Source organism: Sinohyriopsis cumingii, chromosome 7, assembly GCF_028554795.1.
Source record: "Sinohyriopsis cumingii isolate HCF-2022 chromosome 7, ASM2855479v2, whole genome shotgun sequence".
NCBI classification, from domain to species: domain Eukaryota; kingdom Metazoa; phylum Mollusca; class Bivalvia; order Unionida; family Unionidae; genus Sinohyriopsis; species Sinohyriopsis cumingii.
Genome location: NC_142967.1, coordinates 22,209,442 through 22,786,157, shown reverse-complemented (window position 1 = coordinate 22,786,157; position 576,716 = coordinate 22,209,442). Strand labels below are relative to the sequence as shown.

The 576,716-nt window shown below is 36.0% G+C and overlaps 4 protein-coding genes and 1 long non-coding RNA gene across 12 annotated transcripts; 3 read left to right on the top strand and 2 right to left on the bottom strand.

Moving 5' to 3' along the window:
• Window positions 1-121,032: 121,032 nt before the first annotated feature.
• On the bottom strand, window positions 121,033-315,281 carry LOC149794872 (anaphase-promoting complex subunit 4-like). Of its 4 annotated transcripts, XM_089964519.1 has the most exons (28): window positions 315,249-315,270; window positions 312,942-313,039; window positions 311,137-311,300; window positions 309,636-309,735; window positions 305,720-305,921; window positions 300,365-300,391; window positions 297,178-297,222; window positions 294,837-294,942; window positions 288,808-288,915; window positions 283,355-283,438; window positions 281,970-282,065; window positions 281,490-281,551; window positions 278,076-278,118; window positions 275,428-275,504; window positions 274,351-274,503; window positions 271,442-271,497; window positions 271,025-271,071; window positions 267,658-267,723; window positions 263,866-263,937; window positions 258,593-258,680; window positions 256,300-256,397; window positions 249,706-249,761; window positions 247,383-247,427; window positions 245,983-246,084; window positions 236,602-236,691; window positions 146,592-146,771; window positions 141,723-141,831; window positions 121,033-121,400 (listed from the first exon to the last, which is right to left on the bottom strand). In XM_089964519.1, exons 3-28 carry the CDS (start codon window positions 311,254-311,256, stop codon window positions 121,176-121,178), a joined length of 2,457 nt encoding a protein of 818 aa, XP_089820645.1. In that variant the 5' UTR covers window positions 311,257-311,300; window positions 312,942-313,039; window positions 315,249-315,270; the 3' UTR covers window positions 121,033-121,175. The 4 variants fall into 4 exon arrangements, with proteins under 4 accessions (XP_089820645.1, XP_089820646.1, XP_089820648.1 ...); XM_089964520.1 differs by lacking the exon at window positions 312,942-313,039 and having other exon boundaries at window positions 315,249-315,281; XM_089964522.1 differs by lacking the exons at window positions 312,942-313,039; window positions 315,249-315,270 and adding an exon at window positions 315,146-315,167.
• Window positions 170,475-213,782, top strand: LOC149794873 (uncharacterized). The gene is made up of 3 exons (XM_089964523.1): window positions 170,475-171,081; window positions 204,419-204,941; window positions 206,431-213,782. Exons 1-3 carry the CDS (start codon window positions 170,986-170,988, stop codon window positions 206,613-206,615), a joined length of 804 nt encoding a protein of 267 aa, XP_089820649.1. The 5' UTR covers window positions 170,475-170,985; the 3' UTR covers window positions 206,616-213,782.
• A 73-nt stretch (window positions 315,282-315,354) lies between the features above and the next one.
• On the top strand, window positions 315,355-422,431 carry LOC149794870 (rho GTPase-activating protein 19-like). Of its 5 annotated transcripts, XM_089964514.1 has the most exons (14): window positions 315,355-315,411; window positions 320,607-320,789; window positions 401,573-401,803; window positions 403,199-403,288; window positions 406,579-406,788; window positions 407,280-407,500; window positions 409,321-409,407; window positions 410,805-410,933; window positions 411,377-411,538; window positions 412,227-412,301; window positions 412,701-412,796; window positions 414,815-414,898; window positions 415,813-416,100; window positions 421,106-422,431. In XM_089964514.1, the coding sequence occupies exons 2-14, from the start codon at window positions 320,747-320,749 to the stop codon at window positions 421,184-421,186; spliced, it is 1,797 nt and encodes a 598-aa protein (XP_089820640.1). In that variant the 5' UTR covers window positions 315,355-315,411; window positions 320,607-320,746; the 3' UTR covers window positions 421,187-422,431. The 5 variants fall into 5 exon arrangements, with proteins under 5 accessions (XP_089820640.1, XP_089820644.1, XP_089820643.1 ...); XM_089964517.1 differs by lacking the exons at window positions 315,355-315,411; window positions 320,607-320,789 and adding an exon at window positions 387,098-387,240 and having other exon boundaries at window positions 415,813-415,878; XM_089964513.1 differs by lacking the exons at window positions 315,355-315,411; window positions 320,607-320,789 and adding an exon at window positions 387,098-387,240.
• LOC149794871 (uncharacterized) lies at window positions 343,279-345,717 on the bottom strand. Its single transcript, XR_016422073.1, has 2 exons — window positions 345,572-345,717; window positions 343,279-343,660 (listed from the first exon to the last, which is right to left on the bottom strand). It is a non-coding gene; the product is annotated as an uncharacterized LOC149794871 (long non-coding RNA).
• Window positions 422,432-436,451: 14,020 nt separating the features above from the next.
• Window positions 436,452-553,002, top strand: LOC149794869 (uncharacterized). Its single transcript, XM_089964512.1, has 17 exons — window positions 436,452-436,558; window positions 443,822-444,034; window positions 463,865-464,091; window positions 471,506-473,486; window positions 487,470-487,614; window positions 493,753-493,808; window positions 496,999-497,077; window positions 497,405-497,456; window positions 503,184-503,346; window positions 514,262-514,342; window positions 516,330-516,520; window positions 518,143-518,186; window positions 524,928-525,016; window positions 533,086-533,178; window positions 535,702-535,805; window positions 540,191-540,311; window positions 548,086-553,002. The coding sequence occupies exons 2-17, from the start codon at window positions 443,846-443,848 to the stop codon at window positions 548,149-548,151; spliced, it is 3,681 nt and encodes a 1,226-aa protein (XP_089820638.1). The 5' UTR covers window positions 436,452-436,558; window positions 443,822-443,845; the 3' UTR covers window positions 548,152-553,002.
• Window positions 553,003-576,716: the final 23,714 nt, after the last annotated feature.

Here is a 576,716-nt window from a genome sequence, read left to right as displayed (position 1 = left end):
CCCCTTATCGCTTTAAATTTTGTCGCTATATCGTCTCGGGGTGTGTGTGCCTTATAATGCTAATTCCCACTGTTGCTATATCGTCCCCCTTCACTACTTCCTGTGTTCAATTATTTTGATATGTCGCATCAATATTATTGTTCAATAATAAATTATTACACCCAAAATAACGTAAAATAGCACAGTTGGAAACCGAATAATAGTATCCTATATAGTAAATGTTATGAATATAAATTAGTTACAACTAATATAACATATGAAGTTCAATATTTTAGGAAACCCTCCACCTTAATAAAGAATACGAATAGAGGTCTACCTGAACAAGATTTTAATTCATACCAAACTATTTACCTGTAAAATTGTCTTATACTACTTAAACGTAATCAATAAAATCATTTACAAAGATGTTCCAAGATTATGAGGAGGCAGTTTGCTGCTTTCTTAATTTAGGAATATGCCATATTTATGTTACTTATGTTTCTCCTAACCCTACCTGGAAAGAAATTATTGAATATTCTGATATAAATGATGGAGATCTAACCAGAGATGAGGAAACGTACAGACTATATGCGTTTTGTATGATTGCTTAACAAACGACTTTTCGCCCATTAAATCTTTGTTGTTTGAGATTAGATCTGGAAAACATTACACAAATTACAAATACCTGTAAATGGTTAGAATCAAGTAAATGGTCAAACATATGTTACATAGTAGCTGTTAACAAAACAGCCAACCATATAGACATTCACTAATTCTTATGATACAGACATTGATTCTCATGATATAGACATTGATTCTCATGATATAGACATTGATTCTCATGATATAGACATTCGTTCTCATGCTAAAGACATTCATTCTCATGATATGGACATTCTACTCATGCTATTCACGTTCATTCTCATGATAAAGATATTCATTCTCGTGATAAAGGCAGTCATCCTCATGATATATACATTCATTCTCATGATATACACATTCGTTCTTATGATATAGACGATCTTTATCATTTTATAGACATTCATGCTCATGATATAGACAGTCATTCTTATGATATGAACATTCGTTCTCATGATATAGACATTCATTCACATGATAAAGACATTAATTCTCATGATCAAGACATTCATTCTCGTGATATAGACATTCATCCTCATTATATCGACATTCATTCTCATGATATAAACATTCATTCTCATGACATAGACATTCGTTTTCATGATATAGACATTCATTCTTATGATATAGACATTCATTCTCATGATATAGACATTCATTCTCATGACATAGACATTCATCCTCATTATATCGACATTCATTCTCCTGATATAAACATTCATTCTCATGACAGAGACATTCGTTTTCATGATATAGACATTCATTCTCATGATATACACATTCATTTTCATGATATAGACATTCATTCACATATATAGATATTCATTCATTCATATCATTCGTGTACATAATACTCACAGTCATTCATTTATAGACACTCGTTCATTCTTATCATATAGACATTCACCCAAGAAGGTAAAGATCTGCAGTTAATTTTCAAAAGGTTATTCAGTTTCACAGGTATGCTTTTTTCTCCATAGCGTGTGCTGCCACATTTAAAACGGCATCCGTTCACCTTTAACTCCTCCTATCACCCAACCGTGTATTTCGGGTTACCTGATATCGTCACAAGCACTTATGTATAAGTAGAAAATAGAAGAGTATAGAAAGTTTGAAGTTTTTTTCCTTCAAACAAAAAGGCTTCATAGTTATTCTGATTCAAATGTCACCTTTTAACACACTTACTACGATCGCCATAGGGGAGATGGTCCTAAAGGTATCACTATCGAACATAGGTATCATACTGACGGGCAAAGTACAGTGCCAAGTGTCGTAATTTCATCTAAGAGATGTAGGAATATTTCTATGAACGCGCATACAGACAGCATGACACCATTTTATGAAGTGTGAGAATAAAGAGAATGTTGGTTTTAGTTGTGACCAGAAAATATTTGTATTAAATACCATGCTTAGAAAATTATGGGAATAAATGTATAAACTTGATGCTTGTATTTGGTTATGCATCTTTAGTGTTCAAGCATATACTAAAGATAAAGTAACCAATCTCAACGTTATGCCTCAGACTGAAAATGCCAAGTTTAATATTTAAATAGAGCGTTATAAGATATTTTGTTGAAAGCAAGGAATTTGCATAGTCTAATATAATGATTTGAAAAAAAATTGCCTCCCATAACATTGAACGAGACGGTTAATATCAGTGTATTGTTGGCAAGGAGCACAACGTACAGACGCCAGTACAAAACGGCAGCTGTCGTTTAGACATCAATAAACTTGAAAGCAGCAGCAGGGGGGGCGAATCGGACAACTTTTTCGACAAAATTTGATTGAGGTTTTAAAACGACAAATAGAGCCTTCCTTCGAAATCTCACTTTTCAAACAAAAAAAAATAAAGTCTCCGTTTGGCAAATGGAGCCTTAGTGTTTTTTGCTCGAAAACGCTATATTTCGCGACAACATCCCGTTGGTGTTTTCCCGTGGTAATCATCGGGCGTCCCGTGTCGATGTCATCGCCCCCCCTGCTGCTAAGTGGTTATTTACAATGAAAATTATTTACAACTAACCGAATATTTGGTCAAGTCCGATACGATATCGTGTCCGAGGATCATGTAAATTTATCGTTACGAATCCATGTGGGGTCGACTGAGCATGACTAAAAAAGTTTCGAAAACCATTAAAGTCCATGTCACCGCCACACCATGTCTGCCAAATATTTCGTAGCGTGTGTGTATCAACGCCGTTGAATACAGCAAGAATATTACAGTTGTCTCTAATTACTTTTGGAATCTGAGTGTATCGTTGAGTGACATATATCACGTCAGTGTTTTTATGCCTGCCTCTGGAAAATATCCTAGCTGGGTTTTTTTGATTGTCTAACATAACATCATCGTACACGACTAGATTGTTAACGTCGCCATCAATATCATCAATACCCGGTGCATCATTGATATCTGTAATAAACTCGATGACATTTTTTTTAGCGATCGCTGATGCATTCTCGTTGAAATCTTTCAACACCTCGTAGCATCGTTGATCATCTACGCTAGGAGCAACCAAATACAACTTATCCCACTTCATCCATCTCATTATTAAATTGAGTAACAATTGCGTCTTGCCGGATCCAGATGGTCCGATGATAATCATCCGGATTGAGTTTGGTAACGCTGCAACATGCTTAACTGGTTCTCTTGTTTTAGTCGCCGAAAAATCAATTATATTCATATCTCTATACATAAATTATGGATCTATATTGTGTGAAGTGTAGAGTACGTACTGGCACAAATGATATGACAACCGCTACAACAAGAAATAACAGATCGGCCCTTACTGGCAAGTGTGTACAATGCGGTACAAAGAAATTTAGATTTATTTCTATTAGACCCGGAGATGTTTTAAAAAAAAGCGAGGAGGTGACATCGCAGCCAAATTGGCAAAACTCCCCGGAACACCGTGGGCAAAGTATCCAGGAGAAAAGCACCTCCCAGGATATAGCTACTGTGGCCCCGGAACACGATTAGATATCAGACTCGATGATCAAAATCAGCCCAAACCCGGTGAGTATCCAATAAACGCTATCGATAAGGCGTGTCATGCTCATGATGTTGCTTACAAAAGTAGCGATCTGCAACAGCGTCATATCGCGGATGTAAAATTAATTCACGCATTAAATGCTATTCCTGATAAATCCGTCAAAGAAAAATTGGCCTCATGGTTGGTAAAATCGGCTATGAAAGGTAAATTAATGATTGGAAGCGGAGCTTCTGGCGCTGGTAATTGAAAACGATAGCGTTTATAATAACAACATGGAATCCATCTATTATTCTCCGAGAGGATACTGGAAGGGGAAGGTCGCAATTGGTAAGCTTGCAAGCGCTGCAAAAGTAACGAGGGCCGTTGCGACTAATTGGTTATCCAAACAGGCTATATGGCAAATCTATCTACCACCGCCTAAACAAATCAACTTCTCGCGCTTTGATGTCAGCGTACCTAATGAAGTTCATCAGGCTGATATACTATTTTTGCCGCATGACAACGGTTACAAATACGCGCTAACCGTAGTTGATGTTGCGAGTCGATACAAACAAGCGGAGCCGTTAAAAACAAAGTCGGCAACTGAAGTAGCCGCTGCGATTGAAAGAATTTATCGAAGAGGTCCTCTGCGCTGGCCAAATCTATTACAAGTTGATCCTGGTAGTGAATTTCGCGGCGCTGTTTTATCAACGCTGAAACATCATAGCGTCGCGATACGACGAGGTCATACTGCGCTACATCGTGATCAGGCAATTGTTGAACGATTCAATCGGACTCTCGCTGAACGGTTATTTGGATATCAATACGCGAAGGAATTCATCCAAGAAAAACGATCTCGTGAATGGGTCAAAAGGTTGCCAGGTGTAATTGCAGCGTTAAATAACGAGATTACCCGAGCAATCAACATGAAGCCCAGCGACGTGATTAAATACGAGTATATACCCAAAAGATCAAAAATAAATAGCGTTTCCAAGCCGATTCTTGGCGATGTCACTGTTAGATATCTATATGAACCAGGAGAGCTTGAAGGCGGTAAAAAAAGGGCTACCGATCCTATTTGGAGTGTTACCACACATAACATATCAACGATAACACGATCAACTGGTAGACCACCGATCTACAGACTGGATTCAACTGCTCCTCAGCGCGGATTTACACGCGAGCAACTACAAGTGATACCTAACGATACTCAATTACCCCCACGTGGTCTTAACTAGCGCCGTTGCGTCTATTGCACTCAAGACAGGTCAACCTCACATTGTTTTTGACATGACCGAGACTGTTATCGATCCTATCCACGGTAAATTGGCGAGTGTCTTTATCCGAATAACACCAACTCATTATACAATTGCAACTCGCGCAGTGATTATTCTGTTGTTGTCGTAGCGAGATTATTAATTCGGCATCAATATCAAAACGCCGCTGTTTTTTTTATCCTGTTGGCGGTAACCCGAGAGTTTTCTGTCAATGACGCTTGCATCGATGGTGACTTTGTCGCCGGCTTCGTCGGTGGCTTCGTCAATAACAATTCTTCGAAGCTGATTTATCCTTCGTACTCTGGACACTGCAAGATAGACTAGATTCGACCATTCGATGCGATTATCAACTATCCAAACAATTGTGTCCGTGATGGTTAGTCCCTGCGAGGAATGTATTGTTGTTGCGTATCCTAGCGTCCACGGGGATTTATTAGCACGTAGCGCGTCCTCGACGACGCTGATATCAACGAGCACAATATCATTCAGCACGAGAATTTGTTTTTTTGTTCCCGACGCTGTCGGGGCTGGAATTTCAACTTCAATGTTCTGCCGCCGTGTGTCCGCGGGTCTATAACATAACGGCACTGGACGCGTTGGAAACTTTTCCTTATGCAACGTAAACAACTTCCGCTGAAGTGTGTCTCTGACTATCTTTCTACTCGCTACAATCAAATCGTTTGGTCTCCATGTTTCCCAGAATTCATTTAACGGCGTTTCCGGAATCACCTCGCGGATTATTTCACATTGAATTCTATCCGGCTGTAATCTGATTAGTTTTTTAACCCCGCGCAGTTGTTCATCAAGTGCTCGGTAATCAGTATCGGTTTCTTCATAATAGTCTACGAACCCGCTCAACGAATCATGTGGACCCTCGCCGACAAATGGTGGTGGTTGGCCATGGTCCCCACACATGATTACCGCTGTATTCGCGCGCAGCAACCACTCAAGAAACATTTGTAAAGTATCTAACGAAACAGTACATATCTCATCCCAGATGATAATGTCGGGAATAAATTTTTCACCCATTCGATCAGGAGTCCACTCACCGCCGCTGTATCGAAAAAAGCTGTGATAAGTAACGGCGTCAACATTTCGTTGTTTTATCTCTCGCGCTAGTCTATGGGTCGGTGTAAGCACGATTATACTTGCCCGCGTTCGAAATAATTCAATTGCCCGAGTCGTCTTTCCTGACCCGCCACAGCCGCTTAAATAAACTGTTTTGTGTCTACAAATTGGATCAGAACACGATGGTGCATTAGACCATTCTGACAATTTATCACCGCGTAAGTAGTTGTTCTCAACGGTGACATCTGCGGACGGGGAATAATCGCGTCGTATTTCATTTTTAATTCTCCATGTACCCCAACTCTCGTCCGGACTAGTAAACTCGGCTACGTTTCCCTTATACGCTACGTCAACATAAAATGAATCAACGGCTACTCTAACCGCGGTATCGGGGAATCTATTTATCATCGAGAATAAATTGATAGCGGCATAACCCAGCATAGACGCCCTCAAATGTGGATACGCCGGGCTGTCTCCGTCGCTGTAGGTAACAACTGTACCCAACCTCGTTCCATTGGACAAGAAAGCTGTTTTGCAGTTCACGTATCTATTTTTTGCCACTGCGTCCTTGATTACGAAATCATATTCTGCGTCATCTATAATCAGCCGTGAGCAATATCGTTTGTAGTCGCAGTTTTTTCCACCTTGTGTGAACTTACCAATTATTCTTCTACCGAGATCTTTTGCCTCGCGGTTTCGTTGGTTGAATATCCTCCTGGACCATTCGATGATATATTCCTCGTCGGCATCAATGTTTTTTCTGGACTCGTCAATTATGCTATCTAGACGCTCCGGTTCTGGTAACCAGACTTCAGTCTGTGCCCGGTATGATATAATCGCGTCACTGACAATCAACGAAACTAGCATGCTACAATCAATCATATACCGTAGCAGCGCTATTGGCAGCCACTTCTTTTCAGCCATGTGTCTACCGATCCAAATATAGCAACAGCGATGGAGTCCTGCCGCGAATTCAAATGATACTATGCGAGCGAATCCGGTTAAATCAAAATCAGGCAGTGGTCCATTAATAGCAACACGAGTCATTTCATGACTGGGGTGTCCAAATCGTCTAAAGTACTCAGCGGCGGATCCATACCCGAGAAAACTCGCTGGATAACAGGCAACCATATCAACCGAGATCATAGCGTCGCGGTTGTATTCAGTGTTCCATAGTCCACCGTGATAGTATTCCAAACAACTGGATTGTACATCCGGCAGAAATTCCTTCCGCGTTGGTCTCCACGCATTTTTCCTTGCTGCAACATGAGCTACAACCGATGGAATCGTAAAACAATTTGTTAGCAGTTGTTCATCATGCTCCTCAAATTCTATAGCGGTTTTTTTCATCCTGTTGTGAAATGCTTCAGTGCGATATAATTCGCCGTTTGGTCTTACAAACTGATCAAAGGTATCCGCATCGTTTTCAGCGCTGCGAAGTAACCACACTGATACAGGGTCGTTTTTACACAAGTAGGCAATAGCATCAAATAGTTTCCTCTCCGCGAGAAAACCATCCCGGGAGAATTGTTCTCCCAGGAATTCTTCGGGTATATACTTTACTGTTCTATCCCGTGGAAATATTGTGATCGCGGGCGTCCATGCGTGTTCGTTATGATCAATAATTTTGATTGGGGCTCCCTTCGATTTATACTTCGATTCGTATAATACTTCACCGGTTATCGTTGTAACGGTTATTGGAAATCTCAGCGATGTTTCTAATCTCGCTATGTCGCTGATGGTTGCTCCACGCTCTTTTACGGTTAGTTCCCACTGGTTGATTTTGCTACGTCGTAAATCAGTCAATTTGTTTCCTCGACATGCATTTGTAAAATGCTCTATTATTCGTTCTGCTACACAATTTATCCCAGTTGACTGTTTCATCGGTTTCAGTTTTCCGATATCAGGTTTCTTATTTAACGGGTATATTCCATAAACAACTGCTGTTTCAGGATACGCTCGTTCATAGTATGGTCTGTCAACTCCGGTTAACAAACCCGGCTTGGAGTCGCGGCTGACAGTGACTGTTTTCTTGTTGCTGAAAACTGGTTCAAATTTATCACGTATGATCCAATCGCCTGATTCCACCCGGACAATGAATTTTACTCTGAAGAAATACTTTTTACCGTCAAGTTGTGATATTATCATTGCTGCGCGGTTATCGTTCATGGTAGCATCAACAACGCCATCAATTCGAAATGTTGACCAACTATGAGATGCACCATCACGCTTGAATTCATTAATACAATCGCGTATTTTATTCAACAGGGTTTTATCGTTTATTAATGCTTTTGGTGTGTCCTTGAGGACTCTATCGAGATTGAACTTAATATTTTTCCAGGGCTTAATTACTGCCAATCTCTCGAACTCATCCATATAATTAAAACAAGTATTTAAATGAAAGAATATAGTATAATGAATCACTGCAAATGGTTAATGATTGGGTCGACAACCCCGTGCAATAAATCATGCAGAGGTGAATTCTGCGGGTATCATTTACAAAGCGTTCGTAATGGTTCTCTTGGCCCCCTCCCGTGCTTGGTTTGTCACGTCGGTGTAAGAGGAAAATCGCAGTTGTGTATCAATTGTGGCGGAAAGCGATACAGGGAACTAAAACGCTATTACGATAAACGAATTAAAAACGCCGTCATTGACCCCACCGCCGACTTCGTCATCAAAACCCCCCAAGACTATGTTGAAAGATTCATAATTAAACCAAATAATAAATTAGACAAATAGTATTATTATACAAATGGACCAAGAATTTCAGCCGCATCCTGTGTTCGTCAGTTACGAGGCGTCTCGCGACGGCATTGTTAGAAACCGCAAACTGAAGAAGCCGGTTGGTACCGTAAATAATCACGGGTATTTAATGTTTGGTGCCGGAAAGAAGAAATATCTCTGTCACAGAATCATCTATGAATGTTTTCACGGATTAATCGAGAATGGACTTGTGATTGATCATATTAATAGTAATAAGACTGATAATTCTCTTACAAACCTGCAAGCTGTCTCGCAGAGTCAAAATACCAAAAAAGGCCAAACCGGTAAATACCCAAAGAAAGCAAAACCCGTAAAGTCATTTGATACAACAACTCACGAGGAAAAAATATTTCAGTCGATGAATGAAGCCAGTAGATACTTTGACATTTGTATCGCCTCAATACGAAAAGTAGCAGAACGAGTATATCAAACAGCAATCTCAAAAAAGACCGGGCATAGAATTCGATTTTCATATGTAGATACGAAGTCACCGGCGCCTATGGCGCTGACGAGGTCACGTCTAACGAATTATTAAACACCTCGGGATTGATACACGGGGTTCATTTTTTTTATTTAAAAACAAGATGTTCTATAAGAATAATGAATATCGAAGACATCAATAATATATTAGCCGAGATTTCAAAATTAAAAAATCAAGGAATTGAATTATCTGATGGTCTCGACAGTGAAAAAATATTATCCGATTATGAAATTATTAACGAACAATCGAAACGGGGGCGTTTTACCCTGGCCCGCGAGTATTTTTTTATAAAACGATTACAACATACGATCAATGAAAACTTGTACCACAATGACGCAAATGCATTCATTGGACTATTCACTGCCGTTGAAATAATACGAAAAAAACTTGGACGTGTTTATGAACGACGCAGGGAGATTTCTAGTAAAATCAAAAACATTAGAAGAATTATAGACGGAGCCTCCGGCGGGAAATTAGAAATTGCGGAGCAATTGCAATAATGGTAGGCGAATCACTTACTACTCGGCTAGCCAGAGAGCGGCTAGCAGCGCTTAAAAAGTTTATACCGTTACGAGACAGAGTGAGAGAGAAACTTCAAACGCGGCAGCAACTACAAACCGATTTTGCTGTTGGAAGCGAACAACTCTTTGCCCCGGTAACTAAAGCGACCAAAGATGTTACAGCGGCAACAGAACGGGCAATATACGGAGATATTCCTAAGGAGGGCGAACGGAAAGAGGCGCCTCTTCTTCCTGTACTTGAAAAGATAGCAGCAGAGACAGAACAAACACAGCAACGGATAAAACAACTTTCCAGTGATATAAAAACCCAACGAGAGTATGAACGATTAGCTGATATTGATGATTCTGAACAGGGTGATGTTGGTGAACTTCAAAAAATTTCCACTCAAAGAGGGGTTTCCTTTATGGATAAACTCACTGAAAAGGCTATAGCACAAATAAAACGACCTCAATTACTGAAATCCGACGAGTATAGGGTTTTTGGTAATTTTGCCGCTCAAAGCTATCATTCAAGAAAAAACTTTTTAAAAGACGAGTATAAAAACAGTAATATAAAACGAGATGACTGGGTTAATTGGTTGTATAAAACGAATAAAGAGATTGATCGCTTGGATACAAAAGAATTGGGATATAAAGAATTTAGAAGGGGAATTGATGATTATGATATACAACAAGAAATACTACAACAGCAAAAAGGAGAAGTCCAAGAAAAACGTCAAAAAAAAGCTGGTTCTAAAAAAACAAGCGGAAAGGGATATCTAAGTGGTAGTGGTCTAGTTGAAAACGCTAGTGTTACCTGTCCTGGTAGTGTTCTCAGTGATATATCACGGCTAGAGGTACTAATCGGAGGAAAACGAGCCGGAAATAACTCTACGGAAATAATCAATGAAGCCGCTGATATTTGCAAGCGGTTATTTGCAGGCGGTATCATGGACATTAATACATATCGAACGCTCATAGACGAACTCGTGGATGATTAAAAAAATTATCGTTTTTGTTAATTTTTGACTGTTTTTTGACTGTTTTTTGACTGTTTTTGGCCATTTTTTGACTGTTTTTGGCCATTTTTTGAGGGTAAAAACCCAAGGAAATCATTTAGAGAAAATCGATGTTTTTCTGAAAAATCGAGAAAAAAACGACTATAGGCAACAAAAAACGACCAAAAATGACTAAAAATCAAGAAAAAACCAGAAAAAAACCGGATTTTTATCGAGGGCAAAAACCCAAGGAAATTTTGATAAAATTTATTCCGGTTTTTGATTCGGTGGGGGGTAATCAATCACTGGTGATCACAATCACTGGTGATCAATCACTAATTGGAAAACTGGTGTTTTTAATAAGGATGATCATACACTACAACCACGATAAACCAGTACTCGTCTACGTGGTAAACTCGCGATTGCCTGTTTACCGCGCGTACTATGGAGATGGTCTCGGTAGCACCATTGCGGGGTTATTTACAAGAATGGCTCCAAAAGTAGCGCCGTTAGCCAAACAATTAGGAATGAAGGCTATTGATGTTATTCGTGATAAGGGAATTAGTGCTATTGGAGATGTTGCCGGAAGGGCGTTTTCTGCCGCGCGAGACAAACTAATGTCGTTGGTGAAATCCAGGAGAAAAAAACAGAAACCACCTGTAATGCCATCAACGACAGTGATGCCTGCAAATGTCAGTAAAGTAATAAATAACGCCGTGGAAGAAAAATTAGAGTCGTTGGCGACTTCGCCATCCGCCGATGCGGCAACCAACGCGCTCATGAACGCGATAGCGGGGAGTGGTTTAAATTCAAAGAATTTACGACGAAAAAATCGCAATTGAAAACATCAACATGATAAATAATAGAATGTTTGCGCGTACCGCTGATCCCGCGTTGGATATGGACGCCCCAGTGCACAGGGATGATTCTGTCCGCGATTATCAATATTATTCTTATTATGCAGCGCAACCCGACCTACGATCGCGAATTGAACTTCAGGTCCAAGATACCAGTAAATACTTTCTGCCGTGTGAAGCGTTTATCGAAATCGAGGGAGAACTCGTGACAAATGCCGCCGATAATGCACCATACGCAAATGACCCTCGTGTTCGAGTTGGCTTCGTCAACAACGGTATCATGGCGTTATTTGAGAGCGCCAGATATCTTATTGACGGGCGAGAAATTGAATCAATAGAACGCGAGGTTGATGTTGCAACGACGATAATTGGGTTAGCGAGGTATTCAGATGATTATACAAGATCGGCGGGTCCATCTATGATGTTTGCGAAGGACACCTATAATAGCGCTGATCATATTCAGTACATCAACGTGCTGGTGGAAAGAGATACCGCAACTGACCCACAGGCTGAAGCAGCCAATCCAGACCGCAGAGCAAGACCAGGCGCTAATTTCAATACTATAAAAAGTCTTAACGATGATTACAATCTAGGATTCGCAACACGAGTAGGAATGTTGCAAGGACCACGCCGGCAGTTTTCATGCGCGATTCCACTCCATCACATATTTGGATTCTGCAGAAATGTTAGAAAAGTCATCTATGGGGCTAAGCATACAATCGCGCTGACGCGAAGGGGTGATGATAACAATGCAATATGGCGTGCTGCTGGCGTCGCTGCCGGTAAAGTCATTTTAACTAAAATGGCATTGTGGATGCCGGTGCTGACTCCATCAGTTACCACGGAAGCACGATTGTTAGCATTTATGGAACAGGGAGGGAAATCGCTGTTGAGTTGGCTAGCGGTAACAACTGATGCTAAAGAGGATAACGTCGCCGATACGTTTACATGGCACCTGGCATCAAAACAAGGTGTTTCAGCCCCGCGTCATATATTCATAGCGCTACAGAATAGGGAACGATTGGGCAGTCAAGAACACAGCCATATGATATTTGATCAATTAGGAGTCAGGGATGTTTCGCTGAGAATAAACGGACAACAGGAACCATCCGAGGATATACAGCTTAATTACGGCGACAACCATATCGCACGTGTGTACCATCGATTGCTGTCATATATGGGCCGTGATCAGAACGTCGACACTGGTTTGCAAATATCACAACTTGATTTTAAAAAGCTGTATCCGATTTATTATTTTTCGCTGGAACATCTTGATTTAACGAGACAATCCGTCGTTGATATACACTTCCGAGCTCGTATAGCCCCGGGTGGTAATTATAGAGCGGTTGCTGTCATTCTCAGCGATAAATCAATGCTGCTAGAAGGTGTTGGTGGACGAATGAGAATCGTTGATGCGCCAGTGGAAAACATGTAATTGAAAACACAAACGCGTTTACAATAAAATGTCGTATAGTGTCGTCAGTGTAGAGTTGACTGATGGTCAAGTCAAGAAATTACGATCAAAGTCGGCTAAACAATGCGGGACCACAATAACGCTGAAGCCGTCACAGATGGCAGGTGGTAATCATAAGATATCGTTGACGGCGCGTCAAATAAAACATTTCAATAATGCTATGAAGAATAAAAAGGGTGTTCAAATAGATTTTTCCGCCGCAGCAATTAAAAACATGGAAAAGACCGGTGGGATATTTCCGCTGTTAGCTGCGATTCCAGCGTTGATTGCCGCGGCCGCACCAGCAGTGGCTAAGGCGGCGGCGTTGGGGGCCGTTGGTACCGCGGCGGGAATGGCATTAAAGAAGGCAACCGGGAAAGGCTACAAAAAAAAACGACCCGTGGCCGGAAAGGGTCTAAGACTACCGGGAACCCCGTATTCATGGTACTCGGGAAAGGGTCTAAGACTACCGGGAACCGTTTATTGACTCGGGAGTCAATGACTCCTGAGTCAATGACTCCAATGTCTAATTTTGATTTAATAGACGCCGCAAACGCGTTAGCGATAAAAAACTTCAGAGGTGTTTTTATGAGGGATCAATTACCGGCAGCACCAAGAAATATTGAAACCGGCATAATTAACCTCGATGGGTCCTCCGGAGCGGGAACTCATTGGGTTGCATACGCGATTGATCCGCGCGCGATCGTCTATTTTGATTCATACGGGTTAACCCCGCCGAAAGAGTTCATGCGGTATGTCCGGGCGTGTTCAGCCCGGGCGTGTTCAGCCCCGGTTTTTTATTCCACGCTGCCAACACAACAATTAAGTGACCCACCGATATGTGGCCGTGAGGTATTGAACGTACTCGCGGCGATTTCATCATCGCGGAAACCACCTCATGTGGTTGTAAACGAATACACTAGTGGGGTCGTAGAGGCCCGGCGGGTTAATTAGAAACGTCGTTTTTTTCTACAATAACGATGATTGATATTTGGGGACGACCGGTTTCGGCGCTGAAAGAATCCACGGAAACGGCCGCCGCCGACATAAAAAAACTAATTGAGGATGAAATCGCTGATATGTTGAATCTAACAAGTGTTGACCCGGGCGAAATAGTTGTATTTCAAGACCGCCAGGGTAAATTGAAATCCGGTAATGTGTCACTGAATGATGTTTTAACACGACAGCGTGATGCCGCCGAGGGCGATATCGCGTTGTATACCCCCGACGGACGACTCAGACCGGGTGGACATATATCAGCGGTAACATTAGTCCAGGACGGTTTTACAAGGTTAGATAGATCGGTGACCGAACTTAACGCGCAGGTGAAAAAATCTGCCACCGAGGTGAAAAAATCTGTCGCCGAGGTGGAAAAATCTGTCACCGATATACAACACACTGTCGACAGATTTTTTCAGGATCCCCCGACGGCAGACGAACCAAATCTTGCAACAATAATAAATGATATTTCGGATCTTATGACGCTGCCGGGCCAATTTACCTCGTTACGAAAAAATGTTAACAGGATCAATGACAACTTTGATAAATTCTTTGGTAAAAAAAATACCAAGCTGGATGAAATCACAATAACTATAAATGATATCACTGCGTATAAACAGGAAATAGAAACAATCAAAACTGATGTTGCAACGAACAAAAAGGGTGTAGACTCACATGAACGGGAAATAGAAATAATCGGCGCTAATGTTGCAACGATCATAAATAATGTAGACTCGCATGGACGGAAAATAGAAACAATCAAAACTGATGTTACAACGATCATAAATAATATGGACGCGCATACACAGGAAATAGGAACAATCAAAACTGATATTGAAGCGAACAAAAAGGGTGTGGACGCGCATACACAGGAAATAGGAACAATCAAAACTGATGTTGAAGCGAACAAAAAAAATGTAGACGCGTATTGGCGGGAAATAGGATTAATCAAAACTGATGTTGCAGCGAACAAAAAGGGTATAGACGTACATACATATGAAATAGGAACAATCAAACTTGATGTTGCAGCGAACAAAAAAGGTATGACCGAGAATACACGGGAAATAGAAACAATCAAAACTAATGTTGCAGCGAACAAGAATAATATAGACGCGCATTGGCAGGAAGTAGGAATAATCAGAACTGATGTTGAAGCGATTAAAGACGGACTACCGAGAGTAGAAGAGCAATTCGAAAAAATAAAAATCCCTCATGAGAACATCATCAACACAGTATACACAATTCGGCATGGATCATTCGATTGGACTCCTACACAGAATACAGTAAATATCACCGCAACTGTTAAGGGCATTTATCGATTGACACTGGTTTCAATGATGCAGTTTAATATATTATCGTCGAGTTCATCCGGGTTTAACAATACAATATCAACAATTATAGACAAGAACGCAACTGAACTGTTTACAATTTATGCCGTTGATAGAAATCTAGCCGGGGCAAACATTACATGGTATGTGGAATTTGCAGCGAATCTAAGTAATTAAAAACACTAGCTCTTTTAAAATAAAAATGACCACCAAGGAAATTGAATCAGAGGTATCACCGACGTCACATCAATATCGATTCGATACCGCAAAAGAATTCTCCGCGAACTTAAAAACGCTTTCCGAACAATACCGTGCAAAAATAAAAAAATACCGCAGAAAAATAACCACCATCGACGCGGTCGTGTACTCGGTGTCGGGCATAGTAGCTGGCGCCGGTGTTATTTTATCCACGGTAACCACGATAACCCCGATCGCTGTTCCAATCGCCGTCTCCGCGATGACAACAATTGCTGGAGTCGCCAACGCAATCACTAGGAAGATATCATCGTGTTTTCAGAAAAAACTCGACGAGTATACAGTAAAACATCAAATAGTATCCGACGCGTACTCGAAATTATCCGGGTTGATCTCGTTATCGATTGATAATTTGTTCGTATCCGATGTTGAATTCTCCACGATGGTCCAGTTGTATAGCTCCGCGATGTCAAAAATCGAGGATTTTCAACTGGAAGCCGGAACCACCTGGTTGTTGAAATTAGACACTAAAAACAACGAATAATAATAATGTCGCTGAACCCCGAAGGGGTTCAATTACTTCAGCGGATCGCGGAGAACACCACTCCAGTACAAACAAATATGATATCGATAACATCAACGAAACCCGAATTTAGTGTGAACTTTCCATCACCGGTTCCAGTAAAGGAAATATCGCTGGCAAAATTGCGAGTATATCACAGTTGGCCTAATATCCGAGCGGATGCATTTAACGGACAACAACCTAATAACTCGCTGGTTTTTGCACGGACAAATAAACCCGATGGGACCCCAGACTGGGAGGAGGTTACAATACCAACTGGGTCATACCAAATAGAACAAATCAATAAAGAATTTCAACGCAGGATAAAATCGATCACAGGAAAGGAATCAAATATCGCTATTACGGTTCATGAACCGACGTTATCGTCGACGATTGAAATAAGCACACCGGGGTATATGGTTGATATTTATAACAGTTCAATAAGAACCATACTAGGATGGCCTAAGAATCCACCTCATAAAACCCCCGCAGACAAGCAATCGTATCATGAGATTAATCCCAGTTATCGAGATGTTTTGTTTATTATGAAAAACGCGTCACCCCCCGACTGGTTTACATTTCAAGACAGGAATACCATGTATTGGTTTTTTCAGTACGATGAAACTCCTAAATCGCACGTCAATGCCGAACTTAATTTAAATGATATCGATAGGTTTTTTATCGAGATTAATCGTATTTACCAATCACAACTAGAACAGCTACGGGAAACAAAAGCACAAAAACACGTTGAGGTGTTAAATCAACTTATATCAGACATGGAATATATCAATGAACGAATCGTCGGGGTAATATCCGCTAGCAGAACTGATAATAAACAAAAATTCCTAACCGAGTATAATATCGCAGAAGCCGATTTACCTGATTTCAAGTTTCCAAGATACAATGCGCCAGAACTAAGAAAGTCTTTTAATAATTTTCTCAGTCCATCAACTTATATCCTCAGATACGATAACGGGGATGATGGTAGGCATATTGCTCCATACAACGTAAATATCGCATCGGTGATAGCGATCAATCTAGTGTGTGATGTTATCGAAGGGAGTTACCAGGTGGATACCAAGCAATCAAATCAGGCTCAACAGGGGTACATCCTTTATTCATTTTCACCAACAGCCCCTCCGGGATTTTTAATCGTTGAGAATCCGATTAATCCGGTCTATATGCGATGCCATAATCGGTTTTTAACGAGAATTAATTTTAAACTCACCGATCAGTCAAATAACCTAATTGATCTACAGGAGGAGGAGTTAGTGATCACTCTGTTTGTAAGATCATTGTAAATAACCACTTAGCAGCGGGGGGGGGGGCGATGACATCGACGCGGGACGCCCGATGATTACCACGGGAAAACACCAACGGGATGTTGTCGCGAAATATAGCGTTTTCGAGCAAAAAACACTAAGGCTCCATTTGCCAAACGGAGACTTTATTTTTTTTTGTTTGAAAAGTGAGATTTCGAAGGAAGGCTCTATTTGTCGTTTTAAAACCTCAATCAAATTTTGTCGAAAAAGTTGTCCGATTCGCCCCCCCCCCCCCCCCCCCGCTGCTAAAGCTATATTTGATAACAAACTGAAGAATGAACAATACAAAGTATACAAATTAGAAATTTGTTGGGGGGGGGCTCAAACCGTGCTGGAATTATGATAGCTTTCGATTGGAAAAACGAAGTACCAACAGCCAATGTATTGACATGTCACAAGTAACATGAGACGTTATCTTGATCTGTACATTTTTTTACCTTTTCATGCTCATCCTTATCTATTGTAAAAACAAATATATTATTTTCTGATAGAAACAAATTTGAATAATTTTTTCGTTGCCTGTTTGATCTTTTCTTTTCTGGAACGAGTGCGCATGTCTCAAAGAGAGTCTGGAAAGTACTCTTTGACATTTAGCTCTCAGAGAAACTTAATTTATAGTTTTCATAACGTCTAAGTTACTATTTATGGTTTGGAACTGTTGGACGTTTGCAACGGAAATTATTATCTACTTCTTCATTTGATTAACTAACTCGACATCCTACTCTGTTTTAATAAATGTAAACTTGTAGTAGTATAGTGATTGAAAATACAATCAAATTAGATTTTACCATAGGAGCTTGACTAGAATCCTAATTGGACTGATTTAGTGTCAAAGGACATGTGCCGCCTCGAGCTTAACATATAACAGTAAGTCCTCTTGGATACTATACTAATTCTGATAGCTACCAGCAGGACAAAACGCAGTCATTTTGAAAGAAAATCAGAAAAAGTTTGTATTTTTGCCCATGCGAATGAAAATTGCGATTGTAAACTTCTGCCCTAATTACAGATCGCGGGTTAAAATACACTGATATGTAAGACAAACATGTGAAATCAGTCTTATGCTCACGTTATTGTAGATATTTGAATGCAAGAGCTCGCAGTAGTGTAGAGGTTTGACTGCATGAGCTCGCATTAGTGTAGAATTTGACTGCAAGAGCTCGCATTAATGTAGAAGTTTGACTGCAAGAGCTCGCAGTAGTGTAGAGGTTTGACTGCATGAGCTCGCATTAGTGTAGAATTGGACTGCAAGAGCTCGCATTAGTGTAGAATTGGACTGCAAGAGCTCGCAATAGTGTAGAGGTTTGACTGCAAGAGCTCGCATTGGTGTAGAATTGGACTGCAAGAGCTCGCATTAGTGTAGAATTGGACTGCAAGAGCTCGCAATAGTGTAGAGGTTTGACTGCAAGAGCTCGCATTAGTGTAGAATTGGACTGCAAGAGCTCGCATTAGTGTAGAATTGGACTGCAAGAGCTCGCAGTAGTGTAGAGGTTTGACTGCAAGAGCTCGCATTAGTGTAGAATTGGACTGCAAGAGCTCGCATTAGTGTTGACACTGAAGCTATACCGATCAGTTCAATAAACATAAGATTAATAGTGATTTCAATTACCATAGGATTAACACTGATTACAATTAAGATAAGGTTATCACTGATTTCAATTAACATAGGATACATTCGAGGTCAAAAAGTGAGCCTAAAGGAAGTTTTCATTTCATCTTTTGTGACAAGATTTTAAACCTTACCACATGAACATATATTGATCGCATCGCTGTCTACAATGAAGGTAATGACGGATGACCTATCTCTTTAAAGCGATTTTCTAAAAAAGCTTTTATATTAATTCTGTCTGTGTCATTTGCATAGTACGAGGTTTAGGAAGCTGTACATGGTCGAATTTGTGTCTGTAAAGCAATTTGGTATGGTTGCACAATGGATTAGTTGGTATTTGTACAAGAATTTGGTATGGTTGCACAATGCATTAATTAGTATTTGTACAACAATATGGTATGGTTCCACAATGGATTAATTGGTATTTGCACAACAGTTTGGTATGGTTGGACAATGGATTAATTGGTATTTGTACAACAATTTGGTATTGCTGTACAATGGTTTAATTGGTATTTGTACAACAATTTGGTATGGTATCACAATGGATTAATTTGTATTTGTACAACAATTTGGTATGGTACCACAATTGATTAATTGGCATTTGTACAACAATTTGGTATGGTACCACAATGGATTAATTGGTATTTGTACAACAATTTGGTGTGGTTGCACAATGGATTAATTGGCATTTGTACAACAATTTGGTATTGCTGCACAATGGATTAATTGGTATTTGTACAACAATTTGGCATGGTACCACATTGGATTAATTGGTATTTTGTACAACAATTTGGTATGGTAGCACAATGGATTAATTGGTATTTGTACAACAATTGTATGTGGTTTCACGATGGATTAATTGGCACATGCACTGCAATTTTGTATGGTTTCACAATGGATTCATTTGGTTATGGTTACACAATTAACTGTTTTTTGCATATGTACACAATTGTAAGCCTCTTAGCCATTTAATTAATAGTGGATATCGAGTATCGACCTCATGTAATACAGGAATAGATTGCTACATTAATATATCATAAGCTGATATCATCATATCAAATGTCTAATTCTTGCTTTTATGAATGGTAATTGGAATTCACCCAGAAAACTGAAATCATATCAGCTCATATTTTATTACAAGTGTCGGACTTCATTTTATAGCGCGTGGCACAGATCCCGCGATGCAGAAGCAATGTGAAACCAAGCACACTACCACTTTCAAAAGAAAAGTGACACAAAAGTTTGCACTCTTAGGTCCATTACACGTGTTCTTGAAAACAGACCCATGCTTGAAATAATAAATTTGCTACTATGCATTAATGTAGTGATCAAATCGGAACACTCTGTCTTTATTTGTGAATTCGAGGTTCTGAAATCAAAAATGTTTTCTCTGAAATTCAAGGTGTGTATCAGCCTGCTCCACGGCCTATGCAGATTCATGATTTTTCTTAGCCTGCAATAGACTTGTGTCTATTAACGTCAGTATATAAAAATATTATCTTTAGTATATAGCGGACAATTGCGGAAAAAAAAAGATTATTTCAGGTGAAAGCAGGTTTTAAAAACTTCAAGAGTTGAGGTCATGTATAAACAAGTCAACTCCGAGACAGCATTTTACATTATAACTAATTATAATTTGGCATTTTTACGATATCCGATTCACTTATCTCATTTCAACCTCGCTTAAAGACAACGTTTCCACACTAATCGGTTCGACCTGCACAGGTTTTAGGTCGTTATTCTATGGCATTGCTCATTTAATCCTATTTTCATAAATCTCTAATGTCTATCAAAACGATTTATGCGAGAGGTCTCAAGCTCAAACAACCTTGAGGGCTGCAAGAGGGCATTTTCGATTGCACAAGGGCCACGGCACCTTTGTTATCTTTCATGACACTTTGTGAGGCCAATCATTTTGTGGGCCACAGGATACGGCTTGGCCGGCCGCATACACCCGCAGACTGCATGTTTGAGATCCTTGCTTTATATCACCAATTCATAATTTTAAAATACGGGCTATCACCAATTCATAATTTTAAAATACGGGCTATACCGTGCTAAACCATGTTTCTTGGCAGGCGAAATTATTTGGCTTACTTCGGTTTTATTCTTCATTTCACGTTTAGATTTCCCATTTTGGTGATGGCATGCTAAATCTAGAGGATTATTTTGAACAATCTCCTTGCAATAAATATTTAAATCTAAACACTAAAGGATTTTATTCGCCATCTACTCAAATACAACAAGGACAAGGTCCGAGCCAATCGCCACTTTGAATGTGCTTAATAGCGGTTTCTGAATTTTTAATACGACAATTACGTAAGAGTAAAATTATGATAGCCTAATGGTAGAATAAGCTAGACAGAGAGAATATATGATGATATATTTCTGCCTGAAATTGTAGTTTTTGACTACTAGCTCGTGCGTTTTACGTGTTTCCATTGCATACTTTTAACCATTAAACCCTAAAGAAAACTTACCCGAACAAAGGTCCCGGTTGTTTGCGCTCATTTATAAGGGAAAAAAGGACGCCGGCTGCACAATACATATCTCTTAGTTCGTCCCTGATAGTCTCATTGTCTGGAGAAAAAAAACACTGGGAGCCACTCTGGTGGAATGGGTGTCTTTAAATGCATGAAATGTACTAATATGTCGAACATATTCCTCGGCGCGTAAAGTTTGTCTTAGACGTTTTAATCTATGTTTAGGATTCCTGTTTTTGGTCGCGAAACGCGGAAAATAATGATTTCCTTCTTTCTTGAATTTCTTAACGGTATTGTTTGTAAAAGATAAAACATTTGTTCCAGACAGTTCTAAAACCGCGAATATGTAGCTACAGTGAGAATGGAGTTTCTTCCGCCATATGGGTTCTTTGCAGCCTTCAAATTGTCTAGTCGTCTGAGGTGATGGACCTTCTCAAATTCGATGAGAGTTTAAAGGTTATTTTTTCATAAACTTCGTCAGGACTGTTTCTGTTATTTTTTATAATTATTTTTTTTTTGTCTGCTTCTCTTTCAGTTTCCATACCCCCTATTTTTGGAATTTTTTAATCTACAATTGATCATTCCAGAAATTTATTCTTTTTCTCTAGTGTAGTTAATTTTATTCGTAAGTCTTAACTTCTATTGCTGGAATTCAAGTATGTTTGGTCATTACTTTTTTATTTCCCCTTGAAGATCCTTAGATATGGAACCGAGCAATGCTATTTGGGAAAGAACGTGGTCTTTTCTTGTCTTTGATTATGTTTTGCTCCAGCGTTACTGTTTATGCTACTTTTGGCCTTTCATTCGCTGAATTGAAGACGATGGCGTAGTGTATATTTCTTTACATGCAGCCATTATTAACGACCCTGAAGGCACAAAACAAAAGCGAGACTGACTCAACTTTTTTGTTGCACAATTGCCACGGAGAGCAAAATTTGGTTAATTATATCCTTAAGGTTTTGGTTCCTGAAACACTTTTAATGCGTCAATTTCCTATAATATTATACGCCATTTGTTTTTTTAAAAATTAAGTTTTAAACATTGTTTTAATTTACATGTATTTGTTACCATAGGAATCATCTATCATTGTAATAATATCTCAGTTTTGTAAAGGTCATTTTTAAAGTGGTTGAAAAATTTGAGTGAAGCTAGGCACAGCAGTCACCGTGTCTCTCCGTCTATCTGAACTGAAGAGTTTTGCTGACAGGGTGTCTTGATTGCATCTAAAGGATCGTCACCAAAATTTGGATATTAGTTTATCTCCTCTAATGTTGAAGGTTTACAAGTTAGAACTCAGGTTCAAAAGGTGTATGAAACCAATATGTTTACTACTGCTAAGTCAATTTTCAGGATTTGTTTTACCCAAAAAATCTTTCATCAATAGAAACCAAACGTGAGCCATTCCACTGTATGAAACTTCTTGTAAAATTGTAAAACTACAATTATATGTGATAAAATACCTTACTGGCGATAAAGCAGACGACATCTTTTATTGTATAGACATGAAGTTTAATTAACAGAATACATGTTAAAACATCAGAAAATGTATTGTCTCAACAGCTATGTTGGCTTCTGATCTTTTAACCAGTACATTCTTCTGTTAACCTTGTACGTACCACATCTGATCCTTGCTTCATCATCCCCAAGGATGTAACGTGTACCCTGGTGAAAATGTTTCAAAATGTAATGCTTCTCAATGAACACATAATTTTCTCCACTACATTAACTTAAACGAACCAAAAAATCTGGCATTGACCTTGTGACTCCACACAAATAGAGATTTACTACATCCTATAAGAAATATTTACTATGTCGGATGACAACTAATCCATAGCAGCAGCAGAAAGTACTAATAGAAAAACCATTGGCTACCAATCTCAAATTTTAAAATATTGTTCCATGTTTCCATAACCTTCTTATCTCCTTCACTTTAAATATCTATGGATGTTCTCACCCCACTGATGCATTTGTGGGCAAATTTGAATGATGATCCCTTGATGAAAACAGGAGATATTGCTCTATACAAAAACAAAACAAAAATGTCAAAGTTGACTTTGGACGGACGGATGGTCATTGTCTGTTCTTTCTCACATCCGCAACATTTTTGTCGTAAACGGGAAATAGATCGAATGAAATTTTCGTAAGTTTTGCTATGCTATTTATTGTCAGCAAATTAAACAGAATAACTGTGTCTTTAACTCTGTTACCTTTTAACACATTTGTATTTATTTTTAAAATCTGAATGATACAAAAAAAAGCTAGACATGTAAACAAAGAATTCCTATAAAACCATGGAACAGTAGTAAACATGCAAGTTACATCTATAACGTATATCAACAAGAAAGTACCTCGAAACACTACATAAATATAACATAAAATACAAATAAAAACAACATGAAGGCTTGCAGAACTTACAAGCTTCAATGATACACTTATAGACGTCCGGACTTATGCAAGCCTTTAAGAAACAATGTACTTCTCATAAATGACGCGCTTTATTAATGCAGAGACTGGACCTTATAAACTGTATATAACTATTCAGTACAAAACTAAGACATGAGAACAAACTAATTTTTTACGTGAATTGTATAAATATGAAACGGAATAATCAGAAGAATCGGATGCTAATATATGTGTAAAATAATACGGTTTGGGAGTCAACAATAACCCTTGTGGTGATTGTTGTAGTTTGCTTTGCTAAGACACGCCTGCTATTAAGTCCAGCTCAAAGCTTTTGAGCGAAATTCGCTTTAGTCTCTTCAGCAAAAAGTAATGTTTTATAATCCTTTACTTTTAATTAGCATCATATCTTAAGTCCATATCTTATTATTGTCGAAATAATTTTTTTAAATATAAATAAGATCGCAAATGATTCTCAGAAATGAAATAACGTATATTTGATATCGGGAGCAGAATTTTGATATTGTCACAACCTACCAGTTTATATTACCATTCCATATTAAAAATAATATTTTTCCCATTCCGTGTATAAAATAATCCTTTCACCAGAATCAATTCTCATCTGTTTATCACGACAAAAAATAGAAATTAGAAATAATTGACAGGATTCTTCACATTTTCATCTGTGGCTTATTCATACGAGTGTACTTCAATTAATTCACTGTACTGCGCACCATATGGGTGTACGTCGATTAATTCATTGTATGGCCTATTCATATGGGTGTAGTTCAATAATTTATTGTATGGGTGTACTTCAGTTAATTCATTATACGGCATATTCATATGGCTGTACCTCAAATATCTGATTTTTGTTGACGCGCAGTGAGTGGATGTGTTCGTACTAGTGTGCCATCGTGAACGATTCCGGGCGTATTTTTACCAAGTGCACCAAGCTGATTCCAGATCTTCCCCGGAAGCTCTACTATGCAATTTGTTTACGAAAATTGCAGTTGTATCTGCGGTTGGGGATGTGTATTCTGCGAGTCCATGGGTATTTGTCGTGGTAAAACTGAAAGACGATTCCGTGAGTGAGCCCATCTATGAATTCGTGGGGCTTCGCCCGAAAATATATTCGATAATGATTACCAACAAAACATTAAGACAACCAAACAAGTCCCAAGAGTGTTTGTGCAAAATATCGATAGTGCGACACGTACATGGAATGTCTAGGCCACAGACGTAAATTTGCAGATGCAGCAAATCTTATCCGGTTGCATGGGTGTATGCGAGTTTTGTCCTTGCAGGACACCAAGCGATGGATTTTCCCTGACAGTATCAATGTCTAAAATTATTGGCAGGCGAAGATCCCAAAATAGATTCTGTTGGTAATTGTGTGTCTGCGGAAACGACTTTAAATTCCTCTCGCATTAATGCCATACTTATCGACTTCGTCGTTTGTTCGTCCGCGAGAATATCCGGTCCGAGATAGTGAATGCACTATGTCAGCAGTACGACATTATCCCCATTTCAGCTTTTTTGGTCGAAGAGGTACAGTATCAGATTGTTTCGGACGCGGCTGCTACGGAAGCAAATTACTTCGCTTGTCTGAGAATGTTTCCTGCAGGATCACGTCAGCTGGTTTCAACCGAATCGTACGTGTAATTTCACTATTTTCAGGTGAAGTCGCATCACCCAAGTCAGAAAATTCGCTTCTGGATTCATCAACAATTCATGTGCATTTAAAAATATCTGCGACACTAGCTGAGCATTTGGAAGTCAACGGCTCAATCTCTTTGTATCTACTACCAATATCTACGTGGGATAACGCGTATTTGTATGTACGTCCACTTACCCGATCATTGTCGTGCGTCCCCACATCAAATCACCAGCGGAAAATATTTGTTGGCGCCGGTGTGTAAATCTGCAACAACGTTAGCTTGGCCAACCACGCTTTTGCGACCCCATGGGAATCTTTTGTGGCGCTTGCTAACTTCTCAACGGCTGGTTCACCCTTCCAATAACCACGTCCACTGTACTATATCCATGACAATTTGTTTGTTATACTGAGGCTTTGCCTTCAATGAATGATCTTTGCCAATGGGAGACAGAGCTTCCCAGTACAATTTTGGCCGTTCTTTACGCCTCCTTTAACGATCCAACTGGTCATTATTTCTCCTGTGACTGTTTACGCGAACACGTTTAAGTCAAGGATGAGATCCACGTCGGATAGTTGACGTGCACTGATATGCTTGGTACGCCACATCATATCGGTCTCATGCAGTAACGACGTGTATCACGGGTTCTTCTCCGGACGCTAGTGGTCATTGGAATCCAGTCGTATGCCTAGCCATGTGCCAGGTTTGCGATACTTATATCCAGGGATAAGCTTTTAGCAAGGATATTTGCCCAACAGTAACGCTGGCGAGTTTCGTTAACGAGGCAATTATAATGCTGCAGAGAATTTTCTTGGAACATGAGTTTTCACCTCCACCGATGGACCTGCAAGTGAGACGTCATTGCCGTCCGCTTACGAAAATTAACATCCTCGCTTCACAATGGACCCAAGTTCCAAGATGAATTTGCAGTATGTGTTTAAATGCAGCATCGTACACAATAAGAAGGCATTATATTTTGTATACAACTTTTTGTATTTAACAGATTTACTCAATACGACAAAATCTAAGCGTTCACCTCAACTGACTTCTATGCACGGGCAACCTCAGCCGCCCAAGCATACCATATCATTATTTATTATTTCGGTTCCCATGTTAATCATCGACCCAGTCTCATCGGGAAAACTCAACTGTTGCTCAATATGATCATGGGATGGTTGACTTGCGATTGGCTTAGTGTGTCAATAGCGGACGATAAACCATGTTATAATGTACTCAGAGATTTCTCAGGTCGTCCTGCGTCGTCGAGTGATGATGTACCACGAGCAGCGAACCTGTCATTCGGTTCTTTTTCACGATCAATGACTACCCAAATATAGACGACCTTGATCCGGTGCAAATAACCTTGTCGTGTACGAAGATGTAATGCTTGACCGGCAAGACAACTCGAGTGTTTTCAAGGGTCGGCACAAGAACGCAGACGTAACCTATGTCACTAAACGATACGCGCACGTGTCTGAGGTGATCCAGAACAACTGCAATCTTGAGCTTATTTCATGGTGTTGACGCGCACGGCATCGCAAACATTTATTGAACCTGGCCATTCGTGGGATGAGTTTCGAAATATGTTTGCACGGGTTACCCGGGACCCGCATAGTTCAGCACGATTGACTTGAATAGAGCTTCCAGTTTCAACAGGGGAATCTCGCACGGGTTTGAACGCGTACGTTCTCACACAAGCGTGTCTCACAAAGCAATTTAACAACAACACAATGCATATAATAGCAAAATCCACCAGCGATGATTTGTATAGGATCCTGACCGACCCCGCAAGCGCGTCCACGATTAATTGGAACTTTCCCGTGTCCACATAGATGTCCACCAACGCGACAAAGATATGTTTCGCAAGTACGCAAGGGAAGATTTCATAGCGAACTTTCAACAAATATTTGCTGGTCATACGAACGCGCGAAACCGTGTAGAAGGTAAATAAATATGAGAAAACTACAACCCAAATCACGGGAACAAAAAAGAAACCGGATCAGATGAGGCGTGCACAAGACCGATTAGCACAAATTCAGAAAAGGCAGAGGTACTTGCGAATCATGCACAAGAACAACCGCCGGAGTATCAATCAAAGTTGTCAACGCCACCTCCAAAATTTCTTAACCACGGACAGGCAGAATTTTAATCAAACACATTAAATGGAAAGAACTATTGTTAGAGCATAATCTACCCGGGGCTACTAGCATGGGTTACATTAAACAAGAATGGCTTGGGTGGGTATACCGAGAGCGGTTTGGCTATAAGAGACCCTACAGTTATAATCATATGTGGACCGATTTTGATCAGATCGTTCACCTCTATAGAACCATTGGTACAGAAACTTGCCAAAATCTAGTGGGCTCGTTTTCTGGAGAAGGATATGCCTATCTCGGACGACAACGTCGTTTCAGAATACTCTGACCCTGTAAACAGAGAAACGTTCAAAAGGCAAAGTCCCTTAAAGTTTCACCATCAGCTCCGTTATTTCGATTCAACCTCCGCAACACACGGTTAACATTGGACTGTCGTCGCTGAGAACAATTATCCGATGCCACGAAGATCTTTGCGAATAAAAACAAATTCTGTGTGCATGTCGCGCCAAACATTGTTAGGATTATCTAAATGATTCACCTTAATATAACGTTTGCTGACATTAGAGGCAGTTACCAATCGAATATTTCAAGCCCATCAAATATTGTGTCTTAGGGTTTCATATTGATCCGGTTCGGGTTCGCCACGAATTCTGTCCCTAATGATTTGATCTCATTATAGCTGAGATTATACCTGCAATTCAGGCGTATCTCTCATGCTGCTATCATCGACTCATTGATGTACCTTTTTCCCGTGTAGATCAGGACGGGCTCATGGCACTGATATCATGTGCGGCATTGCTAAACAAATTAGATTGCGAGTAGTTGACTGCATCAAAAGCACAGCCATTGAGCGGTTACAAATCTTGGATCGCTGATGTTTTAATCGATACAAGATCGACTAGAACAATTAGTGACATGGGCACAGCGGCAACTAAAGGAGGCTGCACTTCAATCCAAGGCAGTAATGCCCTCGTCAGATAGCAAAATTATCAATTAAGCTGCTCAATAACGTCTATCCGATTTGGAATAAGCCAGCACCGATTAGATGTTTGCAAATGCGATAATGGAAAGCGGATTACGGTTGTGGACGAGGTCTGGACGGCAAAACCGTTTCACAAAAGGTACTAGACGAAACCAATTAACGTACATAGTGCCATCATAGCAAAACTCAAAGAGGAATCTGACACAGCGTATGATATTGACAATCCAGTGTTGGTTCGGCGCCAATCCTACGCTAAACCCAACTGTATCAAATCAAGAGACCAAACAAAAGACAACCTTGGTAACATTAAAATTGTCGAAAGCATAGATGGCTCATCTGCAAAAGAGTGATGAAATATTTCCATTTCTCTCAGCTATTTCACCACTGTTGGCAGGTGCGGCTCCACGATTGTGAACATGGTTGTATAATTGGTACTCACCGGTTCATCCGGGGTCTCAGCGCAAAACATGGTTGGCAGCAGACCTTCCATGTTCATTAGCCATAGACATGCATGGTCTTTGACTACCCTGGAATACTCAGAGCGGAAAAGGTCTTCGGTTGTGTGTGTCCAAGCAATTGATGACTGCAGTTAAGTTTGTTGATCAACTCTGATTTAATCGCGAAGACATCACCAATCAAACATTTAATTGGCGTCTTTATGCGGGACTCCCCATACTCGAGAAAACGGCATCATCAGCTTGGATTCATCGTGATCGCATAAGTGATAACGCCTAAACTTTTTTGTATGTTTACTCGTACGGGCTTTACCTCCACATGAATCGTTGATTATTTACACAAAGGAGAAGATTCTCGAACGCTGTTTTATTCAACGCTCCCGTTACCAACTCAGATGGACGGCCGATATGTGGACATTCTACCGCTCGAATGTTGTGAGCAATGGAGTGTTCTACTGAGACCACAAAGACTTCGTCGAAAACAAAAGTTACTTTGAAACTTCCTTTAACGTATACAAAATGTTAGTTGACATTTGCGAACGCGCTAACGCAGAGACCCGCCGCCGCGCACATGTAGATCTGACCAGGTTTGCCATCATTATAGAACTGGACAAATGTAAATGTCCAAAGTGAACATTAACTACGTTGCTTTAAAGCCGCGAGGCGCAATCGCGAAAAATATTGCCGATATCACTGAAACCGAAAAATCAATGACACTTGTGTATCGATTTTAATACTTTTCGGCTTTTTCAGAAGAATATTACCAGCATAGGAGAAAATGATGTTGGGAAAGACTTTGATAAACTTGAAACTGGCATCATAAAGCTATTTGTGTCCAGACAGTTTTTGTTCATTTTAACATAATTTAGAGTCAGGTGGGATTTAACGAAAATGGTGGTAAACCGTCGCCTGAGTCATAGTTCGCCAGTAACGCATAATCACAGAGACGACATTCCATCCAGAGACCGTTCTTGCAAGGATTGATCTAAAATTCAAAAGCCAAACCAACGCGCAATAACATTCTGCAACAATTTTAACGAACTACCAACATTAACTTGACCCGTGAAAGGAAAAAGGAAGCATTTGTTCGTGTAACAGTTATTCAATAAAAACGAGCTCATTGGCTACAGAAAGCAGGGGCGCAAAAAATTCAGTTCTATGTAAACCAAACAACGTGCAAACAATCGCCAGAGACAGAAAAATTCCCCAGGAAAATATTCTCTACGATTGCATTGCAGTTGTACCAGTAAAGGAAATTCTTGATTGAAAGTGTATGTGCGTCTGAATATGGTGTACCTATCGAGCAATTGTACTTTGTGGTGATTTTATTCAGTAGAAAATCTGTGATAAACACTCAATGCGGCTTTGATCCTCGATACCAAAATTTTGTTTACTGAAGCGGAACAAGTTATGTGTATTTTCGCTGATACAGTATGTTAATTCACACCGGCAACAACCGTTGACCTTCGTGTGGTGTAAATTGCGACTACGGCAACTATCATAGACACAACAATTGGAATTGTTGTCGAAGATAAATCAGTAGCAAATGGTGTTGCTGGCAAAATACGCGTTTATTCAGAATATTTTGGCACAGTACAATGTTGTATCAATACAAAAACCTTTCTAGACGGTTTTGACCGAAATAGAAAACTTCCGATGACTTCACAAACAAATACGAAACCAATGGGCAGAAACAAAATAGGCAATTGGTTTGCATGTGTTAAAATGAAGTAATGCCCCGCATAGTTGAGGAATCTGGGCTTCCCGCGCAAGGAGCTCACGGGTGATCGCCAAAACATCTCTTGGACCTTTTTTGTGTTTGTTCCTATGGAAAATCACTCGCGCCACATTCGAGTTTGTAACATGAGTTTAGTCATGGGGGACAGAAGGAGTTAACCCAGAGCAGTAACAGAAATCGAAAAAAAACTTTCACAGTACTTCATTTCTTAAACATAGGCAATTAGTGGCTGATTGGATGAAACAATGGCCTCTTCCTTTAGCTGGTGCGGTGACTTAAATTTACAAAATATAAAAAATAAAAGTACTAACAAACATGCAAAATAGAAAGAGTATTATTTACCCCCAGATAGTTTGTCTTGGGTTTAAAAATGATCACTTACAACAATACGGTATAAAATGCAGTCATAGCAATAATGAATGCAGCTGAAATCTGAACATAAAGTTCCTCTTTTCTGTCCTTTTTCCCTCTTAACCAGATCACAGTGTCATTACAGTGTGATAGAATTAATATGCTTTAGAGATGCAATGCTAGCTATGGATAGTTATCTTGATAACATTTCCAGAATACTGTTTGGTTTATATGTAAATTGTTGTAAATTGCTGTAAGCTGCAAAGCAACTGGAATATTTGTATGGGCCTCGTATAAAACAGGAAGCGTTGATGTGACATACGTTCGTTTCTTTAAAAAAAGAAGCATGGCTTACAATGAGGATATGGGACGGCTTACAGTGAGGACATGGGACGGCTTACAATGAGGATATGGAACGGCTTACAATGAGGATATGGGACGCACATCAACCTCGTCTTATTTGTTCGGTTATAATTTCGAAACGCTTAAAAAATTTATTAGATTGGCTGAGATTTTTGCATTTCAAATATTAACCTGAAATCCCTTTCAAGCACTAACTTTAAGTTTTTTGAAAACATAAATTGTCTAGAGCATATTAATGATTTCTAACAATGAAAATTCAAGTTAAAAAGTTACTTAAACCATTGCTACAAGAGCCGAACTCATTTTTCATAGTGTAGCAGTGAAATACAAGGTTATGAAACCAAACTGTCAAATTTTAAAGACACGAAATGAAAGATTAAAATTATCAAGTACATTACATAGCTTATAGACATCTATTTATTGCATCAATAAGCAACTATACGTTAGTGATGTGACAGAAACAGAGTGCAATCACTTTCATTAATAAGCAAATAAAAGCTATTGAAATGAGACAACGTTTACTTTTCTCAAATTCAAATTATCTACCAGCGCCATAACAACTCCATGTGTATTGTCAGTCCATGGTAATGTTCCATTCTTGGATTCAAATTGTCTACCAACACGTCCCAGCGCCATACCAACTCCATATTTATTTATTTTCAGTCCATGATAGTGTTTTAACTCTTCATGTCTTTAATATCACGTGGGTGATTGGAGACAAATGGAAAGACGGGTCTTTTTAATGTGGGGAGTTTAAGCATATGGTGATACACTAGAAAATATATTGATAATTAGATCAAGTAATAACAAACAAGTAATTAGCACGTCTAAAATGTCCAGCTTTCATCGGTATGGTTATTTTTGTGACCAAATAATAACTGTATTGTCTTCAAAACATCCGGTTTCTTTTTTACTGAGCCGCACTATAAATTTTCATTTCCCCATGCTTTCAACAATATCATTCTTCTACTATTGTTGTCTCCACGCTTTTCTAAATTCAACTGTCACGTTTCACGCATACGTCTGCACTGGTTTTCCAGCTGAGGTGAAAACAGATCGAAGAGAGGCGTAATGTAAACCTAGAACAAAGCGACAAACTTCATTTTATCTTCACTCACTATGTAATTATCTGTGATATTGTTATTTAGTTCCAAATAACTGTCTAATATTATACGGCATCCTTTGGTACATGTAATAGATCCAATTTCAGAGTGAATGTTCGGAACAGAAGTTTGAAATTTCCATAAATCTTTTTGGCGGTATAGGACGCGCCATTGAGATGCAGTAATTTAAACTTCACAAAATTAGTTCTTTAAAAAAGAGGACAAAAGATAATGTTAAACCCAATATGGGTAGTTCCAGACAGGCAGAAAAGAAACATAATTTAGGCGAAATAAGCGTGATGTTTCTCACTGACAATCCTGTTAATGATTGACACACTTTTTATATGTCAGCTGACCATTTATAGTTTACAATGGTTTCTCTTGTCAATAAAAAAGATCTTTCTTCTATTCAAGGTCTGGTGTAATTTACTGTCACCGGATCCAATATATGCCATATGAGGTTTGTACACGTGACCTTGTTTACAATGCATGACCATGTGTGTGTGTGTGCGTGCGTGCGTGCGTGCGCGCGCGCGTGCGTGCGTGTGTGTGTGTGTGTGTGTGTGTGTGCAAAACCGGGCAAAGATTGGTTGTGCCTTGTACAATATTATATTAAGAGCACCGTCGTTTCTGAAGGCATTATGTTCAAAGAGGGGCCAAGAAGAACATCTTTAGTAGTCAATATTTATGTACTTGTGATGAATTGTAATTACCCCCCCCCCCCCCGAAAACACGTCACATAAAGTATCCCTGAGCCAAAAAGACAACAACAAAAAGCAGCCATAATTAGAGATAGAAAGGAAGAATAACTGTTGTTATTCTGAGTTCAGAAAGGCTGACACCCCTCAACTGCACATTATGCCAGTTCAAATAATGAGTGGCTCCAATGCCAGAGGCGATCTTTGCTTTGGTTAGTCTCCTTCAGTGGAATCGCATGTGCTTTTCTAAATATTGCAGCTTGCTATGTTAATAATAATAATAATAATAATAATAATAATAATAATAATAATAATAACAACAATAATAATAGAGTGAATACATTCTATTACAGTTTACAGAGGTAATGTAATAGCATCGTCTGTAGCCGAAAAGGTCTGAAAGCTGATTCGAGTCCAGTGTTTCAACTTATCGTGACACTTAAGGATGACTACACATAAAGACACAGAGGGCTTCATTACACATGTGAAGCAAGACACGGTTTTATTACTATTTTTGACGACTACACAAGTAAAGCAATACACGGCTTTATTACTATTTTTGATGACTACACAAGTAAAGCAAGACACGGCTTTATTACTATTTTTGATGACTACACAAGTAAAGCAAGACGCTGCTTTATTACTATTTTTGATGACTACACAAGTAAAGCAAGACACGGCTTCATTACTATTTTTGATGACTACACAAGTAAAGCAAGACACTGCTTTATTACTATGTTTGATGACTACACAAGTAAAGCAAGACACGGCTTTATTACTATTTTTGATAACTACACAAGTAAAGCAAGACACGGCTTTATTACACTCATATTGTAAAGTTTACAAAACACGATGCATATAAGAAAACGAACATGAATATAGCGTGTCATATCGTAATATAATGCTTAACGGGTATTACACAATTCTGAAAACACACTCGACAAACCTGCAAATATATTTCCAGAGTCGTACGCTACCTGTATTCATTACTTGATTATATTTATAAACGTTATTCCTGGAAATGTGAAAATCAGGTATATATTTTAGTCTTTCATCAAGAAAATAAGAACACGATAGAAAATTTCATCACTTATTTCTTGCGACTGATAGAGGTCTTTCGTTTTAGGGAACATTAACCCATCAACCATCGATGACCGCGTTATATAATCATGGTTGGATTAATCCATAAGCTAATGAAGCATAGTCTTAGGCCCTGATATAGTGTAGGCGATCCTTGAGGCCCGCCAGTCCATATTGAAGGAACAGCTGAGAGACCTTACTTCTTGTTAGTCTTAGACCCTCATATAGTGTAGGCCCTCCTTGAGGTCCGCCATTCCATACTGAAGGAACAGCTGAGAGACCTTACTTCTTGTTAGTCTTAGGCCCTCGTATAGTGTAGGCTCTCATTGAGGCCCGCCATTCCATATTGAAGGAACAGCTGAGAGATCTTACTTCTTGTTAGTCTTAGGCCCTCATATAGTGTAGGCCCTCCTTGAGGCCCGCCATTCCATATTAAAGGAACAGCTGAGAGATCTTACTTCGTGTTAGTCTTAGGCCCTTATATAGTGTAGACCCTCCTTGAGGCCCGCCAGTCCATATTGAAGGAACAGCTGAGAGATCTTACTTCTTTTTAGTCTTAGACCAACATATAATATAGTCCCTCCTTGAGGCCCGCCATTCCATATTGAAGGAACAGCTGAGAGACCTTACTTCTTGTTAGTCTTAGGCCCTCATATAGTGTAGGCCATCCTTGAGGCCTGCCATTCCATGCTGAAGGAATAACTGAGCGACATTAACTCCTATTAATCTTAGGCCCTCATATTTTGTTCCTATTTTGTAGGCCCTCTATTAAGCCTGCCATAGCTTTATGCTCCTCATAACCTTCAGCCGCCCCTGTATATAACTGAATATCCGAGTCTTGTGAGAGACACAAGGCTAGAATACATATAGTGTTTTATTACATATTTGATTTTATAGCCATTAGGGGTGTTTTCAGTATTTCGACTTTATGGTCTTAAATTAAGCGACAAAAAAGAGCGAAAACCTACAAGTTTTATAAAATTCAACAAATAATGTATTTGCCCAGAATACAAAGCGAACATTTAAAAGAGCTTATAGTAATGCGAGTTAAATCCCAAATAGTCCAAAACGATTTATCACAAGCCGAAACGTAGAACATACCTACTGAATTCCAGTGGTATCCGAAATAAGTTCCAATATCGAATATGTTGATGTGCCTGTAGTCTCAAATCTCGTAATGTCCCAATGATCTGAAGTGTGATGATGTGCCAACAGTATTTTAATATATCACAATAATATAATTTTTTAAAATATTCTTGTCTGAAATCAATAGATTTCCAGATTAAAGGACTAGTCCATGAATTATTTAGTGAGCACTTTGTATTTCCAGTGAATATCAATTTGAATTTTGAAAAACGTTATACTCAGATGAAATAAATGAAATACTGAACACAACAATAAGAAGGATTCGACCTCAGATGTTAAATGCAAGAATGAGTAATTTCTCAAGTTATATAAAAAGCTAAGACAAAAACGTAAAACCAGAATTAGGGTCAAAAGTTAATTTCTATAAAACTCGAGGTCGTCAGCAAGATAAATTTGTTACTAAAATTATAATAAAGAATGTGGTAAACGTCAGGTAGACCATGTTTTTTATGGTGGAATTCCAATATCGTACACCTTACTCAAATAAACATGTTTGCCTCTCTTGATAATTATTCTAATATTTAACCCACACTCAAAGAAATATTAATTATGTTTTTATTTGCAAAATAAAAGTTACTGATCAGGTACACAATTAATTTATTTTGGACAAGGTCAAGTCCAAAATACAGTAATACATGCCATATGATCATGGAGAAAAAAACTAACAAACAATGCAAATTAAAAGTACAAATTAAATGTACAAAACATATGGTTGTAAAAGAGAAGAAAAAAAACAATGGTCTGAATTTTCACTTGAGGTTCGTTTGATATTAAAAAAGGCATGAGCACTGGAAACATTCCTCTGTCTCTGTTAAAAAAAAAAAAAAAAAACCACGTTGGAAGACATCCTTAGCAAAGATTGATACAGTGGAACATTCTACTGGATCTGCTATAAAACCCATATTGGGAGGCATCGTTAGCAAAGATTTGTACATATGTACTTGTGCGTGTGTGTCAATGTACTTCAGTAATTGCTGGTGCTCTTTACATGCTATAGCGGAGAATCATTTTATACATCCACCCCGACCACACGCCCTCCAAATCAACCCGAAATGCATGAACAACAAAATTGCAATAGTTATCACAATGGTTGCTTGAAGTTAAACAAATGTCTGGCAAATTATTGGAAGTTAGAAAATTCTGTCGCAAATCATTCGAAGTGCGATGCTCGTATTTTATGTTTTTGGACTTACAAATACTGATACATACTGCAAATAACTGCTTTCAGTCAGATTTTAATCAGAGCCTGGGCTCGCGAACTTAATTGATTGTTCTGGTTTTATCTATGGAAAAGTTATCTTTTTGACATATCCAAGAATCATTTTGATCTGTTATTACTGTGCATTTTTTCTGGAATGAAATATATTGAATAAATAAAAGGATTTTTTAATTATCAAAAACTGATATTTGTATAGCTTTCTTTCTGTGTCCATTGTATTGCAAATATGACTTTCTTATCTCAAAAAAAAAATCTGTTTTAAGCAGGGCCCGGCATTTGCACTTTGACTTTGATCTTCCGATGGAAGTGTCTAGTCCCGTTGCTGCCCCATTACAGACCATCAAATTTAACTTTTGTACAATATTAATATCGGGGATACCCCAATTGCTTTCTCTGCCATTTTTTAAGGTGTCGTTCAAGTGTTTCCAAGACTTCAATTGTTATTATTCACAAACAAACATTGTGCAAGAACTATCAAACATGTGTTACTCGGATGCCATCTGAGAATCCCGTAATGTGGTACATTAAACTGCCATTAAATTGTAACAATTAGCCTGCAAAAATGCATGGTTGGTATCATAGTGTTTGGCAGTATATGTTATGGGCAGTTCTTCCAAACGCACCACCCCCCCCCCCCCATGGCCACATTTAAAAATGACATAAAACAAACTTCTGTACCTTGAAATTGTCATTACATATGATGAAGTGTAACTTAGAGTTCACCTTCTAAAAGTGTTTCAGTTTTTACTTTTATCCTGTTAATTTGACAGATTTACTAATTTGTCTATAGTTAAGATGCAGCTAACAGGCTATATCAGTCATATTATGTTCTCAGCGAAAAACTGGAATCAGATACAACTAAGAAACTTGTGTACTTTGCAGATACGATTAACAAAAAATGTCTTTGGCAAAAATTGAATGAAGTTTTATATATTTGAAACTGTATATGCAATATAGTGAAAACTTTGCATTTGCCCCAGTCGACGAAATCAACTTGAGGCTTCCCATTGTGTTATAAATTTTTAAATATTGTATATTCCTTTATCAAGTGTTGTTGTGTTTGAAAATAAAGTACCAGCATTGTTACTTAGAATTTAATCTCAGCAATCATTACAAAAATTAATGACCATTTATTTTCTTACTGTCAATTTAAAACTGAATGTGTTCCGTACAGACCCTCTGGGTCTGGTAAGAGCCAGGCACGTGTGGGGAAAAGATCAATAGGGATTGTCCCATCAAGCGTTGCTAGTAAGAGGCATCTTTGATATCCAAGTGATAAATCTTTTCAAACTTAATTGAAATTTGAATTCGAATGTATCTTCACATTGTACTGAAACATGGCATTGAATCGCTAACAGTTTGCCCCATCTATTTAAGTGTTATTGTGTACACTATAAAATGGCTATAGCAAATGCATAATATAATTTTGTCAAAGAGCGTATTTCACGCATCGGTACATATATCTTACTTTCTGTTGAAAAACAGCACTATCGGCAGGCAAAAATTATTTTCTCGACGGGAAACACAACGTTGAAACTAATCAAGATGCCGAAAATAGCCCCGTGGACCAGATTTGACTACCGTATGTACCATATTTACATTTCGTTGACTGGTTCCAGAACAATCTACCTAGCTGACCTCACATATGTGTACACCTAATCTACAAACTTATGCTCCTCTCAGACACTCGTATTCTCATTGTTCCAACTATTAAAACAAAGTCATATGGAGAAACGTTTTGCGCATCACGGCAGAGCTACATGGAACGACTTTCCCACATATATTAGACACGAAAACACTGTGATCTCATTCAAGAGTGCTCTTAAAACTCACCTATTTCGACTAAAAGAAGAGACTTAAAAACTTAATAATGTTTACTTCCTTATGTATTGTCAGCATGTCTGTGTTTGTTTTGCAATTTCATGGTGTTTGGGTTTGTAACCTTGTCGTTGTATATGTTTTATGTCTTATGGTACGCGTTTAGCTTCGAATAAACAGTAACAAAAGAAAGAGTGAAAACAACAAGCTTTGAAAATTTAACAAATAATTTATTACCCTAGGAAAAAACACTGTAAGAATGAAAAAATAAGAACTTACGATTTTAAGAATCAAATCCAAAAATAATCCAAGAATAATCCACGAATAAAATTTTTGAAGTTCTAGTAATGAAATGTTCTAATGAATTCAAGTTCGAGTCCCGACAAAGAATCCAGCTCCTTGTAGAAACACAAGAAATAACACTGGTGTTGGAAATCCGAATAAAAGTTTTAAGAAATGTCTTTGTTCAAGAATTCTGTATGAGCACACAAATATTTCCAGAGAAACGAATTGATCTTTTAAATTCCAGATAATCTGAAGAAAAATTAACATATAACTCAAACACTGGCTACAACAGAAGAAAAAAAAGCGACTTGACATCAAGTGTCTTAAGCCCAGACAGAGATTATTTCTCTAAAATAATGGTTATAAAGTAATTTTGAGACGCAGAATAGGTACCCGCATGAGGGTCACGTGATCATGTTTACATCACGTACTCACAACATGGCTCTGATATAAACCAATCATTTTATTCTAAGAATAAAATATATATAAATGTTGTTTAATTTACAAAACCTATTTACAAGTCTAGGTTCACGTATCCAACACAGTCTCGATCTTACCCTTATTATTCCCACAATAAAATAAATTTAAAAAAAGAACTTGTTTACGTGGCTGTTACTAATTTGAAATTACGGTCGGGAACTATGCCAACTTTAAGTGTTTACAAATGAACAGTCATGGTCAAACTATTTTCTGGAAAAAATTCCAAATCACGTAAACAAGATTATATTATAATAGCATGAAATGGAATATAAAAAAAATTAAAGCTGACTTTTTTAAAAAAATATATAAATATAAATTAAATCAGATATACGTAGGACTTTTCCATAAAGAAAAAGAAAGATTTATATGATAAAGCTTTCTTTTTAACATAGATTAATTGTACATGAGATTAAACAAAAACATAAGAAGAACTGTTATGAATTTTACATAGTGTACATGAAATAATACATTTCTACACACGAGAAAGCACATCTGCTATTAAATTATCTTTTCCCTTGATGTGGCTGATGTCAAGATTATATTCCTGTAACAACAAACTCTACCTTAGTAGTCTTTGATTTTTATTTTTCATCTTGCCGATGAATGTAAGGGGGTTTTGGTCACTAAACACAATAATCGAAGAAGGAGCTGAACTAAGGTAAACTTCAAAATGTTGTAATGCCAATATCAAAGCCAAATATTCCTTCTTGATTGTTTAGAATTTGTTATGCTTATTTAATTCTTAGAAAAAAAGCACGCTGGATGATCAATACCTTTTTCGTCTTCTTGAATCAGTGCTGCTTCGACCACAACATCACTTGCATCAACAGACAGTTTAAATGATTTGCTGAAATTTGGAGCTGTAAGAACTGGCGCGCTTTTAAGTATGGCTTTTAACTTGTCAAAAGCCTTCTGACAAATCCAAAAATAATCCAAGAATAATCCACGAATAAAATTTTTCGAAGTCCTAATAATAAAATGTTCTAATGAACTCAAGTTCGAGTCCCGACAAAGAATCCAAGATGGAAGGCGATGATGTATGCTGCATTCTGTACAGTGTTGATGTCTGCAGTTCCTTGTAGAAACACAAGAAATAACACTCTGGTGATGGAAATCCAAATAACAGTTTTAAGAGATGTCTTTGCTCAAGAATTCTGTACGACCACACAAATATTTCCAGAGAAACGAATTAATCTTTTAGAATCCAAATAATTTGAAGAAAAATTAACATACAACTCAAAAACTGGCTACAACAGAAGAAAGTGACTTGATATCAAGTGTTATAAGCCCAAACTGAGATTATTTCTCTAAAACAATGGTTCTAAAGTAATTTTGAGACGCAGATTATGTACCCGTATGAGGGTCACGTGATCATGTTTACATCAGTACTCTCAACATGGCCCTGACAAAACCAATCATTTTACTCATAGAATAGAATTTTAAAAAGTTGTTTACTTTACAAAACTATTTACAAGTCTAGAGTCACGTATCCAATACAACCTCAATCTCACCCTTATTATTCCCACAATAAAAATAAATAAGAAAAAGGACTTGCCCACGTTTCTGTTACTAATTTTGAATTAAGGTCGGGAACTAGTCAGCTGTAAGTGTTTACAAATGAACAGTCAAGGTCAAACTATTTTCTGGAAAAATGTTCCAAATCACTTAAACAAGATTATATTATAATAGCATGTAATAGAATTTACAAAATTAAAGCTACAAACAAACAATAAAATTAAAATAAATATAAATTAAATCAGATATCCGTAACATAAGTGTTATCTAATATTCTAAGCGTTTAGAGCTTCTAAAGATAAGGCGCTATACTAATTCCACATTATTATTATTATTATTATTATTATTATTATTATTACTATTATTATTATTATTATTAGTAGTAGTAGTAGTATGATTATTATTATTATTATTATTATTATTATTATTATTCGCTTATAAGACAAGTCCAACTGCAGAGACCCGGATCTCCGAGATCTGCCATCGCATAATGCAGTTTGTTAGGATTAATCAGTAGGACAAACAGCATAGACTCTCATCTGCATGCACATTATGTACGACAGTATCAGGATCTTTGTTGTTTTGACTCGACTTATAAACGGGTATAAACTATACAGTTTGTGGCAGAGACTATATGCGCTTTTTTTGGAATGTATCACATAAATCGAATCTCCAGAGACATGATATTTCTACCCTGAATTAATTATTTTTATTAGATATCATTACGAAAGACAAAAATGAAGATATGCATTAATACAACTACTAACTAATGAGAAACCTGCATTACCAATCACCCACCCTTCTCTCCTTCCCCATATAGCTTTAATAGTTATGCGGCTTCGTTTGTGACCGTTTGCTGAATTATCCAATACAATGATGATAATCAGTAGGAGCAAAGAGGGACGAAAAGGGGACTGGAAGGCTGGTGACTTTAATGTAAGAAGAGGTCATTAATACTGCTTGACATCTGAAATTCGGACAGTCCCGTAAATTGCACTGGACATAGTCCATTTAGTCATAGGAAGCCAATGTTATTCAAGCATTTCTATGTGAATTTAAAGGTACATGAAACAGTATATACACGTCTGTACTTGGTCTTGTATGTAGACGAAAAAGATGCTAAATTGTGATACACTAGAAAGGGGCGTGGAGGGGTAAACCAGACACAGTTACAAACAGACAGAAAGCGGTTATCGAAAGGTGGTTTACTCCTTATCGTAGATCATTGATGCGTGCTACGACGTTATCCAAAATAAATCTGGTGGAAACATGAAAACTATCTTGTTTGCTTGTTAGACATTGTAAATAAAAAGCATCACTCATGGTTCATTTTTATTTTGGCAAAAAATATGCAATATTATTTTATATCGATTAATCCTGTCATTCAATGATTCCCTAGTACCTATTAAAATTGGTCTTTTCTTTAAAAGTCGGAAACTTCCTTGTTGAATTTAAATTTACAAAGAAAAGAAAGAGTATCATATGACGAAATGTTGAAACATAAAGCTACTGAGCAGTGCATATCATGGCACAATTAAAACTGACCCATTTCTTGTTTTATTTATTTTCAACAAAATATTAGATTGTTACTAAATACACATTTATGACAGCAGCTACCCAACCTCAGATCCAATGAATTATTGGCAAGGAATTGTCCAGATGTTTGAAAAAATTAGATAGCGTGAGGGGTGGGGTGTTTGTTGCGGGGTGTGTGTGTGATTTTCTTCTTTCTAAAGACACATGCAAATAGAGAAAAAGATACAAAGACAGAGACAGACAGAAAAGTGGTCACATCGGGACTGCAGCTAAGATATGATGAGGTGTTAGAGAATAAGGATAAGATAGCAACAGACGGAAACAAACGCATGGATCGAACCGGTAGTATCATGCACACTGAAACATAGCTCATGGGTTGATAGAAATAGAAGGAAAATATGTCATAAATAAAATGTTATTGATACAATTAAAAATGTTGTAAAAAATACCAATTTATTGTATTTGCTGAACCTGCTATCAAACTAGAGACAAGTCTGACAAGTTCAGCTTGGAAAAGAAAGGATAAAAATATTTTTAAATAAAATATTTAAAGAGAAGTGTTCAAAGTTAGTATCAATGTTCAAAGATAGTATTCTTTCATAGAAGTCACTACTAATTTTTAAAAAAAGAAATATGAAGACATAACTACTGTTGATTATTTTAATTCAGATGTGCGTGTGATGGATTAGATCAATGAAAAATGTAATGTTACAAAATAGTACAGACCGCAGATTTAATGTTCTAATTAGCTTCATCTGTTTGTTGTGGGGGGTGGGTTTGAGGTGGGGTGTCGGGGTCTTGGTATGTTGTACGAGATGAAACTTACACATCGGAAGTCATCAAGATGGCCACCCCGTTCAGAGCCGTCTTTTGTAATGCTTCCGTGAGATCTCAGGTAAGTGTGAACCAAAGGTGGAAAAATTATTACCCTGAATGTCACACTCGATAATGCAAATATCGGTGACAAGCTGTCAGGCTGAATAGGGATTAAAGTTATTCCAATTTTAGTCCAGAAAAAGCCACAGTCAATTCAAATTTTAGTCCAGAAAGAGCCACAGCAAATTCCAATTTTAGTCCAAAAAGAGTCACAGTAAATTCCAATTTTAGTCCAGAAAGAGCCACAGTAAATTCCAATTTTAGTCCAGAAAGAAACACAGCAAAAATTCCAATTTTATTCAAGAAAGAGACAAAGCAAATTACAATTTTAGTCCAGAGAGAGCCACAGCAATTTACAATTTTAGTCGAGAAAGAGCCACAGTAAATTCCAGTTTTAGTCCAGAAAGAAACACGGCAAAAATTCCAATTTTATTCAAGAAAGAGACACAGCAAATTACAATTTTAGTCCAGAAAGAGCCACAGCAAATTACAATTTTAGTCCAGAAAGAGCCACAGCAAATTACAATTTTTGTCCAGAAAGCGCCACATCAAATTCCAATTTTCGTCCAGAAAGAACCACAGTAAATTCCAATTTCAGTCCAGAAAGAGTCACAGCAAATTCTAATTTTAGTCCAGAAAGAGGAACAGCAAATTACAATTTTCGTCCATAAAGAGCCACATCAAATTTCAATTTTATTCCAGGAAGAGCCACAACAAATTTCAATTTTAGTCCAGATAGAGCCACAGTAAATTCCAATTTTAGTCTAGAAAGAGCCACAATAAATTCAAGTACTATTCCAGAAAGATCCACGGCAATTCAAATTTTAGTCCTGAAAGAGTCACGGCAAATTTCAATTTTAGTCCAGAAAGAGTCACAGCTAAATTCCAATTTTAGTCCCAAATAAGTCACATCAAAATTCCAATTTTAGTCCAGAAAGAGCCACAGCAAATTTCAATTTTAGTCTAGAAAGAGTCACAGCAAATTCCAATTTTAGTCCCGAACGAGTCACATCATATTCCAATTTTAGTTCAGAAAGAACCAGAGCAAATTTCAATTTTAGTCCAGAAAGAGTCACAGCAAATTCCAATTTTAGTCTAGAAAGAGTCACAGCAAATTCCAATTTTAGTCCCGAACGAGTCACAGCATATTCCAATTTTAGTTCAGAAAGAGCCACAGCAAATTTCAATTTTAGTCCCGAACGAATCACATCATATTCCAACTTTAGTTCAGAAAGAGCCACAATAATCTCGTAAGCTGTAACTTTACTGAAAAAACGTAGACCGGACATAATTGTCCATAATCTAATTCCCCTTTTGACTTTAGTGACAAATCTTTAAACTCCTTGTTATTCACATTTTCTAATGATAGATGGACAACCATATGCCAGATAATCAACTCGTGTCCGCCTTAATAATATAAGTCCACAACCTGATTCTTGACAATTTACTCATGCCAACATTAAAAATGTTCTTTAGTCTACCTCTCTTTCAGCGTCCGTCGCTGAATCCACCGTATTCAAAGTCTTTGAAAATAATCGAATTTCCCCTCGTAATTATATTCTGTCAGTCTGTAAATGATGAAATTTGTATCTAAGACTTTAACAGTTGGATTTTTTATGTAGTGTCAGTTTCATTTAGCTAACATGAAATAAAGTGTATTTTCAAAATATATAATGTCAATTTGGGGTCATTTTATCCATACAATTTGCAAACATAAATGTCTGTTTATTTGATCCGACTTCAAGAAAAATACGTTTCTGCAGCTGGAACTCCTCAGACTGAATTCGTAATCTAAATATTATCCCAATGCCTTGATATTTATGTTATCAAATACCTTGATATTTATGTTATCAAATACCTTGATATACTACTGTTTTATCGAGATACCGTGATAATTACCACTCCTTAGTCTATTCTCATATTAAAAGAACAGGTTGATATCTATAGAAAAAAAAAGATAAACACGTCCTTTGTATGAAAGGAAAATCACATGGTAAAAGTTTTAAAGAGTCAAGATTTTATCCAATATATTGTCTCGAGAGGAACAAAGCAGAAGACGTCTTTTTGTGTTGGCACACTCTTCATTCAAATATATAATACTATTTTTAATTTCTTTCATTTCCACCCAGCCACCCCGTCCCCCATCCCACTCTCCTATTCGCTCTAATGAATGTATAACTGCTAAAATATCATTAAGTTTATGAATCGAATATCACAAAATAAATAGTGACAGCTGTAAGAATATTGTGGATGTCTCCTGTACAAACAATACTTTCGCACTTGGTCAATGTTTGTTCAGCTCGTTGCATTAAAGTCATTGGTATTAGATAAAAACTTGATGGAAACTTCTTGCCCGTCTTTTTCAGCTCTCATTTACGTTTTGATTCTATGTACATGTATACGGGTTGAGTCAATAATCCTAATTCATATGTTGATTTGAAGACTCTAATTAGCTGACTTCGATATAATTTTGTTGATCTACTGCCAACTACCCAAGAATTGAACTTCATGTTTTACAGGATTTATAAAGAAACAACGTTTTAAAATCATTATACAGTAACGAAGCTTTAAAATCAATCACACTTTGTATGGACGGCTGCAGTTATAAATCAATTACACACTGCATGTACAGCTGTAATTACAAATCAATTATACGCTGCATGAATGGCTTTAGCGAAAGTCATTTTTGTACTGCATAAACGGCTGAACCGATGCATTATTCCAAATCAGTTCCGTTCTAATATCAGGAACTGACAACTTCTAGTTTCTGCGTCACTTGATGCCATTTTAACAAATCTAAATGTTTGCTTGGCAACACAAATTTATTATTCTTACATCGCGCTACATCGATATGGAAATGGCTCCTGTTTAATTTTGCATTTCTTTAAAATGTAATTCATTATAAATGTTTTTGAAGTGTACTCTAGGAAGATCTGTAGCTGCTTCTATATCTAGCAAAGTAGTCATAAATTCAATACAGAGAAAACTGGTGTCCTAATGCCTAATATCGGTATATATCCATGAAATTGGTCAACCGCAAAAGTACTTCTTTGAACTCCAAGTTATTGGTTAACCGCCAATGTCTTTCTATTAACTCCATCTAATTGTTAAACCGCAAATGTATTTCTATGAACTCTTAGTGTCTGGTAAAAAACCACAAAAAATTATTTCTATTAACTCCATGTGATAGGCAAACTGCAAATGTAATTCCATGAAAAAGTGATTGCTAAACCGCGAATGTGTATTTATATTAACTTCAAGTTATTTGCAAAACAGCAAATGTATTTCAATAAACTGAAAATTATTGATTAAAGTCAAATATAATTCTATGAATTCCAAGTGATTGGCAAACCGCAAATGTATTTCAATGTAATCCAATACGTCTATGAGCTCAAATTGACATGTGAACTGCGAATGTATTTCTTTGAACTCCACTGAAAAAGTACATCCTTAAAAAAGCATTTTATATGAACCAAGTTGACTGAGTTTAAATCTTTAGATTATAATCACACTCTTTAATTTATACTTTGCAATTTGATTATGGACCGCGTAAGTGAAACCAATGTATGCAGAGGAGTGTGTGTGATTATGATTTTTAACGTAGCTTTAACAGTTTTTCAGTCATATTACTACGATATCTGCAGTGTTGCAGTTTGTAGGACTCACGGTACTAATTCCACTCCAATGGTAAACATATGGAAACACTATCATATTCAAAATTCAATAACTTAAAATTTATGGGTGCTGATAATGACACCTATAATTTTTCGTGCACATCTAACCTTGGTGCAAGCTTATGTGTGGAGAACACCATATGACCCGCGGCAATTTGTTTACATACATGTGCATGAAACACGTGTTATTGATTCTGCACCAAATGAATCAGGTGCTACTTTCAGTATTGAGTACTCCTGAGTCAAGCCTGTAAAAATGCTAAAGTTGCATCAGTAGAAATTTGTCAATATATTTTTTACATTACATATAGGATAAGCTCTCAAAAGATATTTTTCCTAAAATTTTAATTTTCATTATTAACCAATTATGGACCACCAAACCTGTAAATACTCTATTATTTCTTCACCCATTTCTAGACTGGTTCACAGTTCTTCCGTATAATTAGTACCGTGTGTCCTGTAGTGATGTCTAGCACTGGAGCAACATATGCCGCAGACATGATGTCCCACCCAGTCATGTTATCCTGACACCAGGACGACCAGTCCTAACACTAACCTCTTAATGCTGAGCACCTAGCGAGGCAACTGTTAATGCCATTTTTGTAAGTCTATGGTATGACTCGGCCGGGGTTCGAAATCACGACCTCCCGCTTACGCGGACGCTCTAATATGTATGCATTGGAAATGTTTATATTGAAATGTTACCATGTATACATCACAAGAAGACAACCCAACACACACAAGTGAACAAAAAAAGTACAAACACACACAAACATCTTTATCGATATGACAAATGAAGACTTGCATTGTTTTCCCTTTATTGTTCCATGGTTATTAGCTACTTGCTAGTACAGAGTGAAGTCAAGAAATCTCACTGGTCATCGCTGCAGCTAGTTGCGTGTTGCTCTTTGTTTCTTGATAAATGAGCTCGAGTCCAAATCCTTTTATGGAGTCCTTGCTACATACATACATACATACATACATACATACATACATACATACATATTTTATGAGGTGATTTGTCTCATAAACTCTAAGTCAAGCTGTTTCCACAACCTAACGGAGAGAGAGAGAGAGAGAGAGAGAGAGAGAAGGAGCGAAGTTCAGTCCTCTTGAAAGAGGTGTCATTTGATGATGAAGATGTGGCTACATCTGGGGAATTGAATTGAAGGTACTCGGGATCGACTTCAAAGACAGAAGCTGTTTGAGTTTCTGGCGAGCAAACTTTATTGAAATACTCAACATATAAAATTACATTCCAATATCAAACTACATAAGCTTAAATTACGGATATAAGAGATACATATAAAACTACGATATTCTTTCACTCACCAACACCATACATTGTATAATTTCTGCCTTTTAGAATATAATACAGATAATTAAATATCGAATAGATTCACGATAGCTAAAGAATCTAAAATTCAATATTTCAGACTAATACCGTAATTGAACTATATTTTACTGAATTTATTCTAAAATGTCAACATATTAAACTCTATTATTTAATGAGTGTTTTATTTCTAAATTAACTATTACTGAGTATGAAGTTGGTAGCGAACGTTTCTTTTTACTATAATCAATAATATAATTATAAGTAAATATAAGTTCTTCAAACAATTAAACTTTCCAATACATTATATTAAAGAATAGCAAAGAAATAATAAAATAATCTAATGTTTAAACATACTGATGTTAGATTAACATCTTAACACTAAAAATTCCTATAACACTAAAAAATCTTATACTATGAAAAATTGTACATAGACGATTATCTTACCTGCAAAGACAGAAGCTGTTTGAGTTTCTGGCGAGCAAACTGGCGTGAGTCCGTGGGTAGAGGCTTATATATTAGTTTCTTAGGACCAAATCAAATATGGGCATGAGCCTAGTTCTTTGCGTTGGTCAGAATCTCAAAGTGAGGCTTCGTAGTCTCTTACAGATTATCGTCTGGGTCTATGTACATTATTACGTAGGTACTTCTGGAAGAACAGCGCATTTGCCCTCTAGAAAAATCTTTGGAATCTGTCTAACTCGTCTATTTACGCAACCTAGCGAATGTACTTCTTGCTGGCTTGAGATACAGGGCAATGCATGTATAAGACGGTTCGTATTTGATCATAAGGGCGCAATCATTGTTAAAAAGATTATAATTAATTATAATTATAATACCGAAATAAATAGATTTAATTTCAACATATTTTAATAGAAAATTACTTTCAATATAATTTAATCAAAACTTACTTTTAATACAATTTAGAGAAAATTTCAATCTTGTTACTTGTACTAAAATATTCTGTCCTAACACATACATACATACATACATACATACATACAATGACAAACGCATCTTAAAATATCTAAACAATGACAAACACATCTATTTATAGTCAGATATTACAAGAGGAGCAACATAGAAGGCAAAGGATTAGAACAAAACCAAATGCCTTATAACGTAATTCTCTTTTGACGAAACAACCATTTTAAATGAATATATTTCATTATATGCCGGAAGATGTTGATTTTAAATACGAAAAGTTTATATCGTCGAACAGTCAAACCAATTAGTTATATACTTAAGCATTTAATCATGGTATATACAATACGTGCATTTAGCCATGGTATATACAGTACATGCATTTAGCCATTGTATATACAGTACATGGATTTAACCATTGTATATATAGTACATGCATTTATCCATGGTATATACAAGACATGCACTCGGCCATGGTATATTCAGTACATGCATTTAGCCATGGTATATTCAGTACATGCATATAACCATGGTATATTCAGTACATGCATATAACCATGGTATATACAGTACATTCATTTATCCATGTACTATACAGAACATGCATTCAGCCATGGTATATACAGTACATGCATTCAACCATGGTATATACAGTACATGCATTCAACCATGGTATATACAGTACATGCATTCAACCATGGTATATACAGGACTTGCATTTAGCCATGGTATATACAGTACATGCATTCAACCATGGTATATACAGTACATGCATTCAACCATGGTATATACAGTACATGCATTCAACCATGGTATATACAGTACATGCATTCAACCATGGTATATACAGGACTTGCATTTAGCCATGGTATATACAGTACATGCATTTAGCCATGGTATATACAGTAAATGCAAATAACCATGGTATATACAGTACATGCATTTATCCATGGTATATACAGAACATGCATTTAGCCATGGTATATACAGTACATGCATTTAGCCATTGTATATACAGTACATTCATTAAGCCATGGTATATACAGTACATGCATAAAACCACGGTATATACAGTACATGCATTTATCCATGTTATATACAGAACATACATTCAGCCATGGTATATACAGTACATGCATTCAACCATGGTATATACAGGACATGCATTTAGCCATGGTATATACAGTACATGCAATTAAATATGGTATATACAGTACATGCATTTAGCCATGGTATATACAGTAAATGCAAATAACCATGGTATATACAGTACATGCATTTATCCATGGTATATACAGAACATGCATTTAGCCATGGTATATACAGTACATGCATTTAGCCATTCTATATACAGTACATTCATTTAGCCATGGTATATACAGTACATGCATAAAACCATGGTATATACAGTGCATGCGTTTAGCCATGGTATATACAGTAAATGCAAATAACCATGGTATATACAGTACATGCATTTATCCATGGTATATACAGAACATGTATTTAGCCATGGTATATACAGTAAATGCATTTAGCCATGATATATACAGTACATGCAATTAACCATGGTATATACAGTACATGCATTTATCCATGGTACATACAGGACATGCATTTAGCCATTGTATATACAGTACATTCATTTAGCCATGGTATATACAGTACATGCATTTAGCCATTGTATATACAGTACATTCATTTAGCCATGGTATACACAGTACATGCATAAAACCATGGTATATACAGTGCATGCATTTAGCCATGGTATATACAGTATATGCAATTAACCATGGTATATACAGAACATGCATTTAGCAATGGTATATACCGAACATGTATTTAGCCATGGTATATACAGTAAATGCAATTAAATATGGTATATACAGTACATGCATTTAGCCATGGTATATACAGTACATGTATTTACCCATGGTATATACAGTACATGCAATTAAATATGGTATATACAGTACATGCATTTAGCCATGGTATATACAGTAAATGCAACTAACCATGGTATATACAGTACATGCGTTTATCCATGGTATATACAGAACATGCATTTAGCCATGGTATATACAGTACATGCATTTAGCCATTGTATATACAGTACATTCATTTAGCCATGGTATATACAGTACATGCATAAAACCATGGTATATACAGTGCATGCGTTTAGCCATGGTATATACAGTAAATGCAAATAACCATGGTATATACAGTACATGCATTTATCCATGGTATATACAGAACATGTATTTAGCCATGGTATATACAGTAAATGCATTTAGCCATGATATATACAGTACATGCAATTAACCATGGTATATACAGTACATGCATTTATCCATGGTATATACAGGACATGCATTTAGCCATTGTATATACAGTACATTCATTTAGCCATGGTATATACAGTACATGCATTTAGCCATTGTATATACAGTACATTCATTTAGCCATGGTATACACAGTACATGCATAAAACCATGGTATATACAGTGCATGCATTTAGCCATGGTATATACAGTACATGCAATTAACCATGGTATATACAGAACATGTATTTAGCCATGGTATATAGAGTAAATGCATTTAGCCATGATATATACAGTACACGCAATTATCCATGTAATATACAGAACATGCATTCAGCCATGGTATATACAGTACATGCATTCCACCATGGTATATACAGGACATGCGTTTAGCCATGGTATATACAGTAAATGCAAATAACCATGGTATATACAGTAAATGCATTTAGCCATGGTTTGTACAGTAAATGCATTTAGCCATTGTATATACAATACTTGCATTTAGCCATGGTATATAAAGTAAATGCAAATAACCATGGTATATACAGTAAATGCATTTAGCCATTCTATATAAAGTACATGCATTTAGCTATGGTATATACAGCAAATGCAAATAACCATGGTATATACAGTAAATGCATTTAGCCATTGTATCTACAGTACATTCATTTAGCCATGGTATATACAGTACATGCATAGAACCATGGTATATACAGTACATGCATTTAGCCATGGTATATACAGTACATGCATTTAGCCATGGTATATAGAGGACATGCATTCAGCCATGGTATATACAGGACATGCATTCAGCCATGGTATATACAGTACATGCATTCAGCCATGGTATATACAGTACATGCATTCAGCCATGCTATATACAGGACATGCATTTAGCCATGGTATATACAGTGCATGCAATTAACCATGGTATATGCAGTACATGCATTTAGCCATGGTATATACAGTAAATGCAAATAACCATGGTATATACAGTACATGCATTTATCCATGGTATATACAGAACATGCATTCAGCCATGGTATATACAGTAAATGCATTTAGCCATTGTATGTACAGTACATTCATTTAGCCATGGTATATACAGTACATGCATAGAACCATGGTATATACAGTACATGCATTTAGCCATGGTATATACAGTACATGCATTCAGCCATGGTATATACAGTACATGCATTTAGCCATGGTATATACAGGACACGCATTCGGCCATGGTATATACAGGACATGTATTTAGCCATGGTATATACAGTACATGCATTTAGCTATGGTATATACAGTACATGCATTTAGCCATGGTATATACAGTACATGCATTCAGCCATGGTATATACAGTACATGCATTCGGCCATGGTATATACAGCACGTGCATTCAGCCATGATATATACAGTACATGCATTCAGCCATGATATATACAGTACATGCATTCAGCCATGGTATGTACAGTACATGCATTCAGCCATGGTATATACAGGACATGCATTTAGCCATGGTATATACAGTGCATGCAATTAACCATGGTATATACAGTAAATGCAAATAACCATGGTATATACAGAACATGCATTTATCCATGGTATATACAGAACATGCATTTATCCATGGTATATACAGAACATGCATTTAGCCATGGTATATACAGTAAATGCATTTAGCCATGGTATATACAGTAAATGCATTCAGACATGGTATATACCGTAAATGCATTTAGCCATTGTATGTACAGTACATTCATTTAGCCATGGTATATACAGTACATGCATAGAACCATGGTATATACAGTACATGCATTTAGCCATGGTATATACAGTACATGCATTTAGCCATGGTATATACAGGACATGCATTCAGCCATGGTATATACAGTAAATGCATTTAGCCATTGTATGTACAGTACATTCATTTAGCCATGGTATATACAGTAAATGCATTTAGCCATGGTATATACAGTAAATGCATTCAGCCATGGTATATACAGTAAATGCATTTAGCCATGGTATATACAGTACATGCATTCAGCCATGGTATATACAGTAAATGCATTTAGCCATTGTATGTACAGTACATTCATTTAGCCATGGTATATACAGTACATGCATAGAACCATGGTATATACAGTACATGCATTTAGCCATGGTATATACAGTACATGTATTTAGCCATGGTATATACAGTACATGCATTCAGCCATGGTATATACAGTACATGTATTTAGCCATGGTATATACAGGACACGCATTCGGCCATGGTATATACAGGACATGCATTAAGCCATGATATATTCAGTACATGCATTCAGCCATGGTATATACAGGGCATGCATTCGGCCATGGTATATACAGCACGTGCATTCAGCCATGATATATACAGTACATGCATTCAGCCATGATATATACAGTACATGCATTCAGCCATGGTATATACAGGACATGCATTTAGCCATGGTATATACAGTGCATGCAATTAACCATGGTATATACAGTAAATGCAAATAACCATGGTATATACAGAACATGCATTTATCCATGGTATATACAGAACATGCATTTATCCATGGTATATACAGAACATGCATTTAGCCATGGTATATACAGTAAATGCATTTAGCCATGGTATATACAGTAAATGCATTTAGCCACTGTATATACAGTACATGTATTTAGCCCTGGTATATACAGGACATGCATTCAGCCATGGTTTATACAGTACATGTATTCAGCCATGGTATATACAGTACATGCATTTAGCCATGGTATATACAGGACACGCATTCGGCCATGGTATATACACGACACGCATTAAGCCATCATATATTCAGTACATGCATTCAGCCATGGTTTATACAGGACACGCATTCGGCCATGGTATATACAGCACATGCATTCATAATAATAATAATAATAATAATAATAATAATGACCTTATTTAAAGAGGGTAACACAATTAGCTAAAAACTAATCTACCTTGAGGCCCTCATACAAAGGAATTTATTTATTTAAGCTGCATCTCTGAAGCCACTGGATATATTGGGTTTGGAAGAAGGAAATAGAGTGGGCATTTCTAATCTCAGCTGGAATACTATTCCAGAGCAGAGTTCCAAAGTATTGGAAACTTTTTTTAAATAACTCTTTATTTGGTTTGGGAATTTTATACTGTTTGGTAGACATGGATCGCAGGTGGGGAGTATTATCAGGTAGCCTATACTGGAATAGTGATTGTAAATATTCAGGAGCACTATTCTGAGATATCCTGTACATTAATTTGGCTTTTCTCAAACAGATTCAGTCTTTAATAGGTAATATTTTTAACCTACCAGCTAAACTTTCCTTGCTTTCTTTCTGGATTGATATTAGCCCAAATGCTTTTTTTTGAAGATGTGCCAGCTTTGCTATGTTTTTATCGTTTGAATTACCCCATACTGTACTACAGTAGTCCAAATAGGGTTGTATGTAACTGTTATAAAATAGTTTCCTGTGCCTTTCAGGGAGAAAATGTCTTATCCTACTGAGAAGCCATAAACTTGAATTGACTTTTTTACTGGTATGTTTGATATGTTCAGTCCATGATAGGTTATTATCTACCAGAACACCAAGTAGCCTATCATGACAGACTATTTGCAGATTTGTATCCTTCCATGTCAGACATAGTTCATCACTATCAAGATTTGTCCTTCTTTGCCGTGTTGAGATAAGTAATATTTTAGTTTTACCAGTATTTACCACCATGCCATTACATGTGCACCAGTTTTCCAGTTTGTTTAGTGCATTCTGTAAAGAAATTTCGAGCTCATGCATTGTGTTTTGGATGTCTGACAATGTTGTGTCATCTGCATAGAGATCTGTAGATGATATTTAGTCTCTTAGTAAAAGTGGTAGGTCATTAATAAATAAAATGAATAGTAGTGGACCTAGAATTGAGCCTTGTGGTACTCCATATCTAATTGTTTCAGGTTCAGACAGAACATTATTTATGTAAACATGTTGTGTTCTCTCATTTAAGTATGAAGTAAACCATCTAATTGTTCTTTCATCACACTGGTAGATTTTCAGTTTCTTCAAAAGGATTTCATGATCCACCATGTCAAAAGCTTTCCTAAAATCTACAAATACAGTTCCTATTATTCTACCTTGGTCAAGTGCTTGAAGCCATTTATCAGTTAGGGAGATCAAGGCAGTCTCACAGGAATGGTTCTGTCTAAAGCCTGATTGATTAGGGTGTAACAGCAAGTGTTTGGTTAAATATGACATGAATGAATCATGGACATGTTTTTCAATCAATTTTGACAAGTTTGGTAGTATTGAAATTGGTCGGTAGTTATCAGCATCATCCTTAGGACCAGATTTGTGAATAAGAGTTACTTTTGCAGTTTTCCATATTTTGGGGACAGATGAGGTTGCAATACTTAAATTAATTATGAATGTTATGCTATCTACAATAGCAAAGGCAGAAGATTTAATGAGTCGTGGACCAATCTGATCAAGTCCTGTAGCTTTCTTGGTATCAAGTTCACTGAGACATTTTTTAACAAAGTTTTTTGACACTGGTGGGATAGAGAAACATACCTCCTTTGAGATTTTACTGCTGCAGAACTTTTTCAGTTCATTAAAGTTGTTTTCTATCACTGGCTCTTTTAACTTTGAGGTAATGTTGATGAAAAAATCATTGAAAACATTTGCAATGTCAGTTTCATCAGTGACTATGGTGTCATTTACCAGAAGTGAGTGAATTTTATTTGTCTGTTTTTTGTGCGTTCCTCCAGTGAGTTCATTGAAGACTTTCCAAATGGAGTTTGTGTTGCTCTTTTTGTTTTCAAGCAATGATTGATAATAAGTTTTTTTAGCTTTTTTGATCATACTTGTTATTTTATTTCTCCATACTTTATATTGTGCATGGTTTTCCATAGCCTTGAATTTGTCTCGTGTTTTCATAGCATCTAGGATTTCAGTAGTAAGCCAATTAGGTTGAATATCAGTCTTTACTCGATGTACTTTCAGTGGTGCATACTTAGATACTACATCCATAAATAAGTCAGTCCACACCCTCATGGCTTCATCTACGTCATCCAAATTTTGGATCATACTCCATGGAACTTTATATAGGTCATTGAGAAATTGTTCTTCATTAAAAGTTTTGAACGATCTGTAAGTGATCGTTTTATGTGTATTTTTCTTATTTTTCTTGCATTTAACCTTTCTTGTCAAAAAAGTAGGATAGTGGTCACTAAGACCAACATTTGGTACATTAACACAAGCCACATTGTCTGGTAGGTTAGTATAAATGTGATCAATAAGAGTGCTTGATTTTTCTGTTACCCATGTAGGCTCATTTACCAGCTGGTCTAGGCCTAATGATTCAATAAATTCCATCCAGTTGTTCCTTATTTGAGTATTGAGAAGGTCCTTATTTATATCTCCGAGTATATATGTTTCTTTCTCCTGTGCTAGAACATTTTCTATTTGTTTCAAAAAGTTATCATTCCAAAATGCTTTGGAGGAAGGTGGTCTATAAATGAAACCAGCTAGGAAAGATTTTGCATTATTTTGAAAAATTTCCACCCAGATACTCTCAATTTCATGTGACTCCAAGTCAAGTCGCCTTTTTACATTTACATCTTCCCTAATGTATACAACAAGACCCCCCCCCCCCCCCCCGCTGTCTCTCTGTCCCTACGAAATGGTTTATTGTACCCTTGACAGTGAAATAGATCATCATTGTGGTTAGCATTTAATTTGGTTTCAGTGAGTCCTAAAACATGTATATTATTTTCCATGGAAGACAACATTAACTTAATCTGGTCTATCTTTCCCACTATACCTTGTACATTTAAGTGACCTATGTTAAAACCTTTTGTATTTAGTTTCATATCAATTACATGTATGTCATCATGCAATGGGGTACTCACTGAGATGGTCTCCACACTGCTTTTATCATTCTGACATCCTATTTCTATATTTAAATGTTCATATATATTAGCATCTTCAAAGTCACATACAAACCCTGAAAATCCATTTACATTTGCATCTACAATAGTGTCCATTGAATAGTTAGAGTCAAGAGTCCCACTGGGTACATTTAGTTTTTTTGTAAATGAAGCGTTGGCATTCTCCTCTTTGCCAGCTTCCTAATAACATTGATGGACAAAGTCTTTGTTTGTGTCCATATTTATGGCACCTAAAACACTCGATCTGTTTGCCATGATGGCATACCTGTGTCATGTGCCCAGTTTCTCCACAGTTAAGACAACACTCTTCATTAAAGTGCTTGAAAATAGGGGCATACATGTTAATATTTCTCAGTAGCTGAGAGGTTCCTTTTCTGCTTAGATGAATTTTGTCTCTGTGGTAGAGACTAAGGTTGACATCCTGATTCTGAATGAAGAAAGATTTGTATTGTGGAATGTACTGTAGGTTGAAATCTTCACATAAGTCAATTATCAGATCATTTATTTCTTTGGCCTTGGTGTCCACATGAGGAGGTAGTCCCGATATCATTAATTTACATGTATTTGGGCTGCAATATCTAGCAGCATACAATAAACTTTCAAAATCTGTTTTGAGTTGATTTAGTGACCTTCCCTCACAGGCATCATTTCCACCTACTAAAATAATAATTTGTTTGTATTTGGTTAGGTCACTGTTCATTATTCTGTCAGTGATGTTGTTGATTTTTGCACCTCTTAAAGTCTGTACATCTGTTTTAAAAAGTCTCCTTGGTATTATACTTTTCAAAATTGAGGAGCCAATTATTAGAGTCCTATCTTTTCTGGCTTGTGATGTCGTGTGTTGGACTCTGGATTGTATTTCAGACACATATCTTGGAGGAAGGGGTGCTGAAATTGGTGTTTCAGTTGTGTGAACTACTGTTGTTGATTCTGACACATTTGTCTGAGCACTGGGAAATGCAGTTGTTGGTGAAGGTAACAGACTTGTTTGAACTGTGGGCCATGGATGTACACTTATTGCTGTTGCAGGTGTGTCACATGACTGAGAGGGGGATACTGTTGTCTGCAATGCAGGATTACTTTGGGCATCAGTTTTTATTTGCATGGTCATTTTACATTTTCTTTTGGCTGGTACTGGGACTGTCTGTGTCTGAGCATCTGATACTGTTGATATTTGGGAGTCTGTCTGAATTGCTGTTTCACATGAGGTTACTTGCTCATTAACCTTTCCCTGTGCTGATTTAATAGCATGTAACTGTAGTTTTAATTCTTCGATTTGGGTCTCCAATTTCCTAATTGTTTTTTGATGTACACACATGAAGAAATCATTAAGGCTTAGGCCATCACTGCTGTGGTCATGATTTTTGGAGCGTGTAATTGCCTGACACTCTGGAGGGGTGTTAATTTTATTGCCTGAGTCATTTAGGTCAAAGACTTTAGGAACTGTTTCATGTTTGGTACTACATCTAGTTACTGGTGTAGATGTCAGCATATAAATGCCTTTAGCATGGGTATTCTCATCCTGTCTACATTTACAGATAATATGATCTAACCATGTGAGACTGTTCAGCCCCTGTATATGTAAGACACATGTTGTTTTATACAATGTAGCTGTCACAGTGTTTTTCTCTTGTGTTCTGTAGATAATACCATTTTGTACACTTGAACTGCATGAAGTCATGCAAGGTTCTGAATCCAATATCTGTTTTACAAACTCAAACTTTTGTGGATCTATATTCACAGTGATACTGTATTTATTATGTTTGACCCTCAAGAATTCTGGAGTGTCAGCCATAATGGATAATTCCAAATCATCATCTGCACCATTGTTTTCATTTTCATTCTGAACATGACTTTCCTGCATGGGATTATCTGTGTGGCTCTGATCTTCAGGTATATCAGACATACTAAAGCCAGAGAATGATGCAGAAAAGGTTGAGCTGAGTGTGTTGAGTAAGGAACCTACAAGGCTGGTATTTAAATATGTTTCCATGATTCTGATATTTTCAGCTTGTTCATAGCAGTGATAGCAAAAGTATATCAGATCCTTATTTATGACTAGCACATATCCATAAACGTTTGAATGAAACTTGCATAATGTGTTTGAGTTGGTATCAACTGAAGTTCAGATATGGTAGGTGTAGTTCAATTTCAAGTATATCCACTTCGGTAGCCATCTTGGATAGCCAAAAATCCTTTGTTCTGAACAGGTTTCCAAATTCACTTGAATACATGAACATGTGCACATAAAATTTCACTTACACTAACTTAATATTGTCATAAATCCACAGTATAAATGATGGCTACAGGTATTAGCATATTAACACCAGTTTTTACACCAAGTTCATGGAGTTGAGTGGAGCTGTGTTAAGACCACATATACATGGCAGCCATCTTGTTTCCATCAGGCATGATATATACAGTACATGCATTCAGCCATGATATATACAGTACATGCATTCAGCCATGGTATGTACAGTACATGCATTCAGCCATGGTATATACAGGACATGAATTTAGCCATGGTATATACAGTGCATGCAATTAACCATGGTATATACAGTAAATGCAAATAACCATGGTATATACAGTACATGCATTTATCCATGGTATATACAGAACATGCATTTAGCCATGGTATATACAGTACATGCATTTAGCCATTGTATATACACTACATGCATTTAGCCATGGTATATACAGTACATGCATAAAACCATGGTATATACAGTACATGAATTTATCCATGTTATATACTGAACATGCATTCAGCCATGGTATATACAGTACATGCATTCAACCATGGTATATACAGGACATGCGTTTAGCCATGGTATATACAGTACATGCAATTAACCATGGTATATGCAGTACATGCATTTAGCCATGGTATATACAGTAAATGCAAATAACCATGGTATATACAGTACATGCATTTATCCATGGTATATACAGTACGTGCATTTAGCCATGGTATATACAGTACATGCATTTAGCCATTGTATATACAGTACATTCATTTAGCCATGGTATATACAGTACATGCATAAAACCATGGTATATACAGTACATGCAATTAGCCATGGTATATACAGTACATGCATTTAGCCATGTTATATACAGGGCACGCATTCAGCCATGATATATACAGTACATGCATTCAGCCATGGTATATACAGTACATGCATTCAGCCATGGTATATACAGGTAATGCATTTAGCCATGGTATATAGATTGCATGCAATTAACCATGGTATATACAGTAAATGCAAATAACCATGGTATATACAGTACATGCATTTATCCATGGTATATACAGAACATACATTTAGCCATGGTATATACAGTAAATGCATTTAGCCATTGTATGTACAGTACATGAATTTAGCCATGGTATATACAGTACATGCATAGAACCATGGTTTATACAGTACATGCATTTAGCCATGGTATATACAGTAAATGCAAATAACCATGGTATATACAGTACATGCATTTATCCATGGTATATACAGAACATACATTTAGCCATGGTATATACAGTAAATGCATTTAGCCATTGTATATACAGTACATGCATTTAGCCATGGTATATACAGTAAATGCAAATAACCATGGTACATACAGTAAATGCATTTAGCCATTGTATATAAAGTACATGCTTTTAACCATGGTATATACAGCAAATGCAAATAACCATGGTATATACAGTAAATGCATTTAGCCATTGTATGTACAGTACATTCATTTAGCCATGGTATATACAGTACATGCATAGAACCATGGTATATACAGTACATGCATTTAGCCATGTTATATACAGTACATGCATTTAGCCATGGTATATACAGGACATGCATTCAGCCATGGTATATACAGGACATGCATTCAGCCATGTATATACAGTACATGCATTCAGCCATGGTATATACAGTACATGCATTCAGCCATGCTATATACAGGACATGCCTTTAGCCATGGTATATACAGTGCATGCAATTAACCATGGTATGTGCAGTACATGCATTTAGCCATGGTATACACAGTAAATGCAAATAACCATGGTACATACAGTACATGCATTCAGCCATGGTATATACAGTACATGCATTCAGCCATGGTATGTACAGTACATGCATTCAGCCATGGTATATACAGTACATGCATTTAGCCATGGTATATACAGTACATGCATTTATCCATGGTATATACAGGACATGCATTTAACCATGGTATATACAGTACATGCATTTAGCCATGGTATATACAGTACATGCATATAACCATGATATATACAGTACATGCATTCAGCCATGGTATATACAGTACATGCATTCAGCCATGGTATATACAGGACATGCATTTAGCCATGGTATATACAGTACATGCATTTAGCCATGGTATATACAGTACATGCATTTAGCCATTGTATATACAGTACATGCATTTAGCCATGGTATATACAGTACATGCATTTAGCCATGGTATATACAGTACATGCATTTAGCCATTGTATGTACAGTACATGCAATTAGCCATGATATATACAGTACATGCATTTAGCCATGGTATATACAGTACATGCATTCAGCCATGGTATATACAGTACATGCATTTAGCCATGGTATATGCAGTACATGCATTTAGCCATGGTATATACAGTACATGCATTTAGCCATTGTATATACAGTACATGCATTTAGCCATGGTATATACAGTACATGCATTTAGCCATTGTATATACGGTACATGCAATTAGCCATGATATATACAGTACATGCATTTATCCATGGTATATACAGTACATGCAATTAACCATGGTATATACAATACATGCATTTAGCCATTGTATATACAGTACATGCATTTAACCATTGTATATAAAGTACATGCATTTAGCCATGGTATATACAGTACATGCATTTAGCCATGGTGTATACAGTACATGCATTCAGCCATGGTATATACAGTACATGCATTTAGCCATGGTATATACAGTACATGCATTTAGCCATTGTATATACAGTACATGCAATTAGCCATGATATATACAGTACATGCATTTATCCATGGTATATACAGTACATGCAATTAGCCATTGTATATACAGTACATGCAATTAGCCATGAAATATACAGTACATGCATTTATCCATGGTATATACAGTACATGGAATTAGCCATGGTATATACAGTACATGCAATTAACCATGGTATATACAGTACATGCAATTAGCCATGATATATACAGTACATGCAATTAACCATGGTATATACAATACATGCATTTAGCCATAGTATATACAGTACATGCATTCAACCATGGTATATACAGGACATGCGTGTGGCCATGGTATATACAGTACATGCAATTAACCATGGTATATACAATACATGCTTTTAGCCATGGTATATACAGTACATGCATTTAGCCATGGTATATACAGGACATGCATTTAGCCATGGTATACACAGTACATGCATTTAGCCATGGTATGTACAGTACATGCATTTAACCATGGTATACACAGTACATGCATTTAGCCATGGTATGTACAGTACATGCATTTAGCCATTGTATATACAGTACATGCAATTAGCCATGATATATACAGTACAAGCATATAGCCATGGTATGTACAGTACATACATTTAGCCATTGTATATACAGTACAAAGATGAACAACAGAGAATTCGAAAAAATATGAGGGTAAACAAGAGCAAGAAGATAATAGCAAGAACTGTTAATTCAAATTTGAACGGCATTGCGTATAAAGTTGAGAAACTAAGGTGTAAAAGAACGAAAGAAAGCAGGAACAACGAGAAATTAAAAGTAAGCGAGTCAATGAAGAAGTGATGACCAATCATTTGGATCAAAGGAAATTCCTGTTTACAGCTTTTCATGCATGTACAAGCTCATGCGTGTTAGTAATATGTACTTTAAGTAAAAAAAAATGACCTTTCAATAAATGTATGAACGGCATCGAAAATAGCAATGCATACGGAAGTGTTAGTTTACCATACAAGAATGTATTTCAAGTTAAATTAGCGTATACTGTTAGCGACTGAAACAGTTCAAACGAAGTTCATGGAAATATACGCAAGATAGAATGAAGTGATTGGTATTTTCAGGATGTCCACATCTACAAAGAGGATAACCAATTATATTCTTTGTTTAAAAAAATGTTGATAAAGAAAACTGTAGTTTATCCTAAACACAGTATGAATAATTCGAAATGTCTTTCTACCCGGACAAAAGTTATGGGAACATGAATCAGTCGAAATGTCCCTCTACCCTAATAGAAGTGTACGGGAACTTAAATAACCAGAAATCTCCTTCTACCTAAAATGTCTGTGAACATGAGAACACGAGTGCCGAGATTGTTCAATGCGCTATTAAAGTTGAAAATATAGTTGCATTGACGACTCACAATAGAAAACGTATTCATTATTTAAATCACAAATGAGAAACGAATTGTAATAAAGACGTTTTCTAGCGTGCAATGATTGGAAAAATTGTTTACGTTACGTTTAAATAACAACTTGTTGATTCCGAGATGTGAGATGCAGGAGGCTTGAACCATGTGTCATTTTATTTAAAAGTGTAAGTTTGTGCTTTACGTTTAGATTCAAGACTTTATACACTTGTTTGCAGTCAGCATAACGGATATTTTACGTTTTCCTTCCATTCGAAACATTTTAATCAAAGAGAGAAAGATGAAAACATTTTACAAGTTAGTTGTTAAACAAATATAATTTTTGTTATGAGGGAAAAGTGAGGATAAAAGCATTTGGGAAGACTTATTCATTATATGATTCTTCCAGATGTTAATTTCTTATAACAAAGGAAAATATATTTATTTGGTTGAACTACGACTTGAAATAGAAGCTGAAGAAAACCTCAAATGAAATCGGAAAAAAATAGTGAAGTCATGAATATTCTTGTTATTCCTCCGTGTATCCTGTTGAGGAGTAAAGGATTTCGTTGTGTGGCATGCCGTAAGGCATACAGTAAAAAAGTGTACCCTCATTTATATGATATAATTATTCCTTAACGCTGGTGCAATGTTTAACTCTTTTTTAAGACTTTATTTAAGGGACTGATATAATATTAGCATATAAAGTTAAACAGATTGTACAATTGAGCCTTGCAGAGACAACGAAATCCGTAGCATGTGATTAATGAATGCTATGAATACTTCTTATGAATTACTACTGATGGATACATTAAGTTAATTATGGTATGGAGAGGTAATGCAGTTTGTCCATTTGTTGTTGTAAAATCAAACCACATGGACCAGATCACCGTTATTTTATGTCGCTTTGATCAATTGAATAACAAAAATTAATCCTTACAAAACTTTGTACGATCATTTCCTAAACCCAGATTTCATAAAGGAACTACAGTTTCAGTGCGTAGTTTGTTCGAATTGTCATTGATAAAGAATAAACATACGTCCAAGAAAATCAAACTGTTTTAACACAATGGTCATAGATAAATCGTAAAACTGAGAAAATGTAAGTGTCTGACTTCTTACAACATTCATCCAGTTACGTGGTTTTGTGTTCCGTTTATTCCATTTGAGACACCCATGTATTCAAAATAGAATTATACAACGTGCACAACACGTGTAAGATTTTCACAAAATATGTTGGAAATCATTATTCATTAAACGTTTAACAATTATTGAAATTATAGACACTTGGAAATACAAAATGTGTAATACAAAAAAGCAAAAAATCATGCAAGTAGACTGAAAATTTACCGATTATGCCATAAAAACATTGACACTAAAGAATGTAAGACATAACGGTAAATGAAGCTGTTCCAGGCTATGACCTAGTCAAACAAGAAGGAATACATACATAGCAATGCAAACAGCAAGGTATGAGTGAATGCCATCATGAATGTATACTTACACAGAAACGCCAACAGTAAAGGATGAATGAACGCCACAGTGAAGGTATAGATAAATAGCAAAGTCAAAGGTAATGGATGAATGAATGCTATCGTCAATGTATACTTACACAGCTAGGCCAACAGTAATAGATGAATAAATGTCACAATGAAGGTATAGATAAATAGTCAACGGCAATGAATGAATGAATACCATCGAGAATATATTCATACATAGTAACGCCAGCAGTAATGGATGGATGAATGTCACAATGAAGATATATATAAATAGCGAAGTCATCGGCAAAGGATGAATGAATGCCATCGTGAATGTATATATACACAGCATTGCCAATAGTAATAGACGAATAAATGCCATCGTGAATGTATACATACAATGCAATGCCACCAGTAATGGACGAATGAGTGCCACAATGAAGGTATAGATACACAGTATAATCAAAAGCAACGGATGGATGAATACCATCGTGAATGTATACGCACAATGCAGTGCCAACAGTAATGGATTAATGAATGCCATCGTGAATGTATACATACACAGCAATGCCAATAGTAATGGACGAACGAATGCCATCATGAATGTATGCATACATAGCAACGCTAACAGCAATGGATGAATGAACGCCATCGTGAAACACGGCAACGCCAACAGTAATAGACGAATAAATGCCATTGTGAATGTATTCATACAATGCAATGCCAACAGTAATGGACGAATGAGTGCCACAATGAAGGTATAGATACACAGTAAAATCAAAGCAATGGATGGATGAATACCATCGTGAATGTATACGTACAATGCAATGCCAACAGTAACGAATGAATGAATACCATCGTGAATGTGTGCGTACAATGCAATGCCAAGAGTAATGGATTAATGAATGCCATTGTGAATATATACACACACAGCAACGCAAACAAAAATGGATGAATGAATGCCATCGTGAGTGTATACATATAATGCAATGCCAGCATCAATGGATGAATGAATGCCACCATGAAGGTATAGATAAATAGTAAAATCACCAGCAATGGATGGATGAATGCCATCGTGAATGTATGCATACACAGCAAAGTCAACAGCAGCGGATGAATGCCATCGTGAATGTATACATACACGGCAACGCAAACAGCAGTGAATGAATGCCATCGTGAATGTATACATACACAACAAAGTCAACAGCAGTGGATGAATGCCATCGTGAATGTATACATACACAGCAACGCAAACAGCAGTGGATGAATGCCATCGTGAATGTATGCATACACAGCAAAGTCAACAGCAGCGGATGAATGCCATCGTGAATGTATACATACACGGCAACGCAAACAGCAGTGAATGAATGCCATCGTGAATGTATACATACACAACAAAGTCAACAGCAGTGGATGAATGCCATCGTGAATGTATACATACACAGCAACGCAAACAGCAGTGGATGAATGCCATCGTGAATGTATGCATACACAGCAAAGTCAACAGCAGCGGATGAATGCCATCGTGAATGTATACATACACGGCAACGCAAACAGCAGTGAATGAATGCCATCGTGAATGTATACATACACAACAAAGTCAACAGCAGTGGATGAATGCCATCGTGAATGTATACATACACAGCAACACAAACAGCAGTGGATGAATGCCATCGTGAATGTATACATACACAGCAACGCAAACAGCTGTGGATGAATGCCATCGTGAATGTATACATACACAGCAACGCAAACAGCAGTGGATGAATGCCATCGTGAATGTATACATACACAGCGCAAACAGCAGTGGATGAATGCCATCGTGAATGTCTACATGCACAGCAACGCAAACAGCAGTGGATGAATGCCATCGTGAATGTCTACATACACAGCAATGCCAACAGTAATGGATGAATGAATGCCACAGTGAAGGCACAGATAAACATCAAAGTCAACGGCAATGGCTGAATGAATGCCATCGTAATGTATACATGCATAGCAATGCCAACTGCAATGGACGAATGAATGCCATCGTGAATGTATACATGCATAGCAACGCCAACAGCAATATATGAATGAATGCCACATTGAATGTTTAGATAAATTGCAAAGAAAACAGTAATAGACGAATGAATGCCATCGTGAATGAATACATGCATAGCAACACCAACAGTAATATCGAAGTGAATGCCAACATAAAAGTATATTTATTATATGCTCAGTGTTTTCTCCGTTAACTTTACATTGTCATAATTGTTCAGTATTTTACGATATTGCACACCTTCATATGGTACTCACGCGTAGGACACGTCTGCCAAATAGTGTGTTAGGAACTACTTTGTAAACATATCTTGTACACTCGTGTAGCAGACGCTTTACGTTTTGGTTGATTAAAATTGTTTATGAATGAAGCAGATGTTTCGTGGACTGCCATATACCAGCTGCTTTGCTCCATTCCGCGTTAACTTTTTTGACACAATTTTTCGGATTTTGGCGACAGACGCCAGATTTCATAAAATTGCTGGGTATCTACAAGTAACATGCAAGTTACAAGGCATAAACTGTCTCCATTAGCTGGTAATAAGAATGGCAAAAAAATATATTTAGAGTTTTCATCCTGAATTTCCTCAAAATGTACTTTCTTAGTTCTGCAAATCCGAATTACATGAGCCATGTCATGAGTTCTCAAGCTTGATTACACATTTAGAAATTGTACTGTAATTTCGACTTAATTGCAAGTGCAATTACATCCTCCTTACTGCACTCAAAATGAAATAAACATTAAGTTCAATAGCGTCTTTTTGATAATTGCAATTGAAAGACTTCATATTTTTCCCACATTACGATTTCAAATAGTCAATGACAGAACACACTTGCAGATGTAAACACGCTTCGCCCGCGCTGCTTCAATCAGATGTATTTCATGTACAATTTGCACAGATGAATCCAACCCATAATCACGAAATTTCTTATAATCGACACAAATACCAAAATCTTTTCATTCCAGATCAAACGGAAAGCTTGTTGCAATGCGCATTTATTCACAATATGACTCCAAATTTCAATTTTAAGTAGACAAAAACGCCATTTTATTTCGACACTTATGTCTAGCGCGCGACAGGTTCAAATTTATCTGGGCGGAGTTATGTGCGCATAAAAAAAATGTTGCTGTGTAATGATGGATATACGGCACTCCCAAGGTCATGCAGTATTCCATCCGAAAAACTCATTCATATTTTCTCATACACATGCAGTAACCTATAAATACATAACAAATCCAATAGCGATGGATGAGTGAATGCTGACATGAAGGTATAGATACACAGTAAATCCAAAATCAATGGATGAGTGAATACCAAACATTATGGTATAGATAGAGCAACGTCAAAAGCAATGAAAGAATGGCAAAGTGAATGCATAGATTTGACGAATGGAGATCTTGGCCCATAAAATACTCTGACCATAATGGAGTAGGCCAGTAACAAAGACAGTCTGCCGATGACGTATTCGGCCCATGTATATTTTAAAAAGAAATCTCCCCATAACATGCGTTGCCCTTTAAGGAGTCAACCCACAACAAAGTCGGCCTTGAATTTGAATTTCTATGACTTTGTAATTCTTGCTGTTATTGACTAATATATAGCTAAAAATGTACTGTTATTGACTAATATATAGCTAAAACTGTAATGATATTGATAACTGAAGTAAAATGTAAAAAATATGGCATGTTTTTTTTTTTTTTTTCTTCTCAACTGTTTTCTCTTGGAGTCACCTAAAGTGTATGCCAACTTAGTCAGTTAAGCTCATTTACTCCGATTAAATTAAAACTTATTCGATGTGCTATAATTTAACATATTATATGTTAACCAACTCAATTCAATCCTGACTGTTCAATGTTCGGCACCTTAAATGTCATTTTTAAAATAAAAACTCATCCGGACGAAAATTGTTCATCCTATGCGATTTTATGGGTACTAAATTAGATGAAGAAAAGAGTTCGAATATTAACTGCTGATAATAAATTTATATAAATAAAATGTTTATTTACGGTTAGTATTGAGAGAAGGAATAAGACGAGCAAATTAAAAATGTTATACTAAAAATAAATACAAAAGAATTACAAATGTTTTCTTTGTCTCTGTACTTATATATATATATATATATATATATATATATATATATATATATATATATATATATATATATATATATATATATATATATATATATATATATATATATATATATAAACTCAATTAACATAACAGCCTTACAAGGACGGTAACGTTTTGAACTTAAAATACTGGAAACTATTTTACTGTTGATGCAAAATTTACGGTATGGAAAGTGTGACTGTAATCAGATACATACGTGTTAACAATATTTACAATCACAAGTAGTAGAGTAGACACGTGCTACCTTCAAAAAGTAATATAGCGGCAGGTCAAGAACAGTTTCAAAATGTTCATGACACAGTATATAAGTTAATTAATCTAGGATTATGATTTTTTTCCCCCATTATTTTTATTGCAAAATAAATGACCATTGAAAGAAATGTTCAAAGATTTTTTAAAAATGAATTGACCATTACAAAAAGAACATTACATCCACATAGCTATTATATGAATCACAGGCCGAACATGTAATGGGCCAAGTACGTTATGGACCGATTTAGGCTGGCCGAGTTCGTTATGGGCCGAAAACGCTAGTGGGCCGACTCTGATATGGACCGAGTAAACCCGGGATTATAGATACATAACAACGCCAACAGCAATGGATGAGTGAACGCCAAAACGTTTAGGAGCATGAATAGAAACCATTATTGCGAAGGTAATGCAAACAGTAAATTTATTTAGCACGCGACACAAAGCAAACAACGAGTTATTCAGCACGCGACAGTAAATAGTCAAATAATGGGCATGGAAATAGTCCTACAAAAGCAAGGTATTACCTGTCAATCAAACTGTCTTCTTTGATCACTTTGGTCTTCTCTCTCATATATAGTTCGAGATGTTGAGCTTAGTTTTTTGACGTCCAAAAGTATGTATCAACGATAGTACAATTTTTAATTCTAGTGATATAATGCATTGAAAGTATTTCTAGATTTTATTGATAAGGCATAAATATGTTAGTGCATCAAGGTGTCTTGTGTAATTTTTTACATCCTTTTGTGTCTGCTTTTATTGTTTAATTTAACATTTATACAACAATGTGTAAAAAAAACTTTCCGAAAAAAGCCACATGCTATTCAATCTCCTATTACTAAACCATTTTGTACTCAAGCGCAATAGTTTCTTAAAGGTTGGGCATTAACACTATCTCATTGCCGGAATTATTTACAGCTTTTCTTGCTTTATTTTATTATCAATGTAATTTTGTACTTGTACAGCTAATGTTCATTCATTCATACGTAAAATTATGCAATTTATTATTCAAACAGTTGGTTCAGTATTAAAGAGATATTTGTTACCATAGCAACCCGACTGATATTAACATACTTTCTCATCTAAAACAAGCCCTTAGTTCCTTTCCTCAGCTAAATGTGTATTACATATAACACAATATGCATTATATATACATATATATACATATATATATTCCGACAAGTTTAATTATGCTTATGAAGCCGAATATATGTCACAAGATTCTGTTCAAAACCCTTAGTAAATATTAGCTTTAGTTTCAGACTGCTTACTATACTAACTCTCCCGGCCGTGACTGACTGACCCCTCCCCTTGCAAAAAGTTCTGCTTGCTCCCATGGCTGTATGAGAAGGTTTCAGTGATGCGTCCCTCTGGCCAAAGTACTAGTCCTCATTTACAGTGATGAGTCCCTCTGGCCAAAGTCCGCACTTAGGTACTCGTGGAGATTTGAGCCCCATGCCTTACATCATAACAATATATCACTGAAATACATTACATGATAGCGATGGATATTTGAATACCTTACATAATAAGGACGGATAATGGGAACACCTAAAATCATAATGATTGATATTGGAAACACCTAAATCATAATGATTGATATTGGAAACACCTAAAATCATAATGATGGATATTGGAAACACCTAAAATCATAATGATGGATATTGGAAACACCTAAAATCATAATGATGGATATTTGAATATCTTACATAATAAGGACGGATAATGGGAACACCTAAAATCATAATGACTGATATTAGAAACACCTAAAATCATAATGATGGATATTGGAAACACCTAAAATCATAATGATGGATATTGGAAACACCTAAAATCATAATGATGGATATTGGAAACACCTAAAATCATAATGATGGATATTTGAATATCTTACATAATAAGGACGGATAATGGGAACACCTAAAATCATAATGACTGATATTAGAAACACCTAAAATCATAATGATGGATATTGGAAACACCTAAATCATAACGATGGATATTGGAAACACCTAAAATTATAACACAGGTGACACATACTACGTTCCTATGCTAACTAGAAGTATCCCTCTGACACTTTTTTAATTCATGGTATAAAAAATATTTAGCACAAATACCTAATAGTATTGGTTGTGATAATTTAAAAAGTTTCTTGTCTAATTTCTGTACAGTATCAACATACATCTTAAAACTGTTCTTTCGAATACTTTCATCCTACAAGATGCCATAATATCTGGATTTCAAAATTATTTTATTCTGATTTTGAGCTTTGAATTTTGGAGCAGCCAATTTAAAACGTTCCACTTCCTTTAAGGACATACTATTTTCAGTGAGCTTTTCTATTTGACTGACACCAATGTTTTTTTGTACTGTTGTTAGTTTTGCTTTCAAGTGTTCTGTATTAAACGAGTTATATTGTCTGTCGTACACAGATAATAACTTTTGGTCGTAAAATATTTCCCCAATAATATCTCCCTAAAGAATTCCAGCGTATAGACAGTAGGGTCACCAAAAATTACTTGTTTGATTGTGAATATGTGTCCGTGAAATTTTGGATGGCAACATTTGGAGAAAAAAAATACATTTATTATTTGCGATCAAAACCTTATCTTTTTTTCTTCTTCAGGAGTTCCATAGGTATAAATTGTCATAACTAAATAAGTTAATCCACACTTCAGACTTTAGTTATGGTTCCTGGCATTAATTGATCGGTGATACGTATTACTGCACTGAGCAATACGTCTATCTATCTTAAAGTGTCATTTTATGAGTGAAACATTTCCACCTTTTCTCATTTTAAGAGTTTTATTAAATCTTTCCTTAACAGATGAGAGTTTTAATTTTGTTTCTTTTTTAGTGTGTGTGTGTGTGTGTGTGTGTGTGCTTTGTTGACTGAATAAGTGCAAAAGTATTTTCTACTTCTTTTCTCCAAAAATTACTTGACCTTTCCGCTACAATTTTTTCCCCTTCATCGTATAAAATCATATAGTTATATATTATACGCGTCTGGATTACAGGTATCGACTACATAACTTCATATTTGTAATTTTCCTAAGTGTAATATCATATATTTATTTAAAGCTATTCACTGTATAGTTTATCTATTCAATCATTAACTTCTGTTTTAAATAATAAAATTGAATTACCTTCTTCATGCAATAAAAATAAACTGATTGCTGAGTTTAAATTAAAGCTTCTTACAAAATATATTGTTTTCATAGAATTCATACCTATTAATAACTTCTTTGTTATCTGTTTAAAATTATGTGAAAGATTATACATTTATCCAGTTACTGTTTATACTTCCTCGTTTACATGTACAGTCATTTGTACATAATGCACTGAATAGTTTATTTAACTATACCGATCTTTTTATCTAAATTTTTAAACATTACTCTATGTTGCAAATATTATAGATTTTTAAATATAACACAAATTATGGCAGACATTTATCCATTATTCTTAGCTTTTGGGTTAAGATGAGAGTCGTGTAGCTACTGCATTAATATGAGAAGTGTAATAGTGTAGCTACTGCATTAATATGAGAGGTGGAATAGTGTAGCTACTGCATTAATATGAGAAGTGTAATAGTATAGCTACTGCATTAATATGAGAAGTGTAGCTACTGCATTAATGAGAAGTGTAACAGTGTAGCTACTGCATTAATATGAGAAGTGTAATAGTGTAGCTACTGCATTAATATGAGAAGTGTAATAGTGTAGCTACTACATTAATATGTGAAGTGTAATAGTGTAGCTACTGCATTAATATGAGAAGTGTAATAGTGTAGCTACTACATTAATATGAGAAGTGTAATAGTGTAGCTACTATATTAATATGTGAAGTGTAATAGTGTAGCTACTGCATTAATATGAGAAGTGTAATCGTGTAGCTACTGCATTAATATGAGAAGTGTAATAGTGTAGCTACTGTATTAATATGAGAAGTGTAATAGTGTAGCTACTGCATTAATATGTGAAGTGTAATAGTGTAGCTGCTACATTAATATGAGAAGTGTAATAGTGTAGCTACTGTATTAATATGAGAAGTGTAATCGTGTAGCTACTGCATTAATATTCGAAGTGTAATAGTGTAGCTACTGTATTAATATGAGAAGTGTAATAGTGTAGCTACTGCATTAATATTCGAAGTGTAATATTGTACCTAATTATTAATTAAAGGGTGATGTGCGCAGGTTTGCTGTGTAAATCGTAAGACCTCAATAATTTCAAATTTGTACAAAATAAAAAGAATGAACTAGAGCTGGTAACAAATACAAGGTATCTATGGCATGTACTCTTGTTTATGGATTTACACCGTAGAAGTATCTGAACTAATGAGTGATGGTGGGTAGGATATGTTAAATTATAGAATCAAGGTTATAATGTCTTGTATTAATTTTTTTATTTTTAATATAATGTAATCGTCTGAGCTGTGACAAATGCAAACATTTTTTCGTGTGGTTCGTAAGTTTAAAAAAAAAAGAAGAAAAAAAGATATGGTACCTGCCTGTATTCATGTGTTTGCAAACGTTTTGCGTCGCTGATGGTGGCTGGTAGGGTGATGGTTTTGAAAATTAAAAATAACATTATTTGTGACTAAGTCCAGAACGTGTCTACCCAATATTGCTATTGCAGTACGTCTTTTTAAGGTTTGAAATCGACAGATCGTGTCTACCCATTATTGCTATTGCAGTACGTCTTTTTAAGGTTTGAAATCGACAGATCGTGTCTACACATTATTACTATTGCAATACGTCTTTTTAAGGTTTGAAATCGACAGATCGTGTCTACCCATTATTACTATTGCAATACGTCTTTTTAAGGTTTGAAATCGACAGATCGTGTCTACCCAATATTGCTATTGCAATACGTCTTTTTAAGGTTTGAAATCGACAGATCGTGTCTACCGAATATTACTATTGCAATACGTCTTTTTAAGGTTTGAAATCGACAGATCGTGTCTACCCATTATTACTATTGCAATACGTCTTTTTAAGGTTTGTAATCGACAGATCGTGTCTACCCATTATTACTATTGCAGTACGTCTTTTTAAGGTTTGAAATCGACAGATCGTGTCTACCCATTATTACTATTGCAGTACGTCTTTTTAAGGTTTGAAATCGACAGATCGTGTCTACCCAATATTGCTATTGCAATACGTCTTTTTAAGGTTTGAAATCGACAGATCGTGTCTACCGAATATTACTATTGCAATACGTCTTTTTAAGGTTTGAAATCAACAGATCGTGTCTACCGAATATTACTATTGCAATACGTCTTTTTAAGGTTTGAAATCGACAGATCGTGTCTACCGAATATTACTATTGCAATACGTCCTTTTAAGGTTTGAAATCGACAGATCGTGTCTACCGAATATTACTATTGCAATACGTCTTTTTAAGGTTTGAAATCGACAGATCGTGTCTACCCATTATTGCTATTGCAATACGTCTTTTTAAGGTTTGAAATCGACAGATCGTGTCTACCCATTATTGCCATTGCAATACGTCTTTTTAAGGTTTAAAATCGACAGTTCAACATTGCTACTGTTGAATGTTCCTCTGTCACACAATTAGCTTGGAGCAAACCTTTTATACTGAGACTGTTGCATTTATGTTACACGCATCAAATATTTATATTATCTGTGTGAAACCTAAAGTATGAAGTAGCATCATTTTGTGCCATTATAAATGTCGTATAACATTTCCATTTAATTTCGCTCTGCTGAGTGTACAATCCAGAGATTATAATGTGGTTTAGAACTGGAGTATTTTTAAGTAACAATTCAATTATGAATAGTGCTTCTCCTAAATAGTACTATGGTCTGGAAAGTTAAGGGCACTTTCCTATAAAAAAAAAATATGAGTAACACAAACATTTCTGTTGATGCGGATGAAACTTTTCAAATTAATTTAAGAAATTTAAAGCAGCCTAGCCACGATATACAACTTTGGTCCATGAACTTGGGGTTGCAGTTTTTGTTATTAAATTATTGGTCTAGAAATGTTCTTGCAGCCTTATACGAGATTTAAAATTGTTACTTTTAAAACCACTAAGTTGACATTCACGTGTCAGATTATATATTACTGTTGAATCAGGGTTGTGCCAAAGATGGTTGATAAGTAATTTAGGTCAGGATAATATGTTTCTTAAGGCCAATAACATCGCTTATTATGTATCTATCAGTTTTCTGTCAAAGAATGAGTAAAAATGTTACCGTCAAATAATAAAAAAGTAGGAAAACGATATGGTCCTTTTCTGATTCCGTACTTTCGTACTCTCAGGCTAGGAGTTAAGACAAATCGTTCAATCCAGCTGTAAATAGCTGTCGATATAAAGCTGTCATTCCCATTCTAAGTCCCCATCGGAGCCTCTCACAGTTCCCCGCCAGAAACAGTTCAAACACTATCTGCCTAGCTTCAGGTATAAACTTTCCTCGTAATTTAGCTTTTTGTACCTTCCGTGATGCAAACCTTGACAACTGCACAATAGATGTAACCACATACATGGGTCTCGTGCCCCTTCATGTGTGGAAGAACTCGTGTTATTAACAGTGATAGAAGTAAAAAATGAGTGTTGTTAAACACGTTTCATTCGTAAATGTAATATTCATGAATGCATCAACTGTTTGACAAATAAAATTCGGTTTACGGGTTAAGATGGAGTTTGAACGGCTGAAATCGTAACCAATTTCTTTTTTCAGTTACGTTTTGGGATTTTCTTAATTTGTTTGAAAATCTTTAGGTATATATGTCATTATGACAAATTCGATCTTGGTTGCTTGATCACGTCTTGCTGACAACAAATGAAAATCAGGATCAGGACTCGAGGATTCGCGCCTCGTAATAATGCGGATCTTCCGGTGCAGACAACTTTATGCAATCTAGGGATCCAAGTCGCATTACTGTGATCATTATACATTCTATATTTATAGAGGAACATCTTTTCTATGGTCAAATCAATTATGTTTTACAGAGGTTTTGCCCGTCCATAAGATAGATCATGTCTTATAATTTTCATATCACTTAATCCAATGCCAGCTACAAACTGTTATGTTAAGAAATCTTCTGAAAGAATGAGAAAACTTTACGAACAAAGGAAAGGAATGAAAAAAGACATGCCAGATTCATAAACTTACAATTCGAAGAGCATGTTATTGTGCAATTCAGAATAAGCGAAATTAAATGGTGCCAAAGCTGTCATAAATGCATCAAGTTCACGTTGTTAATATGCAAGAACAAAACTCTCTACCAACAGTATTCCTCAAAAAGTCCATGGTAAACTGACGAATAGATTAATCGCGCACGCGCTTGTGTGTGTGTGTGTGTGTGTGTGTGTGTGTGTGTGACGATAAAATTTTAATATAGACACAAATATGCACGAGAATATAGGAACGATATTCTCAATGGAGGATTTTACGCCAGAAACCTGGATGTTATCACATTCGGCCAAAATGGATAGCAAAACATAAATTGCAGCAAGAAATCCGCATCAAAATCTGGTCAAATGTAAGACTATGATCAATACATGCGCGCTCGTGTGTGTTTGTGTGCATACATATACGCAGTGGGTATCATACCGAGAGAATCAAACACTTGCATAAGTCTGACTTGAAGCCCATTGTTTGTCCTTATTTCCAATGAAGGGTTTTTAAACACACGAATACTACATATATTTTTCTATATTCACCTAATGACCACATATCACGAAACTCTGATTAAACACTTGCATGTTTTTTTTTCTTGTTTCCCATTTGCATGACTTATTAGTTACGTTTTCCAAGCCAAATATTATTATTTCACGTCATGCAATACAAAATATAAAAATAGTCTTATCTCAGATTACTAAACATAAATAACTAAAAATATCCAGAAAATTCCCCATGTTAAGAAATAAGGGAGGGTCCATTTTACGAAACTAATCCATGCTATCATAAAGTCTCGTGAATACTGTTTTGTTTATTAGGACGTATACTCCCATAAATTAACTAATTACTCAGGTTAAGAAATATATATTTGCATTGTTCGTTAGTTATTATTTTAGTTATTTTTATTATATGCTAATGCAATGTAACATTGTATGCTGGAACTGACCTTGTCCAAAATTAAGTTCATTTTCTACGTGGCCTGAATTAATCATTTTGTCACTATAAACAACTTTGTGGTATAAATAAATTAAAAAAAGTGTGTTGATAGATATAGGCAGGTTAATCATACAATCACTATAGTTGTACATACAGTGAGGATTTAAGGTATGGAATGCAATCGGGGTGTAATGACTTTGGTGTAAATAATCTTCAGAATTCAGAAATTATGAATAATATGGACCTGAAACTTTCACATCGGCAGCAACAAGAAATGAATGAACTTAAACAGCTGTTACTTGAAAAATGAGCACTTGTTTCTATATGTTGCTACAAGAAAAAATACAATCTGCCATGACGTTGAAATTGTAGATTTCACACCTGTGAAACAGTATCCCTACATTATTAACCCTCTCAAACGAGAATGTTTGAAAAAAGAAATTCAGTATTTGCTGGATAATGATTTCATTGAAACGAACAAAGGTGACTGGAGTTCAACATGTAGACTTGTACCGAAACCAGATAATACTTTCCGCTTATGCACCTACAATAGGAAGGTGGATAGTGTAGGCAAACCAGGTTTCCATTGCCAAGAATCGATGACTGCACTGATAAAATTGGAAATGCAAACTATGCCACCGAATTTGACCTTCTGAAAGGATTATGACAAACTCCACTGGCAAAAAGGGCAAAGGAAATTTCGGCATTCGTTACTCCAGATGCACTGTATCAATATAAGGTGATGAAATTTGGGAAGCAAGGGTCGCCTTGTACTTTTCAACGTTTAATGAACATGACTACCTCTGGTCTAGGTAATGTTGACGTCATCATCTACAAAGACACGTGGAGAGATCACTTAGAGACAGTAGGAAAATCTTTTACATACTCACTGATGGAAATTTTACGATTTATTTATGCAAAAGTGAGTTTTGTCGTGCTTGTGTTACATTTCTTGGACATATCGTGGGACACAGCCAAGTTAAACCAATAGATGCAAAGGTCAAGATTATTTCTGAATTCCCCGTGCCTATCATTAAATAGCAACTGTTGTGATTTTAGGTATGGCTGGATACTATCGGAAATTTTGTTCCAATCATTCCATAAATACTGAACCCCTGACAAAGTTGTTGAGCAAGAAAACCAAATTGCATTGGTCTTAAAAATGTCAGGAGGCTTTTGATAAGTTAAAGGCAATACGTCATTAAGAGTGCACCAGTTATGTCAGCTCCAAATTCGTTCAATCATTTAAAATGTTTGTTGATGCAAGTGATGTTGGAGTTGGTGAAGTACTGATTCAAGAAGACACAGTTGGCGTAGATCATCCTGTGTACTATTTTTCCAAGAAATTTAATAAGTACCAGTGAAATATTTCTACAGTAGGGAAGGAATGCTTGGCTCCTTCACTGATTATTGTATTGAGTTATCACAACTCCCTTACTTTCATTGGCAAGATGAAACACAAAAGTCAGATTATTATGGTGTAGTCTGATGTTGCAGGAATAAAATTTTCTCATTAGGCACGTCAGGGGAAGAGACAATTTAATAGTCTATTAATTTTCACGTGTATAGTACCAATCTATTGTTTCATGTATACTTTACGTCATAAAATTTTACTTAATGTAAATTTGAAAACACGTATATTTGACTAATAGTAAAAAGAAAGCCGTATTTATGTGGGAAGGTGTAACAAGATTTGACCTGAATGGATGCTTGGATTAAATGACAACACAATGCTAGGAAAGATGGAAGTTTATTAGATGAATTAATATGTATATACTCTGCAAATACAGTGTCATTCTTTATAGCTCTAAATACACGACTCATGCAATTGCATTTTATAAACATTCACAAATGGAAATACAAAAATGTGATTCATATATTTTCATGAAGGTAAGATTCACGTAATCTCATGTAATGAAAGTAAGATTCAAATAATCTCATGGAATGAAAGTGACATTCACATAATCTCATGTAATGAAAGTAAGACTCATACAATCTCATGTAATGAAAGTAAGTCTCATACAATCTCATGTAATGAAAGTGAGATTCACATAATCTCACGTAATGAAAGTAAGATTCAAATAATCTCATGTAATGAAAGTAAGATTCAAATAATCTCATGTAATGAAAGTAAGATTCAAATAATCTCATGCAATGAAAATAAGACAACACTAACTACTTACTAGCTGACAACACTAACTACGTACTAGCTGACAACACTGTGTACTAGCTGACAACACTAACTACGTACTAGCTGACACCTAGAAATGTTGATCACAAAGCCTTTATTTAAGACCTATATGATAAGGAGTTCAAAGAAAGTGCCGTAACACTGATGCACTGAAAACATTTTATTAATCACCAGACGAACTGCACATACTTTTTATCAATTGATCTTATATTTTAGATCAGAAAAGAGCTTGCAAAATATTATATTTATAAGCTATAGAATGTATTCAATATCATTATATGTTGCATGCAAGGATTGGCAGCTAATCCGCTTTTTGAAAAAATCCACTTGATGAAATCATACAGAAAAGAAACATTTGAAAGGCAGAGTGCGATGCAATCGGTGCTTTTTAAAGTTTATCTTTGTCACCCATCGTAATGGTACTGCCACAACATGCTAAACCCATATAACTCTTAAACGGCTTTCACGTTACACGAAAGCCATCCCCATTAAGACTTACTAACGCTTCAAGTTCAAGCCTTTTTTTAGATACACAATGAAAAGATATAAATCACAGACGGTACAAAAATGCCAAAGATCTGAACGATCTTCGTTTGATCCATCTACGTACGAGTAATGTGATCATTTTCGCATTGCATTATACAATATCTCTTTCTTTCAGGAATTGTTTGAATAGATTAGTCTTGCTTTGTGGGAGAAAGAGGAATTACACGTCAGTGGTTTCTATCTCTTACATATTCAAGTTAGAACACGTGAAAATAAAAGTATTGCGACCATTAATGGAATGCCCCTCAAGACCAGTGATGTGTAAAATGCTCCTATTTAATGTTTGCATAATTTTACGTTTTCTTGACACACGTTTTCCGCTGAATTTCCGTATCTGATGTCTTATACCTTTTTGTCGAGATAAAATATAACAGAAAGGAGAACCTGAAGCATCTCACGTGTTATATCTAAATATAAATATATAGGGCTCATGAAAGCAATAACGAGGAAAATAAATAAAATAGATTATATTGGGAAATAAATTAAATAAATTCTATTGAGAAATAAAAAATAGATTATATTGGGAAATAAAAAAAAAAGATTATACTGGTAAATAAATAAACATAACACCCGAAAAATATCTATTGAAAGGCAGTCCGTTTTCGTGTGAAAAAAGGTGCAATTTTCGTTTTAATAAGCTAATCTAAAAAGTGTCCTTTCTTGTAGACGGCATGGTTTTCATTTTTTGGAAACACATACTGCTAGTTTTCTCGTAAACCCCAAGAAGTTCCATTAATCTGATAATCTGCTGAAATACAAATGAAATACGACTAGTAAAACTATACCAGTCAGATTATGCTGAAAAATAAAAACAAACTCTAAACCCACCTTGCCTTTGTGCCCAACAGATGATTTCCAGTAAATGGTTATTCTAAATACTGGGTTTCTCATGTTATACCACTTGAACAACTCGGTTTACTGATGCATCATGTTATAGCACTCTAGCAACTCGGTATACTGGATTTCTCATGTTAGAACACTACAGCAACTCTATATATTTGGTTTATCATGTTATATCACTACAGCAACTCTGTTTAATTTCTAATGTTATATCATTATAGCAACTCCGTATATTGGATGTATCATGTTATAGGACTACAGCAACTCTGTATATTGCATTTCTCATGTTTTGGCATTACATCTAGACTGTAGTGAATTTATCATGTTATGATCAACTCTGTATACTGCATATATCATGTTGTGGCATTACATCAACTATGTATACTGGACATATCATGTTATAGCACTAAATCAACTCTGTATACTGGATATATCATGGTGTGGCATTACATCAACTATATATGCTGAATGTTTCATTCTATAACACAACAGCAACTCTGTATACTGGATATACCATGTTATAGCACTAAATCAACTCTGTATACTGGATATATCATGGTGTGGCATTACATCAACTATATATGCTGAATGTTTCATTCTATAACACAACAGCAACTCTGTATACTGGATATATCATGGTGTGGCATTACATCAACTATATATGCTGAATGTTTCATTCTATAACACAACAGCAACTCTGTATACTGGATATATCATGTTATAGCACTAAATCAACTCTGTATACTGGATATATCATGTTATAGCACTAAATCAACTCTGTATACTGGATATATCATGGTGTGGCATTACATCAACTATATATGCTGAATGTTTCATTCTATAACACAACAGCAACTCTGTATACTGGATATACCATGTTATAGCACTAAATCAACTCTGTATACTGGATATATCATGTTATAGCTCTAAATCAACTATACATGCTGAATGTTTCATTCTATAACACAACAGCAACTCTGTATACTGGATATATCATGTTATAGCACTAAATCAACTCTGTATACTGGATATATCATGTTATAACACTAAATCAACTCTGTATATTAAATGTATCATGTTATAAAAACATCAGCAAATCTATATTTATAATTGTCTCCCACTACTGAACTTAGGGTCTTGTCTGGCGAGACCGGTGTGAGATCAAGTTCATGGTCAGTCTGTGTCGTTTATCAGACAGTCTCCCCTCTAAGCAATGGCTAAAGACAATTGTTTATTTTTTTCCTTCTTCACCTATTGTTTAGAAGCGTCGAATTTACATTATAAAGGACGCAATTCAATAAGGCTCTATTTGTTATTTTTGCAAGCTATGCACTTTAAATTGGCCCCAGTACATTTTATTATAATTTCTCAAAATGTGTGTTTCATGGAAGGGCAGAGAAAATGTATAACTCCTAGACCACGGATAGCTATTTGCAGACACACACACACACACACACACACACACACACCGTTTTCCCCATGAAATACCTGAATCTAGCACTAGTATAATGTATCATATCAATTCATTTTCGATAGCATCAACTATACTTCTTGGTTTTGGCCCATATTCTAGAAAACCGTAAAACACGAAACTCAAATACAACCTTAAGACTGAAAGCATTGACGTTCTTTTACTTTTGATAACAATAAAGTTAGAATCAAGGAACTTCCGAAATAATGTTCAACAGTTTGTCCACTAATACAGTTATAAAAATGTGAAACACGTAGGTATTATCCGTGTTCACGTATAATATTTTGAATTTTTAGGAGGTTATTTTTCTTACTAAAACATGTTTAGGTAATATGGGGGCTGGAGGCTTAACCGCCTCCAAAAAAAGTATCAGCTAAAATACATGTCTACAAGCACGACAACACCAAGCAGAATTTGTACTTTTGCTAGAGGAGGTATGATTTTAAATGGAAAAATTAAGAAAAGGTATTAATTAATCAAAGCACTACCTACAAGAAACTTACATTATTTATCTTTTGTTGTATGTGTCTGTAATTTCTGCTTGGCTTTTGTCCATGGTTGTGGGTTGTAGTTTAAACTAACTGTCATTTGTAAACAGCATGTATTGATAGCTAATTCTTGTCCATTATTGTTGTTGTTGTTGTTGTTGTTGGGCTTAACGCCATTTTTCAGCACACGATAGGCTATACATGGCGGCCAGTATTAATGATGGAGGAAGAAACCGGGGAATCCCCGGAAAGAACCACCGACCCTCGAGAAACTATTGGCAAGCTTTCTCACATACCCACATTGGCCGAATCCGAGACTCGAACCTACGCAGACAGAGGTGAGATGGCAGTGATCCGTAACGGAGAGCGCTTTAGACCACTCGGCCACTCGGGGCCTCTGTCCATGATAGCAGATTGTACTTTAAGATAATAGTATTTTTGACATGACCTTTCGACCTAAGAATGTTCTGGATACGACCTTATGACCCATACCCTGGTCATTTATTGTGTCTGAGATTTTTATATTAGATAGAGGCAAACAAAATGTATTCATTCCTTTCTTAAGATCATCCTATGGAGTACTCTATTGCATGTTCAAATATTATTTTACATTAATAATTTAAATTATTAATTAGAGTTACTATTCAATGACCATTTTGTTTATACTAAAACACTATTTCGTGATTACTGTGAATTAATTCAAAGACTTTCTAGAGTATATCACTGCGATTCATCAAGACTGTTGGTACATTAGGACATTCAAGATTGGAATTAATTTGGAACAGTGTATACTTTTTGACTTGTTATATAACTTTTAGGATAATTTTTTATTTAATTCATAAATACTGTAAGTTTATTTTCAAATTTTTACCTTGTACTCCTGGAAAGTAAATTGTTGTTGAATTTTACAAAGCTTGTTGGTTCTGCTTTCTTTACGTTTCTTAATTTACGACCATTGAGTAGTAACACTATTACCTATTCTACGATTCTAAGCACAAGCCCCACCCCCACCCCCACCGTTTTTCGTCTCTCTTTGACGATAACACTGACTTCATTCCCGATTTGGTCGCTAAATTAGTGATCATGTGGATGCAAGAGCCCAGCACAGAAAATGGATTATGCTATGGAAGGCAGGTGGCTGTGACGATAATCCATGAAATATTGTATAAGGTTCTTCTTCGTGTACGTGATATAAGCCGGAAAATACTTGATTATAAAGGACTACATTATATATATTATGAACAGAAAAGTATTACGTCCCTATTCAGTATAGATGGAGATTTTTCAGGCGGAAACTGTTATCCTTACTCACACGATGTCATAACAGAGTTTTAGTTGGTGTATCAGTACTGCTCGAGCTTCTTTTTATAACGGGATCACATGACCTAACGTCTTCTGCTTTTCTTTTTCTCGCAATGTTTGATTTCAGCATATGAGCTGTTTATCTCAGTTTCAACCAAAATTCTAACAAACTGAATCTCTGCGTGTCAACATCTGAAAAGGTATCTGATTGTTCACTTACCTGTGCAATTATTTTGGCAGGTGGGCCTGATGTCACACCTGCACATGAGTAACTGGTTTGTTTGAAAACCATGCCTTTATATCAATGTCATTTCGACGGACAGTTTCTTTTCATCCTGTACAAGTGTTTAATGAACTTGGCATAATGGAATATACGCTTTATGAAAAACCACACTAGCAAGGCAAATTTAAGAGAAAAAAATTGGTTTTTTTTTCAGCGTGCGACCATAAGTTATAAAAGCATGTATAAGGACAAGACAGGCAATGTATAAGGAATAGACGGGCAATGAATAAAGACTAGACATGCAATATATAAGGACTAGACAGGCAATGTAACATAATGAAAAGGCTAGTAGTCATCACATAAACAATTATACTTGTATCATGTATCATGTATCAGAACCACACAGGAACGGCAAAAACTATTAATTGTTGTTGTTGTTGTTGTGGGGTTTAACGCCATTTTTCAGCACACGATAGGCTATAAATGGCGGCCAGTATTAATGGTGGAGGAAGAACCCAGGAAAACCCCGGAAAGAACCACCGACCCACGATAAGCTACCGGCAAACTTTCTCACATACCCACATTGGCCGAATCTGAGACTCGAACCCACGCAGAAGGAGCACTCGGCCACTCGGGGCCCCCCAAAGCTATTAGTCAGCATGCGGACATAACAACAATTATACATGTATAATGTATCAGAAACACACGGGAACGGCAACTAGGGCAAAAACTATTAGTCAGCCTGCGAACATAACAAGAATAATACATTCTAGTATCATTTATCAGAACCACCATAGAAAGGCAACCTAAACACACACACAAAAAAAACTAAACCTGAAGGGCAAATTAAAGACTAATTATTGGTCATTCTACGAAAATAGCAATGCTACGATCACGCATGAAGACCACAGTAGCAAGGCAACTTTATTATAATATGCAAACGAAAACTATACGTTCATTTTTTTTATAGTAGTTTCATTGAAAAAATACTTTTAATGCTGCGATATGTTCGTGTGCAATATGTCCATTGAACAATATTAAGCATTCAGAGTATCAAAAACATACCATCCCAATTCGTTTTTACATTCCAAGTAATAAAAAGTCGGAAAATGGAATCCGAAGTCTTTTTAAGAGGTTTTCTATTTATGTCTGGTATTATTAATACAGGCTGGGTCTTTCTCAAGTGTTTATGAAACAGAAAGAACAAAATTCTGTATCACAATAGAACACCGGGAGAGAAAAAAAGGAGAAAAATTCTGTATCAAAATAGAATATGGGGAAAATAAGAAAGAGAATATGAAAATAAAAATCATTGTGATGTCTAGAGTGTGTGAATGTGAGAAATAAAAACGAATTGCTTTTCCGTCTACAAATCAACATTTTAGTTTCAATGAGTAAACGTATCAAATTGTGCTGACATATTACTGTGATAGGAAACACGTGACCGAAAGACAAATAAATCTAAAGAGCAACATTTGTTTTCATCTCTTTGAACAAAGAGTGAAATGCCCGGATAACATTATTAAAAAAATTCATCATATTTTTATTCTTCGTCCTATCATAATCAAAAGAAGAATCACTGGAGATTAATTGGAGGCTATTCACAAAGAGGCAAAGCTTGCATGTATAAGGAATCATAAAAGAGATACATGTAAATCAATTAAAATAGTATCTCTTCACCACAATATGTCAATAGTCATTTCTTTTTAAAGCCACCCACCCACCTCCGCGTTTTTGGAAATTTTATTAATTTGTGATCGAGACAATTCTGAAAATGTATTTGAATGGGTATATGTGTTTTAGGAATATAACTGTCTTAAGCTGATTCTAGTTAAATATCAACAGACAGAAAATAAAACCCCACAATCCTTCCCATGTCTAGTTAATGTCAATAAAATTTTATAATTTATGTTTCATATTAAAACACTTCTGCTTGCTGCAGCGCAATATTGTTGTTTTAATTACAATAATAGCATTGTTTTAATTACAATAATAGTATAGTTTTAATTACAATAATAACAGTTTTAATTACAATAATAGCATGGTTTTAATTACAATAATAACATGGTTTTAATTAAAATAATGACATGGTTTTAATTGCAATACTAATATGGTTTTAATTACAATACTATCTTTGTTTTAATTATAATAATAGCATGGTTTTAATTAAAATAATAGCTTCGTTTTAATTACAATAATAGCATGGTTTTATTACAATAATAACACGGTTTTAATTAAAATAATAACATGGTTTTAATTACAATACTAATATGGTCTTAATTACAATACTATCTTTGTTTTAATTACAATAATAGCATTGTTTTAATTACAATACTATCTTTGTTTTAATTACAATAATAGCATGGTCTTAATTACAATAATAACATGGTTTTAATTACAATAATAGCATGGTTTTAATGACAATAATAGCATGGTTTTAATTACAATAATAGCATAGTTTTAATTGCAATAACAACTTGGTTTTAATTACAATAATAGCATGGTTTTAATTGCAATAATAGCATGGTTTTAATTACAATAATAGCATGGTTTTTATTACAATAATAACATGGTTTTAATTACAATAATAACATGGTTTTAATTACAATAATAACACGGTTTTAATTACAATAATAGCATGGTTTTAATTACAATACTAATATGGTTTTAATTACAATAATAGCATGGTTTTAATTACAATAATAACATGGTTTTAATTACAATGATAGCATTGTTTTAATTACAATAATAGCATGGTTTTAATTACAATAATAGCATGGTTTTTATTACAATAATAACATGGTTTTAATTACAATAATAACGGTTTCAATTACAATAATAGCGTGGTTTTAATTACAATACTAATATGGTTTTAATTACAATACTGTCTTTGTCTTAATTACAATAATAACATGGTTTTAATTACAATAATAGCATGGTTTTAATAACAATAATGACACGGTTTTAATTACAATAATAGCAGGGTTTTAATTACAATACTAATATGGTTTTAATTATAACAATAACATGGTTTTAATTACAATAATAGCATGGTTTTAATTACAATAATAGCATGATTTTAATTACAATAATAGCTTTGTTTTAATAACAATAATAACATGGTTTTAATTACAATAATAGCATTTGTTTAATTACAATAATAGCATTGTTTTAGTTACAATAATAGCATTGTTTTAGTTACAATAATAGCATAGTCTGAATTACAATACTAATATGGTTTTAATTACAATAATAGCTTTGTTTCAATTACAATAATAGCATGATTTTAATTACAATAATAGCATGGTTTTAATTACAGTACTAATATGGTTTTAATTACAATAATAGCATGGTTTTAATTGCAATACTAATATGGTTTTAATTATAATAATAGCTTTGTTTTAATTACAATAATAGCATGGTTTTAATTACAATACTAATATGGTTTTAACTGCAATCCGATTAGCTGTGTTCAGGCTGCACTATGATTTGCCTATCCGACCAGAAAGCATCAAGCGGATTCAGATTGCTACCATTCCCTGTATCTTAAGAAGGCGTCGAGTGGATTCAATTAGTTTGCTACCATTCCCTGTATCTCAAGAAGGCGTCGAGTGGATTCAATCAGATTGCTACCATTCCCAGTATCTTAAGAAGGCATCGAGAGGATTCAATCAGATTGCTACCATTCCCTGTATCTTAAAAAGGCATCGAGTGGATTAAATTAGATCGCTACCATTCCCTGTATCTTAAGAAGGCGTCGAGTGGATTCAATCAGATTGCTACCATTCCCGGTATCTTAAGAAGGCGTCGAGAGGATTCAATCAGATTGCTACCACTCCCTGTATCTTATTAAGGCGTCGAGAGGATTCAATCAGATTGCTACCATTCCCAGTATCTAAAGAAGGCATAGAGAGGATTCAATCAGATTGCTACCATTCCCTGTATCTTAAAAAGGCATCGAATGGATTAAATTAGATCGCTACCATTCCCTGTATCTTAAGAAGGCGTCGAGTGGATTCAATCAGATTGCTACCATTCCCTGTATCTTAAGAAGGCGTCGAGAGGATTCAATCAGTTTGCTACCATTCCCTGTATCTTAAGGAGTCGAGTGGATTCAATCAGATTGATACCATTCCCTGTATCTTAAGAAGGCATCGAGAGGATTCAATTAGTTTGCTACCATTCCCTGTATCTTAAGAAAGCATCGAGTGGATTCAATTAGATCGCTTCAAAAGCACGTATCTTTAGAAGGCATCGAGTGGATTCAGTCATATTACTACCATTTTCTGTATCTTCATAAGGCATTTAGTGGATTCAGTCGCTTTGCTACCATTCCCTGTATCTTCAAAGGCATCGAGTGGATTCAGTCATATTGCTACCATTCCCTGTATCTTCAAAGGCATCGAGTGGATTCAGTCATATTGCTAAAGTTTCATATATCACCTGAAGTAGACTCGAAAATTCAAACACGATGATTTACGGTACGCCACGTAGATGTACGTATTCACTGTCCAAAAAATTACCAAAGCTAACTATAACCTTCTTTTCGTTGACACACTTCAGAGGTGGAATCCCTACCAATATCACCAGTCTCCTTGCACTGTAACCGAAAACCCAGCGCTATCACAAAAAGAGCAAAAATAAAACAAAAGCCCCCTCCCATCGAATCTCAAAAGGTGTAACGTGTCAGTACAGTAAGACGAATTGATTGGAACAATCAATAATATTAAACTCAGTTGATAATTGGCCGATGTCTGACCAATGGAACACAATTATTGTAGAGTATCCTATAACCTGATTGGTTAATCAAAAGTAGTGTCCTCATGTAGTGATTTGCTCAGGAGCTTGTCCAATATCTTTCTCCCCTAATTTCTTCTCCTCTCCTTAAAGGGATTTTAGGCATTTATTTGCATTGTCCCTTTAGTGTATTTCATGACATGATTCTTTATCTTCTTGAAATGGCTGTCTTCGTTAGGGGCCCCGAGTGGCCGAGTGGTCTAAAGCGCTCTCCGTTACGGATCACTGCCATCTCATCTCTGTCTGCGTGGGTTCGAGTCTCGGATTCAGCCAATGTGGGTATGTGAGAAAGCTTGCCAGTAGCTTCTCGTGGGTCGGTGGTTCTTTCCGGGTTCTTCCTCCACCATTAGTACTGGCCGCCATGTATAGCCTATCGTGTGCTGAAAAATGGCGTTAAACCCAACAACAACAACAACAACTGTCTTCGTTAAATATGAGACTGGAATTTTCATAATTTATCTCATTATATCATGTATGATGTTTACTTTGCCTGTTGTAGATGGAACTATCTCATAATGTTTTAATACTTTGTGATAAATCATCTTATTTCTGAAAGTCTTGGCAATAGCATTCTTATTTACAGAGTGGTGAGATAGCATATTCTTCGTCGTATTATGTTACGGCTCTATGGTCTTAAACTAAGTAGCAAGAAAGTGAAACGTTTTTGTATAAATGAAACTATAATTTATTTCCATAAAATTAAAAGTGGAAGAGTAGAAATAACTGACAATATGATGAATGAAATCATAACAGTCCTAATTGTTCTATCAAGTAATACGAGTAATCCGAAGGAGTTCCAAAGGTATTCCGAATGATGTTTATGTAGTGTACTGGTGTATTAATAGTACAGAAGAATCATTATGATATAATACAATATGTCTTAAAAAGAATTCACAGTATTTTCGTAACAGCTATAAAATACCTAAATGTCTTTAAGTGAATTTACAACATTTCTGCGGCAGCAATTAAATATCCAAATAATCAGAGCACTGTAATTCCAACGAATGATTAAATTAAATAAATGAATTCATCTCAATATAAATATAAATGAATTCATCTCGATATAAATGAATAACATCCAAGACTGGAGGTATTACTAAGAATAACTCATCCTACAACAAACCCATTCACTTACAAAGCCAGTATTTAAAATATAGTATTACTTAGAATAACTCATCCTACAACACAAACCCATTCATTTATCTTTCTCATCGACATACTGAGGCAGTCGATTCTGGCTGACCTGAGCGGTTATCGAACTTGCGACTCTAGAATTACGAATCCGATGCTCTATCATTGAGCTACTGTGGCTCTAAACCCACCATGCTCACATCAGTTCTTATCGATGTAGCTGGTGCTGCTGGTGTAAATGTTCATGTCATGATGGGGGGGGGGGGGCTGGGCGTCGAAAAGAGTTTAAAAAGAAACTCTGAGATCTATATGTATACATCTCTATTCGTCTCAAAGGACGTGACACATTCGCGCTTAAATGCCCCTGCAACTGGTAAAACGACAAAAGGTTGTTAAGTCCGCATACAGTTCGTATGTGAAGATCATCCGTAACCTCCACAATAGAAAGAAATGGGCACTGGAATCCCCTGACGGCTTGTTTCGAATTTGGATGGATCTTAATGGTTTCCAATTCCTTGGACATTCACAAATATACAATTGTGATGGGAGTATCGTTAGTTGACAGCACGTCCCGCTATATTCAAGGCTCAATAAGTTTAATGTATGATCGCTCAATATTTTTGGATTAGTGTAGAAGTTAACAAATCCATAGTGCATTCGTTTTATATAAAAATATTTGACCCACTTTGCTTTATTAGATCAAATTAACAAATTTGGTTATGTTGATATTACGGGGTTTGCTCTTCTTCCAGCACTAATCCATAAAAAGATCTCATGGTATTAATATACCGTCAAAGTTATTTGGTTTATTTTTAGTAGCAAGTTACTACTCACGGATACTCTATTTGGAATTGTTTATATATCACCGGAAAATGGTGTTGACAGTTCTTTGAGTTATCTCATATTATCTATTGTACTGCTGGACAAATGTTTCAGGTATGTTTTCATGGAGATCTGAACATACAAACTGGTACACCTAGCCGTTATGTATCCTCTAATGATTTTGTAGAAACGTTGCTCTTTACATAGAAATTTTGTTTGCTTTGTTACGTTAAAAAAAATCAGTTATATAATTTGTTATCATGTATCAGTTAATGAGTATATAATCATGCCTCAATTATTATGTTATCACGTATCAGTTAGTATGTTAGCGTGTATCAGTTGTTTAGTATGTAATAATGTATCATTTATTGAATATGTAATAATGTGTTAGTTATTACTGATATGTCAGTTAGTAAGTATGCAATCGTGTATTCTCCTTAATTATTGAGAATCTACTGCAGAGAAATTTGAATTATTGCAGTTTTATGGTGAATGATGGTTATAACCTTCATCTGGCAGCGAGATGAGTTCTTATGGTGTTATTCAAAATGATAATGTAACTATTAAAGCCATACTATATTACACAAACAGTCATGCATGTCAAGGCCACCTTTATCATTTTTGGAATTTCCAGTAAAACCGAGTAATATAGATCGTAGTAATGTAATATTAATAATTAATTGATGCATGGAGTTTCATACTTAAAGATGCTATTGAAGAGTCTGACATGTTCGTTACAGTTGACTGGAAAGATAATATTAACTGTAGGATTATAAAGCTGACATGTTCGTTACAGCTAAAGACTGTAAAGATAATATTAACTGTAGGATTATAAAGGCTGACATGTTCGTTACAGCTAAAGACTGTAAAGATAATATTAACTGTAGGATCAGAAAGTTTTATTTCAATACAGAATATCATATAAGCTTAAAGCTTACAGTAAAGGGAAAATATTTTTTGGTATATCAGAACTTTGGAAACCCATGGTAATCGAGTACAGTGCATGGAAACCCATAATAATCTTGTATATTGGATTTAAACTCATGGTAATCGTGTAAATTGCATGGAAACCAACGATAAAGTCTATAATTGGCAAACTCGGAAGTCTTCGTCCAGATGATCCAAAAGCATAATGGACTCTCCTGAAGAGATGGGACTTCAGTTGTAAATCAGTTTTGTATAAAGTGTCATGGTGACAGCTGTAGCACATATGTGATGCATTAGGTGTTACTGTACCAGTTGTAGCGAATACGTCGTGCATAAGGTGCCACTGTCACAGTTGTAGCAAATATTTCGTGAATAAGGTGTCATTAAGTTGTATTGTTTTGTATTTTGTAATTCAAAACAGTTTAATCAGCAGTGAATTTATGTGTTGCTTTATCGGGTTTTGACAGCAGAATAGAGATCAGCTCATACCTTTGATCTGCTTTCGCTGAACCAGTGTCATGTCTCTTGACGAGTATTAAGGTATGTGATTCCTTGAATTAACCTTGGTATAACCTTAGCCCAGTTTTTGAATTAGTTTTAAGCCAAATACTTCCACTATCTAGTTTTGAGTGTGATATTTTAACCTTCTCACAACAAATGCTTTTCGCCCGAATACGTTGAAAAGTACTCATTGTTTTCCTTTTCCAACTAATATTTTGTTCCTTTCTTGTAAAACCTCTTTCCCTCATCAAACTGTATCTTTTCTGGCGTTCATTGTAAAATGTCTGTGAAACCGTCGTGCAAATCGTGTCTCTCTTACTTCTTAGCCCTGGTGAAACTGAAAACAAAGAAAAAACATCTATCACTATCAAGATGAATTTGAATCCAGCGTTGTTTGTTTGACACACTTGTACGTCAACAATGTGAAATTGCCACTGGTCATCCGTATAAGTAACATGTATCGTTCTGTAGATCATCGTTTTCTAGATTACTTGCATACGTAAATGAGTGTGTTCTAGCTGCTTGCGTAACGGATTTTTAAATTATCAGATTTAGCATATTGCAATTTACCATATTTTGTTTTATCGTTGTCATGTTGAATTTAATTTCACAGTTGAATGAAGTCGGTGTAAGTGATTGCTGATTCAGGACCGTATGAAAGGTGTATTATATAATTGTCTTATATAATTGATAATTGCCAGCATTTAAAATGATATTCGTATGTCCATAGATTACGTTACGATTGACAAATGGCTTTTTGGCGTGACCAACGGGTCAAATGAACATCCATCCATCACTGGTACTTTTATTTTCACAACTTGCAACGCTTATTTCAATACTAAATAAAAACTCCACATCGATGCCAACTTTTTCCATTGGTTGATTTCACATTGATGTCAAATTTTGCCATTGGTTGATTAATAAGCAGCTACTTCATGCAATGAGTAACCATGTGCTCTTTTGAATCTAGCTTTGCCTTCCCAAATTCTATATCTGTTTTATGAATGAATCGTTGTGCATTTACCCTGTAAAGATGAAGAGTTTAATGAGCTATGACGTAAATTTAGCAGAAATCAAATGTGTTTAATTATCCACATCAGATGTTCAGTATAAGACTTCCAAATACTGAAATATTATCATATTGCTCTCTGGGCTGTTGATGTTTATCTCGAACTTGTCTCCCAGAATGCAATATAAACATAAGAATCGTCTCCGGAAACAAAGCAGTACATTTATTTTCGTATTTTAAATAGGCAAATCAATACGTATTATCGTGAATGTTGTTTCTTATTACATCTAACTTTGAACACACTTTAATCCATCCAAATTTGAAAACATTATCTCTTGATACCGAGATTGTTTCTTGTTGCTGTTGAACTCTTTGAATAACTGTATCGCCTCTTTGAAATCTTCAGTAGATCACAATGTAAATTGGCGGCATCATTTACCTTGTTATTCAAATTATTATGTTTACATTTTACAGTGACACAATTGTAGCATTATATTCATTCCATTTAAGGTAGACGTCATATGTAAAAGATCGTGCTAGTACGATAGCGTTTCGGAAATAAGATACCGGATAGGCCTGGCGCCACATTTCCAGTGGTAAGATAAATGACCTGGTATGAAGGTCTCGGAACATGGTGTCTATGGTTATAAGTAGTAGTGGAGAAACAGTCATACTCCAGCAATATTTTCCTGATTATATACATATATTCAGGCGTTTCAATACTTGGTAATAAATGAGAGCCCAACAGAGCAGTAGTTGTAATAATTCGATGATTTGCATGATTATATTTCTTTTTTAGCACAAGCCAAAGTGATGAAAGTATTTAAACTGTAACCCGGCATTATTTATTTGCTTAGGCCTCCAGTTTATGTATTAGTATTGGCATCCGCCATGTTTAATATTGAGATGCATAGAAACAATGTCAACATCTTTAGATCCTCAAGAAATACCAGAAGATTGTAATCTGCGATTTTCAGGTTTAAACTACTATTCGTTTTCATTAGCTCCCTATAACTATTAATTCAAATATAGTCTGTTTATAATACTAACGTCATGATTTTACTAAGAATTTAACATTAAAGTATAGTCTATTTATAATACTAACGTCATGATTTTACTAAGAATTTAACATTAAAGTATAGTCTATTTATAATACTAACGTCATGATTTTACTAAGAATTTAACATTAAAGTATAGTCTGTTTATAATACTATTGCCATGATTTTACTTGAATTTAACATTAAAGTATAGTCTATTTATAATAATATTGCCATGATTTTACTAAGAATTTAACATTAAAGTATAGTCTATGTATAATACTAACGCCATGTTTTTACTAAGAATTTAACATCAAAGTATAGTCTATGTATAATACTAATGCCACGTTTTTACTGAGAATTTAACATTAAAGTATAGTCTATGTATAATACTAATGCCATGTATTTACTGAGAATTTAACATTAAAGTATAGTCTATGTATAATACTAACGCCATGATTTTACTAAGAATTTAACTTTAAAGTATAGTCTGTTTATAATACTATTGCCATGATTTTACTAAGAATTTAACATTAAAGTATAGTCTGTTTATAATACTATTGCCATGATTTTAGTAAGAATTTAACATTAAAGTATAGTCTGTTTATAATACTATTGCCATGATTTTAGTAAGAATTAAACATTAAAGTATAGTCTATGTATAATACTAACGCCATGTTTTTACTAAGAATTTAACATTAAAATATAGTCTATGTATAATACTAACGCCATGTTTTTACTAAGAATTTAACATTAAAGTATAGTCTATGTATAATACTAATGCCATGTATTTACTAAGAATTTAACATTAAAGTATAGTCTATGTATAATACGAACGCCATGTATTTACTGAGAATTTAACATTAAAGTATAGTCTATGTATAATACTAACGCCATGTATTTACTGAGAATTTAACATTAAAGTATAGTCTATGTATAACACGAACACTATGGTCATAATGAGGTTTTAATACCAATGGGTGATATAACTGTATATACTAGTTTTAATAAATGCGGTAATTAAAATGTTTTGCTTAAGTCAGTTTAAACATCCCTCGTTATCACTAGCGATCCTTAATAACGATTTGATCCTTGTTAATGTTCGATTTGATAAGTCGTTAATAGGGGTACTGTTTTTCATTTCGTCTATGTTGATATAGTATAGCACGCAAATACATGTTGCTTTAAAAATACCACCAACGTTTTCTGTTTTATTTTACCAACTGGTAATTCTCTAATAACACTTTTCACCAACATGCTAATTAAGGATTATCTTTTACCTTTTATGCAGAAAAAACGAACACCCTAAGACATGCACATTTTCGAAGAATTGTAAAGCGTAAAATAGTAAATATGAACAATTAGCTTGTTTACACCAAAATTCAAGTTTCTTTTAGCGTCGAAATGAATTAGTGTAATGTCAATATTTTTTTTTAAATCCCAGAGAAGAGATACTGTGTGTCTTGACTGTGACAGAATATCACTTCGTCCAAGAAGAGATACTGTGTGTCTTGACTGTGACAGAATATCACTTCGTCCATGAAGAGATACTGTGTGTCTTGACTGTGACAGAATATCACTTCGTCCATGAAGAGATACTGTGTGTCTTGACTGTGACAGAATATCACTTCGTCCATGAAGAGATACTGTGTGTCTTGACTGTGACAGAATATCACTTCGTCCATGAACATAATCACCATCCTTGTCTTTTGCTAGTTGACAGTTCATTCCTAAGCGTATAAATATGACTATAAAAACAACTTGTTAACTCATTTGTTATGGCATTGCTCACAAAAATATTATAAATGTGCTTTATTTTTAAAGCTAGAATAAATATTATGTTGATATTGATGTTTAATGCTAAAACCTATTCTGTAAATATGACAGTGGTTTTTGCTCTTAGCAACTCATTTTTAAGAGTTTGTTTCTTTGTAAAAAAAACAGATTGTTCTAGCCTACAGAAGATACCTCCCCTTCTCGATCTATCAATAGATCGAAATCATTTTACGCATAGCTGGATCATTTGTGTTTACACTGGTAAACAGCTACTACAAACATGTACGTAAACGTTTTCACATTGTACAAAGATGGCTAAGTCTGTGACAAGGATATAAAAAAAATCTTTTTTTAATAAACAACCAAACCTGATAATCTCTCTCGCACTCGAAATTATTTTGACGTCTAACTGGATGTGTTTGCTTCTCCTTTGCTAAGAAGGAATTTCAACCTAGAACGTGTGATTTCCAATATTAGATAAAGATGGTTGCTTTTGTGACAAACATAAAACTGTTATAAAGAAAACTAACGTTTTGTTTGATCTTTCAACTGTTTTCAGCTGTTTGAATGACGCTTTACAAATCTGAATTACCTTTTGTTGCTTTCATCCACTTCCACTATTATTATCTCTACACGTCATGAAACTCGCCCAGACGTCTGGCGCATACATCAAGACGGTTGTATCGACTGAGAAGACCCATTAGAAAAAGGTGGAATTTTAAGGAAGAGCAAAGGAACAAATTCCATTTTTTTCATTCTCAATGCTGTCTCTTGTGACAATGTTACTTGATTAAAATTCTGTGTAATATTATACCATTTCCTTAGGTATCTGCAATGTATCGATTTTTAACATTCTTAACTAAAATTAGCATCATCCATCAATATTCCGAACAGTGGATTGAAATTTCCATAAATCTTTTTGCCCTAGGAAGCACTATTAAATTGTCATAGATAAAGTTTCGCAAAGTTAGTCATTTCACATAAACAAATACAAGAGAAAGTTGCCGAATCACAGAGGGTTCTGCCAAAGCGGGCGGGTAAAACCAAATGCAGTCGAAGATGATGTGAAAGTTTTTACATCCAATGATTTTAGCCATGGATAAGCATGTTACGTCACCTAACCAGTTCACTTATAATATTCTATAGGATGTGTCTTTTTTATTCCAGGCCTGATACAATTTACTGTTATCGGATTCAATATTGGCTACAAGAGGTCATTTTAAGAGACCACGCACCACACACAACATATTTTTAGTTATAAATTAGAGTACTATGTTTTAATATCATACAAAATTTCAGATATCAGCTAAAACGTTTTTTTTTTTAGATCACGTGTTCCACATACAACATTTCAGATAACAGACTACACAACAGGTTGTTTAACACATTAACCCCTGGTGACGAGTTTAAGTGGCAGGAGGTAGTAGCCTACTGCCGAGCTCTGTAGCGTCAAGGTCATGTAAGATACATTAAAGTGGGTGGTATTATAGAAAGATAGACAGATGTAGCTCTACAATGATACCAAATAATCTGGAATTTCTAGTTGCACTACAAAATACAAAAACCTCATTTTTGGACCCGATTTTATTCTACTCTAAATTCGCCCGTGGTCGGAATCCGATTTTATGTCCGGATTTTAGACTTTTTGGTCTCCGATCTAAGGCAAACCGGTATAAACTGCAAACAGACAGATGAACCTTTGCAAAAAGTAGGATAAGATGGGCATTTGGAATAAAGAGTGGTCTCGATACGAAAATAATGGGTCCGTTAAGCAAAAAAAACAAAAAACTTTTACCCTTCTGCTCATGCGCGAGCCAAATAGCCAATGAAAAACGATGTATCTAACACAACTAGGCAGTATGTTATTGGGAGATCACCTGGAAGTTGGTGTTTTCGGATGTATACAGAAATAGCTTTCAGAATGTGTTTCCTACTCGATTTTCAGACGAAAACGACAAAAACCTCCAGGGCTTTAATGTGTTAAGATCACGTGTACCAGACACAAAAAAATTCAGATATCAGCTACAACAGTTTGCTTCCAAAGATTATCTATGCCTCACAGGTATCAGCTACGTGTTGTTTTTAAGAGATCATGTGTACCACACACAATTTTGATATCAGATACAACAGATTATTTTAAGGGATCATCTGCACTACAATGTGTGTCACACATCAAACATTCCATGTATCAGATACAACAGTCGTTATAGGAGACCTTGTGTTCCGAACAGATCAAACATTTAGGTATCCTCTATTGTGTATCATGCACATCGAACATTTAGATATCCTCTATTGTGCAACACGCACATCAAACATTTATATATCTTCTATTGTGTATCATGCATATCAAACATTTAGATATCGGTTATTGTGTATCATGCACGTCAAACATTTAGATATCAGCTATTGTGTATCATGCACGTCAAACATTTAGATATCAGCTATTGTGCATCATGCATTTCAAACATTTAGATATCCTCTATTGTGTATCATGCACATCAAATATTTAAATATCAGCTATTGTGTATCACGCACATCAAACATTTTTAGATATCCTCTATTGTGTATCATGCACATCAAACATTTAGATATCCTCTATTGTGTATCATGCACACCAAACATTTAGATATCCTCAATTGTGTATCATGCATATCAAACATTTAGATATCAGCTATTGTGTATCATGCACATCAAACATTTAGATATCCTTTACTGTGTATCATGCACATCGAACATTTAGATATCCTTTATTGTGTTATCATGCACATCAAACATTTAGATATACTCCATTGTGTATCATACACACCAAACATTTAGATATCGACTATTGTGTATCATGCACAACAAACATTTAGATATCAGCTATTGGGTATCATGCACATTAAACATTTAGATATCCTCTACTGTGTATCATGCACATCAAACATTTAGATATCAGCTATTGTGTATCATGTACATTAAACATTTAGATATCCTCTACTGTGTATCATGCACATCAAACATTTAGATATCCTCCATTGTGTATCATGTACATCAAACATTTATATGTCATCTATTGTGTAGCATACACACCAAACATTTAGATATCGGCTATTGTGTATCATACACACCAAACATTTAGATATCGGCTATTGTGTATCATGCACATTAAACATTTAGATATCCTCCATTGTGTATCATGCACATCAAACATTTAGATATCAGCTATTGTGTATCATGCACATTAAACATTTAGATATCCTCTACTGTGTATCATGCACATCAAACATTTAGATATCCTCCACTGTGTATCATGCACATCAAACATTAGATATCCTCTATTGTGTATCATGCACACCAAACATTTATATATCGGCTATTGTGTATCATGCACATCAAACATTTAGATATCGGCTATTGTGTAGCACACGCATGAAACATTTCAGACAGAAGAAAGAAATGTCCGGGTGTTTATTGTCACTAGGTTTGTGAACCGTTAAATTCAATAAACACACATGTATGCAAAGTCACAACGAAATCAACATAGCCTCAATAGAGTTATATTACTGACAAAACTAAAAAAGAAGAAAATCTTTAAAATCATCTGATCATGAACAGAAGATAATTTGCAGGCACGAACAAATTAAGAATTCTAAAGAAAATGTTTGAAAGACATATAATACGCATATTATGGAACATTTGTAGAAAAATAAGTGGAATTCAAGGCGTCAAAGTAATAAAAACTGCGTAGAGACAAAGTAATTGAAATTAGAGTAATATTATTATTAAACATTTTCTTCCAAATACATGAATATTTTCATCTATTCATGGCGCCTTTCCTTTTTACGTGCGCATTTGTGCCAGAACATTAGTAAAAGGGGTACACGCAGTTTAGCTCCGGATGATGAATCTGTCAAATGAACTGAAAATGCTGTATCAAGGCAAATTTATCCGAGCTGAGCGTGCATCCTGTCCAAAAGAAGGAAGCAATCTGCAGGAGACAGACCAACAGACTGAGCAAACTTTATGGATCAGCAATGTCGAACTTCACCGGAGCAGATGGAGAAGGAAAACCAACTGATCTTTAAGCACCGGGACTATTTGCGTTTTCAAGCCACGATCATGAGTGCATTGGTATAGCGAGACACAATATAAACACATTAAATGCCAAATTCATCTAGCAGTCACTGCATCGTCTGCCGTACATGCAAACGAATAGGTGGATAGCAAGTCGATGACTTGATCAGCAGGTGTATTGCAGTCCAATATCGTCAGGAGTCATCATTGTCAGGAAGAATAGCGGATCCTTAAGGGTCTATTTAGACAATAGGAAACTGAAGAAAATAGATGCATCTCTTGATCAATTAGCAGACGCAGAATGGTCTTCAATACTAGATCCCTGTTCGGGATATTGTCATATTGAAGTTCATGAAGCAGATTTGGCAGAAAACTGCGTTCTCTACCCGAAGGTTCCTGTTTGGGTTTACTGAAATGTTATTTGGACTGTGCAATGCACCAGCAACATTCAATCAGCGTATGGATACGGTTCTGGCAGGATTGCAGTCGAACAATTGCCCCATATGTTTGTATAACATTTTCGTCATAGGGAAGATTTTGAGGATACGCTCGCAAATTTAAACGAATTCTAAAATAGATTAGCAGACTCAGGGATCAAGCTAAAGCTTCAATAACGTTGCTTATTCTCCAAGCAAGTCGAATTTCTTGATCATGTTTCATCGGATGGTTTCTTGACTCACCCATAAAAAGTTTGCGCCTTAAAAGAATGGCCAATTCCCGTCAGTCGCAGTGATCGTCAGTCTTTTCTGTGTTTGCGTACCAGCTGCAGGTAGTTTTGAACTAATCTTTACAGATATGGTAAACAAGCTGGGCGAGAAGATGAATATGTTTGTTTGGACACCTGACTGTCAGGAGTTTTTCAAGCAGCTTTGCGATACTCTCCTTCGTGCACATGTACTTTCTCACAATGATTTCGCAAAGCATTTCATAGCTGACACGATGCGAATGATTTTGCAAATGGCGCAGTGTTATTGCTAACCTATGCGGAACATGAGAAGATTATTTAATATTCCAACGGGTCTCTCACTAAGCATGAAAGGCATTAATGAGTGACAATAAAAGAGCTATCTGTTGTGTATTTTTTTAAAAAAATACTTTGATTTGAGCTGATCGCAGATCCTTCTTTAACACCAAAGATCCAGAGAGTCAAGTGGCTAGGTGGACTGAAACATTCTCCACAACGAATTTACCATTGAACATCGGCCAGGGAAACTGCATGGGAATGATGATATTTTGAGAAGGAGCCCTTGTAGGCAATGTAGATCCAAGTTTGATTTAAACACTCACAGAGACACTGGCAATGCCGTTCGCCGAGATCGACAAAAGGTGAATGAAAATAGCGAAAAAGTTTATCAGATCATACGAGAATACGAAAAGCAGGATAAAAGCGTCGACTTAGAAGTTAAGTGGAAAAGGAATAAAACACAGATTTAGACAAATATATGGCTTGATAGGCGTTGTCTAATCATTGTGTCACAATGGGACAGATATGTCATAAAAATGGAGTTCTCTGTGGGAAATAAGAAGATTTTGACACACGGGTCTCTAAGTCCTAGGTGATGGTCCCATAAACAGATAGAATGAATATTATTATTTGCTGCCAAGACGGCAAACCTAGTGTTCAGAAAACCTTAAGCAATGTTCGGCGTAGCTGTTACTGGCATGATCTACAGTGGTATGTAAGAGAATACATAGCCACTTGAGACATTTGTGCACTTCGAAAAGGACCCTAAGTGTAAAATAGCCTCGATACAAGTAATTCTTTCAGGTTTGTCCATTGAGTGCATAGCTTTAGATATAATGCGACCTCTTCCTGCAATAGATGATAGAAACAAACACATTCTCGTGATTTCTGATTACTTCTTGAAATGGACAGGGGCATTTCCGATGCTAAAGATAACTGTTGAGACAGTACCTAGAACCATAGTAGAAGAGATTATTGTTGGATTGAGCGTGTCATCGGTAATACCCGGAGACCAAGTACAACAGTTTGAAACCTGTCTGTTTTCCAAGTCTGTAAATTGATTGATATCCATAAGACAAAAATTATTCATTTTCATCCCCAATCCGATGGAACTGTCGAGAGATTGAGTGACACTCTCGAAAAATGCTCATCAGCTACCTGAGTGCACACGGTTGAAGATGAAATTAACGGCGATGAAAGGGATTCTCAGTTTGAAGTACCCTTGGCTACGCGACCTCGCCGAGAACGGCGTGTTCCGTGCTGGATAGACGATTATGTTCTTGTCTAATGGTTGGAATGTCGTGTAAATAATTGTACATACAATTTGCTTCTTTTTTTTCCATTAACGATAATAAATAAATAAAACAAGAATAATTATTAAAACCAAAAGTGTAACTACCTTCATCTAAAATCAGTCAAATCATGTAAATCAAGTCATAGTGGTATAATGTTTTGATTGATTGATGATTTGATGGTTGATTTATTCTCGTAACTAAAGTTGCTTCATTATTTTTTTTATTTTTTTAAATGAAGAACGCATTTCTTGGAAGACCGCTCCGGTGGCCTAGTGGTTAGAGCGTCCGCCTCGGATGCGGGAGGTCGTGGGTTCGATCCCCGGCCGAGTCATACCAAAGACTTACAAAAACGGTACTAACAGCTGCCTCGCTTGGCGCTCAGCATTAAGAGCTCAGTGTTAGGACTGGTCGGCCCGGTGTCAGGATAATGTGACTGGGTGGGACGTGATGCTACATGTCTGCGGCATGATGCCCCAGTGCTAGACATCACTATAAACTGCCACATTGCAGACATTGTAGCGATATGACTGAAAAATTGTTAAAGCTACGTAAAAAAAAAAAAATCACATTTCTTGGATGCGTGTGTAATGTAGTTATTTCCCCCTGTATCTTAATTCGGCCGTTCTGATTAGTATCCACAAATCTTGAATGGGATGGTCCAGTTATGAATTGACTAGTCAGGTAACGTGATAGTTGAGAATCCTTTTTTCGTACACATATGGTAGTGCAAGAGCTGAAAGAGATTTATAAGGCGTCGGTACCAATCTCTGGAAAACAAGAGTACAAACAGCACTGGTGAAGTTTCGTTACCAAAGCTGTTAGTATTAGTTTTTGCATGCTCACTTACATGTCACACATATCTCTTAAACATGTCTTGCATATCGTTTGTGTCTGTGTATTTAATGATACCTTAAACAGGTATGTAACATATGTTTTGCATATCGTCTATCTGTCCATTTAATGACACCGTAAACAGGTAGTTCATTAAACAGGTGTGTAACGTGTTTTGCATATCGGGAGTGTTTGTCCATTTAATATCACCTTAAACAGGTGTGTAACATGTACTTTGCATGTCTTGTGTATCTGCAATAAATTAACTCTCTTATTTTCAGAAAAAGGACACTGTCTTAGCTCTGATATGCTTTACATTTTCTTCACTTCTCCATGTCAGCTTTCTCTGCATTAATGCTGTAACACGAAAGTATTTTCTGCAATCTCATCCGTTTCATCCTCATCAGGTCAGTATTTAGAAATTATCTGCCTTGGTGCTTAATATGGTATTTTTATTTTGTTTCTGTGTGGATCATGATAATACACGGATTGCTGATATGTTTTGATTGGTCGGATAGACAAGTAGCTAGACACGACTGCCGACCATTGGACTAGGTTTGATGCGGTTATTAAATTCATAAATATTCGAGATGATAAGCTGTCAATGCGAATTCTGATGGAAATTCGGACAAACCTTATTTCCTGTTGGTGGCTTTTCAGGGATAGGTCTTCCTTAAATGAAATCGATCAACTTTCAATAATGTAACGCGATAAACGTACGATTAATACTAACTGCCCGCGAAACGACTTAAGAAACTTGATCCGTGAAATTATCCGCGGTCAGTCTTTATATAGTCTGATACTTTTATAGCTAAAGTCTGTGTGCTGTGAGGTGGACATTTAACGTATGTGGTCATTTATCCTTCACACCATGATAAACGATAGAATACATTTGAATGAATAGATGTAAAGAAAACACTATGTCTGAATCGTCAACAGTGTCCAAGTAACTTAAGCGATAGACCCATCGCCTTGGGGTGGCATCTGTCAATCAGCATAACACAGATTGCAATTAACCTGTAATCAATTCAATTACTAGTTCAATCAGAAATGCTGCCTACACGGGTGGCCGGGGGGGGGGGGGGAGTTTGACCATAAAACTAAAGCAAACATGGGCATTTTTTAAGAATCAGGTTTATAAATCTCGTTCAGACCAATGGGAAATATCTAAAAACGCAAAATAATGTGTTTTAAGGAATGCATATGTAGTGAAAAGGTAAAACATATCCCTTTTGTACCCTAAAGGTAAAACATATCCCTTTTGTACCCTAAAGGTAAAACATATACCCTTTTGTACCCTGAAAAGTCAAGAGCCATCGTGCTGTTCTTCCGTGTTGATCTGCACTTCAGGATGCTAGGCCCTACAATGTAGTCTGTGCGCATTTTAGCCTGAATGTTCATATCGCCAGTAATATGTGCGTATTTTAGACTTAATTTTCATATTACCGGTAATATGTGCGTAGTGTAGCCTTCTTTTCATATTGCCGTTAACCTGTGCGTATTTTAGCCTGTATTTCATATTGTCGGCAACTTGTACGTAGTTTAGCCTGCATTTTCATATTGCCGGCAATCTGTTCGCATTTTAGCCTGAATTTTCATATTGCCGGTAAGCTGTACGTATTTTAGCCTGCATTTTCATATTGTCGTTAATCTATGCGCATTTTAACCGTTTATATGTCATTTGTAAAAGCTGAACAACGAGAGGTATGAAACAATTGTATATCCAGAAGTTATGTGAAACTGATGGACTTCAGAGAATATCGTAAATTAAAACTAAAATTTAAAAAAGCAGCTTTTCATTTATGTTTTCTGTGAATTGTAAAAAAATAAATAAGCGCTAGCACTGAATGCTAATGTAAGTTTATAGTAAGCTTGCCAAATTTTAATGCAAAATATAACTCTGCTCAAGGTAAATAAGCGAAATAAAAATTATCGGATATGTAAGCAAAATAACTCTGCTCAAAATAAACAGCGAAATAAAAATTTGTAGACAAAATACAACTCCGCTCAAAGCAAACAAACTAAATAAAATGATTTATTATGAAATAACAAAAATATAACTTTGCTCAATGTAAACAAGGGAAAAAGAAATTCTCCAAAATGTAGGCAAAATATAACTGCTCAAAGTAAACAAGCAAATTAAACGTTCTTCAATTTGTCAGATTTATTACAGAAGCATACACTGAAAATGACAAAAATGTGAAATTGCTGAATCGTCAAAGTGAACAGTCTGATAATCGTATAAGATGAACAACGAGGGCAATGATAATTATAAGAACAAAGAAATGACACACGACCAAAAGAGAAACTGTTACGGACTATACAAACTTCATCGTTTATGAAACTAACACAATAATGAAGATAGGGAAAAAAGCTAGATTAAAAGGGAACATGGCTTCCTTGTAAAGCAAACTGCTGCAGAAATGAAGTCAAATCAATGTCAGAAAAGGCAATTGCTGTTTTTTCAGCTGCCCATGACGCGCGGAAGTGTACACTTTTCAGTGAAAGTGCGCTTAAGTTTGACTTTCCAATATATTTATGAAGGGCATAAAACACGAATGCTTACCTCATATGGAAGTGTCATATTACCATATGAAAGAGAATTTGAAGTTTAATTACCATGTTGTGCGAACGGATTGATTCTCATGCTTTCTTTGTTCTTAGTAATAAACGCAAGAGAAATATAAAATGTTGTGTACTTTCGACATGTCCACATTTAAATGGGCGATTTAATTAAATTCATCCTTCATAAATGCTGATTACGTGAGCTGCAGTTTGTCCTAGGAGGAACATAAAACATGTTAAATTCCTTCTTCTCCAAGAAAAGTATATGGGAACGTGAGAATCACTATTATTTATTGCGTTTCTGAAGTTGTTAATGGAGTCGCATTGACGAGTCTCGATAGATAATGTGTTCTGTGCTCGGCGGACTGAAAGAAAAAACGAGTTCAAGTAAACACTTTTCCCAAGCTTTCGTTGATAGGAAATTGAGTACATTACGTCAATAGCGGGTAATATCACAAACACCTGGTGCGATCAGAGATGTCAGGGCTTGAACCAGGGGTCGTTTTGTATAAAATTGTAGCTTTGTGTATTTGACATCAGATTAAAAACTGTTCCGTCATATTTCTCGATGTAAAGCTTCAACATATACTAACTGTGCTGCATCAGTCACGACTCTGCTTCATTTTCTATTTTTAAGTTCAGTTTTCTCAAGTAATATATCGTTGTCCCAAACCACATTACCATATTCCAGAAGAGATACTAAAAAATTTTCTGTCAAGTTGAAAAATGAGTCTCCGCATGATATTCCTTTTCTTTTATATATACTTTTCGTTTGTTCACTGAGCAAATTAAAATCCACAATGTTTATGTGAGTAAATTTTCTCAACTCTGGTTGAGCACATATGGCGGTTGATAGAGTTATTAATTTTCTTGGGGCCCCGAGTGGCCGAGTGGTCTAAAGCGCTATCCGTTACGGATCACTGCCATCTCACCTCTGTCTGCGTAGGTTCGAGTCTCGGATTCGGCCAATGTGGGTATGTGAGAAAGCTTGCCAGTAGCTTCTCGAGGGTCGGTGGTTCTTTCCGTGGTTTTCCCGGGTTCTTCCTCCACCATTAATACTGGCCGCCATGTATAGCCTATCGTGTGCTGAAAAATGGCGTTAAACCCTACAACAACAACAATTAATTTTCTTAGCATGTTGGTGTTGTTGTTATAAGGTTTGACGCCATTTGTCATCACAAGATAGGCCAGTAGAAATGGTGGAGGAAGAACCCGGGAAAACCCCTGAAAGAACCACCGACCCAAGAGAAGCTACTGGCAAGCTTTCTCATATACCCATATAGGCCGAGACTCGAACCCATGCAGACAGACGTGAGATGGCAGTGATCCGTAACGGTGACCGCTTTGAATGGTCTATTCAACCACTCGGGGCCCCGCATTAGCATGTTTTAGGGATTCAATTTTAGAAGAGTTAAATGAATCAAGCCCGGTATTTGCCCACAGCGAGGGTTTTCTCCAAGTCAGAGTTGAGGTTGTGAGTGGTTACGACTGGATTATGTAGAGAAAAACTCGTATCTTCGGGAAATAAACATATATTGGAGTGTTGGAGTATATATCACACACAATATCATTTCTAAATATCTGGGAAAAAATGTAAGTAGGTTAAAGTGGACCCTTGGGCCACATGTCACGCTCAAAAAAGATCAAAGCTTCCTTTATATCGCAATACACAAATTCCTTTCCTTATGTCACCTGCATGGCGGAACGTATTACAGATCCATTACACGATCGAGAAAAGGGGAACACAGATATGGAATGGACTGATAAACAAGCAATTTTCAGTGCCTGTTCATGTTTGCACAAATACGTTTCTCTCAAATACACATGTAATTGCTTCCCTTTGGTACGTTGTCACACATTCGATATTTAACTTCCAAAGTATCCTTTTTATGTTCCCGCCATTTTCGGCCGACGTATAATGTACCAAGCTATTGATTAGTTGGCATTACATACTGCGAGAGGAAACTCATGAAATATAATGGATGTCTCTAAAACAAAGTACCAATATATATGTTCGGTCTGTCAAAGTATAGATTGGATTATCTATCGGAACCTTGGCTGGCGAAGAGTCAATATTAAACAAACGCTTGCTTCTTTCCAAGAGGGCAGACGATGACTTTTCAAACAGATTGGATAAAAATGAACAAAGAAAATGTGAGTGTTCATTGGCCACCTTATTTATTTATTTAGACTATTGAGACTAGAAGCCGTACAACAAAAAAAAAAGGCCTTTGAAGACATTTTGCACTTAGGCATGCATTAGTTCTACAAAAGTAAAACTTATATCGGTATGATACGTGATATTAAGAAGATTGGCACCGTGTGCTCCATTTCTTAAAGTCATTAAATGCTTCAGCTTTTACAATTTCAACGGTGGTATCGAACTGTTGTGTCAAAGATGTATTTGTCTGAGTTATAGAATAATAGAGATTGTTTTGTTCTGCGAGGAACAAAATTTAGTCGGATGAGAGAGAGAGTAGCTTAGTTTGCGCGGTTTCTTGAAAGGCTCCGTTTATATACTGACCTTATGATTTTGTTGTGATACATCGAAGTTCTGATGGTTTAACTTTCACAGTTTTGTTCAGATATAAAGTCAATATATCCAGTGATATGTTTTGCATATTTGTCGATTTCGTCACATTTAAAACAATCCATCATGGTGGTAGATGCTTTTCGTCTTATAGTCGCCTTGGTCGTGTATCCATACATGCTTGGACGCGATTTCTTTTTTATTCTGTTGTGGAATTTCGCATAATTGGCCAATGGTATCTGTTATCTTTATGGATGAAAGAATGCCCAACCCAGCTTAGAATTAAACTTGTATATTTCTTTACAATTAAAACGTCTGGCAACGTTGAAAAAGTTACAGTGAAATGCGTGCGCGTTTAGTTTAAACGATATTTATTCAAGAAAATATCTTCACAGATACTTCAAAACAACTTGGGGCCCTGAGTGGCTTTCCGTTACGGATCACTGCCATTTCACCTCTGTCTACGTGGGTTCGAGTCTCGGATTCGGCCAATGTGGGTATCTCAGAAAGCTTGCCTGTAGCTTCTCGTGTGTCGGTGGCTCTTTCCGGGGTTTTCCCTGATTCTTCCTCCACCATTAATACTGGCCGCCATGTATAGCCTATATTGTGCTGAAAAAATGGGGTTAAACCCCACAACAACAACAACAACATCAAAACAACTCCTTATCCGGCTACTCTATAAAAAGCTTATTTTTTCAAAACCTGTTTCCCTTATTACAAAGAAATTCTAAGAAAATCAATAGTGGTCTATTGACTTCAAATTAATCGATCACTAACATATATTCACGTACATCATAAAATCTAGTCTGTACAATTGCTACTTAAAACTATAAAATAAGGCAAATTGGTGTGGATATGATCAATATACTTATCTGGAAATTATACTTATCTGAAAGTGTACGTGGATGTGATCCATGTACAAGCCTGAAAATCGCGTGGATGTGATCTATGTACAAGCCTGAAAATCGCGTGGATGTGATCTATGTACAAGCGTGAAAATCGCGTGGATGTGATCCGTGTACAAGCCTGAAAATCGCGTGGATGTGATCTATGTACAAGCGTGAAAATCGCGTGGATGTGATCCATGTACAAGCCTGAAAATCGCGTGGATGTGATCTATGTACAAGCCTGAAAATCGCGTGGATGTGATCTATGTACAAGCTTGAAAATAGTTGAAATACTTATATGAAGGTATGCAAAGCCAAAAATATCTGAGCAATAATTTCATCTGAGTAAATGGATTTGCTTAATAATAACGTATTCATTGTACGTTGAAATTGAACTAGGAAAAGAGCGCAATGTGTTAGAGTTGTATGACAATCTAATACAAATTGTTCAGCTGTTTCGATCTGTATGAATGTATACTACGTATTGTCTGAAATATGATTTGCGAATAAATCGGCATTTAAACTATGACATTTGGTTTTCAATCGCATATGTTGGGCTTCAGCCATTTGGAGACGTTTGGGGTGAAATAATAAAGACCGCCTGCAGAAGATTCACAAGTATTACGAGTTCACATTGAAAAGTGAGTTTGCACATAGTATATGATACCATAAAAAACTTTATACTGATTCAAGGCAGGAGTGTACATAGTATATGACATTTTATATAACTTTATAGCGACTCAAGGTTTCATTGTAAATGTGGAAGTAGATTTAGTGATGAATGGCCAAAGCACAACTCAGAAAACATTAAAACTAAATGTTATGTGTGTTGTTTGATCTTTCTCACAAAGAACTTATGTACATACCACGTGAACATGCATGCAATTCTAAACACAGATACATCCAGCACCTTTACATACATATCACATTGCAATCCACCTGGCGGTTATACGGACAAGCAAAAGTAACCTTCAAAATGGGCAGCATAAACTCAGGCAAGAGAAATATATCACCACATATTCCAAGTATGCAAAAGACCCCAAGGAAGAGATGTGAAAAATGCTGTATATCCCGTAAATTCGATTTAGCTTTGCACGTCAGCTTTCTGTGAAATGTAAACTTCCTTATACCTCATAAGAAGTTAAAATATTGTTACGCCTTTAGATTTCACACGAGTCAGCATTACACCACATTTCAGAAGTGGCTATCCGAAACGTACTCGTCCTCTTCTCATTGACTGATGTTAGACTCATCGAATTACTAAGTCTTTGTAAGAACTTTTTATATTTATAATTTTCAATGTTAACTGAAATGTACGCGTCCGTATTCGAAAAAATGCATGCTATAGCGATGACTCTCCTAACACGTTTAAAGAGGTAAAAATGAAAACTAATCTGTATTCACCTCCAACACGAGATGAATAGGACTCATCCCAACCATTAGTGTTTAGTTAAACCTTTGGACTGTTCCCGAGTGACATTTATGTTAGATTTTGTGACACGTAAGTTTCAAGTTATTTCGAGGAAAAAATCCGGCCTTAATTATGCATAATCAGTTTTAACCAAAATGTTTTATTGTCGTTACAGTGCATCCAAAACCGTTTTGATTTATTCTTCAAATTTAATTTTCAACAAAAAAGGTTTAAGGGCAAGAATTATTGCAAAAACTAATTTACCAATCGGGAATTACCTCGCTGAAACGGTTAAAGAACAATATACGTATTTATCTTTTATTTGCACTAACTAATAAACACTCGTTGACTAATGATACCACCGCTCCGGTGGCCTAGTGATTAGAGCCTCCGCCTCGGATGCGGGAGGTCGTGGGTTTGATCCCCGGCTGAGTCATACCAAAGACTTACAAAAATGGTACTAACAGCTGCCTCGCTTGGCGCTCAGCATTAAGAGGTTAGTGTTAGGACTGGTCGGCCTGGTGTCAGGATAATGTGACTGGGTGGGACATCATGTTACATGACTGCGGCATGATGTCCCAGTGCTAGACATTACTATAAACTGTCACACTGCAGACATCGTAGCGATATGACTGAAAAATTGTTAAAGCTACGTTAAAAATCCAAATCATACACACACACACACACACACACACACACACACACACACACACACACACACGATACCCGCATTAGAACTCGCGTGGCTAAAATGAAGAATTCAATCAGCAGAAATAGTTATAATAAATTTTCAGAGAGTACACCAGAAGTTGTAAATTACGTCTTCCTCGTTTATTTTTACCACAAAATTCGTGCGTTGTACGTTTGCAAAATAGTACACCCACCCCTTACCGTAAATATGAGATAGATATGAATCTGACAGTGTACGTGTACCACGTGTTTTGAAATTTTCTCGAGTCAACCTGCTTCAAGGTTGAATATGAAACTAAACATCTGGTACTACAATGCAACTTTCACTCTTAGATGATCTTGAACCTCATGTAGTGCTGGATCGATAATTTGAACTCTTTTTCATAATGACTGGTTTTATCCATTTGTACTCCTCACAATGAAGAAACCTGACGTAAAATTATTATTTTCAGCGCAACATGTTCGTTTACAAAAACGAGTATTTGTTACCAGAGTGTGTGCTAAGGATCGTTATCTAGCCGTCTATCCCGTTTATTAATTTTAAAAAACGGAATAATTTTTCCTTTATTTGATAATTCATTATTTTAATCCATTAATTCACTCATATAAAAAACGGCCATTGCGTACGCAGTATTTTTAACCTACTTTTTCACAGCTGTGATTTAATGCATCATATATTTTTGTTTGTTTTCCATATGTTGTTTAGAATTCAATAACAACTGCAGGTAAACCCGAGTCCAGTCTAACTACTACTAAGTTAAAGCCCAGTACTGTTTTGGGTCTATCTACCCTTGATGTTGAACCTAAGCCCAGTATTGTTTTGGGTCTATCTACCCCTGATGTTGAACCTAAGCCCAGTATTGTTTTGGGTCTAACTACCCTTGATGTTGAACCTAAGCCCAGTACTGTTTTGGGTCTATCTACCCCTGATGTTGAACCTAAGCCCAGTACTGTTTTGGGTCTAACTACCCCTGATGTTGAACCTAAGCCCAGTATTGTTTTGGGTCTAACTACCCCTGATGTTGAACCTAAGCCCAGTATTGCTTTGGGTCTAACTACCCCTGATGTTGAACCTAAGCCCAGTATTGTTTTGGGTCTAACTACCCCTGATGTTGAACCTAAGCCCAGTATTGTTTTGGGTCTATCTACCCCTGATGTTGAACCTAAGCCCAGTATTGTTTTGGGTCTAACTACCCCTGATGTTGAACCTAAGCCCAATACTGTTTTGGGTCTATCTACCCCTGATGTTGAACCAAAGCCCAGTATTGTTTTGGGTCTAACTACCCCTGATGTTGAACCTAAGCCCAGTATTGTTTTGGGTCTAACTACCCCTGATGTTGAACCTAAGCCCAGTACTGTTTTGGGTCTAACTACCCCTGAAGTTAAACCTAAGCCCAGTATTGTTTTGAGTCTAACTACCCCTGATGTTGAACCTAAGCCCAGTACTGTTTTGGGTCTAACTACCCCTGATGTTGAACCTAAGCTCAGTATTGTTTTGGGTCTATCTACCCCTGATGTTGAACCTAAGCCCAGTACTGTTTTGGGTCTAACTACCCCTGATGTTGAACCTAAGCCCAGTATTGTTTTGGGTCTATCTACCCCTGATGTTGAACCTAAGCCCAGTATTGTTTTGGGTCTAACTACCCCTGATGTTGAACCTAAGCCCAGTATTGTTTTGGGTCTAACTACCCCTGATGTTGAACCTAAGCCCAGTATTGTTTGGGGTCTATCTACCCCTGATGTTGAACCTAAGCCCAGAACGAGAGAATCAGAGCAAAAATGTAGAAAATATATACTACATGTCAAATCTAAAAAGTGCCAAGTGTTCTCGTCCCTGGGTCTGTCGTTTCAATTTGTCTAAAATACTCCTAGAAGTCGGCTATACATACGCGACCGATATTCTGTATGGTAGAGCCCCAATTAAAATTTTTTGAATCTGACAGAATGGATGTCATCGTCACTTTACTTCCGGCTTCTCGAGGAAGATTATGACCATTCCATGATGAGACCGCTTGCAGCGTACTAAGATTTGTTTATCTGTACAATCTCTCTCTCGCAATATATGGAGACTCAACGTAAGACGGTATTATCATTCAATCCGACGTAGACCTTCAACAAATAAAGATGCAAGCAGGGGCGGATTAAGGCTCACTGGTGCCCTAAGTACTGACAAATCTTGGTGCCCTCCCCCCCTCCTTTCCACGTACACCTGGGAAGATAACCCTAGGGTGCACCATGATCAAGAAACAGAACATTATGATCAATTTGCACTAGTTTTATCAAATTTTTTTACAAATCTTCATTCGTTTTTTTTTTCTTCACCCTTTTCTCAACTTTGTGGTGCCCCCTTTGGCCCTGATGCCCTAAGCACGCGCTTAGTCTGCTTAATGGTTAATACACCCCTGGATGCAAGAGCAGTAAAAGGCAAAACTTACGGTGAGAGATATAATGAAAGTGATTCGAATGAACCCCACCTACCCACCCCATCAAACAAGAAATACACAAAGACGCTGGTCCTCAACTGTCCCCAAAGCAAAAGTATAAAAAAACAAAAAAAAAATCAAAAAGAAGAACGAGAAGTGATGTATTAGAAAGGAGAAATAACTCACTCAAATTAAATGACGCTAACAATACATCGCCCGGGCCGAAAAAAATTGAACGTGCTTGAAATTCTTTGTCATTTCTATTTCACAAGAATATACTAAATGATCATGATCAAATGTTTTACCCGTTCGTTATTCTCTTCAGACATTCTTAAATCATATTCATGTATAAATATTTTGTTGTTTCTATTAAGATCGCGTGGGAGCTTTTCTTTCACACACACACATCTCTATTCCTTTTAGTTTTGTTTTGACTTGGCATACGAATATAAACGTTTCTTTTCCGAGAGATATGATTGGCCCTATAAAGGTCCATTTCAAAATGGTACAAAGAAAGGCTTGAGCGTCCCATCATAAGCTATACGGAACTGAATACTTAGCTTATGATGGGATGGCAGCTGTAATCTTTGTGAAAAACAATTCTGATTCACAGATACTTCTTAAGATATTCATGCTCTGAATTCTATTATATATATATATATATATATATATATATATATATATATATATATATATATATATATATATTTGCTGACAACAAAATTATCCAAGAGAGAACAATGAAAAAAATGTCCAGGATTGAAACGACCCCCCCCCCCCCAGCTCCACAACAAGCAAAACGAATTTGGATGTGTTTGATTTCAGAAAGTGTAGCACAACCTGCTGTTGCTTTCTCAATATCGTTGTGGCAAATCAGAATGGGATTGAAAATAATCATGTACATTATGATTACTGTTTCCAATTACATCCTATGTTGAATTTAGATCTTGAGTCTATTTTTGTCGTCAACCAAGTTTAACAACACTTGCCTAACGCTAACTAATGACACTGAGTGAAAAACCAAGACAGCAGCAATGATTGAAATCAACAATGTACTTTATGTTTACTGTTGAAAAGCACACGAGACCTTACACCAAAGTTAGAACCCGAGAGCTTGTTTTTCACAAAAATTTATACCATGTTGCAGTTCCATTCGTTGAATTAAGTCAGACTACATATTGCTCTATAAATACAGAATCGGATTTTCCATATGTAGAGTTTGAAAGAGGGTAACAGTTGGCACATTGCACCATTATTTGCCTGGACACAGAATAGATGCTGGTTAGTTAGAATAGCTTTGGTTTGTGACAATATGTGCTGGTCAGTCAGAGTAAGTGATGGTCAGTTTGAATTCAACTGACACCCATACCCTTTCGCATGACACTGGCTAGACATACAGAGGGCCTGTGTCACTCAGCTTCATTGTGAACATTTCTATCATGGTCCTTCACATATGAAAAGAGTTCCCGCTACCAACTAATGCAGAGACCATTTCGTGAGGATTGTTCTCCCGTCTGGACAAGGAGACAGAACATTCTTGCCCAGAATGTGGTGAACTATGTGAGTAATAGCCTGCTAAGCTGACAAACTGAGCTGCTTCCAAACGTCAAGCAAAGGGATCTGTTGTCTGTAGTGACTATGATGCAGTGATATCATATGCAGTTGATAAACCCTGGAAGTGCTGGTAAACATATTTCGAGATCACTGATGTTAAGGGAAACTTCTTTTCAAGGACACTGATATTGCAGAACTACTCCCTTGGCTCTAGGTCAGCCCCCTAGCCAGAATCTGAGGCATCAATGTAATGGAAGGAATAAGGTTCTGGAGTGAGAATTGGAACTGGTCAGAAACCTGTCCTGGTTTTTCCACCAATTTTGTCAGTGATGAAAATTGGATACTAAAGGGATCTGGGTGGACAGGGAGTCTTCACAAAGTCTCAAGTTTGCTAGAAGCAAGAACTGGAGGGGCTTCATTTTTAGCCACCCTCGGGAATCTTTGCCTCTTTCAGTGTATATCGAAGAGGCAGAGGTGAGATGACAATGACATATTCTCATCCAAAGAGTGCAAGTATTTGTTAGATTCTTTCAGGAAGAAATGAGACTCTTCGTTGACAGATGGGAAAATTCATCCCCACATAACAAAATTATGTCAAGGGACAAGATCCAGTTTCTCCTGATTCGGGGTTAGACTCAAATGAGACATAAATCCCTCAGAAAAGCTTGTCTGAGGACATTGCATATCAACCAATCACTGAAGTACTGGGTGATTGGAACTCATAAACTTATATGAGTCCTTAACGTGTGAGAAGCATTTGTCAGTACAGGTACCATGAGGCTTGATTGACATGATGTTGATACAGTGGCTTTGTCCAAAAATCTGTGAAGTGTGAGCTTTAATACACGGCTGTAATTAGTGTATATACATAGTGTTTAATTAATAATAATGTTCAAGAAATAGTTATAGTATTTTACAGGATTGTTGTTCTTTTGGATAAAAAAATGCATGGATAAAATGAAATGTGCTTTCAGAAGGATTTAAATGTTTCAACAACAGTTGTACTTGAATGAAAGATTGATTTGAATAAGGATTAAATTTAATTTTCATATAATGTTACATATTTTGTATTATTTTTTCTATCATTTTCGGTATTACTATTGTTTGAATACCTTATGCATTTTCTCTATTTTCTCTCTATCCTTACTTACCTCACATATCGATTTAAGGCAGTGAGTGTAAAATTACAGCTATTGGATACCTTATCAAACGTGTGCATTGAAACAAAAAAAAAATGATTTATCATTCTTCTTTCAAAAGGTTAAATAAAAAAATTTAAAAAATGTAAAAGCTAATATTTAATTACGATTTCAGTATTGACCTTGATTTATCAAATACTAGTAGCTGTGTTGATCTCTAGGAATGAAATACTCTAAGAAAATGGGGGTGGGTCATCATCCTACATGGCCCATTTTTCGTTGGGGATTTAAATTCATGGTTTGGGACAACAATGAAAACCACGAAAATTGGTCCCCCATGAAAACTGATGATACTACAGTACGTGTATTTTCACTTTTTTTCAAACAGCAATGCTTTTAACAGACTTCCTTATTAAGTGACAAGGCAAGTGCAAAAGACATTTGTGGCAGATAAATGAAATGTGTTTTGCATTACTGTCTGTTGAAATTCATTACGTACTTTCTCCAAAGATGCTAATTGTATACAACGTGACAAAAATTAAGATTACTTTGAGAGAGATATCCATCTTGATTCAGGAACTTTACTGGCTGTGCACTGAACGAGTACTGTGAAGCAAGGATCAATAGTATGTAAGCTTATCAATAGTAGGCATACTGTATCACCTGTAGGTATGCTATATGTATCATTAGTAGGTATACTGTCTCAATGATAGCTGTGCTGTATCAACAGTATGTATGTTGCATGTATCAATATTATGTATGCTGCATGTATCAGTAGTAGGTAAGGCATATCAATAGTATGCATGCTGTATCAATAGTCAGTAAGCTGTATCAATGGTAGGTATGCTGTAGCAACAGTAGATATGTTGTATCAAGAGTAGGTAGGCTGTATCAATAATAGGAATGCTATATCAGTAGAAGGTATGCCACATCAATAGTAGGTATGCTGTAAGTATCAACAGGAGGTGGTATGCTGCATCACAGGTATTCTGTATCATTAATAGGTATGCTGTATCAACAGTATGTTAGTATGCTTTAGTATGAATAGTAGGTATGCCATATCAATTGAGGGTATGCTGTATCAATAGTAGGCATTCTGTATCAATAGTATGTATACTGTATCAACAGTATGTATACTGTATCAACAGTAGGCATTCTGTATCAATAGTATGTATGCTGTATCAACAGTATGTTGTATCAATAGTAGGTATTCTGTATCAATAGTACATATGCTGTATCAACAGTATGTATGTTGTATCAATAGTAGGCATTCTGTATCAATAGTATGTATGCTGTGTCAACAGTATGTATGCTGTATCAATAGTATGTATGCTGTATCAACAGTATGTATGCTGCATCAATAGTAGTCATTCTGTATCAATAGTATGCATGCTGTATCAACAATAGTATGCATGCTGTATCAACAGTATGTATGCTATATCAATAGTAGGCATTCTGTATCAATAGTACGTATGCTGTATCAACATTATGTATGCTGTATCAATAGTAGGCATTCTGCATCAATAGTATGTATGCTGTATCAACAGTATGTATGCTGTTTCAATAGTAAATAGGTATGATGTATGTATAAATAGCATGACTCATTTAATACAAATAAAGAAAAAGGACCAAAATCAATGTTTCATATGGTGTCTGGACAATTTTAGATGTACATTTCCAGTTCAGAAACACATTATTCCCTAAATTTAATGAGACATCTAGTGATGAAAACATACTGACTGGCATATTTCCTACATTAAGTTTATATACAATCCAACATCATAAACATAACTTCTTTTGTATATTTTAGGAGGTAAAGTGCCATGTTTCCATATAATACACACCTTAAAGTGATGTGCATGTACATGTGTATGTATGTATGATGTATGTATGTATGTATCTGTGTGTGTATGTATGTATGTATGTGTGTGTGTATGTATGTATATATATATATATATGTATGTATGTATGTATGTGTGTGTGTGTGTGTGTCTGTGTGTATGTATGTATGTATGTGTGCATGTATGTATGTATATGTGTATGTTTTGGTGCGTTTGTATGTGTATGTATATGTGTATGTATGTATAATGCACCCCAAAATGAAGAGTGAGGACTTGGATCTGCCATTGCAAAATGAGGTAACAAATCAAATGACTTGTGATTTCAATAAACAGCGCCAATATAACCTGCCAGCCAATCTGCTCTTTCCGGTTATGTTTGTTATACATGTGGAAAGCTAAAACAGTGACTGAATATGTGTCATTAATTACTTTAATCATGAAATCCCAGTCATGTGACTGTTACATATTTATAAATTGTGTAAAATTTATATGTCTGGAAAATAACTCGAAAAAGGAAAAAGATAGATGATATATAACATGATAAAAAGTAGATGTTTCACTTAAAAATGTCCTGTTCTTGGTGTATTTAGGAATAGTTAATCTTATCATTGTTCTGGACACATTCTGTTATTGTATATTTACTGGTTTTAATGGCACTTTAATACATTATTAGCTATATCATGCTTCAAAAATGAGAGCTAAGTGCCTTTTCCAAGGAAACAATGAGGCAGTGAGCTAACTGCCCATCTCAAGGACACATTGAGGCAGCCAAAAATAACTCTTGAAACACTAAACTGAAATCTAATTTAGTACCAGGCTTTATGTTTAGAAGACCATGGTCCTGTGGGATTTTCACCATTTTCCAGTGTAATTTTACTGAGCAAGGGCCCTGTTTGACTTCGCACTATGCTCAACAACTTTTGGAATAATTCATGAATTTAAACTTTTAATAAGATACTTTACATGAAGAAGACACAGGTTAAGTTTGAGTTCATTGTTTTATGAAAAATTGAGTTATGGCCCCTGTTTGACTTAAACCTTTGCTCTTTAATTGCATCATACTGGTGGGGGCATCAAGGCATATTTATAGTCTTGATAAATAAAGTCATATGATAGCTTTTATTAAAGTGCATAAATTTCTTGAAACAGTATCACACATAACTGAGTTCATAATGTAAAGCAAAGTTTAAGTCACAAAAGGGGCCATAACTCTGTAAAGCTTCCACAGTTAAAAGTGAAAATGAAACTGAACTAAATCTTTTGTTTTACATAACAACTCAGATCAAATCTGGTTTCCATTTATGAAATCGTTTAAGATAATAACTCAGATCAAATCTGATTTTCATTAATGAAATTGTTTTACATAACTCAGATCAAATCTTGTTTTCATTTATGAAATCGTTTTACATAACTTGGATCAAATCTGGTTCCCATTTATGAAATCATTTTACATAAAAACTCAGATCAAATCTGGTTTCCATTAATGAAATCATTTTACATAAAAACTCAAATCAAATCTGGTTTCCGTTTATGAAATCATTTTACATAAAAACTCAGATCAAATCTGGTTTCCAGTTATGAAATCATTCAAAATTTTCTGATTGGAACAAATTTAGGACATAAAGGGCGCACAAATGGTAGGATATGATTATCACTACCATGGTTAATGGATGGGCAGACAGACATAACATAATATACACCCTGTTACGTGGGGGTATATGATATCAACAGATCAATAAAATGCCATTCAAAAAGAGAGAGAGGAATAAAAGAAATGAAAGCTTTATAAGTTACGCATTTAAAGAATCATTTGGAATAAACGTGTAGGTTTGGACAGGTCTTCTGTATAAGAAATTAAGAGTGTTTAAGAAAGAAATCAGCTTATAAGCAATTAAAACTTTAAATACGTTTTATTTAGATCTATGACATTGGTGGAGCAATTATATCAAAAGGAATGATGTTGACAATTTTCAATATATTTTATTTAGATCTATTAGATTAGTTGAGAAACGAAATTGATAACATGTACTATCATCAGGTAGCTGCAATGTCACTCCTGCCCTGACTGACAAAGCTTGCATTCTCCTTGTCTTCTACATTCTCTGAGTTCTGGTCTACCACCATCAAACTTGCTGACTGACTAGTGTCAACATCACTCTGGTTACTCTGCTCTGCTCCTTCTTCTTCATCCTCCTCCTCATCTTCCTCTTCTTCTGCATCCATCAGAAAAATTCTGACCCTCCTCCTTGATGAAAACAACTGCAATAAGACAAAAGCAGAATTTTTCATCCAATCATTTGATACAAAAAACGGATGATACCCCCAACCTGTTTTGTAAGAACATATCTAAAGATAGGTAATTCCTTAGTACAAAGCTACATCATCCTTCACATAGGGAGAAGAAAATGTAAAACAGGAGTCCCATGAAGGGCCTAATGCTCTACTGGCTGAAAAGAATCGACAGAAATCTGTTAAGTCTATTTCTTCTGTCCTTTTATTATTTTTAATGCTTCATATTGAAACCATATTCAATATTCTTGAGAAACTCCAGCATACCAGGTTTCAGTAACAAAACATAATTTCTCAAATGTTTGAGTTAATACAAGACACTTGTTAGTATAGTACAAAAATCTTTCTTATGGGGTCTGACCTTGAACCTGAGATTATGGACTGAAGATCAACAAACATGTATCAGACAACATGACGATATACCCCCATGCAATGTCTGGTTAAATCTGTAATTATTAAGTTTTGCAAATAATTATAAGTTACTGAACTTGCATTATTCAAGGCATTTTCCATATGTATACACAAACAAGCTTTGAAAATATTTTATTCATATTTATTTGTGTTATCATGCATTTTAACATTGGATTTATATATTACATGAAAAAAGAGTTGTTTTTGTAAACCAAAAAAAAACTGTAACACCATATGCCTTTCAGTGAAAATCCCAACTCTATATGAAGAATTATTAAGTAATCATATAAAAAACTGTCAAGATGGCTGACATGGCGACCATACTGGAAGTCTGATCATTTAGACCAAGCACAAATCATCGTAAGTTTTTCAGTAAAAACCAAAAGCAGCCATGACTGTCTGTTCATCAGAAGTTTTTCAGTAAAAACTAAAAGCAGCCATGATTGTCTGTTCATCAGAAGTTTTTCAGTAAAAACTCAAAGCAGCCATGACTGTCTGTTCATCAGACGTTTTTCAGTAAAATCCAAAAGCAGCCATGACTGTCTGTTCATCAGAAGTCTTTCAGTAAAAACCAAAAGCAGCCATGACTGTCTGTTCATCAGAAGTCTTTCAGTAAAAACTAAAAGCAGCCATGAATGTCTGTTCATCAGAAGTTTTACAGTAAAATCCAAAAGCAGCCATGACTGTCTGTTCATCACAAGTCTTTCAGTAAAAACCAAACGCAGCCATGACTGTCTGTTCATCAGAAGTCTTTCAGTAAAAACTAAAAGCAGCCATGACTGTCTGTTCATCAGAAGTTTTGCAGTAAACTCCAAAAGCAGCCATGACTGTCTGTTCACCAGAAGTTTTTCAGTAAAAACTAAAAGCAGCCATGACTGTCTGTTCATCAGAAGTTTTGCAGTAAAATCCAAAAGCAGCCATGACTGTCTGTTCATCAGAAGTTTTTCAGTAAAAACCAAAAGCAGCCATGACTGTCTGTTCATCAGAAGTCTTTCAGTAAAAACCAAACGCAGCCATGACTGTCTGTTCATCAGAAGTCTTTCAGTAAAAACTAAAAGCAGCCATGACTGTCTGTTCATCAGAAGTTTTACAGTAAAATCCAAAAGCAGCCATGACTGTCTGTTCATCACAGGTCTTTCAGTAAAAACCAAAAGCAGCCATGACTGTCTGTTCATCAGAAGTTTTTCAGTAAAAACTAAAAGCAGCCATGACTGTCTGTTCATCAGAAGTTTTGCAGTAAACTCCAAAAGCAGCCATGACTGTCTGTTCATCAGAAGTCTTTCAGTAAAAACCAAAAGCAGCCATGACTGACTGTTCATCAGAAGTCTTTCAGTAAAAACTAAAAGCAGCCATGAATGTCTGTTCATCAGAAGTTTTACAGTAAAATCCAAAAGCAGCCATGACTGTCTGTTCATCACAAGTCTTTCAGTAAAAACCAAACGCAGCCATGACTGTCTGTTCATCAGAAGTCTTTCAGTAAAAACTAAAAGCAGCCATGACTGTCTGTTCATCAGAAGTTTTGCAGTAAACTCCAAAAGCAGCCATGACTGTCTGTTCACCAGAAGTTTTTCAGTAAAAACTAAAAGCAGCCATGACTGTCTCTCCATCAGAAGTTTTGCAGTAAAATCCAAAAGCAGCCATGACTGTCTGTTCATCAGAAGTTTTTCAGTAAAAGCCAAAAGCAGCCATGACTGTCTGTTCATCAGAAGTCTTTCAGTAAAAACTAAAAGCAGCCATGACTGTCTGTTCATCAGAAGTCTTTCAGTAAAAACTAAAAGCAGCCATGACTGTCTGTTCATCAGAAGTTTTGCAGTAAAATCCAAAAGCAGCCATGACTGTTCATCACAGGTCTTTCAGTAAAAACCAAAAGCAGCCATGACTGTCTGTTCATCAGAAGTTTTTCAGTAAAAACTAAAAGCAGCCATGACTGTCTGTTCATCAGAAGTTTTGCAGTAAACTCCAAAAGCAGCCATGACTGTCTGTTCATCAGAAGTCTTTCAGTAAAATCTAAAAGCAGCCATGACTATCTGTTCATCAGAAGTTTTGCAGTAAAATCCAAAAGCAGCCATGACTGTCTGTTCACCACAAGTCTTTCATTAAAAACCAAAAGCAGCCATGACAGTCTGTTCATCAGAAGTTTTTCAGTAAAAACTAAACGCACCCATGACTGTCTTTTCATCAGAAGTTTTTCAGTAAAATCCAAAAGCAGCCATGACTGTCTGTTCATCACAAGTCTTTCAGCAAAAACCAAAAGCAGCCATGACTGTCTGTTCATCAGAAGTCTTTCAGTAAAAACTAAAAGCAGCCATGACTGTCTGTTCATCAGAAGTTTTACAGTAAAATCCAAAAGCAGCCATGACTGTCTGTTCATCACAAGTCTTTCAGTAAAAACCAAAAGCAGCCATGACTGTCTGTTCATCAGAAGTCTTTCAGTAAAAACTAAAAGCAGCCATGACTGTCTGTTCATCAGACGTTTTTCAGTAAAAACCAAAAGCAGCCATGACTGTCTGTTCATTACAAGTCTTTCAGTAAAAACTAAAAGCAGCCATGACTGTCTGTTCATCAGAAGTTTTGCAGTAAACTCCAAAAGCAGCCATGACAGTCTGTTCATCAGAAGTTTTTCAGTAAAATCTAAAAGCAGCCATGACTGTCTGTTCATCAGAAGTTTTGCAGTAAACTCCAAAAGCAGCCATGAATGTCTGTTCATCAGAAGTTTTACAGTAAAATCCAAAAGCAGCCATGACTGTCTGTTCATCACAAGTCTTTCAGTAAAAACCAAACGCAGCCATGACTGTCTGTTCATCAGAAGTCTTTCAGTAAAAACTAAAAGCAGCCATGACTGTCTGTTCATCAGACGTTTTGCAGTAAACTCCAAAAGCAGCCATGACTGTCTGTTCACCAGAAGTTTTTCAGTAAAAACTAAAAGCAGCCATGACTGTCTGTCCATCAGAAGTTTTGCAGTAAAATCCAAAAGCAGCCATGACTGTCTGTTCATCAGAAGTTTTTCAGTAAAAACCAAAAGCAGCCATGACTGTCTGTTCATCAGAAGTCTTTCAGTAAAAACCAAAAGCAGCCATGACTGTCTGTTCATCAGAAGTCTTTCAGTAAAAACTAAAAGCAGCCATGACTGTCTGTTCATCAGAAGTTTTGCAGTAAAATCCAAAAGCAGCCATGACTGTTCATCACAGGTCTTTCAGTAAAAACCAAAAGCAGCCATGACTGTCTGTTCATCAGAAGTTTTTCAGTAAAAACTAAAAGCAGCCATGACTGTCTGTTCATCAGAAGTTTTGCAGTAAACTCCAAAAGCAGCCATGACTGTCTGTTCATCAGAAGTCTTTCAGTAAAATCTAAAAGCAGCCATGACTGTCTGTTCATCAGAAGTTTTGCAGTAAAATCCAAAAGCAGCCATGACTGTCTGTTCACCACAAGTCTTTCATTAAAAACCAAAAGCAGCCATGACAGTCTGTTCATCAGAAGTTTTTCAGTAAAAACTAAACGCACCCATGACTGTCTTTTCATCAGAAGTTTTTCAGTAAAATCCAAAAGCAGCCATGACTGTCTGTTCATCACAAGTCTTTCAGCAAAAACCAAAAGCAGCCATGACTGTCTGTTCATCAGAAGTCTTTCAGTAAAAACTAAAAGCAGCCATGACTGTCTGTTCATCAGAAGTTTTACAGTAAAATCCAAAAGCAGCCATGACTGTCTGTTCATCACAAGTCTTTCAGTAAAAACCAAAAGCAGCCATGACTGTCTGTTCATCAGAAGTCTTTCAGTAAAAACTAAAAGCAGCCATGACTGTCTGTTCATCAGACGTTTTTCAGTAAAAACCAAAAGCAGCCATGACTGTCTGTTCATTACAAGTCTTTCAGTAAAAACTAAAAGCAGCCATGACTGTCTGTTCATCAGAAGTTTTGCAGTAAACTCCAAAAGCAGCCATGACAGTCTGTTCATCAGAAATTTTTCAGTAAAATCTAAAAGCAGCCATGACTGTCTGTTCATCAGAAGTTTTGCAGTAAAATCCAAAAGCAGCCATGACTGTCTGTTCATCGGAAGTCTTTCAGTAAAAACCAAAAGCAGCCACGACAGTCTGTTCATCAGAAGTTTTTCAGTAAAAACTAAAAGCAGCCATGACTGTCTGTTCATCAGAAGTTTTGCAGTAACATCCAAAAGCAGCCATGACTGTCTGTTCATCAGACGTTTTTCAGTAAAAACTAAAAGCAGCCATAACTGTCTGTTCATCAGAAGTCTTTCAGTGAAAACCAAAAGCAGCCATGACTGTCTGTTCATCAGAAGTCTTTCAGTAAAAACCAAAAGCAGCCATGACTGTCTGTTCATCAGAAGTTTTGCAGTAAAAACTAAAAGCAGCCATGACTGTCTGTTCATCAGAGGTTTTGCAGTAAAATCCAAAAGCAGCCATGACTGACTGTTCATCAGAAGTCTTTCAGTAAAAACCAAAAGCAGCCATGACTGTTCATCAGAAGTTTTTCAGTAAAATCCAAAAGCAGCCATGACTGTCTGTTCATCAGACATTTTTCAGCAAAAACTAAAAGCAGCCATGACTGTCTGTTTATCTGAAGTTTTTCAGTAAAATCCAAAAGCAGCCATGACTGTCTGTACATCAGAAGGTTTTCAGTGAAAACCAAAAGCAGCCATGACTGTCTGATCATCAGAAGTTTCTCAGTAAAAACTAAAAGCAGCCATGACTGTTCATCAGAAGTTTTGCAGTAAAATCCAAAAGCAGCCATGACTGTCTGTTCATCAGGAGTTTTGCAGTAAAATCCAAAAGCAGCCATGACTGTCTGTTCATCAGAAGTCTTTCAGTAAAAACTAAAAGCAGCCATGACTGTCTGTTCAACAGAAGTTTTTCTGTAAAATCCAAAAGCAGCCATGACTGTCTGTTCATCAGAAGTCTTTCAGTAAAAACTAAAAGCAGCCATGACTGTCTGTTCATCATAAGTTTTTCAGTAAAAACCAAAAGCAGCCATGACTGTTCATCGGAAGTCTTTCAGTAAAAACTAAAAGCAGCCATGAATGTCTGTTCATCAGAAGTTTTGCAGTAAAAACCAAAAGCAGCCATGAATGACTGTTCATCAGAAGTTTTTCAGTAAAAACTAAAAGCAGCCATAACTGTCTGTTCATCAGAAGTTTTGCAGTAAAATCCAAAAGCAGCAATGGCTGTCTGTTCATCAGAAGTTTTTCAGTAAAAACCAAAAGCAGCCATGACTGTTCATCAGAAGTCTTTCAGTAAAAACTAAAAGCAGCCATGAATGTCTGTTCATCAGAAGTTTTGCAGTAAAAACCAAAAGCAGCCATGAATGACTGTTCATCAGAAGTTTTTCAGTAAAAACTAGAAGCAGCCATAACTGTCTGTTCATCAGAAGTTTTGCAGTAAAATCCAAAAGCAGCAATGGCTGTCTGTTCATCAGAAGTTTTTCAATAAAAACCAAAAGCAGCCTTGACTGTCTGTTCATCAGAAGTTTTGAAGTAAAAACCAAAAGCAGCCATGACTGTCTGTTCATCAGAAGTTTTTTAGTAAAAACTAAAAGCAGCCATGACTGTCTGTTCATCAGGAGTTTTTCCGTAAAAACTAAAAGCAGCCATGACTGTCTGTTCATCAGAAGTTTTGCAGTAAAATCCAAAAGCAGCCATGACTGTCTGCTCATCAGAAGTCTTTCAGTAAAAACCAAAAGCAGCCATGACAGTCTGTTCATCAGAAGTTTTACAGTAAAATCCAAAAGCAGCCATGACTCTCTGTTTATCAGAAGTCTTTCAGTAAAAACCAAAAGCAGCCATGACTGTCTGTTCATCAGAAGTCTTTCAGTGAAAACCAACAGCAGCCAAGACTGTCTGTTCATCAGAAGTCTTTCAGTAAAAACCAAAAGTAGCCATGACAGTCTGTTCATCAGAAGTCTTTCAGTAAAAACCAAAAGCAGCCATGACTGTCTGTTCATCAGAAGTTTTTCAGTAAAAACCAAAAGCAGCCATGACTGTCTGTTCATCAGAAGTTTTTCAGTAAAAACCAAAAGCAGCCATGACTGTCTGTTCATCAGAAGTCTTTCAGTATAAACCAAAAGCAGCCATGACTGTCTGTTCATTAGAAGTTTTACAGTAAAATCCAAAAGCAGCCATGACTGTCTGTTCATCAGAAGTCTTTCAGTAAAAACCAAATGCAGCCATGACTGTCTGTTCATCAGAAGTCATTCAGTAAAAACTAAAAGCAGCCATGACTGTCTGTTCATCAGAAGTTTTGCAGTAAACTCCAAAAGCAGCCATGACTGTCTGTTCATCAGACGTTTTTCAGTAAAAACTAAAAGCAGCCATGACTGTCTGTTCATCAGAAGTTTTGCAGTAAACTCCAAAAGCAGCCATGACAGTCTGTTCATCAGAAGTTTTTCAGTAAAATCTAAAAGCAGCCATGACTGTCTGTTCATCAGAAGTTTTGCAGTAAAATCCAAAAGCAGCCATGACTGTCTGTTCATCAGAAGTCTTTCAGTAAAAACCAAAAGCAGCCACGACAGTCTGTTCATCAGAAGTTTTTCAGTAAAAACTAAAAGCAGCCATGACTGTCTGTTCATCAGAAGTTTTGCAGTAACATCCAAAAGCAGCCATGACTGTCTGTTCATCAGACGTTTTTCAGTAAAAACTAAAAGCAGCCATAACTGTCTGTTCATCAGAAGTCTTTCAGTGAAAACCAAAAGCAGCCATGACTGTCTGTTCATCAGAAGTCTTTCAGTAAAAACCAAAAGCAGCCATGACTGTCTGTTCATCAGAAGTTTTGCAGTAAAAACTAAAAGCAGCCATGACTGTCTGTTCATCAGAGGTTTTGCAGTAAAATCCAAAAGCAGCCATGACTGACTGTTCATCAGAAGTCTTTCAGTAAAAACCAAAAGCAGCCATGACTGTTCATCAGAAGTTTTTCAGTAAAATCCAAAAGCAGCCATGACTGTCTGTTCATCAGACATTTTTCAGCAAAAACTAAAAGCAGCCATGACTGTCTGTTTATCTGAAGTTTTTCAGTAAAATCCAAAAGCAGCCATGACTGTCTGTACATCAGAAGGTTTTCAGTGAAAACCAAAAGCAGCCATGACTGTCTGATCATCAGAAGTTTCTCAGTAAAAACTAAAAGCAGCCATGACTGTTCATCAGAAGTTTTGCAGTAAAATCCAAAAGCAGCCATGACTGTCTGTTCATCAGGAGTTTTGCAGTAAAATCCAAAAGCAGCCATGACTGTCTGTTCATCAGAAGTCTTTCAGTAAAAACTAAAAGCAGCCATGACTGTCTGTTCAACAGAAGTTTTTCTGTAAAATCCAAAAGCAGCCATGACTGTCTGTTCATCAGAAGTCTTTCAGTAAAAACTAAAAGCAGCCATGACTGTCTGTTCATCATAAGTTTTTCAGTAAAAACCAAAAGCAGCCATGACTGTTCATCGGAAGTCTTTCAGTAAAAACTAAAAGCAGCCATGACTGTCTGTTCATCAGAAGTCTTTCAGTAAAAACTAAAAGCAGCCATGACTGTCTGTTCATCAGAAGTTTTACAGTAAAATCCAAAAGCAGCCATGACTGTCTGTTCATCACAAGTCTTTCAGTAAAAACCAAAAGCAGCCATGACTGTCTGTTCATCAGAAGTCTTTCAGTAAAAACTAAAAGCAGCCATGACTGTCTGTTCATCAGACGTTTTTCAGTAAAAACCAAAAGCAGCCATGACTGTCTGTTCATTACAAGTCTTTCAGTAAAAACTAAAAGCAGCCATGACTGTCTGTTCATCAGAAGTTTTGCAGTAAACTCCAAAAGCAGCCATGACAGTCTGTTCATCAGAAGTTTTTCAGTAAAATCTAAAAGCAGCCATGACTGTCTGTTCATCAGAAGTTTTGCAGTAAAATCCAAAAGCAGCCATGACTGTCTGTTCATCGGAAGTCTTTCAGTAAAAACCAAAAGCAGCCACGACAGTCTGTTCATCAGAAGTTTTTCAGTAAAAACTAAAAGCAGCCATGACTGTCTGTTCATCAGAAGTTTTGCAGTAACATCCAAAAGCAGCCATGACTGTCTGTTCATCAGACGTTTTTCAGTAAAAACTAAAAGCAGCCATAACTGTCTGTTCATCAGAAGTCTTTCAGTGAAAACCAAAAGCAGCCATGACTGTCTGTTCATCAGAAGTCTTTCAGTAAAAACCAAAAGCAGCCATGACTGTCTGTTCATCAGAAGTTTTGCAGTAAAAACTAAAAGCAGCCATGACTGTCTGTTCATCAGAGGTTTTGCAGTAAAATCCAAAAGCAGCCATGACTGACTGTTCATCAGAAGTCTTTCAGTAAAAACCAAAAGCAGCCATGACTGTTCATCAGAAGTTTTTCAGTAAAATCCAAAAGCAGCCATGACTGTCTGTTCATCAGACATTTTTCAGCAAAAACTAAAAGCAGCCATGACTGTCTGTTTATCTGAAGTTTTTCAGTAAAATCCAAAAGCAGCCATGACTGTCTGTACATCAGAAGGTTTTCAGTGAAAACCAAAAGCAGCCATGACTGTCTGATCATCAGAAGTTTCTCAGTAAAAACTAAAAGCAGCCATGACTGTTCATCAGAAGTTTTGCAGTAAAATCCAAAAGCAGCCATGACTGTCTGTTCATCAGGAGTTTTGCAGTAAAATCCAAAAGCAGCCATGACTGTCTGTTCATCAGAAGTCTTTCAGTAAAAACTAAAAGCAGCCATGACTGTCTGTTCAACAGAAGTTTTTCTGTAAAATCCAAAAGCAGCCATGACTGTCTGTTCATCAGAAGTCTTTCAGTAAAAACTAAAAGCAGCCATGACTGTCTGTTCATCATAAGTTTTTCAGTAAAAACCAAAAGCAGCCATGACTGTTCATCGGAAGTCTTTCAGTAAAAACTAAAAGCAGCCATGAATGTCTGTTCATCAGAAGTTTTGCAGTAAAAACCAAAAGCAGCCATGAATGACTGTTCATCAGAAGTTTTTCAGTAAAAACTAAAAGCAGCCATAACTGTCTGTTCATCAGAAGTTTTGCAGTAAAATCCAAAAGCAGCAATGGCTGTCTGTTCATCAGAAGTTTTTCAGTAAAAACCAAAAGCAGCCATGACTGTTCATCAGAAGTCTTTCAGTAAAAACTAAAAGCAGCCATGAATGTCTGTTCATCAGAAGTTTTGCAGTAAAAACCAAAAGCAGCCATGAATGACTGTTCATCAGAAGTTTTTCAGTAAAAACTAGAAGCAGCCATAACTGTCTGTTCATCAGAAGTTTTGCAGTAAAATCCAAAAGCAGCAATGGCTGTCTGTTCATCAGAAGTTTTTCAATAAAAACCAAAAGCAGCCTTGACTGTCTGTTCATCAGAAGTTTTGAAGTAAAAACCAAAAGCAGCCATGACTGTCTGTTCATCAGAAGTTTTTTAGTAAAAACTAAAAGCAGCCATGACTGTCTGTTCATCAGGAGTTTTTCCGTAAAAACTAAAAGCAGCCATGACTGTCTGTTCATCAGAAGTTTTGCAGTAAAATCCAAAAGCAGCCATGACTGTCTGCTTATCAGAAGTCTTTCAGTAAAAACCAAAAGCAGCCATGACAGTCTGTTCATCAGAAGTTTTACAGTAAAATCCAAAAGCAGCCATGACTCTCTGTTTATCAGAAGTCTTTCAGTAAAAACCAAAAGCAGCCATGACTGTCTGTTCATCAGAAGTCTTTCAGTGAAAACCAACAGCAGCCAAGACTGTCTGTTCATCAGAAGTCTTTCAGTAAAAACCAAAAGTAGCCATGACAGTCTGTTCATCAGAAGTCTTTCAGTAAAAACCAAAAGCAGCCATGACTGTCTGTTCATCAGAAGTTTTTCAGTAAAAACCAAAAGCAGCCATGACTGTCTGTTCATCAGAAGTTTTTCAGTAAAAACCAAAAGCAGCCATGACTGTCTGTTCATCAGAAGTCTTTCAGTATAAACCAAAAGCAGCCATGACTGTCTGTTCATTAGAAGTTTTACAGTAAAATCCAAAAGCAGCCATGACTGTCTGTTCATCAGAAGTCTTTCAGTAAAAACCAAATGCAGCCATGACTGTCTGTTCATCAGAAGTCATTCAGTAAAAACTAAAAGCAGCCATGACTGTCTGTTCATCAGAAGTTTTGCAGTAAACTCCAAAAGCAGCCATGACTGTCTGTTCATCAGACGTTTTTCAGTAAAAACTAAAAGCAGCCATGACTGTCTGTTCATCAGAAGTTTTGCAGTAAACTCCAAAAGCAGCCATGACAGTCTGTTCATCAGAAGTTTTTCAGTAAAATCTAAAAGCAGCCATGACTGTCTGTTCATCAGAAGTTTTGCAGTAAAATCCAAAAGCAGCCATGACTGTCTGTTCATCAGAAGTCTTTCAGTAAAAACCAAAAGCAGCCACGACAGTCTGTTCATCAGAAGTTTTTCAGTAAAAACTAAAAGCAGCCATGACTGTCTGTTCATCAGAAGTTTTGCAGTAACATCCAAAAGCAGCCATGACTGTCTGTTCATCAGACGTTTTTCAGTAAAAACTAAAAGCAGCCATAACTGTCTGTTCATCAGAAGTCTTTCAGTGAAAACCAAAAGCAGCCATGACTGTCTGTTCATCAGAAGTCTTTCAGTAAAAACCAAAAGCAGCCATGACTGTCTGTTCATCAGAAGTTTTGCAGTAAAAACTAAAAGCAGCCATGACTGTCTGTTCATCAGAGGTTTTGCAGTAAAATCCAAAAGCAGCCATGACTGACTGTTCATCAGAAGTCTTTCAGTAAAAACCAAAAGCAGCCATGACTGTTCATCAGAAGTTTTTCAGTAAAATCCAAAAGCAGCCATGACTGTCTGTTCATCAGACATTTTTCAGCAAAAACTAAAAGCAGCCATGACTGTCTGTTTATCTGAAGTTTTTCAGTAAAATCCAAAAGCAGCCATGACTGTCTGTACATCAGAAGGTTTTCAGTGAAAACCAAAAGCAGCCATGACTGTCTGATCATCAGAAGTTTCTCAGTAAAAACTAAAAGCAGCCATGACTGTTCATCAGAAGTTTTGCAGTAAAATCCAAAAGCAGCCATGACTGTCTGTTCATCAGGAGTTTTGCAGTAAAATCCAAAAGCAGCCATGACTGTCTGTTCATCAGAAGTCTTTCAGTAAAAACTAAAAGCAGCCATGACTGTCTGTTCAACAGAAGTTTTTCTGTAAAATCCAAAAGCAGCCATGACTGTCTGTTCATCAGAAGTCTTTCAGTAAAAACTAAAAGCAGCCATGACTGTCTGTTCATCATAAGTTTTTCAGTAAAAACCAAAAGCAGCCATGACTGTTCATCGGAAGTCTTTCAGTAAAAACTAAAAGCAGCCATGAATGTCTGTTCATCAGAAGTTTTGCAGTAAAAACCAAAAGCAGCCATGAATGACTGTTCATCAGAAGTTTTTCAGTAAAAACTAAAAGCAGCCATAACTGTCTGTTCATCAGAAGTTTTGCAGTAAAATCCAAAAGCAGCAATGGCTGTCTGTTCATCAGAAGTTTTTCAGTAAAAACCAAAAGCAGCCATGACTGTTCATCAGAAGTCTTTCAGTAAAAACTAAAAGCAGCCATGAATGTCTGTTCATCAGAAGTTTTGCAGTAAAAACCAAAAGCAGCCATGAATGACTGTTCATCAGAAGTTTTTCAGTAAAAACTAGAAGCAGCCATAACTGTCTGTTCATCAGAAGTTTTGCAGTAAAATCCAAAAGCAGCAATGGCTGTCTGTTCATCAGAAGTTTTTCAATAAAAACCAAAAGCAGCCTTGACTGTCTGTTCATCAGAAGTTTTGAAGTAAAAACCAAAAGCAGCCATGACTGTCTGTTCATCAGAAGTTTTTTAGTAAAAACTAAAAGCAGCCATGACTGTCTGTTCATCAGGAGTTTTTCCGTAAAAACTAAAAGCAGCCATGACTGTCTGTTCATCAGAAGTTTTGCAGTAAAATCCAAAAGCAGCCATGACTGTCTGCTCATCAGAAGTCTTTCAGTAAAAACCAAAAGCAGCCATGACAGTCTGTTCATCAGAAGTTTTACAGTAAAATCCAAAAGCAGCCATGACTCTCTGTTTATCAGAAGTCTTTCAGTAAAAACCAAAAGCAGCCATGACTGTCTGTTCATCAGAAGTCTTTCAGTGAAAACCAACAGCAGCCAAGACTGTCTGTTCATCAGAAGTCTTTCAGTAAAAACCAAAAGTAGCCATGACAGTCTGTTCATCAGAAGTCTTTCAGTAAAAACCAAAAGCAGCCATGACTGTCTGTTCATCAGAAGTTTTTCAGTAAAAACCAAAAGCAGCCATGACTGTCTGTTCATCAGAAGTTTTTCAGTAAAAACCAAAAGCAGCCATGACTGTCTGTTCATCAGAAGTCTTTCAGTATAAACCAAAAGCAGCCATGACTGTCTGTTCATTAGAAGTTTTACAGTAAAATCCAAAAGCAGCCATGACTGTCTGTTCATCAGAAGTCTTTCAGTAAAAACCAAATGCAGCCATGACTGTCTGTTCATCAGAAGTCATTCAGTAAAAACTAAAAGCAGCCATGACTGTCTGTTCATCAGAAGTTTTGCAGTAAACTCCAAAAGCAGCCATGACTGTCTGTTCATCAGACGTTTTTCAGTAAAAACTAAAAGCAGCCATGACTGTCTGTTCATCAGAAGTTTTGCAGTAAACTCCAAAAGCAGCCATGACTGTCTGTTCATCAGAAGTTTTTCAGTAAAATCTAAAAGCAGCCATGACTGTCTGTTCATCAGAAGTTTTGCAGTAAAATCCAAAAGCAGCCATGACTGTCTGTTCATCAGAAGTCTTTCAGTAAAAACCAAAAGCAGCCACGACAGTCTGTTCATCAGAAGTTTTTCAGTAAAAACTAAAAGCAGCCATGACTGTCTGTTCATCAGAAGTTTTGCAGTAACATCCAAAAGCAGCCATAACTGTCTGTTCATCAGACGTTTTTCAGTAAAAACTAAAAGCAGCCATAACTGTCTGTTCATCAGAAGTCTTTCAGTGAAAACCAAAAGCAGCCATGACTGTTCATCAGAGGTCTTTCAGTAAAAACCAAAAGCAGCCATGACTGTCTGTTCATCAGAAGTTTTTCAGTAAAAACTAAAAGCAGCCATGACTGTCTGTTCATCAGAAGTTTTGCAGTAAAAACTAAAACCAGCCATGACTGTCTGTTCATCAGAGGTTTTGCAGTAAAATCCAAAAGCAGCCATGACTGACTGTTCATCAGAAGTCTTTCAGTAAAAACCAAAAGCAGCCATGACTGTTCATCAGAAGTTTTTCAGTAAAATCCAAAAGCTGCCATGACTGTCTGTTCATCAGATGTTTTTCAGTAAAAACCAAAAGCAGCCATGACTGTCTGTTCATCACAAGTCTTTCAGTAAAAACCAAAAGCAGCCATGATTGTCTGTTCATCAGAAGTCTTTCAGTAAAAACTAAAAGCAGCCATGACTGTCTGTTCATCAGAAGTTTTGCAGTAAAATCCAAAAGCAGCCATGACTGTCTGTTCATCACAAGTCTTTCAGTAAAAACCAAAAGCAGCCATGACTGTCTGTTCATCACAAGTCTTTCAGTAAAAACTAAAAGCAGCCATGACTGTCTGTTCATCAGAAGTTTTGCAGTAAACTCCAAAAGCAGCCATGACTGTCTGTTCATCAGAAGTTTTTCGGTAAAATCTAAAAGCAGCCATGACTGTCTGTTCATCAGAAGTTTTGCAGTAAAATCCAAAAGCAGCCATGACTGTCTGTTCATCAGAAGTCTTTCAGTAAAAACCAAAAGCAGCCACGACAGTCTGTTCATCAGAAGGTTTTCAGTAAAAACTAAAAGCAGCCATGACTGTCTGTTCATCAGAAGTTTTGCAGTAATATCCAAAAGCAGCCATGACTGCCTGTTCATCAGACGTTTTTCAGTAAAAACTAAAAGCAGCCATAACTGTCTGTTCATCAGAAGTCTTTCAGTGAAAACCAAAAGCAGCCATGACTGTCTGTTCATCAGAAGTTTTTCAGTAAAAACTAAAAGCAGCCATGACTGTCTGTTCATCAGAGGTTTTGCAGTAAAATCCAAAAGCAGCCATGACTGACTGTTCATCAGAAGTCTTTCAGTAAAAACCAAAAGCAGCCATGACTGTCTGTTCATCAGACATTTTTCAGCAAAAACTAAAAGCAGCCATGACTGTCTGTTTATCAGAAGTTTTTCAGTAAAAACCAAAAGCAGCCATGACTGTCTGTACATCAGAAGGTTTTCAGTGAAAACCAAAAGCAGCCATGACTGTCTGATCATCATAAATTTTTCAGTAAAAACTAAAAGCAGCCATGAATGTCTGTTCATCAGAAGTTTTGCAGTAAAATCCAAAAGCAGCCATGACTGTCTGTTCATCAGGAGTTTTGTAGTAAAATCCAAAAGCAGCCATGACTGTCTGTTCATCAGAAGTCTTTCAGTAAAAACCAAAAGCAGCCATGACTGTCTGTTCATCAGAAGTTTTTCTGTAAAATCCAAAAGCAGCCATGACTGTTCATCAGAAGCCTTTCAGTAAAAACTAAAAGCAGCCATGAATGTCTGTTCATCAGAAGTTTTGCAGTAAAAACCAAAAGCAGCCATGAATGACTGTTCATCAGAAGTTTTTCAGTAAAAACTAAAAGCAGCCATAACTGTCTGTTCATCAGAAGTTTTGCAGTAAAATCCAAAAGCAGCAATGGCTGTCTGTTCATCAGAGGTTTTTCAGTAAAAACCTAAAGCAGCCATGACTGACTGTTCATCAGAAGTTTTTCAGTAAAATCCAAAAGCAGCCATGACTGTCTCTTCATCAGAAGTTTTGCAGTAAAATCCAAAAGCAGCCATGACTGTTCATCAGAAGTTTTTCAATAAAAACCCAAAGCAGCCTTGACTGTCTGTTCATCAGAAGTTTTGCAGTAAAAACCAAAAGCAGCCATGACTGTCTGTTCATCAGAGGTTTTTCAGTAAAACCTAAAAGCAGCCATGACTGTCTGTTCATCAGGAGTTTTTCCGTAAAAACTAAAAGCAGCCATGACTGTCTGTTCATCAGAAGTTTTGCAGTAAAATCCAAAAGCAGCGATGACTGTCTGTTCATCAGAAGTCTTTCAGTAAAAACCAAAAGCAGCCATGACAGTCTGTTCATCAGAAGTTTTACAGTAAAATCCAAAAGCAGCCATGACTCTCTGTTTATCAGAAGTCTTTCAGTAAAAACCAAAAGCAGCCATGACTGTCTGTTCATCAGAAGTCTTTCAGTAAAAACCAAAAGCAGCCATGACTGTCTGTTCATCAGAAGTCTTTCAGTAAAAACCAAAAGCAGCCATGACTGTCTGTTCATCAGAAGTTTTTCAGTAAAAACTAAAAGCAGCCATGACTGTCTGTTCATCAGAAGTCTTTCAGTATAAACCAAAAGCAGCCATGACTGTCTGTTCATTAGAAGTTTTTCAGTAAAATCCAAAAGCAGCCATGACTGTCCGTTCATCAGCAATAACAAGATTTTCAAGATAGTCACTGCTAAAATGGATAGTCAGATTTTCGCTTAAATTAATTATTTAGTGAAAACCCATGTCTATTTGATGAACCATTCAGAAGATGCAGAAACAATAAGAGTTTTAAGATGGCTACCATGGCAGTGGTGTTGGAAGTGGGTTCAGTTACAGTTTCATTAAGTACCAGCTATAAATCATATAAAATCTAGTAAAAACACCCATGTCAATACAACCTCAGTTCACAATGGTTAACAATAACAATATTTTCAAGATGGATGCCATGGTAACCATGAATGATGTCAGACTGGTAATGTTTCGATACAGAAGCAGCAAAATACTGTAAGAAGTCTTTTTAGCAAAAAGACTCAATGTTGATCTGACCATTTGCTGAGGAGGAATACCAATGAGATTTTCAAGATGGCCAGTGCAGCTGCCATGTTGGATATCCCACAGGTACTGCTTTCATTTAGGACCAATTATATCTGAATGTGTGTGTGTGTGAGTTTGTGTAAAGTTTCATGGCATCAGTTAGGAGGAGAAGCAATAGTAAACTTGTACTAATAGACAGATGATAGGTAAGCGTCACATAAATCTCTTGGTCTATTCCCAATTTTCCCATACAGGAGGCACAAACCATCATACAAGGACATTGTTTCATTGCAGGATGAAAAGTCAGTTTAGAAGGAAAAATGTGAAGTGTGTCTGCTTTTAAAATAAAGTGGGAGATCCTACATCAGTTCAAGTTTAAACATGTTACATACAGTGTTAATGTGTTGATTCATAATTTTTCCCTGCTACTGACAAGGTGGTCTTCAAAATAATGTTTATATAATGTTTGACCTCCAATTGTTAAATATGCAAGTTTTTTAAATACTAATATAGCACCTGTCCCATATAAAAAAACATCTATGATCAGGTAAAGATAATTCCTGGAGGTAAGTCAAGAACAGGTCTAATGGGCACAAAATGAAATGTAATTTGGAGGTCAGACTAGAACAGTCTAATGGTCACAAACTGAAATGTAATCTGTTGGTCAGACCAGAACAGTCTAGTGGTCACAAACTGAAATGTACAAATGGAGGTCAGACCAGAATAGTCTAATGGGCACAAAATGAAATGTAATCTGGAGGTCAGACTAGAACAGTCTAATGGTCACAAACTGAAATGAAATCGGGTGACCAGACCAGAACAGTCTAACTGTCACAAGCTGTAATGTAATCTGGAGGTCAGACCAGAACAGTCTAATGGTCACAAACTGGAATGTAATCTGTTGGTCAGACCAGAACGGTCTAATGGTCACAAACTGAAATGTACATATGGAGGTCAGACCAGAACAGTCTAATGGGCATAAACTGAAATGTAATCTGGAGGTCAGACCAGAACAGTCTGTCACAAACTGAAATGTACATCTGGAGGTCAGACCAGAACAGTATAATGGTCACAAACTGTAATATAATCTATAATCAGGAGGTCAGACCAGAACAGTCTGTCACAAACTGAAATGTACATATGGAGGTCAGACCAGAATAGTCTAATGGTCACAAACTGAAATGTACATCTGGAGGTCAGACCAGAACAGTCTAATGGGCACAAACTGTAATGTAAACTGGAGGTCAGATCAGAACAGTCTAATGGGCACAAACTAAAATGAAATCTGGAGGTCAGACCAGAACAGTATAATGGTCACAAACTGTAATATAATCAGGAGGTCAGACCAGAACAGTCTAATGGGCTCAAACTGAAATTTAATCTAGAGGTCAGACCAGGACAGAGTCTAATGGTCACAAACTGTAATGTAATCTGTGTTGGAAGAATATATGAACTAAAGTATCTACAATATGAGTTTCTTTAGGTAAATATTTCTTGATTCTGCTATGTAAGGTAACTTTGGATGACAGTGTTTTACAAACCTTGTCAATGTGGTCATCCCATTGTAAATGATTATCTACAGACACCTACAAGCTTTTCATGTTTTTCATGTTTGACACATTGTAATGGACGATGATTTATTGTATTTTATAGTTCAGTGTTCTCTAACTTGTGTAGCCTTTGTGATGTCCCTAAAATCACTGATTTTGTCTTATCTTCACCCTATTTGGCCAATTTGGAACTCAATTAAGGTCTGAATCTAATCTTTTTGGGATAACTTTAGTATCAAAACTAGACACATACAAGGTTGCAACATTTGCAAACAAATCTAAATCTGTGGATTAATTATTTAAAGGTAGATCATTTACAGTGATAAGAAAGAGGAGAGGGCCTAAAACAGAGTCTTGAGGGACCCCTGATTGAATAGTGTCGTTTGTGAGCTAATATTGCCAATGGTTACTTGTTGAGAACTTTGGTTTAGGTGTGAGCTAAACCAGATTAAAGAAGGATTGTCAAACCTATAGCAGTTCAACTTTTGTATCAGAATTTTATTAAGATGAAAGGCTTTCATGAAGTCAAGGAAAACATTCCCAGTCACAGAACCATTTTCTATTTCTTGTAGCCAAAGATCTGTTAAGCTGGTCAATCATGTTAGACATGAGTGGTACTTTCTAAATCCTTATTGTGTCTTATGAAATAAAGAGTAAGTTTCAACAAATTTATAGACCTGCATGGCTACATGCTTTTCAAATAATTTAATAAGCAGGATAGATATTTGTCTAACATTTCCTGGATCCTCTTTTCTCCTTTCATAAAGATAGGTCTAACTTTATCACATCTCAAAGTGTCTGGAAAATTATTATGCATCAAGTTTGGTGAATTACATGGACAGCCTATATATTGTGTTTGGTGAATCATGGACAGCCGATGTACCATTACATGTTTCTACCTGACAGCCTATACACCATGTATGGTGAATCACATGACAGCCTATATACCACGTTTGGTGAATCACATGGACAGCCTGTGTACCATGTTTGGTGAATCATGAACAGCCTATATACCATGTATGGTGAATCACATGACAGCCTATATACCATGTCTGGTGAATCACACAGCCAACATATGTATCAAGTTTGATGAGTCACATGGACTGCACAAGTACCAGATCTGGTTAATTAATGGCAAGCTATCTCACATACCAATGTTAGCTGAGCCTGCCTGAGACTCAAACCAACGTAGACAGCGGTGAGATGGCATTGATCTCGAATGGTGAGCACTTAAGACAACTCAGCCTCTTGGGGCACCCTGGATGGATGGATGAATGAATGGATGGATGGATGGATGGATGGATGATATTTCCCTACATTTTTTAAAAGGAAGGGTAAAAGAGTGCTCTATCATCTATGAAGGCTTCCATATGGTATTTATAGTAACTCTTCTTGCTCATCAATGTACTGTGAAATTGTTCTTAAATGCACACTGCCTATGCACAACATTAGTATAATTAGACACATTTCCAATACTTACGCCAAATGAGCACAGAAATGCTGTTCATTTTTTACCAGTCATCTTCAAAATGTAACAATCTGATCTAAAACCAGAATGACTTTTTATCAAATCCCTATTTATACACTTTCTTTTTTGACCTATATCATAACAGGCTGTGAAGCAATCCAACAGAAAAAGACAGTCTAATTGTAAATAAGACTGGCCTTGAATAAAAATGCTATGTAAACTTTCTGTTTATGAGTGACCATAATCTGAAGTACAAGCTATAATCATGAACAAGAGTTAACACACATATCATGTACTGAAAATGGCATTAAATTCCACTAAAAATCCCAAACGAAAACAACAACAAAAACTTTATGTGACCATGACTAAAAGTTAAACTAGTTTTAAAATCATATTACTGAGCCAGAATAAAGTCTCTACCTGACACCAAGTTTAGCTTGAAGTGCCATTACATGTTTCTACCTGACACCAATTAGCCTGAATTGCCATTACATAATGTTTCTACATGACACCAAGTTTAGCATAAAGTGCCATTATATAGTTCTACCTGACACCAAGCTTAGCCTGAATTGCCATTACATAATGTTTCTATCTGACACCAAGTTTAGCCTGAATTGCCATTACATAGTCTCTACCTGACACCAAGTTTAGCCTGAAGTGCCATTACATAATGTCTCTACCTGACACCAAGCTTAGCTTGAATTTCCATTACATAATGTCTCTACCTGACATCAAGTTTAGCCTGAAGTGACATTATTACATGTTTCTACCTGACACCAAGCTTAGCCTGAATTGCCATTGCATAATGTTTCTACATGACACCAAGTTTAGCCTGAAGTGCCATTACATAGTTCTACCTGACACCAAGCTTAGCCTGAATTGCCATTACATAATGTTTCTACCTGACACCAAGTTTAGCCTGAACTGCCATTACATAATGTTTCTACCTGACACCAAGCTTAGCCTGAAGAGCCATTACATAATGTTTTTACCTGACACCAAGCTTAGCTTGAATTGACAGTACATAAAAATGCTGAGCATTACCACTGTTGCGGTGTGCCTTGTACCACTAACAGCAAAGGAATGTGCCTTCATGTTCTCAAGTCTGCGGAAATGCTGTGGTTCAATTAGGCTGCCAATATCAACCACTGGTCTGAAATACAAATGCAATTCATTTACAAGCATTGGGGACATTTCAAGTTTTGTGAATTCTTGAAGTATTGTAAAAGTGTTGTTCTTGTAAACATATTATCCATAATTTCAAATCATTATTTATGTACTTTTTGTAGGAAAGGCAGGAACTATGTTATCCTATGTTTGTCCAGGTATGCATGCAAGCAACATTACTCACATGAGATACAAAAGTATACATTCACAAACACACTACACACAAACATAAAGTTTGAAGTACTGTACTGAATGCATGTATTTTTGTGTGAACATATGTGTGTATTGTATGAATTCATTTGTGTGATGGAATGTGTGTAGTGCAGGGGTAGTGCAGGGGTCAGCAGCCTATTTTACATAGCTTGCCACTTTTTTCTGGAATAATTACAAAATGAATGAGCGTGTGCCAGCAGTAAGAGAGTAACACTGTTAAAATCGAGATTTTTGGCTGCCCTTTGTGTGCCATAGGTTGCTGGTGTAGTGTTTGTAGTATGTGAACAATGTTGTTAAACTATCACAACATTGTTCAGATATTGACTTTAAACGCTTGGCTATTATCAAGGGTGGCCTGTATATGGGCAAAACAGTTTAGGAATTTCAATGCAGCCCCTGTGGGTTAAGGAATTGTGAGTAGATTTGCGTACATTTGAAATAATGTGATTTATATATATATATAAGAATTAGTGTGTAATCACTGACCCAACATTCCAACATGTCAGACAGGGGCTTTGAATGAGACCCTTTGGTCATGTCTTGGATGTGGGGTGGGGTGGGTGGAAGAGGGTGTGGTGGGTGGTGAGAGTTTTGCCCGTGTAATAACACAAACTACTGACATCACCACCTTATAACTATACACACACTTAATGAGCATGAAAAGACATTAGTAAGTCCTACGTGACCTTGTATAAACATGACTATGACCTTCATTAGCTGTAACAGCTTACTCAAAATAAAGTATTATTCCTCAATCTCATACCCCATTGAAAGTATAGTATCAATAATTTAAGCTTCTATGAAGACAAGATGCATTCCCTTACAAATGCCACATTACATTTTATTAATTCAATTAGCACATGGAAATTTATACTACCAGTAGAAATTTATGTCAAATGAATTTATGATGGAAACTGAAACTCTTCATACTGACTGCCGAGTTTGTCCAAGAAGATAATATGACCTGTTTTCTGTCCATCTGGAATAAAGTACAAAAAATCTGGATAACCTATCCACAGCCAAACATTCCTTATTGTACACTCCAAGCAAAAGAACACCTGTCTATAAGAGACAAATATACATGATCTGTTGTATGTTCTTTATATAATTTATTTTGTACACATCCTTATCTAACAGTGTGTATGTACAGTGTGATGGTCCTTTTTATTAATCTAGCAAATATTGTCAGAGATGAAAAAATAAATTTCTTCATACAGTAATGATGAAATAATCTGACCAGAAAGTAAACTTTGAGGTCTACCAAATTATATATTGTATTTGATTATACTGAAATCATACTCAAATGTCTACTCTAAAGCCAATTAAACTGAAACTTTCCTAAACTGACCCCTCTGTATCAAGGCCATCTTCTGCAGACTGGCCACATATTCTAAAACAGGCAAAGATATTATTATGCCAATTAAACCTGGCCCCCTTGATAAACAGACCAAAATTTTTGGTTCCATGAGTCCAATTAAGGGAAGTTTCACTGTTATCTTCTATATCCTTTCATATCCAAATGTTTCAAAAAAGGAAGACTGTTAGAAAGATGATGACTAAATATGTGGAGTGGAAAATGCAGTCAACATTGTCTTGTTTGTTTCTGTGATTTTGGCTGTCAACAGGACCTGATTCCTTTTCTGTTTCCATCATCTTGGTTGTGGTATTTGGACTTTCTTCACTTTTCTGTGGTTTCATATGTGAGTTTGATCAGTTGTGCAAACTTTTGTTTGAAGCCCGTTGTGAGGTTTTCCTGTGTGGCCTGTCATGATGCAAACATATCTCTGATGTGTTCATGGACATCTAATTGTGATGAAGTTCCAGTTGATCCTGGACAGCTTGGACAATGGTCAGCATACTATGCTTTAACATACTGGCGGTTTTCTCTTTTGTTATCATTATATACATCATGTGCTTGTTAAATTGATTTCTCCAAACCCACATGATACTTTTTCCAAGGTAAGCCAATTGTGAGAAAACCTTATTTTGACTGTTGACCCATGCAAATATATTTCGAAACTCATCTCCACAAAATGTGGGTGGCACACCAGGTCCTATGAATGTTTGCAAGACCATGAGCATCAACCCCTCAAAATATCATCAACATGTTACAGTTGTCCTGGTTCACTTAGTCACATGTGTGTATCATTGAGTCACATAGATCATGTGTTTCTGTGCTGGCCATGGGGAATATATTCTTGTGGAGTTTTTGTTTTGGTTAAGCGTCACATCATTCTAAACAAGTGCGTTATTATGCTCTACATCAAGATTGTCATCAGCTGGGATTCTGGAAAACAACTCATTGGTGGATGTCAAAGACATCTCTGATGAAGCAAGCTAACATGCAGCTTTGCTCCGATACTACATTTAAGGCATGGTCGAGAACCTGGACCAACACAAGATGTGAGCAAATGTGATTTACAATATTCATTTAAACAAATTTTCCACATAGTTCATATTTTCCAAGGCATATTCATTTACACTGATTGCATCCAAGAGCTATGGAACTTTCTATATACACACAAAATTATTTAATTGGTTGCTTTTGTCTGTTGCCTTCATTTAATCTCCTCTTGTGCGCACAGTGGTATGGGGCCATCCATTTAGTACAAACGCAAAAATCTGGCAAGGCCTGACCCCTCCCCACTCCCTGTACACATGCATACTTTTTTACCCACCCACCCCACCTGCGCATGTACACTTTACGGACACACACCCCTCCCCGAATTCTATAGAATGGTCTATATATAATACATGCAGAAACGATCATGGATTAATAATATTAACATGTTTAAAACAGATAGTCCACTGATGTTGAATTTCTGGCTGCATCAAAGAAATAAGCAGCGTAACTTTAAAAAAAGTTTCTAGTGTCCACTAAAAATCAAACGCTGACTGAACCCAGTCGAACAGTTTACGTATTAGACAAATTATTATCAAGGTTTCACCCCCATTTCCTATGCATATGTACATTATCAGTAGACCGTCCCATACGCAAGCGTATGCATATGGGTTACCCCCCCATACATACATACTAAATGGATGGCCCATATTTCAATCCTGAGGCAAAAATCTTGATTATAGCTTAGAATTCCAATTCATCAAGTGCCATACAATATTTTTGTGCTATACTGTATTAATATAAATCTGTTGATAAGGCTTTACCAAATACTGCAGTATCATTTAATAATTTGGTTTAACCATTACAAATACCTAAAGGAAAGAAAACAAAAGAATACAACTATGCCAACACAAAAGTAAGTCACTAGAATATTTAAATATTACTACTAGATGTATGAGTACAAATCAAAGGTCTGGCACATTCTATACTTACACTGTGTTTTTGTCTGAGTGAATAACATCAATAGAAACTGACATAGCTAACAGCACAAAAACAGTACTATCACCACTATAAACACACCCATCACAATCAATGCCTGAGTGTTCATTATCAAAGGAAGCCACTGCTACCAAAGTGTGAAGATGCTAACTATATTGAAAAATGGCTTCATGTAGACACCAACTTCAACCACAAGACTTGACAATAAATAAAGAGGATGAAAGAGAATTAAAATGATCACACTTCTACAACTGGTATGCTACACAGGTCATGGAGGCCATCATGGAAAAGAAAAATGTTACTGGAGACAATCAGTGCAGCCTTGTTAATCTCTAGAAATGAAACACAGAACATTGGCTGGGGAGGTGGTGACCTGTGACATCGTCATTCAGTCTTTAATAGGAAGTTCCAGGCAACAATGTAAATCACAAAAACTGGTGCCCCACGATATTTTCTGATACTACTGTAAAACAGTCTTGTTCTTTCCACGATCATAAAATTCACTTGCAAGGCTGTATAGAATTTCTATAAAGTCAGCCTCAGCCAAAATGAGTTTATATGATTCATCATAGAGTATTAAAACAACTTGAACAGGGCCAGATTTTGCATATTTGTATCTAACAATATCAAATGTCCTGTTGTGCCTGTACATCTCAGCTATTCTTATATATCAAATCTGATCAAAATCTGATTAGAAATAGAAATATGGCCCCTACAGTATTCACACTCTCCATTAATCAGATACAAGATTATCTCATTAACATGCATGGAATTTGCTCAAAAGCTTAAACAGGAAATGAGATTAAAATCTTATCAGAAATAAGGCCTCTAGAATGTTTACAAATACATGTGGATGTCACTTGTATTAATTGAACTGATCTGAGGTCTTGATATAATCACATGGAATTGAGGTCTTGATGGTATAATCACAAACTGAATTGGGTCAAAATCTGATAAGAGATATAAGATCAAGAGTATTCACATGCTCAGCCAATCAGGTGCAAGATCCCGTCATTAATATGCATGGATATCTCCCATTAAAGGTTTTGATAAAAGCTTATATACCAAATCTGACCAGAAATGAAGCCCCTAAAGTGTTCACAAACAAGAACTGATGGATGGAGGACCCACAACTAGGTGTCGAGCTAAAACTAAGTGTATATTCCCAGATCTGACAGCAGCATGCCACTTACAGTGATGTGGATAAGTTCAGCCCTTCAGTTGCCGTCAACTTCTGGTACTGATGGTCTTTGAGAAGGACAAGAGGCATCTGCAATAACACGGGTACTTCATCACCTGTATTCTCCACCAGAAGAAGTGACAGTGTCTTCTCATCATAGAAAGCCACATCTAGAATATGGTGTTTCTCACATCTAAAAAGATATACATTTTCATTCATAACAAAACACAAAGGCAATGAAGTATGGTGGAGTTATTATGTAAAACACTATAGATAGCGAGAAGGCACAGAAGTATGGCTAAGCTGATATCACACACCTGGCTTACAGACTTAGTCAGCTGACAAAAGCACTACACATGTTTATGAAATGCTGTAACCAATGTAAGCAGCTGCCCAAACTTTCTTGTGTTTACCTGTTTTATTATATCCAGATAAAAATTCTTTCTAGAGATAATGGTATAATTAATAAGCAGTCTCTTGTTTGTACTCCAACTCATCGAAGATCTTAATGATATAAACCTATTTACCAAGTTTGATCAAAATTGGATCCTTTACAGCTAAGGAGGTAATAGTTCAGCCAATTAGATCCAAGGTATTTCAATATATCGCATAGCTTTCACATAACTCAGAACCTGTCTTACCATCTTCAATGATAATAACAAAAGATTATTTACCAAGATGGAGAAAAATCCACTTGCAATTCAGTTTCCAGAGTGGTAGCAAACTTAGCCAATCAGACAGAAGATTACATTATTAATATGAACATATCTTATTCTTAAAAAAGGCATCCTACATCTTGGTAATACATCACTATTTAACAAGTTTGATCAAAATCTCATGGAAATATAGCTGCAAGATTGCTGAAGAGAACATCCAATCACATGCAAGGTCACTCAAACCAAAGATATTGATGACCTTGGCTTACTTACCAAGTTTGGCCAAAATGCTATAGAAAAAAATAATTTTTTAGAGTAGTAAAAACCTCAGCAAGATCCCCTTAGAAATATGCTTAGGTCTCAATCACAATAAATAAAATATATCGCTGGGGCATGGGATGAACTTTTTAATTTTATAAAACAAACATTTTGTTTGAAAAAGAACTAGGACAGCCCTGGGTGTTTCTTACCCGAGGGATCACTCTCTACGGCCCTGATCACTCATTAATATGCATAGATCTTGCTCAACATAAAACACATTATAATTTTGAAGGTATAATCCTGTTTGCCAGGTTTAAAAAAAAAAAAAAACTAGAGTAACTAAAGTGTTGACAAACTCAACCCAATGGATGAAAAATCACTCATTAACGTGCAATGTCTTGTTTTCATAACTACACTCCTCAAAATAAGAATTGGATAAAAATAGTCTCCAGAGTGGAAACAAGATTGGCCAATCATATGCAGGATCACCTTATTAATATGCATGGATTCACGCAACAATTTGATGAGATATAGGTCGTATAAACCTATATGTTTGATCAAAGTCAGATCAGAAATGCGGCACTCAGAGTGCCAATCTGGTGCAGTTCTTCTATGATTTCTTTCAAAACATTTCATAATGTTTCAATTACTGATTATATATGTAATCTTTTTCTCTACAGTTAAAAGTGAAAAGTCAAGAGACACTTACAGCATTGTGAATTAAATTCCAAATAATCATGAATGTCCTATCACAAGTCCAAAAATATTGAATGTTCAAATGAATTCCAATAGTCTTGAATGTCATGACAGAAGATAATGATGCAGTCTAGGATGTCTTGAATGAATTCACAATAACACAAAGTTGTGTGCATAAATCCAATAGTTAATGAACACTTTAGCAATTCCAATGAATATTTTAAATAAATAATTCCTCTCAAATTATATCTGACCAAATGATCTAAAACAGGAATGAATTATTTATCAAATCCCTATTTATACACATCTGTATATGACCTAGATGTGAATCATTCCAACAGAAAATTCCAGTCTAACTGTAAACAAGACTGGGTCTAGAATGTTCTGAACTATAAAGCTATGTAACCATGGACAAAAGTTAGCTATGACAACCACACAATTCAAGATTGAATGCAAAAATAAATCAAAACAATACAGGTAAACTCACAAATCATTAAAACTGTTTACTTAAAGATTCTGTGCTCTGAAGTTTCATGAATATGACTGTTTTGGTTCTATAGTTACCCAAACCCTGATACTTTCTCTGCATCAATCCACGCGAGTAATGTGTTAAACAAAGGTTATAATCTCTGTATTTTCAAATGAAACCAGCCATTACTTGACAAAATACACAATTTGAAGCACTACAAAAAAAAAAATATTTTTTTGGAGAAGTCACTCTCCAAACTTACTCTAAAATTTTGGAACTTCTTTTTATCAATCCAGTAATGCAGATGTTAATAAATCTGGCACAGAATTGAGAAAATAATCCATACAAATAGGTATTTTGTCATTAAAGATAGATAATAAAAAGAAAATCTAATTTTGTTTAGATGGTATAAGGAACTATTCAACTAATGTTAAACATTTTGTATTTGTCAGATATTCTCTATATATTCAAAAATTCAATCAAAATCTGGTCTCAGGAGTCAAGGTCAGTCAACCAGATATTGGGATTGAACCACTAATTCATTCCCATATAACTTAATGTTAATATAACAAACAAACAAAAAAATTCTTCAAAAGATCAGCATACAAACCACACATGTGTCCCATTCATTAGAGTCAGAGAATTTTGCAGGATAGAAGGGATTAGTTTTGTATGATAGTGATGAACCAATTTCATTTGTATGAGATAAAGTCATGTTCATCTGAGCCTTAACATTGATGATTTCTGAATGCTACTAAATGCACATAGGCCAAGTATAACATCAAGCACCTGTGATTTAAGTCATTGGCAAATTTAGATCCAACTACAGACCTATTAACAAGAGTAAGATCCTTTGGTCTGCTACCAAAGCTTCGATTGCCATGACTTGTCTTTTGTCAAGACATTTTGACATTTGTTTTTGGAGGTATCTAATTAATAAGTTGAGAGAAAAATAGTATAGTCCAAAATGTTCAAATACGTCTTAAGAAGAGGCCAAAGTGGGTCTTATATTACTCATCTTGCTTTCATTACAGCTGACCATGTCACAATGCAGGTGTATCTAGCCCTGTATCACAGTAACCCTGTAAACTATCTTCCAAACTAAATATCATGTTGATTTTACCTTATTTTTAATAAATTAGATAAAAATATTGTCAAAGAAAAGTCAAACATAGCTTTTCCATGCAGTTGCTAAGTGTAACAAGATAACTGGGTTGGATTTCGGATTTATAACAGATTTATAACATAACACTTTTATTGGTGATACAAATACAATGTTTAATGATGAATGATTTGAATGAGAAAAGAATTATGATCAATACGTGTGTGTATAAGATCCAAATATTGGACAAATTAACATAATCATAATAATGGAACAAATGAAAATATAAATTAACGACCTTACACAGTACAATGACAAAGGCGAAAGATTCACAGTAATTTCACACGATGAAAATGATGTGTTTTACTCAAACAGTAAAAATGAATTCACTCAAATAGTGAATAATGAGGTATTTTACTCAAACAGTAAAACGATGAAAACAAAGGGACAGATATACTAAATATCTTTACAATCCCAAAACATTGGGTATTGATTACATGTATGGAGTTACACACTCTGTCACCAGCACGTTTGGCTGCCAGTCACACTGGTCAATCAAGCAGTCAGCATTCTAGGTAGTCACTGACCACCTAGTAATTCCTTGGTCAATCAAGCAATCAGCACCCATCAATTGATCAGCAATGCCCGATCACTTGCTACTCAACCAGCAACACTGTTCATTCAGCTCTACAGCTTCTATGGTTCATTTTTACAGCTGCTATGGTCAACTTCTACGGTTAGCGCTACAGCTGGTATCACGTTGACTATGCATAACACGAGCATATAACGTAATGACGTTATAAATGGTAAGCACAATAATTACAAAACAATAAACAGGTTCAGAAGTCACAGAACCTACCCGTGCCCAATAAGAATCCTACAGTACTAAACGTTTCTTAAAAATGCAACTTTATACTGCTAAATAAATCTCTTGCCAAGTCACAAACAAGAATAGAAAATATTTGCATTATACTAAGTGAGCCAAAGCTACATAGAAAGTATACAAAAATAAATGCGGCAGTGCAATAGTTATAACTTATACACAAGATAATATATAACTCACACACCTCAACAGCTGAAGATGTGCAAGTCCTTAAGCAGACCACACAATGAAAGACGTACTGAAATGTGAAGATGTGTGGCATTTGTACACAGACAATGCAGCCATACATTGTCTTTGCATTGTAAGTATTCGGTTTTTCCCATCGAAAGCACGTGTAGCATAGGATGAACTGAACTCACTGTTTCGAAATATTGTACAATATACATAAATCACCCTTGGGTATCATTGTACACAAACACGAAACGAGAGTACATGTATCTAATAAATAAAGGGATTTTTACAAATCCGTGACACTAAGGATGCCATGTTGTTGCTAGAAAAGCAACTCGGGAATAAAGTTTGACAGGGTATGTGCTGAGAAGAAACATTTCTATCAAATCTGATCAGAATTGGCTCAACTGTTAAGATGTTGAAAACACAAACTAGCTGGTGAAAAATAGATATAAGCATGTAAGTGATTTTGACTACACCCAATGATCTGGAGATGACCACCAGTAAATCATGTTCCCTTACACTCCCTGCCATAGGTTCTCATTCACTGTTCCTAAAGCACCTTATATGTTTCAAATGCATGAATAAATATCCCTTGGGTCCTAGTATATCTGGGTCATATGTGGTACAAAGAGACATCCTTAACAGACATCCTTAACAATGATATAATTGGTCCCATTTTAAACTTTGTTAACCTATGTCATGACCTCATACTCCACTATATAATCAACCAATGCCTTGCATAGGTTGTTTATGAGTCAAAGTGACTTGATTAAAACAATTAAATGCAACAGACTGTTTCATTCCAAAGGATGTGATGCTGGAATACTGGTGTGAACAGCAACACCTGCCAAATTATTTGTAGGGTAAAAACCAAGGTGTTACAAGGAAGACTTTACTCCCTGATGAGAATCAACAACTGTTCTCGAAATATGCACACAAGAAATTATTTACTGACAAGCTTACAATCAACGAAATTATAAAATAATATGAAATATATAAATAAATTATTGCAAATCCTTGGAATTGCTGCCTTTAAAAAGTCTACATAAGACATATGTAGACATTGTTTTGGTTCTATTGGTTTTTCAACATTATCAATAACAGACTTTCTTCATAACAGTCTCTCTTTCAATGCATTACAAAAAAAATAGGTGAAGTGATGCCTTCTGTAATTTTTTCAGCACAGCAATAGTGGACTACAGGTATAATGGAGATCAGGTCATGGATACATTTTATTATACTTTTGTTTTTGTTGGTTATAATGGCACTTTTAACACATTATTGGCTATACCATGCTGAGGAAATGGGAAATACCCAAGACACTGCTAATTAGGACACACTGAGGCAGATGGCATGGGCTGACCTGGGCAAGTATCAAACCTACAACCCTTGGATTAGGAGTCCAATGCTCTACCAACTGAGTTAGCACAGATTTGAGTAGGTACATGTATATAAAGGGGAGTACAATGTGATGAAAAGCATGGAGATTTGAAACGGTAAGCCATCAAAGTTGTTTCTTGCAGTGATCAAAATTAATAAAATTTGTTTAGTGTGTTTGAATATACAAATATATTTTTGGGGGAGGGGAGGTAGCTCTTCATAAAAAGTTCCATGACTGAAAATGCTACTGGTAGATTCTGTTTTTCTTGCTGGTACTTGTACTAATGATCCTTCTGGTTGTTGTTGTTGTTGTTGTTGTAGGGTTTAATGCCATTTTTCAGCACACGATAGACTATATGTGGCGGCCAGTATTAATGGTGGAGGAAGAACCCTGGAAAACCCTGGAAAGAACCATTGACCCACGAGAAGCTACTGGCAAGCTTTCTCACATACCCACATTGGCTGAATCTAAGACTCGAACCCACACAGACAGAGGAATCCTTCTGGTAAAATACTGTTTTCCATATCTACTTCCTTCCATTTCACAAATAGCATTTGTCCATGGTTTTTTATCTTTGTCAAATGTATTCCTGAATGTTTTCCCTGAGCATGTTGATGAACCTAGTTTCTTAGGTCATAATGAAAGATTTTAAAAAACCTCCAAAAATACATTGCAAATTATAAAATTGAGTACACAATAAATTGAACAAAAACCTATGAAGACAATTATAAAAACTCGTACACACAAAATCTAGTCATGTTTGTCATTTGATCCGCTAAATCACAACATCTGAATTCTAATGATGAAGTGTGTACCATTTTATTAGTCTAGTCTGACACCTGTTGACTGCCTAGTCCATTATAAACTCATTATAAAACCACTTAACATAAACTGAAAATCTGCATTCGTCCGATCTAAAACCACACAAAGCCGACAACTTTTTTGTTTGGGCAAAGTCTTCAGTCATCAGTTTTGTCATTTGGATGAAGTGGATTTCCATTACTCCTACTAAACGATATTAGGTGTATACATTTTTTTATAATTTCATAAATCACATAGGACAGAGTAAACAGTGACATCTGGAAGAAGACTGTATCTGTCTCGTGTACAAAGCCGCTGCCTTGTGCATTTGGTCAATACTTCTCACATCCAGATAGTCGAGCTTTTGTTATAGTCCTAATATTTCATCAATACTCTGTTGGTAAAATACAAGTTTATGGATTTTAAAAAGATTATTTTTATTTGCCTTGGTGATACCCAGGAGCTGATTCAATAAGGAAAACCTTTCATTCCCATCTCTTGGACATCTGATATTGACCATCTTGGACATCTGATATTGACCATCTTGGACCTCTGATATTGACCATTCATACAGCCTACATGCAGCATTTGCTTATTTATTTCACAAGAAATATTTTTTAAAAATCAAGTTTATTTTTTTTCCTATATATATTCTGAAGCATAATTAGAGCTCCTTTCTTTCATCACCTGACAAGGCAAATTCCTGCAATTTTTTAATGTGGAAAATGTCTAATATTAATTTTACTGACCCCGTAAACTCAAAATAAATACTACTTAACTCATAGTGACTTCACGCTATGAGAGCATGAATAAATTTCATATTAAAAATTGTTACAAAAATCGATTTATTTTTACACCTGACCATAAACCCATTATTCTACTGACCTCATAAAATTCTATATCAGCTAAGTAGGAAACATCACAACATACTGACTTTCTGCTACAACCGCATGAATGAAATTTAGTCAAAATATACCCATAAATGTCACTTATTTGGGAATTTCGTATATTTGACTTTTGACCAGATACAGGCAGTGGAGTAAAACTATACCCCTTGTGCTAGTGGTTACCACAGCCTATGAATCAGATTTTGCAAACTCAATCCACTGATTTAGGAAGGGATACAGATACAGACAGACATAAGAACATACAGATCTCCCCCATAAGTATCTAGATAATACTGTTAGAAATTTGTCTGATTCAAACTATATTACCGGTATAGTATCTGTTGGTCTAACCAAACCAAACATTTCAACTTTTGAGAAGTCATAGTAGGTTTTCTAACCACATGGCAAATTGGCATTATTTATACACCTTGAAAGGCTATTATGCTGAATGCTTTCTTTGAAATTTTGTTTAAGCTCTGTTTAGAGGTATTTGAGAAGTTGTTAAATGTGCTTTGCATTTTTCATAACTGTGGATTTATTTAGAGGTGACCTGGCATCAAACGAAAAAATTTCAAAAGGACTTTATTTTGTTGTCATGTTAATCCTGTTAAAATGGATCAAAGTTTTGTACTGTTATTCTTGAGAAAATCATTTAAAGATTATTCCACTTTTAGTAACAGTGGCTAAATATAATCAATTGGTATCAATGCTACAAAACTGACAGATATTCATGCCAGATAATGTGATAAGTTCAATTGCGGTTTCACTGTTCTTAGTAATAGCAGTACAATTAATGACACATACATGCATTTGTGAAATTCTGAATGGCCTTCTTGCAGAAAACTTGCTGTCAAAATTGGTCCCATTGGTTTCTTGGCAAAGGAATTAGATGGCTTATGTATTTCTAGCAGTGGCAGTCATATCTGAAGGCAGATCGGTTTTATTTGCTTTAAACTTAAAAAGCCTTTGTGCCCGTTGAAAAGCCATGCTTGCTATCTTCATGCTAGAATGCCTGCTATCTTCATGATATTATGAATGCTACCTTCATGCTTGAATGATTGCTTCCTTCATGCTAGAATGCTTGCTACTGTCATGCTAGAATGACTGCTATCTTCATGCTAAAATGCTTGCTATCTTCATGATAGAATGAATGCTAACTTCATGCTAGAATGATTTCTACCTTCATGCAAGAATGGTTGCTACCTTCATACTAAAACGATTTGCTACCTTCATGCTAGAATGCTTGCTATCTTCATACTAGAATGACTACTACCTTCATGCAGAATGATTGCTATCTTCAAGCTAGAATGATTGCTATATTCATGCTAGAATCACTGCTATCTTCATGCTAGAAGGATTGCTACCTTCATGATAGAATGACTGATATCTTCATGCTAGAACAGTTGCTATCTTCATGCTAGAATGGCTACTATCTTCATGCTAGAATGGCTACTATCTTCATGCTAGAATGGCTGCTATCTTCATGCTAGGATAGTTGCTATCTTCATGCTAGAATGGCTGCTATCTTCATGATAGAATGGTTGATATCATCATGCTAGAATGGTTATCTTCATGCTAGGATAGTTGCTATCTTCATGCTAGAATGGATGCTATCAACATGCTAGAATGGTTGATATCATCATGCTAGAATGGTTGCTATCTTCATGCTAGAATGGTTGATATCATCATGCTAGAATGGTTATCTTCATGCTAGAATGGTTGCTATCTTCATGCTATAATTGCTGCTATCTTCATGCTAGAATGGCTGCTATCTTTATGCCAGAATGGTTTCTGTCTTTATGCTAGAATGGTTGCTGTATTCATGCTAGAACGGTTGTTATCTTCATGCTAAAATGGTTGCTATCTTCATGCTATAATAATGACTGCTATATGCATGCTAGAATGGTTGCTATTGATTTTGGTCAAATTCTACTGAGTGGTTTCTGAAAAGAAAGTGTCTCTCAGACTTTTATATTTAGTAACTTCTCTTTCTACCAGGCCTTGTAACTTTCTAGAATACAAAACAAAGAAAACAATGTAGCAGAAAATGTAGGTACAGGGGCAATAAAATCACTCCTAGCATGTGAAATGTGTGTGTGTGTGTGTGTGTTTGGGGGGGGGGGGAGAGAGAGAGAGAGAGAGAGAGAGAGCTCTGTTAAGTCTGTACATAAATATTCCGGATAAAATAATAAATATTAATTTCCTCTACTTATTCTATTGGTACATGCTTTTGCCGAGATTGCTCTGGTGGCCTAGTGGTTAGAGTATCCACCTCAGATGTGGAAGTTTGTGGGCTTGAACCCTGGCAGAGTCGTACCAAAAGGCTTAGATAAATGGTACTAGCAGATGCCTCGCTAGCCGCTCTGCATTAAAAGGTTAGTGTTAGGACTGGTCCACCTGGTGTCAAGATAATGTGACTGGGGAGCACCTACAGCCAGTCTTTAAACATATCAATTATAAACACAGTTTTCATCTATACTTTTTACTAATCAATGACAAACAAATGTTAATTATAGCAATTTTTCTTCAGATACTTTAATAACCACATGAACAGCTGAAATAAGTTTTTAAAATTAAGATGCCATCTGGGTCAAAGAACTAATTTAATTCCAACAGACCATAATGATAATGTCGGTCTATTTTACTGTACTTTGTGGTAAGATTGGCAAATCATGCTTATGAATGATCCATCCAAGAGGATTTTTGAAACTGATGAAAAGGATATGCTGTTTGACATAAATTCCCTTGTAGGAGCTCACTACAACAATCCTGTCCATTGAGATCTCTGTCCACCTTGCATAGTACCAATGCAGTGACAGCAATAAAATAATGGTTTTAGTTACAAGTCAACCATATACAGGCTTTAATTCTTCTGAAAAAAATTAACTTTTTGGTAGTTTTTTTCAGCCAATCAGTGACCTTCATTGTTTTTAAAATACAGTATTTAATACACCACCACACAAAGGCTGGTTCTGTATCTCATAAAATATTTAGGTGCCTGTGACCTAAAATAAAATTTTACTTCCATAATAATTATTCACAATCAACAACAATATTCTCTGAAACCTCCTGCAAAAGCATAGTTATCTTACAATTACCATTTTGAAAATACGAGTTTATTTCAGTAGAGGAGTCTGGTGAAAAAATAAGTTCATAACATTTTCCACAAAAACAAAAATCAAAAGTTTCTCTCTGAAACTTCCCTATGTACTGTACCCCAAAAGTGTTTTTGTTTCTATTTGGATATGCAGTGCAAATTTTAAGCTAAATAAATTTCAATGCGCTGACAAAGGGAGGTAATCTAGGGTTGCCCGATGGCTCCAAGTCAATATAAAATATTCACAATGTTTGTGTTTCTCAAATTATTACTCAGTGTACTAGAATGTACTTACATAAAATCTGTTATTATTTGCCTTTCTTCCTTTTGAGGGATATGTCTGGCAGATATTCATATGAAATGTTTGTGCAAGTGTGTGTACTGTGACTACTATAGAAGGGGAAAGCAAATCTTGGAACTCATCCTTCAAAGATTTCTATTTTTACCACATTTGAGAAATCAAGTGGTTCATTTTAGTGTTATTGAAATCCCAAGTTAAATATTGTATTGACTATGAAAAGAAAATATTTCCTTGAACATCTGTGTCATCTACCTAAGGCTGTGAGAGATCCATCAATAGTTGTTGTTGTTGTTGTTCTAGGGTTTAACGCCATTTTTCAGCACAAGATAGGCCATATATGGCGGCAAGTATAACTGGTGGAGGAAGAACCCTGGAAAACCCAGGAAAGAACCACCGACCCACGAGAAGCTACTGGCAGGCTTTCCCATATACCCACGCTAGCCGAGCCTTGGACTCGAACATACGCAGACAGAGGTGAGATGGTAGTGATCCGGAACGGTGAGCGCTTTAGACCACTCGGCCACTCGGGGCCCCCCATCAATAGTGGGATCAAACATCAGAGAAAATGGATGCAAATAATAGAAAAACAAAAACATTATCACACATAAATTGAAAAGTTACAGAAGCAAGATACAACACCTAACAGTGATCATGCAACCTCATTTAGTGGTCTAGTTTTTGTGCAATTAGATGTACCCATTTGTGCAATTAGATGTACCCATTTGTGCAATTAGATGTACCACTTTTGACAAATCAGGCAAATGCAATATTGTTTATAACTATAACATAGGAACATTTTCCTCCATAGAATATAATAACTGCAATCATACAGTTGCACTTTTGACAGCACTGTTTATCAAACATTTATTTTTGGGGGATAGATATTATTAACAGTGCTGCAGAGAAAATGTAAAAGTTATCCCTGGATACCAGTTTTAAAATCCAGTGTGACTAAACAATCAGTGTTGTAAGAAAAAGCATCTTAAATTGACACATCAGACATTTTTTTGCCAATTACAAATTCTGCTGAAATGGTTGACAAAATGTCTTATCCAGGTGCCTTTTCACATTGATGTTAATATCTGTATAAATTACTATGTATCTCTGGTAAAATCGGCAAATCTTGTGTAATTATTAATCATCTATCCAATTATATGTATATCTACAATTTCTGTAAATTTTGTTCATGACTGAAAATAGTAGTGATTATTTTAGTTGAAATTTCATATGTGCACAGGTTCTATTTTACAATATTAAGAATGTAAAATTGCAAAGGATCTATAAATAGATACTTATGTACATGTTTACCGTTATTAATAATAAAATCAGTGATAAACATGATGACACATTTCTGGCTATTTCCCATTGGACATGTTGGTCAAGTGGGTTCTTAAAAGAATGAAGTTATTTCCCATTGGTTGGTGAAATCATGTGAGTTGTTTTGCAATGTTGGACATTTGCAATATCTCATAGAGCACCAGTAATAATATGCATGTTTTACCCTTTTGCCTGTATATTAGTTCCTAAGAGTGGACAATTTTTTTTATTCTTATTTCTTGTCTTCTTGTTACATCAAGTCTACAGACATATTTTTATGTTGTACTTAGATATTATTTGAGAGGAAACATCTGCTTGGATTATTCAGTGAAAATAGAAAGTGCTCATTGGATTATAATATTATTCTGGGACTAGTCAAAATTATTCAATGGAGTTCAGGACAATTCCATTTTGACATGTCAGGACTATTGGAGGACAAGTGTATTTGTGGATTTGATTTATATGGAACATTTAATTCTTTGGCACTTTAACAGAACTTATTCTGGATTTATTTTGGATTCAATTCATAATAATGTAAGTTCAACTTAAAATTTAAATTTTTTTCACTTTGATAATTAAATTGTTTTTCATGTTTTAAAAAACACTTATTGGTTTCGCTTCTTTCCATTACTTAGTTTATGACCACACAGTCATGGCACCAGGAGAAAACTTTTAAAATGATGAAAATGATATGATGTATGCCTCATTTTTGAAAACTTCCCTTATAGGTGCCAACTATAAAAATCTACCTTTTTACATCCAGTAGTACCTGTGCAGTGCCAGTGATAAAATAGAAATGGTTTTAGGTTCAAACCTACTGAATTCTACAATTTACCCACATGCAGGTTGAAAAATGACATTCTTTTTTTTTCTGTAATTATTTTTGGTAAATCAGCAACCTTCAATCAAACATAATATACCACCACTCATAGACTGATTCCATAGCGCATAAAATAAATAGTGGCCTATAACCATCTAATTCAGAAATCAAACTAAATAACTTTTATAAAGTAATTTTTAAAAAATTAAATATCTTTTTAAAACAATTTAATGGAACCTTGTCTTCTGACTCAACAAATTATGATGCAAAACTAATAGAAACATTCTTAAAAGTGAGAAACTATGTACAAGCATAATATGGCAAGTTTATATTATGCTACTACGATTGGCACTTACTTATACGTTGAGTCCAACTGCAAACAATACAGACTGATCTGCTGTTACATAATGTGCTGGAGTCTGTTATGTGTTCTGAGTACTCTTGCAAACTGCATAGACCCAGATCTGCCAGTGCATTATGTAATGTTAATTGGATTCAACTTTTAAGAAGGCATATACAATAATATAATCAGAGTAAGAAATTCATACTAATAGCAAAATGATAAAAATAATCAAAAACATTTCAGTTTTCTTATTTACGTCGGATCAATAATTAAAACTGTATAGATACTCTATGAGCAATTTTAAAGAATTTTTAAAATATCAATTTTGATACTGCTTCCAGTTTCAAATGTGTGGTTTGCAAACATGAATGCAAGATGATCCTTTAATTTCAATGATGCAATAAGGATACATGAGTACAAGTCCACTGCAATAAAAAAACATGGGTACAAGTCCAATGCAGTAAAGAAACACAAGTAGGAGTCCAATAATGTAATAGGAAAACATGTACAAGAGGATAGGCAATTTCAATGATGCAATAAAAAATGCAAGTTGTTGTTGTTGTTGGGTTTAATGCCATTTTTCAGCATATGATAGGCTATACATGGCGGTCATTATTAATGGTGGAGGAAGAATGCGGGAAAACCCCAGAAAGAACCACCGACCCACCAGAAGCTAGTGGCAAGCTTTCTTACATACTGTACTCACATTGGCTAAAACGCAAGTAGGAGTCCAATAAAGCAATAAAAAATGCAAGCAGGAGTCCAATAAAGCAATAAAAAATGCAAGCAGGAGTCCAATAAAGCAATAAAAAAAACATCGGATCAAGAAGATCCCTTAATGTGTATCAGCTGATTTCAGTGATGTAATAAAGACATATGAGTAAAAGTCCATTTATGCAAAAAAGACACGAGTACAAGTCCATTGATACAAAAAAGACATGAGTACAAGTCCACTGATACAGTAAAGACATGAGTACAAGTACACTGATACAGTTAAGACATGAGTACAAGTCCACTGATGTAATAAAGACATCTGAGTAAAAGTCCATTATGCAATAAAGACATGAGTACAAGTCCACCGGATCAGTAAAGACATGAGTACAAGTCCACTGATACAGTAAAGACATGAGTACAAGTACACTGATACAGCAAAGACATGAGTACAAGTCTGTTGATGCAATAATGACATCTCAGTACAAGTCCATTGATGCAATAAAGACATGAGTACAAGTCCACTGATACAGTAAAGACATGAGTACAAGTACACTGATACAGTAAAGACATATGAGTACAAGTCCATTGATGCAATAATGACACCTCAGTACAAGTCCACTGATACAATAAAAATGAGTACAAGTCCACTGATGCAATAAAGACATATGAGTACAAGTCCAATAATACAATAAAGACACAAGTACAAGTCCATTGATGCAATAAAGACAGAAGTACAAGTCCACTGATACAATAAAGACACAAGTACAAGTCCATTGATGCAATAAAGAAACATAAGTGCATAGAAAGACAAAAACAATAGTGAATGCATTTTTCCCAAGTCAGTTTTCAATTTTTTTAAAGGCATAATGAGTATAAAATCTGTATTTTTGTATTAAAGGGGTTTAAACTAACAATTTACAAGAAGAGATTCTTTGCTGGGTCATGCACTCAACCAAAAACATACACCAGAAACAAAAACTGTTTTAGGGACACAAATAAAATTTGCACTGATGAGACCAATTAAAATCTACAGAACATGTAACTTAATTTATTCATGGGATACAAAGCAATGTTAGTTACATTAAACTGTGGACATGATGCAAACGATGGCATCAATCGAATATTAATGGTTGTAACATAAAAAATCATACCTCTTGTCAAAATGTGATGACCAACACAGGGAAAAAATAAACAACCTCTCAAAAGACAATGTACATATACTGTGTTTCCTCCTCTCAAAATGACCCCTCTGATGAGTGGTCATTTGCTATGTATGGCCTGAACCCCTTGGTGACCAATTTTATGTTGAAAATGACCCATCTTGGAGGACTGTCACACACACACCCCTGCCATCAGCTTACCACTTATGAACAGTGACAATTAGGGTTTTTACATATGGGAATCTTACTGTTATTTTTCGTTTTCTAAACTGACAATGACATTTGTTCCTTGGATCAGGGTTTTATCAACAAAGACTGATTGTGACTATTACTTGCAGAAACAAAGAAATCCATGACTAAAGTGCCTGTGATTTGTTTCAGCAAACTGACAAAGTACCTAACTGTAATCAGTGCAAAACGAGGCAAGCTATCAATCTTTTCCTTGGTCTACAGTTGTCAGATTTTGTCAATTAAATAATTATTAGTTATTATTACCTCTGAAAATCATCAACATGACATGATTGACAGGTAAGAAACATACTGTTGTACAGTGTAAGTCAATAGTACATTGTAAGTTTGCCAAAGAGTAACTATACAACCATCAACAGTACATTGTGTGTGTGTGTGTGATTTGGATTATTAACATAGCTTTTTAAAAAATTCAGTCATATTGCTACAATGTCTGCAGTGTGGCAGTTTATAGTGATGTCTAGCACTGGGGCATCATGCCGCAGACATGTAGCATGATGTCCCACCCAGTCACATTATCCTGACACCAGGCCGACCAGTGCCAACACTAACCTTTTAATGCTGAGTGCCAAGTGAGGCAGCTGTTAGTACCGTTTTTTTGTAAGTCTTTGGTAGGATTCTGCCAGGGATCGAACTCACAACCTCTCGCATCCGAGGCAGTCGCTCTAAGCACTAGACCACCAGAGCGGATCAGTACAATGTATGTCCAATATGTGGTTGGTTAAAAATATCATTACATTACTTTTATGTCAAATGATGGATACTTGAACTTTTGAATCCAAAATCAATGTGTTTATCTTGTACTAAATGATAGTCATCCACAAAAACTGGTTAAGGCAAAAGGTATAAAACTCAAGTAATTTTGTGGAAACCTCTTGTTTTTTTTTTTTTTTTGAGTCCTGTTGGCCTTGACCTTTAACCTATTGACCCCATCATATAATATATAGTCACAGTGACCTTAACTTTTGTGTTTAAAGCCAAAGAAATGCTCGATCTGGGTCTATGCTGTCAAAAGCTAGCTCTATTTTACACATACATAACAATGGTAATAGGAATACCTTTAAGTCATAGCTATATTCAGTTTTTCTTGTTCTACATTAAAGTTGTGTGTGTGTGTGTGATGGTTATTTATATGTACTGATCTTAAAGTATTTGCTTACCCTCCCAAATGTTTGTACCCCCTACTGATTTTAAAAACAAAAAGAATCAAGGATATCAAAATGCACAAAACTTAAGACATTTCAATTTATAATTTCTCAGCTGATTCTCTAAGTAGCAATAGCATGATTTTCAAGATGGCTGCTGTGGTGGCCATTTTGGACATCAATTTAGTACCATTTTTACTTAGGGACATAAACATCATAAAAAATCTTACAGTGAAAACCCCCTATTGATATGACCATCCATTCTGAAGGATAATCAATGACAAGAATTCCATGATGGCCACACTTGCAGCCATCATGGATATTTGAGTTGAAACATTTTCATTTAAGATAACCCGACATCATAAGAACCCTTATAGTGAAAGCCCCATTCTGTATGATTTCCATTCTGGAGGAATAGTGAGAAATAAATTCAGGATGACTGCTGTAGTAGATACACTGGACATCAAATAATGTACTGTATTTTCAGTTAGGACCAACTAGATGCCACATGATATCTTTCAGCGAAAACCATCCATTTGGGAATGGTACCTCTAACCAGCTTTCAAGATGACTGCCAGGGTGGCCATATTAGATGTCTTAGCAGCACTTTTAGTTTAAGACCAGCTTGACCTTGGGATGAATGTGTGTGTGTGTGTGTGTGTGTATGTGTGTGTGTGTGCATGTGTGTTTGTGTAAAACTTTATAGCAATCTTCTAGGTAACGTGGGGGAAATAGTATAACAAACTTTTACTAACAGATAGATGGTTGTCACATGAAGGGATGCACAATAGGCAATCCCATAAGATCTCCTAGTCTATGACTAATAGAGCTAAAAATTGTGACATTCCTTTTGCTAATTGTTTGCAAGATTTAAACATGGGCCCTTTGAAGGAACTGACTTTCTGTTATCCCAAAAGAATTCAGGATAAGAACATTTCTTCTGCTTATATGTCGAGTGCCGAAACCATCTCTGATATTCTTGAGTGTCAAGATTTTCAAATAAGTTACTGACAGCCAAACTGGATATAAGATTGAAACCATTTTCATTTGAGACAAAATAGACACCATTAGAAGACTTTTGGTTAAAACCCCATGTTGAAAAGACCATCCATATGTTAGAATTAGTGACAAGATTTTCAATATGTTAATTGTGACAACCCTATATGAGGTTAGATTTACACCATTTTAATTCAGGACCAACTAGATGTCATAATTCGTCTTCTGTGAAACACACTGTTAGTATGATCTTCCATGAAAGAAGAAAAGTAATAACAGGGCTTTCAAGATGGCTGCCATGATGGACATGATTGATGTCAAATCAACACCACTTTCATCAAGTATAACCTGGACATTATAAGTCTTTCTTTGAAAATTCAATATTGATATGACTTTCTGTTCAGAAGAAGTAGTGATAACAAGATTTGTTTAAGATGGCTGCCATGGTGGCCATACTGGAAATCAAATGGCATCGTTTTTCTTTAGGACCGATTAGACATCATAATATGTATTTTTAGTGAAAATTCCATATGACCACCATTCCTGAGGAGTAGTGATAGTTTAAAGATGGCTGATATAGTGGCCATATTGATTGTCTCATCAGCACCATTTACATCTAGTACCAACTAGACCATGTTTGAAGTTTCATGGCAATTCTTCTAGCTATTTTGAAATAGCAATAGAAACCTGCGCTAACCAACAAATGGACATCAGATCATCTCGCAAGCTCAAGCTTTATGAGTAACAGAGCTTAAAAACTTAAACTGGTAAACAAGGAGGAAGTCTCAAAATATATATCACTGCTAAAATCCATGTCAGTTGTGTTTTTATGGTTACAAAGTATCTAAATCTTACATTATAATATGACTTAAAGAAATATTTTTTTGGTTGCTTGATTTAATAACATTGATAATTAGCCAGAAATACTGTCAGTGAGAGAATGTTAAAAAAAAATCATTTGGAAAGGAAAAACGAAAAATCACAGTCTTTTCTGCTACTGCATACTACAATGATCATTTTTGTATCAGCGTGAGGGAGAAAGCTTGAAGCAGTTGTAAAGTGACTGCCACTAATAATGATCACATGCATTTTAAATCTAATCAAAGAAAATAACTTCATGATCAAAAGCTTGAAACCATGACATTGTTAATCATTTCAATAACATAATGTTATGTAGCCATGTGCACTTTGTCAGGTGGTTAGGGGGAAAAGTGCATGCACAAAGATTGATTTCATTGGTCAACTTTGTTTTTTTAAGAAAAATTCAACCACCCTGTATATATGGAATTAATTCAGATCCACTAGTAAACAACACAGCCGACCACCACAAAATACATTGGAAGCCAGAGTCTATGTTGCATGTTCTACTAATTAGTCCCATCAACGTGCATAGTCCCAGATATGCTTGTGTATTATGTGATGACAGATATGGATCTATGCTGTCTGCAGTTGGAAGTGACTTCCACAGTGTCAAACTGGCCTATCTGACTTCCACAAGGTCAAAATGGCACATCTGACTTCCACAGTGTCAAACTGGCCTATCTGACTTCCACAGGGTCAAACTGGCACATCTGACTTCCACAGGGTCAAACTGGCACATCTGACTTCCACAGTGTCAAACTGGCACATCTGACTTCCACAGTGTCAAACTGGCCTATCTGACTTCCACAGGGTCAAAATGGCACATCTGACTTCCACAGTGTCAAACTGGCCTATCTGACTTCCACAGGGTCAAACTGGCCTATCTGACTTCCACAGGGTCAAACTACCCTATCTGACTTCCACAGTGTCAAACTGGCCTATCTGACTTCCACAGGGTCAAACTGGCCTATCTGACTTCCACAGGGTCAAACTGCCCTATCTGACTTCCACAGTGTCAAACTGGCCTATCTGACTTCCACAGGGTCAAACTGGCACATCTGACTTCCACAGTGTCAAACTGGCCTATCTGACTTCCACAGGGTCAAAATGGCACATCTGACTTCCAGTGTCAAACTGGCACATCTGACTTCCACAGTGTCAAACTGGCCTATCTGACTTCCACAGGGTCAAACTACCCTATCTGACTTCCACAGTGTCAAACTGGCCTATCTGACTTCCACAGGGTCAAACTGGCCTATCTGACTTCCACAGGGTCAAACTGCCCTATCTGACTTCCACAGTGTCAAACTGGCCTATCTGACTTCCACAGGGTCAAACTGGCACATCTGACTTCCACAGTGTCAAACTGGCACATCTGACTTCCACAGTGTCAAACTGGCCTATCTGACTTCCACAGGGTCAAAATGGCACATCTGACTTCCACAGTGTCAAACTGGCCTATCTGACTTCCACAGGGTCAAACTGGCCTATCTGACTTCCACAGGGTCAAACTACCCTATCTGACTTCCACAGTGTCAAACTGGCCTATCTGACTTCCACAGGGTCAAACTGGCCTATCTGACTTCCACAGGGTCAAACTGCCCTATCTGACTTCCACAGTGTCAAACTGGCCTATCTGACTTCCACAGGGTCAAACTGGCACATCTGACTTCCACAGTGTCAAACTGGCCTATCTGACTTCCACAGTGTCAAACTGGCCTATCTGACTTCCACAGGGTCAAAATGGCACATCTGACTTCCAGTGTCAAACTGGCACATCTGACTTCCACAGGGTCAAACTGGCCTATCTGACTTCCACAGTGTCAAACTGCCCTATCTGACTTCCACATTGTCAAACTGGCCTATCTGACTTCCACAGGGTCAAACTGGCCTATCTGACTTCCACAGGGTCAAACTGCCCTATCTGACTTCCAGTGTCAAACTGGCCTATCTGACTTCCACAGGGTCAAACTGGCACATCTACAATGGCAACCAAACCCATGGATTTCTCTTGACCACTGTGTCAAAATGGACCATCTGACTTACAGTGTCAAATTGGCCCATCTACAATGGCAACCCAACCCATAGACTTGTCTTGCTTACTGAGTCAAAACTGACCATCAGTGTTGAAATGGCCCTTCTGACTTCCATTGTCAAACTGGCCCATCTACAATGGCAACCAAACCCATGGATTTCTCTTGCTTACAGAGTCAAAACTGACCATCTGACATGTTGATATGGAACTTCTGATTTCCACATGGTCAAACTGGCACATCTACAATGGCAACCAAACCCATGGATTTCTCTTGCTCACAGTATCAAAACTGGCCATCTGTGTTGAAATGGCCCTTCTGACTTCCAAGTGTCAAACTGGTCCATCTACAATGGCAACCAAACCCATGGATTTGTCTTGCTTACTGAGTCAAAACTTACCATCTGACTTACAGTTGAAATGGAACTTCTGATTTCCACAGGGTCAAACTGGCCCATCTACAATGGCAACCCATCCCATGGATTTGTCTTGCTCACAGTGTCAAAACTGACCATCTGACTTACAGTGTTGAAATGACCCTTCTGATTTCCACAGGGTCAAACTGGCCTATCTACAAAGGTAACCCAACCCATGGATTTGTCTTGCTCACAGTGTCAAAATGGACCATCTGACTTACATTGTTAAATTGGCCCTTCTGATTTCCACAGTGTCAAACTGGCCCATCTACAATGGCAACCAAACCCATGGATTTCTCTTGCTTACAGTCAAAATTGACCTTCTGCATTTTAGTGTTGAAATGGAACTTCTGATTTCCACAGAGTCAAACTGGCCCATCTACAATGGCAACCAAACCCATGGTTTTGTCTTGCTTTTAGAGTTTGTGTTGAAATGGCCCTTCTGATTTCCACAATGTCAAACTGGTCCATCTACAATGGCAACCAAACCCATGGATTTGTCTTGCTTACAGAGTCAAAACTGACCTTCCACATTTTAGTGTTGAAATGGAACTTCTGATTTCCACAGGGTCAAACTGGCCTATCTACAATGGCAACCCAACCCATGGATTTGTCTTGCTCACAGTATCAAAACTGACCATCTGACTTACATTGTTAAACTGGCCCTTCAGATTTCCACAGTGTCAAACTGGCCCATTTACAAAGGCAACCAAACCCATGGATTTGTCTTGCTTACCGAGTCAAAACTGAACATCTGACTTACATGCTGAAATGGCCCTTCTGACTTCCAGTGTCAAACTGGCCCTTCTGATTTCCACAGTGTCAGACTGGCTCATCCACAATGGCAACCCAACCCATGAATTTGTCATGCTCACAGTGTCAAAATGGACACTCTGACTTACAATGTATCAAATTGGACCATCTACAATGGCAACCCAACCCATGGATTTGTCTTGCTCACAGTGTCAAAATGGACCATCTGACTTTCAATGTTAAACTGGCCCTTCTGACTTCCAGTGTCAAACTGGCTCATCTACATTGGCAACCCAACCCATGGATTTGTCATGCTCACAGTGTCAAAATGGACCATCTGACTTACAATGTGTCAAATTGGACCATCTGACTTGCACAATGTCAAAATGGACCATTTGATTTGCACCTGGTATCAAACTGATATATTGGACTTGTACAGTGTCAATCTGCTCCATCTAAATTGCACAACTTGTCAAACTGACCCATCTGACTCGTACAGTGTCAAACTGACCCATCTAATTTGTACATAGTGTCAACCTAGCCCCTCTGACTTGTATACAACATTAAACTGGTACATCTGACTTGTACATAGTGTCAAAGTGGTACAGTTGACTTGTAAACAGTGTCAAAGTAATACATCTGACTTGTATACAACATTACATATTGTATTTTGGTTAAAAATTGCAAGTATTGATAACCTATATGGAACATGTACAGATCCCTTTAATGTAATAATCCCTACTTTTATTCAGGGAGGTTTGAAACATTTTAAGATCCCTTTAATGTAATAATCCCTACTTTTATTCAGGGAGGTTTGAAACATTTTAAGATCCCTTTAATGTAATAATCCCTACTTTTATTCAGGGAGGTTTGAAACATTTTAAGATCCCTTTAATGTAATAATCCCTACTTTTATTCAGTGAGGTTTGAAACATTTTAAGATCCCTTTAATGTAATAATCCCTACTTTTATTCAGGGAGGTTTGAAACATTTTAAGATCCCTTTAATGTAATAATCCCTACTTTTATTCAGGAGGTTTGAAACATGTACTGATCTCTTTAATGCATTAATCCCTACTTCTATTCAGGGAGGTATAAAAGATGTACAGATATCTTTAATGTAATAACCCCGACTTTTATTCAGGGAGGTTTGAAACATGTAGAGATCCCTTTAATGCATTAATTCCTACTTCTATTCAGCGAGGTTTGAAACATGTACAGATCCCTTTAATGCATTAATCCCTACTTTTATTCAGGGAGGTTTGAAACATTTTAAGATCCCTTTAATGTTTTAATCCCTACTTTTATTCAGGGACGTTTGAAACATGTACAAGTCCCTTTAATGTATTAATCTCTTTCTATTCAGGGAGGTTATGAATATATTGGATGATAAGACTTCCAAATGTCATAATGGTTACTTTTCTGTGTTTCTCACATCTGTGTGATCCACCTAAGTTCTGTGTAGCAGTCAGTCAAGAGCTGTTTTTTTGTGTGTGTGCATGGAGCATCCTATTTGTGTAGGTTTTTTTCTTCATTTTTTTTACACTGAAACATTTACTAGTTTAGTTGGAAGGGAGAGGGAGTTCTCCAACTCCAGAACCAGTACCTTAAAACACAACCTGGGCCATCCAAAGTATTTATACAAGCTGAAAAGAACCTTTTGTAACAATTAAACACTGACTGGTAATTAAAAATTAGTCTGAAAAAAGACCTTCATCTGCGGCAGTAAATTGTATCATTAACTGACAAAAGGCATGTAATGTTCATAATTTTGTGAAAGAAATGTATTTCAAAATTAACAAGGTGAAAGTTTGAATAAAAAAAATGCAGAGCACTTTGAATTAGCTGGTGATATAATTAAATTGGATCTCTCTGAACAAAATATAGAATATTGGTTAGAGGCACAGACAGTCAATATTTGAATTAAGGATTAACCTGTATCATCAATATGGTGACATATATCTTACCTGCTTTCGTTATTAGCATTTTATATCTACATAAATATATACATTGTTCAATTCTTCAGGGATATTTTGTCTTTGCAAAATGTAACCCTGATAATCTTTAATTCCCTAAAAAATGCAATTACTGAATTTCTGTCAAGAGAGGAAACTTTTGCTTTATACAATACATATGACTGACATTTAGCTGTGACATTTATTTAATATTAACCGAGCTAGAGATAATGGCAAAGAGGAGCAAAACAGATGTGTGTAACTCAACCACAATCTGTCCTCAACATGCTCAAAAGAAATAGTACAACTTTCCTGTCATTTATCAAAAGGAGGTGTGGCAGTCTACCTACGGCTCCACCCATGCATACAGATTGGTTGATATTTACAAAAGATCACTTGAGTGGCAGCCTATGATAACAAACAGTTTAGGACTTTTCAACTGTAAAATAGGTGTGATGACAAAGCTACTCGTTATAGTTGTATTTAGACACAATTGCTCCGCTGCAATTAGATTAGATGAACTAGTGACTTCCTAGTCTTTACTTCACCATACATCAGGCTGCAGGCCTTGTGAAAGGGGGAATACAGAAAGTCTGAATCATTTGTCAAAGTGCATGAATGAAGAGGTGAGATTCACTTTTTTGAGTATAGACTGTTGTCCCAGCTTATCACAAACATAAATCAACATGTAAGTAGGCCACACAAGATCACACCCAGCACAAACTATGCTAATCTCCAGCATATCATCTTCTTGTGAATGATAGGTCAGACACAATCCTTGGACTCTAAGACTGTACAAATGTGTGTTGGCAAGACTGGGAAATTCTGATATTGGGACCTTATTCTGTGAGACAGGAAATTGCTAGTGACAGTGAATACCAGCCCAGGCTATGTAGACTTGTTGTGTAAGACGTGTTCATAAAAGGAGAACAATCAACCATGTGGTGTGCTAAATTTATCATGAATCATGCATTTATGAGGAGGTGGACTGCAACTTTATTATTACTGGCAGCTACACCAGCAAAAAGTGAAAAGGTAAATCAAAATGGTAGAGCAGACTGCATAGGTGGTACTCCCCAACTTGAATCATGCAATAACTGTATCCCCTAAATTTCCTATATCTAACTGGTAAGATGGCAGTCAAATGTGATTTCATTTTTAAAGGTACTAACTGCAAAATTTGAGGATTAACAAAGTCACAAGATTTTATATAGAATTTCTGCATTTGAAGCCAGTATCCTTATTTAGAAAGGTTCTGTAGGTTGTTCTTGAAAACCATGTTTTTACCTTTGAAAAACTTTAGGACTAATGTCTGAAATTTTTTTTGGAAGTATAGAAATTATTAACACATACTTAAAACAGATATTATCGTCTTACCCTAGTAAAGTTTTATTTGACCTTTCCCACCCTGTTTAAGACCAGATTTTACCTGAGTCATTTTAGATGAAAAACAGAACAGTCTCTACAAACTTCATATTTGTGTAAGAAATAACCAGACAGCAATGGCACAGCTTTTACACCTGTCTGTTTTCAGTGATTCCTCATTTGACTGAGTTGAAATTTGGTATTTATACTTCATTCCTTCATGTACTTGTGGACTATAGTTTACAGTACTGACCATAGTCTATACCTAACTAATGTTCTAAAGAAATTACTGAAGGTCTTTTCTTTTTCAAAACAATTTAACATCATTAACAGAGATTAACTAAGTATAATGACTTGAATTTTATGTAAAACTTATGGTGTGTATACCAATAAAAACATAGTCTTTCACCATACTGAATGAGGCAGTCTTTGTAAAGGAGACAGAAAGAAAAGGTCATTACATCATGAAAAACACCTGGATAAAACATACCTGGACTAAACATACCTGGATCTGCTTTTTACAAAAGTGACATCAGATTGGCATGTTTAGCATTTCTTATTCATAAACAAAGGATCAACAAAGAATTTATCAGGAGTATGACATTTAAAGCTTGAATATCAATGCCCTTCATATTTCTCTAATTTCTGTGTTACTTTGTAAAAATTATTATTTTGTTTAAAAAAATTAAAGGTGTGGTTTGCTTATAGGTACTACACAGAAAGCAATACAATGTGTAGGGATGATTATAAATGTATGAAAGAAAGTAATACAAAAGTAATGTTAGGATAAGAGGACAAAGGGTATAGATGAAATAACAAATTTACTGTCTCTTCATTCTCACTGACCCTATACAGATGCACTATAGCTGTCACCTATTCTGGGATTTATTTTAGCATTGTAGCATGCATATGTTTGTATGTAGTAGCATTTTACAGTACCTCAACACAATAGTGGCTTATAGTACCTCAACACAATAGTGGCTTATAGTACCTCAACACAATAGTGGCTTATAGTACCTCAACACAACAGTGGCTTACAGTACCTCAACACAATAGTGGCTTAAAGTACCTCAACACAACAGTGGCTGACAGAACCTCAACACAATAGTGGCTTACAGTACCTCAACACAACAGTGGCTTACAGTACCTCAACACAATAGTGGCTTACAGTACCTCAACACAATAGTGGCTACATGGTACCACACTAATGGTTAAGTTTGAAAAATGTAAATACACACATTTTTAAAGACAAAACCCTTCCAAATAAATGTAAACAGGAGAAACAAGATAAAATAAAAAATGTGACAATGTTCAAATTCAGTAAAATTTGCATAAAATAAAGTTAAAGGTAACACATCAAATCATTCAAACATGGCAGGTAAATGCAAGTATGTCAACTTACAATGAAGCACATCTTAAGGAAAAAAAAAACCTATAATTGGCTGCATGAGTGTTTAAAATTAATTATTTCATGCTTTTACTGTCTGTATGAGTGTTTAAAATTACTTATTTAATGTTTCAACTAGATGTATGACTGTTTAAAATTAATTATTTCATGCTTGTACTGGTGATATGAGTGTTTAAAATTAATTATTTCATGCTTGTACTGGTGATATGAGTGTTTAAAATTATTTCATGCTTGTACTGGTGATATGACTGTTTAAAATTAATTATTTCATGCTTGTACTGGTGATATGAGTGTTTAAAATTAATTATTTGATCAGACCCAGTTTAAAATATATTGCATTAGTAATGTAATTAAATTCACTTATAATTCTTGTATTGTGCTCAAGGTTTGTTTAACACAATCATTACACTCTATTGTGATGACATGTCTTGGGACAAAGGTTACAAACAGGTTGTAATGGGGTTTACCAATAGTACTTTGTATACTTGTTGGGCATAAAGACCCGTCTATTGATGAGTTGACAAGAAAAAGCAGCATGTCCCAAGGAGGAGTTCTTAACAGTATGTCAATATATAGCAGGGGTAGGAATGAACATGCCTTGCAAGGAGTTTTCTCTATATAGTTCCTGTGACTTCTGACAGATGAGGAATTATTGATTTTGAGTAGCTTAAAGCCATGTTATAATGTCCTTGTGACAGCTCACCAATCATTGAACTAAGGACCTCCAGCTAGGTGATAACACCTGACCACCATTAAATGCTTACATAAAATCATTGATGATACTGAATGTGACAATATGGGGTGTTACTACCGTACTGTAAGATGGGAAAGAGTATACTATTATCATATTTATCCTTCATAATAATCATACCCCCTTTGTTTTTAAATTTTTTTAAATACAATATATGGTGAATATTTTATATGCATACATCTGTCTAATAAGTCCATTGCCTACTTTTTGGCAAATATTTACCTGCTTAATATTATGTACACCTTTGGGCAAGTATACTAGGCTTACTCCTGATCTTATCAGACAGAAAATATCCAATGTACAAGACAGCATGTAACACCCCTCCACCAACTAACTGAATATGTAGATAGTCCATGCTGATGTTAACATTATTTCATTTACTAGTTTTAAAGAACAAAAAAATGAATGCATATATTATAAAAAAGTTTACCACAGAAAGATGTGTCATAAAACACACAAACACAGAAGATCAATCCATGACATTAACCAGAGCTCTGGGTGGTCGAAAGATCTAAACAAATCGCATTTACCAGTCACTGCCATCACATCACTGTCTGCATGGATTTGCATCTTAGGCTCTGCAATTGTGTGTGAGAAAGCTTGCCAGCAGCATCCAATGGGTTGTTGGTTCTTACTTAGGTTTTCACAGGTTCTTCCTCCACAAGTTATACTAGCTGCCATGTATAGCCTATCTTGTGCTGAATAATGGCAATAAACCCACAACAACAACATGAAAATAATCCTATTTTGGTAAAGATTTCTCTATTTTTCATAACAGCAGCCTTATCTGATTTAGAATCTGCATGATCTGAACACATTTGAAAGCCGTCAAGCCAGTATACTTTCTGTCAGATTTTGCTAAAAATGTACAATTGCAAATAAGAAAGTTAAATATTGTAACTTACTAATTTTAAAAAGGTGCCAATATTTTGTCAGTTTAGGAAGATACTAGTTTACTTGTTACTTAAAATGATATTACATGCACATGTATATCAGATAAAGTTTTGAGCATCAATTACTTACCAAAATATTATGTCAATAATAAGCTAAACTGGTGAATTCCTTAAAAGTGAACTACATCAAAATATTATGACCTATTGTAATGTTATTTTAGTAATACTATGGTATGAGATCATATATTCAGGCTTTGTGTTCTCTGAACTGTAAGTGATTTTAACCACACAGTAAATAGCTTTAGTTCAAAGAGGTCTGATATTTATGCAACGAGTGTGCAGGACTGAAAACATCATAACATAGTGGACTGTACATTATGAAGATACTGAAAAAAGAATTATAAAAAGGTTTCCAGACAACCAATAATGTGAAAATTGTCATCATTTATTGAGGATGTTAGTGGCTTGTCGCTAGTCTTGCATGTTATACACTGAGCTACCACTGTAGCCAATGGTAGGATTCAAACCTGCACCCTTTTTATCACTAGTCTGGAATGTTATAAACTGAGCCACCACCTGCACCCTTTTTATCACCAGTCTGGAATATTATACACTAAGCCACCATGGTTCCTACCTCCATGTTAATTTTAATACGAAGCAGGAACCAGAGAGTACTTTCTGCATCTCCAAGTTCTTGCTATGAATTGAAGGCAGTATTTGAAGGACAAATATCAAAATTCAGAGATGAAGTTTCAACAAAAATGACATTCACTTATCTTTCTACCTTTTTCCACTGAACTGTGCTAATTAATCATCGATAAGCAGGTAAACATCCAAAACTTTCCCTTAATTGTAGGGAAGAAAGGACCTACCCACATGCCTCAAAACAATGTCAAAGTTTTGTAAGCAACAGTATTCAGTGAGCATAACCTGTCAGAGGTGTTTTACAAACTATACCTATCAGATGTACTGATACTTCCAGGTTACAGCAGGCACACATATGCTTTCAATTTCTTTGTTTTTACATTGTCAGGTTTATATTTCTAGACACTAACTTGTGTCACCAATTATACATATGCCTGGGAGGTAGCATTCAGTCTGAAGTAGAGACCATCTCACTTGCAATCTTGGTGAACAACAACATTGCACCTTCAGGTCACATTTCAAATTTATTCTCGACACTTATCTATACACATGAGAGTGCTCCATGAATCTGATTTTGAATGAATGACACTTGGATTGCCTTCTGTGATTTCTTTTGCTAAAATGCATTTGAAACAGCAAATATTGTAAACATTATATGATCTCATTTTTGGATACACTTAAATTCACAAACTACATGTTGCATATCAGATCTGTTGAAACTTTTACTGAATACAAACTGTATGCACAAATGTGAAGCAGAAAGTTGATAGATCTCTATATAGTAAAGGGCCTTATTTTCAGGCCCTTTAGTTTGTTTGGCCCTTGAGCTCCCATTTTCCCCCCTAGGAATTGGTCTAGTTTTCTTTACACTGGGTCTTGGGTTTTCAGGAAAAGATGGTCTGGACTTCCATTTTTAAATTTCCCCATAGAACTCTGTAAACTGCACTATTGGGTGGGATTTAAGTTAAAGGGGTACTAAGACAAGTGATAAAGCATCCGAGTTAAATCCATGAGGGGGGTGGGAGTGCAAGAATTCACACTAAATTCATCAAATTTGTTTAAAACTAAATATGGTGAGTTACAGTCTCCTATTTATTCTAGACAATGCCATCTATGAGTAAGATGAAATGATAAAAATAGCCACTGTAACCAAACAACCTCTCATAATTAAAACCCAGTAGAAAATGTCCTATGTGTGGGCCTGCACATAGAAAAAAAAGTATTTATACTGGTAACATGATCATTTTACAGCTGATTCTGTGTAGGAAGAGAAGAAACTTAAATAATATGGCATACTTTTAAAATATGTTAATTGTATGCATATGAGCAGTCAAGCATGTTGTCTAGCATTTCAGATGCAATAATGGGTTCCCTTTGTGAGAAAGAGACCTGCTCTACATCTTACCTAACACCTAATAAATTCAACTAAATTTCCACTTCCATGGAGCAAGAACATTATTTGCCTGAATATATACATTTAGTGAAGTTTTAGAAACTGATGACATAAATTGATTGTTCTAATGGCTGCTTATTAAATAATATTACTTACCTGGTATTAACAATTCCCATAAAGCCATCTTAGGCACTACTGTCAGTGAGAATTAATTACAATGTATAGTTTCTGCTGTGTTCCTTTGAAGTCATATTGCCAAAATACATGTTGGTACATGTAGTGCCTTTTGTATAGGTTAAAATATTATCAACTCCAGCAAATGTGTGTTCTTGCTCTGTGATCTATGCACAGGTCTTAGGTATTCTGTCACAGTAGCAAAAATGGCAGAATATCTGAGAAAAAAGGGAAAACAAATTCACACACACAAACACACACAAAAAGTTGGCAACCAATTTTCGAGATGGGTGGGGTTGCATGTTAAAAATGTATTTTTTTAAACACCATTTAAAACAAATAATAAAACTGTACCACGCCTAAAAGAATGAATGCTTATTAGCTTTTTATATATTTGAGTGTAGTGTGTACTGTAAGTAGGGCTTTTGCCATGGTAGTATGTACTGTAAGGGTATTTGCCATGGTAGTATGGACTGTAAGGAGGGTATTTGCCATGGTAGTATGCACTGTAAGGAGGGTATTTGCCATGGTAGTAAACACTGTAAGGAGGGTATTTGCCATGGTAGTATGCACTGTAAGGAGGGTATTTGCCATGGTAGTATGTACTGTAAGGAGGGTATGTGCCATGGTAGTATGCACTGTAAGGAGGGTATTTGCCATGGTAGTATGCACTGTAAGGAGGGTATTTGCCATGGTAGTATGCACTGTAAGGAGGGTATTTGCCATGGTAGTATGCACTGTAAGGAGGGTATTTGCCATGGTAGTATGCACTGTAAGGAGGGTATTTGCCATGGTAGTATGCACTGTAAGGAGAGTATTTACCATGGTAGTATGTACTGTAAGGGTATTTGCCATGGTAGTATGTACTGTAAGGAGGGTATTTGACATGGCAGTATGTACTTTAAGAAGGATATCTGCCATCGTAAGATGTACTATAAGGAGGGTATATGCCATGGTAGTATGCACTGTAAGGAGGGTATTTGCCATGGTAGTATGTACTGTAAGGGTATTTGCCATGGTAGTATGGACTGTAAAAAGGGTATATGCCATGGTAGTATGTACTGTAAGGGTATTTGTCATGTTAGTTATGTACTGTAAGGGTATTTGCCATGGTAGTATGGACTGTAAAAAGGGTATTTGCCATGGTAGTATGGACTGTAAAAAGGGTATATGCCATGGTAGTATATACTGTAAAGGTATTTGCCATGTTAGTTATGTACTGTAAGGGTATTTGCCATGGTAGTATGGACTGTAAAAAGGGTATTTGCCATGGTAGTATGGACTGTAAGTGTATTTACCATGGCAGTATGGACTGTAAAAAGAGTATTTGCCATGGTAGCATGGACTGTAAAAAGTAATTGGCCATGATAGAATCAACTGTAAGGAAGGTCCCAAAATAATGTGGAAGAAAATACAAGTGAAAATTTAGTTAAAATGCATTTTTTGTTGTTAAGATAACAGAACATTCCTTTCTTACAAGGGAGTTCATTACTGCATCTCTAAAACTGGTTGAAAATGTAATGACATGCTTGGCTGCATTCCCAAAAATGTTATTTCTTCTAGTAAAATGAATTTGTTGTAAAAGGAATACCTCCTACGCTGGCATGACTCACTTTTTTTCTAAGAATAAAAATCACCGGAACTTTCAGAAAGGCTTCCAAATAAATGACAAATAAAAATGTCTCATGCCATAGACCTTTTTGAAACTATGAAGTATGAATAGAAAGTTTCAATTCTATGAGTAATTTGTTTCTTGTTTGAGTGAGTATTGTCCTCAACTGAGGAATTATAAGGCAGCCATATATTTTTTTGCCAAAATATGCCATTGGGAAAGGCATGATATAAATAAAGTGCCCTTAAAAACCAAAAAGGGCCCCAGATGGTTGAGTGGTCCAAGGCATGTGCCTTTATGTTTCACTCACACATCTTACCTTCCTCTGCATGAATTTGAGTCTTGGTTTGTAAGTATCATGATGAAACTTGCCCATAGCTTCCCTTGGGTCTGTGCTTTTTCCTGGGTCAATCTAAGGTTCTTCCTTTGCCAAATACTGGCTGCTATGTATTGCCTATCATGTGCTGAAAAATGGCATTAAACCCACAATACCATTCAACATCTAAACAACCAACCAAGAATGTGAAGAACTAAATATACTGAATGATGCTTTTATTTCTTGCACAATCAGTCTTGTGCATACTTTTCAGACATGCTGTTCAATCAAAATATATAAATAAGCCTTCTCACATACCCACACTGATAAAGCTAAGGCCTGTACCCATGTGGGCAGGGTTCAATTTCTCATACCCACACTGATAAAGCTAAGGCCTGTACCCATGTGGACAGGGTTCAATTTCTCATACCCACACTGATAAAGAAAGCTAAGGCCTGTACCCATGTGGACAGGGTTCAATTTCTCATACCCACAGTGATAAAGCTAAGGCCTATACCCATGTGGACAGGGTTCAATTTCTCATACCCACACTGATAAAGCTAAGGCCTGTACCCATGTGGACAGGGTTAAATACACACTGATAAAGCTAAGGCCTGTACCCATGTGGACAGCGTTAATTACACACTGATAAAGCTAAGGCCTGTACCCATGTGGACAGGGTTAAATACACACTGATAAAGCTAAGGCCTGTATCCATGTGGACAGGGTTAAATACACACTGATAAAGCTAAGGCATTTACCCATGTGGACAGGGTTCAATAGGAGTGAGCTGCAAAGGCTAGTGCCTGAGATAAGAGTCCTGATAAACGAAGGAAGACAGTTTACATTTGTAAAAAGATATTCCAACTAGCAAAAAAAACACCGATATTTTTTTATTTTTTAAAACATGTATTTCTTGACCCACATATTAAAAATGCATGCATTTAAGTATATTTAGCAAACTCTCTGATTCAAACAAAGTAGATATTTGAACATGATAGTAATCTTGTAAACTGATGACATCTGAATTTGCTTCAAAGGGACTACAAGAATTTGGCATCCTTCCTTTCAATTAAAACAAATTTCCATTTCTTTCTTGATTTGGTCAGTAATCTGTCCAGTGATTTGAAGCACATACTTGCAGGAGATACAAGTACAGTTTAATTTTGTGATATGGCACTGTTAACATTCACTGTATTGATATGTTATAGAATATGGAATATCAATACTAACACAACTGACTTTTGGAACTCTTTGATACATTTCATACTGATATATTTACTTTTCCCTCCGCACTGTCCATTGAAATAACCAATGTTTATTTTGATCTTGTTTCCAATCAGTACACCATGTATCAAACAAGCTGCAACTTGATGCTTCTGGATTTCAATTACATTGGGTTCATTGGTGTTTTAACAGCAAGGCAACACACTGAAGGTTATATTATTCTACAGATAGCAAAAGGACAAAATACAATAGCTTATCTGGATTGATCAAAGGTAGGAACCGAGTCTGCACCCTTCTGATCACGAAGTCACTATGGGTCAAGCTTCCCATTAGGCCCATGAAATAAACAATGAATTACCATACAGACCTGTCTAGCTTCCCACTAAGCCCATGATAAACTAGTGAATTGGCATATATGCCTGCGTACACTGACATATCAGGATCGTCCCATTAGGCCAATGAAAAAAAACCCACATTGAATTGTCATGTTGACCTGTGTTGACATCAAACTCACATACCCAAATTTTACTTCTAGAAAGAGCTGTGTTGACAGGTCTATAAGCACAAAGTTTAGTGTTCACAGTGAGATGATTGTTCTAACAGACAATAAGCATCTCTTCTGAAGCTGGAAAATAGCACAGAGTAAGACCTGCTGACACTGTACCTTGTTTAAGGGTTAAAGCACATCACTTTTGCAAGCCACTGATTTTTGTTTTCCCTTCTGGTTTTCTATAAGGTTACATGATGTAATAAACTAAAAGGTTTTACTATGTAATAAAATTATGAAAGAATATAAATAATTGTGTCATGTATAAACAATACTTACAACAAAAATTCAGTCAATAAAACATGTACTCCAAATATGAGATCAGACCCTAATAACATTTACATTTTATGATCTCATCCACCTTTATTCTAACACACACACACACACACACACACATGCACGTGCGCGCACACACACACACACCCCTACCTAAGCCTGAAGGAATATTGTCACATGTTATGATGCTATGTTTTGAAATCAAATGGCCTCACAGCAATACTAAAGGCAACAAGTTTCCAAGTAAATAGAATCTGCCATTTATTATTACTTATAAGACGAGTCCAAATGTAAACTACACAGACCCAGATCTGCCACTGCATAATATGCCAACAGATCTGGGTATGTGCAGTTTGTTAGGAGTTCTCAGAAGAACAGACAACATAGACCCTATTATAAAGGCCCATTATACTATGGCAGACCAAGATCTGTCTTGTTTGCAGTTTGAATCAACTTATAAGTAAGTATATACAGTATATAAGAACTAAACATGGTTTATCTGTCAAGTGGATACATACAGACAGAGAGGACAGATAGCCAGTTAGACTTTCAAAGGGAAAGACTAGCTACCAGGTCAGGGTTATTAGCTTTATCTTATCTGGACTTCTTGTGGTGGAAGCTCATCAGCTGTTATCTGTTCCACTTTATGGTGTTATTTGGCACTCTATTATCCAGTAAATAACAATGAAAAGAAAGCTTTCAACTTTCTAAATATCCCAAGTAATTCAATTCAGTAAACTGTGCCTTGAAACAATGTGTCATAAAGTCTAGAAATGAGTTCTACCTTGTAATCATTAACTATGCCTAGGAAAATGTTGACATTTTTTGAAAAATATTAACCATTATTAAATTCGTAATAGTTTGGGGAAAATGTGCAATTTAAATTTTTAAAAAAATAGTTTTTGAAATTTATTTCCACTAATAAAGGATATTGTGCATACTAATTCTAAAAAAGTCACACAAGTAATTCAGAGTGAATCTTGATATAATCTAGCACAAGGTCCTTTCTCATGCAGCATGTAATAATGATTAGAAATAGGCACCAAAATCAGACACTAAATCTCTAATGGAACCTTGACAGGCTTTTTGGAACAAAAAAAACCATCAGATTAAAATACTGAAATTGACAACACACATGTATTAGTTGTCATTATGGTGGTCCCCCTCTATTAAGGTCAGGAACTCCACAGGAAAGTGGCCTTGGGGAGGGTGGGGGGCGGATCACACACATGTGAATACATAGTACATATCATGCAAGAAAGACGTTACTAATTTTGAAATAGCATGTAACGGAAATAATGTGATAAAATTTTTTTAAATGTGATTGAAGACAAGAGACCCTTGGTAGGACTAATGCTCTAATACCTAAAAAGAATTTTTAAGAAATTTCAGAAGACCATTTCTTATTTTTAAATGCCCAGTTCTGATACCATCTTTGATATTTTTCAGCAAAAACAAGATTTTTAAATTAGTTGCTGTGGCAGTTATATTGGATGTAAAATCAGCAACATTTTAATTTAAGATCAAGTAGACATCATTAGAAGTCTTTTGATGAAAACACCATGTGAAGTTTACCATATATTCAGGATTAGCAATAACAACATTTTAAGATGGCCACTATGGTGGCAATGTTGGATGTCAAATTAGAATAATTTTCACTTAGGCCAAATTAAACATCCTAAGATGTCTTCTGGAGAAAACTCCATGCTGATAAGACATTCCATTTAGAACAAATATTGACAACAAGATTTCAAGATGGCTGCCACTGTGGCCATATTGGATTTCAGGTACCATTTTTTTCTTCAGGATTAACTAGATATCACAAGAAGTCTTTTGATGAAAATCCAATGTCAATATGACCATCCTTTGAGAAGCAGTAGCAATAACAGGATTTTCAAGATGCTCACTGTGGTGGTCACACTGAAGGTCAGATTGGCACAATTTTCATCTGCAATCAACTTGAAATTATAAGAAGTTTCCTGGTGAAAACCCTATGTTGATAAGACTTTCCATTCACGGTAGCAAGAGTTAAGATGGCTAAAATGGTGGCAGTATTTTTAGTCAGAGTAGGACCAAGAAAACTTTGCATGATAACCTCATGGTGATACGAGTTTCTAGTCAGGAAATGTAGCAATAACGTGGTTTTCAAGATAGCCACTGTGGTGGATGTAATGTATAGCTGAATACCACCATATTAATCAGGACCAACTGGATAGAAGAAGCACTTCTGATCAAAACCCCCAAGTCAATATGATGTTTGTTTCAGGAGGAGTGGTGATAGCAAGATTTTAAAGATCTCTGCCATGCCTGCCAAATTAGACAACAGATTGGTGCCATTTTCATTTAAGACCAATTAGATCAAGACAGGCCAGAGATGGGTTATAACACCTCTAAATGAAAACAAAGAAATCTAAAACTGCTGCTTTGCTGTATCACATACATATAGCATGTATGTTGTAACATTTCAAGGCATTTCAGCACAATAGTTGTTATTAAGTTCCACCTGAAGATATACTTTTCCAAATAAATGTAAACATTAAGTACAACAGGATAAACCAATAGACAAGATGATACAATTCTGTAAAATGCACACTTAATCAAAGATAAAGGTAACACGTGTAAAATCTTTAAAAACGCATGGTCAGATTTTCTTATAGATACTGCATTCCCTCAAAAAGTACAGGATTAAGGTTGCATACCAAATTTGGTTAAAATATGAACTTCCCAATCAAAGCAAACTTGCAGAATGCACTGGACATCATTAATACTATTGGATCTGTCACTGACTTTGTTGAGTAGGATAATAATAATAATAATAATAATAATTATAATAATAATAACAATTTTTTTGTTGTTGTTGTAGGGTTTTAACGCCATTTTCAGCACACGATAGGCTATACACGGCGGCCAGTATTAATGGTGGAGGAAGAACCTGGGAAAACCCCGGAAAGAATTATTGACCCACAAGAAGCTACTGGCAAGCTTTCTCACATACCCACATTGGCCGAATCCGAGACTCGAACCCACGCAGACAGAGGTGAGATGGCAGTGATCCGTAATGGAGAGCGCTTTAGACCACTTGGCCACTCGGGGTCCCAATAATAATAATAATAATAATAATGACAACAACAATGATAATAATAATAATAATAATAATAATAATAATAATAATAATAATAACAATAAAATCAAGAATACTATGACTCTCACGGAGCTCAGAAAAATCCCATACTTCTCCTGGCTTCTTTTTACCACCACAGACTGGAGATTGCATATCTGATTTTTTTCATTCCAACTATCTGGGAGGCCACCCCCATTGTGATGTGGCTAACACATTCAGTTCAGTGCCTTTTATCTCATGTCATGTGTCTGCCTTAAAATGCCAGTAGTCAGTAGCAAGTAATCAAAACTACACAACAACAGGGATTATTTCTGGTGCATGAATTCATATTAATCAACAAATGAGCATGGAAGCTTTTCTTTTTTGTAATACATAAATATTTAATTAATTTGAAATTCTTGCTTAATTCATGATATTGGATCAATATGAAATTCATAACCGCTGAATGTGCCTATTTTGTTTGATAATCTGAAAATTACCTGAGTACTACCTGAATAATACCTTACCTATAAACTCTCTTAATCTTTTGTACAAAAGTCTCCATTGTCCTAATTTGAAGAACTTTCATTGCTCAAGAAATCGGCCTTATCAAAAACAAACATCTGTTGCACTCACATTAATGTTTATACACTCCAACTTAACTTATGCAAAGGCCAAGGTTAAACAGGTATTCCAATGAAGAAAAGTAATATTTTACTGTAGCCTGCAGCCCAAGAATGTCATAATAATCTATAATAAAGGAAAATAAAAATAATATTACATTAGATCATACTTGCACCTGGCTGGCATATATATATATAACCTCAGACAAAGAAACAAAAACCATCGTTCATTCCTTGGTTAATTTTATTATCACTATTGCCAACAGTGCTTCTCTTTATGTACATTTGGGCATCATCTATGCACAGCTGAAATATCTGACACACTTGTTTTTTTAAGTTCATTTTTAAACATAAATCTGACACCAATTTCTGATACCAAAGTTTTTTTTTTTTATGCTTTCAATCTTACACCCCTTGGGGAAACAAAGGGCAAGTTACCACGGAATTTGATCAAAACTGAGATCTAATATGTAGATCTGACAAGCATCGGTAATGGTCATGTCTTGCTGACCCACTCAGCCTATGAGAAAGGATTGCATTTCGTTTAATGTAGAATTATTGTTGATGATATATTCCAACTGAAATATTTCACTTTCATAAATGCGAAAGCTGTAATTTGTTTGGTTAAGCAAAAGTCAATAGAACATGTCCTCACACCATTGTCTGTCAAATCTCCATTATTATGGAGATCTCAATTTTAAAGTGACTGGATAATAAGCTGCCAAAGTACTTGGTAAAACAGTCTGTTTCCAGCAAGTTCCAGGTACATTATATACTGTGGTGCATGATGAAAATCCTCATTAACTGGGTAGCCATAAAAGATAAGGGCAAGTGCAAACAACAATGACCTTGATCTGCCATTGTCTAAATGTGCTGTCAGGTCAGGCTCTATGTTGTTTTATTGATTACACCTATATACTGCTAGTACATTATGTGACAGCGGATCTGGGTTTATGGAATTCACAGTTAAACTTGACTTGTAAAGTGTATGTTAATGTGGTCATATTGGTGCATTTTCTCCAATAAAATATTCATTGTTGGTCTGAAATTTAAGACTAATGTAGTTTAACCAAAGTCTATTCAAACCTTACTGTTGACTGCTCGCACCTTATACGTGATCAAAAGAAGATGAAAATAACCTGGATGACTTCTACTATAGACGAGCATTTGTAATGGAAATATTGATAGCACGATGGCCCCATCTTAAAACTTGCTTAACATCTTGATGATCCTTGGTTCAATTCTTCTCCCTCAGGAAATGTCAATCCAAGAGGGATGGCATTATTTACAGAGAGTCTTTAGTTTCCTTAACTCTCAAAAAGACTGTAATAAAACCACCTGGTATAAGCACCTTACATTAAGTACTACAATTTGCTTAACACATTAACCCCTGGCAACGAGTTTACATGGCAGGAGGTAGTAGCCTACTGCCGAGCTCTGTAGTGTCAAGGTCATGTAGGATACACTAAACTGGGTGGTTTTATAGAAAGGTAGATAGATGTAGCTCTACAATGATACCAAATGATCTGGAAGTTCTAGTTGCACTAAAAAATACAGAGGGAAAAACCTCATTTTTTGGACCCGATTTTTTTCCACCCAAAATTTGTATCATTGAACTGTATCAAGGCCTATATAGCTAGACTGTGTATCACAGAACCATATCAAAGCCTATTCAACTAGACTGTGAATTACAGAACTGTATCATGGCCTATACAGCTAAGGTGGCGCTATACAGTTTCGCATTTTGCATAGGGTTAGGAATTTAAAGAAAAAGAATGTCCCCGGCTTTCTTCACTGGTTATACTGGCTATTTAAAAAAGACCTTGTATATCTTAGGTATAATGCAAAGAACCTTTAATTCCCTTTATTTTGGTGTATGATTGATGGGTGTACTATGGGTTATAGAGTATACAGCTTGGCCTTACTTCAAATGTGCACCTTTCAAAAAAGTGCTAGCTCTACTTGGTCATTTTCACTTCCTGAACTTCAGAGGTCAATTGTATAAAAAAGAGCCGATAACTTTTTTTACATTTTATATATTTGGTAATTCATTCATTGCACTTTCAGAAGCTGGTATTGTCTAGTCTGGCAAAATTCATTTTCCCTATTTTAATAGCTGCTATGTATAGTGTACTTTAGACTAATTCAGACTGATTTTTTAACACAAGGGAGCAGTCATTTTAGTTAGCAGTGTGCTTAAATCATGTAAAATTTCCAAAAGTACAATATCCAAAAGAAATATCATCCACATTACATTAATGTAGCATAGAGGTATGCAAACGTTCTCTCCACTGTGCATGTTTTAAATGCGAACTACTTCACCTTACATACGTCACTCTCTCAAAAGTACATATTATCTGGTGAGCGCCACCTAATGTGTATCACAGAACAATATCAAGGCCTATTCAACTAGTCTGTGTATCACAGAACTATATTAAGTCCTTTACATCTAGACTGTGTATATCACAAAACTATATCAAGGCCTATACAGCTAGACTGTGTATCACAAAACTGTATCAAGGCCTATTCAACTAGACCACAAAGGTGGCTGTCATTGTCGTGATGAGGTAAAATTAGAATTACACTTTATATGAATCTGTGTGCATTAATTATTTCTTGGTATGACTTGGGGTTTTGAGAAAACCAGTGCCCATAGCTTTCTACTACTGATGTCCGCCATTCACCCTTCAACTCTGACCTACATGAGCAACTATAAATCTACCCTGATCATATGCAAGTTAAAATTGTGGGTATATGATTTACCACTGAATTTATTCACATTTCTGACTCATAAAATCTAAATTCATTGACCTTTTTTATGATAAGGGGGCAGATATCTGTCACATTTCAATAGTACCTTAAGAAATTGTGATATTTTGATCACCTTGATAGTAGTGGCAGGTGTTCTGAATTACACCAGAGAATCCCATTTTGGTTTATTAAAAAAAATGGCATCTTCTGCTGGCCACATCAGAGCTTGACTAACAGAAATGGTCTGAGAGTATAGTTTGGCCTATTTACAAAAATAATCTGCTAATTTTTGCCAGGGTTCTCCTAACTAAAGCCATTATCTCATTATCTGAAAATACCTATGGATATCATTCAGCATAGCAAATTGTCATATCAGCATGTCATTCTTATATACTTATGAAAGACTGGACTTCAACTGTCATGTACCCTCCAGGACTAAAGAATTTTTGATGGACAAAAAACTGCATTCCAGTCTGTGGGGTGATCACCTACCACTTACATACCTTCCCAGCTTGTCCTCATGCACAGAAATATAAACACCCATTGTGTGCTGTACTGATGCTCTTTGCATGAAGAATTCCAGATCAACAGTAAATCGGAATATAATACCTTATATGTCAAAGATCAACAAATTTGGGAACACAAGTCACACAGCTTTTAAATTTGTGAGAATTATTAAGTTTCAAGAGACTTTTTGGGGGACAACATGTAAATGTGACTCAATTTATGTAAATCATAATTTTTGATTGAGAAAATTAATTTTTTATATTTATCACCAACTGGAATCAATTTGAAAGTAATTTTATGAGTGGGTGATAATTTTTATCACTTTGTTTTCACTGGGATGAAGTGGGATATTTAAAGAAACACGAATCAAAACCACAATCAATTCCAGCAGAAAGACAATTTTGAAACACCTGCTATCAAAGTATAAAACAGCTCACCACTACCAAAATGTGAACTGCATGACAAACATATCACAAAAAACTACTAAAATTATCCAAAGTGACAACAATGTTTCTTGGCCAAGTAAAATGTGGGATGAAAAAAGTAAAGATTTTCCCATTGTTGTAAATGCTCTCTAGCATGTCAAGTTCTGATACCAGTCAATTCTATAGAGCCACTATGCAAACAACAGATGCAGTGTAGTTTTATTGTGCAATTACTTTCCGTGGCCAGTCATATGCCTTATTAAATGTCATAGGAATAAATCACATCAAAACAGTGCTTAATAAGCCTCACAAATCCAAATAAATGCCATACAATGTGAAATATGTGGAGTTGAAATGTTTAGATGGCACTGACTAAACATGTAACCCAGCTGTATATCCTTTTCATCAAGAACTGCTACTCACTTCATTAAGTAAGTCTTGAAATTCAGGCAACCCCCACCCCCATGAGATTGAGGGGTAAAGTGCAATAGGTGCAATGAGATGACTTACCATCAAAAGATAAATAAAGTACTTGATTCCTTCATTAAAATGCTGTACATGGTGGCCATATCAAAGCATAACTCATTATACAGCACACACACAATATATGTCCCTTCATTATAACAAGGTTACTTTTTAATAAAGTAAGTATTGTCATGGATTCTATTTTGCTAGCAAATTCAAACTTCATTATAAGATGGTCTCACTATAAGGCAGCATAATCTATGATGCCAATGAATGGTGTTATAATGAGGGAACATTTAAGTGTGACTGACTTATGGTAAAATTCATGATATGCATGATTTCACACACAATTAGTAAAATGGGATCCAGGAGAAAACTTGTCTTCTAATAGGAACCATGTTATAATAAGGGGTCTTAAAACAGGAACCATATTATAATGATGGGCCTAATATAATAGGAACCAAATTGTAATGAAGGGCTTCATACCAAGAACCATATTGTAATGAGGGGCCTTATAACAGGAAAAATTGTTATAATGATGGGTCTTATAATAGGAACCAATTTGTAATGAAGGGCTTAATAACAAGAACCATATTGTAATGAGGGGTCTTATAACAGAAAACATGTTATAATGTTGGGCTTTATAACAGGAACTATGTTGTAATGAAGGGCCTTATAACAGGAGCTATGTTAAAATGGAGGGCCTTATAGTGAGAGAGTGCTGTAAATAGCAAAGAAATAGGCCCTTTTTCTGAAATGGTCTCAACGTGTATGTACACTAGAATCTTCACTTTGTTTGGATTGATGTAAGTATATAAACCCATATCAAATGGCTCAAGCAATTTCATATACTAATATTTTTAAAAAAACACAAAGGTTCTTCTTATTAGAATACCATTAACAATGGAAAGAGAAGATGGTTTAGGTCACGGCTAGTAGATGTACCATCTATACTCACTTATAAGTCAGATCAAACTGTGAACTGCCCTCACATAATGCACAAGCAGATCTGGATCTATGCATGCAGTCTGTTAGGAGCAATCAGTAAAACAGGGCAGATCAGGGTCTATGCATGCAGTCTGTTAGGAGCAATCAGTAAAACAGGGCAGATCAGGGTCTATGCATGCAGTCTGTTAGGAGCAATCAGTAAAACAGGGCAGATCAGGGTCTATATGGTTTGCAGCTTGACCTGGCTTTTAATCAAGTATATATGGTAAGTGCAAATGTTCTAGTCTTTAAAGAAGGCCCTAGGCAGCTGTGTGATCTTAAGCTATTGACTTTTTACAGATCACCAACATCTCACCTATGTCAGTGTGGGGTTGAGTCTTGGCCCAGGCAACTAGGGTTATGTAAAAAAGCTTGCCAGTAACATCCTGGTTGGTGGTTCTTCTCAGGGTGTTCCTGGGTTCTACCTCCTTCTACCAGATGCCATGAATAGCCTATCATGTGCTGAAAAGTGGCTTTAAATCCATAAAAGCATAGCGATGGTCTATTCTGAGAATGGTACACTTCTATACCATCATTCTGACACCAAGACTTGTTATGAACACACCTCATGCAATAACTATGACACATGATGTTCCATCTATCAAATGTAAATTGTCACGAAAATAAGACTACCATTTGTATCAACTTAAATGTACCATGCAATATCCAGCGAGTCATGCCATAATGTATTATCACACCATGACTTATCTACACGAATAGAAGTAGAACAAGTAATGATAAAGGACCATAAGAATAGGGCTTTTAAAGTACATAATGAATCACATCTATGCATATTATAGTGATTTTTTAACTTATTATGATTATTAATCACATATAGTAATTAATATGCATTAAATCATATTTCTAGTCATTTTTGTATATCCTATTATTAACATCAAATGATTAAGCAACAGTTGTACATGATGGCCTAGTGGTTAGAACATCCACCTCGGTTGTGGGGTGGGTGGGGAGTGCGCAGGTTCAACGCCCACTGAGTCATACCAAAGACATATGAAAATGGTACTAACAGCTGCCTCACTAGACACTCAGCATTAAGAGATAAGTGTTAGGACTGGGCAGCCTCGTGTCAGGATAATGTGACTAGGTGAGACATCATGCTATATCTAGACATCACTATAAACTGCCACAATGCAGACATCATAGCTATATGACTAAATACTTGGTTAAATCTACGTTAAAAATCCAAATCACACAACTGTACATGATGCTGACCGAATGGTATCATCTGCTGACATATTTCAGTTTTTAAACTGACTTCTTTTTAAACAAATGTTTCTTATCAAAGATGTACTTTTATTTTAAGAGTACTTCATAATTCAACACGATCTTGAGTCCAAAACCAGCAATATTACTTCAGATCAAATCTATGACATATATCATTTAAATATACTGGATGTAAATTATACAGGTTTTTAGCTGAACATCTGTGTGACATAAAGTACTTCTTTTCTTTTTAAAAATATGATGTCCACATAGAGAATGCTGTATGCCCTGAGAAGAGTAGCTAATATTTAGCTAAATGAGTTGTACTCTGTGAAAATAAAGTATTATTATTATTACTATTATTATTATTATTATTATCTCAAGCATACACATAAACTTTATCCTCTTTGTATTAATTTTTCTTTTTTCTCAGAAAGCAGATTATTTTTACATCAGAAACTAAAGCAGAGTTATTGCTGTTCTCTCAGTTAAAATACATTCTGTATTGTTGACCACAAAGTCACACTGGTTACACTGGACAACAAATTTTTACAAAAGTCATGTTACTGAAATAAAATTAGTCAATTCTTATCAATTTTTATGTGCTGAACACGAATATGACAGTCAAATTGCAAAATTGGCTCTAGTTTTTTTGTAATCTGCAAGAAATTAATGTTTACATAACGAAATGCATTCCAATAGTAAAAGGTCAACTGTAATAGCCTACCTATAAAAAATCAAGTCATTGACTACATCTTAGATTTCTTCGCCTGTCTCTTGTACAGCTGTTCGGGAGCATCTCTGAGGAGTGTCCAGCAGTAGTCAGCCAGCATTGTAGTGGACCATTTTCCCTGGTATCTTTGTTCCATTGTTGCGATATCTTGATGAAAACGTTCGCCGTGTTCATCACTAACAATACCACAGTTGCTAGGAAAGAAATCCAAATGGGAATGAAGGAAGTGAATCTTTAGAGACATATTGCAGCCAAGTTTCTTATACTTCATCAACATGTCTTCTACTAGTTCCTTATAGTTTTCTGCCCTAACATTTCCGAGGAAGTTTGTAGAAACTAGGCGAAAAGCATTCCATGCTTGTTTCGCGTCACCTTCCAGCAAGTTGTTGAACCGGTCATCTTTGAAAAGCTCTCGAATCTGAGGACCCACAAAAACTCCCTCTTTAATCTTTGCTTCGCTGAGTCGAGGGAATTTTTCATGCAGGTATCGGAATGCTGGCAAAGTCCGGTCAATGGCTTTCACGAAGTTCTTCATCAAACCTAGTTTGATGTGAAGGGGTGGTAGCAAGATTTTCTGAGCCTCAACCAGAGCTGGGTGTTGGATATTCTTCTCTCCAATGGCTACATTCTGCCTGTGAGTCCATTCCTTCCTCATGTAGTGCATTTCCCTTGCTCGGCTATCCCACTCGCATAAGAAACACATGTATTTTGTATATCCTTGCTGCAGTCCCATTAAAAGGGCAACTACCTTCAAATCACCACAGAGGTGCCAGCTGTACTTGTTATACTCAATGGAATTCAGTAGCTGCCTTAAGTTATCGTATGTCTCTTTCATGTGGACAGCATACGCTACTGGAATAGATGGAAGAATGTTTCCATTGTGCAAAAGCACAGCCTTGAGACTCAGTTTCGAAGAGTCCACAAATAGTCTCCATTCTTGTGGGTCATGAGTGATTTTTAAAGCATTCATGAGGCCCTCAATATCGGAACAGAATATCAGATTACTTTCCTTTCTGAAGAAAGGCTCCAATTGCTGGTGGCGCTTTCGATATGCAGTAATTGTGACATCTTCTTCTAGAAGATTCCATTGTTGGAGTCTTGATCCTAGCAATTCTGCCTTGTTCTTTGATAAGTCCAAATCACGAATCAGGTCATTTAGTTCTTCCTGTGTTATTCTGTGTGGGGTTGATGATGCACCACAGTGAAAATCTGGATCACTGCATGCTGATGGACCAGGAGAAGAACAGGTCGACTCACCTTTGTCTTCGTCAGATGAATCAAGAGAATATTCTGCTGGAGGTTCTGGAATAGGAAGTCCCTCACCATGTGGAACTGGTCTCAATGCAGACGGAATGTTTGGGTAGACTATTCTCGACTTCTTTCGCTTCGTTATTCCGCCGGAAAGAGGAGGAACCAAGCAGAAGTAACAGTCATTTAGGTGGTTGCTTGGCTCTCTCCACACCATTGGGACTGCAAACGGCATTGATGACCTTTTGCAATTCAACCACTGTGAAAGCTGTGTTGTACATGTAGCACAGCATATATGCGGAGCCCAAGGCTTGTCTTGGTCACCAACCTTGCATCCGAAGTAAAGATGATATGCCTTCTTCACTTGAGAATTGATACTTTTCTTCTGGTTGGCAAATGTCACTTCCCCACAAATATAGCAAAAATTGTCCGAGGTATTAACACACTTTCGAGGCATTACTGTTCTTTATTGTACGTAAATGGATAAAATAATAAGTTTTATGTAACAGTAGCTTGAACTGTCTCGCACAACGTCTAAAATATTTTAAATGCTGAACCTATCTGATTGGGCTTTATATAGTACACTGCTTACGTCAGCTTCAGCAGCCGCCTGGCATTAGTATAATAGGCCTACACATGTATAGTACACTGCTGACATCAACTTACTTCAGCAGCCGCATGGCATTAGTATTGCATTGCATCAGAAAATGATGCAATCAACTGTGGATGATGTGAGCATGATGGTATTATGCAATGTTACATCATTATTCCGGATGTTGCTGCAGTCCTACTGGAGAAATTTACACAGTGAAACATAGAAAATGAGGTATATGAATATCTTCAAAACGAGAGCCAATACAAATTTTTCACGGTTATATTCGTGTTCGGCACACCAAAATACTACAGATTAGGGCCTTTTCAAGTCAGTAATGATTTCACTGTTGACCAGTGTTATAGGGGTAATGAGAGAGAAAATAGAGTAACCCAAGCCATCAATTGTAGTTGCTAATTTTTTTAATGAAGATTTCATTTCGTGACTTAAAGTACCATATATAGTTACTTATAAGTTGATTAAAATTGCAAACAAAAATCCTGATCTGCCAAGGCATAATGTACTTGCAGATCTGGGTCTATGTTGTTTGTTTTACTGATTATTCCTAACAAACTGCACAGGCCCAGATCTGCTGCTGCATTATGCAACGACAGATCTGGGTGTGTGCAGTTTGCAGTTGGACTGTTATAAGTGAGTAAATATGGTATTATAGTAATGTTGACCCTATTTTTTTTTAGGATTTTACCTTTGCTAACACTAATTTTGAACTTTATATACCGCTTTAAAGAATTTTAGCAATTACCTTCTATATTGCATGAGTATAGTCTGACTACTGGTTGCATGAGTATAGTTTGACTATTGGTCGGATGAGTATAGTTTGACTACTGGTTGCATGAGTATAGTTTAACTACTGGTTGCAGGAGTATAGTTTGACTACTGGTTGCATGAGTATAGTTTGACTACTGGTTGCAAGGGTTATCTTCATGAAGAATTTACAAATATTTTGCTTCCACTGTGGAAACCTAATCTTTACAGTACCAGAATTGTAATGCTGTGCCATTAAAACCTAAACATAAATGCATTTTACACCATTTTCATAAATAATATCTCCCCTGCACCCTATAATTCACCACCACATCTCATAAAATCCCACACATGAATGATCTCTCTCTCTCTTGCACCCTATAATCCACCACCCCCACATACCATAAAATTCCACACAAGACCTATATGGATGGATGTCCAAAACATGTAGATGCCAATGTGATTGTTATATTGAATTTCCAGCAATGTGGACTTCACAAAAAAATGTGAAGAATCGAGATAAAACTGCAACGAAATTGACATGGGTATCACTGACTGGGTGCATAAGGTTTTCAACTTCATTAGCGTGAGCATACTACTATTTCCTGATAACAGTATCCACTGTAGTTTTTCAACAGGACTGTGCTATGGTGTGGTAGAGTGTAACTTGGAACCTAAGTTAAAAGGTCTCAATTGATCCCTGTGAGATACTTCTCACATTCAGATGAAGAGGGGCATATTGATATCAATGTATTCCCACTATTAATTTAAATCTAAAACCACAGCCTTGCTGAATGCTCTCTTACATTTTCACCCCACCCCCCATTAACTTAAATATTTTCTATTTATCATTATTTAACAGCAGGAATCTTTATGAGAGAGAGAGAGAGAGAGAGAGAGAGAGAGAGAGAGAGAGAGGAGAGAGAGAGAGAGAGAGAGAGAGAGAGAGAAGAGACAGAGAGAGAGAATCTCTAGCAAACAAATTACAAGAAAAGTCATTATGTGCAGGACTCTATGTGTTGTGTATAGCAGAAACAACAAGCTTTGTAAAGTTCACCAAATAATTTATCTCCCAAGAATACAAATTTAAACTGAAAAACAACTTAACGTATTGTGAATTTAATCACAAATAATACATGTATAATCATTAGGAAAAGCCAACAGATAATACAAATTAAATATACATAAGTGTTTACCATTACAAGAAACCATACTGTGCAGGAATCTCTATGTCAACATCACTTTTAAGAAACCACTTGTCTAAACAGTACACTTATAAATGAAATCAATGACCAAGGGAAAGACTTGAAAATGTATTGCTTATCCAAATCTAACCTGATAAATGCAACAAATTTTCTTGAACACACTCCTATCCGAAAAGATTCAAAAAGTTAGTATTTGAGCATGCAAATGTGTGGGTAACACAGTGACTGCGAATTTTCCTGATAAGCAAGACCGTTAAGATTATTTTTTAAGTTCCAAGTTTTACTGCTATTTATTAACATTTCATATATACAAAGAAAAGTCAGATTTTAAAACAGAAACTTAATTTGTTGAGTTTATATTATATGGATATGCTCTTTCAGTTCTAATTAGCAATGCTAAATGGTCATCATTTTCTTCTTCTCTTTTGGGGCACTGAAATGCGATTAATAAAACATTTTTGACACATGATCAGAAAATCACATTATTAGAATTAATCCATGGTGCTGCTCTTCCTGATCCATTGCCGTGGTCAGTTTTATTCCATTTCCAAGGCAACAGTAGGTGCGCTTTTTCCACATGACATACAAATTAGAAACATTTAATTTCTAGTGGATTAGCAAGATGCATTGATAATGCATTGGTGTTGTGATAATTTCCAGGATAGGATAGCCTGCAATGTGTCTTGTCTTGAATTCAATACTCCAGATACCCTTTGTTTTCTTTTGGAAGAGTAAATTGATAGATTCTAATAAATCAGCAAGATTCATCAAGTGCTGTTGACCCGTGCTTATGACCATCAGGTCATAGTGATTGCTATCACTCATGTGCTGACCATTCAGACTGGATCCTGGTTTTCTATGGCATTCAGTGGTCATCGTTTTATCCGTTATTATCACTGACCAGAGAAGTCATTTGTACCATGAGTGGTCAAGATGAGAAAGAAGCTATGATACAGCCTTTCACCTTTTCTATGATGATTAAATTTACAGAGCTCCACATGTGGTGTTTATATGGGGACTGACAAGTACTTGAAACCTGTACTTAAATCTGCCAACTAAGGCTGAATAGTTTATTATATTTTCTAAACAATGGAAGAAGACAGATTCTCACTGTCATTGCTAACCTCTTACCTTGACCAGTTAGTTAATGTCTGACCAATCAACTTGCATAAAATAAATGCTTCTGACCTCTGAACCTGTGTTCACGCTACCCTAGTTAACCTTTGACTTGGGCTTGTAAGATGAGAACTGACCATTGTAAAAGTTAATACTAGGAAAGATATTTGACTCTTAAACTTGCCATAATGGGCATTTTTCAAAACTGACCACACAGAGTCCTAATCAAGGCTCCTGTTATTGTTTATAACACCTACAAAGTGTAAAGCCAAATAAAACCTGACCTGCAAAGGAGAGTCAGTTCAGGTATATTTATGGACTTTTTGGGAACACTACAGATTTCTTTTCAAGATTTATCACATGATTTCAAAGTCTTTTTATGAATGGCTTTGTAAGTGTTTCATTAACCCAATCAACAAAGAAAGCTGTTCTATATGGGCAAGTCTTTTCCTTCATTTTTATTTCACCTTGCAATTACAATAAATAAACTTGCACCATATCTAAGGAGTAGACACTGAGTTATCTATGTCCATTTGTCCTGTCCATCAGGTTTTCAAAACTTTTCAAGGATGTCAGGATTTTAATAAAATTTTGTATGAGGCTTTACATTAAGAAGACATAGGTCTAGATCGATTCACCATTTTCAAGGAAAACATTTATGGAATTATGGCCCCTGTTTGGCTTTGAACCTTGCCTTTTAATTGAATCATATTGGTGGCGAGGCATGTGTGGTATATGGACATAATTCGAGCCTGTTAGGAAAATGTTTTAAGATTTGTTGTTAATGGCAACTGCATTTATCATTAATATTTAAACATTTGCTTTTTAAATGTTAGCATGGTTTCAAGATATTGTTTATATTAAAACATTCCAGTCAAGCAAGTACAGGTATTCTCTTTGATTTACTCATTTAAAGAACTGTTTAATTTTCAGGGTATGGGGCGCTAACATTTTTGGAATAAAAACATTTAAGGCACCCCAAAAGCTTAAAAAATTTCTCTTGCTCTGATTTGTAGCAAAAGCAAGACCTTATCCTTACAAACATCTTAGATGAAAAAAATATAGCTTGTCATAGAGAGGAAAACAACCCCATCTTGTCACAGAGTTGAAAACAAACCCATCTTGTCATAGAATAGAAAACAACCCCATCTTGTCACAGAGTAGAAAACAAACCCATCTTGTCGTAGAATATAAAACAACCCCATCTTGTCACAGAATAGAAAACAACCCCATCTTGTCACAGAGTAGAAAACAACCCCATCTTGTCACAGAGTAGAAAACAACCCCATCTTGTCACAGAAGAAAACAACCCCATCTTGTCATAGAACAGAAAACCCCATCTTGCCACAGAGTAGAAAACAACCCCATCTTGTCACAGAAGAAAACAACCCCATCTTGTCATATAATAGAAAACAACCCCATCTTGTCACAGAGTAGAAAACCCCATCTTGTCACAGAAGAAAACAACCCCATCTTGTCATAGAATAGAAAACAACCCCATCTTGCCACAGAAGAAAACAACCCCATCTTGTCACAGAGTAGAAAACAACCCCATCTTGTCATAGAGTAGAAAACAACTCCAGCTTGTCAAAGAGTAGAAAACAACCCCATCTTGCCACAGAGTAGAAAACAATCCCATCTTGTCACAGAGAAGAAAACAACCCAATCTTGGCAGAGCCACCCCTAGCAGATTAAGCTGTCAATTCCTATCTTGAATATCAAAACCCAAAATCTACTTGATAATATAGTCTTTCTTTCATTAAACATCAGAGGTGAGTAATTTGCTAATATGTGATATATGTCAACCATTTTCACTATCAGGTATCTGTGAGTGATGGTTTATTTAAAATATGTAACAGGCAACAACACAAAAAATTTGTGTTTGTCTCAGCTTATTGATTTGGTCTGCTGGCAGCCAATATAAATCATCCAACTTGCAAACAAGGTATCAAATATTCCAAAGTTCTGTATGACACCAAAATTATTTCTGTTCAAGTCATCCCTCCATGTCATAAATATAGTACCTGCAGAGCTAACACGCTTTGTCTTGAATTGTAATTAAAACTGCTTTGTCTTTTGGGAATTCACCCCCTATGGAGATACCCAACAATGCTCTTCACACCACTTCTGACAAACATCAAGTCTGTTAACAATAGTTTATCAGTGCAGGATGCCTAAACACGTAAACCTGCAATGAATATATTATTATCCAGCTGTGTCCCATGGTTAGAATTTCAAGTTACCACCATGTCATATAGATGAATAATATAAAATATGGAGCTTAAATATGAACAGGAATGACCAAATCTCCATATTTAATCATAAACTTACGACTTTCTTACAAATTGAAATCGTAATAGTCAAGTATCTACCAACATCAAATCCAGATTTTTTTCCAGGGAGGCCACCTTCCGGTAGTATGAATTCCTGCATCATAGACTCTAAAATTCCACAACTGTCAACAGTTTTCTATGAATAGATATTACGGGTTTTGGAAGATGTGTGTTTTTCAACTTCCATACCAAAATCCTAAAGAGAGCTAGGAGAACAAAAATTGGTTTAGCTCATATTTTGCGCCAAAAGGACAAACAATGGACCCCCTCTAATCAATATGAAGCACTAAAGGGCCAGATCACAAGGTAGTACTAAAGATCAAAAGAAATGCAATATTACTCTAATAGACGTCAATTGTCACATGTAATTACAACACAGAATACAAGGATACAAGATACTGTCATGAGATCAAACACAATTAATATGGTCACCAATGCTGGGAAAAATAACTTGATAACAGCAAAAAATCTATCTTTTTGAGACTAATCAAGATAACATACTTTCTTAAAGATATTTTGATACAAAAGAAATAGTTAACCAGGGGCTTTGACTATTGCCTGCAAAGAAATATTTAACCAGGGGGTTTGGCTACTGCTGACAAAAGGTTCAGATGTAGTACTAAAGTCAAAGGATGTCTTGATCTACATATTAATCAATGTATTTGAAAATTTAATTAGCAGAACATGCTGCCAAATGTTAGCCCTCATAATTACATGTGAGAAAACTGACATGTGATATAATTTTATCTGGATTTAAGGTCCTGGTCACAATCTTGAAAATTAAACATTACTGAACAAATGACAATAAACTTAGCTCATCCATGAAGGACAATACATGTTTGCAATAAACAAGTAAAATCCTTCCTTATATCCATTGAAAAATGACAGTCATGCAAACGTATTGTTCACACTTTACCTGTGAAATATTTCCTTGTATTATTATATATATCATTATAAAACTCACGATAAAGGCTACTTTTCCCAACTGATGATAAAGACTACTTTTCCCAACTCACGATAAAGGCTACTCTTCCCAACTCACAATAAAGGCTACTTTTCCCAACTCACGATAAAGGTTACTCTTCCCAACTCACAATAAAGGCTACTTTTCCCAACTGATGATAAAGACTACTTTTCCCAACTCACGATAAAGGCTACTTTTTCCAACTCACGATAAAGGCTACTCTTTCCAACTCATGATAAAGGCTACTTTTCCCAACTCACAATAAAGGCTACTTTTCCCAACTCACGATCAAGGCTACTCTTCCCAACTCACAATAACGGCTACTTTTCCCAACTCATGATAAAGGCTACTTTTCCCAACTCATGATAAAGGCTACTTTTCCCAACTCACAATAAAGGCTACTTTTCCCAACTCACAATAAAGGCTACTTTTCCAACTCACGATAAAGGCTACTTTTCCCAAGGCCGATCTGAAACCTTCCTTGCAGTCTTTTTATTATGAAAAACATAGTGTATATATATATATATATATATATATATATATATATATATATATATATATATATATATATATATATATATATATATATTTATAAAATCAGTATTTTAACTTGATCTGGGTGCTTGCAGTGTGCTTGCTAGCAGAAGTACATCAGAACACACTCGACTCTTTGGGTCATGCAAGATCTGATGTCCTTCCACTTAAAACTTGACACCATAAACATGCACTCAGATCAAGTTCCTCTACTGATAACCTGTACTAAAAATGTGTATATATCCTCCATGTACATTGTCTTGGCCAACAGACATTATGTTTATAGATGAAAATGGCCTATTTAATAGATAACACTGGACAACAAATTTTTACAAAAGTCATGTTACTGAAATAAAATTAGTCAATTCTTATCAATTTTTATGTGCTGAACACGAATATGACAGTCAAATTGCAAAATTGGCTCTAGTTTTTTTGTAATCTGCAAGAAATTAATGTTTACATAACGAAATGCATTCCAATAGTAAAAGGTCAACTGTAATAGCCTACCTATAAAAAATCAAGTCATTGACTACATCTTAGATTTCTTCGCCTGTCTCTTGTACTGCTGTTCGGGAGCATCTCTGAGGAGTGTCCAGCAGTAGTCAGCCAGCATTGTAGTGGACCATTTTCCCTGGTATCTTTGTTCCATTGTTGCGATATCTTGATGAAAACGTTCGCCGTGTTCATCACTAACAATACCACAGTTGCTAGGAAAGAAATCCAAATGGGAATGAAGGAAGTGAATCTTTAGAGACATATTGCAACCAAGTTTCTTATACTTCATCAACATGTCTTCTACTAGTTCCTTATAGTTTTCTGCCCTAACATTTCCGAGGAAGTTTGTAGAAACTAGGCGAAAAGCATTCCATGCTTGTTTCGCGTCACCTTCCAGCAAGTTGTTGAACCGGTCATCTTTGAAAAGCTCTCGAATCTGAGGACCCACAAAAACTCCCTCTTTAATCTTTGCTTCGCTGAGTCGAGGGAATTTTTCATGCAGGTATCGGAATGCTGGCAAAGTCCGGTCAATGGCTTTCACGAAGTTCTTCATCAAACCTAGTTTGATGTGAAGGGGTGGTAGCAAGATTTTCTGAGCCTCAACCAGAGCTGGGTGTTGGATATTCTTCTCTCCAATGGCTACATTCTGCCTGTGAGTCCATTCCTTCCTCATGTAGTGCATTTCCCTTGCTCGGCTATCCCACTCGCATAAGAAACACATGTATTTTGTATATCCTTGCTGCAGTCCCATTAAATCACCACAGAGGTGCCAGCTGTACTTGTTATACTCAATGGAATTCAGTAGCTGCCTTAAGTTATCGTATGTCTCTTTCATGTGGACAGCATACGCTACTGGAATAGATGGAAGAATGTTTCCATTGTGCAAAAGCACAGCCTTGAGACTCAGTTTCGAAGAGTCCACAAATAGTCTCCATTCTTGTGGGTCATGAGTGATTTTTAAAGCATTCATGAGGCCCTCAATATCGGAACAGAATATCAGATTACTTTCCTTTCTGAAGAAAGGCTCCAATTGCTGGTGGCGCTTTCGATATGCAGTAATTGTGACATCTTCTTCTACAAGATTCCATTGTTGGAGTCTTGATCCTAGCAATTCTGCCTTGTTCTTTGATAAGTCCAAATCACGAATCAGGTCATTTAGTTCTTCCTGTGTTATTCTGTGTGGGGTTGATGATGCACCGCAGTGAAAATCTGGATCACTGCATGCTGATGGACCAGGAGAAGAACAGGTCGACTCACCTTTGTCTTCGTCAGATGAATCAAGAGAATATTCTGCTGGAGGTTCTGGAATAGGAAGTCCCTCACCATGTGGAACTGGTCTTAATGCAGACGGAATGTTTGGGTAGACTATTCTCGACTTCTTTCGCTTCGTTATTCCGCCGGAAAGAGGAGGAACCAAGCAGAAGTAACAGTCATTTAGGTGGTTGCTTGGCTCTCTCCACACCATTGGGACTGCAAACGGCATTGATGACCTTTTGCAATTCAACCACTGTGAAAGCTGTGTTGTACATGTAGCACAGCATATATGCGGAGCCCAAGGCTTGTCTTGGTCACCAACCTTGCATCCGAAGTAAAGATGATATGCCTTCTTCACTTGAGAATTGATACTTTTCTTCTGGTTGGTAAATGTCACTTCCCCACAAATATAGCAAAAATTGTCCGCGGTATTAACACACTTTCGAGGCATTACTGTTCTTTATTGTACGTAAATGGATAAAATAATAAGTTTTATGTAACAGTAGCTTGAACTGTCTCGCACAACGTCTAAAATATTTTAAATGCTGAACCTATCTGACTGGGCTTTATATAGTACACTGCTTACGTCAGCTTCAGCAGCCGCCTGGCATTAGTATAATAGGCCTACACATGTATAGTACACTGCTGACGTCAACTTACTTCAGCAGCCGCATGGCATTAGTATTGCATTGCATCAGAAAATGATGCAATCAACTGTGGATGATGTGAGCATGATGGTATTATGCAATGTTACATCATTATTCCGGATGTTGCTGCAGTCCTACTGGAGAAATTTACACAGTGAAACATAGAAAATGAGGTATATGAATATCTTCAAAACGAGAGCCAATACAAATTTTTCACGGTTATATTCGTGTTCGGCACACCAAAATACTACAGATTAGGGCCTTTTCAAGTCAGTAATGATTTCACTGTTGACCAGTGTAATTTTAGTCTCTTCTTTCTACTGTAGAGGATCCTTGCAAACACTCTGCACATGTAATTCTGTATAATAAAATGTGGGTAACATTCAAACATTTTTGAAGTAAAGATGTAGAACATTAATTAAGTGGCCTGTCAAACATAAATCAATACATCATATCATTCTTTGCTAAATAAAGGTGTGCCGGATGTCTTTAATTTTTATATTTATTTCTGCAATGCCTTTACTGTTCTATGTGCCTAACTTATTTAAGTTACTTACCAGTAAAAAAAAAATTCTTAAAAGTAGCATGTGCAGTAAGATGATGACTCTGAATTTTTGTTGAGTTTCTCTGAAAAATTGCTGAATTTGGTCTTACTCAAAATAACGTTTTAAAAATTCATTAATATTTACCTAATTTTAATAGAAACACTGCAAAAGAAAAGTTGATAATGGTATATCTTGAATTTCATTACATGAGCATATATTTAGCAGAGAAGCAATTGATATGACCATTTTAGCACACAAAATCCCATAGTCTGGAGATTAAGTACTGGTATTTAAGTATAGATGTTAATATCATGAATGTATTTATTACTCAATTGGCATAAATTCCATTTTTATAAATAAATAAATACCTCTGGACAATAAAAGTTCATGCTAAGTGAACTCAACTGTATATCATTTAGACATTATTACTTCTCACATCCTGTCGCCCTACATGGATTGAATAAATATCTTAAGCCTTTGTACACACAACAAAATATGGTCTAAGCTAATATGGTACAAGAGCCCAGCAGGTGCCCTTTTTGTTGCTGAGACAAAGAGCACATCAGGCACCTATAAAAAGCCCTCACATGCCTTATTTGTCACTATCTGCACCACCAGCAAATCTCATACATAAGAGCTCTTCAGGAACAGAGCAAGCTAAGGTAAACTATCTTGAGTAAATAGGGCTGGCTGCCATCTTGTTTATTTAGGTCCCTTTATCAAATTGAAGTCCTTAAAGTAGGAGGCTATAAAGCAATTCTTACTCCCTCCCCATTAAAGTAACTTAGAACAATATCACAATTCTTCCTTTACAAAGTCAAATATCCAATAAATACAACCCTTACACCCCATGAAGTAACTTAGAACAACCTAGAAAGCCTTCCTTTTCAAAGGCAAATGCCCTACATATGCAATCCTTACACCCCCATGAAATAACTTAAAACAACCTCAAAGCCTTCCTTTATATAACCTAATGTCTACAAAATATGTTAAGTTTACTTCCATCTAGTGGTCAGTATAAAATACTCAAAATAAGGACATTAGTTAAAATTGCCATATGATTTCATATTTATATTAGTATTAGGTCACTCTTTCCATTTCTTTCTTTATTTCATTACTACTATTGCCATTTTTATTGGGCTTTATTTGTAAAAATTACAAATCTTTTTTCAGAGTGCAATTCTCAATATGTACTGAAATATGTTTTATTGTCCTATCATTTGTAATGATTACATTTCTGTCTTTTTTTCAGCTGCAGCTTCCAGCTTTTCAGCAGCTCAAAGATAACTACCCTGGGTATCTTCACCATAATGGCACATATAATAATCATCAAATTCTGAAACTTATTGGCTGTGAAAACAACAGCAAAGACTTACTTATCCATGACACGAGTGCTCTGCGACTTTCTTATTCACTCAACAAGATAGGAGGTTCGCATTCGCTTGGGAAGGAATTGATTCGCTTGTCCAAATATGGAAGAGACAGTGTGAGTGGAAACGGTGGATTACAGTATATCTATCTTCCGATTGCGTTTGGACCCTTCCTAGCGGATAGATATGGGTATCCTACAGTTTCTAAACTGCATCAGTTGGATCCAATTAAGACAAAGGAGAACTTTTTTAACAAGCAAGGAATTTTGAGAGTGATAACTTACACAAAAACTGGGAACCAACCCAAAGGACATGTTGCATTATGGGATTGTTATCATTTCCATCAATCTAAAGACTGGATAGATGATCACAGCTTACTGACTGTGGAATTCTGGGAGTCACCAGGTAAGGCATTATTTATTGCCCAAGAAATTTGTTTCTTTATCAAAGACATGCCAGGGCAAGTAGCTGTTGAAATGTAAATGCCCAATGTAAAAATCTATTTGCCCTGAAGCATTTTTATTTTTCATGTCCATGTCAATCTTAGGTAGTGGGCTACTGTTTTTGAAGCACATGTTGAAAACTTGATAAAATATTCATGGGGTAAAAGAAAAACAAAATTTTTCAAGAACGTCATTGTCATTAACAGCATAAAAATGGTACGGGTTTTCAAGGCTGAAAAAATGAGACAACAGAAATTAGACTCATGGTTATGAAAATAGGCCAGCCAGCATGCTTAGGTAAAGGTTTATGTAAAGTTTGATATAATAAATGAATAGCAATCTTTGCATTTCAAAAGCTAGCAATCTGCTGATCAGATTGCACTATAATTTACATGTTTACCCAAAGAACTGATTCAAATTTCATTGGCTATAATAAAACCTAACTTTTACTACAAATCTGGCATTTTCCATCTTTCTTTTTTTAACAACAATGTTCTTACTTCTAAACCAGTATTTTGTATTAATTATGCAAGGAGGAAACAGTCTCATTGATTTGATATGGCAAGAGTGAGTTTGTAAAGAAGGTAAACTGAGACTAAATTATCCGATGAATCAGGCAAAGTGGAAATAGAGACAGCGGTATTTCCTTCTCGTACACAAACCAAATTCTTCCACTTTGCAAGTTTTAACTCCTTAAATCAGCGATATGACTCAAGTGACATGTTTATCTGAATTAAAAGACTGCACCTAATCTTAAGATGGGTAGCATGGCTTGAATTTGGGAATTTATACATATGTCAATTTGGGAATTTATGCATAAACATAATAAATATCTGGATTTATTCAAACTTAATCTATTTTTCTTCAGTCCTCTAAATAAGGAATGTGGCAAGTTTACATTTTGAGACAACTTAAGGCCTAATTCTGATCGTTAAGTGACAAAAAATGTTACATTTACTCAATCCTCACTTCTTAGAAATGTTGCTGGAATTGTCCCTTGAGGTCTTCATAGCCGCCGTTATTTTTCCCATGAATTACAGTAATGCTACTTTTAATTAGGCGTGGCATGATAGCCACTGCCTCTTAGTACTACAATTCATGATACATGGCCTACAATGTGATACATTATCAACATACATACCAACTTGGCAGTCAACTGTAGAAGGTTTCTCAGTGGTAGGGTGGTGCCATTTTGTACGATGACATATTGGTAGTATACACAGATCATCATAACTAATGGAAACAACTTAGATGGGTCATCCCAATTTTTTAAAAAAAATTACTTAAGTAAAACATCATTCACTCAACAAAATTTCCATCCCCCAACAAGCCCCTCTCTCCCCAGTTTCTGAAACCAAAGTATATTTTGCCTGAAAAATGTTACCAGTCTTTACCAAATAAGCGATATTATATAGGTCTGATGATATACATCCATTATTACTTTCTTTTAGATTCCAATTGCACTGGAAGGGTGACATCTCAATCTGAGACAGGTCATGTTACAGAGTTACCAAAACCCAGTCTTACGGAATTACTTCAACATCCATCATTCCGCAGAAAGTATCTAAAGGACCACTATGACATTAGGAAGGCAAGACACGGAAAGCACAAGTTGAAACATCAGACTCAGTCTTGAAAGGAAAAACAAAAACCAGTTTAAGTAACATGTACTGATAGAAAAATTTAAGAATTGTGTTCAAGAGTGATTATTAAATAAAAGTGTACAATACAATATTCTCCAACTTTTCTTCAAGTTTAGGATAATCAAGAACTACAAATATCTGCTACTGAAATGCTACCAAAATAAATGGCTTTCTTGCATAACTACTGAGATAATTATATTAGGGTTCTTTTTCTTCAGTGTGCAGCAAAAAAAATGATTTGTAATAAGGATACATGTAAAGACTAACACTAAAATATGAATCAACTGGACTTTAGGTTTCCACTTGTATGTGCAGTGTGTACTATGATCTTGAAAGCTGTGAAAAGTGTTGTTACTGAAGCTTTAAACCTGAATGGGGGGGGGGGAACTACTATGATCCTTGCAACTTTTAAAATGAACAGTTACAGATGTGATTCAAAAATATAAATGTATTTGCTCCAGGCAGCAGTGTATTAATTTTTGTATGTCTCTCCAGCAAGAAGTATACAGGCATTGTGCTCAAAGCATTTTGTTCATGATACAACATTTCACTGCAAAAGAAGTGAATACATATATAACTAGTCATATTTTTTATGTATATATATATATATATATATATATGTACATACAATTTTGTATTTTGGATAAATTGGTGCATTTATTTAGTATATCCATTGTTGTAGTTAATAATAACAGCAATTAGAGGATACTGAAAATCACGTGTTCCATTTATGAAATCAATTTTTCCCACCCTTGCAACTTCATTTAATAACAGAATAAACTTCAGTTAAAGGATGACAGACTTGTATCATGGAGTATTTTCAGATGAAACAGTTTCTACCTATACAAAGACAGGCTTGTAACATTGAATGTTTTAGGATGATAAGCAATTTTATGCTTATGCCAACTGTACCTTACACTCTGTGAACTATCAATGTGTAAAAAATAACTCAAAAAAATAACTCATATTAATGTGTACAAAATGACACTCAAATTTATGTCTACAAAATAACACTCATATCAATGTGTACTAAATATCACTCATATCAATGTCTACAAAAATAACACTCATATCAATGTCTACAAAATAACACTCATATCAATGTCTACAAAATAACATTCCAATATAAAGTATAAGGCAGATTTAATAGATGAAACAAATAAGGACTTGTTTTACAGTCTTTAGGACCTCAAGTTTGGCGAGATAATATGATTAGTTATTTATCAGCTAGAAAAGATAGTTGTTTTATTGTTTGGTCTACAAAATTAAAACAAAAACCATTCAATAGTGACTTCTGTTCATTGTTTTAATTTGCATCTTGCACGTTGCATTTTGCATTACTTTTCCTGGTTTCAGTAAAATTAAAGTGTCCATTTTGTGAAATGTTATGGTCTTTTATTATCCTCTTCTTTATTCACATCTGTGTGTAAATTCATATATTTTGCAATTCTCCTGCTTGTCTATTTTTATATTCATTTCATATTTATCTGCTTATTCATTCTTTCATTCATTTATTCTTATTCTTGTACTTACCGATTTATATGCACCTACATACGTTTGTTCTTCTGTTTTGATGTACATTTGTTTTAATTATAAGACTGACTGGTGAAATTGAAAACTAAATGAATATGATTATTAATGTCAATCTACATACTAATTATTTAGAATCTTAAGTCACATATCTATACATATTTAAATTGATACAGCCATGGTGGAGGAAGTCCTGAAGATTATTTCAGTTTTGAAAGAAAGAAAAAATATAAGATTTAAATCGTTTTATGCACTGACCTTTTCAGACATTAAAAAGGATGCATCAAAATTGACATGAAAGGCACCAACAATCAACAGAACCTATGTATAATAAATAATACAAGTTATTATGGAATGCTGAGAAAGGATTACTTTTTTATATTCCTCTGGACTTTTCTATATGTCCAAGCCATAAACTTCAGATTGAGGCTGGTATATATGAAGGTTGCATTGATTCTGAGTTTTTTGTAGGTCACACTGAGTTTTTGTAACTTTTGTTCCAGAAATAATTTTCTATTAGTTCACCATGAGTACTGTATTTTTTAAAATTTACCGAGCTATTCGAGAAAAAATATTAAGAGCAATGTTGGTAAGCCCACCAGTTTTTAGAAAAATTATATACTTTAATTTGATCTCTAAGTCCATATTTTACAGACCGTTTATTAACGAGACAAAAACCTCAGGCTGTACTTAAGCTCTGACAGTTGTACCATAAGTGCATTGCACTTCAATATAGTGACCTTTCTTGTATGTAATAAAGGACAGTAGCCTAAATTGCTGAAATAAAGAACATAAATTTACTCTGACTTCCACTTGTATGGATATTATCCACCCTTTAAGTCGTATAAATGGGATTTTCTACAATTCTGTTGCAGAAACATCTTCTGTTAAATCTACCTATAAAAACTTAGCTGCCATTCTACAAAGTATGCTCTCAGGGTTCAAGACACCCAAGTAGGGCTATTATTAGGCATGAGGTCATTATGCATTGTGTCACAACTGCCTAATTTGTAATCAGCTCTCTTACTAAACCTAATGAGAGATGAATGGATAGGAGTTGCACTGTATGTCACTTCCATATTTGCAGAGGGACATAAAATGAGGTTGCCTCAGATCCAAAGATGTGCAGAATAAACCCAGTATAATTCATCGTGCAGATGAGTGAAGCGTAATGAAATTGCTTGATGAATTGTATTAAAGAGCACTACAGGATTAAGACTTGTGTGCCTCTTCCACCCCAACCCCCACAGCCATTGCTGAAATTTATGACAGAAGTACACAAAACTGTATATGAGGGTTTAAAGAACATACCGTTTGGCATGTGCAACAACGTACCAGCTACTATATATTCCATGCAAAACTTTTATACAAATATAAACACAGAATCTTAATGTTCAGTTACAACACCACTAGCACCGAAAAGCAATATGAATGTCAAACTATAAGATGAGGAAATTTATATAAAAAGTAAAATGTGAAGCAACTCTGAACTTTTTTCTTCTAATTACTCGAGTTTAATTTGACTTGAACAAACTCATGACAGAACAAACATTAAATTAAAATCACATATGATACAACAGATCACACTGAAATCTGTCTTGATCCTCAATGATACAACAGATCACACTGAAATCTGTCTTGATCCTCAATGATACAACTGATCACACTGAAATCTGTCTTGATCCTCAGTTTGTTTATAATTCTCCAAAACCTGACCTGCAGTATTTCTTTGTTGAAAAAGCTTTTTCACAGTTTTTATTAGAAAAACAGGAGGAGATTTTCCCATGTAAACTCTCCAACAGGTTCCATTTCTTTACATGGAACTGTAATCTAATTGACAAGGACACTTGAGACAATGTTCAATTTTCCCACACAAAGTTAATCTGCCTTGAAGGTAACCAGGTGCAAACAGCCCTGTCGGTCACATGACATGACATGAACATATTACTCTGCATTGTTCTCTACAGATCCTTGTCTGAACTTCATTACTATATATTTAGAGGAAAATGGAGGCATTGTATGCATTTCTATAAATAAATTACCTTTCCTTTTAAATCTACAACAGCAATTTGTTTTAAAATGACATCATGTTCCCTCTTGAAAATATGTGTAAATATCAAAACGAATGACAGATCCACTCTTTTTACTACAGCATCTTATGTCAGTTACGTTAGAAAATTCATTATCATAAATGTCAGTACATGAGCATACAGCTGCTAATTGGCAGCCTTAGGTCATGAATAATGGTAATGTGTCCCAATAATGTAGGGACACATGCAGTGAACCCCCACTATAAATCCCCTCTGTATACAGCTGCCCCCACCCCCACCCCCCCAATAAAAAAGGTATTATCACCAATCCCATTAAACTGCTTCAGTTTTGTTTAATCAATACTAATTGACCTATTTCACTAATTTACTTATTTCACTAACAGATCTTGGCTTCTAAGACCTAATCATACAAATGTCATGTGATTATGCTGTTAAAGACCATATTTTTTGCATGTTAATACACTAGTATGACATGGTCTTTTTCTTGAAATATCTCTTACCATTATACAGATGTATTCATAATGTTGATCACTATTATGTCTGTCATGAACTGCATTACAAAGAGATGGTACTTTATAAGGTTTGAATAGGCCCAACTCTGAATAATCAGGATTTGCATAGATTAGGTTGAAATCTATTATTGCATTCAATATATATGTTTGTGTTTCTTTTGATGACAATCACAACATAATTCAAACTTTGTTCCTTGAAAAGTCTCTACTGCATTGACCTTACTCACATGTAACCAACTATAAACATGACACATCATAATGGGCGAAAGACAGAATCCCTCCCCCACCCCCATGAAAGGACATAATCATCCCCCAGGTCTAAGTTTTAAGTGTTTTAAACCATCACAAATATACTGGCCAATTTTGAAAAGGGGAAAAAATAAGAAATGTGACATGTCATCAATATAATATTCCCCATATTTAATTTAATTATGGGATTGCATATTTATCCAATAAAATTATGACTTAACTTTTAAGTCCTTCCCAAAATATAATGATTAATGGTCAAATACAGTCAACTCAGTACTTATGAAAGTGAGGTGGGTGACAAAACACATGTACATGCAATTAGTCTTTAGATCAAAACGATCATTAGGAATCTTGATCTCCTTAAAGTCTAATGTTTCACCTGCACACACACTTTACTTCTTAATCTCATTGTCTGTTACGGTCTAACATTTCACCCGCACAATATCCATTTTTTATCAAAGGACACAAGCTGATACACAAAACTATATATTTGGTGATGTTTTGTTTTTTTAAGGGCTGAGCTTAGACTAGGGGAGGGAATAATGTCTTATCTTTCATTTTGATGGGGTGAATTTGTCCAAGGGGCAAAATTTTGTCTGTACCTTCCCATAATACTTTAGCACTTTGTTTTACTCAAGCTTTCAAGTCAATCGAGCAGCAACAACAGTTCTGGGTTCAGAGTCTGGCACAACTTAAATACATGAATATAATACGTATGCAATATTATATTTGTGTATTCACTGAAAATCATGTCCAAACCATCTGCCGGGGCCCCGAGTGGCTGAGTGGTCTAAAGCGCTCTTCATTACGGATCACTGCCATCTCACCTCTGTCTGTGTGGGTTCGAGTCTAGGATTCAGCTAACGTGGGTATGTGAGAAAGCTTGCCAGTAGCTTCTCGTGGGTCGGTGGTTCTTCCCGGGTTCTTCCTCCACCATTAATACTGGCCACTATGCATAGCCTATCACGTGCTGAAATATGGCGTTAAACCCCACAACAACAACAACACCACCAAACCATCTGCCAAGCAGTAACATGTTGACTTGTCTCTTTAAGACAAAGTCCCTATGATAAGGAAACAGCAAACAATTTCTAAGACTTTCCAAACAGAATTAGAGATAACTTTCAGTGTTGGAAAATTTACAGTCTCTGATCCTCTGAGACAAAAATCTGAATATATCACTAGGTATGAGAACAACGGACGTGGAACTAAATTCAGAGTCACCACATCATGCAAAATAAATAAAAAAATAACTGGGTTTGTTTATCATTGGTTTTGACAATCCAAGGCAATTCCTATTTCAGGTCCAACATCAAGTGACTGATTTCTAAACTAAGTGATACATGCAATAGTAATCCATGTGTATCTCCATTAATTTGTGTTGCAAGTGTTATACTTAATCATTAACCACTTGTATTATTTTAATCCTCTGAAATACTAACTTTGTAACAAATACAAAATACATAAACTCACAACATAAATTCCTTCTTGATGACATGGTCTTATATTGTACTCCTTGATTCAAAAAGGCTCTGGAAATGCTTTCTGCTTTCTTGGCACCTCTCAAAACATAACCCTCTGAAAAGTGGATGTTTCTATCAGTCTTACGAGTGTCCAGTTTACGTTATCAAATGCTATGACTTCATGTTTTAAAGTTTGGTAAACAGAATATTCAACATTGTTATGTACCTACAATTTTTTAAATCTGTACTCTGACCCTCTCATCTCATACATGTATTCATAATTTGCTAGATAAAAATCTACATGTCCAAATATAAACTTCAGTTTGTATGTTTTTTTCCAATTTTCTTCATCATTACAAATAAGAAAATGTAACGTTGTGAACAAGCTGTTATTTCAAAATTAAAACCATACATTTGCAAATTAAAAGTTTATAAGATTTTGTGCCAGAAAAACGCTTGGTTAAAATCACATGAAAATCATATGTAAAACTTGTAAAAGTTTTTTGGCACATAATGTATCTACTTACATATATATCAGACTGGACTTCAAAATGCACAGATCTGCCACTGTATCATACAACTGGGTTTATGTACAAGTAATCTGTCAGGAATAATCAACACAACAAATACTACTGACCTTGAACTTCCAGCACATTATGCAGATCAGGGTCTATGATGTTTGCAGCTCGACCAGACTTATGTGTGAGTATATATGGTAACCCAAAAATGTGCCTCATTATGATGGTGTAATGTGGATATACTGCTGTACCCCACTTATGTGTAAGTATATATGGTAACCCCAAAATGTGCCTCATTATGATGGTGTAATGTGGATATACTGCTGTACCCCACTTATGTGTAAGTATATATGGTAACCCAAAAATGTGCCTCATTATGATGGTGTAATGTGGATATACTGCTGTACCCCACTTATGTGTAAGTATATATGGTAACCCAAAAATGTGCCTCATTATGATGGTGTAATGTGGATATACTGCAGTACCCCACTTATGTGTGGGTATATATGGTAACCCAAAAATGTGCCTCATTATGATGGTGTAATGTGGATATACTGCTGCTTATTGTTCTTTACTGTTGCAACCTCTAGTGTAAAACTGTGCATTTAGAAGTCCTTAATTTGAATAAATTGCTTACTGCTTCATTTGCATTTCTTTGTCCTGTCTTTATGGTCTTTTCTGCATTAAAATTATTCAAATTGACTCAATTTGCAAATGTATATGTATGCTTATATAAGATAAATACAACAATGAATCATGATTAACAATGGTGCTATATACATGTCATTTGATTACTGTATTGCTCAATGTCTTCTAATAAATTCATGCCTAATCAAACGGTCAATTCTATCTTGTATTTTCCTCTGCAGTAAATTTGAATTTCATTTTTTTTATAAATTGTGATGTCCTTTATTTTCAATGAAATGATTTCTCTTGTTTCTTCAAACAAATTATATGTTTGTTGGTGTTTTAATTATGGATTATGAAAGAGGTCCTTTCATTTTCACAGAGAGATCCTTGTTTGTTGGGTTACAATATGTAGCAGTCACAAGCACTCCAGTGGTCTAGTGGTTAGAGTATGCACCTGGGATGTGGGAGGTCGCAGGTTTGAACCCTAGCTGGGTCATACCAAAGACTTCTAAAAATGATACAAACAGCTGCCTCCCTAGGCACTCAGCATTAAGAGGTTAGTGTTAGGACTGGTCGGTCTGGTGTCAGGATAATGCGACAGGGTGGGACATGATGCTACGTGTCTTTAGCATGATGCCCCAGTGCTAGACATCACTATAAACTGCCACAGTGCAGACATTGTAGCAATATGACTGATTTTTTTTAAAGCTGCGTTAAAATTATAAATCACACACACACACACCAACACACACACAGACACAGAGACACACATGTAGCAGTCACAAAATCTAAAAAATGCTGTACCCCATGAATTATAGTGGATTAGAGGTCAATACCACATTCCTCCATAAAAGTGTCTACCCCATGAATTATAATGTATTTGACATAAATACCATATTCCTCCATAAAAGTGTCTACCCCATGAATTATAATGTATTTGACATAAATACCACATTCCTCCATAAAAGTGTGTACCCCATGAATTATAATGTATTTGACATAAATACCACAGTCCTCCATAAAAGTGTCTACCCCATGAATTATAATGTATTTGACATAAATACCACATTCCTCCATAAAAGTGTCTACCCCATGAATTATAATGTATTTGACATAAATACCACATTCCTCCATAAAAGTGTGCACCCCATGAATTATAATGTATTTGACATAAATACCACATTCCTCCATAAAAGTGTGCACCCCATGAATTATAATGTATTTGACATAAATACCACATTCCTCCATAAAAGTGTGTACCCCATGAATTATAATGTATTTGACATAAATACCACAGTTCTCCATAAAAGTGTCTACCCCATGAATTATAATGTATTTGACATAAATACCACAGTCCTCCATAAAAGTGTCTACCCCATGAATTATAATGTATTTGACATAAATACCACATTCCTCCATAAAAGTGTCTACCCCATGAATTATAATGTATTTGACATAAATACCACATTCCTCCATAAAAGTGTCTACCCCATGAATTATAATGTATTTGACATAAATACCACATTCCTCCATAAAAGTGTCTACCCCATGAATTATAATGTATTTGACATAAATACCACAGTCCTCCATAAAAGTGTGTACCCCATGAATTATAATGTATTTGACATAAATACCACATTCCTCCATAAAAGTGTGTACCCCATGAATTATAATGTATTTGACATAAATACCACATTCCTCCATAAAAGTGTGCACCCCATGAATTATAATGTATTTGACATAAATACCACATTCCTCCATAAAAGTGTGTACCCCATGAATTATAATGTATTTGACATAAATACCACATTCCTCCATAAAAGTGTGCACCCCATGAATTATAATGTATTTGACATAAATACCACATTCCTCCATAAAAGTGTCTACCCCATGAATTTCAATATATCTGACATAAATACCACATTCCTCCATCAAAGTGTGTACCCCATGAATTATAATTTATTTGACATAAATACCACATTCCTCAATAAAACTGTCTACCCCATGAATTATAGTGAATTTGGATTAAATAACCACATTCCACCACAAAAAAGTGTACCCCATGAATTATAATGTATTTGACATAAATAACCACATTCCTCCATAAAAGTGTGTACCCCATGAATTATAATGTATTTGACATAAATACCACATTCCTCCATAAAAGTGTGTACCCCATGAATTATAATGTATTTGACATAAATACCACATTCCTCCATAAAAGTGTGTACCCCATGAATTATAATGTATTTGACATAAATAACCACATTCCTCCATAAAAGTGTGTACACTATGAATTATAGTGAATTTGGATTAAATAACCACATTACACCACAAAAAAAGTGTACCCCATGAACTAAAGCAAATTTGAAGTAAATAACCACATTCCTCAGTGAATTTAAAGTAAATAACCACATTCCTCAAAAAAATTGTGTACCCCTGTGTAATCCATGAATTATGGTGAATTTAAACTATATAACCAAATTATTCCTTTACATTTTTAAGGTAATTATTCTATGCTGCCGTCACTAGGATTTTGTTTTGGTGCAGCCATTGTTTTGGTAATTTATGTCTTGTTTGGATCAGAATTTGTATGAGTAGGGTACTAAAGGTGGAAATTCAACACGAGTTGGATATGATTTCTTGTTTTGGGCCTAGTTTGGCTTCTCAGGACCTTAAATATATACCTGTGTTATAAGTAAAAGGTGCCGTTGTGCTGAGAGTTGTGCATGGAAAAAAAGGCCAATAGGAGAAATGGTGAGCAATTTACCCACATAAAAATAAACTCAGCTCTCTTGTATCCAGCTCCAGTTGCATGAATGAGATGAATTTGCAGAATATATATATAAAAAAGTGCACAACTCTTTTGAAAATAATGTCAGTACAAATCCAATGATTGTTCAACATGCATTTCGTCTGATGATGAAAATAATATGGAACAAATTTAACATCAATCCACTAAAAGCAGCAAAAGTAACTGCATTCACAAAATTCTGTCATACACTGCATTCAAGCTGTAGGTCACAAAGGGCAATAACTCTTGTAAAAATCAAAGAAGCATACACATTTGTCAATATGGCAAGCTGTATTTACAATGGGATTCAGTCTTACACTACATTCAGCTGCAAGGCACAATAGGCAAAAACTCTAATAAAAATGGTAAAATCAAAGTGATTTGTTGAAATTTACAGCCTCAGATGATGGCTATAACACATACAAAATTTCATTGTAATCCACTGAAAACTGGCAGACTAGTCTTGTTCACAAAATTATGTCATACACTGAAAACTGGCAGACTAGTCTTGTTCACAAAATTGTGTCATACACTGAAAACTGGAAGACTAGTCTTGTTCACAAAATTGTGTCATACACTGAAAACTGGCAGACTAGTCTTGCTCACAAGAGTCTGTCATACACATCATCAGCTTACAAGTCAAAAAAGGCAACAACAAGATACTTAAGTGATACTCTCAGTTAGTAAAGTGTCAATGTTTACATCTTCAGGTAATCATATGTGTTAAAATCCAATCTAGTGTATTCATACATAATGTTTTAAAAAAATATGGAACTTAAAATTTTCTTCTTTTTTTCCCCATGATACATTGCCACCAATGTAGTATATTGACAGTAAAGACATCCTGTGATCATGTGACTGAACTAGCTTATGCTGTGGTGAGCATGATACTTTAAATGCTTTGGCAGATGACAACCTAAAAGTGACCACTGGCTTCATCTGGTTTGTTTTTTGTGGGTTTTAGTGCATTTTTCAGGTCATGAGAAGCTTTATGGTGGCCAGTATACGTGGTCTCAGGAAGAGCCCAGGAAAAACCCTGCATGAACCACTGACCAACATGAAGTGACTGGCATGCTTTCTCAAACACCAACACTGACTGAGACAAGATTCAAACCCATGCCGACAGGGGAGAGACATCAGTAGCCTGTTAAGGCATGTGTCTATAACCCACTTTGCTACCCATGGCCCCAGTAATCACTGGATTGTACTATATGTGATCAGCAGTAATTTGGAAAGGATTAAAGATCTTAATGGATTATAATTTGATTACTAAAGAGCTCAAGCGGCATAAAACAAATATTAATTGGGATTCTTTCAGCAGGCTCATACTGGCTTGTGTTTAAAGTCTGTAGAGAAGGATTATATACATGTATGTTATCAGAAGTAATTTGGAAAGGATTAAAGATACCAATGGATCATGGATGTATTAGTCATTATTAAAGAGCTAAAATGGCTTTAGTTTTTAAAGTTTATCAAGATATTTAGGAATGTGTTATCTCTCACTGCTATTATTATAAAATCTAAACAAATGAAATATCAAAAAATTCAATAATTTTAAGAAGAACTTCCCAAAGTCTATACTGATAGAAGTCATTCAACAATTTAATTCAACCTAGAGACAGCAAACAATTTAAACTTGGTGGAGCCAGTAAAGTTGAACTAGCATTGCCATATTCCAATGCAGGCAGTGAATGGTTATCTTTTATTGTGCAGGGTGAGCCCAGAGGATACTTGCATCAGTAACAATATGCCATCTCCTAAGTGTTGAGTTTAAGAATGTTGATGACAGATGCAAATATAATTCAAGCAATGATCTACCAAGAATTGCTAAAATGCTTGTGGTACATACAGTATGAAAGGTGACAAAGAGTATACAGTATGTGGTACATACAGTATGAAAGGTGACAAAGAGTATACAGTATGTGGTACATACAGTATGAAAGGTGACAAAGAGTATACAGTATGTGGTACATATAGTATGAAAGGTGACAAAGAGTATACAGTATGTGGTACATACAGTATGAAAGGTGACAAAGAGTATACAGTATGTTGTACATACAGTATGAAAGGTGACAAAGAGTATACAGTATGTGGTACATACAGTATGAAAGGTGATAAACAGTATACAGTATGTGGTACAAGGCAGATAGTCTAACCACTAGGCCACCGGAGTGGTTAGAAAAAAGGTACTTGTTCAATAAGTTGTCACTTATGTCCATTGGCATGCTAAAAATCGTGTTGTTGTTGAAAATCATACCTCCTGTAATGTCCAGACTAAATTTTGAAAATCTCCTCATCTGTCTTTGACTAACCTGTCTGTTCTCTCATGTGTGGGTGTTGAACTTAACATTTACCCAGTTTCATGGTAATCCAAGAAAAACTGCGAGACTAGTTGCACCAACAAGATTAGATGCCAGATGAAAGGAGGGGGAAGGAGGGGGGGGTGTATAAAAACACAATCTGTAAGATTTTCAACAAAAACAACTCAACTAAAATTTAAGCTTTCAGTTTCGAATACAGTGACCTCCAAAGTGAAATAACCATGAATGGGATTCTTGTAGTAAGTTTCATGATTAGTTTATATTATTTTTATTCTGAACAAGGGCAGATAATTTATGTTTGTAAACTGGTGCTTTTATTGGGCAAGGGTTAAAGTTTGCTAACAATAACAGGAAATGCAGGAACAATAAAATTACAGCCTGCAAATAATGTACAGTAAAAATGGTATTGAAAAATCACTGCTATGAGACCACCTGTCTTAACTGACCAAATTCTCAATGCACAGACTTATTGATTATATAGTGTTATGGCTTGTCAAGAGAGATCACCTGTCTAGAGATTTTGGGTGAAAGGGGTGGTTTTCCAAGGCAGTTTCTACTGTATATATATGTAAAAAGAAATGATTAAACTTGCAATTAATGTATTGCCAAAAGTACTTCCACTCTGCAATTAATGTAGTGCCAAAAGTACTTCCACTACGTCCATTTACAACAACAAAAGCATGAATGTGTCACAATATATGCCCAATCAATGTTTAATAGACCTCTAGGTAGATAGCTCAAATTTCTGAAGAGAAACCATTTTTCTTCTTTCAGAGTGACCTTGATCTTAGCTCTTTGACCCCAATATCGATAAGCTTCTTTCTTTACAATGTGCAAGTCACCCACAATTTTTGGGTCGTGTTTGTGATATGTAACTAAGGTTACTGTGCACAAGCCATTTTGTTTTTGATCACTGACCTTGACCATTTAACCAGAAAACAACAGCCTTCTTCCTTACATGAACTGCAAGCCATCCACAAGGTTTGGGTGAGCTTTCTATGTAGAACTATGTTACTACTGAAACAATCTTTTATTTGGTGACCCTAACCTTTGACTCCAAAACTGAAAGGGTTATTCCTACTTGAGGTGCAAGTCATCTACAAATTTTGTGACAAGATGTTGGACACCTAAGTTATTTTGCAGATGGATGGACATCATAACATATCTTCTGCCTAACGGTGGATGTATAAAAATAAAATGGCACTCAGACAAACTAGTAAAATGCTAAACAATTGGTCAGTAAATGAAAGACATGGATGATCAAGTGACATCATCTCAGTCAATACTGTATTACTTGTGGACATGCATCTCTTGTAAATTTCCAGGACTCTGACATAAAGATGACAGTGAAACATGCCTGAAAAAATGAATGAACATGATAAGCTGGAAGTTGGCTTACTTTAAGTCCATTTTCAAGTCAATGATATCATTAAAACTAGTGTATCTCCACTGGAAATAACTATTCTTTTTCACTTAGCTCAAATACTTCTTCTTCTAGGCACTGAAATTTCAATATCTGTTATATTTGAAGGATTTTTAAAAGTTGATTGGTTCAATTCAAGGACTTTCTAGTTTTATAAATATATGACTTTTGAGAAAACCAACTGAGAGTGTTCAATCATCAAAAAAATACATAGGAATTTTTTTTTTGTTTTGCTCTTTTAATTGAAATTCAAGCAATTTCCAAGACAGAATAAACCTTGACCTGCATAGTTCCATGACCGATGGAAAAAATTGCTTGATTTATTCAACTATTTCATCTATTTTTATACATCTATTCTGGCAAACAAGATTGTGATGGTAGCAAATAAATAAATACTCAACCTTGCACTCTTAACCCCACACAGCACACATTTCAAGACCATCATATCAACCCCACACACTGCACATGTTTCAATACCATCATATCAACCCCACACACTGCACACATTTCAAGACCATCATATCAGCCCCACACACTGCACACATTTCAAGACCATCATATCAACCCCACACACTGCACACATTTCAAGACCATCATATCAACCCCACACACTGCACACATTTCAAGACCATCATATCAACCCCACACACTGCACATGTTTCAAGACCATCATATCAACCCCACACAGCACACATTTCAAGACCATCATATCAACCCCACACACTGCACATGTTTCAATACCATCATATCAACCCCACACACTGCACACATTTCAAGACCATCATATCAACCCCACACACTGCACACATTTCAAGACCATCATATCAACCCCACACACTGCACATGTTTCAAGACCATCATATCAACCCCACACATTGCACACGTTTCAAGACCATCATATCAACCCCACACACTGCACATGTTTCAAGAACATCATATCAACCCCACACACTGCACACGTTTCAAGACCATCAGATAAACTCCCCCATACTGAACATGTTTCAAGACCATCACATCAACCCCACACACTGCACACATTTCAAGACCATCATATCAACCCCACATACTGCACGTTTCAAGACCATCATATCAACCCCACACACTGCTCATGTCTCAAGACCATCATATCAACTCCACACGTTTCAAGACCATCATATCAACCCCACACACTGCACATGTTTCAAGGCCATCATATCAACCCCACATACTGCACGTTTCAAGACCATCACATCAACCCCCCATAGTGCACATGTTTCAAGACCATCATATCAACCCCACACAATGCACATGTTTCAATACCATCATATCAACCCCACACACTGCATGTTTCAAGACCATCATATCTACCCCACACACTGCACGTTTCAAGACTATCACTTCAGCCCCACGCACTGCACATGTTTCAAGACCATCATATCAACCCCTCCATACTGCACATCTATTTCTATACATCTATTCTGGCAAACAAGATTGTGATGGTAGCAAATACAATAAATACCCAACCTTGCACTCTTAACCCCACACAGCACACATTTCAAGACCATCATATCAACCACACACACTGTACACATTTCAAGACCATCATATCAATCCCACACACTGCACATGTTTCAAGACCATCATATCAAACCCACAAACTGCACATGTTTCAACACCAAAATACGAACCCCACACACTGCACACGTTACAAGACCATCATATCAACCCCACACACTGCACATGTTTCAAGACCATCATATCAACCCCACACACCACATGTTTCAGGGGCCCCGAGTGGCCGAGTGGTCTAAAGCGCTCTCCGTTACGGATCACTGCCATCTCACCTCTGTCTGCGTGGGTTTCGAGTCTCGGATTCAGCCAATGTGGGTATGTGAGAAAGCTTGCCAGTAGCTTCTCATGGGTCGGTGGTGCTTTCCAGGGTTTTCCCGGGTTCTTCCTCCACCATTAATACTGGCCACCATGTACACCCTTTCGTGTGCTGAAAAATGGCGTTAAATCCTACAACAACAACATCAACCCCACATACTGCAATGTTTCAAGACCATCACTTCAGCCCCACACACTGCACATGTTTCAAGACCATTATATCAACACACCCCATACTGCACACATTTCAAGACCATCATATCACCCCTCCTTTACTGCATACATTTCAAGACCATCATATCAATCCCCCCATACTGCACACATTTCAAGATCATCTTATCAACCCCACACATTGCACATGTTTCAAGACCATCATTTCAACCCCAAACACTGCACGTTTCAAGACCATCATATCAACCCCACACACTGCACATGTTTCAAGAACATCATATCAACCCCTCACACTGCACATGTTTGAAGACCATTATATCAACCCCACACACTGCACATGTTTCAAGAACATCATATCAACCCCACACACTGCACACATTTCAAGACCATCATATCAACCCCACACACTGCATGTTTCAAGACCATCATATCAACCCCACACACTGCACATGTTTCAAGTCCATCATATCAACCCCACACACTGCACACATTTCAAGGCCATCATATCAACCCCACACACTGCATGTTTCAAGACCATCATATCAACCCCACACACTGCACGTTTCAAGATCATCATATCAACCCCACACACTGCACACATTTCAAGACCATCATATCAACCCCACACACTGCTCATGTTTCAAGACCATCATATCAACCCCACACACTGCACATGTTTCAAGACCATCAGATCAACCCCCCATACTGAACATGTTTCAAGACCATCATATCAACCCCACACACTGCACATGTTTCAAGACCATCATATCAACCCCACACACTGCACATGTTTCAAGACCATCAGATCAACCCCCCACAAACTGAACATGTTTCAAGACCATCACATCAACCCCACACACTGCACATGTTTCAAGACCATCATATCAACCCCACACACTGCACATGTTTCAAGACCATCATATCAACCCCACACACTCCACATGTTTCAAGACCATCATATCAGCCTGATCTTGAAATTCTGGGCCATTAAGCCACAAGATCAGTGTCTTTAGTACAATGCTCCCTTCAGTCAACAAAATCAAAGACACAAGTTAAGATACAAAGCTGATATTCCATATAACCATGGCAGCGTAAAACTGATGTTAATTTTGTAATTGTTCAAGAAGGAGCTTTGAATGGAAGAGCAGTGAACAGGATGAGAGTATGTAATCTAACCCAGGTCCTATTATCTGATTGTAAATCAAATTTCTCAATGAGTTTAAAACACAGCTGTGTTAAAATTAGTATATTCAAGAAAATCAATCTAGTTTGAGAATACTTTACACAGAAACATCTGAATTAGCATGCCATTTGCAAACTGTCACAAATCAATCGGGTCATTATTTTTATAATTAAATGTTTTTCAAACTAAGTTAAATTTAGCCACAAAAGCCCTCTTCAACCCAAGTAACTTAGAATGTTATCATAATGGTAAACAGGAAAACAAACTGGCTCTTGAACTGGTAGGAATAAATCCTATAATCCAATATGATTACCCAAAAATTTATGTTAAAAAGGTGTATTGTAGTAAGTTATCAACATTATTTCATATAGAGAACATTTTGAACACATTTGAATTCAGGGATAATTTTTAAGGAATTGGTTCCATTTCTTCCAAAATGAACAGTCCTTGTTGGCAAAGCAATGGTGCACTGAATTACCATCTGTACTTGCTTGTGAGTCAAATCCTATGGCAAAATGCATCAAATGAGATCTGCCACAGCACAATGTGTCTGCAGATCTGGATCAATGCAGTTTGTAAAGACTGATCAGTAGAAGGAAGAAAGAAAACAAAACCCAGACCTGATCTGCCTATTCATTCTGCAACAGCAGGTCAGTAAACTACAGAACACTGTAAATTGACATTTCAATAAAATCTGGGCATGTCCTTACACCTCTGAGATATCATACCTGAATTCATAACCTGGAAGCCATTGAGATCTCCACCCAAGTGAATGATGGTGGCTCAGTAATTAAGGCACAGACAGAATTCCCTCTCTCTCTCAGCTTCATTATTTTTTTCAAATCCACTTACAAGCATGATTCTTACCTATATATATATATAAAGACCACCTGTCAATAATGACTGTTTTTGTGTGGTTCCCTGAGCAGTCATTGCACCACAAGTTATACTGTTACATCCTACTGCAAGCAGCATTGTCCCAGACCTGTCCTCACACAATGTGTCAACACATCAGAATGTATGCCCTTCCCTTGAAATTGTTATTAAAACAAAAAGCACAGACACAGATTTGCAGTACACTATGGTACACAAAAGCTAGGTCTATATTCCTCACATTTGGGCACACAATATACACAGGTAAATAAACATAGTAGATCATTTATCTACTTCTATAATGTCTTTGTATTGACCTGATAATCAACCAAATTTGGATTTACAAGACTACACTGTATATTTAAAGTCAATTTCTTGTCAGAAAAATTGCAAAATCAATCATTATGCTGCAATACAACTCAAAAAAAACAAGGTGACCAATTTACATACTACACTTTCAAATAGTTCACTCTAAAATGCACAAGGAAATGCTTAAAGAAAACTACATTGTACAAATACTTAATGAAATCTAAAATGCACAATGTAATACTCAATGAAAATTATGTACATGGTAATACTCAATGAAAATTATGTACATGGTAATACTCATTGAAAATTATGTACATGGTAATACTCAATGAAAATTATGTACATGGTAATACTCAATGAAAATTATGTACATGGTAATACTCAATGAAAATTATGTACATGGTAATACTCAATGAAAATTATGTACATGGTAATACTCAATGAAAATTATGTACATGGTAATACTCAATGAAAATTATGTACATGGTAATACTCATTGAAAATTATGTACATGGTAATATTGAATGAAAATAACAATGCACACAATAATCCTTAATGAATATGACAATGCACCAAGTAATTCTTGATCAAAACCACAATGCGCAATACTAATGAAAACTGCAATATACAAAGTAATACTTAATGAACACTGCAAAACACAAAGTAATCCTTAATGAACACTATAATGCACAAAGTAATTCTTGATCAAATCCACAAATCCACAATGCACAATACTAATGAAAACTGCAACATACAAAGTAATACTGAATGAACACTGCAAAACACAAAGTAATCCTTAATGAACACTATAATGCACAAAGTAATTCTTGATCAAATCCACAATGCACAATACTAATGAAAACTGCAATATACAAAGTAATACTTAATGAACATTGCAATGCAATGTAATATGTAATGAACACTACAATGCACAAAGTAATACTTAATGAATAAAACAATGCAAAAAGTAATCCATAATGAATACTACAATGCACAAAGTAATAATTAATGAACACAACAATGCACAAAATAATCCATAATGAATACTACAATGCACAAAGTAATACTTAATGAACACTACAATGCACAAAGTAATCCTTACTGAATACTACAATGCACAAAGTAATTCTTAATGAACACTACAATGAACAAAGTAATCCTTAATGAATACAACAATGAACAAAGTAATCCTTGATGAAAACCACAATGCACAAAGTAATCCTTAATGAACACTACAATGTGCAAAGCAATACTTAATGAAAACCATGAGGCACAATACTAATGAACACTGCAATACACAAATACCAAATGTGCAAAGTAAGAATTAATAAGCACTATAGTATGCAAAGTAATACTTAATGAACCACAATGCACTATACTAATGAACACTGCAATACACAAAGTAATATTTAATGAACACTACAATGCACAAAGTAATACTTAATGAATACTATAATGCACAAAGTAATACTTAATGAATACTATAATGCACAAAGTAATACTTAATGAACACTACAATGCACAAAGTAATACTTAATGAATACTATAATGCACAAAGTAATACTTAATGAACACTACAAAGCACAAAGTAATACTTAATGAATACTATAATGCACAAAGTAATACTTAATGAACACTACAAAGCACAAAGTAATCCTCGATGAAAACCACAATGCACAAAGTAATACTTAATGAACACCGCAATACACAAAGTAATACTTAATGAATACTACAAAGCACAAAGTAATACTTAATGAATACAATAATGCACAAAGTAATACTTAATGAATACTACAAAGCACAAAGTAATCCTCGATGAAAACCACAATGCACAAAGTAATACTTAATGAACACTACAATATACAAAGTAATACTTAATGAACACTACAATGCACAAAGTAATCCTTGATGAATACTACAAAGCACAAAGTAATCCTCGATGAAAACCACAATGCACAAGGTAAATTCTTGTTAAAAACAACAATGCACAAGTAATACTTAATGAAAACTACATTGCACAATGTGTGTGTGTGTGTGTGATTTGGATTTTTAACATAGATTTAAAAAGTTTTTAGTTATATAACAATGATGTCTGTAGTGTGGCAGTTTATACTGATGTCGAGCACTGGGGCATCATGTTGCAGACATGTAGCACCATGTCCCACTCAGTCACATTATCCTGACACCAGGCCGACCAGTCCTAACACTAACTTCTTAATGCTGAGCACCAAGGCAGCTGCTGGCACCATTTTTATAGGTCTTTGGTATGACTTAATTTGACAAACCCATGACCTCCAGCATCTGAAGTGGATGCTCAACCACTTAAGCCACCAGAGCAGTTACAATACACAAAGAAATCATTGATGAAAACCACAATACACAAAGAAATCGTTGATGAAAACCACAATATAAAAGGTAAAAATTGATGAAAACCACAACGCACAAGGTAATACTTATTGAACACTATAATGCACAAGGTATTATAGATTAGGTATACCATCAGATGAAAGCTTCCACAGATTTGAGTTTGGTGTTTTATGGTACAGCAACAAAAGTAGGTTATATAGTTCTGAGCCATGTAGTCCTGCCTCCCTTAGTTATTTCATAACTGGGTGTATTGGACCTATTGTACATTACAAGCTTGCAGAGAGTTACACAGATTAGAAAAAAAGAGGTTACTGCAAAGTCACTTTTATTCAATTTTCTTTGATTCTCTAAGTGCTACAGACCAGGACTGAAACCTGGCCAAACTAATACTGACCCATTACTTAAAGCAAAAGAAAGTCTGAACATGTACAGCCTAGAATGACCCATTACTTAAAGCAAAAGAAAGTCTGAATATTTACAACCTAGAAAGACCCATCACTTAAAGCAAAAGAAAGTCTTAATATGTACAGCCTAGAATGACCCATTACTTAAAGCAAAAGAAAGTCTTAACATGTACAGCCTAGAATGACCCATTACTGAAAGCAAAAAAAGGTGTGAACATGTACAGCCTAGAATGATCCATTACTTAAAGCAAAAAAAAGTCTTAATATGTACAGCCTAGAATGACCCATTACCGAAAGCAAAAGGTCTGAACATGTACAGCCTAGAATGACCCATTACTTAAAGCAAAAGAAAGTCTTAATATGTACAGCCTAGAATGACCCATTACTGAAAGCAAAAGAAGGTCTGAACATGTACAGCCTAGAATGACCCATTACTTAAAGCAAAAGAAAGTCTGAATATTTACAGCCTAGAAAGACCCATCACTTAAAGCAAAAGAAAGTCTTAACATGTACAGCCTAGAATGACCCACTACTTAAAGCAAAAGAGAGTCTGAATATGTACAGCCTAGAATGACCCATTACTGAAAGCAAAAGAAAGTCTGAATATGTACAGCCTATAATGACCCATTACTTAAAGCAAAAGCCTGAATACGTACAGCCTAGAATGACCCACTACTTAAAGCAAAAGTCTGAATATGTACAGCCTAGAATGACCCATTACTTAATGCAAAAGTCTGAATATGTACAGTCTAGAATGACCCATTACTTAAAGCAAAAGAAAGTCTGGATATGTACAGCCTAGAATCAGAACATCTAAGAAAAACCTGACTGGTGTAACACTGTGTAAACTGATACAAGACCTGCATAAATCTGCCAGCATTCTAACCAATTTAAATTGTCTGTGATAATCAACACTAAGCTGAAGTCTGCACTGAATACAAGACATCATTACCTTTACATTTCTAACTGAAAATATTTAATAGCTTTTTAATCAACATGAGAACTGAAGTAACATTATAATCTGTATGCTTTATAAGACTATTTTCCTAAACATTTAAATGTTATGACTCCATGGTCTTAAACTAATGACAAAAAAGTGTGAAAATCAACAAGTTTTGTAAATTTTAGGAGGTTTTTGTCGTTTTTGCCTGAAATTCGAGTAGGAAACACATTTTGAAAGCTATTTCTGAATAAATCCTAATAAATCAACCTCCAGGTGATTTTCCAATAACATAATGCCTAGTTGTGTTAGAAACATTGTTTTTCATTGGCTATTTGGCATGCGCATGAGCAGAAGGGTAAAAATTGGAGTTCTTTTTTTTTTGTTGCTTAATGGACCCATTATTTTCATATCGAGACCAGTAAAATCATAAACTTTATTTTTCTTAACACATTAACCCCTGGAGTTTTTTGTCGTTTTCACCTGAAATTCGACTAGGAAACACATTTTGAAAGCTATTTCTGAATACATCCTAATACATCAACTTCCAGGTGATTTTCCAATAACCAAATGCCTAGTTGTGTTAGAAACATTATTTTTCATTGGCTATTTGGCTTGCGCATGAGCAGAAAGGTAAAAGTTGGAGTTCTTTTATTAATTTTTTTATTAATTTTTATTAATTTTTTTAATTTATTTTTTTGCTTAACGGACCCATTATTTTTGTATTGAGACCACTCATTATTCCAAATGCCATCTTATCCTACTTTTTGCAAAGGTTCTTCTGTCTGTTTGCAGTTCATACCAGTCTGCCTTACATCAGAGACCAAACAGTCTAAAATCTGGACACAAAATCGGATTCCAACCACGGGCAAATAGGTAACAGATGGATGTATATTACAACAAAATACACTTCACCTTATGGCAGAGGTATAAAAATTATCTTTGAGCAGGGAGATATATGCTTATTCTATCCAAACCAACAAAGTTTGTCAATAACCAAATGCATGCTACTTACTAATTTGACTTTAGTATGGTAACTATGTAAATCTTTGGTCTACCGTTCAAATTTTTGGTGTTTTGGTCATCTGGGCACATCATGAAACATCTAAATGCAGTAATTTGTTGCTGTTTTCTTAATACCCTTTTCCCCAATTATTAAAAAAAAGAATGATTCACAAATACTAAAGATCTCTATGCTATAGGTTGTAAGTTCAGTACTTCCTCACTAGTAGGGTCTTTGTTTAACACCGTTCCTGTCATGGATCCCATTTCATTATTCAGCAGAAGAATTATATGCATCATATACTTTCTTATAATCAGTCTAACTATAACGTGGTATACCTTACGATTCCCATGATGGACAGTGTTATAATGAGAAAGTATTTTACTGTGGTCTTCATTATAAAGCAGTTTTAATAAAAGGTGGCATATGCTAGGGTTCCCATTGACAGTGTTATAATGAGAAAGTATTTTATCATGTACTTCATTGTAAAGCAGTTTCACTATAAGGTGGTACACTCCATGGTTTCTATGGACAGCATTATAATAAGGGAGTAGTGTATATATAATGTACTTCATTATAAGATAGTTTCACTATAAGTTGGTAAGCTCCATGGTTCCCATGGGCAGTTTTATAATAAGGGAATGCTGTATGTATACTCTAAGGTTCTCCTGGACCATGTTATAATGAGGGAGCAATGTACATGTATAATGTAATTCACTATAAGGCAATCTCACTATAAAGAGGTATATTCCAAGGTTTCAATGGGCAGTGTTATGATAGGAGAGTACTGTCTGTATACTGAACTTTATTAGAAGTCACTATAAGGTGGCATAGTCCATGGTTTCCACACATGGGAATATAATGAGGGAGTACTGTATTTGCCTCTTCTTTAAAAAGTAATTTGCTTTTACTATATTTTTCAGTATGAAACAATGAATATATCAGTGGGAGAAAAAATATCGCCACAGTTGTATTATCACTTTTTATTTTTCCATTTAGGCAGTATATTTGTACTTACCTTATGTAAGCTCTTCAGGCCAGTATTTTCTTATTTAGACCTATTTTATTCTCTCTATCTGTCTTTCTCTCAAGAAGAATAGATCTTAAAATATGTAAAAACTGCTAACCCCTTTTATGTAATTAATGACAAGATGCCATGCCTAAAAATGAACCTCAGACAATAGAAATCTGATTTGAGTATCAATCATTTCATAATTAGTTTTCCACATAAATCATGCAAATTTTCAGTGACTGAACCTACAGACCTGTTGCTATTCAACATTCTATGTCACCCATATAGTATTGTATACATATTCCACTCAATGACAAATCGTACACATTTTTAAGAAAAACTCTTGATTACTTATAGCAATAGAATTACTGAAATAGTGTTATCACAACCATGTCTGAAAACAATGGAGAAATCAGAAACTGATTCTGTCAATTGCAAACCTAAATTAAGTGACAACTGAAATTCAGGTTTGGCAGCTGTTGCTAAAATAAAATGCAAGCCTGCCAGGATTTTAAAAATATAAACAAAAAAAGAAACCCAAATTGTTACAGGTAAACTAACAATCATTAAAAGCTGTTGATAAAGATGTTATGATCTGTCACGTTTCTACAGTACACACAGCCCAGCAATGTTCACTGTGTCGATTCACATGATAATTTTTTTTTTAATTCTTCATTTTCACATGAAAACAATAATTTAAAAAATACACAATCTGAAGAATTATATATTCAACCTAAATTTGTATTTAAAAAATTGTCCTAAAATTCAGGCAAAATTTCTTTTTATTAATGTAGTAATGCAGCCATTAATTGTACTGACATAGAATGGAGAAACAAATCCATCCAAATAAAAGTTTTTCCTTTAAAAATATACTGTATAATAATAAAAAATCTATGTGATGTGAAATCTTGTCATGTGGAAATCTGTTGTATTTGTCACTTGTGTCTTCCCCACTTGTGGCTGTAAAATGTTTCCACTTCTCTCATAAAATATTTCCTTATATTTACTCTAAAAATGTAGATATCCTTTATATACTATATGGCCAAAAGTAAGAGAGTTGTAGACAAAATCTTCAAAATGTTGTAAGTTTTATTCACAAAGTTTAGAAATTTAGAAATAATGTCCTGGCAGAAAATCTGGTGATAAACTGATGATAGTTTCAATATAAAAATATACTTAACTTAGACTCATTCTATCATCCATCCATGTGGGCACAAATGAGGACTTAGAATCTTTCTATCATTCATCCATGTGGGTACAAATGAGGACATAATCATTTTATCATCAATCTATGTGGGTACAAATGAGCACTTAGAATCAATTTATCATCCATCCATGTGGATACAAATGAGCACTTAGAATCAATTTATCATCCATCCATGTGGGTACAAATGAGAACTTATAATCTTTCTATCATTCATCCATGTGGGTACAAATAAGGACATATACTCATTCTATCATCCATCCATGTGGGTATAAATGAGGACTTAGAATCTTTCTATCATCCATCCATGTGAGTACAAATGAGGACATATACTCATTCTATCATCCATCCATGTGGGTACAAATGAGCACTTAGAATCAATTTATCATCCATCCATGTGGGTACAAATGAGAACTTATAATCTTTCTATCATCCATCCATGTGGGTACAAATAAGGACATAGAGTCTTTCTATCATTTATTCAAGTGAGCACAAATGAGCACTTAGAATCATTCTATCATCATTCCATGTGGGTACAAACAAGGTATCCATATGTTTATGAATGACGTATTACATGCTCCACCAGTCTTTAATAGTCCTCTGTGTAGGCACTAGTACAATACGATTGACCTGGGCATTTGATCTAGGCATGTGGTGTTACACTAAGCTTACTTTTCTTATTAGACTACCATGACCTTTAGACCCCTGAATACACCATCTGATTAGAATCTGATCTCACTGTCCTATGTGAAGATCTGACACTGACCACTCATGACCTATGTTATTATCATAAATGATAATTTTATCAGCCAATCTGATGAAGCCTCATGTCTTCATGTTTGGGAGACGAAGCAGTATAGCTAAAGAGCAACACTGTGTGCCTATCACTTTGACTGAAATTCAAATTTCTGAAAGCTGTATTTCCTTTGGCTAACTCAAAAGTTGCCAGAACATGACTCCTAAGTGGTCACTGTCAGATCTTCACCCAGGACAGTGGACATCTGATTTTAATTTCTTGACTACCCTTTGAGCAAGCCATCTACAAAGTTTGGTCAACAAACTTAATATAGAACAAATGTTATGGCACAAAACCCATTTTCTTTTAGCTACTATGATTATGACCTCTGACCTTTGGACCCCAAAACGAATAGGTCTTTTCCATGCCTAATCTTTGTTCTGTCTCAATAATCTTGACCTGTTACCTTTGGATCCCAAAATCAAGAGACATTCACAAATTTTGGTGAAAGTACATTGCTGTGAACTGAAATTTGTATAAAGAAACCATGGATATCCATGGACTTCTTCCTTACCCCAAGTGCAAGTTATTTGCACATTTTGGTCCAGATGTGTGATGTATAACTAAAGATATTGTGTGAAAACCATTTTTCTTCTTCAAGTTACAGTGACTAAAAAGAGTAACATGAACGGCACATTATATTTATACTGATAAGACTGCATGTCATAACAAAGAACCCATTTGGCAAGGCTTTATTTACCTGCTTGATTATATTGTTTTGCGATGGCTGACAATTTATAATGAGCATGGTCCTATTGGAGGAACAAAGATATGAGAAATGTTATAAGGCACAAAAAACTCTTCTTCTCATAGTGTCTACAACCCAGCTACATGCATTTTCCTCACATGATGAGGCATGTCTTCCATCCCTCCAATCACTCATTGTAATCTACTGCATACACAAAATTATCATTGACAAATTATTTTTGTTCCATTCTTTTTTCAAACTTTGCTTCCCATGTAGTGTATTTACAGTAAGTCTGCCTGTAATCATGTGACTATGGACTGACTTACACAGTGAAAGACAATTTAGTTGCTAATTTCAATCAGCATGAAACAATTAACATCTCTTTGAGCATTCCAGTGGGGTTGGTTTGGCATTAATGTTTTAAAGTTTGCTGAGATGGATAATACAATGTGTGATCAGAATTAACTGATTATGGGTGAATTAATAAAGAGCTAAATCTACATAAAACATTACTTTAATTCTCTCTGCAGAGTAGATTTTGATTTGGTGCTTAAGGTTGTAGAGATGGATTATGACCTGTACTATGCATTCTCAAAATTAATTCAGATTAGGATTAAAGAAATTAACTGATTATGGATGGATTAATATGGAGCTCAAGTGACACAAAACAGGGTTGGTTTAGCTTCAGTGTTTAAAGTTTACTGAGATGTCTAATCATGCACTGTCTCCAATGATGAAATGCCAAAAACTGATCAGCTACTGTAGAGACATACCTGAGCTTATGGCATGAGAATCTGAGTCATCATCAGTGGTCAACACAGTATATTCCATTTGTATGGATCAAACTAATGCAGTACCTATTATTGTATGAGTCAAAATAATGGGATACCTCAGTACATACTTATGACTGATTACTTGTGACTGATTACTGAATGGATCAAAATAATGGGGTATCTATGTACATACTTATGACTGATTAGTTGTGACTGATTGCTGAATGGATCAAAATAATGGGGTACCTCAGTACATACCCATGACCGATTATTGTATGAATAAAAAAACATGGGGTACCTCAGTACATACTTATGACTGATTATTGTATGGATCAAAATAATGGGATACCTCAGTACATACTTATGACTGATTATTGTATGGGTCAAAATAATGGGATACCTCAGTACATACTTATGACTGATTACTGTATGGATCAAAATAATGGGATACCTCAGTACATACTTATGACTGATTATTGTATGAATTGAAATAATGGGATACCTCAGTACATACTTATGACTGATTACTTGTGACTGATTACTGAATGGATCAAAATAATGGGGTACCTCAGTAGATACATATGGCTGATTATTGTATGGATCAAAATAATGGGGTACCTCAGTACATACCCATGACTGATTATTGTATGGATCCAAAAAATTGGGGTACCTCAGTACATACCTATGACTGATTACTCTATGAATCAAAATAATGGGGTACCTCAGTACATTATTAAGACTGATTACTGTATGGATCAAAATAATGATGTAGCTCAGTACACACTTATGACTGATTACTCTATGAATCAAAATAATGGGGTATATAACTCCATACTTATGACTAATTACTCTGTGAATCAAAATAATGAGATACCTTAGTATATATTTATGACTAATTATTGTATGAATCAAAAATGGGGTACCTCAGTACATACTTATGAATGATTATTCTATGAATCAAAATAATACAGTACCTCAGTACATGATTAGGACTGATTACTGTATGGATCAAAATAATGGGGTACCTCAGTACATACTTATAACTGATTACTCTATAAATCAAAATAATGGGGTACCTCAGTACACACTTATGACTGATTACTGTATGGATCAAAATAATGGGGTACCTCAGTACACACTTATGACTGATTACTGTATGGATCAAAATAATGGAGTACCTCAGTACATACTTATGACTGATTACTGTATGGATCAAAATAATGGGGTACCTAAGTACATACTTATGACCGATTATTGAATGGATCAATATAATGGGGTACCTAAGTACATACTTATGACTGATTACCGAATGGATCAAAATAACGGGGTAACTAAGTGCATATTTATGATGGATTATTGTATGGATCAAAATAATGGGGTACTTCAGTACATACTTATGACTGATTATTGTATGGATCAAAATAAGGGGGGTACCTAAGTACATGGTTAGGACTGAATATCGTGTGGATCAAAACAATGGGGTACTTAAGTACATACTTATGACTGATTACTCTATGAATCAAAATAATGGGGTACCTCAGTACATACTTACGAACTGATTACTGAATGGATCAAAATAATCGGGTACTTCAGTACATACTTATGACTGATTATTGTATGGATCAAAATAAGGGGGTACCTAAGTACATGGTTAGGACTGAATATTGTGTGGATCAAAACAATGGGGTACCTAAGTACATACTTATGACTGATTACTGTATGGATCAAAATAATGGGGCACCTCAGTACATACTTATGACTGATTATTGAATGGATCAATATAATGGGGTACCTAAATACATACTTATGACTGATTACTGAATGGATCAAAATAAGGGGGTAACTAAGTGCATACTTATGACGGATTATTGTATGGATCAAAATAATGGAGTATTTCAGTACATACTTATAACTGATTATTGTATGGATCAAATTAAGGGGGCTACCTAAGTACATGGTTAGGACTGAATATCGTGTGGATCAAAACAATGGGGTACTTAAGTACATACTTATGACTGATTACTCTATGAATCAAAATAATGGGGTACCTCAGTACATACTTATGAATGATTATTGTATGAATAAAAAATAATGGGGTACATCCTTACACACTTATGATTGATTATTGAATATATCAATATAATGTGGTACCTAAGTATGGTTAGGACTGACTATTGTGTGGATCAAAACAATGGGGTACCTCAGTACATACTTATGACTGTTTACTGTATGGATCAAAATAGTGGGGTATCTATGTACATACTTATGACTGATTACTGTATGGATCAAAATAATGGGGTATCTATGTACATAGTTATGCTTGATTATTCTGCTTTACTCTTTATGCTTTACAGCATGCAACTTTCTCTGAACAAAAATGTAGGCATTAACATGAACTCAGAACAAATTGTGTGTTTGGGAGATGTAATAAAGAATTAGCTTCAAAAGCTCAATATTGTTGTTGCATTTTTAGACTGTTACCATGGTAACCCATCTATTTTGCAAAAATTCCAATAAATTTAATTCTTAGATCAAAATACTTTTTGATTTTTAAAAAATACAAAGAATAGCTAGCAAAGCATTAATCAACTTTAAATGCTCATTCTTGACATAACACCTGTGAGGTGAACACTGCTCATGCTCTTCAAGGGAGGTAACTGAATGTATCTCATCACCTATATAATATGACTGTTGGAGTTATCTATACTTGTAGTAAGGTTACATGTACCTCACATCCAGTAATGTTAAATATTTCCTGAAAATACTTTAGACATTTTAAAATTAACTAAAACATGAACTCTTCAGAAGTTAAGTAAAACCTCCTGCACCTTGCCTGTTGCTGGAATGTCAGGCAAAATCTTGAATGATTGAAAGTTTTGAGTTGTAACAGTGTACTCACCTTTCTCTAATAGATATCGTGCTGTCATTTGGATCCTTTGGTCCCAGTCTACCAACTGTCACTGACGTCACCTCAACTGGCTCTCCAAATCTGATATAAGTAAATTGGTACATACAGTGACCCCCTCATAAGGCCACCCCTTCTACAGCAGGAAAGTAGCCTGATAAGAGGGGTGGCCTTTCTAAAAGGGGATCACACATACAAGTAATAGTTATTTATATATATTGTAAGGCATAACTAATTTTAATATTTAATATTTTGATGTAAAAATCACAGGCATATTATGTTATCAATTAATGTTATTGAAAATAATAATGAATACTCATCATTCATGGTGCAAAACTACCATGTCAATAAAACCAGAAAATAAATGTCTTGCTGTGATTCTAATTGTCCATCCAGTCCATTTTTCTATTGTTGTAGATCATACAAGTTTATTGGAATTGAACTGCTTTCACTTTTCATTCTAAACTTAAAATGTCTGAAAAGAATTTGCCCATTTTGCAGCAAATGTATTCCTTTAAATCCAATCTGAAGTTATCATATATTTTGCTTAGTGTTTACCATTGAAGTAAGCTTGTCATGTTATTGACTGCTTTTAGTCTGGTACCGTTTCAAATACATCTCATAATCTATGAAGTAAACTTGTTATGTGATTGACTGGTTTTAGTCTGGTACCATATCAAATACATCTCATAATCTATGAAGTAAGCTTGTCATGTGATTGACTGGTTTTAGTCTGGTACCATTTCAAATACATCTCATAATCTATGAAATAAGCTTGTCATGTGATTGACTGATTTTAGTCTGGTTACCATTTCAAATACATGTTTACTTTATGGTAAATGGACATAATGATGGCTTGAGATGAACGACACTGCTTCTCTGCCATTAGCTTTTGTCATCTTAATAATCATTAGTAGTAATAATAGTAATTATCAAAGTGACCAAACATAACATACAACGAACACATAACAGTAAGGATAATTAGATTACTTAACTTTTTGTATAGATAAAATTCGGCATTTTATTGGCATATTGGAGCAAAATGTCTTTTAAATTTAGAAACCAACAAATAGTAGGGAGATTTCTATAAGTAAACCATATTGTATGACCAACCATTGTGACCATGGCATGTGTGACACTCCCTCACAGAAATGCAGATGCAGAAATGTCACTTGTACTGCTAAAAAAAAATTAAACAAGACCTTTAGGGGAGTGTGAACACCAGTAAACTATCATCCATAATTGCAAAGTTGAAAAGTAATAAATCCTGTGTCACCTTCACGCCTTCCAAAGAATTACTAACAGCAGCAAAAACTGCATACAGAAGTTAATAATGCTGAAAAAACAGAAATAATAAAGAGAAATTCATGACTATTATCAAAACTAATGGATTCTGATGTATGTGATTCGGATTTTTAACGTAGCTTTAACAATTTTTCAGTCATATCGCTATGATGTCTACAGTGTGGCAGTTTATAGTGATGTCTAGCACTGGGGCATCATGCCGCAGACATGTAGCATGATGTCCCACCCAGTCACATTATCCTGACACCAGGCCAACCTGTCTTAACACTAACCTCTTAATGTTGAGCACCAAGCAAGGCAGCTGTTAGTACCATTTTTGTAAGTCTTTGGTATGACTCAGCCGGGGATCGAACCCACGACCTCCCGCATCCGAGGCTGACACTCTAACAACTAGGCCACCAGAGTGGTTAAAACTAATGGAAACTGGATGCTAAATGAATTTTGATTTTGTTTGTTAATGAACTTAAAGACTGAAACTTTGTGTATATGCCTCACCATGACAGTTTTAGGGGCGTATAGTGTTACCCGGGTCCATTTGTGTATCTGTCCATCTTGCCCTAAGTTTTCTGTTTAGGATATTTAATGCACTGTGATGGGGCATCAATGTGCCATAAGCACATTTCCAGTTTGACTGGAAATATATTAACTGCTTAACACAAAACAAACCATAGTCTACCAGCTTGTAGGACTAATAGATAGCTAACTCTCAACTGTACAGTGCTGCTTACTTTGGTGACATGCACTGACCATCATTGGGACCACACAACCCATATTTAAGTTTCAACCCCTTCCAACACCACGATGCTGCTATGAATGCTGGCAGGTGTGTAGTTGCTGGGACAGTGTCTCTCCTGTTTATTAGCTGAAGTGTGATGTTGTCTTCCCACCATGATTTCAGAAATGAAGCAGTGCTTGCTGAGAGCTGATGGGGAGAGAAACTGGGATGAAACTGGTCATTGTCTTTCTTGTGCTTAACCACCAGTTCCTCATTGACAGACAGGGAATTGAAGGATTTCTCGTTTAGCAGGTCATTGGAGATCCTTAGTATTTATCTCTGGGCCTCTGGGCACATGACGTTTGCCTTTCTGGTTGTCTGTTGCTATAAAAAAAAAAGTCAATCCACAGATGCATGAGAACATTGTCAGTTTAATACCTGAATACAGCATTTGTAAGAATGAAACTTCATAAAGAGTAGATTGATAGTAAAGATTCCTGTGAGGGGTGCAATGATTTAGCCGGCAATAGAAGCTTTTGGGACAGTGAACACTGGCAAGGAGTTAGTACTGCAATGTGGTTATTCCCATGCATTCACCAGGTGTAACACACATGGTGGTCTGGAAGAAGTACCATGGCATCTGGCAGTGGAGTGGCACCATAGACCATATTATTTTGCGATAGAATCTGGATCATTATGAATTATCTGGTGCCAATCAATTAAACTGGCATTGGTCTACTACTGGGTAGTTTGAGATGGTTCACTAATTTCAGTGCTGGATTTGCTTAACTTGCCTCGTGTCTGAGAGAGTGCTGGTGACAGAACTGTCATGGTTATGTGCCGGGCATCAACTGTCTTCAAGACAGGACTTACAGGGAAAACTGATAACCATAACCCATTCTGGTGCTGAAAATACCTCATAATCTGCATCTGGTGCTGGAACTGTCATGCTACTTTGGTACCTGGGTTTGAAGCCAGTACTGGGTATATCAGGAAAATATATCACTGTATTTGGACCAAGATGTTTAAATCATAGGTTGAGTCTGTGCTGGAGCTGGTGTTGTCTGCAACATCTGATATTTGCTATCCAAGGAATGTTCATCATAGCCAAAACAGCTGTGATGACTGCAATCCTTGTGTGTATTATTATGAAAATCTGAACTGCCCAAAGTGATCAGGTGAAGTGTTGACAGAGGTTGTGGCAAGATTATGTACGTTTGCACTCTCATTGCTTTAAAATTCTTTTACAATGATGATCACCTGTATATTCTCATGCCTGACATGACATCTACAATCCAAATTACTCCACATTCCACTGATACACAGAAAGCATGATTTGTCATTGGCCAATCTGAGACAATGCACTCAGCAGACTTAAGTATGCTCACTGTATTGACCTTGTAGACATTGAAATCTGAACAATGGCATACACATGTAAAATCAGTCAGGTGCCTGTTAAATTTACCATTTACCATAAAGAGTAATTATAATAAACAAGAGCACAGTAAATGGCACATTATATTGCCATCCAGTGTTTAACAGCTCTAAATGTCAATAACTGAATTTTTTTTGCAGAATAATTTTTCCTCTTTCAGTTACATTAACTTCAGCCTGGGACCTTTTGACCCCCAAACTGACAGGCTTCTTCCTTATCCAAGTGTAAGCCTGCTATAAAGTTTATTCCAAGTCTGTGATGTAGAAATAATTTCACTGCACAGAAACCATTTTTCTTATTTCAGTCAGTGACCATAACCTTTGACCTTTCGACTCCAAAATTAGAAGGCATTTGTCTTACCCCAAGTGCAAGACATCAACAACGTTTAGTCCAGGTAGGTAGTGTAGAACTAATGTTACTGTGTGAAAACCATTTTCTCTTCCTTGCGCCAATGACCTTGACCTTCAAACATCAATTGAGAGAGATCATCCTTACTCAAAGTGCAATCCATCCACACACTTTGGTAACTACCGATGATACACTACTCAACTTGTTATGTGGAAACAATTCTTCTGCTTAAAAATCACAATGACCTTGACATCTGACCCCACAACTGATAGTGTTCTTCTTTACTCCAACTGCCAGGAATCTACTAAGTCTGACAACTGTACATAGTGGAGAACAGAATTGGTAACAGACAGAGATGGACTGACATTAGAACACATTAAGGCAGGTATATAAAATTAAGGAAATGACATGCATGACCTAACATGTTATTGTGGGGTTTAACGTCATTTTTCAGCACATGATAGGCTATGCATGGCGGCCAGTTTTAATGGTGGAGGAAGAACCTGGAAAAACCCCAGGAAGAACCACCGACCCACGAGAAACTACTGGCAAGCTTTTTCAGATACCCACATTGGCTGAATCCTAGACTCGAACGCATGCAGGCAGAGGTGAGATGGCAGTGATCCGTAATGGAGAGCGCTTTAGACCACTCGACCACTTGGGGCCCTGACCTAACATGTAATAATAGACAAGTGATTGACAGAATTCATGGACAAGGTTGAGCAGTGTGGCTGACTTGACTGAAGTACTATGGACATTAGGACAGGAAAATCAAATTGTGCCAAAGAAAGAGCAAGAAACAGAAATATATTTCAATGGTGAGAGAAAATTCTAAAGAATCATCGCTCAATTGATGAAAAGGCACAAGAATATTTGGAATTTGAGATCTCCTCAGAATGAGCATGCTTCCTAACATGAAGGGAAGCAATCAATGGGCAGGAATGGGGTATAATCTATCCAAGGTAGACCACTTTTGTCTGATTTCCACCAAGGCAAGAACCTTTAATGCACTTCTTTGTTAAATGCACTGGAGACTTAGCTTTTTGAATAGTAGTTGTTGTTGTTGTTGTGGGGTTTAACGCCATTTTTCAGCACACAATAGGCTATACATGGTGGCCAGTATTAATGGTGGAGGAAGAACCCGGGAAAACACCGGAAAGAACCACCGACCCATGAGAAGCTACTGGCAAGCTTTCTCACATACCCACATTGGCTGAATCCTAGACTCAAACCGCCGCAGACAGAGGTGAGATGGCAGTGATCCGTAACGAAGAGCGCTTTAGACCACTCGGCCACTCAGGGCCCCTTTTGATATAGTAGACTTATTCCTAATATATTAAGATTAGATAACTGTCACGGAATAAATCGAGAAAATAATTTGGTATGCCTTCAGAACAATTTGGTTAATTAAATTTGTAGACGCATACAGTGTTATGTAGGGTGGTTCATTTTTGTTCTGTTTTGTGTGACTGAACAATACATGCATCTCGTCTGCAAAACACTATGTACTATCTACCATATCTACCTATGTATTAGCTATGCGCACAAACTGAAAAATATCCCTGTATTATCCATTCATTAATCTAACACTATAATGTACTCTATTATCCATTCATTAATCTAACTCTATTATGTGCTGTATTATTAATTCATTAATCTAACACTATTATGTACTGTATTATCTATTCATTAATCTAACATTATTATGAACTGCATTATCCATTCATTAATCTAACTCTATATTGTACTGCATTATCCATTCATTAATCTAACTCTATATTGTACTGCATTATCCATTCATTAATCTAACACTATATTGTACTGCATTATCCATTCATTAATCTAACTCTATATTGTACTGCATTATCCATTCATTAATCTAACATTATATTTTACTGCATTATCCATTCATTAATCTAACTCTATACTGTACTGCATTATCCATTCATTAATCTAACATTATATTTTACTGCATTATCCATTCATTAATCTAACTCTATACTGTACTGCATTATCCACTCATTGATCTAACTCTGTATTGTACTGTATTATCCATTCATTACTCTAACGCTATTATGTACTGCATTATTCATTCATTGATCTAACTCTGTATTGTACTGTATTATCCATTCATTACTCTAACGCTATTATGTACTGCATTATTCATTCATTGATCTAACTCTGTATTGTACTGTATTATCCATTCATTAATTTAACACTATTATGTACAGTATTATCCATTCATCAATCAAACACTATTATGTACTGCATTTTTCATTCATTAATCTAACACTATTATGTTCTACATTATCCATTCATTAATCTAACACTATTATGTACTGCATTATCCATTCATTAATCTAAATCTATTATGTGCTGCATTTTTCATTCACTAATCTAACACTATAATGTACTGCATTATCCATTCATTAATCTAACACTATTATGTACTGCATTTTTCATTCACTAATCTAACTCTATTATTTATTGTATTATCCATTCATCAATCAAACACTATTATGTACTGCATTTTTCATTCATTAATCTAACACTATTATGTACTGCATTTTTCATTCATTAATCTAACACTATTATGTACTGCATTAACCATTCATTAATCTAACACTATTATGTACTGCATTATCCATTCATTAATCTAACACTATTATGTACTGCATTATCCATTCATTAATCTAACACTATTATGTACTGTATTATCCATTCATTAATCTAACACTATTATGTACTGCATTATCCATTCATTAATCTAAATCTATTATGTGCATTATCCATTCATTAATCTAACACTATTATGTACTGCATTATCCATTCATTAATCTAAATCTATTATGTGCTGCATTTTTCATTCACTAATCTAACTCTATTATGTACTGCATTATCCATTCATTAATCTAACACTATTATGTACTGCATTATCCATTCATTAATCTAACACTATAATGTACTGCATTTTTCATTCATTAAGCTAACACTATTATGTACTGCATTATCCATTCATTAATCTAACACTATTATGTACTGCATTATCCATTCATTAATCTAACTCTATTATGAATTGCATTATCCATTCATTAATCTAACATTATATTTTACTGCATTATCCATTCATTAAGCTAACACTATTATGTACTGCATTTTTCATTCACTAATCTAACACTATAATGTACTGCATTTTTCATTCACTAATTTAACTCTATTATTTATTGCATTATCCATTAATCTAACACTATTATGTACTGCATTATCCATTCATTAATCTAACACTATATTGTACTGCATTATCCATTCATTAATCTAACACTATTATGTACTGCATTATCCATTCATTAATCTAACACTATTATGTACTGCATTATCCATTCATTAATCTAACTCTATTATGTACTGCATTATCCATTCATTAATCTAACACTATTATGTACTGCATTTTTCATTCACTAATCTAACTCTATTATGAATTGCATTATCCATTCATTAATCTAACATTATATTTTACTGCATTATCCATTCATTAAGCTAACACTATTATGTACTGCATTATCCATTCATTAATCTAACACTATAATGTACTGCATTTTTCATTCACTAATTTAACTCTATTATTTATTGCATTATCCATTAATCTAACACTATTATGTACTGCATTTTTCATTCATTAATCTAACACTATTATGTACTGCATTATCCATTCATTAATCTAACACTATTATGTACTGCATTATCCATTCATTAATCTAACATTATATTTTACTGCATTATCCATTCATTAAGCTAACACTATTATGTACTACATCATCCATTCATTAATCTAACTCTATAATGTACTGCATTATCCATTCATTAATCTAACACTATAATGTACTGCATTATCCATTCATTAATCTAACACTATAATGTACTGCATTATCCATTCATTAATCTAACATTATATTTTACTGCATTATCCATTCATTAATCTAACACTATTATGTACTGTATTATCCATTCATTAATCTAACTCTGTTATGTACTGCATTATCCATTCATCAATCAAACACTATTATGTACTGCATTATCCATTCATTAAGCTAACACTATTATGTACTGCATCATCCATTCATTAATCTAACACTATTATGTACTGCATTATCCATTCATTAATCTAACACTATAATGTACTGCATTATCCATTCATTAATCTAACATTATATTTTACTGCATTATCCATTCATTAAGCTAACACTATTATGTACTACATCATCCATTCATTAATCTAACTCTATAATGTACTGCATTATCCATTCATTAATCTAACACTATAATGTACTGCATTATCCATTCATTAATCTAACACTATAATGTACTGCATTATCCATTCATTAATCTAACATTATATTTTACTGCATTATCCATTCATTAATCTAACACTATTATGTACTGTATTATCCATTCATTAATCTAACTCTGTTATGTACTGCATTATCCATTCATCAATCAAACACTATTATGTACTGCATTATCCATTCATTAAGCTAACACTATTATGTACTGCATCATCCATTCATTAATCTAACACTATTATGTACTGCATTATCCATTCATTAATCTAACTCTATTATGTACTGCATTATCCATTCATTAATCTAACATTATATTTTACTGCATTATCCATTCATTAATCTAACTCTGTTACGTGCCGTATTATCCATTCATTAATCTAACTCTATATTGTACTGTATTATCCTCTCATTGATCTAACTCTGTATTGTACTGTATTATCCATTCATTGATCTAACTCTGTATTGTACTGTATTATCCATTCATTAATTTAACACTATTATGTATTGTATTATCCATTCATTACTCTAACACTATTATGTACAGTATTATCGATTCATCAATCAAACACTATTATGTACTGCATTTTTCATTCATTAATCTAACACTATTATGTTCTGCATTATCCATTCACTAATTTAACACTATTATGTACTACATCATCCATTCATTAATCTAACTCTATTATGTACTGCATTATCCATTCATCAATCTAACATTATATTTTACTGTATTATACATTCATTAATCTAACACTATTATTTACAGTATCATCCATTCATTAATCTAACACCATTATGTACTGTGTTATCCATTCATTAATCTAACACCATTATGTACTGTGTTATCCATTCGTTAATCTAACACTATTATTTACAGTGTCATCCATTCATTAATCTAACACCATTATGTACCATCTGAATTATTTATTAACCTGGCAGTAAAATGTACAGTATTATCCAGTCCCTAATTGGGCATGTATTGCTTTGATGGCAAATGTCTGTATATGCTGTCTTACTATGCAATGTAATTAGAAAAATGAATAGCTTAATCTATATCCATTGCAATTCTCATAGGGTTTCTATACTTATCCTGCCTAATAGGTAATCTAATGAAATATACACATGCAAACATGTAAATGTGAAATTACCCTTAAAAACAAATCCCCATGCAATCTAAGTGTTGGTTTTATCTGTGGTTGCTGCCTGAGAATGACTAATAGTATTAAACTCACCTGGATGGGTCTGTCTGTTGCCGAAGAATGAAGAATTTCTCACAAGGCAAACACTTTGTGGTGAATACTGTGTACAGCTGATTCTGCGCTCTGATACTGAATCTAAATTAACAAGATAGTAAATACATATAAAACTGTTGAGACTGATATGATTTTGAATGTTCTGTAATAAATTGTCTACATCACTGCATTAAATGAAGAAATTTTGAGATTTTTTTTTAACATCAGCAGTCTGAGTAAAAGACATTAAAAGCTAGCACTGTACAAGCTACGTTACCAACATGACATAACAAAAGTATCTCATAAGTCAGCTATAGGTATGCAGATTGTACATATTTACAGTGAAATGAGGAATAAAGTCAGTACACTGCTGATATTAAATGAGACTGGACTGTAATATAATAAGTAAAATATATTTGTTGAAGCATTTATTATTTAAATTAAAAACCAGAACTATCTGTATGGCCAGTGCCATACCATTTTGTTACATTTTACCTCTCTTTGCAATCCTGACTACCACCACTGCAACCACCCCTCCCCTGAGAGAATGAGATCCAAGGCTCATAACTTGTAAAATATGTTAAATGTGTTATGTGTCTACCTGCTGTGACCATATGTATAAAGTGTGGTCAATATTTATCGCAAAAATGTTGATATGCTGATATTTTTGTAGACTGGATCCATGACTCCCCATCCCAAAAAGACAAATATTACACACTTCTGCAGATGGTAGCCAAATGGACATGCACCAAGTGCCAGGGAATATCCACACAGAGGTTTTGGTGGAGATGCAGTAACAGGTGAATGTAGGGACAGACAAACTGATAGCTTAAGTATCATTCAATTGACTCAAAGGAACAAAAACAATGGATCTTTCCTGCTTAAAGTCATTGTCTCCACACATGAATAACATAGCACCACTAACAAATGAATGCAAAGAAGGTCCTGATAATACATGCTGTAACAACCTGGTTCTGAACATTACTGGCCAATGCAAGGAAGACAGTATTCTTGGTTGCTGATAATTTAAAGCTAAACTAAGGAAAACACATTTTCTAGGCGTAACAAAGAATTATCAATGAAGTACAACTAATATTATGTTACCATAAATAACTTTAAGACAATTTTTGTTGTTCTCTTGGGGATGGACAAAATGGATGCCTTATTAATAAACTAGTCTTCATTCTGTTGACTTGCTGCTTGATTGTTATAAATAACTGTCTCCCCTGGGCAAAATGAGATAAATATTAGTAAAGATGACATTTATCTTTGCAGTTTGGAAATAAAAGAAATAGATTCCAGTCTGTACTACTTCCAAGAAGCTGATTTTAAACTTTCCTAGTCATCTGACACTAAAATAAATTCAAATGTATGCTAATAAAATGTAATTTTATACTTACTGAGTAATTCTAGGGACATCTACAAATGAATGCACTGAATCGTCCCTAAAAACAAATTAAGATAAGATAAAATAAAGAACATACAAACTAGAACATACATCTTAAAAGACAAAAAATATAAATTCCTAGAACTTTTATACAAGAAAATTCACACATGATATTCCAACGTTCGTAAGAGAGTTGGGGCTTTTGTCTTTCCAAAGGAGGTTTACTCATATGTTCCAAATTAGCAACACTGTACAACTGAGAATAAGTTAACTATTCATATAAGCCAATAGCAAATGATCAAAATTCAAATTTAAATAAACTAAATGTTTTCTTTTAAGCATTTAATTTAGGTTTTTTCCCCATGCTTTATTGTATTATGTATATTAATTTATATTGTGTGTTGGCTTTTCTCCAATGATTATATGCTATGAATATCTATACTGCATGACTGACCTTGGTCAGTAATAGAGATTGGAGCCTACCTGACTAATTACATCTTTTTTCCTAATAAACAACGTAATACAAATCCAATACTGTACTTCTCTATTATTTTAGATTATATATTAAGATCTTATTTAAGTGGAGGTAAACATGTTTACAGATGTTAAGTTTAAGGTCAAGCTTTATTAAGAAATTAAGAATGTTCTAGAAGCAAGTTTTTTACAAATTTGATAGGGGAAAAACCCACATCCTGATTCTGTTATTTAGTCTTAGCTTTTTATATAAATGTTGTTACTTCAGAATTACTCATTCCTACCTTAACATAAGTTTTTAGAGGAATCAAGCATTTAATATACTTCTAAACATAAAATATGTGGTAAACCTGCCCTATATCATCACCACACAAACACACACGAAACATACATGCACACAGACACATACACAAGTGCATACACATAATCACAACCATAAAGACATCGAATCAAACAAAATTACATTAAAGTTCTGTCCTTACAACATAATGGACAGTGAAATAAAGTATTAAATTGTAGCACAGACTGCTGGTCTCAATAGTTCATGGATGGGTTTAAAGATGATGCTGTGTGGAATAAAAGTACAAGTTGTTGTTGTTGATGTGGGGTTTAACGCCATTTTTCAGCACTCGATAGGCTATACATGGCAGCCAGTATTAATGATGGAGGAAGAACCCAGGAAAACCCCGGAAAGAACCACCAACCCATGAGAAGCTACTGGCAAGCTTTCTCACATACCCACATTGGCTGAATCTGAGACTCGAACCAGTGCAGACAGAGGTGAGATGGCAGTGATCCATAACAGAGAGCGTTTTAGACCACTCGGCCACGCAGGAATAATGCAATGTGTTTGAAAAACTTTATTATATGCCCATAACAAGTAGCATGTATAAATGGCAAACAGTCCTTATTGGAACTGATGTAAAACGATCCTTGGGGCAGTTTAAATAGTGAGAATTAAAAGGTATCAACAACCAGCATTTTGCATAATACTTAATAGGCTGACAATACCAAGTGTGATGTGTGAATCAGTTTGAAGACTGCTGTGAGTGAGCCAATTCTGCTTATATGTATAGGTACAGTTCACAAAGTGGAACAGCCCAATTCATCTTAAGTTATAGGTAAATCAAAGATATGCTAGATATGTAATGAAGAGCAAAAGTTATTAAAGTGTGATTCATTTTTCAAGGTGACTTAGGAAGCAATCAGCAAAGCAAGAAAAGCCTGGGGAAAAAATGTCCTAACTCAAGGTTGACGGAGTTTTACTTTGTGAAGCACAGCAGCAAGGGAGAGAATTTCTTTCTTTGCATACATTGCAAACAACATATCAACATAAGTTACTTTGGAGTGTATGATCTCTGTCAATGATATGCTGATTTGAACATTCAGGTAAGTTCTCTTTATTATTATTGATTATCTTAATCTTGTTAAAATACCAACTATTAGCTGGCCCAATCTTTTTAGGACACTTGTGTTTACACAGCTGACTTGTGATGATAAAGCATTAACACCCATACTAGACAGAGGCATTTATTATTGCTGTATTACCTGTAAAACCCTTTATGGCAATCCTCCAGCAGGTAGATGTAGTTGCAATAACAACCTTTTGCTAATGGATGGATGACTGACATCAGGCCGTCACATAAGCCCTTCTGGTCTATGACCCGTAGAGCTACAGGACAAGTGGTTTCCAACTAGAGAGAGTGCACTACTGTTAACAGCGGATGTACATTTCCCAAAAGATTTTTCATGAACTATTTATTCTGAAGGGAAAAAGTAGCATAAAAACTGATGTGTTTCTAGTCTGGATAAATGCATTTTCGCGTTACATGAATAATGAGGATTCTTAATACTGTACTTGCCTTTCAGAAAACAGGTACAAGGATGAAACCACTTTGACTGACTTGCCGATTGTAATCTGGAAAGAATATATAAATCTGTAAAATCTGATTTTAATTTCATTTCTTGTGACAACAATGTTCAATAAAAGCTGTTTTCTACCTCATCTTGACATTTTCTTGGTATGATGTATATATTGGTATTTTTTCTATTCTGAATTAAGTTTTAAGTTCACATGCCTGTTGTCAAGGAAACAATGTGATGAAAATGGAAAAAAGAAAGTATTAAACTTGTCCAACCTTTCTATAAGATTCAACAGGGTTAAATACCTCAGTAAAGAGAATATAGATCTCAATTCATTATGAGGTTCAAGAGGGGTAATTAACTTGATAAGGGGAACTGTGTATGTAGATTTCATTGAGACATGTGGTTCAGCAGAGGTAACTCTCTTGGTAAGGAGAATATAGATCTCAATTCAAGATGAGGTTCAAGGGGGGTAAATAACTCAAAAAAGAGAACATTGTCTGCAAATTTCATTGAGACATGAGGTTCAGTAGAGGTAACTATCTTGGTAAGGAGACTATAGATCTCAATTCAATATGAGGTTCAGTGGGGGTAAATAACCCAGTAAGGAGAACATTGTCTGCAGATTTCATTGAGACATGAGGTTCAGTAGTGGTAACTATCTTGGTAAGAGATTTCAATTAGATATGAGGTTCAAGTGGGGTAATTAACTCAGGAGAACACTGTATGTATATGTTTATTTCAATTTAAGTTTCTTAAATATGCACTCCCAGTATCTATGAAAGCCCAGCACCATAAGCTGATATATTTTATTATTTTTTATTAGCTACAGTGTTCCCCTTTTTGAATGGCAACCCCTCCAAACAGTGAACACACACTACATGTGTCCAGAATTGCATGATACTGACAAGTTTGTGTTCCAAAGTACCCATCTGTGACAGCCATCCCTCTAATGGGTTGTATGTTCATTATACTGACAAGTCTGTGTTCCAAAGTACCCATCTGTGACAGCCATCCCTCTAATGGGTTGTATGTTCATTATACTGACAAGTCTGTGTTCCAAAGTACCCATCTGTGACAGCCATCCCTCCAATGTGTTGTATGTTCATGATACTGACAAGTTTGTGTTCCAAAGTACCCATCTGTGACAGCCATCCCTCTAATGTGTTGTATGTTCATGATACTGACAAGTCTGTGTTCCAAAGTACCCATCTCTGACAGCCATCCCTCTAATGTATTGTATGTTCATGATACTGACGAGTTTGTTTTCCAAAGTACCCACCTGTGACAGCCATCCCTCTAATGTGTTGTATGTTCATGATACTGACAAGTTTGTGTTCCAAAGTACCCATCTGTGACAGCCATCCCTCTAATGTGTTGTATGTTCATGATACTGACAAGTTTGTGTTCCAAAGTACCCATCTGTGACAGCCATCCCTCCAATGTGTTGTATATTCATTATACTGACAAGTTTGTGTTCCAAAGTACCCATCTATGACAGCCATCCCTCCAATGTGTTGTATGTTCATGAGACTGACAAGTTTGTGTTCCAAAGTACCCATCTGTGACAGCCATCCCTCTAATGTGTTGTATGTTCATGATACTGACAAGTCTGTGTTCCAAAGCACCCATCTGTGACAGCCATCCCTTTAATGTGTTGTATGTTCATGATACTGACAAGTTTGTGTTCCAAAGTACCCATCTGTGACAGCCATCCCTCTAATGTGTTGTATGTTCATGATACTGACAAGTTTGTGTTCCAAAGTACCCATCTGTGACAGCCATCCCTCCAATGTGTTGTATGTTCATGATACTGACAAGTTTGTGTTCCAAAGTACCCATCTGTGACAGCCATCCCTCCAGTGTGTTGTATGTTCATGATACTGACAAGTTTGTGTTCCAAAGTACCCATCTGTGACAGCCATCCCCCTAATGTGTTGTATGTTCATGATACTGACAAGTTTGTGTTCCAAAGTACCCATCTGTGACAGCCATCCCTCTAATGTGTTGTATGTTCATTAGTACTTTCAAGACTGGACTACTGTAACTCAATTCTGTCTGGTTCATCTCAATATCTACTTCAGAAACTTCAAAAAGTTCAAATCACAGCTGCTCGGATCATACTTAAGAGTACCACGATCAGAGCACACCTCCCCACTGCTCTTTACCCTACACTGGCTATCCATTCGATCCAGAATCAAACATAAAATTTGTTCTCTGTGCTATGTTTCACTGATGGACTCCAGTCCAACATACCTATCCGACCTCACCCATGTGTACATACCAGCAAGATACTTACACTCCTCTTTTGACAATCGTATACTCATTATTCCCACTATGGAAACAACGTCATATGGACGTTCTTTAGTATACCAGGGCCCAGCAACGTGGAATGAATTGCCCACTGAACTTAGACACAAAGACACAGTGATCCCATTCAAGAACACTCTCAAAACTCACTTATTTCAACTGCAACAACAAACTTAAAGACCTAATAATGTTCCCTACCTTTAATATTTACAGCATGTTTTTATGTTTTCTAATTTCATGGTGATTGTTTTCTGTAATAATATATGTTTTTTGGTTTTTTTATGTTACAGGTGTTGTCTAATGTTGTAAAGTGCTTAGAGCTTCTAAAGATTAGGTGCTATACAAAGTCCTCATTATTATTATTATTATTATTCTGTGGCTGAAAAACCAGTATAAAACTCAAATTTTCATCTTGTAGGTGGCCACATAATGGGCTTTACAGAAAGATATCTCAAGAATATTTATTTATTTCTGAATTCAACATAGTGCCAATAAAGTAACTTTAATCCACAAAAAGAATTAAATCATCTAATTATCTGTATCGTTCTGAGATGCGAGGTTTTGTCACTTTGATAATTACATGCTACAGTTCATCTCAAATCAGTAGGACATCCGGTCACCAGAAAGTAAACAAAATATATTAGCCACTGTGGCTTTTATTTATATAGTTTACCAAATGCACTTGAATGGGTACCAGATTAAAACCAGTTGATCATGTTACAAGTTTACTTCCTTAGTAAACACAAAGCATCTTATTTAATAACTTCAAATTGCCAATGATGGAATAGGTTCTTGCCAAAGGCGAGTCCTTTGATCAATATGGAAGAGTCTGATGTCAGAAATGTTCAATAAACATTGCTAATATACATTCTATCACAGTGGAAAAATGAAACTGATGGACAGTTAAAGTTGCAGAGAGATGTTTGTGTCCAGATTTTAGTGACATGGTGATTATGCACAAAAAGTGATGATTATTTGTAATTATTTTACATAACAGTCATATAAGTTTTTAACACATTGATTCCAAAAACTCCAGCAAGTTTGAAATGAAATATTAGATATTTACAAAATTAGTTATGCCTTTCCTACTATATATGAAGTTATTACTCACAAATGTGTGATCCCGCTCTAGAAACAGCATCTCTATTATAAGGCTACTTTTCTGCAGCAGAATAGGTGGTCTTATAAGAGAGGGGCCTCTGTATTTTACATTTCAGATGCCAACCTATAACAATTTGGTAAGAGCAGAAATCAACTGAGTGGCGAATTAATGGTATAAGAATACATACAGTAACGGTTTTAGTTAAATGGACATTTAAAAAAATATTGCAAGGGTATTTATAAAGGTATACCTAGATCTGCATGATAGAAACAGCCATTTAAATTCACTATCTGGAGTTCTCTAAACCATTTTTCTACATGCTGCTTGGCCTCAGGATGACGGACAAGGGCCTTAACCTTAGATTATTAAAGCCTTAGCAATCTCTGCACTATGGTCCTAAGACTGACAGTTCTTTGTTGCTGACAAAATTTTGCACATTCATTTCCAGGCTTTTTTTTTACCCACATCCAAAATGTAAGCTCTGGCTTACTGTACATGTTTTGTATTAGAGTGAACACTCAGAGGCTGTAAGCCAGTTCAGTCACATGAAATCTAGGGATTGGCAGTCTCACATTAAAAAATGCATTATTAGTGTGAACTGCATCTGCTTTAAGAATAAAACTTGACAAATACATGTAATTTAGAAATGCTAATGTTATTTTCTACTGGTTGTAACAAGATTCAAAAGTTCACCTGAGTTGGAGCAGTTGATAATTATCTCTTGTCAAAATTCTGAATTTTAGTAATAATTGCATCCAATGTAATTGCAGCTTGGAGCACTACAGATACTCCCTTGAGCTTGGAGCACCATAAATATACCCCTGAACCTGGAGTACTGTAAATATACCCTTGAGCTTGGAGTACTGTAATTATACCCCTGAACTTGGAGTACTGTGAATATACCCTTGAACTTGGAGTACAGTATATATACCCTTGACCTTGGAGTACTATAAATATACCCATGAGCTTGGAGTGTTGTAAATATACCCTTGAACCTGGAGTGCTGTAAATATACCCTTGATCTTGGAGTACTGGAAATATACCCTTGAGAAAGGAGTACTGGAAATATACCATTGAACCTGGAGTGTGGTAAATATACCCTATAGTTTGGAGTACTATAAATATACCCTTGAACCTGGAATGCTGGAATGAATTGCCCACTGAACTTAGACACAAAGACACAGTGATCACATTCAAGAGGGCTCTCAAAACTCACTTATTTTGACTGCAAGAACAAACTTAAAAACCTAATAATGTTTCCTACCTTAAATATTCTCAGCATGTTTTCTTTTAATGTTTTCTAATTTCATGGTGTTTGTTTTTGTAATCATATCATTATATGTTTTTTATCTTATAGGTGTTGTCTAATGTTATAAAGCACTTAGAGCTTCTAAATATTAGGCGCTATACAAAGTCCTCATTATTATTATTAAATATACCCTTATGCTTGCAGTACTGGAAATAATCCCTTGCGTTTGGAGTACTGAAAATATACACTTGAGCTTGAAGTGCTGTACGTATATTCTTGAGCTTCAAGTACTGTAAATAATCCCTTGCACTTGGAGTGCTGGAAATATACCATTGTGCTTAGAGTTCTGTAATTAATCCCTTGAGCTTTAAGTACTGGAGTATATCACTGAACTTGGAGTGCTGTAAATATACCCTTGAGCTTGGAGTACTGGAAATTTATCACTGAACATAAGAGTGCTGTAAATATACCCACGAGCATGAGTACTTGAAATATATCCTTGAACCTGGAGTGCTGGAAATATACCCATGAGCTTGGAGTACTGTAAATAATCCATTGAGCTTGCAGTACTGTATATACACCCTTGAGCTTATCTTTATAGATAATAAGCAGTTTTATTTCTTCGCTGTAAGACACTGTGCTTTACAGAATGAGGACAGAGACTTATTTGTGTCTTTTATTTTGGACCATTCCTTGTGGAATTTGCACTCAATGTCATTTTATGTCACTTCTGCCACCATATGTGACAGAAAAATCCAATTCACACACACTCCTTGTTAGACTGTTTTATAAATGGACAAATATCCTAATAAATCTTTAGATACTTCTGGCTAGCACTCGATGTTTCTACCTCTTTCAATTTTCTTTTCACACATCACAGGTCCAACATTTTAAAAAACAACTGACAGTTGCTCCATTTCATGGTTGCAGATGGTTTACCAGTTTGTGCAGGAACCATTGAATAAATACTTTATGACACTGATCCATTTTTTATATATAAAAAGAATGTTAGAAGTGGAATGAAATGTTAAGGCATACATTTTTGGAGATTCTGCTATTTTCCAGTCTTGCCTAAATGAGCATTTTTTGGGCTTCATCCATACAAAGTATAGAGAATCCATAGGGGTAAACAGTTGCTAAGTAGTACAATTTGAATACTTTAGTTTTGGACACCACAGCAACCTTACTCCAACATGATATTCTGAACTTCAGTTTGTTCATAATAAATACACAATTTGTCAAAATTTCTTCCAAGGCAAGCCCACACTCTTATCTACTTTCGAATCTGAAGTTGCTGAACTAAACATATATTCTGCAATATGCCAGTCCATGTCTCAGAGTAATTTCTTTTAATGAAATAGAAATATACAACAAAATAACTTTAAAGCAGTCTGAATTGTATCATGAATTGTACATTAACACAAGCAGTCTTGAAATGTATCAACTTTTTCTTTCATCATACAATGCTTACAGATTCTATGCTGAAATAGAAACACTGAACAGCCTGGGTCAAACTCTATTCAATTCCACTGAAAGGACTGTGTTTATGATACAACATGCACACCATACTTAGTTTACAGCATACAAATCATACAGCAGTGTGACACAAGATCTAGCATTGCCACCACGCACTTGCAAAAAGTAACAAAATATTTGCATTTACTATACCATAAACATGATCTCAAACTCACCTTCACAAATGAAGATTTATGAAAACTGATGAAAAAGAGAAAAATGTTCCTGGAACAAAGATGATCCACCACTGTCCCTGAAATGACCTAAATACAAAACTTAACCAAGCATAAACAGATAGACAGACTGACATGGTGTGGCATAAATATATTCACACAAATTAATCTTATTTCACAAACTTCATATCCTGATAAATAATCATTTAATATTTATTAATCCCACTCGATACTAGTCACTTACTGAGGGTTTCATCAGGCCCTTGTTGATTGCTTCCTCAAGCTTCTCCTGCAGCTGTACCAATGACTTATTTCTTTCAGTGGGATACAGCACTGTACTGTCTGGAAAAAATACACAGTATACCAATAACAGTACTTTTAAATTTCTAACAGCAGGTTGAAACAGATGGCAAGATGAAAAAAGACCAATTCAAGTAAAATAATTTAATTGTATTCATAGGGTTGATAGTGGTTTTCCTTTATATCTAAAATCATGTTACAATGAAGGGCATTATAAATTGGGGAGCTGTAAATTTCTGCATCTGTCATCATCAACTCCATTAAAACAAAATGAAAGATATGTATCTCCCATCTGTCATAATCACCAACATCACAAGAAAGGGATGCACATATATCTCACTATTGTCATCATCACCATCACAACAATGTAATACATATAGATCTCTGTCATCATCACCACAAACTGATGCAAATGTATTTCACTGTAATCAACACCATCACAACATTGACGCAAATGTATTTCACTGTCATCAACACCATCACAACATTCACGCAAATGTATTTCACTGCACCATTACCAACATCACGACAAAGTTATGCATATGTATTTTACTGTCATCATCACCACAAAGTGATACTATGTATCTCACTGTCAGTATCATCACCCCCCCAAATGTAACACATGTATCTGTTATCATCATCAATTTCACCACAGAGTGACAAATATGTATGTGTCATTCTCATCACCAGCACCAGAATGTATTGTAATCTTTGTTATCATCACAGCCAATGTATCGTAATCTTTGTTATCATCACAGCCAATGTATCTAACATCATCACTAGGATCACAAAGTTTTGTATAAGTATCTCATTATCTGTTGTCACGGTCACAAGCCAAACAAAATTCTGCATACATATCTTCCAATTTGTCATCATCACCACTATTACATACAAAGTGATGCAAATGCAGACCTGTCAACCCTGACAAGTCCATCTCAGTAAGGCAATTGATTTTTTTCCATAAAATTGACCAGTTTCCAGTAAGGTGTAACAAAATATCAATAACTGCTACTGTCAAGCTGGAAAATGTAATTAAAAGTTGACATATCGACAGTAAACATTATGTTCAACTGAAAAGTTTGTAAAGTATGTGTAGACTTTATTTAACACTAGTACAGTTACACAGACTCTTGTTCCAAACCCTATGTAGCTCAATGGCTTGTTGCTGTATCTCAACTTGATAAAATTCTTGGAAATTCTTTTCCATTTCACATGATGATGGCAATCATATCTCCTGCCATGAGACATACTCAAATTGACACGTGATGTCCAATAAACGTATTTGTGTCCTTTCCAGCTTTTTTTCAAAAGAATCTGAATATTCCTTTTTATTCTTCTGTGTTGATTATTAACACTTTTCTAGAAGTTTATTTTCCCTTTTGTCTTAAACATGCATCACTTTATGGACACCATTTTTAAAATTTTTATAATCAACAGTTTGATCATGCAGACACTCTGCATGAACAAATAGGTGCAGTTTAAAGCGTCTGGGGTGCTGCTGTAAAGTTAGTCTGGTTCCCTGACTAATTTCACTAATTCTAAGATGAAACCTGGATTCAAATAAAACACAGATGAACCAATTATCTTGATATTTTTGGCAACAATCATTTTTCTGTAGTTTTTGTTAGTATACCATAAGTCCATATTTTAAGAGTAATTTTTATAAGACTTAGTGGCAAAATCGTAAGAGTTGGCAGGTCTGCAAATGTATCTATCATTACCACCTTCATCACATAGGGTACATATGCATTACTTTGTGGTGCAGGTGGTAATGACAGTTAATGATGTCATCATGATGACAGATGACAGATAACAAATAGTATAATATATTCTCATCACTTGTCATCATCACCACTAGCATCAAAAGTGATGAAAGGGTATCTCGCTATCTGTTAACATCACCACTGGCACCACAAATGTATGCTCATGCAATGGTGTCTCCCTCGAGCTATGCATCTCTCTTAAATCTATTGCATTACTATCTATTATGAATTGTATTCCTTACTGACAATAAGAGACTGCTCCATATATTACCATGTAGCTCTTGGTGCAATGTCAGTCTACTTGGTTGGAATGAACTACTCTACTTACAGACTGCTTCACTTCTCATTCTGTCAATCGCTTCTGTTGGAATGAACTATTCTAATTAGACTGCTTCATTTCTCATTTTGTCAATACTTTTTGTTGGAATAAACTTTTCCTTTATAGACTGCTTCACTGCTCATTTTGTCAATTACCTTTCACATGTAAACTGCCCTGAAGATACTGTATCCATGGATTTCCCGATAGTTCTGGTGGGTAACTTAGATCCTCTTTCTTTAAATACTGAAACGTATAAGATATATTAAAGTTTAAAATCAATGACTCTCTAATGTGCCTCACTGATTAATATAAAGAGTAGACATGCTTAAATAATTACCGAACTGCATCTCTTGTACGACCCTTTGCCAACTGGCCACAGCCTAATTAATTTGTGGCCCAATGTAACTGTCTGCAATGAACATGTACACATTTATATCATATGAAAACTATTATTTATCCCATTTTCATGAAAGTTTCAGCATATGCCAAAACGAATAGCCTAAGTGTGTCTAACATCACTCACTAGGTGTCTAACATCAATTACATTCAAACAGGTTTTGAAACTGTGGAGTGGAAAGAAAAGTTTCAGTCATTCAGTTGCCACATTGTGTGTTAGGTCTGATTTTCTGCCACAAAAGCTTGGGTTGATCAGGCAGAATAAGTTACCAAAAATGAATGACAAATGCATTACCTTATTTTATTCCTTTGAAAAAGACCTCATCACTATAGTTACACTCTCCTGTACAAATCTGATTTTTCTAAGATTTCTCCATGACAAATTTCTGATTTTCCAGGCTAAATTCTTTTATGTCAAAGCTCACTTTAACACTACAGACTAACAAGCATGTAAAAATGAGATTTTCACTTTTTGGCCATATTCCATTACTTTCCATGACATTTTCTTTTTGTGTCTTTTCCAATGCTTTCCATGACAAAAGTCAGTTTCAAGTTTTTCCAAGACTGTGTGACCCCTGCATGTAATTACTTAAAAAATTTGCAGTTGATAAAACATGCTGCAAATTTGAACTGACCGTGATTAGTGCACAGAATGCAAAGTAGGCATTATTTAATCATGCTTTGAAGTCATGTCCAGTAGGCAATACAAATATTATGAGAAACAGGAAGATCTGAAGAATCATAATGTCCGATGCTGTTATCTGTGACAGAAATGAACATCATCAAAATGGACTGTTTAACACATTAACCCCTGGTTTGGGTTAAAAAAGTCAGGTCCAAAAAATGAGGGTTTTTTATCTGTATTTTGTAGTGCAACTAGATATTCCAGATTATTTGGTATCATTGTAGAACTACATCTATGTACCTTTCTATAATACCACCCACTTTAGTGTATCATGCATGACCATGACGCTACAGAGCTTAGCAGTAGGCTACTACCTCCTGCCCCGTTAAGTCGTTGCTAGGGGTTAATGTGTTAAAAAATCTGTATTTTTTTGTATTTATGAAAAATTTCTAAGGTTAGCTTCTGGAAACATAGAGGGCATGGATATCTGGATTACAGACAGTAATTAAATTTGGAAGTATTCCTGAGAAAAATCATATTAGGCTATTGTTTTATAATACTAAAAGTATTTAAAAAATTTACAAAATATAACTTTAGAATAGCTTGTATTTAATGGCACTCATATATGAAATGCTATAAACTTATACTAGCAATAAGATGAAAACAACAAATATTTCAAATATTTTTATATGGCAAAAGTAATTTAAGATATTTAGTGGCTTTGGTAAGTTGGGAAATGAGGTTACTGAAAAGCACCTATCTGATGCACAAACAGTAACCTATTTGTGGATAAGTCACTGTTCTCCTCTCCTCCTTACAAAATATGAGGACTTTTATGTCTGTTTTCCCTATCCCTCCCAGCATTTTGTGTGTATTGGTTTGTCCATGTTCCTACCAAGGATTTTTATGCTTTGTTTTTTCTCTGTCCCTTCCCAACATGTTTTGTGTATTGTGCTATCCCTAAAAGACAATATGGAATTTTGAAAACAGAATTCTGATTAGGCTTGTTCTAAATTTGATGATGTACTAAACCAACTTAAACCACATTCTTTTCTAATAATATCTAAATATTTGCCAAAATTACCAACATTGGATTTTTGGAAGATATAATCCCATTGGATTAGTTACCTTGCTTCATATCTTTGTACGTCTCTGTTGGACATGATGTTTTGTGAGATTTGCCCTACATTTGCCCTCAAGGTCTAGTGTGCAGTGCTGATATTCTCTTTTATGTGGGTGCAATGCTGTATGCATATTGGCTGTTTGCATTTTTTTTAAAAATCCCTGTGTTGTTGTCAGGGAATAGGAACTAAAAAGGATCAAATTAATTATGGACTGATGTATCCCATGAGATAAATAAATTTCTTCATGTAGGATATATGCATGAAAGTATTTTGAAATCAATTTGCTTTTTAGTGTTTGTTTTCTTGTAAATATTCTTATTATGGTTATTACTGAGATTGTGCTTATCTGCCACATATAGTTCCTGTCTCTTGTGTATTAGTCATTTGTGAATCAAGAATCTGTTAGATATGTTAGCTTAGTTTCCCTTAGGTTGTCTGTCTCATCACAACTCCTTACATGAATGGTAGAGACTGGAATTATTTACTGTGACCTCTGCCCTTAAGGTCTGCTTTTTAAAGCTGATCCTTACATGTACTTTAGTGTGTGCTATTATGTATGTATATGATTTGTTGCTTGCTCTTTGATACTGTCAGGCGGCAGGCAACAAATGGATAAAATTCCTTTTGAGCTGTATATCAGTACAATAGGTACTTATGTGTATACATGATCATGTTTAAGTGTATAAATACTCGTGTTAGTATGTTTTTCATGAAAATTTCCCTTGTTGTTGTTAATGTACTTCTGTGCTTTATCTTGTTCCTGTTATATGTCTGTATGGTATTTTTCTACAGCTTCAAATTAAAGGTACCTAAATTGAATCACTCGGGTGTACTACTTTGCTAATTTAAATAACTAATTTTATTGAAATATTTTAATCCTGTATAATGAAATTATTTTTTACAATCAGTATTACATGCTTCTGCAAAATGGATAACTCAGCAAAACTCAAAACTTTGATTCCCAATAGTCCTCATCAAAGGTTACTTCCCTTGCTTAATTGGCAGACTATGGAGAGTGTTTGTTAAGTGGTGAGTCTGTGGCTCACTTGAGTGTGAACTATATTAGGGTGCAGACTAAATTCTCACTGGTTCAAACACCAGAAACTGTGCAGCGATTATACATCTTACGGGTCAACCATCCCTTCTCCTGTGTTTTTTTTTTCTAGGTTGTCCACTTTCTTCCACCTAACAAAGGTGTTGTCAAGGAATTGTTTATATTTATTGTTTATTTATTAATTGGATTAAATATATGTACTCGGGTTTCATTTTTTGTGTACATCATTACCTGAGGGTGGTTTATGGATATATTATATTATTTCAAATTGGCGAGTTCGGTTCATCCCATGCTGCACAAGCAAAGTGCTTACATTGGGAAAACCGATATACACAGAGCGCATAGGTAGTGTATAAATTACCTCATCGCAGAGTTAAACATCACATTACAAAGAGTCTTGTCAGTGAGCAGTCCACTTTATGATGCGTGATCTCCAGCTGTAGAGGCATGTGAGTTAAATATTATTTTCCTATTTGTTTTATAGGATCTAATTGTTTTACAATCACATTTATTTTGTATTTTAGGTAATTCCAACTTGTGTTGTATAATGCCATGTTATAGTCCGTTTTCTAGTTTACCTGTATGTAATGTAACAGAATGTTTATATTTGTAATAATGTTGTATTTATTAAGGAAGAGGAGGTGTTATGTTAAGTACTATAAGTTTCTTGTTAGATACAGGTTCACTTCACTTCACAAGTTCACTTTTGAACATGATTATCACCTTGCACAGTAGTCCTGATCATAAAATTTGTATAAAATAATCAACTCAAGTTTACAGCACATGATGTCATTACGTGTTGTTATACATGACCGTGTCATTTGTAGTACAATGACTTGGATATTTTATTTTCAGCTGACTGATTGGTGACTAATCACTGATGACTGATTGGTGATTGATGGCTGGTGACTGATGAATGGTAACTAGTGAATGCTGAGTGTAGTGCTGAAGGAGTGAAGGAGGTATGGAGTGACAGTTATGCTGTATCTCCATATATGCACCGTGATGTAGGTGTTGTTTAGCCGTGGTGCTAATTTGGGTTGTGTTATGCCCAGTGTGCTGCTGTCAGTGGGTAAAGTTGGCCCAGAAAAAGATAAAGATCATCACGTGGTGAAGAACCAAGACTTCTGGTTTTGTGCTGTATGACACACCAACACAAGTAGGTTATTTAGGTCAATGATGAGTTTGGTTTGGTTTTGTGCTGTATGACACACCAACACAAGTAGGTTATTTAGGTCAATGATGAGTTTGGTTTGGTTTTGTGCTGTATGACACACCAACACAAGTAGGTTATTTAGGTCAATGATGAGTTTGGTTTGGCTTTGTGCTGTATGACACACCAACACAAGTAGGTTATTTAGGTCAATGATGAGTTTGGTTTGGCTTTGTGCTGTATGACACACCAACACAAGTAGGTTATTTAGGTCAATGATGAGTTTGGTTTGGCTTTGTGCTGTATGACACACCAACACAAGTAGGTTATTTAGGCCAATGATGAGTTTGGTTTGGTTTTGTGCTGTATGACACACCAACACAAGTAGGTTATTTAGGCCAATGATGAGTTTGGTTTGGTTTTGTGCTGTATGACACACCAACACAAGTAGGTTATTTAAGTCAATGATGAGTTTGGTTTGGCTTTGTGCTGTATGACACACCAACACAAGTAGGTTATTTAGGCCAATGATGAGTTTGGTTTGGTTTTGTGCTGTATGACACACCAACACAAGTAGGTTATTTAGGCCAATGATGAGTTTGGTTTGGCTTTGTGCTGTATGACACACCAACACAAGTAGGTTATTTAGGCCAATGATGAGTTTGGTTTGGTTTTGTGCTGTATGACACACCAACACAAGTAGGTTATTTAGGCCAATGATGAGTTTGGTTTGGTTTTGTGCTGTATGACACACCAACACAAGTAGGTTATTTAGGTCAATGATGAGTTTGGTTTGGCTTTGTGCTGTATGACACACCAACACAAGTAGGTTATTTAGGTCAATGATGAGTTTGGTTTGGCTTTGTGCTGTATGACACACCAACACAAGTAGGTTATTTAGGCCAATGATGAGTTTGGTTTGGTTTTGTGCTGTATGACACACCAACACAAGTAGGTTATTTAGGTCAATGCCAAGAGTAGCTCAAAGTTACAAATTATTCTTTCGATAAATTTTATATGAGAAAGCCAGTAATATTCATCTGAAACTAATTGTAAGGTTTAAGGTGGTGTTTTACCTGTCCAACCTTCTCCATTTTGAATCCAGGCTTTTTGTCCTTGTGTAGAAAAGCTATACTCTCCTCCTCCTGCTGAAATATATTATCAGTGTTTGTCACTATCGTTTACATTCTCATATTCAAAGGTTTTGGAAGCAACAAGAAATATAAAATAAAGAACTAGTTACCAGTGTTTTAATCTATGTGTCATTATTATTGAATATTTAATTTTCCTAATCATAACTGTAAAATTCAAATAACAAAGTCTTTTACAAAGACTATATATAGAATGATTTAAACTAATATCCAAACAATAAAGTCTACATATAGACTATAGAATGATTTAATTCCAATATTCCAACAATAAAGTCTACATACAGACTACAGAATGACTTAATTCCAATATATAAACAATTATGTCTACATACAGACTATAGAATGATTTAATTCCAATATTCAAACAATGCTGTCTACACACAGACTACAGAAAGATTTAATTCCAATATTTAAACAATTATGTCTACATACAGACTATAGAATGATTTAATTCCAATATTCAAACAATGATGTCTACATACAGACTATAGAATGAATTAATCCAATATTCAAACAATGATGTCTACATACAGACTATAGAATGATTGAATCTAATATTCAAAGAATAAAGTCTACATACAGACTATAGAATGATTTAATTCCAATATTCAAACAATGATGTCTACATACAGACTATAGAATGATTTAATTCCAATATTCAAACAATGATGTCTACATACAGACTATAGAATGATTTAATTCCAATATTCAAACAATGATGTCTACATACAGACTACAGAATGATTTAATTCCAATATTCAAACAATGATGTCTACATACAGACTACAGAATGAATTAATTCCAATATTCAAACAATGATGTCTACATACTGACTATAAAATGATTGAATCTAATATTCAAAGAATAAAGTCTACATACAGACATTAGAATGATTTAATTCCAATATTCAAACAATGATGTCTACATACAGACTATAGAATGATTTAATTCCAATATTCAAACAATGATGTCTACATACAGACTACAGAATGATTTAATTCCAATATTCAAACAATGATGTCTACATACAGACTACAGAATGATTTAATTCCAATATTCAAACAATGATGTCTACATACAGACTACAGAATGAATTAATTCCAATATTCAAACAATGATGTCTACATACAGACTATAAAATGATTGAATCTAATATTCAAAGAATAAAGTCTACATACAGACATTAGAATGATTTAATTCCAATATTCAAACAATGCTGTCTACATACAGACTACAGAATGATTGAATCTAATATTCAAAGAATAAAGTCTACATACAGACATTAGAATGAATTAATCCAATATTCAAACAATGATGTCTACATACAGACTACAGAATGATTTAATTCCAATATTCAAACAACGATGTCTACATACAGACTATAAAATGATTGAATCTAATATTCAAACAATGATGTCTACATACAGACTACAGAATGATTTAATTCCAATATTCAAACAATGATGTCTACATACAGACTACAGAATGAATTAATTCCAATATTCAAACAATGATGTCTACATACAGACTATAAAATGATTGAATCTAATATTCAAAGAATAAAGTCTACATACAGACATTAGAATGATTTAATTCCAATATTCAAACAATGCTGTCTACATACAGACTACAGAATGATTGAATCTAATATTCAAAGAATAAAGTCTACATACAGACATTAGAATGAATTAATCCAATATTCAAACAATGATGTCTACATACAGACTACAGAATGATTTAATTCCAATATTCAAACAACGATGTCTACATACAGACTATAAAATGATTGAATCTAATATTCAAACAATGATGTCTACATACAGACATTAGAATGAATTAATCCAATATTCAAACAATGATGTCTACATACAGACTACAGAATGATTTAATTCCAATATTCAAACAATAAAGTCTACATACAGACTATAGAATGATTGAATCTAATATTCAAAGAATAAAGTCTACATACAGACATTAGAATGATTTAATTCCAATATTCAAACAATGATGTCTACATACAGACTATAAAATGATTGAATCTAATATTCAAACAATGAAGTCTACATACAGACATTAGAATGATTTAATTCCAATATTCAAACAATGATGTCTACATACAGACTATAAAATGATTGAATCTAATATTCAAACAATGAAGTCTACATACAGACATTAGAATGATTTAATTCCAATATTCAAACAATGATGTCTACATACAGACTATAAAATGATTGAATCTAATATTCAAAGAATAAAGTCTACATACAGACATTAGAATGATTTAATTCCAATATTCAAACAATGATGTCTACATACAGACTATAAAATGATTGAATCTAATATTCAAACAATAAAGTCTACATACAGACTATACAATGAATAAATTTAATATTCAAACAATAAAGTCTACATACAGACTATAGAATGAATAAATCTAATATTCAAACAATAAAGTCTACATACAGACTATAGAATGAATAAATCTAATATTCAAACAATGAAGTCTACATACAGACTACAGATTGATTTAATTCCAATATTCAAACAACGATGTCTACATACAGACTATAAAATGATTGAATCTAATATTCAAACAATGAAGTCTACATACAGACATTAGAATGATTCAAGCTAATTTATATTAGCCTCATACTGGCTTTGTACTTAATATGCAATCTGGTGAATTCACTATTATTTATAAGGCAGTCCTGCACCACGGATCCAAAGGGCAGGGGAAACTCTATCCCATTTCTCCACCTTAGATGGGAGCCACACAAAATTTCTACACTTTAGTTGGGGCTAAAAAAAAATTCTACAATTTAGTAGGGGCCACAACAAATTTCTAAACTTTATTTTGGGGCCAAACAAACTTTCTACACTTTGTTTGGAAGCTGCACAAAATTTCTACACTTAAGTTGGGGGCCACACAAAATTTCTCCATTTTTGTTGGGCAGCCAAACAAAATCTCTCCACTTGTGGGCCAAATAAAATTTCTACACTTTAGTTGGAGGCCACACAAAATTTCAAAACAATAAACAAAGCGACAGGAAAATATCTGACATTAAGTACAGTAAAACAATATAATCCTATTTGCTTTGGCAGACTTGCCACCTTACCTATTATCTGTAATGTCATCTTTTCTTTTTACAATAAATGTGTTATCAAATATTCCAAAGTTACCCATAAATAACAACGATATGTCTGAATATCTGGCTTACCTAAACAGAGCAGCACTGGAATTTCGCATTCCATACAGCGCTCTCCTTTAACTTTAGTCTTCACTCATTATTTACCTATTCTTTTTTTGCCACAATCTTATTAAAAATCTCTGAAAAATACTGAATTCAAACTGACCTAAATGTTTCAATGAAAATCATTTGACAACATTTTATCTCAATCCATCCAGCCATGCTTATGTTATTAGAGTAACTGAAAAACTAGGGTCTCTCTCTCTCACTGCAACAATCAGTAGGAAAAAAGTGCCATCACTAACGTTTCAAAAGAACGGATATCATTATCAAAAGCCTTTCAACAAAGATTAATTAAAACCTAAGAAGCCTTTGCAAAACTGTTGAGTTTAAAAATAAAAACAACCCTTTTATGTATTTAAATGAATACAGAGATGAAAAATGCTTTTGACACCCTGCAAAAGCTATGCCAGGAAGATGAAGAATAGAAGTATACATAATACTATCAGTGTATCAAGATTATACTTACTGCTGAAAAGTGTGTAAAATTGTCCTTTAGAAACTCAGCCACGAAGTTAATATCATGCTGTGTCATCTGAAATGATGTAAACAAAGTAAAAATACAATCAAAATATATATGTATGTATTAGATTTGCAGCTCATTTTCTCATATGATGCTAATTCCATGGTAATACATTTAACTATCTGATCTCAACAACAAGAGTTATGTTGTCATTCAAAGGGTTAGAACCTGTCAGCAATGGGTTAGAATCTGTCAGCAATAGGTTAGAATCTGTCAGCAAAAAAGGTTTGATTCTGTCAGCAATAGGTTAGAATCTGTCAGAAATGGGTTAGGATCTAGCTGTAAAGCAAGATTTATGTCCTGATGTGCCAGATTTGTTCTGTCCAATAACCTGGCAAAATAGATACAAAAAAAATGATAAATAAAAAACCATATCAGAAGCAAGATCAACACAAACTTTGCCAACCATTTCAACTCAGATGGACACTTTTGTCTGGTCCCTCAAAATGCTGCCCAGCAAGTAAAATCAAAGATGGACTGACACTGAGTGTGGCTTGAAGGAAATTTGATAATTCTGATGTGAACATCCGACATATTTAACTTAAAGAAAAAAATCAAGTTCTAAATTGCTATGATCAATCCTACCATGTGTCAGTTTGCTGAGTCTCACACTCCACTCATGACATAAAGTTATTATTATTACACCTGTATTATCACCATTCCTTGTAAATTTAAATACACTATCACACCCTTCCATCACCATCTCTTGTAAAGTAAATGCATTAGTACACCTTTCCACAACAGTTCTTGTACTGTAAATACATTATTACACCTTTCCACAACATCCCTTGTAATGAAGATACATTATTACACTTTTCCACAGCATATCTTGTAATGTAAATACATTATGACACCTTTCCATCACCATCTCTTGAAATGTAAATACATTATTACTCCTTTCCTCAACCCATTGTAATGTAAATAAATTATTACGCCTTTCCATCACCATCTCTTGTAATGTAAATACACTATTACACTTTTTCACAACATCCCTTGTAATGTAAATACACTATTACACTTTTCTACATCACTTGTAATGTAAATAGACCTTTCCATCACCATCTCTTGTAATGCAAGTACATTATTACACCTTCCAAACACATTACATGTGTTGTAAATACATTACAATAGCTTTCCACAACATTCAATGTAACATAAATACTTTATTACACCTTTCCATCACAATCACCTGTAATGTAAAAACATTATTACACCTTTACATGACATCATTTGTGACGAAAATATATTACAGCACCTTTCCACCACATCCCTTGTGAAGAAAATACATAATTACAACTTTCCACAACATCCCTTGTAATGTAAATACATTTATATACCCTTCTACCACCATCCCTTGTAATGTAAATACATTCATGTTTTTTCTCATTACCTTGCAAACTTTTACATGATCCAAACGTTTTTGGACACTGCATTTATATTTAAAGCATACCATTCAGAACATATCTGTGAAGGTTTTAAAATTATTGCATCAAGCTTATGAACCATACAATAAACCCCTGATTTACATGTATATTGCATTATTGAGAGACACTGAATGTGTCTAATTTGCGCAACTTGAATCCATCCATCAATGAGGAGCTGTTTCAGTACCCATGCAGAAATTTTGTGTACATATATAAATTATGAGCATTTACAATACATATACATGTACTATTTACAATACATATGCAATTCATGTTTTATGTACAATACAGATACAATACAACATGTTCTATTTACAATACATATACATTACACGTGCTATTTACAATACATATGCCATACATGTGCTATTTACAATATAAACAAATTACACATGCTATTTACAATACATATGTGATACATGTGCTATTTACACTACGTATACAATAAAACATGTGTTATTTACAATACAAATACATGTGCTATTTACACTATTTATACAACATGTGCGATTTACACTGTATGCAATACAACATATGTTATTTACACTGTGTATACAACATGTGCTATTTACACTATGTATACAATATAACATGTGCTATTTACACTATGTCTACAATACAATATGTGCTATTTACACTATGTATACAATACAACATGTGCTATTTACACTATGTATACAATATAACTTGTGCTATTTACACTATGTATACAATACAATATGTGCTATTTACACTCTGTATACAATACAACATGTGCTATTTACACTATGTATACAATACAACATGTGCTATTTACACTATGTATGCAATATAACATGTGCTATTTACACTAAGTATACAATATAACATGTGTTATTTACACTATGTATACAACATGTGCTATTTACACTATACAACACACTATACAACATAACATGTGCTATTTACACTATGTATACAATACATGTGCTATTTACACTATGTATACAATACAACATGTGCTATTTACACTATGTATGCAATATAACATGTGCTATTTACACTAAGTATACAATATAACATGTGTTATTTACACTATGTATACAACATGTGCTATTTACACTATACAATATAACATGTGCTATTTACACTATGTATACAATACATGTGCTATTTACACTATGTATACAATACAACATATGCTATTTACACTATGTATGCAATATAACATGTGCTATTTACACTAAGTATACAATATAACATGTGTTATTTACACTATGTATACAACATGTGTTATTTACACTATACAATATAACATGTGCTATTTACACTATGTATACAACATGTGTTATTTACACTATGTATACAATACAATATGTGCTATTTACAATAAATGTTGAATATTATGAGTGAACTGTAGTGCTGGTTTAGAGTGTTATTTTTTCCTGAGGTACATATCACAGTATTTGTTTTATGATATTGGTATGTCAGTAGTTACCGTCAGTAAGGGAATCTTGTTACAACTTAAATGATATAGGAAAACAAATCATTGAATTTTACGAAACTTGTTGGTTCTACTTATTTTCTGTTACCTAGTTTAAGACCACAGCACTATAACATTATAATGTATACCGCACAGCAGATGCAAACAATCCATCTTGCAGAGTGCATCTGCATTATTATTTGAACATACATAAAACAGTGTACAGAAGCTTCATACCATATTTACTTGCTTATAAGTACAATCAAATGCAAAATGTACAGACCAAGATCTGCTGTTCCATAATGTACCAGCAGAGTTGGATTTATCAGATCTGGGTTTCTCTTGCTTACAGTTGGACTCAATTTATAAGCAAGGATATATATTTTTGCACAGCATAGATGAAAGCTTGTTTAAGAGGAAATCATAATTTTGCATTTTAAAATCTTACCTTGCTAAGTTCTGGGGGAGGTTTTTCATCAGAAAGTCTTAGAATTACTGAAAGAAAAGAAAAACTTCAAAATAAAATATTTATTTTACAATTGATATTCAAGTTACTCTGTAAGCTTATTCACCAAATGTAAAAAATTATGAGTTTCTTTGAGGGAAGATACTATCAAGACCAGGTTTAGAAACCAGACTGTGATAATTTATTTGATAACAGAAATCTTCCTTGCCTTATATGTCACTTTAGTGATACTGAGAATGAATTGCTAGATACATATCCTGACAAATGTCTTTGAAGTCGGCTGAAAAATAGGCATATTTTGTCCAAAGAATATTATTGCTGGCTCCTTTAGGTGTAAAATTAGTTCACTTTCCAACAGGATAAACATGAAGGTGTTCAAGGAGCAAAAAATGAACTTACCTACATACAACCATCTAAAGAAAGCTTTGAAGTTTTTAATACTGCCATCAATGACTCTGAAGAGCAAAGATAATACAATAAAAACTTGTGCCTTCATAGAAATTAGAAATAAGATTTAAAAAGATCCACAAAATTCATTCATCATGAAACATGTGCCACTTGTTAGAATTTCATTCTAGTTATTTTAAATGGCAATTTTTCACTTTATTTGCATCCTCAAACATTGATATTGCTTTAAAAGTCATAATCTACACAGCCCAAGAAGTACATATGTTGATTCCAGATTGAATGTTGCATGCTGTGTTGTCACAATGAAAGCAACGCATGTTGATAAACAAATTCATTCTACCCTACATTGTGACGGTTAGACTCAACGTGGTCTCTTATTGACCCAGTTCAGCATCTGTCCCCTATTGTAAAGTAAATAATCATTGGTAATTTTCATCTGGAAGTTTCCTGATGACAGTTAAGGTGCAGAGCATTCAATAATTAGCATTAAATAAACTTCTGTTAAAAATTAGTATTACATTTTAAAACAACAATTTATATTTAATTTATGACAAGTAAATGTACATACATTACCTGTATGATTTTTATTATAAGTCATGTTTAAGTGTTTACTATCATGAAATCACTAAGTTGTTTCAGTCATATTGTTCCATCAAAAAGGATGCAAAATGTAATATATTTTTATGAATTGCATAAAGGCATAGAATGAACCCTGGCTTTTTATGTTAACCTATAACTATGGTATATACTGGAGTGATCTCTAAATGTGCTCTTTAATGGTATTACATTACAAGTTAGTGTTATGTCATTATGACTGCCCAATAAAATAAATAGTCCACCTAACTTGCATAATCCTAATTCAAGCAGTATAATCAATTATCAAAAATATGTGAACACTACACATTGAAGAATGATATGATCTATAATATAAAAAAATCAATACGCTTGGTCTTTCAGCCAACTTCTTTCAAATTACCATCTTTTTCCCAGTATATCTTAACGGCAATACTCTTACATATGTCAACAGTTATACACATTTGGGTCATATTTTGAAATCCAATCAGTGAGATAATGAAGATATGATGAGACATTACTGATTTTTGTGTACTCGAACAAACATGCTTATACGCAAATTTAAGAATTGTTCATTGAATATCAAAATTAGATTATTAAAATCTTATTGCTGTACTATGTATTGTGGTCCTCTGTGGCCAAACTTTAGTGAATGTATGAAAAGAAAACTAGTTATTGGTTACAATAATAGTCTTCATTTTCTATTTGATCTTCCTACATGGAACAGTGCCTCCAACATGTTTGTAAATTATAATGTATTCAGTTTTGATGAAGTAATGAGAAAGTATGTATTCTCAATGATGACAAGAATATCTAATAGTTAGAACTGTATATTGGAATCTCTTTGGAACTGTGACATTCATTTAAATTCTCAAATTATTAGCAGATGGAATAAATTACTCTTTAAATGTGCCACTAATTTCATTCTAACAATGCAGGGTGCAGTTAATTGTGTAGATGTATTCATATACTTGTATATATGATATATATGTTCTTTTATGTTTACAATGTTTTTACTTTATAGCTAATTTTTAATTTAGATGTATGGACTATGTAGTCTGAAATAAAGAATTCTTATCTAATCAGTAAACTAAAGCAGTTCTTTTAGTGCAATGTAGTGTGCTGGTCAATTAAGTCAGTTCTTGCGGTGTAATTTGTATACAGGTAAATTAAAGCACTTTGTGCAGTGCAGTGCTGTATACAGGTAAATTAATGGAGTTTTTGCTGTGAAATGTTCTATAAAAGTAAAAATTCCAAATGCCTCAACAAATACAAATTCAATCTCTTTGCTACCAACAAGATCTTTTCTAAACAGATTTTGGTGAAGAATTATGAATTTGGTGGTGGAAATGGGGCAATGAGTCCAAAGAGTCCCCTTTTTTAAAAGCTTTACTAAAAGGTAAAGACTAAACTGTGGTAATTTTCAAAGAAATATCATTGTCACTTCACATGCTGATAGTAAAAAAAGAAAGCAAAATACATGAATAACCAATGTTTGCAACATAAAATGTTGTTGTTGTTGTTGTAGGGTTTAACGCCATTTTTCAGCACACGATAGGTTATGCATGGCGGCCAGTATTAATGGTGGAGGAAGAACCCGGAAAATCCCCGGAAAGAACCACCGACCCTCGAGAAGCTACTGGCAAGCTTTCTCACATACCCACATTAGCCGAATCCGAGACTCGAACATACGCAGACAGAGGTGAGATGGTAGTGATCCGTAACGGAGAGCGCTTTAGACCACTCGGCCACTCGGGGCAACATAAAATGACTATTCCACTACTTTTCTCAGTTATCACAACCAACAACCTCCAACGTACACTTATATACAGCAGTCTACCCCCCCAACTTCATAACCAGGAGATGAAGCTAAAAAATTCCAACATCATTATGCACATCAATGGATAATCTAATCATATCCCCCAGATGGAAGTGTTTATCTCATAGGTGTGCCATGTCACACTCAAGCATGGGATAAAAGTCCGTTTCAATCATTCAGTCAGCTTGTTCTCTAGTGTTGCTGCATTTAAAATATCATTTTACAATATGTTTCACATTTTTGTAGTGTGCAAGATTACTATCAGATACACAGAAACCATTTCACATTGTTTACAAAAAATGTTTTACTCAAAAATAGACCTGTCTGGAAAGTAAGCTGTCCTTGAAAACAAGCTGTAGAAAAATAGCTAATGAATAATATAAATCGTGGTTTATTTTTTAACTGCTTTTCACAGGTAAGACATTTAGTGTTCTGTATAACTCCTGTAAACATTCGTAATGCATTATATTGGATAAATTCATTAAGGAAGTTGACAGCTAAGACATACTGCTGTAATTCACTTGTTTTCAACACAAACGACCCTGCCACCATAACAGCTTCCTGTATCATTGAAGGGTCAAGCCCCAGGACTCCAAACTTCTCATACCACATAGACATCCCTTTCAGCTCACTCAGGTGGTACAGGATGGCCTGTGCCACACTGAAATTAGAGGATGAAACAGTAAACTACTGTACTAGATTCTCAGTGTAACAAAACTAATCAATCTTGTTACATGTTAAAACTGCAACCTCAGACAACATCAACTATGAAACAGCTTTATGGTGAAAGTCCTTTACTAACTCAATTCAGCAAATAGAGTTATAACAAATGTGATAGGTGGATACTGAAAATTCACTTTTGTTTGACGGTCATCAATTTGTGTGGATGTTGTGCTTGCTATAAAACTTGAACTGAAAAGAGTCAATTACAACTACTTGTGATGACAACTGGAGCTTCACTCCATAGCAAAAGCATATGTAAGGGACACAACTCCTGACAATCTACTTTATAATGAGGATGTAGGTGTCAATCCCATTTTTATTTTTATAAAAATTATAAAACTAGGCTCCAATTTGATTAACACTTAACCTTTATCAAATTGGTAAATGATCAAAAAAACATTAATTATATAACTGAAAATAGTTGTTAGTGAACTTGAATTTTAAGCTGGCATAAAAATTTTAAATTATAATACGAAATCATATATTCTGTCTATATAGACAATTTTGTTGATAAATAACTCAATATATGATGTCATCTTCATCAATGAATATGCCCACTGATGGCAACATGATATGAAATAAATTGCAATTAAAGAAATCTAGTACAGTGAAATTTATGTTTTCATTTTAATTATTTTAATTTGGACATAAAAAACAAGATCATATAATTTTAATAATTTATCCACTCAAATAAAAAAAACAGAAAATGACTAGAAAATGAAAATCTGAGTAAAAGAAAACAATACCTTCTTCCTATGAATCACATCTTTCAAAACAGAAAATAATTGGTAGACTAAGCATTGTCAATTATCATCATCAGCAAACACACACACACACACACTAAAATTCTACATATCTTTACCTCTGTAAATGCTTCACGACCAGTTTCTGGATATTGGAATAGGATGTTTCAATGGAATGACCTAACTTTTTCAAGCCCTAAAAAGTAAATTAAGTGAAAACAATTTAATTTTAGCCAACATGTTATGTCCAAGAATAGTCACCTTTTGTAAAGGTGCTATTTTAAGCTGATGAAAATTTAATTTAATAAAGCCTGTAAAAATAGCAGTTATCTTTCAAAATCCATACAGTGATGAAGAGAGCTGATAACCAAGATGTCACATAGTAAGTTATCAACATTGTTGTACAATGTGCTTGTCTTCCAAACTCCATACAGTGATAAAAAAGGCTGATGATCAAGACATTAGCTGAGTCATCAACTGTGTACAGTATGATTGTCTTTCAAAGTCCACAATGACATATGATGAAAGCTGGTGACAGCAAGTCATCAACATTGTGTACAGTATGCTTGTCTTTCAAACTCAATACGGTGATAAAAAGGGCTGATGAACAAGACATCTGACAACAAGTCATCAACATTGTGTACAATGTGCTTGTCTTTCAAACTCCATACAGTGCTAAAAAGGGCTGATAACCAAGACATCAGATGAGTCATCAATACTGCGTACAGTATGATTGTCTTTCAAAGTCCATAATGACATATGATGAAAGCTAGTGACAACAAGCAATCAACATTGTGTACAATACGCTTGTCTTTCAAACTCCATAGTGACAAAAATGGCTGATGACCAAAACATCAGACAAGTCATCAACATTGTGTACAGTATGCTTGTCTTTCAAACTCCATACAGTAATAAAAGGGCTGATGACCAAGACATCAGACAAGTCATCAACATTGTGTACAGTATGCTTGTCTTTCAAACTCCATATAGTGATGAATATACATAGCCAAAGCACCTTTATCAGACCATTTCAAATCTGGAAGCATATGCATTAAGTAAATATTACATGGTTTCAAATTTTGTGGAGACAACTTTTGATGCTTCAGCTTTCACAGATTGACCAGGGCCATTTTTGAAGTGCAAAATAATTATGATGAAAACTACATGACTACAAATACAAGCAGATGTTAACAAGTTCACATAGAAAGCCATCATTTTTAAATGCTTCAATTAAAATTGTTCTGGCCATCAGCATGTTCCCGGCTTATATGTAAGACTGACTCAACCCATTAAGAAAGAGAAACATCAACAAACACAGCATAATTGGGAACCATAAAAAAAGGTTGGTGATACTTTCCATGAGACAAGTATTATGATGGGGGAACAATTATCGAAATCCCTGCTTCTCATAGCAAGGTGCAAAACCTTTAAATTTCAGCAAAAAAACCCAAAAAACACAATGCATGGACTAAGGAGAAAAAAATTAAAGCTATAAAAATAGATGTTTGAAACAAAGTTAAAGACAACAACAAAGGTTAAATTTGTGTGTGTGTGTGTGTGATTTGGATTTTTAATGTAGCTTTAACAATTTTTCAGTCATATCGCTATGACGTCTTCATTGTGACAGTTTATAGTGATGTCTAGCACTGGGGCATCATGCCGCAGACATGTAACATGATCTCCCACCCAGTCACATTACCCTGACCCCAGGCCGACCAGTCCTAACATTAACCTCTTAATGCTGAGTGCCAAGTGAGGCAGCTGTCAGTACCATTTCTGTAAGTCTTTGGTATGACTCGGCTGGGGATCGATCCCACAACCTCCAGCATCCGAGGTGGACGCTCTAAATTTGTTGTGCCCCTGCCATGTGCGACCTTACTGGACAGTCTAAGGAAAATGAGCAAGATATTCTGAATGAGGGCTACGTCCAAAAAGTCAGACTGAAATCATATTCTTTTCAGTTCTGACCCTCCAATTACAAACTAAAATAGAAAATTTACTTTGGACTGGGAACTAAGCATCCCAGAAAGGAAAGCAATCAGCTACTGAATTACTGATACTGAATTAAAAATTAATGCAGTAGCAAAAAGAGAATTTTCCTGATGAGTCGACATAAAATACTAATTGCACTGTTTTGAGTAAGTGAACACTAGCAATAAGCCCATGGATAAAATATAATTCACAAAATTCTGAAACTCATTCAACATGCTATTGAGAACACAGTAATTTATGCAATGTCTTATTTCTCCTCTTTCCAAAACGACACTTATCAATCCCTGAGAACTGAAATCCTGAACACTAAAATGTGCAATGGGCAAAAGATTTCATAAGCAATGCCAATGAAATGCGATTCCACTAAATTTCAGAAAGGCTACACCCCAATGTAGCAAAATGTAATTACGAAGCATATTAAAATTGTTCTTGGCTGCTCCAACAGAATCAATGGCGCACTGTTATACAGAGTTGCTTTCAATGTGATGCATGTGTGATTCAGCCCTATATTGCATATGACAGACCAAACATGAAAATATCTGGAAGAACTTAACTCTCTTTCTGACAAGAAATACTAATTGCTGCAGTGGTTTCATGTTAAATTTTGCATTTGGATGTGGAAGCGAAATCTCCCTGAAAGGGTCCAACTCTCCTCGTGGATAAATAGATCACAGAGTATTAATTGGACTACTGAGGTAAGTACAAACTGTAGTAGCCATTATAAAAATGTAGTCTTCACATTCTTGTACCAGTGTTCAAAAAGAATAAGCCTCACCTTATCTGTCAGCTCGTGCAATAAGAAAGCTTGCAATTCTGTGCTGAAAAAGAAAGCAAGTCAAATTTTGAATTCAAATACACCACAAAACACTAAGCATCCTGCATTATAATTTATGGCTTTTACTGACATTTAACAGATATTCTTTTTATTTTCACCTCAAATGTGGTAGGAAATGCATTTTTTATCTAACTTCTGAATAAATCCAAAATACGATGACTTCTAGCCATTTTCGTTTATCCAGATGCCTAGGTATATAAAAGACATTGTTTTCAATAGGCTATTTCAATCATATATGTGCAAATGAGGAAAAAAATGGATTTCATTTTTATTTTCTTTCTTTGCTTATTGAACCCATTATTTTTATGTCCTGGCCACTTTTTATTCCAAATCTCATACGTATCCTACTTCTTGTAAAAAAAATTTGACTGAAAAAAAAATTGATTCTCAAAATTTATGTTTTTCCAACTGTAATTTATTATATGAGTAGAAAGTCTAAATTATTTGGTACCATTGCAGAGCTACATCTGTCTACTTTTCTGTAAAACCACCAATTTTGGTGAATCATAAATGATGTTGACAGTACAGAGCTCGGAAGTTGGGTAAATGCCAACCCTGAGACACGTATAAGCATAATTATTGCTAAAATAAGTGGCAAAAAGTGTAAGCTGAGCAGTGTAATCTATATATAACATGCCATAATTACAGTACACTCTATAAAAAAATGTACGGCTAATGTGGTTATGTGAGAAAGCTTGCCAGTAGCTTCTCGTGGGTCGGTGGTTCTTTCCGGGGGTTTCCGGGTTCTTCCTCCACCATTAATACTGGCCGCCATGTATAGCCTATCTTGTGCTGAAAAATGGCGTTAAGCCCTACAACAACAACAACAACAACATAAAAAATGTACAATTTTGCTACTAACCTGCAGCTGGTCAAAACTCTTGTCATAAATGGATAAAATCAATGCGGATTAGAACCAGAATACAAACACAAAACATACTGACTGACCATTTATATTCAGCACTCACATTAACTAGTGTACATGTTTAACCTTTGCTGAACCACTTAATGATCATGCTGACATGAATTCTGCAATGAGCATGACATTCATGTTCTCAATCCAAGTGTGTATTACATCACTGTCATATTATTATTTTATATTTTGTAAAAACAGTGTTGTTTACCCCATTTTATGATCTGACATGTTCTGAAGGTTGAGAAGATCTATCTTTTCAAACATTTTCAGTCATATAAAATAAATAAGTCATGCCATTAAAGCCTGTTTTGCTTAACCTCTGGCACCAGTTTCTTTAAAGTATGGACTGGTCCGCTATCTAATTATGTTAACATTATAATGAATCTGTAAACGAAAAAAATATATTTTTCTTCTTAAAAGTATGAAAAATAAAGTGTAAAGAGTTTATTCTAGGATCACATAGGGCTTTGCCAATGTTGTAAACTGCGATTTTATTTTCCTTATTGGCTGCAAAAAATACCATCTGGCGATTTTTTTTATTGGCGACATTGTTGGCTGTTTAAACTTGTATATACAACCATTGGTTTGGAGCTGAGATATTCAGAGGTCCCATGAAAGGAAGCTGCAAACTTGATATAAAATGTACTGAAATGTATCTACTGTTACATAAACAATTTCTTTGCCCATATTGACAAACAATCTTAACAGTGCACTACTATATCATAATCCGCTTATGTTGACATCAAACATGAGTACTGTATGTTGTGAGACATCTGCTTTTTTGTTGTTGACATTTCTGGTAGCAGAGATTAACCGGACGAGGCATTATCTTGTTATCTATCTTGTGTCAGATTTTTGTTGTTGTTGTTGTTGTTGTTGTGGGGTTTAACGCCATTTTGCAGCACATGATATGCTATACATGGCGGCCAGTATTAATGGTGGAGGAAGAACCAGAGAAAACCCCGGAAAGAACCACCGACCCACGAGAAGCTACTGGCAAGCTTTCTCACATACCCACATTGGCTGAATCTTAGACTCGAACCGCCGCAGACAGAGGTGAGATGGCAGTGATCCGTAACGAAGAGCGCTTTAGACCACTCGGCCACTCTCAGATTTTTGGCCACTTGCTAGTAATATTTACATAGATTGACATTTGTGACTTGATGATAAGTAAAATTCCTCTTCTTCCCACTCAGTATTAAATCCTGCAGAACACCCACATTTTCTGTACTAATCCTTGTCATCCAACCTCCAACCAGAACACATGCATCTCTATCGTCCACTGACCCTTTGTTAAATTTCTGACGCATGAGTGGAAGGCAACATCACTCCGCTACCACAAATGTAAAAAAAAAAAAAAAAAACCCACAAAAAAAACATCTTGCTTGTTGGTCTATTCGATAGGCAGGGAGGAACTGTAACTACAATCGACCAAATGATGGCCAATTCCTTTTTTAAAAATGTACCCAGATCAGATAAAATAGTTTGCTGAAATTTCAAAGAAAATATTACCTCTGAAGCACCAATTGTTATGAAAACGTACTAAGCAAATGAAACAAAATAAGTCTAAATCATGTAATACAATTATTTGATGTTGCTGCCTCAATAAGAAACGGGTATTTGTTTGGTTTGACAAATGCTAATAACTCTCAAAAGAGTTAAAACTTACAGAGACACAACTTGATCAGGAGTAAAATTCTAATGTTTAAAAAGAACATACAAGAGAAATAGTAAACTCACTTGCAAATCTTTCATGTAAACATTTCAGCATGTTGACTCAGAAAGAAATGAATAGACAGTTCATATGGACAAGAATGCATGGGGTGTCCCAGCATTTCAGAATCTTCTGGTTCATCCTAATGGGAAGATAATTTTTTGTAATGAGGTCAGGGTATTTCCTCCCAAAAAGTACCAGTTATGCAATAGCAACAGGTGTGGTATGACAGATATTGAAACTCCAGCTTTTAGACAAAACTGTTCACTCTAAGATACCACATTTGTTTGTTATGCATCATTACCAATTGTCTCATATGTGAAATATTTTTATAGTTCTATTTTTAAATAAGGCAGAAGTCACCATATGACTAGCAATCTACTGGGGTACCTAAATTTTATATATAGTACACCCCAATAAGCATTCTGGCTACCTAAATTTTATATATAGTACACACCAATAAGCATTCTGGCTACCTAAATTTTATATTTAGTACACCTGAATAAACATTCTGGCTACCTAAATTTTATATACAGTACACCCGAATAAGTATTCTGGCTACCAAATTTTATATACAGTACATCCGACTAAGCATTCTGGCTACCTAAATTTTATATATAGTACACCCGACTAAGCGTTCTGGTAGTTTTTGGGATCCTGATGCATGATCCATCAGACCCTCCACACAATGATGTGGAGGGTAAAGAATGGTGAGGAACTTTACCTTGGTGTGCCAAATAGTAGTAACTCCAGGAAGTCATTGCTAACTGTTCCTGCACCAGATCTCTGAAAATAAATGTTAATTTATTTACCAACTGACTACAACTATATTAAGAGGAAGTAAGCACTCTAAGATCTAATCATTTCTAATTTGGGTTCCAATTTAAATTCTATCCACTGATCTTGACATAGTCTTTTTGTAACCTTGACTTAACCTTTCTGGTTATATCATGCCTGAGTATATCATGACATTTTTAATCCTTTTTATTTCTTCACTATATCAATAAAATAAAAAACAATTTGAAAAACTTGATGATTTTGATGTACCGTACTAACGACTCGGTAGTATCCAGTTAATAATAGGCTGGAAACAACAATTTCAAGCTGCCTTGAAATGAACTTAAATAATAGAAACACTAAAATATAACTACACCTCAGCAAATCGAGAAGTGGCTGGGGTAAATGTTTACAGAATATTGCAGACCTTTTTCTCTTCAGCAAACTTCCTGAGCTTAGAATCCATCTCCATCAATATATCTTCCCAGGCCTCTGACATTTGTTGGATAGTGGAATTTAGATACTGCAAGCAAGAGAAAGAAAAAAGTTCAGAATAATAGTAATAGCACAGTTTTATCTCATCTCCATTAATCTGATAATGGCTTGATACGACATGGGCAATTTTAAATATGGTAATGGCTTTGTTATGACATGGGCAACTCTGAATCTGATAATGGCTTTGGTATGACATGGGCAATTTTAAATCTGATAATGGCTTTTATATGACAAGAGCAATTTTAAATCTGCTTCAGATTATATAGTGTTCTTACAGGGTTACATTGTGGATTAAATTAGCATAACTAGATAGTGTAACAATTCCTTTATGAAGAACACAGAGGATATTTTCTTTTTCTACATTAATACCAGATATATTTCATCATCTATATTAGACCTACTAGAATTGTTACTTTCAACACAGCCCAATCCAGATGCAATATACAAACAACTGAGCTATCTGCTTCTTTTACCAAATATATATATACTTTATATGGTGAATTCCTTGAATTTGAATAACAGGATTGCTTCAGTGGCTTAAGTAGTTAAAGCATCCGCCTCAGATGTATGAGGTTGTGGGTTCAAACCCCGACTTATTCATATCAAAGACTCATAAAAATGATACTAGCAGCTGCCTCACTTGGTGCTTAGCATTAAGAGGTTAGAGCTAAGACTGGTATCAGGATAATATGACTGGGTGGGACATGATTCTACATGTTTACAGCATGATGCCCCAGTGCTAGACATCAATATAAACTGCCACACAGCAGACATTGTAGTGAAATGACTAAAATTGTTAAATCTATGTTGACAATCCAAAAACACACACACTTAGAAAAGGAAATTATGCCAACTGCGTAAAAAATATTAAAAGAAGGAAATTTAAAATCTCAAAACAGTTTAAGAATGCAGGTTAAGAATTTATTATGAATAAAACTGGTTAAAATCAAAGTAACAGCATCAACAATGATAATAATTTTAACAAACAATTAATAATAATAATAATAATAATTGGTGCACAATATTTATCAGGAAACCAAGTTTGAATGTAGAACCTCCACTGAGAGGTCATATTTGTTAAGATGTTAGTTTGACATTTCCCAGCAAGTGGCTGCTTAAGACAAGTATGCCAGATAAAGACAAAACTTACCCCAAGAAGTGTTCAAACATGTCCATATTTTAAAGTCAAATAAGGATGAAATTTACCCAGCAAGTGTGGAAAGGTGTCCTTATTTTAAAGCGAAATAAATAGAAAACTTACCCCAAGAAGTGTTGAAATGTGTCCATATTTTAAAGCGAAATAAATACAAAACTTACCCCAAGAAGTGTTGAAATGTGTCCATATTTTAAAGCCAGAAGTCTTAGTTCCTTGTGCCTGGATGCAAGAAGAGCTGTGTGTAACTGAAAAAAAAAAGGTGCCTTGAGAAATCTGAGGAAAAGTTGGCTTGTTGCTTTCAACTTTTTTTAAATAAAATGGACAGTGACTATTCTACAAGTTTATATTTCACTCCAAGATCAAACATTATAAGATATAATTTATTCTCAATGATATTTAGTGTCGTAAAAATTTACACAAGTAAAATTCCTAAAAAGTACTGGGATCAAAGAACAAAAATCAGTGAACTTCTTTGTGCTTTTACAAATACAAAGGTATAGGAATATTTTAGTGCTAACAATATAGCTATTAGCAATGGGTGCATCAAAATGCACAAAGTTAACAACTTAAAAAGGGGAATTTGTGTTGGGAAGCAAATGATAGGAGAATGGCATTAAAAGGACATAACTTTTCTTAATGTATTGCAGCTCAATGGAAATTAAACTCTCTCATCAATCTAAAGCAGCATGCCAAATTTGGTTGAAATGGAACAAAGCCTGGTAAAATAATTATAGAGACCACAGTCAGGAGTATAATTTGAGGGTAGGACTATAACTCCACAGAATACTGCAAATGAAACTAATTCAAGGTCTTATCGACATACAAGAGAATGATAAATCTGGTAGAAATCCACAAAAATCCTTTGTAAATTGAAGCTGCAGAAATCAGTTGCGAGGGTGGCAAATCAGGGACTATAACTCCTCTAAATTATTCTGTGTAACTACATAACTTGCACTCATTCAAGGTGTCATTAAACATGCTATATTTTGGTTGAAACTCAACAATCTTTGGAAAAATAACTCTGCGAAAATCAAAGTCAGGAGTTTTTGTATTTTCTTTTGGTGCTTTACATTCACTGTTCATTTGTCAAATATATGGAATTAACAAACTCCATGATAGTGTGAATCAGATCATTCCGGACTACTGTTATCACATAAATGGATTTAAAATATGAAGAATTATAGATTTCTACAGATCTTATTTCATTAAGATGAACAAAAGGTAGGTGGTCAATTTAACTATAACATATTCCATTCAATAATAATAATAATAATAATTGCCGGCAATAAGGAAATTGCATCGTTAATGCTAAAATGCTTTTTCCAGTTTTGTTTCGAAAAGAGAGGGTAGCATATGTATTACATTAGATTTTTCTTCTTGTATCTCACAACCAACATAAAATATGTGTTGATATGAGAGTAAGAGAGATTTCAGCCCTTCTTCATGCTATTTTGTACCTTACTAACCCTGCTTAGCTGAAGCTTTTGTCAAAGTCAGCAAACAGAAATAAATCAAACAGTAAATGGAAACTATTAAAATACATACTAAACTCCTTCAGTTTCAAAGTATAAATATTCACAATATTTGTATCCATATAGACTCCATTTATATTAAATCCCAAGAATGACATTTAGCATGCTGTGTAATATTCTTTGCAAATACAATGACATCTCCATTATCAAGAAACAAGATTATCCTTTATAAGGAAGTGCATGTACACTTCCTTTACTTAGGCATCATATTAGTTGTTCCTTTAAATTGCTGACAGTTCTGTCAGCAAGTACAAAAAGTGTCAATGGTTGAAAAATTGCATGAATAAGCACCTGGCATTTCCTTTCATTACAAAGTACTGTTTACACAATACCCTATGGGTTGCCTCATTTCACTATTGGTACTCTCACTAATTTCATCTGGTCAGCAAAATCTTACTCTCAAACAGGTGTTCGATTCGATGACCTGACCGTAACTGTAGCATATTTAATTAGCATGTATGTAAGACTGCTAAGCCATGTGACAATTGATACTGTAACTAAAACTGTTTACAAAGTGGTATTAATTGATAATGGAATATGGTAAAGCCCATGTATAGGAGTTAGATCACAATCATTAGGTAACTAAATACAGTTTACAACTGTCATGAAACCTCTCTCACTCTTAACTTAGGTATTCTGGTTTCCTTGAATGCAGTGGGGAAGCATCCTTCATTGTGAATTTCTTAACTTACGTATTCTGGTTTCCTTGAATGCAATGGGGAAGCATCCTTCATTGTTAATTTGTTAACTTAGGTATTCTGGTTTTCTTGAATGCAATGGGGAAGCATCCTTCATTGTGAATTTCTCAACTTACGTATTCTGGTTTCCTTGAATGCAACATGGAAGCATCATTCATTGTGAATTTCTTAACTTAGGTATTCTGGTTTCCTTGAATGCAATGGGGAAGCATCATTCTTTGTTAATTTCTTAACTTAGGTATTCTGATTTCCTTGAATGCATTGAGGAAGCATCCTTCATTGCTAATTTGTTAACTTAGGTATTCTGGTTACCTTGAATGCAATGGGGAAGCATCCTTCATTGTGAATTTCTTAACTTACGTATTCTGGTTTCCTTGAATGCAACATGGAAGCATCCTTCATTGCTAATTTGTTAACTTAGGCATTCTGGTTTTCTTGAATGCAACATGGAAGCATCCTTCATTGTGAATTTCTTAACTAACGTATTCTGGTTTCCTTGAATGCAACATGGAAGCATCCTTCATTGTGAATTTCTTAACTTACGTATTCTGGTTTCCTTGAATGCAATGGGGAAGCATCATTCATTGTTAATTTCTTAATTTAGGTATTCTGGTTACCTTGAATGCAATGAGGAAGCATCCTTCATTGTGAATTTCTTAACTTACGTATTCTGGTTTCCTTGAATGCAATGAGGAAGCATCCTTCATTGTGAATTTCTTAACTTACGTATTCTGGTTTCCTTGAATGCAATGGGGAAGCATCATTCATTGTTAATTTCTTAATTTAGGTATTCTGGTTACCTTGAATGCAATGAGGAAGCATCCTTCATTGTGAATTTCTTAACTTACGTATTCTGGTTTCCTTGAATGCAATGAGGAAGCATCCTTCATTGTGAATTTCTTAACTTACGTATTCTGGTTTCCTTGAATGCAATGGGGAAGCATCCTTCATTGTGAATTTCTTAACTTACGTATTCTGGTTTCCTTGAATGCAACATGGAAGCATCCTTCATTACTAATTTGTTAACTAAAGTATTCTGGTTACCTTGAATGCAATGGGGAAGCATAATTTATTGTTAATTTTTTAACTAAAGTATTCTGGTTACCTTGAATGCAATGGGGAAGCATCCTTCATTGCTAATTTGTTAACTAAAGTATTCTGGTTTCCTTGAATGCAACGGGGAAGCATCCTTCATTGTTAATTTGTTAACTAAAGTATTCTGGTTACCTTGAATGCAATGGGGAAGGATCCTTCATTGCTAATTGATTAACTAAAGTATTCTGGTTACCTTGAATGCAATGGGGAAGCATCCTTCATTGCTAATTTGTTAACTAAAATATTCTGGTTACCTTGAATGCAATGGGGAAGCATCCTTCATTGCTAATTTATTAACTAAAGTATTCTGGTTACCTTGAATGCAATAGGGAAGCATCCTTCATTGCTAATTTGTTAACTAAAGTATTCTGGTTACCTTGAATGCAATGGGGAAGCATCCTTCATTGCTAATTTGTTAACTTAGGTATTCTGATTTCCTTGAATGCAATGGGGAAGCATCCTTCATTGCTAATTTGTTAACTTAGGTATTCTGGTTACCTTGAATGCAATGGGGAAGCATCCTCCATTGTGAATTTCTTAACTTACGTATTCTGGTTTCCTTGAATAAAATGGGGAAGCATCCTTCATTGTGAATTTCTTAACTTACGTATTCTGGTTTCCTTGAATGCAATGGGAAGCATCCTTCATTGTTAATTCATACCTATGTTAAGCTGTAGAAAATTGAGGTGAATTTGTCTCCTAATATTCCAACTCCTCTATTAGCTTTATTGTGATCATATGCAATAACCAGACATGGTTTTACCTTCATTATTTTCCAAGGCAATAAAAGTTTGATTTATTGTTAAATCATGCAGTTCTGCATTTCTTTCTACTAAGAAATTTATTCCTTTACATCATTTATAGAACCTTAAAATATCTCAAACTAGTTGATATCAGCGATTTTTAGGCAGACAACAGTTCAAACCTCATAATCATCCAGTTTCAATGGATTGTATTATTATGTTGATGTTAAAGTTATCATACTGAAACGAAAGGCAAAATAGCAACCGTGACCTTGCCCTTGGATCTACTGATCCTACAACCAATAGGAATCTTCCTTTTGATATGGGAAATACTGCACCAAACTGCATTGAAATCTGTTCACTATAACTAAAGTTGCTATCTGGAAATTAAATGCACAGGATTTATTTTCAGCTACAGCGACCTTAACATTGGAGCTACCAATTCCAAAAGTAATATGATTCTTACATGGGTTAAGAGGAGCACATACCATGCTGTGTCAAAATCCGTTTTTAGAGCTTAAGTTCAAAATTAAATGCATCTGCAAAACCTATTTTTAGCAACAGTGACCTTGACCTTGATGCTACTGATCCAAAATGTTTCTTTGGGCTAAGTGGAACACATGTCCAAAGTTGCATTGAAACCTTTTCCCTAGAACCGAAGTTATCATGCGAAAATCTATTTTTTTGCAAAAGTGACCTTAATCTTTGAGCTAATAATCCCAATATCAATAATGATCATCCTTGGCAACATATCAAGTTGGCTTCACTAGAACTTACCATCCAGAAACCAACCCAAGGTTTTAATATAATAAAAACTTATGTGAATACTTGGAAGATGATCCAAGACCAACATCTGCGAATGGAGAGCTGGAAGTGACTGTTATAAAGGAAGCAACTAAAGAAGATGCTTGACAGACAGTATAAGATATTCCTATTATCAGGGCATTAATTAGTCAGCAGTCTGAAGCTCACAAAGGATTATGCTAGATAATCCTGCCATTGTTGAGAGTTGATCAAATACAGCCTCAGCTTGAAATCCCCAAACAACGACTTGCCAAATATGGAAAAAGTGACCAAAGACATTTGAATGAGATTGCCACCTGTGATGCTAAAAGAATTTACTTTTCTCAACCCAACTCAAGAGAAAATAATAATGTCTGGATCAGAGAAAGGGAGCGGAGACCAAAAATCAACTTAAGAAGCTGGAATTTTATAAATATTATTCTTTGATGCAAAAGGCCAGTTGTCAAGGTATCTGTGCCTGACTTGACTAGTGTCACTGAACATTTTTATGTAATCAAAATGATGCCAAAAGTTGTGGAACCAGTGAACCACTTACCTGGCACTGGTACCCAAGTATCCATCTACTGCATAATAAAGCACTGGCATTTAAAAAGTGGATAATCCAACCTGAGAAAAGTTTGACAGGGACGCACTGTCAGGAACTTTGTTGTACAATGCATTCATATTAAGATGTATTTAAATACACCTAATACAGAGTATTCTATTTCAAACATAGAAAGTTTCCTAATCTTTAAATACGTACTTTGACAATACTGAATTCTAACATCTGATTTTCTTCTTTGAACATTTCCACAAAAACCACAAGGCAGGTCAGATCATACGACAACATAGCAGAGCACATCTTTTTTAGCTGAAAAAAATGAATACAGTATAAATAAAGTAACAAGAGTCATCTAAATGAACTCCCTGGAGTCCAAGATTAAACCGTAAACTGCTGTGTATTGAAGCCATTTCTGATATTCTCGTGAGATATAAAGATTTTTAACTTCACTGCTGTGGAGGCCATATTGTATATCAATTAAATAACATTTTTCATTTTACACGATTTATAAATGAGGGTTGGGTTTTTTTTGCAATAAAAGCAGGTTAAAAAATTCAGTATCATCTGCATATTGTGGTAAGATATATTCAGTGTCTTTAACTATAATACCTTTTATATTGGCATGTGACGTAATTATGTGAACAGTACTAAACCTTCAACATATAATACATAGTGACAGAGGACGCAGTGACTGTGGATCAACTTATCTTTAGAAAAACTCACACAGATCATGTATGCATTCAGTACCAACTATTTCTGAAACAGGTGGGTTTTTTTAATATAATTTGATTACACATACCTTTAAAATGCAATTATTCACTTTATTTGCATCCACATATATCTGCATTCCTTTGGAAGGTAATTATTTAAATATCCCAAAAAACACATCAATTTTAAAGTATGTGGACATTTTTAGATAAGGTGTGATCTAGTGTAAACCAGACTGAATGACCAATACTGTGATGTCACAATGAAAGTCATGCGTGTTGAAAAAACTTTGTACTACCCTACATTGTAACGATTAGAGCTGACATTCTTATCCCAGTAAAAGTCCATAAGCAATCAATAATTTTCATCTGAAAGTTCCTTGATGGCAGTTAAGTTGTAGAGCATTCAATGACTTGGACTGAGTAGGCTTTGATAAAACTGTATTAGTATTAAATTTCAGACCAATAATTGATATTTAAGATGAGTAAATGTGCTAACATGACCACACTGACATACGCTTTAATACCATGCCTGACAGAGAACCAACTAGACAAGGGACCATTTACTACAACAAGGAATTTGATATCTTTATAAAAAGTGGAAACCAATTTTTGTCGTGGAAACCCAAAATGTTAAAAAGTTTGAACATTATACCTTTTCAAGCAAGTGAATCCAAAGCATTTTAAAAGTTAAAAAGGAGACGGCCATAAATGTGTGTCCAGCATTTGGCATAAAAGCATAAATAACCCTTACATTTTCCTCCTACCAGCCGAGATGTATAATTGGACCAAAATGAATGGTGCCCATTGGACATTCAATACTGCCATTACTGTGATCATCTTCACAAACTTGTTACTGCAATCTTCCTGAATGAATGCTTGTACTAACAAAGGATTTTAAGATTAAGATGGTATATGATGTCTATTTGATCTCAAATGAAAATGGTGCTGAGAGCTGTTCCATTAAAACATACATAGGACGCACAGAAGGCACTTTTAAAGTAGGGTAATCGCCCATAGATGCAATTTAGAATTTTCTTATCATTTTAACATTAAGTCTGTGATATCAAAGTACCCAGGCATATATTTTTTTTAAATGCCTTCCCTGGGTACCATGTATGCTTGAATGGAACAGTCATGACTACATAATGTCCACACTGGCACTAAATTTTGAAAAATGTAACTCTACTCCATCTGAAACAATGATTGTATTGACTTTGGGTTTTCACAAAGACTTCTTCTGATGTCAAGTTAGTTCCAGTCAAAAATTTAAAATCTGACACAAATTGGCCATCTTGAAAATTTTCCCTTAGCTACTTCTCCTGGACAGATGGTTATTGTGACATGGAGTCTTCAGTGAAAGACTAATCACATCATGTGTTCCATGGACACTCATTTGACACTCCAACTTGAAACGTTTGTTATAGTATCTATTTGGTGTAAATAAAAATGGTGCCAATCTAAGTTCCAGCACAGCCACCATGGTTGCCATCTTGAAAATCTAATTAATACTCTTTCTCCTAATCGTTACGTATATCCATATTTGTTTAACTCTTGGTACATAACTGTATCTATATTATGTAAATTGTAATGATCATCTATATAACATCAAGACGTTAGATAGCTGATTTATGTACATAGGTATAAAATTCTATTTAAGATACTAAAAGTGTTGATTGCACAAGATCTATAAATAGGTGTTACATAGGTGTATACAATCACTAATAATAATATTAATAATAAAACCTGTTGACAAGATTGGGGTAATTTCACAATGACTGGTGAGGTCAGGTGTTCTTTCTCATTGGATGGGTTAGGTCAGGTGGGTTCTTTTACAACGTGGGATATTTGCAAAATGTCACAGCGAGTTGGCAAAAAATGCGCCTTCACCCCCTTATGCTTGTATATTGGTAGGTAAGGATGGAAATTTCTTAAATTCTTGTTTCCCATGTTCTTGTTGTAACATCAGTCTGTGGAGCTATTTAATGTCGTAATTAGAAATTATTTGAGGGGAGACATTTGTTAGGTTTATTCATCAGAATTACGAAGTACTCATTGGACTAAAATATTATTCTGGGACTATTACAAATCAATCAAAAAGGAGTTCTGGATTTTGATATATCAGGACTGTTGGCAGACCAGTACATTCAAGGATCTGAAATTCATTCAGAACATTAGATTCTTTTGGCTTTCCTTATTAAAGTTTCTTTTAAGTTTCACAAAACTTATTAGTTTTGCTTCTTTCTGTTACTTAATTTATGACCATAGGGTTGTTGTTGTTGTTGGGTTTAATGCCATTTTTGAACACAAGATAGGCTATGCATGGCAGCCAGTATTATGGTGGAGGAAGAACCTGGGAAAACCCAGGGAACAACCAACGACCCACGAGAAGCTACTGGCAACCTTTCTCACATACCCACATCTGTCGAATCCTAGACTCAAACCCACGCAGACAGAGGTGAGATGGCAGTGATCCATAATGGAGAGTGCTTTAGACCACTCGGCCACTCAGGGCCCCCCATAGGGTTGTAACATAATGGATGATCATATCACTGGAGTTTTCACTAAAAGACTTCTGAGGTCTATGTTGATCAATGTATCTAACTGGTCCTAAACGAAAATGTGCTGAAAATTGTATCTAACTGGTCCTAAATGAAAATGTGCTAAAAATTGCATCTAACTGGTCCTAAATGAAAATGTGATGAAATTTGTATCTAACTGGTCCTAAATGAAAATGTGCTGAAAATTGGATCTAACTGGTCCTAAATGAAAATGTGCTGAAAATTGTATCTAACTGGTCCTTAATGAAAATGTGCAGAAGATTGTATCTACCTGGTCCTAAATGAAAATGTGCTGAAAATTGGATCTACCGGTAACTGGTCCTAAATGAAAATGTGCTGAAAATTGGATCTACCGGTAACTGGTCCTAAACGAAAATGTGCTAAAGATTGTATCTAACTGGTCCTAAATGAAAATGTGCTAAAGATTGGATCTAACTGGTCCTAATTGAAAAGTGCTGAAAATTGTATCTAACTGGTCCTAAATGAAAATGTGCTGAAAATTGTATCCAACCAGTCCTAAATGAAAATGTGCTAAAGATTGGATCTAACTGGTCCTAAATGAAAAGTGCTGATCATTGTGCACAATAATGTGCATTAAGTGTCATTAAAAACCATCCAACCTACAAGCCTAAGCTAATATAGTTCTGATCAGACCTTCAATTTGGTGGCAATGGTGGCTAGCTTAAAAATCTTGTTATGACTTCTTCGTCTGAATAGACAATAGTCATGCATATACTGTGTTTTCATTTTTGCTGTGTATCTAAAGATTGCATATGAGTTATAAATAGGCATTGACAATGTTTAAAATTAATCATAATAACAAACCTGTTGACATGTTTGGGATATTTTCCCAATGGCACATTCAGACAGATGTTGGAGTGTGGGGCATTGTGACAAACCTCAGGTAGGAAGTAAAGCACCTTTAAGAGTTGTAACACTGTCATAGTGTATATATAAGGAGACAGGGTTGATCAATTAATTCATTCTTATTTCATACATTCTTGCATTAATATCAGCCTGCAGATGTTTTTAATGTTGTGTTTAGATATAATGTGAGAGGAAATCATTTGCTTGGATTATTCACTGGAGTTACAAAGTGTTCTTTGACTCTCGACTAAAATATTATTCTGGGATTATTGTGAATTTATTCAAAGGAGTTTCAGACAATGGCATTGGGATACATCAAGAGGGTGTGCACATCAGCACATTCGAGGACTGAAATTCATTCAGAACACTTGTTATTTTGTACTTGTGTACAATTGTTTTACAACTACATTGAATATAATTCATAATACCAAAGTTCCTCCTAAATTTTGTTTAAATTATTTGAGATGTTTTACACAACTTGTTGGTTTTGCTTCTTTCTATTACTTAGTTTAGGACCATTAAGTTGTAACTTGGGAACATGGGGTTTCACTAAATGACTATTTTGGAATATGCACCAGTGCCTTACAACTTACAGACACAAAAATGTGAAGACAAAATTGACAAGGTTGACATAAATCACTCAGCAGCTCTTGTTTAATTACCATGTCAATAATCTGTTGTAGTCAATTAATGCTGCTTTTGTGTTATTTATTTTTGCATCTGCACATGATTTCTCCAGTATGAAATAAAACAAAGGCAAATAAAGACTTCATGGGTCACTTAAAATTTACCTGAAACACCATACTATGGTCTACAGTACTAAAACCATGAAGGTCATTCTTTAAGTTACTTAAATCCTTGTTGATTCCTAAAATTATCTGATGCAGATTTTCCTTTATTTGTCATTTTGATCAAATATCATTCTTCCAGATCACATTCTGGCTGAATATCCACTGTTTTCTTATTTACTTTGTTTCATGGACTCATGATTTACTGGTTTTCAGTGATATATAAGCAATCCTACAAAGTGGTGAAATTTATATGAAATGACATGTTGGCAACATCTATAAATTAGGCTTTGAAACAGTTTTTTTATGATTAAGGAACAGATTAGACAGTTGCTTAGCTACTAACATCAAGAGAAAAGCCTGTAATGAATAGGAAATTGAATGAAGTCGTTAATGGCTTTTCTTTGTGACCCAAAAACCAAAACTTTGCCTGCTTTTATAGACAAGTTTTAAATAATGAATGACCCTTGACCCTAATGAAATGGTATGTAACTTACATCTCATCTCAGAGGTGAACTTTATCATTCAGAGACAGCTTTAATTCACAGGAAAATAGGTGAAGACATAAAACTTGTCACAATGGCACCAAAGGTGATTTCCATTTTTGCTGTGATAACACAACTATTTATCACACCATCCAGTAAACAAATTGCTTCAACTGTCTACCATAATGATAAAAACTGCCTCACTTTTGAATCTGACATTTTGACATGTTTGAGTTACTCTATCAATGTGACTGAATTAAGATGAATACAAGTGAAATATGAAATGTTTGCATATCATTGATATGCCATTATCTAAACAATGCCTTCCTCATGAAGCAAAAGTTTAGTTTGCATAGTCTGCAGATATGCTCCAGTGCTTAAGGCAGGGAGAAATCATTAGGAAACAACTAACTGTTACACACCATAGTTTTATAGGAAATTAGCTGAGAATTGTGTGTGTTTTTGTCATATCACTATGATGTCTGCAGTGTGGCAGTTTATAGTGACATCTAGCACTGAGGCATCATGCTGCAGACATGTAGCATCATGTCCCACTCAGTCACATTATCCTGACACCAGGCTGACCAGTCCTAACACTAACCTCTTAATGCTGAGGATCCAGCGAGGCAGCTCCTAGTACCATTTTACCATTTATGTAAGATTTTGGTATGACTCAGCCAGGGTTCTAACCTGAGACCACCCACATTTGCGATGGATACTCTAACCACTTAGGCTGTGGGGATGGGAATTACAATAGCCATTATGACCAGGTGACTGCTACGTAAGGTGACCATTAAGACAGAGGTTTGACTGTATACTGACCTCCAAGCCATTATGATCTGTGATTGTAATGCTGGCAACTGGGAATATGCCATATGCATACACATGGATCTCTTGCTGGTTGTTTCCTATCAACAGCAGATTCAGCCTGAAATAAGTATGAAATTATAAGGGATTTGTTTTCAGAAGTAAAAACATGTTCTCACCTATCCCCACCATGACAATTACTACTATTCTGTGACACTGGTACCTGATACGAAAGAAAAGAATAATATAGCAAGGTTAAGAAATATTTATGTTTGTGTGTGTGTGTGTGTGTGTTTTGGATTTTTAAGACGGCTTAAAAAATTTGGTCATATTGCTATGATGTCTGCAGTGTAGCAGTTTATAGTGATATCTAGCGCAGAGGCAACATGCCGCAGACATGTAGCATCATGTCCTACTCAGTTACATTATCCTGACACCAAGCCGACCAGTCCTACCACTAATCTCTTAATGCTCAGTACCAAGTGAGACAGCTGCTAGTACCATTTTTATAAATCTCTGGTGTGTGTGTGTGTGTGTGTGTGTGTGTGTGTGTGTGATTTGGATTTTTAATGCTGCTTTAACAATTTTTCATGATGTAGCATGATGTCCCACCCATTATCCTGACACCAGGCCAACCAGTCCTAACACTAACCTCTTAATGCTGAGCGCCAAGCAAGGCAACTGTTAATACTATTTTTATAAGTCTTTTTGGTATGACTCGACTGGGGATTGAACCCATGACCTCAAGCATCTGAGGCGGACGCTATAACCACTAGGACACCAGAGCAGTATAAATCTCTGGTATGACTTGGCCAGGGTTTGAACCTGCCCCCTCCCACATCCAAGGCAGACGCTCTAACCACATAAGCCACCAGTGCAGGTTTTATTTCATGAGTGTGATATAGAAAGACTATGATTTTTACGGGCCAGATTTTTCTCTCAAAACTCAAACAGTTCTGTCAGTTTAAGTAGCATTATATATAAAAATCTGAGATTTGTAACATGGCCAGAAGGCAAAAATTTGGACCAAATGGCATATACAAAAACTAACATGGCCAGAAGGCAGAAATTTGGACCAAATGGCATAAACAAAAACTAACATGGCCAGAAGGCAGAAATTTGGACCAAATGGCATATACAAAAACTAACATGGCCAGAAGGCAGAAATTTGGACCAAATGGCATATACAAAAACTAACATGGCCAGAAGGCAGAAATCTGGACCAAATGGAATATACAAAAACTAACACGGCCAGAAGGCAGAAATTTGGACCAAATGGCATTTACAAAAACTAAATTTGCATTTCTAAAACACTGCAGACTGAAAAATTTAAAACTGTCAAAAATGTTTATACAAATGAATGTAATGACAAAATTCTAACTATGTCATCTACATAAGCGTACAAACATTATTTGCCAAGTTTGATTCTATTCCTCAAGTGGTTGTCGCTATATTGTGCTAACATGGTTTTCATATATAAAAAAAACACACTCAGACATTTACATGGCAAATAATGTTAACAATTAAATGCAGCATCACATGGAAAGAAATGCATCTCTACAAGTGTATCAGTTATAAGAATGATGCCTAACTGACACAATGTTTGATCACATGCTTCAACTCAGTCGTCTGATTGGTTCAACATGACAACATATCTAAATTTAGTTACTAGCTTTTAAACATATTGGCTGCAATGACATCATGTCTGGGCAGAAAACCATAGTAGACAAAGAGGGGCCCAGCAAGGGGCCAGAGAAGCATGCACTGTGTATTCCTTAATGAACATTTAACCAATTAAATTATAATATAATGATACCATAATGTGCAGTACCTAATGATATCATACTTTACAGTATATAATCATACCATACTTTACAGTTTCTAAGACACCAAACTTTACAGTATATAATTATACAATGCTTTACAGTTTCTAATTATACCATACTTTGCAGTACCTAATGATACCATACTTAACAGTTTCTAATGACACCATACTTTGCAGTATATAATCATACCATAGTTAACAGTTTCTAATGATACCATACTTTACAGTTTCTAATAATATCATACTTTGCAGTACTTAATGATACCATACTTTAGTTTCTAATGATACCATACTTTACAGTTTCTAATGATACCATACGTTACAGTTTATAATCATACCATACTTTACAGTATACAATCATATCATACTTCATAGTATCTAATTATCTCATACTTTATACAATCATACCATACTTTACAGTATCTATTTATACTATGCTTTACAGTGTCTAATTATATCATGCTTTAAATTTATAAATACCATGTAACTGACAAGTATTACTTTATTTAATGGACTAAAACTAGAACTTACTCTTTCTGGTCTTTTAACTTCTTCCCATCTTCAACAACTTCCTCTCTGAAGACAAGATAGACCAGACTTAATGTTTTCAAGTCATATTCATCTTCAAACAATATGTTCATTATTTTGTAAAGAATAAAAATAAACTGAAAAACATTCGATGCATTGTGTTAACACAATAACGTGTATCTAATTCATTATAAATGTAGCATATATACTCACTAGCAAGTCAGGTCCAACTGTAAGCAAGATAGATTCTGATCTGCTGTCACAGGCAGATCAGGGTCTATACTGCTTGTTCTACTGATGACTCCCAACAAACTGCATAGACCAAGATCAACCTATGCATTATAATTATACAAAAGCAGATCTGGGTCTATGCAGTGTGCAGCTGGACCTAACTTATAACCGAGTATATATGGTAATTGCACTTACACTAATAACATTGTAGAGATATTCAATTAATGACCTGACATGTATGCATATTACACTTTTTATTTTATGAATAAAATAGAGATCTCTCTTGCAACTTATCCACATTGCTTACAAAGTTTGCCATCTCTCTTCCCATCACCACTACTTTCAATGGGTTACCTTTCCTCTCCCCATCATATTGTATTCACACTGCACCAGAGCTTGCATGGGGTTGCCTTCCCTATTCCCATCACATTGTACCTGTTCCTTCCCTCACCCCATTACCTTACAGCCACTTTGCAATGACTATGGATACACTATTACTTGCCTTCTTTGGGACCCTCCAACTATACACAAAGCAAAGCTTGTCATTTAAAATGCCTCAATCCATGGAATATCTTTGGAATCCGAGTCAGAATCAGAAAAACAAATGTGAGGCCACCTGGTTGATCTTTATAACTGGTTTTCTTCTTTGTCTTTCCTCTGCATTTTATCACTTGAGCTACACATCTGTTTAATTTCTGTTCCATCTTTCTCACATTAGCACGAGATCTATCAAACTTTTTTTGTATGATATGCTTTTAAGACGGTCCCCACTCTGTATTAATCAAATTGCAACAAAGAGAATGGACTTATAAGAGAGCATACGTGGTTGATGGGTAATCTCAAGATAGTTGATGTCATGTGACAGTAAAAAAAACTGAATTCTTAACACACTATACAGTGGAGGATTTCAACTATGATATGAACATATATAAAAATGATAAATGATGACACTGGAAAATTTCAAGTTTGTGTGTGTGTGTGTGTGATTTGGATTTTTAACGTATCTTTAACAATTTTTCAGTCATACTGCTATGATGTCTGCTGTGTGGCAGTTTATAGCGATGTCTAGCAATGGGACATCATGCTGCAGACATGTAGCATGATGTCCCACCCAGTCATTCCTGACACCAGACCGACCAGTCCTAACACTAACCTCTTAATGCTGAGCACCAAGCGAGGCAGCTGTTAGTACCATTTTTATAAGTCTTTGGTATGACTCAGCCAGGGATTGAACCCATGACCTCCCACATCTGAAGCGGTAGCTCTAACCACTAGGCCACTGTAGCCTTTGATAATTTCAAGTATGAGATGAACACATAAGAAATGATCAATGATGAATTTGAAATTCCAGTGGTAATTTCAACTGCTACAACAAAGGTAAAAAGATGAAAGAACCAGAATAAGTGTTCCTTCCTTATACTTTCCACATGTTCAATACAGATGAAAAACACATATAAATGAACCCTGACTGTAGTATATAATCAGAAAGATTGTCATGTAGTGTTATATTAAAAATTAAACATTAAAATTATGTACTTAAGCTGAACATTTAATCTGGAATTTCTTACACCACTATCATTGACAACACCAATATTGCAAATGTTTATAACAATTTTTTCACCAAAATATCCACAAAACTAAATGTTGTTGTCGTTGTTGTGAGGTTTATAGCCTTTTTTCAGCACACGATAGACTATACAAGGCTGCCAGTATTAATGGTGGAGGAAGAACCCGGGAAAGAACCACAGACCCACGAGAAGCTACTGGCAAGCTTTCGCACATACCCACATTGGCTGAATCTGAGACTCGAACCCACACAGACAGAGGTGAGATGGCAGTGATCCATAACGGAGAGTGCTTTTGACCACTCGGCCACTCTGGGCCCCCAAAATTAAATGAATGAGTGCTGGAAATCAATTTAAATGAATTATAAGAACACCTACCTCAGCTATTTCAGAATAATCAATTTAAGTATTGCTACATATCTGGAAAACTGCTAAAGTAATGCCAACTCACAACCCAACCTCTAAGGATGATTTAGACCAATCTCAAATACTACAGAAATTTATATAATTTTTAATTTCAGGAAAACATCTGACATGGTTGATCATGAAATCTTTATAACAACTAAAGTTTATCAATGTGATGATACCACCATTAAATGGTTTATTTCATACTTAAATGCCAGAATAAAACACATTTACATAAATGAAGTTCTGTTTCTGTCTAACCATGAATCCCACAAGGCTCAACTATAGATCTTTATGACTTTTTTTAAAGAACTACTCTTCTGAACTGAAAATCCAATTATATCTACAGCTCTCTATAAAAGAATAGGACAATTTAAAAAATCCATGGTTGTCCCTGGGCAAGCAGATATGAAAACTGGTTGCCCAACAAATTTGTCTGGTTATGCTTTAAATTCTGCAGATGTCCCAAGACTGCTGTAATCAAAATTATTCAATAACCTTTGTCAAATAAAAGACAATCAAATAATTTCTTTTTAATATGTCCTTTGTCTGCAAGATTTCAAGCAGCTTGCAATCCCTGACCAGAAACATGCATATTTCAATTTATCTGAATTGACATCATTATGGTTCATGTCATCTTTAATCTGACGATATTATTCCTGTGTCCAAATAGTCAGGAAACTGTTAAAGCTTTTCAGGTATCATGGCAGGCCTATAAAACGATGGTGAATTTATTTTTAATCAATATTACCACTTTGAAACAGGTTTTCATCCAGTAAATACCCATTGTATCAACACTGAAACAGCTGGTGACTTCTAATACCACATGAAATCACACAAAATAGAAGCAAACAAAGGTGACATCGAACTTTGAACCCTCTGATATTAAAAAGCCCCGAAAAGAGTTAAAGTAAAATAGACTAAATTAAAACATGCTGTCAGTAAAATCCATTGTTTGTAACTTCAATTTAATGAGAAAGTTTACTTACATGTTTCCTTTGGACAGTGTTCCATAGCTGCAATGAAAAATACATAACGATGACGTTTTTATGAGTACAAAAATTAATGACGACTTTTTTATGAGTACACAGATATACTGTCAGATAATAACAGAAGCACTGTATGGTATTTTAAACCAGCATCTCATTGCAAACATTGTAGACCAATATCTATCATTATATCATGTACTACCAAATCGGGGTCCGTATTATTGCTGCTACTTCTAAATAAAACAGTATACAACCTAATCTCTGGCTGACCTGGGCTTGAATACTTTCAAATGTAATTAAATTATAATTACCATTTAACGTTTTTATAACAATTATTTACAGCAAAGTAACTGATTTAAACTACATTACTTTTTTATACAATATCAATTACTGATTACTTTTAGATCATATGTTTTTGATGTAGATGTATTTCTGGGCATTACCAATTGTAAAAGTAATAATGTACTCACTTAATAGTCAAGTCCAACTGCAAACAACATAGGCATGAAATCTGTTGTCAGGTCCTATCTTTGTTCTTCTACTTACTTCCATCACACTGCATTATGCAATAGCAGATCTGTGCAGTGTGTAGTTGGGGTCGACTTATGAATGAGTATTACTTGACAAGTAGCAAATCACTACAGTTGCATAATTGTAGCCAAGCAATTACGTTTTGCATGAAGTAAAACAAAACTCTCCATAATCATCTAAATATTTCATGTTTTCTAACAAAGTTTAATTAAAATTCAAATCAATGGCAAGTCCTAAGTGTGTTTTCATAAAAATATAGTCTGGATTACAAGCTATTTTTTGACTTCATTGTTTTAATTACAAGTATTTGCACTTAAAAGTCTAATGAATGTAGGTGTTATTTTCCCTGTTTATCTTTAAACTCAGTACAAAGATAAATGTTTTTTTTGTGCTAAGACAGATAGCATAGAGCAGAAACTCAATTACCTGTTGAGCTAAATGCATTTATATATATATATATATATATATATATATATATATATATATATATATATATATATATATATATATATATGTTTCTTTCTTTTGCAAAGAGAGAAAAAGACTGAATTTTGAGTAACCTGATGATTGTGATAATTCTCATGTTTTACAACCCTACTATATTCCATTATCAATAAACACCACTAAATCAACAATTCATTCTTGTTTTAATTACGATGTACATTGTCACAACAACCATATGGCTATTCAGTGTTATTTACACGGTAATTAAACATGCTTAGCGCTTTGGTTATTCCAGCTGAAACCAGATTGAGGGCAAGAATCAACAGAATAGGTCAAATCAGCGAGGCTGTCAGTAGGGAAATGAGGCTCTCTTTACGGAAATGAAAAGCTGTCAATATGCTATTGAAGCCATTGTCCATACAGAATTTGTTATAAGGACAGAATAAGACTAGTTGACCAAGGGTCTGTGGTCTTCACTTTAGCATGTACTGAGATGTCAAGAAAACATCAACGGGCTTCCAAACTCATTTTAAAATGCACCTGGCGTTTTGTTACGGTGATGGACTTTATTAGGAGAAATAATGATGATATTTAAAGGTAAGTTCTGTGAAGTCTTTTGTCCATAAACACCAGTAGATATTGTAATGACAATAAGAGAGCTCATGCATCAATCACTGTATTTTCTCACCAACAATTATTATTTTTTGTATAAACAAAATGGCAATGCAGTTTTACTAATCTTTTTTGCATTTTTCCTCACTAAGAAGTCTTTCCTCATTATGGATTATATGTGTGCACACATCAGTGCCGAAACAAAGGTGAAGACTGAAACCAAGAAGACATCATTAGGCATCATCCCAGGTGGTATGACAAGTTATTACAACCAATAGAATTTCCATTAATTGCTGTTTCAAAGCTGAGCTTCAGAAGTTGTGGGAACACTGGATGACATCAGGTGAGCACAGCTTCACAAACATGGGACATATGCAGCATGCTACATATTCCCAGGTTGCAGATAAGGTTAAGGATGCATGGGACAGGGTTCCTGAATCAGCTATTTTGAATGGCTTTGCTAAAGCAGAAGTTGCCAGCAGGAAAGAAAAGCCAGATGAGGATGAGGAGATGGAGACAGACAATAATGAGAACATTTCCAATGATCTGAGCCCTGAGACAGCCGCCATTTTTCAATCTGATACGGAAGACGAAAACTTTGAGGGATTTTCAGATACTGGAGATGATTAAGTGAACTCTTAATCATTATTTTCTTAATTAGAATGTGGAACAGTTCTACTACAGGTAATAAATTGAATTAGAACATCAATGTGCTTGCAATTATAATTGACATGTTAAATAATATGTATTATAAAACTGTTCATTTGTGTAAATGTGATACAGCATTTCATAGATATGTTAAAGTATAATATAAAGTACTTTTTATTTATTTTTCATTTGTAACTTTTCTGTTTTCTGTCTCTCAATTTTCTTCACATTTCTGATTTCCCTATGGATAGCTTCATTTCCCTTTTGTTAGCCTCACTGAGTTTATCTCATCTGTTAAATCTTGCACTCAGACTGGTTTCAACTGGAATAATCAGGTTAAAGCTTTCGACCTGCTATGTACATAGCATGCACAGCCATGTGATAGCATGCACAGCCATGTGATAGCATGCACAGCCATGTGATAGCATGCACAGCCATGTGGTTCTTGTTGCAGTGGATATCATAATTAAAACAAGCATGGACTGTTTATTCAGCTGTGTCAATTGATAACAGAATATAGCAGTGCCTTGTACAGGAGTAAAATCACAAGCATTGTTAGCATTGGTGATGCAATTTCAAGATTGCTGGTAATATGGAATATGATAGTGATACCATTAATTTTCATGAAACCAGAAGTTACTAGTGTAAAATACGAAGCCAAGTTATTGACCTGGTCTCATCTTATATTCCGAATCAACTAATATGTGGACGATGGATGGAAAATTTACAAAATCAGTGCATTCGACTTATACTCTGCATCGACTTAAAGGCCCGAAAATACAGTAATAAATACAACTGTTAAGTTGTACCTGTTTGTGGATGAGGGTGTGTAAATGATAAATACATTAATAAATACAACTGTTAAGTTGTACCTGTTTGTGGGTGAGGGTGTGTTAATGATAAATACATTAATAAATACAACTGTTAAGTTGTACCTGTTTGTGGGTGAGGGTGTGTTAATGATAAATACATTAATAAATACAACTGTTAAGTTGTACCTGTTTGTGGGTGAGGGTGTGTAAATGATAAATACATTAATAAATACAACTGTTAAGTTGTACCTGTTTGTGGGTGAGGGTGTGTTAATGATAAATACATTAATAAATACAACTGTTAAGTTGTACCTGTTTGTGGGTGAGGGTGTGTTAATGATAAATACATTAATAAATACAACTGTTAAGTTGTACCTGTTTGTGGGTGAGGGTGTGTAAATGATAAATACATTAATAAATACAACTGTTAAGTTGTACCTGTTTGTGGGTGAGGGTGTGTAAATGATAAATACATTAATAAATACAACTGTTAAGTTGTACCTGTTTGTGGGTGAGGGTGTGTAAATGATAAATACATTAATAAATACAACTGTTAAGTTGTGCCTGTTTGTGGATGAGGGTGTGTAAATGATAAATACATTAATAAATACAACTGTTAAGTTGTACCTGTTTGTGGGTGAGGGTGTGTAAATGATAAATACAGTAATAAATACAACTGTTAAGTTGTACCTGTTTGTGGATGAGGGTGTGTAAATGATAAATACAGTAATAAATACAACTGTTAAGTTGTACCTGTTTGTGGGTGAGGGTGTGTAAGTGATAAATACAGTTGGATTATACTGAGATAATCATTCAGATTTGCATAAAACATTATAAAGCTGATTGACCTACAGATAAATGTGAAGAAATAATGGAGAGTGATGAAGAATGTGTTGAATGTGCTAAATGAAGAGTTCTTTAACTTTGGAGGTAAATATTGAACGAGAAATATAATCTACATTGGGGTTTGAAATGAGACAAGGAAATCCCACTTGTGGCAAAGCCTCGTTGGGGGACAAATAATGTAAACCCATGACTGGGATTTCTTTGTTTCAGTGCAAACCCCACCACAGATTCCATTATTCATCTATGAAGCAGTGACCCTGGAGATTACTGACCAACAGGTCTCAATGATCTTGACCTATGGTCAAGGTGTGTGATCATGAACTAAACTTATTGTGCAGAAACCATTAATTTTGTTCACATAAGGCTTGCCTTGACCTCTGACCTTCAGACCCCCAAACTCTAAAGGTTTCTTTATTGCACAAAATACAAGCCATCCATAATGTTTGATTAGGAACTTTATCTAGAACAGAACAATTCTGCAAAACCAATTTTTCTTTCAGTCACAATGACCTTTGACCCTATACAAACTTCACATGCAATGCATATAAGGGCTGGTCTAGGTATGTAACGCCGAACTATTGCAAATTGTGCAAATGAAAAAAACTTTTTTCCTTACATTAGTGACCTTGACATTTCACTTTTAAACCAAAACTAATAAACTTCTTTATTTCTCAAGGTGTAGAATTCAAATTTCTGTGCAGAAACAATTTTCTTTCTTTCAGTGACCCAGCTTTTAAACTGATATCAACAGGTTTCCTCCTTTATCCCAAGTGAAAGCCATGCATAAAGTTAACAGCAGATTGGTGGACATCTATAGTTATTGTGCAGAAGTCAAAACTGGTAACAAACAAATAACACAATATGATGTACCTTATGGAGGGCATATAAATATGTGCAACACATATTTCCATTTTTCCATGAATGAAATCTATTAAAGCAGAGTGCAGTAGTTTACCATTAGTACGAGATATTTCAGACAGACAACAATTTATCTGTTCACTATACAGTAAAACCTGTCTTGAAACACCACTGCTATGTGAGACCACCTGTCTTTAGAGACCATATTCTCAATGCAAAAATGTATTGATTATATATCATCATGACCTGTTATGAGAGAGAACCTGTCTTGACAGACCATAATTTTATGTCAAAAGTCATGGTCTTTCAAGACAGGTTCTACTGTACTTATGTTATACAATTGATACTTTTGGCCCCCATTTTCTTTCAGATGTGAATAATTTACTTATTATATAATGGCATTCAAAGGTTGAGAATATATCTAACAACTTGACATAATACATTATGTTTCCTTTTGACATCACCAGCAAAGAAGTGTCTATGGAAATCAGAGGATACAATTTTACTTAGACTCTTACATATATGTTTGACAAAGAAATGTTTACTGTCTGAGTACATATATATTTTTTAAATATCAAAGACACACAAAAAATAATGAAGAAACCTTTTGTTCAGTGGCTGAAGATGTGCAAGATATGTTTCAGTGCTGTCTTCAGGATACGATGTACTGTTCATGTGCTCTGGACTCATTTCTGCTATCCATTTCATACATGTTATTTCCCCTTTAACTTCAAATGTGTGCAGAATTTCAGCATTCTCAATGTAACACAAATTAACATGTCCTGTACTGTAGCCAACCGCTAACACTGAAATGTAAATGTTTTAGAGAAAATTACAAAACTTGAATCTTGTAAAACTTTGATCCCACTGTACCGGTTAGCAAGGGGTCTAAAAAGGATCCTTCTCATTACACATGGCATATCAGGACCTAAAACACAGGAACTTTTGTTGGGAAATGAAGTTAGGAAACTTGGAAATTAGGGGCTATAACCTTCCTGGACTGAGACCAATCTCTTCTAAATGATCATGTGGAATGCTGGAAATCCAACTGTTCACGGTAACAGGGATATAATCACATGTAAAAATCTGTTTGAAATTCAACAATCCTTGTAAAAGTCATGCGCCAAACCCAAAGACATGAGGACAGACATCAGGGGAATACTCTGTAAATGATGTCACTGAATGGAGGAAGATGAATTCACTCAAAATCTCATCAACACAAAGTCACCAACCAAATTTGCACATGGCTTGCTTGTCAGTGTTGTCTGACAATCGCCATGCAATCAGTGGATCAGTGAATAATGTCATCCATGACCCCTTTGTTGATTAACAATTATTCCTGTGGTAGTCTTCAAACAAACAGATGTCAGACTGTTGATTAGTCGGTATTTACAATGGATACATGAAAATGTAAAGCTTTTACTGTTAAAGAGAAGCTTGAAGCACTGGACAGGACAACTCCAGGGTTAAACAATCATAATTAGCTTGAGATTTAGGTGTTCACAAGTCAACCATACAAGGATGGAAGAGCATCTGAAAATCAATAAGCTTTTCAAAAAACAATAAGGTATTCTGATTCACAGCAGAAAAATTCCAGCAATCTCTATATTTTCAATACGTGTATTTCTCATTAAATATGCATTGATTTAAGATGGCAACTGTGCCAATGATGCACATAGTTTTGCACCCACTTTTATTAACCCTCCTGCCCTACCCTTTTGTTGGTTCATGCATCATTTTCTGCAACTGACTTGGTTAGTTATAGCACTACAACATTTTATGGACCCAAACCATCATGTTATAATGGGGTTACACTGTAGTGTGACTGATTGACTTAGAGTAGTACCAAAAAGACTACTGGATGGCCAACAGAAAAAAGAAAAAAAGAAATCCAGATTCTCTGAACCTGTTCACAAACTGCAACTTAATGATATCCGGTATATGGAGCTAAGGTAGGTAATATGCTAGTTACATTCCTTTGCACAAACTACAGACAGAGCAACATTTCAAGTCTAAGGGAGGGAATAGAAGTCATTTCTAACATTAATGTGAGTGTGTGTGTGTGATTAGGATTCTTAACGTAGCTTTAACAATTTTTCAGTCATATTGCTATGATGTCTGCTGTGTGGCAGTTTATAGTGATGTCTAGCACTGAGGCAACATGCTGCAGACATGTAGCATGATGTCCCACCCAGTCACATTATCCTGACACCTGGCCGACCAGTCCTAACACTAACCTCTCAATGCTGAGCGCCTAGCGAGGCAGCTGCTAGTACCATTTTGAAAGTCTTTGATATGACTCGGCCGTGGATAGAACCCATGACCTCCCGATTCCGAGGCAGACACTCTAACCACTAGGCCACTGTAGCTGTTGTGATTGTGTATTGTATTTGACAAAGAAACAAGTGCATATGCTCATGAAGAACATCAACAGTTACTTCTTTTAACAGATCTGTTTGATACAAAATCTGCCTATAATGGGGTCAATTAAACTTGTGCAGATGTTATTTACAAATGACCTTATACCTAAATATAAAGAACAATACTTGTAACTTTGCAAAATAATATCAATAAAGGAATTCAGTGAATGAATACATCAACAGAAAGCTTGCTATCTGATGGAGACTGAAGTTGTTTTAATAATGTATTTGTATCATTTTTGGCAAATGAAATTATAACCTTATGAACACATTAACCCTCTACATTATATAAGTGCTTTTGGATGCCTCTAGTCCATTCCAATGGAAGCACTTGGTTCAATCTACATACAAGCATATCTTGATGCCTGTACACCATCTGCATAAAAGTACGTTTCTACTGCAGCAGTAAACATCAATCACTGTGAGATGGTTTTTGTAGCACCACCTTCGGGTTAAACTCCATATAAGAAACTACAGACATTTATGTAAATTATATTACATTATGTCATTCCTATTTAACATACAGTCATAATCTGTCATTTAAAGTATCATAGATGGATTCTCCGCTTTCCAAAGTTTCTGACTGCAAATTCATTCAGGAATTTCAGATAGAGCCTGATATTAATCAATGTAATGTTTATTTTTGATAATTTATTAGGCTGAACTTAACATACTATAAATTTTACAGGCAGGAAAAATTGCATCAAGTCATTAAGGTAACAGGTATTCTACTGATAGCCCACTTCATTATTATTGGCTTTGTCATAGTCATATTGATAGCCCACTTCACTATGTGGCTTTGTCATATTCATATTGATAGCTCACTTCACTATGTCGCTTTGTCATAGTCATATTGACAGCCCACTTCACTATGTGGCTTTGTCATAGTCATATTGATAGCTCACTTCACTATGTCGCTTTGTCATAGTCATATTGATAGCCCACTTCACTATGTGGCTTTGTCACAGTCATATTGATAGCCCACTTCACTATGTCGTTTTGTCACAGTCATATTGATAGCCCACTTCCCTATATCACTTTGTCATAGTCATACTGATAGCCCACTTCACTATGTGGCTTTGTCACAGTCATATTGATAGCCCACTTCACTATGTGGCTTTGTCACAGTCATATTGATAGCCCACTTCACTATGTCGCTTTTGTCATAGTCATATTGATAGCTCACTTCACTATGTCGCTTTGTCACAGTCATATTGACAGCCCACTTCACTATGTGGCTTTGTCATAGTCATATTGATAGCCCACTTCACTATGTCACTTTGTCATAGTCATATTGACAGCCCACTTCACTATGTGGCTTTGTCATAGTCATATTGATAGCCCACTTCACTATGTGGCTTTGTCATATTCATATTGATAGCTCACTTCACTATGTCGCTTTGTCATAGTCATATTGATAGCTCACTTCACTATGTCGCTTTGTCATAGTCATATTGATAGCCCACTTCACTATGTCGCTTTGTCATAGTCATATTGATAGCCCACTTCACTATGTGGCTTTGTCATGGTCATATTGATAGCTCACTTCACTATGTGGCTTTGTCATGGTCATATTGATAGCCCAATTCCATCTTAGTAATTATAATTTATTTCTCACTGCCCACAGCTCATATTCTGCAATTTCATTCCCTGAAGAAAAAAACAATGGTATAAATCAACAGCTGCCAATCATATCCCAATCTGTAAACTGATATGGTATAAGAGAACATGTGTGACACACATGAACGCACACACACACTCGCACAGAGGTAGGATCATCTTGTTCTCAAGTGTTCCTACAAAAGTTTGGCTACTTTAAAAATCAGCTAAATATAGTTCAATTTGTATTCTAATTAAGATAATCTTTTCTTCCATGGTAGCATAAAACGATATTAAATGCTGAAAACTCTAAGATTCAAAAGCCATCTCAACACAGCTTGCTTAACATGTGTACAAAGTTCGGCTGAATCAGACAGACATAGCAATAACTAAATCTGCCATATTACATTGTGGTTCAGATAACAGCATGGAAAAAAGTAAAACCACAACAGCAGTAATTTATGAAGTCTTCATCATCATCATCATCAATATGTTGTATACCTTTTCCATCTGACCTCCAAGCCATGGCTTTGACCTTGACATTTTCTGACGGAGATGGCATAACCCATACTTTCTGCCATGACAACCGATGTAGGACTACCTGAAAAGGATAATTAATGAGATTAAAACCATATAAAACTATAAATTATACATAATGCATAATTTTCTGTTAGTTTTAGAATCGAATGAGAAAATTAGAATGCAAAATCAAGACAATTAATTTTGGAAAAAAATATGTCTAGAAATTTCAAATGAAACAAAAATATACATAGAAATTAAGAATGAAATGAATTGCAGCTAAAAACACTATATGTTCCACTTATCAGCTGAGCCTCAAATAACCTCTGATCTACATACATATAATACCTAAATTTTAAGTGACCTACATACATATAATACCTAAATTATAAGTGACCTACATACATATAATACCTAAATTATAAGTGACCTACACACATATAATACCTAAATTAAAAGTGACCTACATACATATAATACCTAAATTATAAGTGACCTACATACATATAATACCTAAATTAAAAGTGCCCTACATATATATAATACCTAAATTAAAAGTGCACTGATCTCTGAAATATGAGTGATTCTTATGCATCATGTCTGATGTTTATTTTTATATGCATGCATTTTCAGGCAGAATGAAATAAAATAGACATTACTCTGCTGTATGACTTCAGGAATGGCCTAATTTTGTGTTTGTTTAGGGGCACCAAAATAAAATAATTTTGTAGATTTTCAAACAGAAAAATTACTTTTTATCTAAAACAAAATAAATGCATTGGCAAATATGCAAGAAGATGCTGCACTGGATTAAAGTGTTTTATCTCAGGTACACACTTTAATATTTTTTTAATAAAATTTAAGTTTGAGTGCATTCTGAGATGTAATTTTCAACTGATTTAGCTGCTGACCCACAACTTACAATTTGAAAAATGACACGTACCAGAACATACAGTGCACAAAAAATTACTTTTAAAACTAATTTATGGTATCCCAACAAATATGGTGTCCCAAAATATATGGTAAGTATGGTACAGTCTATCTATTACATGGCTAGGTGATGACAAAAAAGACAATCAGGAGAAATATTTACTAACTATTAGAACAGTAGCTATCTAGAAAGACAATAAGGGGTTCAGCCAAACTACATATGTAATATTTAATATTTTCCTTCCTAAACAGAAGATAAACTCTTGAAAATTAAAGCCATCTAAAGCTAATGCCAAATTTTGTACTTCTCTGCACATAACTTATATGCATCATGATCAGTCTTGAAAATGGACAGGCAATAACAAGCATTTTCCTTGACAAAGGAAACTTTACAGTTCATGACTCCAAGCAAGAGTATATTTTAAGAAATTATATTTCATCAGAGCCAGACTGAACTGAAGTCTGTTTTAGCTTCTACTATTGAAAATTGAGTGGAAAAAAGTCCAATACACAATGAATATATTTTCAAGAATTCTGAGTGTTGATGGATTACCTCCCCTTGCACATTGGAAAGAGCCACCAGGTCAAACTTGGGTGACCAAAGCATTTCTTCCACCTCTACCGAGACATGTTTCTCATCCACCTGCCTAAAAGCTGTCTGACCACTGGGCATTTTCAGGCTAAGCTGAGTACTTCATACAATAATTCTTTCTTTATCTGAAGTATAAAGAACAAACAAAAATTTTTTTACAACAATGAAACCAATACAAATATAAATAAATAAAAGGTAGCAGATGATAAATTATTGATAAATTTGTTCAAGACATTTAAAAATAAAAAAATCAATGAAGGGTCAAATCAAATGGAAATGCTTTAAGAGTTCCTTAAAGGAATATGCTCTGCTGGCCAAAAGCAAATTTCCAGAAATCCAAGATAAGATAATTTCTTCCTTTGAACTGATGAGTATTGAAAACAGATCGGATATACTTGCAAAATGTAAACATACCAAATTGGTAACAAAACTATTTCTTCATACATAACAAAAATGTATATGCCTTACAAATTCTTTTATAATGGCGTTTTACCATGAACCTGATATTTATATATTTTTTTTTAAAGAAAACAAAGTTATTGAAATGGTATCCATAAAATGAGTTCATTGATACAAATCCATTCATATTTGTTTCTGCTATCATGCTTACAATTAAGGTTAGAGTTCCAACTATCAGTCAGTGCATTAGAATGCAACTAATTACAAAGACTGGTCAAAATTCACTTGTATATTCAAATTAATGTGTCCATAAGCTCAATAAAGTACAAAAGGCCCGAAGTGGATGTAATTTGTGAGCTTTGCCCAGAACCTCCCCCTCCCCTACACTCTGGGACTGGGCCAAAATCCAGAGGGGCCTTGAAAGTCTCGCTGTCACTAGCTATTACATCTATATAACATTTTACTATACAAGCAGTGGCAAATATTTTTGTTGCAGAAGATATCTGGTTAATAAATAGAATAACAGGATCTAACTCAGTGATTAGTCCCCACCCCTTATCGGTATTCACTGTCACATGTTGGAGCTTTTGTCACAAGCATAACAAAATGAATGAAATTTTGCGACATGTATTTAGTTTAAGATAGGAAAATCCACATAATGCTTATCCACATACAATGTTCTAACTTTATGGCCAAAGATCATTCTGGATGTTTACAAGAAAAATGTAAGTACGCCAACTGATTGTTATGTATACACAGGTTTCTAACATCAGAGGGTAGTGTACTAGATGCTAAACCAAGTGTTTATTACTTCCTGATTGGCTGAGATGATGTAGAAGATAAAAATGGAGTTTGGATGGAGCAGTATGTCTGAAAGATACTCAGAGAAACAACTATCAGCAGTAAAACCTGTTCTTATGAGGCTGATTCAAACTGCCAGTTATAATGGTCATACTATGGGCTTTTTATACTGAATGAAATATTATCTAAAGGGCATACAACTTCACACACCAGCAGAATTAGAGACCTACTAAATTTGCATGAAATTATATGTAAAGAAGTAAAATGCAATTACTACTATGATGCATGAGGTTAAGCAGGATTGTATGAGTTGCAAGAATGCCTGCTTACTGCTGCATGCCTGGTGCAGGGGAGGCAAAGTCTTGATCAAAACAAACAATGGATTGCTAGGTTTGAGAGGAAAAAGCAAAGGATCCTGAAGGTTAAGGATAAGAAGAAATGGATCATGAAGTCTGAAATGCAGCTTGAGGACAATTGACAAGAGACTGAAAAGCCTAAGCTTGACAAGAATTCAGGCTTTGATTGTAGAGATGTGAGAGGGAGAATTCTGATCACTATCACTATACCATGAGGCCCCTCAGTAATGACAGGTGGAAAGTTGACAACCAGATCAATCTGACCGGTTACCAGGATGAACTGACCAGTGATTGCTCACTTTGACGAGCTGAAAATATAAAAGACCAAATCATCAGCAAAGCCACTGCTGTATCAATTTCCAAAGTAGTCTCAAATGTCCAAAATAAATTGCAGCAGGGAATGATTATTTGGCACGAGGAAATTCAAATCCCAGCATAGAAGACTTGCAACAGGTGAGGCTGATAATGGTTATGGGTATTTGCATTTACTGATTCATGCAATCAACATAAAACTTTCCAGTCTTATATAATTTGAACTGTCATTGCTGCATCAGATAATCCTGGCCTGAACAGCAGATATTTATTACAGAAATAAAAAAAGTGATTAATGCCAGTGCCTGTAATAATGATGAGTTTGAATTTATTGAATAAACAAGAAACATGCAAGGATATTTACAACCAGGTTTTTTTTTAAAATTTCAAATCGTTCCACTTTTTTACCTGGTATTATCCAATAAGCTCCATTCTTTCCATATGTGGAATGAACAATGCACACTTCATTCTAGTGTAAATAAAACAGTACAATATCTAAAAACAAAACTGCAGATGCACTGTGATTTGTTGATATGTGCACTTACTCAAAGGAATAATATGGACCAAATTTTAAAGGATTTCAGAATAATTTGTAACTAGATTGGATTAATACGAGGATAGATAGTCAAAAGGATCACTCTAAGATGCAGGGATATAAAGGTGATTCCAAAATGACAGACCTTGTGCAAGAGACACAAATTATGCTCCATATTTATATTTCTGAACTAAACATGTAAAATATCCCATTGTTGTTGTTTTGGGGTTTAACACCATTTCACAGCATAAGATAGGCTATATATGGCAGCCAGTACTGTATAACTGGTGGACGAAGAACCCAGAAAAGCCCCTGTAAGAAACAACAATCCACAGGAAGCTACTAGCACTTTCTCACATACTCTCATTAGCCAAGCCCAAGGCTCGGACCTATGTAAATGGAGGCAAGATGGCACTAACTGGTGTGCATTGAAACAATATAAGATATGTGATACATCTTTTTCAAAGGGTTAAAATAAAATACATACATGTAAAAGCTAATATTTTATTACAAGATTACAGTAATGACATTGATTTATCAAATACACATAACTCTGTTAATGTCTAGGAATTGTTGCACAACAGTGTGAATAGCCTTTCACCTATCAGTTACCCAACAGCCACACAAATAGCTTTATATAAATTATGTACACAACAGCCATGTTAATACAGTTAAGGTACATTGCAGCATAGACCAACAAGTTGTTCTCATCCTGTTATTTTTCTGCCATTACTGGTGGCTGAGAACAACTGTGCCAAGCACGATTCGTGTTGGAAATCAGAAATTTAAATATTGATGCTTGTGTGGAAATCAGCATCAACATGAAGTAAGAGTAACATGTGAAAACTAGAGACAGTGAGGACTATATCGCTAGGAACTAATACTTGGGGCAGCGCTAATGTTACTCTTACCTTAGGATGAGCAATTTAAATTTCTGGACAATAACCCATGGATACAAAGATGTGCTTTTCTCAAAAGATGAGGGGTTTTACTTATCATCCACATAAAAGGTCTGTTTAAATAAATTTACTAATTACTAGTGAGTGCTCCAAAAGTCCAAAAAATCAAAACACTTACATTGTAGCATAAAACATACCAAGCACCAATGGTCTCTGCCACCAGTAACGTCAGAAAAAAAAAGGTTGAAGGACAACTTTTTGTTCTCATGGCAGCCTTTTTTTCATGTTTAGGTACAGGGCATCTGATCGAACAGGCTTTTTAAAAATTCAGCCCCATTCATATATTACTATAAAATTCACGATAAGTTTCTCAGAGTCTAAGTGAACATAAAAAGGAAACCTTTATACATATAAAGTACTATCATAAACACATATCAATTGCTTCAAATGCAAGTAACGGTAACAAATAAAAGCAGTGCCATTCAAAGTCAGTGTACAAACATCACAATATATAGAGAAATTACACGAACCCGCTGTTCTCCGCTACTTTTTATTCCGTTTCCCCCTGCATATAATGCCAAAGTCGGTGTCTTATATTGTGAGAGAGAGAGAGAGAGAAATGTACAACATAGTTTATGTTATTCTTATTAAACTTAATTGCCGGTTACTTGAGTTTGTACGGATACGTTCGACAATAAATGTATTTCTTTCACAGTGTTTCACTTTTCGATTAGAATATGCAATAACAAACTTCATCTGTCACATTCTTACATGCGTGCCGCCATGTTTTGAGCTTTACTGTTCGGCTCGTTAGCTTATCCAATCAAGCTTCACTTAACAGTAACAACTAACCAATCAACATTTTCTGTTTATATGACGCGGAGATTTTGACTTATGAAAATAGCCGTCAACTGGAAAATTTCACACCTATTAGGTAAGATATTTGCATGTCAAAGAAAATGGCCTAAATATTTATTTGCATGTTCCTCATTACTTTAGCGAATCTTTATCACAACTCATTTATTTATAAGGCATGACCTACAAAGCCGACCGAAAGCAAATCTCTTATGTACACTATGGTCAATAGGCTACGAAGGGTTACCGTTATCTAAATGAGCATCATCACCGCCAAACCGTTGTTGGAATTATCTGTCAGTTTGTACAACTGCTCGCTTCATATTGTCCGATTGCATTTTACTTGATAAGTGAACAAAAATCCACTGCTTATGATTTAAAATGTATGAATCAGTTGATATTTCTTGTTTAATACCATTTTTCAAATCCATCGTAGACAGTGCATTCCCAAAAAAATTTACGTTTTGTCCATAAAAAGACGAATAAGCAGACAAAATACAAATACCAGTATCAGTATGGTGTACGTATAGTATGAATGCTTGAGTGTAATACAGCATGGATGCTGGTATTTTGTTTGTGTGTTTTATATTTTGACAATAAGCCAGTCACTTGTGATATTACACAAAGACCAAACGCTACCTACAGATAATAGTGCCTGATACCATTCTCTTCATTTGAGATTCACATGGTTAGTTGAGCCCCAAGGTCAAAGGCACAACAAGGGTGAACTTGCTTCAGGCTAACTAGGTATATACTATATATAGTACATGTAAGATGAGCTAATACTAACATATTTTTTTTCATTGTACACAACTGCATACACAGGACTGAAATTTTGATAACTAAATTGGCTACCTCATTAGGATTTCTTATTTACAATGTTTATGCATTTTAAAGTGACTACAAACAAGATAACTTCATTTTTTGACATAATGTGTGGATTCTCTTTGTATTATAATAAAACAGAAAATGTTGAATATGAATCAGATTTGATGTTTCAAAAACTTGCATTTTATCTTATGCCATATTGAGACAAATATTGGCAAGAATGTGGGACTTAAGTGCATTTGAAGTGATGTTGGTCCTAAATGAATATGGTTCCACATCAACATCCACAGTGACCATATTTATAACTACTTTATTTAGAGAGACCGACACAAATAGCTGAAAAGCTAATCTTTTTGAGGCCCTCGTGCAAAGGGACATATTTATATACAAACAGACATGCATTTGCACACACATGCATGCATATACAGCAGTATATCCAAATATTCAATATATTCACTTTGTTTTCTTTGTCATATATATATATATATATATATATATATATATATATATGTGTGTGTGTGGCTTGAAATTATTGGTCTGCTATCCAGCTGTTTATAATTTTTCTGGCAGATCAGTAAAACACAGCAGTCACTAATCCATTGGGGCAGTGAAAATTGCCAAAAGTCACTTATCATAAAAATTTTAAAAATTAAGAACCGCTCATGAGTGAATATTAGCTTTAGTGATTACTATATCTTTTTATTGTGTAAAGTGAATACCTTCCATCACCCCGCAATGGAAACTGTACAAGCACAAATGGATAGAGTTTAAACCACTAATTAAGTAAATTAGTATGATTTTTGGCAAAAGTTTTTGTGCACATGGAACAAGCCTGGTGTACTGCCCATAAGCACTAATCAACTGATGATAAGAAAATTTTTAAGGTCCCTGGTTAGTGTTGACCAATTAGAAAAGGTCACATTTGCTGACTCAGCGAATAATCCAGAATTATACCAAACAGTGGGTTTTAATAAATATTTGTTACATTGCATGACATTTGTAAACATTTGGAAGAATTAGCAAGGCGTGCAACCTGTCACCAAAACGGCAGAAATTAGATAATGGCAAGAATGTGATCACATAAATGGTCAGTACTATGAAAGCACCAGAATTTTAGACAAATTAATACAAATGGCCTAAGTATAATCCAGGAAAGGCTGTGATGTTGTGCAATCTGCAAAGTGCTATGAGAATTATGAAAGATCAGGGATACATGAAATTAAGACAGAAAGTTTGTTCCTCAGAAGAACAGCAGATTGTGGCATCTTTGAACAAAAACTTGCCTTGAAGAAACTTGAACATGAACTTTAACTTTTTGTGAGTCTTGTTGGTGATTAGTTTTTATTGTTTTGAGTTTATCTGTATGAATAGTATATGTAGGTTTGGAATCTGAACTTACTTTTCTTTGATTTTACCAGGATCAGTGATATGTAGGCACTTACATGGTGATCCTGCAGGTTAGTGCAATACAAATCGTAATTTTGAGCCATATATCTGTTAGCAGTTCATGTTGGTTCTCAGTGTGTGATACCCGTAGTCACTATAACCTGCTTGATTATTATTGTTACACAACTCTTTGTATTTATATCTCTTGTTGATAATTCCCCCTAGTGATTCTAATATGCAGGAGTGCATACTTTTTCTTAGATTTTGTCTATAATGTTTATTTTGTATATGTAGGCTCTCCATTCTCCTGACAATGTTTATTTTGTATATGTAGGCTGTTTATTCTCCTGATAATGTTTATTCTTTATATGTAGGCTGTTTATTCTCCTGATAATGTTTATTTTGTAAATGTAGGCTGTCTATTCTCCTGGTAATGTTTATTTTGTATATGTAGGCTGTCTATTATCCTGACAATGTTTATTTTGTATATGCAGGCTGTCTATTCTCCTGACAATGTTTATTTTGTATATGCAGGCTGTCTATTCTCCTGACAATGTTTATTTTGTATATGTAGGCTGTTTATTCTCCTGATAATGTTTATTCTGTATATGTAGGCTGTTTATTCTCCTGATAATGTTTATTTTGTAAATGTAGGCTGTCTATTCTCCTGATAATGTTTATTTTGTATATGTAGGCTGTCTATTCTCCTGACAATGTTTATTTTGTATATGCAGGCTGTTTATTCTCCTGACAATGTTTATTTTGTATATGTAGGCTGTCTATTCTCCTGACAATGTTTATTTTGTATATGCAGGCTGTCTATTCTCCTGACAATGTTTATTTTGTATATGCAGGCTGTCTATTCTCCTGACAATGTTTATTTTGTATATGTAGGCTGTTTATTCTCCTGACAATGTTTATTTTGTATATGCAGGCTGTCTATTCTCCTGACAATGTTTATTTTGTATATGTAGGCTGTCTATTCTCCTGACAATGTTTATTTTGTATATGTAGGCTGTCTATTCTCCTGACAATGTTTATTTTGTATATGCAGGCTGTCTATTCTCCTGACAATTGTTTATTTTGTATATGTAGGCTGTTTATTCTCCTGACAAAGAGTTTGTTTACCCAGCAGCATTTAAAAAAAATTATTTTAACTATGTCTCTGAAGCCACTGGATATATTTGATTATGGAAGAAAAAAAGAGTGGACATTTAAGATCTCATCTGGAATACTATTCCAGAGCAAAATTGCCATGTATTGGAAACTTCCTATGAATAATTCCTTATTTGGTTTGGTAATTTTTATACTTTTTCTTAGACACGTGTCTCTGGTGGCGAGTGTTAACAGGCTGCCTGCATTGGAATTGTGACTGTAAATAAATAGGAACTCTGTTATTAGATGATTGAGGACATTGATTTTGCAAAACTATAATACATAGCTAATATTTCTATGAGTATAGATTAAATATTAGGACCATTATCAACAGAGGTAAACATGTATATCTTAATCTGAATATAGGATATTGGAATTCCCCCATAGAATAAACTGGTCTATCTCATATTTGCCATGTTCTTTATGATAAATTTAGTAATAGACCTTATTTTGTTGACAACTTAGAATGTTCTTGAAATTAAATTTTGACCCTCATCCTGGTTCTATTTTTGCATCTTTGCTTTTTATATAATGTTGTTTACTTGAGAAATTATTTATACTTGTCTTAACATCTTGAAGCAGAATTAGTCTTATTGCTCTGTTCAGATTTTCATTTAGGTGGAATTATTTACTCAAAATATTTACTTGAAATACAATGTGCTCATCAGTAATATCCTTGAACTGGAACATTAATTTGGAATTATAGTGAATTCAGATAAGAACATTTTGGCTTATATTTCCTTGATACATCAAAAGACTCTTAGCACATTATTACAATTTAGGCCATTGGCACATTACCACATTCAAGACTGCAGGCAGATCAACACACTCAATATTGGAGCTTATTTGGAATACATGTACCACAAGAATTGAGTTGGAACTTCATACATTTGGACTTATGATAAAAGTTGTAGGACTATTTGAGATTTGATCCACAATACTGTAAGTTCTTTTTAAATTTCCACTTGATATTCTTGGGAAATAAATTATTTGTCAAATTTTACAAAACTTGTTGGTTTTTGCTCTTTTCTGTTCATTAGTTAAGACAATAAAATTGTGACAGATTGACCTGGGTGAGTTTTTTGTTAAAATTTTAGTTTTTATATAAAATGGCATCTTGACTGCAAAATAAGAAAATTAGATGTAAAAAGTATGTGTTATGTATGAGTAGTCTTCTCTTTAAAAAAAAGTATCTACTGCACATGGCCAAAGGCATAGAGGAACATACTGGGTCTATGTCAAAAACTTTCTAGAACTATCTGGAAGAGTTCATCAACAGGAGAATGAAATTTCATTATATGGCTGTGGAGTGTCTGTCCTGGAAAAGGTAAGCTATGCAGTTGCAACCAGGAGGTATTACATTATTGAAGCTTGTTTATATCCACCCACCCTCAACATCATTTTGAAAAATTTAAGTTATGCTTTAAGTGAAAGCAAGGTGAAAAAACCTATTATTATAGCAGTATAGATATTTTTGGATTTTTACAACAGATGCAAAGCTTTGAACAATATGTAACTTCATGATTATAATTCTTTAAAGAAGGAATGTTTAATCATAATGGGGGATTTTGATGATTACAGTACCACAGTTTGACACCTGCATAAGCCTGGTTTATTGTCTTTTAGGCTTTTAGTTTCCTTTGACCTTTCCCTTTTTTTTGATGTTCTGACATTTACCAATGTTGGGGTGTGGGGTCAGAGCTATTGGCCTATCAGAAAGGTTAACTAAGTTGTTAACTATTGTCTGGTTTTATTTTGAATAAAATTTCTTGCATTCAGAATTTGTTAAACCTTTCTGATGTAGATGGGGGGGTGTCTGAGTAAGCTAAAAAGTGTTTTCCTATTCCAATAGTTTGATACATATATGTTGTAAAACTGATTTCCTTCATTAAATCATCATTTCAGGCTCTTACTCCTTGAAGATCTCTGAAGGCATCAAGTGTGTCAGCTCCCTGTTTTGTATTTGGTTTTCTCAGGCCAGGAGTATTTTGAGAAAACAATAACCACTGTCCAGATGTTTTTGTTTCCATCTTTGTTTTTTTCATATGCTTGCATGTCAACAGTGTCTTCCTGCTGCTGGTCATCCACGTGAGTAACATTTCTCTTTTTGTATGGAAATCTTTTTCTTATATATTTATGTAATGCATAGTTGGAATTTTCAGTTAACCATTCTTTCATCATTTTTTATTTTATGTGTTTCCACGATTAATGGTAGTATATGCAACTGGACTTTCAGGATCATGGTGAAGATGTCTTACATTTCTATTTCAGTCATTTAAAATGGTATACAAATCTTCAAGGCAAACCTTGTGCTTGAAAAATTGTCTTTGACATTTTCAACATACTGTAATGTTTGATCATCTTACTTTCACTATTTATTATGCTTAACTTCATTGAATATAATCAGTTAATCTTCATCTTTAATAGCGGCAATAACTTACCCATTGCTATTGTGTAGCTTTTACTTTTCCATGTTGAAAAGCTCATCTGTTTGATGTGAACACATACTCACACAGAATGGAGAACTGTCATAAAACATTATCCACTCAAGCACTGATATTTAGAACAGTCACCTTTTTCAAGAACACCATTTTAATGGTTGTGTTGTTTATGATGGATCGGGGAAAAATTTGCTTTTCAAGTTTGAAACTTCTTTCCTGCTTTCCCTTCAATAATTTATACATTACATGTCTCATCCTCAGTTTAGATGTCACTGACTCCTGCCCCTTTTTAGTAACTAGTTCTGATAAGGGCCTGTTATGTTACCACATTGTGTCCCAACCTTTAGGGGTTAGGGTACACCTCTCACATTTTTAATATACAATTAATTCTTGATAAGTCTTGTGTAATACATAATAATACAACATTGTCCTACCTCAACTTAATAGGAATTCTTATTCCATTATTTTGAATATTAATTAAAAATATCCATTTGGTGTGTTTTTTCAAATTCATCATTGTACAGTAAATATGGTTCACACGACTCATGATGCTTTGTTATTGTGTATTTCAGTATTGCTACTAGACAACATAAAAAGCTATGATAATTAAATGTCTTCCATTTTAAGAACTGACACAAATTCCTCACAAGTATTTCATGATTTACCTTTAGCAAATACACTGGGTTGTATATAGCATGCACTTCATACAAAGCAAGTGAGTTTCAAATGATAAGATACACACTCTTCATTACTGTTCCTCTTTTGCATTTTATTTTACCTTTAGCAAATCCACTGGATTGTATATAGCATGCACTTCATACAAAGCAAGTGAGTTTCAAATGACAAGATACACACTGTCTTCATTACTGTTCCTCTTTTGCATTTTATTTTACCTTTAGCAAATCCACTGGGTTGTATATAGCATGCACTTCATACAAAGCAAGTGAGTTTCAAATGATAAGATACACACTGTCTTCATTACTGTTCATCTTGTGCATTTTATTTCAGAGAACAATGTTAAGACAGTCTGGGAAGATGTGGCCACACGGAAGGGGCCCTTGGGACACTTACCAGACTGCCTTACATGTTCAAAGTGTACACATAAGAATCAGTCTTTATGCACAACATGGACTAATCAGATATGGAAAATATCCAGTTCCTTACGTTTAGAGTACGGGATTACCAAAGACTTGATCCCTATGACCGTTGAGGTTGTGTTGGTCAAGTCGTCTTGTACTGATCACCAGCTTCACACCAGTCATTCAACATGGTACAGGGATAGGGATCATACCAAGTTTCCCCCTCTCCCCCACTCTACCAATACAGCAGATCCAGACTAGGGATGGTGGGAGATTAGACCAATATTCACCTCGCCTTCCCTGTTGTAGGGGATGGTCTGTTCTTCCCTCTACCTTGAGAGCTATGGTTTCTGCTTTGAGTTATCGGGTTAATTCCCCAAAGTGGGTATTCAGCTGGAGCCTGGATGCACCTTCCCATTAAAGCATTTGAAGATGTTGAGCAGAAAGTCCAATGTTGGTCACTATGGCTTCAAATGCTGACCTTATCTCAGCTACTTCATTATACTATGCTGAAAGAGGCCTCTCTGAACTGAGATGCATTACAATGCTGGAAGCTGTGGCCAAGACTCCCAACATTCACTTTCCATCACAACGGCTGTATTCTGCAAACTTCTGCACATCCACTGCAACGTTGTACTGGGCTCCTTGAAAGTCTTAATTAACCACAGTAAAGACCTGCTAACAGCTGCTTCAATGGAAGGTGAGACCCTCTTTGGAGGACTCATGTCTACTATGGCTTCACAAGATTTGATGGATTATCAACATATATCCTTCACACCTGATCCTGACCCATTGCAATTGGCCAGGAAGCAAGTAATGTGAATCACCCCTTGTTCGAACAGAGGCAGCCACAGTCCAATGTGCAATTTCTAATGAGACCTCATCAGCTGGGTTCACAGAATGGAAATCGCATAAGAATAGTCTCTAGGAGGAGGTTCTGTAACCCACCTTTCGGTGGGGGTGGGGGAGACAGCCCTACACTGTATCCTACAAAGCATTTATCTCCCAGCCATCCCTGCAGGTGCTCATCTATGTCTCTTTTTGAAGGTCAAGCATCATGGAGGATGGGTGAATCCTTTCTCTTGTAATGGTTACTGACTTCAGTTTTCTGAAACAACCCTCTCTATCATAGACTCCCATGTTCTTTCACCAGTCCAATCTGGTGAAACTAAGGAAAGAGCTACATGCCCTTTTACACAAAGGGGCTGTCGAGAGGGTCCTGAATGATCAATCTCCCGCAATCAACTCTTGAAACTTCCAGGTCAGCAAGAAAAGCTGGAAATTTTGTATCATTAATTCTGGTGTAGCTTTTCAAAATGGAGACCAGTTTAACCTGTTTTTTCTGCAGTGGCTTTTCAAGATGGAGATCATTTCCTCAATTCAGAACATGATGCATCTGTCAGATTGGACAGTCTTGATCTACCTTCTGGATACCTATTCACTCGTCCTGATATTTCCTCCTATTTGTTATTACTAGGGAGTTTTTCTGTCCCAGGTTCATCCATTCGGAATCGCTCCAGCATGACTGGCTGATCGACGGTGTTCAGGTTTTGTCCCTTCATTGTTGGTCCATAGTACAGTGTATCCCCTGATGGTGAAAGACTGAGAGTCAAAAATCCGTGTTAGAGTTAGGGACTAAACTGAATAAAAAAGAAACTTTGGCATCAAAACTGGGGGTCAAATAAAAATTTTGGGGTCCCCGAAGCACAAATGAAGGTAACAGTAGACACTGATAGTAATTCTGTTGGGCATCTTACCCAGCCTCAATAAGTTAGAGCTCATTCCTTCTCAGGACATTGTTTATGTGGCAGTAAACTTCCTCACAAACGATCTTTCTTGCCCCAGCTGGTACCTGTAAAAATCCATTGCTGTCTTGACCCAGTTTCATACATATGGGTTACATGCATCATTGAGACGCTTGTTCTTATAACATTTGTAGATACAGAGTACTGGGAATTGTGGGGTTATTGTACATTTCATAACCGTAAATGTTTAATAAAGTTGTTTGCAAGTATTGAAACAGCTTATTCATGTGATCAGCTCTGGTGGCCTTAGCAGTTTTTGGTTAGATGATGTGCTTTCATTTGTGAGCTCTACCAAATAGCTTGACTCTGTGTGTGTGTGTGTGTGTGTGTGTGTCTCAGGATGTTTTGTATGGTGTGTTATCAAAGTTGGAGTGACCTTAACTTGATTTATGAGTGAATGTCTTTTTGTTATATAGCTCCTGTTGTTTGATTTTATAACAACTCCATCAGGCAAAGAAGAAGACAACAAGGGTTTCTTCCCTTGAAAAATATTTTCTGGTGCATGGACACCATAACTGAGAAAACCAGGCTTAGACAACCAGACATAGATAAGTTAGGTTAGCAGATCATGTAGATTTCTCTTTGGCATGGGTGAGAAAGTACTGTCTTGCAGTTGTCATTTTGAAATCATGTGTGCACCACCCCCTGGACAGGAAGTCCCAAGCCCATGGGATCCTAGTGAAGACTAGAAAGTAAACATTCTTGTATTCATGGTTTCACCAATAAATCTCCCTTTCATAAAACCTGTAAGGCTCTAAAATAGAAGGAAGAATCTTGTAGTCTGCATTAAGCAGTGAGTCTGGTCTCCAAGTTGTTGTAGATCTATCGTTATCTTCATCTGGAATGCATGTAATGAGTCTCTGTAGACTGTATGTTGGAAATGTTTCCAAAACAATTTGTAGAATTCATTTTTAAATCTGTTTGGACTGGGATTAGTTTCATTTGTAGTCACCTGGTCATAAGACCAAGTGATCTTAAAGTACAGCACAGATTTCATCATTCTTCATGCATTGTGTTTGTCAGAAGTTTCTGTTTTAATCTTGTTCTCAAAAACTCAGATTTTGCATCTGACAAAAAAGTCTTTCAGATCTGCAATGATGTTAATCTGCCGTCAAATAATTAAAAAAATAGTAAAATCAAATTAAATTTCTTCTCAGAAATGTATAAATGAAATTTGATCAATGTTGGTACATCTGCCTTCAGATATGGCTACTGTTATTAAAGATGGAAAACACTACAAACTTCTTCCAAACCAATGAGTAGAATTTTGAACAAACTTGACAAAATGAATCTTGGCATGAAGACCTCTAAAGTTTCTGCAAACAATACCAATATGTCATCAAATATGGACTTTGTTACTAAAACTTTGAAACCACACCATGAAATCAACGTAGCATAATTTAACCAAATGTAAAAGAAAGTATCATGTCATAAAAGGCTTTAAAATTTATACCATTGATGCTAATATGCCATGATATATTACCACCATTGCTAAAGAAAAAGATGAAGAAATTAAACAGCTACAAAATTGCAGAACAGAATTTGCCAGAAATTATCCTGGAATGAAAGCCTCACAAATTTCTACACATGATGCCAATCTGCAATCAGATGTGGTTGTCATTACATAGAATAGAAAAACATGAAGCATCTGCTCCAAAACTTCTGAATAGAATTCAACCAATCCTAACAAGGGCAGCCTTAGGCCAATTGGACAGATTCAGCCCAGTTCAGCCCTGCACTCACATTGGCCTCCCACATTAGTAATTTTAAAAAAATATATATCTATAGAAAGAAAGTAATTTTAAAGAAATGGGAGAAAATTTTAAGTTCAGTATAATATAAAACTTGTTTCAAAGTTTATTTCCAAATGCCCTGCTCAAATCATGGGGTCCATGCCAAAATGATCCAAATCGGGCCTCTTCTTTGCAAAGGTTGATGCTGAATCTTGATAGAAAGTATCCTTGAATTGAAACCTTTCAAGCTTATACCAATTTTGCTGATCCACCAGTAAATATGGTTGCTGGTATTATTAATATAAATACACAACTGATTGCCATCAAATATGGCCACCATTACTAAAAACAAATTCTTTAAATGCTGTCTCGAATGGAGATCTCTATTCACTGAATTGATTTTCATGAAACTTTATACAGAGCATCCTGTGATAGAGACATTTCACATTTATGCAAAAGCTATGATCCACCATAATATGTATCTATTGTTATTTAAAATAGAAAAACATGTAAACAACTTTTTCTCAAAGTCTACTCAACAGGACATGACCAAATTTAATGCAATGTATCCCGGTCAGATGTATTCAAATTATGTCAATCCACGATAAAAAATGGCTTCCATTACTAAAAAAAAAGGACTATGGCTCTAATAGAACATATTTTGATAAACCTTTGAACAAAATTTCACCCATCTTCACTAGCCAAGGCTCCAATAACCCTATCTACACCTTGGCATATCAAGCAGATATTTCTGAGCTTCTGGTCTGTGAATTTCATTGGATGCTGCGGCAAGCCAGTGGTCCACATCAAATCAAAATTGTTCAGATTTTAACACTGTTCCTACGTCATTGAGACAAGGGGAGCACATGACTTGAATGGACTGATAAATAAGCCATTTTCCTGTATTGGTCTGTGTTTGCACAAATACCTTTAAGTCAAATACACCTGTAATGGCTTCCCTCTTGTACAAAGTCATACTTTGGATGTTAAACTTAAAAAGTATCCTTTTTAGGTCAGTTGCCTCCACCATTTTCGGCCGATGTACAGTGCATTATGCTGTTGGTTAGTTGGCATTACATACTAAGGTAGGCAATCCATTAAATCAAATAAATGTCGCTGGCACAAAGCACCGATATAGCTGTTCAATCCACCAAGGTGTAGATAGGGTTATCAGAATCTTGACTAGCAAAGATGAATTTGACCAAATTTGAAAAAATGCATCCTACCTTAGATTTTACTGTTTTATACAAAAGATGGTGATTCACATTCAGACGTGATCACCTCTACAAAAAATAGGAAAATCTAAAACAGATTGTTGCACCATCAAATATGCATGACATTTTGAAAAAGAAATACCTTTTCATTGACTTCTCAAAAACTGCTCATGGTGAAAGCATCCTTGCATAAAGGTGATTCTCATTTTTTCAAATGCTGTGAAGTAGCCACCACTGCAGAAAATAAAAGCATTTAAACAACTTTTCTGAAGAACCACTTAGCAGATTTTACCAAATATGATAGAAAATATACTGGGATGAAGCACCGACAAGTTTGTTCCCATGATGCTGATCCACCATTAAATATGCCACCATTACTAAAAATTAAATGCTTTTGCACAAAAAAACCCATTAAACGAAATTTGAACATGGCTATCATTATAAAAAAAAATACAAGAGAAACCTTTAAAACAGTGGTATCATCCTTTTTTGGCTGGGGGCCAAAACATAAAATGCTTAAGGTCATGCCGGTTGCATAAAGCAAGAGCAGTTCCTTATCACCAATTATACAAATTAGTTCAAATGCACATTTTCCAAAGGACTGCCTACATGGCTGCTAGGTGCATAATGTGAAGGATTGGGCCATGGGTTGGATATCCCTGCTTTAAAAATGTCTCCAAGAAAGCGGTCAAAAGTATTTGCCCAAAAAGATCCTGTGGTCATGAAGTTCCTTCACTGTTCAAATTCATATGATTCTGATAAGATATCAGATATGGCAGTGTTACAACAAAAAAAATTAAAGACTGTAATTATCTGCCATAAATTATCATGACCATTACTTCTCAAAATGCTCAGAGCTGAATTTGGGTAAACTTGCCAGAAAGCATTTTGGCATGAGAATTTTTCAGACTGTTCAAATAATTCTGATCCAGCAACAAATATGGCCATCAATACTATAAGTTAATAAACCTAAAATGACTTTCTCAAATTCTGCTAACAATATTTTACATTTTAGAGAAAGCATGCTGGCAAAATGGGATTTCAAATTTGTACAACTGATGCCTGGCCACCATCTAATATGGCTGCCATTACTAAATATAGACAAACTTTAAATAACTTCTTAACATAATTTTGCCATAAGTGGCAAAATGCGTTGTGTAGTTTTTTTCAATATTTATGCAAATTATGTCAGTTTTCTGGCAAATATTGTTTTCTTGACTAAAAGTGGAAAACCTCTTGTAAACAATTTCTTTTAAAAAAAACTACTCAAACAAAAATTTTACCAAATTTTGCATTCAGATATTAAGCATTTTTAAACTTGTACAAATAATGTCAAACTGCAATCAAATAATTCTTGTAAAGAATTTACGAAAATGTTTTGGAGCAAGTTTGATATGTTTGGTTAAATAAAGTTTAACAGTTTCAAGTATTGCCTTATTAAAATGCCTGAAATACTTATCACATGTATTGTGCATTACATTATGTCATATATTTTTATTGTCATTGCTCGCAAGTAATTTAAATAATATATAATAAACAAATATGATTTTCTCTTGAAGTACTTGCAGACTTTATTGCTAAGAACAAAGAAAGTAAGGATCTTTAAAACAAAATCCAGAGAAATTTGGTAATTAATCCAGGCTAATCAAACAGTTGGTCTTGAACCTGCAACCTTCTGGTCAGGTGTCCAACACCATAGCCACTAAGTGCTCTTGGGTGTGGATCATCTTTTTCAAGTAAAGACTCATGCAGTAGGGCCTCAGGAGAGTACTGATAGTTGGAAATGTACACTGACTGCAAAGATTAAAATAACTTTCCTTGTAATGCAATGTAAGTGTAACAAGATAACTGGGTGAGATTTCAGATTTACAACAGAATACTTTTGATGGTGATACAAATACAATGTTTAATAACGAACAGCTTGAATGAGCAATTAATTATGATTAATATGTGCATGTATGTGTGTGTATATGATCCAACTTAATAATGAAAATACAAATAATTGGCTCAACACATTACAAGCACAACAGTTGAATAATTCACAATGATTTCATAATGAATGAATGAATGAATGATGCATTTTACTCAAATAGTGAAATTATGTAAACAAAAAGGGACAGATATACAAATTATCTTTACAGTCCCCAAAACACACTGGGTTTTACAAACCCCAAAAATAGCCCACAGCTAAAAGATTACAGGTATGGAGTTACACTCCGCCACCAGCACATTTGGCTACCAGTCACGCTGGCCAATCAAGCCATCAGTATTCCAGGTTGGTCAATCAAGCAGTCAGCACCCACCATTCTCGGTCAGCGATGCCTGATCACCTGCTACTTGACCAGCAACACTGTTTATTCAGCTCTATGGCTGCAATGTTTCAGCTTCACAGCTGCTGTGGTTAACTTCTAGGGTCAACTCCAATCACTCCAATAACTGTTCGCTCAGGTCAGCTCTACAGCTGATCACTCGGGTCAGCTCTACAGCTGAAGATGTGCAATTCTTTAAAGTAGACCGCTCACTGACAAGACTTCTGTAATGTGAAGATTTAATCTTACTGTGAGGCATTTATACACAGATGAAGTCATCATACATTGTCTGTGCACTGGAAACATTTGGTTTTTCCCATTAAAAGCACTTCACATGTGTAGCATAGGATGAAGCAAACTCAGTATTTCAAAATATTGTACAATATACATAAATCACCCTTGGGTATCGTTATACACAAAAAATGAAACCTGAGTACAGGTATTTAATAAATAAAAGGATTTATACAATTCCATGACAGTAAGTGTACTTTGATAGTGGAGTAATACATATTATAAATTAGTCAAGTCCCCAGGGAAGGGAGGGAGCCAAGAGAAAATGCTGGTATCAGGAATGACTTCTTGTATGTATGCATGCATTAAGAGTGATCCTATATTCTAATTGCTCATACTTGACATTTTTTTCCTCCCAACAATAACATGGCAGACATATATTATGAAATCAAATACATAAACATTCAAAGTGAGTTGAAACAACTGAGAAGACATAATGACCAAACAATCTTTGTCAGCATCGTATGTATTAATTGTCTGCAAAGAAACAATCATTCTACAAACTAGTCACCATAGAATTTTACCTTGTTATGATGTTTATTTGGCAGTTTATTGAATAAACATTTCGAAAGACATGCTGTTAAAATGGTATCTAGACTTCCTTTGACTGATGTCTGGTAGTTCAGACTTTGCTGGTCAAAATCTTTTTCTACTGGACACATCTTGCAAATTCCAGGATTTCAAGGACATTTATTTTTAGAAGTATAGCTATCTAGTCTAACAAAGAAGATAAATCACACCTTTGTTAATAGACAATTTAGCAACAATATGCTCAAACATTTCTTTTACTATTTCAATACAAGTGTGATTTTGCATTTACCACCTGTGTCACCAGCTGAAAAATGTCATGCTCACTTGGGACCCCTTTGTATGCTCAGTTGTTTCATGATAGTTTCACTAAATTACTCAGAGTTTTGTATTTCAGCTTCAAGTTTCTGAAATGTTGTTTCCTTTTTTCCCAGACATGTGATCACCCAATTGATTCTAATCAGATAATCATGGTAATCTTCCACTGTTTTGGCTAAATACTTTTTGGACCAAATTGATACCTTTGGTCTGTTTTATTACAATTAAATTAAATTTCCAGTACCCAGGGCCAGGTCTAGGTAATGCAGATATAGACAATTTTAATGTTATTGCTGAATGATCTTTTTTATATCCAGGATTCTATGACATTTAAAAACATGTCTTCATATATTAAAAAAGTCTTATCTACTCTCTTTCACAAATTTTGCTAGTCACTAAATAAATAATCTACTACTTGGATTGACTGTTCTCCATGGATCTAGTTAATTAAGTTGGTTCTTGAAATTATTGACTGCTGTTTAGGCCATAGGTAATTTACAACATTATTTATGCAATATAGTTAGGCAACATCAATGGAGGTGGAGGTGTTCATGTGTAATAGGTGAACAAGTCACTAATAATACAGGAAGTTCAACATAAAATTCAATTGATCAGATAATAGGGAAATTAATGTATTGTCTAACTTTACCTTATTTCTTTTGGAATGCTTTTCCAAATGAGTGAACCTGAGTAGTTGGAACATTGTTTTTTAATGGCACTTTGTCTGGGGTTTTTATTGCAAGAAAATGGTGGCAGAAAAAGACCTTAACTTAGCTGTGTGCCTTGTTCTTTTGCATGAAATAACTTATGTGGACACATTGGAAGTTTCTTTCACACATTTAGCTTTTAGCAGGAAGATTCTTTCATTAACTGTTTTAATTTTCATAGTATTTATTCCATAGTGAACAACAGTGACATACAATATAGCTATAATGGTTGTCATCTTGAAAATCTTGTTATCATTACTCTTCCTTAATGCAGCCATGGTCAATATAAGGTTTTCAACAAAAGACTTTTTATAATATCTGGCTGGTCCTAAGAAAGAATGGTGCTGAACTTGCAACCAATATGGCCATCGTTATTGCTACTGCTTCTGATGGATGGTCATATTGTAATGATGTCAGCAAAAGAATTTTTATCATATCTAGTTGGTCCAAAATAAAAATGGTGCCAACCATGCTTCCATTATGACTACCAGGATTGGCCTTATTGAAAATCGTGTTGTCATCCAAATATATCATCTGTTGTTTCAACAGTCAGCATTGAAAATGAGGAAACTGTAGGAAGAGTCGTCTTATTTATTGGATGGAACCATGGTAACTCAGTTAGTAGAGCATCTGACTCATAACCCAAGGGTAGCAAGTTTGATACCTGGCCCAGGTCATATGTTTTGTTTTTTTATTTTCCTTGATGAAAGGCACTTAACTTCCATTTTCTTAGCATGATACAGCCATTGTTATGTTATAAGAGCCATTACAACCAACACAAATTGAGAACAATCTTATATTGGATTTCTTGAAATTCTTTTTAGACAGTAGAGTGTCAATTACTTAAGAGAATTGTGTTCATTTCAGGAATTGCCAATATGCTTAAAACCTGATAATATTAACTCTAATGGTCATAGCCTTCCAGAAGTAATATGTTATCACTACTACTAAACTGTTTCCTTAATATATTCTTAGGATTGCCATAAAACTATAAACATATTTATAATTCTGGTTGACTCTTAAGGAAACTAAGGTCCCATGGATACCTGTATGGCTGCCATGGCAGACATTTTGAAACTCTTATCGCTGCTACTCCAAACTTATGGTCATATCAATATGGGGTTTTCACAGAAAGAATTCGTATGATTGTCTAGTCTCTCCTAAATGACATGCCACTCTGACATCCAGTGTGGTAGCTATGGCTGCCATCTTGAAAGCTTGAAATAAGAGGTCAGTGTGACCTACATTTTATACTTGCATGAATTAAGCATTGGTGTTTATGTTGACATTGTGTTATGTGGTGGTGGTAGTGGTGGTAGATTTTGTTATCTAGATTATGATCGACCACACTGTTATTTCCTGGATCAAGTGGATAATAAAAATATGAAATTAATGGATGGAATAAGTAGAGATCTGAACAGAGATATAGAATAGAACATCACAAGTCCCCATGCATAAAATATAACAATTTAATCAATTATATAAACAAATTAAAATGGTTCAAGAATTTTGAAAGATGAACTGCTATTAGAAAATAATTACCCAAACATTATTACAAAATGCAGTTAGTAATTCCGTTTGCCTATATATAACCAATTTCATCATAAAATCAAGCAAGTGTTCGAAATCAATAGTCCAGCATGACTGCATAACCTCCAGACTCTTTTCTGGTCACTCCAGATTCAACACCATTGGTATGATGGATTGATATATCCCTCTGACTTCTCATGTGATGCAGCCTATCCAGTGACCTCTCTCTTGGATCCAGATTCTTACGAGTCTCAACTGCAATATGAATCCTTTCTATGTCTTTGTTTTGTTGCTATATTGGGTCATGTGTGGAACTATTTCCCTTGCACTCTTTCCCGACTTTTCCAAATCGTCTCTTTACACTCTTACAGAATTGCCTCACAAAACTTCCAATATATGTCTCATGGATTTTGTTTAACAAGAAAAAATACTTGCTATTCTTCTGAGTCAAGATCCCAGCTAGACTGACGAATTTTTCAATGTTGAACATTATATAACACAAAATTTCACTATGGGAATCTCACTCATTTTTTAGCTTAGCCAATCAGGATTTGATTTATCTAACTGCCAAAACTTAACATATGCCTATCCAAATTTAAGTAATTCCTCATATTTCTGCATTTCTCAATAAAGCAATTTGTGGAAAGTTTCATCTTATGACATATTTCAGCAAGTACAAAAACTGTCCCTGCATCATTTCAACTCTAGTCATTTTCCCCAACACTTAGATCTGAATTCACCTCACCTTGGCCAATCTCAGTCTGGCCATTCTCAAATGGAAACCTCACTCAAAATCAGTCATTCGCAAACCATGAACATTAAAGCACTGTATTCTAGCATAGGCTCTAGTCTTAACATGCTACCTAAAAACATTCATCAATTTAATTGGCTGTGTGTCATACTGACCCTGCAACTGCTCTTGAATTTCCAACAAATTGACGCTGTTACACCTTAAATTAATTCATCCATTCTACCCTACTCAACAGACCTTTTGTCACCATGTCAGCAGCAGTAATAACGTTGTTTCATTGATAAACTTAATAATTGCTGTATGCATATAGTTGATCCTAAATGAGAATAATGTGACAGATTTCATAACAGTTACTGCTGACATATGTAGAAAGGAATGTTGCCCAGACTTTGCTTTAGTTGCATTTCAACCACTGTCCTGGTCTTGTGAAAACAAGAACACGAGTGAAAATGGATTTTTATCTAAGTCAGTTTTGGATATATGTATCTGATAAAGAATTTTAATTATACATTCGCTAACTTAATGTTTTTTCTAGTTATCTTTTCCACAAAGAATGCTATTATAGACCAAACATAACACGTGGATAATTGACATCAACATGGATGTTAGTTCAATTATCTATCCGTAATACCATGTTGATGGTCAAAGGCACCGACAGAGAATTTTGTACCTCACTTAACATTTATCTTCTAAACATGTCAACTCGTTTAAGTAATTTTAAAAAAATAGCAAAGTTGGTATGCTCAGTTTTTAAAATATCATTTGGTTTCAGTACTCATTATTTAAAAAGAATAAAAAGATAGAATGAATGGACTTACTGTGGATTTCTGGAAATTCCATTTGAACAGTGGAACATCAGTATAACTTCAGGGGACTCTTGTCTTTTACTTTGTTTCATAAGAGACAAATTTCGTTCTATACCCGGAGTTAATAGTGCTAGGTAAGTGATGTCATATTGATGGTGTCATAATGTTTTCATCACATACTTTCACGCTGGGTAATAAGTGTTGATTTTACAGACTACCTTAATTATATGTTGATAAAATCAAGGCCTGGAAAGTACTAAAACAATTAACATTATCATGCTTTAACCCAAATGTTACTTTGCATTTTTTGTTTTTAAACAGTTGCAGTCATATTGATCATTTGCATTAATTCAATAAGAAAGGCCCCTGTTTTAAACTGACATTGTTTTTAATCCAATATATTAAAAATATTGATAAAATGTTTGATAACTGATCCATAATTTTTGTTGTAGAAGTACATTTTATGAAAGAAAAAAAGCTATATAATGTCCCATGACATAGTATAAACTAAATCCTTGTAAATAATTACACCTGTCTTGGAAAGTACCTAAAAAATGTTATTGAATTGTATACTTCTAAGGCTGTTTTGGACCCTCTCAAGTTCTTTCAGTGCAGTAACAGTTTTGAAATTTGTTTTTTAATCACAGATGTAAAAATTGTCAAATTTATTAGAATGTTTTTAGTGACATTTAGTGAGAAGAAAATTTAATGATTGAATAATGAAAATGTCATTAGGATAATTTTATGAGACATGACAGGATTTGGACACATTTCAAGTGATAACTTTGTCTCTAGGTAATTACTCCTAAAATGACCCCTCAGATTGGTGTTTCAGCTGTAACCCCTTGCATCCAAGTGTAACCAAGCAGAAAAAATGACCCTTCTATGACCACTTCAAACAATACATTGCAGGGACTATCCAGTGGTTCAGTTTGGGTTTCAATGAAACTGGAATTAAGCTAGTCCAGTCCATTGTGCACAAAAGTTAAAAACTATCTGTCATTCCTGTTTTACAAAATGCATGCTTGGGTAATGGTCACTGAGGTAGTCAAAGGATTGTTTGAAGCATCCGGCAGATTAACTATCCCTCTTTTTTTGTCTGGAGGTATCTGGAAATACTAGCCCCCACATGAAAAGACATCATGTGGCCAGATATTTTTATTAGAAGGTACCCAGAAATAGTAGACATTTGGCTAGTTATGGTCTCCTGTGCAGACACTACTGAAGCTGGCATCACAACACCATGAGAACTACTGAAATTGTTTTCAGCAATTAGTGGCCTTTGCTCAGTTAAAAATGAGATTAAGTTCATCTGTGTCATAAGACTAATTTAATGGTCTTCTTTGGTGTCTGGATTACCTAGCACAGGTTAGAATTTGTGCTCCACATATGACATCCTTGTACAGGTACATTTTGAAGACTAGAAAATGTGTGTGTGTGTATATATATATATATATATAGAGAGAGAGAGAGAGAGGGGGGGGGGCTCAAAAGCAAAAATCCTTTGGACCCACAAAAGAGTCGTATTTTAGCAGTTTCAGTTTACTTTGACAGTTGTAAAAAATGTATTTTTTCTAAACAGTTATGTTGCAACTGAGACAAAGAGATATCATAATCTCGATCATATTCCATAATTAAGCCTGAGAATGGAATATTTTTGGTCATAGCTAAGCTAATCCATTACATGTATTACACAAGATCATTCAGTTTGTTAGATTTGCTGGTATTGCATGCATGCACACTATTGTTTTCAAATTCGTTCTTGAATAATTCCATTTTCTTTACAGTATCCAAAACAGTGGATGTTCCTACATGTATGCCAAACATTTCCTCTATTTTTTTTGTCTGTGTAGGTATTGGCACAGATTCATACTTATTGATAAGACTAAATTATCCTGTAATGATCATTAAATCCTATGTTTTGCCGTCTTTCTGACATCTTCAGATGTGGATAAAGATGAATGACAGTCTTGGCTACTTAAATAACTGTATGTAATGATTTATTTTCTCCCTGGAAAATCATTGATTTGATTATTTAAATTTACGTTGTTTTCACCCAACTGGGCATGTACGACGGTTTATTCTTGCACCACAAGATGTTTAATTGATCCTGGGGGAAGGAATTAGGGCCTCATACTCCAGGCATTTATGTGTTCAAAGAACACTGATTAATTTGGCCATCAGGTCGTGGGACTAATTAGTCCCTAACGACCTGATTGTAGGGCTGTCATTAGTGGGAATGAACCCGACATGTACTAATGATTAAAAAGTTGGTATTCAGTTTCAATTGAACGCACCAGGTGTCAACCCAAACAGTATGTAACATCCGCTATGATTGGTAGGCAGCAGTGACATCACATTAGGACACCTGGTTTATTGACGGGTGGAAATGGTTCCACATCTCTGTCAATCTACAATGTCCAAGAGAGGCAAGGAACTCGGCAAGCCAGCCATGGATGTCGTGTACTCCCAGAAATGCCAGCCCGTACTTGTTTCAAATCTACTCTAGTTATTCTAATGGACAGTAAAATATCAATGTGTTAGCCACCTATGCAATTAAATCAATCCAATGACTCAAAATTTTTCCTACTTCTTAACAATCTGTCCAGTTCTAGTACATAGTGTACATAATAAAATTCCCTAATTGTCCTATTTAACTAATATGTCTAAGCGACATTTACAAGTTTTGTCACTATTAGGTCATAAAAGTTTTAAGTTTCGATGTGGAATCAGGTTGCAGTAAAAATAGTTTTATCAAAATGGGATACCAAGCCAAAATGGTTCCTTTAAAATAAGAGGCAATGTGAGAGCCCTGAGAAGGGCTATTGATGTCAGCAGCCTGAAGGTGTCCCTGCAGTTCTCGTAATCCCAAGTTTCAGCCGCAGTATGTTTTTCCTTGTATGTTTTTGTGGGAAATGCCTCGTACCCACAGGTAATTGACAACACATTGGCAAATTCCACAAGGGTAGTAAGTGGGCAGTCCTCATAGGCTTTCAGGTAGTGCGATAGTGTGCTTTGAGTAAATAGCCATTGTTGAGTACTGGGTTTCTTCTTTGTTTGAAGTGATCTCCAGGCCATATACTTAATAGAGGTGATTAGGTTTTTAGCCTTTTTTGCATCAGTTAACATATCTAGGCAACCCAACATTGTAGCGCATTGTTTAACCTTTATTTCTGCACTATCCTCATCCTTCCTTCCTTCCACCACTACCATAGGATCTTCTGTTTGCTTATCTTCTTTTATCTGTGGTGGTTTCTCAGTCCTTGTGAAATCATTTGTGCAACTCTGGCTTATATAATACTGGTTTATTGTCTACAATGGCAAAGCATCAAAGGAAGATCTCATTCCGCGATATTTTATTTTGTGAAAAACAAAAAAATGTTCTATTGATAGTGCATTCCGATAGTTCCCAACTATGGGCTGCAGATGCCTGGATTGCTGCAGGGTTATTCCAAGGGAGCCTATCAGTACATTTGTTAGCTTATAGGGGTTTGGGAGTTAAGGGGTCCACTGAAGTATACAAAATTTGGAATAATGCAGATGAACATGATTTTTCAGTTAGTTGCAAATTTTTATTTATGAGAAATATGATTTTCAGTGATTGTATTAATGTACTAGTTAAGCATCCCTTTATTGATATTAAGGATTAAACCAAACCCTGGTCTGGAAACCTGGAGATGTTATTTTAATTTTATGCGCCTGAATGTTCAGAGTCTTAGACCTAACTTTGATAAAGGTAAACATCAAAGGAGTCTGACATATTGATATTCATTGAGACATGGCTTCATCTGACTAATTTCAATTGTGAAATAGTTATTTCAGACTTCTGAATTGTTTAGGAAGGATAGGGCTACTCTTGGCAGTGGTGTGGCTCTTTTTGTGTAAAAAGAAATCTGCCATTTCAATGGTCCAGTTACATGGACCTTCTTGACCTTGAATGCATTTGGATAGAATTAAACATTAATGAGAATTGTTAATTGCAGGAATATACAGTCTGCCCAGTTGTGATGTATATGATTGGGAGCATCTCGAATTAAGTATAGAGAGAGCCTGTGGATTGCCGCTAATCATATATGATTTTAATGGGAGATTTTAATGAAAACTGACTCCTTCCAAGCAATAAACTTTCATTGTTGTGTTAGTCAAGTAATCTTCACCAGTTAATAACCATCCCAACACATTTTAAAGAACAGTCAGAGACCATGATTGATCTAGAGACCATGATTGATCTAATTTTTGTATCAAACACTGACTTTGTATAATATATCGACATTTTGGATCCATTTCACGTAGGTGTTCATTATCACTGATCTATACATGCTACATTTAAAAAGCTACCATCTCAAAACTACCATGTTGCAAAAGAGAAATCTGGTTTTATGACCAAGGGAATTTTACTCATCTGAATTCAGTGGTTGTGTCTTTTGCTTGGTACAGTGTAATTTACAAAAATAATCTCAGTGTTAGTGTTGAGACTTTTATAGATATCATCCAGGATGTAGTGAGGAGATGTGTACCACATCAAGCATGTTATTATTCATAGTAAAGACCCATTCTGGATGCCTAATGAAATTTGGAAACTAATAAGGCAGAAAAAAAAATGATTGTATGACCAAGCGAAATATACCCCAAATCCCATTCATTGGTTTCTCAATTGGCAAACATGGTTAGTAACGAGATTCGGAAATCTAAATGTTGCTATTGTAACACTGATGGAAAAATTCAGGTATTCACATGGAAACCCCATAAATGATGGAAACTGGAGAAATTCAAGGAAGTTCAAAAAAGAAATCATGCAGATATTTTATTGCAGCAACTTGTTATGAACATATGCAAGGCTGCATATCTTGAGCTGAGACGCATCAGCTCAATTCGCAAATATCTTTCAGTTGATGCCACTAAAACACTTGTGTGTTCATTGGTTCTTTCAAGACTGGACTATTGTAACTCAATTCTGTCTGGTTCATCTCAATATCTACTCCAGAAACTTCAAAAAGTTCAAAACACAGCTGCTTGGATCATACTTAGAGTACCACGATCAGAGCACACCTCCCCACTGCTCTGTACCCTACACTGGCTATCCATTCAATCCAGAATCAACACAAAATTTGTTCTCTGTGCTATGTTTCACTGATGGACTCCAGCCCAACATACATATTCGACCTCACCCATGTGTACACACTAGCAAGATACTTATGCTCCTCTTCCGACAATCGTATACTCATTATTCCCACTATGAAAACAAAATCATATGGACAGTGTTCTTTTGCATACCAGGGCCCAGCATAACGTGGAATGAATTGCCCACTGAACTTAGACACAAAGACACCATGATCCCATTCACTTATTTTGACGCAAGAATAAACTTAGAGACCTAATAATGTCATGTTTATTAATGTTTTCTAATTTCACGGTGTTTGTTTTTGTAATCATATCATTATATGTTTTTTATGCTATAGATGTTGTCTAATGTTGTAAAGCACTTTGAGCTTCTGAAGATTAGGTGCTATACAAAGTCCTCATTATTATTATTATTATTATTATTATAAGTAAGGGTGAAGAAAAGGAAAAGGTTTTTTATAATTTCTTTTGTCTGCAGCCAACTGTACAAATTGAAAATTTACAAAAAATTCACAAATTAGCTCTACAAGACTTAAATTATTCTGTACTTATCCATAACCGAGGATGATGTTTATACTGAGTCTTAATAGGTTCAAATCCATCAAAAGCATGTGACCCTGATTTGCTGCATTGTAAATTGATGCAAAAATTGCTCTTTTTTTTCTTTCTTGTTGTTGTGTTTAATGCCATTTTTCAGCACACGATAGGCTATACATGGCAGCCAGTATTAATGGAGGAGGAAGAACCCGGGAAAACCCCGGAAAGAACCACCGACCCACGAGAAGCTACTGGCAAGCTTTTTCACATACCCACATTGGCTGAATCCGAGACTCGAACCCACGCAGACAGAGGTGAGATGGCAGTGATCCATAACAGAGAGCGTGTTAGACCACTCAACCACTCAGGGCCCCTGCAAAAAATTGCAGTCAATTAAATATCCACTAAACCACTTATTCAATATTTCATTGCAAAATTCAGTGTTTCCAGTGAGATAGCTGGAAACTAGGAAAAACAGTGCCTGTAAATAAGAAAGGCTCTAAAACCATTGTCAACTATCATTTTATATATTTACTATGTACTTTATATCAAGTTTTGAGAAGTGTGTAGATAAATACTTACACAAATTATATTGTTCAACATGATTTAATTTCACATAATCAGTCAGGTTTTTCACTGGGTGATTCAATAACACATCAGATAACAAACATTTACAATACAGTTTGTTCTGCGCTAGACCAAGGAATGGAGATTAGACCATTTTCTTTGGTATTAGCAACGCTTTTGACAGTTTTGCACAAAGGCTTACACTCAAAATTAAAAAGTATTGGTATTCATGGAAATCTGTTATTTTGGTCTGAAAGCTATTTACTGTCAAGAACACAAGTTACAAGTTCTTTATCCTCATATGTTTGATATATTAATGCTGGAGTCACCCAGGGGTCTATTTTGGGACCACTATTTATTTGTAATTTTCATCAATGATATTGTGGAGATTATAGAATCATCAATTAGACCATTTGCTGACAATACAGCAATAAACTAATAGTTGATAACCTGACCACAGCTGGTGAAATCTTAAACACTGATATTCAGAAGATATGTGAATGGTCCAAACATTGGTTAGTTCCATTTAATCCAGACAAAACTGAATCAATGCTGATAACATGAAAACGGAAAGAGAACCATCATCCTATTATAAGTATGCATGGCTGAAACAAACCTACAAGAGGTTAGTGAGCACATACATCTAGGCATTATATTATCCAGTGATACCACTTGGCATGCACATATTAAATACATTTCCGACAAACCCTGGGAGAAATTAAATTGTTTAAAAAGTCTCAAATTCAAATGAGATTGATTATCCTTGGAAAAAATGTACATATCTTATATTATTCAAATTTTTTAATACACTGATCACATTTGGGATAATTGTACAATGCATGATAAAGATCTCCTAGAGAAAATAAATGCTGAGGCGATGAGAATTATAATAGGTGCAACAAAAAGTACATCTTGTACAATTGTACCATGAAACTAGTTGGGAAAGCCTAAACTGTTGCCATTACAAGCAAAAACTGCGTCATTTATTTAAAATTTATCATGGACTAGTTCCTGCATAGCTTCAAGACTTGATTTGACCATTATTTACAAAACACGAAACCTACTCCATTTGATCTTCAAACTATCTTCAACCCCCAGTGTGTAGAATAACCTTGTTCTACAATTCATTTTTACCTTCTATGATTTGAATATAGAATTTGCTACCCATTGAAGTGAAAAGCAACCCTTCAATACATAATTTTAAAACATGCTTGAGCCACAATAAAGAAACCACTCCATGTTACTGCTATGATGTGATAGAATGTCTTAGATCATGCATTCTAGTCTGACCCGGTAGATCTTGTCTGACCTGCTGGATTCTCTGCCACTTCTGACTGGAGACCTCTATTCTTCTGGCTTCAGAATGAGGGGATCTCAATGGTGAATTATTTAAAACTATGTCATTTTGTAGACTATTGTTTATATCTAATAAACACACTCTAAAATTCTCTCTACCTCTCCAAGTTCTACACTACACATTAGCTACATAATTCATTGCATTGACAAAATTTTTCAAATATGGTTTAAACTAAACATAATTTGTCCTAAATGACTTGCATTATAACATGCATTCAGTTATTAATAATTCACCTTCAAAGGTGGCTGTTTTGTGTGCAGCCAACCACTCTGATGACTTATGTGGTTAGAGCATCCACTTTAGATGCAGGAGTACTCTGGTTCGAACCCTGGCCAAGTCATAGTAAAAACTTATTAAAATGGTACTAGCAGTTGTCTCCCTTGGCACTCAACATTCGGAGGTTAGAGTTAGGACTGGTCATCCTTGTGGACATAGAATACAATTAATTTACTATATGTTCTCTACATTTGTTTCTCAGTACTGACCTTTCCACTGTGTGACAATCAATGCAAATCATATGTTAATCTAAAATACCTTCAAAGATGACTTCAAAGTGAAGTTCTTGTCAAAGGTTGACGTGCTCTTAATTGAGATGCTGGACTGTCAACATAGCAGCATGTAAACAGAACACAGATTTCACTTCCGGATCATCACCAATGCCTTATTACTCACTGTGCACTGTCGCCGAAATACACACAAACAACAACACCCTGAGCTCATATTATCAAGAATAAACAGTTACCTTTCAATCCCTACTAAAAATGCATAAATAAAACTCTTTTATCACCACCAAAATGAGAGAGGAAAAAATGTTCTAAAAATAGACTAGAACTACGTTCGTGGGTACTGAACTGGAAGTATTAATTGTAACCCGATTCCTGACAGGCCCCATGTTTTATGTTTTATGCCAGTTCTAGTCAGACTTTTATATTTGCATGTTATACCTATTTCAACTTTATACATGAAGTTTTTTTTACTTTCCTTGCAAACAAAAGATGTGACACCTGTCAGAAAGTATGTAGTGCTGGTGTTCCACAGGGTGCAAGTTCTGGTCCCAGTGCTCTTGAGAAACCAAAACTAAATTTGCTCTATGCTATATCTTCCTTAATTATTGGAATTTTTCAATGCAGTAAAAACCTAATTGTAATACAAGATAAGTCCTGTCTGAAAATATGTTTGAAATTTACAAATATTGATAAATTAAATTTTAATGGCAAATTAAATAAACAGTTAAATTTTAAACTCTAAATTTTATTGAAAACTTAAATTTTCATACAAGTTTTAAAACACAGTTTGACAAATTTTAGACAGAAAGTTGACTAATGAGTGGTATTTAAAACAAATGGTAGTTTGGGTCTGTACAACTGATAACTTTTTCCCAGGGGTAGTGAAGCAACATAGCTCATAGTGATTTTGGCAGCAAACCTCAATATGCCTGTCCAGATGCATATAGGTGTACACACTAAAGAAACAGTGACAGGTGCTATGTTCCACATTTATTGTGTCAGGTACTTAAGCAGTTGTTTCCATAACTTATAGCACATTCAGATTTAAAGTTCTGATGGGACCACTACCATGTTTTATAGCAAAAATGTATTCCATTTCAATGTCGATAACTACAAAAGGTGGCATTGGGATAGGAAAATAGTTTCTAGGCAGGCTGAAAAAGGTGCTGATCTCTCTCGTGAAGACCTAAACCTTGTCTTTGAGGTGCCATATATCAGTGTGGTGATATGAACTAATCTTGGTCACTTATGGCAGTACACTGCACATGCCCTTATGAAACCTTGCTATCACCACCGGACTACTGGAGAGCTTCCAAGCTGATCCAAATCTAACACTTTGTTCTAGATACCAGGCTAGACCTGAAAAGATACAATATGTTTCACTTAATTCTAGAAAACAGTAAGATCTATGTAAATGAAGTTAAAATGTGTTAGATATGGTGATTTCAAAAAAACATTAAGGTTGCAAGCATGGGGAAAATATTAAACTTGACAGAGTGACACTCAGAAATGTGAAGCAATGGCCATGTGTTAAAGTGATAAATTCATCCTAAAATTATATGAGGTTTTTAGAAGCATATTTAGCCATGTACATTAGTTAAATAACTAATCAAGTAGACTATGTATCATGAAGTTTAAGGCAATGTTGGGGCGGTGAGGTTTGATCATTGGTGCAAACATTAGTACATACCAGTATACAGGAAAGTCAAGTGACAACGTACTAAATTAGAATATATTACTATAAGCAATCTTATTCATGAGGGAAATAACAATTTTGGATATTGCAAGTGAATACAGCCAAATGTGGTCACACACATCAACTATAGGTACCAATAAATCCTATATCATCAACTAAATGTGAAATTCGGATCCCCAAAACTTGTAAACGAGGATGGAAATTTGCATATATGGGACATAGACAATGTACTTGTTAAGATCAAATGTGCAAACATAATTCAAATGATCTGTTTGAACATTATAGTGTATTTTTAAGAGTGTTGGTTACCAATTATTAAGCTCATTGATTCAGTGGAATCAAATATCAGCTGATGCTTCAATACTGCACTCTGTCAAATTACTAAATTGAAATATGTTACCATACATAGGCATATTCATGATGAAAATAATATTTTGGGATATTTTCAGTACACACAGCCAAAAATATGCCTTACAGATTCACTTGAGGTACAATGTCAGCCTAATGATGTACTGAATGTGAACTTTTGATCCCAAACATTCTAAAATGGATGGATATTTGTTCATGTGGGATATGTAAAAATCAGTTGTACAAATTTAAATTCAAATAATCTGTTTGAATATTTCTTACGTAATCTTTAGAGTGTCAGTTAACAAATATTATTAGTAATTAATAATGCATAAAGCAAGATGGATCATTTGAATTCCCATAACATCATATAGGCCACAATGCCGCACTACACCAATCAATATCTTAACCAAACTGAACAAAAAAATGGAATGCATTTTGTGTTCAACTTACATCATTTTGCTGTTTTCTTACATCCAAGGGTAAATATACATGGGGAATGCATATTTTATTCCATTGAGCTGTATTTCATTCTCAGACAGTTTAAAATGATTTAGTAGAGAATTTGAGTAGGTTCTAGTATAAAGTTTTCATTGCTGTCCTCTCACTAAATACCTAATATAACTATGTTTATAAACAATTACTGAAGGCTATACAAACTTGTCTGTTACTCATGAAGTGACCCCATCATAAGCACATAAATTAACTGCTTGGACCCCTAATAAATAGTCTGAATGGCCAATACAAATTATAATTTTGTCTTCGTGTATTTTAAATGATGGTCTCATTTGACTTACAAAGGTATTTTCTCTGACAAAGCGTGACAAATATCCAACATTGGAGCATTTGTATGGTGTAGGAATATATACATGCTGATAACATTTAATATCATTCCAAAAAATATTATATATGTGAATTTTATGGGGAATTTTTTTTTAAAAATTAATTTTTAAAAGTTTTATTTAATTTTTTTAAATAAAAATTAATTTTTTATTTTTAATTTCATTCTTATATTTTCAAAGTCAATATACATGACATATTCAAGTTTCATGTGTCTATCATTAATAATAAAGATTTTATACCAATTTAAATTTTACTCCAATACTGCCCTGGGACAATTTATTAGAACACAATTAATTTTACTATATGTTCTCTACATTTGTTTCTCAGTACTGACCTTTCCACTGTGTGACAATCAATGCAAATCATATGTTAATCTAAAATACCTTCAAAGATGACTTCACAGTGAAGTTCTTGTCAAAGGTTGACGTGCTCTTAATTGAGATGCTGGACTGTCAACATAGCAGCATGTAAACAGAACACAGATTTCACTTCTGCATCATCACCAATGCCTTATTACTCACTGTGCACTGTCGCCGAAATACACACAAACAACAACACCCTGAGCTCATATTATCAAGAATAAACAGTTACCTTTCAATCCCTACTAAAAATGCATAAATAAAACTCTTTTATCACCACCAAAATGAGAGAGGAAAAAATGTTCTAAAAATAGACTAGAACTACGTTCGTGGGTACTGAACTGGAAGTATTAATTGTAACCCGATTCCTGACAGGCCCCATGTTTTATGTTTTATGCCAGTTCTAGTCAGACTTTTATATTTGCATGTTATACCTATTTCAACTTTATACATGAAGTTTTTTTTACTTTCCTTGCAAACAAAAGATGTGACACCTGTCAGAAAGTATGTAGTTACCTTTCAATCCCTACAAAAAATGCATAAATAAAACTCTTCTATCACCACCAAAATGAGAGAGGAAAAAATGTTCTAAAAATAGACTAGAACTACATTCGTGGGTACTGAACTGAAGTATTAATTGTAACCCGATTCCTTGTGTCAGGATAATATGACTAGATGACACATGATTCCACATGTCTGCTGCATGATGCTCCAATGTTATACATCATTATAAACTGCCACACCACATTGATATGACTGAAATTGTGAAAGCCACTTTAAAATCCAAAAACACACATACACACAAAGACTTCACTCTATTATCATTCCTAATCTGTCTTGGCAAGGTATCAAGTATTATTACACCTGGCATACCCTTGGGTCCTTTTCAGGGTCTTTGTTTCTTAAGCAGATTACATCACTTGTTAACTGTAATTAATCTATTCTGATAATTGTGTGGGGAATTAGCCAGCTAAAATACATTTCCATGTTTGATGTGAAGTTTGGTTGGGGGTAGGAGGTAACATAAAATTTTAATTGGGATCAAAAATGTTTCCGTATTCAGAACAATTTGGTTTTCAGGAGATTCTGGTGTGCTGGTGTTTTGGTTTTTAGTAGTTTCACTGTATATATCTGTATGTATGTGTGTATGTATCTGTTTGATCATGGTAAACTTGGCTGAAATGGATCCTGTTTACACTTGATCCCTTAAGTTCTAGCACCAGTTAAGTCACCATTGATTGTTGATCATCAGGTAATTACTTAGTTTTTGACAACAGAATGTGTTTAACATTACAATGTATCACAAATTTATAATAGCCTATCTTGTGTTGAAAAATGGTGTTAAACCCCATAACAACAACAAATTTATATATTGTCATAGTGCCACTCACTTAGCGACAGTAGGATTAAAAATAAACTTTCTCTCCCTCTCTTCTAATGACATTGAATTATAATGATAATTACATGTTTGTTTCTGAATTTGGTTTATCCATTTTATGTTGGAACTATAATCAGCAAATTAGTTCCATTTCTAGACGTGCATTTATATATATTGCAATAAGTCAAAACTTCAGGAGACACAGACATCGGTATGAACAAATAATGGGGATAATGTGTCTGGATAAGTTTTCCTGAAGTTACTTTAGCTATATGTAAGTACTGCATTGCAGTATGAAAATGTTTTTAATAATGCACTGACAGTTAATTTCTCCCTTTGTGTGTGTGTGTGTGTGTGTGTGTGTTGTACTAGCACTGATTTTTAGTACTATTGTACAAAGATCAGGACAACCCTATTACACATACATTCATCCTTTTGTCTAACTGGTCTAACACTGGTACTTGATCACTCAGTACGGCCACCACAATGGCCATATTGAAAATGTGTGTATGATTCAGATTTTTAATTTAACAATTTTTCAGTCATAATGCTACGATGTCTGCAGTGTGGCAGTTTATAGTGACATCTAGCACTGAGGCATCATGCTGCAGACATATAGCATGATGTCCCACCCAGTCACATTATCCTGACACCAGGCCAACCAGTCCTAACACTAACATCTTAATGCTGAGTGCCAAGCGAGGCAGCTGTTAGTACCATTTTTGTAAGTCTTTGGTATGATTCGGCCAGGGTTCGAACCCACGACCTCCCGCTTCCGAGGTGGATGCTCTAACCACTAGGTCACTGGAGCAGTAGCTGCATCTCTGAAGCCACTGGATATATTGGGTTTGAAAGAAGGAAATAGAGTGGGCATTTCTAATCTCAACTGGAATTCTATTCTAGAGCAAAGTTCCTGAGTATTGGAAACTTTTTCCTTATTTGATTTCAGACTTTTATACTGTTAGGTAGATATGGATTGCAGGTGGGGAGTATTACCAGATATCATATACTGGAATAGTGATTGCAGTTATTCAGGAGCGCTATTATTGGATATCCTGTTCATTAATTTGGCTTTTCTCAAGCGGATTCAGTCTTTAATAGGTCATATTTTTAACTTGCCAGCTAAATTTCCCCTGCTTTCTTTCTGGACTTATATTAGCCCCATTATTCTTTTTTGAAGATGTGCCAGCTTTCCTATGTTTTTATCATTTGAATTACACAATACTGTATTACAGTAGTCTAAATAGGGTATGATGTAACTGTTATAAAATAGTTTTATGTGCCTTTCAGAGAGAAAATGTCTTATCCTACTGAGAAGCCATAAACTTGAATTGACTTTTTTTACTGACATGTTTGATATGTTCAGTCCATGATAGGTTATTATCCACCAAAACACCAAGTAGTCTATCATAACAGACCATTTTCAAATTTGTATCCTTCCATGTCAAACATAGTTCATCACTATCAAGATTTGTCCATTTTTACTGTGTTGAGATAATTAATATTTTAGTTTTACCAGTATTTACCACTATACTAGTGCATGTGCATCAGTTGTCCAATTTGTTTAGGGCATTCTGTAATGAAATTTCCAGTTCATGCTTTGTGTTTTGGATGTCTGACAATGTTTCATCTGCATAGAGATCTGTAGATCATATTGAGTCCCTTAGTAAAAGTGGTAGGTCATTAATAAATAAAATAAATAGTAATGGACCTAGAATTGAGCCTTCTGGTATTCCATATCTAATTGTTCCAGGTTCAGACAGAACATTATTTATATAAACATGTTGTGTTCTCTCACTTAAGTATGAAGTAAACCATCTAACTGTGCTTTCATCACATTGGTAGATTTTTAATTTCTTCAAAATGATTTCATGATCCACCCTGTCAAAAGCTTTCCTGGAATCTACAAATACAGATCCTATTATTCTGCCTTGGTCAAGTGCTTGAATCCATTTATAAGTTAGGGAGATCAAGGCAGTCTCACATGAATGTTTTTGCCTAAAGCCTGATTGATTAGGGTTTAACAGCAAGTGTTTGGTTAAATATGACATGAATGAGTCATGGACATGTTTTTTAATCAATTTTGACAAGTTTAGTAGTATTTAGATTGGCTTGTAGTTATCAGCATCATCCTTAGAATCAGATCAAAATTTATCAAATACTTTTTTTTTTAAAGAAAGATATAACACTAAGTTTATGTTGTTTTGTTTCAACACATTATTACACACTGGTATTGTTTTGGTCATCAGGTCCATAGTGTTACATGGAATTTCATCATAGGAAAGTGTGTTATAACAAGGGAGAGTTGTACTGACATATAAGTCTGATCCAACCGTAAACGAAATATGCCTAGATCTGCTGTTGCATAATGTGGAGATCTTTCCTCTCAACCATAATCCCTTCCAGTGCTTTTTATGATACACGATGCATGTGCGGGTAGCTTTAAAGTAACAGCAGCAACAGTTGTTGTTGTAGGGTTTAATGCCATTTTTCAGCACATGATAGGCTATACATGGCAGTCAATATTAATGGTGGAGGAAGAAGCCGGAAAACCCCCAGAAAGAACCCCTGACCAATGAGTAGCTACTGGCAAGCTTTCTCACATACCCATATTGGCTGAATCGGAGACTCGAACCCACACAGACAGAAGTGAGATGGCAGTGATCCATAACGGAGAGCGCTTTAAACCACTCAGGGCCCCAAAGTAACAGCAGACGGTTATAATGAAATAACTTGGGCTTTTAAGCTAGAACTGTCATATGGCATGCAGGCATATCAGACAGTACTCAATTGTTACAATGAACATCTTGGGCTTTTAAGTTAAAACTGTCATATGGCATGCAGGCATGTCAGGTAGTTCTCAATTGTTACAGTTAACAACTTGGGATTTTAAGTTAGATCTGTCTTATGGCATGGGCATATCAGGCAGTACTCAGTTGTTACAATGAACAACTTGGGATTTTAAGTTAGAACTGTCATATGGCATGGGCATATCAGGCAGTACTCAATTGTTACAGTGAACATCTTGGGCTTTTAAGTTAGAACTGTCATATGGCATGCAGGCATGTCAGGCAGTACTCAGTTGTTACAGTGAAAATCTTGGGCTTTTAAGTTAGAACTGTCTTATGGCATGGGCATATCAGACAGTACTCAATTGTTACAGTGAACAACTTGGGCTTTTAAGTTAGATCTGTCTTATGGCATGTGCATATCAATGGTTATAATGAACAATTGGGCTTTTAAGCTTGAACTGTCACATGGCATGGGCATGTCAGACAGTACTCAAGATTTCCATAAATATTGTTACAGATACATATAGATTCTCAGTTGATAGTGAAAGTACAATCACTTGTGCATTCCATGTACCCTTGAAGTTAATGAAAAATGCTTTAAAACTTAAACATTCCATAGATGTGCCATGACCATTCAATGTGTTGTCTATTAAATGTGGGATTTTACAATGTAATGACCATTACAATTGGAGTCTTAGAGGCAACACAAGGAGAACATGTATTTGCAACAGCACTACTATGATTTGCATCCTCGAATATAACACTTATCCTTACTATGGAGAATTAAAAAAGATGATAGAAAATGGAGTTATACACAACTACATCACAGAGATGTTGCAATAGTATCAAAATTTTAGTACTGATTTTATTGTCAGTAATGTAAACAAATCTGTCAGAAGTGTTACATTTTCAACTTGTTAGAATTTCGTTTTATATACTGTGTAATTATTGTTTTTATTGTACATAATTTTCTTTCCTTGACCTGAGTGATTCTGACATTCAAGGTTTCTACGCAGAGATAATGTCAGACTTTTTTTAATTATGCTGATAGTGTTGTGTTCAAGTTAGATTTTTAGATATTGTTCATTTCTTTTGTTACTACCAGGGCAAGTGGTTGTGCAACACAAGAATCAACAACAAATATTGTAATGATGTCCAAAATAAAGAGTTTTTTTTCTTTAATGTTGGAAAGTTTTATTGGGGGATGGGATCCACAGTTCTGAAGGTTTAAAGATATATGAAGGTTTTCAAGAGGCTTGTCTTTGACTTGTCAGTGTGAAAAAATTAGACATCTGCAAGTTCTCACTGACTTACTGCTAGCATGTAAACTAATCTCTCTCCCTCTCAGATAGATCAGTTGCCTTCAGAAGTAAATTACTTAAGTAATTGTGAGTCTTTGAACAGAAGTTATCACAGACCTAATCTGCTGCCTGCTAGATCTCAAAAGCACACCAGTATATCAGTATATATCAGTCTCAAAGAGATTACTTGGCACTGTCAAATGCTGCCCATACAGCTGCAGGTGTCCTATTTTAAGTAAACCAAGTAAAGGTAATTTTGACCACAGTTCATTCTCTTTTTTCTTAGATGGTTGTCTAAATTCCCACACAACTACCCAACTACCAACCCAAAATTAAATAGTTGGTTTCTTAGAAATTAGAACAAAGACAAGGAGTATAGTACAAGTTACATGGGTCAAATAGGTATTCAACATGGATTACACTGGTCAACAGTGAAATCATTACTGACTTGAAAAGGCCCTAATCTGTAGTATTTTGGTGTGCCGAACACGAATATAACCGTGAAAAATTTGTATTGGCTCTCGTTTTGAAGATATTCATATACCTCATTTTCTATGTTTCACTGTGTAAATTTCTCCAGTAGGACTGCAGCAACATCCGGAATAATGATGTAACATTGCATAATACCATCATGCTCACATCATCCACAGTTGATTGCATCATTTTCTGATGCAATGCAATACTAATGCCATGCGGCTGCTGAAGTAAGTTGACGTCAGCAGTGTACTATACATGTGTAGGCCTATTATACTAATGCCAGGCGGCTGCTGAAGCTGACGTAAGCAGTGTACTATATAAAGCCCAATCAGATAGGTTCAGCATTTAAAATATTTTAGACGTTGTGCGAGACAGTTCAAGCTACTGTTACATAAAACTTATTATTTTATCCATTTACGTACAATAAAGAACAGTAATGCCTCGAAAGTGTGTTAATACCGCGGACAATTTTTGCTATATTTGTGGGGAAGTGACATTTGCCAACCAGAAGAAAAGTATCAATTCTCAAGTGAAGAAGGCATATCATCTTTACTTCGGATGCAAGGTTGGTGACCAAGACAAGCCTTGGGCTCCGCATATATGCTGTGCTACATGTACAACACAGCTTTCACAGTGGTTGAATTGCAAAAGGTCATCAATGCCGTTTGCAGTCCCAATGGTGTGGAGAGAGCCAAGCAACCACCTAAATGACTGTTACTTCTGCTTGGTTCCTCCTCTTTCCGGCAGAATAACGAAGCGAAAGAAGTCGAGAATAGTCTACCCAAACATTCCGTCTGCATTGAGACCAGTTCCACATGGTGAGGGACTTCCTATTCCAGAACCTCCAGCAGAATATTCTCTTGATTCATCTGACGAAGACAAAGGTGAGTCGACCTGTTCTTCTCCTGGTCCATCAGCATGCAGTGATCCAGATTTTCACTGTGGTGCATCATCAACCCCACACAGAATAACACAGGAAGAACTAAATGACCTGATTCGTGATTTGGACTTATCAAAGAACAAGGCAGAATTGCTAGGATCAAGACTCCAACAATGGAATCTTCTAGAAGAAGATGTCACAATTACTGCATATCGAAAGCGCCACCAGCAATTGGAGCCTTTCTTCAGAAAGGAAAGTAATCTGATATTCTGTTCCGATATTGAGGGCCTCATGAATGCTTTAAAAATCACTCATGACCCACAAGAATGGAGACTATTTGTGGACTCTTCGAAACTGAGTCTCAAGGCTGTGCTTTTGCACAATGGAAACATTCTTCCATCTATTCCAGTAGCGTATGCTGTCCACATGAAAGAGACATACGATAACTTAAGGCAGCTACTGAATTCCATTGAGTATAACAAGTACAGCTGGCACCTCTGTGGTGATTTGAAGGTAGTTGCCCTTTTAATGGGACTGCAGCAAGGATATACAAAATACGTGTGTTTCTTATGCGAGTGAGATAGCCGAGCAAGGGAAATGCACTACATGAGGAAGGAATGGACTCACAGGCAGAATGTAGCCATTGGAGAGAAGAATATCCAACACCCAGCTCTGGTTGAGGCTCAGAAAATCTTGCTACCACCCCTTCACATCAAACTAGGTTTGATGAAGAACTTCATGAAAGCCATTGACCGGACTTTGCCAGCATTCCGATACCTGCATGAAAAATTCCCTCGACTCAGCGAAGCAAAGATTAAAGAGGGAGTTTTTGTGGGTCCTCAGATTCGAGAGCTTTTCAAAGATGACCGGTTCAACAACTTGCTGGAAGATGACGCGAAACAAGCATGGAATGCTTTTCGCCTAGTTTCTACAAACTTCCTCGGAAATGTTAGGGCAGAAAACTATAAGGAACTAGTAGAAGACATGTTGATGAAGTATAAGAAACTTGGCTGCAATATGTCTCTAAAGATTCACTTCCTTCATTCCCATTTGGATTTCTTTCCTAGCAACTGTGGTATTGTTAGTGATGAACACGGCGAACGTTTTCATCAAGATATCGCAACAATGGAACAAAGATACCAGGGAAAATGGTCCACTACAATGCTGGCTGACTACTGCTGGACACTCCTCAGAGATGCTCCCGAACAGCTGTATAAGAGACAGGCGAAGAAATCTAAAATGTAGTCAATGACTTGATTTTTTATAGGTAGGCTATTACAGTTGACCTTTTACTATTGGAATGCATTTCGTTATGTAAACATTAATTTCTTGCAGATTACAAAAAAACTAGAGCCAATTTTGCAATTTGACTGTCATATTCGTGTTCAGCACATAAAAATTGATAAGAATTGACTAATTTTATTTCAGTAACATGACTTTTGTAAAAATTTGTTGTCCAGTGTTATTTTAGTAATGGGTGTCATTTTTTGGAATTTGATTCTACATACCTGTAAGTGGCAAGAATTCACTTCATTTTGATTTGCATACATCCATATTCCTTTGGAAGGTCATTATTTAGATGCCTTGAGAGGTGCATACATCAAAATCAATGTTAAAGTACATAGACATTTTTGGACGAAATGAACCTAAAGGTGTGATCAAGTACAATCCGGATTGAATGTCGAGCACTGTGATTTCACAAATAAAGCTACACATATTGATAAACAAATTTGTTCTACCCTCGATTGTGATGATTCCACTTGACACGTTCTTATTTTGACCCTAGTTCAGTACATGTCACCATTGTAAAAGTCCATAGCGATAGTTTTTGTCTGGAAGTTTCTTGGTGACAGTTAAGGTACAGAGCATTCAATAATTTGGATTGAATAGATTTTGGCTAAGGAAAATTAGTGTCAAATTTTAAAAGAACAATTTATATTTTATTTAAAATGAGTAAATGCACATACATGATCCATGTGTTTTGTACTATAACATTTTTCATATAGTTCCAATGTTTTATACACTGTCAGCATTTATTTTTGGACCATGTCAACTTTACGTTTAGTTAAGTTTAACCCAGCTTCTTCAGCTGCATAAGCAGACTTACAGAAACAATTGGAAACTTTGTGTAAAAACAATTTGTAATTGTAATTGTATGGGGTGGGTGGGTGGAGGTTTGCAATAAATTGGAGGCATGGTGGACATACTGACATGTACATATGCAAATGAATTTTGACAAGTCTTTGCATTAAGTTGTATTCCAGTGCACAAGTTTTAAGCTCAAAAGTCTTACCTTGGATTTTTAATTTTTGTCTTATGTGCATGATAAAAAAAAAGTTATGAATGGATTTTTTTTTTCTTCAAACCATGTTTGTAGATATATTTATTGAGTACCATGAATAATGGTATTTAAATGATTTTGGGGGTTGGTTGTTTTTTTTTTTTCTTCTTGGCAGATCAAGCAGATATTTCTGTGCTTCGCGTTTGTGAATTTCATTGGATGTGGCATATCCAATCAAAATTAAGTTGTTCAATTTGAATACTGTTCTTACATGATCATGACAATGCAGCACACAACTTGAATGGGCTCATAAATAATGTAATTTTCTACTGCCGGTTCATGTTTGTACAAATACCTTTCACTCATATACACCTATAATGGCTTCTCTCAGATATGTCGTCAGATTTTGGTGTTAAATTTTACGAAATATCCTTTTGAAGTCAATTTCCTCCACGATATTTGGCCAAAGTTACTGTTACACACTACTGGATTGTTGGCATTGCATATTTAGGGAGGTAACTCATGAAATTCAATAGATGTTGCTAGGACAAAGCACTTAAATATCTGCTCGATTGGCCATAGTGTAGTTAGGGTTGACGTATCGGAACTTTGGCTAATGAAGATGCAGTCTCAGTTTCAGAGCCACTTCCACAGCCAAACTTCCCTTTTCATAACAAAAGGGTCAAGGTCTTCAGTTTCAGAAAAACATGGGTTTTGAGCTGGGACATAAAGCTGTACCGGCTTGTTCTTGAATCCTTGTTTTGTTAATTAACATTTAAAAAAAGGAAATACAATCTGATATAATTATAGCTATCTAACTTATGAATGAATGTGAATCTCAAAATATTCCTGAGAATGGATACATACAAAAATATTTTAAAAAGTTTTGTTAGGACATCAAATTTACTGTGTATTTCATTATTTATTTTTAATTATCTGTTTTTTTAGCTTATGGGAATACATTTTGAAAAGTTTTATCTTACTTGAGGTTTCAACAGTTTTTAAAAGTACACAACTTTTACAGCCTAATTTTTACTCTGCACTATAGAACCACAGCTTCAACCCATTATCTCAACATACATACATATATATTACTGTTTGTTTATCATAATTGGCTGGCCGTGGTTTAGATATAAGAATGATACATTATTGTATGATCAGCCTCAGGTATTTACAATGGCCCAAATATTTAATTCCAGGACTTTGAGCAGCAGAGGGGGCGAATCGGACATTTTGTCCAATCGTTATTTTGCTTAATTATTACTTTCTGCACTCAACGATCTAGTGTCGTCAGCGCCTGGTAAAAAAAAAAACGACGACGTCGTTGGGGGATCGTCCAAACGTCATTTGGTTTAATTAACACCTTCTGCGCGTCGATCCCCAGCGTCGTCAGCGTCCGGTAAGCACATCGACGACCGCGTCGATGTCATTGCCCCCCCTGCTGCTATGATCTTACAAACAGAGTGATCACTAACTCCTCCTCTTGCAGATCAATTAGGTTATTTGACTGATCGGTAAGTCTGAAATTAATTCTCGTTAAAAACCGATCATGGCATCGCATATAGACCGGATTAATCGGACTCTCAATGATCAAAAATCCCGGAGGGGCTGTTGGTGAAAACGAATAAAGGATATACCCCTGTTGAGCTTGATTTGATTGCTTGGTATCCACCTGATAACTCCCTTCGATAACATCACACACTAGATTGATCGCTATCACTGATGCGATATTTACGTTGTATGGAGCAATATGCCTACCACCATCTCCGTTATCGTATCTGAGGATAGTTGATGGGGGGGTGTCCTCGGGTGGATTCTTAGGCCATCCTAGTATGGTTCTTATTGAACTGTTATAAATATCAACCATATACCCCGGTGTGCTTATTTCAATCGTCGACGATAACGTCGGTTCATGAACCGTAATAGCGATTTTTGATTCCTTTCCTGTGATCGATTTTATCCTGCGTTGAAATTCTTTATTGATTTGCTCTATTTGGTATGACCCAGTTGGTATTGTAACCTCCTCCCAGTTTGGGGTCCCATCGGGTTTATTTGTCCGTGCAAAAACCAGCGAGTTATTAGGTTGTTGTCCGTTAAATGCTTCCGCTCGGATATTAGGCCAACTGTGATATACTCGCAATTTTGCCAGCGCTATTTCCTTTACTGGAACCGGCGACGGGAAGTTCACACTGAATTCGGGTTTCGTTGATGTTATCGATATCATACTTGTTTGTACCGGAGTGGTGTTCTCCGCGATCCGCTGAAGTAATTGAGACCCTTCGGGGTTCAGCGACATTATTATTATTCGTTGTTTTTAGTGTCTAATTTTAACAACCAGGTGGTTTCGGCTTCCAGTTGAAAATCCTCGATTTTTGACATCGCGGAGCTATATAACTGGACCATCGTGGAGAATTCAACATCGGATACGAACAAATTATCAATCGATAACGAGATCAACCCGGATAATTTCGAGTATGCGTCGGATACTATTTGATGTTTTACTGTATACTCGTTGAGTTTTTTCTGAAAACACGATGATATCTTCCTAGTGATTGCGTTGGCAACTCCAGCAACTGTTGTCATTGCGGAGACAGCGATTGGAACAGCGATCGGGGTTATCGTGGTCACCGTGGATAAAATAACACCGGCGCCAGCTACTATACCCGACACCGAGTACACGACCGCGTCGATGGCGGTTATTTTACGACGGTATTTTTTTATTTTTACACGGTATTGTTCGGAAAGCGTTTTCAAGTTCGCGGAGAATTCTTTTGCGGTATCGAATCGATATTGATGTGACGTCGGTGATACCTCTGATTCAACTTCCTTGGTGGTCATTTTTATTTTAAAAGAGCTAGTGTTTTTAATTACTTAGATTCGCTGCAAATTCCACATACCATGTAATGTTTGCCCGGGCTAGATTTCTATCAACGGCATAAATTGTAAACTGTTCAGTTGCGTTCTTGTCTATAATTGTTGATATTGTATTGTTAAACCCGGATGAACTCGACGATAATATATTAAACTGCATCATTGAAACCAGTGTCAGTCGATAAATACCCTTAACAGTTGCGGTGATATTTACTGTATTCTGTGTAGGAGTCCAATCGAATGATCCATGCCGAATTGTGTATACTGTGTTGATGATGTTCTCATGAGGGATTTTTATTTTTTCGAATTGCTCTGCTACTCTCGGTAGTCCGTCTTTAATCGCTTCAACATCAGTTTTAATCGTTCCTATTTCCTGTATATGCGTGTCCACATCTTTTTTGTTCGCTGCAACATTAGTTTTGATTGTTTCTATTTCCCGTGTATTCTCGGTTATACTTTTTTTGTTCGCTGCAACATCAAGTTTGATTGTTCCTATTTCATATGTATGCACGTCTATACCTTTTTTGTTCGCTGCAACATCAGTTTTGATTAATCCTATTCCCCGCCAATACGCGTCTACATTTTTTTTGTTCGCTTCAACATCAGTTTTGATTGTTCCTATTTCCTGTGTATTCTCGGTCATACTTTTTTTGTTCGCTGCAATATCAGTTTTGATTATTCCTATTTCCTGTGTATGCGCGTCTATATTATTCATGATCGTTGTAACATCAGTTTTGATTGTTTCTATTTTCCGTCCATGCGAGTCTACATTATTTATGATCGTTGCAACATTAGCGCCGATTATTTCTATTTCCCGTTCATGCGCGTCTACACTCCTTTTGTTTGTTGCAACATCAGTTTTGATTGTTTTTATTTCCTGTCCATACGCAGTGATATCATTTATAGTTATTGTGATTTCATCCGGCTTGGTATTTTTTTTACCAAGGAATTTATCAAAGTTGTCATCGATCCTGTTAACATTTTTTCGTAACGTGTAAAATTGGCCCGACAGCGTCGTAAACTCCAAAATAGTATTTTTTATTGTTGCAAGATTTGGTTCGAATACTATCGGGTACCCAAAAAATCTATCGATAGTTGTTTTCACATGCCCTTCGAGTTCGATTATTGATCTATTCAACCTTATAACACCGTCTTGGATTAATTCTATCGTATTCTCTATCTGAAATATATGTCTACCCGGTTTGAGTAGTCCGTCGCCGGTATACAACGCTATGGTGCCATCGGCGGCATCACGCTGTCGTATTAAAACGTCATTCAGCGACACATTACTGGATTTCAATTTACCCTGGCGGTCTTGAAATACAACTATTTCGCCCGGGTCAACACTTGTTAGATTCAACATATCAGCGATTTCATCCTCAATTAGTTTTTTTATGTCATCGGTGGCGGGCGTTTCCGTGGGCTTTTTCAGCGCCGAAACCGGTCGTCCCCAGATATCAATCATTATTATTGTAAATGTTATTCTCTAAAATCCGTTGAGCTTCTACGACCCCACTAGTGTATTCGTTTACAACCACATGAGGTGGTTTTCGCGATGATGAAATCGCCGCAAGTACGTTCAATACTTCACGGCCACATATCGGTGGGTCACTTAACTGCTGTGTTGGCAGCGTGGAATAAAAAACCCGGGCTGAACACGCCCGGGCTGAACACGTCCGGATATACCGCATGAACTCGTTCGGCGGGGCTAACCCGTATGAATCAAAATAGACGATCGCACGCGGATCAATCGCGTACGCAACCCAATGAGTTCCCGCTCCGGAGGACCCATCGAGGTTAATTATGCCGGTTTCAATATTCCTTGGTGCCGCCGGTAATTGATCCCTCATAAAAACACCTCTGAAGTTTTTTATCGCTAGCGCGTTTGCGGCGTCTATTAAATCAAAATTAGACATTGGAGTCATAGACTCAGGAGTCATTGACTCCCGAGTTAATAAACGGTTCCCGGTAGTCTTAGACCCTTTCCCGAGTACCATGAATACGGGGTTCCCGGTAGTCTTAGACCCTTTCCGGCCACGGGTCGTTTTTTTTTATAGCCTTTCCCGGTTGCCTTCTTCAATGCCATCCCCGCCGCGGTACCAACGGCTCCTAACGCCGCCGCCTTAGCCACTGCTGGTGCGGCCGCGGCAATCAACGCTGGAATCGCGGCTAACAGCGGAAATATCCCACCGGTCTTTTCCATGTTTTTAATTGCTGCGGCTGAAAAATCTATTTGAACACCCTTTTTATTCTTCATCGCATCATTGAAATGTTTTATTTGACGCGCCGTCAACGATATCTTATGATTACCGCCCGCCATCTGCGACGGCTTCAGCGTTATTGTGGTTCCGCATTGTTTAGCCGACTTTGATCGTAATTTCTTGACTTGACCATCAGTCAACTCTACACTGACGACACTATACGACATTTTATTGTAAACGCGTTTATGCTTTCAATTACATGTTTTCCACTGGCGCATCAACGATTCTCATTCGTCCACCAACGCCTTCTAGCAGCATTGATTTATCGCTGAGAATGACAGCAACCGCTCTATAATTGGCACCAGCCGGGGCTATATGAGCTCTGAAGTGTATATCAACGACGGATTGTCTCGTTAAATCAAGATGTTCCAGCGAAAAATAATAAATCGGATACAGGTTTTTAAAATCAAGTTGCGATATTTGCAAACCAGTGTCGACGTTTTGATCACGACCCATATACGACAGCAATCGATGATACACACGTGCGATATGGTTGTCGCCGTAATTAAGCTGTATATCCTCGGATGGTTCCTGTTGTCCGTTTATTCTCAGCGAAACATCCCTGACTCCTAATTGATCAAATATCATATGGCTGCGTTCTTGACTGCCCAATCGTTCCCTATTCTGTAGCGCTATGAATATATGACGCGGGGCTGAAACACCCTGTTTTGATGCTAGGTGCCATGTAAACGTATCGGCGACGTTATCTTCTTTAGCATCAGTTGTTACCGCTAGCCAACTCAACAACGATTTCCCTCCCTGTTCCATAAATGCTAACAATCGTGCTTCCGTGGTAACTGATGGAGTCAGCACCGGCATCCACAATGCCATTTTAGTTAAAATGACTTTACCGGCAGCGACGCCAGCAGCACGCCATATTGCATTGTTATCATCGCCCCTTCGCGTCAGCGCGATTGTATGCTTAGCCCCATAGACAACTTTTCTGACATTTCTGCAGAATCCAAATATGTGATGGAGTGGAATCGCGCATGAAAACTGTCGGCGTGGTCCTTGCAACATTCCTACTCGTGCTGCGAATCCTAGATTGTAATCATTGTTGGTGCTTTTTATAATATTGAAATTAGCGCCTGGTCTTGCTCTGCGGTCTGGATTGGCTGCTTCAGCCTGTGGGTTAGTTGCGGTATCTTCTTCCACCAGCACGTTGATGTACTGAAGATGGTCAGCGTTATTAGTGGTGTCCTTTGCGAACATTATAGATGGGCCCGCCGATCTTGTATAATCATCCGAGTATCTCGCCAACCCAATTATCGTCGTTGCAACATCAACCTCGCGTTCTATTGATTCAATTTCTCGCCCGTCAATAAGATATCTGGCGCTCTCAAATAACGCCATGATACCGTTGTTGACGAAGCCAACTCGAACACGATGGTCATCTGCGTATGGTGCATTATCGGCGGCATTTGTCACGAGTTCTCCCTCGATTTCGATAAACGCTTCACACGGCAGAAAGTATTTACTGGTATCTTGGACCTGAAGTTCAATTCGCGATCGTAGGTCGGGTTGCGCTGCATAATAAGAATAATATTGATAATCACGGACAGAATCATCCCTGCGCACTGGGGTGTCCATATCAAACGCGGGGTCAGCGGTACGCGTAAACATTTTATTATTTATCATGTTGATGTTTTCAATTGCGATTTTTTCGTCGTAGACCACTTCCCGCTATCGCGTTCATGAGCGCGTTGGTTGCCGCATCGGCGGATGGCGAAGTCGCCAACGACGGAGTCTCCGCCAACGACTGAGTCGTCGCCAACGACTCTAATTTTTCTTCCACGGCGTTATTTATTACTTTACTGACATTTGCAGGCATCACTGTCGTTGATGGCATTACCGGTGGTTTCTGTTTTTTTCTCCTGGATTTCACCAATGACATTAGTTTGTCCCGCGCGGCTGAAAGCGCCTTTCCGGCAACATCTCCAATAGCACTAATTCCCTTATCACGAATAACATCAATAGCCTTCATTCCTAATTGTTTGGCTAACGGCGCTACTTTTGGAGCCATTCTTGTAAATAACCCCGCAATGGTGCTACCGAGACCATCTCCATAGTACGCGCGGTAAACAGGCAATCGCGAGTTTACCACGTAGACGAGTACTGGTTTATCGTGGTTGTAGTGTATGATCATCCTTATTAAAAACACCAGTTTTCCAATTAATCATCCACGAGCTCGTCTATGAGCGTTCGATATGCATTAATGTCCATAATACCGCCTGCAAATAACCGCTTGCAAATATCAGCGGCCTCATTGATTATTTCCGTAGAGTTATTTCCGGCTCGTTTTCCTCCGATTAGTACTTCCAGCCGTGATATATCACTGAGAACACTATTAGGACAGGTAACGCCGTAGGATTCTTTACCAACAGAGTATCCTTTTCCTTTTTTTGGTGTTATACTCTTAACTTCCTTGTGGAATGCGTCGTAATCGGATTTACTACGATGTGGTAATGCATCTTTATGTTTACTCGCTAAATACACTATTCTTGCCCAGTCCTTTAACGACTTTATATTTTTCTCGTAACCGCTATTGATATGCTTCTTATCTCGTATGCTCTTAGCAAAATTGTTGGCAGTAAAATTAATTAATTCTTCCCTGCTGCTGAAGCCTCTAATTTCATCTATTGTGCTCTTCTTGAGTACAATACGGGGTATATTTCCCTCTTTTTCTTCCGGTATTTCTTCTTCCGGTGTTTCTTCGGGTATTTCTTCTTCTGGTTCTTTCGCAGCAGCGCCTAGTTCTTCCTCGTCGGCCATTGTAACATAGGGTTCTTGTGGTTCGGTTATAGCGAGTGGTGGCAGCCTCCGTGTTGTAGCAGCCGCTATTTTTGCAGGAAGTGTTTCTAAAGACCTTTTTGTTTGTTCGGTCTGAGCCGCTATCTTTTCAAGCGCACCAAGAACGGGTACAGTTGCCGCCGTAACATCTTTGGTCGCTTTAGTTACCGGGGCAAAGAGTTGTTCGCTTCCAACAGTAAAATCCGTTTGTAGTTGCTGCCGCGTTTGAAGTTGTTCTCGGACCCTGTCTCGTAACGGTATAAACTTTTTAAGCGCTGCTAGCCGCTCTCTGGCTAGCCGAGTAGTAAGTGATTCGCCTACCATTATTGCAATTGCGAAGCAATTTCTAATTTCTCGCCGGAGTTTTCGTCTATGATCCTTCTAATGTTTTTGATCTTACTAGAAATCTCCCGGCGTCGTTCATAAACACGTCCGAGTTTTTTTCGTATTATTTCAACGGCGGTAAATAGTCCAATGAATGCATTTGCGTCATTGTGGTACAAGTTTTCATTGATCGTATGTTGTAATCGTTTTATAAAAAAATACTCGCGGGCCAGGGTAAAACGCCCCCGTTTCGATTGTTCGTTAATAATTTCATAATCGGATAATATTTTTTCACTGTCGAGACCATCAGATAATTCAATTCCTTGATTTTTTAATTTTGAAATCTCGGTTAATATATTATTGATGTCTTCGATATTCATTATTCTTATAAAACATCTTGTTTTTAAATAAAAAAAAAATGAAACCCCCGTGTATCAATTCCGAGGTGTTCATACTTTGTTTTCTTCCGGAACGGACAATTTATTGTCAGCGCCGGTGGCCTTGTCAGCGCCATAGGCGCCGGTGACTTCGTCACTCGCTGATATTTACATATGAAAATCGAATTCTGTGTCCGGTCCTTTTTGAGATCGCTGTTTGATATACTCGTTCTGCAACAAATCGTACTGAGGCCCTACAAATGTCGAAATATTTTCCTGCCGCATGCATGGAGTGAAATGTTTTTTCCTCGTGCGTTGATGTATTAAACGATTTGACACCTCTTGCTTGATTTGAACACTTACCAGTTTGGCCTTTTTTAATATTTTCGCTCTGAGAGATAGCTTGCAGATTACACAGTCTGTTATCTTGACAATTAGAATTAATGTGATCAATAACGAGGCCATCTTTGATCAATCCGTTAAACGCTTCATATACTACCCTGTGAACAAAATACGTCTTCTTTCCAGCACTAAATTGCAAATACCCCCGATTATTCACGGTACCAACCGGCTTCTTCAGTTTGCGGTTTCTAACAATGCCGTCGCGAGATGCCTCGTAACTGACGAGCACAGGATGCGGCTGAAATTCTTGGTCCATTTGTATAATAATACTATTTGTCTAATTTATTATTTGGTTTAATTATAAATCTTTCAACGTAGTCTTGGGGGGTTTTGATGACGAAGTCTGCGGTAGGGTCAATGACGGCGTTTTTAATTCGCTTGTCATAATAGCGTTTTAGTTCCCTGTATCGCTTTCCGCCACAATTGATACACAACTGCGATTTTCCTCTTACACCGACGTGACAAACCAAGCACGGGAGGGGGCCAAGAGAACCATTACGAACGCTTTGTAAATGATACCCGCAGAATTCACCTCTACATGATTTATTGCACGGGGTTGTCGACCCAATCATCAACCATTTGCAGTGATTCATTATACTATATTCTTTCATTTAAATACTTGTTTTAATTATATGGATGAGTTTGAGAGATTGGCAGCAATTAAGCCCTGGAAAAATATTAAATTCAATCTCGATAGAGTCCTCAAGGACACACCAAAAGCGTTAATAAACGATAAAACCCTGTTGAATAAAATACGCGATTGTATCAATGAATTCAAGCGTGATGGCGCATCTCACAGTTGGTCAACATTTCGAATTGATGGCATTGTTGATGCTACCATGAACGACAACCGCGCAGCAACGATAATATCACAACTTGACGGTAAAAGATATTTCTTCAGAGTAAAATTCATTGTCCGGGTGAAATCAGGCGATTGGATCATACGTGATAAATTTGAACCGGTTCTCAGCGACAAGAAAACAGTCATTGTCAGCCGCGACTCCAAGCCGGGGTTGTTAACCGGAATTGACAGACCATACTATGAACGAGCGTATCCTGAAACAGCAGTTGTTTATGGAATATACCCGTTAAATAAGAAACCTGATATCGGAAAACTGAAACCGATGAAACAGTCAACTGGGATAAATTGTGTAGCAGAACGAATAATAGAGCATTTTACAAATGCGTGTCGAGGAAACAAATTGACTGATTTACGACGTAGCAAAATCAACCAGTGGGAACTAACCGTAAAAGAGCGTGGAGCAACCATCAGCGACATAGCGAGATTAGAAACATCGCTGAGATTTCCAATAACCGTTACAACGATAACCGGTGAAGTATTATACGAATCGAAGTACAAATCGAAGGGAGCCCCAATCAAAATTATTGATCATAACGAACACGCATGGACGCCCGCGATCACAATATTTCCACGGGATAGAACAGTAAAGTATATACCCGAAGAATTCCTGGGAGAACAATTCTCCCGGGATGGTTTTCTCGCGGAGAGGAAACTATTTGATGCTATTGCCTACTTGTGTAAAAACGACCCTGTATCAGTGTGGTTACTTCGCAGCGCTGAAAACGATGCGGATACCTTTGATCAGTTTGTAAGACCAAACGGCGAATTATATCGCACTGAAGCATTTCACAACAGGATGAAAAAAACCGCCATGGAATTTGAAGAGCATGATGAACAACTGCTAACAAATTGTTTTACGATTCCATCGGTTGTAGCTCATGTTGCAGCGAGGAAAAATGCGTGGAGACCAACGCGCAAGGAATTTTTACCAGATGTACAATCCAGTTGTTTGGAATACTATCACGGTGGACTATGGAACACTGAATACAACCGCGACGCTATGATCTCGGTTGATATGGTTGCCTGTTATCCAGCGAGTTTTCTCGGGTATGGATCCGCCGCTGAGTATTTCAAACGATTTGGACACCCCAGACATGAAATGACTCGTGTTGCTATTAATGGACCACTGCCTGATTTTGATTTAACCGGATTCGCTCGCATAGTATCATTTGAATTCGCGGCAGGACTCCATCGCTGTTGCTATATTTGGATCGGTAGACACATGTCTGAAAAGAAGTGGCTGCCAATAGCGCTGCTACGGTATATGATTGATTGTAGCATGCTAGTTTCGTTGATTGTCAGTGACGCGATTATATCATACCGGGCGCAGACTGAAGTCTGGTTACCAGAACCGGAGCGTCTAGATAGCATAATTGACGAGTCCAGAAAAAACATTGATGCCGACGAGGAATATATCATCGAATGGTCCAGGAGGATATTCAACCAACGAAACCGCGAGGCAAAAGATCTCGGTAGAAGAATAATCGGTAAGTTCACACAAGGTGGAAAAAACTACGACTACAAACGATATTGCTCACGGCTGATTATAGATGACGCAGAATATGATTTCGTAATCAAGGACGCAGTGGCGAAAAATAGATACGTGAACTGCAAAACAGCTTTCTTGTCCAATGGAACAAAGTTGGGTACAGTTGTTTCCTACAGCGATGGAGACAGCCCCGCGTATCCACATTTGAGGGCGTCTATGCTGGGTTACGCCGCTATCAATTTATTCTCGATGATAAATAGATTCCCCGATACCGCGGTTAGAGTAGCCGTTGATTCATTTTATATAGACGTAAAGTATAAGAAAAACGTAACCGAGTTTACTAGTCCGGACGAGAGTTGGGGTACATGGAGAATTAAAGAAGAAATACGACGCGATTATTCCCCGTCAGCAAATGTCATCGTTGAGAACAATTACCTACGCGGTAATAATTTATCAGAATGGTCTAATGCACCATCGTGTTCTGATCCAATTTGTAGACACAAAACAGTTTATTTAAGCGGCTGTGGCGGGTCAGGAAAGACGACTCGGGCAATTGAATTATTTCGAACGCGGGCAAGTATAATCGTGCTTACACCGACCCATAGACTAGCGCGAGAGATAAAACAACGAAATGTTGACGCCGTTACTTATCACAGCTTTTTTCGATACAGCGGCGGTGAGTGGACTCCTGATCGAATGGGTGAAAAATTTATTCCCGACATTATCATCTGGGATGAGATATGTACTGTTTCGTTAGATACTTTACAAATGTTTCTTGAGTGGTTGTTGCGCGCGAATACAGCGGTGATCATGTGTGGCGACCATGGCCAACCACCACCATTTGTCGGCGAGGGTCCACATGATTGGTTAAAGGGTTCTGTGGACTATTATGAAGAAACCGATACTGATTACCGGGCACTTGATGAACAACTGCGCGAGGTTAAAAAATTAATTAGATTACAGCCGGATAGAATTCAGTGTGAAATAATCCGCGAGGTGATTCCGGAAACGCCGTTGAATGAATTCTGGGAAACATGGAGACCAAACGATTTGATTGTAGCGAGTAGAAAGATAGTCAGAGACACACTTCAGCGGAGGTTGTTTGCGTTGCATAAGGAAAAGTTTCCAACGCGCCCAGTGCCGTTGTGTTATAGACCCGCTGACACACGGCGGCAGAACATTGAAGTTGAAATCCCGGGCCCGACAGCGTCAGGGACAAAAAAACAAATTCTTGTGCTGAATGATATTGTGCTCGTTGATATCAGCGTCGTCGAGGACGCGCTACGTGCTGATAAATCCCCGTGGACGCTAGGATACGCAACAACAATACATTCCTCGCAGGGACTAACCATCACGGACACAATTGTTTGGATGGTTGATAATCGCATCGAATGGTCGAATCTAGTCTATCTTGCAGTGTCCCGAGTACGGAGGATAAATCAGCTTCGAAGAATTGTTGTTGACGGAGCCGGTGACGGAGTCACTGACGAAGCCGGCGACAAAGTCACCATCGATGCAAGCGTCATTGATAGAAAACTCTCGGGTTACCGCCAACAGGATAAAAAAAAACAGCGGCGTTTTGATATTGATGCCGAATTAATAATCTCGCTACGACAACAACAGAATAATCACTGCGCGAGTTGCAATTGTATAATGAGTTGGCGTTATTCGGATAAAGACACTCGCCAATTTACCGTGGATAGGATCGATAACAGTCTCGGTCATGTCAAAAACAATGTGAGGTTGACCTGTCTTGAGTGCAATAGGCGCAACGGCGCTAGTTAAGACCACGCGGGGGTAATTGAGTATCGTTAGGTATCACTTGTAGTTGCTCGCGTGTAAATCCGCGCTGAGGAGCAGTTGAATCCAGTCTGTAGATCGGTGGTCTACCAGTTGATCGTGTTATCGTTGATATGTTATGTGTGGTAACACTCCAAATAGGATCGGTAGCCCTTTTTTTACCGCCTTCAAGCTCTCCTGGTTCATATAGATATCTAACAGTGACATCGCCAAGAATCGGCTTGGAAACGCTATTTATTTTTGATTTTCCGGGTATATACTCGTATTTAATCGCGTCGCTGGGCTTCATGTTGATTGCTCGGGTAATCTCGTTATTTAACGCTGCAATTACGCCTGGCAACCTTTTAACCCATTCACGAGATCGTTTTTCTTGGATGAATTCCTTCGCGTATTGATATCCAAATAACCGTTCAGCGAGAGTCCGATTGAATCGTTCAACAATTGCCTGATCACGATGTAGCGCAGTATGACCTCGTCGTATCACGACGCTATGATGTTTCAGCGTTGATAAAACAGCGCCGCGAAATTCACTACCGGGATCAACTTGTAATAGATTTGGCCAGCGCAGAGGGCCTCTTCGATAAATTCTTTCAAACGCAGCGGCTACTTCAGTTGCCGACTTTGTTTTTAACGGCTCCGCTTGTTTGTATCGACTCGCAACATCAACTACGGTTAGCGCGTATTTGTAACCGTTGTCATGCGGCAAAAATAGTATATCAGCCTGATGAACTTCATTAGGTACGCTGACATCAAAGCGCGAGAAGTTGATTTGTTTAGGCGGTGGTAGATAGATTTGCCATATAGCCTGTTTGGATAACCAATTAGCCGCAGTGGTCTTTGTTACCTTTGCAGCGCTTGCAAGCTTACCAATTGCGGTCTTCCCCTTCCAGTATCCTCTCGGAGAATAATAGATGGATTCCATGTTGTTATTATAAACGCTATCGTTTTCAATTACCAGCGCCAGAAGCTCCGCTTCCAATCATTAATTTACCTTTCATAGCCGATTTTACCAACCATGAGGCCAATTTTTCTTTGACGGATTTATCAGGAATAGCATTTAACGCGTGAATTAATTTTACGTCCGCGATATGACGCTGTTGCAGATCGCTACTTTTGTAAGCAACATCATGAGCATGACACGCCTTATCGATAGCGTTTATTGGGTACTCACCGGGCCGGGGCTGATTTTGATCATCGAGTCTAATATCTAATCGTGTTCCGGGGCCACAGTAGTTATATCCTGGGAGGTGTTTTTCTCCTGGATACTTTGCCCACGGTGTTCCGGGGAGTTTTGCCAATTTGGCTGCGATGTCACCTCCTCGCTTTTTTTTAAAACATCCCCGGGTTTAATAGAAATGAATCTAAATTTCTTTGTACCGCATTGTACACACTTACCAGTAAGCGCCGATCTGTTATTTCTTGTTGTAGCGGTTGTTATATCATTTGTGCCAGTACGTACTCTACACTTCACACAATATAGATCCATAATTTATGTATAGAGATATGAATATAATTGATTTTTCGGCGACTAAAACAAGAGAACCAGTTAAGCATGTTGCAGCGTTACCAAACTCGATCCGGATGATTATCATCGGACCATCTGGATCCGGCAAGACGCAATTGTTACTCAATTTAATAATGAGATGGATGAAGTGGGATAAGTTGTATTTGGTTGCTCCTAGCGTAGATGATCAACGATGCTACGAGGTGTTGAAAGATTTCAACGAGAATGCATCAGCGATCGCTAAAAAAAATGTTATTGAGTTTATTACAGATATCAATGATGCACCAGGTATCGATGATATTGATGGCGACGTTAACAATCTAGTCGTGTACGATGATGTTATGTTAGACAATCAAAAAAACCCAGCTAGGATATTTTCCAGAGGCAGGCATAAAAACACTGACGTGATATATGTCACTCAACGATACACTCAGATTCCAAAAGTAATTAGAGACAACTGTAATATTCTTGCTGTGTTCAACGGCGTTGATACACACACGCTACGAAATATTTGGCAGACATGGTGCGGCGGTGACATGGACTTTAATGTTTTTCGAAACTTTTTTAGTCATGCTCAGTCGACCCCACATGGATTCGTAACGATAAATTTACATGATCCTCGGACACGATATCGTATCGGACTTGACCAAATATTCGGTTAGTTGTAAATAATTTTCATTGTAAATAACCACTTAGCAGCAGAGGGGGCAATGACATCGACGCGGTCGTCGATGTGCTTACCGGACGCTGACGACGCTGGGGATCGACGCGCAGAAGGTGTTAATTAAACCAAATGACGTTTGGACGATCCCCCAACGACGTCGTCGTTTTTTTTTTTACCAGGCGCTGACGACACTAGATCGTTGAGTGCAGAAAGTAATAATTAAGCAAAATAACGATTGGACAAAATGTCCGATTCGCCCCCTCTGCTGCTCTTTGGGGGAGGTTATTGATTCTTTTTTTTTGGTGTATATTCAACAAGTTAAAAGTTATAAAATTAATTTCCTACAAATAATAAATGTTAAATGATTATCATTTTTGATTGATTGTAGAGAGAAACTTGTTTGATGCCTCAGGCCAATTCAAAATTGTCTCCTACTAACACTGACCTACCCATTAAGGGTTGTTACCAAGAATAATTGAAGTGATAATGGCAGTCAGTTTGGTCATGATGCTAGTGAAACCCATCCCTTGAGAGATAGGTTAATCATGAAGTTTCCAGTACATCAAAAGCCTTAGACAGTTATGGCCCCTCAGAAATGAACATAATTAGGGGTTGTAAAATTATAGCAGTGTTTGATTCCCATCTTCAGTACTATTTTCAGTTTTAACTTCCTGTTATAAAGGACTGTTCTAACTTTGTGAATGTGACTGCTGGTATATGTGCAGTGGCTTCTTCCAATTTCCTGTGTAAGTAACACATTTTAGCTGGCCACATTAAAGTTAGATATTCATCAAGACACTATACCTATATCAGTACATACATTATACAAGTCTAATCTTGAATAATGCTGCTCTTAAGAACAGTAAATATACTTTGTACACTTTGAAATAAATTGCAAAAATGATATAGGTTACAACAGAATTTGCCAAATGTGTGTGTGTGTGTGTGTGTGTGTGTGTGTGTGTGTGTGTGATTTGGATTTTTAACATAGCTTTAACAATTTTTCAGTCATATCACTATGATATCTGCTGTATGGTAGTTTATAGTGATGTCTAGCACAGGGGCATCATGCTGCAAACATGTAGCATGATGTCCCAGCCAGCCACATTATCCTGACACCAGGCCGACCAGTCTTAACACTAACCTCTTAATGCTGAGCGCCAAGCAAGGCAGCTGTTAGTACAATTTTTGTAAGTCTTTCATATGACTCGGCCAGGGATCGAACCCACTACCTCCCGCATCTGAGGCAGACATTCTAACCACTTAGCCACCAGAACAGTCCCAAATTTGCATAATTTGCATTTGGATAAAATTTTCAAATATGGTGAACTTAACGAAGCCAAAGAAAAATATGTGTTTCCTTTCAGCCATTTGTCCCTTTTTCTTATTGCTGACCCTAGCACTTTTCCCCCATCTTTTACTTTTAGCTTTTGATCTTATACTAAACATGCACAGACTCAACTTGAAAGGTTTTTTTTTCAGTATTGGTACTTATTATAATATATGAAAGCAGTTGAAGGTATAATTCACATGTGATGATGATAATTGGTTTTAGACTGTTATCTCATGGATAAATTTTGCTTTGTATTTTAGTATTTAGTATTAGCCATGCACCACTTACACTTTTATATAAACATTGATCTGTTTTATCTCAGTACATTCTCTTTGAAGAGTTAATGAAATGTTTACCCCTGGTGTTGAAACATAATTAAATTAACAGTTTCCCCCAGCCATTGCTGTTTTTGAGAAGGTCTTGTTCTATCTTGTGATCTATGAGCACTGTGGACACAATGACTCAATTGCCATATGTTTGTTGAGAACTGGCCACAATGAGCTAGTTAATCTTCCAACTTGTTTTCTGATAAGAGCTTAATTGCATCATGCAGTCTTTGGGACAGATCAAAGCAAGAGTAAATAATTTAAACTCTTAACTGTGTAAGGACTCTTGACCAATGGTTATCTTGCAGGTGCTCAGTGAATATAGTAGTGAGACTGGTTGGGAAAGGTTCATATCTGAATAACCAGAGACACTAAGACTTACATCAGTGGATTTTCACTTGCACAAAGAATTTTGGGGGTTTAGCTGTTTAAAATAATATGGATAGAGTTCTGCATTAAATACCCTGAGTTGTAGGGAAGCCAATAACACTGACTACAGTTAGTGGTGCTTGTAGTGATGACAAAAGGAAGAAAACTGTCAAAATGTTCATGCTATCAGATGATTGAATTTGAATGCACAAAAGAAAAGGGACTTAAAATTCTGAAGAAGAATAAGTATTTTGACATAGAGATTTACAACGCAAGTTCCACCATGCTGATTAAATACCTGTTGGATTGTAAGTATACTTTTCTATCACCAATATCACCATTTTACAAATTCCTTATCTTGTATATAACATTGTCATTAATACACTCTGATTTAAAATATTGTATTTGCAGTTTTTGAAACAAATGGATTTAGATCAGGAATCTTTGTGAAAACACAACAACTACCATTATATGTCCTTGCTAAATCCTGTGATAGAAACAAGAAAGTAGATCTATCAATATGATAGAAATATGCAACAGTATCTAATGCTTATACCTGTATTTGTTGTTGTTCTGTTTTTTTTTTTTTTTACAATGTCAGTAGTTTATTGGTAATGTATGCCATAGGCCTATAAAACTGCAGTTACCCAGCACTATTGCAGTGATGTAAAACACCATATTTAAAATAAATTGAACACAGTGCAGTGACAAGAGGAAGAAAGGAAAAAAATCCAACTTATGTGAACAAATATGAGAATGAAATGGAAAATCCAGCCTCAGATAGTTTTCAGATATATTATTCTTATTTGTAGGAAAAAGAAGTGATTATATCCATTATATTAGTTTTAAAAAATAATTATCTTATGGTAAAAGAACAAATCATCCTTGTTCAAAAGAAAATCCAAAGTCTCTCTCCCCAACCTCAACTATTAAATGGTAAGCCCTTTAATTAGAGGCCATACCCTGATTTAATTTGTGCATGTCAAGTAATTTAGATATGTACTTTTTCATGTCATATGGAGGAAAAACATTAAGCATTCTTTTCTTTTTGGCTTGATACTTGTACTGTTATGTGTTTATACTGTAAGCAGAGCAATGGATAAGGAGAAAGAGTGAACCCTTGTGCACCAGCTGTTCTTATTCATTACTACTGTTACCAAATCACCATGTAGTAATTGCCTTTTGTGTGTTCTGAGATTAGAAGCCTTACATCAAAGGGCTCTGTTTTACTTGCCTAATTAAACCAATATGAATATCTGCATTTGTTCATTCATGCACTGTACTAAGTAAAATGGTTACAGGGTGGTAATTTTGATCATTACATGGATGGCAGAATAACAGTTGAAGAGGGAGATATTTTCTGATTTCTATCTAAACCAAATAAGTCTGTCAAATCTCAGTTTAATGCAAATGATACTTTAACTTTCAGATTTACAGTATGATAATGAATATGTGAAACTGTTTTCTAAATTTATTCCCCTCAGCCATTCACATGTCCAATATCATTTGCCTTCAGCTGATTTAGCATAGTGACATTATTGATTTAAAACCTACTTCCTGGTTATGGCCGCCATGATATCCAAATATTGACAGGCTTGACAATCTAATTAAAAATCTAAAATCTGGCAAAAAAAGATTTAGTTCGTTTTCTTTTAAGAAATCCAAGATACTTGTGTTCTTTGTTTTGTTAGTACTGTTTCATCTTATATATGTGATATAATAAAAAGTCAGAGTAATATATAAGTTAGGGAATGATTTGTCAAACAATTGTTAAAAAGCTGTATAATCGTCTTGAAGGAGATTTAGGTGTCAGCATTCCATAATTAATAACAACACTATAAAGCTGTTGCTTTAAAAAAAAAGTATTAAGTACATTTTATATTCTTAGCACCATTCATTCTCACAGTTGTATCTCCACTGCTGTTGTGATAAATGGATGACTTTATTAGTCCAGTCATGAGATAAACACATGTGAACCAGGTTTAACATTGACAAGAACATCTTTATATTGAATTATTCTATGGTATTTTTTTAGAATTCATAAGACCAGTGTAACCTGCATATATTTTTGGGCTTGTATTTGAATCATTATCCACTAGTGTAACATCTTATGTTTTGTGTTTGGGAGGGATTTTTTCTTCTTCTAGGTTTTTATTAACAAATACCAATGGATTCTGGAAGGTAGTGCACTTTGTGCCCATCTGTCCAGCTTGTTATTGGAAGTTGGATGACATGAATAGTTATCTGAGCCTGACTGATTTTGCCATTAGAGCAGTGATGGGGAAAGTTGGAGTGGAATTTGATGGTATTCCCATCTATCACAGTGTCTAGGCTGGGTCCAGTTAATTACTAACCAGTCCAAAGGGACACATTTCAGCTGATTTACACAAGCTCTTATCTATAAGGGAACAGGCTGGGTGATAAGGCACTTACAGGACACAGCAGAAGCTTCATTATCAAATAGGCATGCAAACATGGTTACCAAATGTATAGCACAAGAAGTGACCCTTTCAGAAAGTCAGCACAAGTGTGTGCCAGTGTCATCAAGATGTTTTCATGGCTGGGAATTGGTTATGAAAGGTTTTTCTTGCATCCTTATTAATGTGAAGAATTTTCATCCTCAAAGAAACGTTGAACTCATTCAGATGTAGTTTAAAATATGACAGAAAATATAAATTTGAATTTATGAGTATTAACCAAAAGGTATTTAGCATTTTAGCTATATTATTGATACAAGCTCTAGGAGATAAGGGACTGGGATTAATGACCAGTGGTTTAAAGCATGCAAGACACAGATGAAATTTTTTTTACATGAAAGGGGTTTTAAAGAAAGCATGGTTGCTCACTGTACAGGGTATAAGTGGAAAAGACCTTTTTAACCTTCATTTTTATGAAAGTACTAGACCCAGATGTTATTAAAATTGATTGGATATAAATGTTTTTTTTTTTAAATTAAATATTTGACAATTTTATATTTTTTTTTTGTTCTCAACACATTGAATTCATTCAGCTGGACTTGAAAATAATTTCAGTGACTTTTGTTAGTCAGGATGAAATTTTTGTAAGTAGCATTTTAGCTGCTGGTGTCATTATTAAATAAGGTATCTTTTTAATTTGAATATTGAGACTGATGTCTTTCATAAACCCAGTGTCTTTTTCATTTGTTGTTGTGGGGTTTAATGCCATTTTTCAGCACACGATAGGCTATACATGGTGGCCAGTATTAATGGTGGAGGAAGAACCGAGGGAAAACCCCAGAAAGAACCAACGACCAACGAAAAGCTACTGGCAAGCTTTCTCACATACCTACATTGGCCAAATCCGAGACTCGATCCCATGCAGACAGAGATGAAATGGCAGTGATCCATAACAGAGAGTGCTTTAGACCACTTAGCCACTCAGGGCCCCTCTTTTTCATTTGAATATTGAGACTGTTACATGCTTAAACTATAATAGATAGTTCCCAAATGACTTCATCAGCCACTATATATGTGGTATGCTATCAGATTTACCATTGAGTTTATATGGTATTTGGAAGTTGAAATTGAATCTCAAGATACTGTTATGCATACATAAACAGAAAGCAAATTAAGCTTTCTGTTAGTATCTATATTTGTAATTTATAATGGATTCGGCTTCAGTGTGCCTTGTTCAAAATGGTCAGTTTTTGTGGTCCAGTTTAGGAGAAACTGCCAGGTTGCCCATCGTCCAGGTAAAATGAGCTGAATATTGTCTGCTAGTTACCTTATCGGGAAGCATTTATTATAAAGGTTCATTATCAGTGTGTCTAAAATGAAGTTGGATTTATCACCTTTTTGGTATATTCCTTCCATAAGGAAGTGCATATCATATGTTTTCTGTCCATTTCTTGTTACCCATTTTGTTTTCCACCCAATAATTTGAGCTGTCCATGATACACAGCTACCAAACTTTGTGGATTGTTTGCACTTTGGTAAAGTGTGTGTGTGTGATTTGCATATTTAATGTAGCTTTAACAATTTTCCAGTCATATTGCTACGATGTCTGCATTGTGGCAGTTTATAGTGATGTCTAGCGCTTGGACATCATGCCACAGACATGTAACATCATGTCCCACCCAATCACATGATTCTGACACAAGGCCAACCAGTCTTTTCACCTTGAAAATATCTTGAAAATTGTATTGTGAGAAAAACAAGCTTATGCAGCAGGAATACAAAGGGTTAAGTATTTGTGAGAATGCTGACACATTGCCTTTATACCATCTGGTGGTCTATTTTGAAACTTATAAATGAATTCCTGGCCTTAACATTGTCTTTGCTGTAAATGTTAAAACCAGGAAGGGGGAGGGGGGCTTACCATCAGATTTGCATTATCATGGGATGATATGATAAGGATGATATGATAATTTGAATTGATATAGCAATATTGACAAAACAAGTTCTATCTCCCTCGTTTTAATTCCATAAACTCTACTTTCATTATGCATGGTTTGATGCCTCTTCAAATGCAATTAGTTATCACAGATACATCTATAACATCAGATATATCATCTGGTTATTTTCATTGTCTGGCATCTCTCTGTCAAAACAGATCAACCTTGAAACCATGACACTGTCAGTACACTTTCCTTATCTTGTCCTGCAACTTTCACATATGGAACATCACAGATTATAATTACACTTGGCCTGGCAGCCCTACAAGAAGCTTTCCTGGTTGAAGCTGGACCATCAAAAGTTCACTGGTAATATAGCTCACTAATTAATTGGATCATAAAGATCATCTTAAGTTGACCTGAAGACAGGTGTTGATAATTATTGTTTAGGTGTACTTTTATATTAAAAACTTGTGTTTTGTTATTTTTATGCAATCATGTTACAACTAAGTTACATCATTTTAAGTATGTGAATACAAATCAGGTGTAGATAGTGAGGTATGCAACCTTTATTTGAGGGTGAGAAAGGACTTTAAAGGTAGGATCATTTTCCAAAGTAGATGTTATACATTTATATATTTAATGACAGCGTATAATACAGGAAATGGAAACTCTAAAGAGCTTGTTGCCAGATATCATCCAATTCCTTTTTAAATAAAAATTAGCTCTCCAGTGGTCATTTAATTATTTAGATCAAAGACACAGCAGGGATGAATTTGCCTTCTGGGCTAGAAACCTTGCTGTGCTTACCTGTATGAAAAAAAAAAAAAACTATTGGCTTTATTTTAAAGACCCTGGATTTTTATGACCTGAATGGTACTGGTTCAGTTCACACCATTGGATTAGCCCATATTGGCCATCATGTGCGTCCCAGATCAATGTACTTGCTGATACTTGTCATGGCATCATATTACCTTTAAACTATTACTGCACTGTAAAATCAAATAATAATAAAGAAAAATTTGTGTTTGCTGCAGTGCAGATACATAAAAAATAAAAAATTTGTACATGGTAAGCCGTCAGAAGTAATTATATTTGTGAGGGTTGGGGTGTCTTTTATTGACATTTCGACACATTGGCTATGCTCTGTAGAATAAGATTGCAGGGATTACCAAATTGCTAAACACTACACAGTATACAGTAACCAAAAACAGTGCCAGTTAACCAAAACATTAACAAACTCAGTCTCCTCCTGTTATGATGTCAATGCAGTAATTCACTCAACTGGTGATTGTTTTATCTGCTGTATGTCCTTCAAACATTATTTTGACAGATATTTAAGATTTTTTTTCCAAATATATTTTACAAGTGGAAACATCAACAGTTTGTATACCACCATACCATTTCTTGGACAATGTTGAAACCAAGAAAGCATTCCATGCAAATTTTCACATTGTATGTCAAAATCCATTTATTTATTGTTTTCATCATCTACCTGCATGAAGTAGTGGGAACATAATTAGGACAATCCTGTTTATGTTTCCACCTGTAAAATATATATATATATATATAAATCTTAAAACTTAAATATTGAATTCTGTCAAAATAATGATTGAAGGACACACTATTAGATTCTAAGTCTTATATGCCACCTACTGAACTAAAGTGACTCCCACACAGTAATGAGAGTGAGTGTCACAATAGATTCATCAAAAGATAAATGGGTGGGATGTCTTGGGCCATTAGCCTCCAGGGCTCCGCTTATTTTCACAGACAGGAGCAGAGCACCTTGCCTACCCAAAGACAAAGAATGTGCCAGTCTATTTTAGTTATCTTGGTCCCACCTGGTGGTGTAACACTTTCAGGCAGGGATTTCTACACATTACTGAGCTAAATGACAGACTGTGTCTATGTTTGGTTTATTAGAAAACAAGATAGGTTGGGGCATGAGCAAATGCAAGAGATAGTTGACAGACAGACAGTGCTGTTGCCTGCAGCCAATTGTAAATTGAATAAATTTAATTATGAGGAAGTGGAGGTGAGATAGAAATCAGTTTGGATTGTGTGCAGAAGTATTGCTGTGTGATTTTTGCATAGTGTAATTAAAATTTCTATTAAAAAAATTGTTGACACTCATTAGCACCATCCCAACATGTCTTGCTGGATAGAACTAAGAAGTGATGCCCTGTTTTCCAAAAAGTGTGTTATAGTGTGGGTTTCCCCTCTCCATCCCATCAGTGTTATTGTGTTTTTGTTTCAAGAACAATAATGTGGTACAGAATTTAGTCAGGTTTACTCTTTGTTTTGTTCATCAAGTCTTGAGTTGTATTATCCCATTAATAAGCTTAGCAGTTTACTCTCTTCCCTTGGTTTGAGCTGACCATGGGTCTGATTTCTATCAGCCTTGCTTAGAGTTTTGGATTGTACTCCTTCTCTCCCCCACCCCCAACCAATGAGCCCACTAGGACTCAGGGTTGGTTTCCACTCCTCTGTCCCCCAGTTTTTTTTTTCTCTCTTTTTTTTATTGACTTTGCCAGAGTCCAAGGTGTCCTTTGTGGTGATATTTATGTTTACTCTGTTTGTGTTTTGTTGTTTGTGTGTTGTATTGTTGTTAGGACAGCACTGTGTAGATCAAATTTCTTAGTTATTTTCCTTAATCTGTCTCCTAGTGTATTTAAATTTTGAATATATATTTTTAATCTGAAAAAATAATGTGTAAATAAATAAGATGTCTACATGTTTGTTGGTGAGTGCATGTTTTGCGTGTTTTTAATGTTTTTAGTTGTTCTTTTATGCCATAGCATATTAGAGTGTAATCTTTGTGTCATATTTGCACCATAGCACTGTTCATTTTCAGCATCATGTCCATATTGAAGTGGTGTGAGGACATATTAATTTAAATATTCAGTGTTAGAATATTTATTTTTAAATGATTTTGTTTTTGTTGTCTTACTTCTGTTGATGTCCAACAAGGTCGAGACCATCCGGGTGAGATCTTATTAAAGTGCCAGGGTCTGGCTTCCTCAACCGGAAGCCCCGCCATTGTCTTGTATTATATTATATTGCATTCATAGTCATAATTTTTGAAATTTGTTAAGTATTTTTGTCGTTGATTTATCTCAGACTGTGGTCTTATTTAAGTACCAATTATGGCATCCACAGTCCCAGACAAACTACGTCTGCATTAGTATTAAATATGTGATTTTTGTGAAATTAAGTTTGATATGTCCTTTGGTTCTTATTGAAAAGTTCTGTCATGTATTTGTATGATAAATATGTTTCCGTCAGCTTGTTTCTTATTTAAAGTCAAGGCGACGAGGTCTTTAGTATAGTATCCACCTGGTTCTTGGGATTGAATTCTTGAAGTTTCCTTGTTTGCCTTGCACACATAGCTATATTTTTTCTTCTAATGTGAATTTCTATCATATTGCATCACATTTGAAAGAAATGGTATTTATTAAATTATGTCAGCTGAATTGAGAATAATTCAGTTTTGAAATTTAAATTTCTCTAAGAAATGAGAGAAAATAAAAACTTGGCAGTTAATTAGTTTAAAGAATGAGGAATAAATAATATTGACCTTTCATTTATGTATAATGTTTAGTTTTAAAAAAATGGATGTGAGCACACAAGTATTCAAGTCAACTCATTTGATTAGGTAGATCACACTCACAAGTTTTGTGTGTATTCCTTTGAAACAAGTAATCTGGAAACTATCAAAACAGTACATTTGTCTCACTCACTGTGAGAAATGGGCCAAATTAACTATTACTTTGGTAAAACTGTACTTCAGTTTTGGCACATTTGGAATATAAAAGAGGGCTTCAGATAAAATTAGTTATGGAGTCCTCATTATTAGTGCCAATATTTGCATCTATCGACAAAATTTTGTTACAGGCTGAGACTGCTCTTTGAAAGGGAGGGGCATGCACCTTTTCGTTGGTAAAAACCCCTCATTGTGATCTGATTGGCTATTAGACACAGGAAACTACCTGACACTGATTAACAGGTGAAGCTAATTATTGATCACATGCCATGTTAATTGTCTGTGGAAGGAGACCACTCGGCCACTCTGGGCCTCCTTACTTAATGTATGATGACTATCATCTTGATACAGTCTTCTGTGCTATGTTTTTCCATCTGTCGGTTACCAATTTCTTTTCCACACAATAATTCAAGTTGTCCACCATCTACAGTTGCCAAAACTATGTGGATGGTTTGCACTTGGAGTAGGGAGAAACCCTTTTATTTTTGGGGTCAAAAGGTCAGAGATCAAGGTCACTGTAACAAAATGACTTTTTTTGTGGTCATAACTTGAGTAGCTTGACTAACCTTTGTGCAACAGTTGTACTTAAGAAGTGGAAGAGACCTGTCGATTTTGTGTTTATTCTTTAAAAGAACAAACATCAATGTTTTTGTAGCTCTAAAGAAAAATATTTTGCAGAATAACTTTTGTTTTAAACTAAGCTTGACCAGACTTTTTTGCACATAATTAGAGGTCATGGTAAGTCAATAATGATCCATTAAGTTTAGATCAAAACAACAGTAACCTAAATCAATCATCAAGGTCACTGAGACTCCTTAGTCAATAATCTTCCAAGTCAATCATACTATGTGCTGCATGTAAGAGATAATTAGATCCTGATGTATGTAATTTAGTTGGAATACCCATAAATATCATTAAAATCTATTTGCAAATTTAAATATGGCAATTTTTTTAGTCTGTATTACTTGTTTTTGTTTTTAAGAGCATGTAGACAGTTAACAGATAATTTATGATGTTGCAAAAAAAATTGCATTTTGATCTAATATTATATTGATTTAATTTTTTTTTTACATTTCTGTATAAGTAAAGAATTTGGTAAATGAATGCTGAGTGAAAGTGGTGCAGGAAGGATTTCTTTTTAAGTTGAAACTAAAAATCCTAAGTTTTGAGTGCAAGGTGGAGGTGTTTGGTAACTGTATTGGGCACTTTGAAAATGTAGATTTTTCATGTGACTCATTGGAGTTGCAAATATTGATGTGTGCTGGTTACACAAGTCCCACTACTGTTGACTAATGTTGGTGTCCAGTTTTTAGCCATTATGTGGCAAAGGCTATGATTGATTGATCACTGATCTCTGTTACCACCACAGTCCATTGCACATCAAAGTTAAACACTTGAACTGTTGAACATTTTCCACAGTTTACTGTTGTTTTATGTCTTTTTGACTACCTCTAATTGACCCTGCATGGCAAATTTACAAGCAAAAACCTCCAGTGGATAGACCCTATGGCTACAGATGAAGGTGGTTTCTTTTGCTTTTAGTATGTTATGTGGCTTTTATAGCACTGTTGTTACATCCTGGCCACTTTTCTAGCATACAGAAAGATAGTGTTGGTATCAAAACTAGAATTTTATCTTCCCTGCTTTATGTCAAAGGTTTTAATGGAAGAGTTGCATACATTGTTTAACAGCTTAATTAAGTATCACTTCATAAAAAGCAAAAGCATTTTATTTGAAAATTCCATGCATATTTTCTGTGTGACAGGTATTTCTAGAGGAATAGTATAGTTTAAAGCATGTCTCAGATTGACAAAGATTCTCTTCAGGTAAAAGAAACAAAAATGTCCTGAGTTGAAAGAAATGTAATGGTATCCTCACACACACACACACACACACACACACATGAAAATAAAATGGTCAGTCCCTAAATCAAGAAAGCAGTAAAAGGGAATTAACACTTGGTCAGATTTTTAATTTGTCAATATTTTTTCTTACTCTTTGAACAAGATAGCATAGTTGATGTCATGAACAGAAGCCAACAAAACCTGTTTCTTTTTGGGAACATAATCACTAAGAGAATAATGACCAACTTCCACAGTTTGTCTGTAATTTACCTTTAATTTTGTATTGAACTGAGACAGCACACACCTTATGGTATCACGGTACCAATTGTTTTTCCATATACCTCAATGCTAATGTTTTGTGAAATAAATATACTTTCTGTCCTACTTGGGCATGCATGTCACACGCTGTCATATAGAACAATGCTAGATTGTCAATTTGACAATGACATAACCAGGTACTCCATTGCATTTAAGAGAGATAACTCTACTGGAACTAGACAGGGGTAAGAGTTATCTAGTCACAACAAGCACATTTTCAGTCATGTGTACCATATTTTAAAAAAATCATAAAAAATACAAAATATGATCTAGATAGAAATTAACACAAACTCACATGTTGCCAAGAGGCTCAACTTTTTTTTAAGCCAAACAGAAAGTACAAGTCTTACATAATGCACCAATCACAGCTAGTTTTGTTCTTTAATTCTGAATACAATGTTCCATACACCTTAAGCTCCGCCCACCTGGACTTGCGCAATTGGTACCGTTATACCTTATACAGAATAGAACTTTATTGATAGGACATATGCAGAAAGCACAAAGTCAGTACAATACATAATTCATATACAGTATGGTGTTGGATAAGTAGGTGAATGAATAATTATGATAGTACTAGTAAATCCTGAGAGAGAGAGAGAGAGAGAGAGAGAACTATACAGTGAGTTAAGATAATCCAAGTTGGAATGTACTATACATATATTTACCTAGGTATTTTACAGTTGCTAATTCTTAATTAGTATTATTTAAAGTAGTTTATACATGCTTGGTTTCTGCTAATAACAAGGACTAATGTAATCTATGTAAGAGGTTTACATTGCAGATTAAGACAAAATTAGTTAAAGTGAGGTTTATAGGGCAGATTTTGACAAAATAGGTTGTTGTTCATTTCTTACATGCATATTAGTCTCAGTATTTGATGAATCCCTTAATTTACTTAAAGTATTTCTGTAGCTGGCATTAGAAATTATAATAATACAAAAAAATGGTTTTGATGATCTCTTTTAGATCTGTATACATATATAGAGTTTTCAAAGCAACTGCTGAACTCCAGTCTGAATGAAATTTAACTTTTAGTCTTTAATTAAAATTTAATAGAAAGGAAGCTATCTTAACTTAATTAGGTTAATACCAGACTTCTCCAAAGCCTGAAATCAATTGTATCTTTTTTAGATCAGAAACCCTTTTATAAAAATTCTTTCTTTTGCAGGCAGTAAGCATTAATAGGTCTATTCATTGCTCTGACCCGCAATGTATCACAGTAAGCATTAATTGGTATATTCATTGCTCTGACCTGCAATGTATCACATCAAAAAGAACAATTCTTAAATATCAAAAATTATTTGCAGTCTGGAAACACATATCCATACTTAAACAAATGTCTAGTCTTGTAACTCTTGTTAAAATTCATAACTTTTGTTTTATCTATATTTGCAAATACATTCCATCATGTACAGTATTCCTGCAACTTATCTGAGGATGTTTGTAGACCATCCGCTGTGTCTCTGAAAATATCAGCATTATCATCAGCAAACTTAACTAGTAAAATATATAATGGTATTTGAAGATATCTTTTATATCTTCTAAATGATACCAGCCTCTGTATTTGATTGTAATGCAGTTTCCAGATCATTAATTTAAAGACAAAACAGAAGTGGAGAGATACTTTCTTCCTGAAGAGGGGCCCCGAGTGGCCGAGTGGTCTAAAGCCCTCTCCGTTACGGATCACTGCCATCTCATCTCTGTCTGCGTGGGTTCGAGTCTCGGATTCGGCCAATGTGGGTATATGAGAAAGCTTGCCAGTAGCTTCTCGAGGGTCGGTGGTTCTTTCCAGGGATTTACCGGGTTCTTCCTCCACCATTAATACTGGCCGCCATGTATAGCCTATCATGTGCTGAAAAAATGGCGTTAAACCCTACAACAACAACAACTTTCTGAAGAAGCCGAGGTGAACAATTGAAACATTTTGAGTGCAAATGCTTTACACAGAGCTGTAAATGGATCTTATTATCGTTATCATTTTCATTGATGGGACATTCTACTACTACTGTTTGTCATAGACTTTCCTGTTCGACATGATCAAATGCTTTTTAAAATCAATAAAGGCACAAAATAAGAATTATCTTTTTTTCATCGAGTAGATGTTGAATAAAACAATTTAATATCAAACTGGCATCTTCTGTACTATTATGTCTTTTAAAATCAGTAATAACCTCATATTTAATGACCCAAGAGGAGAGTCATTGTTTTATGAAGCTTATGAAAACTTTTCATTACAGCTAAGCAATGTCATCCCTCTATAGCTATTTCTATTGGACCTTTTCTGAAAAAACATTGGTATAATTAGGCCCTTGCTCCAGTTTGAAGGATAAATGTCACTGCTGAATAAGATAATAAATAGTTTTAGCATGCAATTTGACAGAAGTGTGACTGAATAATGTATTAATTCAAAACTGTCAAAAGCAGGTGCTTTATTATTACTAATTTTATTACAGCTGAACAGAGTTCTTATGTTATAATTGAAGTATCCAACTCAGAATTATTGTTAAGCATGTAAGTAGCACTTTGTGTTGTTTTCATACTCACCTTTTTCACTTAACATATTGCATTATACTTGCATAAGCATTACATTAGCGACTGACACTTCCATTTTGTTGCTGCCTGCATCAGAATTTAACAGCAGCACATGGTAGGATTTTTTGCCATGGTTTCAGATTTACAGGGTCCCCAGGTGGCTGAGTTCTAAGGCACTCGCCTTTACTGATCACAGCCATCTCGCCTCTGTTCATGTGTGTTGGAGTCGTTGGCTAGGGCCAGTTTGATTATGTGAGAAAACATGTCAGTAGCTTTCCATAGGTCACTGGTCCTTCCCAAGTTTTCCCATGTTCATCCTTCACCAGATATATTTTGGCTGCCACATATAGCCTATACATATACATCGTGTGCTGAAAAATGGCATGATACCTATAGAACCACAATTTTATAGACAGATAATCCAAGATATGGATATTGTCTTGATTAAAATTACATTGTAACTATTGCTTGAACACAGACATGATGTTAAGTTCGACGGATGTTATTGTTTAATTAATGTCTTTCAATTAGCAGACTGGCAAATAGGCATTATATAATAGACACAACTTAAAATGGATAACCTCATCATTTATCAACCAGTGTTTATGGACCGCTCCATTGGCCTAGTGGTTAGAGCGTCTACCACAGAAGCGGGAGGTCATGGGTTTGAGCCCCGGCTGAGTCATACCAAAGACTTCTAAAAATTCTATAACATTTTTGCTAGGTGCTCAGCATTAAGAGGTTAGCGTTAGGACTGGTCAGCCTGGTGTCAGGATAATGTGTCTGGGTGATTCCCCAGTGCTAGACATCACTATAAACTGTCACACTGCAGACATCAAAGCGGTTTGACTAAAATTGTTAAAGCTACGTTAAAAATTCTGATCACACACACACACCAGTGTTTATGAAATACTTTAGAACTTATATTATTGGTTTATATTTATGTAATTGTCAAATCAAGCATGATGTGCTATAGGCATGGTTATCTCATCTCATCAGATTGGTTAATTATAAAGCAATTAGTGTTGCCTTGAACATTGCTCACTATTTCATCTGACCAAGTTTTCAAATTGAGTGGTACAGATTGAATGTTTTTTTAAGAGCCCAATATTTACAAGTTCAAAATGAAAATCCTTAAATAGTGTCAAACTTTGGCTTCAGTTTAAGTTTTACAGTTATCTATTATTATATTCTTAAATGATTTTTCTTGTTTGAAAAAATATTTATTTATTTTTGTTTATTATGCCACATTTTTTAAGAGTGGTCATTTTGCATTCAGCCCACTATTTATAAGTGACCATGCCATTATATACTTTGTTAGGTTTAAACATAATAATTTGAAATGCAATGGGGAGGTGTACTTTCTCTGTGAATTATTTATGTTAGTATGATAACATTATTGTTTTCCACATGTTCTTGCTACTTGTTACAGCTTGGCATTTAAACAATCTTTTTCTCCCCAAGTTTGAGGCATTAAATCAGAAACTGTAGGGGACATGATTTGGGGGATGATATCTCTTAATCTGTTTACTGGATAGGGGCCTAGCCCCAGATGGTTGTGTCAACAATGACATGAAAGTAGTGACTAAAGCCTTCTAAACTAGCTAATCAGCAAGGGATAACTCCCATGCCCCTGTAAATGAATGGCAATTGTCCTTCATTATGTGTGGCAGCTTTTCACCAGAAGCTGTAAAAAGCTTTTGGTCAGTTAAAAAAGCTCACAGAGGGCACACACAAATAATGGCCACATTTATTGGGTCTAAGGGGTTTAATTTTGAAAAGGTGGAAAGAAGATTTAAAGAAGGCTTAGTGACTTTAACAAATGTTTTGAAAGGATTTTATGACCCAATTACCCTTTACTTAGCTATCATCTCTTTGAACTTTAAAAAAGTGGACCCCTGTGGGGTAGTTTGCATCAGGATCATTTGCATCATGTGACACCTTCCTTGCCTTGCCTTTGTAACTCTCAGTTTTTTGCCCAACACAAACCCCCTATCAATATTTCATGTTGTCATAGACACTCCAAAGCATGACCAAAGGTAAAGCTAAATGAAGAATGGACATAAACCTCTAGAGTATTTGGGTTATGTAATCTTTTGTAATAGTTGCCAGGGGTGGCAATAAGACAATAAATGTAATTATATGGTCCTAGGTGAGCCATGGGGAGCAAAATGGAGAAGAGCCCTCTATGATAGCAGTGGACTTCATTAGTGTGTGCTTGTCCAGTTTGATTTAAGACCTGAAATGGATCAGTGGTGCTAATGCTTGTGCAGGGAAGGAAATATTCAAGAAGAGAATTTTGTAACATTGATGACATAGACCTTTGCGTGTGTGCTCTTCATGTATTTATATTCCAAAATGAGGATTATTCACAGGGAAAAAGTCACATGGATTTCAGGTTGGTTTTAGTGTAAAATACTTGTTTCATCTCTGTCTTCACTGGCAAAAAAGTTTTATTGCTTTTTTTTGTTGTTTTTAATCTCATTTTTTATCCAGTCATTGTGACAATTGAACATTTTATTGCTACAAAATTTCTTGTTTAGTAGCAGATGTGAATTTTTTTATATAAATATTATACAAGTATCGTAACATTTTTAAATTATATGAACATATACTGATATAATTTCATTTGATTTTGCATTCTAGTTATAATGAAAAATTGTGATGTAAGTGAAACCTTGGAGTTTACTAAATTTTGCTTATCAGTCAACTCTATATATCTTTTTTGTAAACTACCTTGCTTCCTTTGTATTAGATAGGCATTAAAAACATTATGCTACTTTATTTATATACTTTTTCACTTTATCCATTTTCCCCACATTTTAATAGAAATAAACATCTCAGGTTTGCAAATAACTTTGATACCATTTTATTATTTTGATTAATTGATGATTTCTCAGATGTAAACCTTTAAAAAATGTTACCAAGGGATTGGACTTTAAATTTAAAGTCACTTTTAAAATTTACTTTCAAAATAAGAATGAGAAAGCAAAAATTATCCTTGCTATCACAAAACCAGATTTAACTATTGGACACCTCTTCTATAGGTATTATAGAGGCCAAATCAGTAGCCTCAGGGAATAGGTATGCTGATGGTCCATTCATGGTCCAAGCAGTGGGGCCTCATTTGAATGTCTGTGAGGAGTGGGAGAAGTAAGTTCAGAAATATCTAAGATGACAATCCTAGTTTAGTCCCAGTTTGTAACAACCATGATGTCCATGGAAAGCATGTACTACCATATGAGTGAGTGTGCATACCATTTGTCACATAACATAGCACTCAACATTATCAATTAAAGGAGTCATATCCCATTAATGCTCCATCTTTTAAGTTTGGTTTACAAATACAAGTTACTGTTTAAGGCCCTATAGACCTTTTTCAGGAAGTCGAATCTGGGTTATTTCACTCCAATATTTAACGCATGCGCAATCAACGTAGGGCAACTTTTAAGCGATTGTCATGAAGAAACTTTCAAACAAATTTTTAAAGATCTGACATCTGTACACCCTTCACAGAAATAAAGTGTTTAAAAATCATGATTAAATAGTTCAGTAACCTGTCTAAAACAGAAAAGTAGATATAGCACAAAAAGCATCAGAGAGGACCAGGGCAGCAGAGGATTTGTGGACCCTAGGAGAAATTATCCAATAGGCCCCAGTGAATCACAAACTGAAACAACGGTGGACCCCCTGACTGTTGTGGTCCTGAGGAATTTGTCTTACTCTGTCCGCGGTCCTGGATAGGACTTACAAAGTTGTATGATCCATTTCTGAAAGGAAGGGGGTGGGTGGACAATTTTCGTATGTGACCAGAATTATAATTTGTATAAATCTACATGTATTTAGATGACTCTTCAAGACTATATACTCGCGAATGAGGACTTACAAATCTCATTGTTGTATATAATTAATTTCATAGTGGATGGATGCATACAGGTGAACACAGCATTATTAATGCCAGCGTAATCGGGTCCCAAGCCCAACCCCAGAAGCCACACGAGTTACACAATAGTACTGTAGCAACTGGTCATTGCAAATGTATCGCAAGATGAGTTAACACATCATTAGTATCCTTATTTGTTCATGAAGTTAGCAAACTAAGGAGAGAGAGAGAATGGCAAATCTTTGAGGAATCTGCGTCATAAGAGGGGGACGGGCGGAGTTTAAATGAGAATCACGATGCAGTAAGATAAAGCAATAGATACTCATTTATTGTTAAAAAATACTTGATGAAAATGTACATTTCAACTCTTATACTTGTGTGCTGGCATATTATTGTTTACTACTATCTGTGGCAATCTGTAATGACAAATGTTCTATTCATGTAAGAAGCGTAGGTCACTCGAGTTGCCCTACGTTAAATACGCATGACCGTACTGGATGCGGCTATGGGATAGGTTTAGCCAGCTTAAAATAGTATATGAAAATGATCTATAGAATAAATTGCAATGAATAGGGCACAGTGCAATTCACCCATCCCAAATTGATCTAGTTTATTTATTTTACAGTCCATCATCCTTAAATCCCAATCACTTTAATAGTGATTAGATCTCTCATTGCCATAAATTCATTATTTCCGTCTGTTCATCGCTTACTCTCTCTCTCTCTCTAAATTGAGCATATCATAAATTAATTGCAGTATGTACATGGTCTTACATTCAAAGCATATTTTTATCAGTACTCCATGCTCTTATCATTACAGTGTATTTGGCATGGCACTTTTGTTGTGGCAATAAAATTCAATTTCCCTGTGCCATAAAACTATATGATAGTCCATTTTATTATGCATTAATTGTAAAGGAATTCATTTCCTTCTTATTTTTACCTCAGGGCACACAGAAGGATGCATTCAATGTAAAGGAATTCAAATTATCGTAATTTTAATTGCAGGGCAAATACAACAAAGGTGACCATAATTAAAAAATATACATACATGATTAATATCTTATGTTCTGGACAAGGTGTTGATTTCAAGCATCTCAAGATCTGGAAAACAGATTGTATTGGCATTATTGTTTTATTTCCCCCCAAAGTGATAGGGAGGGGGCTGTTATCTGTTGCATAAAAATGACACAGAATAGTGTCCTCCAATCCATTAATCCATCATCATGTGAAGGTGCTTAATTGAAAATTCAGAAGAATAATGAAAACATAGATCTACTTTCTTTATGGTGTGAAAGATGCGCAGTTTAGTCATTTACAAAAGGTCAGTAACCTGGAGGGGCCCCAATTGGCTGGGTTGTCTAAAGTGCTCTCCATTACGGATCACTGCCATCTCACCTCTGTCTACGTGGGTTTGAGTCTAGGATTCGGCCAATGTGGGTATGTGAGAAAGCTTGCCAGTAGTTTCTCGTGGGTCGATGGTTCTTCCCGGGGTTTTCCCAGGTTCTTCCTCCACCATTAATACTGGCCGCCATGCATAGCCTATCATGTGCTGAATTATGGCGTTAACCACTACTTGTGAGTGTGTTCAGTTCCATTGAAGAATTGTAGTCAATTTCCTTGATATGTTCAGTTTTACAATACATCTAATGCCAGTGTATGTAAGAAAATATCTAATTAGTCAAACACTCAGAATTGTGGATGCAATACTCATGTTTAAAGTTATGATATCATGATTCTCCCTATGATGTAGTTGCATGGATAATTATATCTTCTATTAATTTCTTGCCTAACTTGACCAAATGTCTTGGCAGTAAAACTTCTTTTGTGATAGTTTATCAATAATGCCTTGAAATACATTACTGTTATACACACTGTATTTAATGAAAAGGTTTCAAGTTAACATGGAGTTTTGAAAATGCACATAATTATTAGCATTCATTCTTCCAGCTATGCAGGTATAGAGGAATGGGGCACCCCATCTCTGCACTCTGTTTCTGGTCTTAAAGTTGAGTCTCGCTCTTACTTCATTTGCAAGATTGCAGCCACATCTTTGTATTACCCTGCCATTTCTGTATGAGCAGGTAATCTCATTACAGTGTTAATTGCCATATGCAGTCTAGAAAAGACTTTTAATTAGGACTGTACCGAATAGTGGATTTAACTATTCAGCCGAATAGAAATACAGACCATGACTATTTGGCCAAATATGAATAGTGACTGAATGCCCCAAAATAAAATAAATTTTTCAATAGATCTAATGACAATTTAATTATAAAGTAATTAAAAACAAACATGTGAAGGTTAAAAGTAACTAAGTCATTACCAAAATATCAAAGTGGTACAGTTAATCGTCTTGATATTGCTTTATACATTAACTAATGAATATCAAGATTCAAATTTTCAAAAGCAGTCCAACAGTTACATGAAGAATACATTAGCTTTTTAAAAGAAAAACAAGTCTCTTGTCATTTAGTGTGCCCTTTTATAAAACAAGTCTCTTGTCAGTTAAATGTGCCCTTTTATAAAACAGGTCTCTTGTCAGTTAAATGTGCCCTTTTAAAAGAATTTAATATGCTATGCTTCTTTTGTGGGTCTTTTTTTTGCCAAATAATTTAGACTCATCACTTTTGATGGTCTTTTTTCACCAAATACTTTAGACTCATCACTTTTGATGGTCTTTTTTTGCCAAATACTTTAGACACATCACTTTTGTGGGTTTTTTTTCACCAGATACTTTAGACATCACTTTTGGAGTCTTTTATAACCAAAATACTGTAGACATCACATTTGGTGGTCTTTTATCACCAAAATACTTTAGATACATCACTCTGCATGGAGGAACATTTGGAGGACACTGGTGGTCTTTTCTCACCAAAATACTTTAGATACATCACTCTGCATGGAAGAACATTTGGAGGACACAGCATGTGATGGATGTCCAGTGTGTGGGGTTTCCAACTAGTCTGCCTGTTATCTGCTCCCTACCTATGAGGTCTTCTGCATGCATGATAATTTTCAGCATTAGTGAAAGTAACAGTTTAACATAATCAACCAATTTCCTTGCATTTTATTTTTCTGAAGTATCTGATTTTACATGTTTAAAGTTTTATTCCAGAAAGACAATACTCTCTATGGAATTTTAAAATGCTTTTTTTAATGTAGATGGTGATACATCAAAGAAAACACATTTTTGACAAAGACAATTACAGAAAACCATTTCTATTCTAATATTCTTTTCAACAGTTTACCGATTCTGTAAATGATTTCAGCTCCATTAATTTCTTGTCAATTTAAAGTCAATACATTTTCACTGATCAGATCAATATAATTATGCAGTTTTCCAGAAAAAACAGTGGACTGATTTATTATAATCATGTTTGTTACAAATTTAAGTTTGTATGCGCACAACATTATAATGAAAATTCGTTTTCATCACGGAGGAACATTTAATCCCAGGTCATAATAAAGGATTGGATTTAACACCTCCTTAGCCAGCCTAATGTACCAGATGTATACAAATTTTATAAACATCAACTTGCCCTATGCAAGCAGATTGGAAAATTGAACTTGCCCTGGTGAGATCTGAGCTTGCCCCAATTGCCCCCAAAATATCAACATACCATCACACCTATAGTAAAAACATCAGGTAAAATAAAATATTAATTATTTCAAGGAAATTATGTTATATTTATTTGAAACAGTAAAGTACTTTTGTTTCATTTTTATATTTTTGTTTGCACCTTACAATCATAAGCTGATAATTAAACCTATGAAAAACGACATATAAATTGTAGATGTAGATCCTTACAAATTCTTATAAGGGTTGCCTCATGATCTTAAGAATAACTTTAAATTTGGGGAAAATATATATACATACATATAAACGAACATCCATCTCAAACAGCAATTCATATTCACCTAAACCAAATTCTTTGTTTAATAATTCCACTCCATGCCATACAAGATCTTATTCCCGTAATCATTTGTACCTTCTGTATGATTTTTGTGTAATTCATTACCACTGTTCTTTCAGTTACTCACCTGTAATGAATTAAACCATCGTACAATGAATCTTTGTATGAATTCTGTATGTTATGTATATCTATTTTTTATACTCCCGGTACATGATTTTGTGTAACTTTTTAAATTTTTATTCATGGTTTTAATTTGTAGTGATTATCTATGGATGGATTTCGTCGAATCATAGTGTCTGTTTTAAGACATTAGAGAATGTAAAATGACATAGGATCTATAAATAGATGCTTTGATATGTGTTAACAGTTGCTAATAATAAAATTATTAGTAAATATGTTTACGAGGTTTGACCTTTTTCCCATTGGATAGATTGGTCAGGTGGTATCTTAGAAGAATGAGGATAAGTTAAGTAACATGGATAGATATTTTGAATTATTAGACTGAGTAGTAAGCTCCGTCATGTGGGGTATATAGTGACATAGTTCTATTAGGCTCTTGAAAGTGTATATAAGGAGAGAACTGAACAGTCAGATTCATTCCAGTTTTGGAGTCATTCTTATTTCTTGGGTTTCTTTTGTAACATCAAGACTGCTGACATGTTTTAAGTTGTACTTATTTGAGGGGAAAAATGTTTGGACTGTTTAGTGAAAATAGACAGTGTTGATTTTGTGGACTATAACATTATTCTGGAACTATTGTGAATTATTTAAAGGAGTTCTGGACAAAACCATTTTGACAACTTCACAATTCCTGGCATACCATTACATGTTTGGTTCTGAAGCTTACATGAAACTTTTCATTCTTTTGGACTTTCATAAAAACTCTTTCATGATTATTTTGGATTCACTTCATAATACTGTTCTTTCCTCACACATTTTCATTTATTACTTTGATAATTAAATTATTTGTTAAGTTTTACAAAACTCGTTGGTTTTGCTTCTTTCTGGTACTTAGTTTGTGACCACAGAATCATAACAATGTACAGTAAAACCTGTCTTTTGAGACCACTGCTATGAAAGACCACCTGTCTTGAGAGACCAGGTTCTCTTGCACAGATTTAATGGTTCTAGTGTTGTGATGTGTCATGAGAGACCACCTGTTTTGAGAAACCATATTTTTCAAGACAGATTCTACTGTACTTGTCTTTAATGCCATATAAAAAATGTTAAGGTAGTAAATAGTCGATCAATGATCTCGTTTTGGCATCACTGTAGTAGATAGGCCATTTGACCAAATGAGCTCTTTGTTTATATAAAGTCATTATTATTATTATTATTATTATTATAGGTATTTAAATGAGAAAAAGGATAAAAATGTAGATATACCTAGAATAGTAAAGACAGACATGTACATATTATCCATAACTCTATAGGTAGATAATGGTTTTGGAATTAAATTGCCAAAAGATATATGTTTAAATAACTGTGTTTGAACTGAAGATTTTTATTATTATTTTTATCCATTTATTTACGAAAGAGGAAGCTTGTATTGGTCTGCTGTAATTACGTGTAAACAATATATGATGAACATTTGTAATTATGATGTAAATGGTAGATGATGGACATTTGTATTTATGATGTAAACGGTAGATGATGGGCATCTGTATTTATGATGTAAACAATGGATGATGAACATCTTCTGTAATTATGGTGTAAACAGTAGATGATGGACATCTGTATTTATGATGTAAAGAGTGTACAGTAAACATCTGCAATTATCATGTAAACACTAGATGAACATATGTAATTATGATGTAAGAAATAGATGATGAACATCTGTAATTATCATGTAAACAATAGATGATGAACATCTGTGATTACAATGTAAACAGTGAACATCTGTAATTATCATGTAAACAATAGATGATGAACATCTGTAATTACAATGTAAACAATAGACATGAACATCTGTAATTATCATGTAAACAATAGATGATGAACATCTGTAATTACAATGTAAACAATAGACACGAACGTCTGTAATTATCATGTAAACAATAGATGATGAACATCTGTAATTATGATGTAAACAATAGATGATGAACATCTGTAATTATCATGTAAACAATAGATTTTGAACATCTGTAATTATCATGTAAACAACAGATGATGAACATCTGTAATTATCATGTAAACAATAGATGATGAACATCTCTTGTTAGTACCAAATTTCTGGTACATCAGTTATGCTTTAAATGAAATCCAGAGATTGGTGCCTTTTATTTTCAAACACATCTATAAAAGAAAATATCACAAGCTATATTAGCACAATTATCACATATTCACCTTAAAATTGGGGGCATGCATGAAATCAGTCTTTGACAGGCCAATTTTTTAGAGTTGTTTAGCTGGGCTCATTTTGGAACTCACAAACTGTTTGGCTGGGTTAGGACTTGAAAGTCGTCCAATCCTGTATACACTTCAAATATTAAAACACACCTATTTATTCCCTATTTGACAAAACTTACATGAAATAGTAAATATCATGTCTGCACAGGAAAATGTGATTATGGCCTTGGCAGTGGATATAAAAATGGAAATGACAGACTGTCTGTATTTGGGGGCAGCTATATAATAGAAGAATGCGGTACTTGTAAATACTAGCTTTGGTCTTGATAAGTACAGTGGTGACATTGCAGAGTATACAACTTCCATTATAAAATCTTCTACTACAAACTAATAGTGACCTCATTCTTTCTATCTCAATTTTTGGGACATCCCTCATGGAAAACAGCTAGACATTTTGTCCTATCTGGATTTAAGCCTGTCCTGGGCATCAGGCTAGTAGATTTGTAAAGCCCAGTGTACCAACTGTGAGCAGCAAGTGGTTTGTAAGATATCATCATCACCATGAAATTCACCCTTTCTCAGATGTCAAAGATAGGAAGAGCCACTTCAAAGAAAGCTATTGTTCTGCAGTTTTTCACTTGGAGTGTTAATTCCTTGGCAATTACAATCAATTATTAATGGTGTGTGTCCCTCATTTCTATGAGGGCTGTCTAAAACCCTGATGGAATTTTCTTATTGGATTGGTTTCAGTGATTTAGAGACTGGTCACATTACAATCAATTACTCTTCATTATCAATGTTTTCTTTTATCTTAAAAAGTTTGCCCTAGGAACAATGGTAACAGGACTAAGTAGAATTTGAAGAGCCTTCTGTATTAGAATAAGACTGGTACAATATAAACCTAAAGAAAAGTACATTAAGTTTCAGCAGAGGGGAGGGTACAGTAAACTATATTACATTTAGAATGAGCATGTTTTTATTCTTTGTCAATATTTACATTTGAATTGGGTTAATGGCATTACTTACCTGATCATGTTTCTCATTGTAGCTTGACAAATGTAACAACAGCAGAACAAATTTGTTTAGCTTTGAAATTTTATGACACTGCATTTTTCTTAAGTTTTAAATTTAGTTGATTTCAGGCTTGAATGTTTGAAATTTAAGGGTTAGTTTTTGAGAACTTAAACAAGTCCAGTTGATATGAATTTTAATCTTCATTCATTTTGAAATCCCTGACACTTTGTAGCATTGCTTTTAATAGCAGTTCATCCCTTACAGTTTTGTATAAAACAGTAGTTTGTTTAGAGCATGTAACAGTAAGAGGTTGAAAGTTGTGTCTCTAAAGTGAAAATCAAGAAGTATGTTTTAATTAAGAAAGTAAAACATGATAATAAGGAACCAGCATTTGAATTCTTTTATACTTTTGGCCTATTTGCAAATAATTGTGCGTCTTCATTGTTGCATGGGTGACAACAAATTATTTGATAATCTTTATCAGTATTGACAAAAAGTATTGTGAGAAAATGTATAGAATGTTGAAAATTTATCACCCAATGTTATTTGAATATGGGGAATGTTTTTAATTAAGGACATGCTCTACCAAACTTATGCTGTATGTGACCACCTTTGCAATAGTGTGGCTTCCATAGCAATTAGAATGGGGAAAAAAAGTAACTTCTAGAACAGCTGACCTAGTTTATATCAAAGATTTTTTTAAGAACATAATTGTGGCTATATATGCAAGATATATTTCACTTTTTGCCTTTTTTTTGCACCAGTAGAAAGGAATCTATATTTTTCATCAATTTTGCTGTTTTGCATTTTATAATTGTCTTGCAAAAAATTCCCAGGATTTTATGTTATTTCAGCGGTGAATATGTTTAAAGTGGCAGCATCAGGAATAAGCATTGTTTTATAACTCTTTTCTAGAGAATGTAAAACTACTCAGTTGTAGTGAAGTAGATAATGAATGATTGTATTTAAACAGATTATATATTCATATAAGTAATTCATCAAAAAGCTTTATTTTATAAGCTATGGTTGTTATTGGTGATGAATTATGATCCTTCCTTGTGGAAAAAATAGTAAATGTTCATTTATGAGACAGTTCTATTTTATATAATAAACAAAAGTAAGCAGTGTTTGTAGTGTTTAAGGGAAATATTACATTGTTCTATAACCTTAAGTTTTGGTATCCACATTAGATTTGGATTAATTGATTGCTTAAAGATGATCAGTGAAATGTTATTGATATGTTTAATGCTTCATTAATCACTCCTTCTTCATAATCCCCCCTTGTTATCTGAATTTTTATAACATCATTTTTCTGCATGCCACAGGCATTGACAATATTCATAAGTTAGAATTCATGAACCTTGCAGTGACTTGCTGCTGATTACAATGAAACTGTTATAGGTTCCCTTTACTGGTGTTTCTCGTACCCCAAGTGGTCTAAAGCGCTCACCACTCCAGATCACTGACATCTCACCTATGTCTGCATGGGTTTGAATCTGGCTTGGCTAATGTGGGTATGTGAGAAAGCTTGGCTAATGTGGGTATGTGAGAAAGCTTGGCTAATGTGAGTATGTGAGAAAGCTTGGCTATTGTGGGTATGTGAAAAAGCTTGCCAGTAGCTGGTGGTTCTTCCCAGGCTTTTCCCTGAATCTTCCACCAGTTATACTGACTGCCATATATAGCCTATCTTGTGCTGAATCTCTGGCTTGGCTAATGTGAGTATGTGAGAAAGCTTGCCAATGGCACTTGTACTGAAATCTACTTTGTGCTAAAAATAGACTATGATGTCACTCTACCCAGTTTGCTGCCATATTGTTTTTGGACAAATTACTGAAAGGCGCTTAATAACACAGTAATTCACAACATATGCAACTAAAAAGTTGTTTTTATTTGCACTTTCCTCAGTATCTAATGTTTTGATATAATCAACTGTAAATTATGAGTGTGTACAGTAACAATTTTGTACATTTTATTTCTTTGTCATCCTTTGGTATTGTTTTCAAATCCACACTGAGTAAAACTCTTGTATGTACACATTAAAGGAATATATATATGTGTGTGTGTGTCCCAAATTTATATGTTAAAACCAGTAGTATTCATTTATATCTATTTTATTTCCTTTTCAGTTAGTTTTTTGTGCAAAATGTGTTTAATTTTAAGGGTGGCTTTTATCATTATGGACAACAGTGATTGTATTGCTGCTTCCATCAGTACATGCGTACAGTTATGCTTCCTGACAAAATGTTATTGTATATATCTTTCCGTTAAGGAAAAAGTGTATTATCCACATAGCATAAATATAACCATCTAGTGCTGCTCTTTTCAACACCATAACTTTAATGAACATAACGCATTCTTATATGTTCTAAGCTGTCATTCAGTTGAAATAAACATATAAATCTTCTCCTTTTTTCATAACTTTGTTACCGATTAACAAATCAGAATCAGAAAAGGGTAATAAAATAATTATGCATACTACAACAAAAAACAACACGCAAACAGAAAAAATATTGATACATTTTAAAAAAATATATATATATGGAATATATGTGCAACATTTCTAGATTCTACATGCAAAATATCACATCATCTTAGCAGAGTGTAAATTTATGCACTGAGCAAAATATAAGAAATAGTCACTTTCCATCATACATACCTCTTTATTTACATATTAAATCATGAATCACATATAAGAATACTTAATCAATATTTCGGGTTAGGTGCAATTTTCATCTCAAATTATTCAGTGTAAATGTATCAGTGATGAAATACAAGCAGTTTGTGTATTTTACTGTTCTAGAAAGATTCATCGAATTTGATTACATGATTTATACAGTCTGCTGGCTTAAACACCACTGTAACTAAATATTGGAGTGCACATCTATATTCAGATGAACAAATTTAGTTATCAGTGCATGGTTTTCAGTAAGAAATATAACATGGAAAAGATCACTGAATGCCATTATGCCAGTTTGCCTTGTCCGAATGGCTGTTTTTAGAAACAGATATCACTGCATGTGACATTTCACAGAGGTAAAAAGTACAAATGCCATAGCTGGTGGTTCTTCCCAGGGTTTTCCCTGGATCTTCTTCCACCAGCTATACAGGTATTGTGTTGAATTTGAACTTTTGATTTCAAACACTATGCCAATGACACTAACAAGAATGTTTACATTTACAGTCTCTTAGCTGAGTTTTGAACATTTATCAGACAACTCTGTATTAACACTAATTAAAAACTCCAGTATATCCTTGACACTCCAAGTTTTGTCTTACCATCCCAGACCCTTTATATGGATTAAATTGTTATGACACTGGCATGGAGAAGTGTCAAGTCTTGTACTTACACAGTGAGTGGCCAAACTCTTAATTTACCCCTCAGTCAGTGAGTCCAGTTCAACGATGATTACATAACTTAAACAATTTTGTCTGTCTGGTCATTATCCATTGAGGAAAACTCCTAGGCTGTTGTTGAAAAAATTCTTTTTGAGTAGATTGTAAAATGGTTGTTGAGAAATTCAAGGACAGTCCATTGAGGATTTATCCGAGGAAGAAAGAAGAAAAATATCTTGTGGGCAAAAAAAAAAATACTGTATGTCTGAAAGATACTTTCTCTCCATGTAAATACTGAATTATTTATTTATTACATTGAATATTTATAAAACAACTTTTAAATATTAGGACACCATTTTCCCATGTTTTGATTAGAAATTATAAAATTTATGCAATTTGTATATCCATTAGCAGCTTTTCTTAGAATGGATTATCTCATTGTAAATTGCTGTGATTTTTCATGACATGATTTCAATTTTAAAACTTACTATTTTATGAAGTTTTTCTTCATTCAGCAGTAGTTTTTTTTCTTTATTTTTTCCTTTCATTTTTTAACTAGTCCAGTATAAAAATTGGTGACAAGTGAGTTCTTTTCTTTAAAAAAACATGCTCAATGACATTATTTCAAGCATCTTTGCACAAGCTCTATCCTTTTAAATTATTGCAATAATACTAATAAGAGTGTTAATTCACTTATCTTTACATAGGAAAATGTTGCAGCCTTCATTAAATGTCTCATCTCTTTTTTTGACACTCATGACTTCTGTTGTCCATTGTTCATGCATTTCATAGCACATTTTTGTTATTGCTACCCCTCCTACTGCTCCAATGATCTTGTGTTTAGAGCATCCGTCTCGGATGTGGGAGGTCGCAGGTTCAAACCCAAGCCAAGTCATACGAAAGACTTTATAAAATGGTACTTACAGCTGCCTCACTGGGTGATGAGCATTAATACATTAACCCCTGGAGGTTTTTGTCATTTTTGCCTGAAAATAGAGTAGTAAACACATTTTGAAAACTATATCTGAATAGATTCGAAAAAAAACAAATCCCCGGTGATCTTTCAGTAACATACTGCCTAGTTTTTGTTTCTCCTTTCTTTATCGATAAAGCAAAAGTTAACATGAAGATATATTTTCAGTTTTGAACTTTTGTAACTTGTAATATGGTATGTATTTTATTCTATTTTACAATAATGTTTTCAATATGTTCTCTCTCTATCTCTCTTGTGATAATTTGATGTTGTGTAATGTGCTTGAAAGATAAGTAACAATGGGTAATAAACACTTTATCCTGCTGGACAATCCTACAAAATCAGGCTTAAAAGACCACTACTATAAGACAATTGTACATAGTACAATATAAGTCTGTCTTAAAAGACCACTATTATTAGACAATTGTACATAGTACAATAAAAGTCTGTCTTAAAAGACTACTACTGTGAGACAGATAAAAATCCCAGTTCATGGATTTATTGATTGTTATGATCAGTCAGTAGAAACCACCTGTCTTGAGGCCATCATTTTTGGTATATGGTATGGTCTTTCAAGACTGGTTTTTCTGTATAAACAGTAAATGTATATTCTGCAGCTTCATGAAAAATGACAAGAACAAACAATCACCCTTTTTTGTATTGTTTTTCATCTCATGTTGTGGTTGTCTGGTACTCTTGGTATTTTTAATTAAAAGGAATGTTCATTGAATACACCTACAGTAACGGATGGTCAGCTTAGTCTGGAATGATATCATATTTAATCGTAAACTGAGCCTATGTCAAGGGAGGTAATACAGTTGGTTATTTTAAACAGCTGAAATGTTAATTATTGTTTAAGTAAATTTCCAAGATTTGGCAGGAGTTCAGTATTACCAGAAAAAGAGATTTTATAACTTGTTCTTAAAAAATCCGATCAAATTCGCTTTATATTAAAATAGTGAGAGTGGGCACTAAGTAGACTACACAAACAAAAAAATTCTCAGTGTAAAGTTTTATTTATTAGTATGGATCCCTGGTATTATTCATTTTAGATTTCTTTTATTCAGCATTCTTGTAATTAAATAAACTTTTCTATAGCTTGTGTCAAATTAAAGATTTTGCTTATCTCTGAGTGAAACTTTGAACATGTTGCATAATGAAAAAATGACTTTTTGGGGCACTATACCCTTGATCACCAGAATTATCATGTATGCAGATCCAAAGAGCAACCATGCTCTAATTTCTCCTTTTTCATATTTCAGCCAATGATATGTCCTTATCGGACCTTAGGCGCCGCCAGACGGAGGCAGAAAGGAATGTTAATCGCTTACGGAACTGTCTGCCTGAGAAGCTGGAGACATTTTGCAAAATGCACCTATCCTTTCTTCTTGACCTTAGTGGGACAAAACTTGAAGAGCTTTTTGGTGACAATTCTTCAAGACACAGTGATCCCATAAAGAGAAAGGCTTCCACACCCTTTTCCAAGAAAAAAGGTACTATTTTTATATATGATGTGCATCCATAAATTTGTTTCCGTGATATGAATTAAGGAAGTCTGATTTTGTAAAACTCAGAATGATGGAATGATTGCTTTATGATGTCATTAATATGCACAGACTTTTTTCCTCTGCACTTTTTAGTACTATGAACATTGAGATTGTATGTAAGATGATAAATGATAATAATGATGTCTGTCCATCTGATATAATTAAACAGTTCTAATTATCATAAAGGCATATATATGAAACATGTCAAAGTTTAGAAAAAGCATATGAGACCTCAGTAAATTAATAATTTACAATTTGCAGTAATTGGCCTCATGGGATTACAGTGATAGAATTCTGATATAAGCTCAGACATTGCATAACACTGAAGAATTCACTCGCCAACATAATTGATGTATCGGTAACAAAGAATCCGTGACCTTTAACCTATTCAAGTTTGAGGGCTTTTTAAATACTCAAGATGATAACATAGCCCTATACCCACGCAAGGGGATAACATAGCACTATACCCACACAAGGGAATAACATAGCACTAGACCCATACAAAGGGAAAACAGCACTAGACCCATACAAGGGGATAAAATAGCACTAAACTCACACAAGGGGATGATGTAGCACTAGACCCATACAAGGTGAAAACATAGCTCTAGACCCATACAAGGGGATAAAATAGCACTAGACCCATACAATGGGATAATGTAGCACTAGACCCATACAACGGAATAAAATAGCACTAGACCCATACAGAGGGATAATGTAGCACTAGACCCATACAAGGGGATAATGTAGCACTAGACCCATACAAGAGGATAAAATAGCACTAAAACTCAATTTAAATACTAAACTTTTTTAAAAAAATAGTTTATTGCATAATAAATTGTTAAAACATTGAAGAATTGTTGGCATAATGACCCCATAATACCTTTCACACTCAAATGTACTGGTACTGATTTTTGAAGTCCCTAATTTTATCTCAGGCTATTCTGGGTTCTACTATGTTGACCAACCATTCTGTGGAAAACCCATGCCATTGTGGTCATCTGACTCCGAAAACCTTCATATAATATTCTGATTCATACAAAGTAAACATTATGTTCAGAAAGTGAATAAATTGAATTAGGAAAAGCTCATGTGTGCAATTTTCTTGACTTTCACTAGGATACTGGACTTTTACCAGGATACTGGACTATTGCTTGGATACTGGACTTTTACAGAATACTGGACTTTTACTAGGATATTGGGTTTTAACTTGGATACTAGACTTTAACAAAGATACTGGATTTTTTTAAAAGTTATATATATAGTATGGTTTGATGTTATGAATATGCTAAATATTAAGGTTTAAAATAAAAAAAATGAATGATGCTATTTGTATTTTCACAGAATCCTCTCCCCAGATGGGTAACAGATTCCTGTCTCAGGACCAGATTGCTCAAATTTATCAGTTGATTGAGTTCTTACAGCGACCAGAGAGTAAGTTAAAGAGTTTCAAGGGATCTCTTAATATCCTTATTGATTGGGGGCGGGGGGGGGGGGGGGGGCTATTTCATTCCAGGGAAGTTCATTAAAGTTCATTAAAAATATGTATTGTATCAGACAGGGTTCAGGTGGGAAGTACACCAATCTATCCAAAGCTTGAACTATTTACAAGAAATAGGGTTTCTGGTAGATCATGTAGTGGTCTGAAGATGGCTCTGCCCAACAATTCAAACTGTTATCTTCTGAACCAGCTACTGTCATGTGTAAACATGATTACAAAATCTATCTTTAGGGCTCTACCCATGGTTTTTCATGCAGTCATGGAGATGTTTCATGATGCACACAATATTATATAAGAAATTTACAAATATAAAAATAGCCATCACATTTTAAATTACAACTAAAAAGAACATACACAGCTTTTCCCAGCTCACTAGTTAGAATGTTACCATAAATAGTTTTGAAGGTTTACATTTATTCTACTGCAATAATTATGTGCACTGCTAATAAAGAAGTAAACAAAATTTAAACTGAATTTTTAAAAAAATTAAATATCACATGATTCATGCATTGAAATGATCATATTGCCATGCAAATAGAAAAGTAGCATTGCCATTTATGTCACTCATTATGAGTGCATTGATAAAGAGAAATTGATAACGAGTCTGCTTTAGTGTTGTTTCATATTAGACAGTGCGTGACATTGATCCTGTTAACACATTAACCCCTGGAGGTTTTTATCGTTTTCACCTGAAATTCGAGTAGGAAACACATTTTGAAAGCTATTTCTGAATGCATCTGAAAACACCAAATCCCAGGTGATCTTTCAATAACATACTGCCTAGTTGTATTAGAAACATCATCTTTCGTAGGCTATTTGGCTCACGCATGAGCAGAAGGTTAAAAGTTGAAGTTCTTTTTTTCTTTTTATTTGCTAAACAGACCCGGATTTTTTTTTGGTATCGAGACCACTCTTTATTCCAAATGCCCATCTTATCCTATTTTTTGCAAAGGTTCATCTGTCTGTTTGCAGTTCATACCGGTTTACCTTAGATCTGAGACCAAAAGTCTAAAATCCGGACCTCGACCACGGGCAAATTTTGGATAGGAAAAAATCGATTCCAAAAATTGAGGTTTTTCCCTCTGTATTTTGTAGTGCAACTAGAAATTCCAGATTATTTGGTATCATTGTAGAGTTACATCTGTCTACCTCTCTATAATACCACCCACTTTAGTGTATCTTGCATGACCATGACGCTACAGAGCTTGGCAGTAGGCTACTACCTCCTGCCACGTTAACTCATTGCTAGGGGTTAATGTGTTAAACCTGGACATTTAAAAAATATAAAAATTCAGTCAGTCAGTTAGGAGATTGTATAAGTTATAATGCTAAAATCCGTTTTCTACAGATATGATATTAGCACAATACATATTGGATTTGAACAAGGTGAAGGAAAGGAGAAAGTAATGATGATGAAAACTACTTTATTCAGTATTTTGTTCCTCAAACAAGGGAAGTCATAATTGACAAAAACAAATCTTAGCAAAAGCCTGGCATAGTGACTATTTTCGCTTCAATGTCTGTATCTGTATGAATGTCAGACCCCTAACTGATAAAGATGTCAACAGATATCCATGTAATTGGGTACCTGCCCATTGCTAATAACCCAGATAATAAAATGAACGATTGGGTATCCATTTAGTTTATGACACAGAATAATGATTACAGTTTGAGGCTTGAGTTATGAATATTGGCTGGTACACCTTTATCCATCATAGACCTCCATCTGCAGATCTTATATTTTTGACGTATGTGACCATTTGGCCATGTATGGCAAATAGTTCCCTATTTTCTGTTTATAGTAACTGTACATAATGAATTTCCAAGAAAATATACAGGTTTCTTAAATTTGAAACGATGTGTCGCAGATTCATAATATTTTGATGCTTGTCTGTATTGAAAAAAAATGGTCAGACAGTATGCAAAATGGACATAATCGATGTGACTCCTTGGTGTTATATCACTCAAAAATGTTAGAGGAAAGGGATTTTGTTAAACTGAAAAACACATTGCATCAGGAGAAGGACAAATTAATAGCACTTTACAAAGTTTGAAAGAGGAATTTTACACTGATATAATACAGCTTTCAGAATTTGTTGACTTGATTTTATGACAATTCAGCTTAAGTTAGACATGACATGTGGATTAGTGAAAGTGAGTGTCGTGTATAAATAATTGATCAGTTTGTTTTGTGTCTGTATTCTCATACTAATTCACATGGAATTAGCAGATTTTTGACAAGAATTTTAACTGCAGATCCATGTAAATAGCAAAAATGCATGTTTTTTTAATAGTTTTTATATATATAGTTTTCTGTAAAAAGCCATGCAATATATAGATTGCCCTTTTTATGCACAGATCATGCTTTTCTTACCACATACTAGTAATAATTACACTCATTCCTCTCGGAGGGTTGGCATGTATGAGTCTACAACAAAGCAGTTCAGGATCATATTTAATAGTTTCCCTTTGATTGGGTACCCAGGTAACCGATCATTATGATCGAAAGTCGCCTGGTACACATTTCCTAAATTTTGACAGCTTTACTCCCTGATTAATTTTGGTGTTATTGTTTTATTAGAATTAGCTCCGTTTTGGTATTTTACTATCGAGTGGAATAAATGACTGATATAGTTAATTGCAGTTATCTTTCCTTTTCTTTTTTATATTTACATGCCATCAAACATGCATATTTGTTTAATTCATAATGCCATGTTGAGGCAGGTTGCTGGTGAACTAGATACAATTGAGAATTTCTTTTTGGTCTATAATGCATAGTCATGTTTAAAATAGTTATCATTCATTAATTATGGAATTTGGAAAGTTATCATTATATTATGGTGAAGTTAATCATTTTAGTCTCTGGTTTTGACACCCATGGATACTCACTCCCACTTTTAAAATCGTATTGAGAACCATGTGTCTTTAAAATATCAAACTTTAAATAGCGCTGATTTTTTTGGTTGTTCTTTGTTTCCACAAGTTTCCTTACTTTCAGAAATAAGGAATCCTCAAATAGACTAAAGTCTTTCATAATGTAAAAAATAACGAGAGAATAAATCTGCAGCAAACTCATTTAGCTGTGAAACAATATTACTGATAATATATAAAATTTATTGCAGTTAAATGAATTTATAGATTTCAGCTATTTCTAAGCTTAATAGAAAATGCACACATTTCACTTTAAACATAGACAATAATTCCAATAATGAACCAATTTCAGACATTAGAAGTGAGGGTCTTTTCAGAAAAACTGGTAATGTGGCCCGTCAGCGACTTCTGAAAGAATGGGTGAGACAGGGTGCTGATCTTCATCTGGACGATGGAACATTTTCTCCACACGATTGTGCCACTGTACTGAAGAGTTGCATCAGCGAACTTCAGGAGCCACTTCTGACAGAGAAACATTTTGAAGCCCACTGCCAGATTGTTGGTAAGTTTCTCGTTGCTTCAAGGGAAATGAGACACAATATAAAATAGGCTACATGTACGAAGCAGTTTCACTCAGTCTATTTACTACGCTGTTCCAGCTCATTAGAATATCAACCTTGGTCAAAACGAGTGTCTTGTAAAATTATTTGCAGTTACTGAAAATGTTGCCAAATTTGGCAAAATGTTAACAAGCTATAGGGATATAAATTAATATATTTATGTTTAATTATAAACCAGATTTATGATTCATCCAGAATTGACAAGCAACTTACAGAGATATTTTTAAGTAGATACTTTGATGTCCCACCGTCACAAGCATTGTGAGACATATGTATGACATTTTACAACACCACTGCATAGAGGCAGCATCTGTGTTCAAGTTTTGTGTTACAGGTCAGACACAGCACAAATATACAGGTGTGACATCTGGTTCCTTAGAGGACTGGATCTTTACTCATTAATTTCATACTTATAACATTTGACCCTTTTCAGAGATGAGTAACAATGTGCCATTGGAAAAAGACAGGTCCAAGGTGAAGGACAAGCAGATAAAAGCACTTCAGCTGTTGTTTCTCCTGATCCCTCGTGAGAATGCAATTCTTCTGGAATGTTTGCTTGATCTTCTACACAAAGTCAGCAATGTCTCAGAGAATATGATGACCGCACAGTCTCTCGGAATGGTTTTTGCTCCAAGCTTACTCTGTCCAAAGAAGGTAAAATGCATGCTGAGCTAGCACTGATTTATCATTTTCTGTTTTAAGTACTGGAATAATTTGCTAATTCTTTTTCAAGATACACCTGAGGAAGATATCTCTCGGGGGGGGGTTGGGGGGGGGTGGCAGTTGGGCAAATAATGTTGAAACATACAAAACAGTAGTAGATTATCAGATATTTGATAAAACATTTTGAGAATAGGCATTTTCTGTTTTGTTTAGAAAAAGATATGCAAATATTTGGGGTTTTTTCTCTTTACAAATATGCCTTTATAATGATTCTTCCTTTGCAAATACATAAAACTTCAACATACTAGTTGTCATGATCCATCAATTTTAAACATTTGATGGTAGCCTGATGTACTAGGAGAAACCTGGTAGTCCAGCTCAGAATTAGTAGTGCCATAAAATGCCACTTGAATGAGAAACTGCTTCAATATTATCCTTTTCCCCTCTTTTTATGCCCTCCATAAAGCAGGTCATTTCATATTATGATGTTATACATCCATATGTGTGCCACTGAAAGAAGAATGTGTTTTTCTCCATACAGTAACATTAATTGGACATCAAAGACCTGGATGAATAATTGTTGATGTTGTGCTCTTTGGGTCAGTAAGAAGTCTATCAATTTGGGGGTAAAGATCAATGTTAAAAGTTGTTGCGACTATAAGAAAGAAATAGGTTTCTGCACAATAAAATGACTTGACCCAAGCTCTAGATCAGTAAGACCTGTTAGTGTCTTCAAACATGCTAGTTCTTTTGCTGTGAGATTCTGGTGCAAAGAACTTTAGAACTTCGGCAAATCATGACATAGAATATCCACACTCAATACAGAAATTAATTCCTAATTTTTATGTCATGTTCCTAATAGTTCAATAATATCTTTTTGAAGGATTGACTGGACATTCCTGCGCATAAATTAGTATTTCCAGGAAGTCAGCACTAACTGTACATTGTTTTGTCTGGTTGGTAACCTTCAGAAGGCTGTGTTATTTCAAACATGTGATCTTCATGTATTGTGCCCTATGATCAAGTCAAGAATGTTGATCAGCATTAGGTTAAATTGTTGATCTCATCACTTCATGCATAAATGCAGTGAGTAATAGTTTGAAAATTTGTAATATGTTACTTTGATCAGTTATTAGAGAATAACAGGTGTTTCTGAGAAATGGTAGTAAAAAAGAATATTAACACTGTAGCATTCTCAGCAACTTAAATTGATCTTGATTTTTTCACATTTGGATCAGAAGTGCATACAGCTTGTATTGATTTTTCATGGCACTGTTAAAATATCTCAGCATAGCACTGACACATGAAAATATGATGGGTGGGGTGCTTTCCCAGACAGAGGCAAATTAAGATGTAGCAAAAGGTCTTGACTCATATTACACAGGATATCTATTATTTAAATTGTCATTATTTGAAGTTATATGCTTAAATCACAGTTAATCGAGTCAAGTGAAATTTACATGCTTGAATCATAGTTTGGACAGGTGAACGTTTTTCAATTACATTGAAGTTTTCTAAATTTTATTACCAATTACAGTATTATTTTTAATTCAGCTTAGAATACATATCTTTTCTCAAATTAAAATATTTATTAAAATGAATTCTTTATATTCAGATTTCTCATTCAGTTAGTGCAATTAAGTTTGAATGGTGTTATATGTCATTATCAAGTGTTTACATTTAAAACCATAAAGAGAGTCAAGTACATGTACTTACCTATTTCTTTTCATTGCACCAATAGAATTACTAAGTTCAACATTGTCTCAGGACTGCTGAAAAACTCTTTCTAACGTAAGTCATTGAATTTTCAGCTGACACCCTTGGAGCTCCATTCCATGTCTGAATCATTCACAAAAGCTGTTTCCTTCTTGATAGAGAGTACACCATTCCTCTTCAAGGTATGTATTACAAGCTTATTATTTGCCACCACATGGTCAGGATTTTCTTAATTTCATCAAAATTTAATCACAGTTTAATATTGTAAATCTGACTAAACTTTGCATTTAATATGCTTGCTATTTTTTTCTTTCTTCAAATCTTTCTTAAGTACATTTAAATCTTTTTATCATCACAAATCAGTCACATTATTGGTGAAGTCAACACATTAACCCCTGGAGGTTTTTGTTGTTTTTGCCTGAAATTCGAGTAGGAAACACATTTTGAAAGCTATTTCTGAATACAGCTGAAAACACCAACTTCCAGATGATCTTCCAATAAAATACTGCCTAGTTGTGTTAGAAACATCGTTTTTCATTGGCTATTTGGCTTGCGCAAGAGCAGAAGGGTAAAAGTTCTTTTTGGTTTTTTTTGCTAAATGGACCCATTATTTTTGTATTGAGACCACATTTATTCCAAATGCCCATCTTATCCTACTTTTTGCAAAGGTACAGCTGTCTGTTTGCAGTTCATACCGGTTTGCCTTAGATCTGAGACCCAAAAGTCTAAATTCCGGACACAAAATCAGATTCCAACCACAGGCAAACTTTGGGTAGAAAAAAATCGGGTCCACAAATGAGGTTTTTCCCTCTGTATTATGTAGTGCAACTAGAAATTCCAGATTATTTGGTATCATTGTAAAGCTACATCCATCTACCTTTCTATAATACCACCCACTTTAGTATATCTTACATGACCATGACACTACAGAGCTTGGCAGTAGGCTACTACCTCCTGCCACATTAACTCGTCGCCAAGGGTTAATGTGTTAACAGGCAAGGAAAAAATTTGGCTGGAAAGGATAGAGTGGTACTTTGCTCACCATTTATTTCCATCAAATGCATTTCATGTTGAATCAAATTCAGTTTGCATTAATTCCCCTTATAGGAATTGCTTAATTTTGTATATACATGTAAATGGAGAATGAAAACAAATTTGTAGAAGCCATATTAGAAAACTAAGTAAATAATTTTGATCAATTAAGTTTTATGTCCAGCATCACTATTTATAAGGGCTTTTGTTTACCCCTGTATAGTAGGTGGTGCTTTTTTTTATTATATGTTGAACTGCATCCTACCAACAGAATGTTCAAAAGGGGGGGATGAAAAAGATTGTTGAAGTTTCCTTTCTTATTCTTTAATAATATTTTCTTGTAAGGTAAATTACATCATCATGTTGTAGATCTTGTGTTGTGCTATTGCAAGAGAATTCTGTGTAGGGATCTTTATTATTTGGTGGTGTGGTTTTCTGGTGCCTGTTTGTTTGCTTTGGGCTTTTTTCTGGCATAGACCACTATCTTGTTGTAAAATTTGATATTTCAGTGAAAATAGTTGATGATTTAACTTTCTTTTTCCCCAAGATTCCCAGAGAGCTTGCTGTGGATGTGGGAAATTTCTGGCGAGAAATGGAGGACCCCCATAACAGTGTGTTTACTGAGGAACCTGTTCCACAAAACACAAATGACCATGCCAACGTACAGAAAGCAAAGGTATTAATAAACATGTCAACTACATCTGATCCACTACTGAATACTGTGAAAGACTCGTATACCTGAGTTGGTTATTATCATTGTCTTACTCCTACACAATTCAAGTTAAGATCTTGCATTATGAAGTTGTGTGGTCTATAAATCTACAGAATGGTTTTAGAATAGTGGAGCACTGGGACATGTTCAGAAACACTTTATATTGTTCTTTATTGCATGCCCTCTTGGGATAAATCTGTCATCTTATTCATTTTATGCCACATTATTCACAGGCTGTGCATGTAGAGTACACCTTACTGGCTTGATTTGTTTTATTTAGGCAATTTATCTTTGCTTTCAACTTATATATGTATAGGTTACATCTGTGTTAGGCCCAAACAGATGATGTATCTTATTAATCCACCAGTTTATTATTATGCCATTTTGTTTTTTTTTTGTCATTTCAGTATGGTAGTGCTACTGCTGTCAACACAGTTGTCACCTTTGCAGAGAGAAAATCCTTGGACGAATTGCAGTCCTCTCAAGATACACAGGTGGCACTTGCACAGTTGTATGCTCACGTACAGGCCATGCCCAGTTCTGCCAAAAAAAAGAAATTGCTCAAACAGGTTGGATTTCATTAAGATATATGCACAGTCATAAAAACTATATGCGTTTGAAGACAAGTCGGTCTTGAAATAAAAGAAATTTTGCTATGCAGAAATCTTTCTTTTAAGAGTATTGTCAAGCATGAACAATATGCAATTTATATGTCTATCTAAATGGCAAGAAAATAAAATTGAATCAGTCGGCACAGCGTAGTCATAGTTAGAAAATGCATCATGCAAACATGGGTGTATTGTCCAATCAGAACTAAATCGACAACCAGAGTTATTCAATAAGTTTCAATAGCTGTAAGTTGTAATTAATAAATCATTTATTTTTCGAATGTAATAAGGTTCAACATAATGATGCCATGATCAAAATTAAAAGTAAGCATTGAAATGGGTGTAAAAAAATCAGAATGCTGTCAAATCTGAAAATTAATATGTCTTGATTAAATGGAGGGTCATACCACTGCATAATGTACTTCAAAAACATTTCAAAGTGCTATGGGGACCTAATTTTTAGGGTAGGAAAGTAAGACATGTAATGCCAGGACTGAACATGTTATACCAGGTGTGTGAGTGATTAAGTAAGACCTGTAATACCAGGACTGAACATGTTATACCAGGTGTGTGAGTGATTAATGTTTGACTTACCAATCGCTTCTTGAATGTTGAATTTGGAATATTAATTTTTACATGTTAATTTCAGTTTAACAGAGCAAATGGGTATTCTGCTAGCAAGGGAAAGCACACTAGAAGCCGTACATTTGGAGAGTCTCTAAAGGTAAAAAAAACGATTAAGCCTAGTTACCTTATTGCATGCCATAAGATGCAGTGTCATCTTAGTTTTGAGTAGCCTGACTAAAAGAGATGGTAAAACTGACCAGTTCACTCATTTGTTTAGTTTGGTAGTAGCATTGGGAACAAAAAAATCATGCCTGTTTTGACCAGAGAAGCTCACATTAGACCCATCAAATTCACACACATATGCACACACACACAAAGTATGTTCATGAGTTTGCATATAGAGAATGTTAGCATTAAAAAATCAACTTAGTTTTGACTAGATCGGTGAAGCTTAAGTGAAGAAACACTTTATAACAAACTGAAAGCAATGTCTCAGTGATGCCTGCTATGTCAAACACTTTGTATATCTCCTACCAATGCATTTTTTGTGTTCCAGAAACATATTCCTCTGTTGAACAAACATAAACAGCGCAATGCATCCAGTGAGGAAGTGGATTCCTGTTGTACAGGTCTCAGCTGGGAAATTAAAAAGGTATGTTCTTAACTGAATCTTACCATTGCTTTTGGCATCAACCATAGCCCTTCATTAATGCAGTTTTGTTTATTTTAAGGGAAGAGAAAAAAGTAAACTGCTAAAAACATTGTGTAATATATTGGGTCTTTTATTCATGACCAGGGCCACTGTCTTAATGTGTAGTGAATTTAATCGACCTTCAGAATAGGAAATATACTATAGGAACTGAATCTTGTTACTGCTTAATAGTAATTTTTGCTGTTTCAGTGTAATTGTTATATACATAATAATGTTGATTGAATTATAAGGGTGTAATTGCAGTTAAAAGGAGCAGAAATAAAAACAAGAACTCTAAAATGTGTCTCATTCGCATGTTCACTACATGTACATTTTCCTAGGTTGTTTCATCATCTGTTTATCTTTATTAAATATTGTACTTTTAATGCCTATCAAAATAAAACTTCTTAACTGTACGTTTGTTTATCATTCCATATTATCAGAACGTATTGATTTAATTTAAGGTGGTCATTTTGTATTTTCATTGTTATTTCTTAACATCAGAATGTGTTCAGTATTTCAATTGAAAGTAATGAGAAGATAATCACTTCCTCATAAGTATCACAGGTAGTAAATTGATGACTTATTGTTTAATTTTTCAAAGTATTCTTCAGTTTGTGTTACTAAAAATAACTCCCGACAACCACAAAGATAACAAAAAATAAATAGATGAAGCTTATTATGACTGTTTTGCATAAAAACGAAAAACAGAACCTGCCATCTCATATGAACAAACATCTTTACACATCAGTACAGTAGCCATCTCATATGAACAAACATCTTTACACATCAGTACAGTAGCCATCTCATACAAACAAACATCTTTACACATCAGTACAGTAGCCATCTCATACAAACAAACATCTTTACACATCAGTACAGTAGCCATCTCATACAAACAAACATCATTACACATCAATACAGTAGCCATCTCACAGGAACAAACATCTTTACACATCAATGCAGTAGCCATCTCATACAAACAAACATCATTACACATCAATACAGTAGCCATCTCATACAAACAAACAACTTTACACATCAATACAGTAGCCATCTCATATAAACAAACATCTTTACACATAAATACAGTAGCCATCTCATACAAACATCATCACACATCAATAAAGCATCTCATACGAACAAACACCTTTACACAGCAATACAGTAGTCATCTCATATGAACAAACATCTATACACATCAATACAGTAGCCATCTCATATGAACGAACAAACAAACATCTTTATGCATCAATTAAATAGAATTAACTTTAGCACGTGATCTCGTATGAACAAACATCTTTACACATCAATACAGTAGGTAGAATTAACTTTAGTCTGCCATCTCGTACAAACAAACATCTTTACAAATCAATGAAGTAGTCAGAATTAACTTCAGCCTGCCGTCTCATACAGACATCTTTACACATTAATAAAATAGGTAGAATTAACTTTAGTCTGCCATTTTATATGAACAAACATCTTTACAAATCAACGAAGTAGTTAGAATCAACTTCATCCTGCCATCTCATACAAACATCTTTACACATCAATAAAATAGGTAGAATTAACTTTAGTCTGTCGTCTCATAGTCTTTATCAATAAAACAGACAGAATTTGGTCTCTTCTTACACTACAACTAGCAGTCCTCTTTGCACATGAATTAATTTTAATGGGTTCTTGACAACTATGTTCTAATGTTATATTATTCACATTAACTTTGAAGGTAAAGTATCAAATAAAACATTTTTTCCCATTAAATGAATGAATATGGTACCTTCGCTTACGACTTATTTTACTAAAAAACATCAACAGTAAAACAACACACTGTAATGTTGGGAAAAAAACTTTATTTCCACAACATTCAAATTCTTGTCATGTAACACAACTCCCAGGAGCCTGACTTAATAATATCAAAATAGTACATACTTAGAAGATGAATGACTTTTATCATCTCACATTTATGCATTCATTTGCAGACCATAGATTTTGATGAGAAAGAAAATATGTCCACCTGTTGTAAAACTCCAGAAAAGATTATTGGAGAAATAAAGATAAAAAGTGTAAGTATTGATGGACTTTTCCCAATAAAGCATTTCTTAAGATGTTCACCTGTTAGGACACAGACAAATCTGTTCAGGATTTGGAATAATGGTTAACTTTTTGCAGTATCCTTTTGCATTTTCTTTTTTTTTTTTTTGTTTGTTGCCCCCATCATGGAAAGAATTTTAATTTCCTTAATACAGAAAATTTAATCCTGGATGAAGAATGCTCCATATGATGATAATTTTGTCTTGTATAGAAATAGAAAGATCAAGCCAGGTTCTGCCAATCATTAACATGATAATTTTGTCTTGTATAGAAATAGATCAAGCCAGGTTCTGCAGATCATTATCGTGATAATTTTGTCTTGTACAGAAATAGAAAGATCAAGCCAGGTTCTGCCAATCATTATCGTTAGATGGGTTTTACTCATAATGAAGAAGACATGAACATGAGCAAAAGTACATGCAAGTTTTTACTTAGTACAGGTGATTAATGCTCTTAAACAGAATGTTTTCGATAACAGTGTCTTATATAGACATACTATTTTCCATAACGATAATAGATAACCATGATGTTTTATCAGTGTTTTAAGTTGTAGGCGAATGTACCATATGCACTTTGTATGCCAGTCATGGAACTTTTAATACCTATTATGAGATTAATACTTATAACTTTTAGGATTAGAGGTGCTAATGTGTTAATTGCAACTTTGATTAAAAAATTTTGAACTGGACTTATTCAATTTAGTTGTGGCATTGAGAGAATATTGATGAAATGAGGAAATGATAAAGCCATTATACATAATGATTGCTACACATTGTTTCTATCATATGTCAGACTTAATACATAATCATTGCTACACATTGCTTCTGTCATATATCAAACTTGACTGTAAATTAATATTGCTGAAACATTTCCTGTTTCATTACAGTTTGACAGCCCAGCTGTTCACATTGTTGATCTCAAGACTTCTCCACAAATGCCACAGAACCCCAAGGTACCTAACACAAATAATACAACTTTGCTAGCCAAGAAGCGACACAGTGATGAAGACTTTAACAAAGACCTGCCAAAAGTGCTCATGTCCTGTGAAAAGGAAATAGACTACATTTTCAAAGTTGCACCAAAAAAGAAAGTCTGTCCATTCACACCACAGAAACCCACAGCTGTTGTATCTCCCATCACAAAATCTATTACAAAGGCTCCAAAATCAACACAGGTAGATTAAATTAGCTTATAAATCCTTTTTTTTTTTAATGCTTACTAGGTTGCAGCTTTGCAAGGCTATAATTTCCTTTTGTTTGCCACCATTAATCTGTTGTAAAAACGCAACTTGTCTGTGACCATTGCATGGGCCTTGACAAGGCCCTGATCTGTGACCATTGCATGAGCCTTGACAAGGCCCTAGTCTATAACCATTGCATGGGCTCTGACAAGGCCCTGATCTATGGCCATTATATGAGCCTTGACAAGGCCCTGATCTGTAACCATTGCATGGGTCTTGACAAGGCCCTGGTCTATGACGATTGCATGAGCCTTGACAAGGCCCTGGTCTGTAACCATTGCATGGGCCTTGACAAGGCCCTGGTCTATGACCATTGCATGGGCCTTGACAAGGCCCTGGTCTTTAACCATTGCATGGGCCTTGACAAGGACCTGGTCTATGACAATTGCATGAGCCTTGACAAGGCCCTGGTCTGTAACCATTGCATGGACCTTGACAAGGCCCTGATCTATGGCCATTGCATGGGCCTTGACAAGGCCCTGGTCTGTGACAGTTGCATAGGTCTGGACAAGGCACAGGTCTGTGACAATTGCATGAGCTTTGACAAGGCCCTGGTCTGTGATGATTGCATGAGCCTTGACAAGGCCCTGATTTGTGACAGTTGCATAGGCCTGGACAAGGCCCTGGTCTATGACAATTGCATGAGCTTTGACAAGGCCCTGGTCTGTGATGATTGCATGAGCCTTGACAAGGCCCTGATCTGTGACAGTTGCATAGGTCTGGACAAGGCCATGCTCTTTAACCATTGTTCCGTTCAGCTGGCTGTAATGCAGTAGAAGCCAGGAATGCCGAAATCAGATTAGGTCGAAGATTGTTTCTTTATTGAAACAAATCAAAACATACTAATACTGAAGAAAGTGTTTAGATAGCTTTGTTTCATTCGAGAAATTTATCATCCTTTTAACCTGTTTTGGCATTTCTGAACCAAATGAAATGTAGGTCAAAGGAACTTGAAACAACTTCCATTTGCTTGTGTGAGAATTTGAATTTATTTGAGAAAAGACATCAGAGTAAGTAAAGTCTGCCTAAATCAACATGACTTTAATTTGTGGAAAAGCTTTGATGTGCACTGCCAAAGGTGTGAGATATTCTTTAAAATATTCTGTCTTGTTCCGATGTTAGTCAACATATCAGCACACTACACAATGTTGTTTTTGAGGCAGTAAGACGTAGCAACAGAACACAAATAGCATTTGATACATCTTACATTATAGGACTACTAATTGACCTAGATGTGCCTTTTATGGCTTTTGTCTCATCAACTCTATTTTGGGTAGAGTTATGGCCCTAAACACGCAGCTTATAAAATCCTTGAATCTTGAAAAGTCTTTGAATTTTTCCCCAAACTCCGTACATTTATTTGAGAGACTACAAAACTTTAAAGCTGAATAAATTATTTAACTATTTAATTTAGAATAATTTCTTGTTTATGTATTTTTCAAAACAATTGAATAAATATATTTTTTAAGGGAAAAAGTTTGGATGAAATGACACAGCACAGGTGTTCTCAAATAGAGTAGTGTCCCTTGCATTAGTGCACCCATTAGTAATGTAGTTTAGTGAGGAGGTAGTTTAGTGGGGGAGGAGTCTGCTTTTGTACCCATTTATGCACTTCAGCTTGCTTATGACAAAAATACTCTCTGAAAATATTTTGAACTCCCTTTTAAATTCCTTGCAAAGCCCTTCAAAAGCAACTCACTGGGTCTGTATGAACCATGATATCAAATATTACTGCATGATATCATTGGAAATGATTTTTCATTGGCTTACAGTTCATGTCATTTGTAACATTTCATGTAATTACATATTTTGATGGCATTAAAAAGATGAAGTCCCCTTTCCACTAAGTGAAACTAGATAATTTCAAAATTTTTCACTACATGTATTAAAAATGATTATAGACCTTTATTATGGTGAAAATGACAATTTATTAAGCAGTAAATCCATCATGTTATCGTCTGCTTCATGTTGGTAAGAAAAGGGTTTAGGATGCCATGGTGGCTCATCCCCTGACTAGAGGCAGATGAGCTGTGTTGTTTGTAAAATGGAAAGGCACTTCGCTTCCATTTCCTTGACATGATGGAACTGTATTATTTGGAAAGTGGAAAGGCAATTTGCTTCCACTTCTTGACATGATGGAGTAGTCATTTGTAAAATGGAAAGGCAATTTGCTTCCACTTCCTTGACATGATAGAGCCAATAATGTGTTGAAAGTGTTGTTAAAGCCAACAAAGGAAAACATTGATGGTACAAAAATGTGATCATTTATATCTAAAAGAAACACTGATTATGGAAGTGAAGAAAGTGAAAATATTTATACTTAAAGGCTGATTAACCTATCTCTGCAAGATAATTGATACATTTTTCGTTCCAAAAGGTATAATTTTAATTACATTTGGTCCTCTGATTTTGTTCCTGACATTTGCATATTTGATATTTTAATTCTTAATGTGTGAGTGTTTCAAATCTTAATGTACACTCAAATATTAATGTGTGAGAGTTTCAAATCTTAATGTGTGAGTGTTTCAAATTTTAATGTACAGCTTAAATCTAAATGTGTGAGTTTCAAATCTTAATGTGTGAGTGTTTCAAATCTTAATGTATACTCAAATCTTGATGTGTGATTGTTTCAAATCTTAGTGTGTGAGTGTTTCAAATCTTAATGTGTGAGACTTTCAAATCTTAATGTGCACTCAAATCTTAATTTGTGAGAGTTTCAAATCTTAATGTGTGAGTGTTTCAAATCTTAATGTGTGAGTGTTTCAAATCTTAATGTGTGAGAGTTTCAAATCTTAATGTGTGAATGTTTCAAATCTTAATGTGTGATTGTTTCAATTCTTAATGTGTGAGTTTCAAATCTTAATGTGTGAGAGTTTCAAATCTTAATGTACACTCAAATCTTAATGTGTGAGAGATTCAAATCCTAATGTGTGAGTGTTTCAAATCTTAATGTGTGATTGTTTCAATTCTTAATGTGTGAGTTTCGAATCTTAATTTGTGAGAGTTTCAAATCTTAATGTGTGAGTGTTTAAATCTTAATGTGTGAGTGTTTCAAATCTTGATGTGTGAAGGTTTCAAATCTTGATGTGTGAGTGTTTCAAATCTTAATGTACACTCAAATATTAATGTGTGAGTGTTTCAAATCTTAATATGTGAGTGTTTCAAATCTTGATGTGTGAGTGTTTCAAATCTTAATGTACACTCAAATCTAAATGTGTGAGAGTTTCAAATCTTAATGTGTGAGTGTTTCAAATCTTAATGTATGAGAGTTTAAAATCTTAATGTGTGAGTGTTTCAAATCTTAATGTATGAGAGTTTCAAATCTTGATGTGTGATTGTTTCAAATATTGATGTATGAGAGTTTCAAATCTTAATGTGTGAGTGTTTCAAATCTTATTGTATGAGTGTTTCAAATCTTAATGTGTGAGAGTTTCAAATCTTAATGTATGAGTGTTTCAAATCTTAATGTATGAGAGTTTCAAATCTTGATGTGTTTCAAATCTTAATGTATGAGAGTTTTAAATCTTAATGTCTGAGTGTTTCAAATCTTAATGTATGAGTGTTTCAAATCTTAATGTGTGAGAGTTTCAAATCTTAATGTATGAGTGTTTCAAATCTTAATGTATGAGAGTTTCAAATCTTGATGTGTGATTGTTTCAAATCTTAATGTGTGAGAGTTTCAAATCGGAATGTACACTCAAATCTTAATTTGTGAGAGTTTCAAATCTTTGTGTGTGAGAGTTTCAAATCTTAATGTGTGAGAGTTTCAAATCTTAATGGGTGATTGTTTCAAATCTTAATGGTTGATTGTTTCAAATCTTAATGTGTGAGTGTTTCAAATCTTAATGTGTGATTGTTTCAAATCTTAATGTATGAGAGTTTCAAATCTTAATGTGTGATTGTTTCAAATCTTAATGTGTGAGTGTTTCAAATCTTAATGTACACTCAAATCTTAATGTGTGAGAGTTTCAAATCTTAATGTGTGAGAGTTTCAAATCTTAATGTGTGAGAGTTTCAAATCTTAATGTACACTCAGATCTTAATGTGTGAGAGTTTCAAATCTTAATGTACACTCAGATCTTAATTTGTGAGAGTTTCAAATCTTAATGTACACTCAAATCTTAATGTGTGAGAGATTCAAATCTTAATGTGTGAGTGTTTCAAATCTTAATGTGTGAGAGTTTCAAATCTTAATGTGTGAGTGTTTCAAATCTTAATGTGTGATTGTTTCAATTCGTAATGTGAGTTTCAAATCTTAATGTGTGAGTGTTTCAAATCTTAATGTATGAGAGTTTCAAATCTTTGTGTGTTAGAGTTTCAAATCTTAATGTGTGAGAGTTTCAAATCTTAATGTACACTCAAATCTTAATGTGTGAGAGATTCAAATCCTAATGTGTGAGTGTTTCAAATCTTAATGTGTGAGTGTTTCAAATCTTAATGTGTGATTGTTTCAAATCTTAATGTGTGAGTGTTTCAAATCTTAATGTGTGAGAGTTTCAAATCTTAATGTGTGATTGTTTCAAATCTTGATGTGTGAGTGTTCAAAATCTTGATGTGTGAGTGTTCATAATCTTGATGTGTGAGTGTTCAAAATCTTGATATGTGAGTGTTTAAAATCTGTGTGAGGGATTTTCTCATTAGCTTTTTTTCTTCTGACTGCTATAAGCGTGTTTATCATTTTTGCGAAAATTAACTGTCCTAATTACTTTTCTAAGAAAAATAAACAAGTGCTTTCATAATTTTCCTGTCAGGTTTTCAATGTCTGGTATGTAAAACAAATTTTTCTCATAATCATTTAATTTCAGTTTGCATTTTATCTGATGGCAAATGCAGTTTTTTAACCATTGGCTTGTGTATTTTCTTTGACTATAAGCTTCCTTTTGAGCACAAAATACTAGTATGCTCAGAAATAATATCTCTTTCCGATACTGTTTTACAGATGGCCATGATGACACCTAGAACAAGGACTCCCATGATGCTATTTACCTCTCCCAATGAATATCGAGAAAGTAATCTCTGATGTCCTGTATAATGGCAATCCAGAGTAGTGTTTTGTGCTTAAATTGTATATTGAACAAAGCTTGTACATAGGACTTGGGTATGACCCACTGAACATCATCTCTAAGAATTGTATGATTAACAAATTTTATATAAAGAACATGGGTGTGACCCAGTGTGCATCATCTCAGAATTGTATGTTGAAGAAAGTTTAAATATAGGATTTGGGTGTGACCCACTGAGTATCATTTCTTGCTTGAAGTGAATCATCGGAATAATCATCACAGAGATAATATTTATGTTTGTGATAGGTATGTTTACAAGCAAATTAGATTAATGTTTGTTAGAGATATAACATAGTGAATGTAGGGCATACATCCAAAATCTTTATGAGATTGATATAAAGCTTGATTATGCAAATCTCTTACTTTTCTCTCTCTCCCCTTCTCTCTTTCACTGTTTCATTCATTGTCTCAGAAACTTTCTGTACATTTATCACTTTCTTCATCTCAAAAGATAATGTGTAATTCATCAAGTAAGATTTTATGACATGTTATAAATGTTCTTGATGTGTTTGTTTTGTTATAGTGCTATATTTTATTTGTATTTAAAATACATCTATCACTGTATATAAGAGTTGACTTTACAGAAATTTATGTATGATAGTTTCTTCAAATTATTTCATTAAACATGGAAGTAAAAGCAGGATTATAGTAAAATAGCATATCTTGTAGGGGTACATGTCCACTTTTGGTCTTGAGGTTCTTACTTTGCCAGGAGAGGGGTCCATCTTTAGTCTTGGGGTTCTTACTTTGCCAGAGAAGGAGTCTATCTTTGGTCTTATGGTTCTTAATTTTGCCAGAGGAGGACTCAATCTATGGTCTTGAGGTTAACATTTTTCCACTTTTTTGCATACTTTGACCACATTTTATAATTGTGCATTTTTAGTCAACATACAGATACATCATTCTCATTGACTTATTTGTATGTGTGTGGTATATTATGAATATCATTCTCATTGACTTATTTGTATGTGTGTGGTATATTATGAATATCAATCTCATATCTTGCCAATTGAATGATATATTTACAGACCATTTGAAAGAAGAAAGAAAATACAAAATATTACAAACAGTGAAAAATAAATGCATTTATCTGCCAACAGATATTATGTAAATAAAGCACTTATTAAGGCAAAAATGTTTATTGTACAAATTATGAACTTGGTGCAATCAAAATCATAAATAAATGTGAATATTGAATATAAGTTTCTTTGTTTTATATACACTGGTTCAAGAATATCCCTGTTTTAAGTGTATATATATATATATATATATATATATATATATATTCTCTCTCTCTCTCTCTCTCATTTATTATCAACAAACTTACACTGGAGAACAGGAGCATGATTGATAGAGCACAAAAATGGCATAATTTAAAGCTACTACCCAGGATCTATTTGAAATAGTCCGAAAATCATGTCACTTATTTAAGGTGACCATCTCATCTACTGGCGTCAGTTACACTAGGTACACCTAGGTATGAACAGGTTTTGTGTAGCAAAAGATGATCCCTGCGAGCTATTTCCAAGATTTATTACAGGCTGACTTAAGAATTCTGTTCTGGTTAAGCTACAATACCTTCAGGTCTATTACCAAAATTACTCTGAATGTCCAGCTTAGGTTGGACATGTGTCACAAACCAAGCCAATATCATTGTGACCTATTTTTTGTAATTATTCAAAATAATGTGATTTCACGTTAATTCTTCATCTGCTGCTTACACTTTGGGTGCATCTTTGAACAGATTTCATTGTTTTGACCTACTTTAAAAGTTCAGTTAAAAACTTTTTATTATAATAATGTCCTTGTTCTAATTCAACATCTTTCTTATCTGTTCAGTGTGACCTACATTCAAGCATTTATTCCAAATTGCAGAAACATCACAGTAGTCATCCATTTGATGATGGTCAAAGTTGTTTATATATTACTACCTCTGGTCCATGGGGGAACTAACTTTGTAAATTATTCAGTTATCTGTTTCATTACAGTTGTAATAGTTGTTTTGCCCCATTTTGTCAAAAATGTTACTTGTTGTTACTGTTGTTATGGGGTTTGACACCATTTTCAGCACAAGATAGGCTATAAAACCATCAACCCAAGAGAAACTACTGTCAAGCTTTCTCACATAACCAAATTAGCCCAAGTCCAAGACTTGAACCCATGCAGAGAGTGGTGTAGATGTTACACTAATGGCTCACTACACAACCCTACTAACAGAACCTGCAGTATACACTACCAAAATCTTACTAAACCAGTTCCTTTTGATTACTACAAATTCATTATTTTGTCCACCAATAAATACTCTTTGAACGCAATAGGTTGCTAAAGTTATGCTTGCATATAACTAGTTTTCAACTTTCACTCAATTTAACATTGTATTTAAATTTAGCAGTTCTCTTCTTTATTTCTGCAATTTAGTAAGTCAAAATGAGAATTTATAAAAAGACTGATTTACTTTCATTTTGATTTAAACATGTAATTTTGACATTTATCCTAACATAAAGAAATATCAGTATAATTCAAACCTTGAATACTATGAGTTTCTGCAACTCTTTGGATTGTTTTATGTAGCAGCAGATCTTATCTTGCTGGGTTGCTTCCCAATAACAGGATCAGTGCAACAAGTAAGATAGTATCATTCCTGGATCATTGATGCAACCAAGATTGGCTCAAACAGGAATATGTCACCCAAATGCAAGCACCTGTGGTTGAGCAACCCATCTGTTACCACACTGTCAATGACCAATGGGGTCCAGATGATACAGGTCTGAACATAATCTCATACAGATAAAGCTATCATCGAAGCCTTTCATTATTTTATTATCTCAAAAATGAGATGGAGCTTATTGTGTCATGGGCAGAGGTGACATACCTCCTTAAACAGGGCAGTATCAAATCACCCCAACTCTGTACTCTGGTCAGGACATTCTGCCATTGTGCACACAATGCTACATCAATACTGAGATACCGCTCTGGTGGCCTAGTGGTTAGAGCGTCCGCATCGGATGCGGGAGGTCGTGGGTTCGATCCCTGGCCGAGTCATACCAAAGACTTACAAAAACGGTACTAACAGCTGCCTCGCTTGGCACTCAGCATTAAGAGGTTAGTGTTAGGACTGGTCGGCCCGGTGTCAGGATAATGTGACTGGGTGGGACATCATGCTACATATCTGCGGCATGATGCCACAGTGCTAGACATCACTATAAACTGCCACATTGCAGACATCATAGCGATATGACTGAAAAATTTTTAAAGCTACATTAAAAATCCAAATCACATCACATCACATCAATATTGAGATCAAACATATTCCTAGCAGACTCATTGTCTTGGCCACTTCTGTCAAATCGGGAACAAATTCTCCATACAGAATGGTCCCTCAATCCATTGATGTTATGTGGGCATCCGATGTTTGGTATTTTTACAACCAGGTGGAATCACAAACTGTCCACCTTCCTTTCCCCTGTACCAAATCCTGAAGCTTAGCTCTTTTTCTCAGTTAGGAGGGCCAGAATATCCCCCTCCACATTATAATTCTATAGATAATACATAGTTGAGGGGCTAGATGTGCAAAATGATTCTGATTGCCCCTCTGCTCTGTAACTAATCCTGAATCAAGGACCTTCTAGTATTGATATATCTACCCAGCATTATCCAGTCTAGGACAAATCTTTTCAAACATCCTCCAACGGACGTGTTCCATCATTGCCTGGCTGTTTTCATGCTTATCTCTTGTCTGGAGAGTCTTGCAACAGAATCAGTTCAACCCTTCAACCATGGGCAGAATTGCACAAGCTAGAAGGTCCCCCACTTTAAAGGTTTACAAAGGAAAATAGCACGTTTTCAGGGACTGGTACAAAATAAAAACTTTGTCCCTTTATGTACATCTGTCCAACAAGTATCTTTTTGTTTTCCTGTTGAAGGAGAAAAGGTTGGCCCAAAGTACGATTAAAGGCACGTTCCATCATTATAGTATAGAGGTGGTCATAACAGGGACCTCTCTAACTTACTGTCCAACTTTGACATGCATAGGTCTAAATCACTCACATCGTTTTCCTAACTGGAATCTTTCCTGGGTTCTGACTTGGCTGTATTCAAACAAATCATTCCATTTGTCCACCGGTTTGAGGGTGGTATGATGATGCTGTTCTATGATCATTCATTGAGAAACTGTATTAGAAAGATTCTTGTAAAACTTGTGACCCTGGTCTGTAACTAGTACTTCTGGGATACCATGTCTCAATACAAATTTAATTAAAGCTTTTAGAACAGTGTCTGAATCATTCTGTACGATCAGTTCAGTGCCAACCCATTTTGTCGCGTATTAAATAAATACCACAATATACCTGTTGCAAAAAATACATAAAGAGAAGTATATGTACTTTTTGGGACTATTTTAACATCACGTAACCACTAATAAACGCGATGCTAGGTGTTATTATTGTATGATGGCAATATCAGCACAATGATATCATGATGGTGCAATGATGATAGCACCATGGTACACTGACAAGATAGTGATAGTATGATGGCAAAGGTAAGATGCTGATAATGATCACCATCATACTATCGCTTCATTGCCAACATACCATGGCCATCCTATTACACATGCACATAGACTGCTCCAGTGGCCTAGTGGTTAGAGCGTCAGCCTCGGAAGCGGGAGGTCGTGGGTTCGATCCCCGGCTGAGTTATACCAAAACTTACAAAAATGGTACTAACAGCTACCTCGCTTGGCGCTCAGCATTAAGAGGTTAGTGTTAGGACTGGTTGGCCTGGTGTCAGGATAATGTCACTGGTTGGGACATCATGCTACATGTCTGCGGCATGATGCCCCAGTGCTAGACATCACTATAAACTGCCACACTGCAGACATCATAGTGATATGATCTACTACATATACAGGTAGGAATGATATTTGTATCTATTACATATACATGTAGGAATGATTTTTACACAGCTTAGGTCACACTGGGTTAGAATGGAATGGGAAATAAGCAAACAAAAATTACAATAATGCAAATGAAAATGATTACTGGGAGTAAATGATATGTTCTCATACCCAATTAAATTTAAAACCACATGTTATGACTCTATGGCATCAAACTAAGTATCAAAAATTAGCAAAAACCAGCAAGTTTTGTAAAACTCAACAAATAATTTACTTCCACAGAATACAAAGTGAACATTTAAAAAGAACTTACAGTATGGTGAATTAAATCCCAAATAATACCACTAATAATAATGATCCGAATACTTATTCTATAATCATAGAGAAGTAATAACTATGTAATATGTTGTGTACAAAATAAATGCCACTAGTTAGGTACACCATTAACTTGATTTTTGACATAGTTCAGTTACAAAATACAGATAAATGTAACATATAATCATGGAGAAAAGCAACAAACAACAAATTAAATATACATAACACCTACCCTCATAAAGAAAAAGAGATTAATACAATAAAGCTTTCTTTTGAATATTAGTCCCATGTAAATATGATTAAAATTATGTTATATGATGTCTTATGAATGCCATAAAATGTACATGCAACAACATAATACTATTGTACATGTGAAAGTGCACTGGCAATTAGATTATCTTTTCCCCAGCTATGTCTGATGTCAATATTATATTCCTGCAACATGAAACTGAATAATCCCTAATTTTTGTTTGTCATTTTGCTAATGAAATTAAGGGGGTTGCGATCACTGAATAAAATAATCAAAAACGGAGCTAAACTAAATTATACACTTCAAAGTGTTGGAATGCCAATATCAAAGCAAAACATTCCTTCTCAGTTGTGGAATAATTTCTCTGGTGCTAGTTTAATTGTGAGAAAAATAACACTGGATGATCTTCACCATAGTTGTCTTATTGAATCAATTTTCCACCAACTCAAACATCACTGACATCAACATACATTTTAATGATTTACTGAAAGAACTGGTGTACTCAGAAGCATGGCCTCTAACTGTTTTGTAACTTATATACACATGTAGTTCAGAGATAGCCAGGCTTTTAACTAATATAGGTTTTACTTGACTGTGTCTCACAATATGTCCTAAGAATGTAACACAACCACGACAAAACTAATTTTTACTTAAATTGTCATATTTGCATCACTGAGTCTATCAAAGAATTTCCAAACAGTTTCCAAGTGATCTCTCCATGTGTAGTTGTTGATGATGACGTTATCAATTTTAGAGCCATAATTATCTCAACTGGATGTTATCATGTGCATTAAACATTGGAAAGTACAAGTTGAACCTTTCATCCCAAATGGCATCACTTTATATGGATAAAGTCCATCTGGAATTATGGATGCAGACATTTTCTTTGCCCTTTCCATCAGTGGAGTTTGACAGAATCCTTTCAATAGGTCAAATTTGGTGACATATTTGCTCTTCTTGTCAATGCAGCCATCAATTCTTAGCAATGGAAATGATTCTGGTTTGGTCATGCTGTACACGTTTCTATAGTTGGTGCATATGTGGAAAGTATTATTGGTTTTAGCACAAAAATACATCATAAAATACAGTCACCTTTACTTGGTTCTATAAAATCATTCTCCAGCAAATACTTATTTTATTTTCTCAAACATTCTTGTTTGAGAGGCTTCATACTGTAAGGATTGTTTTACAAGTGTAGAATCAACAATTTCAACATTATGGTAGATTTTATTTGTTCATGCAGGAACATCTCAGTAGCATAATTCTGTGTACATGATTCTTCAGCAGCTATATATCATCTGTGAAGGTGATAATAGTGTAATACTGTGTACATTACCTACGTAAGTGACCGTAATGTGCTTCTGATTGAACGTTTGTAGAAAATGTATAAAACGACAATGTTACACATTTTTTTGTTCTATGCAAGGTGTAGATAAATCACATAGTTCAATTACTGTAATAAATGCATCCTAAATATTAATCTTGATAAAACTAAGGTTATTTCTTTACAAAAGATGGCCTTCTAGGACAAGACGAAATATGGAATATATCTAGACATAATACTGTTGCAAATGCAAATTTGGATTACTTGGTCTTACATGAATTCTCTAATGCATAAGTATCGTCAGTCATTAACATCTAGCAATAAGATAACAAAATGTTTGCTAGTTAAATTTGTCTTTGAAGCATTCTAGAAAAAGAGAAAGATGTCTATTTTTACAGTAATTTGTTAAAAAGATTGCTTATATGTCTGTCCTCTCCAGCTAATGAAGATTGCCTTCCTTTTTTTTAATAAAGAGTTGGATGTACAGTTAGGGATAACCATGCAATACTTTAAGAGCATGAAAATGTTAATGAGAATAAACATTGAATGTAATTGAATATATTATGTGCTTTAAGAAATAATGTCATTTAAATTATATATAAAAAATTATTTTGCTTTATACAATCCAGATGTTTAGATGACTGTAAAATCTAGAGACACCACAGAATGGTTGGTCATAAAGTATAATTGTACCAATTGTACAACCCCAGTTTGGTGGAGCTTAAGGTGTAAGGAACATTGCATTCAGAAATAAACAACAACACTAGCTGTGATTGGTGCATTATGTAAGAGTTGTACTTTCTGTTAGGCTTAAAAAAAGTTGAGCCTCTTGGCAACATTGAGATTATGTTAATTCCTATCTAGATCATATTTTGTTTTTTTTAAATATTTTTTTAATGTGGTACACATGGCTGAATATGTGACTGTTGTGACTAGCTAACTCTTACCCCTGTCTAGTTCCAGCAGAGTTATCTCTCTTAAATGCAATGGAGTACCTGGTTTTGTCCTTGTCAAATTGACAATCTATCTAACATTGTTCTCTATGACAGTGTGTGACATGCATGCTGAGGTAGGATGTTAAACATATTTATTTCACAAAACATTAGCATTGAGGTCATTGGGAAAACAATTGGTACCGTGATACATATATCCAATCTTAATTTTTTCAATAATCTGTGATATAGCTCGTGACTGTACAAGTAACAAATGTACTTAGTCTTGCTTGTCAAAAACAATTTTATGAGGTACCAAGCAACGTCTTATACGAATGGTCTTTGAACTATTTCAGCTGCTGTTTTCATATTTGTGCATTACTACCAAACTACATTTTTGGAGTAAAATAAATTGTTTTAACTATGAGTTGTATTTTATTCATATCAGCACTTATTGAACTTCACATGGATGATATGGGATAAATCACATTATATCATATTATGTAATAACTTGGTCAAAGGTCAATGTACCAAATAGTATGTACCTCTCCTACTTCAAAAAGTACAATTCACCTAAAATAAAGGACTTTATATGTGTTTGGTAGATGCAGAACTTAACACCAGAGACAGGTGGACATGACTCAATCTTATTATAAAGTATAAGCTTTTAACACTTTACACTGTCTGCAGATACATGAGATCACTAACTTTCAGTCCTCACACAAAGGTCTACCTACCCATCCTCTTTGTAACACAAATAGAAAGCATCCCTCCTTTGTGTTGTGAATAAAATTGATGCAGTCAGCCAGTCAGTCACCAAATATAGTAGATCACAGCTTTTAAGTGGTTATGTTGGATTGGGGGTGAAATTTTGCAAATAAAATACAGAAAAATGCCAAATTTAAATAATAAGTATAGTGAGTCAAATGGAGTTAAAAACAGGAAGAAAGTGTGTATCTAAAAGGGAAATGTAGCTTATGATAAAGGAATTAAACGAGAGAAAAGCAGCAATGAGAAAAATGAGAAGTGAAAGTTTGATGACCTTACCTTGGACAAATATATGGGGGCAGGGCCCCATAGGTCCAAGGACAGTCCAAAGGCAACTGTGCTATAACATCCCTTACAGGTACCCAAATTTCAGGCGAAGTGGTGTTCATATCCATCTAATATAAACGGGTGAATAATTTAGATAATATAGATACATATAATGTATATATCTTCTACATAAGAAATTAAGAATAAATGGCTTAATTTAGGCAGAAAAATACCTAAACCAAACAAAACATGCTTTATCAGTTTTTAAACTTTTAAACTTTACTGTGGGAAATTATTAAATTGCTTCTACTTACAATTGTATCAAGATTGAGGGCTAATATAATACTTCACAAATCTCCTCTTTATTTTCATAACCAATCACTGAAAATGTGCGTTTTTATTTCTTGAAATGTTATGTCTAGTGTAAGGGAGATAACTGAATGATATACATAAGGTGTGGTATTTTTATTTCCTCCAATATTTTATCCATTTAATGTAGCTGAGTTCATGAATGATATGTATTAACTTCAATGCAATTAAATTATCCAACAATACATTATTGATAAAGTGAGAACCTAACATTTAGGCTTGTATATGTAGTGGAGACCTCAAGAGTGATATAATTTTGTTTTGTGAGATGAGGCACAGTTGCTTTATATCACGTAGTTCATATTCTCTACAATGTAGGCATGTGGACTGCAGCCTTCCATAACCATGCTGATATGATCCCATGCCAATTTGGATTCTTGCAGTGGCATGCAAAGTTTGAAGAACAGTGTGAACTTGAATGGAAGGAATATGCAATATGTGACTAAAATGGTTATCACTCAGGAATGTTGGACCTAACATGGAAATTTCACAAGAACAGCTGGACAGAAATAAATAGAATTAATTGAAAGTCAATAATAGATTATAATTGGGCTAATACAAGTGTCAATGGGAAATGCTCTTGTTTGTTGGTATTCCCTGCTACTTCAACAAAACGGAATGCAAGAAAATTTAACTAGGTGTTGTGTGGTTTAACACCATTTTTCAGCACACAATAGGCTATACATTGCGGCCAGTAATAATGGTAGAGGAAGAACCCGGGAAAACCCCGAAAAGAACCACCAACCCACGAGAAGCTACTGGCAAGCTTTGTCACATACCCACATTGGCCAAATCCGAGACTCGAACCCACGCAGACAGAGGTGAGATGGTAATGATCCATAACGGAGAGCGCTTTAGACCACTCGGCCACTTGGGGCCCCAAAAATGGACAATTAGAGCAGGACAATTAAAATTAAAGTGGGAAGGAATACCATATATTTAATAAATTACATAAAATTACTCATACCAGAATATCCTACATGGTACAAGTGATCTGTCTACAAGTGAACTTAGAGTGTTCTTAATCCTGGCTTATGGCATGCCTTACAAGAACAAGATAGTTGTTTTTTTATACATGAATTTTCATCTTTTGCAGGTAAAATATTCAATATTTGGCCAACATCAACTTCATTACCTTTACATAATTTATTTTGTTGCATGTGTGCCAATCTTGAAGCTGACTACACAGACATAAAGCCATCAATCTATGTCTGTCATAGCTATAGTTACAAAAGCACCCATGCAAAGCCAACGTGTGCTATTTTCTGAAGATTTCATACACTTTATTCTTAACCCTGGTAGTGCTGTGTTGTTTTGGGATGACCTTTAAATCAGTGCTGATTTGTTTCTAACTGCCCTCTCTGTGTATGCTGAATTGTTTCAGAACAGTAAGGAATTTTTGGGCTAAATCCATATAACAACTACAAAACTAGTATTTATAATCAGATTGATGTGACATTGTACAAAGTGATGGATATATGCAAGCAGATTGCAAACACTAAAAATGTCAGTGAGATTGATATGTTTTCATGGTTACCATAGCAACCAAATAGAGAAAATGGGTGGAAAAGTAATTTTTGACCCCCCCAAAATAAAATATAGTGTATACTTTTCCATCAAATATATTTATTCTGAATGTGTACATGGACAGTTAATTTGTTTCTACATATTACATATCCTCAGTTCATTACTTTTAGGCCTTTGCTAGATAATTAAAACTTTACTTTCAAACATAGTGCAATATTTATGTAGTTATTATTCACAAATTTTCTCCTTATAAACCATAATTCCATTCACTTATATAGTTCATTGATAAGGAACAAATGCTAATCATACTGAAAATGAGAAATGATTATAAATTTACTTTGGTTGCCATAGCAACCAAAAAGTAATGTTGGTGTTTGAAAGGTTTAAAAGACTGTTTAAAATAATATTGTTGGCAGAATCTTTTATCCAACTAAATACAGCATTCATTTTTCAAAGAACTCAATGTTATCAAGTTCTTTTAATTATGAAGGTAAAATAATAATTATCATAATGTAGAACAATAATAGTTGTCATGTTTTACGGTGAAGAGAATACTGTTTATGCAGTGAAGTCAAACTAATGGAGAACTAGTCTCATTTGAAAATTGTTGAAAGGCAGATTTTTATGTAAAGATCTCTATAAGCATTTACTGTTGGTTGCAAGAATAAATTTGATGAATACAAGTATCTCTATACATATGACAAATGTAATAACTGAAGCAAAATCCATTCTGCAGGTTTATTATCGACTGCAGTGGACTCTTTTATTTCATCACATCATGAAATGAAACAAATATAAATTTTCTTTCAAAATAAAAAATACTGTTAAAAATTTGGGATTTGACATGCAATTAATGACTTTTAGGGTTATTTCTAGACTCAAACTTCATAAACTTTTCTTTTTGCCAGCTTCATTACTAAATCTTATGTACCGGTATATGAACATGCAGACTGAATTGGATTTGTTTAATACATTTATAATTAATGCATTCCTTAATATATGACATCAAATATAGTTTTTGAATAACTTGCTTTACAACTCAAGTTGTTTTAAATTCTCATTTTAATACATCTTATAATGTTCCACTATTTTTTTTGTTTTGGGTGCGGGCATCCCTCTTTTGATCTTTTCAGACCATTAGAGTTTGGCCCACCTTCCTAAGTGTAGTTAGTTACCCAGAGTGTATTCGTCCAAGGTCAATGCTGTTTGTTACAGTTTTTAATTTTTTGTTTGTTTTCATTAATTAAGTATTTTTTGGGTAATTTGTATGGGTTGTGTCTGTCAGCTTTCTCATCTTGTATATTTGTATTTTTTATTGTATGTTTGGGCTCCTTTTGGAAACTCATTTTTTTAAAAATTATTTATTTCAGCAACTGTCAGTGGCCTACCAAATAGACGTACATGTATTTAATACTTTTACATTATAGTGTCTACATCTGAATGATTTGAATGCAATATCATCAGGTAGAGCAATATTATCACAGCCATTAGTTTGGGTCTTCTTGTGACACAATTGAGTAGTGTACCAATATTTGGTTATATATGGTAATGAAACAGCCAAAAATTTGATCTTTACAGCCAACTTGTTGTTGTTGCTGTTGTAGTGTTTAATGCCATTTTTCAGGACACAATAGGCTATACATGGCGACTAGTATTAATGGTGGAGGAAGAACCCGGGAAAAACCCGGAATGAACCACTGACCCACGAGAAGCTACTGGCAAGCTTTCTCACATACCCACATTAGCCGAATCCGAGACTTGAACCCACATGGATAGAGATGATATGGCAGTGATCCATAATGGAGAGTGCATTAGACCACTTGATCACATGGGTCTCCTCTTTACAGCCAAGTGAGGCAGAAATAAACAACTGCATGAGCACTGAGATGGAGTTTGAAACACTTGGGAGCTCTTGTGTCCGGTACACATGTATGATAGTGATATTGGTTATCAGGTACTCTTGTGAGTGGAGATGTACATTTGAGAGGCTGAAAGTCATTATTACCAAAAATTAACAAATATTTCTCCTTCATTATAAATTATGGAGCAAGAGTTGTGAGGTTTTCAATGATAATTAATAATTGCAACTTGCCAAAAATATTTGAAATTAAATTTCTCAGCAACAATCTTAACAGATCATAATTTCTACATTGTCAAACATTTGAGGGAAAAAATGAGATCAAGCTCTTTATGTTCACTGGCTACCTTGGAAACTAGCCCTGTTAAAACGAAACAAAATGAACTGATAAAGATTTCTGCCAGGTCGAAAGTTCAGATATTGGATGAAGGTCTTGATTATTAGATTCCAAAGTCACATACATTTCACATTGCTGAGTGGGTTAAATTAGGAAGTGAATCTATCTGTCTCTCTCTTGTCCATTTCTTTTTCAACTTGACTGTTGAGGGAGAAAGAAAGAGACAGAGAAGCAGAACAAAATAAACTTTATTATGCAATAGAAATATTGTGATTTTAATTTTTTTTAAATGATAGGCAAGGAAGGAATATGCTGGAATTGACACTCCCTCCCCACCGTATAAAATGAATGGTTGGTACCTTTCAAGCTTGTACAGTTCTCGCTCCTGATGATACAATGTATCACCCAATACAAGAAAAGGCTCTGTTGATTTAGTGGAACTTTAAGTTGTTACTGAATGGGATGGCCATGTTATAGCACTTATTTATCAACATACGATAGTATCAGAGCACTTTCATATCATCACATGGTATATTCCTGCAGAAAATTAATTCTCATACTTGGAAAACTCTGCATATTGCTATTTATTCCTCCACACAAAGCCCTAACAAACTTTATTCTAATTTGGACTATCCCATACATATATACAGTAATCAGTGCCTACTGGGTATGGGACAGCTGCGAGACTGCAGCTACTTAACAGCCACCATATTTTTTACATCAATGTCCACTGTTGATAACAGACTTTCCTGGGCAAATAAGTCAGTTTGAATATTTGTTCCACTGATATTCTATTACATTGATGCAGAGTCATGATCTTCAAGACAATTACATATGATATCTACCTGTTATTATTAGCAAAAGGTTAATGATTGGCCTAGATTGGACATCCGTAGATGTCACTGTCCTGTGCCATAAAAATATGCTATCCACACATAGAGCTAGGTGACGTTTGACCATAAATATATGGTTCCTGCATACACAGCAAGGAGACGTCATCTGTAAATATATGGCTTCCAAACTACCAGGGTTAAATGACTGTCAATATTTGACCCAAACTGTTCAGCATCCATTTGTTTTCCTGCATCAAACTAGTACAGTTCATAAATCTGCCCACACATGTGCATTTACATGGATACAATGTGAGTCTGTTCTTCCCTATAGGTATAACGGTACCAATTGTACAACCCCAGGTGGGCAGAGCTTAGATTTCACTGGACAGTTTTTTGGGCGTATTTTCATCTGACAATCACCTCTTGCAGAAAAATGATAATAATATTGCATTAAAGATACAAATAAAAACTAACTAATGATTTTTCTTAATAGAATGCTTGTAAGATTCTCACTGAGGTATTAAAGTTAATTCCTTATGCAACTGGTGGCTTTTATACTGAACCAACACTACCACCAACCCCTCTTTTTTACATTCATTTTTGACAGGAAAGAGCTATTTAGAATATTTTCATGTGACAAGACAGCTAAAATAATCAGTATATCCCTTATGCATGAATAAAGTTCACTAGTACTATAACAAATTAGCATGCTTTTCATCACCCCTCAACCATCTACATTTTTCTATATTTACCTCTGTAGCAGACACATGTAAATACATAAGCCAAGTCTGATGCTCATTTGCAACCCAAGTTTTACATTTGATCTCCAATGCTCATCTAACTGTGACAGGCATTCACCAACAAGCCAACCAGTTTCCAAGCCTAACTCAAAGTAAATGTAAACCACATTACAGATTTAGTTTATGTGTGAACTGATAAATGCTAGGATTGTGATAATTAGGCTCATGCCTTCTACCTTACAAATTAGGGGGTTGTCAAAATACGAAACTATCCAGTGAGACCTTAAGGTGTAGGGAACATTGTATTCAGAAATAAACAACACTAGCTGTGATTGGTGCATTATGTAAGAGTTGTACTTTCTGTTAGGCTTACAAAAGTTGAGCCTCTTGGCAACGTGTGAGATTATGTTAATTCATATCTAAATCATATTTAGTATTTTGTATGATTTTTTTTTTAAAATGTGGTACACATGCCTGATAATGTGTCTGTTGTGACTAGATAATTCTTACCCCTGGCTAGTTCCAGCAGAGTTCTCTCTCTTAAACGCACTGGAGTACCCGGTTTTGTCCTTGTCAAATCGACAATCTAACAATGTTCTCTATGACTGTGTGTGGCATGCATGCTGAGGTAGGACAGAAAGTTAATTTATTTCACAAAATATTAGCATTGAGGTCTGTGGAAAAAGAACTGGTACCGTGATACCGTAAAACGAGGATCGATCTTAAGTGTTGTTCCGGATTGAAATTGTTGAAAGATGGCCTGTTCAGAACTTAAGCCATGTCGTACAGCACGCATGCGCATTATGAATGCGGGAATTTGAAAATTTGCGCTCGGCCTATCGAAAACACTAATTCTTGACAAATGTGCATTTGTTAAAGCTGATCGGCTGGAATTGATTCTCGACATATTAAGGACAGGTCTAATCTTTCACTTATAAATTGCGTCATATGGATTCCTGTTTCATTTGTCATAAATATTGTATTTTTATATATATCGTATCAGTCGAAACAGTTACAGTACTGTATGCATAGATCGAAATGTCAACAGTCCAGACAACGTAAACATTGCTTGGAGTCAGAGAACACCTGTTTTCAATTTCAAAAGTAACTGCTACTTTAGACCTAGCGAATTCAAGTCTTGTCCAACCACCCAACAACCGTACCAAAACGACGTGTTGTAAAGTTTGAAACTTTGATCCTGTAATACATAAGAGCAGTGTTTCTCATGCGCCAGATTCTCACTTTCTTAATTTGACCCCTTGTTTTTGACACTAAGGTTTGTTTTGTATTCAGTCTGACCCTCAGTTCTGACACAAAAGGAATCGTTGACTAATTTTGCACCGCTAGAAGGGTAGGCTAGTCCTATAATGTAAGATGTCTCCCTTGATATTTATGTTTTTGGGTGCGACTTTTTACTGCCTACAAAAGAACGGCGTTGGGAAGTGTTGACTTACAGTGTAAGACGTCGCACTTTATATTTACGTTGTTAGTTTTACGTCTTACTGCCTAAATAAATTGTAGGACAAAAAGTCACCAGTATGATTCTCGGTTATTAAAGATGAAAATTCACAGGAAAAAATGTCAGTAATTTTGTGGGAGTTATGAAAAAGGATATAGGTGAACAAGTCACAATATGACATGTAGTTTTAAAGTCTTACAGCATGAATTAGGACCACCATATGCACACTCTCCTTATTCAACAATTTGTAATATTCAATTTGTTTAACTTTTTAGGCAAAAATGTTAAATTTACATTTACTAATGCCATATATGAAACATTGATTGTGTTCATGTTGTTTGTAGTATATTAACATATTCTATAATGATTTATTTGTCCTATTACATCAAGTTTTGATACATCTGAAAATTTGTACTTGCAAAATTGTCAAAACCACCCTTTCCTGCATAAATTATAATTTGATCGAGACCAGACATTTTTACACATGTTTACACAGTAATTAAAGAAGCAAACCATGCCGCCAATTGTTATTCTTGTCATCACCCTTCCTGTATAACAAATCCGCAAGCAAGCCAGCCATGCTATTAATTATTGAAATATTGTCAAAACCATGCCTTCCTGTCGAACACAACTGCTCCAAATTCTGTGTAGTATGTTTTTTCATCATTATTCGTTACTATTTTATAGAATTACAGGTTTTCAAGTGTGACATTTTGTCATGTAACTCTTGTCCTACATTCTCATAGTTACAATAAAAATATGAATTGTGACCTTTTTGACCTTTTGGCTTTTTTGTCCTTGTTCATCGTAATAATGTAGATCTGATTTGGGACTTTTTGTCCTATGTGGTTTTTTAAAAACCTTTTGTCCATGACATTTTATCCTGTGACTTTATGTCATTTTACCTCCTAAATAATGGTCTTGTGTAGCATGCTTCCAAGTTAATTGGCAATAGAACGAGAGGTCATATTTTCAGGAATATCTCACTTTCAGAAATTAAGTATGATTGATATACTTTGCTGTTTTTATCATGATGGAATCAAAATCTGACACTTGCAAATGGACACATTTTCATGTTCTGCTGACATACATTTCATTTGGCTGGAATGTGATGGAAGGTGGGAATATTGAAATAGGATTATGTTGAAGTAGTAGCCTTCTGCCGAGCTCTGAAGTGTCTTGGTCATGTATGATACACTGAAGTGGGTGGTATTATAGAAAGGTAGACAGATGTAGCTCTACAGTGATACCAAATAATCTGGAATATCTAGTTGCTCTACAAAATAGAGATAGAAAAACCTCATTTTTTGGACAAGACTTTTTTTCCAAAGGACATGGGCTCCTTGATATGTCCTGTCTAAAGAACATGGGCTTCTTGATTTGTCCTGTCTAAGGGACATAGTGTCCCTGATATGTCCTGTCTAAAGGGCATGGGTTTCTTGATATAATAATAATAATAATGAGGACTTTGTATAGCGCCTAATCTTTAGAAGCTATAAGCACTTTACAACATTAGACAACACCTATAAGATAAAAAACATATAATGATATGATTACAAAAACAAAATCCATGAAATTAGATAACATATTGTGCCACTCCATCTTACATCATCAAAATTTGCACTCATCTGAAACTGTTCAAGATATGAACCCAGCTGAAAGAATTTATAACTGCTTAATTTATCATGTTGTGCATTCCAATTGTAACCTTATTATTTATTGTTGGAGAAATATTTTAATGCCAATATAAGAGCATCTTGTGGATAAAATGTGGCCTCCGTTGTATACCATGGTACTTTTTATTCTTGTTCAAAACATTAATAACTACATCTTTGATGAGGGACTGGTGGTTTCTATTTATAGATGACCATAAGTCATGTGATCTAGCCATGCTGAACCTGAAGGCTTCAACTCACACCAAACCAATACAGACATGCCAACTATTACTATTTTTGCTGTAAGTCTTACGGAAAAGATCCATAAAATATGGACTTAGAGAATAAAAGCACAAATTTTGGAAAGACGAATGTGATAAAATCTGGATACTGACTTGTCTCTGTTTTATTCAAATTTTAGTTTCACACTAGATCCAGTGGAGTTGGTCAGTGAACCAGACAAACTTTACAGGATTACCTCAGATGCTTTAAACTACATGTGTTTTGTGATGTGAAATATCTGTATGATCAAGCTTTTGCTTATTTTAATTTTTTATTTAATATTGCATCCATCGAGCAATATAATTTCAGAACAAAAGGGACAGTAAACCTTTTAGAAAGTTTTAATAGTACAGAAAAATAAAAGAGAACATTTAGATTCTTGAGGGGAAAAAGCAATAAGGACAAAAATGTTTTGATTTCATGTATGGCACATGGTGGGAAAGATGATTGCCGCCAAGACGACCCACATGAATTTAATTTCTTTTAAGGATTATGTCGAGTTGAGGCGTGGCAAGATGGCCATTGAGCTTTGTAGGGTCTGGAACTTAAGTCAATGAAACTGTACCAGAGGTAATTAAGGTTCAAATTAACTTTAATTTTTTTTAGGCATAGTCGAACATCATGTTTACTGTTGCTTTATCAGTCTTGAATCACACTTGAAATGCATGCTTTTCAGCTTGATGATAGCAGTAAAAGGTATTTTGTTACACCTTACTGAAAACTGGTCTAGCTTATAGAGCAGAATTAAGTTTAAAATGCCTGTACTGCCAATTAGATGAAGATGTTAATCCTTACTGGCTGTAGAGTATGTAATTGGTATGTCCAATTAAGTTCTCTATCATTGCTAATAATAGTGCTACTGAAGAACTCTGGATCACATTGAACATTCGAACAAATGAATCAACTGATATTATTCCCTCTGACGAGTTACAATGGTACTGAAATCGATGAGGGACAGGGGGTGTCTAGTACGCCCCAGCAGATGGGAGGGTTCGTTTCCACATCCAAACAGTCATCATCTTCCTTTACAGAGTGACCAAGTGGTCTAAAGTGCTCACCATTATGGATCACTGCCATCTCACCTGTCGGCATGGGTTCGACTCAGATTAGGTCAATGTGGGTATGTGAGAAATCTTGCCAATAGCTTCTCATGGGTCGGTGGTTCCTTCTGGGGTTTTCCTGGGCTCTTCCTCCCATCTATACTGACTGCCATGTATAGTCAATCTTGTGTTCAAAAAATGGCATTAAACCCTACAACAACAAAAGAGAAAAATTGACTGCCTTACTGAAAAGGTCTAACAAAACATTTTATGTGGTGTATGGAAACACTTTAACTATTTACTTTAAAAGTGAACTCTGTACTAAAGTTGTTAATTGTGTGTGGATTAGGTTGGTGACTGACTTATGACTCAATGGTTTTAAACTGTGTAATGGAAAAGAGCAAAACCCAAGTTTTGTAAAACTCATCAAATAAATTATTTCCGTTGAGTGCAAAGTGAAAATTTAAAAAGAACTTTCAGAAGTGTGCATCAAATCCCAAAGAGTCAAAAAAGTTCTTTCACCAGTCAATTATTAAAGCTCTAATTAAAATCAGCTGGTGTTTCCCAAAAACTTTGACTCTGAATGTGTTGATGTGTCTGTAATGGTCTGTTATGTGGAGATGATCACAGTAATGTAATTCAGGATGTCCTTTCCTGAAGTCGTAGTAATTCCAAAGTAGTGGTGTTCCAATTAATCGAGTTACTCAAGCATCACTCATTCAAAAAGTTTCTTCATAAGAATATGAAGTTGTAGAGTCTTGCTCCAAATGTTAATTGAAAGACTCATTTGTACCTACAGTTATTACCTTAATCAACATGTTGAAGACTTTAATCAACGTGTTGAAGACTTGTCAGTTCAGAGTCGAAAATTCTAGAATTTTTAGTTATTAAAGATTAATGTTAATGTTAATTAAGTTCATCATCTGATTATTATCACGATTAAGTGGTTGCATTCATTTAGATGTTATTGCAAGAATGAGTAATGTTTCAAGTAAACAAGATTACGTATAAAAAAAAAACCAATACACAAAGGTAGAACTATGATGAGGGTCAAAAGTTAATTTCTAGAAAAATAAGTTGTCAAGAAGACAAAATCTGTTACTAACCTTATAGTAAAGAATGTGGTAAACATCAGGTCAACCTGATCAATCAGATATAACTGAAGATCTGACAGCTATCTGGCTCTTGATCCATACTGCCTAGCCACATCTCAATTTTGATGCCACCTTGGCTGCTGACCCTGACTACATTCCAGCCATCTGGCTCTTGATACATATTGTTTAGCTGCACCTCACTTTTGATGCTGTATCGGCTACCAACCATATCGTCCAGCCATCAAGCTCTTGATCCATACTGTGCATTGACCTTATGGCTTCTGTTACCTGTGTCCTATGCCTCATCAAGTAGAGCCATGGAATGTTCACATTGCCAGGGATCATATTGATAGATCCATCAACTTCCAGTGTTCTTTGCAATCTCACAGGTGTAAAGCCAGTTTGATGCCTTCATTATAGGTCTCCTGGCATTAGACAAGAATTGCACTGCGGTCAGTCAGACTTTGCCTGCTTCTATATGGTAGATGAAGACGTTCTGCACACCATTTTGAATCTAAGTTGCAATTCATGTATGATGGACCAGGTTTTCATTGTTGGTATCTGGCGATTTTTTTTTCTTAAGACTTGAAGACAAGGCAGGCAATGCACATCCTTCCCTGACCCTTGATTAGCAATACATCTACCCAGGAAGATCCTGGCCAGGTCAAATTTTCTCAAATATCCTTGAGCCACATGTTCCATTCCTTGCCCGGAACATCTCTTTTGTGCTTTGCTCTTGTATGGAGAGCCTTGCAGCAGAATTAGTTCAACCCTTGTCATGGAAAGAATTACACAAGCTAGTAGGAAGGGAAGTGGCACATTTTCAGGGACTGGTGCAAAGTAAAAAAACATCTATTTGAGTGCCTCTGTCCCACAAGTAGCAGACCTTTGATTCTCTTTCTGTTCAAGTTGGCTCTTGTTACTATTAAGGGTGTATCCTGTCATCATTGTAATGATGATCTTGGTCATAACAAAGATCTCTATGACTCTTTCTCCCACTTTGAATAATAGGCCTAAATCACTCACATTATTTTCATAATTGGAATCTTTCTTGGGTTCTTTACCTTCAAATGGATTTGAGCCTTTAGACAGGACTTCAATGGAGTTCTGTTCATACAAAACCTATTTTCTGATAGCATTTGTTTCGACTTGCAGTCAGTGAATTACATGCCTTCTTTGTTGATCCAGCTGGCCTTCAGTTACAGTCAGATGGCTTGATGGTTCTTATGATGCAACACAGTTTTGTTGCTAGGAATATGTTGCCATCAGTGGGCAATCAAAAAGTCATCATGTGACTTCTCCTTTATTGTCACAATCCATGAGGCTTGCATGTTATTATTATTATTATTATTTTAAGTGTGATGAATTACTTAAAGATAGACCTATCACCAGTATCACAAGAACATTACTGAGGCACACATTAGGGTTTGTGTTTGAAAATAAGGTTACGTGATGGACAAAAATAAGATCTACATTTGATGATTATGTGATGGACAAAAATAAGATCCTCAGTTTGATGATTATGTGATAGACAAAAATAAGATCCTAAATTTGATGATTATTAGATGGACAAAAATAAGATCTTAAATTCGATGATTATGTGATGGACAAAAGTAAGATCCTCAATTTGATGATTATGTGATGGACAAAAATAAGATCCTCAATTTGATGATTATGTGATAGACAAAAATAAGGTCCTCAATTTGATGATTATCAGATGGACAAAAATAAGATCCTAAATTTGATGGTTATGTGATGGACAAAAGTAAGATCCTAAATTTGATGATTATGTGATGGACAAAAATAAGATCCTAAATTTGATGATTATGTGATAGACAAAAATAAGATCCTAAATTCGATGATTATCAGATGGACAAAAATAAGATCCTAAATTTGATGATTATCAGATGGACAAAAATAAGATCCTAAATTCAATGATTATGTGATGGACAAAAATAAGATCCTAAATTTGATGATTATGTGATAGACAAAAATAAGATCCTAAATTTGATGACTATCAGATGGACAAAAATAAGATCCTAAATTCGATGATTATGTGATGGACAAAAATAAGATCCTAAATTTGATGATTATGTGATGGACAAAAATAAGATCCTAAATTTGATGATTATGTCATGGACAAAAATAAGATCCTAAATACGATGATTATGTGATAGACAAAAATAAGATCCTAAATTTGATGATTATCAGATGGACAAAAATAAGATCCTAAATTCGATGATTATGTGATGGACAAAAATAAGATCCTAAATTCGATGATTATGTGATGGACAAAAATAAGATCCTCAGTTTGATGATTATCATTATGATGGGTAAATGCTTGACTTTGCACCTCAGCTGAGTGAGAGATTATGTCAAAATACATGGATGTAAAATTTGTACTGTTCATACTCGTATTTTATGAAATGTAAGTTAGCAATTTGTATGTGTGCGTACGTGTGTGTGTCCACTGGAACTATCTTTTAAATTTTTTTCTAAATGATGATATTTTGGATTAGGAAATACAATCACGCCATGCTATCAATCTGGTCTGGTCCAGACTTGCAAATTTCTGTCTACTAATACCTGGCAATTATTCTAATGATTTCATTAGGATTTTTTGATGTTGATCAAATCATGCTATATTTCAGGTGTCATAATAGATCCATGTGAAAATGACTGATCAAGAGAATCTGATTCAGTTCTTAGGGTGTGATGAGAACAGTCCCTTGTCCCAAGGGGAGAGAACTGTATTCCAAAAGCCTGGAACCCCAATTATTGTTCACTCCATCCTAAAACCTTCCACACGCGACAACCTTATACAGCTACAGACCCCAGTGCAAAAGGAGCCCAAGCGGCTTAAGGTAAACATCATGTGTGTGGTGCTCAGTTTTGACAATTAACCTTTTTAATAGGTCAGTACCTGTGCACATGGTTAGAGGTTAATATCAGCACCTTACCAGGTTTCAGTTTTACATTAGCCTTGTAAGGACCTTTTTTTTTTCTCTAGAGCTTTACAATGTTTGGGTTTCATTTCACAGATCTCATGTTGTATATAATTGTTATTCAACCATACAGCAGGGCTAGAAAAATAAAATAATTATTTACTTGTTTGGAATTTACACTGATAAACTCAGATTTTGATGACCCAGAATAACAGGGGTGTTGGCATCTCTATCTTTCCAAGAAAAGGGACCCTTATTGCAGTTTGATATGGGACCCTTCTCACTTATCTTCTAATGTATTATGAACTCAGTAGTTATTACATCGCCATGCTTATGAATATTAACATTAAAATGAAATTCTGTCCTTAAACTTGCTATCATTATTCATCCAAATTAAATTAAAAGCTATGGTACTAATTTTGAACACTCTGGTTAATCAGATAATCTAGATATATGTCACAATTTAATAATCACATTGCCACATTTTCTTGACTCAAGCAGGTAAACTATAATGAACCAGATTAACTTTCTCTTTTTGTGAGTCGCCCCCTTCCTTAAGAGGGAGAAACAACCCCGTACTTGCCCACGGCTTTGTGTATGTTGAAAGTAAGTTGTGTCGCTTCCCTTACCTTTCCTCCCCTACCTCATAATGGGAGAGCAGCACTCTTTCAGTCTCTGGCTGATTGTCGGCAATGGAATCTATCCACCAAGTAAAGGGAGAACTCAGGTCACGTCTGTTAGATCTTGGGAAAGATCTTCCTATAGATCTGAATCACCCAACTGGTCACCAGGCACAGGTCATAGGGAAGTATTTGGCCCTTTCCCAGCATTGCCACAATGGCCTTCGGGACCTTGGCCATATGGTAGAGTTTGATGCTGCAGGTCATGGATCTACATTTTTTTTTTATGTCCTTGAGTCAGGCCTTCTTTCCCCAAACACTCCTAAAGGATGGAAAGTCTCTCTTTTCCACCTTCTGTTTCAGGTCCCTCTTATCCCTAAGTCTCCCCTGCATCAGATAGACATTGGGTTGCATTGTCCTGCCTCCCCGGAGATAAAAAAAGGTGATGATGTCCTTTCTGTTCTCATCATTTCTAATTCGTTTGATACAAAAATGCTCTTCTTTTGGGTCCATTATTTCTGTTGATACAGCAGGAGACGGAGATTTGACCTGGTTTTTCGACAAGTGGTAGACGAAGTTTAACTTTTTTTTCTCCAGTAATCAGTGTCCCAAACCTTGACTCTGGTGACTAATAAATTCTATCCATTTTGGAGAAACTTTCTGGGCTTAACTCTCAACCAGATCTATTGTTGCTCCTCACTCAGTTACAGTTAAGGTTCTTATCAAAGGTTTCATCAAAGGTTTCATAAAGGTCAGATCTTTGCTTGACAATGTAAAAGGTGGTGAGGCATTCCCCACGCACATTGAGATGCTTGGTCTCTGCATCAAGGTCGAAGGTTCATAACTGTTCCTTGCCAATTAAGCCTCTCACAGTGGAGGCCAAAGCAAGTCAGGTGTAGTATATACATGGAAACCTAGTTCTGTTTCCCATTTCAACAGTGGAAACCTTAAAACAAGAGACTAGGTCACTAGTAACCTTAGCCTTGCATGCCAACTACTTTCCACTAGCATTATTCAACCTGTTAAAGGAGGAATCTCTGTGTCATGAGTTGCTCTTTATTTGTTGGAAGTGGCCACAAAAACATCTTGACATGTTTTATCCTTGTTTATGCCTTGTCAGTGGAGCTTCTCCACCTAACAGGGTTGCATCTAGGATGCATCCAAGGTCTTACTAGAGTACATTAACAGGGTTGCGTGTAGGATGCATGATTGTGAAAATCCCTCCAAGATTTTTTGCAAAACTTTAACTTCCTCGTGGGCAAAGTTGTGCAGAAAAAATTTCATTTTAGCACATTTTTCATGAAGAATGCAGTTTATTTCGTTTTAAATGTTAAAATTTCAGTTGTTACTCTCAGCCAATCTGTTCTCCTTGTGTAGTTGTGAATCGCATCACATATTTCCTGTCTCACATGCTCGATTCTGATTCGTTGCTAAGAAAGGTAAGGAGAACACTAGCTTGATGCAGGTGCAAGCTTGGTGGGTCAGTGTATTATATGGCAAAATCAGGGAAAACTCACTTTTTCATCATTTTAGCAGTAATACTTCTAGTAACAGCGTGCAGATGTGTCTGTCAATTGGCACAGTAACAGTGAACAAATAAATCCTCAGGCTAATCAAGTATCTGTCAAAAATGGTGATGATGTGTATAAAGATGGCATTGTTAAAACTGACTGGAAATTAATTCGAATATTGCTGAGAAAAACATAAATGAAAAAAGTTAGATGTTTTGCAGTTGGAATAAGAAAAACAGGCCCAGAAAATTCCTTTACAAACTTAGAAATACTAATTTCAGGATATTGACCCTTGACATGATGGACAGGTTGAATTACTAGTTCACAAACGGGCAATTCAGGATTTGAAAAATAGTGAAAATCTTAGAAGTGCATGCATGACAGCTATTATGTGACTTGCACTATTTTTTAAGATATAAGAATGGACAGAGGAGTGAAATGATTGCAGCCCATGCTATAACAAAGTTCCCAAAGTCTTGAATTTTCATGAAATATTTGTGCATTTAAATATGCTTTTGACACAAAGACAGGCACTGAATTGACAGTAAAAACAGTTTGAATAAATTTGGAACTCTTGATTTTCTTAGATATTTGGCAATTGCAACCAACTTACTTTAATTGCTTAGAACATGTTCTTAATTGTTATGACCTTATTTCAAAGCTAAGAGTATTCATGAGAAATGTGGCTTTTAAAAACCTAAGGTATAATATGCAAGGAGTAGTTTTTCCTTTTCAGAATTCTCATTGCAATTACAGATATAGCAAAACCACAAAGCCAAATAAAAGTGAGTTCGGAACTACTCGGGTGTTTTATTCAATAACAACACAGGAACTGTCATTACATGATTGATTTAAAAAATAAATCTATTTCTGACAAGATATAGCTTGTAATAACCCATGTTAAAATGCATAAAGAGTAGGTTCCCCCTTTTTAGTAGTGTAATAACTGGAAATGAGAGCACTAGATGTGAAATGACGCACATATCTACCTGATGGTATACCATCATTAGCGCGCAAGGCATAAATTATAAATGTTTTTATGTCAAATAAATAAGCCAATACTCGCAATTTAAAAAATGTTCAGTAGTATTAATGTGAGTTTCAGTGTATTATTTCTATCACTGTTCAAAATGCAATGTCTGAACACTGGAAACATTGATTCAAACTATTACTTTATTTCTACTCAATATTAAGAGTCAGTATACACACTTTGATGTCTGCTGACTGGAAACATTGATTCAAACTATTACTTTATTTCTACTCAATATTAAGAGTCAGTATACACACTTTGATGTCTGCTGACTGGAAACATTGATTCAAACTATTACTTTAGCAGCAGAGGGGGTGAACAGACCGAAACTAAATTGAGAATAAAAGCATACAGAAAACTATTTATCGAACGAGGGGTCCGTTTCGACAAATAACCCTTTTCCGAGCAACACAAGGGCAAAAAAAAAAGATGTAGAAGAGGGGGGAAACAAACCGAAACTAATTATAAAACAAACAATTCTATCCGAGCACTCCCCCCAAGGCTGCTTTCGTGGTTTTAATAATATTTTTCACATCCATTGCGGAAATACTTGGATGGGCTCGGCATAGTGTGAAATTTTTCACGTCGCCGGAATTAAATCATTAACAAATAAATAATGACAAATATCGGAGAATCACTCACGACTAGATTAGCTCGAGAACGTCTGGCCGCAATCAAGAAATTTCTTCCTGTCCGTGATAGTGTCAGACAAAAATTACAACTAAGACAGCAATCCCGGGAAGGATTTGCAGAATCCGCGGAGGAATTATTCAAACCTGTGACAGCAGCTACCAAGGCGGTTACAACAGCTATCGTAGGAAAACCTGATTCTGATGCGCCGCAACAAAGTCTTCTTCAGGTAATAAAAGAACTTAAGGAGGCTCAACCGAAACCGATCAAAGGATTTAATTATAAAACGGATTTCATTGAAGGTTTCGTGGATGAAATTAAAAAATATCCAGTCACGAACAGAGATGAAGTAATTGCTTTTGGCACTGCCGCCGCTGAGGCCTATCATTCCCGAGAAAGGTTTATAAAAGATCCTAATCAAAAGGTATCTAAACAACAATTTCTCGATGGGATTTATAAAATAAAACGGGGCATCGAACGGTTAGATACCCGTGATGCATTTTATCGAGAGTACATGTCAGGATCGGATCGACATGATATCCAAATGCGACAGACAAAACGGCATAAAAAACCAACTCGAAAAATAGCTAAACCAGAGGCCGGCACAACAACAACGGAACAAGAGGAAGAATATTATGAAGTTCCACAAGAACCTTCCACGGAGACGGAAATCGATCAACCCGAGATAGAGTATCAACTTCCTCCTCCGTTACAACAGACTCCGAAAACTGAAGTTCCACAAGAACCTTCTCGAAAGTTGTTCACGCAAGCTGGTCTTAAAAGAATAGGAGAAAGGGAGGGGGATTTCCCCATTTTTATTGTAAATAATTTTGAAAAACGAAATAAATATTTATTAAAAGCCCATTTATCAGAAATTGACTCCTTCAATAAATGGGCAAAAGCGGTATATTTCGGTCATCATAATTTACCCATTGATGTAAACAATCCTGGTTACATAGAATTATGGAATAATATAAAAGAGGTAGTTGAACAACGACAACAACAACAACGACAACAACGACAACAAAAACAATCATCGTCGGCGCCATCCAAGGAAAAATCCGGGTCTGGTTTAGGGTCTGGTTTTATTGCCTGCCCTAATAATATCATCGATGATGTATCACGGTTGGAAGTTCTCATCGGAGGAAGACGTGCCGGAAACAGCTCTCCGGAAATTATAAATGAAGCCGCAGATATCTGTCAGAGACTATTTCAGCGTGGCATCATGGATATTGGCATCTATCGTGGACTCATTGATGAACTCGCAGACGGTTACCACAGCGACTAGCAAATTTAGTTAGAGAGACAATAATTAAATAAAATGATCGTGCACAATTCTCAGCCGCGCGTGCTACAAGTCCGCGTAGTGAACTCGCGATTACCAGTCTACAGAGCAACCTACGGAGATGGTCTCGGTGATACAATTACTGGTTTGTTTTCGAGAATAGCCCCTAAGACAATCCCGATTGCAAAACAATTGTCGATGAAAGCTATTGATGTTGTCAAGGATAAAGCCCTTGGAACTGTTGGTGATCTTGCCGGGCGCGCATTCGCGTCAATCAAGGATAGACTGTCGCGGTTAATTCGTAGACCAAAAAAACCGCCACCGGTGAAACTGGCCAGTACTGAACTTATGCCCGCGGATGTCAGTAAAGTAATAAATCAGGCCGCCAATCAGAAACTCGCAGAGTTAGTAGCCCAAGCGCCCGAACAAATAAATACTAGCCTGATATCAGGAAGTGGAATCCCACGTTGGAAATACTAGTGGTCTTCGTTTTAGAAGATAATAACTTTTATATAAAAATGTTCAAGTGCATATCCGATCCCGCATTCGACATGGAAGCACCAACACTAAAGGATGATTCCGTGCGCGATTATCAGTATTATTCGTACGAGGCAACAGTACCTAATCAACGCGGACGAATTGAATTACGAGTCCAGGACACAAGCAGATATTTCCTCCCCTCTGAAGCATTTCTTGAAGTCACGGGTGAACTTGTAACAGATGTCGACGCTAATACACCATACGGAGCTAATGTTCGAGTTGGGTTTGTTAACAACGGTATCATGGCGCTGTTCAAAAGTGCCTCATACAGCATTGACGGAAGAGAAATTGAAATAATTCAGGATAATGTCGACGTTGCCACAACAATCCTGGGATTAGCGAGATACTCAGATGATTACACTAGATCAGCTGGTCCGACTATGATGTTCGCTAAGGATAATTCTGATCATCCCGAGCACAGATCTGTTATTCCGGTCCAAACAGCACAAGGCACTGCTATAGACCCGCAACCGGCTGGATTTGCGGCCAGACCAGGTGCTGCATTTTCAATATTAAGGCCTAGTCCAGATTACAATCTCGGGTTTGCAACGCGCAAGGCAATGTTGGCAGGTGACAACAGGAGATTTTCATGCGCAATTCCACTGTCTCACATCTTTGGATTTTGCAGAAATGTCCGAAAGGTTATTTTTGGAGCCAATCATACAGTTGTACTTAACCGAAAAAGTGATGATGTTGAAGCCATCTGGCGAGAAGACGGTGTTGCCGCCGGTAAAGTAATATTATTCAAGCTTGCGTTGTGGATGCCAGTGATGTCTCCATCACTCGTCGAAGAGCAACGGTTACTCTCTTTCATGGACACAGGCGGTAAATCACTGATATCATGGTTGACAACAACAACAGATTCCATTCAAGGTGCCGGTGCCGGGCAGTTTACTTGGCATATATCATCACAACAGGGAGTGTCAGCGCCGCGACATATTTTCGTTGCACTCCAGCAAAATGCGAGACGGACTTCCCAACTACAGAGTCATATGATATTTGACCAACTTGGTGTCTCTGGGGTTTCGCTGCGAATAAACGGGCATCAAGAACCATCCGAGGATATCCTGATAAATTATGAACGAAATCAGGTCGCACGTGCGTATCACCGTCTGATGACATTTATGGGACGTGATCAGAATATTGATACCGGGTTGCAGATATCACAACTGGATTTCATATCGTTGTATCCCATTTATTACTTTTCACTGGAACATCTTGATCTGACCAAACAATCTGTCGTTGATATCCATTTCCGGGCTAACGTGGGCGCGTTTCCCGCCGGCCCCCCCCCCCCCTGGTTTTAGAGCTGTCGCGGTTATACTCTCCGATAAAGCAATGCTGCTTGAAGGTGTTGGCGGACGAATGAGGGTCATCGACGCTCCCGTAGAAAACATGTAATGATTTCCGAAAACATGTGATGTTTCCCCGACATGTAACGCAATTAAAATCAAACTTAGGATATAATGTCATACAGTCATGTTAATGTCACCTTGACTTCCGGTCAAACGAAGAAATTGCAATCAAAGAACGCAAGCACGTGCGGGACATCAATAACACTAAAACGAGATCAAATTACTGGCGGTGTAAACAAATTGTCGTTGACTAATACTCAGCTTAAACATTTTAATAAGGCACTAACGGCAAAAACCGGTGTCCGACTTGATTTCTCTGCTGCAGCTATCAAGGACATGACTAAAACCGGTGGAATATTTCCTCTTCTCGCAGCAATACCAGCGTTGATTGCCGCGGCAGCACCAGCCGTAGCAAAAGCCGCAACACTCGGTGCAGTTGGAACTGCAGCTGGAATGGCACTAAAAAAGGCAACGGGAAAAGGATACAAGAAAAAAAAGGGACGCGGTCTAAGACTACCAGGAACTCCCGCATCATGGTATCCAAAAAATTTCGAACGCGGAGCCACGATGTGTTTCCAATGAGCAATTTTGATTTACTCGATGCTGTTAAGCGATTGCGTGTAAAACATTTCCGGGGTGTGTTTATGCGAGATCAATTACCGCAACAACCGAATAATCCAGAAACTGGTATTATCAATCTCGACAACAAAACCGGTCCGGGAACTCACTGGGTTGCTTACGCGATCGATCCACGTGGAATTATCTATTTTGATTCGTACGGGCTAGCACCGCCAGTTGAGTTTCTCAAGTATGTCAAGAAATCGGAAGGATTTCCAATTCCAGTGTGGCAGTCGACGCTACCAACACAAACATTAATTGATCCACCCATTTGCGGACGGGAGGTTTTAAATGTTCTTGATGCAATCTCAAGAAACCCAGCAACGTCTCCTCATAAACTCGTGCATGAATATACCGCGGCAAGGACGCTAGCGTCCCCACTGCTAGCATTTGAAAAACAGCAATAAGAATAATGGTGGATATTTACGGAAGACCTTCACGAAGAGGTAAACCAAGCACAGATGTTGATCTCTCAAAATATGCGACCCGAGATGAAGTCGATAATCTTTTGAATCTAGCCGGAGTTGACCCAGATGAAGTTGCTATTTTCCAAGACAGGCAAGGAAAACTAAGAACGAGCAACATTAAGTGGAATGATATAATTCGCAGAGTTCTTGGAGCTACCAAGGATAACTTCGTTGCATTTAGTGATGGCGGCCGGATCAAAGACTCGAATATATCAATCGCAAGCATCAAAGACAGTATTGATAAAGGTGTTGATAAATGTGTGAAAAAAGCCGGCGACGTAATGACAGGCGAACTCAGCATGAACAACAACAAAATAACCGTACTGAGAGATCCAACTTCGAACGACGACGCAGCAAACAAACAGTATGTGGACACAGCCGACACCGCCATAGATACTAAATTATCCACGTTACGAGCTGAGTATGATGTTCACGAGGGCGCGTTTACAAGACTTCGTAGAAACGTTTTTAATACCGTAGATGAGTTCTTCGGGAAACCTAATATCGTCAGTATGAAACTCGCTAACATCAAGGAAAAATTAGATGACGTAGTAAATGGAATTCCGGAGATACTTGCAAAATTTAATTTAATTAAAATTCCTGCCGGAGTAACCCCATCGGATATTGTTAACGTCAGCTACGTTGTAAAATCAAGCATGGAAACATGGTCACAGGAAAACAACACCATCACAAGCTACACTGCAACGGTCACTGGAGTATACAGGCTAACAGTGCTTTCCTCCGCAGCATTTAAGATATATACCAGGTATCCGTGGCGGGGGCATTTAACTGAAGATTTTTCCGGAGTTGCGTCTGTGGTGCTGAACAAGGGAACCGAAGAAACGTTCATGTTGGAAGCCAAAGACAAGACATTAACCTCAACCACTTACTGGTATTGCCTGGAATTCGTCGCTGCAACACCTCAATTGGTTACCGCGTAATTGAAAATCTACAGCGATTTTAAATAATGTCACCAGATGCTCAACAATATCGATACAATCAAGTCCGTGAGTGGCAATCTGAGTTAAAAACTGTCATCGAAGTAACCAGTCAAAAAGTAAAAAAATACAAGCGCCGCATAACAGTGTTAGACGTCGCGGTTTATTCAGTATCTGCCGTTGTTGCATCCGCGGGAGTAATACTATCAGCGGTTACTCCGATAACGGCCGTGGCCGCTATCACAATCTCTATTTGTACGGCCACTACCGCGGGGGGAGTTTTCAACATCATAGCAAAAAAAATATCCTCGTGCGCGCACACAAAATTACACGATTACACGACAAAATTAAATACAGCCACGACCGCATATCAGAAATTATCATCGCTGATATCATCATCGTTAGACGTGCACGGCGACGACTCCGCGTCGATATCAGATTCTGAATTCAAACTAATGTCAGATGCGTACAATGACTATTTGAAAACTAAACAAATAAATAATGTCAATAGAACTGCTTCAACAAATAGTCACAAACACAACACCGGTAAGGACCACAATGATTTCAGTATCGTCGACGGATCCCCAATTCGGTATTAATTTTCGAACTCCAATTCCGGTGACCGAAATCGCGTTAGCAAAGCTCAGTGTGTATCACAGCTGGCCCAATATCAGGTCGGCATCATTTGGTGGTCTGCAGCCGAATAATTCGTTCGTGTTCGGGAAACCCAGCGCGGACCCACAACAACGTGAACTTGAATGGGATACAATTACGCTACCCACTGGGAGTTATCAGATCGAAGAAATCAATAATGAGATACAACGCCAAATAAAACGAATCACCGGCAAGGAAGCCAAAATATCTGTGACCGCGCACGAACCAACGCTGTCTGCGGTCATTGAAATCTCAACACCGGGATACGCCGTGGATATTTATAAAAGCTCAATCAGGTCCGTATTAGGATGGCCACAAGAACAACCCGAGGTCGAACCGGATCTACCAAAACCTGAAAAATCGGATTTCGAGACCACGAAGGAAGAACTACACGACCTCGTGTACGGCGAGCATTTATTATTTCCAGATCAATTACGATCAGGAGAAGCCTGGTTTGTAACAAGACCCCCCTTGAATATAATACCCCTGGATATAATAGAGGTAGCTTTCAGCGGCGGGAGATTCCATGAATACCTTCCAGAAGACATAAAAACTCGTTATTTTAATCCGATCAAACAAGCACATAAAGAACAGCTAGACCTGTTGCGAGTATATTTTCAAGATTATATTTCTGATATAACAAAACCACGCACGAACATTATCACCACCATAGAAAAACTAAACAAACTCGCATCCACGATGGAATTTATAAATCAAAAATTAGTTCAGAATCTACTGGATTACAAAGGCGAGTATGGAAACAAAAAAAGATCGCATTTTGCATCCCAATTTGGTATTTCCGAGGCGGGTATTCAAGATTTTAAATTTCCTGGATATAACGCGCACACGCTGAGAAAATCGGTCCAGGATCTCATCGAGGAATCTTTCGAAGATATTTCTGCCACGTACACGCGAACAAAACCACAACCTGTTATTCTCGGACACGACAACAGTACAGCATCCGATGGCAGACACGTATCTCCGGGAATCGTAAATATCACAGATGTTATCGCGGTCAATCTTGTATGTGACGTCATCGACGGTAGCTACAGCGCATCATCGACTACGGCCCAACAGGGGTTTATTCTGTATACGTTCACACCAAAAGACCCCCCTGGTTTTCTGATTGTGCAAGAACCAATCAATCCGGTCTATCTACGGTGTGCCAATCCGTGGTTGTCAACGATAAATTTCAAACTTGCCGACCAACGGGGGAATTTGTTGGACCTGCGTGGCGAGACTGTGAGTATAAACCTGCTGGTGAAATCCTAAAACTCGAAGAGTTTCCATGGATTTTCGTCTTAGGCGTTTCCACATTTAAAAACCGCAGTTGTGTATAATGCACGAGTATATCCATGTCCGAGTTCGCATACATGACAAACAAATTCTCAACGCGGCAATCAAGACCGCATTTGGAATCGTAAACGATTCTCACGCAAGCATGGAAACTCAAGGAGTTTCTAAGTCAGGGACTTCCGCTGTCGAATTCCCCGTCGGAATAGTCGTTGACGACCAAGTCGTTGACGACCACGGCAACGAAGACTTCTTGTTGACACAGCCACAACAAGAACAGTTACAGAAGTATCACACGATCACAGTTTTTTGTGACCAAGAACACATCATGAACTATTCTCATTCGTGTATTTCCGCAGAAACACTCAAGCAAATCCTGGAACTCAAAGAGTTCTGAGACTTCCACGGCAATGACAATCTCAGAAATCAGAGATTTCCACGATTGCTCAGAAATGTTTCACATTTCCAGAGAAATGCAAGGTATTTCCAGAAACGCTAGCGTGAGAAGTCCCTTGGACTTCCATAGTAGAATTTCAAAGACAAAAAAAAATAATACTTTTTTTTTACCCTTGGAAACTCACAATGGTGCTTCTGAGCAATCGTGGAAATCTCTGATTTCTGAGATTGTCACGCTAGCGTTTCACGTTAGACTTGAGAAATGCTTAATGTATCCAGAAGTCCTTGCATTTCAGGAAACGCTGGTGTTTCTGCGTCTTTGACTTGAGAAGTCCCTTGCATTTCAGGAAACACTAGCGTGGATGAGAAGTCAGAGACTTCCAGAGAAGCCCCTTGGACTTCCACGTCGGAATTCTTTATTTGACTTTTTAACAATCTCACTCGGGCGTTAATTAATTTTCGAGTCTCATACTCGTGTGATAGTGTGCGACGAATACTTTCAACTGCACGCGTCAACGGAATAAATTCAGATACCTGTTCGTGGGTAACCGTGGCAAGTGATCTATAAATGCAATTTTGCAACATCTTAATGAACCTGTATCGTGCAGGAAGAGTATTCTTCTTCGAGGATAGCTCATTCAAGGATTCAAAATCTGACATTACCGTGGCCGCGTCTAGTAAAATATTAAAACCCCGCTGTTTCAATTTTTGAATTTCATCAATTACGATATTAATACTCTCGTAGTTCATATTATTATAATTATTTTTATTTCTAACACGGAAACTCATCGAGTTTGTGGAATCGCTCACTCAGAGATTTCCACGTCGTCGTCGGCGATAAGAGGAATATAACAAAATGAGATTTTTTGATTTAATTTTTTGGACAATGCTGTTTTGCAGATCCCATCTGCGACTCGTTGTACCGAACGTGGACAAATATCAAAATATTTCGCGGCTGCGGTCATTGATACAAACACTATTTCTTCACGGGTTTGTATATTTTGAGCCTTAACAGCTCGTTTCCCAACTGTTTTACAATACCCTGTGTTACCCAACCGACAGTTGTTGCGTTGAGTGACCGCCCGAAGGTTCTCTATGGCATTATCAAGTTTGTTCCCGTTAATATGATCAATGACAAGGCCTTTATGGATCTCTCCGTTAAAAACCTCATAGACGAAACGATGAAATAAATACTTCCTTTTCCCGACAGTAAATCCTAAATAACCAGTATTGGTTACAACACCGATTGGCTTCTTCAGCCTACAGTTTCGGATTACTCCGTCGCGGTTTGCCTCATAATTTGGAATAGTTGGATGTCGGACGAATTCTTGATTCATTATAATATAAGCAAATCATTTGTCTAATTCATAATTTGTCTGAAAACTTATTTATGTAATCACGCTCCGAGAGCGTTATCACAGTCTGGATTTTTTTTATCATAATACCGTTTTAGTTCTCGATAGCGTTTTCCGCCACACGGTGAACACAACTGCGTTTTTCCTCGTACTCCAATGCCGCATCTGATACACGGTTTCGGTCCTAGACTTCCACGGCGGACCTGTTGAGCATGTTGTCCGCAGTATTCGTGTCTGCATGGTTTGCTACACGGCGCGGCCGAATTTAGTTTGATCCACTTGCACTGGTTCATTATATATAATATTTTTGTCTATTTAAATACTTGTCTTAATTATAATAATGAGTTTTGAAAGACTATCCAGAATAAAACCTGGAAATCTCCAATCTCGTCGAGGTCGATTCGATCTTGACCGGTTAACTTTTGATCGACGACGACGAGAACTCGCAGCGGTAATTGGTGTTATCAAGAACGCCAAAGAAGAGTTTCGTCGTGATGGTGCCGCACATGTGTGGTCTTCGTATAAAATCATTTCTGAGGAACCCCAAGAGGGTTCTCATGCAAGCATTTCTGAGCAATCGGAGATTGCCAATGCCATCATTGATGGTACCATGAACGATACAATCGCGCGTAACATAATTGGGTATCTCGATGATAAAAAATATTTCATTCAGATAAAATTTATCGTTGGCGTCGACGACGAACAAACAGGGGAAACAACGTGGATTATCAGAGACAAACTAGACCCTGTTCTTGATGCCCGACGGGGAAAGACCGTCGTCGTAACCAAAGACACAAACCCGGGAGTACTTGTTGGGATTGATACACCGTATTATGCCAGAGCGTATCCTGTGACCGCAGTCATTTATGGAATTTATCCGATGAAGAAACCACGCGTTGATAAACTCAAACCGATGAAGATGTCATCGTCGCTGACAGAGTCATTGATAAAATCCCCAGAGAAGTCTCTGACTTCCAGGATGAATTGTGTAGCCGAGCGAGTAATGGAACATTTTAAAAATGCTGCGCGAGGAAACGGCCTAACACCGCTAAGACAGACTAAAATAACAGCGTGGGCGGCAAAAGTAGTGGATGAAGGAGCGTCAATAAATGATGTTGCCGAGCTCGAACGATTACTAAAATTTCCTATAACGGTTTCATCGTTGACCGGTGAGGTATTGTACAAGAGTAAATATGATTCCCGTGGAGCACCAATAACTATTATCGATCATAACAGTCACGCCTGGACTGACTCGGTTAGGATATTTCCTCGAGACCGTGTTGTGAAGTATTATCCCGAGTTGGAAAATGCTAGTGGTGAAACTCGAAGAGTTTCTGGAAATGCAAGCATTTCTATGTTTGATTTTATTCATCAGATAAGTAAAACCGATCCAGTGTCGTTGTGGTTATTCCGAAGTGACCTCGAGGGTGAGTTTGATCAGTTTGTGAAACCCAACGGGGAGGTATACAGAACTGAGGAATTACAGCACGAAATGAAAAAACTCGCAGAAAAATATGTGAGAAATGCTGGCATTGGAAATGATAACACGGATACGTTACTGACGCAGTGTTTTACTGTCCCGGGTGTTGTCACGCATATGGCCCGAGAACGAAATTCATGGAGGCCAACCCCGAAGAGTTTTCTCGAGGATATTCAGCAGAGCTGTATCGAATACGGACACGGTGGTTTGTGGAATACCCAATATGATCACCGCAATATGATCTCCGTGGATATGGCGGCGTGTTATCCGGGAAGTTTTCTTGGGCAGGGAGAATGTAGTGAGTATTTTAAACGGTTTGGTCATATTACAAGCTCGATGACAAGAGTAGCTGTTAACGGACCATTGCCTGATTTTGACCTGACCGGGGTTGCTTGTGTGTCGTCGTTTAAATTCGCGTCGGGGTTACACCCTGTGTGCTATGCTTGGTTTGGTAAACATTTCGTTGAGAAGCAATGGGCCCCGATAGTGTTATTGCGATATATGCTTGACAGTCGAATACTGCTGTCGCTGACGGTCAGTACCGCGATTATATGTTATGATCGTCAAACCGAAGTTTGGTTGCCAACTCCGCAAGTCATCGAAGAAACTGATAATTTCCGAGAATATCCAGAATCGTTTATCGACACTATCATCGAAAGAGCTCCCCGAACTGATGAAAGCACAGCAAAAGATCTAGGACGAAGAATAATAGGAAAATTTACTCAAGGTGGAGCGTATGATCATAAACTACATCATAGTCGATTAATCATGGACGAGGCCGAATTGGATCTTATTATCGCTGATGCCGCCACGAATAATACGTTTTGTACCCGCGAAGATGTGTTTCTGTCAAACGGGAAAAAACTAGGGACTGTTGTTAGTTACATCGACGGAGAATCATCTCAGTATACACATTTGAGATCTTCGATGCTCGCTTATGTATCCATAAATTTGTTGTCGATGATTAATAGATTCCCCGTTGACGCAGTGAGAGTTGCAACGGATTCATTCTATATCGATAAAAAACACTTAGCGGTGTTGAATAAGGTTATACCAGATGATCCATCGTCGAAATCCGAAGGATTTTCATCGTGGGGTTCATGGAGAATAAAAAATGAAATGTTGCATGGATATTGTGAATCGGCTGATGTTAAAATCGAGGATGAATATCGCGGCGCAGAAATATCTGGGAAATTTTCAATTTCTACGACAACTTCGCTGCCGCCCGTGCACGATCCCGTTGTGAGACACAAAACAGTTTATCTAAACGGTCCTGGTGGTTCCGGTAAGACAACTCGAGCGATAGAATTATTTAGAAACTCTGACATGATTGTGCTAACACCCACACATAGACTTGCCAGGGAGATGAGACAACGGGATGTTAACGCGTGCACGTATCACAGTTTTTTCAAATACAGCGGCGGCACGTGGACACCTGAACGAATGGGAACGAAGTATATCCCTGGAATAATAATCTGGGATGAGATAGACACTGTGCCGTTAGATATATTAAAACAGTTTCTGGATTGGTTGCTAAAGAAAAATACCGCAGTGGTGATGTGCGGCGATCATGGTCAACCACCACCATTTGTCGGTGAATCACCACACACGTGGTTGAAAACTTTTGTAGATTATTATGAGGAAATAACTAATGATGTTAGATCACTCGATGAAACGCTGAAAGAGTTTAAGGCGTTGATCAGGCTACAAAACGATAAAGTCCAATGTGAGATAATGCGTGAAATAATTCCAGAGACGATCATGAGCGACTTTTGGGAAACGTGGAAACCAAGTGATTTAATTGTGGCAAGTAGAAAGATAGTCAGGGACACACTTCAGCAGCGGTTATTTCAGTTACATCAGAAGAAATTTCCAATGCTGGTAGTGCCATTGTGTTATAGACCAGCTGATACGCGATTGCAGAATATCGACGTTGATATACCCGGGAGATCGGAAAAACAGAATTTAGTATTAAATGATATTGTCACAGTTGATATTGATGTTGTTGAACAGGCACTAGCGATGAATAAATCCCCGTGGACGCTAGGATACGCTATGACCATCCACAGTTCGCAGGGACTAACTATTTCAGATACAACAGTTTGGATTGTTGATGATCGCATCGAGTGGTCAAATTTAGTTTATTTAGCCGTGTCAAGAGTAAGAAGGATAGGTCAGTTATGAAGAATTGTATTAGATGATGTTGTCAACGACAGCATCAACAGCTCAATCGCGGATACAATAAGAAAGAAATTAGCCGGTTACAAACAGAGCGACAAAAAAAATGGTAGAGAGTTTGATCCAAGTTTGGATGTTGAATTTGTAATACAATTACAACAACAGCAGAATAATCACTGTGCGAGTTGTAATTGTTTATTGCTGTGGCAGTATTCGAAAAACGACCCAAGGCAATTTACCGTAGATAGAATAGATAGCAGTCGCGGTCATACACGTGAAAATGTGATGTTGACCTGTCTTGAGTGTAACCGACGCAGAGGTGTTGCTGCAGTTATTTAAATGATTGAATCACTTCAGTGCGGATCACTTTAGTGTGAATCACTGTAGTGATCGGGGTGGTAATTGTGTATCCTCGGGAATCACCTGAAGTTGCTCACGCGTGAATCCACGTTGAGGAGCAGTCGAATCTAATCTGTAGATTGCGTTTCTCCCAGTTGATCTGGTTATGCTGGATATCTTATGTGTAGTAACACTCCATGTGGGATCGGTTGCTCTTTTTTTTCCTCCTTCTAGTTCGCCTGGTTCGTATAAATACCTAACGGTGACATTACCCAGCAGTGGGGACGCTAGCTTCCCCTGCGTTGAAACATGTCCGACGCCGGGTATATATTTTTTTGTGATTGCATTTACAGGTCTCATGTTTGTTGTTCTGGTAATTTCATTATTCAGTGCGTGGATCACGTTGGGCAGTCTTGCAACCCATTCACGAGATCTCGTATCGTAAATGAATTCCCTCGCGTACTGGTATCCGAATAATCTCTCAGCGAGTGTTCTATTAAATCGCTCAACAATTGCCTGATCACGATGAATTTCAGTATGTCCTCGTCGTATGGTAACGTTATGCTGCTTTGTCAACGATGACACCGCGCCCTGAAATTCCTTGCCAGGATCAACTTGTAATAATCGTGGCCATCGCAGAGGTCCTCGTTGATAAATTCGTTTAAAGGCAGAGGCGACTTCGGACGCTGTTTTAGTCGCTAACGGTTCTGCTTCTTTGTATCTACTAGCAACATCAACTACTGTTAGCGCGTATTTGTATGTTTTTCTACGGACAGTATCATGAGGCAGGAATAGTATGTCAGCCTGATGAACTTCATTGGGGGTACTAACATCAAAATGTGCAAAGTTGATTTGTCGAGGTGGTGGTAAGTAGATTTGCCATATTGCTTGTTTTGATAGCCAATTTTTGGCAACCTCGCGTGTTACTGATGCCGCGTTGGCGAGTTTATTAATTGCTGAGTTACCTCTCCAGTATCCGATTGGGGAATAATAAATCGCTTGCATTTTTATTTAATTATCCAGCGCCTAATGCTAATTTAGATTTCATCGCTGATCTTATTAACCAATTAGCGAGTGACTCCTTAAATGATTTATTTTTTATGGCGCTTAGTGCATGAATTAATTTCACATCCGCGATATGCCTGTCTTGTAGATCTTTACTTCGATAAGCAACATCGTGTATGTGACACGCTGCGTCGATAGCGTTTATCGGATACTCTCCCGGTTTTGGTTTAGATTGTTCATCAAGTCTGATATCTAGTCGGGTCCCGGGACCGCAGTAATTGTATCCAGGGAGATGTTTTTCTCCGGGATACTTAGCCCAAGGGGTACCTGGAAGTCGTCCGAGGGTGGCTGCAATGTCACCACCGCTTTTTTTTTTTGAAATCTAAATTTTTTTGTGCCACATTGCGTACATGTACCAGAAAGTGCTTGTCTGTTATTTTTTGTTGTAACCGTTGTTAGGTCATTCGTAGGGGTTCGTGCCTTACACTTCACACAATATAGATCCATAATTATTATTCTTTGTATACAAATGGAGATTACAGATTTTTCTGCGACAAAAAAGAAAGAGCCAATCAAGCATAATTCGGTGTTGCCAAACTCTATCCGGATGATTATTATAGGACCATCAGGATCGGGTAAAACGCAGTTGTTGTTGAACCTGATAATGAAGTGGATGAAGTGGGATAAACTGTATTTGATAGCTCCATCTGCAGATGATCAACGATGCTATGATGTAATAAAAGATTTTAATGAGAGTGCGCGAGCGCTGAGTGACGAAGATGTAGTTGAATTTATCACTGATATCGAAGAAGCCCCCAGCGTTGAGGATCTTGATGAATCAATTAACAACCTAGTAGTGTATGATGATGTTATGTTGGACAAGCAAAAAAATCCCGCAAGAATATTCTCCCGGGGACGTCACAAAAACACTGATGTGATTTATGTTACTCAGCGTTATACACAAATTCCTAAGGTGATCAGGGATAATTGTAATCTTCTTGCGATATTCAATGGAGTTGATACGCATACGTTACGAAATATTCATCAAACCTGGTGTAGTGGCGATATGGACATTAATAAGTTTAAAAATTTCTTTAGTCGGGCTCAAAGAACCCCTCACGGATTTGTGACAATAAATTTACACGATCCCAGAACAAGATACCGTATTGGACTTGATACATTATTTGCGACGTGAAAAATTTCACACTATGCCGAGCCCATCCAAGTATTTCCGCAATGGATGTGAAAAATATTATTAAAACCACGAAAGCAGCCTTGGGGGGAGTGCTCAGATAGAATTGTTTGTTTTATAATTAGTTTCGGTTTGTTTCCCCCCTCTTCTACATCTTTTTTTTTTGCCCTTGTGTTGCTCGGAAAAGGGTTATTTGTCGAAACGGACCCCTCGTTCGATAAATAGTTTTCTGTATGCTTTTATTCTCAATTTAGTTTCAGTCTGTTCACCCCCTCTGCTGCTACTTTATTTCTACTCAATATTAAGAGTCAGTATACACACTTTGATGTCTGCTGACTGGAAACATTGATTCAAACTATTACTTTATTTCTACTCAATATTAAGAGTCAGTATACACACTTTGATGTCTGCTGACTGGAAACATTGATTCAGACTATTAGTTTTTTCATTTAAAATGAGATTTATCAAAGTCATAATAAGATTACAGGCTTAGAGTTTATGCTGCGCGCTTTTGATGGCATGCATTTGACGTGCATATTTCCCTGCTCGTTTTTGTCGGCACACTTTGGACCTTTTCTCCAGCATCATCAGCCACTTGTAATCAGCCCCCCGAACCCCCCGCAGCAAACAACTCAGTAGCCAGGTATTGCATTGGGTTACTGCAGCATCACTGATAATTAAAGAGGTACAGGTAATTAATAAAATGGAACATGGATTTACAATTGAAATAAAATCTCTGGCAAGTGACTCAGAATTGTAACTTGCCTATGAATATTAACTTATCCTGTGCTGCAGGACATAAAATTTTGGTGACCCTGATTAGGCGTAACATTGTCAATGTATGCGTCTGTCTTGTGTTCAAGGTCCATTTTGAAACACCGTCTCACCAATCGTCCTCTTTGTATGAGACCAAGGAGGATTTAGAGACAGAGATGCAATCCCCAGCAGGTCTGGATGCCATTAGAGATCTGGATGAGAAGGAAAACTGGATTGAGCGAAATTTGATCCTGACCACAGTGGACCATGATGACTACATGACGTTCTCTAGGGAAATTCTGCTGGATATGATTGCTGATATGCCTATTAGAAAGTAAGTGATTTCTTTTTTCTATTTTTTTATAAAGATTTCTTGCACTTAGAAGAATAAAGAAACCTATAGATTCAAGTGTGTAAAGGTCAGAGGTTGCAGTCATGGTAAACCCAATATGAAAATTATGGTTTCTTTAAATTGGGTTAATTGATTCAAATTATATTATTAAGTGATTCATATCAGATTATTAAACACGAGGCAAGTATGTAATGTACCATTCATAGTTCTCATTGACTTTATTTATTTTGCATGCAAGTGTTCTAGGAACATAGTAAAAGTATTATTTAGGGATCAAGGGATTTGCTTTTTTATCTTAAATATGGAAGTTGTGTTTTGAATCAAAATAAGCATAGCCTTAAAAACAACTGAACAAGCAAACCAAAAATCAGAAATTCAGATTATTATGATGTAAATTAATATGCGAGTAATTCAGATTATTATGATGTAAATTGATATGGGAGTATTTCAGATTATTATGCTATAAATTGATTTGGGAGTAATTCAGATTATTATGATGTAAATTGATATGGGAGTAATTCAGATTATTATGCTATAAATTGATTTGGGAGTAATTCAGATTATTATGATGTAAATTCATATGGGAGTAATTCAGATTATTATAATGTAAATTCATATGGGAGTAATTCAGATTATTATGATATAAATTGATTTTGGAGTAATTCAGATTATGATGTAAATTCATATGGGAGTAATTCAGATTATTATGATGTAAATTCATATGGGAGTAATTCAGATTATTATGATATAAATTGATTTTGGAGTAATTCAGATTATTATGTAAATTCATATGGGAGTAATTCAGATTATTATGATGTAAATTCATATGGGAGTAATTCAGATTATTATGATATAAATTCATATGAGTAATTCAGATTATTATGCTATAAATTGATTTGGGAGTAATTCAGATTATTATGATGTAAATTCATATGGAATTAATTCAGATTATTATGATATAAATTGATTTGGGAGTAATTCAGATTATTATGATGTAAATTGATATGGGAGTAATTCAGATTTTTATGATGTAAATTGATATGGGAGTAATTCAGATTATTATGATGTAAATTTATATGGGAGTAATTCAGATTATTATGATGTAAATTGATATGGGAGTAGTTTAGATTATTATGATGTAAATTGATTTGGGAGAGATGAAATGGCACTTACCAAGATTCATTATAGCAACAGTTTCATGACAGATACAATATTTCAAAATATCACTATTTGACACATAAATCACATTATTTCATCAGGATATGTGCAGTACTTTGCGTAAATGTGTTTGATGTATACATAGATACACACACATACCTCATCATCTAACATTGAAATATGTTGCAAAATATTAAAGCCAAACTCACTGAATTGGTTTCTGAATTTATAGCTTTAGTGAAATGATTTATTCATCAGGAGAAAAATATAGGAATTTTCCGACATATTCAGATACTTTATAAAATGAGGTTTCATGCAAATAAATGATTTTTTTAAATGTATACATTAGGAGCATGTGAATGGCTGCATTATATTAATCTGTATAATTAGTGTTCACATTTTTTTTAAAACCAGTTTTTTAGTTCAAGAAAAAGCACATTGTTAAATGACATCTGCTTGAGCGTTTCTGAATGATGACATGCATATAATTATTTTATGAGGTCTGGTAGAGATATTGTGAGTGCTCAGATAATGCACAAATGTTGAAATTGTGCACATAGAAAGCAGTGATGCATGAGAACTTCCTTGAATTAGCTAAATATCAAATATATAAAAATGTATTGACTGTCAATGTATAAATTTGTCATTATTATTATAATCAATTTAATAAATAATCTAACAAAGTCATGATAGCACATTTATTTGATATAAGTACCCTTGTCCATTCCAAAATATGCAGATGTAGGTTAGCACAAATTGATGCTTGGAATTAATGGTAATTATTAATAACAGAAAAATCAGTGTACTGGAGTGGTTCTGCAATTTATTTAATTTCCTCACATTTGCATGTGTGAACTTTTGGTCCATTTCTAGTAGTCATGCATGGATGGACAATTCTTTTGAACGTCAACTCAGTACTGGTGTGAATGTGCCAAGAATCTGGCAGAATGAAAATAGTGAATGATAAAGTAGAGTTTATCCAAATGGAGGATAATAATTCCAAAACAATGTCAGATGCAGGGTTAGCTGAACCATGAAAGAAGAAACCAAAACTTTATGCAGAGTTTCAGAAATCATAGCTGTTATAGACTTATAGTAAATATGATTACAATGCCACCCCACCTCGTGGTGTTTTTTTTCCTTCTTCACCTTTGTTTTGGTGATGAGGTAAGGAAGCAGCCATTTCATTCAACCTTTTGTATGCTAAGGGACCCCACCAGATGACACAGCAATCACATTACTTGTTAAACCCAAGTCCAAAGTGATGGTCAGTTCATGCTTTTAGCTACTAAAGAAGTTTTTTCTTCTTCTGTTAGTTCAGGGCCTTTCCTCACATTTTGAAGGATTCTGTAAAAGATAACACTGGTCAACAGTGAAATCATTACTGACTTGAAAAGGCCCTAATCTGTAGTATTTTGGTGTGCCGAACATGAATATAACCGTGAAAAATTTGTATTGGCTCTCGTTTTGAAGATATTCATATACCTCATTTTCTATGTTTCACTGTGTAAATTTCTCCAGTAGGACTGCAGCAACATCCGGAATAATGATGTAACATTGCATAATACCATCATGCTCACATCATCCACAGTTGATTGCATCATTTTCTGATGCAATGCAATACTAATGCCATGCGGCTGCTGAAGTAAGTTGACGTCAGCAGTGTACTATACATGTGTAGGCCTATTATACTAATGCCAGGCGGCTGCTGAAGCTGACGTAAGCAGTGTACTATATAAAGCCCAATCAGATAGGTTCAGCATTTAAAATATTTTAGACGTTGTGCGAGACAGTTCAAGCTACTGTTACATAAAACTTATTATTTTATCCATTTACGTACAATAAAGAACAGTAATGCCTCGAAAGTGTGTTAATACCGCAGACAATTTTTGCTATATTTGTGGGGAAGTGACATTTGCCAACCAGAAGAAAAGTATCAATTCTCAAGTGAAGAAGGCATATCATCTTTACTTCGGATGCAAGGTTGGTGACCAAGACAAGCCTTGGGCTCCGCATATATGCTGTGCTACATGTACAACACAGCTTTCACAATGGTTGAATTGCAAAAGGTCATCAATGCCGTTTGCAGTCCCAATGGTGTGGAGAGAGCCAAGCAACCACCTAAATGACTGTTACTTCTGCTTGGTTCCTCCTCTTTCCGGCGGAATAACGAAGCGAAAGAAGTCGAGAATAGTCTACCCAAACATTCCGTCTGCATTGAGACCAGTTCCACATGGTGAGGGACTTCCTATTCCAGAACCTCCAGCAGAATATTCTCTTGATTCATCTGACGAAGACAAAGGTGAGTCGACCTGTTCTTCTCCTGGTCCATCAGCATGCAGTGATCCAGATTTTCACTGTGGTGCATCATCAACCCCACACAGAATAACACAGGAAGAACTAAATGACCCGATTCGTGATTTGGACTTATCAAAGAACAAGGCAGAATTGCTAGGATCAAGACTCCAACAATGGAATCTTCTAGAAGAAGATGTCACAATTACTGCATATCGAAAGCGCCACCAGCAATTGGAGCCTTTCTTCAGAAAGGAAAGTAATCTGATATTCTGTTCCGATATTGAGGGCCTCATGAATGCTTTAAAAATCACTCATGACCCACAAGAATGGAGACTATTTGTGAACTCTTCGAAACTGAGTCTCAAGGCTGTGCTTTTGCACAATGGAAACATTCTTCCATCTATTCCAGTAGCGTATGCTGTCCACATGAAAGAGACATACGATAACTTAAGGCAGCTACTGAATTCCATTGAGTATAACAAGTACAGCTGGCACCTCTGTGGTGATTTGAAGGTAGTTGCCCTTTTAATGGGACTGCAGCAAGGATATACAAAATACATGTGTTTCTTATGCGAGTGAGATAGCCGAGCAAGGGAAATGCACTACATGAGGAAGGAATGGACTCACAGGCAGAATGTAGCCATTGGAGAGAAGAATATCCAACACCCAGCTCTGGTTGAGGCTCAGAAAATCTTGCTACCACCCCTTCACATCAAACTAGGTTTGATGAAGAACTTCGTGAAAGCCATTGACCGGACTTTGCCAGCATTCCGATACCTGCATGAAAAATTCCCTCGACTCAGCGAAGCAAAGATTAAAGAGGGAGTTTTTGTGGGTCCTCAGATTCGAGAGCTTTTCAAAGATGACCGGTTCAACAACTTGCTGGAAGGTGACGCGAAACAAGCATGGAATGCTTTTCGCCTAGTTTCTACAAACTTCCTCGGAAATGTTAGGGCAGAAAACTATAAGGAACTAGTAGAAGACATGTTGATGAAGTATAAGAAACTTGGCTGCAATATGTCTCTAAAGATTCACTTCCTTCATTCCCATTTGGATTTCTTTCCTAGCAACTGTGGTATTGTTAGTGATGAACACGGCGAACGTTTTCATCAAGATATCGCAACAATGGAACAAAGATACCAGGGAAAATGGTCCACTACAATGCTGGCTGACTACTGCTGGACATTCCTCAGAGATGCTCCCGAACAGCTGTACAAGAGACAGGCAAAGAAATCTAAGATGTAGTCAATGACTTGATTTTTTTATAGGTAGGCTATTACAGTTGACCTTTTACTATTGGAATGCATTTCGTTATGTAAACATTAATTTCTTGCAGATTACAAAAAAACTAGAGCCAATTTTGCAATTTGACTGTCATATTCGTGTTCAGCACATAAAAATTGATAAGAATTGACTAATTTTATTTCAGTAACATGACTTTTGTAAAAATTTGTTGTCCAGTGTAATCAGACTTGGAGTATCTCTGTTTCATTTATATTTCCCTAAGTGTACAGTTAGTTATTCCTTCCTATAGCAAATTTTCAGTGCACTGGTCAGCACTGCTATCATAATGGCAGATGATGTTTTGCCTGCAAAAGTAAATGTCAGCCTCCTGTTGCACATGGCCAGCCATGCATGGTTACAGGTTTCATTCTTGTAGGAAACACTGCAACCATGTCTAGTATCAGTATGGTTCAATACACCCTGTTATCAGAGCTCATGGGGTTGTAGAGCATTCATTACAGTTAGCAGAGCTAGTTTTGCCCTCCAAGACATGTGACACAAACAAACACAATCCAGCAGTTAATGTTCTAACAATCAAATCTACAATTTAAAAACAATGTCCCATGGTCAAAGAAAAACGAGACCAAATGGAGACAGTGCTACCACTAATAATACCCTTTTCTGTAAGTACTTGTATGGATACCTTTGACCTTCAAACTAAATAGGGATTTTATTTCCAGTCTTAATAACACTCATGTCAATTTCATTGCTGGAAAACAGTGTCATATTTCCTGAGGGACCAAAAATAAAAGTCTGATGCTAGGGTTTTGAAGACTTTACTGGAATATAAAATTGAATGTGACTAGTTTCATATGAAAACTTTTCACCCCCAAGGACGTGCTTAAAGTTGAATTTAAATAAAGTCATCAGGCCCTGCTCCAACTTACCAATACATTTTTTCTCTTTGGCATATTTCTAAGACTCAAAAAAGATGGTGCTTACAGATTAATCCATTAACAAGAAATACTCAAATCAATATGTCACTTTGAGATAGAAACTTTACATTGTACTCTCAAGCTAATGGGATATAAAAATAAGTGCTGGTTTACCTCAAGCTAATGGGATATAAAAATAAGTGCTGGTTTGCCTCAAGCTAATGGGACATAAAAATAAGTGCTGGTTGCCAACATTTACTTAAAAGAGGCATATTATTCTATTTCCATTCATGCTTTGCACAGACTTTACTTAAGATTATGTTGAGATAAGATAGTTTATGAATTTACTTGCCTTCCAAATGAGTTGTCATCTGTCACAAAGTTATTAAAGCCTATTTTTGCTATAACTGCACAAAGTCAGCCATTGTCGTGTAGTTTATCTTGATGAGTTTGATACACATTTACTGTGTAAAAAAGATCTACAAAACACTGCAATTAGGTGCCTAGCTTGGGATTAATTATTCATGTTGTTGTGTTTATGGGCTTTATTCTTGATTCTGTTCACATGACTGTGTCCCTTACGCAAGACGAGGCTGATAGCTTGGTATATATCTGCCAGCAGTTATTGAGGCAACATTCCATTCGCTTTTGGAATTTCATTATGATGATTGGAAGTACAGTTGCAAGTGAACTTGGAATGTAATACCCAGTACATGCCCCTGCACTACAGAGCCTTGACACTGAGAACGGCTGTAATTAGGGGCTAATTTGACATTCCCATGGTTTTGAGTAGAGGATTCAAAATGTGCATATCACCCTTTGCCTTATCTCTGTACAACAACCTTACATTGTTCTTAGTACTGATGTTAACATAAAGAGGAGTAGATTTTACTATGATTTTGCTTATCAACAGAGAGCCATTGGTCATGAGAAGAAAGACTGGCATATTAATTTCATCAAACTAAAAGCAGGTATTCCTTTTATAATGCTTCTGCTCAGGAATTATGGGGCAGCAAGACTACTTTTACTGATTACTGTTGCCCTTTCATAAATTAACAAAAGGGGATTGGGATTTTTCCCCTCAAATAATTAATTTGCATTCCTCTTGGCATATAAGATTATATAAGAGTAAAATTTATCAGTTCTAGGTCAGTCTAATACAATGTTAGTTTTATTCAAAATTTTGTAATGAAATATATGGCTAGTTACCTATACAACTTTTGCAAGTGTGATCATTACTTCAGAATACATGTATTATCAACATTAATTGGACAATGAATCTGTGATTTAAAAAAGTACTCATTATTATAAATGTGGACAAGTTTGAAGAATGGCAATATATAAATACAGAGTTCTCAAGAGTGGTTGTTAAGACAGCAGCCCTGTGGCTACACTTAAAGAACTACTCCTGGTGATTTGGCATGGAATGACCCCAAGCCAAATTTCTGTGCTGTATTGACACATGATGAAGGGCAATTCCAGACTGGACAATAGTATAATGGAGTTTAAAGAGAACATGCTAATCTGGAAGAGAGCAGTAGTACGTTGAAATTGCAATGGAAATGTATTTTTCCTGGGACTAAAGATTTGTTATTAGCCAATTATTTGACAAAAACAACTAGTCTCAGGTGAAAGGGTGCACAGTTCTGATTGTTGCTGGTCAACATTGCTGTACAAAGCAAACTATGCTGTTTTCTTACAGTTCTTATTAGTTTTTCTGGCTAGTTGGGCTGGGGGAACTGTCATCCCCTGTATACAAACTATATTTCTTTCTGTTTCAGTGGTGATGAAAAGCACAAAGATGTCAATGAGCAAGGACTAAATACTGAAGGTAGATGGGATGACTCAAAAATAGATGGAATAGCATGTCAACATGATGGTCTGAATTCACAGTTTGAAAACTCACAAATTGAAATTAGCGCAGTCTCTAATATGATGGAACCATCAGACAGTGAGAAAACCGAAGCTTTTATGAGCATATCTGGTGCTGTTGCAGCGCGAGTTCAGAAAGATTCAGACATGCAGCCTGGAGAGGAATATTATATAAATGGCAAGAGAAATGACATTTCAGATTTTGAGAGTGGAAAAGAAGCAGAAAACATGCAAGATAAGGCTGTGTCTTCTGATGAGGAGTTCTTGTCAGCAGATGAAGATTTACCTGTAGGAGAGAAAGTAAAATTACCTGAACCCATTGATCCAAAAATATCATATGATCTTAATTTTGATGGTCTTAACTGGCTTAATCCATTTCCTACTAAAGGCTTCGCTGGGAAAACTACTGTGGGTGAAGCTGGGGAAAGAAAAGACTCATCCCAAGACCACATAGCAGAAATTTCTAATTGCAATCAAACCATAGAATTAGCCATAGATGCTGCTGATCTGTCCCAACCAACACATCAGATTGCAAATTCCACAGTTGGAGACAAGAACCCTATTCAGTCTCAAAGTGAAGAAAAGTCAGAAAATTACTTGGCTGAGCCCGATCTACTTTCCTCTAATACACCAGGAAAACAGATGCCTGACCATTTTGAAAGTAAATCAAAATTTGCTGTATCCCCAACACAGGATTATAAAAATACAGATGACATGGATGCTGTTAGATTCAGGAAGCAACTTTCCAACATTCCAGAGGAAATAACCAATGAGGAACATCCCTTTGTAACTAAGTGTGAGATGGCAAATTCTGTAGACTGCAGTGATAATCATGTTGAATCAGTAAGCAGCATTGCAAATTCACCAATAGTGAAAAAGACAAATGTGGCTGAAAACAATATAGAAGCATCACACAGTAGAGATTTTCCAAATAAGGCAAGCAAAACTGAAAACGAAGTGATTGGTACTTTTAAACCAATTAAACAGCTTAAAAGCTTTTCAAATAAGTCACATCAAACTGATTTAAAAAATGATGTTGATCCATTTAAACCAAGGAAACAACTGATGAATTCACAAAGTACATCAGACAGAATTGAAGAGATTCATGATGTTAGTATTGACCCATTAAAATCAAGAAAACAGGACACAGATTCAGATAAACCTGAATTTAATGATGCAGTAATTGATCCATGCAAACAAAGCAAGCAGTTAATAAATTCTTTTGTTATTACTGGAGACACTGAACTTGATCCATTTAAAACCAGAAAGCAGTTGTCAAATTCACCATTTGCTTCAACAGGTTCAGATATGGATCCATTTAAGCCAATAAAGCAGTTGTCAAATTTACCAGTTGTTTCTTCAGATGCAGAAGTGGATCCTTTTAAGCCAAGCAAGAAGTTGTCAAATTTACCAGTTGTTTCTTCAGATGCAGAAGTGGATCCTTTTAAGCCAAGCAAGAAGTTGTCAAATTTACCAGTTGTTTCTTCAGATGCAGAAGTGAATCCTTTTAAGCCAAGCAAGCAGTTGTCAAATTTACCAGTTGTTTCTTCAGATGTAGAAGTGGACCCTTTTAAGCCAAGCAAGAAGTTGTCAAATTCACCAATTTCTACAGGTGCAGAAGTGGACCCATTTAAGCCAAGCAAGAAGTTGGCAAACTCTCCAGTTTTCAAAGACAGCTCTGGGGACTTGGAAATTTACCCATCAGAACCCAGCACACAGCTGAAAGATACTCCACCGAAATCTTCTCCCAATATGGAATATCTTTCTGCGGGTGATTTAAAGATTTATGACACTTTTTCTGGAGTATCAGGAGCTGAAGGACCAGTGAGCAACCAAGAAACAGCCAAACAAATCACCTGTTGTAACTCACGTGAACAAGGATTGAAAATGGTAAATTTTGCCATAGATCTAGTTTTTCTTTTCTTTCTTATTGATCACATAGTTAATATAACGAGCATCTTTTTACTGTTTTAATTAAATTTAATCCCCACTCTCAATTTTTTTATATTTCAATGGAAAAAATTACTTACATTCTTATCTTTTGATTGTGAACACATTTGTATTGCTGCTGTAAATTTGCATATAGCTACAAATTATTTGCTGTCTCACGTACTGTTATATTGACCTCGCCAGTGGCCTAGTGGTTAGAGCATCCACATCGAATGAATGAGGTTGCGGGTTTGAATCCTGGCATAGTCATACCAAAGTCTTATAACAATGGTACTAGCAGCTGCCTCGCTTGGCGCTCAGTATTAAGATCTTAGTGTTAGGACTGGTCGGCCTGGTGTCGGGATAATGTGACCTGGTGAGACATCATGCTGCATGCCTGGTAGACATCACAATAAAGTGTCACACCACAGGCATCATAGCGATATAACGGAAAAATTGTTAAAGCTACTTTAAAAATCCAAAATATTCACACACACCTACTGTTATAGGCATTTTGTGGGTTTACTTGCTTCATGTGCTACTTATTTGAGACATTTTGTCAATTATGTAAAATTGTAGTAAGAACGCTGCTTTGTTGTGGTTTTGTTAAATTTGATTTTAGGTCTTTTTTTATTAAAATAGCCATTTATTTGCAGTAAATTGCTTGTCGTATGTAGATGGACATTGATATAGAACTTTGGTTACTAATATGGTCATGTAAAGGAGATATATTCTCCCAAAATTTAATCCCCTACTATCTATTCTAAAATTCCATGAAGTTTTTTAGGAATCATGGTTGGGGAATTAAAGCAAAACAGTCACCTTACAACACAGCCATTTTCATTTAACCAGTCATTCCCTTTACGCACATTTGTGCATCAGGGATGCACGCTGGAGAAAATTGATGCATATGTTTTGTTGCTGTGCTTTGTTTCGACGCAAAGGATGCACATAATGCGATCAGGATTTATTTAATATCCAATGCTTTGGATGAGGGATGGCATCGTGTATACTTCAAGCATAGGCATAGTCTGGTTCCCTGTTCTTATGTTCCCTGCATTGCACTCCACTATTCATATAGTGGAATGCAGCGCAGGGAGCATATGAAACAGGGAACCATACTAGCATAGGCAATGTTCTGATGGAGTAGCTTTCCCATTACTTGTGAGCTCTCACACGATTTCCATCAAGCTCATCAAGATTTCATCTAGATGTTTAATGTCTGTGTTTGTTGCACTAGAAAGTGATCACCTGATTTAAACGGCGTGGACCAAGAATCATTAGCGAAGAAAGTGAAAGAAGCAGAACACAAAAGAGTAGCTGTGGGTCTAACTTTAATTTAAACAGAAAATAATTTCCTTGACTGGGCTATGGCAGATCCATTGGGATTACCAGTGTGACTTCTGATCGCGTGATTGTGAAGACTGCAAAAGTAAATAATCCTTTCATGACAGGGTTTAAGAATTTTACAAAATCTGCCCTTTTTCACCACAAGATATCTGGAGAACACATTATCACCCAAGACATTCTTTCACAACAAAGATATCAGTAAACTTACCGAGACAAATGAGTTATTTGGATTACAAAGTCAGGGGGTCAGTGCAGACTTAGAGGGTTTTTAACTTGCTGCGATAAAAGAAAGATCTTAAAGTTAAAATGTAACTTATTAGAAAGAAGATTAATCATTAGCCTCCTTGATTTTTGGATAAATGTATTCTTGGATGAAGTACGATGAAACCGATGATAGTACACATTTTATGACAGGCAGTAAATTAACTGTCATTTGGTTAAAAAGATTTATTTGGCTTTTTGTATTGACTTATATGTAATGTGTTGGTCTATAATATTGCTACAAAAAGATTATAAGGAGACTGTTAGACTAAAAGAAATATGAGCTAATAAAATTATTCTTTGAATGGACAATGCATTTGTTTGTTAATTGTGCATGCTGGTTTATTTGTATTTTGAGAGAGAGAGAGAGTATGTTGTGCAAGTTGCAATGTCCTATTTCAAGCTGAAAAAACATGGGTGAGATTTTTTATTTGACCCCCAGTTCTGAAAACAAGGGTTTTTTTGCACTCAATTTTACACCCCTCGAGGATACATTGTTCTAACATTCCTGAAAATCAAGCTTTTTAATCTGGATGAAAAGGGTATAGTTTTAAGGGTTTTCAATAGATGCGTACCCTCTGGTTTTGATGCGTGGAATTTAAATATGACCCATTTTTGGCATGGAAATTCTGACTTGTGCGTCATTTTGACACCTGTAGTGTGGGCTGGAGTATCAGTCTTAATTACCCTTGATTCAACTCCAGCTTAATTTCAGAACAGTTAACACTTTGATGGAGTCGAGCTAACATTTTGGTGCAACTGAACTCGGTTTAATTGTTTTGAGATTACATTTGAAGTTTATGATAGAGGAAGAGGAAACAATTATGACATGATTGGACTGCCTTTGGGTCACATATCAGAAATGGTATGATTGGACATCAAATTATAATCAACTGGTCAGAACTGAAGTATATGGCAGCTCACAATGCTGGTTGTCTAGGTATGGACCAGCTTGAATAACTTTATTGGCAATTAATTTGCTTCATTTGGTAGAATGTTTAAAACAGAAATCATTTATTACTTCACTTGATTCATATCTGATAAATATTGGCATTTGCATGACTGAGCTTTAAACTATAATCAGTTTGATAAAACAAGAAAATATGGCTTCTCACGAAGCCATTTTTCAGCATAGCATTGTGTATTATTGGTGATTAATTTACTTCATTTGGCTAAATGGTTAAAACCTTGAGTGTTTTAATTAATGGATCATTCAGAAAAAAATGAATTTCTGAACTTTGAAATCATAATGGTGCAAATAAGTCTATTTTCTTTTCTGTCCCATTCTCAGAATCGATCTGTCGGTAATTAATTTTCTGACCCTCAGACTCCAAAGAAACAGAAATTTTTTATCAGCTTTGAAGAGAAGGAGGAGAGTCAATCTCCAATTTTTTTAGAAAATTTAAGAACGAGTGGAAAAGTGAACTGATAATTCTGTGATGTACATCCTTGAAGTCTGAATGATATATAACCTTCCTAGTTGTATGGGTATATTTTTGCATATAAAATGATTTCATCAAATCATAACAGAATATGTTGAGAAGTTGTAAATATAATAAAGTATAAAATAATCCCCTGTCTGTTTCATATACAAAATACAAACACAGTAACACAGAAAGAGAAACCACTTTCACAAAAATCAGGGTGTATGTTTCTTACAAAATACTGTGTAAGGATTTCTTATTCTTCAGCGCAAGACAAGAAATATTAAACATTTGTTTCAACCGATAACGAGGAATCACAGCTATGGGCTCATGACTGTTCAAAAGAATTGACTCAAGATTTCAGTTTTGACTCTTGAGATTTTAATTTTGACTCTTGAGATTTTCGAGTCTAGGGTCAAATGACTCTTCAGTTTTGAAATCTATTGAGAACCCTGGTTTTATATTTTAATATAATAGAGGGTTTATTTACATAATTTTTAGGCCCATTAACTTGTCAATAATGAATTTTTTCTGATACAAATTTTGAAATTTCGTTGCAGTAATACATATCTCATATTATTGCTTTTGCTTATCTTTTGTGGAATGCCAAGTCCCCAGTCAGCTAAATACCCCTCCAATAAGGCCTTTAATTGAAAAGAGCACAATCCCAGTCTGATTCATTAGTCAAAGCTAACATATGGACTACCTTCCACTTTTTCCTTGGACTCCATGCAGGTACATAATGTGCCCATAATTGAAAAGAGCATGGTCACAGGTGCCAAGATCACTCATTGAAATTGGCCTTTGTAGATTGTGAATGTTTTTTTTCTTCAGCCATTCTTATATCTTTTTGTGTAGACTGGATGTTTTTCCCCCAATTCTTCCATTTTTTAAGTGTGTTTTGTGTTCTTTAAATTTGCCCTTTTTTTGTTTGTACCATTCTCAGCAATCAGTGCTTCTATTCAGTGTTCATCCCTTAATATTCAGTGTTCAGGTAAGTATTACCTACCCTACTTTGGTTCCTGATATCTTGTTTTTTTGGTGATTTCTTTTTTTAATACCCTTTCAGAGATAAATATTTAGCAAGGTGTGGGTAAGTTTGTGCCCTTGAAAACTAGTGGATGTTCACACCACCAGCCTAGCATGCACAGATTGTCAAAACATGGACAGATGTCCTGTGTGTTGTCTATGGACAGATCATGTGTGGGACTTGGCAGAAAGTGGCAGCAGCTATAGAGTGAGGGGAAAAGGTCCGACTTCCTCCTCATTACAAAATGGCCCTCTCCATTCCCATAAAGGATCTGGATCCCTTTTGGATTATTGGAAGTAATCTCCCTCTGGAGGGCAAAAACAAGAGTTGGAGATTTGCCTGAAGGCCAAAGATCTCTGATGCTTGGTCCAGTGCCATCAGTGCTAGTGAAGGATAGATCTTTGGGGAAAAGTAACAGTGAGTTGTATTTGCCCACCATGGATGAGTGGCACTTTCTCAACGTCAACTTAGCGACAGTGACTAATGATCTTGATAGTGATAATAATCCTTGATCTGGTGCTAGTCACAGATACTGGACACTGGTCAACTTAGGACACTTATCTTTGAGTGCCAATCACCAGTTACCAGTCACTGAACCATGCCCTTTGAGTAGCCAAACACCAGGCTTTGATTCTTGGTCTGTAGATAGGGATTGGGTTGATTACACCTGTTTAAACCTTATGGGATTTATGGACCCCCTTTACCAGGTAATGAGTCTTCTTTTGCAACCCTACCCCAACATCTCCATGACATCATGGATGTCCCAGCCTTGTTGACACGTGTCTGATCTTAGTCCAGTTCAGTCTGGTCTTGTCTAACAAACAGATGAACCACCTCTCACCTTCTGGATTGTCAGGAAGGGATGTCAGCAAAAATCCAAATCACCCGGGTTAACAGCTAGTAGGGTTATGCCCATACCTCCCTACCCTGGATTGGTTAAGGTGCAATACAAACCCTAATGAAATGTCTTCCTCTATGGAAAGGGATGCCAGGGAGGAGATTACTCTATTGCCTTGGAAGCGGGTTTAGGATGACAATGCCCTTTCCGTTTTGGTGGACTCAGAAAAGCCAGTTGCAGCATGTCATTCCCTTCCATTCAGGTCGTCTGCTCCTTCCCACCTGTTGGGTCAGTTGGAGGATGAGACTTTCTGGACTTTTGCTAAGGCGGTAAAGAAAGTTGAAAGTTTGCTACCTCCTTCCCCCTTATTTGTGACCAAAACCATATGATGCTCAGGACACAAAGATTCTCAATAGTCTGGAGAAGTTTCTGGGACATACTCTCATTCAGACTTTCTGCTCCAAATCTATATGTTTTGGAAGCTTGTGCACAAATTTCCCAGGCCTTGAGTCTGCCAGGCAGCACAAGTGTTGAACTGTCAACCCATTCCATGCTGTAGCTGCTGGGCTTTGTTTCCTGCCTTTCACCCTTTAAATCCCAAGTGGAGATATATGGGCTGGGAACTGGGCTCATTTCTGGTAAAGGCCTTGGAGCTTTAGGCTTGAATCCTAGTAATGATTGCTTCCCATGTCAATCATGCTTTGATTGCCTCCTTCAGTCTCTTAATAGAGGCATTATTTCCATCGGTGTCTCAGCTCTTGCTAGAAGCTGTAGTGAAAACCTTGAGGCATTCATTATGTAACTTCTCCACATTTTCAGGTCTTCAGGAATATCAATCTTGGGGACATCTAAGGTTTTTCTATCACACAGCAATCATCTTTTGAAGGCTGCACTGCTTCAGGCAGAGACAATCTTCAGAGTTCACAACTCCTCATTAGTATCAGATGATTTGAAAGTACCAGCAACACCAGTTTCTGTTGGGCACTTCTGGTCAGGAAGCTACACACCTTGACCAACTATGCAGATCTTCTCAAAAGCTTTTCATTCAGGGTCAGACACAACAAACAACCAGCCAAAGTTAAGATCTCCCTAAGATTCATCTTTCACTAGACATTGCAATCAAGAGGTCTCCTCCCATGAATGATTTACCCATCAAGCCTAATTTTTTACTTATGAAATGCTTATGAAATGATTGCATAATTTAAAGCCAGTTCTCTACAAAAAGGTGAGGAGTTGGGAATGTGTTTGGCAAAGTCACAGTGACAATTGTCCAGAAATATTGAATAGCAAATTGGAGAAATTAATTATATTTGTCATCTTTAAAGATAGCTAGAAGCACACTCCCAGATTTATTAACTTGTGCAAATAAGATTCTTTCACTGGAGTATTCCAATGTAAACTTTAACTTTTGCGATTCATGTAGATGTTAGAGTTGATGGAATTTGTTGACTTCTGAATCTGTTCTGGGCAAGATCATAAAGATATCTATAAACCTTAAATTGATAAAAGGCCTATAGGATGCTTTTTTTCAGCAGCTTCCATTCAGGATCTCCCATGAAGGTATTGGTGTAAGATGGGCCACTTTGGTTACCATATCAGTACCACCAATTAGTTACTCATGGGAATTGTCAAAGGTAGAGTGTTTGCAGTGTAGTACCAGTGTTAAAAGGGCTAATATACCCAGATTTGAGAGTCATTATTTGGGTTGTTTTTTACCTGAGTTCTATCTGCTGACATTAACCTTTCTTGGTTAGGTATCTTAGGATGTTTTGAAACTTATAACCATTGTGACCAAAATGAAATCGTCACATAAATTGTTGATAGCTTAAATTTTATATTGTAAAATTCATGGTTATTTTTAAAATATGAAGAATAATTTCATGATATGGTTTTAGCTGTCTTGGTAATTTATTTTGGGAAACATTAGTGTCCATAATTACTGTAGCAGAGCTTTGTTGGGTTTTTAATGGACAGTATACTATTGTTTAATTGCGTAATTCAAAGAGGGCCTGTTTTGCCGAATCTACTTTCTTGTCTAGAAGTTAGCAAGAACAATTTGACATATTTACAGGAGACTTCAATACACTGTATATTCATTGTTGTGTGTTGGCATCAATATACATTCTTCTTTGAAATGAGAAAAAGTTTCATCATCAAAATAGTTTGCCTCACCATCCATCTTTGGTCAATCATGTAAAATGTGTTTCAAACCAATATGTTAAAAATTGTTTTCTATAACATGACCAAAGTTAATTTACTTAATGAAAGAACTAAAGGAAATTATACAAGATTGTGAAAGAAGAATGTTTACGACATAGCTATAATGATTTATGATAGTCGGAAACATGAATGTATTTATTATTGTAGAATATTACAATTTGCTAAAAAAGCAAATAATCTCCAACCTTCAAGAATTCTAGCCTGTGTGTTGTTTCTTCTGCAGTCTCCGATTTTATTTCTGCTTGTATTGCATTTGGGTCCAGGTCATCTAGCTTCCTTGGAAAAAGAAATTTTCAAGATTGTGAATTAAATCCCAAATAGGCCTAAAGGTTCTATCACAAGACCAAATGAATTCCATATGCGTTCGGAACTAACAGCAATCTTGAATGTACCAGTTGCCTAGAATAGTGTTGATGTTCTCCTAGTCTTGATGTATCACAATGATACATCCTCATTTTTCTAACCATCTAGGATGGAATTGAATCTCTTGGATTTACATGATTAATTCTGAGAGAATTTAGATATTGTCTGATCATTCATTTCTCTGAAAAATTACATAGTAGTAGGATAAATAAATAAACACCGACTTGTGACAACTCTAACTTTACTAGCCATGGTCTAGGAGACTACTGCTTATTTCAAGCCCTGTGGTTCACTAAAACCTTATATAATACCATTGCAGTTTTATGATTTATAATTCAACACATGTATTTATGTTTACACAAAACAAGGTAAGTCCTTTTAATTATTAAATAAATAATTCAAGAGAGATTTTTGGCCACTTCTTTGCTCAAAGAGATGTTTTTTGAGACACAGTCCTGACTCGGATTCCACAAGCCCTGATTCCAGTTTCCATATGCCCAATATTGGTGTTATTTTTTAACTATTATTTGTCACCACAACATTACACTTGTTGTACTTAAGATATACAAAGATTGAAATTAAATCATATTTAATTTACTTTGTATATTCAAATCTCAAGATAATTTCATGTAAAACTATGTTTTCCTCAGGGTCCTGATGTTGGTCAATATCTAATTGCTCTATTGACCTTACTCACTGGATCATCAGTACTCATGTTCATCAGCATCTGAAGATTATAGCAGTTTCTTATCTTTCCTTTTTATCTCAGCACCATTAAAGGATGGCCAAAGACTTGAAAGACTCATGGACAACATTTGATCCTTTCATCACTTACAATATCTGAAAATTAATCCTGCATTTGGCCTGTACTCTCCAGATTACATTACAAAAATAATAAATGAACAGCTTGCTGGGTATACATGCTAGCCTTAATCCCATTACTCCTCCAGGCATCACTGCACTGTTTGCAAGAACCTGCACAGTTCTGGCACCAACAAGACTTATTCTGCCTGGTCTCTGTAATATGCATAAATATAGAAAACTATTTTGTCCTACCTATGGTAGAATCATGTATGTTAAGCTAAGTGGACACAGTTATAGGTAATAAGTCTGTTTCTCGTTCATAAGTCACATGCATCGTGTTGTAAACAAAGTTTACAGCTTTTGATACAAGTATGATAAGTGAGTCATTGTCATAATGGTAGTGGTTATACATAGGGATATATTAATAATTTACTAGTCTTTCAACATCTTGAAAATACATTTGGGTATTTCCTCATACTGATCAAAGTTTTCTCTCTGGTAAATTATGTTTCTTTTTTTTTTTCAGCAAGCCCAGGGGATTTGGGCTATCAGATTTTTTAGCACTGAACTTTGTTGTTTGCCTCTAGTTTAAACCTTCTTGTTGTTTGGTTCAACTGCTACTCAAGTTGAATCCTAGTGGCATTAAACAATAATGTTATTCGAATTCTGGCTGCTTTAAACATTAATATTATTAGAATATAGTACACCAGCTGTAAATATAAGATCGTGATACTATTGTCTACCATAAACTGGGGTTACTAATGTCAAGTGAGCAAAAACTCAGCTGTGCTTGCTACACCACAGCAAGGGGATGCTATATAAACCACACAACAGCAAGAGATCGTGGTCATTTGCACTAATGAATCAAGATCTTTTCCCTCTGAGTCACTGACAAAGCCAGTCATGAGGGTAAATAGACTGCCCCAGCAGATTGGATGGAATGCCTTCCTGTATTATCCACTGCTTATGAATTTCAGTGACCTCTAGCCCATTAATACCTAGATGTTTTCTTTGGTCATTATTGAAACTACTTTATAAAACTTTTAGTGTGTCTTTCGTTGAGACAGTCTTCCTCCTTAGTATTGATGAGAAGGTGTGATCTTCATGCCTTATCAGAGAAAAGGGGTTGTTGCTCTAATTTGCCAACCTGGGTTTATGCTAAAGAACCTTCAGTAAGTCCAGTTATTATTGAAATTTCCAGTCTCAGCTGTATCTGGATGACATAGATGGGTTCTTGGGGTTTTTTTTGTCTTCCTCTTAAAGGACAAAGAAGGGTCAGACATGTTTTGTTTTGCCTTGCAAGGGTTCTTCTGATGTTTTTTTTTAGTGGACACCATTTCTATGTGGATTGGCTTCACTATAAAGAGACGTTATCAATCCCTCACTAAAAGGGACCTTTATTTCATGACAGTTTGCTAATGCAACATCTTGGGTCTACTTTAATCACTCCTTTTTGAATGACAATATGATGGCATCTTCTTGGCAATTTCATACTACCTCTTCAACTTTTACGTTTGATATCACTGGTCAACAGTGAAATCATTACTGACTTGAAAAGGCCCTAATCTGTAGTATTTTGGTGTGCCGAACACGAATATAACCGTGAAAAATTTGTATTGGCTCTCGTTTTGAAGATATTCATATACCTCATTTTCTATGTTTCACTGTGTAAATTTCTCCAGTAGGACTGCAGCAACATCCGGAATAATGATGTAACATTGCATAATACCATCATGCTCACATCATCCACAGTTGATTGCATCATTTTCTGATGCAATGCAATACTAATTCCATGCGGCTGCTGAAGTAAGTTGACGTCAGCAGTGTACTATACATGTGTAGGCCTATTATACTAATGCCAGGCGGCTGCTGAAGCTGACGTAAGCAGTGTACTATATAAAGCCCAATCAGATAGGTTCAGCATTTAAAATATTTTAGACGTTGTGCGAGACAGTTCAAGCTACTGTTACATAAAACTTATTATTTTATCCATTTACGTACAATAAAGAACAGTAATGCCTCGAAAGTGTGTTAATACCGCGGACAATTTTTGCTATATTTGTGGGGAAGTGACATTTGCCAACAAGAAGAAAAGTATCAATTCTCAAGTGAAGAAGGCATATCATCTTTACTTCGGATGCAAGGTTGGTGACCAAGACAAGCCTTGGGCTCCGCATATATGCTGTGCTACATGTACAACACAGCTTTCACAGTGGTTGAATTGCAAAAGGTCATCAATGCCGTTTGCAGTCCCAATGGTGTGGAGAGAGCCAAGCAACCACCTAAATGACTGTTACTTCTGCTTGGTTCCTCCTCTTTCCGGCGGAATAACGAAGCGAAAGAAGTCGAGAATAGTCTACCCAAACATTCCGTCTGCATTGAGATCAGTTCCACATGGTGAGGGACTTCCTATTCCAGAACCTCCAGCAGAATATTCTCTTGATTCATCTGACGAAGACAAAGGTGAGTCGACCTGTTCTTCTCCTGGTCCATCAGCATGCAGTGATCCAGATTTTCACTGTGGTGCATCATCAACCCCACACAGAATAACACAGGAAGAACTAAATGACCTGATTCGTGATTTGGACTTATCAAAGAACAAGGCAGAATTGCTAGGATCAAGACTCCAACAATGGAATCTTGAAGAAGATGTCACAATTACTGCATATCGAAAGCGCCACCAGCAATTGGAGCCTTTCTTCAGAAAGGAAAGTAATCTGATATTCTGTTCCGATATTGAGGGCCTCATGAATGCTTTAAAAATCACTCATGACCCACAAGAATGGAGACTATTTGTGGACTCTTCGAAACTGAGTCTCAAGGCTGTGCTTTTGCACAATGGAAACATTCTTCCATCTATTCCAGTAGCGTATGCTGTCCACATGAAAGAGACATACGATAACTTAAGGCAGCTACTGAATTCCATTGAGTATAACAAGTACAGCTGGCACCTCTGTGGTGATTTGAAGGTAGTTGCCCTTTTAATGGGACTGCAGCAAGGATATACAAAATACATGTGTTTCTTATGCGAGTGGGATAGCCGAGCAAAGGAAATGCACTACATGAGGAAGGAATGGACTCACAGGCAGAATGTAGCCATTGGAGAGAAGAATATCCAACACCCAGCTCTGGTTGAGGCTCAGAAAATCTTGCTACCACCCCTTCACATCAAACTAGGTTTGATGAAGAACTTCGTGAAAGCCATTGACCGGACTTTGCCAGCATTCCGATACCTGCATGAAAAATTCCCTCGACTCAGCGAAGCAAAGATTAAAGAGGGAGTTTTTGTGGGTCCTCAGATTCGAGAGCTTTTCAAAGATGACCGGTTCAACAACTTGCTGGAAGGTGACGCGAAACAAGCATGGAATGCTTTTCGCCTAGTTTCTACAAACTTCCTCGGAAATGTTAGGGCAGAAAACTATAAGGAACTAGTAGAAGACATGTTGATGAAGTATAAGAAACTTGGCTGCAATATGTCTCTAAAGATTCACTTCCTTCATTCCCATTTGGATTTCTTTCCTAGCAACTGTGGTATTGTTAGTGATGAACACGGCGAACGTTTTCATCAAGATATCGCAACAATGGAACAAAGATACCAGGGAAAATGGTCCACTACAATGCTGGCTGACTACTGCTGGACACTCCTCAGAGATGCTCCCGAACAGCTGTACAAGAGACAGGCGAAGAAATCTAAGATGTAGTCAATGACTTGATTTTTTATAGGTAGGCTATTACAGTTGACCTTTTACTATTGGAATGCATTTCGTTATGTAAACATTAATTTCTTGCAGATTACTAAAAGCTAGAGCCAATTTTGCAATTTGACTGTCATATTCGTGTTCAGCACATAAAAATTGATAAGAATTGACTAATTTTATTTCAGTAACATGACTTTTGTAAAAATTTGTTGTCCAGTGTATTTGGTGCACCAGAGCAAAGATGTTTTGTCCTTGGGTCCAATTCTGACAGTACTGTATGTTGCCACATCATCTACCAATTTAAAATAGTGAACACTCATATTTCTTAAGTGGTTTTATTTTGGGCCATCCCATCTAACTGGTAAATTGATCATCTCAGTGGTAGCAGGTAATGTATTGCTGCTGTTAAAATGTAGTTTGTTGGGATAAAAAATAATTTTAATTGCATATACTTTCTCCTTCCATGCTGCTCAGATGAATTCTTGGTCCAAGTCAAAAGAAGATGGTATTCTTTATGTTGGCTAATAGTAAGAAATCTGTCTGGATTATTTTCTTACAATCCCAGTAGCTAATTAAATCAGAAGGTCAAGGAATGTTTATCTTGGACTGGGGACTTGGCATCCTGGGAAGAGTAAGCAATGTAATAGTAACATGCAGTGATAAAATACAGTGGTACCTCGGGTTACGAATGCCTCAGGTCACGATCAATTCAGGTTACGAACAACAACTTCGAAAATGTTTTGTCTCGGGGTAACGAACAGTGCCTCGGGTTACGAACAAAGCAAGAGAGAGAGAGAGCAAGGTTTAACGTTGGAGACAAATGATCGCGTACAGTACAAACGAAGGCCACGCAGTACTAACATTACTTAGCGCCAGCCTAGTAGCCTAGTTTTGCACGCGTGCACAGCCTCGCTTTCATTGGCCTTACTACACAGCAGTAAAAGATTTCTTAGCAGTGGCACTGTGTTCAGTTTATCTCTTTCATTATTTTCCTTGTTAACCCCATCAATTATGACCACAGTGGAGAGCTCACTACAGATGAGCTTGTGGATCTTCAGAATGAACAGCTAAAGACATTAAAGGAGGAGCAGTCGTCCGATGATGAGGAGCCAGTGACCGTTTCAACTGCCAGTATTAAAGAAATTTGCAGCAAGTGGGCAGACGTGGAAGACTTCATTGTGAACCATCATCCAAACAAACTTGTTGCTAACAGGGCAGTAAACCTGATGAATGATAACGCGATGGCCCACTTCAGAAAGATTCTCCAGCAAAGGAAGCCACAAATTTCCCTTTGATAGTTTCTTGGTGCAGAAAGATTCCCAGTTGGCTGCCAAGAAACAGCGACAAGAAACTCCTGAAACTAATGATTCAGAATAGCAAACAAAGTGACAAATTTCCCATGATCGTTTTCTTGGTAAGAAAGATGGACTAAATCTTTTTTTATTTTACATTTAATTTATTTGGTTGTTTTCTTTCTCTTTATTTAATACGTGAAGTACACATATTCTTTGCATTTTGTCAGGTAAACGACTGGATGTTAATAAAAAAGAACGATTCTTTCATCTTGAAACGGATTGTCTCTATTTCATTGATTTCAATGTTTCGGGTTATGAACGTTTCGGGTTACGAACCGAGTTCTGGAACGAATTAAGTTCGTAACCCGAGGTACCACTGTAGTCACAATTAGTTCTCTTCTCACCTCTCCCCCCCCCACCAATTTTACAATTTGGAATCAAATCTTATAACATATAAAGTTGTTGGATTAAAGAAAGCCTGGTAACAAGGAGGCTGAATTTGTTGAGCAAATATTTCTCATTCACCCCCCCCCCCCAAAAAAAAAAAAAATTGGCATTAGCCTATTGTTTTTAATCAAGTGTGAATCCAGGATTTTGATTGTACATAGTTTCCCTATTGCAATGTCCACTTGACAGTTTTGTTTCACAATAATCTGCTTAGGTCCATGGAGATGAAGAGGAGGAGGACCTTACTGTCCATACAGTTGCCAAGAGGAGTCAGATGGATTTTCCAACTGGTGAGCAGGACTTTGGTCTTGACAGTAACACAGCTTTGGATGAAGCACAATTTGTACCAGCCACAGAAGGTATTAAGTTTTATATCTATTATGATTTCCTTTTTTTTTTTTTTTAATACCCCCCCTTCCCCCCTTTCTAGTTTGTAATATATGGGAATATAGCAATCTAAAACTATGTCTATCTGTCCATAAACAGTTTGTTTATAGCTTATAACTTTTGAACTGATAAATATATTTCCACCAAAATCACATAAAGTAAGTTGCATAGAGCTGATATTTGACACTTAGAATTTTCTGCATTCAGTATTTCTAAAAATACCATGGAAATAAAGTGCACTGTTGCACATTGAGCATGCACTTGTGCTGCAGGTGTCCCACAAAATTTTGTCCTATGTCCCTGACCATTTGGTCCCACTCCTATTGGCTTTTTATTGCTGAACATTTATCCCCATCTCTCTTGGCACTTGCAGTGGCCAGTCACCAAAGGTGATAAAAATTGAAAGATGGCAATGAATATCTATTTTAGAGCAATGTATCTGGCAATGAAAACAGTCAAGGTTGTTGGTTATTGGCCAAGCTACAATGTGAAGTCTTTGATTGTTGCTAGTGTAATGTATTTTCAAGTCTCACCTTTGAACAGTAAGATTTAATTTATTTAGAGGCTGAATCAATGATAAAAGACACTGATTTTTGCAACTTCAAGAGAAGTAATTAATAAAACATGGATATATATTATAATAAATGCTGGTGGATATGTATCATAGTATCTGCCATGCATCACTTGTGTACATATAGTAGAGTTGGCCAAGTGGTTTAAAGCGCTCTCGGTTACGGATCACTGCCATCTCACCTCTGTCTGCGTGGGTTCAAGTCTCGGATTCGGCTAATGTGGGTATGTAAGAAAGCTTGCCAGTAGCTTCTCGTGGGTCGGTGGTTCTTTCCGGGGTTTTCCCGGGTTCTTCCTCCACCATTAATACTGGCCTCCATGTATAGCCTATCGTGTACTGAAAAATGGCGTTAAACTCTACAACAACAACAACATCTAGCAGACTGTGAGTTTCAGTTCCCTTTGCAGAGAATGATATATGAAAACTGAGCATTGTTGACCTGTTTGGTGAAAATAGTTGCTGAAAATAATAAAGAACTTCATTAATCTCCACTTATAATGTGTTATGAAAATCTGAATAAACATCTCAGTAGAATTAAACTATATTGATGACTTACACACGTCACCCACAAACGGCAACAGTTTGACTGTTATAATTGTTACATATTTAAGTATTGTGCAAAGAGGTCTGAAGCCAGGTGCAAATGTTTTGTAAATACGTCACATTGATACAGATATGTTAATGGGGGCTGTGGCATGACCCGTCCATCCAACTTACACAATTTTTATGCCTCAGGATATAACAACATAAAAATGTTTGATAGTATTGAGGTATTGTTACATTTATCAGATGAATGTTATATAAAATTAACAATAAACAGTTCATTTTCATCAGTTTAGAAAAGTGTAATGGTAAATAATTATACAGTATTGGGTACACAGCTCAAGGCCCTAACAAAGAGTAAAATGTAGCATGAGTGACCATGTGTTGTTATTTATTCATGTGTAATTAGAGATCTGTATCGCTATCATATATAGTTCAAGTTTCCTCTTACCCTTGCCACCCCATTTGTGATATTTGGACATTTATGTTGGGGTGTAGGGTCATGGTCCAGTCCCTGTTCTTTTGGGTTTAACACCATTTCTCAGTACAAGATATGCTATACATGACTGCCAATATAACTAGTGGAGGAAGTACCTGGGTCAACCCAGGTAAGAGCCATGTGAGTATGTGAGGAAGCTACTGGCATTTTTCTCACATACCCACATTGACCGAACTTGGACTCTAACCAACGCAGACAGAGGTGGGATGGCAGTGATCGGTAAAGGTGAGCACGTTAGACTATTTGGTCGCCTGGGGTCTCTTTCAAGATGTTCCCAAAGTTGTAGTCCTTTTTCTTTTTGTCTTATTTTTTTTTTCTTTCTTCTTTTAAAAAAAAATCATTTTTTAAGTTATTTCTCTCCTCCAAAAGCTTTTTTGGTCAATTTCCAAAAGTGTCTGCACTGTTTGATTTTAAAGTGAAGCCATGCAGAAGATAACAATGGTTGCATCCCTTGAGAAATGTAGTTCCTTAAATTATTTTCATTGAGCATTTGAGAAGTTATTAATACCCTCTGATTAGTTTTTAATTACATAATTAACTTTATCTCTGATCTTAATTATACTGAATGCTACTTTAAAGAACTTCGAATGGTTTCCTGGGATGTTATTAATAATGATAGTAATAATGCTTTATTTATAGATGGTGACTCGTTAGTCGTGGACTTTTCTCCCTTGAGGCCATCTTAAGGAGAGTATAATAATGCACATTATATGAAGATACCAATAATTGCTGTTTATTTTAACATGTTCATTATTAAAATACAAAAATTCGAAGGGCCTCCAAAAATACTGGAATGGTTACCTGATCAGGTTGAGAAGTATATATACCCATGATGACAAGTGACATTTCAGTTCATTATTTCTCTGCTTGTAACAAGTAGGTGAAAATTGTATGTTTTAAAATAGCTGGGTTATATAAATATTTGTTGGAATACCATCATGAAAGAGGAGCCTTTCTAATTTTGACATCCTCCATAGCAGCCATTAAAACTATAGCAACCAGTTGGAAAATACATGTCTTCATATTTTTTCCCCCTAAAATACACTGGTAACAATTTAACTATTGGAGGAAATATTTATTAGATCATAATCTTCAAATAAAATGTATGTATCTTGGTCCCCATGACAGCCATTTGCAAAATTATATAATTTTGACACCTTCAGAACAACTTCATTTAATATTGTCAATCTTTCAAGAAATGTTAAATGTGACATATTTTATTTAATGTTATTTTCATAAAGATCTAGCATAATCAACATCAGCCAGATATAAATTTGTTTGAGAGTCAAATGGGCAGTCTTTGAGCAACCAGGAGAAAAACCCTGAACCAAGTTTATCCTGCAGATTACTATTTTTAAACAGTTCTTTCAATCTAAGCCTCGTGAGTTCTACTTGATCTTTTAAAGTATGTTTTGTTTACCCCTTAATAGTTCCCTTCGTGTTTTGAAAAGGTGTCAAGAGTCAGGACTTTTTAAAAATATTTCCATTTATAATATACCATTAAGTTGGCAGAATTATACTTTGTTGATCTGTCTGTGGATCAATCTGTCTGGCTTATTCATGCTCAACTCCTCTGATGCTTTACTTGCAAAATTAAGTTTGCGTTGTGTGAAATTGGAATGAGTATGTGTGTGCACCATATAAATAAACAGATAGAGGCCTCATGCTTTTATTTTAACAGAGAGAGAGATTTGATAACATAAACTTTCAACACTTTGAAATTAGTCCCATTGATCTCATTGCACAACAAATTACTTGCTGTATTTATTATTCTAAACTGCTTTACTTCAATGAATATGCTACTGTCGATGAAAACTATTTTTATCCCATCATTGAGAGCTGCAGGGTCTTTTATTGTCATTTAAATTAATCTGAAATCATTAACATTCAATCTCATGCCATTGACGTTAGTACTATTTTGATTTGTTATATGATCATATTATCATAGTCAAGCTCTATTTTTAGTTTAGAAAAGCCTTTCCAGCATCAAATTTTGTTGGCTGTTAAATGTGATTTTAAGTCTTCCTAGATCAAATATAAGCTTAATTTCAGTATTTTTGACATTTCTAATACAGCAGAGAAAATAAAAGCAAAGAAAATTTATTGACAAATTATGCAGTATGTTTTTAAAAATATTCCTTTGGATGCCCAAGAATAAAACTTTGCTTTGTAGGATTTTGAAAAATCACTTATCTGTATATAAAACTATTTATGATCATACTGTGTCATGTCATGTATGCACTTTTTAGATATTTTTTCTATCCAGTTAATTTATTCATCCTTGTATGTGAATGAGTGATTAAGTATACGTTTACTTCCTAACACTATACAAAAACTATTTTTCCCTCCTCTCTACCAAGGATAGGAGAGAAAATTGTACTACCTCTGGTGTCTGTGTTGGCATTCACACAGATAAAAGCACATAAATATGTGTAACTTTATGGAATCTCAACATGTCAAAGGCAATAGTTTGAAGTTGGTTTCATAGCACCCACCACTTGCTGATGGGTCTAACCTTGTATATGTACACAATCATTACATTTTTGGTTAATACTTTTGTGTATTTAGCTCAGGTGTTTTGCACACTGTATAAATAACTGGTGTCTGAAATCACTGAAGATGGCAAGGGGATTCAGAAAAATATTTCAACAGTAGTGTAACCACTTTTTCATATTTCACTGACTTGAGTTTTGTGTTTGTAGAATTAAGACATTAACTCATTAACCCCTGGCGCTGCGTTTACGTGGCAGGGTAGTAGTCTACTGCCGAGCTCTGTAGCGTCAAGGTCATGTATGATACACTAAAGTGGGTGGTATTATTGAAAGGTAGACAGATGTAGCTCTACAATGATACCAAATAATCTGGACGTTCTAGTTGCACTACAAAATACAGTGAAAAACCTAATTTTTTGGACCGTTTTTTTTTTCCACCCAAAATTTGCCCGTGGTCGAAATCCGATTTTGTGTCCGAATTTTAGACTTTTTGGCCTCAGATCTAAGGCAGACTGGTCTGAACTGCACACAGACAGGTGATCCTTTGCAAAGAGTAGGATAAGGTGGGCATTTGGAATAAAGAGTGGTCTCGATACGAAAATGATGGATCCGTTAAGCAAAAAAAATAATCCAACTTTTGCCCTTATGCTCATGCACAAACCACTAAAAAATGGTGTTTCTGACACAACTAGGCATTAGGCTAATGGAAGATCTCATGAAAGTCGATGTATTAGGATGTACTCAGAAATAGCTTTCAAAATGTGTTTCCTTCTCGCATTTCAAGCGAAAACGACAAAAACTTACTCAGCACTCAACACGTTCATTTCTTTTCTGTGTTGCTATTGACCTTTTCTTCCCTCATTGTTTTCCTATGCAATTATCAGTGTCCCCATTTGTCACTGTGTGTGTGTGTACCGACTATATAAGTGTTGTTTACATGATTTGATCTCTATTATTTGTAACGGTGTAAAGTTTGTTACCCTGTACAATTTTGTTGCAGTTTCTTTGTTTTCTATAATCGTAGCTTTACAGCATGCCACAAAAAGTTTGCAAATGCAGCAAATAAAGGCTATTTTGGACACCTAACCACCTGAGTGGCACATACTCAGTGGACTCGCATGGACAGATGGTCTTGCTCAGTCTTTTCATCTGCCCTGGTTTTTCGTACTTTTCATTAGACTGCTTATTTTTCCATGCTTTTTCCAAATTGGCTCTTCTGTTCCTACTTTTTGTCAGTTATATGTCAACATATGATACAAATTGCTGTTTTGCTAACCATATGTTGAGAGGCTTCAGTTTTGCTTCTCAGTATTGTTATGGATATTTAAATTAACTTTATGTTTGTTAGTTTTAAATTTTTTTATTGTAATATAACTTTGTTTACTGGATTTGACATTGCCCAGAAATTCAGTTCAGTTCTGTTTGACCTGACTGTTATTTTTGGGGTGGATAAACCTAATAATAAAACACTGTGTCTAGTTTCTGACCTTGATTGAGAACCAGTGACAGTTTTGGTAAACAACGTTTTATATTTTATTGGGTTCTTGAAAATTCTTTTTACATAGTGGCATGTTAGTCACAATAAGGTCTCTTAATTTTAAACCTGACAGAACTATAGTGGTCCCGTGGTCTTATGATCGTAGAAATACTGGACTAGTTTTGCTGTGATACAGTAGTTCAACTTGTTTGGCCAGGACACTACAAAAATAGTTTTTCTGAGCCTCACTATGCTGTTTCCAAATTTTTTACTTCTGTAGCAAGTGGATTATTCTTTCATTGGTTTCTTGTGCCCCACAAGAAATTTGGTAAAGGTATATTGTGTTATCATTGTCTTTCTGTCTGTCTGTCAGTAATTAATCTGTAATTTAGTGAATTTTCATGCCCTCTTGTGGTATATTTGTGTTCCATGAATACATTTCTAGTTGATTTTACTTTTGTATTTTTTTATTATTATTATTTGTTTGAATTATTCATTTATTAATTCATTCATTCAACTTTTTTCCAGTGTTCAATGATCCAGCCATGTTGGATATGCTAGAACAGTTTGGCAGGTCTGAAAATGTAAGTCATGTTGTCTTTTAGTACCCTCACCTGTAAAGGATGCAATGTTCAGCATTTGTTTTTATTCCCCAACCAGTGGGAGGGGATAGAGAATTGTGTATATGGATCTGTTTTCAGTCCTTTAAACTTTAATTTCCTGATAATGACTTAAGAGGTGTGTGACAATGGGCTGGTTTTCAGGATTAATAGCATTGTTGAAGAAGGTAAAATACCCATATTCACTGTACATGTATCACATCCTTCATTCATAAATCTTGTTCAGTATTGCATGCATTCCTCTCAAAATAACTTTATATAATAAAGATATACATTTTCAAACAATGTGAATCAAATTTATATTTGAACATCACATGAATATCTTCTTTCTTCCAGTGTTAGAATTTTTATTGTTTTCATCGGAGCTTCTGCCATTGTTATCAGTGTTGCTGTAAAAACAACTAGATGTATTTCGGTTTTTATCAGGTTTTGGGGAAATGTATAATAAATATATATTATGTACCAATGAATGAAACCAAAGACATAATTAACTCATTAAGAAACAATACATTTGTTTTGAGACGAAGTTTAAATCATCAGTGTTATAGCTCGATAAACAAAGGTTGTGACCATCTGCACCCAGGTAAACAGATGGTGGCTAGGTGAAACACTGTAACAAAAGAAATATAAAAAAGAATCCAGAAATGATTCTCACTTACTAGTATTAAAGACAAAGAACGCATTCACCCCCACCCCACCCCACTCCGGCATTACAGATTAATTGGAAAGACAAACAATATACTCAACCCTACAATGAAGCCCTTTCAAAAGATTTCTCACTGGAGCGTTAGGACTTCCGGCGTTGTGTGGGTTTTCACAAAGATAAAGAAAAAATACAAACCTCTAAATGACAGCTTATGTCCATCATTACTCCCTTTGATGAAAAAATGGTTAATCTTACTGGCTATTCATATGACGTCGGCACTACAATGGCAGTTAGTGACTTGTACTTTAGTCTGGTTTACTGCAGTTTACAAATGACACCATATGCTGGACTTGTAAATTTCACAAAACTTGTAGCTAGCCAGTTTTTTAAAATTAAATACATTATTTGAACAATTTTAACTATTTATGCAGTTGTTACAAAGGATTAAATGATGGTTAGTGGTGTTTATCTTGCTATATGGTTGTACAACTGTAGTGTTATTTAATGAACACTTTGTTTGCATACTACATGTATCCTGAGCTCTTGTGTTTACAAAGGATTAAGTCACGGTCAGTGGTGTCGATCTGTTATTTTTTTTGCGATGCGGTCATTCAGAGCAGTGTCGAAATGCATATTTTGCTAGGACATTGCGGTCGCTAGTCGCGTTCAGCAGATGGTCACTCATAACAGAGCTTTTATATAATAAAATCGATCTATGCAGGTGGTCGCTTATAACAGTTTTCACTGTACTAAACTAGTGGTCCAAATGAGTCTTGGCTATTCACATATTAAATTAGGGGTCTAAATGAGTCTTGGCTATTCACATATTAGGCTAGTGGTCTAAATGAGTCTTGGTTATTCACATATTAAACTAGTGGTCTAAATGAGTCTTGGCTATTCACATATTAAACTAGTGATCTAAATGAGTCTTGCTTATTCATATATTAAACTAGTGGTCTAAATGAGTCTTGGTTATTCACATATTAAACTAGTGGTCTAAATGAGTTGGTTATTCACATATTAACCCTTTAGCTACGACTGCCGCATCTAAGTGTCACATGTAAATAGCCCCTGAGTCCACTGACGCATATATGCAGTGTCAATAAGCCTTGTTTACTACCCCAGTGTCGCTTATGTGCATATAGTTCAGCAGTACTCGAAACCTCAGTGTTGGTTCTATGCAGATGTAACCACTATGTTAGCTAAATGTTGATTGGTTGAAAGGACAGAAGCTTACATATTTTTTGATTATCATAACCAATGATAGGACTGTTTATTCAACATTTTGGTACCAGTTTGAAAGCTGAGAGGCTAAATTTAAACACATGGGAAGGACTTTCCTGCAATTTACGAAACACATGTAGTTTAGATAAACAAAGATTGTTTCCAATTCAAATATGAGAGACTTTAAAGGGTTCAGTGCAAGCGATATCAAAGAGTTTAATGGATCATTCTAGAAAATGGATGAGACATCGATGTTAGTCCCATTTCAACACCAGATGTAAGTGATTTTGAATTGGGGGAAATGGAGGACATTGTCCCACTTGCACAATGGAGTGCTGACCTTGCCATGTTCAAGAACAATGATTTTGATTCTCATGTTGGTTCAGCAATCGAGCTTGGACCACTAAGCAATGAGAAAGATATTTTTCTCAAGTTTTTTTCCTGAATGTCTGATGTAAAAGCTTGTGAAAGAAACAAACGATTATGTCAAGAAAATGGGACGAACAGAAGCAAGACCTGAAATGGTATGAAACCAGCATCATGGAGAAGAATCCTTGGAAGAATCTGCTCTCCACGCATGAGGGCAGTGTTCTTATCCCTTCGAGGGTGTGTTGACAAAATAAAGAAGTCGCTGTATGATGGTCTCCTCCAACAACTCCTATGTGTCCACAAGTGACAAGGATGACCACATGCCTCTTCTCTCTGCATGAAGGATTGGAACTTCCTTTGCTGAACAACTTAAGAGGGGATTACCCTCCAAATTCTCCACATTTCTATCCAAACAGAGGGGCAAGATCGTCCTCACAGAATGGTCTCTACACCAATACATAATAGATTCCGTGTTCAAACTTTGAGGAGACCCTTGGTTGACTTTTGTGTGACAAGGCTAAACAACAAGCACCCCTTTTTGTGTTTCTCTAGTCCCAGAGCAAAGGGCCTGAGCAGTGGATGCTTTCGTCCTGAAATGTGACTTTCCTTTCTGTTAAATAACTTTAGAGCTGTACACAATTATGGAATGAAAACTTGGTATTCTTATATACACAGGCCAACATTTTAGGTCTCAGTTGCATTTCCTTCCATTCTGTAACTTAGATTTTTTCTTATAATTAAGTTCTCTGATAAATTTCTTCCCCATTTCTTTAAATTTGCTCTAATGTCCTTTGAAATACAGACATAAAACTTCCTTACTTTCCTTTTCTGTCTAACAATTACACCTCTGTCATAAGTGTCATTCAGATTTCATCACTATAATTTTGATGACCTTAATTTTATTTCTTTCTTCAGAAGACAGAATCCTCTTTATCCCGGATATCTTTGTATGTGAAGTTTGATCCACTTGTAAAGTCAGAAATGGGACCTAGTAGTAAGTTTCTTTCATTGTTATTTAAGCTAGCTATCATTAACCACAGCGATTAAAGCATAGAGGAGTTAAAGAGTAATAAGCAAACAAAACATTACTATTATTCTGTTTTTTAGGACTGATATACTAATCCATAGCGAAGACCATTCTATTAAGTAAACAGGTTTTGATGTAGATCACTATAAGACCTTTTCACATCACATGTTGGTGCTAGCATTCGTTTCACAAAGCAGAACCTTTTTTAAAATTTGTATGAAGTAATGACTAATGGAAACAATATATGACATGCTTTTCTCTTTGTGAACATAATTTGCTTGGTTTAAATTTCAGATCCAAGGCGTATCAGTATTAGACCAAAACAACTGGAGAAGGTTAAGGAATTGTAAGTATAATTCATCAGTTAACTGTGTGTTAGAAAACTTGACTACCAAGATAGTTTTGTTGTCGTAATTGTTTGGTATCAGAATAACCTGTTGAAATCATATTGTGGTATATTGCAGTATCAGTCATTGTATTGCAGTATGTATCAGTATGTATTGATCATTACTGCCAACTTTCATTGTTGAGGGTTTTGTCTGAGACTCAAAAATATGTGCTTTATTTTCCCAATTGAGCTGGTGCATGTGATCCAAATAAACGACATTCTACAATTGAGGTCAAGTTATGTACTCGTATAAGCCTATGAAAAATAAATGGAAATTCAGATTGGCAGCATTGCATCTAGGATTTGGGATTTTGTGCATTTTATTAAAAATTGTACTTACCTAATCATGCAGAAAATAAGGATCAGGCACACATTTTCATGAGTCGTGGACTTTTATTTCCCCAAAAATGTAGGGATTACCTGTTTTGGTTCAGTACAGTGTTGCTCTCATGGACTGCCTCTTAAATTAGTTGAAAAGCGATGGCAGCCAAGGAAGCTGAATATGATTGAATTAGTCTGCAGTCTACCAGTTAAGTTACTTTAATGAAATGGATATGTTTAAGCAAATTAGGCTAATAATGATTGGACATTCATTTTATTCAAGAAATTGCACCCTTGGTTCAACTGTCTTAAGCATTCCTCTGGTACCATTGCGCTCCAAAGGAATGAAAAGGTGATCAACAAGTTCAAAAAACAAAACCATTAGATTCTGTCTAGATTTACTTGTTAAAGAAAAGGTATAAGGGTAAATTTTTTGCTGTCTGCTGTAAGAACAGCTCCATAGATTGTTATGGCAGTAAGACGTAGACCCAACCACCCCATTATACATTCCTTGGTCAACATCTAATGTTGTCAGTCTACCATCATAAAATGCACCAGCAAATCTTTTATCTTCACCAATTTGTTTTATCATCAATTTGAATAATACTAATGATGGTAAAGCAAGTGTATCATAAATGGTGTTTGGTGTTTTTCGATTGACTCACAATTCCTTGTTAGACTTAATTGTATTTTTATGTGCCTGAAAAATGAAAAGATCCAGCACTTTTTCAACACTTTAGCATGGATATACGAGTTTTGACTGTATATTGGAAATCAGACTGGTTATGGTTTTTTGGTGACAAGTGTAAAATAAAATAAAATGAGTTTTGAAAAAAGAATAAGGGCTTTCATTTTTGTATTTTAACATCAGTTGTGAAAAGGATTACCTTATAACATTCTTGTTCTGCTTTCATTTTTAGTTACTTTTATTTATACCATTTTGAGATGGCCTCACTATAACCATATGCTTCCTTTTTTCATCTTTAATACCTACCCCACCCCTTAATGGCTGTTAGATTTAACAATATCATATATCATTGCCACACACATACACATAATACAGAATTAAAAGTTTCTGTCTTTAAATTAGTTGGGCAGGGGAATACAGTATTAACTTGTACTTGCTGACCTTGCTGCATTCAATAGAATGGATAAAGCTATCATTACTGGAACTTAACGTGGAGAAGGAAAGCATATATATGTGTTGGATTTTCTCCTTGATTATGTTATGCATATCTATAATCCGTATTTGACATTGGTCAGTAATTGAGTTTGGAGCCTACCTGACTATTGCCTTGTTGTTTTGTAACCAACATATTACATAGCTAATATTTCTTTATGAATTTAGACTAAATATTAAGGTCATTATTTTTTGGAGGTAAACATGTTTATGTGGCCTTTTGACCATGGGAGTTTCCCAAAGCTGATTTGTTTACAGTTTGGAAAATTTCATTAGGATGACAGTATTTTCAGAAGGATTTTTGCCACATAGGTCAGGTGAAGAGGTATATAATGTTGTTTACTTCAAATTACTCATTCCTATCTTTACATCCAAAGGAGAATCAGTCATATTGTTTTGTTTAATTTTTTATTTGAAAGGATTTATTTAAATTATTCACTAGAATTACTCAAGTGCACAGTATTTTTGGACAAAATCATATTTTGGGATTATTGTGAATTCATTCAAGGACATTTTGGATCTTGTAATTCTGATACATCAAGACTATTGGCACAGTAATACATTTGAGACTACTGGCACAATAAAAAATGGAATGCACTCAGAACACTGCTGGAATTTTTTCAGAATGCACTTAATTTTGGATTTGTTATAGAACTTTAGGACTCTCAGGGATTCAGTTCACAATATTGTAAATTCTTTTAAATTTTCATTTTGTATTCTATGAAAGTTAATTATTTGTTGAATTTGAAAAAACATTTTGGTTTTGTTCTTTTCTGTACTTGCTGTAAGAGCATAGTCATAACAATAACCAGAAATCGTTTCTAATGTCATTAATTTTTAAATCTTCTGGATATCACATCAAGTAAAATACCTTTAAAACCACTCTTTAACAGAACTAAGCATAGTTGGCAGTGAATCTCGTATTACAGTCCACATACTTTTTATCTGTTTACACTGATTGCGAACTTAATTTACACTGAGAGAAGTTTAACTGTTATGGAGAGGAATTCTCGGTACATTTTTACCTTGAATGATAAGCCATATACTTTATATACAGCTCATCCAATGAATGGGTTTAATTTTAGTTTGCAAATTACACTTAAATTTCTCTGCATGGAAAGAGGAAATTGATGGTTTGTAGGAATTTGTGTAAAATAGTGCAGTATCATAATATAGATAATAATTTCAGTATCTTTTTAAAATATCTGGTGGGAAGAAATTAAATTTTCTTGTTGCCAACTTTTAATACCTAATAATCTGAGGAACTTTACTGTCATTAATACCATGAAATCACCTAGACCTTTCGAACAAAACCCACAGACCATAAAGCTTTTTTTATGAAAACAATAATAAAATTAATAATAATAATAGTAATCATATTTAAGTGCAGTGTCTATAGGCTGTTATTTGCAGTTTTTAATTTCCCAGTCACTATTTGTATGTACTTCACAACTATTCCTTCTACAGTCATGACAGTTCAGTGATAAATATTTATATTTCTGAACAATGGGATGACAGTTGGAATATCATAATGAGTAGAGAATAATGCCAGAATTTCTGTTCTTTATTGCTATGAAAGTATAGTTAGCATTGAAAATTAAAATAAACATCTTGTCAGCATAGTTAATGTGTGTAGTTATTAGTTATATCATTAAGTTCATTGATATGTAAGTTTGTTTTGTGTTTCTCGTGTCTTAAAAAGCTGTTTCATGGAATGTCTAGTTTGTCAACCAAAGATTTATCTCCAAGTATTGAAAGTAGTTGAAATCTTTTCTTAATTATCATTGACAGTGATAATGTGTAAGTAAAAATATGAATTTTATTTCCACATGCATCTTTTAAAAAGTTGGGGGTTATGTCTTCCTGTCTTTGTGTCTATTTAGTAATGCATTGGATCTTCTAGAACATTAAAGACACTGACTTGAAACTTTGTGATATAATTGCTAAATTACCAAGTCTTTGATTGTAATTTAATGAACCTCATAAGTGCTTTAGTGCTTATATGAGATGATATTGGTCACATGACTGATCAGTCTTGAGAGCATAAGAAATGGAAGCCTCAATAACTTAGCGGGTGGGAAATAGCAAGGGTGGGCATGTGATTACTAAGGCACTTATGGGGTTCATGAAATTACACTCAAACGTCAACTTTGTAAGTCTGGGTTAATATATCAGTTTCACTTCCCCCATAAGCGCCTTGTGATCCTGTGAGATTTCAGAGAGAGGTTTCCATTTATGGAATAGATTAACAAGTAGAAAAAGGAAGAAACTTTTATGTGTTAGTAAACCAGGTAACCCACAAAACATTGTACATTACATCAGTGTTACGAAATTCTGGATGCTGACAAGTCTTTTCTACTGAATTCAGTCCTGTTTGTAATGAGCTTATCATATAATTTATTGAAGGTACAGGTATTAGCCCAACCAGTTGCCTTCAAGAATGTACCCATTTGTGTGCCTTAAGTACAGGCTGCAGAAAAGATGCAGCCCTAGTGCTATGAGCCTGAAAAACTGATTTATCAATACCAGACTTTCTCACAAGTCTGTATCCAGTTTTATATTGTGCCTTTTGCAACCTTTTTAAAGTCACACCTTCAGATTCAGACAGCTGAAAATATAGTGACTAATTCCATATGGTGCTTGAGACACGGTCACTCACAAATGCAATGATATCCAATCATGCATGCACACATCTGAAGTTGGTTGCTACATAGTAAATCATTTCTGTTGAACGAGATTATCATTATAATAACCAGGTTTGTATATGAATCTGTATCCAATATGAATAATCTTACAGAACTATAAGAACTCAAAGATTTTCTCATCCTTTAATACGTGCAACATTTAAATGAATTGAGTTAAAAAAATTGTGAACTTGAAAACAGACTAGTGTCTAATAATATGACCTTATATGACATTGTTCTACCAGTAAAATTTGGAATATATACTGGAGCATTCCTTACATGAAACAATTCTATCACATAAGATAGACAGTGAAATGCAGTTTTTAATTTCACATACCTCTGCATCTGAAGATTGCTCCCTTAAAGAGGAAAGCTTCCTGACTTAACTTGTTTTGTGACAATACTGTCCAACTTGAGTCTACAAGTACCCTGGTTACAAGGCAATCCATTACTAGTGAGCATAAGGTTATCAGTTGTAATTGTTGTAGGGTTTAACGCCATTTTTCAGCACACGATAGGCTATACATGGCTGCCAGTATTAATGGTGGAGGAAGAACCTGGGAAAACTCACGGAAAGAACCACCGACCCACAAGAAACTACTTGCAAGCTTTCTCACATATAAGGTTAACAGTTTGTCATTGTAAGCACTTTGATTGTGCAGCATGGGGTCAACCAAACACAAGATTTTGCAGTAATTTAAAATGTAAATAAATGACTCATGCTTGACACTGTATGCAGGAATAAAACCTAAGCACATTTTAGTTCAGGTACACAACAGCACACCTATGCACTTACCTTCCCCTTTGCTCCCATTTATTCCCTACTGGATTTAGGGACACCTTTATCTGGTAGTGACTTCCACCCCCATTCCCCAAATGAGCATGAATACAAATACTGATAAGGGTATTAAGGACATATATCACTGCTAAAATTTTAATATGACTGGGCCACATAACAGGTAAGCATAAACCAGTCTCAGTTAGCCTCACCACCTCTGTTGAATTAAAGCATTAGCTTAATAGTGCTTAAAGTTGTTCATTCTTTTTTAATTTTGGAACCACTTTAGGATTATTCTGCTAATAAATATTCAGGAGGTAAAATGACTAAATAATTTAAATTTTGGAATAGAGGGTCTTTAAAAAAAATTAATCCATTCCATACTTTTGTCAGTTTTTAGGGGTAGTTTTTCAGTGACTCAAAGGAAATGAATCATTATGCACACATGAGAAGAGCCAGGACTTAATTTAGAATTCTGGATTCACTGGTCTAGTGCAGGCATTACAAGAATTGTTTTAAGAGTTACTTCCCTTCATAAACTTATAGTGCTTCTTGCCTATAAAATAATTAAGTGTTCTGTAACCCAGACAATTGTATCAAAGGTAGGGCTCTCGCAAATTAGAGCATTTTAGAAGTTTAATACTAGGAAAGTCTTGCATTGGACATTCTGATACAATATTACCCCTGTATTATATATATATCAATGTTGCTTTGTTTTACAGTGGTTTAGAAGAGAGTTTTCTACTTCTTGGAACCCCACCCAAAAAATGGAAGAAACCTATTCTTCTTAGGGACCCCAATGTCACACCCACTGGCGTTGTCTCGACCAAACGGAACAAGTCTGTTGATCTGCTTTTTTCTATTAGTCCTGAGGATCAAGACCAGGTAGGAGCTTCTCCTTTTTAATAAATAGAATGAAAGAAAGTTGATGTTGCTTAAGATAGAAGAACAGTTTCTTCTTTAGATATTTTGCCCTATTATAATGCACAACTCCCTTGTTTCAGCATGCCATAAAACATTCAGACATGCTGAAAAAGCATAGGAAGTGTTGATCCCTGTTTCTTTTCTTAAAGAAAGGGCTAAAAATTGGCTTCTACTTGCTTAACAGGAAGTAACATTGTGATTGGAATTGATAAATGCAGTTTCAATGTATTATTTTTATAATCAAAAACTGTTTAGCGCATGCACATTTGGTAACATTAGATTCACAAATTTTACTAAGAGCTGAAATATTTTGTTAGATATTCATTAGCAAAAATATTTTCTCAATAACAAAATATACAATGATCTATTGATTGATGAAAATGTTGGCAATTACTTGCTGTGCAGCACTGTAAGATAAACATATGAAGACATCTTGTCAAGTGAAACTGGTGTTTTAATTGCATCTTTATTTTTGGTGTCAATGTAAACATACATTTTGTTGTATTCAAACATGAAAAGAGTCATTGAGCTGTAATGGTAATCCCATACATTCCCATGACAACCAAATTAATTGTTTTCTCAGCATCATTTTGACCAATATTTGTGCTTCAACATGATGACACCAGGTAATTAACAGCAATACATTGCCTGTTATTATTACTCTGCTATTACTTTTCTGGCATTAGTTCTCAGACCAAGATTGTAAACATTAGAAAGTGCTAAAAAAAAAAAAGTGTTTTATGGACACAGACCCTGGGCTGGTGACTTAGATAAACTCACAAGCCCTGACTGAAATTCCATAAGCTCAGACCTCCAAGTTCCACATGCCCAAAATTGACCCTTTTTTAACTCTACCTTCTGCTAATACATATATGCTATGCTATAAATAGCCTTGTAACCCCAGAGATGCATATACAAGCTGCTAATAATATTCTCTCTCTCCTGGGTGGCTCATACATGCATTTCCAGCCATGGGTTTGGTAACCCCAGAGACGCATATAAACGTTTCGTATTAAAGATATGTATCAGATGAAATCACAAACATCTGGTCTTTTTAACAATACTTAGCCAATGATTATAGTCCTTACATAAAATGATGAAAGTGTTTTATTAGTAGTTTTACAACATATAAGCTGGAATTTCATTTGAAATTGATGACATTGCAAATGGCTTCATCTTTAATGATCTGATTAAAGATTAAGGATCCAACATTAGTATAAGTCCTGTTTCGACACCTGACATTTGAAATTTAGCTGAATCTGAGGCTGAAATGTGCAACAATCTTTTTTGGTTGGAACATGTGGGACTGTTGCATGTGGATGACTTTACAGTATATTTAGGGCCGACATTTAAATTAGATGAAAATGCAAGGGTGATAGATTTCTTTTTACAGTTTTTTCCCGAAGTAATATTTAATGTGCAAAATAGTGTTGAGAGAAGTAGTCTAAATATACAGATATCTTGAGGGATACTTTTTATTATATATGAATATAAACAATGATTCCTAAAAATTATATGGAATTGTTGCTGGAAATGAGTGGCACAAAACTTTGGTAAGTGTTTAAAATATTAGTTTTCATTAAATTACATTTGCATGGGACAGGATTGATATAGAAAATGTAGACAGCATGTGCACTCACTCAGGCAGCCATTATGATACTCTGGGGTTCAGCCTACAAACAGCTGCTAGAAGGCAGGCTTCGTAGGCAGGGCAGTAAGTACTTGCAGAAGGGAAAAAGTTAATATGTCAAATAAATTCAGTGGGGTTAAAAGGTAAGCAAGTGTCATTAGTTTCCATCACTATACTCACTAGGGACTGGATGGTCCTGAAGTTCAGACTTCTGCTGGATTCTCTGAGTGAATCCTGTATGGTGAAATGATTCATTGATATATTGATGCAGAGATACTTTTGCTGAATGATTCACATATCGATACAAGAGACAAAGAATTGATACAAGATAATACGTACAGTATGCATGTTATTTTAGTCTTCAGCAGTCATGAATAATTATTATTAGTTCCCTTGCTAGTCTCAAAAATTATAATCCATCTGAAAGAGCATTTGCAGTCACAGGCACTCATGTTTATAAGTAAAAACAAAGATTATTTGAGAATACCCACTTGACATCTACAAGTTAACACAAAGTGAAATGGTTCATAATCTGGCCCTCACCTCAATCCATGCTAATTATCTTAACTGAGAAGTATGTTTAGCATATACTATACATTCCAAACGTGTTCCCAGGGGTCATGCTACCAGGCTATATTGGTGACTAAGTCGTCTAAAAAAGTGTAAACGTAGCTTCTTCTGTTAGGAAAGCAAAAACACCTTCGCCCATAGTGACATAGCGGAAGGCAAAATGTACAATTCAAGCCATCAAATAGTTGGTGTTGATATCATTTGCTCCGACAAACTCTTGCAAATTCACAGGCGTGTGTTTTGATAGCTGATTGACCATTAACCATTTCCTGAGTAAGTTAGCAACTATTGCTGCCCAATTTCTGCAAGTTATTCTTTGATGATAAAAACATACAAACTTGTTACGAAACTTAAATTTATGTTCATTGTATTTTGAGTTTTAAGAATAGAATTGGTAACATGAAAATTTTAACTGCTGCGTTTGCATTATTTTCTTGATAAAAAATCTGGAACTGTAATGGCAGACATTGTTGTTATGGGAAGTACCATTTTATTAGATGTCTCTTTTCGTAAACCATTGGGCAAATATATTAAGGAAAATATACAATTTGTAAGAAAGCAAAGACTAGATATTACATTATTAAAGATTTAGCTTTAAAAATGCAATTATATAGGTCATAAATATACGGGACAATGCTATGTTGTTGAATTTTATGAGATGCTGTAAGGTCAAGGTTGTATTTTGAGTTTGCTAATTCTGGTGAAAATACGAAGAAAAAACAAAACAACAAAACAGCAAAGTAAATACTATTTAGCCAATGCTTAATGTTACACCAAGTATGTAAACAAATAATAAAATCTTAGATTTGCAATCCTATCAGTTTGCAATCCTATCAATGGACTGTTGTAACAAAGCTATAAAGTTAGTGGTTACGTTAAAGAAAACCCTTTTTTCTGAAGCTAGATGCACTTGCATGTTGGATGTGTTGATTCGGTTGAAAGACAAAAGTTTAATTCATTCATATACTGACTTTAATTCTTCATTGTGTTGTCTATGAATAGTCAGGGTAAAGTTTTATCGGCAGCAAGAAATTAGGACTAAAAGTATGATCTGAAAGATGAGTGGATTTATATAATGTACATGGTGCAGGGGTTGTTTTAATTAAACGTTTAGAAATCTTGTCAAATGCCATTTTATAATGAACTTTCAGAAAGTAAAAAGGAAACAATTCATGATTAAGGGTAGTTGATTAAGCATTTGTACTAACTTGCAATTACAATACTGTAATTATGTTACTCAATTAAAATTCATTCTTTTGTTCTCTTTTTAAGTCATATTGCCAAAATACACTGAATATGAATATGATAGTTTTTAAACATGCACCGTGTTTAAATTATAGATAGAACTTTGAAGTTTTTCTACTTGAAAATAAAGTTTTGCTTAAAACCAGTTTAAATACAAATATGCATACTGGGAAATAGCTGGCATAATTCAAATACGAGAATAAAAACAACACACACACATAAATATAGTGCGTGTTTTGCGTTGCTCCTACTTCTCCCTGTTCAGGTCCCTCTTGTCCCTGTTCAGCTCTCACTTCTCCCTGTTCAGCTCTCACTTCTCCCTGTTCAGTTCTCACTTCTCCCTGTTCAGCTCTCACTTCTCCCTGTTCAGCTCTCACTTCTACCTGTTCTGTTCTCACTTCTCCCTGTTCAGCTCTCACTTCTCCCTGTTAAGTTCTCACTTCTACCTGTTCAGCTCTCACTTCTCCCTGTTCAGTTCTCACTTCTACCTGTTCAGTTCTCACTTCTCCCTGTTCTGTTCTCACTTCTCCCTGTTCAGCTCTCACTTCACCCTGTTCAGCTCTCACTTCTCCCTGTTCAGCTCTCACTTCTCCCTGTTCAGCTCTCACTTCTACCTGTTCTGTTCTCACTTCTCCCTGTTCAGCTCTCACTTCTCCCTGTTCAGTTCTCACTTCTCCCTGTTCAGTTCTCACTTCTCCCTGTTCAGTTCTCACTTCTACCTGTTCAGTTCTCACTTCTCCCTGTTCTGTTCTCACTTCTCCCTGTTCTGTTCTCACTTCTCCCTGTTCAGCTCTCACTTCTCCCTGTTCAGCTCTCACTTCTCCCTGTTCAGTTCTCACTTCTACCTGTTCAGTTCTCACTTCTCCCTGTTCAGTTCTCACTTCTTCCTGTTCAGTTCTCACTTCTCCCTGTTCTGTCCAAAAGGATTAGTCACTTCTCCCTAAATTTCAAGTCTAGCTTGACCCCTGCTTCCACATGTATAATGAAGTACTTTACTCATCATTTAATAACCATTTTCACGTGAAGTTTCTACTTTGCATTGTTTCTTGACACCTTTGGTTGATTTGAAAGCTTTGCTACGAGTGTGTTGCAAGTTGAAATATGTTACAATGAATTCTCATTTGTGATTATTACTTGTTCCACTCCAGTTTTAAAAAATAACCACCAATCAGAAATCAATGTAGCTTATTCTCTGTGTGACTAACAGGAAGTATTGGCAGGGGAACAGAGAGACTTTGCAGGAAAGTCATTCGATATGTCAAATACTTAAGCAGAAATGCTGTCAGGGTGTGCCATTGCACGAATTGTGAAACATTTGTACAAATTCACATGCTTGGAGAACAGCAAAACTGAGAACTCATTCAAATTCATTGAAAGTTTGATGATGCCCATGTCACTCATTAAGTCTACAAGCTGTAATGCAGGACAGATTTTATGTCTGTGTTGAACATTTGGATCTTGTTCATTATAGAGAGGGGCAATGAGCATCATGTCTCTTTCAACATGTTAAATGCTTCTCTTTCTTTCCCAATTCTGTTCCAGATGTTCTGGTCAGTCCCCAGACAGGTGAACTGTCAGCTTCTCTAGATCTACTCCATTGAGTTGTTTTCTATTGTCAATTTTTATTATTTTTGTTATCTTGGTTTGTATGTGTGAAGTCCATTTTTTCTGTTTCTTTAAACTTGCAAATATTACCAATGTTTATCAGGCAGCATGTACCGTCTGGATGGTGGACAAATGTAAAAGTGTAGTTTTGCATAGACAGGGTGGGGGGAAAGGTAAAGGTATAGAAAAGCATACGTGGGGAGCAATGGGTTAATACTTGCATCTGATTAGCTTACCTCTGTAGATTCAGAGATTATATTTCTGATCCAGTTTCTATACAACTTGTTAAGTGGGTTTATATCATCAACCTCGTTAATGACTTTAATTATGAGCAAAACTGTGCATATGAATTGTGCCATTATCATTTGATCAAATATTTTGACAGCTGATAGTTTATCTAAGTTGTGTCCTTGTAGACTCCTTGGGATGATTATTGTCTTATTGATCATGGACTGGTAACTGGGCACCAGTTTGAGTCACCAGGTATCATATTGCAAGGCAAACGATAGCATTAACTGGGTAATGGGCAGCCTAAGCACTATTCACCAGGTATCATATTGCAAGGCAAACTATAGCATTAACTGGGTAATGGGCAGCCTAAGCACTATTCACCAGGTATCATATTGCAAGGCAAACGATAGCATTAACTGGGTAATGGGCAGCCTAAGCACTATTCACCAGGTATCATATTGCAAGGCAAACGATAGCATTAACTGGGTAATGGGCAGCCTAAGCACTATTCACCTGGTATCATATTGCAAGGCAAACTATAGCATTAACTGGGTAATGGGCAGCCTAATCACTATTCACCAGGTATCATATTGCAAGGCAAACGATAGCATTAACTGGGTAATGGGCAGCCTAAGCACTATTCACCAGGTATCATATTGCAAGGCAAACGATAGCATTAACTGGGTAATGGGCAGCCTAATCACTATTCACCAGGTATCATATTGCAAGGCAAACGATAGCATTGGCTGGGTAATGGGCAGCCTAATCACTATTCACCAGGTATCATATTGCAAGGCAAACGATAGCATTAACTGGGTAATGGGCAGCCTAAGCACTATTCACCAGGTACCATATTGCAAGGCAAACTATAGCATTGGCTGGGTAATGGGCAGCCTAATCACTATTCACCAGTATCATATTGCAAGGCAAACGATAGCATTAACTGGGTAATGGGCAGCCTAATCACTATTCACCAGGTATCATATTGCAAGGCAAACGATAGCATTGGCTGGGTAATGGGCAGCCTAATCACTATTCACCAGGTATCATATTGCAAGGCAAACGATAGCATTAACTGGGTAATGGGCAGCCTAAGCACTATTCACCAGGTACCATATTGCAAGGCAAACTAGAGCATTGGCTGGGTAATGGGCAGCCTAATCACTATTCACCAGGTATCATATTGCAAGGCAAACAATAGCATTGGCTGGGTAATGGGCAGCCTAATCACTATTCACCAGGTATCATATTGCAAGGCAAACGATAGCATTAACTAGGTAATGGGCAGCCTAATCACTATTCACCAGGTATCATATTGCAAGGCAAACGATAGCATTAACTGGGTAATGGGCAGCCTAAGCACTATTCACTAGGTATCATATTGCAAGGCAAACGATAGCATTAACTGGGTAATGGGCAGCCTAAGCACTATTCACCAGGTATCATATTGCAAGGCAAACAAAAGCATTAATTGGGTAATGGGCAGCCTAATCACTATTCACCTGGTATCATATTGCAAGGCAAACGATAGCATTAACTGGGTAATGGGCAGCCTAATCACTATTCACCAGGTATTATATTGCAAGGCAAACAATAGCATTAACTGGGTAATGGGCAGCCTAATCACTATTCACCAGGTATCATATTGCAAGGCAAACGATAGCATTGGCTGGGTAATGAGCAGCCTAATCACTATTCACCAGGTATCATATTGCAAGGCAAACAATATCATTAACTGGGTAATGGGCAGCCTAGGCACCAGGGAAGACAACAAAGGCTAGGTCCTGGTCATTCAATAATGAACATTTCAGTCTTACGTAAAATGGCTGAAAATACACATGGTAAATGATGCCCAGCTTTTTTACAGTTGTTGATACTAGAGGCAAAGAAAGCTAAATGTAATCTTTGCTGCACAGAGGGTTCTTTCACTAGGGTTTACACCAGTACACCTCTCCCTCAATAACTCGCGCATAACGGGGTCCATAAACATAGACCGCACTATAAGTGAGGTGTGAGATACTGAGGGACCACACAAAATTTTTTAATTGCTTTGACATCGAGAAAATTGTGGGGGGTGGGTGGCATTAGGGAACTGGGCTGTTTATTGACTGAATCCTCATAATAACGCGCTTTTTCTAAAGAAGTTGTTTGTTATTCTCTTTAAATAATATTATTTTCAAAATGTCCAACATATGAAAGATAGTTCCAACTGGTTTCAACAACCATCACATGCACACGTAAAAATCGCTGCTTTTTGTTTTCTTGATGAGATTGGTTCCCATTGTGGCGTTTAATATTGTCATGCCAAATTGGGAGTCCACATGGCAGGAAATTAGACTAACTGTTGATACACCACCAAACAAGATTCCTTTTTTTTTTTCAAAAACACATGACATTTATTTTGTGAGACAATCATCTACACTGAAACTCATTTTTTGTATTGCTCAGTTAGTACAGTATTGATGTCATGAATTAATTAATTTGAATTAATAATGAAACTTCTTATCATCCTTGAGGATATCCCCAAGTGCCAGTTCAAGAATTCTCTGAAACTTGTTTGCCACAATGGTCTGTATCTGTAAAATCAAGCTCTTTATTTTATGAAGTATTCTTTTCGCTTGGCTGTCTTGTTATCTTTTATCACAGATATGAAAGAGTCGGTTAATTTAAGGTAGTTTATGTTACATACACAAGAACATTTATAAGTGTTCGATTGATCAAATGAAGTGAGTTCATCCGACATATGACCGAGGCCGCTAGATTTTAAGTTTGCAGGATTTTCGTGCCTTTAACTTTTCTTTTATTCCACCTCCTTTATTTGATTCAAAAGACACAATTAACGTGATAATACAAAGGAGACCAGCTTTTAATTTAGTGCAACAATACAACAAATACTTCCAGAAGTCAGTTATCAAAACAGTTGGCACTAAATTAGGTTCTCAGAGAAACGCTTGCGAACATAGCTGTTATGGTAGATTGACACATTTTACCTTTAATTACAAGAGGACACATTGCATTTATGATGATTACACTTAAAAGGAACTAAAAGATAGAACTAGAATACAAATTTCAGTTGATAAAAAATTTATTTAATTTGTATTTACTAAAGTACTGCCTCCACTTCAAGTGAGTGACATTTTCATTGATCAAAATTTCCTTGCTTATCATTATTTGCAGTGTACTAGGAATATCATTTGGAAAGAAAATGTAAAAAATTGTATGACCTATTTTTAAATTTGATATTTCATAGTGTTTGATTAAAATTTCCAGGTCCTATCTACTGTTTTCGATGATAAAACAAGCTATACATCAGTGTTTCCGTTACCAATTTTGATTGCGATTTTCTTCAAGTTCAACAAATAGGGATCAATTTCTGGGGTATTTTCAGGTTTAAAAAATGGGATCCACGCCGAACCCTGCGTTTTAAGAAGGTTCGCAAGTTATCGAGGGTGTGATGTACACTGAACATCCATTTGAAACATCCACACAAGTCTCTGATAAGCATGGTTTGTGGTAATAAAAATACTTAGAGAATGGCAAAAGCATCCACAATGTCTACATTGTATAGAAAAAAGCCATCATTTGTGTGTGAGTTTCAGCTATTCAGTTGAGTAGGATGAATTCAGAAAGTTTTTATGTTGAATTGAACCTCATGTTAGAGATGTCAAAATTTTAACAAAACTTCTACCAGGTACCTGTCGATCTTAACAATCAGTTACCCAGGTACCCAATCAAAGGGAAATTCTATTAAACCTGAACTGCTTTGTTGTAGGCTCATACATGCCAACCCCTGAGAGAGGTATAAGCATAATTATTACTCATAAGGGAGAAAAAAGTGTCATCTGAGCATTCTGTGTGTTACATATTACATGCCATAATTTCAATAATATGTATGAAAAATGTGCATTTATTTTTGCTATTTACCTGGATCTGCAGTAATTTTTGTCAGAAATCAGCTAAATCCATGTGGATTTGTAGTTAGTAGAAGAGTATAGATGAAAAAAGAAATTAATTAATTATTTATGCGTAACAATCACTTTAACAAGTCATGTCTACTGTAACTTTTGCAAATAGTTGTAAAGTCCACAAACAAGGACTTTTGTATTACATCACTGCCAAATTTTTATTTAAAATTTTTTAAGTGCTGTTGATTTGTCCTTTTATGGTAGCAACATGTTTTTAAGTTTAACAAACTCCCTCCCCTCTAACATTTTTTAGTCCTATAACATCCTTCAATCACATTGACAAAGCCTGTTTATTATGATATCTGGCACCATTTATGGTCCACTACATTAAATAGGTCATGCAAGAAAGAAAAGTGTCCTTCCTTGTATTACTATATAGTACATGTATGACAAGTAAATTATAAGCATCATACGACCCCCTGTGATGATGAATAAATGTGCACGTGACATGAGCCTCAAACTGCAATGGTTATTCTGTCTCGATCTGAACTTGGAAACTTTTATTAGGGGTACCTGTCATTTTGTTACCTGGCTTGTTATCAACAGGCAATTACCTGGGTACCCTTTGGCATCTTTAGTGCAAAGTGTCAGAAAAAACAAGTTTCTAAATATATTTCTGTCAGCTATGACCAATAAAAGACTGATCTTGAAAACATGATGAGTGCATAGATGGATATCCCTTAGATGTGACCATGGGTAAGTTATTTGCAACAGAATACTGCATAACAGGGACAGCTCCCTTTATAAGTGAAGGCTGGGTATTTCATAACTATCTCAGTGAATAGAGAGAAGACAGTGACACACAGATGTCAATATTACACAGAACATCAAAGTTAAAAACCTAGAGTTTGGTATTAAAGATGAAAATATCACAGCTATTGTGACAGACAGAGCCTCAGATATGGTCTTGTGTGCTGAGAATCTCCCTACATTTACATGTCTTAAGATTTGGACACACCTGTTATGTATGTTTAATAGCATTGTTTGTTATGTTTTTTTGTATTCATTACATGCTGTGGGTTCTGTCCAATTGTAACTTGTAGCCGACCTTGTCCAAAATCAAGTTCATTGTTTACATGATCAAATCATTAATTTCTTTTTAAATCTATAAAGTAATACATAGTTTATATTCGTCTGATAATGTCAGCTAAATATTAAGATCATCGTCTTAGTCTGAGTCAGTGACATTATGTCTTGAAAATGAGGTGCACAGATTGACTGATTTTATAGTGTTTGATTATATAGTGTTGTGACCTGTCATTAGAGACCATGTGTTGAAAGACCAAGCTTGTTCTTGCAGAAGAGGTGGTCTATCAAGACAGGTTCCACTGTATTGTCAAAGAAACATTTTATTTGGTTTGGACTTAACAGGCATATACAAGCTCTTACTGCACCTAAGAAGACTTAATGCAGAATGTTACCTGATTAAAAATGTACTTAACGGTTTATCAAAATTGTCACAGATCTGGTGGTCTTGGGAATCATTTTAAAATCTTATAAAACCATTTATATGACCTTTTAAAAATATGAGAAGTCCAGGAAAAGTTTTTGAATTTTATTTAAAATCATGGATCTGACCCCACCTCCAGTATAATTTCAGTTGAAAGAAAATAGTGTTTTCTTTTTACAGAATACTGAGTCTGGCTTTAATCAGCCTCCATGTACACCACTGTTAATAGGTGATGATGACTGCCAAGATGGAATAATAGAGGTAAGTTTCCTTATAATATGTAATACCACAAGATTACACATATATAAAATGGAAAGATGAGACTTTACTCCTAGTGCCATTCGATTACACGTATGTAAAATAGAAAGATGAGACTTTACTCCTAGTGCCAGAAGATTACATGTATGTAAGCTGGACAGATGAGATTTTACTCATAAATCCCTGAAGATTATACGTATGTAAACTGGACAGATGAGACTTTACTCCTAATGCCAATAGATTACACATATATAAACTGGAAAGATGAAACTTTACTCATAATGCCTGAAGATTACACATATGTAAACTGAAAAGATGAGACTTTACATGTGCACAGTTTGAACGAATCTGTTATTTTATAGCAAAACATTTTGAAATGGAATAGTTATCTGCTTTTTGTAATCTCTTTTGTTTGTAAGGTAAATAATCCAGAATGTGTGGAATTAAACAAGTCCATCTTTCTGACCGTCGTCTTTTTCTCTGATGGTCTCCATCACCAGTATAGCATACCAGTTTTGGCAGTGTGTTTTTAGTTCTTCTTTGTAGTCTTTATTTATTGTCAAGTCTTTTTTGTTTAAGTTGGTTCGTATGTGAGGCCTGAGCATCTTTACACTTGGATGGATTCTTAGCATCAAAAAAAATCTTGATGCTACCTGCTAATTGCTTTGAGCAATGGTCAGCTAGTCATGTGCTTGGTTCACATGTGGAATGAATACATTATCAAACTGACAAGGATCTAAGTATAATTTTACCACACTTAAGCCTGTGTTAAAGTGATGGTCATCAGAAATTGCTGATGATGCAACTTTATGGACTGTATTTTAAGTAACAGATCATTCACATATCTTTTAATAACCACTTAGTATCATTGGCTGCATCCAGTACTTTTTTGATGTTTGAAACCACTGAAGCAACCATTTTGTTCTTTTGTATTTATTTTGGGGCTTTGTAGAGGTTATATACCTGCAAATATGAAGATATTGACACAAGGCAAATCTACCGATTTGAATGCCCACAAAAATAGCATTCCGATTTTTTTGGCTGTGCTTGGCAAAAAGAAGTAGGAAAGGAAACAAATGTCTCTAAATGAATTCACAATAATTCGAAAGTAGTGATTAAATCTTTAAGTCAGAGCACTGTAATTCCGTCAAATAGTTAAAATAAATCCTCAAATTAAACCTGAACACGTCTTAAAGACTGATTCCACTAGTAAGATGTTTAAGTAGAAATGAGTGGTTCTGATAATACAGACAACCCTAACATAAAAACCTAAGTCAGAGTAAGAGGACCAGGATGAAGGCAAACTTTGATGTGTACAGAGCTCATGAAAGTAAAAACGCTGATGTACTGAAAGAGAATGTAATCGCTTCTTTGTCTACCCCTTTATGTAAAATCTTTTTCTTATCAAGTGATCGCTATTTTCTTTTGTACCTGAGAATATAAAATCTGTTTCTTGAGAGTTCAATAGCTCCACTACAATGTTTACATTTACACTTAATGCTGAATGTGTGGTCCTAAAATGACCATGTTTGTCCTCTTGTATATGTATACAATTTAGTTATAAAACATATATTGCTTGAAGAATAGTTCATTTAAATAATTTATATGATTATGCTGTATTATCACCTACTATACATTTCTATTAGAGTTACCAGTTTTAAATTTTCGCTCAGCTAACAAGTAGAAAGACAACTTCTATATTGTTGACAGAAATAGTAATTAAAAAAAGTACTTCCAGGAGATGGGACAAGCACAATTCCTACTCTCACAACCAGTCTTTAATTAACAGACTGCATAAAAATGATTTCATATGCTTATTTGGCCCAATCAGATTCACAGAAAAGGATATGTTAACATGTGCACATATAGAAAATAATAAACTGCAAATACTATATGTGAAGTGTACTAACTTTGTTGTAAGTAAGGTTTACATTATTAGCTGTTGGATGTAAGCTATGTATGAAAGAATTTATTTTTATATACAAATAAGGTTTTGAAGTACACAGAGGTAGACTGGAAGAAGATGAAGCGACAGATGACATTAGAGTTCCAAGGACATCTGTTGAACAAGGAGAAGGAATGGAGCCAAGAGATGGAGGCCAAGACAAAAGCCAGTCAAAAGGAGATCAAAGAGGCACAGGAGAAGGGAAACAAACTGCAAGCTAACATTGAAAACTTGATGTGAGTCACTTTAAAAAAAATATATATATATATAAATAATTTTTTTATATAATTATATGTCGCCATCTTTAACATGTACTGAGATACAGACTTCACAGTTCCAGTATTATTAGTAGTAGTTTTAAGAATTAAATAACTCCTGCATTTATATTTAAAAATTCTACTTTTCTTTTGTTTTCTTTTTCTCTGTTTGATTCAAAATGTTGAAACAAAATTGAAGTTATGATTGTTTTCAATATAGTATGGCTGAAAATTGCATTTGAAGATGCTGAAACTTAGAGTCACATAAAGCTTTCCTAATAAAAGTAGAGCATGACTATGTGTAACATGACAAATCTAAATAGTATTCTAAGGCTTAAATGGTGTGAAAGTGGATGTTGATGCTTTGGTGGCTGTATGAAATGACATTAACTTCAACATGCCACATTCAGCATTTCTTGAAAGTTTGATAACAATCAATGAAATGATTTTGAAGAAGGTGTGTAAACTTTATTTTGCACCTGGCTGTCATGGACATTTAGGTAATGACACTACATATTTCCTCCAGTTCTTTGATTAAAAGTTTGCCAGTGAATTTTGAGGGAGGTGTGAGAGAAAAAATTGTCTTTTCTATCTGTTTGCTATTGTGTTGTAATGATTACTATGAAAGCTGATGAAAATAGAACTTACCTAAAAATACTTAGAGGTTTAAACAAACATAGCTGTTTCATGGATGTCAAAAGTATATTTTTGATCTGATTGTTTTGGGAACTAAAGTTTGTAATTTTGTAAGTTTGTTCAGGACAGATGATAAATGATTAATTGATGATACTATACATGTCATCTCTCCGAAAATCCAGCATTTGGAACACTTCTCATATTCAAAACTGTTAACAGCATTTTTGGCACATAGGTGGTGAAGTTGCATATACTCAAAGCACCCACTATTTCACATTAATGTCTCTTGGAATGATGGTAAAGGCTTTTAGAAAAGCTCATTCTACAAGTTTGATATTGACGATATCACCAAAACAATGAGATGTGACCCGACCTCAATGCTTTAAGTAACAAGATTACCAGACAGCATTTCATGACCATCTTGTGCTCTTTTCCTGGAATTTACCTCCAACCAAAACTGTTTACCACTATTCTATGGCCAGGATGTCATACCTTTAAGTAACAAGATTACCAGACAGCATTTCGTGCCCATCTTGTGCCCTTTTCCTGGAATTTACCTTCAACCAAAACTGTTTACGACTATTCTGTGGCCAGGATGTCATACCTTGAATAACAAAGATAATTTTTTTTTAAAAAAAAGATACTTTCTGGCTATAAAATATTTTGTTTTTGTGTTTGAGAATTGGAAGGGCTTGAATGTGTGCCTCTTTCATATGAAATTTACAAAATAATAATTTGAGTAATTTTGCTCAGTTACAATCTTTGTTGAGCAACGGAATCATGTTACCCATATCTGATCTGGATGATTTGGATGATATTTACCATTAGGTTATGTCTGTATGCTGCTATCCATATTTGATCTGGATGAGTTATGTGACATTTACCATTAGATATTGTCTGTTAGGAATCTGCTGCAATGTCACTAGGCCATTTTTAATACCAATGGAATTCATTTTCATTAACAGGATGGTGCTGAGTGAATATGAGAAGATGATTAATACTCTGATAGGTGAGTTGATATTTTGTCAACATTTTACCTTTTGACATTGACATCAAATGCATGTGAATTGATATTTTGTCAACATTTTACCGTTTGACATTGACAACAAAAGCAGGTGAGTTGATATTTTGTCAGCATTATACCTTCTGACATTGGCAACAAAGCAGGTGAGTTGATATTTTGTCAACATTGTACCTTCTGACAACAAAAGCATACATGGCATTTACAGATCCAATTGTTTTTTGAGATCACAGTTTTCTTCTTTACTACTCTCCCATAGCTGCAAACTCTCACGATTTCAGCTCTGGAATATTTTAAGCCATCATTGGAAAACCTGCAAGCTACCAACACTGAAGCATTATTTGTGAGTTTTCTTGTTGAACACAATCTACCTTTATGAGCTGGAGACCATGCTAAACATTTGTTCCGATAAATGTTTCCAGACGCAAAGATTGCTTCCAAATTTTCCTGTGGAAGAACCGAAAAATACTGCACCTTCCTGTGCATTCCTCACAGCAACAGTGACATCCAAAGAGTATTTTCTCTAGTGAGGAAAAATAAGAAAGACTTTAGGGCCTCCATAGCTGCAGAAAATTTGTCAGCAATTTTAGTCCCTACATCAACCAGCAGGCAAGAAGTCTGAACTGTTTAGAAAACAGTTTTATGATCAAGCAGTTGAGGAAGTTCAAGTTGCCACAGTATCATGTCTTGATAAATAAGTTTATGAATACCATAATAAATCAAAATGCAGATATATTTCTGCATATATGTAGTGTTTTAGTTTTATATTGCGATCTTGATATAGTGTAGTATTGACGGTCAGAGTGGATGGAGATATTGTCATGGTATTTTTCACTACTTTATGTCTAAATTCACTAATTTTTATCCCTGTTTTCACTAATTGTGAGCCTGGAAGTATGGCAGCTATGCTGTCCATTTGTATACTTAAAATTTCAAGCATCTATTCCAAGCTGATTTGGGTAATTTCATTGTGCACTGAAATCAAAAGTATAATGTCCTTCAAAAATTTCCTGCAGTTGAAATCACTCTGGTGGGTTCGTGGTTAGAGTGTCTGCTTTAGATGCAGGAGGTTGCAGATTTGAAGCCTGGCCAACTCATACCAAAGATTTTAAATTTTTGTACTTACAGCAGCCTTGCTAGGCGCTCAGCATTAAGAGGTTAGTGTTAGGATTGGTCGGCCTGGTGTCAGGATATGTCTGGATTTGATATGATACTATACATCTGCTGCATGATACCCCAGACATTAAAAATCCAACACACACACACATCCTGCAGTTGTTTTTAACCATATGTAATAACCTGGCTTCACTTTTTAGAAGTCTTTAACTTTATGACCTATTTTCTGTTGAATTAGTACTTCTGTTTAGAAATGTTCACATTGTAAATTGCTTTATTCCTTTTACAATTTCTGGGCCACTAGAAATTGTACCATATAACTGAACTATCACTCTTTGCTCATTTCCTTCCTTTTATATCTTTTTCCTTTTTCTTTTCTTCTTCTTTTTTTGTAAAGACAAGGGACATCATTCTATTTACAGAGGGAAAACTGGCGACTACTTACCAAGTCTGCCTGTAAAAAAAATTCAATTTATATTTATTAATAATATGTTGTCATAGTCCACAGAAAGAGTGCATTGCTGAAAGCATCAATAACAGGAATCTTTTGTGGAGATACTTTTGATTCTTTGGGTGTATAAATACAGCTGTTTCTGTTTTTGTTGTTGTTGTTACTGAGACTGCGTTAGTGTAAAAGCCAAACTATCTAGCAACTTTTACAAAGGTGGCACTAGCTGCATGATCAGTTTAGCATTACTTTTGGTAAAAGTTTCTAATTTGCTTATATTTCTTTGGTATCTTTATAAGTTCAAACTCATGCTGTTTGATTATTAAGCATTGGTAATTCTTTATGTGTGACACTTGCTCACCATGTGACCATGAGGTTTAAGCCACAAGATCCTCAGCAATTTATGTAATAGCATGAATTCGACATGCAGGCCATGGCCTTCTTTTGCTGTAATATCCACCTTCTGAGTTCTAGGTATTTAGGTTATAGTGTTCATATGATTCAGTTCCTTATTGTCCATAGAACAAATTGTCTGCTTTTTGGGACATTATGGTAAACCTAGAAATAAGCACATACAGTATTGGTATGAGAGTATTCTTTAAAACATGATAATGGTTTATTTATTCTGAGCCATTAGAATCCAATTCTGGCAAAAAGGTTTGGCCCTATATACACAAACTTTTCTTTTTATTTAAAATTCATTGATTTTTATGAACTTTTTTTCCTTCAGCATGCACACATTCAAGAACATCCTTGATTTAGGTTGTTATCAGTGGTTCAACCTTTAGTTTGTACATTGCTTTATTTCCAGCCAATCAGATTTTGAGTTTAAGAGGGGTAATATATTACCTCTTTTTTAAATTACTTTTACTTTTTCTGGTGCTAGTTCTCAGTCCAATGTAAATTTCCTTGCTCATTATGTAATTGGAGGCCTACAACAAAAACATAGTCCCAGTCCGATACCTTAGTAGCATCCATCTTTCGGAATATTATCCCTTTTTTTCCCTTGGACTTCATTGAATATCTCTCTGCATTAAAAATTGTCATTCATATAAGTGTCATTGGTTTTTCCTTCAGTTATATCAATTTATGTGTTGCAATTTTTATGCGTGTTTCCATAATTGTATGCTGCACATTAGCACCAGTGTCAAGTTAGATATTTCTCTGTACAATATTGCTTCATCATTTTTTTCTTTTCATTTTCTTTCGGCCTTTTATCTAGCCATAAGAAGTTGGCAAAAAAGGCCTAAAAATGGCTTCTTGCAACACACACCCCCTACCCCCCACCCCACCTGCATGGCTTGTGCTAAGTGCGCTGGCATTGATGGGTGTCCTTTCTTTGCCTTGAGGTCAGATAAGGTCTATATTGGCAGGATGAAGGTAGCCACTCTTCTGTCAGAGGCATCAGTGACTCATCCAAGTGTAAGGAGATTGCCAGCATGCTGAGAGGAATCAGTGGCACTTCACTGATAAAGGAAGTCACCACCACACACAAACAAGTCCTGGCTTTCTGACACAAGGAAAATGCAGTCATCTTCAACTACCTCATCAAATGTTTTAGATTGTCAGATGAGTCAGTTCCCAGAAAGAGACATTTTGACAGTCAGATGATGAGAACAAAGTCACCAGCAACATAATTTCTAACAGAGACCAGGAAACAACCTGCCAACTGTAGGAAAAATGACCAGGTCATCACTCCCTCCCTCTCCATTTCCTTTTATTCAGATTCAGTTCCTTTGGGACTTGTGCATTCCTTCAACCGGGTGGTGTGTTGGGGATGTCACTTTTCCCCATAACACCATTGCTGAGTTTCCATGGTTTCACTGATAGGTGGATAGTACATGTCCTCCATGTCCATTCCTTCTGTTTCAAGGGGATTTGCTAGTCCCTTTCTCCAGCAAGAAGAAAGGAAATGGAAATCCTATCTCAGGTTATTAGCAGAGACAGGACAACAAACTCTCCATTCTAGTGGACTCAGTCAAGTTTGAGGACAGCCTGATTGTGTTGGTTCATTCATTAGAGGTTTTGCTGGAACACAGCAAGGACCATTTGAAAGCAGCTCAGCTATGTGCAGAGTTCATATTCTGCAGGTTAGTTAAAATACCCACCCCATCATCCAGACTTCAAGGATTCAGCTACCCCAGTTGTTTGCTTTAGTTCCAGATCCAGCTAAATAGGCAAAGAGGCATCCCCAGCCAGAGAGGTCTGTGGGGTGGGTTCCCTGCTCTAACACTTTAAGCAGGGGTTCCTCAAAGAAAAACAGAGACACTTTAAAGCTTTTTTTACCCTTGATGCATAAAACAGGGCTACTGGAATTTCCATGGCAGGAGGAATGTATTTGGCCCAAGGGAATCATTTCTGTCAGGTTCCCAATATTCCCATCAATTCAGTGTGTGCTAGGGTGGACGAGGGTACTAACTCTGCTCAGAACTGATGGATAATTCATGGGTCCTCGCTACAATAAGAGGGGACTATTGGCTCTGCTTCCAGGACTCTACATGTCATGGATTCCCAATTGGTTTCACAAGACCACTCTAGAATCCTGAAGGGGAGAGGTATACACCTCTAAACATGAAACAGCAGAGAGGGCATAAGTCCAAGATTATGTTCCCATATCTTCCTGGTATGTTCCCATATCTTATTTGGGAAGAGGACATTCAGATGAGACATGAGTCTCAGCCATCAATGCCAATACAGCGAGTAGATGGTCAGTCTACATAGACCTTCAGTATGTTTATCTACATATCACCATCTTCCCATGCTCTGGCTTGGTGAATGTGGGTATGTGGAAAGCTTGCCAGTAGCTTCCCATGTGTTATTGAGTTATTCCAGGGTTTTACTGTTTTCTTCCTCCACCAATTATACTTGCTGCCATGTGCAGAAAAATGGAATTAAACCCAAAACAACAACAACAACAACAACCATCTTCCCATCCCACTGGAAATTACTGCGCTCTTGTCTAAGGAAGTCCATCAGTTTCAGCTCCTCCTTTTGAAATAGCTTTCTCACCTAGAGTCTTTACTCTGGCGATTCAGGTAATAACAACTCACCTTAGATCAAAAGCGTTCCAATCATCCAGTTTTAATATCAGTTATACCATACCTTTTGCTAGCTGGTGCTTTTGTGGGCTAAAAAAAACTCAACCCTCTGACAGTGGATTGCCTCAGGGAAATCTTGTACTTTTAATGATTATCCATACTCCATTCTTTTCTCACTTGCATGTTAACAGCCAGGAAGATTCAGGCAGAGTTTCACAACTGGAGCCAAAGAGGGTAGTCCTTTGGGGCTTGTGGACCATATATTTTGAAAGGGGGCGTGTGTGTCTGTCTCATAAGAAACCAATATGTTACAGTCACCACAGACAACACATAGATCATGACATATCTCGGGTGTCAAAGAGGCACTCAGTGCCCTTTTCTTAGCTTGGAAGCATGGAACCTCATCATATGGATGGTTTCAGCAGAGATTGCTCTCATTCTTGGCAAGAGAAATATCCTTGCAGACAAGAGAAGGATGAGTCATCCTGAGAGATGGTCTCATCACCAGTCACAAGCTGAGAGTTTTCTTTATTGGGTGAATGTGTGTTTGCAATGGTGAACTTGCCAGCAAAAAGTTAGAACAATGAGCTACCATTTTATGTCTACAGTTCCAGGCCAGAGTAAATGGGTCATGAAGGCCTTCAGTCTGAAGAGGGGTCAGATGATAGATAACCCCCATATGACCCAAACAATCTCCTTGACATGTTGGTGGATGCTTTGAGTGAGTTACTACTGAGGAAGGGTAAAGATTACTGCAGAATGGAGGGCCCTTCCTGAAGAAAAATTCATGGCTTTTCCACCATCACACCTATCTTTCATTACTCTCTCAACCATGATCAACTTTTGAACACAGCTACGGACAGCATTGGTCAGGCCAGAAGGTAGTCGACCTCCAAGGTTTACAACACCAAGTAAAGAGTTCAGTATTGATGCAGTAGTTAGCACATTCATCTGATCTTGCCTTCTTTGACTGCAGATTTTTGTCCTCGTTCTCTTTCAAAGAAAACATTTCTTGGTTTCCATTGTTAAGGGCATTAGATCAACCCTCTCCGATAATCTTTAGTTAAATGTGGGCTCCACCATGGTGTGAGACCCTCATCTTCAATATTTAACATTGAACTGAGTCACTATTCTTATGCTTGTTAATGCTTAGGTGGAAATTTTCACGTGTTCTAAACTTTGAGGACTTTTCTGGGAACATTATGTTAACATGGTATTCCTTTCCTCTTTATCATCAATTAGTGAGAAATAAAATTCATGTCATACGAAAGTGTATTGTTCAGATTGAACACAGTAAAGATAATATATGATGAAAGAAGATGTGTACACTAAATCAAGAATTGGTTAAGAATTAAAAGTTATTCCAATTTGTATAGTCCTGTATTTTATACTATGTTATGTGACATAATTGATGATTTTGTTAATCAATGCAAGTTCTTGTTTATTAGTTGAAAGTTGGACAAGGGTCTGACTTGAAGAATTTAATTTAAAAAGTTTTATTGTTTGATTGAAAATTGTCCAAATACACCAGTTATGTTGAAGCTTTGTGCTATGTGTAAGAAGCGCTATTCTCTGCTTGCCAAGGAACATTTCAAACAATGATTATATTCAAGAGATTAGGGTGGTATTTGGAAAACATCAATGTAAGGAATAGAAGAAGAAAAAAATGTTCAACCAGTGTTACATTTAGGGCAGAATTCCATGGAATCCTCATTTAGAAATCCAGCTGAAATGGTCATATTATGGTAATGTACCTATAGAAAGAAAACTAATTGAGGCCCCCCCCACCCTTTACATTTGAAGTACTTACCATGATCCAATTTAAAATTTATTTTAGAGAAAACCTAAGTATAAATTATATCACCATCATTGTGTGATTATACATTACTTTATCCTTATATGCTTCTATCAATCCTCCCTTTTCAGGCTGAAACTTGTATTTCAGGACTATATAGTATTTTAGAGATAAAGTATATCATGCACATAACTGGATTGCTCTTACCTTTCTTCAGTTTATTATTATTTATTATTGCTATAAATACCAGCACTTGTCACAGGGGTAAGGCAGGGTGGAATGGATTTTGGTTTTTCGTCATAGTATTTGATGCCACAAATAATATTTTGCAGCTGAGAAGGAAACAGTCTCATCCAAGTCAAAAGAAAACATTGAGGAGATAAAGAAGGAACGAGATGAGATAAAGAAAGAGAGGGACCAAGTAAGTATTGCATATCCCCCCCACCTTCATGGAAGGTGAGAATAGGAACATAGCTCCTACGGGTTATGAGTTTCATTTCTGCTGGATAACCTTTAAAGATTTTTATTGGATTGCAACCAGATTTGGTATGGAGTTTGATCTCAAGAAGATGTCAATCAATCACTATTTCTTATTGACCCAAATTTGAAATCTACCTTTCCATCACTAATTTCATTTTTTCACAATACTTTTTGAAAATCTTATGATTGTTATATATAAAAAAAAAGAAAGAGATCAAGATTTCTTAGGTTTTATTTGGGTATGGCAAAACCATTTTTTCCTGGCATCATTTATTTATTTCTATTATGTCTTTTTTAGATTTCTATATTCCTGCCCTAAGACAGCATATGTTTTTACCATCCAGCTATTATTCCCTATTTCATTTCAAAACAATTTGTGTTTAATAACAGCTATGCACAGCAACTACTTTTTCATGTTGAAAATTTATATACATTCAATTTGAATGCATCCTCTCACAGAGTGGACAACTGTCAGAGTCAACTTCTGTATCTCACTGATCATGTGCAGAACAGTCCTCTGTCTCAAGGACACCATGTTGATGGTTGTGTTGTTATGTAACTAGAGAAAATTGCTTCTCGGTTCTCCCTTCAATAGTATTTCATCTAGTGTTACATTCCTCCATCTCATCTTTTGTGTTTTTATGCTGGTAACCCCTGCCCATTGTCAATAATTACTTTTATCCTCATGGGTTACTATGTTGTATGGCACCCTTTAGAAGTAAGGGTACACACCTCTTATTTTCAAAATAAAATCTGTTCACAGGTAAGTCTTGTGTCTTAAGGTATAATGTAACACTAGCACTACCTCACTTAATAGGAGTTTGTTGTTCCTTTTATTAAATAATTAAACATCAGTTCATTGGTCTTTTTTTCTCAACTCTGTATTAGCATGCCTGATGTGTCAAATTGTTATTGTGTGTCTGCATTGCTCACAGAGAATAATAAAGATACCACTGAATGTCTTCCTTACTTAAGAATAGAAGAGTGAGAAGACAAAAATTCCTCTTGAGTGAATAATTGTTTATCTTTTCCAAGTACATGAAAGTGTTTATAGCAAGCTGGACATACAGAGAGGCAAGTTTCACTTGTAAAAATAATACAGTATTGTTATTATTGTTCTCTTTCAGATAACTTTTAAGAAAACAAAGTCTGGACAGTTTGTGGGAAAGTGGCTAAATGAATTGACCTTGGACACTCACCCAGACTGCCTCACATTTTCAGAGTGCATACATAGGAATCGTACATTTGCAAAATGTGCTTTTAATGAATTTGGAATCCAGCTAATTCCATATGTACATACAGCTTGTGGAGGAAACATCAGTCCCTTTCATCATCTGAATTTTCAGGTTATTCTTTTAAAGAGCCCCAAGAAGAAACCCACTGTAAGAAGACTAGTCTTTTTAATCTCAGAATAACCCTCCCAAGTCCCAGGAACCTTTTGGACCAGTCTTTTTGGAGACTGGTAATGCCCCCTCCTGATGAAGTGAATGATTTTGCCTGACACCAGAAAGGGAGAAGTTGAACACCCTTCATGTTCACACTAGCATGTTGTGGCCTTCTGAGAGGAAGAAAGTACACTGCTCATCTCAGCATAGCATGTTGCATCCTCCTGAATGGGTGAAGCAGTATTGCACCTTCATGTATGATGAAGACAAACTAGGCTCTGACTTATCACCAATCATTTCATCAAAGTGACTGGTCAAAGTGTGATGTTGCTAACTTTACAGTGGTCACCACTCAGAGGCCTGATGGTACTGGGATGGTGATCAGACAGAGCTTTGTGGGCCTCCACCTCAGGGTAATTGGTACATTGTGCCCCCTTTGTATACTGGATCCAAAATAGAAGTGATGCTGGGGCTCATATCAAAGCATCAACTCCTCGTCAGGTGACATCCACCGAGAAAGACAAGCAATTTTCTCTTCATCCTGGAACTTCTACAACACATAGTGCTCGTATGTCATTTCCTCTAAAGGTCATAGTGATGCCCAGCCAGTATAAAGGACATATTGATGCCCAGCCACTTTGTTGCCAGTGTTTTAGACAAGGATGTCTGTCCTTACTGACTCCAATGAGTTTGAGGTAGAATGAGCTAATTTTGGTGCCTCTTATTAGGCACACTATCTCCTCTGAGTTGGATGAAGAGGAAAAGATCTGGGTTTTTTATAAGGCAGCAAGTTAAGTTCGTTTCTTCTACTCGCAGACTTGTGCCTGAAACTATCTGGCACACAGCCCAAGATCACATCCAGAAGATCTCCAGGACACATCCACAGCATCATCTCTTGCTTCTTCTCATTCCTCCCTCAACCCTGGTTTCTGCCTCTAGATACTGGGTACATACCCAGAGTTGCCCTACAAACCTTCCGAGTTGGATATAAATGCATCCCATGTGGGAATTGCAACTAGAGCCTGGCCACACCCTCCCATTAAAACAAGTGCAGCCATTGAGCAGAAAGCTAGGTTTCTGGCAGTGTTGTTTTGATTTAAATCACTCCTCAAAAAAATCATCAAAAACATCAAAATTCTTTGAATTTTTTTTTTACAAAATATGATAAAATGCACCAATTTTGTGATGTAAATCACTTGTAAGTAGCATTAGAATGTCTTTCATTCACAAAGTGTATAAATAAACACATGCTTGATCTGCTCAACTAATCGTAACTGTCAGTTGTGTGTATGAAGTTTGAAAATTTTATTTTATTTAGTTCTTCAAATATAAGACAAGCAGCTTTCAATTCCAACTACATGATAGTTGTGGTTATGGGCTTCTTCATATTATTTTTTTCATAGTTGGGTTTTAAAATAAATGATTTTGTGTGTAAACACTCCTGCATGAACTATAAAACAGGCATGGCATATATAATAAGGGTCAATGGTGCAAAGGTTGCAGCCTGGAATGATACCATGTTAACTTGTATGTACTTGTCACATGAAAGTGAAAAATGTATAGATCTTAAAATACATCAGAACCTTAAAACTGGTGACCCTTCTTACAGTCAGAAAAATCTAAACAAAGGTAATATTGGACACTGATAAAGAATATGGAATAATGCAGAAAAGACATGTATTTGTTTATAATCTGTACATAGCACCTTTCCAAAACAATTAAAAGTTGCTTCTGGTCACAATAGCTTCCCATGCTGTCCTCTTCTCAGCTGCCTTCATTTAGTGTGCTGAAGTAGGCCAAACCCAGCTGCATTACAGTGTATGCTGGAAACTTGCCAAGACACCCTGGCATTCATTTCTTCTGCAGTGGCTTTATTAGCTGGTCTTCTATGCGTCTGATGTGATGTTGTGTGCACTCCTTGAAGTTCTTACTAATCCTTAGTTAAGACCTTCTAGGGGCTGCCCTGTTGGAAGCCATGACCCTTTTCAGACTCATGCCCACCGTGGCTTCGCATGAAATGAAGGATCATCAACATAGATCCTTTGCAGCTGCTCCTGGTCCATCGCAATACAACAGGAAGTGTGCTAATGTGAACGGCCTTCATAGGTCACCCACTTAATTCTTCAAACAGAACAGCACCAGTCCAATGGACAACCTCCAGTGACATTTCATCAGTTGGGTCCTTATCGTGGAAGTTGCCAAAGTTTTTAGGAGAAGTTCTTTAACCTGTCTTCCATTGGAGGGTGTGTGTATGTTGACAGCATTACAATAACACACCTCTCCTGCCATGCAGTCCTCTCCCAGTGTTCCTGTAGGTGCTCATGTAAACCTCTGTTCGGAAGCTTGATCAAGCTTCACAGACAATGGGTGTGTCCTTTCCATTGTGAGTAAGGGTTACTGACTTCAGTTTCAAGAACAAACCCCTATATCAAGGATCCCCATGTTCTTTCACCAGTCCAATCTCATGAAATTAAGGGAAGAGGTGCACACCCATTTGCAGAAGGGGGCAGCCAATGAGGTCTTGAACAATCACTAATGAGTCTTCCGCAGCTGCTCCTGAATCTTACTGGTCACCAAGAAAGGCGGGAAGTTTTGTATCATAATCTCCCATTAAACCAGTTTGTTCTGGAAGAACATTTCAAGATGGAGACCACTTTCTCAATCTGGAATGCAGTGTGTCCATCAGAATGTGTGGTTTCCATTGACCTTTAGAATGCCTATTTGCACTACCATTGTTTCCTCCATATCGAAAATACCTCCAGGTTTGCTTGGACTAAAACGTTTTTCAATACCAGGCTCTGCCATTCTGAATTGCTTCTGCATTCAGTCTTCACCCAAGTTATGGGTATAGTAGTGTCTTACCTGTGATTACTGGGGACTGATTCTCCACTATTTCAACAGTTGGCTCAGAATTACTTCCAGGATGCATGATTGTGTCAATCATGCAAACATTGTATAAATTAATGCAATTGGAGACCAGCTATATGCGAGAACTGATGCAGATTAGTTTAAATATGAAAATGTACTTTTGGCATTTAACAATTTTAATTCAGCCATTCACCATTTAAGTCCTTTTTGCAATATAAGTCATGCTTATAGAGGTATCACACTATCTATCAGGATCTTTGGGTCAATATCAGTGGTAGGATCTTTGGGCCAGTAAAACATTGTGTCTATCAATATCATTGGGTCAATATAATACTATCTTTTAATGGTCAGATCTTTGATTCTGTATAACGCTGTGTCTGTCAGGATCTTTGGGTCAATATAACACTGTATCTATCAATGGTAGGATCTTTGGGTCAGTATAACATTATCATCAGTAGGATCCTTTGGATCAGTATAACACTATCTATCATCAGTAGGATCCTTTGGATCAGTATAACACTATCTATCATCAGTAGGATCCTTTGGATCAGTATAACACTATCAGTAGGATCTTTTGGTCAGAATAACACTATCTATCATCATTAGGCTCCTTTGGATCAGTATAACACTAACATCACTAGGATCTTTTGGCCAGTATGACACTATCATCAGTAGGATCCTTTGGATCAGTATAACACTATCTATCATAACTAGGATCTTTTGGTCAGTATAACACTATCATCAGTAGGATCCTTTGGATCAGTATAACTGTCATCAGTAGGATGTTTTGGCCAGTATGACACTATCATCAGTAGGATCCTTTGGATCAGTATAACACTATCATCAATAGGATCTTTTGGATCAGTATACCACTATCTGTCATAACTAGGATCTTTTGGATCAGTATGCCACTATCTGTCATAACTAGGATCTTTTGTTCAGTATAACACTTATCATCAGTAGGATCCTTTGGTCAGTATAACACTGTATCATCAGTAGGATCCTTTGGATCAGTATAACACTATCATCAATATGATCTTTTGGTTAGTTTAACACTATCTATCAACAGTAGGCTCCTTTGGATCAGTATAACTATCATCAGCAGGATCCTTTGGTCAGTTTAACACTATCTGTCATAACTAGGCTCTTTTGGCCAGTATGACACTATCATCAGTAGGATCCTTTGGATCAGTATAACACTATCTATCATCAGTAGGATCCTTTGCATCAGTATAACACTATCATCAGTAGGCTCCTTTGGATCAGTATAACCCTATCTATCATCAGTAGGCTCCTTTGGATCAGTATAACACTATCATCAGTAGGATCTTTTGGTCAGTATAACACTATCTATCATCAGTAGGGTCTTTTGGTCAGTATAACACTATCATCAGTAGGATCCTTTGGATCAGTATACCACTATCTATCATCAGTAGGATCCTTTGGATCAGTATAACACTATCTGTCATAACTTGGATCTTTTGGCCAGTATGACACTATCATCAGTAGGATCCTTTGGATCAGTATAACACTATCTATCATCAGTAGGATCTTTTGGATCAGTATACCACTATCTATCATAACTAGGATCTTTTGGTCAGTATAACACTATCATCAGTAGGATCTTTGGGTCAGTATAACACTATCAATGGTAGGATCTTGGGTCACTATAACACTATCTATCAGGATCATTGGGTCACTATAACACTATCTATTAATGGTAGGATCTTTGGGTCACTATGACACTGTATCTATTGGGATCTTTGCTTAAGTATAAAAATGTATCAGTTGTAGGATTTTTGGGTCAGTATAACACTGTGTCTATCAGGATATTTGGGTCAGTATAACACTGTATCTATCAACAGTAGGATCTTTGGGCCAATATAACACTATCAATGGTAGGATCTATGGGTCAGTATAAAACTATCTATCAGGATCTTTGGGTCAATATAACGCTATCTATCAATGGTAGGATCTTTGAGTCTGTATAACACTGTCTATCAGGATCTTTGGGTCAATATAACACTATCAGTGGTAGGATCTTTGGGTCAATATAACATTGTTCTATCAATGGTAGGATCTTTGGGTCAGTATAACATTGTATCTATCAGGATCTTTAGGCCAATATAACACTGTATCTATCAACGGTAGGATCTTTGGGTCTGTATAACACTGTCTGTCAGGATCTTTGGGTCAATATAACACTATCAGTGGTAGGATCTATGGGTCAGTATAAATCTATCAGGATCTTTGGGTCACTATAACACTATCTATCAGTGGTAGGATGTTTGGGTCACTATAACACTGCGTCTATCAGGATCTTTGGGCCAATATAACACTATCTATCAACAGTAGGATCTTTGGGTCACTATAACACTGTGTCTATCAGGATCTTTGGGTCAGTATAATACTGGTCTATCAGGATCTTTGGGCCACTATAACACTGATTATCAGGATCTTTGGGTAAATATAACACTATCAACGGTAGGATCTTTGGGTCAATATAACACTGTCTATCAGGATCATTGGGTCAATATAACACTATCTATCAATGGTAGTATCTTTGGGTCAGTATAACATTGTGTCTATCAATATCTTTGGGTCAATATAACACTATCAAGTGTAGGATCTTTGGGTCTATAACACTGTATGTATCAGGATCTTTGGGTCAATATAACACTATCAGGATCTTTGGGTCAATATAACACTATCAATGGTAGGATCTTTGGGTCAGTATAACACTGTCTAACAGGATCTTTGGGTCAATATAACACTATCAACAGTAGGATCATTGGGTCAGTATAATACTGTGTCTATCAGGATCTTTGGGTCAATGTAACACTGTGTCTATCAGGATCTTTGGTTAAATATAACACTATCAACGGTTGGATCTTTGCGCCATTATAACACTATGTCAGGATCTTTGGGTCAGTATAAGACTATCAACAGTAGGATCTCTGGGTCAATATAACACTATCAGGATCTTTGGGTCAATATAACACTATCACTAGGAGTTAGCTTTGGGTAAGTATAGCATGGTATTAATCAAAAGTTGGATTTTTGTATCTGTCAACGCAAAATTCAACATTGTAATATTTTTATGGCTTGACTAAATTTTACTGCCAAATAAAGTATAAACATAGTGCAATTTGGGCTTCATCACAATAGTCACTTTTAAAATTTTATATTGCAAGTATGATATGGGCAGGATTCATCAAAATCTGTGCATCAGCGATAGTCAGTGTTCAAGTTTTGTATTGCAAGTCAAAAATAGGTGGGATACATCATTGCATAGATTTAGTTGATACACTAAATACTGCAGATAAATTGGAATGTTGTAACAGTCTTTTACATTTCATAAAGAAAGAAAACTCAGTTTTTGAGTTATATTTCTTTATTCTTTTTTATTTCACAATAAATGTGATCACCTGCAGATTTCACTTTTGCCTGGATACTTAGCAGGGAAAATATTTTAAAAGAATAGATAAGTTTTCATCTTAAGATTTTTTTATTTGAAAAAGTTGATGCATATTGAAGTTTATTTGTAAAAATATTGTGATTTCTTTATTTTTTAGCTGCATGGATTTATGTGGATTTTGTGTTTAAAGGAGGAATAAAACAAAGATCCCTCTGTGGAAAATAATAAGATTTCTTTTCCAATCCATCATTTTAATACTGATGAAAATGTCGTTTTTAGCAAAACACATAAATGAATTCATGATATTCCAGATTCATAATGTTTGTTTTTTCTTCTCAGGCCTTAGAAGACTTGCGGTCAATGGACAAGTTTGTCTCGGATTTTCATCGTAGATATGATAAGATGAAAACAGCTTTGGAGGGTTATGTCCAGGTACATGTCCGTCTCTTTTAAATTCACAGATTTCCCATAGATCAGGGCAAAACTTAAAACATAACACAATATTGTGAAATTGATAATAACTTTAAAAAGTGAATTCAGTTCAAAAGCTTACATGTACTGGTGGCCCAGTGGTTAGAGTGTCTGTCTTGGATGCAGGAGGTCGTGGGTTCAATCCACAACTGAGTAATACCAAAGACTTATAAAACTGTGCTAACATCTGCCTCATTTGGTGCTCAGCATTAAGAGGTTAGTGTTAGGACTAGTCGACTTGGTGTCAGGATAATGTGACTAGGTGGACATCATGCAACATGTCTGTGGCATGATGCCCCAGTGCTAGACATCACTATAAACTGCCACACTTTGTTGATAGCTTGCACTTTGGGTAATAATAAAGGCTATTTATTTGGGAGTGAAAAGGTCATATGTCAAGATTACTGTGACAGATTTAAGACAAATGGGTCTACCCATTATTATTAGTTTTGCATCACAGACCTGGACCAAACTTTGTGGATGACTTGCCCATGGGATGAGGAAGAAGCTTATCAGTTTTAGGTAAAAGGTCAGGAAAAATAACTGAAGGAAGAAAAATGGTTTCTGTGCAAAAATTTAAGTTCCTGACAATGTACCCTGGCCAAAGATGGTGGAAAGCTTGCACTGAGAGTATTGAAGAAACCTGTTGATATTGGGGTCAAAAGATCAAAGATCAAGGACTTTATGGCACAAAAGAAACATGTGATCTGCAGATTGAAATTTGTTCTAGTTAAGTTCCTTGTCCAAACCTTGGCCTGCACTTCGGTCATAAACACCTATGGATTCTGGGTCCAAAGGTTAGAGGCTAAGTTCATAAGACAACTAATAAGGCAAATAATGGTTTCTGAGATATACTTTAGATTGCCAGTTACTGCAAACCACATTCATGCATTCTCTCTCCTCCCACTTACACATGTGCACATACACACGTGCACACACACACAAACAAAATCATTGGAGTATTTTGTTTTATATCCTTCTTTAGGAGTTTGGATCAACCAAGTTTTATTTAAGTTTGTGTATCACCTCACCTTACTTCAGCTTTTCTAGTAGCTTGTAGAAATTCTAAGAACTGATATTTTTACAAACCGAGCTACTATCTTTCATAAATGACTTATTTTCAGCAGACATGTTTTTATTTATGACCAATTGGACCATTTAGCAAATGAAATTCCAACCAGCAAGCTGTCATCATTGTTATTTCTGCTTTGTTATTGTATGCTAACTGGTTCTTTTATTAGAGTGCTACCTCCCAAAATAGCATTAGATTACAGCTAGTAACCAGCCATCTTGCTGATATTACACTTATGACATCTCATAGGTTAGAGACCGCACCGGTGGCCTTGTGGTTAGAGTGTCCGCCTCGGATGCCGGAGGTCGCGGGTTCGAACCCTGGCCAAGTCATACCAAAGACTTAGAAAAATGGTACTAACAGCTGCCTTGCTTGGCGCTCAGCATTAAGAGGTTAGTATCAGGATAATATGACTGGGTGGGAAGTCGTGCCACATGCCTGCAGCATGATGCCCCAGTGCTAGACATCACTATAAACTGTCACACTGCAGACATCGGAGTGATATGACTGAAAACTTGTTAAAGCTACATTAAAAATCTAAATCACTTACTCACTCACTCATAGGTTAGATTTTAATTTGCTAAATTAATAAAAATGTCTTCAGCAAAAATATTTCAAAAGTAATCTATTTTAAGTAGGTGGTGATTATTTTTCAGTTGATTGTTAAATCTTGTACAGATTTAGATCTGCCAACCCTTATGATATGACCTGTTAGTCTTTGTAAAATGACTCTTAAATTACAGACTTATGGAATAATAGCAAAGAATTCAAAAAGAATACACACCTTGATGTCAAATCTAGATATTAACTTGCCCACGTTTTATCCAGATCCATGGATCATGGATCATGTTATAGATTCATCAGAGTTGGTCTTAAAAAGTTCAGACAGTCAGTACATAAGTTTAGAAAGGAAAATTAAGAATCTAGTAAAATAAGCAGGAGGGCAATAATTATGTTTATTGAACATCATGTCATGTAGTTTGGAAATGTCTTGTGGCAGAAGAGATGATTGCTGTTGCAATATGAAATTAAACAGAAAAACAATGACATCAATTTAGGAGCTGTAGCAAGAAACCATTGAGCACCATAGGTTTGGAACTGCAGTTTTTGACACTGGAGGTAATTAAGGTCTAAGTATACTTTACAAAATCTTCAGATGAATATAAGTTTTGAATTTGCTGCATCAGGTCACACTTCAGAAGTTATCAAATGCATGCTTTCAAGTTGACACTAGTAGTACATGATATTTCATTACAGAGAAACATTAGATGGGTTGGCAGGTCAGGAAATTACTAGAAAAGCTGAATTGTAGTAGAGTAACCAAAATTTTAGTCCTTTCATTGAAAGATAAACGATAAAATATGTAGAGCATGTGCATTTTCCATATAAAGCTGTTTCTTTCTCTGCTTAAGAATGAAGCTATTTTGAAGAAAACAGCAGAGGACTATCAGCAGAAGTTAATAAAGACAGAAAAGAAGCTGGCTGTAACCAAACAGGATGCAGATAAACTAGATCAGTGAGTTGTCTCCCTTTATTTTATTTTGTGCAGTTGTCAATCTGGACTGTTGCTGTGAACCACATATATGTCATTCCTGTCAAACATGCAGATTTGATTTGGTATAAGCTAATTCACTCTTGCTAACTGCAACCGCTCCAGTGGCCTAGTGGTTAGAGTGTCCGCCTTGGATGCGGGAGGTCGTGGGTTCGATCCCCGGCCAAGTCATACCAAAGACTTAAAGAAATGGTACTAACAGCTGCCTTGCTTGACGCTCGGCATTAAGAGGTTAGTATTAGGACTGGTTGGCCTGGTATCAGGATAATGTGACTGGGTGGGACATCATGCTACATGTCTGTGGCATGATGCCCCAGTGCTAGACATCACTATAAACTCTCACACTGCAGACATCGTAGCAATATGACAGAATATAGCTACGTTAAAAGTCCAATTCACACACACATTCTTGCTAAATGCTATTATTAGAATTGGGGGAGGGGGTAAAGGTCCATTGTCTTGAGCTAAGTATTGCTAGCCATTTTGTATCATGATACATATGATAATTACCCTCAATGTACAAAAAGTATTACAATTTCACATGCTGAAAAATATACAACTAATTTCATGTTTGCAAAACATATTTCTTGTAGGATATGCTAAATTTTCACAAACAAAAACTAGCTATTTTTTGGTGCCTTTATCTTAAATGGTCTTTAAATAGTGATTAAGTACTCAAAAATACACTAAAATAGTTTTAAAACATGTTTAATAGGCACAAAATTGTATCCTATTGCACTGATTTGAAAATTAGAATAGGTAGGGTTTTTTCTGTCTTTTTTTTAAATAAAAAGTTATATATTATAATGAATAGTATATGTAATGTACTAAGTGCTTCAAGTGGTGGGCTAAACTGATTCAGTTAGGTGCACAAATCAATTTCAGGAATTTGTTTTTTAAAAAAAAAGATTTTTATTATTTATTTTAATTTTATTTTTTGTACTCTTGGGGGAAAAAAGTGCTAAGGTTGGCAGTGAAAAACAGCAACAGTTGGCCAGCTCAAAACACATATCTTTTTGTTGGCCTTATGGCATTCAGCCGTGTAGATGCACCTGGCATGTAACAATAAATGAATGAGATATATCTTCTTAAGATTGCCATGTGTCTTTTTCTCTCAGAGTGCACTTTTAGATGTTCTTTCAATTATCAGCTGTTGATAGGGTCCATTCAAGTCAAAAATACAAACTCCATTGTCTGCAAAGTAAACACACCATGTGCTGCTTTATTTCCAGCCTGAATATACAAGTAATGGGATATAATAGCAAAGTTGGTATGGCACCTGTAAAGTCAATTTTATGTTTTCTGTTGAATTTTGTTGTCCTTGGATATTTTGTGCTTAAAATTGGACAGGTAAATGATGTTGCTTTTGCTTTCTTAATTAAATTTCTTTATTGGATGTATCGAAGTGAAAAGTAGGTACATGGTTCCATTTAAATGAGTGATAATTAGAATGTGAAATGCAGTTTTAGAGGAAGTAGATTATTGAAAATCAAGCTTATGCGGAAGTGTACTACAGTAATACAAAAAACACTCCAGTTGAATAAATACATATGTGTGGCATAATCAGTACTCTTCTTTTTTGCCTAATTATGTCTTGCCCTCGATTTTATATAATTACGCTTTTTTGATAAATTAAAAAATAAATATAAAGCAATAAAAGGTTTTGTCTGCCATTTTTATCATTTCTTGAATTCCTCATATTCTTAAAAAGATGACTGTTGCATAAGAATAGTGTAGAGTAATAGATATCCTAGATGTACCTGTGGTTTCCTTTATTCTGTCTGTAGCAACTATAATACAACACATTTCCAAGAAAACAGACAGGTTTCTTCATTAATACTGATATGATAGTTAGTAGAGGACCCGTATATACTTTTAAAGAAAATGGTGCTAGGCTTTAACTGTGTGATGCATGGATGTTATATGATTGAAATTGTTAGAACAGATGGATCTTTCCAAACTTCAAAGCATTTCAGATCACAAAAAGGGACAAAACAAAAACACTACAAGCTCTAAAAGAAGAATATGAGAGTAATGTAATACAACACTCGGATAGAGCACAAGATTGTCAGGTTCAGTGCAGAATTCAAGACTTCATGATCAATCAGCGAATGTTTTTACACTTTTAGAGTAGTTAAAATGAGTGCTGAATATAACTAGTTTGTCATTGTATTTTGTGTTTGTATTCTGGTTCTAATCCATATGGATTTAGCCCGTTTCTGATAAGAATTTTGGCAGGATGCAGAACCATGTTGGTAACAAAATGGTACATTTTTCATACAGTAATGTAGTTATGGCATGTAATGTATATAGATTACTCTTTTGATGTCCAGATTATGCTTTTTTGCCACTTATACACCTCTCCCACGATAGCTCGTGCACAACAGGGTCAACATAGACCACACTATAAGTGAGGCGCAAATTACCGAGGGACCTCCAATAATGGGGAAAAATCGCCTTGACATCGAGAAGGGGGGGGGCATTAGGGAACTGGGCTGTTGATTGACTGAATCCACATTTTACAATCACATTGATAATAATTTTTAATAATGCCCTTTTTCTAATGAAGTTGTTTGTTATTCTCTTTAAATAACATTTATTTTCAAAAGGTCCAGCATATGAAAGATCATTCCAACTGGTTTAAACAACCTATCACATGTACGCGTAAAAAGTCTGTGTATTATGTCACTGCTTTTTATTTTCTTGATGAGGATGGTTCCCATAGTGGTGTTTAATATTATCCTTCCAAATTAGGAGTCCACAGAGCAGGGAACTAGACTAACTGTTGATACACCACCAAACAAGATTCCTTTTTTTTCTCCAAAAACACGTGACATTTATTTTGTGAGACAATCATCTACGCTGAAACTCATTTTTTTTAATTACTCAATTAGTACAATATTGATCTTGTGAATTAATTAATTGGAATTAATAATGAAACTTTTTAGCTCCTTGAGGATATCCCTAAGTGCCAGTTCAAGAATTCTCTGAAAGTCGCTTGCCCACAATGGTCCATATCTGTGAAATCAAGCTCTTTATTTTACGAAGTATTCATTTTGCTTGGCTGCCTTTTCTCTTTGATCACAGTTATGAAAGAGTCTGTTAATTTTAAGGGAGTTTATGTTGCATACACAATAACATTTATAAGTGTTCGATTGATCAAATGAAGTGAGTTCACCCGACATATGACCGAGGCTGCTAGATTTTAAGTTTGTAGGATTTTCATGCCTTTTAACTTTTCTTTTATTCCACCTCCTTTGATTCAAAAGACATAATTAGCATGAAAATACAAAGGAGGCCAGCTTTTAAGTACAACAATACAACAAATACTTCTGCAAGTCAGTTATCAAAACACGTTTGGCACTTAATTATGTTCTCAGAGAAACACTCACGGACATAGCTGTTGCGGTAGATTGAAGCATTTTACATTTAATTACAAGAGGACACATTGCATTTATGATGATTACACTTAAAAGGAACTAAAAGATAGAACTAGAAAACAAATTTCAATTGATAAAAAAAATTAATTTGTATTTATTCATTAAAGTACTGTCTCCACTCGGAGTGACATTTCCGTTGATCAAAATTGCCTTACATGTCATTAATTGCGGTGTGCTATGAATGTTATTTTGAAAGAAAATGTAACAGATTGTATGACCTATTTTTAAATTTGATATTTTATAGTGTTGATTAAAATTTCCAGGTTCTATCTACCGTTTTTAATGATAAAACAAGCGATATATCAAAGTTTCCATTACCAATTTTGAATGGGATTTTCTTTAAGTTCAACAAACAGGGATCAATTTTTGGGGTATTTTCTGGTTTAAAAAATGGGGTCCATGCCTGACCTCGCATTATAAGCGGGTTCACAAGTTATCGAGGGAGTGGTGTATTAGCAAAAATGATTCCTCCTTGTGTGGATTTAGCATGCATGTTGATATTTAATAAAATATCAAAATAAAACTTACGAAGTGTGTGCTATAAAAGTAATACAGATAGTTCTATATTTATAATTAGATTCTGCAGTGAAGGTAATTTTGATCGAATTGCTTTTCTGTCCTGTCACAAATATGGATGGCGAGTCTAGAATGTCATGTTCATTTGTCCTTTTGTCATTCAGATTTTGGCTTAATTTTGTGTTTTGGTATATTGGAATTTGCATATTTTGCAAAATTCTGTTATCATCAGTTTTGTTCTCACTTGCAGTTCGTACTGAACATTGACTTTTACAGGTTACTGATTTACCAGTAGCCAAATGGAAGAAAGCATGGCCTATTTATGGCATGGTATTTGTGCTGTATAAACATCTCTGTAGTTTGAATGAATCATTGATGTTTTATTATTTTCAGTGTCACTAAAGAGTTGGAAAAAGTTATGGCTGCCAAAGAATCAGAGGTGTCCAGATTAGAAGCTGCTTTGAAAATGAAGGATCTGCAGATTTCAAAACTTGAACAGAGCTTGGAACAAAAGGTATTAAGCCAATTAATGTATCAATTTTGTCAGGATTGCTCTCATTGTAGCTGATATTGGGTATCTTCCTGTCATCAACAGTCACATTGATCTCATCAGGCTTGCTTTCACTTGCAGCTGATATTGTTATGTCTTTTGACAAGTCATGTTGATTTCATCAGGCTTGCATTCACTTGCAGCTGGTATTGGATATCTGTCTGTTGACTAGTCATGTTGATATCAGGCTTGCTTTCACTTGCAGCTGATATTGGGTATCTGTCTGTTGACAAGTCATGTAGATTTCATCAGGCTTGCTTTCACTTGCAGCTGATATTGGTGTGTCTTTTGACAAGTCATGTTGATATCATCAGGCTTGCTTTCACTTGCAGCTGATATTGTGTATCTGTTGACAAGTCATGTTGATATCATCAGGCTTGCTTTCACTTGCAGCTGATATTGGGTATCTGTCTGTTGACTAGTCAAATTGATAATTGATCTTGTCAGGCTTGCTTTCACTTGCAGCTGATATTGGGTATCTGTCTGTTGACTAGTCATGTTGATATCATCAGGCTTGCTTTCACTTGCAGCTGGTATTGGGTACCTGTCTGTTGACTAGTCATTTGATATCATCAGGCTTGCTTTCACTTGCAGCTGATATTGGGTATCTGTCTGTTGACAAGTCAAATTGATAATTGATCTTGTCAGGCTTGCTTTCACTAGCAGCTGATATTGGGTATCTGTCTGGTGACAAGTCATATTGATTTCATCAGGCTTGCATTCACTTGCAGCTGATATTGGGTATCTGTCTGTTGACATGTCATGTTGATATCAGGCTTGCTTTCACTTGCAGCTGATATTGTGTATCTGTCTGTTGACAAGTCATGTTGATTTCATCAGGCTTCAATTCACTTGCAGCTGATATTGGGTATCTGCCTACTGACAAGTCATGTTGATTTCATCAGGCTTGCATTCACTTGCAGCTGATATTGGGTATCTGTTGACACGTCATGTTGATATCAGGCTTGCTTTCACTTGCAGCTGATATTGTGTATCTGTCTGTTGACAAGTCATGTAGGTTTCATCAGGCTTGCTTTCACTTGCAGCTGATATTTTGTATCTGTCTGTTGACAAGTCATGTTGATATCATCAGGCTTGCTTTCACTTGCAGCTGATATTGTGTATCTGTCTGTTGACAAGTCATGTTTGATTTCATCAGGCTTGCACTCACTTGCAGCTGATATTGGGTATCTGTCTGTTGACACGTCATGTTGATATCAGGCTTGCTTTCACTTGCAGCTGATATTGTGTATCTGTCTGTTGACAAGTCATGTAGATTTCATCAGGCTTGCTTTCACTTGCAGCTGATATTTTGTATCTGTCTGTTTACAAGTCATGTATATTTCATCAGGCTTGCATTCTCTTGCAGCTGATATTGGGTATCTGTCTGTTGACTAGTCATGTTGATTTCATCAGGCTTGCTTTCACTTGCAGCTGATATTGTGTATCTGTCTGTTAACAAGTCATGTAGATTTCATCAGGCTTTGCATTCACTTGCAGCTGATATTGGGTATCTGTCTGGTGACAAGTCATGTTGATTTTGTCAGGCTTGCATTCACTTGCAGCTGATATTGGGTATCTGTCTGTTGACAAGTCATGTATATTTCATCAGGCTTGCTTTCACTTGCAACTGATATTGTGTATCTGTCGGTTGACAAGTCATGTAGATTTCATCAGGCTTGCATTTACTTGCAGCTGATTGTGAATCTGTCGGTTGACAAGTCATGTATATTTCATCAGGCTTGCATTCTCTTGCAGCTGATACTGGGTATCTGTCTGTTGACAAGTCATGTTGATTTCATCAGGCTTGCTTTCACTTGCAGCTGATATTGGGTATCTGTCTGGTGACAAGTCATGTAGATTTCATCAGGCTTGCATTCACTTGCAGCTGATATTGGGTATCTGTCTGTTGACAAGTCATGTTGATTTAATCAGGCTTGCATTCACTTGCAGCTGATATTGGGTATCTGTTGACAAGTCATGTTGATTTCATCAGGCTTGCCTTCACTTGCAGCTGATATTGGGTATCTGTCTGTTGACAAGTCATGTATATTTCATCAGGCTTGCTTTCACTTGCAGCTGATATTGTGTATCTGTCTGTTGACAAGTCATGTAGATTTCATCAGGCTTGCGTTCACTTGCAGCTGATTGTGAATCTGTCTGTTGACAAGTCATGTATATTTCATCAGGCTTGCATTCTCTTGCAACTGATATTGGGTATCTGTTGACAAGTCATGTTGATTTCATCAGGCTTGCTTTCACTTGCAGATGATATTGGGTATCTGTCTGTTGACAAGTCATGTTGATTTCATCAGGCTTGCATTCACTTGCAGCTGATATTGGGTATCTGTTGACAAGTCATGTTGATATCACCAGGTTTGCTGATACAGATCATCTTCCTGTCAACAAGAGTCATTTTAATCTCAATGATACATGAACTGTCACTATTGCATAGCTTGCCTATTTCCGGGTCAGAATGACCCTCATTGATATCCAGCTTTCCCCTGTTATAATGTGGTAGTTGGGGTCCATGACTACCCCAAATGTGTTATGTACTAAACAGTAATATATAAAAAATTATAGTGTTTGGGGCAGGGTGGAGTACAAAATGCCAGTCAGATGTATAGTACCATTAGTTTCTGGAAATCATTGGGTTTTTTTTTTCTTCTTCTCTGCATGGTATTTATACAAATATGATACCAAGCAACAGGTTGATTTATTTCAACCCATATTGTTGCCCATTGTTGTACATTTGATAAATTGGCTATTGAGTAACATTTAAAAAAATGCATTTTAATTTATATACTTGCCAATTATAATTTCTGTATTCAGATGCAAAAGTTTAAAATGATTTAAAATGATACCATTTGCCCCAATAAATTATTAAATTTTGGTTGTTCTTGAGGCCAATGCATCCTGATATTAAAAGCTTCATTTTTTTAAAATTAAGGTCTCACAATCACATTTTTACCACTTCTACACCCATTTTGCAATTCAGTAAATGAACATCTATCTCTAACAAGGGCACTGAGTAATGTCATTTTTATCAATAAATTCTCATCTTCGTTTCAAAATATGTTACTTCACATCAGGTGCAGCATGCTTTTAGCAATTCCAAAACACATAATAAGAGAAAGAAAACAACAGAATAACAAACGCTCATATATGTTATCCATCTAAATCTAACGATGTCAGAAACATACACAATTGTTCACAAATAGTACTGATCTGAATAGAATAAGCACTGTTCACTCACATGATATGTATTCCCTACAGGAGGCGTTTTGTGATTGTATGTTGTTCGAGACCTGATCGTTTTTGTTTTTGTTAGCAAAGTCTATGATATTTTGCTATGCATGATTTCAGTGGCTCAATGTCTGACTTTCTAGCAACTTCAGCCCTTTCTCAAATGCAAATATGGCTTCAGAAACAGCATTAGGAATTTCCTGCAGGTCTTCCAGGTCACTGTTAATTGTTGATCCTGTGTCCTGTCAATCAGCATTTAAGTTTTCTTTTGGCATCTACAAAGAACTAGACAATGTTAGTATCAATCTTAAATTCAGCAGTGGGGCAGTCCTCATCAATTTGGATCCATTGCTGAACCTTATCAGATGAGTTAAAATGTTTCAGCTTTGGCCTCTTCAACATCATCCACTGTGAATCCCACAAAATCACAATCCTATTCACAGAATAGGCTCTCTCTTTCCTGGATGTCTCTATTGCAGGATTAAATGTCTTAATTCACTCATAAATACCGATAATACTGAACTCACTGTTAAATCTGATTTCACTAAAAAATGACAGTTTGTTTTGTAATGGACCTTATTTGTTGTTACATTATGCAAATGAGCATCAATCTGTTCTGGGCTACACTGCAACAGTTTACAGAAAGTGGCGGTAAATACAATAGAAATTCATTTGATAATCCTATCTGTGATCTGTTGCCATCCAGCTGTCAGAAAACAATGATTGATAATACAATGGTCTTCTGTATCTTTGGCGAGCTATGTTTACAGAGATTAAGTCACTGACTTACTGGGGTCCCTTTAGTGCTAAATGCAAATTTGACAGTCCTGTGTACTTTAGCCCATTACAATAGTTGACATGGACCAGTGACAATTAGGGCTGGTAAGAGAGATTGGTATTTGCGGGTATGCAATATTCCATTAGGAATACATTATCTTACATTGCTTGAATACAACAGTGGCCAATTAGAGTTAAATTGTGACTGTAAAAACACATTCTGGTAATTTTCAAATCAAGTACAGTAGTTTTCATACAAAGTTTTCAGCTGATGTTTTAAATTATTATTATTATTATTATTATTATTATATTTTTGATTCTGGGGTCCATAGCATTACCATGCTATATCTGGAATCGTGTTATAGCAAAAGCATGTAGTAACAGGGGAGACCTGTAATAAGAATTCATTTGCCCATGGAGTGAACATTCCAGTATATTTTTGGAATTTCATACCAGTAGAATGCATGACCATTCTGCTACCCCATGTGCATTAGCCATCAAATTTTTTTCAGATGACACTTTTTGTAGTGTTTCTATTAAAACGCTCTGGAGGATATTTTGCCTTGAGCTTGTGTCTAAAACACATGTTAGATATCTGTTTTTTTCCTCAGTATTCTAGAGTGTAATACCTTCAATTCATTGCATATTGTTTGTTGAATTAGCTCTTTTGAGAGTTTATAGGCAGTTTATATTCTTTCTTTTTTTTACAATATCCAGCATTGCCATTTAAACACTTTACTTTTTCTGTAGGATTGTGTAAAGCTGGTTTCACTTTATTGTCTTCAGTACTCAGGTACAGTATTGAACTTTTAAATGGTGGTTTTTTACAGGTCTCCCACCATTCAGTCATTATCTTTATGCCCAACTAATGTGTATAGTACTGCTGTTAATACTTCATGATGAGGTTTGTTTGAACCATGTTGTTTTCCAATTCTGCTCTGTGCTGTTGATGATGGCCGCAGTACCCAGGGTTTTAACTAGAATAATGAGAGTAGTTGTTGTCCACCTTAGGTCACTGGGAAGCCCAATCCTCCAGTATTCCAACCACTGGTTGATCCACAATGGCCTTTTAGAGTCCCTCTGGAAAGGTCTATCTTGTTTCTGGTCCATATTAATCCAGATGGACTTTGTACACCAACCTAGAGAAATAGCAGATTGTTTCATTTCAGGATTTAGTAAATGTGGTGATGAATATCCTAATGAACAATGGATTAGTCCATGTTCCAAGGGACAGAGTTGATCAGATCCTGGTTCTGAATGAGGTTCAAAGAGCAAATACCTTCTTGTTGGCTTGCATATATCTATTTCTTATGCTGACATTGCATCCCACTGCTTTCTCAAGGAAGACTTCACTTACACTCCTTCCAGTTTCTACTTCTAACAACTCTGATTTCTTTAGAATCAGATTTTCACCACCATTTGAGTTTTTGGTCAAATCAGGACCAATGTCAGACTAGTTCCCATGAACAACCCCAAACCCCACTCTTATCCAGTCATAGACATATCATATTCGGGGTGGGACACTCACTTGGAGCTGTGAGGGCTTGTTCGTAAGGGTTTCTGATCCTGGAAAGAAACTACCATCCACATCAACATTAGTTTTAGCCCTACAGGGTTGCATAAAAGAAACTAAGTCTCTGATGGTCTTCTCACAACACGATGGTGTTAGTTTGCCTCGGGGGAGAAGGAGGCACACATTTCCCTTCACTGTGCATGGAGGTTTGGAATCTCTTTCACTGGGCAACCTTGGAATGGATTTCTCTATGAGTTTGTCATATCCTAGGCAAAAGGTAAAATGTGATTGATAGTCCAGGAGAAGCAAGGTAGTCCTCACAGAATGGGTTCAGCACCAATCTGTAGCAGACTCCCAATCAGATTGGGTGAGATTTTAGTGGACTTGTTCATGATGAGACTAAACAACACTCCCCTTGGACATTTTCCTTTCCCAGACCAGAGAGCCTCAGCAGTGGACAATTTCAGCCTGAAGTGGGATTGTCAGTTTGCTTATAACTTCCTACCCTACAGGATGATGTTTCAGAAAGTCAGGACCTCAACTGCTCATCTCATTTTAATAGTCACTCTGTGGCCTAAAAAAGTATGGTTTAATGATCATCTCAGTTTACTGGCTTAGAGGAGGGACCTTCTTTCAGATCACAGTGGCTTTCTTCTGCAAAACAGCCTACAGATTTTCCACCTTCATGTTTGGCTTATCTCAAACGATCTCTCCACAAAGACAAGATTTCAAGCAGAGTTGACAAGTGCATTGTTCAGGCTAGGAGACGCTCCAGGTCCAGGGTGTATGATGCCCAGTGTAGAATCTTTTGCTATTGGAGTAGTAGGGAAAGATGCTAATCCCAGCATTCCCTCATTATGCATGGTAGCTGATTTTCTTCCTTTTTGAAGAGAGACAATGCTTAATTTCTAATATTTGAGGCAGTAAGGCATTGTATCAAACAATCAAATTTTCCAAAAGCCTCAGTGTCAGTTTAGAGTCTCATATTGTAGTCAGGTATTCTGAGCTGCAGATGATCAGTGTCTCACTCTCTAATGCCCGATGGAATATCTTATATGTCTTATGGTCTTTAATATAAAAAAGAAACTTATGAAAACCTTAACCTCAAGTCTATTTTCTTTCTTCCCTTCACATCTGCAAGGCAAAAGAACCTACTTCCTGCCCTGTCTTATATAATAGGGTTGCCTTTCACATCTGCAAGGCAAGATAATCAACTTCCTGCCTTGTCTTATAGAATAGGGTTGCCCTTCACATCTGCAAGGCAAAAGAATCAACTTCCTGCCTTGTCTTATAGAATAGGGTTGCCCTTCACATCTGCAAGGAAAAAGAATCAACTTCCTGTCTTGTCTTATAGAATAGGGTTGCCCTTCACAGCTGCAAGGCAAAAAAATCAACTAACTGCCTTATCTTATAGAATATGATTGCACTTCACAGATGCAAGGCAAAAGAATCAACTTCCTGTCTTGTCTTATAGAATAGGGTTGCCCTTCACAGATGCAAGGCAAAAGAATCAACTCGCTGTCTTGTCTTATAGAATAGGGTTGCCCTTCACAGATGCAAGGCAAAAGATACAACTTCCTGCCTTGTTAGGGTTGTCTATTCAATGGCAATTACAAGTTGGTATTTCTGCTTTGCCAACCGGATTTCATTGGTAGCTATCTATACTCCCTTTTGAGATCTGCAGTCTCAGTCCACTACCTACAGATGTTAACAAAGAGTTGTACATTATTCCGATATGGATGTCTTTCAATTCAAGGAACCTGATTTATTACTGCATTTGCCTTTTAGAGTAACATCAGGTCCACTTGAGCCTCTTGCTTTTTACTACTGACTTCAACTGACAGCAGACTTCACATCCATGTCCAAAAAGCCACTTATATATATATATATATATATCATCTCACCTCTGTCTGCGTAGGTTCGAGTCTTGGATTCGGCCAATGTGGGTATGTGAGAAAGCTTGCCAGTAGCTTCTCAAGGGTCGATGGTTCTTTCTGGGGATTTCCCGGGTTCTTCCTCCACCATTAATACTGGCTGCCATGTATAGCCTATCGTGTGCTGAAAAATGGCATTAAGCCCTACAACAACAACAGCATGCATACATACATACATACATACATACATACATACATACATACACACATACACACATACATACATATGTACATACATACATGATTATCTTCTTTTCTTTTTTTTCAGGACAAAGAGGTGAAAGAAGTAACTGACATTTGTGAAAAGCTCTTGGGTGGTGTTACACATAAATAAAATATGTGGTACATCACTGCAGGATATAGTGTACACCATTATGCTCCACAGTGTCGAAGGCCTTACAGGTTGTAGTGCACACCAAAAGGACCCGCAGGGTTGAGGACCTTTTTTTTTTACAGATTTAAGAGATGAACACTTGAAAATTCAAGTCAGCAGTTTTGGAATGCAAAGGACTGTTTCTATTTATCGTATGCAAAAGATGTTTTGGTACAACAAAAAATACTCCTTAATTGTTGAACATCATACCACATGTCATGTGACTTCACTGTGATATGTGATTCCTGCTCCTAGTACATGTGTGTTTTATCAGTTAATTTTGAACCTGCATCAGCAGACAACAAAACAGTATGTTATTCCAGGGTTCCAACGCTATCAGGAAAAAATCTGGAGAAATGATAATTTTTTTCCCGACCGTGAAAAATCCTTGAATTTTGCAAATATTGATGAAAGTCAGGGAAAACCCAGGAATTTTCCTCCACAACTTGACGCCCGAAACAATTAAGTAATTGAGTCGTAACTGAACTGATCGTGAGTTAAAGTTATCAAGTTTAAATCAGAATATTAGGAGGTTGCAATATGGATCATTTGGTTGCTTGCCATAAATATATATGTTGAGACAATCAAAACGCTTAGTGGATTCCATTCGTCTAGTAGACTTCTTGTTTCACAGACAGCTCGATATCTGTATCTTTTTTCATATGGAAGGTATGAAAACCAGTCTAGCATCAAAAGAGGCCAGCATGGTGGTGTTAAAGCATTGCTGCTTAGGGGATGGGCTTGCAAACTTAAACATTGTTAAATCGAGTTATACCTGCATGAAATCAATATGAAAATTATTAAATTTCTCAGAAATTGTGAGTAATAAAATCATTATGTCTTTAATCTGCTAAAAGACATGTGCTCTCTCACACAGGGAGCATACGAAGCAGGGAACCAGACTATTCTGCTTGATGAATTAGACGGGTCAGGTTTCTTGTAGTTGTTCTCGAAATAAAAGTGTTGAGAATTACATGTTCTTTCTGGTTTTTACAAAAGGTATCAGACTTCCATTTAATAGAATTGAAATTTTGTACAGCAACATTAAAAAGAAGTTTGTTGTCGATATCATGTGACTGAGAATTGTGAAGACATTGACTATTTACACAAATGGCTTGTACCTGGTCAGGTTTCATTTATGCAGATTTTTGTCTAGTCTGTCAGCGTATTAAGAAATACCGATTATAATACTTGCCATTCTTGAGAAAATAAATAATTTTCCTATCGATTTCATGCAGGTATAAGTCGATATAAAATAATTTAAATTTGCTAGGCCCACTGGAAAGTTATCTTACGGTGGCGGCAGATTCCAAATTTTCGATATGTAGTTGCTCTGAACCCACATTCTTCCTAAATGTCCAGATGTGAAAAATGAGGTTGAATATTCAAAGGAAACCAGGATTAGAAAAATTCTGAATCTCTGAGCTGAACTTTGGTGTGAAACTATTACACAGTGACATGCAGTTTGAAGCATTGATTTCACATCTTAAATAGAATGCAGGAGAAATGAGAAATTGTTGTCCATTTTATTATATATTAAGAAACGATAAGAGCCCATGTATCAATACAGGTTTGGGGACTGGTTTTTTGAACTACAAGAAGACAAGTTGATTTTACGGAAATTTCAGTCCTTGTTTAAACAACAGTACATAATTTTGAAGTTCTTTTGTCAAAATTTAAATCAACCCTTATGAAAATGTCTTTAAATGATGGAATTTTTTACCAAATCGTCTTAAGGCGTTTAGGTTTTTTTGAAAAATCTTGTTTGAGATTTTATTGGCACATAAATTCAGAGTTCAACTTTTTTTGTTACAAGATAAGATTCTAATACTTTGCATTAATTGTTGTTTTTTCTTTCTTCATACTGAGATAACAAACATTTACTTTGAATAACATGCACATATTTTGCTCTAGAACTCTTTAGAATTAAAGGTTTGAAAGGAAGCAAAATAATGTATGCTCATTATGTTGTTTCCACATAGCAACATAATGCAGGTCAGCAGAGCAAACTTAGAATTTGTATTCTTTACAGTGAAATGGCTTTAAATGCAAATTTATAGGAATATAGTCAGATTTGTTTCGTGTGACTCATTTTGTGGTTTTGTGTATGATCATCTTTCTGACATATGTTTTGGAGTCTTGAAAGAGAAACATCTTCAGATTTGGAAAATGCATGTTTAAAATCCAAATGTTTTTAATTCCATTCAATAATGGTCATATGTTAACCTTGAAAAACTTAATTTCATCCTGGAAAAGACCTGGAAATTTATATTTAGAAAAGCGTGGGAACCATGGTTATCACTTTTCTGGTACCTGTGACAATAGTAAGGTTTCATCAGAGGTTATGTTAACACACAGTTTTACATACTGGACACAAAATAATCATTGAAGGGAACCATCCTTTTCCCCAAGTTTGCCATATTTGTGTTCTTTGTAATGTTCTATAATTTTCCACAAAATGAGAAATGGTTATAAAGGACCAAAGTAATAATGCCAGGATATTTAAAATGTTATTTTCGTCATTTGCACCTGTTTGTGCTAGTGTTTGGATATATGGTGTCGATTTATATTTTAGCCTTTCTATTAGTCTGGTCTTAGTCCTAACTATTTGTATTTTGAAGATATTTAGTTGGGATTCAGATCCAGACTTGAAGGAAAAAAGTCTTTCTAAAGTATGTAGGGAATATTCTGTTGTCTTGAAGATTGTGATCTGTTTAAGAAATTTCACGTTTATTAGTGTGAGATGATTAACTAGTTCTAACTCACTAAATTACCTTAATTTGCTGATGGTCAAAGTCTAGTTATGCAAATTTAAGGATACATGACAAAATATGTTTGTGCATTCTAAGACGTACCCTAAACAAATGGGCAACCACTGTTTTACTTTTTTAATGTTGCAAAGTTAAATACAGTGACATTATGGTGCATTGTACAGAGAAGAATACTGTTCCTTTGAATTTTACATTTGGCATGTTTGAATATCCAGTGGCATACCACCTGACAAGGGTTTGAGTTATTGACATCACACCTGACAAGGGTTTGAGTTATTGACATCACACCTGACAAGGGTTTGAGTTACTGACATCACACCTGACAAGGGTTTGAATTATTGACATCAGAACTTCAGATTTTAATGCCTATTTTGCTACAGTTTTATTTGTTTATTTTGTCAGAATGTGTTTGACCATCATCATCTTTGTTCCTTCTGAAGAAATTGATTACATGAAGCATAAAATGTATAAATATATAACATTTATTAACACAGTTTGCATTATTTTCACGTGCTACAGTATGAAACCCTCCCAGCTTTGGCCTCTAGATTTAAACTCTCTTCCTTGTTCCAGTAAATATTGTAACAATGAAATGAGAAATCTGCGTTTTCACAGAAAATTTGTGATGGGAATTTTCAATTTCTATGTTCTTTTTTTCCCCCATACTGGATTTTCTTTGGTTCCTCTGCATTTTTCCAGTTGACACATAATTTAGAAAGTACTATAGTCTGTGCTGGCAAAATTAATTGTATTCTAGTCAACAAACATAGTTCTGTTGTTTTGTGATACATGATTGGTCAGTTTGCAGGGGTGCACATCCTTTTTCGGCCATGTGCCAGATTGCATTTTCTAAGACCACTCGAGGGCTGCAAACACTAATTTCTTTAATATAATTACTGTTCACAGGCCAGATTTCTGTGTTGTTTTAATTTGCCCTGAGGGCTGGATAGAATACATTTGCAGGCCAGGGGTTGTGCACCCCTGGTCAATTTGGTACATAAAAAGATTCAGCCGTTTTACTGTTGCTATTATTAGTACAAGCTGATAGTGTGAGATATTATGTTCAGCAAACTGACAGCATATATATGTCAAAGTTTATTGTAAACTAAGCTATAGAATAGAATCCGCATTTGGTGGCATTCAGTTTGTTTCAGTAGTTTGTATAGGAATGTATTGGAAAGGGTCCATGCTGAACACTTGACTCTGGCTTCCCACGCTAATGCATAATTGGGGGGAAAAGTCAAAAGAAAGAACAAGGTTATTTTCTGATGGGAAAATTCCTTCATATTTGCAAATTTTGATCAACTTTGGCATGTAAATCAGAAATTTTCAGATCACAAGAAAAATACATAATTGAGTTATAACTGTACAGATTAGGAGACAACTTTATTGAGAAATCTTCAGCCAGTTGAGGTACAACTACTGTATAAAACATTTGGGTGCTTGCCTTAAACATATTTGTATAATCATTCCAAGTGCCCAGGTGATTGGATTGGTCAAGTAGACTTGTTCCCTTTGAGTCCACACCATAATGATATAACAAAATTTTTATTTCTGTTATAGAAGTTATGAAGACCAGTCTAGCATCACAATGTGTCAGCATGGCTGTAAAATGTAACATAGTAAGTGTAAGAGAAAATAAAGGTTTTCTTCCCCAGTCACCCTTTTTGTGTGTCAAGTTAACAAAAATGTATTGTGAAAATTATTTGATTAGTACTTGACAGTTTGCATTGGGAACACGTTAAGCATTATTGTCAATGCTAACCATTGCCTCCCCAACTCACCTTTATGATGAATTTTACTCTCAGACCTTGCTAAATACTTCAGAGATGATTCCAGCAGTACAATTTTGGGGACCCATCCCTAGATTTGGAACTTTTTATCATAAAATGAGTATTTATGGAAATTTTTAGATTATTTTGTGGACAATTTTTAACACAGTCTTATGCTTTTCAACCTCCTGTCCCTCATCCCTCATCATTTTTGTTGCAATTTATCATCAGGTGTTCCTTTATTGCAAATTAAAATAATTAAAATATTACATTGTGTAAGTGTTTTTATATATTGTAAACCCAAATTTGTTATATACCTTTGTTCTGGTTTTGTAGAAAAGGTGCCTTCTTAAATATCAGCAATAGTAACAAGTCCGTAACATAGAACAAATTCATCTGCTTATTTATCTAACATAATGTAAATTTAGTCTACATTAAAAAAAATTGTTTTTGTTACATACAGGTGTTTGTAAATTATAAGGGCTGCTCCATTAAACATACATGTTACCCAGGGAAGGCAACTTTTAAACAATATATGCCAGGGTACTTTGATTTCATAGAGGTCATATTAAAATAAGAAAATTCTAAATTACATCTATGGGTGAGTACCCCTCATTAAAAGTGCCTTCCCTGGGTCCCAGGTACGTTTTACTGGAACAGCTCTAAGTACCCTATGCTCATATGGCACCATTAATTTCACATCAAATTAAAATTTTATTTTTGTTTTAAAGGGTATGAATCTTTGAAAAATATTTACCAAGCAGACAGTTCAACACTGTTAAAAATTATATTCCCTTTACAATTCAGAAAGCATGAAATAGAATGTCATTTAAAAAAAAACATGACTTGGTTCATTAGAAGTTAAGTAGTTGAGTCATTTAGTGTTTCACACTTGATCACATGACTTCATGCATGTCCTGGTTAATTATTCTATGGCTTTATGTTGAATTTAAGTAATTCAAAGCACAAAGTATGTTTATTGATCATTACAAATACATATTGTCAATTATCAAAACAGATAGTCAGTGGAACAGCTGTCTGCTTGTCGGCTTTTTGGACAATGCACATATGTTGCAGAATTGGAATATTTACAACGTCCATGCTAGGGGATCATAAACTAACTTGCTTTGTACTAATATTAAGGCACTCCCCCCATTTCAATACATTGCATTAATAATTAAAGAAAAACATTGATTTCTTGCAAATGTTCTTTCAAAAAATGAAGGTAAATGGTTATATTGCGTAGTCCAGTTTTATGATCATAAATACCAGAAATTACATTGCTTTCTATGGAATTCCTGCAGGACATGCATACATTGTCCATGAAACAAGTGAAAAATAAAGTTTGTATAACCCAGTTTGAAGCAAAGTATGGGTCGGTAGACATATCCAGGGTCCAATAGAGATATAATAATCTTTGTATCCAATACTTACATAAAATGGGGCCTCCTGGTATGGAAACAACTGAGTTTTGACTCTAAAATATTTTGAAGTTGCCATTTTGTTATACAACAACTTGAGTGAAGCAATATAAAGATAAGTGTTACTATTTTTATGAAATTCTAATAGTATGCCATGGGCATTTTAATCATCTGATGTGAAAATATGCAAAAACAGTTGTTTCAAGTGACTATTTTATACTTCATTCACCTGCTTCTCCCTATTTTGGCCAAATACCCCTATTCTAGCTAGAGAACGTTAATTTGGCTCAAATATTGGAGTCTATCCTGGATCCTGACTTGTTATAAATAAAGTGACCTCAAAGCAAGGCCAATGTGAATGGAATTAAGTGAATGTTCTCCTGAAAGATTTATTAACATTTGAATGGGATATTTGAAAATAAATATTTTGGGTCTGCCAGGTGGCCCAAATTAATGTATCTAAATCGTCCCATTGCTTGTAAATCTACAGATTTGTAGGGCATATTTCAGTGGAGAATCCCATGCTCTGGGTTTCCTTGACAATAGCTGTATTAACATCTCATGCTGTGGGTGTTCTTGACAATGGTTGTATTAAATATATTATACTCCGAGTGTCCTTGACAATGGTTGCATTAAATAGCTCATGTTCTGGGTGTCCTTGACAAGGGCTGTATTAAATATCTCGTTTTCTGTGTGTCCTTGACAATGGTTGCATTAAATATCTCATGCTCTGGGTGTCTTTGACAATGATTATTAATGATATTGTTATGGGGTTTTACTATGTAACAAAGAAGAAGCAAACCAACAAATTTTGTAAAATTCAAATATTAATTTATTTCCCTCTAATACAAAGTCAAAGAATTGAAAATAACTTGGAGTTTAATTAATTTCTAGTTTCTAAATAGTACTAACAATTACAATAGATAAGATTTATTCAGAATGTGTTCCAAATGTATTCTGAATGATAACTGTAAAGTACTGACATGTCAGCAGTACAGAAGAAATCAGATTTAAATGCAAACAACTTTCAGTGAATTCGTAGTAAATAAAAAATATCAACATTTTCTTTGACTACTATTATATAAATATCCAATTGTCCTTTGAATAAAATAATCCAGTTTGGCTGTTATGTAGGCATCCAAATGTCATTTAAAATGAATGCTTCAAATACTAATTCCAACGAATGATTGTAATTGAATTAATGACTTGTCTATTAATGAATAAAGTCTCTCCTAAATAACTCTACCAGACCAGAAATACTTTAAGAACAGTGATTTCTGCCCTTTTTTTTGTGCAATTGTCAGACTGCCTATACCAAGCTTTCAGTTGGTCAACCTGAGTTTCAAAATGTCAACAAATCAGATGATTGATACTGGGGAATCAAAAAGGCAGTCAAGAGCCTTTTTCAGAAACATGCTTGCCATCCATCTGCATCACTAATGTTCTGTTTGAATCACATGATTTGCTTCACCAATTCTTCAGTACATTGACCTTGGAGTTTTTATGAATGGAATAGTTCACATTATACACAACTCAACTTAAGAGTACAAAGCCCAGTCATAGGATCTTTGTTTTAAAAATGTCATTAACTAAATGCCTCTTACAAAAACTATGTATATATGTATAGCCAGACTGCACTGAAAGGAGATACAAATCATTGGGAATATACTATAATTTAACAGCTTTTTGTCAATTTATAACAACCCTAACCTAAAACTTTCTTCATACCATCACAGTCAAGCAGGGTCAAGTTAACATTTTTATTATTAAAATTGAAAAGATCTACATGCAGATTTCTATTAATTTCAATAGTAAAACTTGTTTCTGGTTATATGTCTGTGTTTTCATACATGGTCATATATCAATTTAAGATTTTATGGGTAATTTCAAAATAGAAAAAGCTTTTGACTTTAAAAATGCACGTTTTATAAATCAGATAGTTTTTTATTCTGTTCAGTAGAGCGTCATATGTGATCCTTGAAAACAAAACTTCATGAAGCAAAAAAAGCCTTGAAATTTCTGTTTTAAAATGTGTGGATACTATATCACGAAAATGATCTCTTCCTCCAGCCAGAGAAGAGTGAAGTAGGCGGAAGTGGGGAGAAGTGTAGAGAATTCGAAATTTTAAATAGTCACCTTAAATTCCTGTTTTCGAAATATTTGGATAGATGGATAAAACTTCTGGTCTTTCTCTCTAAAATTGATTGACCTTTCTACTTCAAAATTCCTCTTTAACTTAAAATTTTTTTAATGAGGTTAAAGGAAACTTTGGTATGGTAATGGAATGGCCCCAGGTAAAAGACCACTATATTGTCTTAGATATAACCATTCCTTTTCATTGATAAAATTGTTTTTCAGCATTGTTCTTGAATGTAGTAGGGCCTCGGGTGGCTGAGTGGTCTAAAATGATCTTATGGATGACTGCCATCTTACCTCTGTCTGCATAGGTTTGAGTCTCAGGCTTGTCCAATGTGGGTATGTGAGAAAGCTTGCCAGTAGCTTCTCATGGGTTGGTTGTTCTTTCCAATGTTTTCCTGGGTTCTTCCTCCACCATTTTACTGGCTGCCATGTACAGCCTATCTTGTGCTGAAAAATGGCATTAAACCCTACAACAACTTGAATGTAATATAAAGCATTTGTTATGCAGGGAATGCATTAAGATGTTTCGGTTATACAGTATACCTTAGTCTGTAAATTGTTCTTTATATTTTAGACAGTCATTCAGTTTTACAAAATCTTAGCCTCCAAAAAGGTTTACAGAATCTTCATTTTGCTTAATACTGCATATCATCAGTGTTATGTATAATTAGTACATTGTCATCATCTCTTTAACTGGTCATCCATGTTATATATGTGTATAAAATTAATAGATAAAGTCATCATTACTTTAACTGGTACCTTTGTCATTATGTTATATTTGTTAATAACCGTATATGCTGTGCTGTCTTCCCTCAGCACTGTGCATAATAATATATCTTTGTTCAGGATAGGGTTTACATATAATTACAGTTTACCCACGTCTCAGGCTCTGCATATAATTACAGTTTACCCATGTCTCAGGCTCTGCATATAATTACAGTTTACCCATGTCTCGGGCTCTGCATATAATTACAGTTTACCCACGTCTCAGGCTCTGCATATAATTACAGTTTACCCATGTCTCAGGCTCTGCATATAATTACAGTTTACCCATGTCTTGGGCTCTGCATATAGTTACAGTTTACCCATGTCTCAGGCTCTGCATATAATTACAGTTTACCCATGTCTCAGGCTCTGCATATAATTACAGTTTACCCACGTCTCAGGCTCTGCATATAATTACAGTTTACCCATGTCTCAGGCTCTGCATATAATTACAGTTTACCCATGTCTCAGGCTCTGCATATAATTGCTATGTGTCTCAGAGTATTATTCGCCCTGTCATAATTTCAAGTATTCGCGTGTCATTTTTCCCACTATAGAAAGGACTACAAAAAATACACATTTATAAATGAACTCGAAATGCTGAAAATTTTAGTCTATATAAAATGAGCACTAACGGGAAGACTGAACATTCACAGTAGATTAAAATAATTTATGTTCAAATTTTTTGTATTTCTCTAACTCTTGAGTATTTTGAATTCCATCCCTTTTGCTGCTGATTGGTGTATGTGTGAGTAGTGAAGGGGGGCACCCTACGGACAATGGGAATTAGCATTAAAAACACCCTTGGGGCACTCTACGGACAATGGAAATTTAACATGGAGAAAAATCGTGGGGCACTGTACGGACAAGGGGATTTAACATGGGAATAAATCGTGGGTCACTCTATGGACCAGGGGAATTTAACATGGGAATAAATCGTGGGTCACTCTACGGACAAGGGGAATTTAACATGGGATTTTTTTTTAAAAATTTAAAAAAAATTTTTTTTTAAAAAAGGGGTAGGCAATTCAAAGACTATCTCTTTTCGAGATATATGGCTGGCCCTGAAAAGGGCCTTTGGGTTTTATGTTAATGTATTCATTAACATAAATGGCACCGCATTGGTCTTCTTCTTGTCCTTAGGCTGCGTCTTACTGTTGGTCCGTACATCAGCACTCTTTTCAGGCATCCTTGTCTTTCGACGTAGATCCTACGTATCCACAGGCTGGTGTTTGTCCTGTGGACAACGGTCCACTTCGATCGGACATACATGAGCAAGTCTGTCCGAAACATCATGGAAGACACAAGGGTGGATGACTCAACTGTAGTCCACATCTTGAAGCGACGAGAACAGGTGAATCAATGCAGTGAACGGCGCTTATTTATAGGCGGAGGAAGGATTGAAACGGATTGAGTTCATTTACCAATCCGAACACGCGTTACAGAATTCAGTCAGCTCGCATCCAATCCGAAGAGAGCAGTCTGTGACGTCACGTAGTCAATATAGATTCGCTAGCGCTTGTGTGCAGTCAATCTATGCGACAGTGATTCAACATGACGGAAACTCGGAAAACGATCCAGTGGGGTGCACCAGCAGGGGAGACTGCCCAAGGGAACCCGGACTTACTTTCAGAAGAGGTGAATTGGGATTTTGTGGATTTTCTCTCCTCGCAAGAATTTGTTCCGGAACCTTCGTTACTTTCTTCATTACCGCAAGTGGAGAATTTTAGACAGAGACAGAAAGAAGAATTGGAGAAATTTATACAACGACAAAAGGAAGCGGAACAGGCTTTTCTCCTACAGCAACAGCAACAAGAAGAAGAGGTAAGAAAAAAACAACAGCAACAACAGCAAGAAGAAGAAGAAGTAGCAGCAAAGAAACAAGAGGGTGAAAATCAAACGGTCACGGTACTGTTGGACATTTTAGCGGAGTTAAGAAGTCTGAAACAAATGTATCAGACTTCTTTATCACGACCGAAGAGAATACGACCTTCCCGAGCCAAACATGTCAACCCTGTGACTAAGCCTACCGTACCACCCTTAGTGATTTCAACCCAATCATTATCATCATCAACATTACGCAGTCCAGAAGTAGGCCTTGGCCGTGGCAAAGGCTTAAGGCAGTTAAAATTGATTGCTTAAACTCACCCCTACACCGTGAAGAAAAAAGGCCCTTTTCAGGGCCACCCACATTTCTCGAAAAGAAATACAATTTCAATTTGCCAATAACTCAAAAAAAAACTCACCCATGTTACCCTTTTAGTACGTGTCTGTGTATGAGTGCGTGAGTGTAGCTTCTTATTTTAAAATCACAACTCAAAGACACTTACCTTATATCATTCATTTATTCTTTTCTCCATTTTTTACAATCCAATTCACAATTTTTAACTCAACACTTTAATAAAAAAGTTCATTAATTTCTTCTTTTCTCCTTTTTTTAGTCTCTCTGTTTTTTGAATTTCTTCACCGTCACACTCTTTTCCTCTTCTTCCTCCTCGCTTTCTTCCCTTCTTCTTTTTTTCTCCTGTTTCTTTTTCTTCACCTGTCTTCTTTCTTCCTCAGAAGAATCCCTCTCTTCCTCTGAAGAATCCCTCTCTTCTTCTGAAGAATCCCTCTCTTCTTCTGAAGAATTCCTCTTTTCTTCTGACTCCTCTTGTTTCTTTTTTGGGCAATCTGGAGACCAATGTCCTTTTTCTTTACAATAATAACAGGTATCTTGACTTTTGTCTTTTTTATCCCCTGTTTTTTTTCTTTTTTGACGGTCTGGACACTCTGAAGACCAATGCCCTTTCTTCTGACAGATATAGCAAGTATCTTGACTTTTATCTCTAAAGGAAGGAGAGTAGTCCGTAGGCTGGTCTGAAGAGAATTTTCTAATGACCCCTCGCAAAGCTCTGACGAAACGTTCCATCTGATCAGTCTCTTCCATCGTTGTGCTCGGCTTGAGAGTGAAATGAATAGTGAAAGGACAAGACACACACCCTTTTATATACGCTGGTCTGCTATGACTATAAAGTAGTTTATGGTGTTTGAACTTGAGTCATTTGACTTTTTGCTTTCAAGATGAAACGATCCCATTCATTCGAGAAGAAAGAAGAAGAAGAAGAAAGTAAGAGGCAGAAACGTGATCTATCGCCTCGTACCAGGGCTGAAATCTTGGCACAAATTCATGCCAGTGATTTTGAAGAGGACATGAGTGAACCAGAATCCGAACCCTCTAAACCAAGTTCATCACCCTTAGTCAACCCTGAAAATTACTATTCCATTCGAGAGACGGAAAAGCGCTCCTCTAGAAAATTTAGAACCACGGCTTACAAATACACGGTGAAGTTTAAAGATTTCAAGGCTGAAGTACCGTTAGAGAAAGCAGAAGTGTTCATCACTGAGGTGTGGGATTCTTTGCTCACTGCACTCAAGCGACAATGTCAACCCAAAGAAGACGATCGCTTGAGACTTTCCATACAACACGACGGTTTGAAATCCCCTGTTTGGATCGAGTTTAGCACCCCTGCAGAATTAACTGCTTCCAAAGTCATGGACAAGATTCAACACGTACAACAATCTAATGATCAGTTTGACATCACCGATGGTAAAGCCACACTAGACATGACCCACGTCTCTCCTCCTCAAGGGACTGGACGCAAAAAGATGTTATTGGTGGACAACCTTCGCAACACCAAAACGAGTCTCGTCCGAATTAAGAACCCTCATGACCAGATGTGTTTAGCCCGTGCCATCGTGGTGGGACGAACCTATGCCAACAAGAACGACACGGTAGAATGGAAAAGAACCTGGGACACTATTCAACGTTCCGACCGAGCCAAACAACGAAACGAAGCAGAACTCCTGTTACAACAAGCCGGACTGTCCAAAGACACACCCTGTGGCATTCCTGAGATGCAAAAATTGCAAGATACCCTAGCTCCACGCTACACCTTGAAAGTGCACCCTCAAGAAGTGCGCGGACCTCTGTTGTTTCGAGGCCAAGACTTTAAGGACGGAAAATACATTCATGTCTATTATCACGATGAACATTTCGATACCATTACCAGTATCACCGGATTCCTGAAATACAGTTATTACTGTGAGAAATGTGACCATGGTTATAACAATCGAGAGCAACACAAGCATTGTGGATCGAAATGCACAGGATGTTTGGCCTCTTCACCCTGTCTGAGCGAAGAACCAGTGCCTTGTTCCACTTGTCTGCGCACGTTTGTCAGCCCTACCTGTTACCAACAACATCTGAAAACGCAAGGTTCACAGAAGAAATGCGCTTGTCAACTGCTGAGATTGTGCTCTACGTGTGAACAAGTCATACGTACCAATAATACCAAGGCACACGTATGTTCAGAAAAGAAAAAATGTCACATTTGTCACCACATCGTGGACTTGGAACACCAATGTTACGTGCAAAAATACCAACCCCCACCAGAGAAAGAGGACGGTCACAAGAAGAAAAGCAATTTCATCTTTTTCGATTTCGAATGCATGCAAGAAACCGGCATTCACATTCCTAATTTCTGCGTGGCTCATCGAGCGTGCGAGAAGTGCATTCAAGAACCTATCTTCAGTCATTGCCCTCACTGCAGCAAGATACCCGGAGGGCGTGAAAAAATCTTTCGGGGACCCAACACGTTAGCCGATTTTGCCCAATGGGTCTTAGACCCCGTCGACAAGACGTGGAGCCAAGAGGACATCGAACGTTACCGAGATTGTCATCGCCATGCCACAGTGATGGCTCACAATTTCTCCGGATACGATGGACAGTTTCTTTTGAGGTACTATACAGAACAAGGCACCGAGCGTCCTAAAGTGACTTTGAACGGAGCCAAAATCATTTTCATGCAAGTGGGACAAGTACAGTTTAAAGATTCGATGAGCTATTTGGCCATGCCTTTGAGTCGAATGCCTAAAACGTTTGGAATGACAGAAATGGCTAAAGGGTACTTTCCACACTTTTTCAATACGGAAGCCAATCAACATGCCGTTCTACCCCATTTGCCTGAGGCTCACTATTACGACCCCGACAACATGCGTACCGAACAAAGAGAAGCTTTCTACGCTTGGTACCAGGCTCACGCCTCGGACCCTTTCGACTTTCAGGAAGAAATGCTAAAGTATTGTCGTTCCGACGTGGACATTTTACGACGTTGCTGTGGAAAATTTCTAGAACTGTTCATGGAACACGGAGGGGTCGATCCTTTGAAAGAAGCGTGCACCATTGCCAAAGCATGTTCCTTAGTGTATCGACAACGATTCATGCCTGAAAACACCGTGGCTGTCATCAGCCCTCAAACGACCCACTTTGTCAAGCGTCAATACTCGGTCAAAGCCCTACGCTGGTTACATTACTTGTGCGACAAGGAAGACAAGTGGATTCAGCATGCCCGCAACGGAGGGGGCGAAAAGACCATCGGAACGTATTCGGTCGATGGCTGGGACTTAGAAAACCCCAAGATCGTGTACGAGTTTAACGGTTGCTTATTTCACGGATGTCCCGTCTGTTACCCTGACCGTGGCACTAAAAATCAGTTTTTGCAACGAACCATGGAAGACTTGTACCAGGACACTTGTCAGCGGCGCCTAAAGTTAGAACAGCAAGGATACCAAGTGGTGGAAATGTGGGAACACGAGTACGATCACCGTATGAAAACCGATCCCGAGTTTAAACGCCTCGTGGAAAGTTACCAGTTCATGGACCCGCTGAACCCGAGGGATAGTTTGTACGGAGGAAGGACCAATGCCACCTGTTTGCTGTACCAAGCCGACGAAGAGAACGGAGAAGAAATCAAATACTTGGACGTGTGTTCGCTGTATCCCTACGTGTGCAAATATTGTCGCTTTCCTGTAGGGCACCCGCAATTGCTGACGCAACACATCGACCTGAAAAACATTCGACAATACGAAGGCTTGATCAAGTGCAAAGTTTTGCCTCCCACGAACCTATATCATCCCGTCTTACCTCACCATTGTCAAGGCAAACTGATGTTTCCCTTGTGCCGTACTTGTGCCGAAACGTGCAACCAGGACCAACCTTGCCATCACAGCCAGGAAGAACGGTCCTTGACGGGAACCTGGGTCAGCGTGGAATTGTTCAAAGCTCTGGACATGGGATACCAACTGTTAGAAGTGTACGAAATTTGCCACTTTCCCAAGACACAACAGTACCGCAAGGGTGACCCCACGCAGAAAGGCATTTTCGCCGACTACGTGGATGCCTTTTTGAAACTGAAACAAGAAGCCAGCGGCTATCCTTCCTGGTGTCACACTCCCGAAGACCAAATAAAATTCAAAGAAAAATACCGGGAACAAGAAGGCATCACTTTAGACCACATCGAGAAAAACGAAGGCAGGCGATCGTTTGCCAAAGTGATGTTAAATTGTTTGTGGGGTAAAATGGCACAACGACCGTGTTTACCCAAGACGGAATATTTGACAGAACCTTCCCGCTACTTCCAGATGATTCACGACAAAACCAAATACATGAAACACGTGGACGTCGTTCGAGAGAATTTGATCTTGGTCAATTACGAAGAAGATCTGGACTTTGTGCAAGACGACCCTTTTGGAAATGTCATCATTGCGGCTTACGTGACAGCCCATGCTCGCTTAAAATTGTACGAAGCTTTAGAACTGTTAGAAGAACGCGTCCTGTACTTTGACACGGACAGTTGCATTTACATCCATCACCCGAATCAACATCACCCTAACATCGAAGGAGACCGTTTAGGAGCCTGGACAGACGAGCATCCCGACGACAAGATTCTAAGTTTTGTCAGTGGTGGTCCCAAAAATTACGGCTACGAATACCGTGACAAACAAGGAGAAGTGCACACGACGTGCAAAGTGAAAGGACTGACTCTGAATTATCGTACCAGTCGTGTGGTCAACTTTGGGGTATTGAAAGAAGCCTTGCAATCGGGAGAGGATGGAAACTTTAAAGTGACCACTTACCAACCGAACAAGATTGTACGTTTACCCACTCACCACATCGTCAGTCGGCCCTTGGAAAAAGTCTATCAAATCGTGTACCAGAAGCGAGTTCGACTTCCCAATCATTTCACCTTACCGTATGGACACGTTGGTATAAAACATTGGTTGTAAGAGTATAGTTACCCCACCAGAAAGATGACTTCGCCACAGCAAGAATCGAGTGAGAAACCCGATGAGAACTCCAAGTTCAAACCCTACCATTTTTCAGTCTTCTTACCTGACTATTGTGATTGTGCTCGTCGATTGGACACGTTTCAGAAATGGCCTACGGATAGGGAAGGATTACCTTCTTCGCATGTTTTAGCTATAACAGGATTTGTCTACTTGGGACCTGAGTCAGGATTGGGATACGAGGTACAGTGTTTCGCTTGTGGATTGAAGTTACGAATGGATCTATGTATCTATAAAGATTCAGCTATTCTGGAACATACTCGATGGTCTCCGCACTGCCCTTACCTTTCTATGGCCTTTCCACCCATCGCACTACGGTACAATGTTGACGGTACCTTAGAGACGGTACCTTCCGAAACAAGACATAAAAAACGTAAAAAAGGAAAGATGTACAAGCTGGAGACTGCATTGCGACTAGTATAAAAAGGGGCTATGGTCAAGATCGATAGTTCATTGTGACTACCAAGACCGAGCGAACAAGATGAATACTTTCAGAGAAGCACGAAACAAGTTGTTTAGAAAGGCACAATTCAAGTGTGAGGCTTCTGAAGTGGAATGCGATTGTGAGCCTTGCGATGGGACCGATGCTGTACCTTGTGACCTGAGCGATGCCGTAAAGCATCATGGGAACTTTAGTGCCCCTACCCCTGTCATGGAAAGTGATGCTGTGCGTATCAAACCTGTGGGATGCGAAAGCGATGCTGCTCGTCCTCTTGGACATTTTACTGGGTTTCGTTTTAATGGGGAATGTCGACCTTCACGTTTACCTCCCTACGGATGTCATCCAGCCCTGAGCAAACTCCTGCCCATTTCACTCAACCCTCATCGAAACGAACCTGTGAAAAACGAATATTCGTTTCCTGTGCGTTCGTCGGAATACTGCGACTTTGAAAATCGTCTTCAATCGTTCAAAGGAAAATGGCCAAAGTATCTGGGAGGACCGACCCCCGAAGAATTAGCCAGAGCCGGATTTTTCTACTTGGGCGAAGGAGATAAAGTCAAGTGCTTCAGTTGCGGTGTGTCACTTCACCACTGGGAACCGCAAGATTCGGCCTACGTAGAACATGCTCGATGGTCACCGAATTGTCATTACTTACCTTTAGTGGGACCGAGACATTGAAGTAACTTCTTACCATAATAATCTGTTCATGGATACTTTACAAGAGAACATTCGTGCTTTGCCTGTGGAGTTGAGAGAACGCATTTATCGAGAACTGGTCAAAATACAAGTGAAACGTAAAGAACAATTGCATCCGATACGTCACCAGTGTTTGAACCACTGGTACCTGAAGGCTATACAAGGACTGATTCAATTGAAAGTGTTCCATTGGACAGACATTGATCAACGATCCTCTAGTTTTAAAAAGGATTGGTTTGGTATGGACGATTGTAGTTACATCATTGTAAACGTACTGCATCGAATTCCAGAGGAAGAGTTAACGAATTACCAACATCTTAAACACAATGTCAACTTGGTGAAAGAGGAAACTTCTGAACGAATTGTAATGTGTAGATTAGTGACTCAACGATTTAAATTCGACACTGAAGTGAAACCATGTTTGTGCAAAGAGTACATTTCTTGTGTCAGACCAAAGAGGAATTAGTATGACCTATTCATGGATACTTTGCTAGAGAACATTCGTGCTTTGCCTGTGGAGTTGAGAGAACGCATTTATCGAGAACTGGTCAAAATACAAGTGAAACGTAAAGAACAATTGCATCCGTTACGTCACCAGATCTTTAACCACTGGTACCTGAAGGGTATAAGAGAACTGATTCGTCAGAAATTGTTTCAGTGGTCAGACCTTGTTCAATACTTCCAGGCCCCCGATGATTCACGTGTTGATCATTTTGGTTACTTCGAGATTCACCTAGAGCAACCCATTGAGGAAGACGAGGTAAAGGATTACCAACATATTTTACGTGGAATCTACTTAGCGGAAGAGGAAACTTCTAATCGAACTCTGACGTTTCGTTTACAGTATGCAAGATTTACATTACCCACTGGAAAACGAACATCACTGGCTAGAAAGTACGTGTATTCTTTTCGAAACAAAGAGACTATAAAAACAGGCAGCTATGCCACGACTTATGTCGTATGTAATCCAACAGATTCCGTGGAAGGAACTCAATGACCATATTCAAACCGTGGATCATTACCATCGATTATTGCAAGAACTGTATCCATTCAATTTGGGACGACAAGTGGTGTGTGTCTTAGTGACTTGTTTTCTGGGATTTCGTTTACCAGCCGATTCTTTGTGGACTCTTTACGATCAGTACTTACCACCTCCATGGGCTTAAATGGTCACGAAAAACTCCTTTTGCTCAAAGCCTTGCGTTTTCATCTGGATACTTCTCGACCTCAACAGGAAAAAAAGATTCGTCAACTTTTAGCTACCCAAGACGTGTATGACGATGTGTGTGTAGCTTGTGACTTACATCCCCATTGGACAGATGTTCGTGATTGGAAAAAAGGGGGTTTTGAGGCTTGGACCCAAGAAGTGGCCCAGTATGCACAAGAGTTGTTCAAGGAAAAAAGTTACTTTTCAACCTGTGTTAGTGACGGTGCCAGAAGAACCCGTCACCGAGAACAACCACTCGCTTCAGGACAGGACTGTCATGGACATGCCTGAAAGGTCATTCCGGGAGGACACTTGTGTAACAATACCTCATGTAGAGACTGTAAGAACATTACACACTGTCCCTAGGACATCTTCGTTACCCAAAACATGTTGTACAGACACTTGTTTATATTCCACTTTGATCGCTTTGCTGTGTTTTATATTCCTGTACATCACTATTTGGGTTGTATGTATTTTTGTCTTTCGTGTTCATATTTGAAACATTCAATAAACGTGTTCTGAAAAAGTATATAAACTCTTGTCTTGTTTGTTTTTCGTGTCACAAGTGACATTTCTCATACCATGGCTACCTCTGCTGTCTCTGCTCCCTCTTCCTCTACTGTCAAAGTCATCGACGAACACTTAGATCGTGCCAGTTGGGAGGCTTTGTATCTTCGCCATCCCTTTAACATGCTCATTGCTGGACCTAGCGGTTCAGGCAAAACCGAATTCGTCAAACGTTTGATCGAACATAAACATCATTTGATCGATCGGCCCCCTCAACGGATCGTGTGGTGTTACAAAGAGTGGCAATCGCCGTACAACCTCTTGCGAGAAAGTCAAGGCGATTCCATCGTGTTTGTGGAAGGCATTCCTAAAGAAGACGATGGCATCGTCTCTGACTCCCGTCTAACCCATTTGGTCATTTTCGACGACATGTTAGGAGAAGACGAAGAAGAAATTAAATTGTGGTTCACGCGCAAAGGGCATCACCGTAATGCCAGTGTCGTTTACATCACCCAAAATTTGTTTCAACAAAGTAAAGCCCATCGCACCATCAGTCTCAATGCGCATTACGTGGTCTTGTTTAAAAGCCCTCGAGATAAATCGCAAGTGCAAGTCTTAGCCAAACAGTTAGGAACGCCTTGGCTGACTCAGGCGTACGACGATGCCACTCAAATGCCACACGCCTATTTACTCGTCGATTTGAAACCTACGACTCCCGAGGATTTGCGATTTCGTACCCACTTGTTTCACCACTGGTGCCAAGACGGAGGGCCTGTCCTGTACACGTCTCCGTCCTCGACTTCATTTCACTCCCCATGAAAAAAATCTATAAAAACCTCAGACCCTTTTTCGTCTGTCTCACACAGTGTGAACATGACGTCCCTTCAGTCGCATCTTCCCGTCAAATTGATTCGTGCCTTGTATGGCATCAGTCGAGAAAAAGATCCACAAACACGAGCCCGTGTCTTAGAAGCTAGTCTCAAAGAAGTCTTACGATGGTTCACGGTGACGGCACGTCAATTACTCCAAGGAATCATTCAGATTCCTCATCAAACCCAACGCTTTTTCGATCGAAACAAAGTCGCTTTGGTCCAACTGGCCGATCCCCGCATCGACACTCAAACCAAAAAACAAATCATTTTGAAACCTGGAGGGAGCGGTACTTTAGGAGGGGTCATCATTCGCTCACTCTTAAGATGGGATCCTAATGCCCCCAAAGTTATCCCCAAGACAAAAGTCCAACGAAGCCCCAAGAAGAAAAAGAAAAAGACCAGGTCCCCAAGAAGAATAACTTCTCCAGTGGCAGGACCCTCCTCTTACCAGACACCACCCCGGAAAAAGAAAAGAAGCCCCAAGAAAAAGAAACAGAGAAAAAGTCCCCAGAAAAAGAAAAGTCCACAGAAGAAGAAAACTAGTCGCAAGAGAGGCACTTCGGCCAGGACGCAACCTTACACTCGCAAGCCACGACCTGCCACAGCGTCTCCGGTAGCCTCACGTTTGTCCACTTCTCCGTTGATGTCACCAGGAACTGAAGAGTACTTGGAGACGTTGATCACACCAAGAACTTCTCCGTTGATGACCCCCAAAAGAACTTCCCCAGTGGCAGGACCTTCCCATTTAGCGGCAGTGGCTGCTGCTCACAAAGTACCTTCTCCCAAAATCAAAGTCCATGAAAGATCGGGCATGTTACAAAGTTTACTGGATTTGTCCAAGCAAGAACTGGCTCGATTTAGTCCGTTACGTACCCCTGCACGACGTGTCATGCCTGTCCTCAAACTGATAAAACGTAAAGACAATCAGTGGCGACGCGTTCCAGTATAAAAAAGGCCTGTGACCGAGTAGGGTATCAGTGTTTTTAGGTGCTCCTAAAGACTCAAAGATGTCACCCTCCAGAAAACCCCAAGGAAAGAAAAGAAAAGGACTACCACCACGTTTAGCCAAACATGGGGACCTGTTATCTGTCCTGTCCAAAGCTTCTCCACCCCTACGAAAAAAACTCATTCAAACGGCCTCCAAAGAGGTCATCGATACCGTGTGCGAATGTTGTTTGAACGTTTTGAAAGGCACGATCCCTTTGTCCAAACACCAGAAACAATGCTTAGGCAAACATCGTCACGTTCTTCGGAAAATGGTTCAAAAGAAAATTCCCATTCGTCAAAAAAAGAAGATGTTGGTCCAACGTGGAGGCATTTTACCTCTCTTGTTAGGCCCCATACTGAAAGGAGTCTTGGGAACCATGTTGGGAGGACTGATGGGAGCAAGATAAAAAGGCCTTCGGAAGTCCCAAAATCTCAGAATTCACCCCTGACAACCCCATGGAAGGACGAAAACTAGCTTTAGTGCCTTACAAACGATGGATGGAATACCATCGGTGGCAAGAACAACGCACCCCGCATTTGCCTCCCAATCCCAATTTGAGCGAGATGTCCCAGTTACAACACGAATTGCAATCCTTGATGGATCGTCAAGATTTGTCCGAAACAGAAAAATCGCAAAAGTACGGTCAACTCTTGCAAAGACTGCAACTCTTTCACCAGAAAGCTTTAGACGAAACAGCTCTACCCACTTTGAAAGATTTTAAGACCTTGATGAAAAGTCCAGCACCATCACCAGTACCAGTACCAGTACCCGTGACCAAGACAGAAAAAGAAGAAGAAGAGGAAGGGTTTCAAACTCCACCAGAAAAAGTACGCAAGTTAACAACACCATCTACCTCCAGAATTGGATGGATTAAAAAGATGATGGCCACCCCTTCTTCCTCACAAGAGAAAAAGAAAGTGAAGACAGAAGTGAAGACAGAAGTGAAACAAGAACCGATATCCCCCGCTCAAACATCCTTCTCCTCTTCGACACCTATTGCTGGCCGCACACGCAAAGCCTTGCAATCCAAGAAAATACCCCAAGAGAAAAAGAGTAGCCTCTTCCAAGAGTGGGTGCCTTATTAACATACCAACCAACACAAAAAATGGAAAATGTCTTAGCCAGCATTTACTACGATCCCTCGCATCCTGCAGGTTACGCAGGAGTTCAAAAATTGTATCGTGCTGCCAAAACGCGACTGAAAAGTCTCCGTTTACCTCAAGTGCAACGATGGTTACAAGAACAAGCTACCTACACTTTGCACAAACCCATTCGACGCAAGTTTGCCAGAAGTCGCACCCGAGTGGAAGGCATCGATCATCAATGGCAAGCCGATTTAGCCGATGTCTCTCATTTGGCCAGCTACAATCGTGGTTACAAATATTTGTTTTGTGTCATCGACGTCTTTTCCAAATTTGCCTGGGTCGTGCCCTTGACTTCCAAATCGAGCAGCGAGTTAGTGCGAGCCCTGCAACGGGTGTTGAAACAAAGCGGTCGTCGCCCTCTTCGATGGCAAACGGACAAAGGCACCGAATTTCTGAACCAAGCTTTCCAAAAAGAATTAAAGAAACGTGACATTCATTTTTTTACCACCGAGAATCCCGAAACCAAAGCCAGCATCGTGGAACGTTTTCAACGCACTTTGAAAGAACGCATGTGGAAATATTTTACGCATCACCACACTCTGAAGTACATCGACATCTTACCGCACCTGGTGCAAGCGTACAACCAATCTTACCATCGAAGCATCGGACGTGCCCCGCAAGACGTGACTCCCGACAACGAAGTGCTGGTGTTCGAGCGCCTGTTCGGTACGTCCCCGACGAGGGCTGTCCCCAAGAAAAGTGGAGAGTTGACCGTAGGAGATTGGGTGCGCATTGGCAAAACCAAACGCACTTTCGACAAAGGTTACTTACCTAACTGGACGACCGAACTGTTTCGCGTCACTGGACGAGTACATGGCCGTCATCCTGCCGTCTATAAATTGGAAGACATGAACGGAGAAGTACTCAAAGGAACGTTTTATTTGCCCGAGTTACAACGTGTCACCAAAAAAGAAGACGACGTGTACGACATCGAAAGCATTCTCGAACGCAGAACCCGTAAAGTGGGAAAACGACGTGTCAAAGAAGTCAAAGTACGTTGGAAAGGATATCCACCCAGTTTCGATTCTTGGATCGACGCTTCGCAAGTCATCGACTATAAAAAGAAGAAGTGACCATCATGCCCTTTCACACAGCAGCAGACGCAGCTACGTCGACCAGTCCTTCTTCCCCTAGTTCTTCTGTGCAAGATTTACAAAAACAACCCTTGTGGGTGTGGTGTGGAGAACGTGTGCCTAAAACGCAAATCGTCTTTTTCTGCCAAATCTTCGTGGTGTATTGTGTCATCGGGGCAGCCATCGCCAATTTGAGTTTGCAACAAGGAGACAAACAATTGTGGACCATTTTATTAAGCAGTTGCATCGGTTACCTGCTTCCCAATCCCTCCCTGAAATTCTCCTCGAACGGGAACGTTGTGTCCAGTGCCAGTGTCAGTCACCACTCCAACAACAACCAGAACCCCATTTTGGGCGGAGACACACCTCTGACATCCACTAATATTCCCTCGGACAGCCACAGAACTCTGGAATTATGAGTCACCAAAACCAATTTTACTTAACCTTACCCAGTGACAGTTCCATGGAGGTGTTTCCCCACAACACGTTGTGCTGTTACACGGCCAAATTACCTCAGGCCATCCCCTTAGATCACGAAGCCCATTGGGAAGTGGCTTTAGTGGAAATCATTCACCCGACCCAAGTCCTCAATGTCCTTCCCAATCAAAATTTTTTTAATGTGGAAGTTTATGACGAGTCATTGCAACAGGAGTTGAATAAGAAAGTCATATATGACAATAAAATCTATAATGAGAAAACTCAAAAGTGGACCTACCACTTTTTAATTTCCCCAGGTTATTATTTCAGTGGTCAACATTTGGTCAACATCATAGCTGCCAAGTTTAATGGTGTGTTTGGGAAAGCTTTGGAGAATGTCAACAAAAGTGTCACCATGGAGTACCACAAAGTATCTCGTCGCTTCTCGATGAAATTTGAGCGGAGTAAAATCATGTCCATTTTATTTTGTCCTGAATTGTTTGACATGTTGGGCGGAGACATGAACCTGAGAATGAGCATACTCAAGAACAACGAATTACTCATCGTTTACGACAACGAGTCGTTTAGCAAGTTATTTCGTACCCCAGTAGAACTGAACCAAGGACTGAATTTGATGTTCGTGTACTCCGATGTGGTGGAGTATAACGTGGTGGGACACACCTCCGTACCGTTACTGCGTGTCATTCCTTTCAAAGTGGATTCTGCCGCGAACGCTGACGAGGAAGGTGGAAACACTTACCACGTCCACCGCGAATTTGTCCATCCTCACTATTTGCCAGTCAGCAAGTCGTATTTGGACACGGTCAACATTACTATAAAAGGAGATCTGGGATCAAAATATTCCATTTACCAAAGGAAAAGTCACGGTGAAACTCCATTTTCGAAAACGGTTCTCTCACGATTCGTAAGTAAGTCATGTATCCAGTGTACCAAGGGGTTGCACGACAGCGAGGACACGGTTTAGGAGACATGTTAAAATCGGCCTTTCGTTCGGTGGCCCCGGTGTTGAAACCGATGGTGACACGCGGATTGCACGCCTTGAAAGATGCGGCACTGACGCAAGGCAAAGAATTTCTCCAAAATGTCATCATCGACAAACAAAACCCTAAAGAAGCCTTCATGAGGGCAGGCAAAAATGTCCTGCTGCAAACGGGTAAAGACATTTTAGGCCGACGAGACACACCTATAAATGCCCTGCACGCTACCGAGTCAGACATTCAGCAAGGACAAGGCAGAAAGAGACGACGAAGAAAACACCCTTTCACCAGACTTCAAGCTAGAAAAGCCAAGAAAAGAAGAACCGTTCGAGACTTAGACGTTTTCGATTATTGAGACACAGAAAAAAATGATGCACCGAGAGTCATGTGCTTGTTCCAAGACGGAACTGGATATGTTTGCCATGCCCCCCACCATGATGACGATGCAAGAATCCCAGTGGGTGGAATTTCATCCCGTCTCCTCTTTGACGGATTCCGCTCCCATCGAGTTCGAAATCAAAGGACAACCTGAAGATTACATCGATCTGAATAGCAGTTACCTGTATTTGAAAGTCAAAGTGATCAAAACTGACAACACCAATCCTGGAGCCAATGATAGGGTAGCGCCCGTCAACAATTTCATGCATTCCTTGTTCAGCGAAGTGGACTTGTACTTGAATAACAAACTGGTCAGCAGCAGCATGGATACTTACCCATATCGTGCCTATTTGGAAAATCTCTTGACGTACGGAAAAGAAGCCAAGAATACTCATCTGGATGCTTGCGTGGTATGGAAACCTGACACGGCAGGTGCAGGCACGTTTAGCGACACAGCCCTGACAAAAGATGACAATCCTCACAATGTGGGGTTTAACACACGTAGAACTAAAATTTTGCAAGGACGTAGTTTAGAACTGATGGATCGTTTGCATTTGGACATGTGGTTACAAGAAAAGTATTTACTGAACGGAGTTGATATTCGCCTGAGACTGAATCGTAGCACTGCCGCTTTCCATTTGATGGCCCATGCCAACGAATACAAAACTGTTATCCAAGAAGCCAGACTTTACGTACGCCGTGTGGAAGTGTTACCTAAAGTGGGAAACGACATCAGTCAGACGTTGAGCAGAACGACCGCCAAGTATCCCATACGACGTGTGGAAGTGAAAACGTTCACCATTCCTGTTGGACAGCGATCCATGATAGAAGATCATCTGTTCCAAGGACAGTTACCCAAGCGTTTGATCGTTGGTATCGTCAGGAATTCAGCTTTCAATGGACTTCACAACGAAAATCCTTTTGAGTTTCGACACTCTAGCGTGTCCAAAATCGAAGTCAGTCGCGACGGCAAGACCTTGTGTACACGACCCTTTGAGCCTAACTTTGCCCAGAACAATTACTTGAGATCGTACTTGTCCCTGTACGAAGCCACCGGACAGTTAGGAACCAATACCAGTCACGGTATTACGTACGAGGATTATGCAGGAGGCTACGCTTTGTGGGCTTTCGATTTCACTCCAGACCAAGGCAGCGACGAGGGACATTTCCACCCTATAAAATCTGGTCAGATTCGTGTGGAAATTCAGTTTGCAAATCGAGACCCTGCTGATCCAACGTTGAACGTCATCCTGTATGCAGAATTTGACAATACGATAGAAATCAACAGTTTGAGAGAAATCATTCTAGATTACTAGAAAGCCATGGAAGACTGTTATCCCTCTTTACCTAGTGAAGAAACTTTGGAGATGAAATGTGAGGAGACCGTGGAAGGAGAATCCCAAGACAAAGACGAAGAAATTGTCATGATGAAGTCAAGATGGCCAGAACAAGAAGCCCATTTAGTCTCCTGTTTTGCCAAACACTTGGTCGACAAAATGACGGAATTGATCAAGAAAAATTGCTATGGATGTCAAAACGATCATCCCATATTTCTCGAAAAGAGATAGTCTTTGAATTGCCTACCCCTTTTTTTTTTTTTAAAAAAATTTTTTTTAAAATTTTAAAAAAAAAATCCCATGTTAAATTCCCCTTGTCCGTAGAGTGACCCACGATTTATTCCCATGTTAAATTCCCCTTGTCCGTAGAGTGCCCCCCTTCACTACTTGTATGCTATATTTTATTGAAAGTTTTTTGCAAAGTGTTAAAGCATAGATGTCATCTTTAAGTACCTGTAATTTCAAAAGTTGAAAGTTGTTTTAATAAACCCTTGAAATATAATTTAAACAGATTTTATATAAGTTTTGTTGTGTGAAAGAATTTTTGGTGTGTCTTATATGACTTAATCAGGGGTTACCTTTTATTTAATTTTTGTTCATATTAAAATTTAAAAAGAAAATTGCATGTCAAAGTAGTACACAATAAAATAATAAATCTGTCATTGTGTACAGCACTGTTCGTGTTTATCATATTAACCTCTATCTGTTGTATCATTTATGAGCAAATGTTGCTGTTCTAAACTCATCCAAAATCTACAATTGATCAAACTTAAATAGGTGGCCCCACCCTGAGGCCATTAATGTTTGTGTTATATATATATATATATATATATATATATATATATATATATATATATATATATATATATATATATATATATATATATATATATATATATATATATTCCATGATTCAGAGAGTGCTGTGTTTTTATGTTGTCAATTTGTCCATCCAGGGGGCTCCTGTAAGTCAGTTGGTAGAGAATCAGACTCATAATCCAAAAGTGTTTAGATATCTAACCAATCTAGTCTGGGATGGCTGCTTATGTTTGCCTTTGGGAAAGGCACTTAGCTCCCATTTCTTTGGCATTATATAGCCAGCAACATTTTAAAAGTGCCTTTAAAAACAACCATGTGTATCTATCTGTTACCAGTTTTGTTTCTGCAGAATAACTTTGGTTGTCCTGCTACCAAACTTAATGGATGATTTGTACTTAGGGTGAAGAACCCTATCAGTTTTGGGGCTCAAATGTCAAGGTTACTGACTGGATAAAATAAAATGGTTTCTGCACCATAGTTCTTCATCATCTACAGTTACCCAACTTTGTGGATGGTTTACAATTGGGATAAGGAAAAACTCTATCAAATCCAATTCTTTTCTGCCATGCATCGTGTGTGAGTCGTGTGTCTAAGGACGTCTCGTCGGCAGTTATGCGAAAATCAGCTCGAGGGAAGGACAAATGAGGCGTCCCTCACAAGGAGAAAGGGGATATTTTTTTAAACCTTCATCCAAAACCTGCATCTTTTGCGAGTCTTGTAAGGGAGGCAGCAAGAGCTGCCCCTCCAACTTGCCACACATCCCGCTCCGGCTTTTCGGAACAATCCACATAAGAGTGATGATTGACGGAATAGGAGCAAGGGTTCTTTACAGTTAAGTACTCAGTATATATCCCAGCCCAATACCAAACGATAGCAATCTAATCAGACTAATGGGAAGAATTACCATGGAGGCAAGAAACCAAGTTTCTCCGCCTTCAAGCTTCCCAAATGACAGACGTTGACAAGTTAATTCTACCGCCCGTAGCCAACCTACTACCGTACTCCAACATTTCACTCTCATGTATATTTAGACGGGTTTCGGATTTCATTTAACCAAACCCACCCCTTTCCTCTCTTTACCCGTTCTTACGCAGGTACCGTCAGACCGGACGAAAGTTGCTTTTTTACAGCAGTAGAGACGGTCAATCATCGCCAAAGGGGCGGTGGAAATTTGTGCAAAAACCACAATCTTCGGGCTTTTATTAAAAGCTTTATCCCATGCAGAAGGCGAACGCGTAGATGAGGTCGATCATCGACATGAGTCTCCTCAACCAATACCTTCTGCAGGCTAAATTCTAGATGAGAACGGCGAGATCAGTCCGTCCCATCATCAGAAAGGACAAGTATGCTGTCAGTCTCGATCTGACCAACGCATATTTTCATGTCCCTATCACCCAGCGTCACGAAAAATACATCGCTTAGCTTACAGCGATACGGTTTATCAGTTCAAAGTCCTTCACTTTGGCCTCGATATCTATCCAGTTTTGTGTCGCCTATGCTTTCTTGTGAACTGGGACAAATTCGATCTTCATCCATCTCGGTGTTTTGTCCCATGGTATGGAATTTCTCACCAATCGCAACTGATACGGTTTCCACGCTGTAACATAACCTG

Coding starts and splice junctions, on each gene's coding strand:
- LOC149794873 (XM_089964523.1), top strand. CDS start 170,986: ATGTGGTGTGCTAAATTTATCATGAATCATGCATTTATGAGGAGGTGG. Junction 171,082..204,418: donor CACCAGCAAAAAGTGAAAAG/GTAAATCAAAAT, acceptor TCTTTTTTTCAG/CTGCAGCTTCCAGCTTTTCA. Junction 204,942..206,430: donor GGAATTCTGGGAGTCACCAG/GTAAGGCATTAT, acceptor ACTTTCTTTTAG/ATTCCAATTGCACTGGAAGG.
- LOC149794872 (XM_089964520.1), bottom strand. CDS start 311,256: ATGCCCAGTGGTCAGACAGCTTTTAGGCAGGTGGATGAGAAACATGTC. Junction 282,066..283,354: donor ACATTTCAACACTTCTTGGG/GTAAGTTTTGTA, acceptor TCTTGCTTGCAG/TATCTAAATTCCACTATCCA. Junction 247,428..249,705: donor TTGTACCTGTTTTCTGAAAG/GCAAGTACAGTA, acceptor ATTTGTTTTTAG/GGACGATTCAGTGCATTCAT.
- LOC149794870 (XM_089964513.1), top strand. CDS start 387,183: ATGTATTTATATTCCAAAATGAGGATTATTCACAGGGAAAAAGTCACA. Junction 387,241..401,572: donor AAAAGTCACATGGATTTCAG/GTTGGTTTTAGT, acceptor TTCATATTTCAG/CCAATGATATGTCCTTATCG. Junction 401,804..403,198: donor ACCCTTTTCCAAGAAAAAAG/GTACTATTTTTA, acceptor GTATTTTCACAG/AATCCTCTCCCCAGATGGGT.
- LOC149794869 (XM_089964512.1), top strand. CDS start 443,846: ATGACTGATCAAGAGAATCTGATTCAGTTCTTAGGGTGTGATGAGAAC. Junction 503,347..514,261: donor GTCCTGAGGATCAAGACCAG/GTAGGAGCTTCT, acceptor TTCTTTTTACAG/AATACTGAGTCTGGCTTTAA. Junction 535,806..540,190: donor GATGCAGATAAACTAGATCA/GTGAGTTGTCTC, acceptor TATTATTTTCAG/TGTCACTAAAGAGTTGGAAA.